The sequence below is a fragment of the Thermobia domestica genome, chromosome 13 (assembly GCF_964235325.1).
Source record: "Thermobia domestica chromosome 13, izTheDome1.hap1.1, whole genome shotgun sequence".
Classification (NCBI taxonomy): domain Eukaryota; kingdom Metazoa; phylum Arthropoda; class Insecta; order Zygentoma; family Lepismatidae; genus Thermobia; species Thermobia domestica.
Window position 1 is genome coordinate 158,041,789 of NC_137466.1, and position 576,716 is coordinate 158,618,504.

At 34.7% G+C, this 576,716-nt stretch overlaps 2 protein-coding genes across 6 annotated transcripts; one reads left to right on the forward strand and one right to left on the reverse strand.

Moving 5' to 3' along the window:
* Positions 1 to 18,710: 18,710 nt before the first annotated feature.
* Positions 18,711 to 19,565, reverse strand: LOC145667831 (uncharacterized). Its single transcript, XM_081735263.1, has one exon. The coding sequence runs from the start codon at positions 19,563 to 19,565 to the stop codon at positions 18,711 to 18,713; it is 855 nt and encodes a 284-aa protein (XP_081591389.1).
* A 59,127-nt stretch (positions 19,566 to 78,692) lies between these two features.
* E23 (ABC transporter G family member E23) lies at positions 78,693 to 440,754 on the forward strand. 5 transcript variants are annotated; one of them, XM_081736747.1, is made up of 14 exons: positions 78,693 to 79,307; positions 414,986 to 415,149; positions 418,282 to 418,451; positions 419,988 to 420,093; positions 421,697 to 421,797; positions 422,781 to 422,942; positions 423,846 to 423,939; positions 425,239 to 425,409; positions 426,870 to 427,046; positions 429,108 to 429,238; positions 431,563 to 431,770; positions 433,947 to 434,161; positions 436,118 to 436,326; positions 438,563 to 440,754. In XM_081736747.1, the coding sequence occupies exons 1-14, from the start codon at positions 79,213 to 79,215 to the stop codon at positions 438,744 to 438,746; spliced, it is 2,187 nt and encodes a 728-aa protein (XP_081592873.1). In that variant the 5' UTR covers positions 78,693 to 79,212; the 3' UTR covers positions 438,747 to 440,754. The 5 variants fall into 5 exon arrangements, with proteins under 5 accessions (XP_081592873.1, XP_081592875.1, XP_081592874.1 ...); XM_081736749.1 differs by lacking the exon at positions 78,693 to 79,307 and adding an exon at positions 197,767 to 197,914; XM_081736748.1 differs by lacking the exon at positions 78,693 to 79,307 and adding an exon at positions 294,109 to 294,191.
* Positions 440,755 to 576,716: the final 135,962 nt, after the last annotated feature.

Sequence of the window (576,716 nt, forward strand, 5' to 3'; positions counted from 1 at the left end):
ATATCTGTAACACGACTTATTTTTCTTTTTACTTTTCTTTTGCTTTTGCTTTTGCTTTTGTTTGTATGCTTACGTTTAGTTGGAGGTCCAAACCGAACAATTGCCGGAGCTTTACGCTTGCGTGGCCGTCTCTTACCACTTCCAGTTAATAACTGACCAACTTTGTTAACAGCTTTTGTCTTTAATGTTTCACCAGCTTCTTTTACACGCGCACGAACAGATTGTTTAAATGGTTTATCTTCTAATACATCACCCGCTACTTGTATTCCCGTTTGTAATGCTTGTCGACCTAAAGTTTTTGCACCCTGTTTAAGAAATGGTAATGCAAAACGAAATAATCCTTGGAAGAAACTACCTATACCATGTCCCCGTTGATATACAGGTCCTGAAAAGTATGGGATACCATGTCCGTAATGCCGTCTAAATTTCATGTTTAAAATATAATTAATTAATTACTTTTTATTAGGAGAGCGCTTAAAATGAAGTGTAACACTTAGTGTCCCAGAACGAAATGGCAAATTTCGTCCTGCATGGTCTTTTAATAGTATTTCAATACTGTTAAATGAAAACTTTGCAAGTGGTAGATAATGAATATCTTGAAATGTTAATGTTTTTACTTTACCGTATTTTACATTTGATGTTGTTGCAATACGTAATAAAGGTGCTTTTGTATCACCTAAAAACTGATATTGTATGATATCAGTATAAATAAAAATTTGATGAGGATATCCAATATCAACATACGGTTGTTTAAATCCACGTTTATACAAAACAAGATCTTTATGTTGACGAAGTCCTAATTGCATTGCTAATGTTGCTGATAATAAGGCATATTCAACACGATCACTACAATCTACTTGTACAATATTTGATAAAGAAAATTTTATATCTTTTGATATTTTATTTAATTCATCAATAATATGATGTGCAGAGTGATAATATCCACTTACAATTTTACCTTTTTGTGCTTCTTCATTTTTTATTTTATACCACATAACATTTTCTCCATCGTTAACATTATAACATGTTAAAGGAACATGTAATTCACTTAATCCTACATGCCAATCGGTTTCTGATAATTGAATATTATTTTTTAGTTGATTAATAAAATGTGTTGGACTATTTGTAGGATATACATCAGTACTTGCGTTTGATACAAGTGTAATGTAAAAACTATCATCAATACTTTCAGAAATCATTTTCGTTTAAAGTGAAGTGTTAAGTTTGAAGTTCCAAATTGAAATGGCAATTTTAAACCGTGCTCATCTTTTAAGTTTACTTCAATCGTGTTAAAATAAGATTTTACAACTTTAACATATTGTGGTGTGTGAAATAGAAAACATTTTACATCTCCGTGCTCAATATTATAAGCACTAACTTTACGAAGTACTGGTCCAATATTTTCTTGTTGTTTTACAATATCAACACAAACATTAAAAACGTTTGGTATATTATATTCTAAATTGCATGGAAATTTTGCACGTGTTACGCTTGGAATATCTTCATTAACTGGTTTTACAAAAACAGCATCTGTAAACTCTGTTGTATTTTCATTTATAAATCCCAGTAAATGTTGCAATCCGCGTGTCATTCCAATAACACAAAAATCTTTTAATTTTAAAGAATGTCTAATTCCAACTTGATTTTTATTTTTATAATATTTTAACATGCGTAATTCTTCAGGAATCATTTCTAAAATGGATGTAATAGAAGTATAGTATCCTGGTGTAATATCAACATGTACAATTTCAAGTTCATCATTAACGATGGTTTCAATTACAATTTTTTCATTTTTACCTACATTATAAAAACTAAAAGGAACATTAAGTTGTGTTAATGCAACATACCATTCTCCTTCACTTAAGTGAATAGGTTGTGCTAACTTTACTATAAATGAAGAAGTTGTATTATCAGTAAAAATTTCACTACTAGCATTTGAAGGAAGAGTAACATAGAAATCATGTTCTATCATTGAACTCATTTTGAAGACTGAACAGAATTTGTTTTAATCCATGAATTCATACTTGATGGATATCCCAACCACTTTACATACATCATATCTTTTTTTCGTTTTAGTACTTTTTCAATTAAAAATGTTTTGTTTGAATTTACATTTACTTTTTGTAATTCTTCTGTGTAAAATATTCCTTTAATTTCCTCATCATTCCAATCTTTTAATTTATATGTAATAGGATTTGTCGGAATACATTTATCAATAATAAAAATTTCTTGTGACCATTTTGGTAAATATCCCTTTTCTAATTTATGTTTATATTTACTAACACGCACATAATCACCAGGGTGAAATTTACATGTTAATTTGTTTTTATTCGTTTTATCACCGTACAACGTATTCAAAACTTGATCAACATTAGAGTAATTTACATTTGCCGGTGCCATTTTAATACTACTATGATACGAATGATTATAATTTTTTACAAATTGATCTAAGACATCTATATAACGGTATGTATTTTTAGCCGTAAAATAACGATATAATTTTTCTTTTAATGTCCTTATAAAGCGTTCAGCTAATGCACATTTAATTTCTGAATGTACACTATAATGATTAATTTCATATTCTTTAAATAAACGTTTTACATGTTGATTATAAAATTCTGTACCTAAATCCGTTTGTACATTAAACACGGGTAGTTTAAAATTTTTTAAAATTTTTTTGATTGCTTTTGCCATTTCAGGACCTGTTTTTGTTTTTAAGGGAACACAATACGCATACCGTGAAAAAATATCGATACAACATAATATATACTTATAATTTTTGTTATACTTTGCAATATTTTGCATATCTGCTAAATCCATTTGTAATGTTTCATTTGGTGCACTAACATAATATTGTTTACGTTCAAATACTTTACGTGCTGGTGCATGTAATGTATATGCATCTTGAGATGCTAACCAATTTTTAATTTTCTTTTTTGATAATTTTGTTTTTGTTTGTAATGTTTTAATACTTGATAAAGAAGCAGGATTTGTATAATCATAATATAATTTTGACAATTTTCCCATTTTTTATTTACATTTTATATTCTTTCCAGTTTTTAAAAATATTTGTTACTAGTGTTGGACTTTGTGATTTTTTAACTTTGCTATGTGATTTCACTATAGGAGTAGAAATAAATTCACGTGGTACATTAAGATCATCCAATAAATTTTTAAACTCGTGAATGCCTATCGGATTTCTTGAATATTTTCGTGTACGAACAACATCATTTATTAAATCAATAATATTAGAACCTGGTATTATTTTCCCTTGAATACGTACTGTTCCTGATTGATCCCAATGAATTTTATCAGAACTTGTTAACTGTTTTAATAATAGATCTGTTTTCCTTCGTTGTGTTTTTGGTACTGATTGTAAAATGTCTGATACAAAGGGTAAAATAGAATTATTTTTTTCTTCTTCTTGAGATAATAATGAAGATGATGTTTGAGGAACATCTTTTTCAATAATAGGTAATGTAATTGGATTTTGTGAAACTGATGAAGTATAATTTAAATATTGTTGTAATGCTTGCTGATACAATTTCCATTTTTCTTCAATACTAAGATTACGACGTTGTAAAATACTATTCATTTCTTCATCTAAACGCGATTGATGTGAATCTATTGATTTTATATTGGCATGCATTTGTTGCATTGCATTTTCAGGCACTAATATCATTTTACGAAATTCCGACATAGTTATCTTCCAAACAAACTACTTGCTACTGCACCAAGTAATGGTCCTAAAAGTAATGGTAAAAATGCCCCACCTTTTTGCAATAAAATTTTCTTTTTCTTATTAAGTGCTGTACGTTGTGCAGATAAAGCACGCAAGATCTTTTTATGTCTACGTAAACGTTGCTTCTGACGCGAATTCAATGGAATGTTTCCTTTTATTGTGTTTTTAGCAACTTGTGAAATAGTACGTATTAAATCACCAGATGCATGTCGTATAATTTGTTTTCGCTTTGCGCTTTTGCATTTGCACAAAGCACGGAGAGTATCAAAGTGTTGTTTCACCTTCAACATCTTGAACTAAACTAAACGTAAATGACTGAATTACTGTCTTTTACATTTGCATATACATGCAGTGTTTCATTAGGAAAAATATTTGTACGTAATCGTAATGCATCATTTGTTTTTTGAGTTAAGTCAAATAACAAATAAGTGTGAGGTTCACGTGTTACATCTTCGAACACATTCACAACTTGTTTACTATATCGTGGCATAATTTGTCTTGCTAAATATTGTATTTGTAATTTATCACGAGGATTTTTAAATACTATAATATAATGTGCATTTAAACTTATATCACGAGCATGTTTTCCTTTTGGAAATAAATTTTGAACAATAAATATTACTGTTAATTTTTTATGATGTGCATATTTTGTAAATAAGTTTGCAACATCACCATTGGTTTCAGACATTAAGTCATCTAATATTAATAATGAATTTTCTTCTATTTCAAAATTATTCATATCTGGAATACCTTCTATAAATCGAATTTTTGAACTTGCATCTAAATTTGGTATGACTGCACCATAACACCAAACAATTTCATTAAATTTCATAGTAAACATTTGATCACGTTCATTTAATAATCGATTTACAAAACATGTTTTACCTGCACGTGAAGGACCAGCAATTAAAATGGTTGATGGATGTTGAAACTTTAACATCTTGTATTAAACTGAATGCATACAATAGATACTTTACTTTATATACACTCATTCACACACTCACTCACACAATTAACAACATAAATTAAAAATAAATTAAGAATAAGTTAAACAATAAATATTAAAGCTTGAAATGACTAAAATATGAATGAATGACTAGAATAACTGAATGACTAGAATGAAATGTGTACTTTGGTTTACAATTTATAAGTTTGCACAGCAAACGATGGAATAAATAAATAAATAAATAAATAGTCATACTCTACTAATGATCTGTTAAAAAATAAATAAATAAATAAATAAAAACAATCACTTATAAGCCAAGCTAAAATTATTATGATACATATCCATGAGGTAAACTTTTTGTCTTTGGTATTGGTTCGTCAGTTTGTATATCGTCAATACGTTTACGTTTTTTGTTTACCTCTTGGTGTGTTTTTGTCTCTTTACGCGAAAAGATAGTGAAGCCCTGTTTTCGCACAATGCTATTTGGATTTTCTATAATTGTACAATTAATATTTTCTGTCACTAATCCATAGAAACTCTCAAAGTTTATTCTTTGAGAGGTCCTATCATTTAGTGTAATTCCCCGAATTTTGAAAATATTTCGAAACTCCCCTGCGGCATTTTTAAGCCGCATACTATAATTTTTTGGCCCTAATCCTATAAACGTTACAAACTCCCACCCTTCTTCAATTTCATCAGTAAGATCACCCAAATAGCTTCCAAGCTTCAACGGAGGTTCCCTATCTTTTTTACACGTAAACATAATACTGTCTGTGTCACAATAAATTACGTCTTCAGGTCCTACAGTCACAAGTAAATCATATAATTGTAGCCTGGCCCATGAAGTAATAAAACCGGCAAGGACGACATTGGAAAATTCCAGAGGTACATTTTCGGTTTCCAAGTCTTTATATGTTAGAATAAGATGTTCATCACCAACTGGAATAACACTATGAACCTCATATCTCGGTGTAGCAAGGTACCTATGGAACTCTGTCCCACTATCAATAATCACACACTGTGTCATATCTGTACGTTGTCCCCATTTTCCGTATAAGGAATTGAGGTACAACTTCGCGCATTGTCTAAGTCCAGGGTTCGTCCTAATATTATCTTTATTTAACTTTATGCCTTCGTGAGCATAGTAATCGTCAATATACTTATCTTTGTCTTCTTCAGTTTTACACCAAGCAGGATAGCCTGAAGCTTCCTGCTTCATCTGAAGAAACGTATTCACATAGTCCCGGAATAAACTAGGTGAATTCCGATCTTCAGAACCCATGAGTTCAAATTCCCATATTTCATAAATTTTGACGATTTTATATCCGTTTTCAAGAGCACGGTGAAGCTCTGGTGTACAAAAAGTTCCAGTTAATGCGCGTTCAGTATCACTATGTGTGCAATTATCAATAGTTTCTCCTTCCATACATAGCCTACAAAGTCCAAATATTAATCGGCTTTGCGCTACATACGGTAAGATGGGAAAAAAGAGTTGTTTAGGAGCCAATACAGTACATTTTACAATCCCATGAATTTTTCCCACATCTGGGAAAACCGGCCCCTTATGCACCTTAGGTGCCCCCACCGGAAGAGGTTTCCTTGCCATTACGTAGGGGTATAACGATGTAATATCATAATAAAAAATGGATTCATCGTCCGCACAATTCACATATGAACGAAATACTTCAGTACGACCTCCGTTGTAGCAACTCTTAGGAATAAGAAAGTCGGCAGTAGTATCACATTGTTCTTTAAGGAAGTTTTGTAAATCTACATCTGTGCGTACTTTATTATCCCAAGAGCACTCCCATATTTCATACAAATTCATTTTTAGAATTTCTGTGAAATATTTTCGCCGGATTTCCGTATGTTCGTACCTTTTTTCAAATGTGTTGTACGGACCATGTGCATTATCTATTATGGCATTACGGTTATTTGGAAAACACGTTTTACAGGCATGCCAGTAACATCCCATAAATTCAAACACGGCATTAAGCTCTGCATTGTATCCGTCAACATTATACCTTCCAAAAGATTGTTCTCCGTTTCGTCCAGCATGCTGGATTTCTATACCCATTTGGTGTTCCATATACTTTAGCCATTTCATTGCTTTCTCACTGGTTTTTGTTTTATAATGGTACCCCAAAGGTGGTATAACAGAAATACTTTCTTCTGGAAGATATGATGTACGATATGTTTGCATGGCTAAACTTGCAATCGTAGACGATACTAGAAAACATTGTAATCCACCCGTTTTCTCTTCTATGATATTACTAAATTTAATAACAGCTTCTGTGAGAATTCTCACATCATTTTCACAATACTCCAGCATTTCCTTTTGCAAATTAAATTGCTCTCCCAATTGCACCCGTTCTTGGTGCCATCCCTCCAACCGCTTTCTTTCTTCACCAGTTCGCGATTCAGGATCATAGTACTCTATTCCGGGATATGGTCCTACATAATTTTGGTTCTCTACTGTGTTAAACAAGTATGGGAAATCTCCCTTCTTTAAATTTTCTGAAAGGCCTAACGTTTTAGGTAATTTTGATAATTTTACACCAACAAACAAATAACTATCTCTAAAAATAATTTTATTATGAATAGAAATACTAAAAATCTTTTGACCCTGAATTAAAGTTTTTGGAATGATATGCTGGGACTCAATGAGAGATCTCAAACAGAAAATGCTATCAAAACGACTACCATTATGACTTATGACACAAACTTTACTAAATTGCGGTCTATCTAATAAAATATGTGTAATAAATTCATCAATGGTTTTAAAAGAAAACGAGCGGTTACCGTTTTCATCACCACATGTACTGCAGGCTTCATCAATGCCGTTATTCATACATTTATGGCATACATGTCTAGCACATACCAAGCAAACAACGTGTTCCCGCTCCCCACGCTCATTTTCCGGTTTGAGCATGGTTTCTACGTCAAAAACAATATAAAGAAACCTCTTGATATGAGTAGGTTTTACTTTCTTCACATAACATGAGTGACCTTCCTGTACATGTTCACGACACGTACTGCAAAAGTATTCACCACATGTATGATCAGATTTACGTCTTCTTAAATCATAGAGTGCATTACAGTTGATGCAAACTTTCACATATTCACACACATTCTTGCCAATTTTATTACCTTTTAAGTGATTGTCGAAACATTCACCCCTAGTAAAATATCTATTGCATGCATTGCATTTCATTTTATACATCGTAACATCAAGTTTATGCATATGTTCGCAAGATGAACACATTAACTCACACTTATGATAACGATTCAAACCATTAAAACCATTTAAACAATGTAAACAATACTTTTCTTTTCTTAAAAATGACGTTATAGTACGAATAGGACGGAAATGTCCAATACTTCCCCTTTCATTGTAATAAATATAAATGGGTTTTGCATCTTGTAACTCTGGTCTTTGTACTTCTGTTTCCGGGTAACGTACTCTAAATTCACGTTTGCTTTCGGGTACTTTTTCATAAATAATAATTTGATAGTTTGGAGTTAAATGTTTCTGAAACAATTCTACGTCATTCAAATCGCAACCATCTTTAACGCTAACACCTGCCTCAGTACAAAGCTTAATAGCTCTACCTTTTAATGTATCTCGAGTTGGATCTGTTAAATGAGTCAAATTTCCACGTGTTTCGGTATGCTTTGCTATACCCCAAGCAATACTTTTAGGTAAACAAAGTTTGTCATTATCGGTTCCCGGAAGCTCAACCAAATGTTGTACTAAAAATTCATTTAACGGCAAATATTTGCTTAGTGTGGAATTATTATCTCGTGTTCTTCCAGCACCAAACATGGAATTTACTATATGAAATCGAAACAGGATATGATTACCTAAAAGGAAGTCTTCATTACTATTTAACACTCTAGTAATGGAAGCTAAAACGGACTTAGCAGAAATGTCTTTGCGGCGTCTCCATGGAACATACACTGCTTTCTTATCCTTACTATTGGAGGAATCAATGTACATTCCAACAAAATCGTTAGGTCTCGCATTGTTCAATACATTATCCAATGCGAAGTTCATTAGGTTTTCAATATAGGCCGCAGGATTTCTAATTTCTTCATTTCCCATTGGCCTTACCGCAATTTCATGTCCCACCAAGTTAAACTTAGTGAAACTTTTTCTGCTTTCACGTACTACTTCGAAATTACCTTCCCCTGTATTTTGAACATCTGTATGTCCGCTACGTTCACTTGGAGGAACGTAACCGGAAGTACTTGGTTGTGGAGAGCCCATTCCGTAACCACGAGTATCCCGTGAACATTGTACACTTGGTACCTCTACTTCATTATTTACAACATCCACAGGATTTTGTCCGTTTTCACATAACTCGTTTAATAAAGCCTCCACATAATCAGATGTTCCAAACTCATCGGAATTTACTAAAACTGCGGAATTTTGATTTGTTTGTGTACCATCTGATGCTTCATTTTGTATTTGTTCATTAATAATTTCATCAATTAAATTAAAATCTTCTTCTTGAAGTATGTTTTCCAAGGGTTGACTTTCTTGGTGGACCGAGGTTACGGAATTTTCAACAGATGGCAACACATTATTATGAACCGAAATAAAACGCGATCCATAATTACAAAATTCGGCTACCTCTGCTGCATTTATCCTATCACTTTGTGCGCAATTAAAATAATTAAAATGAATGAATTTATCATGTGCCCACTGGTACATGATTTGCTCACGGAAAAATCCGTGTGCAAATAACTCAACAATGTCAGCACTAGACATTGCATATTGCAATATAAGTGCTTGATTATCATAATAAAAATTAAAAAGAGCTGATAACAAGGTATCATACCTTTCACTCCCACGAAATCCCTGGCGTTGCTTATCCATAATTCTCCACCAGGTCTCCAACACGCGTTCCTTAGTGTGCAGGCCTTCTATAACTCCAGCCAAATAAATTTCGTCAATTTCGTTAAACTCGTTTACGTATGATGCACCCAGAAATTCCATCTGTAAAATATAAAAACAAAAATTAGTATACATTAAAATAAATACAACAATATATAAAAATATAGTGTTATTCAGTTAACAATATTATTTAGTTTTCTTCTAAGAAGCTCTACTTATTTTTTTCTGTTGATCATCATTAAAATTATGCAAGAACTTCGTTGTTAAAATAGAGTGTAAACATTTTTAAAATTCTGCAAGAACTTTGTTCATAAAATAAAGTGTAAATCTATTAAAAACACGTTTTGTGTAATGATAAAACAAATTTAGTTTGTTTTAAATAAAATATTATAAATATTTATCAGTTTACAATTTTTAAAAATAATACTTTATATACGAATATTTAATCAAAGTATAAAAACATAATCATTCAAATATGTATAGTATGTAAATATACTTACGATGATCTTCTAAGTAAATCTGCTATGTCTTGTAAACTTGATAAAAATCAGGATTTCTTCCTTCCTTTCTTCTTTTGTTTTTTTCTTCTTTTGTTGTTTTGAATTTCAACAACTGCAACAATACAGTTAATATTAATACTCTTTTGTAAATATAATATTTTAATATTTCTTTTATTATATGGTTGTATAAATTTATTCAGTAAGTAAATGTTGTGTTTAAGGTACGGTTACCAACATTCATATGATAATATTTCCTTTGCAACGGGGGTATATATACACAATGCCTAACAAAAAAAATAAAACCAGTTTAAACCGGATTAAACACCTGTAGCAAAGCAAACAAAAGAAATTCCTAGCATTACTAACAAAGGAATTTTTAAAACCAGTAACATAAGGTACAAATTACATCATATTGTGCAATATTGTTACTGTTACTAAATTTAAAATATGTTAAAGTACCTGTGTACGAGATTACAAAACGAAATGCGTTTGGGTACAAGACTACAAAACGTAATGTTTTTGGGTGCGAGACTACAAAACAAAATGCGTTTGGGTACGAGACTACAAATTGTGTTGTAGCCTATACAGGTAATAGTGTTATACTTCGTGTTAATATTATAATTATTATTTTTGACGGTAATTAAATTATATTTCATGCAAAGTATACGTATACTACACATGTATGGTAAATCATATTACATTTTTATGTTTATGTTTGATTAAGTTTGTGTAATACATGTACACAAATTGTAAATAAACTCTTAGGATTATGTTCGGCAATGTTCGGGAAACTTCGGTTAAGTTCGTGTTAACTTGTTTAAATTTTTAATTATTAGTGTTTTAAAAATAATGTATACTAGATTAATGCACATTAAAATCCATCCGCCATGTTTGTTTCTTGAAACAACGCCACCTGTACCATAACATTCACATTAGTGTGTATAACACTGTGCGTGTGTGTACATGTGCCATAACAAGTTACCGAGTGTTGTTTGTTTTTTTATAACCGGCAATACCCCGCGCAGTTTCCGGGCGGCAATATTTTACGCGTCCCGCGTCGCGAAAACCTTTTTCCGGGCGCAAATACCGCGCGGCGCGTACCGGTCGCGGTAAAAAACGCGCGGCGCGTACCGGTTGCGGTAAAAAATGCGCGGCGCGCACCGGTTGCGGTAAAAAACGCGCAAAAAAGGTATTTATTTTAGTAATATTATTCATTTTACCTATTCATATAAAAATATACCCTTTAATAAACATATTTCCAAAGTTTCAAAAAAAAATCGACGCTATATTGTTTATGTAAATTCATTAAATTTTTATTTTCAATTTACAATGTTGTAAGCTATATAGTAATGTTCATTAGGTCCTAACGATTAAGAAAATACCTTTCTTTACTTTCTACGACCAATAGTTGCCCGTAAAAACCCAAAAATGTAAAATGTACTTTTTGAACATGCCTCGTATAAAATCGAAAAAAATAAAAATTGTTCAAATGTATCATGTAGGGTGTCTTTCTATATAGATTTTGACCTGATAAATCGATTTCTGTAATTCATTTTGTTCTACGATCAACCGTTTAGGAGCTACGCCCATTTGAAATTATTTTCAAGTTACATTGTTCTAAGCTATATAGTAATGTTCCTTAGGTCCTAACAATTAAGAAAATACCTTTCTTTTGTTTCTACGACCAATAGTTGACCGTCAAAAGCGAAAAAATAAAAACCTGTACTTTTGGAACACACTGTATATAAATTTCAAAAAAATAAAAATTGTTCAAATGTATCATGTAGGGTGTCTTTTTATATAGATTTTGACCTGATAAATCGATTTCTGTTGTCCATTTTCACCTACAATGAACCGTTTAGGATTTATGAGCATTTAAAGTTATTTTAAAGTTACAGTGTTCTAATATGTATAGTAATGTTCCTTAGGTCCTAACAATTAAGAAAATACCTTTCTTTTGTTTCTACAACCAATAGTTGGCCGTCAAAAGCGAAAAAATAAAAACCTATACTTTTGGAACACACTGTATATAAATTTCAAAAAAATAAAAATTGTTCAAATGTATCATGTAGGGTGTCTTTCTATATAGATTTTGACCTGACAAATCGATTTCTGTTGTCCATTTTCACCTACGATGAACCGTTTAGGATTTATGACCATTTAAAATTATTTTCAATTTACATTGTTCTAATATGTATAGTAGTGTTCCTTAGGGTCTAACAATTGAGAAAATACTTTTCTTTTGTTTCTACGACCAATACTTTGGCCAAAAAAAGCAAAAAAATAAAAACATATACTTTTGAAACACACTGTATATAAATTTCAAAAAAATAAAAATTGTTCAAATGTATCATGTAGGGTGTCTTTCTATATAGATTTTGACCTGACAAATCGATTTCTGTTGTCCATTTTCACCTCCGATGAATAGTTTAGGAGCTACGAACATTTAAAATTATTTTAAAGTTACATTGTTCTAATCTGTATAGTAGTGTTCGTTACGTCCTAACAATTAAGAAAATACCTTTCTTTTCTTTCTACAACCAATAGTTAGCCGAAAAAAGCCAAAAATGTAATGTTAGAGCCATACATTCCCACCCGGCACTGTTAGCCCCCCCACAAAAAATTGTTCAATTTTATCATCTAAGGTGTCTTTCTATATAGATTTCGACCTAACAAATCGATTTCTGTAGTCCATTTTATCGTATAATCATTCGTTTAGGAGCTATGCCCATTTAAAGTTATTATACAAAAAAAAAATCTTAGTCTTTATGCATCAGCGCCACCTATATACAAACACGTGTCAGTACCATTCATGCTTTTGTGCGGTTTACATCACATCGTATCGGTCTCCTGTTATTTGTACAACCGGCATTTCCTCATTCGTTTACCGACGAAATCATTTTGTCGTTTCGCGTCTTTTTTTCCCGCCATATATTAGTGCTTCGTATGTGCTTCAAACATTGAAAAGGATCACATTCTGTGTTAGGTAAGTATTATCATTTCTATACTTTACATGTGCTTTTTAGTACACATCATAACATTATAATCTAACTTTACATATTTAAAAAGAAAAAAAAATAGTCACTTAGAATTTCAATAAACCACACGCATATACGCCACTGATATCAACATATAAATTATTTATTTTCGTTCATTTGCTATTTCTTTTCTCTTGGCTTACACAAACTTTTGCAGTTTCTGTGTTCAAAACAAGATTTCACCGTTCCTTTTAAACACCGTAAATTCCATTGCATTCAGCTAAGAATAAAAAAAAAAAAGGCCTGAAGCAGGTTAACCCCGCGCCTTCCCCCTGTCTTCCGCTCAGCAGCGAACGTATACATGCTTCGCTCTACCTCTCTTGCTCTTTTCGTTAAACTGTTCCCCGCACGTCTCCTCTCCTCTTACGCACCGAACGCATTTATCCAACCTTGCTCTCTCTCTCTCTCTCTTCCTCTTTTCGTCAAAGTAGAACCACCAAAATCCTCCCACCCCTCTCCTCTCCTCTTACGCACCGAACGCATTTATCCAACCTTGCAAACATTCTCTCCCTATCTCCCTCTCTTGCTCTTTTCGCCAAACTACAAACACCCCCTCCCGCCCTCGCTTCATAGCATGCATTCAGCGTATATGCATGCTTCCCATATTATTTCTCTCTCTCTCTCGCTGTCTTATGGTAGGTAACCTATCCGTTCACTATTGGGCTTCTTGGTGTTTTAAATATCCACAAAATACACAACATTTCTGGTTTCCGTATTTCAATCTTAAATTTGCCGTAACAACGGTTCTATCTGACATTTGTTCAATAAATAAAAGCAAACACAAGTCATTTTAATGCATGTAAATACATTTAAAATCAAAGTTTAATATTTATTTATATAAATGGTAAATTTTAACTTACTTTTTTCCTTCCGGTAATTCCAAAATTATTCTCCAAACAACACACTCACAGAAAAAATACACAAGGCAAGTTTCCACAACGCCAAAAGCACACTATATAATCTACTCTCATTTCAAACTTCGTTATATATATTCGTTAACCTGGGTGGTTCCAGCGTTCACACACACACACACACACACACACACACACACACACACACACACACACACACACACACACACACACACACTTCCGTTTTTTCACAAAAACAAGTACAATAGCTATTCTTTAAAGTTAACAAGAATCTTTTCCAGAAAAATGGCTTTTTCTTTCTTTCTTTTTTCATTCTAACAGGGCATGCTAAATGGAACATTTTTCTGTCTAAGTCAGAAAAATCTTTTTTTTTCTTTTCTAAAAAAAGTTACGTTCAACTCAAAATTACAGGGGGTCCCATCCGTCAACAATAAATGTCACATACGTTTTTCTCAAATAACTTTCTATATCCTAACAACTTAAAAGATCTTTTTTTCTTTCTTTCTTTTCTAAAAAGAGTTAGACATACAGCTGGGTTGAAAGTATCATGGCGTTTTCTCATCCACACACAAAAAAAGTTTCGCTTTCTATTGTAGTAATTTTAACTATTCCCACGTTAATTTAAACTGGTCCTTTGGTCAAAAGGACACTACACTTTCCCTATGTAACATTTTCAAGGTATTTCTTACATTCTCTCTCCTTCAGTATACTCATTGCTCTTTCTCCATAGGGTGCAAGTTACACTGTCAATTAAGCAATGTCTTTTTATTCCATGGGCAGTACAGTTCGTTCCCCACCTCCAAAAACCCTGGAACACACACATACAAGCAGGTGTCTCCTATTTCTTTCTTTTCCATGCAGTGAAATCACAGTCCCTCAATTAACCAATGTCCAGAGCACAGTACATCCCCCTCCAACTCCAAAAAACTGGACCACCCAAAATTACAGTACACCTGTGTATATGTTTCTTTCTTTCTTTAGTACACATCAAAGAATTCTCTCCCTACTCAGGCCATTCTTAGGTTACATGACTTTCTTACGTCCTGCTGTTAAAGTATTTTCTGGCTTCCAACAGTTAAACTTTCTCACACAATATATTCTTTCTTTTAATGACACAATGTTCAAATTGTAACAGTGTTACAAAAAGCTTGTCAATTTCAAATTGTATCCTTTTCTTTCATGTTTCTCATGTTTCTCCGCCTTCCAACAGTTAAAGTATTGTGCAACATCCATATGTCACATTAAATTGACACTTTGTTACTTCCTTAATTGACACAATGATGAAAATACGTGACAATCTTACAAAGAGCTTCTCTCACGTTTATAAAGGGTGTTGGTCGGCTATTCAATGCATAAAGAACACCCACGAAGGTTACATTTCCCAATATGACTACTTTGGACCCCCCCCGAAATAAATTCCTGCGTACGCTACTGCAGAAAAACCTCGAGCAAAACCCATGCACACAGTGTTTGTCCATCACAAAGTCCAATTGGCACGAGCTGAGATCAAACCAAGGAGATCACGCACAAGAGATGAGTGCTCTGTCACTGCAGCCATCATGACTTATGTACTCCAGTTTTCAGTTGCTAGAGCAGAGCTACTCATCTACCCCAAGTGCTTGGACGTACCCCCTTCTCCTAAATTTACCATTATTCGTACCCAAGGAAAATAAAAGTTGTAGAGGAAACCGGAGTTGGTTGTGATAAAACCAAGAAAACTTGCTTTTTGTAGACTAAAATCTTGTATCTCGACTCCCCTCCCCAGAAAAAAATCTTATGAGAGCAATCAAGTCCTTAAAACCCGTTTGTGTGCACTTAAAGAATGGAGAAAGGGGTGTTAAGTTTTAGATTTAATCGGTGCTGCTATCGCACACAAGTTACGAAGAAATAGTGCTACTGTACTGTAGTTGTGCAGGTTGATAGACTAAGAATGTATGGTTTCGGAAAGGTTTATAATATTCTGCTTCTTATTATTTATTTATTTATTTATTTGTGAAATAAATAGTAGTGTAGTTTTATATATTGTTTGTACGTTCAATACTCTTTTATAAGCTATTTAATTTCTGTGTCTTTTATTTCCGAGCGACGAATAGGAGAGAAGAAAGCATGGTGATAAATAATGAAAATAATCAAATTCGAATTTCCAATGGATTTACACGTTTCATGACACCTACATGGCGAAAAGTGATTTTCAGTGTCTGTTCATCTACCCATTCGTTCACTCCGATGTATGTACACAGTGTATATGTGCATATCATTTAACATATGCAGATCGAACCTTCAACTTATGGGGAAGGTCCATAAACCGTGAGAGTTGAATTTTTATGAAAATTATTGACAAGATTGAGTTCGAGATGCTAAGTAACGTAGTAATAGTCACTCGATGCGCAAATGCTTCGTTGAGCCGCTACACCGACGCCATCTTGAAATCCAATAGGCCATGTCCAAGAATACCCTTTTGGCATAAAAGTGAAAAAGCTTTTGGTAAATCTGACTTCAACATTGTAAACCGGGATAGGGTATCTATATGTGGGAGTACTTCCAGTGCATGATCGCCATCTTGAAAGGCGCCTATTGAATCGCGGTCAAATATGATAAATAGCAAGGGGGTCATGTGAGATATCAAATAGCACTTGAATTTACTCCTGAATCTATTTCCGTAACGAATGTTTACATATCTGTTTTCAGTTCAGAGTTAAGAGCTCTCTCACCTACAGGAACATATAAAAACTGCGCGAGTTAGATTTGTGTTATGAAACATGGTCGTGCGAGCAAATGCAGGGTTTTAACTAATGCAGTAGTAGTCATTTGATCCACAAAAGCCACTATATCAATAAGATCTTGAGCCTAGTGAGAGAAATCATTAATTAAATTGAAATGCCTGTACTGAAAAATAGAATAGCAGCACTGTAATAAATTATACCTATTTCAAAGTGCGATGGAATAGACTGGTGGTCGACTAAACACATGTTTAATAGCACTGACAAGCAGAGAATACCAAAGGGATTGTTCAGATATATATATTAGAAAATCCACTATAATCAGTAGGTCCAGGTCTCTTTAGCGTAGCGGGCATAAGTGTGGGACGTTGAACTGAATCAAACCAAAAATCTATTTTAGGAATTTTACATGGTCCATTATGTTGTGTTCCTTCTCCAATCTTGAAATCTTACGCAAAGACCTTCATTGTTGCAGAATATTGCGTTCCTTTCCAATACTCATATTTGACAACCTATAATTTACCGTGCATATTACGAAGTTAAAATATTTTAGTGCATTTATTGTCAGTTTGTCTAAATAAAAACATCGCTGACACATTGAACAATAAAGGGGATTTAAATTATCAGTTCACAGCCTATTCTTAGAATATACACCTGGAATCTTAGAATTCACGTTTTCTTGTGTCTGTTCTGCTATTAGTGATAAGAGAATGTATACACACCTGCTAAGAAGAGTGACAATAAAGATTGTTACAAGATTCAATATCAAGTTGCAATCCATAAAAAGAGCCTCTTCTTGCTTTTTCCTTCAATATTAAATAATTAAATATCAGCATCTTTCCACCTTAAATAATTAAATATCTGCATCTTTCTACCTTTAACGATAAAACACTAGTTTATAATAAGGGCAAGACTACAATGCCCGAGAATTATCCTGGCAGTGACGTAGACTTCGCTCTTGCTCAATGTCATCCCACTGGTTAAAGCAGACACTACGTTCAATTCAACGTCCAATCCCAGGAAAGAGAAAATGCGCGAACACAAATACCAACTTAAAAGCACGCTCCGTTCTCTGCAACAGGAAAGCGAAAGGAAATGAACCGAAATGGGAGATTCGTTTTTGCTAAATATACTTGTCATCTTTGTATAATAACTGGAGTTTGAGGAGACATAAATGCTACTTTTTTTTGTTTTTATATTTATATAACTTTCATGAAGAATAGGGTAAGAGGGTACAATTTCGGCTTTTTTTTATTTTTGGACAAACTAGCCGTAATAATAGGACAATTTTTGGTAAATACAAAGTTTGTAATCTGTGTTGCGTTACAGAAATATTAAGTAAAAAGCTCTGTTACAATGTCCATAAACATAATTGTTAGCACAGAAACGTTCAGATTTGTACCACATCAGGTACAATTCCGAACACTGGTAGGTACAATTTCGATCACATACATTTTCCACAAATAAATTGTTTCTTACCTTGTGCACACACTTCATGATACCACACTTGGCAAGACTGGCATCGTATCTAGTCGCCTTCTCGACGGACTCTTCACTGTAATAGCTCAACTGGCAAAAGCCATATATATTCTCATTTGTTGGAGTTAATGTCCTGCTTCTTTGCGGCTGTCTTGCAACTTGAAGCTTCTTTCCTGGAGTAGGCCGGTTAACAACACAGAATTTCTTAGCCTGTACTTCAAAATGTGAGTGTTGCTTGTAAGATGGAGCGAGGTTAGGAGTTTTCTTTTACGTGTAGAAGGTTTCTTCTCAGGAGTTTTGAGTATGTTACGAACCAAAGCATTTTCCGGAGAATCGGAGGGTTTTGGTGTAGGTAAGAGAATGGTAGGTTTGTCTTCGTCTTGTGGCATAGGAGAACTTGAGGTATTTGGTGTAGATGAGATAATAGTGGGTCTTTCTTGAATTTGTTATGTAGGTGAATCATCAATTTTCGATGTTCCTGGTGCACAAATGTCATTAGTTTCAGTGTTGTTCCTAGATTGTTTTTTTTTCTTCCGAAGACGATACGAACAGGAGGGAAGGAGCAAATTTGGACTTTGGAACAATGTCGCCCGAAACGGGTATGATTCCAGTACACGCAAAACCTTTTATGCCCGAGCCAACAGAAGCTGCCTCGTTCCAAGCCTCGCAAAAGAGAGAATTAAATCTGAACTTCGACAGAGCCTCGTTGGGATGGCGATGTTGCCAGTTTGTTGCTTTCCCGTGGTAGTGTGCTTTCAGAGACTTGAACAAAGTTCTATCTAAAGGTTGAAGAACGTGCCTGCTATGAGGTGGTAAACCCACGAGCTCGATCTCATCCTCCTGGCAGAATTTCAAGGCATTGAAATTGGTGTGGCTTCCATGATTGTCCAGTATAAGCAAATCCTTACCAGAAGTTTTGTATGTACAAAAATGTCCCAACCACCTAAGGAAAAGTCTTTCGTTGATGTAACCAGACTCGCTCAACTCCACAACTGTGCAAGGTGGCAAACCATCATTGAATTCCGGGCACATTCTGACACCTCTGGAAATGATCATCGGTGGAATGTAAGAACCAGAAGCATTGCAACAAGCAACGACTGTCACGTTTTCCCCTTTTTCAATGTTGGTTAGTGACACGATCTCACGCTTTCCTTTTTGACTTACTATTTTCATGGGTCTGTTATTCAAGGGAATCCCTGTCTCATCCATGTTGTATATGCATGGATGTTTATCAAACAAATTAAAGTCATTCATTACACCTTTCAAAATTCTAAAGTAGTTCCTCACTTCTTCTTCATTCATACCTGCAGCTCTAACTCTCGATAGTCCTTCTCGTTTCCTCAAACTTATGTTTGGGTGCCTTTTCATAAAGGCTTTGAACCAGTCATCACCAGCTATCTTCACATCTGGATTCTATGGGTGCCGAACTCCACGGGTCACATCCACATCAAAAGCAGCACGTTTTACTTGCAAGGATGTAAGTCCTAATCCTCTGTTCTCGAAATACACTAACCTATTCACCAAAGCCTTCTCTGTTTCTTCCGATAGTACTGTGGGATGTCCAATTTTGCCTGTTATCGGTGGAGTAAGTGCAATCTGCCTTTCCTTTTCCTTGCCTACACGGTCATGAAGGGTGCCTAGTGGAATGTGATACAATGCCGATGGTCCTCTTAACGATAAATCACCCGATAAGACGCTCTTCACTGCTGTTGCTATATTAGAAGGATCCCCCAAAATACGCTTCTTCATTTCAGTTTTCCGTCGTTCCCATCTGTAATGACAAAACACGAAAGGCACACTGAGAATGGTAGCACAACTGGCTGATATGTACCTTCAACCTAGTGTTCAGAGTTGTCCCTTATTGGTGTTCGAAATTGTACCTTTCGCTATACTTTATCTGCGACTAAACAGTTACAAATGCTGCTCGTAGATGGAATCTGGTGTACCATGCTTGTTTCCATCATGGACCGTGGAACATACTACAGTAAACTAACAACCAACATTTCGAAATTTAAAGCAACAATACAACGTCAAATAATGAGCTATTTTATAGTACGACATTTTCTATGGTTGATATACACACCTTTGCTTGAAGAATAATTTCTGTACGGCCTCAACAAACAATTAAACACACAACTCTATCAGAAACAAACAAGCACAAGAGTCACTGTCAACGCCATATTCTTCACTCAGTGTTGGAAACTGTTGTATTTCGAAAAATGGTGCAAAAGCTTACTGTGTTCAAAATTGTACCTGTTCGAAATTGTACCCCCTTACCCTATGGTTGTTTTGTATTTGAATTTTATATTATAAGTATATGGAAAATAATTTTAAATAATAGCCATTTATGTTTATTCTATTCTAACAACACTCAGATTTCAACATGCTACAAACTTTCGTTCTATTGAAGATAGACACAAATATGCAGTGGACGAAATGCGAAGGGAAGTCCAAAGTTTATTTTAAAGAAACCCCCATGTCTTTACCTATTACGGTCCTTGAATTAGAGGATATATGTGAACGTGTTTCCTGGTCGCGGAAACAGCGTGGGGGTTAGTGAATGTAGCTTCGAAAAGTATAACATTTACCAATAGGACATAAGAACAGCACTTCCAGGAAGAACACACAAACAAATTAAAAAACAAAAGCGAAATGAAATGAAATGAACAGCGCGTGTTTTCTTTGTGTAGGGCTGTATACCTACAGTCTGTGCTGACTGGTGAAAGTTGTCAATCCTTTGTTTTATTTTCGTTCTCGAAATTTTGTGTATAAGAATGGGTGATAGTACCTTAAAGAAAGGCAAGCCGTTGCATTGTGATGCAGGAGACATTGTTTTTAATGTTTACAACTTTTCTTGCAGCAAACAATAATAAATCTGACAGTGTTCATGAAACCTCCCGAGCAACATGTGTCAGTGAGAAATCCGTGTGGCGAATTGTGAAAGAGAAGGAGTAAAGACTGGACAACCCGTCGTAACACCCTGTAAAGCAAGGCCAAATACACATAAAAGACAAACAAATTTAGATTCTTTCGATGAAGTAGTAGTTCGTACAATAATTCACAATCTCTATGCTGAAGGCATTGTCGCCACCTTAAATTGTTGAGCGAACTTAAGAAAAGCATTGACTTCAAAGGTTCTGAGTGGGCATTACAACAAGTACTGCGCATAATGAAAATGCATTCTGTTGTGTATAATCAATTTTGTGCGCCAGTCCTAAAGGACATGCTTACATATGCATGGCAAAAATGTGGGTACGTCACCAGAGCAATAGTTGGTTCATTTACAAATGTTCTGGAGACTGTGCTGCAAGTAGAAAATAGTGTCTGTGGTGACGAAAGTGCATTTGTTAAGTATTTGTACTGCTCCATGATGCTGTGTGCTAATCACTTCGTTATGGATCTCCATCATCACAACTGAAGAGCAAAAGTTCAGTAGGTTAATATCTGCTTATGTGCACCAGTTTATATTATTTTTCTGATAATTTATCTATTAATTTCTAATAACTTCAAGACATAAAATCATATGTGCCGTTGCACTAACTTATATTACATCATTTAAGTGCTTATAATTTGTTACAGTGCTGCTATTCTATTTTTCAGTACAGGCATTTCAATTTAATGATTTCTCTCACTAGGCTCAAGATCTTATTGATATAGTGGCTATTGTAGATCAAGTGACTACTACTGCATTAGTTAAAACCCTGCAACTGCTCGCATGACCGTGTTTCATAACACAAATTTAACTTGCACAGTGTTTATATGTCCCTGTGGGTGATGTAAACATTCGTTACGGAAATGGATTCAGGAGTAAATTCTAGTACTATTTGATACCCCACATGACCTCCTTACCATTTATCATATTTGACCACGATTCAACATGGCGCATTTCAAGATGGCGATCATGCACTGGAAGTACTCCCACATATAGATACCCTATCCCGGTTTACAATGTTGAAGTCAGATTTACCAAAAGCTTTTTCATTTTTATGCCAAAAGGATATTCTTGGACATTGCCTATTGGATTTCAAGATTGCGTCGGTGTAGCGGCTCAACGAAGCATTTGCGCATCGAGTGACAATTACTACGTTACTTAGCATCTCGAACTGAATCTTGTCAATAATTTTCATCAAAATTCAACTCTCACGGTTTATGGACCTTCCTCGTTAGACTTATGGTTTTCATAGGATTCTCCAGATTTTTTTTTTTAACTTTTTCTTAATGTCCAAAATAAGCGTAGTTCAGTGAAGGGTGAAAAAAAATTGCTATTTCCTAAAAAAAAAAAAAAAAAGTTTTGTTTATGTTTAATAAATCAATATAGATTGACACTAACAACTTTATATTTTATAATCTTTCCTAGGGAAAAAATCCATAATTGTCTCAAAAACGACTCAGGCAATTTTGTTTATATTAATAAAGCATGGGGAGCAAAATCAAATTGTGGGAGGCTGTGCTAGAATGCTCTTTGCTAAAGTCGTATCCTCCGTAAGATGACATAATCGCAATTTTATTTGTCTTAGCTTTGGGAGGGCTAACCCCCTCCCCTCCCGGAAGTATGCCTGCAAGAAACATTGATACTCAGAGCAACAAAGTATGCCAGCATAAAGGTCCAAGTTTCCAGCCTCTCAAGTCGTAGTAGTTCTTAATAAACTCGATAGATGGCCCTGCAAGTTACATCAACCAATGCTGCACATCGACCCGGAGTAAATGGAAACTACACGAGTAAGGACACAGCAGCCATTGTGGGGATATTTGGGAATTGTTTTGGACATTTTGGTTGGCTAATCGTTTGTTTCCGCATTTTTTTTTATTGCAATTCCAGTCTCCATTGGAAAATGGTTTGGCACTGCTTGTACAACTTCCCTTTACTCAGCACTAATTATTAACATCGGTAGATTAACATTGCTAGGTTATATTCTGCTCTTCTGTATAGTAGAACCCCTACTACTTCGTAAAAGCATGTAACAGATTAAAAAAAAATCAACATTAAAAAATGAAAATGTTCCTATGGATTCTTCTGTAGTAAAATATTCTAAGGGTAAAATAATCTCTTATTCTAATCTTCACGGTAGGACTGCCGGAGATGTTATGAGCAAATTGAAAAAAGTGTTCTTGCTTATGGTATCGGATTCGAGTCCTGGTTGAGGTACTAGTCTCTTACACAAACTCGAGTAATGGTTCGGATTCCATTGTAAACAGCAGGTTCCTTCCTATATAGCCAACTAACCAACAAAGAACTATAGTTCTTAGCATGGTTATAGGAAATTTCAGCACAAAAGAAATGTACAGCCAATAGTTAGAAAGGGAAGTTTATATATCCAGAAAGTAATAGCAATGAATTCAGGCAAATAAGCTTTTCATCTCCACAATTTTAAACTTTTAGACATAAAGATGAAAAATATATCAAATTTCTACGGGACGGCTATACAAGCACGCGCCAATTTTAATATAGGTCACACAATCATGTACCCATACATATACATTAATTGACACCTTTTATAACGATTGCGTTTATAACACCACAGCCAAGGCAAGTCTTATTTGGAACTGAAGAGAGCACTATGTTACTCATGTTCATGGTTTAGGTGAAACTTGGCAATATAGCGATGGCTGCATTCTGGCTGTGGACTTTCATTTTTATTGCTTTAGCATTATCCTTACCTTCAAATTTGCGGGAGGTGATAGGAAAGTTACGACAAATTCTATTGAGAATGGGCACAGTAATGTTAAGACCTGACTCGTTTGGCGGAACAGGATAAAACGGGTCAAACCTTGTATCAAGCGAGAAACTAGGAATAGAAATAACTTCCAAATAGTGTCCTTTGCTCTCTCATAACAGTTATGACTACATCCATTCGGGTGACATAATAGATAATGAAAACATGTGCAAATGAATGATGTTTGATAATGAAATGTGTGTTGAATGATAAAATGCTCCTATAATTTTTTTAAAAAATAGCGGGTGACATAAGATATTTAAAGGGAGTAGAAAAACGTAAACCGTGGTTTGATGAGCAATTTAAGAAAGAAAAGGGACGATGTAGTACAATGGTTTCAAACTTCTAAAACCATGAACACGATAACCTTTGAACCTATTCACACTTTCAGATGTAAGAAGGAGGAATACGAGAATGCTAGGGTTGCTGATGTAAAAGAAAACAATACGAACAAAAATATCATAGATGTAGCTAGCTATATCAAGACATAAATTGATTCTAGAAAGAGTAATGGAGACATCTACTCGATCCGTAAGATGTTTTAGTAGGTAGATGGAAACAGTAATTTCAATGAACTGTTAAACATAGCCGATAGGAAAGGTAGTGATCTGCAAAGTACAAAGTTCTTAATTGAGGAATCGTCCCTTATACAATAAACCTATTAAAAATAAGAACCAAGACAGTTAAAAGTATAGTAAAATATACTGCAATTGATACTACTTGTCCTTACTGACAGCTCGCTGCGCGCACGTGGTGGACAATGCTGTGTTGCTAGCTTTTGCGTCGGGTATTGAAACACGAAATTATTAACTGCAACTAAATCTCAGTTTTATAAAATTAAATGACACAAAAGAAAAATGAAAATGAAATGAAATCTTTGAGTTTTACGTCCCACGGTTATGCCGGTTAGGCTAAAGGAGACGGTGATGATGAGAGATGAGTGAAATGGTGGAATGAAGAATGTGGGAGGAAACGGGAGAACCCCGAGAAAACCCACGAGCACGGTGTTTGTCCACCACAAAGTTCACTTGGCGGGGGCTGGGATCTAACCCGGAACCCCAAGCACCAGAGGTGAACGCTCTACCACTGAGCCACCGCGCCCCCCTAATGACACAAAAGAGAATTAAAAAGAATTCTCTCAATAGCCAGCAGGTCCACTACTCAAGTTGACATTCGTCTAAAACAATGTGTATTTGTTTATATTCAAATTGGCAACGTGTAGAAAGCGTGGAATGTTTACCATTGCAGAGCGAGAGATATGAGCCACTATAATTGGCTGAAGGTGCTGTTGCCATAGAAACAGTTCTTGCCTGATTGTTGTGACCACGTGCAGGAAGGAAAAATAGAGGAAAGCAACTGTCAGAAAGGACAAGTTGTATCAAATGGACTACAGCTAAGAGCTAAAATCAAAACTTTATAGGCCTATATTAAGTTAAATTTGTATTTAAAAAGCTTTCTCGTCCTTCATTGGATTTTCTTTCTTTTTCTTCTCGTTTCTCTCTTCTCATCTTTTATTATATCACAAGAACTAATATCGTACATCTTCAGATGAACTCATACGATCTTCTTTAAACTTAGTATAGTGGTATATCTTGACGTACTTAGTACACAAAAACGGTGCATTCAGTGCACAAGGGAATTAAGTCCACTTTTTTTTTTTTTTTTGTCATTTTGGACATATTTCATCTTTAAGATCAATATCTAAAGTTCTATTAAGTTCTTAAAAGATTAATGTGCACATAATGTAAATAACCCGTATAATGTAGAAAATAGGGGTAACTTTTCTGTTTAATTAAGCTTGCCGTGCAAACTTTATGTATCTTTTTCTCTCAACTTTAGTAAACTAGGTTTGATTCCTTTCTGCTCTGAACGCTCCAAATATATTCTTGTTGCAGACTTTTGGTTGCCGAGTTAAAGGCCATGCAAACTAGGGTAGTCTGATGTGAACTGATGGCAGACCTAGCATATAGTCCTGCCGTTGTCCCTTCGGATTACTTCTTATTTCGCTCTGTCGTGCACTTTCTGAAATCACGATGATTCAGCAGCCAGCGGGAGATGTAAACAGGAATGACTGAATCCTTTGCCTCTAAGGATAAGACGTAGTATCGACCTGGAATCGAGGCATTAGCAGGAAGTTGGCTGCAGATAGTCGAACATGAGAATCTAGGCTATACTTTGAATGTTAACATGTTTCATTGTACTGTAATAAATATAAGTATGTTGTGTACCAGAACATTCCAAGAGTTATGACTTCCTTATATTATTAACCATATAACACTAAAACAGTCTTGGAGATCTAAGATTTGGGTGAACTAGTGCTGCCCACAAGCCGAGACGAAAGAGTGCATTTTCAAATTCAAGATGACACGAGATGAGAAACATAACAATTCTCTTCTCGTTTTCTAGACGACACGAGAAATTTCTCGACGTTAACACAGAACAGAGCAAAAAGATGTACGAGAATTTAAACGAATTACGATGGAATCAGCCAGACCAAAAGGAAAAGTTTTACTAAAGAAAATGTGAGGCCATAGAAGACTTAGAAAAAGTTGGAAAATATGAGAAAAAGAACAAGGAGGTCAAATCTGTAGAAATTCAAATGAAACAAGAAGATATTACGATGAATTAGAAAATAAGAATGGGAAGACAGCCAACGAGAGGAGTGAAGTCTTAGGAATATGGAAAGAATGTGTTGAGGACTTGGATTTTAGTTTGGCGTCCCTTTCAACAACGATGCTATATAAGAAACAGACCTACAGCTTAACGTTGGATCCGATCCATACCAGCTCCTGCCGAGAGTCGATTCCAGGTCTCTCACACCAGATACCGATGGATAAGAATTCAAACCCAAAGAGATGTGAGAACTACTGAACTAAATGGCGTGACAAAACATCTTGGCATTTGAAGGCGGCGCTCGAAGTTCCCTTTAAATGCTGTTAGCAAATGAGAGTCCAGCGGTATTGCCACGTTTATTTTGTACACATCCACGTTTATCCTCTGCCACCTGATCGCCTGTAGTTCGTCTGCTTAGCCATAGCCACACCCCTTAGCACTCGGCAACATCGCGTCAGAGATTGCGTTTTAGCTGAAATACCAAGATGTTTGTCACAGGATTTACTAATAATTTTTGCATGCAGGAAAAATTATGCCTTTAGTTCTGAAAAAAAAAAAAAAATGAATGGAAGAACAAGTGAAGGAATTGAAGGGGAACAGAGTTAGAAGTTGTGGGTAAGGACACAAAAGATGCAACTAGCTTATTAAGCAATAGATAAAGGAAGGCAGGTATATGTTGCGCTTACTGACCTAGCAGTGGCTCTAGGCCCGATGAATTGGAAATTATTGATAGGGGTTCCGAAGAAGGTTGGGTTAGAATGGCAAAAAGTGTTAGAATAGGAGAAAAATCACAGAGAATGGTGGAATTGGAAGAAGATTTTGGCAAAGAAATTGGTTTCATCAACATTATTTAATATCTATCTAGAAGATATAGCGAAGAAGGGCCTGCATTATAGAGGCGGTATTTCAGTAGGGACTAAAATGATTAACGCCATATTACAAATGATATGGTGCTGTTGTGGAATCTGAAAAGAAAATTATTAAATCATTAGAAACCTTGAGGATGGGCTGCAAAGAATATGAGATGAAAATGAACGTTAGAAAAACAAAAGTATGGATGAGGAAAAGAATGGAGAGAATAAGCTGGGTCAAACAGAAAACGAATGAGGATATGTTAGAAATAGTAGAAGAGAAAGGAACAATTTTAAATTCAATTAGAAAGAGGAACAGAAACTGGTTGGAACATTGGCTGAGATGGAAGTTAGGTTAGGGTTATGAATTAGATTTCCGGGCTTTCGCTATCTATGACTACGTTAGCCCATCAGGTATGAGAGATGAAGTTCTTAGGAGATCACACTTCCCGGGGAATCGGGAAGAAGAAAGGAAAGAAGTGGCCCTTGATCATTATATTAGATATAATCCAGGTATACACCTGTTATGAATTAGGAAAACCCAGGAAAATCGTCAATCAGGACAGCTGATCTGCACTGAGAAAAATCCGTTCTCCGGACAGCGGTATATTGTACAAATATACGGAATCTTCTTGCTTACTACAGAAATCAGTACGGAGTATACGTTATCCGTATGCTCCATAGGCACTGCCCTTAGGTGTTACATCATGCCGCTGATATCTAACAGTCTTCCTTATATTACATACATATATGTATGTAACCTTTGTTAGCTATATGTTATATATGTCCATTTGTATGTGAGATCCTGACTGCCTATATTGTTTCAAACGGAAAGTATGTACAGATGGAACACTTATACAGAAAGTATTGTAAAACATGCGTTTTGAGTTATACGTTTGCCGTACTTTAAGTCCACAAACTACAGGATTTACAAATGTAACATACGATTTTACGTACGCCACATAGACTTTTTTCTCAGTGTGAAAAAGACGGAAATGTATCATGAGAGATATGCTAGAAGGTAGGTAGGAGAAAAAAAGAGGGAGAAGCAATAGAGACTATAAGTGGTGGACACTATTTAGGAAAGAAAATTCCTACGTGAAGACGAAGACGTTTGTTCGGAAGTTTCTCAGTTTACGACAAGTGAGCAGCCAATAATGTCAGAATACCCATGATGATAATGATGTTCAACACCAAGGGTGTGTGCGACACAAGAACCAGCAGTTTAATGTGGGTTTGTCCATTTCCAGTCCCAATTTATGTCAGACTGAGTCGTGGAGTTGCAGTTAAATATAGAGTTTGAGGCTAATACATTACCACCGGAAAATTAACTCCGTCTCCCTTATCAAAGAAGAAAACGCTTATAACTTAGCCTTGAGGAAGCTCCTTTAGGTTTTGTGTTAGAATAGCGAGTGAGATTTTTTCCTTACGAAAAAAGAGAATTGCAGTAGAGCGTTCACCTCAGATGCAAGGGATTCTTGTTTCTATCCCGGGTTTTGGGAATTTGTGATGGACAAAATTATTTCCGTGTTTCTTCTTGGAGGTTGTCCGGTTTTCTGGAACATTATGAGAAAGAATAACAAAAAGACTAAGGAACGAGATATACCTACCGTACCTATTTCTTCCTCCTTTCTGCTTCGAATAACAATCTACCATTTACGTGGCTACGCTGCTCCCTTTGGTACAAATAAACTCAGCCGTGGCCATCCTCTCGAATGTTTTGGCGTAATCTCTCCAAATTTAGAATTCTTCCCACCCACAAGTTAGCGTTCATAAAATCATCATTATTGTATAAATAAACTTCGATTGTGCGATTTCCAGTAAATATTTATGTTCCTACCCAAAAAGTACATCAGAGACGCAACCTGACCCCTTAAAATCCGCCTCTGAAAAATCGTCTTTGATTCTCAATGGAAATACATTTGGTTTGGATTGCACATTAAACTAGAGATCAATGTCTCATATAGTCTCGGTGCTGAAAAGGGGACATTAACCTCTAAATATCAAGCTATTACATTTTCCAAAACACTTTTCAGTTGGAGCCTTTTTTGTTTGTTTTGTCCAAGATATTCTGCCATAGAAATAGATGATTTTCTTCCTGTCGGGTTAAAAATATAGAAGCATACATAAACAATAGTCTTGACTATATTCAGTTGACTTTTGTCAACATTTATATCAATATTCCTTTTATCAACACACCTTTTTTATTATTTATCAACAGTGGTGTCAATATACTTTTTATCAATAGCTGCTTGTCAAAACCATCTGGGATTAGCAGATGACGTGGCATGATCAAGCTTTATGAATTTTATGTTACTGGCTCAACAAGACGGGCAAGCAAAGTGACGAAACGAGTTGAGCCATATTGTGACATATTACGTTTAAATAATAATGAAATCTTTAATTTAACGTCTTATTTCTAAACCCTCTAGGCCAGCCATATCCAACTGGATGCTCTGTGACGTCATGCCAAGAGTTTGTTGCTCCCTTTTGTCCGTAAATCACAAGGAGAGACAACAAGAGCTAGACAAGAAACTTAGCGCTAATAAAATACAGTGATGACAGGCAAAGCAAGGCACAGTCGCTCGCTGCTTTTGCAGTTATGCTTCTTTTGGATTAATGAGGAATAGTACCCTGGCAACACTTGTTATATTCCGTTCCTCAACCTCATCCCCTCCTTCCCCTTGTTCAGCGTACCGCACTCCTACGTCATACATTGGCCAATTGGAAATGAACGTTACAGGCTAAAGGCCGGTCCACATTTGTTGCTATTCTAGCATGAATAAGTTGAGTAACAAATTAAACTGAAGAAAAATGGCTGCCTTTTCTTCAGTCTTTGTCTAATGTTTATCTAAAAGCATCAAGGTGGATGCATCGTTAATTACAATAGTTGCAGTTCGTGCGTTGAAGTAAATAAAAAAAGAAATTTAAAAAAAGGATTTTGCGTAACTCTCACGTTGCTTTCGAAAGTGGTAACTTAAGAAAGGAAACTTTTCGTCTACGAACAAAATCTCTACAAAATTATTATAAACCATATTAAGACAGTCTCTATTAAGATGTGGTGATATTACTAGCCATAGCACTATGAGTTATAGGAAAGTAGCATGTAGATATCCCTAACTAAGTGATGGAAGAACCTGCGAAGTTGAGTGAAAAAGGCTCCCTAGTATTTTAGCAGGAACCCGGGCTCCCACTGTTTCATAAGATATTATGGATTATCTTGGTGATCCTCTTTTTTCATGTTTCATATCCTCACATTTCTCGATCAAAGCAGCATGTACTTGATTTCTTTTTCTTTTACTACTGCCATAAACACACTGAGAAAAAAAAAATGTATGATGTGACGTACGTAAAAACATAGGTTACATGTATAAAACCTGTAGTTTTTGGACTTAACGTACAGCAAACGTATAACTGAAAAAGTATATTTTATACGTACTTTCCGTATAGGAGTTCCAAATAAACGTACTTTCCGTAAGAACGAAAGAACTGTATATAGGCGGTCAGAATCTCACATACAGATGGACGTATGTAACATTGAATTGCTAACGTATGTAACCGACGTATACGGATGTAATATACGGAAGACTGTTAGATGTCAGACATTGTGCAACTGAATGTTATAACATCTAAGCGGGAAAAGGGCAGTGCATATGTAGCATATGGATAACGTATGCTTCGTACTGATTTTCGTAGTAAATAAGCATATAAGGATTCCGTTTATTTGTATATACGACTCTAAAAGTGCATTACCACCTGCAATTCTCCTTTTCCTACAATAATAGGCAACCTAAACATTACGATCGTTGGGTTGGGTGAGAATTAGAAAGGTGTTGGACCAAATCTCAATTTTGTTATAAATATATCAGTGTGGCAAACTGCAATTAAGATAATAAATTGTTAAGATTGACGGTTTTATTATTGTGAGGGAAATGGAACATAAGAAGTTACAAAATGAGAGTCTTAGTCTTACTTAACCACTTGCCGCATGCCGTGCCATATATGGCACATACCCTTTTTTACTTTAGCTTTTTTTGTGATTTATCAAAGGCACCAAATGACTCTTTTGTGTGCTGTGTGAGATATTGACGTGTATGAATAAGAGATTTTGGTGTCATCTGGTATGTTTTTTGTGAGTTGTAAGTGTGTCATATATGACACTTACTTATTTCCCGTCGGAATTAAGTGAAAAATCTAAAATTCAAGTTTTAATTCATTTTTCAAGTTCGCATATGAAGATTTCCAATACTGATTTTTTTTTCGCTAAAAGAAAAAAATCATGCAAAAAGGAGTTAAGCAGTTCACACAAGATGAATGGTAAAAATTAGATATCAGAGGAAAGCAGTTTCTTTCCTTTTTAAAAAATAATAAAAAAGAAAAAAAGTTACATAATATAAAAGTTTAATATAAACGCCTAACAGAACAATAACAAGCATCCACAGGAAACGGAAAGACAAACAGACTAAGGGACACCATTGCCGTAACAAATAATAATAATAATAATAATAATAATAATAATAATAATAATAATAATAATAATTATTATTATTATTATTATTATTATTATTATTATTATTGTTGTTGTTGTTGAAAACTAGTTTTCTTTCCAAATCTTTGACTGCCGGACATTTAATGTAGGCTCTTTCTGATAGAAATTTAGCAGTAAAATAGCACTCATTCAATTTTTTCTCTCTGTCTATTTTCTCTCTCTCTCCCTCTTTTTTTTTTTTTTTTTTTTTTTTTTTGTTCAGTTTGCATTAATAGTCCGGAATAGAAGGTATGGCCTACGCTACCTACTAGGTTTATTATAACGTATTTCAGATCTGTACGTTTAATGAACACTACCGAAATTGCAACCGAACCACGCGGAAAGACAAGATGTGTGTTCAACTTTTGGCATGATCCTAGATGTGTCTCGGAATTTTTCAGTTTCACTCTAAATTGAGCATTTAATTTGACCACCAAGTTCGGTATTCATTTTGAAAGTACCTTAATGAATTTTTCAAGCATCCTCTACGTATATATTGGATTAGTTCTCACAAAAATTAAAAAAAAAAAAAACGTTATTTCTATATTACTGTTGGATTTCTGGAAATGGAACTTGATAATGTTAGGTTCTTTTCTTATTCCGTTTAAATACAATATTTTGTATGTGATCCCTTTTCTTTTTCTTCTTCTATCTCCTTTTCTCTCTCTGTCTCACTTCCGTGCCCCTAACAGATATCTATTGATTTTAATTTTTCATTGATTTATGTTTAAGTTTCTCCATACATCAACTTATGAATCTCGTTTCGTCTCATATCTATCCTTTCACTTTATTGACATTAATACATGTATATTTTGAAATTGGAATGGTGCTCATGTTGTTACTGATTTTAATATGGGAGAGAGGGGGAGGAGGCTCTTTACCAGACACGATTATGAGATAAGAAGCTATATATTGGATGGCCTAGCTGCAAGGTATTAGCTGTCGATTTTTTATGCGGAATGTATAATTTCAGTAATTCACCATGAATAGAGTCAATCAGAATTTTTTTGTAACGAAGAAATAACAACATGAAATGAGATATCTCTTTTAACTAACTGTCAAGATTTGAAAGTCGACAAATTTTACTCTTTCCAGACCGACTACCTCGAAATTCCAGTAGCCACAATTAGCTGGGGATAGGGGACTTATATTTTTTAACAATGACAATCTCAGCAAAATTCAGAAGTCTTAGTCTGAGAGAAAAGAAGTAATTAAATCTCTCATTTCTAGTTCTATTAGTCTTGTAATTGTGAATCTATCTGAAAATTACTAATAGAAGTAAGAACAATGAATTATGGTTATTTTGTAGAACATTCCACTTGAGCATCATAGGAATTTCATTTTCCGATTTGCTTAGTTTAGAAAAATTACAGAGTATAGCGCCATACTATGTAAAGTATGTGTACTGTTACTGATTCGTGATGACAATCAGAAACAGAATTAAATGACAAATAGTAATAGTTCTCTATGAAGGGGTATGTGATAAGCACAATAATGATTATAATATAGTTAATTTGCATATTAAATTTTTGCATTTGAATATATGAATATTTAACAATTTAATTAGTTTTGATTTTAATTTTTATCTTACAGAGAAGCTGCATTAATGAGGGTATTTTTGTATGTAAATATAGTTTTGTATTTTATTAATAATGTATGTGACATCAGAACTTCATTTGCATCGATAGAACGACTGCATAAAATTAATTAAAAGCCAAATAGTATCAGGATATGGGGAGTTGAAGGAGTTGAAACAGCATTAACGTTTCAGTTTCATAGAGACAGCGAAGCACAGAAAAAAAGGCTAGAAGAAAGCAAACGTCAACGCTCTCCTTTGTGCGAGGAAGCTTGCACACTTTTAGTTACGCACTGTTGCTATCTCGCATTGGAAATAGGAACAGAGATGATCTCAAATATAACATAGGAAGAGATAGGCAAACAGTTGCAGTGCTTTAAATCTGAGGAAGACACTCTGCGCGCTTGTAGACGCAAAGTCGAGGAAGACAATGTCGCTCCAACTCAGGAAATTTTAGCGTGTCCACATGAAAAGTTGGATACAATAGAGTGTGAAGTTTGCAAACTCCTCCCCTTTATCGCGCCCTACATGGCTTTGGCGTGGCTTCACCTCTAACGAATTTCAACTTGGCCAGTGAGCCCTGAAAATTCAAAATTTGAGCAGTCACCCTGGCAGTCGATGTAGTTTGCCAAATAATCAATATATATGTCACCATAGTCTTAGATGTTTTCAGCTTCTGCTAAGAGTTTGTTTATGATATGTACATATGAACTTTCTGGATGTTTTCGACCTATATATTAAAATTAGAGCATTAGAATGTTTTAATAAAGCAAATTGGCTTGTATTAATGTAGGTCTGGAGATTGGTTGATGGTTCTGCGAGGTTACATGTATGCAGGACACATATGAAAGTTTTTTTTTAAAATCTCCGCAGACAATACTGTGGGCAGAAAAGGGTGCTCGCCAGATTAATAATCCTTTTTTCTCAGGTTTTAAGGTATGACAGCCCTTGAGAGGCTGCATACAGAGTATTTAATGTACATAGTTTGTTTATTTGAATCTGAATGCAATGAAAAACGTTTTAAAAGTCATCAAACTTTACGAAATAACTGCGTTCACCACCAGAACTCCTTTTGTCATATAGGTGGGAGTTTGGTAACCTGTCACCAGATGGCGGTCAAGGTCAGGAACGACGACGTGAGTGCAGGTGAATTCAAAATCACAACAATTTTTGTGTTTTTATTTCAATTTCAAACAGAAACTTAGTGAGTGTGATGAAGTTATAAATATCACTTTAAAGCTCTGTTAATGCTCTTTACAATGAACATCATCAATTAAAATACTTTACCGCGAGTGAGCAAAGATTTAGCAAAAATCAAGCGAAAGTGCATAAACAATCTGAAAGTAGGTCACGATTCAGCGTGCTTGAGAGGGTGGAAAACTCAAACCCCTGTTTTTGAAGGTTTTGGAAAGTGGTTCCAACCAGCGCGAGTCTCTCACAGACAACGAACTTCGGTTTCTGTTAAAAACAACGGAGTTGGGAGACTCGAGGTCAGTTGCTCTTTAGTTGCTGTCGAACTCACGTCGTGCGGGAACGAGTTCGACACCCGAACAATAGCGACGTCAGTTACTCTTTAGTTACTTTATACTCGTGGTTGAGTTTACATCGGGCTCTTGCCAGTTCGAGGCCTGAACAATGCTATCGGTCTGTGTTGTTACACTGGATAAGCTCAATATGAGCATGTTATAATCATTCGACATAGGAATATTTTCACGAGTGACCAGTTCACAAAACTTAGTGTGTCAGTGACACGAATTTCTGAAAGTGAAAGTGAACGTGAACGTTCCTTTATATATATAGAATGAAGTTATAGTTACGATAAGCTAGTTTGACCGTTTCTTCTAATTTTATTCTTCGCGTACAAAGACTGTGTTATAATAGCTTTGTACAGACAATGCGAATTGGAGAACGGTATCGTCGCAATTTGTATATAGAGAATAGGATGTAAATATTAACAGTATAGTGCTACGTGTATATATATATTAAAATTTCTGTATGCTTATCCAGAGTGAGACTTTTTAGTGCTACGAAAGTTTCAGAGCACAACGCTCCAACCAACAGATGACAGTGACATAGACCGACCTCAACAGACAGGGTATTGACGACCGTCCCCTGCAGTTCACAAGAGAGGAGGTGTGAAGAGAGATCCAGATGGAGAGTACCAACGTTCAACAAGGATACAGAGCTCCAGGAGGTGAGAGCATCGTCTGAGCTACGACAGAGTTCCAGCACCTGCACAGGAATCGTCATAACCGGAAGTGGTTGAAGACCCAACGGAAGGAGCTGTGATACAACGACTATGAAGACGAAAGTGAAAGTATTTTAACGCGTGCACGAACGGTGAACTCAAAAGAAAAGTAGCCAGATCTGAGCTCGGTGATACAAATATATATTTCAGTGGTGAAATTTAAGATATAAAATAATTTTTTTTTTACTTGTGATGTATGCTGTATAGAGCACCAATTTCGGAATTCAGGATTCCAATTAAAAAGGATTCACGCAGCTTATCTGGAGAGTCTCCTTTCATCCACCCCAGTGCAGATAGAAGGTATGTGTTGCAAATTTTCTGTTATATGTTTCTTTTCAGGCCAGACGCCATGATTCAGAGAATCCCATGAATCTGCTGGGCATATTTCAGGTGTTTTGTGAGTAATTTTCTAGCTCAGGTCTCGCGTTAAAACTACGTGGACCCTGAAACTGAGAGTCTCATGGTTAAAATAACTTTTCTAAATTTTTGTTTTTAACATTTTAGCTCTACCGACTGAATCTAAATTCATTTGCATTAAACTTGTGAGTGAGGCAAGGTCCATTTAATTAATTTCATTTGTTTATGTGTGTGTGATGTTGCCTTCCACATTGTCATTCCATTAGTTTATTTAAATATTTCACCCTCGCATCACATACGTTTCATCCCCCATTCACAGGTAGAATAACTACTTTTATTTTAACAAATTTTTTGACGCTTAAAATGTTTGTAAGGGTTCACCCCCTTCCCCCTCAACCTTAAGTATGGATATGGAAGAGCACATTTAGATTTTGATTGTTGATTCAAGTATATTCCATATCCTAAATGTTTGATATCGATCTTCAGAGGGAGGGTAGCGAGGTATTAAGGGACCCTAAGACTTGCGACAGATGAAGTAATAAAACTTAAGTTTTACAACAATGTCTTCTAATGACAATTTCTTTATTACTACAAATTGAAATGTAAATAAATCCACATGCAAATTAGCAATATATGCTGTAATTTATTAGGCACCAAAACTTTTCTGTTCCCGAAAAAAAAAAACAAGAAAGCATCTGTTAAAATAAAGTGCTTCGAACTTTGACCTAGAATGTATCATAAAAAAGTTTTTTTGTACCTCTCTCTCGGAGATTTCCATCCCTGTTGTCCTTTGGGACCGCTCATTGAAAAAAAAGTACGCACATGACCGCCATATGCAGACATACTCTTAGGTAGAATCAGAGATTTTGAAAAGGAAACAAGTTTTCAATAATAATAGTAATAACAATAATAATATAACATTTAGGTTTGTAACTAGGGTTCCATCTCTTTATCTTGCATGGATGTCTCTTAGTCTGTGTTTGCCTCTTCATTTCTTGTGGATGTTTGTTGTTGTTGTGCTGTTAAGCTTTTAACTAAGCCTTTACATTATGTAACATTTTTTACGAGTTTTTTTTTTTTTTTTTTTTTTGCAAAAGGAAAGAAACTGTTTTCCACTACCATTCATTTTGTTTGAACTGCTTAAGTAAGATCATTTTGTAACTTTTTATGTCATTCATTTCCCTCACAATAATAAAACCTTCATTCTTAACAATTTATTTTATTCTCTTATTTGCCGTTTGCCACACTGATATATTTGTAAGAAAATTGAGGTTTAGTCCAACACCTTTCTAATTCTCTACCAATCCAACAACCGTACTTTTTGGGTTGCCTACTATTGCAGGAAAAGGAGAATTGCAGGTGGTAATGGACTTTTGGAGTTGTCCTTACAATATACCGCTGTCTGGATAACAATTTTTTCTCAGTGTACAGGAAATTTCATACAACTTAATAAAGTGAAAAACTCACATCATTAATAACCTTTAAGTCTGCCATATTCATATTCAAAATCTTCTGGGCTAGTTTTCACGATACATGCGAGTGCAATATTATACATACCATTATTTTTTCCCCCGATATTGTAGAGTGTATAGTAGCATACGCAGCATTTTATCAAGAAGGAAGGGGGTTCGAGTTTCCTAGTTAATATCATTCCAAAGTTTGTGTTCATACCTTAATATGGTAAATGCTTACTTGTATATACATACCTTGCTTTCCCTTTCCCTTGCATATGCAACTGGTGTAGAGTTTCACCAATAAAACAGGTGTGCATTGCGTACATGTAACGATTTCGGGGGGAATACGTTGAATAGTGTATTAAAATAGTTCTTCCAGGAAAATTTCTTCTTGGTGATTTCATGAAATTTCCAACCTCCCCTCGTAAACTCCGATTCAACCAACTATCCAGAGACAATTGACAAATAGAAGTATATGATTGGGAATAAAGAAATTGGTGGATTGTGGAAGAATCACTGAGAAGACGCGCAGACAAGAAGTTGTCCATAACAAGCCATCATAAACTTGCATGAATTTGAACTAGAAACTTATCATATTGAACATTAGTGCTCCGCAACTAAGATCTGGGTCGGGTGTTGGGCTCTTCGATATTAGATACAAGGCTGAAAATTGGAAGATCTAACTATTGGAACCACAAAACCCAACTTGACACAACTTGATTTTTAAATTAAATTTATTTTTGGGTCTGTAGTAAGTTCTATCAGTTACATTTTACAATTTTAACCTCCTGCTATCCGATAGTGAAGAGCCCAAACCCAATTGAGATCTTATTCTGAAGTAATATTGAACGATTAAAATACAACAACATTTGATGTTAGAGAAGAATGTAGTGGATTAAACTTAAGAGAAAAAGGGGAAGGTCTTGTTTATTTTGTCCCCATTTTATTCCGTCATTCCTTGTTAAGGTTGGAGTTCAACGTGAAAAGAAGGGACAAAGAAACAAGAAGATATACAAACAAGAGAATAGAAGTGAAAGTGGCCACCTATGGCGAACATTAGGTGAGTGACTCACAACGATCATCGAGAAAGTTTTTTTAGATGAATAGGATCAACAACAAATGGGCGTGCGGGAGGAAGGAAGCACTACGACTCCTCCTTTCTCATTCATTATGTCCTTTCAGTGTTCATCCAGATATATATATATATATATATATATATATATATATATATATATATATATATATATATATATATATATATATATATATATATATATATATATATATATATATATATATATATATATTCATTTTCAAAAGAAGAGAAACAACGCCTTAAAACTATTCACAGATCCCGCCCGCACTTCTTTTTACATTGAAACAAAAGAAATGACAGATTAACCAATATATTACAACTTTCAATGACATTAAGGTATTACAAAGTACTACGAAGAACACACTAAGTGCATGGCTACTGATGCGATCGGAACGCGTTTTTATGGCTCATACGTAAGCTTGGAATACGCTGACCATGTATTTGAATCTGGATGGCTAATCACAATGCGCTGGAAACGCGAAAGCAATGAAAACGCGCACAATACGTCGGCTCGAGCGTATTTGGTGCGTTTCGGAACAATAGACCGCCTGCTGTTACGGAATCAGTAAAAGATGTCTAAAGGAAGGGAAAAAAGGAAAGACATGTTGCCAGGAAAGGGGATTTTTTAGCAAGAAACAGCTGCTTGGAAGATGCTTTGTGTAGAGCAGCCCTGGCCACGGCGAGCAGATAGTGGAAACTCTCCTCGTGAGCGCTCACGAGCATCCTACGTGCAAATACCATTGTTCGTGCTTCGTGAATCTTCGGGTCTCGTCCTTCGAGGAACGGAAGTGTTGTCAACCTTGGCGGTAATCACTAGCCCACCAAATAAAAAAAAAGTATGTATGGATGTATGGTAACTGATTGCCATTTAGTGTAAAGTGTTTTTTACAATGTGGTAACCGTTAACTATAGACAACACAAACTTGTAACAGCAATCAAATGATAAACTATGTACGTTCCTTTTCTTCTTTTCTCTTTCCTTTTGTTAAAGAAGGATGTGGTGGAACCAAACCATCGCTTCCATTTATAAAAACTTGCTAGTTTGCCCAATGGAAAACCAGTTTTCTTATCAAGTTCTTAATCCGAGTGTGGGTTTGTTATATTATGTTGTTTCGCTTTTTAAGAAAAGAGATAATCTGTTGATAAGAAAAAAAAATACTGTAGCACTTGTTTGCAACTATCTAAGTATTATCTCCAGAAAATTAGCTTATGCATGTATGTGTGTACGAATAGGCTTAGCAAGGGGTTGGTTGTGGAGATTAGAAGCCACTATTACACTATTAATAGGAAGAATAGTATTTCTTACTCCACTTTTAAAGTTACTTTGATCCCAAAGAATCAAACAAAATATTAAGAGAGCCAAAGAGATTTTCCATTTTTAAGAGTGACCATTAGTGCCTACAATTAGTTTTTTTTTTTTACAAGGAGTGTCTTTTTAATAAGGAAAAATATATTGTCTTTGGCTGGTTGCTTGCCGGTGGCTTGTTAAAAGTGAAAAAGAATGTTAAATCATACAACGACTAAAGCTACACACTTGTTTTTCTTCGATAGTTACTGACTGATTTTGAAAGTCACAATGTTGTAGGCCTACTGTAACAGCATAAACTCGGAAGGAAACGTTCCAACTGAATGATACGAACACTTACTCCCAATGTCTTGAACATGAAACGTGGGTTGCACGGATAACGCTTAAAGTGGGCTGGACTGCACTGGAATTTCCTTCCGGCATATTAGTGTTTGGTCGGAACTCAGTTCTTCTGTGTAATTGTCTCTTAACAACATTTGAACATTTATTTTAGATAATAATAACTAACTTTATGGCCTATGGAACCAGAAGGTTCAATGCCGCGTTTACAAAATATTTCCACTAACTTCTGTCCTTAGCCAACTGGATCCAGTTTCTACTCTACTCTTATTTCTGCAAGATCCATCTCAATATTTTCTTCCCATCTGCGCCTAGGTCTTCCTAGTGGTCTTCTTCCAATTGGGTTTTCAGTTAAAATTATGAAAGCGTTTCTAATTTCTTCCATTCTAGCTACATGGCCTGCCCACCTGAACCTTCTGCACTTAATGACCCTAACAATTAGGTGAGCGGTATAAACTATGCAATTCCTCGTTATGAAATTCGTCCAATCCCCATTTTCATCCCTTTTTGGTCCGAATACTACTACTACTACTACTACTACTACTACTATAACTACTACTACTACTACTACTACTAATAATAATAATAATAATAATAATAATAATAATAATGCATTATTATTATTATTATTATTATTATTATTATTATTATTTTATTAATAATAATAATAATAGTAGTAGTAGTAGTAGTAGTAAAGATTAAGTACATGATAAAACAGCTTTACTAATGTATAGCAGACAGCGACTAGTGCCACTTATGCTCAGCCTACTATCATCCGTGCTTCCAGTTTTGGCACCTGCATACATAATACGTTAGTTATCTAGCCACTAACTCCCCCTGTGTACATCTGCTTATAGAGACCAGTATCGAGCACAGTCGTTGTAAAGAGTTGAAAGCGGTAAGATGGCGAAACGACGCTGCCCTACACCTACACTTAAGTTCAACACGCAGTGGGAGGAGGATTATCTCTTTGTCGAAGAAGACGGTGTAGCCAAATGTTTAGTGTGCTTTAAAACATTACACGGATTTAAAAAGTTCAACCTTCAACGTCACTACAATACTTATCACGTGGAGCAATACGAGGAACTTGAAGGACATCTTCGCAAAGAAGAACTGAAGAAGTTGAAAGAGAATAAGGCCGCATCGGAAATGGAAGACGGGGAGAGAACGTGTGAAGCCTCTGTGCGGGTGAGTTACAAAATTGCGTTGCATATTGCGAGATTGTTGCGCCCTTTCACAGACGGAGACCTAATAAAGGAGTGTATAGTAATATCAGCAGAAGACTTTTGTCCATCTCGAATACAGCAGTTCGAATCGGTTCCACTTTCCCGACAGACTATTACGCGACGCATAGAACATCTTGCAGATGATGTTTTGAGCCAGCTATCGGAACTTTCGAAAACGTTTATTGCATTTTCCCTGGCGCTCGACGAAAGTACGGATGTTACAGATACTGCGCAGCTTGCTATCTTTATTCGTGGTGTACATAGTGATCTGGAGATTCGAGAGGAACTGTTGCACATAGTACCTATGAAGGGCACCACAACGGGCGCTGACATTCTTGCGTGTGTTGAAGAAAGTGTCGAAAATACAGGTCTTGCGTGGAATGCACTGGTTTCTGAAGCGACCGATGGGGCACCTGCTATGGTTGGGAAGAAAGCAGGGTTTGTGGCGCGACTAAAACTAAAACTCCAAGAGCTTGGGATGTTGCATGATATCAGAGGAATTCATTGTATGTTGCATCAGGAACAGTTGTGTGCAAAGAGTGTAACGATGAACGATGTCATGGACGTTGTAGTTCGTACCACCAGCTACCTCAGAAAACATGGACTGAGACATCGCCAATTTAAATCCTTCCTCGAAGACCTAAACAGTGCATACGGAGACATACCTTATTATACAGAGGTGCGCTGGCTGAGCCGTGGGAACTTGTTAAACCAGTTCTTTCAGTTACTAAACGACATTGATATGTTTCTCGATATGAACGATCATTCCGTGCCAGAACTGAAAGACGACCAATGGAGATGCAACCTTGCGTTTTTGGCAGACGTAACTACTCATCTCAATGCTCTTAACCTCTCATTGCAGGGTCAACATCTGCTAATTACAAATATGTGCGATCGCGTCGAAGCGTTCAAAATGAAGCTATCCCTTTGGGCGCAGCAATTTGAAAACAATATTTTGGTTCACTTTCCCAGCTTAGGCACCTTACAAGAATCCGGTAAACTTCTTGACTTGACTTATTACCGCAATTTGCTGCTTAGCCTTAAGGACGAATTTGAAACCAGATTTCAGGACATAAAATGTTTGGAGATGAGCTTCAGGGTATTTGCCAACCCATTCTCTACAAACATTGCAGACGCTCCTTCTGATGTTCAGTTGGAACTTATAGACTTAGTGTGCGACAGGGAATTTAAAGAGAAATTCCATCAGAAAAGCAATTTACAAGAGTTCTATAGGAATTTCCCTCGATGTCGATTTCCGCGACTGCATAGAAATGCTGCCAATATTATGTCAATGTTTGGTTCGACGTATGTGTGTGAGCAATTATTTTCAAAAATGCGACTGACGAAATCAAACCAGAGAAGTTCGTTGTCCAACCATCACCTGGAATGTTTGTTACGTCTAAGCTGTGTGCAAACAATATCACCTCGTATAGAGACACTTACGAAGAAATTGTGCGGTACATCTGCCTCAGAGAACAATGCTTGAAGTAAAACACTTGTCAGTTACTAGTGTTTATAGTGTATTTTCTTTTTTCTGTGTTTCTAACTTTATACACATTCGGCCTCTTTGTGCGTTTTCGTGTTCTGTTGGTTTGAATTTTGATTTGCTACTGTCAGACATTTGTCTCTTGTGGCGTTAAGATATTTGAGTACGCTTCGGCAAATGTGATTGCATTTTTCGAACTTTTGGGAATGTGCAACAAGTGTTTTTCTTTTGGGACCTTTGTCTACAATCTCGGATTTCTATGGTAAGTTATAAAAGCTATTACAATGTTTATATTTTGTAGCTACGGAAATCTAATAAGTATAGACTATTTGGATGATTTCTAATTGAATAATATATTTTCGAATAAAATCTACTCAAATAATCTGATTTTCGAATTGTTCCTCATCTCTGTTTCATTGCCTACATTAGCATCCAGTGACAATTTACGGCAGAACTTAAGCAGATATTATGCATATTTCGAACACGATCTTATTATTATTATTATTATTATTATTATTATTATTATTATTATTATTATTATTATTATTATTATTATTATTATTATTATTATTATTATTATTATTATTATTATTATTTTCTACCTCCCGTCGTTCTGCTATCAATCTAGCAACGAAAGGCGTTTACAACTTAGCAAACGTGAAGCGAGTGATAATTTCAGACCGAGTGCTGATGAAATACAACGTCACGAATTGTGTAAGCAAGCTAAAAAGGCCTGAAACAATTCGTTTCTGATTTTTACAGTCGTTTTTACGTCTGTAAGCTGACATGTTTAATATTAGTTTCTTTCTTTCTTTCTTGTTCATTTGTTAGTTACTTTAACGCTAACTGTAACCTCTATCATGCGTCTTCCTCGATCAAAAAACGTACCAATTTTATTTCCTGCAGTGTTTTCGCGTCACTGCTTTCGAAATGGGGAGGGGGAGAGCACACCTGCATATTTCAAACTTGCGTCTGCTCAATGCTTCAACATCGTGCGAATTTCTGACCAGGCTTGGCCGTAGGTTTTTTGCCATCATGTGTGGTTGGCAACACTTATCGGATGCAGTGGAAGGGGAGAAACTACCAGCCCCTGTGCTCACCTGTTCTTGTCTCTCGCTCGTGCTCGCTCTCGCTTCGGCTCCGGGAGCCAATTCATGGACAGGCCTGGTGTAGAGTATTGGAACTCTGCTATTATAAAATATGTGCGTGTATAACAAAAGAAAATTCACAAAAATACTAGGAAATTCCGAAAAATTAACTAATCACAGAAAAATCTATGTAATGCAATAGGGTTATTTCTCGTGATTCGCATGAATGAGAATAAGCGTGTAGCAGCAAGACCTGAAAACCCTGACTGGCTCACAGTATGATTTATAACTGTGACGAAAGTAACATTACCGAGTAGCTGTAGCCACCTAGGTCGTGTTCGCTGCGGAGGGTAACGAATCGGAAACGCATCCTCGTTAGCCATAGCCTAAAAGTGCATGTCGCTTTCCTATACACCATTGCAATCTTTGGACCTTACTACGTATCAAAAAGTTGTCGGAGAAGTCTTTAGACACTGGAAAATGTTACTTCCGAGGTTGCTTCTGGACTGAAAACTTCTGCCTCGCAATGACTCCTTCAATTTTTAAAAACGCCCAGAAGTCACTAGGAGATAGTTCTTCGAGTTAGGAGCAGAATGGATGAGGAACAACGTTGATGTTCATATGTGTAAAAAACAAAAGCCTTATCTGAGTGACCATATACCTTTCATCCAACTATACTCTCGGTGGTTAGTCCTCTCATTAGCAGGGCTTCACCATTCTCTCCTCCATTAGCAGTCCTTCAATAGAAACAATGTTCTTTGGGTTGTTGCACAAATAATTGTGTTTCCGGACCTTGGCACGTCTTCAGCTGATCTCAGCCCTCCGTGAAATCCCCCATTCATTTCCGCATAGTACAATTAGCAAAGGCAGTGTGTGTTTCTAAAAACATCCTTCAAACTGGCAATGAATATCGATATCTCTTTCACAACATGTAGATTTTATTAGACACCTCTGTAATAAAATCTCTCATTTCAGATCAGTATCAGATTTCTTTTTTATACAGATGAATATATTAGAAACCAGCATAGAAGTTTGAAAGTTTGCATTGTTACACTTTAATATTAATTCAGGTGTAATTATATTAATATATATCCTTTTGAACTATGACAAAACGACATATTCTTCTGGTGTACATCTCGTATTTGTTATTATTGTTAATTTAGAGAATTCTGAATACAACTGAAGGATCATTTTTTTTTTTTTACTGGAACAGGTAAAGAATAGAAGATGAGATGGGTTTTCTGGAAGAAGTTGTCTATTAAGTTGTATGTTAAAGTATCATCCCAGCATTCGCCTGGCACGACTGAAATATATATATATATATATATATATATATATATATATATATATATATATATATATATAATATCTTTAACAACTCGATAAGAAAGCCCGTCTCGGTATATGAACCCGGGATTATTCTGTTACTCTCTAAAACCCAGCATTCTTAATGGCAACACCAATGCCTCTATTGAAAAAGCACCTGGGGTATTATCAAACTTCTTTAAATGTAACATAGATATAACTAAAATTTGTTACAGTACGGTCGCCCACTAGATGAGACGATACAAGATAGCTTTTCTAATCGAAATAGATACACTTTTCGAGACGAGACAACCTAAACTCTTGTCTCGTAAATAATTTGCTAACAATTTTGTTACTTTTTCTCGCCCTCATATGAGTCTTATTTACAGTGTAAAACTCCTGTCCATATTGCTAATATTAAATTTCAATTGCGTTGAACAATTTTATATTACTAAATGTATCTGTACGTACGTGAAGGATAATTCACAAATAATGTTCTAGAATTAATATTATTAAATGAATAGATTATATACAAACATAACGGTTCAACAACAGAAATACACTTAACTGTTTTTAAAGCCTTCGTAAACAGTTATATATTATAATTGTATTAATTAGCTTAAATGTTTATCGAATAGTAGTTTTACTTGATAATGATAATTCAAAATTGTGCTGTGTTAAAAAAAAAAAACTTGCAGACGAGTAAAGCTGTATAAAAACTTTAGATGGAGCGGTCATGCAAATATAATTGTCATGGTTATTACATCCAAATATTAGATTTTCACATTTTTAGAATAAAATTATATAAACAATCTTTTCTAGTAATAATGGTTTAATGTTACTATGAACCATGTGAAACATGAAGAAATAAAACTCTTATATACTAAGTTGAACTCACTGATAGTTTTTGACAATATTCACAAGACTAACACTCTTCGTACACTGCAATATTTATCAACATTATTTTGCAATAAGACTTTGATATTTCTGTCATTCATTTGCTTTTTCTAAGAATGGTATAGGCTTATATATCATACCGTAAGTGATCGATAAAAGTCATCCGATCGTGATCAAACTTGGCATGGTAGTTGACCTTGACAAACTTAGTATGCAGTGTAGTGATGGGCAAAACGATTCATTTCGGAGAATCGATTCATTTACTTTGATTCACTAAAATGATTCGATAATTTAATTCGTTCATATGAATTGGTCGTCCGCGCATTCCTTTTGCGCAAGTGAATTGGTTGGGAATGATTCGCTCATTGAATCAGTTAGGTTTCTGCGCATCTCTTTTGCGCAAATGAATTGGTTGGGGATGATTCGCTCATTGAATCAGTTAGGTTTCTGCGCATCTCTTTTGCGCAAGTGAATTGGTTGGGAATGATTCGCTCATTGAATCAGTTAGGTTTCCGCGCATCTCTTTTGCGCAATGAGTCATTCGATCATATGAATTGAGTGGGAATTATTCGATCATATGAATCGCTTGGGCTACTGCACTTCTTTTCTGCGCAACTTCATCTTTGCCATATGACACGGACAGCGTTGCATTTGGGTGAGTGGAGTGGCTCGGGAACTCGTAAGCTTCAGTGCAATTATGAAGTTTCAATAATATGCTGTTACTCTATTCTCATTGTTGTTATTTTTGCATCCTGCTTTCATATTAGCGGTTGAGACAAACACTAAAACTGTTGCAATCTCCACGTTTTTTCTGCCAACTTCAGTTTTTCGAGGTAATATTTTGTTGAAATATACTCCGTAAGATTTTCACGGGATTGAGCAGTTATAACAATTTATTTTCAACTTTTTATTGTAGTACATATTAATATAGAGGAAAATATAGAGCTCTGTATAGGCGACATTTATGCTTTTGGTTTTAAATACAGAAAGCATTATACAATGAGTCTGTTGTGTTATATTCATTTCTAGTGGTTATTATTTGTCCAGGTCATATAAACTTTGTAAAGTACACATCATGTTAATGGATTTCTTTTGTTGTTGTAAGTCAGAGTTATACCCTGTACGGTAAAGAAGATGCGGATGATTAATTAAAGTAAATTGTTATCTCGCAGTCCATTCCATTCTATCCTAGGGGTCACCGTGGCTCACTGAGAAAAACTCTTGCCTCCTTTACGCGGGGTCCCTGGTTTGATCCACTGCTAAGTAAGTTTGTGATGTACTACTATGAGCAAAATAAATGACGCGTCTCTTTATTTTGAAGTTTTTTGAAAATATCTCCGTTTTCTTTATATGTTCGAAATTTCGGAAGGTTTCCCCAGCAGGACAGGTTAATAACAAACCCGTTTTTAATATTTGTGTTAGATATTAGCTTAAAATAAAGAAATTAGAAGCAAAAAACATTAAATCGACAGAAATCTCGAGAATTACCAACTCTGCTAAAGTGGGAAATTTTCAAGAACGCGAGGGAATTCTGCAGTTCAACACGAAGCAGCGACATCTATGTCATTGAGAGAAGCGTGGATTAGATCTACAAACGAAAATTTTAACGAAATATTTCTAGTATGTCTTATTATATGCATTATCAGCGAACTCCAAATATATGAATCTATGCTAAGTATTAACGTATAGATAGTGCAAATAGTGGAAATTACCTATGGAAAAAGACGAATTGTTAGCCCAATCGTAATGAAAAATCGTCTTTACTGTAGAACAGGTTCAGCTTACGTAAGAAAGCAAATAGCTCAGTTAGATAAAACAACGAGTTTGTATACCGAAGGTAGACGGTTCGAATCCCGTGGAAGTACTGTTGTCATTTTTATCACTAAGGTTATTTTATTTATTTTTTATTTGGGAAAGAATCAAAATGTAACATATGTGTAAAACTCATGACGATACCAAAAAAAAAAAAAAGTTTGGATATTTTGATAACAGATTTCCCTATTAAATGTTTAATTTTCTCTATAAATATTTGTCTTAAATTGAAATTGTTTTGAATTTACTACATAAGCAAAGTTGCCCGAAGGAGGAGAGCTCAAGTAATAGATATTCTACGTAAAAGCAACCTATTGTAGAATGATGATGCTTCTTACCTTCAGCACATAATCTTAACGTTAGAGAGTCAGAGAGAGAAAAATCCTGTTTTTCCTCCCCTATGACCACTCATCTTAAAGCTCTATCTATAATGATTCGTGTCACATAATTTCGGCTCTCCAAAGACATTCATATTTATTATTATTATTATTATTATTATTATTATTATTATTATTATTATTATTATTATTATTATTATTATTATTATTATTATTATTATTATTATTCCTGAATATGAGTCAGAGCCCACTCTGAAAAATTGCATCTGGCGTTCTGAGTGAAAGTTCTATGGGACTATTAGAAAAATATATTCCCGTTTCCACGCTGATGGTAGAATTTCTTAAACAGTTATTGAATTACGTTCGAAAGGTAGGCGTAAATAGCGCCCCCGCAACAATGAGGCGTGGGGACCGCACAAGCTGCAAGGCCAAAAAATATACAGTAAGTACGCCGGGGCGGAGCAGGCCAAATTTTCACACGAGCAAAGTGACTTTTTGGCGCCCTTCCCCTAGTAGTAGCCTATATTTTACATTTTATCATAGTGTTTTTAATAGTTTAAACCAGGAGCGTCATTTCAGATTTTGCTTTGGGGGGGGGGGGGGCAAGACCCCTTAATATAAGTAAAATTTCGCGTTTTTCACTGATTTACTACTATTCTAATGATAAAATCTATATACATCTCAAACTCAGGGGGGGCAAATGCCCCTCCCTGCCCTCCCTAAATGACGCCCCTGTTTTAAACCCATTTTCAAAAAGAAATCCATTACCTAGGAAAACTTCACAAAGAATATGGCTCGCTATAAACAATACCAACTCCACCCCCTCTGGTCTAGTGGCTAGCACGCCTGCCCTCTGTGGTACCGGGTCCAATTCCCGGTGGATTACTGTTGAACGATAAAAGTGGTTCGGATTCCACTATAATTAGTATCCACATCTCCCTTGCCCATTAAGGCATAACCGTGGAACGCTAAACTCAAGCAAACAAACAAACAATACTTAATTCCCGGCACTCTTTATTCTACATGCCATCTCTCAATTTTTCGATACAGCCCCCTTAGTACTATGAAACTCTCTTCTTCCATAGTGAAATGTAAAAAGATCATATAATTGCCACTACTTTACAAGAATATAAACCAAAAACGTCAGTAGAAAGCACATTGTAAAATTTACTTTTTGAGGCTCGTTTTGGTGCCCCTCTTTCTCTGGCACCCCGGGCAGTCGCCCGGCCCTTAGTCCGCCCTTGAAAGTACGGACGCATAACTAAGGACTGCGGAGGAGAGGTTAACCTTCATGTTATGCCACTGGTTTCACGTGTTTGAAATGTTCAGTAAGTGATCGGTTAGTGAAATAATTTCGACGGTTACTGATGTTTAAAGTTTAGGTAAGACAAAGCTACCTAATCAAATACATTTGATATCGCGATGTCACAATTTGATTTTTCCTCACATAAAAAAGATAAAAACAATAGTAATAAAAACCCTTACTCGTACTGGGCTCCTAACTAACTAACAACCTAATTCTTACAGACTAGTTGCTCTGACCAACTGAGTTTCGATTTCTTACGCGAAAGAAGTCTGTTATATTAAGAGGCATGCTTTTCATTATCAAAACTGTTCGAAGTAATACGAACATGGCTTAAGAACAGAGACGGAACTGAATTACCACTCGATTGACCTTGAGGGCAAATCACCAAAGCGTAGCTATAAACGTAAGTTCCAGCATGCATTTCTCTGGAGTTGTGTTCAGTATTCGTATCTGCCAGTCATGCTTGTTCGTAGGAGTAATATGTTACAAACCTAACCTTTCGATAGAGCACAATGACAGAGAATCAGAGGAAAGAAACTCTTGCCATTGTGAACGTGGGATACCACACTGTGCAATAAAACTGACGCGTCTCCTTGAAGTGATATTTCATCGAAAATAACTCGTTTTCCTTTATATAGTCTATCCGAAGTTTTTGAGGGTTTCAAAATGAGGAAATGTTACTGACAAACAAGAACGCATTTATGGGTGGGTCTAGGGGGTCCGGACCCCCTCTGAAACCCCAACTTTTCTGTAAATTTAGCCTAATTTTGGGGATTATCTTTTAAAATTTTATTATAATTTATCCTAATATTGAAGTCGGACCCCTCCCGAAATAAATTACTGCATACGTGTCTCTGACAATTTTCAATATATTCGTTAAATAATAAAGTAAAATAACTAAATTAGGAGCAAAAAGCTTTAACACGGGCTAACTTTTGTCTACTGCCAATATTGCTAGAAGGGATATTAATAGCAAAAACTGCTAGTCAATGCTAAACCTTGGAACGTCATCCCGAACAACAAGTCTATTATTGAGAACTACATATGAAACATGTTATTAAAACTTATCCAGCTTTTATCTGGCATGAAATTATTATATACAAAATTCACTCTCCTAAAATGTGTATCTAAACAATGTACGAAGCAATGAAAATTTTTTATCGAAATATTTGGGCAGGAAACTCTAACAGCCAGCCATTTTATTTAAATCGTAATAAACCCTGTAACCGTACGTTAACGTGAGGACAAAGCTTGGTCCATTGGTAAATTGTTTGAAGAATAAAAACTCAATGTTCGTAGGTTCGAATCTATCCAGTCACCACAACATTTTATTCTTATGTGTAACGATGAAATAAGAAAAAAATGTATAACCGTTAAGACAAAACTTCAACCAAGTCTGAAAAGAACAATACTAAAATAGTAACACAATGACGTCAACCAAAAATTATTTCATGTAGCGTTTGGACGAAATTACAGCTGTTAACAATTGCAGAAATAAAAACAGGCTGATAGCTGTAATGCAATCTAGACTTCTGAATGCATTTACTTCCTGAAAACTTCCGTCTCGTCATTGGTATACCGTTAATCATTGTAAAACCTTTCAATTGGAAGTGAAATGACACAAACTAAAACAGTTTTAAATCAATAAATAATGTCTATGTGTAAAAGTAGGTGTCTTTTATCTGTAGTTCTGAGTTCCTTTTACTTTGAAGTGACAAATGAGAGAAGAAATTATGGTGTTCGAAAAAAAAATCAAATTAGAGATTTCAACGAATTTATACGTATTATAGCCCCTAACACCGAAAAAGTTATTTTTCGATACATGTCTATCTGTTCGTCCGTCCGTTCGCTACACTTTTCTGTGCACTCGCCTAGAGGCCATACCGTTCAACTTATCTGCACCAAATTTTAGTTTAAGATTTTCATAGTATTTCCTATAGTTTTTTTATTTCCCTCCTACTCCCAAAACAAGGGTAGTTTCCTGTACGATGAAAATAGAAAAAAGATTTTTTTTCATAACTGGCTCTAACGATCTTGTTTTCTTTCTTTTTTTATAAATCAATATTTAATTAGCAACCCTATTTTGTGGTATAAGGCATTTATCTGAGAAAAATCTACAAGGGGTAGTTTATACTAAGGGGGTGAGTTTTTTCTCAGTGATTTTCTCAAAATGGACTCAAATGTTTTCGTTCATATTTCATAAATAATGATTTCATTAATAACTTATCAATATGGCATAACTCGTTTGTCCTAAAAAAATGCGAGGGGTAGTTTATTCTTGGTGGAGTGTTGTCTGGGCGATTTTCTCAAAAACGACTCAAAAGAGTTTATTCATATTTCAAAAATAAATATTTCGTTAATAACCGAACAATATGGCAAAACTCGTTTGTCCTGAAAAAATATGCGAGGGGTAGTTTACTCTTGGGGGTGTTTTTCCTCCACGGTTTTCTCAAAAATGAGTCAAGCAATTTTGTTCGTACTCAGAAATAAATATTTCATTAAAAACCTAGTAATATGGAATAACTCGCTTACCCTGAAAGAATCCTCAAGAGATAGTTTATTCGGGGAGTTATTTTTCCCTCACGATTTTCTCAAAAATTACTCGGACAATTTTATTGATGATTCATAAATAAGTATTTCATTAATAACCCTATATTTTAGTATAAGTCATTTCTATGAAAAACAATTACAACGGATAGTTTATTTTTGGGGTCAAGGTTATTTCCCCGACAATTTTCTCGAACGACAGGCGATTTTGTTCAAATTTCGCAAATAAATATTTCATTAATAACCAAAAGTATATCTTAACTCATTGTTCGAAACAATTCACAAGAGGTAGGTTACTCTTGACGTGTTCTTTTTGAACGACTTTCCCAAAGTGACTCATTTGATTTTTTTCATATTTCATAAACAATGATTGCATTAATTGGTCTATTATATGTCTAATGAAAATGTGCTCAAAGTGTGAGTTAGTTTTGTAGTGTGGATTTTCTTCAATCGAAGTTTTTTATTCGATAATCTGACATTCGATGTTTTTGAATAATACGATAATTTTATTCGTATTATCCAAATACACACTTCAGTAACAACTGCGGCCTAACACAGTTAAGAAATTGAATTGAAAAAGTTTAGTGCGGTGGCCCTGTAATTGAATATTTTTTGAGAAACTCCCTAGCTTTTTGTGGTAAACTTAGGCTTTTCTTTTTCGAGCGACAAAAGAGAGAAGAAAATATAGTGATTGTGAAAATAATATCAAATTCAGATTTCAACGGATTTACGTTTCATGGCGTCTACATACCGAAAATGTGACTTTTCGACACCCGTCCTTCCGGTCCGTCCGTTCGGCACACTTTTATATGCACTCGCCTAGAGGCCATACCGTTCAACTTATCTACACCAAATTTTAAACTTAGGGTTTACTTAGTATTCTTACAGGAGCTTTTCCATTTTTAGCTACCACCTAAAATAAGTGTGGTTTACAAACAGCCGAAAATCGAAAAACGCTATTTTCTCAAAAATGGTTTTAACAATTTTGTTTATTTTTCATTAATCAATATTTAATTAACAACCCTATATTGCAGTATCAGATATTTCTCTTAGAAAAATTTACAAGGGGTAGTTTATTCTTGGAGGTGACTTTTTCTCGATGATTTTCTCAGAAAAGACCCTGGCGAATTTTGTACACACTTCATAAATAAATATTTGACCTTACAACATGGTATAAGTCAATTGACCTGAAAAATATATGAGTAGTAGTTTATTCTTGGACTTGAATTTATTCTCAGTGAGTTTCTCAAACACGACCAGTTGGCAACCCTGTATCTCGACAACGAAGCTGAATTCGAAAACTGCAAGAGGACCATTTGTCTCCTTTTGATGTCACGAATCACCTCCCGAAGTTTGTGGACATCTTTCAGGTTCACCCTTAATGAAGCTTCTTTTCGAAAAGTTAACTATTAACTTTAGGCATTGTTTATCTTTTTTTAAATCACAAATGTCGTTATTAATTTTAAGGCAGAGAACTACTTCTGAGAGAATAGATCTTGAAAGATAATATTAAAACTTAGACTTTTGTTTTCGAGACATTCCAGACAAGACGAGACATTTTACAAGCTATCTCGTGTCCAAAACATTTGCCTCGTATTATCTTGGATGTCACAAAGCGCGTCTTGTCTCTTTCTCGAGACATGTCTTATCTCGTGCGCATTCGTTAACACTTGGAAAGGATTATCTTTCTACTCAAAGCATTGTTTTTATAATGGTTGCATATTTATGATAATTGCTGTCCACATAAATTACAGTCCTTTCAGTTGAATTAATTTTTATTATTATTATTATTGAAATTGCAATATCTAGTTTAACGTTGGTCGATTATGCACCTACGCTAAGGGAGAATGATGATGAATGAAATGGTGAAATGAAGAAAGTGGGAGGAAAATGGAAAATCTCAAGAAAACACATACCCATGCACACGGTATTTGTCCACCTCAAATTTCACTTGGCGCGAAGTGGAATCGAGCCACGGACCCCATGCACCAAAGGTGAATGCTCTATTATTATTATTATTATTATTATTATTATTATTAATAATAATAATAATAATAATAATAATAATAATAATAATAATAATAATAATAATAATAATAATAATAATAATAATAATAATAATAATAATAATAATTGTAGCGAGCTCAACGGGTTTCAACCGTTCGACTTAACCAACGTTTGGGTGCCTATTCGTTCGTCGGCTCCATGAGAACTTCTCATAAAAGACATTTCATTTTAATGAAACTAGTAAGTGCCTTCTTTTAGCTCTGCGAAGTAACTATTGCTTGGAATATGAATCTGCAAAACATACGAGGTAAAATTAACCAAATGGTGCAAGATTCCACTTATATATACAAAACAATTTTGCAATATCAACTACGTGAATCTTGTCCCATAAAGAAGCCGAAACCCCTACACCGAAGAGCCCTCCGAGATTTGATCATTGTCCACACGGACTGAAATTGTCATTTGAAGCCAAGGCTTTAATATGAAGCCAATAATTTCTTTAAAATAGACGGAAAATTCGGAAGTTATAAGCATTTTCATATTTTTGCCTTTTCTTATAAGGGAGCCGTAGCCCCCTATACTGAAGAGCCCCCCTCCCCCGGAGATTTGATCATTATCCACTCGGACTGAATTTGTCATTTGGAACCAACACTTTAATACGAAGCAAAATATTTCTTTAAAATAGACGAAAAATTCGAAAGTTATAAACATGTTAATAATTTTGCCTTTTCTCATAAGGGGGCCGTATTAGCCTACACTGAAGAGCCCCACGAGATTTGATGATTGACCACTTGGACTGAAATTCTCATTTGAAACCACAACTTTTAATATGAACCCAAAAATTAAACTTTTACACCAATTTAAACTGACTGGGTTCCGGTTCCCCCCACTATTGTTTAGTTTAGTTAAGTGGTAATTTGTGACAGCTTCACATCATCAAAAGAATGTTTCACTTCAACTCCCCTCCCCCAGGAGTTCGTGCTGGATCCACCACTGGAATCAATAGACACTCTTCCTATTCTTTTTGTCACCCTTGATTGTGTAGGGGCTCCCTCGTACAAATAAAGAAGCGGTAATATTACAATCAAGGGGCGCTATATATTAGGTATTTTTTTAGTTACCTACCCCTAACCGCACAGGGCCATCTTTCGTAGAATAAAAAATATTACGTGATATTCCAATCATGAAAGGGGAGAGGATGCTGTAAATATATTTCTTATTCATTTTGTCTGTCCTGCTTATCAAAAATTACTTTCTGTTGGAAGGGTACTGAAATGAGAGGGGCAAAATAAAAAGTCGTACCCCCTCCTATATGGTTGCTCAAATAAGTACTAAAGAAAGCATTTTAAACTAAGATATTTAAGATTTAAACTAGGAAACTAAGATATCCTTACATTATGTAAGGATGGCATATTCAGGATTATTATTATTATTATTATTATTATTATTATTATTATTATTATTATTATTATTATTATTATTATTATTATTATTATTATTATTATTATTATTATTATTATTATTATTATTTGAATTTTTTTGGAGCACCGAAATTTTGTGAGACGAACAATGATATGTAGAGGTTTAAGATGGGTGGTCATAGAGGAGGAAAAACCAGGATTTTTCTCTGTCTGACTCTCTAACGTAAAGATTATGTGCTGAAGGTAAGAAGCATCATCATTCTACAATAGGTTGCTTTTACGTAGAATATCAATTACTTGAGTTCTCCTCCTTCGGTCTACTTACCTTATGTAGTAAATTCAAAACAATTTCAATTCAATACAAATACATTGTAAAACTTTTCCGTAATTAAACATCTAGGGAAAATTAAACATTTAATAGGGACATCTGTTATCAAAATATCCAAACACGTAGATAGAAGAGTATCTAGTGAGAAATATTGTGAAACTTTATAAAATTCTCCAAATTAGAATTAACATTTACTGGGAAACATTCGTTATGCGCCAGCGAGCATATGGTGAGCAGTGAGCACAGGGGAAATAATTACGAAACTGTTTGCAAACAAAATTAGGGACGCTAATGCAAGTGCGACAACGGCATTTTTTCTTTTTTTGGTATCGTCATGAGTTTTACACATACGTTACAATTTAATTCTTTCCCACATAAAAAATAAATAAAATAACCGTAGTGTAGAGATAAAAATGACAACGGCACTTCCATGGGATCGAACCCGCTACCTTCAGCATACAGACTCATTGCTTTAACTAACTGAGCTATTTGTTTTTTTACGTGAACTGAGCCTGTTCCGGTAAAGACGATATTTCATTACGATCGTCCTACCAATTCGTCCTTTTCCATAGATAATTTCCACTATTTGCTCTATCTTTATGTTAATACTTAGCATATATTCATATATTTGGAGTTTGCAGATAATGCATATAATAAGACATACTAGAAATATTCGTTAAAAGTTTAGTTTGTAGATTTAATCCACATTTCTCTCAATGACATAGATGTCGCTGCTTCGTGTTGAAATGCAGAATTCCCTCGTGTTCTTGAAAATTTCCCACTTTAGCAGAGTTGGTAATTCTCGAGATTTCTGTCGATTTAATGTTTTTTGCTTCTAATTTCTTTATTTTAAGCTAATATCTAACACAAATATTAAAAACGGGTTTGTTATTAACCTGTCCTGCTGGGGAAACCTTCCGAAATTTCGAACATATAAAGAAAACGGAGATATTTTCAAAAAACTTCAAAATAAAGAGACGCGTCATTTATTTTGCTCATGGTAGTACATCATCATGTCCGTGGGTTTTATCGGGTAAACCCACTCCCCTTTCCTTCCATATTCTCATTCTAACTATTCTTCCATCGTCATTTACTTGCCTTAATCATTCGTTTTCCTTAGGCTAATGGACATAAACATGGAACGTTAAACTGCAAGATTTCTATTTTATTCTATTATATTCTAAAATATGTTCTATTTTATTCTTAACTTGAAAAGATACTGACCTTCTAGATAGAGAAAAAGAGGGAGTTTACACATGAACATATATTTAATACTATTGTGATCATTTTAAAAGATTTAACTCGGGGAGACTATAAATAAACGTAAAATGAAATGAAATTTTAAAGTTTTACGTTCCATAATTATCATCGTGTAGACTAAAGGAAACGATAATGATGAGAATGAATGAAATGGTGAAATGAAGGAAGCGAGCGAAAACAAGAGAACCCCGAGAAAATCCACACATATGGTGTTTGTCCACCATAAATCCCATTTGGCGCAAATAGAAAACCAGGGACCTCATCCACTAGAAGTGAACACTTTACCACTGAGCCACTACTACTTCAATAAGCCAGAGATGAACATATATTTGCGAAAATACTGGTAACCCCAATTGAACCCAATCTGAGAAATGCCCCGGGAGAAACTTCTTGGCCTGGCGGATTTTCTCCCCGGCCACCCCTGTTATCATCAGTGTTTGTCTACATTTCTAAGAGAAAACCGTTAGTTAAATTTCAGTTGAGTTGATTTTCAGTTTAACATCCGGTTCAGCAGCGAGGCTATATGAGGCGTGGACCTACTGATTAATATGAAATCCGAACCACGTGAGCTTCCGCCGGGAATCGATCCCGGGTCTCCCACATCTTGTTTATATGGAAGCTCAGAAAACTATTTGTGTCTTCATGTATGTTTCAATAGAAGTAAAGTGAAAAGTAGATACCACTAAGCTTCGTTCCATGTGGACAAGTGTTTTTACTGAAAGATGCAATACACTGTCTTCCCAGAAAGAATCTTTATTCGTCTTATATACATTTTTAAAATCAATTATGTACAGTACAAATAATTTACAGCGCACTTCTGTGTAAGTACTGTATTTACATTGAATATAATATAGTACTTTGAGTTGATTATAAAACATTAAAATTGACCTTTTTGGCTACTGCAGTTGAAAGTAATGAAAATAATTTTATCCAATGCACGGACAGTATCTTAACCAAATGGATAAATGCTCATCAAGAGTATGTTGATATTAACTACGAAAACGTATTACATCTAATTGAGCAACACTGCAAGTACTTCACGACAAGAAACAAGCAACAAGAAAGTTTATTCTGAAAGTAATCTAACAATACGACTTCCTTTCTTCCTAGGAAACAACCCTACCACGCAGAAAGAAAAAAAATGCACCCATCTACAAAAGTAGGAAGAAAAGACGCGCGTATCGTTTTCTTTCTTTTTCACTCCCCGTGAACTGCAAGCTCATTTGCAGAAGCAACCTCACCAATTGTCTCACACAAGCTGGCAGTTTGTGATTCTCAATTCATTTCGATCACGGCAAACAATTCAGTGAGAAGTACAAATGATTCATTAGAAGAATCGATTCATTTGTGAAAAGAATCATAATTCATTTGATTCACGCCATGATTCGTTCATAATGATCGAATCGTTCATGATCGACACAACACTAATGCAGTGGAATATCATGGTATGCAGATCTTTAGTTTCCGAGTTATAGGCCATTAAAATTAGGGTATGGACTTTTTTTTTTTTTTTTTTTTGGACACTTAAATCTACTGTATTTGAGAAGAAATTGTGGGATTGTCCCCACAATAGAGATGGTATCGATACGAGACGAGTCTTCAGGCAGTCCCGGTCTCGTGTCTCAGTTGGCAAATAGCTGTCTCAATCTCGGTCTTGTCTCGAGTGAAGAATCATCGTTTCGTCTTGATTAACAGATGCTTGCTTCGATCTCGATCTCGAGGACTAAGTCTCGATCTTGTCTCAATAGTATCGAAATAAATTTTATGAAATTAAAGATGAATTAATTTTTAGATTGTCATTTCCCTCCTTTTTTCCTTCACTTTATTCTGGACTGGAGAACTTGTAGGTCGTGTAGCCATTCACAGCGAAATGACTAACACTCGTACTTTCTGTGTGTGTGTTCGCGAATTCAATCCTCAGGGAGTAATCAAGGCTTGGATAAAACCTGAATATTGATTCAGAAACCACTTTAACTAGTAGATTTTGTCTCGTGTATACTGATTATACAATTTAACTCGATTCAAATAACTCCAGTACTGTAGTTTATTTACTTTCTGTTATGTTACTCAATCCCACATACCAGATCAAGCACTGAATCCGTAGTTTCCCGAATAATATTGGGATTACACAAAGAAAGATAACGCGTTGGTAGTACTTTTATTGGTTAGTATTTTTTGTAATATTAATATACAGTTTGTTACACATTTTAAATATAAAATGTTGTTTAATAGCTCTAACCAAGTCAAATTTTGCCCTATCCTATTCTGAAGTGTCTGCTCTTACCCTCCCCCAATCTGAAGATTTTACCCTCATTTCAAACGAAAATTGGTACCGTTACTAATAGTACCTTTTGATATCGAGCAGTTGTAGCAAAACAACAAGAAATTTTAAATATACCTTTCCCTGGATAATTCCTGAACTCTATAGAAAAATAACACTGGGAAGTCGAAACTTATGTGTTTGTTTTACGAAATTAGCTTTCGGAATATGTTGGCAACATACTCTTTGAGTAATTTAAACAACTGGGAAGAGAATAAAACATATTGAATCCCTACACAAAATAATGTGCTGTTCAAAACACTTTCGATATAGCAAGTTATCAGAGGTGTTATTGCCTCTTCACTGTCTCTTATGTACTCGCCTATGACTGTGGCCATTCAAATGGATTTGTTCCGCTATCGTACACGTAACTTATCAAAGCAAGAATTTTGGGTAAAGATAATTTTAGTAATTTTTAAATAAATATTCGAGACGAGACCGAAACTTTCGAGAATAAGCTTAGTCTCGTCTCGGTTTCATCTCCAATCAGAAACGTCCGTCTCAGTTTCCAGCTCGTCTCAAATAAGTCTCGACATATTGAGTCTCGGTCTCGTTTGGAAATTTTGATACGAAACTGAGATTGATATGGACTTCTAGAAATCAAGTCTCAGTCTCAATACTATTTCTGAATCACAATACTAGATCTAGATAGACAATTCCATAGTTAGTTGCTACATTAAATATTCTTATGTTACGATCTACAATAGTTTTTGCTTCAGAATACATATACATTGTATTTTCTATAATTTGACAGCTTACCGAAGTTGGTACTTTTCAGTGGAACCAATGGTGGCCAATATAGACCTACTTCATTGTATTTCTCTAAAAGTGTCTCGTAGTTGTTAGTGTATATTTTATGAATAACTCAAAACGCTCTATGATCAATGAAGTTTAGTAAGAATAGAGAGGTAAGTTAAAGAAAGTAATAATAATGCCGTAATAATGTTTTTATTATTAATATTATTTAATGTATTCATTTGAATGCATAATTTTACCATCTGTGATAGTATCGTGCTAATTTTATCTTTGCACTTTTTAACAACCGGAAACATATATGAACAGTAATAACTTAGAGATTAATGTATCAATGGTAATTTGACCCTCATTACTTTTCTTTGGTTGGGGGAAGGGGGGAAGATATAAGCATTCCTGAATTTGATGGGATGCCTACTGTATCCTGTATGTCTCAGTGCCTCACTTGCGTAATATTATACAAAACTGGTTTCCCCAGACCTCAACTCTGAAGCAGGCAAATAAAAACAAAAGGAACATCGTGCTACTGTATATCTTTTCGGAAGCACGGAAATTTCCATAACCTTTTGTTACTTGTGTGTGTGAGAGAGTATGCGTTAACTATGATCCTCATTTTTGGAGTAGGATATTCTTCCTCCATCGCTGTTATAAATCAAATCACCAAGCCTTGACAATCAAGATCAAAAAACCTGACTTCAAAGACTTTCAATGGCTTATATTATTTCACACAGAAGCATTTTGTGTTGTTTTGAAGTGTGAAAGAAAGAATAAAGACTTATATATTTGAAATTAAATGACATATAGTACTTACAAATTAGTTTCACGTCCCGCGGACATGCTTTGTATGCTGAAAAGAGACAGCGTAAAATACAAGTAAACCAAATGGGCGTAGGCAATTGGTTAGCGTTCTCCGAAAATCGGGATGTCCTGGATTTGAGATCTACTGTTGGCCATCCTACCTAAGCTATCCAAGTTTTTTTTTCTCATTCCCACTATGTGAATGCTGGGATGGTACCTTTTCAACATGTTCTAAGCATTGTTTCACTGTTAATTGTTCCTAGTATACAATGAATTCATACGTTGGCTATGTGGGACAAATTTAGAGGGTTCTTGGCATTATTTACATCTCATAATTTTTAGAGGCTAGAAATAATGTCATGAACTGCATGTATGATTTGGGACCGTGGTGGCTTAGTGGTAGAGGGGTCCTTGGTTTGACCCCAGCTCGCGCTAAATGAACTTTGTGGTGGACAAACACCGTGTGCGTGGGTTTTCTCGGGGTTCTCCCGTTTCCTCCCACTTTCTTCATTCCACCATTTCAATCATTTCTCATCATCACCGTCTCCTTTAGGATCACCGGCATAACCGTGGGACGTAAAACTTAAAGATTTCATTTGCATGTATGATTTACTCGTCAATTCGCCAAATTCTCCCATCACCTAACAGTTTGAAATGAAAAATAAAATATGTTGATCCTGTCATTCAGCCTTTTCCATCTCCGTTTCTGCTACACACCACAATTTCAAATCTCCAATAACTGCATTGTCTTTTCATTTTCTGTCTGCTTCGATCGTACTTACTGAATAAACGTGAATATAATTATTGTCCTTTCTTCCTTATTATCGAAGTGAATGTGTTTAACAAAGGTGAGACGTCTATCCAGGTAGTTGTGACTGATTGACTAATCCTCGTGATAAGTAATCAATTGCCATAAACTTCTAATTCCATATTATTTTTATTGTAGTGAAGATACACATAATATAGTTTATATATATCTTCGATTCTTTTTCGTTCTTTTGCACTGCTGTCGATTTCCGTGTCTGCTAGTCTGCAAGCCGAACAGATAGCCTACTAGACTTAGAATATATTTGACAAAAAGTCTGCCGTACTACAGGAAGGCAACTGGTTTTTATTCTTAAAGTACTCATTTTAGTATTTGATCTCCTTGTTCAATTATTTAAAAAAAAAAAAAAAAAGTTACAATAATTGCAGATGTGAATGAAGTGTAATACCAGGAAAAAGAAAACGAAGACAGAAGTTTCATGATCCCTGCAACTGCCACTTAGATCTTGGGTTACTCATCTGTCTCACGTTCAGTAAAACATAATTTACAGCTGATAATGCATTTAGTAAATAAATATAACACAAAATATAGTTAGAATCCGGAGAATAGCGTCTTAGAAGAAACAAAGAGATAAAGACGGGAGGAGCTTTGAATATATTGTTTTTAGCTCAGAAATATCTTTACCATCTTTACCATGTTCTAAAAGTAAAAAAGTTATGTCCTTTAGCTGTAAATACATAACAGCAGACCAAGCTGCACTTTGAAATTTTACGGTTGGTTTGAAACACTGTCAGATCTTCTATCCGAGGGATATTTCTTTCTTAATGAGATCGTTAAGCGAACTTTGCATTTGGCCTAAAATTACGAATGTGACTTTTATCTGTGAATGATAGCTGATAAAGTATTAGGCGAAATGGGAATTAAGGTAAGTGGGAAGACACCGCATGTGTGTATGTAGTGGATGTTGTATGCTGATAACATAAAGCGTTAATTTAATTGTTGTTATACAGAGTGTTTCAAAATAACACCTACAACGTTTTGTAGACCAACCTGGGTGCACAAATGCTTCTTTTTGGAGTTATAGGATGTCGAAAACATAAAAAAATGAACTTTAAAGGTCCATAGCTCCAAAACTATGGGACTTACCGTAGTCGGGTCAAGACTTCACTTAGGAACTAATATGTGCTCTATCCAAAAATCCATGTTTCAGAATCCTAAGGTACTCACACAACAATTTTTATACAGGGAGTTTGGCTACGAGCATACAAGTTGAAGTACTCTCCAACTACCTCTTCAAAAATTGTTGCGGAAGTACCGCAGGATTCTGAACATGGACGTTTTGATAGGGCACATACTAGTTTCTAAGTGAAGTTTTGACCTGACTACGGTAGGTCCTATAGATTTGGAGATATGGACCTTTAAAGTTAATTTTTTTTCATGTTTTCGGCAGTTTATAACTCCGAAAGGAAGCATTTGTGCACCCAGGTTGGTCTATACTTTTTGTCTTATCTTGGTGTCAGGAATCACCTCCCAAACGTTATCGGTGTTGTTTTGAAACACCCTGTATATTGCACTTCTTAACTACTACTACTACGCAGATACCAAAATTTAAGGGATGGGATCTGTCTAATTTAATACTACCACTATTACGCACGATACCAAAATTTAAAGGATGGGGTCCGTACCTTGCCTCAAAAGTAAAAAGTGGGTCCGCAACTTTGAAGTAATTGTGATCCACTGTTGTAGAGTACATGTATGAACTGCCGACAAGATGAGAGAAAAATGCCTTTCTGTAGCACTACACTATATCGCATTTTGTGGTGAATAAAAATTACGCCTTTATACTTAAACTACTCAATTTTTTCTCACTTGAGTTGAAAGTCAGGAAATCTACAGATACAATGCTCAATTCCTTCTTCTTTTAGGTAATAAATCGAGGCCCTTATAAGTAGAATTGTCAATTCCTTTCCATTTTAATTGAAAGTACGTTATCTATAATAGACGGTTAATTTCTTTCTCGTTTTATTTGAAAGTATATCTGTCTGCTAATTTCCTCTCTTTTCAGTTGAAAGCCAGATCTATGAGGGAACTGCTTAGTTCTCTTATATTTTAGCTGAAACTCAGAAGATCTATCTATGAGTAAACTGCTTAATTCTTTCTCGTTTTAGTTTAAAATCAGAATTTGTAAGTAGACTGCTCCATTTTCTCGTTTTAGTTTAAAATCAGAATTTGTAAGTAGACTGCTCCAATTTCTCGTTTTAGTTTAAAACCAGGATTTTTAAGTAGACTGCTCAATTCTCTCGTTTTAGGTGAATGACAAGAATTGATAAGTAGAATATACAATTCCGTTTCATTTTAGTTAAAATATATACATTATATTTTATTTAAAAAAATGTTAACTTGCTTATTCATTTTACTTGAAAAGTGAGAGTTCTATGAGTAGTTAGTTAAAATTTTTACTTCTCTCCGATGAAAATTCAAAATTTCTTTAATAGAATGATTAATTCTTTTTTGCCTTAGATGAAAGGTAAGAATTCTATGAGTTTAAAAAAGTGATAAGTTTTTCTTCTTTATTTCTATTTTTTTAAACACTGAATTTCTATCAGCGGACTGTCAAATTCTTTCTGGTTTGAATTTATAAACTGGAGTTTTATGAATAGATTCTTACTTCCTTTTTTTTTAGTTTCAAATAAACTATTCATGTAAAAGCATAGTTACTTTTTTTTCTTTTTAGATCAAAACATCCAATATATTGCAGGCAAAAATTTTCTTGTAGGCCTTATGTCTGCAGAACTACATATAGTGTAGCCAAACCCAAACTATCACTTAACTCAGTATGATGTGCTTATTAAAAAAAAAAAAAAAAAAAAAAAAAAACTCGATTTAGGGGCTGTTCAAAAATTTTGTGACCCTGATCCATCAAATGCATCAAAAGATCCCATTATATTTCGATCAAAAATTTTCTTGTACACCTTATATCTGGAGAACTTCAAATGGTGTAGCCAAACTCAAACTATCACTTAACTCAGTTGATGTGCTTATTTCGTAAAAAAAAAAAAAAAAAAAAAAAAAAAAAAAAAAAAAAAAAAAATCGATTTACGGGTTCGTTCAAAAATTTTGCGGCTTCTGATATCCAAGAACTAATTATTGACCAAGACCGCAATCTTTTGATGCATTTTTTTTTATCATTTTTAAAATTCTTGGCCAATATTGCATTCATTTGATCCATTTTTTTATAATTCCTAAAATTCTTGGCCAAAATTGCATTCTTTTGATACATTTTTTTTATCATTCCTAAATTTCTTGGCCAAGATTGCATTCTTTTGATCCATTTTTATCATTCCTAAAATTCTTTGCCAAGATTGCATTCTTTTGATACATTTTTTGATCATTCCTAAAATTCTTGACCAAGACTGTATTCTCTTGATCCATTTTTTTAATCATTCCTAAAATTCTTGGCCAAGATTGCATTCTTTTGATCTATTTTTTTTGATCATTCTTAAAATTCTTGTTTATGTTTCAAATAAGCTATTCATATAAAAGAATAGTCATTTTTTTTAATGGGGAACCCTTGACCTGAGCATACTGATCTTGTCATTTTCTTAATTTCTTTTATAGTAACAGTTTCTTACTAATACTGAATTGCCAACATAATAATCTATAAACTGATAAATCTTGAAAACTTTGCCTCTTTTTGCCCACCGTTTATATTGCTACTGTGTAAGTTCGATCATCTTCGGGCCGCAGTGGCTCAGTGGTAGAGCGTTCACCTCTGGTGCATGGGATCTCGGGTTCAAACCCTGCTCCCGCCAAGTGAACTTTGTGGTGGACAAACACCGTGTGCGTGGGTTTTCTCGGGGTTCTCCCATTTCCTCCTACTTTCTTCATTCCACCAGTTCATTCATTTCTCATAATCACCGTCTCCTTTAGCCTAACCGGCATAATCGTGGGACGTAAAACTCAAAGATTTCATTCTTTTTCGATCATCTTCGTCTACTTTCATAATTAGGAGATAGCATGTGAGTGTTCAATTGCCTTCCTTTTCTCTTCTCTTGTATCTCATAAAGGGAATAAGAATCGGCGATGTAGGTCTCCACTCTAATGTGTATCTCAAATGTTACCCTGAGGTATTTATTCTACTAACACGCTAAATGAACCTTACAGGTTTTACACTCATGAGAACGCAGGAAAATTCCCAAAGTTCATGGTCACCAATTAAGAAAACTGGCTCTTTTTTTAGCTTGGAAATTATAGGTTTAGAAAATGCTTTATTTTGTACTTGGAAGAATACAGGAGAAGAAAGACGTCGAATCTTGATACGGGAGGAAATAACGGATATGATATGTAAGTATAAAATGTAGACACACGTGGAGATACATAGTTATTAATGCCATCTCAAGGTGCTTTCCGAATATGCATAACACGTGACTTTCATCAAGCATTGCCCATTGGCTATGTTAGTATATATATATATGTACAGCATGTATGTGTATTGGTGTGTGTATAGTGCAGATACTAGATCACGAAACAATTGTTTGTGGTTTTAGAAGTTTACACAGCTACTTAACACACGAAGAACGACGACCTCCCTCACGCAAGCGCAAACCTGTAGTGGATGAGATGGTTTACTTCTCTAGAAGTTTAGTCCGCAACCAACCTGAGCTTGTAAAAGGCACATCATTCTTTCTTCACTTGGTACATCCCAAGAGAACGTGCATAGTGTGCGAGGTTAATTCCACTCGTGTATGATCACAGCGATGGAGCTCCATTCTTTTAAAATTAACATTTAAATTTTGGTTTTATCAAATCCTTCACTTAGTTCTTCTCGGTGGTTTAGTTGCTAGAGCGCGCTCCTTTGGTGCACGGGGTCCCGGTTTCGATTTCCAGTGGGAGTGAACCTTGCGGTTCGGATTCCACCTTAAACTGTAGGTTTACGTCTCATATAGCCTCGATGCGGAAAAGGTTGTGCTAAACTCCAACCAATCAAATCCTTCATTTACTTATTTCTTTTATCAATTCTTTAAGACAGCCTGCTAGACCAATTTATGAGACATTAAAATCATTGAAAACCAACAAAAACATCAGAATGAGGGAGAAAATGAATAAGGATTTATATTTGAAAGCACCATCCTGGCCTGGTGGAAGTGAGGAGGCATCCTGGGAAAACTCGGCTAGGATAGTCGCACACAGTTTGAACGCGGAACTTTGCGATTGCAAAGCAGTTAACCTTTAGCCTATATCTATTTTGTTATGTCCAATAGGTTGCTGACAAGTTTTCATTATGAAACGACCCAGAAATTATATTCGTCTCAAACAGGCGAAAGATAATTTACTAAAGACTGTTGATTAAAGCCTCCCCTCTCGCATCATATTCAGAGAATTTGAAAATAAAAAACGTCAGTACCAATACAAACAACACACATTGATGCTTTATGGACCCTGATTAGACATCTATACGAGATGTTCTAAACAGATGAATCCTCAGCCATTTTCTGCCAATTCCAGTCGCCATTATAATCTTATTTCGTGGTCTATTTCGTAGTAGGATCTTGATAAAAAAAATCGAGAACAGTTACAATCGACTTCACGATGGATTGCGCCTTGTAATTCAAATTCAAATGCCTGACACCATTTTTTATTTTTATTTTTGCATGTTATTTATTTATTTTTGATTTACTGTATTTATTTTTAACAACTGAATTATTAGTATTAATACATAATTGTTGAGTTGTTCAAAGTATTACATATACTATATGTTCTGATATTTCCGATAACTTGATAAAATAATATGACAACACTATGTCTAATGGATTGTTATTTTAGTTCATTACTAACAATAATGGAGTAAGCTGTATGTTATTTGAGCAACTTTGGGCCATGATAAGTTTTACAGAGGCTACTGGCGTTTAAGAAATGTTTATCTACAAGCCTCTCTGTACAGGGTGGTCCTAAGTGGGTCTCCTTTAGTTTCAAGAGTTAGTTAGGGTAGAATGTCTGTACAGAGTTAGTTTGAAGTCTTAAGAGTCTTAACAATCATAAACATCTGTGTGATCACCATCCATGTCATAACACAGCTGATTCTGACGTAAGACAGCGTAAAACCGTCAGAAAACATCAATTAGGGGTACGCCCACTTCCGGACCACCCTGTAGTGCATCAACAAAGTGAAGTTTGCCGCAAAAAATTTTTCCCACTTATTTTTAATGTAAATCTAGAATGCTGTTATCCTTTTTAAAGATTATCTTAATCTTAATGTCCATCACAACGTATTTCAGTTGGATTTAGTAATTTCTAATTTTGATATTTATGCTATTAAAAATGTTCAATCGTATTGAAATACCAACATGATCATAATATACCAACAGGAGATAAATGTTCTCACTTTACTTTTCATAAGGGAGATTATTTATCATTATGCAGAAAACTTGCTAGAACTGATTGATCTAATATATTCCTGAGCTCAGATATCAACTTAGCCACTGTAGCATTTGACAATTCAATAAAATAAAGTACAGAAAATAATATACATTTAAGTTGATCTAAGCTATGAAATATACATCTTGATATTCCAGGAATTTGGTGTCTAAAATAAAGCTCACAAAAGATTTAAACCTTTATTGCGTATTTGCTGATTTTAGTAAACAATTTAAATATAAAATACAATCTGATAGGCTTGCCTACATCTATGAAATGGAGAAACAACTTAAGGAATATTTGGAAAACAATTTGGAAATTCGTTCATACGAATAAAGGTTATTCGAATCTAACCTATGGATTTATGGTTAATGATAATTATGTATCTGGCCCAAAGCTATTGGTTAACTTCTGAATTGAGCTATTCAGAATTTTGAGGTCTGTTTCTCAAAAGCGTCCTTCATTGCACAATGTTGACGTACAGATAGTGACTGGTAATAGGTGTTTCTACCCAGTTATTACTGTCAGTCAAGTAACAGAAGTCCTAAAAGTTTTTACTGCTATGTTCTATTGTCATTTTAATAATATTCCCATATATATAATGAAAGAAATTAATTATATTATTGCCCTGGTACTTGCATCTTTCCTTAATTAGGATTTTCTTACCTCTGTTTATCCAGATCATTGGAAGACTTATTGTTCTCTAGGGTTGCCATAATTTTTTGATCCAAAATACGGACGAACCTTAAAATGAATGACGACCCATCCAAGATACGGTACCCAAACAGAGTATAAATATTTTGAAAGTTCTTTCCTAAAAATCACCTTTTCAGGTTATCACACAATTGTTTACTGTAATACTTAAAACACTATTGGAAACTAACATGTTTTATAATTTATTTCTCATTAACACAAATATAATAAATCATGCCATTAGATTACATATATTAAATCTAAACAAAACAAAACTGGAATGGAAAAATAAGACATTTTTAAAAACATAACCCACTTTATTAATAATAAATAAAATGTAACTAAGATGATGAAAACACAATTCTTTTCTCCCAATATTTTAGCGATTCCTGACTCGGAAATTTTCGGGAAGGTCCAAAAAATGTCAAATACGGACATTTTCCTATATCATGCTTTGTACGATACGGACACGGACCCAAAAATACAAACAGTCCGTACAAAATACGGACATATGGCTACCCTATTGTTGTCCCTGTTCCCAAAATAGATGGTGAGGATCTTGCTGATTATCGACTAATATCTACTTTGAATATTATTCTTAAAGTGTTTGACAAATTGGTTTACAAAATTTTTGGATAACTATGTTCCTTCTAGTATCTCTATACATCAATATGATTTTATGAAAAATAGATCAACTTAAACTAATCTGGCCTGTTTTGTGGTTGATGTTTTCCCTGTTGTTAAGAATAATGGGCAAGTTGATGTATATTTCGATTTCTTCGTCACTTTTGACAAATTACTTCATGACATCTTGTTAAAGAAACTAGAATTGTGTGATATTTCAATTTTATTTATTATATGATTGATATCTTAGTTGTCGCATAGAAAATTTGTTGTTAGATACGAGGATTGTGTCTGTGGTCTCTACAATATTTATTCCGATGTTCCTCATTGCTCTAATTTGAGTCTGTTTTTATTTCTTATGTTTATCAATTATATTAACAATAACTTGAATTGCAAAAGGGCCTAATTTGGGGGAGATGGCTGAAATGCATCTCAATGTAGAAGAGACTATGCAGATTCAACATTCAAAAAAGAAATTTTCTTAAAAATGAATGGAACATAATCAAAAAAGAGAACAAAATATTAACATTAATATCAACGGAAAGTCGATGAAAAACAAATAATTCCTCCACTTATATCAAAAACCAAAAGATGGAGATGGCTAATTGAAAGCTTATTGTAAAGACATAATGAAGAGCTTAAAAACGATGTATAACACGTAAGGCAAATATGCATAGAACGTTGTCAAAAGTCAAGTTCGAGTAAAATCAATAATAATGATAAAATATTTGCATCTTCTTCGAATTACCCAGGGCGCCCATGTGGAGGTTACATGCTTGAAATATCTCACAACTGGATTTGGAATGTCCATACTCGATTTAGCTCGCAACGTGACTTTTGACCTAATCACGTAAAACTGTCTGCCTTGTGGCAAACCGAATAGCCCTTTCAAAAATGTGCTGACGATTTAAAAATTTACAAATCTGTTAAGCATTTGGATGGCTACCTTATAATTCAAAATAATATTTACAACGTTCTGTATTTGTCCGAAATTAATACGTTATCGTTAATTTGTATCGTAATAAAGCATTTAGTATGATCTTTACGAACAAGACCAATCCAATTATGTTGTTTTAAAAACATTGTTTAAACTTGTAAATTTTACTCGAGATTTGGCTGTTGTCTTTGAAAACAAATTTCAATTTAACAAGCATATAAATAATATTGTTTGAAAAGCTCGTAGGAACCTTGGTAATTTGAAATAGATGTCCAGAGATTTTAATTGTAAGAAAAATTGCCTAATTCTTTATTATGTCAATGTAAGGAGTCATTTAAAATATTACTCTAGTATCTGGAATAGAAGTACTAATTATGTGTTAAATAATCTAGGAATGATCCAAAATTTATTTTAAACATCATTATGTTGGAAATTAAAGAGTTTTTGGAGAAAAACTGTAGATAATGCAAGGTTGTCTTTAGGCATTTTAAAGTTGTTGCAGAGAAGATCCATTACGGATCTCAAATTATTGCATTCTGTCTTACTTGGCAAACTGAATTCGTTCTATAAATTTATAACTTTCTAAGTTCCGAGACATTGTACGAGGCACTTGAGAAAGTTCCCAAGTGCTACTTGCCTAAAAGATGTTCCTATGTGCAGGGTGTTTCAAAACAACACCGACAACGTTTGAAGGTGATTGCTGACACCAAAATAAGACAAAAAGTATAGACCAACCTGGGTATACAAATGATTCCTTTCGGAGTTATAGGCTACCGAAAACGTGAAAAACTTAACTTTAAAGGTCCATAGCTCCAACACTATGGGACCTACCGTAGTCGGGTCCAAGATTTCACTTAGGAATCAATATGTGTGCTATCCAAAAATACATGTTTTAGAATCCTAAGGTACTCACGCAACAATTTTGATAGAGGGAGTTCGGCTACGGGCATATAATTAATTTGAAGTACTCGACTACCCCTGTAAAAGTATTTGCGGAAGTTCCGAAGGACTGTGAAACTGGATATTCTGCACATACTAGTTTCTAAGTGAAGTCTTGACCCGACTACGGTAGGTCTCATAGTTTTGGAGCTATAGACCTTTAGAGTCCAGTTTTTCATGTTTTCGGCAGCCTATAACTCCGAAAGGAAGCATTTGTGCACCCAGGTTGGTCTATACTTTTTGTCTTATCTTGGTGTCAGGGATTACCTCCCAAACGTTGTCGGTGTTGTTTTGAAACACCCTGTATAGATGTTTATCAACTAGCATAGATTTGACTAAATTGTTGATGTATTTGTTAAGGGTTTTGATTTACTTTAGAAGCAACTCTATCCATACTTCATGACAGGTTAAGGGTGTTTCTATTAATTTATTATTTATTATATGATTTGCATGTGTATTTTATGTTGTTCGGTTTTTCATTTAATGTATATTTTCTTTATATCAGTGTGATATGTTTGTTTATAATTTGACGCAACTTTGTGCGCTGGAAATTGTAATTAGACGTATTGTCTGTTATTTTTCAATTCTAGTAAAATTATTATTATTAAGTAAGTAAGTATTGCTATAAATTCAGAAGTATATTTGTTTTCAGTCTGGTATTTTTTTCTCTGTATGTCTTTTCGTTTTCTTTAAATGCAATTGTTTGTGTGTGGGAATAGTTATTATTTAAATACTTATATCTATTTATAAATAACTTGCACACATATTAATTGTCATTCAAATATGTCATCCTTATTTATTTTCAGACGAGGAAACATGGAAAATTAAATCCAGACCAAAAGAAGGGAAAACATTGTTTTCTTTGAGTGCTGTAATGCAATACGACTACAGTGTCTCGATTTCAGGTTTTATATAAAATAGAACTTCCACGCAAACCTCTACCTTTTCAAGAGCATTTATTTAAATATTTACAGGTAAATAATGTCAATTAATGGTAACATCGATATCAAAATCGATATCAACAAAAATGTCGAAAATGTCGTTATGTGTACATATCAGTTAATAAGATTTCTGGATAACGATGTGTAGGTCAGTCTGATTGTAACCAATACTCGTTGAACTTTTACAAAAGAAGGGATGGTTTTCTGTGAATTCTTTTAAGCATTCACAGAAAATATATTTTGTATTCTGTATAAATATAAAGATTAAACTGACTGATTCACCAGATTTCCAGCATTGTTGAGCCTATGAACTTGTAAGGTTGAACTATGGATAAGATTTGACTTTACGTTAATTTTACCTTTTAAGAAGAAGTAGAATTAAAAGTTTTATTTTCATTACTATGACTTTTCCTTTATAACAACTGAAACACACACACACTAAATTTGTTACATAGAATGTTTATGGTTCACATAATATGAATATACTTACACACTTCTCAAATTCAATATGGCAGATGAAATGGAGGGCTTTTTCTGAACCGCTGAATGTACAGATATAGATCTTGATATATAAAGCGGTTTTGTATTGCATATAATACAGATGTTTTATTCACCTGTATGGATTTTCGTTTTGAAAGTCCCTCAGCGAAAAGATGACCAAAAAAAAAAAAAAAATGTTTCACAATTTATTAGTAATTTGTTGGACATAAAAGCATAACATTTTGTATTTTGTAAACGGAAAGAAAGGGACACAGGAGGAGTGCAGCATGTGTTTGGCCGGTGATACTTAGGTGCATTTTAAGAAAGTTAATACGCGGCAGACCACCAACAGATTCAACTTTCTTTCTTCTACTTCATGATGAAATTGCATCATGAATCACCACAGTATTTAATGAACGTATTTTATAATATACAACCAATATTGTTATAGACGTTTTCTATATATAAAAAAATAGTCTGAAGAAAATCCACTCCTCAGTACGATAGATGGATTTGGTGAATTTTGAGTTTAGCTCCCTTTTCAGCAGCGAGGCTATATGAGACATGGTCCTACAGCTTAACGTGGGATCCGAACAACGTGAGCTCCCATCAGAGATCAAACCTGTGTTGTCTTCTCTGCAAAAGACACGTAAGCTCTAATTCAAGTAATGAAATGTTTATCTATGGAATATTTGGAAGAAAGCCATTAGAGTTGTTTTGGAGAAAAATTTCTCAGTAAACTTTGCTTCCACGATAAACTATCGTCTCTTTTCAATTTTTCCAATTAAAATAATAATAGTTAATAACAATAAAGTTGTTATATTGTGCGGTTCTTAATGAAATAGTATATTTAGTTATGAAAATACGGTATATACATAGTGTACCTTAATTAATGTAACAAACGTCGGGAGGTTCTTCCTGACACCGAGATAAGCAAAAAAAAAAAAAAAAAAAAAGTACTATGAACATATAGCATATTGACAGAGTTATCGAGAGTTGAAAGCATGGGAACAGTAAGTTCCACGTGCAGAGAAACACAAACGTACGTTCGTCAATCATATTACAGGACATGTTCAAATGTCCGTCATGGACAACAATGCATGCATGACAACGCCGGATCATGGATTGGTGAACCCGTTCGAAGATACCTGTATCATGGCGAACAGTTTCATATGCGTTATGGATACGCTGTTCCAAGTCGATGACATCTTTCACACGAGCAGCATACACCACACTTTCCATGTGTCATCACAGATGAAAATCCAGTGGATTCAGGTCCGGAAACTGGGCAATGCGCTGACCCACCAGCCCGATCCACTTCTTGAGAAGTTGTTGTTCAACCACCGTCGTACATTGACACTAAAGTGCGCGAGAGCCTTATCATGTACGTACCACATGTTACAGTAAATCGCTAGGGGAACATTTTCAGTAATTCGGGCAGTATATCCTGCAGGAAGATCGAATACTGTGCTCCATTCAGTCTTAGGAGTAGCATGTATGAGGCCATCAATTGATCATGGACAATACCCCGCCATACATTGAGTCCAACCAAATTGGTGTTGATGATTGTCAACCGTACCATAGGGATGTGCATCTGCCCACGTGTGTGCGTTATGCATGTTGACGATACTATCCCTTCCAAACATGGCCTCGTCAGTGAACAGTACTGATGCCTGAAACAGTATAATGGTAGTCGTATGTTGAATGAACTAATGACAGAATGCTTCACGAGGTTGGAAATCCGCTTCTGTCAGTCTTTGTACCCTTTGCAGGTGGTATGGGCACAATACATTTTCATGTAACGCACGCTACGCCGTCACATGACTAAAGCATTTCACAGCTAAGTTTCCTCGTATTCGTACTTGGGTCATTGTCCACAGCTTCTAACACACGTTCGTCCATAACAGATATTCGTACACGACGGGATCGATCAGCATCCACATGGGCAGGCAATACAATCCCTGTTTCACACACACGCCGATAATTACTGCAAACATTCTGTAGGATGTTCGGCGTCTGTCAGGAAAATGCTCCTGATGGAGTCTTGCTACTCCACGCCCATTGCCATCTGCATGACCGTACACGAATAGGATGTCGGCCTGATCGCGGTTTGAATAACGTATCATGTTTTAGGTGAGCACTGCCACTTGTCCTATTCAACACTCGCCGTACAATGAACGCACTCCTATACTGTATCGTCTTCAACATAAACGCCACTAGTGTGTGTGTGTGTGTGAACCGAGCAACTACATATTGAACACCAGCGCCACCTCTAGACTTTCTAGATCGCCATCTCTTAGCTTATTGGTTTTCGATATCTACCTTTCGAACTTACTGCGACCACACTTTCATCTTCATTAACTCTGCCAATATACTCAACCTGCTATATGTTCATAGGACGTTCTCTGCTTATCTTTGTTTCAGGAATCACCTCCCAACGTTTGTTACATTAATTTAGTTACACCCTGTATATACATGTTCGTAGTTCAGTAGGAATAGACTGTAGATTATATGTTTGTATTCTGTGAACACCACCCACACATAGTATATGTATGTATATAACAAAATGAGACTTGATCTTACAGCTTAACGTCTAACCCGAACCACCGTAATGGGCTCAAATTTCAAAATTCTCCCCCACCGGGAATCGAACACGGGACCCGTGTACCAAATGCGCTCGCGGTAGCCACTTGACCAATGGGATGGGCTCTATGACCGTCCAGGGGAAACACGATACATGAATTATAAAATTGCTTTCGTTTCTCATGTCTTCGGTAATTAATTTCCAAAATCCATCAAGGTGAGTAAAGTATCAGTATTCTGTGTACCAATCAGAATGAATGAAGTTAAACATTAAAATATTCTTTTACATGCACTTGTAAAAGACTAATTATAATAGTATTTATGTTAAGTGTCCATTCATTTGATACTGGGTTCTAGGTTACACAGATGTTCTTCAGAACGACTGTTGCGCACTGGAGTAATTATCGATTGTTCCCTTGGAAACTTAACTCATTACCTGAATGCTTTCCCTTTCAACTAATGGTAATTCTTCATTCTCTTTTTCTTAAAGTCTGACTACTCCTCACAATTGCAAACTTTTAGGTTTATCTCTACTGTTACGTTATTCCTATAAAGATAAAGCATACGAGGTGCGTATCGAAAGTACGTCGAAAGTATTTCTAACTACTCGTACAGTATATTCGTTTTTAGTATATTTAAATGTAAAAGAAAACCTCTTTTTGATGCTAACTTGAAATTACGCACATATAAGATCAACGGAACTCACCTAATTTTGACTAAGCTTGTCATGGGAATATATTTTTACTTGCTTAGTATACATTTGAAACACCTGTATTTTCTGTGATTTTCGATTTGTCAGCTTCTTTGATTCGAGACAGCCAGGGACGGATCCAGGACGGACTTCTGGGGGGTGGGAGGTTATAATACTGCTACTTAAAGCTACTTTTAAGAGCTCCAAACTCTGGGATGGGTGTGGAGCGATATATATACAAGGGCGGATCTAAGGGGGGCTAAGGGGCTAGGGCCCCCCTTGAAGCTCAGGTTTACACTGGATAAAATGGGCTCCAATTCAGCTTTACACTGGATAAAACAGCAAATTATGGTTTAGCCATCCACAGTTTCTGGGATTCGAAATAGGGTCTATTGAAATTTAGCTTTTTCGCGATTTTGGGCAGCCCTAGCTTTGAAACTATGCACTTTCCGCCATAGGTCCACATGAACTTTTTCTCTTATTTTGATGTGAGGAATCACCTCTTACAGTTTGTAGGTATAGTTCATTATCACCCTCTCTCTTCCCTCTCTCTCTCTCTCTCTCTCTTTCTATATATATATATATATATATATATATATATATATATATATATATATATATAGTTGGACCTCAATAATTCGAATTTTAAAGGTTTCATAATCATATTTAAAACCTCGGTAACTCGAACTTTCGTATCTGCGAACCTCTACAAGTCAAAGTTTACCTGTATAATTCGAGTTTCTCTTGATGTGATCTCGATAACTCAAAGCTATAGCTCTATGTTTTTACGTAATTATCAGTGTTACTAGTCCCGTCATTGTTGCTAATGTGTACTGTAATTGTGTTTTACTTATGTCTAGACCTGAAAGCCCCCCTCCAAGACATATACAGTATTTATTTTTACTAGTCATCTTCTTTAATTTGAGGAACTTTAATTTGAGGAACTTCAAGTTCCAGAGGTTGAATGAATAAAACTTCGAGTTCTAGAGGTTTTATAGTCACTTTTAATGACGAACGCGGAAGCTCGGTATCTCGAAATGTTTGTTGTTGCCACCTTGGTAACTCTAACTTTGATTATTCGAAAAACTCGATAACACGAAGTTTTTTCTATTTCCTTCAGCTTCGAGCTATCAAAGGTCCCACTATATATTCCTTCCTTAAAATAAAAATTTTCAAACACGTAGAAACACATATCACCTTACTTTTAATCGACGAGTTCATATGACGAGCTTCACATATTTTAATTTGACGGGCTAGTGAGATACGATACTTTCGGAATACATTTTGAACACCCTGTACTCCCCTTAGCATACACCCTTTAATTAAAGTAATATGATAAAAACTTAGTTCGAGGTAGGTACTAAGTTTCAAAATTTATTTCATAGTGTTCATCGGTTTCTCCGTGATGCGATCTCAAACAACAGGCAACACCACTTTCAATGTGAAGAAATAAATTATAAGAAGTGTTCCCTTGCTCTTCTTAGAACGAGAATTTTTAAAAACGATTGGACAGAGGTCAGTTTACTTTTAGTGAAGAGTTGATACACAGAATTATGGCCTCGTAAGATACTCAATTTTTCGTATACTTTTATGATCTCCGCTCCCCTCTTAGGACATACATTTTTATTAAACTAACATGACAAAAACACAGTTCGAGATAGTTGATAACTATACCCAAAAATTAATTTCAAACATCTGAGATGTTTAACCGTGATTCGGTCACACAGAAGATTAGTTTATCTTTGATAAATTTGATTTGTACGAAAGATAAAATAGCTACCTTGAAAATTTCCAATGTTTATGTTAAGAATCTGGACTCAGGGTCAAGGGTGCCGATCCGGGGGGCCAGGGGGCCCCAGGCCCCCCAAAGCTCATGTGTGCCCCCTCATTGTATTTGTGAATATACAATATTTTGCATAATGTGAATGCGATTTGTCTTAAAATCCTCATATATATGCCGTCTGCATCTGAATGCCCCCCCCCAAAAAAAAAAATTACAGAGAAATTGGCGCCCTTGCTCATGATCATCAAACGCCCAAAAATCAAATTCGGGACTTTTCTTTCAAAAAGACGAGCTTACGAACTAAGTGGAGAGAAGAACTGCACTTAGCTGAAATAAAAAGTCGCTGTGTGCGGGAGAACTTAATAATTACGCACTGTGTATATATACTTGTGTATTTGTGTGTACATAATGCATAATATGTGACGTCAGAAGTCTGTATGAGAAAGAGAGAGAGAGAGAGAGAGAGAGAGAGAAAGAGAAACAAACTGTACAGTATACGAGATTCATCTGTTTCTCCTATGGTGGAGCGCTTGTCGTGTGAGACTTGTGAGACAAGGCAAGAGAAGTAGATCCGTGCATATTATATATACATGTAACTAAAGACCCAAAAAGTACGCGCAGGCGCGTGGCCGTACAGCTTGACTATAGAGATCTGCGGCTTGAACCAGCTTTGCTAGTCACAGTCTCGCGAAGAGCGAGCACCAGCGCGGTTCAAGCGTCGTCAATTTGCGTGTAGTACGACAGTTGAAAGCGAGATTCTGGTAGTCAGCAACGCGACGCGCCGTGTTCATTTGTGCGTCTGGGATTTTCTTTTTGGTTATTAATATTAATTATTTTTTTGGAAGATATAGAGATACATAAGAACAATTTTCCGTTTGTTTGTTTTTGTCCTTATATTTATATAAATATTCCCCACCTTTAAGAAGTTAATTTTTGGGGAAAAAAATTGTGTTCTTAATGTGTTTAGTGTTTGAGAAGCTTAGTGTGTTCAGTACAGCCACGGTGCTTGACAGGAATTTGTGATGGAGAACTGATGCGGTCCGAATTTCTCGTGTTGGCCTCTACCTTTGGTGCCAGTCGAGAATCGAACCGCAATCTTCTTCTCTGCTCCATTTTCTTTCTCCATCACTTAACGGCGACCACTTCTACCCAAACCTTTTTTTTTCTACCTCGCCTCTTTTAGGCTTGAAATGATAATTTCCAAGGACCTATTTCTCCTGGGCGACCAAGATTATCTGCGTCTCCCAAAAGACGATAAACAAGCTATGATCCGCCCTACAAAGAGGTAAGTGTTTCTATACAATGAATAAATATTTATTTTTAATTAAACCAATATTTTATTGTGATTATTGTTATGAATGTAGCTCGTTCATTCTTTTTGCGAACGAGAAAATTATCAGCAAATGTGTTGCAGTTTTTGGTAATAGATGGTCGTATGTAACAATACTGAATAATTCAAATTACACACACACATTAATCATGTAAAACTATTATTAAACTCGAAAACAAATTCTACCGTTACATCTCGTGAAAGGTTTAGGCCGGCCAGACTGCTTTTAGTCAAGTGATGTCCGATCAATACATAGGCTTTCGTCATAGTTATTGTAGGCTTTTTAGAGTGAAATTCACTACCTCTTAATTTAAGCAAACATCATTATTATTATTATTATTATTATTATTATTATTATTATTATTATTATTATTATTATTATTATTATTATTATTATTATTATTATTATTATTGTTATTATTATTATTATTATTATTGTAAGTACGTTTATGTAGTTTTAGATGGCCAAATGTATTTATTTTTCGTTGTATTTCTCAAACATGATAGGCGTAGTTCATATTTGAAACAGAAAAAATAATTGCGAAGCGCCTGCAAAATACGCTATAGAATACGTAACCAAATCCTATTGCATAACTATATTTTTGTGTACATTACGATCAGACAACAACAACATGATTCATTGATAATGGCAAAAAATAAATATAACTTATAGACGTTCGTCGCCACCGAAATAATAATAATAATAATATAATAGCTCCCTAGTTTGTATCCTTCCTATCCTGTGCCAAACCAGTTCAATAAGGATTACTATTATTTATTGAGTTTCCTTATGTTATCCAAGTGTTCTTTTCTTTCTCTACCTAAAAGTTCCATAGAGGCCTTTCAAGTAACACTGCACTGGTCTTCTTTACATTTACCATTCATGGGACGCTCCATAGCTTCTTGTAGGACAGTGTATAGAAATTAATATTAGTAAATCATACCAAAATCTAGATGATTCGATGACTGAAAATAATAATAATAATAATCAAATTCGAAATAAAATGTGTGCTGTACTAGTTACGTTTTTCGAAGTTGTTCAGAATAAAGTCGTATATATTTTTTTTAATTATTAATAATCGTTCAAAAAATTTAAATAAAAACTAAACCAGTATAACTATATGGACGTTTCAATGCATTTTCATTTACATTTAATGTGTTTGTATTATTATTATTATTATTATTATTATTATTATTATTATTATTATTATTATTCCGTTAGATTCCTATTGTTTCAACAGTTTTGCATTAATGATTTCTATTGGTTTAGATATTGCGTAAGTAATGTCGTTAATCTTTTTTTTTTTTTTTTTCAAGTCCCCGAATCTCAGTCGATCAAACCCGATACTGTAGCCTACCGCCCACATGTTGATTGATTTTCAGTATGTAATTTTGAATCTTCTTTCTTTTTTTTTTTTTCTCCGCTCTCCTTCCGTACGACAGTTCATTATTTCGTATATACATTAATATGTCTAACAGAATAACGTGTAACTTCAGTTAATAAAGTAAGTGGTATATGTATAGATGGGAATATTGTTCATTTTTACCGTTATGGGTTTAGTAGACGAAAAGCTAACTAACACAACCGTCGCAGAAACAGAAACACTTCATTGAATACTACCTTGAATTATACCATTTCATTAGGGTTGTCTATGAAAAAGAAATTTGACTGTATCGTCTTAGAAAGTACATATGTTTTTACCGGAAGGATATCTTCTTATTTCGTACCTCTTCAGGAAAATTGTGCCTAGTCTCATCCCATTACTCACATATCTAAAGTCCTGGTTTATATTATCCTTCTCCTTTGCCATACCTTGGTCTTTCCTAGCAGTTAAAAAAAAAAAAAAAAAAGACCCCTAAAAGTTTGCAATATAGATAAATGGGAATTATAATAAGATAGAGATATTTGTGGCTTTGATGCTTTTGCATAATTTTAAAGTGTTAAACACAATATAGTTTTTCTTTCTTAGTCAGTAGCAACGTTTCAGTAAGTTTTTTGATCAAAAGATCCAGTATATTTCAATAAAAAAAAATTCTTGCACACCTTATATCTGTAGAACTACATACAGTGTAGCCAAACCCAAACTATCACTTAACTCTGTATCATATGCTTATTTCGTAGAAAATACGAAAACTCGATTTAGGGGCCGTTCAAATATTTTGTGGCCCCTGATCCAAAAACTAATTATTGGCCATGATCGCAATCTTTTGATCCATTTTTTGGAATCATTTCTAAAATTCTTGACTAAGATCGCAATCTTTTGATCCATTTTTTTGGATCATTCCTAAAATTCTTGTTTGAATATATATTAATTAGCATACTGTACAAAGACAGGAAATTTTGAGACTCTATACCTCAATATGAACATTATTATTTGATTGAATGATTAGATATAAATTTAGAATTATTTTTCTGTTGTATTGTATTATTTTTGATACACTTGTTGGAGAGACTTGGAAAACAATTTGAGAACCTGGATGTATTCTTGGTTTACATATTGCCAAAGTATTCTTATTGTCCACCTGCCGCAATGAGAAATTAAGGTGTAGCTGACCCAACAATCTTCTCTTTCGAATTGAGCTGTAGTCAGGGATACGCCCTAACATTTTCCGAATTTCAGTAAATTTTGTCATAATGCGAAAATATTCGCAATTATGACCAGAAGATAGTGAGTTCACTGTTCCCTTGATCAAACAAGTAACAGTAACAGAGTGTAGGCCTACATCACGTGAAAAAGTTTGATTTCATGTTATAGTGTATACAATGTGAAAAAATTGATGTTTGAATTTTTACATTTCCCATCATCCTACATTTTGCACTCATAGATTTGTCGAATAGTAGCGGTGTATTCTACGAGTAGATTAGTATTTTGTATCCTGAACACTATACTAACCCGCTCGTCTCAACAGCACTGCAAAGTAGTCTATCAAGCAAGGATAATATACGGAATTACTCCCATAGTCATTTATGAGGAGCCGAGTTTTGATCGTCCATATCTTGGGATCGACAGGATGGATCACGTTTATCAATGGAATCAATTCCTGACTTTTGATCCTCCATATCCTCACTTAAACTGATGTGACCCATCAAGTAGTTTCTGAGATTTTGTGATCCCCGAACGGACAGACAGACAGGATAAATATAGAGTAACCCAAAAGTAGGTATACACCCCTGCATTGATCAAGTATAACATTCTAGCTTATAGGTTTATTTGCTTCGGCTGTTCCGAGCTTAAAATATAACTAAAAAGATATTAAGAACAAATAATAAAGAAACTAAGCCCATCTGATGGATAACAATAAGAAATGGTATGAAAAGCAATGAGTTGATCAGTACGGAACTGTATACCTACTTTTGGGCCACCCTGTATATACAAAACGTTTTTGATAAACCAAATTTCTTGAAAAATTGATTATAAGCACAGGCCTAATACAATAAATGCCTGTACACGAATTTACAAATCTTAAGAACCTCAGCATCCCTTAGTACGAAATATTGTGTAAGATCAATTCATCATATACTTACGCCAAAGGTAAAGAATGGGATCCTACATTTTAAAAAATTCATTTTTTTTTTTTTGTGATGTAATGAAGTGGATCTATTAAGTACAAAAAAATAAACTTGTAAATTATTTAGGAATTATTCAGGGAGAATGAAACTGTATTTACAAAATATGAATCCCAGGACAATTCAAATTCAGGATTTGATACTCTCAATTTCGAAGGAGTTTCTCGTAAAGATATGTTGGTTATGTTCTATAAGGTGTCATATGAATTTAAAGTAAAAAACACTTTACTAAAAATCTGTCGTTTTAATATGTTTTTCCATTATTTTTTTCACTTTCATTTATCATTTATCAAATTAGCTTTAGTCTACAGGGTACAATTGGAAACTATACTAAATCATTAACTAGTAGTTGATCTTATTTCTCTTTCCACAAGAGTTCGTGATCTAGCATTGTAAGTACTAACCTAAAACAAATTAAGCGGAGGCCTCAGTACTTTAGTAGGCCTTCCTTATCAATGACCGTGGCTTATTACATAATTTCCACGGCTTATAAAGTTCTGATAATGGGAAGATTGAAAGGCAGACGGCAGGGCCGGATTAAGGGAAGGGCTTAGGGAGACTACAGCCCCGGGCATCTAGGTGGACAGGTGACTTCCACTCTGATCAAAATCTCAACTGGCTGTCTAGAAAGAATCATGAAGATACAATCATCATCATGAAATAAAATATGACCAAAAATATGAAACATATTCCCTTAACTTTCCTACTGTACTCTACTTTCCACAGAAATGTATTAGGTGAAATCAACAGGGGCCACCAGGGCCGTAACTTGTGATGGGGGCGGGGGACAACTGCTCCCCAGGGAGGATCCCCGCCGTTCGAGGGGGGGCCATTTTAAGACAAAATTTTCTTAATCCATATACGATACGAACATGAACTTATAAATGAAGCATCAAACAGGTTCACTACATTACATAAATAAAACAGCACACCAAAGGTCTATAAACAAAAATGAGTCGTGGGCCCATTTCAGTAAAAAAAAAAAAAAAAAAAAAAAATGTCTACTATTAGGGACTCTAGAAATAATATTTACTCGTATCGTCGTATAGCTTTGAGGTTTGTCAATATTGTCCTCTTGATTCATTTTTCATTTATGGAACAGGCTCAGGGGCTCAACTAACGGCCCCGCAGACCTTACCGTGCGGGATGGCTCACAGGCTCCGGGGGACCCATAAAGAGTAAGAGAAAGATGGAAAGAGGGGGCCCAAGAATTAGAAAAACAACTTTTCTAGGGGTCCAAATACGCGTATTAATGCTTGTTCCTCCAGAAAAAAAATGTAAGCAAGCTACAGGGCTGGGGGCCACATATTTTTTCTAGCCCCGATCCTCCAAATGGTTTAATCCAGCCCTGGCAGACGGTATATACTTAACTTCTTTATTGGAACGCCTAAGAAGAGTACTAATGGCAAAGACGAATTGTTTCAAAATATTATCGGTAATTTTTGTTGTGAATATCGCATACATTATTGTTACTAGCGGCACCACTATGTATTTTTGGGGGGGAAGGGTTCCAGTAGGTATATTTCTTTGTCAGATATGCAAGAAAAGGTGCCCAAATCCTCGGAGGCCCAATAAAACTTTGGGAAAGAGGCTCGGGCCTTCATGGTAGTTACAAAATTTTTTCATCATATTGACAAATAGAAGAATGTTGATCGAATATATAGAGAGAGAGCAAATACGAATATATACGTATGAGTTTGTTATTAATATTTAACATAGATTAAATTCAGATGTAGTAACAATATTTGATTTGCTTTGGCAAAAAAGGAGAAGAAAAAGAAAGAAAGAAACTTAGTTGCAATTTTCTAGCAGTATATTATTTCCTGGTAAGGTGGTAGGAAAGAACAGTAAAAAATGTTCCTTGCTCTGCTGAAATTTTATCAAAGAAACGAAAATACACCCAATGTAGGATCAAAGAAAACTAGTTTAATTCTTTTGCTTCATCATTCTCTTCTCTTCTTGTCCTCACAAATAATCATGGAAACTTCATTAACAAAAACAGAAAATTTCACTGTAAGATTTCTCTTGTTTACCCTAAGAATATAGATCCACTTTTGATATCTTCCTTTCTCAAAGCCGTACAAATTATTTTCAACGGCAAATTGAAGGATACGAAGCAACTTCATGTTTAATGGTTTTGTTTGGGATCCGGGAAATATATAAATTGAATGACGGTGAAAACTGTAGAGCGGAACGTTATCGAACGAAGCAAGTACAGTATTAATTTAGAAACATCCAAGGAGCCTGAGATAGTTCTTACATCTTGAAAAAAAAAAAAAAAAAAGGTATTGTGTTTGTTGAAAAATTTCGAGATCTTCACTAGGATTTTTTTAACTATAACTGGCCTTTATATTTGAGAATAAAAGTGGCCGGAAACAATCTCCTTGTCTGGTATTAAGTATTCAGTTTTATAGACAATTACAAGATGGAAAAATTTGAGGTAGGGTGAAGTGGGGGTGACTGTTATTCTCTGACTTAAATTACTTCAACACTGATAGTTTACTTTGTAGATGAAGAGCAGAGTGAGAGGAGACTTTTTTCCTGCTTGCGCTAACGACTTTGACTATCAGACAATTATGCTTTACTTCGTTGTTATGGAAACTAATGTCCATCGCGGACCTGTTAGCACTCAAGTAATTTCTTCTATCTAAATTCCTATTGAAGCACTCAACCGTGATTCGATTCTAGGCATGTAATCGCCAACATCGTATTTATGTATCTTTTTCAAGATTCTCCCGTTCTCCTGTATTATCTTCATCCCATTAATTATATTTTTATTATAATTCACTTGTATTTATCATTCGTCTCTTGGAAGTTTAGTCTAAAGCATATAAGTGTAGAACTAAAGATTTAATGTATTTTAATTCTTTATTTTCTTCGAACTCAATAGGATGTTCCAGAAAGATGTTTGGAAGACAAAATTATAGATTTATTTATTTATTTTCATTTTAAGTAAAAGCAAGACTTTTAGGAATGATCAAAGAAAAGGGATCAAAAGATTGCGATCTTGGCCAAAGATTAAGAATGATTTAAAAAATCGATCAAAAGATGGCGATCTTGGCCAATAATTATTTTCGGATCAGGGGCCGCAAGATTTTTGAGCGGCCCCTAAATCGAGTTTTCGTATTTTCTACGGAATAAGGATATCATACTGAGCCTAGTGATAGTTTGGGTTTGGCTACACTATATATCTCCAGATAGTATAAGGCCTACAAGAAAAATTTTGATTGAAATATGTTGGATCTTTTGATCAAAAAAAATCTTTCGGTTTAACGTCCCACGTTTTTGCCTGTTAGGCTAAGAGAAACGGATTATTAATGCAAGTGAGTGATGACAGAAACATTGGTGGAATGAGAATGTAGGAGGAAATAGAAGTACCCCGAGAAAACCCACGGACACAATGTTGTCTACTACAAACTTACTTGGCGGGGGTCGAACCATGCACCAGAGGTAAGCGCTTAACCACTGATCCATCGTCCCCCCCCGCCAACAAATTGTAGAAAATGTAATTTTATTTGTAAAATGTTAGAGCATAGTGCAGGATAAATCATAGGGAATGTTGGAACGAGACTAACACCTTTACATATTGGTAAAATATAGTTCGATTACCTTTTAAAATAATGATAGCAAATGATTCATTATTATTATTTAGTCAAGTTCTTTCCGGGAGAATTGACCCGATATAAAGTACAGGAAAGGTGCTAAAGCTTCATATTTACGAAAGCAACCAAATAGACTTTGCAAGAATTTTCTTTAGTATTTATATAGCTTTATAAACATAGATAGTACTTCTTGTATCTATTTTTTAAAGCAAATATACATTTAAAAAAATTCTTAGTAGCGGAATAGGGTTATAATATTTATGAATCCCGTTGATACCTGTTTTAAAAAAATTATATCAGTCCTACAAAAAAGAAAAAAATGTATGAATAGGAACAAAGAGCACAAGAAAACGCAATGTTTTTTTTTATCAGTTTGCTATTGTATTGACACTCGGATAAAATTTAGGTTAAACAATGATTATTACTATAGCAGGGTCAATAACCTCATACATTGCTTACACATTACATTTAAAAGAGAAAACTTGTTATAGACTCGAAGACAGATATCCAACATTTATGGTAGATAGTTAAGGTTCTTGGTCCACCCGCGTTTAACAACAACAATAATAATAATAATAATAATAATAATAATAATAATAATAATAATAATAATAATAATAATAATAATAATAATAATAATAATAATAATAATAATAATGATTATGATAATAATAATAATAATAATAATAATAATAATAATAATAATAATAATAATAAATAATAATAATAATAATAATAATAATAATAATAATAATAATAATAATAATAATAATAATTTAAAGAATATGAACAATATCAAAAATCTAGAAAGGGAGCCAGGTTGTGTCCATAAAATTATATTAAATAATCTAATAGCCACTTCCATTTTTTAATTCATACCAGAAATTTGGATCGTGTTGTGGTCTCTCACCGGGTCTCCCCCCACCCACCACCACCAACTTTGGGGATTACAATATAGAACATTGGGCATACTGGATACTAGTTATTAGACACTTGCCACTAAGTTTGCTTAACAACATTAAAAAAAAAACTTTCATATTCATCAAACGTTGTAAAGCTATTTTAAGTGTGTGTATGTCCGTACAAACCAAAAACAAAAATATGCATTATCTACCAACTACTGTTAGAAAGTTCTTTGAACTTGTGTTAATTAACTATAAACAAAAATGGTTTATTACAACGTTACGGCGTTGATTTTATGAATCATACTATTATTCATATTATGGATTATAATTCATTGTGTTTTAAAGTAATGTTCTGAACGTCATATTTACACTTTCAATTTCGCACATAAAATATGTGTTCTTTAACCACGTGTAAATAAATAAGTATATAACTACTGGAAATAGGTCTAAATTTTATAATTGTACAAGTAACAAAATTAAAGAAATATTTTTTTAAAAGCCAAACTAACTAATGAATTAGTTAATGCTTGTTGCGTTATTAGTGAACAAGAGTACACTATTAATAACTTATCAAGTAAATAAAGTACCTTTATTTGGTCATAACAAACTTATACGCATATATATATATATATATATATATATATATATATATATATATATGGTGGTTCACGCGACCTATTAGTAACGCAAATCCAAGGGGCACATTATGTCAGTGGTAAAGTGTTAAATTTTGATGGGAAGAGTTGAGGTTCGATCCTTATATATATTTGAGTTTTCTGTGGACCAAACTATATACTGATATTTTATTGTTCTTAATTACATCAATTTCTTCGTCTTCATTCAACTGCATTTGTAATCCATTACGTTTAGTATGGGATACACCCTTGAAACGTATAAAGATGGGAGTTTATTTTATTTATTTATTTATTTAAGTAAAAAACTACGTTTGATTGAGTTGATTACGTTAAAGAGTCTGTGAATAGTGAGCAGCGGGATAAGGGACATTAACTTATGACTTTATGCTGTTTACCATGCTAAAACCCATAGTTAAAGTTTGACTTTTCTGAACTAGTTATTGTGTAAAAATTAAAAAAAAGAAAGAAAAGAAAAAAGAAAGAAAATGTTATTTGCAAACAAAAGTAATTTTACTCAACGTAAGATAAAAACATTTCGAAGTATGACGTTCTGACCCACTAAAACATTCCACAGGATCATACTAACTACATAACATCATAAGACTTTTGGCAGTCCATGAATGTATACATATATACCATATTTTGCTCGATTTGGTTACCCCCATACACCCATAAACGAAAGCTTTCCCAAAGTTGATAAAATATGATTATCTTCTTCATTAAAAAAAAAAAAAATGAAAACAATATTTTTAAGTATTTTAAGAAGCACTATCATCAAAGTTTGCACTGTTGATAGGGATAAATTAGGAGAAACCTAGAAACAATAAAATAATCAGTATATTGTATTAATCTGATTACTACCTGCTTTGAACGCATATTTTAAGGCTTGATAAATACGAATCAAGCACTTAGAGGACTAAGGGAGCACGGATTTCTTGCTCTCTCTCTCTCTCTCTCTCTCTCTCTCTAAAACAATTATTTTGAACAATGGTGCAAAGAAGATGAACTGTGCCCACAGCAAAACACTAAGAGAAGGGAGAGAAAAAGAGGGAAAATTTGGCAAACTTGAGTTTACCTTATACCCTGTATTTTTTACTACTTATTTTTTACTACTTACTTTATTTTAGTAGTCTCAGACCCTGGCCACCCTTTAGCTACGAGCCTCATGCCCTTCTTAACTTTATATGGACTGCTGGAACCAGTAGCACCCCACCCCTTGTAAGATCTTTCTACATAAAGAAAATATTCAAAATGTTATCTCTAAGTATTTGTAGTACTACAAGTATTTTTTTTTTAATTTTATTTTATTTATCTCAAGAAAATAATTCTTTTACTATACCACGCACATTCTTCGTTCGAGTCTTCTTGAACGTTTCTTACGAGTGCTGGCCGTAGTAAGATTGAACGTTATTCAGTACTACTGCCTTCAAGCCCCGCTGCCTCAGCGCGCCACTGACACACAATCGCTAGCATGCTTTTGCTTCTTACGTTAGGCCTGCCTCCATGCAATTCTTCTTCTTCTTCTTCTTCTTCTTCTCGCCTCTCGCTCTCTGTCTCTTTCCACGGGAAAACAATGCGATGAGATACAGATGCGATTGTCTATTGTTTTGTACCAAAAAGGAAAAGATTCCGGAGACATATTTCATTTTAAAGCATACATACAAAGCGCCTCAATAAAGTCCTTTGTATTCGGATAATAAAGTGCTTTTATTCCTTGCGTAGGCCTGCTCTCTTGTAATGTTTTGAATGTTAATAAACATTATTTTTTTAACGACCTCGTTTTCTATATTAAAAAATAACAAGATTTTAAGTTGTTTCTTTTCATATATATATATTGTTATTATTCAAGATTACGTATTAAATGGTATTCCTTGTTCATAGTAATCCACTAAGGGAAATGTCTGGCATAGTACAATTAAAAGGAATAACATCGATAATTTTTAAGTTCTGCTCTTAAGAGATCATGTTACTTTCATAGAAACGTGTCTTCTGGAGCGAATTTCTGTAAAATTACTGACAGAAAATGATGCATCTGAATGAACGATGATCGAATAACTTTCTTTCTTTGCAAAAGGTTATTTCTTGATTTGAATCCAGCGACTATTCGTCCCAATTGAACAATGTTACCTACGACGCAAGAAGTACCTTTTTCTTTTTAATTCGAGACGAAATGAGAAGCATGGCATTTTTTCTCTTCTTCTTCTTCTTCTTCTTCTTCTTCTTCTTCTTCTTCTTTTAAGACGTGAATCGAGACAAGACGAAGCTAGAAATTTCACAACTCTCGTTGGCAACACTGGTTCACCCAAATCTTAGAACTCAAATGCTGTGTTAGTGTTACATGATTCATAGTGTAAAAACTATAAATTGATAAATTGTACGAAGTCAATGAAGAGCATTTTTCAACCATCACACAATATACTTCAATAATAAATATGGTTTAAATGTTGTTATATCATTTCCTTTGTAGACCTCTCGTGGCGCGAAAGGATTCTAATAACTTTTAGATGAAATTAAAATCAAACTACAAAAAAAAAAAAAAAAATGTCAGGGCATAAATTTTGTACCTAAAGTTACAAACCGAGTTATAAAAAATCGAGACGATACGAGACAAGTCGAGGAAAGCTTTTAGAGAATCGATACGAGACGAGAAAAAAAAAGTCTTCGAGAATCGAGACGATTAGAGAATGAAGTCTTCTAGAATCGAGACGATTAGAGAATGAAGTCTTCTAGAATCGAGACGATTAGAGAATGAAGTCTTCTAGAATCGAGACGATTAGAGAATGAAGTCTTCTAGAATCGAGACGGTTAGAGAATGAAGTCTTCTAGAATCGAGACGATTAGAGAATGAAGTCTTCTAGAATCGAGACGATTAGAGAATGAAGTCTTCTAGAATCGAGACGATTAGAGAATGAAGTCTTCTAGAATCGAGACGGTTAGAGAATGAAGTCTTCTAGAATCGAGACGATTGGAGAATGAAGTCTTCTAGAATCGAGACGATTAGAGAATGAAGTCTTCTAGAATCGAGACGATTAGAGAATGAAGTCTTCTAGAATCGAGACGATTAGAGAATGAAGTCTTCTAGAATCGAGACGATTAGAGAATGAAGTCTTCTAGAATCGAGACGGTTAGAGAATGAAGTCTTCTAGAATCGAGACGATTAGAGAATGAAGTCTTCTAGAATCGAGACGGTTAGAGAATGAAGTCTTCTAGAATCGAGACGGTTAGAGAATGAAGTCTTCTAGAATCGAGACGATTAGAGAATGAAGTCTTCTAGAATCGAGACGATTAGAGAATGAAGTCTTCTAGAATCGAGACGATTAGAGAATGAAGTCTTCTAGAATCGAGACGATTAGAGAATGAAGTCTTCTAGAATCGAGACGGTTAGAGAATGAAGTCTTCTAGAATCGAGACGATTAGAGAATGAAGTCTTCTAGAATCGAGACGATTGGAGAATGAAGTCTTCTAGAATCGAGACGATTAGAGAATGAAGTCTTCTAGAATCGAGACAAGACGAAACTCTTGAGATTTTCCTCGCAGATAGTGTCTTTAAATATAAGACTTTTATTATTAATAAGGTAAAATACCATCATTTGTATTTTGAGTTATTTATTAAACAATTTCCATCATTTAAAAGATTATATTCTTGCTTATACTTAGTAGCAGTGATAATTTCAGAAGAACTTCAACATATTGGGAGTGAAAAACAATGCTACATAAATACTAGGAATCCATATTGAGGACGATATGAGTGTAGGCCCCTGGGAGAATTCCTTCTGCCGCCCCTGAAATCATCACTGCTTACTAGGCCTGTAGCCAGAACACTAAGACAAAGCGACTAAGATTTTTTTTAGGGGATAATTTGAATTTTTCTTACAGTCATACTGTGTATCACACATAACAACAACTAAAAGATTCAGAGAATCTGAGCCCCCATCCTAGCCCACCATGAAGCTAACTTGTCTGACACACAACTATGTAAACACAGCTCTATATTCTGTATTCTCTTTGAACATTTGGATAGAGAACGTACCAAATCCTCATTATATTTGAAGAGAAGTTTACGTTTGAAGACGGTTCAACTTTTATTGCACTGTAGAAAACGACATATTTATGAGCAATACTTTGTCTGTGGGACTGTGAATAACGAAGGTAGAGAAAAAAATGACCTTGATTTAATTTTAAAGCACCGTCACGGCATTTATGCAGATTGGTTATGAAAAACAGTAAAAGAAGAAAATCTCCATCATAATAGCAGACTTTGGGATTCAAGGCCGGAACCTCCGCTTTACGAGGCCATTGTACTTGAAATATTTTCCATTGTTACCTTCAGACTTCCATTCAATCAAGCGCAATACACTATAAGAAATCAACTTTGATGAGTTTGAAACTATGGGAGATTTTACCTGTTATGCAGGACAGATGGTGATGTAGGTAGCACTTACTGAATCTTCAGTTAGCTATTGTTCAGTTCAGCAAGGCAATAATTTGTAAAACATATATTATACATAAATTGCATATTATCTTTATTGACGAAATTGCTTAAAACTGAATTCTGATATCACAGTACTCAGAGAAGATAGTTTTTTCGTTATTACTTACAAATTTGAGGACATTTAATTTTGATAAAATAGACCTTTCAATTTTAATAAATGAAATAGCGTATATATTTGTATTCAACTGTACTATATTAACACAAAGTTGATGTTACAAATTCTGTGTTGTACGTACAGTGGTGTAGTGGGATCGGAACACGCTTGCCAACCATGCGATAATTTACTGTGATATATAATTTAAGCCTTATACGATAATGCACTTGCGATAATAGGTGAATATGATAATTTTAGAACTCACACTTTTTTTCAGTTTTTGAATGTGTAAATAAATTGTAGATGTGCATTAAATAATTATAAAACATACGCGCTGAGTGTTTTTTAACAGTCATTTCAGTTAAAATAAATCAATAACGATTTGCGAATTGACAAATGGCAACCTTGCATCCATTCTTTAAATTCAGTTATGTTTGCAAGGGGGTGGGAATATTATTGTTGTTAAGAATAGTGCTAATAAGGATTTTTTTTTTAAAAAAAAAAAAAGGTGAGAACAGTGACGCCGATTTGAAATTCGAAATTGAAAATTACTAGATAAGTTTATTATATATTGTTGCTATTATTAGTATATTGTACTTGTTTCTATTAATTATCACTTGTGTAACGAATTTACGATTTTTTTTTTTTTTTTTTTTTGTAATATATGATAATTTCAAGGACGAAAACCGGTAAATTTGTTCTCTGGGGTTGGCAACTTTAGATGAGAGTGCTGTTGTGGATCGTCATAGTCATTTTGTATTTCAGGAACAAATTGACTTGTGAGCCATGTGCACTATAGCTGTTCCGGTAAATATTTTTGCCACTTTAACCAATAAAATTATATATTTTTGAGAACTTACGTTGAGGATAGATTATAGTTAATATATAATCTTTGAAATTCAAGTTATTGTCAGAAACGATGAAACTAAGACAATGCGACATATACATGATCAGACCCTGACCATACAGATACGGACCTTCCAGAAATCAGCAAAATAGGTTCTCAGGCATCTTGGATATTATAATTAAAAATTTGCGTCGTCAAGGATAAAGGGGATTATGAAGCGAATTTTGTCGTTGAAATTTCAGAGAGATAAACGAAAAACTGAGATTAAAAACAATAGGATCATAAAAATGTGTACACAAAGTGTATCATTTAACCAAGAACAACACATTTTAATCAAGGATGTACCCTGCTGAAAAGGGGATGATACTCGAAGGCAGAACCATTGAGAAAATTCAAAAGATGATATTGATTTTGTGGGAAACATGTCAGGATAATTTGGAGGGAAGGGAAGCGTCATAGGCATTAAGAAAGGGGAATGATTGACACCGAACTGAAGTTCTGAAATAAAAGAAACAATGCTAATATACGATGTTTTTAACCAAAAAAAAAAAAAAAAAAAAAAAAATGGAAACGACAAATGTAACTGCATTTATATCAATTATAGATTTTTCATTAAGAAAATCCAATAGTTTTATGTTCAGAACGTGAAGCTCGTGAACTAGAGCTCGTTTCAGAGGCAGAAGCACACAAGACTCAAGCTATAGATTCATGTTTCTCAAAGACTTGGCGCTGATGTTAAATCCAAACAAACAATGTTTCTTCCAGACACAGTTCCGGCGAGGGTGGCTGTCCCGTGAAGTTCGCCCAATCACTCCCATCTTTCTGGGACTAAGTTAAATTAAATTGCGATCATTAAATCGCGATACATGTCAAGTGTTGTGCAGTGCACGTCCTTGAACAAATATTGTTCCAGTGTAGCCCCCTCACATTTTGACCTCCTCCTCCCAAGACAGCACTTTTCAGGCTACAAACAGGTGAACACACACACACACACACACACACACACATGTATATATATATATATATATATATATATATATATTAAAATAAAGATCTGCATCCTTCAGCATAATACTCGTAATCTATTATTATTATTATTATTATTATTATTATTATTATTATTATTATTATTATTATTATTATTATTATTATTATTATTAGCTATCAAGTGCACTTGATAATTTGTTAAACCTCTCACTTCTCACTTTAGTGCTTTTCAGATTTTGCCAACGACGGGAGAGAGGGGGGGGGGGAAGACAAGACTGTGTACCAATATAAGAAATTTCACTTTATTAAGTAAAATATTAGTAGGGCCTATACAACTTATTGAAAATCTCACGTTTTTCTCAAACTCAAGGGGGAAGGATAGTTGCTCCCTGCCCTCAACAAATGACGCCCCTGTTTCGGTGGTTCTATTCCGCATCTAAGTAACCTGACTCTTCTACAGTCGTAAGAGTCAAATACTGCAATGGCATCTTTTACTATAGCTTGAAAATCCTATCCTTTATTTGCTTGCTAACTATTTATTATATGCATAAGCAGCGACACGAAGAAAACATTGTGAGAGGGGAGTGTCAATTATTGTATTATTTTATCACACAATAATTTCAGCAATTATTTTATGATTTATAAATTTCCAATATTTCATAGGTAATAAGTAGTCATTAAAAATTTTAGGCAGAATTTTTTTTTTCTAGAAATAATAAGAAGAAAACTACACTGAAACATAGGGGGTCCTCCTCCTTAACGACAATATTAGGGAGCAGCCAGAACACTAAAACATTGGTCCCAGATCGCTTAGGGGAGGGTTAACTTGAGTTCACCTTACATTCATATGTACATACCAATAAACAATTGAAAGTTTCAGGGGGAGCTGAAGGTGGTCGCAAGGATACTGCGTCCCTGCCATCCCCAAGCTACGGGGTGGTTGGGGAGAAGTGTGACCGTTTGTGAGTACCCTGGAACTTCCTTTAAATAAATTGTACAGTATTGTAAGAATCAAACTTTGTATGAAAATATCGTGAGTACACCACTAAATGAAAAATTCAACTCTGTTCTGTTTGATTCGTGTTCTTTTGTCTATGAATATAAATTTCGGATTCACGTGCCGAAACTTGCTTATCTCTCTCCGCATAGGCGGTGTGCTTGTAGCAAGAAGTTAGTTTGGAGGTCGCATAAAGAAGGTGTGGGGGGGAAGGGGGGAGTAGAGTGTTTCTACACGCAATCAATAATTTATTTCCGTTGATTAAAAAGAGAGAGAAAGTAAGAAGCGAAACTTTTGATCCCTTCCTATTCTTCCTGTGTTGGGAAATGTCAATGTCACTATTTAAGTTGAGACATTTTTGTTACATGCAAATTAAAAAAAAAAAAAAATCAGAATATAGCATTTCTTACCAAATAGCACTCAGTAGCTTTTACTCGCATTTTGACATTTTATATACACTGTTTGTTCTTTTTTTTTTTTTTTGGGTATTATTATCTGTCTATATTGTTGCAAAAAATAATCTTGATATGTACTGTATTAATGCTATTCAAGGTCATTGGCAGGAAATTATCTGAGATAACAAGCGAGCAAAAAAATATATATATACGAGCTCGTATAGTAAGGCTAATGTCTTTCCTTTTCTATCGAGAAGCATTATGTTATTTTAATACTTCAATTTAGTGGCGCATCGACAGGAGAGTCCACCGGGTCCGGACCCCCTCCCAAAAAAAAACTTTCTAACTCAACATGCATTTGTACACTTTCTCAATAAACTATGCTTGTTTAACAGGGAAATAATTGATGTAGCATCTTACACTTCATCTGTACTCTTTTCTCTTATAAAATTCAATCTAGTTCTATCATTTACTTCTGAAAATATAGGTGGAAGTACGGTATTTTACAATTACTTATCGTCTTTTCGTGTACAGAATAATACCAGTTTGATACCACATAAACGTAGTAGTATTGGACCCCCCCCCCAAAAAAAAAACGCTTTGACTCCTCCCCCAAAAAAATTCTGAGAGCGCGCCTGCTTCAGTTACACTGCTTTTCTATATGTTATTGTTATCTAATATTTATACTTGGTTCATTTTTTTTAAAACATGGTATCCTGTGGGAATGTGTGTTAAGTGTTCAAGGTAAAGGTCAATTGGGCTCGACATACTGGGTTCGACCTAATATCATACCTACGTTTTCCTTGTATACAGGTTTTCAGGTGCTTTAGTTACTTTTTTTCTCTCCCTCGATTAAAATTTTAACGATCAATTAGCGTTATGACACATTTCATCCATATGGTGCCTTATGGGCATCAGTAAGTTTATAATACTATAGGGGGTGAGTAACTATATGCTGTCATCCATGCATAGGTTGTTTCATCTAAAATTTTATTGGCCTAACGGCATGCTTTCCCCTCCGACGAAATTATGAATTTCCATTACCTAAGTTACATAAGGTATTTCATTACAATATACGTTGGTAGTCGGAGCTGATGGTATAATCCAGCTCTCTTTTGAAGGTCGGATAATGTGGTAAGAAACGTCGTATACTGTGTGAATTAATCTTATGACCTATATACCCATCCAGTGGAGGCGAAGAGGGGGCCAGTGGTGCCCCAGCCCCGGACACCGCCTTCTAAGAGGTCCCAGACTGTAGTGAAACAAGTGATCAATCGCGGTTGATGATGCACCTCGATGATGGTTGGTGAGAAAATAATTGTGCTTATGTATGGAATCACTTGTGTGCTTGCTGAACTTGCTGAAAAGAAGACTCCCCACAATCACAATGACCATGGTCATGGATAGACTATAGGAGAGCGAGAAAATGTCAGAGTCACCCGTGGTAGCCCTGAACAATTCCGATTTTCTGTCCTTTTTTCGGCTACACGCATTCATTCACTGGTTTGCTGATTGAAAAAATAATTCTTGGATATCACCCTCGCTTGTGCTGTATTGTGTTACATGCGCTAGCTAGACATTTACTGGCAAGTTATATATAGAAGCATTACAATTTAATATTTAATATCTAATTTGGTACCTTGTTGTTAAGTGCACGTATATCACTGCCATCAGTATTGTAAATTGGAATGAGTTCGGACGATATTTTTAGTTTTATTTCCATCGAATTACATCGAATCATCGGCAAATATATTGTTATCTTATTATTAAAAAATAAAATGAAATCTTCTAGTTTAACGTCCCACGATTATGCCAAATTGTAACCACATGTACTAATATTAACCCTTTCTTATATACGAGTAATGTATCCTCTAGACCAGGGTTTCTCAACCTGGGGTCGCGACCACTAGGGGACCAGTAAGAGATAAATATAATTAGAATCGAATACCTTAAAATATTTTTAAATATTATTTTGAATTTTGTTCTGTTAGGCATATTTTTATTTTATTAATTTTTTTTTGCATACTATTAAGAACAACAAAAAATAGGTTTACTAAAATTTTTCAATAGGTGCAGAATTATTTAAAAATCAATTTAAATGAAAGAGGTACTATATGAAACTAATGAAAACTGAATATTGAAATACCAGAAAACCACAAATGCAACAAAAACTTGCATATTAAAATACAATTAAAATTGAAAGTTAATGAGATATTTGAGGATAGTGTGATTTCATTAATGCGGTAAGAGTCCGATTCAGTCTTCGTGACGCACTTTATTACGTCATTAAAATACCCAATAACTTCTTTTAACAACTATCCCAGGTTTTTTGCAACCAAAATTAGAAATTACTTTATTTTTGAATCATATGACCCAAAATTTAAAGAGTTATAAATTTTTAAAATTTTGTTACGGTCTGCATTTTAAAACAGTATGACGTATCGAATTTGATATTTGTAATATGAATGAACTGTGCAAATTTGGTTTTAATCCATTCGCTTTTAGGGAAGTTACTGTATCCGCTATATACAAGAAAGTATTCTACTATTATAAAAGTAGATATACATCGTGAGATTTCCGCAATAGGTATATTAAAAATGCAACACAAGCTTATTAGAAAACCGGAAATTATAAGAGGGTCGCTAGCAAGAGGATGTGATAAAATGGGAGTCGTAATAGGAATTAGATTGAGAAGCACTGCTCTAGATTAAAGGTGGCAGGGAAAATAGCTAGATTAATTATTTTGGAGGAAACAGTGGACTGGCATAATAGGAAAGAAAAACTTAAAGGATATGCTATTGTCTATTACTAGCTTATATTTTCTATAATTGAACCTAGGATACTTTGCATCACCACCGAAACTGTGCTCCATAAAAAAAAAAAGACTACAATAGCATTTTAATGTTTCATTGAATGGTATTCATAATCAATACATGATCCGTTTCATACCGTGTTTATATTTGTAAGTGCTGAAGTCAACGAGAGAGAGAGAGAGAGAAAGAAAAAAAGAACAAAAGGGAATGTAGGAGTTAACATTGACCTTGATAAAACTTCTTTTTTTCTCTTTTTTATTCGGTCATGAAATCGTTAGCTTTATTCCTTGTGAAATCCATTGTGTTCGTGATTGCAGTCTAGGAAATGATTTCGAAATCAGCTAAATTGAGCTCTTTGAATACTAAATTCCGGTTTGCATTTCGGTTGCACTCGCGCACGCAGAACTTAAATGCATCGAACCCATGTTTCTGTGAATTAGCTGTTCTCTCTTTTTTTATTTATTTATTTCTCTTTTTGTTCCTTCAGTTTTTATTATGCTTCCTTTTTCAAGGTATATATATATTGATTAATTTTTTATTTGATGTGGATGTTCGTACTCATAGTGGAAAAAGTTAAATAGTGAATGGGTAATTTGTTGAAAGTTTATAATAATTGCAGAACTTCTTTATGACAGGAAGTTGAGTAAATTAGAAAATTATATTTATAGATTTGATGTATTCAGGATGACGCGTATGTGTATCTGCCAAATTCAGGAGTTAATTTTATTCAGAGAAGTAAAAAAAAAAAAAAAAACTTGTACCAAGTTTATTGGAGCAAGAAATCAGAGACTGTAAAACCACATTATGGAATAAAGTACGGGATAAAAATATACCATCAAAAGCACTATTGAAACTAATATGACGATTTTGGTCGTTTATTTTTGTCCCGTACTTTACATCAACCTTCAGTGAATCTTTAAAAATATGTGCGTAAAATTTGCATCGCCCGTATTAATTCCATGCCCCATCCCATAGCCGTACTATAATCTGTGGAATCGCGCCATTTCCCATTGAATTCATGAGCATATTTTTCCATCAATATCATTGCTGGTTTTGTTTTGTCGGAGAGGGAGAGGAGATCCTTAGATATAAAGTTGAGTTACATGTTTCTCTATTGATTATAACACTGGTTCCCAATCTTTATTTATTTATTTATTGACGACATATTTTTTATTCAACGTGCACGACATCGCGATACACAGGCTAACGCACATAATTGTGGGACGTTAAGAGTCTTCATCCCGATGAAATTAAAATACCGCTAATTTTACAGTAATTGTGTGATATCTTCAAATAGATAAAAGATAATTGAAATATGGAACAAGAGCGCCCTAGACAATATTATTTTGCGTGAGGTACCGTTATCACAAGTCACCTAGTGGCTTTCCGTTTTCAGCTGTTTACAAACGCGAAAATAAATGCCTATTTTCAAACTGGTTCGAAATCGAAAGCAGATAAGTGAGTCGTGATAACGGTTTCTCATGTAAAATAATATTGTCTAGGGCGCTCTTGTTCCACATTTCGATTATCTTTTATCTATTTGAAAGATATCACATAATTACTGTAAAATTAGTGGTATTTTAATTTCGCCGGGATGAAGACTCTTAAACTGTAAGACTCCTTATACCTTGCGGTTCGCCGTCGGAGGTGAATTTCGATGAAGTCGTTACACTATGTACAACGAAGTCACGTGTGGATATGCAAGATGCCTACAATCTTACGCTCAAAAACATTCGGGAAAATTAGGTGCGGATATCTCAGACAATATATAGTTAATTTAGTTATTCTTGTTAAGTTTATTGATTTATTTAATAATTTTCTTGTTTTATTACTGTTGTCAGATAATTATATTTGCTGGGGGGGAGGGGGCGTCATTGCCTCATTTTGAATCATTGCATCTTCAAATCTCTGTGTCCTGTTGGGCATTATTTTATCCCTCTCAGCATCAACAACCTTCGAACACTGTGTATTCTTATAATAATTTGAGAACTAGTGAACATATCTTCGTTCTTAGGTGAATCATACTTGCACGTAAAACTCGTGTGAGTTGTTTAAATAAATGTGAATTATATCGTGTGATAATTACCTTTTATTACACCATGTAACACCGAACTTATCAGTCATATACATGATAAATACGAACAAAGTCCACAAACATGTTCTTTTTTTATTTTCTTTTATACCTTGTATTGTTCATTCTTCTTCTTTGTTTTATCATGTACTTTCTCAACTTTTTAAGCTTAATCCAAGACGATAACGAAATAAACATATGATTATTCATCACATCTGTACGTATATCATATGATGCAAATTAATGACCACGTAACGTCTTCCGTATGTAATGTGTTTTTTTTATTGTTAACATAGGTCCAAAAATTTCGAAATGAATGTCAGGAATATTAAGATATCATTGTTCATAATCGTCGACATGCAATTTTTCAAGCATGACGAAAATCGGCAAGGAACAATTTTAAATTTCATAGAATTCGCAGAAGTATATAATTTTCCTACAGTACTATTAATCAGTGTTTTTCACTTTCAGGGACAATTCTGCGATTCTCATCAATAAGTTATATGATTTACTAGCTAATCAATGCTTGCCCTTATTTAAAAGATTAGTTCTCAAACCTTCTTTTGTAGAGAACTTTTTTTTTTTTCGTTTTTGCAAAACGTTTGATTTGCTAATCATTTTCATAGTAATTAGTAAACTATAAAATCTTATAAGGTAGTAAACATTTTATTAAAAACGTTTTAAAAAATGACTGTTTGTATGACTGATCATTGAAAAAAGGGAGGAAGCTTCAAAATCTTCCGTTCGTTAGTAGTCTGTGTGAATGTATTTACAGCACCGATGCTTGTTAAAGCTATTATAGATAGCATATATTGTAAGAGTATTCTAAAATTCTCCACTTCAGGAGCGGATCCAGTGGGGGGGGGGGGAGCGATCGAGCTGTGATTGTCTTCCCCCAGAAGAGGAAACTTTCTTATTTTATATATAAATAAAACCCATCCCAAAGTTTGGAGTTCTTAAAAGTAGCTCTAAGTAGCAGTATTACAACCCACCGCCCCCCTCTCCCCCATAAGTTCGTCCTGGATCCGATCCTACTCCACTTCATGTTGTAAGCCAGGCTCACACCCAAGAATTTTCTTTTGTGGAGGGGGAGGAGTATAAAATCGAAAGTCTGGACGACCGAGGGGACCGTATGTGAGTGCTCACCTGATGCAGACAGAACACAAGTACATTATTTGAAAATAATTACCAAGTTTTTTGTGGGAAAGTCTGGATCCTGTTGATCTTCCCGTAGGTGCGCACCTGTTACAAGCACACCTTCACACACACACACACACACACAAAAGAGTTTTTTCTTTTTGCGTTTCAATATTTGGTGCTAGGCAAAATTAGACTGAAAATGATATTTGTAATAGATAAATAGGTGATACAATAGTTCATTTTCCTAACTTTCTCCATTTTTAAGTTCATTTGAACGGGGAAAAATGAAAGCCGAAGGGATTGTACTCGTGTCTTTGATATGCCAAAGGTCAGTGGGTGTACTCCAAAAGTTTTTAAATTCTACTTCAAATTGCGCTCCGTAACTCCATACCTACAAGTTAGTTTCAGATTTTGACATGAGTTTCTGTAGGCCTATCCCAATAATGCCTAGTCCAATAATATAGTATCTTTTGGAATAAGCATTTTCAGATAAAGCCCTTGATTATACTTCGTTGTAACTGTAGGATGTTCATCTCATGCCATACATTGAAAAATCGCTTCCAGCCAGTTCATCACCCAGTTTAATATTCATAAATCTGACGTACTCTGTATCTGTAGCACTTGTAAGTTTAGTCTATAAAACCAATATTTGATTAAAGTAGCGCTTATTCTTCTTTTGCTCTTGCGTGTATCTGTAACCCCCTAGCTAATGTATTTATGTCATATACGTATGCCAATTGCATTTTTCTTTAATTTTTAGTAGCACAAAAGAGAAGAAGAAGAAGGAAACGACAAAGAGAGATACTTCGGCGGCATCATCCTCCGCACATCATTAATGTCACTCACTTGCGTGGTTGAATAATTGCAAAGGATGATAAATGCCAAGTAATGGCAGGGTACATGAAAGCTACTAAAAAGAAGATGTTCTACTTCTATTTGCTATTGCCAGCGTAACATAAAACCGCATGCACATATGATTATAATGACTTATATATACACCATCGTAAGAATGCATCATGCTGGTTGCCAGAACATTATCTCAGATCTTTCATTACGATTATTATTGTATGTTGTTAAATAGCCAGCGGGACTGCGTCACAAGTGCAAGTGCATCCTTGTCTGTGATATTAGAATATATATATGCAGTTAAAGATAAATACACATACTTATAATAAGGACATTCTTCGATTAAACTTTAGAACTTTAGTGTGCAGGAATGAATTTATACTATAAAATATATTCCACAGTAACTAAATTACAACCAAATACTGGCAAAAGGATTGCCATTGTCTAGTTGTAAACTTACACAAAGCTTGATACGAGAAATATGTTTAATATTATAATAATAAATGACTGATTTAAGGAGCCGGTATAAAGTAGTGGTTCAAATTTTTAATTCTCAATCTAGGAAGTCCCTGGTTCGCAATTCGATGGCGAGTGATCCTGATTGAAGTTTTCACAGATATTTTTGTCCATTTCTACCAGGCGAATATCGTAATCAGAGGCTTTGGCTGACATTCTTCTATTTTCACTTCCACTTTGTTATTACTGTTCCGTGTTAATTGTTTGAGTATAAAAATGTTTGCTCAGGCTGTATTTGAAGGTTTGCGTAATATAAAACAAGTGAGTTTTATTTCACAGTGTGAAACTATAGTAGACTTCCGAAGTGTGGGAATACAATACTTAAAGTAGTATAACTGCTGGTTGCCATAGAGTAATAAGATCAAAGATAGAACCTGTTCCTTGGACAATTAATTCTTATGAAATAGCCATTAATTGCTATGCCTTATTGTTTATTTTCTATGGTGATAAAGATTGAAACTGAAAATCGTTAATTCAAACCAATTCCGTATTGTTGGAAAGCTGAATCGGTTACAAACACTCCCTGTCGATATCTCTTACTCAGGGGCGTCATTTCAGACTTCGCTTGGGGGGGTGGGGTGGCAAGAGTACCACCGACATAAGACTTTCATGTTTTGTACTAGTATATTAGTATATAATTAATTAAAGTATATGTGTTCTTCAAAGTCTTGGGGGGGGGGCAATTGCCCCCTCCTGCCCCTCCTAAATGACGCCCCTGCTCTTACTATTTTTAATCTATGAAAACCAGTATTAAAACTAGAAATCATCCAGGAACAAAACCCTTACAAGAGCCATTGCATTTGGTAACATCATTGGTCACGACTTCTCACCAATCACCTACTCCGTTTCTCCAATCACCTAGCCCCATTGCCATTCATAATTATAAAAACTACCACAAAATTCTCCAGACTGCGACAGTTGTGTCGGGACTTATCCACAGATACTTCAAATAAAATAGTGTCGTCAACACCTACAACACATATAGGAGGCAGGAATTTGCTATCTCTGGTTTCTGACCAGCATACCATGCAAACTCGGAACTTATCATACTATAAAACCTGACAAGATAAATTTACTTCAAGTTTTGGTAGAGTGTTGTGGGTTGTAATGGTATGTTCTCTTGAGAAAGTCAGTCGATAGGAGAAAACCTCTTGCCGCTATCTATTACTATTTTTGTTCTATGGTGATAAATGTTGAAACCGGACATGAGTAATTTCAACCATTTTCGGTTTGAATAAAGGATTAATGAAGAAGATAAAACATATTCTTGGGAATCGATTGCAGAAAATCAGACCACAATATCTCGTACCGTTTAGCTCTGTAGAAATCAGTACTGAAACCGGAAATAATATTAAAATTGAACCTATTCCGGTTTTGGTAGAGTATTCGGGTAGAGCATGGTATGTTGTCTTGCTACGCTAAATAATTTTCAAAAAAAAAAAAATTTCGCTATCTGTTACCGTTCTCGTTTCTATAGTGATAAATGTTGAAACCGGAAATGACTAATTGGAACCACTTCTAGTTTGAATAGAAAGTTAATGGAGGAGATGGAACCTATTCTTAGGACCCTAAATCGATTGCAAAAAAAAAAAAAAAAAAAAAAAAAAACGCATCTCAACATCTCTCACTATTTTAGTTCTAATACCTGTCGACAAACGGGACGGAGCGGCAAAACCGTTCTATAAGACTTCTGACATATACATAGGACCAAGGGCGCCCATGTTGTGGTTTCCAAGGGGGGGGGGGCAAGTATAAACGACATTTCAAATATAGTTTCAAATTTTGCTGTAACTATTCTAAAAATTCAATTGAGTTTTCGATATTCCGAAGTACAATTTCTTCTAGGGGGGACGAGCGCCCCACCTTGCCCTCCTTATGGGCGCCCTTGCATACGATGATAGTCGAATAAGGATCAATGACAATAAGAATAAATCATTGTTCTATTTTTCAATAACAATCGTATCCCTTGTATTAAGCTAATGCAATTTAACAACCATTTATTATAGCATTACATACTGTATGTCAGAGTTTCTTGTAAGTTTACTAAATCATTCAGAGAAGAGAGAATGAATGAACCACACTTCTGCCCTCTATCCTCCGGAAAACCATTTTGTCTCAACTTTCAGTAATTTTATTTTTCAATCACTTCTAAACACAATTTAAATTGTCAATTGAACACACTAAACACAGATGATGGCATGATTTATCTGCATATTTTAATTATTACGCAAGTGAATGTATCATTTGTTTATTAGATTGTCACGCGTGTAATGTATTCCATCTTCAGCACTAAGGCTGGAGATTACATGGAATAGGAAATGGAAGTAGAAGATTCAGGTTTTAAATCCATTAAAAAAAAAGAATCACCCTGACTGAGGTGTTTTTCCTCAAGGTATTTAGTCAGTTTAATCTTGATCAGACGAATGCCGGTATGGAATCTTTAAAGATAGATGCGCACCAAGAAGTTTTTGTTGGGGTGGATTCAAGCTTTTGAGGCTTGGGTCCAATAATATAAGCCAATACATCTATGTAGTATTGAACGGGTATTATTCTGCACCCGAAAAGACGATAAGTTATTGTAAAATACTTCCACCTACAGCCTATTTTCAGGAAAAATAAATGAAAGAACTAGATTGTTTTTATAAGAGAAACAGTGTAGATGAAGTGTATGACCAAATTTTCATGCTACATCAATCATTTCCCTATTAAAATAAGTAGATTTTTATAAAGAAAGTGTACAAATGTATGTTGAGTTATTACAGTTTGGAGAGGGGCTCCGACCCGGTGGACCCCCATGGGTGTGCCCCTGTTGCTTGTCAATTTTCTTCCACCCCGTTTCTTGTTGTTCCTGTTGACTTTAATGAATTCTAGTGTAAGTTTGTCTTGCAGACCACGTGTGGCGAATTTGTTAATAAATAAATAAACAAATAAATATATGTTGGATCCGAATCTTATATATCGTTATCAATTAGGAACCCAGATCTCACACGTTGAGGAGAGAAAAGTTAACTAATTAGCAACAAGGAAACACTTGATAAAGATGTGATTGGCGTGTACGTAATAAAGACAAAACTCCTATTTATTTATTTCAAAAAATCAACAGCAATCGAATCAATTTTTGCGAATTTTGATTAGTATGTACGCATTGAACTACGTATGATAGAGTATTTGATTTGCGATTTTTTTTTATAAGTAATAAAATTATTTATTTTAAAAAAACTTTTGAAGAAGATTCACTAGTGAACGAAGTTTAACCACTAACAAATTATTAGTAGAATGACTTTTGTAAATTAAATATATATATATATATATATATATATATATATATATATATATATATATATATATATATACATTATTTCAAGATTCCTTAAAGAAATTTTCTTGACATTCTAAGTTTGTATTCTTAAAATATTCGTCTCTTGTTCTTTATTTTTTTTAAAGAAATAAAGACTTTTTTAAAAAAGTTAAATTTTTGAAAGAATTTTTGAGAAAGTTTAAAAAAAAGTTCTGCTCTATCCATCTGTCGCTATGCAATGCTGCTGCGGTGAGAGATTTTTCTCGCTCGATTGTCCACCGTTATGAAATGATGACATAGTTCAGTTGGAGCGTTTCGTTTCGTTCTTCTTCGTTTTCTTTTTCTTCTTGGAGGATCATCCAACCTTCAAGTTCAAGGACAAACAGTTAGAAAGAGAGAGAGAGAGAGAGAGAGAGAGAGAACCATCAAATCATCTTGCCATCTTCCCTCTTAGCTCCCTCCCCTTCCTGCTCCACCATCTCTTCTCTCATCATTCTCGTCGATGTCCCAACACCCTCGGATACATAACTATTCCTCCTCGTCCTGATGCACCTTTTGCTTAATAAAATGTGTGAGATGGACCTCGATTGCCCGGGCTTTTAACAGTGTAAATATGCTAGAAAGATCTTGAGTGCTGTTTCATTACACAGAGCGATATCCTTTTTCAGAAAAGTTGAATAACATTTCATAGTTCTTTTTTTTTTTTTTCTAGAAAACAGTAGGAGAGACAAGTGTTTGTAGCAGCACTAATAATAGTATTAATAATAGTAGTAGTGAAATAGTTTTGATAAGATTCCATCACGTATCTCAATGTAGTGCATCGACTTCTCAGTCATGGTCTAGAAGCTTTTGTAAAAGGTATCAAGGAAACAATTATATTTTAATAATTAATAATACAGGGGTGCCCACAAGGGGGGGACTATGACGCAAACTGCGTCATTGAAATATTGGGGGGGTAAAAATCTATATAAAAATGTTTGAGAGGGTGTAAAAATTAATCGAAAAGATTTTTTTTCATGGAACAACACCTACGGATAGGCAATTGAGGGGGGTGCGTCATGGACATGAGGAGGGGTGGGCACCACTGAATAATAATACGCGTAATAGAATAAACTAGTGGTCTTCTGTAGCCGAATGATTAGCGTGGTGGGTTTTTACCAGCTTCCATTCCCAATAGGAGCAATATTTTTTTTTTTTTTTTTTTTTTTTTTTTGTACATTGCCAGACAATTGGGAGGCAACTTAAATGAAGAAGTAGCCGACTCCGGTGTAGAAAGTCTGAATGACGATTGATATCCAACATGTTAACCACATATCAGCTAAATAAAAGAGTTTCTGACAGACCATGGCTACATGTGATGGACTGCAATGCTAGGATGTTCGGTTTAGTTTTATTAAACTATACAGTAACTACTAGTACTACTACTAATGATAAAAAGCCTGATATTTCAGCCCACCAATAAAATAAAAATAAAATTTGTGTATTATTTATGAAACAGCTAAAAACACTGTGAGCTGCACTAAAATCAATTCACTAATAATTAAAAACCTGATGTACAGGGTGTTACAAAAATATGTCACAACACATTTTGGAAACAGATTTCTCACATCAAAGAAAACAAAAGTTCATATGGACCTGTGCTCAAAAGTGGATAGTTTCGGAGTTACAAGGTGTCGAAAACGTGAAACAAGCGAACTTTAAAAGTTGGTAGCTCCACTACTATAGGACCTATCGTAATCAGGTCAAGATATCACTCAGGAACATGTATATGAACTATCCCTATTTCCATGTTTAAGAACGCTCCAGTACTTAAACCTCCAAGTTTTAGAGAGGTCGGTGGAGAGTGATCAAGTACTTCCAAATAACCTCTCTAAAAAATGATTGTGCAGTACCGAAGGTTCTGAAAGATGGACATCAGGATAGTTCGCATACTAGTTCCTCAGTGATGTCTTGACCCAACTACGATCGGTCCTATAGTAGGTCACATTAACTTGTTGACTTCTTAATACGGATCCGAATAGCCATTTTTTTTTTATAGCCTGAGGCAAGTATCGAAATTCGTTATCGAATCTGACATCATATACACAGGAAGTACACTCATTATCCATTTGGACATGAAGAAAAATTTGGAACAAACAAAGTATAACATAAAACTTAGAGCGAGAAATGGAAATGTGATTCATCCTGAATTGATAAAAGTATTATTTTTTCATTTTGTAGTAAACGAAAAAGATTAAATGCAAATTAACAAATTATGAGGTACTTACGCTCCTTTTATACCCATATGAATATAAAACGAAGTTTAAAAAAAAAAACAGGAGGGCATGAAGAGTGCCTTCAGACAGAAAAATTACTTTAGGTTATATTTATAACAGGGTTGTTTTGTTTAAAACAAAATGTTCAAAACAAATTATTAAAATGTGTTTTAAACAATTCATTTTGTTTTAAACAAATTTTTATATACGTTTTAAACATTTATTTTAAACACGTGTATTTTTAAAGCTTGTTTTAAACATATTTTTATTTTTATTTTATTTTATTTTTGTACACAAAAAAAAAAAAAAAAAATTGCCAGAGAAAGAAAATTGCCGAAAAGTGCTCCCCATTCAGAAGGCTATTTTTTTTTTTTCCATGTGAATGTTTTGATTTCTCGTGGCTACAGCGGGTCAATGTGGTGATCTACAATTTATTATCTCTCTTTTTCCCTTATTTATAGCGTTTATTGTATTGTTTAAATGCTTATTAGTTAGCTTGCAAGAAAATGTAGTCAACGGTTGAATTACTTGTAGAACTGATATTAAAAAATAAATAAAATAATTATCTTAGAAAGAAATTTTTGTGTTGTTTTCAGAAAACGAAGTTTTTTGCTAAATTTCGGTTATAAAATTAAAATATCGCAGGCTTTCGTTGATACAGTACGTGTTGGTTACTGGTTTTCGTACAACTTGGAATCGCGTAACATGAGTTTTAATGGAAGAAAAAGACATCTTTTGAAGCAAATTTATTAAAGTAACTTAAACTCTATCAGATAAGAAAACGACCATACGAGCTCGTTGCAAAACGTGTAAGAAAGAAATGGTTGGTTTAGTTCAAAGAATAAAGAATCATTATGAAAAATGCAACACTGTGAAAAAAGCTGGAAACCCGGTAAAGTGTTGATCCGAAAATTGCTTCTGATGATTCTAACGTCAGTGATGTGATTGAGATGCAACTGGGAACTTCAGGGAAGAATTAATTTTGTATAATCAATTTCTTTTTCATTATGTTATGAAAATTCTATTCCATGTCCCTTCCCCACCACCGTTCTAAATTTTCCTAAACACTGTACATACTGACACAGCTTGTACTGAAGGGATCAGGCAAGAAAACGCGAGGTGTGACAGTCACCCGCGTAATTATCCATTCAGGCGTGATACTTAATGTCACGTCATTACCGAACGTCAACGAGGCTCCTGGGACGACTTGATCTACATCTGTTCGTTTGTATGTATGTATGTACTACGCTACAGGGTGCAATTTTCGGCCTTTTAACATTAAATTTTGAGGGTAGAGGGAAAGACGCCCGGAATTTGTTGTATAGATTTTGACTGTGATCCGACACAAAATTTCAAAATTAGTGGTTCGAACCCCACTTTAAACAATAAGTCCTGTCTCGTATAGCTTTGCTACTGATGCAAAACTGTAATCAATCAAACCAAACAAATTTTATGCGTTTCGAACAAACTTGGATTATAGGATAAATTTGACTTCAGCTTTTTTTTTTTTTTTTTTTTTTTTTTTTTTTTTAATATTTTAGATATGATGTGTTCAGAGTACAAGGGATCCAAGTCCATTTTCAAAAAGGTAATTTTTTTCTCAGCAAACGTAGTATCTTCGTAACCAAGAATCCGAAATAAATGAAACAAAAACCACGTGAAAAGGTGTAGTATGCATTCGAGTTTCATAGAACAACCGCTAGAGAAGGGCATTTCTGGAACGGGGAGAACAGGAAGGCTAATTTCCCCCTGCCTGCTCATAAATTTAAAATATTAACATTAAAATATCTGTATGCTGCAGCGTGGCAAAGATTAACAAGTCAAGCTCCGAATGTCATAATCAATGATGGATAATTACGTTAAATAAATGTAGGGTGTGTCACAAAGAATACAGCTACGGAAAACGTCAGATCTTCCCTACCAGGAATCCGAAATGAAAGAAAGAAAAACTACGTCACAATGTGCAATCTTGAGTTTTATATGATTGCCGCTAGAGGGGCGTCCGTTTAGAGGTCATCCGCCTCCCTACCATGAATTTCAGATTTTGGGGACAGGAACGGAGATTTAGAAATCTTTTGCTGAGCAACGTCCAACAGAACAAACTTGAAATCTTTACACCGAAGATCAGTTATAGTCCATTTCTGTTGGCCGTAAGGAGCTATAGGCCTATATTGCTTTTTTTTTGGCCCAAGGATTCCAAAGGTGGCTCTTATTCGAGTTTAGGACCTGCTTAAAATTCTGGAAATTGGACCTAAGCAACTTTCCCGTTTTGACCATTTGTATTTCCTCCATATTTATTCGATGTAAGGCCCCCAAACTTGTTCTGTTGGACTTTGCTCATCAAAATGTTTCTAAAACTGCCTTACTGTCCGCAAAATCTGAAATTCGTGGTAGGGGTAGGGGCGGCTGCCGTCTTGCTACCCACTGACGCCCCTGTCTAATGGCAGTCATTTGAAAGTATCCCACGCCCTTTCACGTGGATTTAGTTTCATTTATTTCGGACTCTTGACTGCGAAGATATTTGAAATTTAATTCATTTGCTGAGCAAAACTGAATCTTATTGAAAATGGACTTTTTATCTATTGTGCTCTGAATGCCCCAAATATTACTTTTGTTCAATACAGTTATTGACTTTAAAAAAATACGTAGGCTTGCAGAAAATATTCTAAAGTTAGCACAACAAGAAGTGTGCCTCAAACAGTACTTTTCGATAATTTATTAATTAAAATAATTTTATTAGCACCAGTGTTCTGAAATAACAATCAAATTTTGCAACTAAATTTCATCCGCCTTTAGGTAACGAATAAAAATTATGCACACGCGTGTACAATTCCGATAACGATACAAGTATTTAAACTAAATGCCACAAAGAATGAAATGTTAAATCTAACGTTCATTCCAAAGTCATTTTGCAAATCGCTGGTGCCACACAAATGAAATTAGGTAAAATAAATAAATAAATAAATAAATAAATAAAAAGTGTGTTATCAGTAATAACTTACGACTGGAAATAAAAACTGGAAAAAATACATTTTGAAACCGATATGAACACTTAAAAATCATTTCCAAAACCGCTGGTGTTACAAAACCGAATAGTAAGGTGCATTACACTACTGGACTACAAAATTATTATTATTATTATTATTATTATTATTATTATTATTATTATTATTATTATTATTATTATTGTTATTATTATTATTATTATTATTATTATTATTATTATTATTATTATTATTATTATTATTATTATTATTATTAAGAAAATCATCTTGAATCTAATATGGCCAACAAAAATTCATTTAAAAATCTATATAAAAGCTACTTTTTAGTCAAACGATTTTATGTCTGTTATCAATGTGGCATTAAACGGTATATATAGGATGAATATGTAATACCGGTTGCAAGCAAAGAGCAACAAACAAGTTATTACACGGTTTAAAATATATGTTTAAAATCATGTTTTAAACTGTTCAAAATATTTAAAACATGTTTTTTGTGTGTGTTTTAAACCATGTTATATATATATCTACAGTGGCGGATCCAGGATATGATCAAGGGAGGGGCTAATCATAGTTTGCCGTTTTATCCAGTGTAAAGCAGGATTGAAGCCCATTTTATCCAGTGTAAACCTGAGCGTCAAGGGTTGCTATAGCCCCTATAGTCCCCTTGGATCCGCCACTATATATATATATATATATATATATATATATATATTTAAAAATCTCAATTTGGATATATTGTAAATAATGGGTCTTTCCTTGATTTGCTGAATACCATAATATTCTGTTTCTTTATCACTTATTTCGAATTTAAGTATAAACCAAATGGTGCAAAAGAGAGTTGAATTATTTGCAAGCTCTTTAAACGAGGAAGACATACAGTAGTTAGGCCCATCTTATTATCCAGCAATTTCTTTCAACTTGTAGGGCTAGTATGAACCGTTATTCAACTACTTTTTCATACTCAAGAGTGCAGTTCTTTTTTCTTAAAAAGTAACGTTCTTAATTTCCCACGAACGTACACGATAAAAATTTTAAATAATTGCTAATTTAAAAAATTGGCCAATGGGAAGGGGTAGGTATTCCACTTGACTGAAGATTCCCGCCTCTCTTTAGTATATTTTGTCTACACCAATGAATAGAATGTGCGTGAAGTAACGAAGTGTCTTTTTTTTTTTAATTAGGCAACCATAGGTCAATGCTCTCCTTCATTTGTTATCTATTTCGTTAAAATGGAAAAAAAAGAGAAAAAATTGAGTCTATTTAGTCACAGCTGAGCCGTAACGAAAATATAGTCACAGGGGACATGCCAGAATGTGCATCAAAGTCCTAGGTGAATTTTACGCTATTCGGCAGGGCAAACCCGTTCATGTGGTATATATATATATATATATATATATATATATATATATATATATATATATATATATATATATATATATATATATATAATGTTTCGGAGAGAGTACATAAATACACGTGTGAGATAGTTGTGCAATCCCTCTATCACACACACACAGACGCATCTATGTGAACTCGGTCTTTTGCTGTGGGACTCTCTATAAAGAATCCTTTTGGTCCAGCTTGTGTCAGGGCGCTAGGCTCTCTCGCTTATTCAGGCAATAAGGCGATGAGTTGACATCCACTGTAGGGGGATGGAGGGGAAGTAAGAGCAGAGGGGATTCAGACAAAACGGCGATGACGTGATAGTAGTTATAGTGTGAGGTCATTGACCGAGTAAAATCTCTTTACTCGGAAATGTGTGTCATTCCAAAAGTTTTGAACGTTAGTGTTCTTACTGACTGACTGTACGCGCGCTTGTTCTCTCCCGTCGCTCATACACTAGCACAGTACTCTCTATGGCGATAGGAGAGGTAAAAAGGGGAGGGGACAGGGGAGAGAAAGGCTCTAAAATCGATATGCTGGTGAGCTAGCTAGACGTTCATGCTTCGTAACGAGTCATTCGGTAATCTCCGTTGGCGCTCGACTCTGAAACCCCGAGTCCACTTATCGCTCAGTCGCTCGGCTAGAACATGTCTCTACCTCCCCTCTATCCGAGCGCCCTCTCCCTAACATCTTCGTACTTTCCAAAAGGTGAACAACCTCATGTTGGCAAGATGGCGGATAGCGGTGGGCGAAGACAGCCGATGACGGACGAAGATTTCGTACTCGGTCTGGTCGCCCTAAAGACGAAGAATACGTTTGTCTCGATAATTACGACGTGAATTTCATAATGAAGTATTATTTCCCTAATTAGCGCATGTTGTAATAGTACACGCTGAAATTAAAAGTAATTCGCACTGTATTTCGCTACATTCTCACTAAAGTATAGAAATACGGATTTGCAGAAACTATATATGTATTTCTTAACTGGTTAATATGATGTGTAATTGCAATGATAGCGTCTTTCTTCCAGTTTATTTATTTATTTTGGTGCGTTAGTTTTTCTTGAGTTTTTAAAAACAATATATAGAAGCTTTTAGGGTTGTGCACGAGGCGAGATGAGACCGAATTCTTTCGGTAATATTCGAGACGAAAAATCACTTTCATGAGATACCCTCAACATTTTCTTGTACACATCCTTATCTATAATAATTCTAGAAAAAATCGTTATAAAAATAATTCATATGAAAGCACGTTAAAGGCATAATCTCTCAGAATCTAGAGAGGGACCTAATGACCATGGGCGCCGGAAGAAATTTTCTAGAAGGCTCAAATTCCTGGTTGCTATATTACATTTTTTTTTTGTTTCTATTAAGAAAAGCTTAAGAAATTTAATACATTTTCGTGAGCCAGGAGGGGGGGGGGGCGGACCCCACCCTGCCTCTCTCCCTTCGGGCGCCCATGCTATTGACTGTTTCAAAATCAGCTATTGAAAATAATTAAATAGTGTTTCGAAACAAGTCTGATACAATTCAATAGCCCTCCAGTTTGTAGCTGCAAAATACTACGTACGTCCGTAATATTTCATACTTTTTATATATACATATACCATATATTATATGAATCATTATCCATTGCAAGATGAAGGTTCCTCCAGCTTTTTGCTTCAACTCAGGCAATTCTCTTCCACGTTACTCTGCGAATCAGCAGTGCACTGTTAAGATTAATAAAGAAGAAAAATATTAGATTTGTTTTAAAAAATCCACAATTTCGAACTTTATGGATTAGCTATAACAACTTTCATATACAAAATTTCACGTAACCCGTGTAGTTCAAAATTCAACCTAGAAAAGCCTCAGTCAGTCAGCTATCTTATCAGCTGAATTTTCGGTTACTCTTCTCTCTTCTCTATACAAACATTTTGTATAGGCATGACTAAATACAATACAACGTATGAAAGACTTTACAGTATGAAAGATAACAAATTAAATATTTGATTTTGTATATACATATTTGTTTGCTAAATATACTGTATTTTCCCAGTTTTTTTTTCGCGTTATCTCAAAATAAATATTGATCACGGGGAACTTCCTATAGGCAGCATTGTTAAAACCGAAGATAAATTAAGTGTTAAAGGTATTTAATTATAATGGAGTGTAATTGTTATGGGTTTTGTTTCAAAGCAAATGATAATTTTTATTCCAAGATTTTGGTAAGTAAATAAACAAGTTGAGCGCCACGCGTAAGCCCTATGGGGCTTACAGTTACTTTTCTTACATGCCGCATATGTCTCATGGGACCTATATGACTACCTGTTTCGTTACTTCCTTACGAGACCGTTGGTCCGATTTTGGTGAGATTCTCTCATTAGAAGAGATCAGTGTAGCCCAGTCGAAAGATTTTGTGCTAACGGTTCAGTAATAATTGTTTTTTTTTTTTTTTTTCATTTACAAAGTTATTATAGCGGACCCATGAGAAAGACCACAAAGTTGACCGCAACGTTCAAGGTGTAAAAAACTTCTAGCGAAAGAGTCTTTAGAATATCTAAGGTTGATGAAAATCTTTGGAAAGGAAACTCTTCCTTATACCTCCTGCCGTCATCTCTATTTATAATAGTACTAATTACACTCATTTATCGGTTTTACAGACTTCAATTTAACGGGTTTTGAAAGCAAAGGACAAAATCTGTAGTAGGCGATTCAGCTTGAAAGTCCTGATGTTAAACCAAAAATACTGATTTACAGATATTTTACTCCGTCAGATTAAATCGTGTGTTTGATTAAAAGTACAAAACTGTATTATTGATATTTCTGTCGTATTGTATTTATAATTATGAATATTAGCCACTGCACACTTACTGTAGGAGCTTACGAATTATCTGCAATACCGGACCACTATTGCTTCGTTTTAGTCCTGGGGCCGTGGTGGCTCAGTGGTAGAGCGTTCACCTCTGGTGCTTGGGGTCCTGGGTTCGATCCCAGCCCCCGCCAAGTGAACTTTGTGGTGGACAAACACCGCGTGCGTGGGTTTTCTCGAAGTTCTCCCGTTTCCTCCCACTTTCTTCATTCTACCATTTCATTCATTACTCATCATCACCGTCTCCTTTAGCCTAACCGGCATAACCGTGGGACGTAAAACTCAAAGATTTCATTTCATTTTTATCGTTTTAGTCCGTTAACTGAAATGAAACGAGATTTTTCAGTTTTACGTCCCACGATTATGCCGTGTAGGCTAAAGAAGTGGAATGAACCACTGATGATAAATGAATGAAGTAGTGGAATGAAGAAAGTGGGAGAGCCCCGAAAATACCCATGCACACGGTGTTTGTTCATCACAGAGCCCACTTGGCACAAACTGGGGTCGAACCAGAAACCCCAAGCACCAGAGCTGAACTCTCCACCACTGAACCAGTGCGGTCCGCTTTAGTCCGTTAAAACGAGGGATGTGTGTGTGTTTTGCTTTTTGCTATCCATGTAAAATTTACACATTAGAGGAACTTAAAAATATATATATATATTGCCATCCCTCTTTCTACTCAGTGGTAAACATTAGAACTTTCTTTATGCACTCGATTTTCCAGGTTCGAGCTCCGAATGAAGGCATTTGGCTCGATCCCGAGCAGGTGTTCCTCCTTTAAGCAAAGGGTTCTGTTCCATATAACCCTGGTGTTGAACAGGACCATTATATTCCAATCAACAAACAAACAAACAAACAAAAAAAAACATTACCAGATATATTATCAATACATCTCTTAATTACAAAGTTATTGAACGGAATTGTAGAACTTTTTTTAAAAAAAAAAAAATATTTTGTCAATCGAAATATGGACAATATGGATAATACTGGATCTTCAACCATTTTAAGAAGAAAAGGGAAATCAAGCTACATTTTGACGAAAATGTTATTAAAGCAAACTGTATGTTTTACTTCGATATCCATAATAGTAATATACATTTAAAAATGTTCTTATAATAGAGAGAAGCAAGGTTTATTTTATAAACTGTTTAGCCGTATTCTTTTAATATCCGTTACTACCGAAGCGCCCGTCGGTTTGTGCTGGAACTGGATGATGCATTTTCCTCCGTGATTCGACGCCGGATGGGAGGGGATGCTGTGATTCATCTTATGTATTCACGGTTCCTTTCTCTGTTCAAAACGCCAAGGACGATGACGCCCACTTTGAAGGTTAGTAACAACAAACGGTGCTATTACTAGTGCTAAGTATACTGTCTTGGATATTGTTCACTGACTTCTGTGGTTACTGCCAAACAACGTGAAGATATCACATAAAGAATCAGAAAGATGAAATGGCGTTTCAGACTTCAAGCTCGTAAGGAAGGAACTTTACATATTGACTGTGTTTTAGCATATCTCATGTATCAAGCTGAATCTTTGTATGTTTGCTCCACATAGAAATTTACATCGTTGGCTTGTCATTCTTCTAGGTAACTATAGGGAAAAGACGGTAGGCTTTTTAGAATTTCTCGCAGGCACCCTGGGTACTTGGTGCAGATTATGAACAGGGTACAGATAGAAAATCATTACTCACATCCTGACTTTTCGATAAAATTGACTCTTAGTATCTTGAGAAATTATGTTTTACAAGCTACATTGCATTTCTAAGTGCAATGGCTACAAATAGAGCATTCTCTGGACAAATTTCGAGAGATTATTTAGAACTTTACCTGGGCAACGCGCCAGACACTCCAGGTACTAGTTGTTTATAATAGTTGTTAGAGAATACAAACTCTATACATACATGTATATACGTTCTAGATATACTGCTCCAAAATAGTGTTCGCAAGTCAGTTCTATGCTCCAAATAGATATCAGAAAAACGCAAATGAAATACTACAACTGTCATAATGTCTTAAAATTTGAACTGTGTAGGCAAAAATGAGAAATGAGTTCAAGTTATTGAGCTTGCCCTGCGTTCCGGTATGATAACAAACTTAGATAACTAAACAAGTTCCACTACAGTTTTTTTCTTAAATGAATTCTGGTATCTTTCAAACTGCTACTTAGGGACATTTTATTTTCTTCAATTTTTGGTATTAGAATCTAAATTCCTGATCTATGCTTTCCCATTCTCTCATCGAGACCAAGAACAGTTGGATTTGTTATTCTAAATGTGATTTTTTTTTCCATGCTCAAATATTACCATGCTGGACTAAACAATTCATGTATGAATTCGTGGTTGTAAAACTTGACTTACTTTTTATTTAGTTGATTAAGTGTATTATTATTATTATTATTATTATTATTATTATTATTATTATTATTATTATTATTATTATTATTATTATTATTGGATAAATCATATTTGAAATTATGGAAAGCTTTTGATGCGCTTACATTTTGTACTTTAAGATAATATGATATAACAAAGTTGTTCTTGCCCTCCTCACTGGTCTAGTGGCTAGCGCGTGTGTCTTTGGTGCATATGGTCCCGCTTTCGATTCCCAGTGGGAGAGCACCAGAAATTTAATTTCACTACCATTCACTTTCATTAAGTGTAAATCGGGGTAATTATCCGTCTCCTTTAGTCTACATAGCATAATCGTGGGACATTAACTTATTTTGTTAAAATGTCATTTCAAAAGTTGTTCTTAACACTGTAGACCGAAGCTGACAAACGAAAAGGCCATACAATTAATGGAGTTATATTACTATGATAACCGATCGCTTTCATTAAGTCTTAATTATAGAAGTAACTGAATAGGCATTTCAACTCAAAAGCAGAGGCTAACATGAAGCTTTATACGTCAAGGTTTCTTTTTCAACGACAAAAATATTAGGTTTAGACTTTTTATGTTTGAACATATGTTATATGCTAATTTATTGATTCCGTAAAATGTTACAATTATGAACAGCGAGGCAATTATTCTGCTTTCATTCTAAAATTGACTGTAGAGATCTCCTGGAGTCTCCTGGTTGCTTCGTAACGTGGAGATTGTGCAGCCAGTTATTCTAATTTTCCTTTGCGGTGTACCTACCAGACGAATATCGGGAGGGCACTTTACATATATACATAGGCACGGATTGATTTCTCATAAGATTCTTTTCAAATTTCCCGTAATTAATATATCTACTCTGAAATTGTGCCAGACCATTGTTGGGTTTGTAATAATTTTAAATCTTGAGTACTTCGATCATTTCAAATGCAAAATTTAGAAAAAATATTACCTTACAGCTCTGCAACCCACAATACTGATAAGATGAGCGGGTTGTATAAGGGATAGTATATTTTACACGCATTTGTAAAAAAAAAAAAAACTTCGTATGTATATTTTGTCCTTATACAACGCCGAGGTTATGAAGAACATCAACATGAGCTCGGAGCCACAAGTACGGCGCAATACGGTGCAGTTGGAGATTGCACGTATCATCATGGAAAACCAACCCTCTAAGTATCCCCTGCAAGAGACCCTGTAGATCCAGGCTTTTCTGTTGTTGGTTTGAAGTTTAACGTTGGTTTAAAGTTTAAGCGAGGCTATATGAGATATGGACCTACAACTCAATGTGAGATCCTAACCACATGAGTTTACACTTGGAATCGAGTCAAGGCGCCCTGCACAGAACAGACATACTAACCACAGAGGAAGAATAAAACAGTATTTATTTATTTATTTGTGGATGGACACAATTTTCATTTAAATTTGTGCTTCTTAACTAAATACAAGCATTAATGATCCAGATACTGTTTGCCTTGGAAAGAAAATTAGTTGCTTATAGTATTTACTATGTAGTATTTTAAATGCTCTACTTTTAGGATTTAGGATTTAGATTTCTGAACTTTTGGCATCTGTGGTCATTTATCCCTTCACGTATGAGGGACGACGTTTCTCGGCGAGCACACTATCCGGGGAAAGGGAAAGAAGAAAGGATTGGAGAAGAAAGGAAGAGGTCTGGGACCTATAAGTTTGGTACCATCCCGGCATTTGCCTGGTGTGAATGAGGAAAACCCAGAAAAACCTCATTCAAGATGGCTGACCTGAAAAAGATTTTTATACTTTTTCGACCGAGTGCCCCCACCGGAAATCGAACCCGGGATACTCCACTTTTGTTACGAATTATACAATTATGCACTTTTCTTATCACCAGTCATTTTTCTTTTATAACGTTAATTCCAGGTTACAAGCTTGGTAATATATTGTATTTATTGCAATGCGTAATGTCCACAACAAAATGAATCAGATATTGGAATCGAGTGTTCTGTGCCCACAATTATAGGGTCAATGGGACACAGACAATCATGAATGCAGAAGTGCGTTGGTTTGCGCACGAGACGAGACGATTCCTAATTTTCGTGATGGGAATCGAGACGAGGCAGGCTCCTCAGTAAAAACATATATTCTCTGAGAAGAGACATTATTAGGCAGCATATTTGTGAGACGAGACAACCTCAACTTCTGTGTCGTAAGCAACCCTAGATAATACCGAACATTTTGGACATTAACTACCCTTGAATTTTATATTGGCTCCTCCCTTCCCCCATTCTTACAGTTTACACCTGAAAATGGGTATGGACATTTCCTATCTTTACTAACTGAAGGAAAGAGTGTTCTGGTACATCTTCATAGAATCAAGATCGTTACCATTTATATCCATTTGTCGTAAGTTCACTTAATGGGAGATATACATATGCACAGACAACTTATGACATTTACACAACAGATGTGACAAATTAATTATTACATTTGCCAGATTCCACAGTCTAATGAAGGTATTAAATACTCTACTTAATAGCTTTATTTACCAAACGGAATTTTACGTATTCCATTCGTTTGCATATTTTAGCGTAAAGGAATACTATAGTATATGTATCTGTCCTTGTTTTTATTGTGTTTGTTATACATCAGCAGAATTTTCAGGTTCTAGGCTAGCTTCGATATATAATATAACCCCACCAATTTCGTTTCAGCAATCAATCTTTTTACATGAATGTACGATGTAATAATTTATTTTACATTTAAAAAATAAATTTAATCGTTGATCTTAGCTTTAGCTTTATGCAATACCCGGAATTATGAAAAAAGAGAAAAAACAATTTTTACATGGGCTTCGACCCACACCGGGCTTGAATCCAGATTGGTTGGCTGTGCACAGACTATTTCCCCTTCCTTCGCATTCGGAAGATCGCGCGTTCCAGTCCAGTCGTCCTGATTGATTTGTCCCAAGGGTTTTCCCAATTGCACTACACGAATGCCGGGATCGTATCTTTAAATCATGGTGGACTTTTTATTTACCATGCATTATTAAAGAAATTATTTGGTTGCTTTCCCCACACTATTTTAGAACATGAATAAACTCTTTTGTTATTTTTGTAACATTTTAATAATCATTTATAAGATCATTAATTCTAATGTTTATCAGGGGCATAAAACAAAATCGGCTACTAAATCTATTTTTCCAGCTTATATTTCAATAAATCAGCTATAGTCGATGTTGTTATTATTCTTAAATGTTCACAATCTTGCTAATTGACTGACTGTCTTTGAAAATTTCTTAAAAATATAGTAATGATGTTAGAGAGGGTTGAATTGAGTAGATTTTGAGTTTAACGTCTCTTTCTGCATCGAGGCTATGTGAGACGTGAGCCTACTGACTAACCTGGAATCCGAACCTCATGAGCTCCCGCCGGGAATCGAACCCGGGTCGCATTGTTAGAGATGTGTAAGGGGACGGACGCCCCCTGCTGGCATCGTCTACCCCTTAACTGGAACCCAGACATGTATTTTTAGGTAGATCAAGTAGGGAAAAAATATTTCTGGTATTAAAAATAAAAGAAAAAGGACTACTTTCTCCCAAAAATATCTATCTCTGCACTGGCCTTACTTCAAGAAATTAAACTGGCATAGTTACTGCTGGTATAGTTATAATTTTATACATAAATATAAATATACCTAGGTATTTCTTGTTAAAATCTGCGTAAATCGAAAACGAGAAATAAGAACTCATTTTTATTTGTTTTAGAACCTATATTTGAACAGTTTCAATTTTAATATTCAAAAGCCATTATATTGAGAACTACTAAATCTTAAAGCTTTGTAATTTAATGTAAAGCAAAGATTATGTAAATCTGTATTGCTATGATATACTGGTATTAGAAAATAATCGCATAGAAGTAACTATAATAAATTATATCTTTTGTAACTATAATGGATATATAATGCTTTCTTCAGAATGTCTGACTGAATTATATGCCAGATTGAACTTCGAATAATTGTTTTTTTAATCTCATAGAAGTAAAAAATAAATAAAAAGATAAATAAATAAATGAACACGTCAAATAATTAATAAGTTAAAGAAAACATCTTAAAATACCGTCAGGTTTCTTTATTTTAGACGAACTTTTTTTACTTCTCTAAATGAAATGAAATCTTTCAGTTTAACATCCCATGATCATGCCTTGATTAAGGCAAGTAAATGATGGTAGAAGAAATGGTAGAATGAGAATGCGGGAAAAAAGGAGTACCCCGAGAAAACCCATGGACACGATGTTGCCCACCTCAAATTTACTTGGTCCGGAGATCGAACCAGGTACCCCACGCACCAGAGGTAAGCGCTTTACCACAGAGCCACCATACCCCCTTTTACTCCTCTAAAGAGGTAACTGAACCAATCTGTAGCCCCCTCCCTCGAAAAAAGTAATTAATTCAAATGGTAGTCAAAGAACAATTAAACCCAGTAATACGCACAAAATATTGAACTAACGCGTTTAAGTCGCAGCCCAAATAATAGTAAAATAAAAGTAACTAAAGTAAGACGGAGTCAACAAGTAATTAAATAAAGATTTCGCTAATAGTTAAGGCAAATCGTAGGCCCCCATTAAACTAAACTAAGTTGTAGCCCAGTAATTAAACGAAGTTGTAGCCAAAAGTGTGATTAAACTAGGATAGGTGAAGAGGTAATTAAAGCAAGTCGTAGCGAGGAAAGTAGTTAAACAAAATTGTAGCCAAAAAGCTAATTATACAAAGTAAAGAAAGTAAGTAGTAGCCATAAAAGTAATTAAATCAAATAGGAGCAAAAATAAAACTAAATCAAATTGCAACGGAAAAAAATAATAACCAGGTTATAGTCCCCCCCCCCCAAAAAAATGTTATTTATCCGAGTCGTGGCACGGAAAAGTAATTAAATAAAGGTAACCCAAGGAAGTAAATACCAAATTGTAGCAAAAAAAAAAAAGTAATTAAATCAAATCTTAGCAGTTTAATATATATTAGCCAAGCCAAGATATGACATCAAGTTACCATATAAGTAAACAAGTTATCATTTTTGAACATGCTTTTAATAATAAAATGCTTATTGTTGGATATCGACCTTTTGTAAATAATACATTTTACATCCTTCAGCATTTTCCTGGTTTTATGCAAAATAGGAAAAAGAATAGAAAATAAATCTTAGCCCCTAAAGTGCATTCAAAGAATAAATCTAAAATGTTTCGACAGTTTGTCGGGACAACCAAAAGTATATGCGTATATATAAAGGAAGCTTGTAACCTGAGAAAAGAAAAACTCAAATCATTTTTATTTTACATGGCTTCTTGGCGCTCTCAATGATAACATATATTGTTGCTGGGAAAGATAGTGTCCTATGTAAGGCTTCGCGGCCAATTTGCCGAACCATTGCATTGTTTGATTTCCACAATAAGAAAATACTAAATAGGATTCTAATCTTCCGAACTGTCTATATAATATGCAGCCTTTCGTGCTCATCAAAATATTTGGTGCGTGTTCTCGTCAACAGCAACGTGAATTAAGATTTTCCTCGCTTTGTAACGAAAATATTTCGATTCGGTTTCTGTTATCATATGAATTTATACAATATTTTTATGATCTTAACTTTCATGTTCTCTCAAATAGCTTCCGTGGTGATGTGGGACATGAAAAATCAAATTTTTCAATTAACCAGCAACTTTAAGACAGACCTCAATTCCAGAAGATACTAATTATTTTTTCTAATATTGTTTTTTATGCTGATTTCCTTTTTTTCTTGGTAAATACAATAAAACCTATGAATTCGGACTCCTCTTTATGTCTGATTACTTCTCTGTTTTCCTGATTTTTGAAAGTCCTACTGCTTAATCATGTATGTGATATCATATGAACAATCCTCCTGCAACAGGACCAATAAATTTACGACTTAGAGGTGTTTTACTGTAGCTCCGAGCTAAAACATATGACTCTTTATTAGTGTGAATACCAGAAACTTACTTTGGAAGAAATTTCAGCGAGAGAAGATCCTCAGCTTTAAAAAAATACATTTTAGAATTTATATATGTAATTATTGATCTATTTATTATTTATTTGATAACTAATAATAACTAATAATTTTCATCCCAATTTTTTTCACTGTGGAACTATTATAGTATTAGGACATATGATGATAGGGTTAGTAGAATGGTTAAAGTAGAATTTTTTTAAGAAGGAAATTCACTTTTTTTTTTTATTATATGGATTGAGTCCCATAAAATAAGTTCAATCTTAGCCCTTATTTATGTATTGGAATCAGAAGTGCCCACATATTGGAAATTCATGGTAGTTTTACACTGTAATATTCATTGAGATTCACCCCAAAATAAGTTCAATCTCTGCATTTATTCCTGTGTTGAAACCGGAAGTACGTATAGTTTGGAAATCCATTTTGGTTCTACGCTGTGATATGGATTCAATCCTAAAAATAAGTTCATTCTCTGCCCTTATTCCTGTGTTGAAACCAGAAGTGCCCATAGTTTGAAAGTCCATGGAAATTTTACACTGTAATATGCATTCAGATTCCCATAAAAATAAGTTTAATCTTTGCTGTTATTCCTGTACTGAAATCAAAAATGCCTATAGTTTGGAAATCCATTTTGGTTCTACACTGTAATATGGATTCTGTCCCAAAGAGTAAGTTCAAGCTCTGCTCTTAAACCAGAAATGCCTATAGTTTGCAAGTCCATGGTAGTTCTATACTGTGATATGGATTCAGTCGTAAAAAATAAGTTCGATCTCTACTCTTAACGCTGTATTAAAACCGGAATTGCCCATACTTTGGAAGTTTAAGAGTCTTTATCCCGGCGAAATTAAAATACCGCTAATTTTACAGTAATTATGTGATATCTTCAGATAGATAAAGGATAATGGAAATATGGAACAAGAGCGTCCTAGACAATATTATTTTGCGTCAGGTACCGTAATCACAAGTCACCTAGTGGCTTTCCGTTTTCAGCTGTTTAGAAACGCGAAAATAAATGCCGATTTTCAAAATGGTTCGAAATCGAAAGCAGATAAGTGAGTAGTGATAACGGATTTTATGTAAAATAATATTGTCTAGGACGCTCTTGTTCCACATTTCGATTATCTTTTATATATTTGAAGATATCACATAATTACTGTAAAATTAGCGGTATTTTAATTTCGCCGAGATGAAGACTCTTAACGTAGTTTTTCATTGAAAAACGAAACCCATTTGTATATTTTAACGCTCTTAAATACATCATTAAAAGTGCATTTAAAAATTATAAAAGTTCATATTTCAGATGTTTTCTACTTAAGTTTTAATTCTTTCATTATCATATCTTCTTTCTTCGTTAAACAGACCCTGCATGTAAAGTTGGCAGATTTGTGTGAATCTGAAAGGCATTATTCTGTTTTTATTTCTACTCAGTTTTAAATCCGTATGGATGTATGGATTTCTCTTTTTGTATTTTCCATTCGTTTTTTCTTATTTCTAAAGACAGCAACCGCTATCAGTAACAAACCTATAAAACATTTCAACATTTAGATGATATTTACATAGCTATGAGCTATTTATTCTGATTGCTAGAGAGTTTTTCTTTTCCTTATACTTATCTGATATGTAACCGGAAATACAATAACAGGAAATATATAATTATGGAAGGAAAGCATTTTTTATTAAATAATGATCTTTATTAATTACTTATAATAAAGATAGTATTGGAATATTGAATGCGTACTAAAATATTGAAATATGCAAGATTTATATATTACTGTAGCAGAGTTCCGTTCTTCGCAAGGGAAAATTAAAATTTATGGAAAATGTTTTGAAAGATATATACATTTTTTTTTTTTATCTTGTTTCAAAACACTTGTTGATATGTTTGATTTTACTGGAGTTCCGCAAACCTTACCCCCTGCTTCTCCACTTAGGGGGTCACATTCCGTACAGCCTAGGGTGCAAAGGCAATACACACAAAATTTTCAAGATTTACGCCTAGTATTTCGGAGATTTGGAGGACACGGGAGAAAAAGCCTTATTTTCCCCATTTGAGGGTTACATTTTCTAAGTTCCCATCTTATCGTTAGTTTAAAGTACATGGGAAATGTTTATACAAAATTTCAAGCTTGTACGTTTGATTGTTTCATAAATCTAGAGAAATTTTCCAAAATATTTGTAAGGGCCCTTTCTTCTCTTAAAGTTTGCTCTTCACAAAATCCGTGTTATCTTCAGTCTAGGTGCAAGGATAATATTTATACAAAATTTTAAACATCTACGCCTGTTTGTTTCGGAATATATCTATTAGAAATTTCTAGTTTTACATTCCACACTTAGCCTTTCAGGCTAAAGGAAATGGATAATTAATGAAAATGAATGATAATGAGATAATTGGTGGGGGGAAATGGAGAACCTCGAGAGACCTCATGGACACCATGTTACCCACCACAAAGTCACATAACCTGGGGTCTAATCACGAACTCCTCGTATCACATGTGACCACTGACCCTCCATGTCCTCAATGTAAATTATAGTTAATATTATTTATCGTCTAAATCGTTACTTTTTGAAACTATAATTAAAATATGATGGTCGGATTAATAAAATGTTTTCTCTTTTATAGAAGATTTTTTTTAAAAAAACAGGAAATTCATATATTAGTTTAACACCCGTAAATATCATTACAACCACTTTTCAAGAAAAGAATTTTTATTTAATGTATACTTGAGATGTTTTCTACCTTTCCGTTTCTTCTTTCATTAACATATCCCCCCCTCCCCTTTTCTCTTTTGACAAAGCCTACACTTGAGAAGCCTAGAAAATACGATGCGTTGCTGCCGCTTTGCCTACGGGAAGGTCATGTCTTAAAAGAACGTTGAACAAGTCTTCAACACCGTCAGCTATTCCAAAACCAAGTGCTCTTATGCACTCAATTAGTACCGTACACGGTCGAGGATACGTAAGAGGCACATTTCTGTTTCTGTTGCATTGTGTACGATAAACGAATTCTACAATATTAATGGAGTTTTATATATATATATATATATATATATATATATATATATATATATATATATATATATATATATATATATATATATATATATATATATATATATATAGATTTCACACCAGAAGTGAGAGCTCTAAAAATTGGGAGGGAGTTTTCAGTACTGTACAGAGAATTACGGTCTCTATTAATCAAACAAAACTAAAATAAATTGGTTTGACTAGTCCGATAGTTATAGACAATAGACCATATGTAATAGTGGTAATAAGAGTACACACTTATAGTGTTGCCACGAGACGAGACGAGACGAGACTTCAGTCAGTCTCGTCTCGTCTCGTCTCGTGCAAAGCATGTCTCGTCTCGTGTCTCGTCTCGAAAAAATGTGCTCGTCCCGTCTCGTGTCTCGTCTCGAGAGGTTCTGTCCCGTCTCGTCTCGTCTCGTCTCGTTTGTCTCGTTTTGTCTCGTAAAAAATATAGCAGCATACCATGGGAACGAAAGTAAAATGTAGCAGGCTGCACCATGCTAATCAAGATACAACTAAATTACAAGTATTTCCCACAATACACAAGACAAGAAATGTCACGGTAGCTACACCGTGAAGCCTTCACCTCTCTTGGGTATGTGGTAGTCGGTTCGATCTCGGTTAGTGTCATATGAGCTTTGTGATGGACAAACATTGAATGTGTGTGGGGACCGCGGTGGCTGAGTGGTAGAGTGTTCACCTCTGGCGCTTGGGGTCTCGGGTTCGATCCCAGCCCCGCCAAGTGAGCTTTGTGGTGGACAAACACCGTGTGCGTGGGTTTTCTCGGGTTTCTCCCGTTTCCTCCCACTTTCTTCATTCCACCATTTTATTCATTACTCATCATCACTGTCTCCTTTAGCCTAACAGGCATTACCGTGGGACGTAAAACTCAAAGATTTTATTTCATTTTATTTCATTTTTCGAATGTGTGTGTTTTCTCGAAGTTGTCTAGTATCCTACCAATTTCTTCATTCCACTAATTTTCTCATCATCATCCATTCGGCCAAAATTGCCTAAAGGTCTTAAAAATAAATTCAAATAAGCTCACAAGGCAAGGACAAATAGTTTACAAGATAATATATCTCTGCTGTTAGTTGTCTGACGCTTCTCGACCCTGGATTTTTTTTTTACATTCTGAAACATTGAAATTTGTTTCACCAGTTTCAATACACGAATATTGCAAAATGCTCGTAGGTACGTCGAAGATGAAGACATTAATGTCAAATAATGTTTACACGACAAGCAAAGTTCGATGTAAAGGTGTCACCATCCTTTCTATCGTATCTATCAGCCCACTTGCTTTATAGTGTCTGTATATATATATATATATATATATATATATATATATATATATATATATATATATATATATATATATATATATCTCGAGAGAGAGAGAGAGAGAGAGAGAGAGATGGAAAGATAGATAAAAAGAGAAATAAATATGTGTGTAAACTTTGATTTCATATATTCCAGCCTTTAGGTTTCACAGTGTTAACCCATAACAATACAAAAACTACTTTACATTTCAGCATGTTTAGATTTGTTGCAATTATTTTTTTTTTTTAAAAAAAAAGCTCGGAGCCAAATAATTTTATTGAGTAATGGAAAGTATTTGATTGAAATTTTATATGTTACTGCACAGTAAACTCTACTTAAAGTGCCATAATAATGGGAGCTGAACGACACATCGGACGAAAGAATGCTTGGGGCCAGTCTTCACCTCCATGGTTCAAATCTGTTCCCATAAACGCGGGGTGTGTGCTACTATGTGGTGGTTGCCCCGTTTGTGTAACAAACTCATGACAGTACACCCAGATTAGCTAGTGTCTAAAAAAAGTTGATTTTTGATTGGCCATTTTGGATTAAAGTTTCTTATATTGTCGTGATCTATTCGCAATCATACGACGTACATCTTCATACCAAGCCGAGCGGTCTGCGACGATAGACCATGGCTTGAAGGCCCCGGGTTGATTCCTGGAAGGGTCATGTGTACGGATTTTAACAGCATTTGTTTTTTCGTATTGTGTCAGGGGGCGAAATCGTACGGGATAAAAGGATTTCAGTCTGAAAAATTGAAGAGAATATACTCCCCAGGATACTTTCATGGGAGTAAGGAATTAGTAAAAATATAGGATATCCATTTTATAGCAGGTAGCAGGTTTAAAAATATGGTTTGGATATCCTATTTCTTTTCTGTTAATTATGTTCTCCAATGTTCGAATTTTGATCATTCTCATGATATTTTCTGCTTTCAACGGAGTTCGAGGAATATTATACCAAATGTTCTTTAAACTTATCAAGTTCGAGAGGTTTTATATGCCTGTAAGAAACAATTTCTGAAGATAATTCAGGTCCTAATGAATATTATTCACTAGGAAAGAGAAGTATTCCCCTCCTCTCAACATGGAAGCAGAGGGCAATTTCGCACTCTGCTCAGATCAAACATTTCCGCGTAACAAAACGAAGGGCCCCCTGTAAAACCTCTTCACCTAAAGTGTTATTGTTAGTATCATAAATTTGCTGAAAGCAAACAATTTGAAGGGTTCGTCGATAATATCTTTGCTTTCTTTGTCCTTCGCCCGCCTTCCAAACGAAGAGGTGAATTTTACAACATAACTGCTGTATAATAAGCGAGCGATTGGTAAAATGGTAAAAGTATGTTTTTATGTGTATGTGTATGTGTGTGTGTGTGTGTGTGTGTGTGAGAGAGAGAGAGAGAGAAGACAAAATTTTAGTTGCAAGATGACATACTTCAATTGCCGTTTTCGGTTCATATAGCAAAAAGAATACCGCCACCAGAGAATAAAGCCAAGTGTGGTCTGTTCTGTTCTCTTCCGCCATCTCAGCCAGAACTTTCAACTACAGCCTGTAATGAGTGTAGACCTTACCCAGTTTTCAAATTGAATAGATGCTGGTGGTAGTTCGGTTTCTTGACCTTGTAAAAATCTTCCCTTTCTTTGATTTTGTTTGTCATCATTCCAGCCAGAAATAAAAAAATGAAAATTCCTCAGTTTACAGCAAGTGGAATTGGGGACAAGACATTAAGGATGATATTTCTGGAAGCTCATGTATCACGATTGTTTCATTCAATAGACAGAGGACACTTTTGTATGAAGGCTTTTCAACATGTTTTCTCACAAAGGGGTTTTCCTTTTGTAATATATATGACCACTGGCAATTTCAATCTTGGCCATTCCCGCCATCGTTTTCATTTTCGAGACACGAGACGAGACGAGACATTTCACAGACGTCCCGTCTCGTCTCGTGTCTCGTCTCGTTTTCGAGACGGGACAAGTAGTCTGTCTCGTCTCGTGTCTCGTCTAAAAGGGTTCTGTCCCGTCTCGTGTCTCGTCTCGTTTACGAGACGAGACGAGACGAGACACGAGAAATATCTCGTCTCGTGGCAACACTACACACTTAATTTTGCTAATATATATCCTCTCCAAGTTGTGGGGCTGAATTTGGATTTAAACGGCAACGGAAGTGTCACTGTTCATCTCAGCGACCCAAAAATTATAGATTTGGCACTAATATCTTTCATTTTTGACTAATTTTAAATATCTCCCCTGCCCCTTCCGTAAGTTGCATCGTCAAACTGAAATGATCAAAAAATATTCCTGGCCCGAACCTCATCTATGTTAAAGATTTGATCGAGATCAAGTGTGTGGTTCAATAGGTATTAAGTCACAAACATAGTGACTTTCGTTTATATATATACACATCGGTGCATGTAAACGAAAGCTTCCGAAAGTATCTTGTATCAAACTTTCTGTTTAATATTAATTTATTTACCTACAACTGTGAGCTGTGGAGTTCGGTGAGAGAAGAGATAGTAGTGAAGATCTTGTGACATTTCGTTGGTGTGTTGGGATTTTCCAATGAATGCTGCTTCTTAATGTGGGGAATTTTGGCGGGAAGACCACTTTCTCTCTCTCTGTTTTACTTAACTACATTATTATTACAATAAAGTATAAATAAGAGCATATGCGTGCATATTTTGAACTAGTGTTATTTCAAGAAGAATGGAGAAAAGGAAGAAGAGAAAGAAGGAATATTGCCGGTAGCCTTGAAGTATAATCACGAGCCTTGAAGGTGCACGCAAAGGTAAATGTTTTTCCTTCCAAGAATGCTCCATTTCATGCATAAATTTTGTTGTCGGTTACGGCAGTTGCCTCGTATTTTGGTGATCCTAGATGTGATAATGCTGGATTTTCATGCTTAAAAAAAAAAAGTAGGAACAGTTTACAGACTGAAATATAAGAAATCAGTCATGGTTTTTACACATTCTGGAGAGTAATTTCACTGATATATTATTTGTTCTATATACGTACATTTGACCCATATCCATGAAAGTATTGCTTATGTATCGTAAATGTATCTTCATTATTGTTGTTGCCTGATGGCCCTCCAATTTACTTTTAATTTGCCTGAGTTTATTTACTTTTAAGACATGGGTATGCATTTTTGCCTCGAGTGAAGTACGTCAAATTACTAGATAAATCCTTGAAAATATGTTAAGACCGACTGGAAGGTAGAAAATTGCATGGGTGAATTGGAGTTTAACGCCGAGGTTATACAAAACGTGATCCTAGAGCTTAATGTGGGATCTGAACCACATGAGCTCCAATCGAAAACCGAACCGGGATGTCCTGCACAGGAGGTACGTGTGCTAATCATACTGCCATGTGTAGTTCTGGAAGGTAGGAAATTGGTGATTGCAGTGGATTGTGTAGTCATATATATAGTCTGCTGATGTGTGTAGATATGGAACATTTGCTTATTTTTAATCTAACGCCTCTCCTTTGGTGAACAATGTTTCCATTGTTCATCTTCAGCTACTATGATATTTTTGAACTGATCATTCATCGCCATTCTAATACTGTCAGATTTTTTTGTTTATTATTTTTTTCTTCGAAGAAATAAGAAAGAAAAGAATAATCTACGAAATAAGAAGAAATTAAACAAACATCTTATAGCTCGAACAGAGGACATTCACATTTCCAAGTAATCAATCGTGATATTTTAACTTATTTTTGGTTTAAAAAAAAAAAACTATGAAAGAGGGGGATACAATCTTTCATTTTTTTTCTGCGACAGCATAAGTGCCATGTGTGTTTGTACGTAGTATTCACATGTACAGTTATGTTCAAAAATAGTTCAGTGATTTTATCAAATGAGAATACCGATAAATAAATAAACTACTTGTTTTCTTGTTTCGTAATTGGAAAGTTCTAGGATCGAATCTCGTTGTTGGTCATTCTGACTTGAGTGAGAAAGTTCATCAGTTTTCTTTCAACTCCTATTATCAGAAAGCTATACTTGTCCCTTGAATTGTGCATATTTATATATAGAGCCCAGCTTCTTTTTTTCTTTAGTTACAAAGGCTATTTTTCTTCAGTTACAAGTTGTCGATTACAGTTGGTTAAAATCAATTCATGTTTAAAAATAAAGCCACTGTATCTCCGACCCTGAATTATATGTGAATACTACTAGTTTCCGACTTCTCAGCATTATTGGGCTTTTAAAGACAAATGCTTTAATTTACATATTTTTAAATTAATACTATCACAGAAGCTAGCTATTAATAGGATTCTTTATTTGGGGCATTTACTTATGGTTTGTGTGTAATGTTTCAACACCGGCACGAAAAAAACAAGGAATTATTACGATTTCTCTTTATAATTTTATAATTTCGTAGTGCTGATTGTTAATAATGTAGTATAGAAATCCCCTCTTCAGTATAGAAATTCCTTTATCATCATTTTAGGCGAGATGAGACTACAAGGCAAGATGGGATTTAGGCAAGATGTAGGCAAGATGGGATTTCCTATCTTGCCTAAAATGGCGGGAATTCTTATCTTAGAAATCAGTGGCTAATAAGCTGTTAGGCGAGACGGGATTATGATAAATGGGGAGGACACCTTTTAGTTTGTGGGCAGCTTGGATATTCTAAATTCTCTCCTTTTTGGGGGATAAATGGTTTAGTCGCTCTAATTCAGATGTTCCCTGTCGCACCTTCTCTTTTATTTTCCCTTTATAAACAGAATATTAATTCTTTCTGAATGTCATGTTAGATGAGCAATCTTTGAGATTCTTCTCTTTACCATGGTTGGCAGATAATTTATAAAACTAACTAAATAGCTTCGTTCGGTAAAGGATATACATTAATACAAAATTATCTTAAACAAATACTACCTTTCGTATGGTGGCTCAGTGATAGAGCTTTCACCTTTGGTGCAAGAGGTTCCTGGTTCAATTGTGAGGACAGACCATCCCATTTCCTTCCATATTTTTGCTTCGTCAAACTTTTTTTTTTTTTTTTTTTTTTTGTAACCATTCACTTGCATTTAGTATCCATTTCATTTAGAAGAGTGTTCTACGAGACAAGAATTGACACTATCTCTATCGAAAAGCTATAGTAAAAATATGTCTCGTCTCGAAAATCATATTTAGTTCTGTTGATACAGCTCTACCTCGTAACGAAAATTCTGTCTCGTCTCGTTTCGTAAACATATGTATTTAGCTTTTGATCCCATAAATATTAAGCAATTGTAAGTGAATGGATAATTATGCCTGTTGTTCTGTATGGTTACGAAGCATGGTCGCTTACTCTGAGGGAAGAACATAGACTGAAAGTATTTGAGAACAAGATCCTGAGAGAAATATTCGGACCTAAGAGGAACGGGAATGGGGAATGGTGGAAACTTCATAACGAGGAAATACATAATTTACACGGTTTACCAAACATTGTTAGGGTCATGAAATCTAGGAGGCTCAGATAGGCGGGATATGTAGCCAGGATGGAAGAAAATAGAAACGCTATCAAAGTCTTAACTGGAAGACCAATTGGAAAACGACCATTAGGAAAACCTAGGCCCAGATGGGAGGATAATATTAAGATGATCTTGCAGAATTAGAAATACAAAGTAGAAACTGGATCCAGTTGGCTAAGGATAAAAGTCAGTGGAGAGCCTTTGTGAATGCAGCATTGAACCTCCGGATTCCATAGGCCATAGAGTTATCTTAGTTAGGTGAATGGATCACTTCGTTCTACCCTTGTCTGCGTTCATGAATTGAAAATTACCCTTATTGTGAATTCTAGTGTTAACTATAACAGAGATTTCATAAACAATCCTTTGTAAGTGTTGAACAGCTTTTTCTATCGCGTTTCGTAGACAATGGGTTTCTTGGTTTCTGTGTTATATATTCATATCGAGTCAGTTATAAAGTTTCCTTAAGAAATATGAACAAATAATTAATATCTTTTGGGCTTCTTTTTTCTTTTTAAAAAAGAATGTTATACAGACCCCATACAAATTATAAAAGGAAACTATTAGAAGGTGTTTTGGAAGTTAAGACTGACAGGTAAATTAGCGAGATGTCCATATTAGTTTTGTTTGCAATGTCGTCTATTATTGTAAAGATGAATAGAGAACATGGCTGATGTTTGCTAAGTAAATATTAGGATTAAACAGGAAAACCCTGTGTTATCAGTATTTCTTTTTAGTAGATAAATTACATATCTTTTTTTTTTTTATTCATTCTTTCTTGCTTTTTCGGGTCTTTTCAGCGTCAATGTTAAACAGTTCTACACATCATGTGAAATCATGATAAATTGTGTTCACTTTTGTGCTAAAATTCTATTCTGTTCTCTAGAGGAGAACTTTTTTTTTCTTGATATATATTCACAGTTATTGATTTAAAGGCCGTAAAGAAAAAGTAAGGAATGTTAAAATAAATGCTGTACTCACACTTAAAAAAAAAACGCACGCTTCTTTGCAGGGGTATCAAAACTCCTTTATTTCGGCACAGTAATACTTGCTTTTCTATATCTTCTTCTTCTTGTTCACCTCAACCATAGGTTGGTGGGCAACATGGAAGTTTTAAAACTTTTCTCTCGCTTGGGAGAGCTGTTTTATACTTTGATAAGACCTCTTCTTCGTAACTACATCTAGATATTCTATCCTTGGTCTTCCTCTTCCTTGTTTTCCTTCTGCCTTTCCCTCTATCAGCACAGTGATCCAATCGGAGTGTCGAATAAGATGACCAAGTATGTTGTTTCTTCTTTTTCCTCTTATCTCCATGAATTAACGGAAAACTATCTATATCTGCTACTACTGTTGGATTTCTGTTTTCATAATTTTTTTCGACATTATTCATTCCTCCTTTTAATCTTCATTTAATTGTCTTTACACCCACTGATAAGTAAGCACTCAACGAGTAGAAGAGTCAAATAACATTGCCAATTCCTCCCCAAAATCTAGGATTAGGATTAGGAGTAGATTTTTGTTCTTTAGACATTTATGGTCATATTAACCCCTTATGTATGAGAAATGATGTCACACTACCCAGGGAATTGGGGAGGAAAAAATGGATGAAAGTACTGTTTACGGGACATAAGCGGACATATGGATGGATTTCTATTGGATGTCCACAGGACGTCCAGTGAGAAAAATAGGACATCCCGGTGTCTCAGAATTGATGTTGTGGTGGACGTCCAAGGGATGTCTCAGTGGTATGTGGGAAAGTATACTTTATTAGAGGATAATGCGTATGGTACTACGTGCAGGCCCACACGTAAGCTTTGACCTTGTCTACAAAATTTAGACAATTAAATGCCTAATTTTAAATTTATAAATAACAGTGAATAAATAAGCAATGATTGAAACGAAAACCTCACTACATGTGTTGATTTTGTTTGACTAATAAAAGGAAAGAGAAACAAACAAATAAAAATGTGTTTCTAACAGTCTGAAATGAATATTAAGAAACAATCAATATCAAACTTTATGGAAGAGGGAAAAGGGAGGAAAAGGGGGAGGTAATGGTTTCAGAGCTTGAGGTGAAAGGTATGCGAGTAAGTCAAGGCCAGAGTTATTTATCAATGACTTTGATGCACGAATCCAAGCAATGCAGCAGCTTCACCCCGAGGCAAAGTAACTCTGGGCCAACCACAGTCAGTGCACCACACCGTACATGAAAACAATAAAAAAAAACGTCCTTACAACGTGCATGCAGATCAATTCTGTTTTTAAAGGCAAGATAAGGAAGATTATTGTAATTAACATTGCTTTTAAAATATTCCTAAAATTTCGATGCTATCTGTACTTTACCTATCGACTATTTAAGTTTATATAACTACAACTTTAATTTTACTACTACTACTAATAATAATAATAATAATAATATATTATAGTACAGAGAATTCAGATGTACAACGCTATTTGGATAGTAATGTTGAACTTTGAAGTACTTGATAGAATTATTGTACAGATGGCATAAGTGTGCACCTTACTGTGTTCCTCAAATTGCATAAAAAAAGTAAATTTTAGTTTTCCGCAGTATTTTTTTTTTTTTTTTTTAGTTTATTGGTTCAATTAGTTTCTGTTATTACTTTAATTTATTCTGCTGTCATCTGTATGATGATTCTATAAAATAATTAAAGTTTGTAGATATCTGCCTGAACAGTGGTTGCTCGTCTGCTTTCTCTGTGCTAATACGTAGTGAAGAAGACCTATAAATAAAGATTTCCTCGAAAGGCGGAGAGCTTCCCTGGAGGGGCTGTTGCCCCCTGTCCCCCACAAGTTACGGCCCTGGGTACTAAAGAGCTCCAAATATACTAATTTATTAATTACAAAATTCACCTGATTGTAATTACGTATAATACTTGTATATTTATAGAACCACTGTGTACAGTTTTAGAAAAAATGATTAACATTTATTATATTATAAACGTAATTATATTTGTTGACATTGTACTTAGAACTTTCATATCTTACTTTTACTGAATAAATCTTCGTATTCCATGAGACCAGACTGTATTAAAGATTTCTTTTCTTTCTATAGGCAGTGTTTTTCGTCATCAGCAGATAAAACTTTAATTCTTTGACGTTTTTGTTCTGCATATGATGTTGGCAGAACTTTAAAAAGAAATGATATGAGATATTATTTTTTTTTTCTCTGTCTCTTTCTTGAAACTAAGAAGTTTACTCAATTGAGGGTAATAACCGTGGTCGATGCTCTTTAAATACCGAACAATCTTATCACTTGTCACTGTAGAATAGAGTTTTATGTACAACGGAGATAATCACAACTAAACAAACACATCCATTAAGAAAGAAAGAAAGAACTGAGAGTATTGTATACTGGGTCTGAGCTATGTTTCTATTCTTTTCTATGATACCAATAGCCTATACACAAACATGTAATACCATCGTTTGAATTTTGACATAGAACTCATTACTGCACATAAGCTACTAGAGATGAAGACTCCGAGTATTGTATGGTTAAAGAAAACTGACGTCTGACAGATAGTTGCACAAGCTGAAAAAAAATGGAAGAGTGATTCACCAATCACTGTAATATTATTTTATGTTTCTAGACAACCAAGGTCTCTGACCATGCTGTTGCCGCTAGTTGAGTGTTCAATTTTCTGTTATTTGGAAATGTAAGTTTAACAATAGGGCTGCTGTCTACATTGTTGTAAAACCTTTGGTCTTTGGCAACAGCACCTCCAATGCACCTCATGTTCTGTTCAAATGTTAGACGCCAGCTTTCCTTAGCCGTACAGTAGAAACAACTTATTATTGTGTAACTTTACTGAAAACTGTGAAGAAATTGGTTAATAATTTCGTTCCTAAGTCATTGATTAAGGAGCAAGTCTAACAATCTCAAAAGTTTTATTTCATGGTCGTCCACGTTCAGTGAGGTCATATTGTGCCGCATAGCACACATCGATGCGATATGATAATTAACCCTTTGATAATACGCATGTTCATATTGATAGTATCAGTATTATCAGCAATTCGTTGTCGCAGCAGCGGTAGCACCTACACAATGTCATTTACATCTTATTCGAAACCATTTTTCCACCACAGGACACCAAAACTATTTTGCAGAGCTCCATTTCACAAAAACTGGGTCGCCATTTTGCTTTACTTACTACCCGAAACGTATGCACTATCTTTGTCCATGCAATACCAAATAAAACTTCTATTCCGGTACAGTTCTGAATTCATTGCAGAAATACCGAACTGCAAGTTGCGAAGCTGCAAACATCTTTCTTGAATCATCCTTTATGGCATTCTATGAAAATAATAATAATAATAATAATAATAATAATAATAATAATAATAATAATAATAATAATAATAATAATAATAATAATAATAAAATGAACAAATTTCCTTTACTTTGTATTTATATTAGTTTTCTGAAATTAAAAAAAAAGCCGATCTTGTAATTCTTTGTTGTAATAACTACTCATGACGTATGCATCTTTATTTCAACATTATCTCTTATAATCATATGTTGTTATATATATGTATGAGAAAGCTATACTAATAGCGCCCTCCCAATATCTATACCACCACCGTTTTCATGAAATTAGTCTACCACTGGTTGTGATAAACTTGTCTTCTGCATATAGTTTTGGTGTAGGAACTTTCAATATATAAGAAAAAAATGGTCTATGACTCTCGTTCCTAATCAAAGACAATTCAGTAGACCAAAGTCCCCCATATCATACGGCCTCACTCCGGGATTGCAGAGTATTTCCACCGCCACTGTTCTGAATATGATCGTACATAGTAGTATTAAAATAGAACACTTGTAAGAATCTGGTAATCTCACTCAAGTAATGTGTGATCTTACCATTTATGCGTAATAGTTTACCGTTATCGTCTATTGACCTGTGAAACAACAAAGTTAACGTATGTCATCTGTGTATGGAAGAAAATGGATTTCTTCTTTCATATTTCAAACACCAGTTCCTAATTAATTAAATTAATTAAATAATAGCCGTCTGTTATTGCTGAGATTTATCTCTAGTTTATTAAATTCTATGTTTATAGATTGAACTGGCGTTATGGCTGCAATTTATTTCAAGTATGGAGGATGATTTTCTTTGACAACTAATATTTATTCCATACAACCCCCACTATTTTTTTCTTCTTAACGTAATAATTGCCCTCTTTAATACTGTAAGTTGTAATTAGTGTCAAAGAAGGTACGAGATTTTAAATTCGAGACTAAACTAGAAACATGTTAATTCTCTTCTTGTGGGTAACCCTAGTAGGACAGCCAACCTTCATATTTCAAACAATGTTTTAGTTTTACATGGTTGATACCCAAATAACTATAAATTGGTAAGGAAATGTGCCGTAAATACAATGTAAAAGCGTTTATCAACATTTTAAGCATTTGCATTTCCTTTGATTAAATGCGATATTATGTAATGATTTTTATTTCCGTTACTTCCGAAAGTCAAGTACGTAAGTTTGCAAGACGACAGGAGAAAGAATCCTGCGAGAACTGAGAAGAGATTTGTATTTAAAAAAATACGAGACGAACGATTGGATTGGATTTTAAGTTTAGCGTCCCTTTTCGGAGTGAGGCTGTATGAGACGTGGACCTAGTGATTAACATAGATTTCAAACAACATTAACTCCTACCGGGAATCGAACCCGGATCTCCTACGAGGCAAACGAGAAAAAAATATTTTTCGTCTCCTCTCTTGGACAACACTAGTTGTAATCTTCTTCCCTTTCTTCTTTTCTGCCTCTTTTCCTCTTCTCAGAATTTAATTCATGTACTAGCTGAACCTGCACTGTCTACTCAGCGCATCATTCTGATATGGCTATGTTTCTCCTTCCCATTTCCTCACTATATCTGTCCATACCCCTTTACACACACAAATAAAGGACAGGACGGATTCATAAAGGAAGTGAATTGCTACAGACAAACATATAAACGTAACATTTTATAGTATAGATGTTGCGTTGAGTTTGTTGCAAACTCGGAGAAGTGACGTGGATTTTTTTTCTCTTTATAAATCCATTGCGGCCCTTGAGGTCTTTGAAGTTGTCAGCATGCAATAGGGTTTTGCCATTCACGTTTAAGCAAAGCGCCTGCAATGTCCGTCAACCCGCCATACATAACTTGTCTGCTGGTTGCCTAACACAAGATATAAACCGTTGCTCAGTCCTAGCGACATGTTAATCTTATGGGCTCAAAACAACCCATAAAGTGTTGAATGGAACAATACTGTACTTAAAAAAAAAATGAATGAGAACTGGCAGGGGTACACAAAATGTGAAATAGATCGTGAAAACAGAATGTTTCTAGAGCTTGTGGTTTCTGAGATGTCATTGTCAATAGGAATTGGTCACAAACATAAACAGAATTAACCACAAATATTAAACCTAGCATTTTAATATATAAATTTATTCCAGTCAAAGAGATTACAATATACACGATTCAAAATTTTATGCAAAGTTCATACCAACAAATAAGATATTCATAAAATATAATTTTGCTTACTCCAAGAGTGTAACGGTTATTGTTCTTGCTTTTTAATGATATGTCCATATCATAATTGAAACCATAGACGTCTATTTAGAGGACAAATTACGGCTTGGGATTTATTACTTAAGTCTATTATTACACAGTAAATAGATTATTCTGCATTAAAGCTGGAAACTGCCATAATCGTCATTTCTGGGATTTTGGACTAGAGAACAATGCTTCATAATTCAAGAAGCTTTCCAGTTACCTAAAAAAGAAAAAGAAAAGTAACTTTCACCGGAAATTGATCCCAGAACCACACACAAGGAAAGAACATGGATTTACTATCTGTATATATCAGAATATTATTCTTAGTTGAGAGCATACGTAATTTCATGGCCGAATTTGATCCAACTTTTGAACACCCTACCTGAGTTTATTATATATGTATGAATGCATTTATTTATATTTTGAAAGATTTGGTTAGCATTCTTAAATAAGATCTTTGGTAGATCACGGTAACTTAAGGACCGCGGTGGCTCAGTGGTCGAGCGTTCACCTTTGGTGCATGGTGTCCTTCACATCTCCTGCCAAGTGAATTTTGTTGTGGACAAATACCGTGAACGTGGGTTTTCTCGGAATTCTCCCGTTTCCTCCCACTTCAATTTCATTCATTTCTCATTATCTTCGTCTCCTTTGGGGCCTAGCTGGTATAATCGTGGGACGTAAAACTTAAAAGATTTCATTTAATTTCATTTTCACAATAACTTAAATGAAAAAAAAAAAACTAATTTATAAACCAAGCTTACGATTTCACTCTTTAAAACACTTCGTTAAGAAGAAGAAGAAGAAAAAATCGAGATCTTGTTCTGCTTTTAAAGTTACTCGTGCCGTGAGCACTGAAATTCATAATTACTGTTATTTCTTTCTTATACTACTTCGAATTAATTTCACATGTTAAAGCATATGTTAAAACGGAAACGGGGAAAAACGCAAATAACGTATGGTTGAAATAAAAAATTTTCCATCAAATATAGAGCATATGATTTCAGCTTACACAGACAGTTACATACATTCAAATTAGAAATTATCAGTGGGTAAAATGGGTCTTTTATTATTATTAAAAAGTAAAATAAGCGCTGTCCATTCCATTTCTCAGAACTTAAAACCCACTCTTGTTTTGCAAAAAGGAAATAACCCGTTTCTCTCTCTCTTTCTTCCTCTCTCTCTCTCTCTCAAGGATGTTAATAGGAAGAAAAATAAGAAAACATTTAAAAGAAAGAAATGGAAAAAAAAAGAAGTACAAATAATGTAAGTGAAAGTGAGAGTAAACGTAAGTCTATATAGGAGAAAACTTCCACAGACCAGTTATGGAGTATTTTCTTTTCGTTGTACGTTCAACACGTGTAATTCGTATTGCAAAACCAAGAACAAAAATCTGATATTACTTGAATTTTAGTTATATCAGAACCAAATAGTTTCTTTTTTAAAAAACAGAAAATTAAAAACTTTAACATTAATTTATAGTATTTTGTTACAGTTTCTATATATATACTAAACAAGAATTTTTTGTTGCAAATAAATCTCTTAAACAAGGTAATTGTGTATGTTGACCGATAAAAACAGCCATAAAGAATCTTGAGACACCGAAGAAAAAGAGGAAAAAGAAGAAGATGAAGAGGAACAAAATCCTGCTACACTTCTCTATAACAGTGAAAGTTGTAACACGATGGAAAGAAGCTTCATTCAGAAAGATCTTTTTACTTTCATTACACTGTTGCCAGATATATATATTGCCAAAGGAGATGTCACACATATACACACACATACACACAGGTTTATATGTATTATATACCTATCTGTTTTCATAAACAACTTTTGTACATAAGTAAATAAGAATATTGCAGATGTATATATATAGCTTTTATCGTGATGAACTTACATTTTCTAAGTTTTTTCTGTCCTTAAAGTTTTGGTTTTAATTGTCTTTTAAATAAATTTACCGGCTATTCCAGTTTTGTGCCTCCTGAAAAATATGTGAAACAAGATTTGAGTATTTATATAAGTTTTATATACTACGATTTTGTAGTGTTTTATAACAGATCTACAGATAATATAATGTAACTTGCATCAAATTATTAGGCTGTATTTCTAACAAAATATTTTTTATTAGAAAGAAACATACGTGTTTATTAGTTTGTCACCCAGAAGAGTGAAAATTCTATGCTCAGGATAGCCCTCCGTGGCACGTTAGTGTTTTTTATATTAATGCCTTACTAAAATTAATTTTATAACAAATAACAATAGCCGCAAAATGAAATGAAGTTGAATTTGTAGTTTCACGTCCTTCGACTATGAATTTTTAGGCTAAAAGAGACGGACAGTTAATAAAAGTTAATGATAATGAAAGAATTGGTTGGAGTGAAATGTGGGAGGAAACGCCGGAATTTTTCCCAAAATCGGAATTTTTTAAATTCCGGATTTTTTCCGAATTCCGACATTTTTCCGACATTGGGTTTTTTCGGATTCGGGCATTTTTCCGAAATTGGAATTTTTCCGATTTTACTTTTCGGATTCCGGAAGGTAAAAATTCCGGAATTGACCATCCCTAATTTACATATTCTTTTAAGTCTCATGGTGTCCTAATCTTGAAACTAGTTCCATATCCTAATCTTTAAGTCTCATGATACCCTAATCTAGGAATTAGTTCCATATCTTAATGTGTAAGTCTCATGATGTCCTAATCTTAGATATATATAAGGTCAATTTACTAATAAATAAATAAATAACAGTTAACAACCTCAAAGAAAATGGAAGGAAATCAGTCAAAATGTATATTTGAAAATGTCATTCAAATATTAGCTTGCTCAAACTGAGTCAAGATGTCCAGTCTGTGGATTCGAACCTTAGAACTCCCAATTCTGATGTGAGAATGCCTGGCTACAGATAATAATAGTAAATTTAAGAATTATTACTTTTTACTAACACTGAAAGCTCATAAAAGGTCTTTGAACACTGAGCTCCCTTTCAGTACACCGCTCGTTCTACTTCATACAATAAAATACCTACAAAGCTCTTCCAATATAAGTGATAATAGGTGAAAAAAAGATTATTGTAAAAATATGGAAACAGTTGAGACAGACACAAAGTCAGCACGTAGGGTATTGAATTCCAGACGATAAAAAATGGAAAAGATGTGATAAAACTGAAACATAATACAAATAAACAATATGATGCTACTTAGGCTTCGAAACCTTTCAGACTACGAAGAGCAAACAGAGACCGAGACGGCTGGCGACCAGCCATCTACCCAGGAAACCAGATGAAAAGAAGATACACCGCTCTCCTTTAAAGATGTCGGACTCCATATCACATACTGGGGGGAAAAAAATAAGAAGATTCCGAAAAAGATTATGCAGGAGGATTGAACTCGTCAACGCGCACGAAGTAGTCTTTCTCTATATAAACACAAAAGATTTGGTGATGACGGGAAGAAATCTTTCTTAATTCCGACCAAACTAATTTATTTTTCAGTCTAGTTTTACGACAATTGCAAACACGTTTCAGTTTCAAAACTTAGCTATAGAAATTATCATGTGTATGACTTTCCTGAAATGAAAAGGAAATATAGTACCGTTTCTGCTTGTCAAGATTTAACTGTACAATTACGGTAAAAATCTGACAATTTCGTTGTCATAATATCGTTGTTAACAGTAGCGCAGTAGCACACGTAGAATTTTATTAAGCAATAAGAGATTCGAGTTCCCAAATTCACGTTATTTCAGGTGCCTGTATATATATCTTAATATAGTAAATGTTTATTTGTGCATAATGTCTTGTTCAAGGAGAAGTTATCGCCTGAAACTTCCCCTTGGATACGCCACTGATCAAGTGTAACACGATCAATTAATATGTTAAGATGAGTAATTACCGATCATTATTATTATTGATAGCTCTTTCACTGCAAATAGCGACTGTATTTTCAATATCATCCTTACTCCACGTGTTACTTTTGATGGTAATAAACAACTATGGCAACATATTTGTTATTTTTCAAATATGTATGTAACTTGATAGTAACGTATTTGACTGTATTTTGCTATAATTCTAGAACAAAATCGTACAGTATAGTAAATATGAAGTTGTTTTCATACTTATTATTATTATTATTATTATTATTATTATTATTATTATTATTATTATTATTATTATTATTATTATTATTATTATTATTATTATTATTATTATTATTATTATTATTATTATTTGTTTATTTGTTCAGAAACACTGTGGCGTGTACCGACTATTCCTTATTTTACGCGGATAGGAATAGTAAATACTTCCGTGGGCAGTAGTAGATCGATTATTTTTAAGAAATAAATCATAAATTTATAGTTTGTTATCAATAAATTTGGAGATACCTTGCTTTTTTACGACTCCGAGGACAGTTATATTCTACTGCCTGAGATACGACATCGAAATAATAAATATAGAAATGTTGATACCTGTGGCATATTTACAATTTTGTTTTGCTTTGCTAACTTTATTCTTGGAAATGTGAAAACTCTGGAAGATATTTCATTTACTTTAAAATAGTAAATAAACTTTCAGGGGCTTAAGTCCGAAAGCCCCCTTTAAATACGCCACTGGTTGATACTATGCAGTAGTCTTGGTCACACGGATGACGTATATGCTAAACATTAGGGATGTCCAAAGTTTTTTTTGGAGGGGCGCAGTTTACTCGAATGAGATTATATAGAACCATAATTTTTCATTTAAAATGGTAATCAAAGTATAGAATCGTAGAATGATAAATTTAGAGGAACAGAATCGTAAATTTGGGAGGAGAATTGTGAATTTGTGAGGAGGAGTGGCAAATTTTGAGTTACACAAGTCCCGTGGGTATTCCAGCTAAACACACACTGTTTTTTTTTTTTTTTTTTTTTTTTTTTTTTTTTTTTTGTCTGTCACTGTTGTCTTTGTCAATATCAGATTTCTTGTTCATCTGCGTATACTTATTCGTACTAAGAATAGGAGAAACAAAGCATGACGTCACACACGTTGATAAGTAACAGAGAGGAAATATAAATATTTCATTATCAATGTTTAAGGATTACTTGAAGGATGCTATGGATACTATTTCAGCATACTTTAAACAATCCTTGGTTTATAAAACGGGAGGACTGTCGCTGTAGAAATAAAGCACATAGTTGAATCCAGAGGCGTGATTTCGGCCTTCAAGGTGGATATTTGCCCCCCTTGAATTTGAGATATGTGTACATTTTAATCAATAATACGGTAATGAAAAACGCGAACTTTATATCGGAGAGTCTACCCCTTCCCAAGGAAAATGTGACATGATGGTCTGATTGAATCCAATCCTGTGTAAATTCAATTAAATCATTATTTTAATTCGAAATATCCTTAAGATCTTGCTTTTCGTAATCCTCTCATCTTTTCTATGATCTACCTAAAGGTCTAAAAGGTCTAGTAAGGACTTTCCAGTTCAAATTTTATGCACTTCTTTAAGTTTTGCGTTATAAAAAAACACACACACACAAAATGAAAAGTGAGAATAAGGGTGGTAAATGCTTTAACTCCCAACTTTGACATCCATATAGTACAAGAGTCATATTTAAATATAGTGAAAACAAATAAGAACGATTAATTATTAAAATAATGTTAGAAAACGGCTGCAGAACCTCTTGGCATCGAAAAAAAATTGGAAGTATAATCTTCTGCAACAGTAATGAAAATTCTTCTTGCTGAAATTTTGAGGTAATTGGATCTTCTCAATACGGTTTCATAATACAACATGCTCAATCATCAATGACCTCATAACCACACCACGTGTTTCTGTGGAAACAATTTGAAAAAAACTTTTTTCATGTTGACCTGTAGGTTTTGTCTGACTAGCAATGTTTACGTTCCGCAAAGACAAAACAATGTCACTGAACGTCCTATTATACTATTTATCGTAGATTTTAAGAATTACAGATTTTGATAAATATAGAAAATCTTAAAAAATGACTAAATTCTCTAGCGCTCCCAACATGTAAAGCTGTGGAGCAAAGCCGAGCTTGCCACTGGCTGAGTTGGCCATCAAATATAATGATCCTTATTCCTCAGACAGTGGGATATTTGGCCACCAAATTTCGTTCTGATCCGACCAGTTGTACCACACATACACACACACAAACACATACATCTGGAGTAAAACTATCAACTTACGTATGCTTACATCGGGAGCTAATAATAAGCACTTTTTTAATATTAGTATTTAACGTCACAAGGATAGGTTCCAGCTTCCATTTTATTATTATTATTATTATTATTATTATTATTATTATTATTATTATTATTATTATTATTATTATTATTATTATTATTATTATTATTATTATTATTATTACGTAGTCAATGGAGTTAGCATAAAGTTATTTCACTTCCGGACACCGGTATGATATTTTGCACAGTACTTATATATATTTTTAAAAATCTGCCGGGAGATACTTAATCAGAGGCCATGAATTCCTGTGGTGGCATCATCAAAATGGCCGCCATATCGAGAAACATAGGTCCATTTAAATTACCAATCATAATGTTGAGATATTTCAATACACCATTTGAAAGATCTTGAATTAAGCTATGAAAAAAGGCTCATAACTTTATGTGTAGTACGAATGGTTAGGAAGTTATAGCAGCGAAAATTTGAAAGTGTGTGATATATTGATGAATATTTCAGGAAAACACTCTGAAACGATTTTAACTTTTTTTGCGACATTTGGGTAATGTATACTTTTAGGCGTAATGAGACCTTCTTAAACATGAATTTAAACGTTTCCAAGTCGAATCTCACTTCCTTATAGCCGAAATACAAGATGGTGCTAAATTGGACTCTCCATAAATTTGTTTTTGAAAATAGTTACAAATATTGCCATGTGATATATCATTTCCTAAGTTTTTCGGGTCAAGAATTACAATCCGACCACCGTAATTGGATGGTGTTATGCATGAATTGACCAAGCCCCAATTTTACGTTTTTTGAGATTTTTACATCAGTGTGTAAAAGACAATGTAAATAATGTTTTTTAAAAAATGTTTGAAACCCTCCCATTTGTTCAAACGTCCAGGAAAAGCAATTCGACCAAGCGCCAAGAACTGTATCGTAATGGTAACATGTTTCTTTCCTTCAATACCTCAGAACTATGTTTTGGTGCTTGGTCAATTCATGCATAACACCGTCCAATTGACTGAAACCACGATGAAAGCTAAGATGGTAGCCAAATTCGATTATATAAAGAAAAGGTATATATGTATATATTAGAGTGTGAGGTATCATTTCCTATGCTTTCGGGGTCAAGGATCTTATTACTGTTGCATAATTCTGATTCTGACATTACAAGTGCTAAAAGCTAAAGATATCTCCTAAAAATGGCTTAATTTATGGAAACATTTGGAATCAAAAGCAGTGATAGCACAACTTCTTGTTGGGAGTGATACGTCATTGATGGAGTATATCACTCTCCCCTGATCCTCTTCCCTTACACAGGGGTGGATTCACTCCCCAGCCCAAATTCCCAAAATCTCCCTTAAGTTACGATGAGAATCTTGTAATGTTTTCGTACACCATTTGAAAGATCTTGAATTTTAAGCTACAAAGAAAGTCATCTAACACTTTTTGCCAGACGAATGACCTGGAAGTTATTGAGACAGCAATTTGAAAGGGAGTGAAAACCAAGAAACATACATTTCATGATTGTATTTTAATCTCTACATTGTGCCTCACAGCCATGAAGCAAAATACAATTTAAGAGGCCCCATTACGGCGAAATTAAAATACAGCTATTTTTACAGTAATTATATGATATCTTCAAATAGGTAAAAGATAGTCGAAATGTGAAACAAGAGCTCCCTAGACAATATTATTTTACATGAGACACCGTTATCACGATTCATTTATCTCCTGATTTCCAGCCATTTAGAAAATCGGCATTTATTTTCGCGTTTCTAAATGGCTGCAAATGGAAAGCTACTGGGTAACTCATGATGACGGTACCTCATGTAAAACAATAGTGTCTAGGGCGCTCTTGTTCCACATTTCGATTACCTTTTGTCTATTTTAAGATAATAATTGTTACATAATTACTGTAAAATTAGTGGCATTTTAATTTCGCCGTGATAGGGCCTCTTAAGTCAGATTTTACACATCGACAACGATTGCATCTCCCTTTGATTTGCATGATATTAGATCTTCTAGCTTGTTCATAGTGACCTCGGCTTCAGCTGATCGGAGGGGCTGTTCTTCAGAACGTTTTCCTTTCATTTGATATAAGGAACCACTTCGTAATATTTATGACACTGAGTTTATTAACACCCTGTATAACTTTTCAGGAACCTCTTTTGAGTCTTAATACTTTCACGAGAGTAAATCCAACCTCCTCACATTATAAATATGTGTTGATTTGATTCATTCTAATCCCTGCTACTACTTCTATCCTCCAGAAGAAATCAAGTTGTAATCAATCTGAGATGGACGTGGCACAAAATGTATGTTTTTCTTGCCACCTACGGTCGAACAAAGTTGAGCGAATTGCACGCTTGTTTGTTTGAAAGTATCCAACTTGGTTACAGTTATTTTTTTTTTTTTTATTTTCACTATTTTATAACCTCCAGACAATACTGTAGCATATGGAAAATAGTCTTTTGTTGTAAACTTCTGTCCTCCCTCTCTTTCGCTCTGTCTATGTGTGTGTGTGTGTGTGTGTGTGTGTGTGTGTGTGTGTGTGTTTAAGTATATGTGCAACACAAAGCATGAGTAATCAACTATGTGTTAAAAATGTTTAGAAGAAATAGCAAATAAAATGTCACAACTAGAGTTTCCAACCGTCCGGTATTTTACCAGACAGTTCAGTTTTTGAACTCCTTGTCCGATGTCCGGTACGACCTCAAAACCGGACGTTTAACGTCCGGTAATTTTTCTTCTTAATAGTCCAATATTCTCTGTTCTATTCAAATTAGTTTGGAGAGTGACGAAAGGAATCTTTGTCGATGAATATGATTAAAACAGAGCTTATAATTCGTTTTAATATCGACCTATCGTGTGCGAAATTTGCTGAAGAGTTGCAAACAAGAAAATTTACTGCTAAAGGTCAACAAAAGTACATATTCAAGAGCGCAGCCAGCACTGCTTCATCCTCAACTACATCTTCTAATTAAATAATGTATCCAGTAAGTAGGCATTACGAGACATTGTCAGCCCCAGTGAAGCTGGTAAGACCGTTTTATCAAGTATATTTTGTGCATGCCATAATTACATTACTTACTATGTTTGCTTTTCGGCTTTAAATATGATGTATTATTTATTGATAGTAGACTACAAAAAAATAGTCTACATGTGCCGAATCAACCAAAACTGGAATAAGTAAGATTAATATAATAAATGCTTCAAAAGTAACTAAAGTTATTAAATTCAAACTCCAAATTTCTCAGTTTTATGTGTAGTAACCATTTTCAGGTGGTTCACATTTTTGACGAACGATGATGTCACAATCTTAAGAGTATACGTAATCAAGGAGAATGCCCGGTATTCCCATTTTCAAAACACGACAATTCTAGTCACAACTGAAAACTCTTATGTTAGTGTTATTCAGGCCCCCTACTCTTTCAAGACAAAGGGACGGGCATTTTTCGTCACAAATTGTATATTAGAAGTAGAGATTGCATTATTTGCTGAATTGATGAATAAATGAACAGAATAATATCTCGAATTTGATGTAGGAATACCATCAGGAATGTAGTATCCATAGTAACTGTAAAAACACCACTTTCCCCGAGTAAAGACAATAATGCATTTACAAGAATAACACAAAATATTTAGAATAACGCATTAAATATTTAAAACAATGCATTAATTTTTTATAATAACGTATTAAATACTTAGATTAAAGAATTAAAATACGTATTAAGAAAAGTGCATTAAAATGACAGCACTTTCCCTTAGTAGAAATAAGGATACGCCCCTGCATATCATTCTTCATATTCCGAGAGACGTATGATGGGTCAGTGATAGAGCGTTCACCTCTGGTGCAAGTGTCTGTGGTTTGATCTCTGGCCATGATAGTTTGTGGCGAACAATATTGTGTCTGTGGGTTTTCTTAGGGTTCTTCCGTTTCTTTCCACATTTTCTTTTCACCAATAATTTCATAACCCTTCACTTCATTAATAATCTGACTTTCGTAGTCTAAAGTACCTGACTATATGGGACGTTGTTAAATAAGAAATATCATTTCAATCATTTCATTTAGATTCCAAAAACTAGAGATCAGTATAAAAATTCATACATGCACTGGCGTTACCAGATTATTATTATTATTATTATTATTATTATTATTATTATTATTATTATTATTATTATTATTATTATTATTATTATTATTATTATTATTATTATTATTATTATTATTTAAAAAAGGGAAGAATTAATCCAGCTAAACAGATTCGAAGCTTCCCTTCCAGTATGTGGTGAAAAACATTGTGGCCATGGATTGTTTGAATTTAGTATTTAGATTTCTGGGCTTTCGGCATTTATGGCCATTTAGCCCGTCACGTTTTTGAGTGATGACGTCCTTTGGCGAGCACACTATCCGGGGAAAAGGAAGGAAGGAAGCAGCCTGGGACCTATAAGTTAGGTACCACCCCGGCAGTTGCCTGATGTGAATGAGGAAAACTCAGGAAAACTTCATTTCAGGATGGCTGGCCTGAAAAAAACTTTGGAGTTCCTCCGCTGCCTCACAAATTCCCATTCCACCATTTCTTTTATAAGCATTCACTTTCTTGAAACATTCGTATTGTTTTTTTTAGTCTAACATTCATCATCATCATAAGACGTTAAAATAGAAAATTTATGTGTTGAGATTTGTAACATTTTAAATATTTCGTTCTCAGAAAGATGAAGAGGTTAACTGGAATGTTTACTATTAAAGTACTCTTCAATAAAATAATAGTAATACTAATAGTAACTTGAAATTGAATCAGTTAATGCAAATAAAAATGAAAAAACTACATTATATTAGCTCTTAAAAAATGTCTTGGTTCCTCAAATTCCAAATTACTCACTGACTTTTGAGACACCCTATACAAACGAAACTTTCTTGTGTTTCCAACAATTCGTATCACAAATGAAAGATTCCATTCCGTGATAATTAATCGTTGAGGGTGGGAGAATTAAAGGTAAAAACGAATACGTGAAACGTTTGGAAACACATTGCATGTCAATCGCTAGGTTCCTGTTCGGGTCATGTGACGGAGTCAACACTCACGCGTTGTAGAGCGTTGACTCCCAGGCATGCTTAATAATTATTATTAAATTGCAGTTTTATAAATCATCTTTTTCTCTTTCCTTTTTTTTTTTCTTCTTTTCTTTTTCTGTAGAACACTTGGGCACAAGGACTTCGCAACACTTGTTTCTTGTATACAATCCCTTCTGCGAATGGAGGTATACAAACATCAGACAATGTGCTAATAAAATACAGTACTGTTGACTACTTGCTCTGAAAGTTTATCATCCAAAAGATCTGCATTCTTTATGTAGGTAATATTCTAAGAAATACCCCCCCCCCCCAAAAGTTTGTATCTTTAAAGTTTTCATTATCAGCTCACAAGTAAATTAAAATATCAGTACGAGTGTGTTGGCTATCAGTCACCTATCGAAATTAAAGTGTATTTAACTTGATGTTCTAATATTGTTCTACCACGCACACGTAGCACGATTTGTATGACAGAAAGGAAAAACAAGTTCTAAATCCATACGTAACTCTGTCGCATATACCGTTAGTAAAATCCAAATTTCTTTTCGACGGCGCGGTGAAATCAAATGATACGAAGTAACAGTAAAGTAATTGCATTTAAGTATACTAGTTTCGTTAGCGTTAGCCTGTTTTAATCGGTATAGTCCCTTTAGACAGCTCTAACAACAATTTTAGAAGATAAGAAAACCGGATTTAAAGTATTTATCACAAGTTTTATGACGAGCCCAAATATGCTCAGTTACTAGGCTATACTTAAATTAGTTTGCTTGTTTCATTGATCTTCTGTACTTATCTTTCTGAGTTCGGTCTATGCGTAAAGAATTGCAAACTACCGGAAGATCTATAATCATAATTTCTATTGACAATATTGATCTATTGACCTAGTTGCATTGTATGTAGCAGCACTTAGATTGGACGACGGTAAAATATGGAACAGGAAGAGAGTGATTACGGTGGATAGTGATTCGAAAATTAAAACAGATCATATGAGTTATATCTTCTCAATTAATCCGTTTTCATCTAAATAATAATAATAATAATAATAATAATAATAATAATAATAATAATAATAATAATAATAATAATAATAATAATAATAATAATAATAATACAAACTTGCATATAAACTGAATATTGATTAGACGTTCAAAATCCTCTACTTTAAGTATTAACGCTTTTTCTTTTCTTTTTTTCTTTTCTTTTTTTTTTTTTTTTTTGTTTGTTTTTGGTGCAGCAAGAGTTCGGAGCGTTACTTGAGTAGTACCCCGATTTTTATGTGAAATATATGTACTTTTCAAAAGGAGATAATTCTGTTGGCTGTGGCTTCGTCTCGAACGACGACAGCTCAGAATTTAATCTGCATCTGTGTTCAGTGTTTACTACTGAATAAACAGCAAATAAGTTTGCCCGCGACGATGCTCTTAAACTTTCGTTACGTCGTTTGCTTCTTTGTACTGACTTACAAAGCATTATTAGAAGTCTTCAGAATATCTTTAATAAACATTTTCTAGTACAATATATTCTTTTCACATACCATAAACTATAACAGCAGAGCTGCGTCGTCATTATCTGCTGGGGGTCGGTACATGGTCGGCGACCGAGAAAACCAGCGCGCCGACATAGCGGCCAGAAACGCCGCATTGGCGATTGTTGCACTGGAGCACTTTTTGTCGTACACAGATCTCCGTAGCTATTTCGTCCAGCTGATGCGCTCTCATTGGCAAGCAGCTTGGAACCAGGCAAATGGATCACCGAGTAAATTCTCTTTTGGCAGACCTTGTCATGTACTAGCTCCCGTATGAGTTTTAACACGTTTGCGTATTGGATACTCTCATCTAGGCACATTCTTATGTAGTGCGTGGCACTAACCGTCCGTGTGCCATTGAGTGTTCGGCACATTCTTGTAGAAGCTCGGAATACTGAGATCTCAGAGAACGCTTAGGAAAGCCTGAAAGTCTTAGTCAACTTTTGGGGGATAATGTGGTCCTTAGTATCGCATTCTCAATGTTACTCGGGTACTTGGAATAACTTACGCACTCTGAGGTTTTTTTATTAGTTTTTTCTTGTTGTTTACAGGTACTAATACTGGTATTTTTTAAATTATTTTCTTGTTATATACTCGTATTTTATATTTTGTTCCTTTAGTCTTTTTGCGACTTCTGTTTTAATTTTTTATAGTTTTTTCTCCTTTAATATCTTATTTTGGAGTACTTTGATTTGAAATACCCTTTCTAAAGAAGTTATATGAATATTTAATGTACTGTATGTATTGGCCATTTGCTTTATCGTGACATGGACAAAGAACCTTGCTGGTGACACCCCTATTGTATCATATTCATTCATTCATTAACACTTCTTTGTAGTTTGCTCTTTATAGACTGACATGGCGTATAAGCACACAGCCGATCATTCCGTTGAGGACAAGTGTAGTATATAAACACACAATCACTCATTCCGTTGAGGACGAATGTGGTGTATAAACACGTTGTATAAATGGAGATAACAGGTGTGATATATAAACACAGTCGATCATTTTGTTGAGAATGAGTGTGGTGTATAAACACATACAAATAGAGATATAAGCTGTGTAATATATAAACACAGCATCTGAATGGAGGGAACGTCTTTGGTTAATAAGTATCATTTATGTTTAATTTGTCAAATAAATCATTCAGTATCGAATCACAGGTTTAGATGACTTTTAGGGTGTCCATTTTATTTTCCTCTAAAAAAAAAAAAATTGATAGCCGTCGCTAAGCCCTTAAAAGGCGGGGTCCTTTATTTCCTCAAACAATCATAATATATATGACATGTTTTTTTTTGTATAACTATTTTTTTTTTCATTTAATTACATTTGTTTACTTAGCTTTTTATCCCAACGGATTTTTTCGTGTTGCCTGTAGATATTTGAGTACAAAATAACTAGTAGAATACAGGTTGAACTCATACACGGTTGTCATATTGTTAATTTAATACAAAATTCTTACCTAAAGCTCATGTTGAAACATTAAAATGTGTATTTTATATTTCTAAAGAAAGTATAACACTATATTGTAGTATACATTCGAAAAACAATTGAGTTATGGGTGATTGTGAGGTAATTTATTATAATCGAATGAAAATCCTTAAGAGACAATCTCAGAACTAGAAGAGGAGAAAGAAATAAGTTTTATAATGAGCAGTGTGTGCCATTAAGAGGTCGTGTGACACAATGACTGTTTCGTGTGTGACAAATTTAGCGACTGTTTTTTTCGTAAGATCATGGCGAGCGTGGGATGAATTTAGACCCAAGCAAGCATCCCAGTGGTAGTGGTAGTTTCTTCATAAGCTGTGTTGCAACAGGTAGGAAGGGAGCAAAGCCAAAATTTTCGATATATTTTAAGCAACCCTGACCCAAGGACAGATTATATGAATGTTGTTATTTCTGAAAAAAAAAGAAGAAGAGAGAGAAATTAGATCGCTTAAGATTACAGTTATAAAAACATAGTATTGGAATAAAAAAGGCTATGGCCTTGATCTCACAGTTCTGTGATATGCTAGTAAAAGTTTTTGCTTCTTTTTCTTCCTTTTTTTAAAAAAAATCTAAATTATATACTTTAACGCTTTTCTGTCTTAAGAGTTACTATACTCCAGTGGCGGCTCATGAAGGAAGTCATATTGATAAAAATTAAAGTTCTCTTTTTACAAACTAAGTTAAGAAAACTTAAACATTTGCTCATTCTTATGTGCAAGCATTAATATATTGGGTAAGTTATATTTCCTTACCTTTAGCGGCACAATTTTAATTTTTAATGGTCGTCAAGATTCACCACTATTGTATTCCCAAAGTACACGTACAGAGCGATACAAGGATTCAGTTAAGATATTAATGTTGTTCGTATACAGGGTGTTCAACACTGACAACGTTTGGGAGGTGATTCCTGACACCAAGATAAGACAAAAAAAGTATAGACCAACCTGGGTGCACAAATGCTTTCTTTTGGAGTTGTAGGCTGCCGAAAACATCAAAATGTGAACTTTAAAGGCCTATAGCTCCAAAACTATGGAACCTACCGTAATCGGGTCAAGATTTTACGTAGGAACTACCGTAATATGTGCCCTATCCAAAAATACATGTTTCAGAATTCTAAGGTACTCACGCAACAGTTTTTATGGAGAGAGAGTTTGTCTACGAGCAAATAATTTAAAGGACTCACCAACTACCTCTCTAAAAATGGTTGCTGAAGTACCGTAGGATTCTGGAACACCTACTGTGTAGTGAAATCTTGACCCGACTACGGTAGGTCCCATAGTTTTGGAGCTATGGACCTTTAAACCTTATATATATATATATATATATATATATATATATATATATATATATATATATATATATATATATATATATATATATATATATATATATATATATATATATATATATATATATATATATATATATATATATATATTTGGCAGGCTATAACTCCGAAAGGAAGCATTTGTGCACCCAGGTTGATCTATACTTTTTGTCTTAAGGTCATTTATCAACGTTTAAAGATACGCAAGTCCTTTCACAATATATTTCTATAATAAATATGGTTTAAAATGTTGTTACGAGTATATCATATCCTTTGTGGACCTCTTGTGACGCATAAAGGTTAAGGTAACTTCCAGGTGAAATTAAAAAAAAAAAAAGTCGTAAATTTTATATATAAATTTTACAATACGAGATTAGATGAGAGAAGCTTTTCCGAAAAAAAAATGAAATGAAATCTTTCAGTTTAACGTCCCACGATTATGCCCTTTAGGCGAAGGGGACAGGTGATTAAGGCAAGTAAATGATGATGGAAGAATTGGTGAAATGTGAATGTGGGAGAAAACGGGAGAACCCCGAGAAAACTCACGGACACGGTGTTGTTCATCACAAACTTCCTTGGTTGTGGATCGAACCAGAGACCCCCACGCACCAGAGGTAAGCGATCTATCACAGAGCCACCGTGCCCCCCCCCCAAAGGCTTTTTCGATAATTGAAACGAGACGAGAAGCATTATTATCTTTGTCTTGTCTCCTTGTATCATCTTGTGGTCAGCACTAATACATATAGTATAACAATAATTAACGTTATTTAAACATAAAGACGAAGAACTCGGAGAGGATATTAGAACTTGGAATTCTCTTCTAATTTTATAACATGTAGCCTGCCAAAACCAAGAGTATCATTTCAATTTTTGCTTTAGGGAAGGAGAACAAGATTCTTCATCGATATGTGATAGAGTTTCACATTTTTTTGTTAGTATATTACTATACATCATGTAAGTATTGAAAGATATGGAAACATAAAGTATCAATTTATATATAACATAAAGGTTTCAATTAACGTAGTCTGCCTGTTTTGACGTGGATTTGACACATAGACATTTAACACTTACAAAATGACTACACAACGAAACTTGAAAAGATGTATGCTTGGAGTCACTAGCAAGGATAAGAAAAATATGGAATGGATAAGCAAAATGACAGGAGTGATGGGAAATAAGTTCACTGAAGTAGTGATGGACTGGACATAGTCATCATTGGAATAAGCAATAGGACTATTTCAGAATTCTACGACTTTGAGTGGTTTTACGGGATCTACCGATCACTCCTCCGCCTTCTAGTCAATTCGATATCTCAGGAATGAAATTTTCGTCGTCTGTGATTCTTAATCATCGATAGATCTTGTAAAATCAAGTAAGATATCTGTGTTAATGTTAAAACACAAATTTTGAAATACGCCTTGATACCAAAAGACAAGAAGAGCCATAGGAAACATCCTCATACAAGATAATATGACGAAAACAAGATGCACTGTGGAGTAATGTAAAAGAGAATTGTCCAAGATAGATGGCTGTAGAGAACAGTTGGAGAGACCTTTATCCACCAGTGGATTGACTATGATATGTAGTTTCAGAAGCTAGCCTTTTTATTTATTTATTTATTGAAATTGAAAGTGTTCCTTCAGATTGATTCGAGATGTGGAATTAGCGCGAAGGATCTGACTGAACTGCGTTACTCCCATTTGGGAAGTCAACCCATATTATTTGGTTTACTATGCTAAGGACGAGAACCTAAACATTGAGCCACAACTGACCTCAGTAACAAGACAAAAATTCAACTGTCTACTTGTCTACACTTGTGACATTCATATACACTTTCTGCATATATGTATGTTAATGCAAGTCATGTGATTCCATTCCAGCTTTAATGGTCCGTTGCACTAATTATGTCAGGTGTTATTAACTGTTTCAATTGTGCATTGTTTTACGTCATAATGCAGACGTTACGTGTCCTCTGTATTGCACATTATATGGACTGTACTGCAGCAATTTCAATTGTTCATTGTAAATTGTGCGTTGCTAGATGTGTATACGGAATTATTGCTTTTGTATGTTCACGTGGTGTCTCGTATATTGTTTATTTGTTTACTTATTTTTATTTTTCAATGTTTTATGAAAAAATACCTATAGACACTGTGATATTTTTTTTTTCCACTGTACCAACCAGATTATAAAGAAATACTCGCAGATAATGTTAGGTTTACCACTCTCTTAAAATAAATCAGTGTTTATTTTAATATGACTTGTATTCTAGTGCTGGGTGCAAAATTTTAAGGGAGATGGGCAATTTTCCCGCTTGATATTTTTGGTATAAAATTCCTCCCACTAATAAATTACTGGGAGTGTCATTTTTCTGATCCTTTGTCACAAGTTTGCAAAATAATAACACTATATATCGTTTGTAATTAACTTGTGAACTAGCTGTTAGTGATATTGTTAATTGTATATGAAGTCTTTATATTCAAGTATTTCAGTGCAATGAGTTTGTTTTTATATCTGATCTTTTGGCTCTTCACCCCACACACTTTGGTGTGATTTCACACTCTGCTAAAGTGGCATTTACTGGAAGTATATTTGTAAGCAATTTACTGTAATTTTACTGATAAAATATTTTACAGTGTAAGATTTTAATATGACGTTTCCACTATAAGTGATAACAGTATATATAAATTAGTTTAACTTTTTGCGTACCTGAATCCTTTCAATTTATATGTAATCTATGTCCAGAGGCGGATCGAGGACCGACTTCTGGGAGGGGGGGGCAGTGGGTTGTCATACTGCTTCTTTTAAGGGCTCCAAACTTTGGGATGGATTTTATTTATATATATAAAATAAGAAAGCTTCCTCTTCTGGGGGGGGGGCGATCGCCCCCTGGATCCGCCCCTGTCTGTATCTAGATATTTAAAGTAATTAAAACATATATCTAGAGTGCGCGGGAGAAACAGCATAAGTCAGAAATTGGCCAAAAGGAGATAAGTCAAACTTGGAGATCTGTGTGTCATGCTCCATTTCCGGTTAACTTGGTATAAGTCAATTCTAAACGGGAGTTGAATCATCGCGTCTTGGTACTGTTAGTAAAGTGATTCATACTTATACTCGGTAAAAAAAAAAAAAAAAAAAAAAAAAAAAAAACTTTTTCCTACACAGTCTAGAATATATCAATTATGTGCTCAGTAGCGGATCCACAAAATACGGAATTTTTATAAGCTATAATAATTGTAGTATGATACTAAATAGCTGAATATGGAAGAAAATGGGCACCTGCCACTATCCCCCTGGATACGCCACTGTACTGAATAATTATTATATCTTGGTTTTTCTCGTTTCGTCGTTAAATTACCATCTTCTGCATTTGGATTTTCCGGATGCAAATCTGTTGCGTTTATATTCCTTAATATACATATTTGTCTTCTTCCCTTTCCTTGCTGATCTAATTCAAGTTGACCTTCAAACGCAGGGAATAACAATAATGAAATTGTGTTACGCAGTTTCAGTTAAATTCAAAATGTGTTTTTTTTTCTTTCTTTCTTTCTTTCTCTTACCCTCCTTCTTTTCCTTTCTTAAATGCTTGTAAGTGTTCATGTGTGTGTCTGTGTGGGAGAGTAAAGTAACAAGTTCTTTCGCTAAGTAACTTCGAGGATATTACATTATGTAACAAGGCAAGTAGGCCATCCATGTTACTGCTGGACGTGACAGTTTCTTCCTCTGCTCCCCCTCCCTACGTGAAAGATTACAACGATAGTTGGACAAACGGCCGCCAGGTGTCATTACTTGCCTTCCCGCCCCCTCTCTCTTTTTCCCTCATCATCGTCATCATCATTTTTGCCTCCTTCCGTTGTTATAAAAGTAAAGTAAATCTGCCTCGCAGCGGTAAACGCGAATGACCTTGACCTTTCCGAAGGTGGAATAATAGGTCAATAGAGTTCATCATTCAGTTGGCGAGTGTTGTATATAGCTGAGTGTGTGTGGCTCTCTGATTAAACGTCAGACCATTCAAATCGTAAAAATAAAAACGATAAGAACAGATTAAATAAAATTAAAAGCAAGCGGCGTTAAGTAATGTTTAATCTCAGTAATGGAGGATTATGGGAATTGTTTTTATTTATACATCTTTGCTCCTTTTCTTTCATCCTCCAACTGTAAACAACCATGTATCAAAATACACACACACACTCACATACATTATGACATTTACGGGAAATAGCACAAATAAAATATTTGATAGCTCTTAGAAGTTCTTTGTTACAACTGGCGAAGATGAATTAATATACTGCCAAAAAATTAATATCATACTCAGAAGAAATGCATTAAGATCTGTATTGTTTAAAATTATCATTTTATTTAGGCATCCTCTTTAGATGCTTCTAATGACAACAGAGGGGTGCGGGAATTATATCGAATTCAATCTACTTGGGCAGAGGCGAATTTAGAAGCTAAAAACTGGCGGGGCAGCCAGAATCCAGACTATCATAGGTATATCATTAGTTTACTGTAAACTTTCAAAATATAAATAATAGCTTAAATTATTTTTGTCACTCAAAAACTGGGGGCCTAAGCCCCTCCGGTCTCGGGCTAGATCTGCCACTGTACTTTCGGGCCATGGTGGCTCTTGTGATTATGAATGCTCACGAAACGAGACGAGACAGAGTTCTTCCAATAGAAACATATATTTTCCGAGACGAGACAGAGTTCTTCCAATAGAAACATACATTTTCCGAGACGAAACACCACTATCACATCCTTTTTCCAAAACCAGAAATTCTCAACTTTTGTTTCGAAGTCAGCCCTATTTTGTGACCTTATCTTATCTTTAGGTTAAGAATAGTGTAAATTGAATTCAAGTTGCAGCATATGTAACTTTGGTTTGGACATGACACACTTTGTGAAGAAGTCACGGAATCAGTATACGTAATTGGTAAGGCGTCTCCCTGTACGGAATACACGTTTGTCGCATGTTAGTGCCAGTGGCGTCATTTGGGGAAGACATGAGGCAATTGCCCACCCCCCCTCCTCTGACTTTGAGAAACATATGCTTTTTAATCAATTGTATATTAATATACTAGTAAAAAAAAAACTTGAAACTCTTACTTGTACGTCCGTAGACAATCTTACCCCCCGTCCCCCAGGAAAAATCTGAAATCACCCTACTGGTTCGTGCTGAATCCTATTGGCTTGGTTGGTTTTCAAAAAATGGTGTTACTTTATTCGTCTGTAAGGTTACGCAATCCAACTTCACGTTGGTGTTATCATATTTCTTGGGTTGCCTAATTTCTACCAGTATCTGAAAGCTTAACTCTTGTCAATTGGATTGAATAGCTTCAAATTTGAAGAAAAGAAACATTATAATATTTTGAATAAAAATTAAGAGATAAAAATACTAACTATAGCTTTCTCCTCTTAATATTAACGGTAAGTTCACTTTTTTTTTCTTTACATATTGTCAAACATTTGGTTTGAAGAGCTCATTTGATAGACCTTGTGAACTCTGCTTTGCAAACTCAAATAAATGACCTGTCATTCTGAGTATGTTATAAATATAAAGCACGGAGTAATAAGACTTGATTTATTTTCACCCAACGGCCTCTTGTTGGACAATTTGCAACACGCAAGCTTTCTGTGCAACATTATTCTGGGTTCAGTCCGAATGGAAGTAGCCTACAAGGACTCGGGTTAAAGTTCAACTAGTGACTCGAATTCACATTTTAACAAAGCAGCAGGTCTCATAGATATAATGGTATAAACAGATGTTAAACATCAATCCGTTTAAATACTTGTAGATAGTATTGTATTGGGTAATCATTCCTTTTTCTCTTTCCTTTAAAAGATCTCTCGAAATATAGTACAAATACGTTTCACTTTCTGCACTTGCACAAAATGTGATTTTGATTCGCGGATCACGGATCCTCGAGGGTCCGCTGATCACAGATTAGGAAACATTGCACTAACTAGATTATATTGAATCCATCATTCCTCGCTCCTCCCCCCAAAAGGAACGATTTATGTTTTTGCTCGTAAAAATATATTTTTTTAAACATTCAGAATTCTGTAATTAAATGTTTATTAATTTTGTTTTTGTTGTTGTGTGTTCATAATGGAAACAGCGATATTTAACAAACCCATTGCTTCTTCACTTAAACTGAGCTCACCTCTGGTGTGTGGGTTTCTGGTTCGGTTAACGGCCAAGTAAGTTTGTGGTGGACAACATCATGTACGTGGGTTTTCTAGCAGTACTTCCATTTACTCCCACTTTCCAATTCCACCATTTCTTCCAGAATCAATCACTTGCCTTAATCACCGTCTCCCTTAGTCTAAAGGGGATAATCGTGAGACGTTAAACGGAAAGATTTCATTTCATTTAAACTCAAATTTTGGGAAAAAACTTAAATTATTCACGTCGAAATGTCATTGAAAAGAAAATTTCGAGTCCTTCTATTTCCTAGCACGAGCGTCGTTCATAGGAGGGGAGAGAACGAGAGGACCCGGGAACCTCAAGTATGCTTGGTTCCTGTATTAGTAAAAATAAAAAAAAAAAAAAGCCCGTATTGATATCTTGTAAGACGATACCTGACAACGAAAGATGCAAACATGAACACCTTCCTCCCTTCCAAAGTCATACACAAATCGGTGCCTTAGTTTGTATCATATATTCCCAAAAATACGTAACAGGATGTTACAAATAGAGTATATCAGATCATAACCCTGTATTTGTATTATTAATTGGGGTTTTAAAACTATGATTACTTAATTCCATGCAGTTGCATCAAATTCTTTTTTTTTTTTTTTTTTTAACCAAATCTGTGAATAAAGTATCTATAATTTCCTTTTAAATAGTATTCTGTAACGATAAAACACATATGAAAAATTTTCTAAAACAAATTTGAATGAATATAAGTAGTAGTTTTTAAGCAGTAAACACAAATTCTGAGCAAGTCAAGTTGTTCATATCCATTTCATTGACTCAAGAATCAACCAACCTGACTTGATTGACCAGGTTGCTAAATCTTAATTTTTGCTTAGTTTTACTCTGAGAAGAAGATGAAGAATTCGCACAAATGAGATGTGCATTTACTGTTAGAACTTACAGACAAACAAACAAACAAACAAACAGAGAATATTTCTTTTCTGAAGTAATCAAGATTTCTTTTTTAGTCTAGTCTTACTGTATTAAACTCATGTACGTTGGTTTTAAAAAAATAAAAATGATAGTTATGACTGACTTTCTCGATTGTCTTTTATTTTATTTTCCCCCCAAAATTTCAGGTTAGCAGTACTTCCGGTTTTTCTAGCTTTTTTTGCTCGAAGAGAATGAGAAACATGTCTTTTGCCATCTCTTTCTTCTTCTCTCCCTTTAGGAAGGAAGAACTATCTACGTACATACATATAAAAGTATGTGTAATGTATGTTTGTATGTGCATTGACTTGTTTTTCCGTGTTTTAAAATCGGTTGGCTGCTTGGATTGCATTTACCGTAATTCTTCTTGCTTTCGCCTTTTACCTTTTACATTACAGTACTACTTATTGCGTAGATGGAACAAGTAAGTAAGTAGAAAATCCGAGTCAAGTGAAAGCCTGTGAAAAGTGTCCTCTTGACCCTGTTGCGAGCGCCATCTAATAATAATGGCCGACAATATTCCTCTCCCATAAATTTGTTAATGGAGGACATCTTTCTGTGAAAATGCTCTTCTTCCTTCCCTTCTTTTAAAGGGACGAGGAGTATTATATATAAGATGTTATTGAGTCATAGCAAATGCAATAGCTGGCCAGGATGACAGTTATTACGACGACTTTCTTTCCCACAAAAAATGCTTAATAATAAAGAGAATAAGAAAAAGGGGGAAAAGAGGTAGCTATGTAACCCGAATATTCTAAGAGAAAGACGCAATATTTATTACTTTGTTAACTTGTAATAAATACTAAAGTCACCCATGTTAAGCGCTTCCAAGAGAGAGAGAGAGACTTAACATCAATGAATGAACAAGTGACCACATTCTATTCTTCGGATAACGTGTCAAACATTTTTATGACGTCAAATATTTTTAATTCTACAATACACGTATTATTAACGTATAGAAAGGAAACGTATTTTTTAAAAACCTTTTTAGGATCTTATGGTACAATTTGTAACATACGGGTGTTTTATGGTACATTGCGTTATAACTCTCTATAGACATTATCTCATTGAGCCCATATTTTTCATTGCACACATCTCATCGAACTCCCTCGTGGCTATGCAGTTAACGTACGCGCCCTTCGCGTGGGAGGCCCGGGTTCGATTCCTGGCGGGAGTTTTCGTGACGGGAACAAATAGCCTCCTTGCTGACGCCCCCCATTCAATCAATCAATCCCGGCGAGAGCGCATGTGGTTCGGGTTCCACGTTAAACTGTAGGTCTATGTCTCATACAGCCTCGCTGCTGAACGGGATGCTAAACTAAAAATATAATGAAATCAAATCGATGAACCTCATTACGCTGTACAAAATGACCTGTTGGAGGGTATTTTTTTTAAATACATGGTTTTGGAGAAATTCGATTTAAAAAACATAATATTACTTGAAGCTACTTGAATTAAGAAGTAGCGAATTCCAGTCCTCTAGGTAAAACCAGAAACAAATACGATGAGATCAACATATTGATCATATATATATATATATCACGTAACTAAAAAGCCGTCCGGGCTGTCTGGCCTGCCATAACCCTTAAGGGCTCTTCAAGACCAAGAAGTATTTGATTAGGGAAGGCAACATTTATTCTATTTAAAAAAATAAAATAAAACAATAAGCTCACGCTTATCATTGTTTTTAATATTTGATGTCTAATCTGACGTTTCACGTCTGCCTTTCAATCAAAGTCTCGACTTGAGACGCTTATACATTATAAGTTTAAAAAAGAAATGAAGTCTGACTTCCACGCTCACTTGATTTTTCGCACATGAGAATTTCAAGGACTTCTGGAACAAGATCGCTCCAGAAAGAAGAGAGGGGGTCTTTTTTCTTTCTTCGTTATTATTATTATTTTTCTTTTTTTTACATTGTAATTCTACGTTGTTCTTATTAGAATGCACCATGTCCTATGAAACATTATTTTCTGTAGAGCGGCTCCTAACTTCAAATGACAAGCAGAATGCAGTTAAGTGTGTTTGGTCACGTGATCTCACATGTACGGAAACTAGCAAGGAGTAGTTTGTATTTTTTTAATGGGGAAATAAGAGAGAAGTAACTAGTGCAAAATTGCGTGCTTGTTAAAATTCCACACAGATTTTTTTTTGTTTCTATGTACAAAAAACGTAACAAAAGTTCGTGTCATGTAGTACTTTTATAACATGAAGATGTCGCGTACTTAGTGTGCTTTTACTTTCAAGCAGTTTATTTTTTTCTCTTAATTAAATTAAGGACATTTATTGTTTATATGACATAAATATTTTGCTTAACATGTCAATGCTATACTATTTTTTAAATATTTTTTTTATTTGTACTCCTTTTGTACTCTCTGACTCATAGTTGGTCGGTAAATGCATCTTCCTACCCCAACTTGACGACTCGGGTTCAATCTATGGTGACGTCGAAATTATTTTCTCGTTTCACCCTTGTACCAATGCGGCTCAGCGGGTTCACCTAGTTTTTGTCAAGCAGGTACTTGGAGGTAAACTTACTACATTACCTCAGAGTAAGATTAACACACTCGTTCAACCTATACTATACGTCCATGCCTCGCCCAGTCACTCCTAAAAGAGCTATGTAATTTCAAATATACACCGAATTTGAAGATACTGTTTCCTACTCTGTCTTAATGCACACACACATTATATATATATATATATATATATATATATATATATATATATATGACTCAGTTGCGGCTACACAAGATCTCATTGCTCAATATACGTTTATGCGACAGGAACATCAAAAATTAATAACTTATACGTAACCTGTAATTCAGAAACGCTCATATGGGAAATTTCTAGTACAATACATTCATTTCTTGTGTAGACTCTATTAGGAGGGCGGGAGAGAGTCAAATATGCCGCCCCAGTCTCTAGCCTACTCAACCTAGGCGTTTATCCGGCCATGCATCACTCCTATATGTGTCAGTCTAGAAGGTGTGAAACTGATGTTCACTTAACCTTTTGAGCTTCCTTGACCTGTCCCGAATTGGACGGGCGGACGGGTCTTCTTTGCCTTCACCTTAGTTTTTTGTGAGCTGAAGGATTTTTATTACCTATGCTTTCGTAGTACATGATTCTAGGATCGTTTCCCAGTGGAAACGCACAATTTTCAGTTTGGAACTAGCAATGAGTAACTTGAAATAATAAAAAGATAACTCCTACCTAGAAAATAAAAAATAGTGGTCATGGTATCGATGTGCTGACCAAAGATCAGTTCAGCAAAACTCATCATATCAAACTCCCTCCCTCGTGATCGTGAACTGCTTTGAGAAAGAGAAAAAGAATATTTTTTGTATGAACTAGAAGTACTCGTTGTTTCTTATTTTCCAGAGTAGATTTCGCTGAATCTTAATTCAAGTTGTTCTCCAGCTACCACTGGGAATCGAACTTGGGGCATGTGGACCTAAAATACCTTGCAGTAACTGTGTGACTGCAGACCAGTGGCGTCATAATGGACCTGTGTACCTCGCGGTGTGATGAGTCCCTGAACATGAGGGATAGGGACTCTTCAAATTATGAAACTCGACTCAAATATAGCTTGGTTGTTTAGCTCTGCGAGAAGGTAGAGATGGAGCCAGTTTTGCCACCACTCCTATAGACTATATTTCACCTAAGTTAAATCTATACTCGATGTTTAAGTTTCCATAAAGCGACTCTAGCCGAGAATTGGGCTTGAATGGTTAGAAAGTGTCTCTCACAGAGAATTGAATGCGAAGAGATAGCAAGCGTCTGTGGACTTGAATTGAACTAAGGGGGTAGAAAGTGTCTTTAATCAAAACTGAATTTGAAAGGATAGAATATAAAGTTTCTGATTGAGAATTGAACGTGAAAGAATAGAAAACATCTCTGAGCGAGAATTGGATGTGAAGAGATAGAAATTGTCTCTTGTTGAAAATTGAGTATGAAGATACAGGAAGTGACTTTGGCCAAAAATTGAACGCAAAGGTATAACAAGCTTCTCTAGATTTGAATCGAACGTAAAGGTGTAGAAAATGTCTTTGGTCGAAAGTGAACTTGAAAGGATAGAATATAAACAGTCTCTGGTAGAAAATTGATTCTGAAGGGGTAGATACTGTGTCTGAACGAGAATTGAATGTGAAGAGACAGAAAGCACCTGTGAACAAGAATTGAACGTGAAGGGATAGGATGCGTTTCTGCTCGAGAACTGAACGTGAAGTTACAGAAAGCGTCTCTGGTCGAAAATTGAATATGAGGATACAGAAATGGTCTCTGAGCGATAATTGAACGTGAAGGGATAGGAAGTGCCTCTGGACGAGAGCTGAACTTGAAAGGATAGAAAGCGTTTATTGAAGAGAATTAGACATGAAAGTAAAGAAAGTGTCTCGGTCTCTAGATCAGAATTGAACGTGAAAAGACAGAAATCTTATCTGAACAAGAATTGAACGTACGTGAAGAGATAGAAAATGTCTCTGGACAGGAATCGAACGTGGAGGTTAGAATGCGCCTCTAGTCGAGAATTGTGAGTGAAACATTCGATTTAAACCTCTGGCCACTATAACAAATCCCGAAATTGAAAAAGAATCAGACATAAGGAAGATAAGTAAAAAATAAAATAAAATAAAAAATAAATAGCCAAATAACACACACAGAACGTTTGTTTACGTGATGTGTGCAATGCTCCTAATGTGCTGTTTATCAATCATCACGGAGGAAACTGGGTCACGATATAGGACGACAGAATGGAAAGGATTTTTAAAAACTGATGATGCAGCAGTGTGTATATATATACAGTATATACGGTATATTATTACATGTATGTCACATGTAACTATGTAAGTGCATGAGAGTTGTTGTGGTTGACATTGTATAAACTCTGTATGTATTTTCCTTTCTGCCTCCTTCGTTCTTTGGTACTGCGGCGATTACAATTACAGTCGGCCTACAACAAATGCATTCCACACGCATATTTTTCTACCTTGGTCTGTAGTGACATACATACGTATATTCTCCATACACATAAAAAAAAAATGTAATACACTTAGACGTCTAGCGTTTTCATTTTCTTTGTTTGTGTACGAAAAACCAGCATAACAATCAAACACGCACGCATAAAACATACATAAAAGTACATAGTCACACGCAGTGGATGTTATATTGCATATATAAGTGTTTTGAGCAGTTAAGTAGACTTCCTGGTACTACGTGTGGAAAAATATTTGCGTCCAGATAGTGAAAGTTCAGTTTAGTAGTGTGGAGCCATAGGCTTCATTCAAATCTCTTGATATCTGGCTTACTAGATTGGAGAAAATACAGAGAAAAATTGTTAGCAAGGTCAGAGAGAGAGAGAGAGGAGAGAAGTACTGAAAAACGTTAAAAACAGGGGGAATCTGGTTAGAATGTTATTTATTAAATTACAGGTGAAATAAAATGTACGTTAGAAGGTAAAAGAGGAAGAAAATAAAAATATAATTGATTTATTGTCTTGCGCACGAGCTCAATTATCGTCTCGAAAGAGAGACGAGACTCGAGACAAGAAGTACATGTTTAAATCGAGACGAGACGAGAAATTTCGCGAGAGCAACACTATTTCAGCCATTCATTAGATCTCAAACATCGTTTTAGTGTTACATGATTCGAAGTATAAAAACTATACATTGATGAAGTGATTTTTTATGAACACAATGAAAAGCATTTATCAATATTTAAAGATATGATGTTATATCACACCTTTCGTGGACCTCCCATGACGCGGAAGGATTCTGATAACTTCTAGATGAAATTTGAGACGAGGAAAATATTTGAGAGAATCGAGACGAGACCTCGACAAAATTTACGAGACAGATGATAAAACCTTATTTTTCGTCTCGTTTCGCCTTGCGGATAACACTGTTGATGCACGATACCGATTAAGATAATTCTTTAGAAAGAAAATTTGCTTGAAGTGACCAGCCAGCAATGGTATAATAAATAATACATGATTAATGCACCTACATGAAGTGTAGCACATGCAAATATTAGATTTTTATAGTTGTTAGATGTGTCAGAACTAAAAGTGTTGATTGTCGATGGGATTGCTCAGGCTCCAACTCACTAACCTCAGTGCTCACTAATCACGCCTTAATCGAGCTTGAGTTTACTATCCTCAATAAGATTCGCGCTAGCTCGATCGTGCGCTCATTAACCTCATTGGGCTCGTCCTCGCGTTCAATTAGCCTCATTGGGGCTCGCGATCACTCGGACTCAGTCTGGCTCACTGTCTACTTACAGTACTTGTGGTCACAACACTTGTGCTCTTTTATTGAGCGGAGCTCACATGTTTAAACATGTCTGTTCAGTACACATGTAGAAGATAGCGTTATTATTTTAGAATTACGTATATTTGTGTGCTTTAGGTGCCTATGGCTATTTTAGCCCGCCATGTATCATGTCCCTCGGCGATCACACTATCCAGGAAAGTAGGGAAGGAAGAAAGGAATGGGATAGGTCGAAGGAAGCAGCCTGGAACCTTCATGTTAGATACCATCCCAGCATTTCCTTGGTAGGAATGAGGAAATTCCAGAGAAAACCTCACATAGTCTGGTTCCAATGGGTTTTACACCTTTCTGACCGAGTATTTTCAGTAGGAATCGTACTGGAAGACAGTGTTACATTAATGTTGGTCGAAACTGGAGATGGCATATTCTAGCTCTCAATCGTGGCTCGGCTTGGTGCCTAGGCCGAATAGGCTGGAGCCTAAGGCAGCATGTAGCCTAGAGGCGCAATATCTGGCTTCCTTTCCTCCTCCTTATACAGGTATATTACACAATAAATAATTTATTGTATTAGAAATTTAACATGTTTGCGTTTTTGCGTTACACATTATCTCTTTTAAAGATCAGAATATAAACTTTTCTTCATATACTAAAACAGAATGAACATCACCAACATTCACCATCTTCAAATTCGGTTAGAAGAAATATACGTTGAAATTATATTCGGTTTGAAATTATATTACATTAGCTTTGGAAAGGTGATGGGAAAGGGCGGTTCAAGAAATATATTTTAAGATGCGGACATGCCATACTTTATTGGGGTGTGTCATAAAACCCCACAAGGGGCATTTATAGTAATCAGAAGTATTTTTGGTATCTATTTATGTATAAATGGGTCAGAGCGAAAGTGAACTCAAATAATTCGTATCTTTATTCACTTTTCTTACTGATATGCAAATTAAGTCGTCGTATTTCTTTAACTTGGACTAGTAAAAGTAGTAGTGAACTAACTTGCACTAAATTAGATCTTCTAGTACTCTGCAATATTTTGAAATTGTCTATATGTAACGAGAAAAGTGGAAGAAACATTTCCAAGCCCAAATCTGAAATTGAAAAAAAAAAAAAATCCTCATTAGTTTCAGGACCTGCCAAAATGCAGAACACCTAATAATATAATAATAATAATGCGTTAATCCGGTCCTGTCACAACCCCTTCTTTACATATATGGTCGTAAGTTCCAGGGTGCGAAATCCTGGAGGTTAGAAAGGAATAGTCCCCACTTAATATTTTTGGAAGAAAATTCTCCTCACTAACAGCTTCTTGGGGATGAACAAAGTTTGCACTATTGTCAGAAGTTTGCAAATTAATTACCATAATTCATAGGCAATCAAGGGTTTACTTCATATGTAATTCATGGGTGGACTACTGGTTAAAGGTAGGCCTAACTGTAATCTTCCGTAGCATAATGATTATGGACGTTTAATATGTGAACACTCTTATGATTTTGAAACATTCCAGTTCGAATTTTTTTTTTTTTTTTTTCCTACTCTTCTGTCTCCCATGCACTTCTACTGTTATGATTTCGCGCCTCGGTAGATTCCGTAAATACGTATGTGTCGCAGTGTTTCTTGTAGACATTTTTCTGGGGAGCTACCCCTTGAGTTGACTAACTTCTCCCCCCCCCCCTCACCCCTTGGTGCTAAGATTAATTCAACTGCTTCTTGGTGCTAAGATTAATTAAACTACATGTAACTCTTGTGAAAAATATATCCTTTAGCAAGTAGTGTCCTCCCTTCACATTTTTATTTTGCCCTCCCTGTGAAAATTTCCTGGAAGAAAGCCTGACCGGAGATATAGTACTGTCAGTCTCTGCAAGTAGGCTAACACGTGCCACGATTCTGCAAGCAATACAATACCAACTAACATTTTGGCAATAACAAACAAGCACTTGATTTTTTTTTCTCAGGAGGCAAATGTAGTAAGTAATAACGGTTATGTTGAAACAGAATCTTCAATCTTATATAATAGTAATTATTTTATTTTTTGTTGCTTACAATGAGAAAAAGAAGTACATCGCCTTGTATTCCCAAATGAAACTCCTTTCTTTCTTTCTTTCTTTCCTGAAACAAGTTTTGTCTTCTTGGAACGCTTGAAACGCGTGTCTTTCATGAGGTGAAGTCTATAGTCTAGGGTTCCTGCCGGATATTATGCAAGGCCTTGCTTCTTCGCTGGCAAACTATGACGTAATTCGTGGAGCTCTTTTCATTGTCAAGGCCCGCTGATTTAGGCTAGCATGACCTTACATGGTTTCGAAGAGGACAGGCAAGAATGCGCAGCGTATCAGGGCAACCCTCTTCCGTTCACATGGTAGAAGATAATCTTTGTACTTCAGTTTAGAAGTGATAAAATTATGTCTATTTCAATCAGTCACTGTGTGTTAATTGGTCAACAACAGGACGCAGGAGTGCAGAACATGTAGGGAGCAGGAGGGGACAATTGCTCCCCCAAGAGTATGAGGAATACATAATTAATTCTCTACTAATATACTGTACAAATCGTGAAAGTCTTATGTCGGTGGTGCTCTTGCCCCCTCAAGCGAAATCTGAAATGATGCCCCTGGTCAAAGAATAGCATTTTGTGTGAAAGCGGAGAACCACTAAAGGGAGGGAAATTACTGCAGGATCGTTTCGTCTGAAAACAGATTACATAAATACCTATTTAGGAAATAGAAACAGCTATTTAGTTCCCTGTCTGAAGTGAAGTCAAACCTGGGATCATCACACGAAAGGCATGATTGGAGATATGGAGTTTCCAGGGTTAACGGAAGGAGCGGAAGGTAAAATGCAGGCAAGAAACTTGGGTTAAGCCAATACAAGCTTGGACGGAGTGCCTTTATTCTGTACCTCTTCCTATATATATATTTCTAATGGAAGGGTTAGGTAGACAACTTGCATTCTGCGAATATGATTCAAAATTAAATTAAATATTTTCAGTTTTGAAGCCTGAAATCTTCACTTTAATTTTTAGTTCGTAATCACTTTTAGCTCGTCATTGGTCGTAAGGAAGAAGTTATCGAAATTATTATTATTATTATTATTAATAATAATAATAATAATAATAATAATAATAGTAATAATAATAATAATAATAATAATAATAATAATAATAATAATAATAATAATAATAATAATAATAATAAAATTTCAACAACTGTTATTGTTTGCTCTCGATAACGAGAAGTTACATGGTTAGATGTCATTCTTTTGGCGGAAGGAAAAAAAAATCACGAAAGAAGTACTCGTTGAAAATGAAAATAAACATCGCAAAATTAAAAAAGTATTTGAAAATATTTGAAATAAAACGAAACATCCCTTATGAGGACAAAAATATTCCAGTTGCTTTCGAATCTGGGAAAACAAATTATCTTTAATTTAATTTTCTTTCTGAGTGAATAACATTTTTTTTTTAAACTAGAAATTGGAATTGAATTTTGGGGTCCATTTATTATACTATTCTTAAATGAAATTGATTTTTCTTTTATATATATAGGAGTCATGCGTATCAATTTAAAATTCTGGTGTCGAAAAAAATAACATTAATGTTGTCCAAATGTAAGAAGTATAAACGAATGTTGGCTATAATGTATATTTCTTTTGCTTTTTCAGGTACGTATGATAGATAATTCCTTCTAAGTACAGTCTTGTAAGTACTAAATTAAGTGTTATAATACACATAATCTTCGTGAATTCAGAGCCGATTTTTTTTTTTTTTTTTTTTTTGAGAGTGTGCACAAAATAAGTTCTGAGCTCTGCATACAGTACAATATAAAACTGCTTTACGAGATAGATTGTTGAATTCGCACATTACACACTTTTTGTGTGTTATTTCTTGGTTTTAGGGAAGTGTATTAATAACAACTACCGGTTAACCTAATCTTTGATTCACTGTATGGTCTGTATACTATATATCACATAAGAACCAGAGGAACATAATTCCATTTTTGTAGGTTTACAGAATCAGAGATCCCTCATACCAAAGGTTTCACGTATATATCTCTATTAACGTGCGATATACAGTGAAACCTGTCTTTAGCGGAATCGAGCGGGACTTGCAAAAATTTCCGTTAAAGTCAGGTTTCTGCTTAGCGGAGGTAGACCTGTCCTTTATTTTTTGTAAAAAAAATACATGCTTATAAAGGAGCATACTGGGAAAATACATTGCTGTACGTACATTGTTCGATTACAGTACTTCTTTCTTCTACGAATAAATACACAAAAAAATTAAAATGAATACAAAATATGCTATGCACACGTTTTCTTTATTTTTCTAATAGCTAAGCAGGGTTTTCTGTGTACATTGCTGCTTGGCTGCTTGACTTTCCGCATACACTATAGCCTGAAAAATTATACTAAGTGAATCAGAATCATTTTTTCGTAAGGCAACTTTTTGCAGTTCCTTTAAACTTCTGAGAGAATCTTGATATGTATTTATTCTACACTCTTCTTCGAACTCGGTATCGTATTCCTCTTCTTCCTCTATCTCGTTTTCTTCTTTCCGACATTCCGTATGATTCTTAATTAAGCTGCGGGGATTAAAGACAATTTGTGGGGGTCAATATGAGTAGTGGTTGGAGAAGGTCAACACTGTCCAGAAATATTTAACAAAAGAACGAACATTTTATCATAGACAGTGTAATGTATATGTCTCACAGAATGTCTAAACATCTTTTAAACACTGTTGTCCGGAACTCAGAATTTTCCATTAAATGTTTATTTTTCTTTCCGTTGTTCGCGTAACGCAGTTTCCGCTTAATGAAGGGAGTTTTACACGTTTTGTTCTCCAAAATTCATGGGACCGTGAAATATTTCCGTTTATGACAGTTTTCCGTTTAATAAAGGGTCCGTTGAAGACAGGTTTTACTGTATATGCATAATTGGGACAAAACGGATTCGATTTCAAGTCAGCGAGTATAGTAGCAACGTTTGCACATTCGTCAGAAAATTTAAAGAGTTCTTTTGCCCATGACTTAATACCCCCCCCCCCAAAAAAAAAAAATCGGAATTCAGTTACAGCAAATTAAGTTCTCTGTACCTGAGAGAGAATTGAATTATACTTGGTGGATTCGTTCTGTAGTTATTGAAAGAAGAGTACATACACTTCTTTTTGCTGACGACTGCTTATCTATAGGCTATAAATAAAAATGAAAATGACTATGTTTGTGACTTAATAACCCTTGAACCACGCGACTGATCTCGTTCAAATTTTCAACATAGATTAGATTCGGGGCCTGGAATGATTTTCATCATTTCACTTTCTTTGACGGTGTAACTTAGGAGGGGAGGAAGGGAGACATATAAAAATGATAGAAAATGACCGATATTAGTGTCGAATCCATAGTTTTCGAGGTGGCTAAGATGAAGAGTGACATTTCCGATACTGTTTAAATCCAAATTCATCCTTGCAACTTGAGGAGGGGAAGGGGAAGATATATAAAATGATCGAAAATGACTGATATTAGAGAGAGCTTTTGTATTTAAAAAAGTGACTGACTAACGGAATGTATTAGTAACTTTTTTTTTTTTTTTTTTTACTTCAACCAAGCGAAGCGGGTAATTGTCGCTAGTATACTATAAATATTTGAAGAGGACCCTGTTTTTGTTATTTGAGAACGGTTAAGAGAAGAACTTGAGAGGCCCCATCACGGCGAAATTAAAATACCGTTTATTTTACAGTAATTATATGATATCTTCAAATAGATAAAAGATAATCGAAAAGTGGAACAAGAGATCGATAGACAATATTATTTTACATGAGATACCGATATCACGACTCACTTATCTTCATTCGATTTCCAGCCATTTAAAAAATCGGCACTTATTTTCGCGTTTCTAAATGACTACAAACGGAAAGCTAATAGGTGATTCGTGGTAACGGTACTTCATGCAAAATAATATTGTCTAGGGCGATCTTGTTCCACATTTCGATCATTTTTTCTATATCTATATGAAGATATAACATAATTACTGTAAAATTAGCGGTATTTTAATTTAGCAGTGATTAGGTTTTTTAAAAAGAAGATTGACAACGAAATCTTTCGCATCTGCAGACCCGGCTCTGAGACTTTAAAAAAAGGTGAAAGTTGAAGTGAAAGTGCTTAATCGACATTAGCCTCTTCCTCTCCCGCCCTCTTGTTTGTCCCGCAACCAAAGATTATATGAGATGTTTTCTCGCAGCTACTATATCAATACGTCAACTTGCTTGAAACACTCTCGTTTTCCAACCTTCGCGTTATAAAAAATATATAAAACGAAAAGGGAAGAAGAGTACATAGCAAACCATTAGGAAAAATAAAGCAATACGAAAAAGACAAGTTTAAAAAAAAAAGTTAGACCTTCCTTAATGAGGCATTGCGCTTCGGGGCCACTCAATCAAACCCATCAGAAGTTCACGCACGAAAACATATCTTTCTTCGGACAAAAAAAAAAAAAAAAAAGTTTATTCTTTTCATATTGTCGAATCAGTTCTTCAATTTTCTTTTCAAACACGTTAAATTATAAAAGAACTCGTTATTATTGTATATGCAAGAATACGTATACAATTGTATACGCAAGAATCAAGAATCGGAACCATACTATCTACATACAGTAAAACCTATTTTAAAAAAATGAAATGAAATCTGTGAGTTTTACGTCCCACGGTTATGCCGGTTAGGCTAAAGGAGACGGTGATTATGAGAAATGAATGAAATGGTGGAATGAAGAAAGTGGGAGGAAACGGGAGAACCCCGAGAAAACCCACGCACACGGTGTTTGTCCACCACAAAGTTCACTTGGCGGGGGCTGGGATCGAACCCGGGACCCCAAGCACCAGAGGTGAACGCTCTACCACTGAGCCACCGCGGCCCCCAAAACCTATTTAAGTAGTCTGTTTCAATTGGGGGTCGATCACCTCCCTTGCCCCTTTCCCCCTCATATGGATGCCCATATCGATGTCTGAAATGAAAATTCGGATATCGCATAATTCCAGGTAGAATGCATTGATATTCTTTTGCTTTTACGGCGAAGTAGAGTGACACCGTTTTTTGTTTAATTTTAGGGGAGCCAGTTCAGATAAATTTCGTCCAAGCAAATTTATCCAGATTGTAGGGGCCCGAAGCAAAATTTGTGGGCACGACAGGAGCCCCAGAATCGGCGCCTGTAGTGATATGCCTCTGAGTTTACTAAACCATTCGTTATCATGGTAGTTAGATACTTAATTCTTAATATGTACCATAAAATCTAACTCCTTAGAATAGTTAACACTCATTTACGTAATTTCTCGTTAACAGTTTACATAATAATGATTCTATTTGCCTTCTCTAAATAATACGAAAACTGGTGGAAGCGTTGTTATGTAGTGATACTGTATAAGTTATTTCTCTTAACACAACATGAAGTTTTTACTCTTTCTGCTCTTGTTATCAGTCGTACCCTTTCCCCCTTGGTTTTATCACCACCCTCGCTGACGCCAAATGTTCATAGACGTTGCCTTAATGAACAAACTTTTAACAACGACTAATAGATAAATAAAGATAACATGTCATAGACAGTATTGATAAAAGTTAAGAAAGTTCTGGTTGTTATATTTTCTGAATAGCATACTTTATAAGTAAAATATGTAGACCCTAATTATCTTTCTGTTGATTCGAATCGTCACGTTTTCAAGGGCTTCACACATTTTGGTAATTTTGGAACAATTAAAAATTATATTGTTAAAGTGTCCACGAAATCCATGTGAAGGAAAATTGATTGAGATTTAATGGGTGGAAATACTACTAATTCAGTCAAAAACCTCCTGGTAATCTCCTCTGTGTGTGTGTGTGTGTGTGTGTGTTTAATATTTTCTTAGAAAAAAGAAAAATCTCATGGAGTCTCATAGTTAGTTTAGTGGTGGATCTAACCTGGAGCCGGGGGGCCTAGGCCCCCAGTTTTTGAGTGACAAAAATAATTTAAGCTATTATTTATACATTTTTGAAAGTTTATAGTAAATTAATGATACAGAAAAAAACCTATCATAGTTTGGGTTCTGGCTAGTCCCCTCGGTGTTCACCTTCTAGTTCCGCCACTGTAACCTACATGCTCCCGTGTGAGATTTCCTGGTAGGACTGAGTTTCAATGGTTAACCTGGCGTCATAAGACGGTGTATAAGCAGGTGTTTACTTGAATTAAGAAATATTGAAATATAGGACAAGGGTGTTAAAAAACAGTGGTGTCTGGAGTCTATTCACATATCACCAAATCGAACATACATGGTCTAGACCTAGACGATTACAGTCTTCATGTCCGAATAACACGCATGATTTATTATCATTATTATTGATTCAGTACATAATAGAACCAAACGAAGCATGTTAATATTAGATAGGGGAAGAGATTAACTTACCAGCAACGTAGCACGATTTTCTACTTAAAGGAAATTATTTTTAATGAGCGGTTATTAAATCATTATTGCACTAGTTATATTAATACAGTAAAGCCCCGATTATCCGCAGTGCGGCGAAAAAAATTAACCCTGCTGCAGTCGCGCTGTTATTTTTCATAAGTAGTTACTGCAAACTGACACTCCGCATGCAATTAAGTACTGTATGTTCTAAATCATGAAAATAAATTGCATTGTAAAAATCAATATTTCCAACAATAGTGCACATTTCGAAGTGCAACTCTACTCTGATAAGCAGAGGTCGATTATTGTAAGATATGAAAAACGGGAATTGGGAAAAGTGATTTGCTTGGTAGTAAATCACATTCATCGTTCACTGTCGAGTGAGAGTGCACAAGACGACGACGTACATCTGGCAGAAAAACTCATTTTAAGGAAAAGTACAATCTAGAATAAAGGAAAGGTGTTTCCAAAGCAAGAAGCAAAAACGAGTGACTGATATTTTTTTTTTTTAACAAAAAGACGTAACTGAATACTTTTTGTTTACAAAACAGTAGTTTTTTCTTTACTGTTCTTTATTTTAGTGTTTTAGACGTAGAGCAAAGGTTTCTGCCATACTGTACATATTTTAGACGTTTTATTATGTTTTTTGTATAATAAAACAGTTTTTATGCTGAATTTTTTTTCGTGTTTGCTCCTTATTTTAGTCTTTTTTTTTTGGGGGGGGTTACCCTCGATTTTTGCTGTCCGTGGTAACCTTGCCACCTAATTCCGCGGATAGTCTGGGCTTCTCTGTATATTATTCTGTATTAATCGAGGGAAGAAGTATGGATTCTATGCCTCTGGAAACTATACCTTATCTTTGGTCAATATTAAACTTCAGCAAAAGGAAAGCAGCTAATAAAAGCTTGTGATGCTAATAAATATAAAAAGGTTTCAAATATAAATAAAGTAAAATTATTGAATTATCAGTTTATCAGATTTGTAAGAAATCGAAACAACACTGTGTTTCACGAAGGTGTTTCAATCTTCTCCCTTCTTTACTTTACATGTTTTTTCGTTATGGAAAGAGTTATAAGATGGCGTCTCCATCACCGGGTTGAGCTATTTCCGGCGTAGTATTTACTTCGGCGCGTTTCGCCGTCAACTTGACCTTCGCGCCAAGAGGCTGTTCACCCCTTTAGCCGCGGTTTACATTATCGCGAAACCAACCAGCTGGGTTCGAGTCGAGTCGAACGAGCTCAGACCAATTACCAGTATGCTGAATGCAAGCAAAGTAAAGCAAATCAAACACCTCACACTAGATGGCCGCAGGGAGGGTGGCCAGTCAACAGTTGAATGAAACAGAGCGCTGTGCTTTGGAAGGGGGAGGAGAGACAGACACGCATCCTGGCAAAATTATTTAGTGTTCAAGAAGAAACAAACAAAAGAAAATTACGGTTTGTGTAGAAAAAGAAGTTGGATTGGACGATAGACTGAGAAAAGAAGAAAAAGAACTCATTAATATAACAAGCGTTTCGAGGAAATAATCTATTTCGAACTTGAAATTCTTTTTTTTCTTCTTCTTCGCCAGGCCATGTGCTTTAACCAAGGTTATTATGTAAATTTTGTACAGTGTATGTCTAACCAATTTGCTACAAACATGTTCTTTCACTTTATATATTATATTATATTATATTATCATAGGACTATGTATAGATAGGGGTGCAATCCGAATCCGCACCTCTGTCACAACAATCATGGCGGAAATGAGAGTAGCCAATCAGACGTGGCGGTTCAGACGATGCTCGGTTGTTTTTTTTGGCTTCATTAAGTTCATATGATGAAGATACATATGGGCAGATCCTCTATTTTATAACATCCTTGGGGGCAACACTCCAGACATGTAGCTGGTAGCGTCCAAATTAGAAATGTGCAGTGATTCGTTTGTTTTTTTTTTGGGGGGGGGGGTGCGAAAAGGTGTAACTGTACTGAAATTTATCGACAGTTGCATGAAGTGTATGGTGAAAATGCAATGTCACGTCAAGTATCCCGAAGTGGTGCAACATGTTTGAGAACGAATATACAGATATTGACGATGCTGAGCGAACGTCTGACAAAGTTTAGGTGGGAAGTGTGCGATCACCCTCCTTATAGCCCAGAACCTTTCATCGTGTAACATCCATGTGTTTGGTTCCATGAAACACAAACTTCCAATGCGACAATACCACTCGGATGACGAGGTGGAAGCTGCCGCCCAAGAATGGTGATCGGGCATTAGGCGGGATTTCTTTGCAGAAGACATAGAAAAACTTGTACCACGCCTCGACAAAAGCTTAAATAACGGAGGTAATTACGTCGAAATGTAGATTGTGAATGGAACTTACGATGCAAATCAAGCTATTGCAAAATTTCTATTTATTTATTTATTTATTTATTGACTGTTTTATTTTCTTAAGCAGCGCAACTAACTTTTTGACTGATCCTCGTATATTGTACAGTTTGGTACAAAGGGGCAGTGAATAATTTAGGGTTGAATTTAGAAGAGGGCCTGTGGCAAATTCCTCTTCTGAGAGACAACATTCCTCTCGCATAAATAAAAAAAAAAATCCATTACGTAATATAGAGGCAAAAAAATATACATAGAAAAAATATATATTTCTCCCACCTTCCAAAACGTTACTTCCCCACAGGAAGGATTCTCCAATGATGGCGATACAAACTACATCCTCCCTTCCTACAGAACCGAAAAAGGTGGCACATAATAGAAAGTTCTCACGAAATTTGTATGTCGCTTATACTTATTTTGAATGCAATCTGTAACATTTAAGTAAAATTTAAAATTTGATCAAATCTTATATTAATAACTTGTGTCACAGTGTCGGTGACATATTATTGCCTTCAGTAGACACATTAAGTTTGATTTTTAGTTTAGCGTCCCTTTCAGCAGCGAGGCTATGTGAGACGTGAACCTACAGCATAACTTGGAATCCCCGCCGGGAATCGAACCTGGGCCTGCAACGCTACAGGCGCGTACACTAACTGCTTAGCCATAAGGAAGCTCTAGACAAATTAGGCAATGATTCATTGCTGAAATTGTAACAGAAGATACCTATCTGTTGAAATATACCTTTCGTGCCATAAATAAATAAATAAACTTTATCACCCACCTCTTCTTAAGTTTTAACTGAATTTCTACTCAACTTTTTAAAAGTCTTTTAAGACATATAAATTCTTTCGAAGTACATAGCTACACCAGAAGTTTGTTCTGCTTTTAAACTTAAAAGTGATGGGCGATGAAGAAGTGCGTATAAATCCATAAAACGTCACCCGGCACATCCGTTTAACTTTTCAAGAATTTCAAAAGAATGGATAAATTTGAGTAAATTTTTCTTTGACATAGATGAAAACTGGAATCAATGGCCCATTTATTTTCAAATTATTGATGAAATAACAAGTAGAGATACATTGGGGTACGCAAAGGGGAACTTCAGGGGTTTTAACTCCTCTAATAAATATTATATATATATATATATATATATATATATATATATAGAATAACAAGGGTTCTGGAACGATATGAGATTGAAGATCCCTAGGAGGTGGTATGCGTTTTTGTTGTAAACTGTATCACTTTTATTAGATATTTCAGTTTAATCAAGATAAAACAAACCATTGTTGTATTCAAAACATCATTTGCACTGAGTGGATCAAATCCAATAATAATAATAATAATAATAATAATAATAATAATAATAATAATAATAATAATAATAATAATAATAATAATAATAATAATAATAATAATAAAAGTGTATTTTCAAACAGTTCTCTACTACATTCGTGACAGACCCCTCATCCTGTGATTTCTCTTTCTATGATCTTTCAACTTCTATTTTTCTTTGTTTCTTTCGTTTTCGTTGCGAATAAGTTGTATGCACCTTTTAGTTATTTGCATTGATAATTTTGTATTATTTCCTGTGGCAAATTACGGTTTTGTTGCAACGAATATATATGATCTTCCCATACAAGTTCAAGGATCTAGAAGCTACTTGAGTTTCCCTCCAATTCGTGGAAATAAAATGGGTAGGAGGAATATTCATTGTTTTATGATACACTAGTGCCATCTGCACTCATCCTATGTAAGTTACCAGGAACACCAAACACTGACAAGTGAGTCGAGTGCAAATTGCACTGATACATATTTATAAGGCCTATTTCGTTTCGTTTAACTTTTGTTTTTCACTTTTCATAAAAAGAATGTTGTCACTCTTTTGTTTTCAATTATTATACTTTTTTAAGTTTTTTCTTCTTTTTTACTTCAGGTTTTTCTAATATTTTCTCAGAACTGTATCATTTACATACAGGGTGGTTCAAAACAACACCGACAACGTTTGGAAGGTGATTCCTTACACGAAGATAAGACGAAAAGGATAGACCAACCTGGGTGTAGATATCCGTCATTTGGGAGTTATAGGCTCCTGAAAACACGAAAAATGAATTTTAAAGGCCCATAGCTCCAAAACTAGTCGAGTAAAAACTTCGCTTTGGAACTACTATGTGCGCTGTCCAAAAACTCATGTTTCAGAATCATATGGTACTCACACAACAATTTTTATAGAGGGAGTTTGGCTACTATGGGCATATAATTTGAAGTACGTACCAACTACCTCTATAAAAATTGTTGCCGAAATGCCGCAGGATTGTGAAACATGGATATTTGAATAGTACACATATTAGTTTCTATGTGGTCTTGACCCAACTACGGTAGGTCCCATAGTTCAAAAGCTATGGACCTTTAAATTCATGTTCGCGGCAGCCTATAACTTCGAAAGGAAGAATTTGTGCATCCAGGTTGGTGTATACTTTTTGTCTTATCTTGGTGTCATGAATCAGCTCCGAAACGTTGACGGTGTTGTTTTGAAACACCCTGTATAAAGAAATACAGTTTTTAAAAAGTGCAAGTAGTAGTAGTTTATATAAAATACTATTAGTAAAAAAAGACATATTGGCTCAGTGGTATAGCTCTAACCTCTGGCATGAAGGGTCCCAAGTCATGTGAATTTGTACCACATGGTATTAAATGGTGATTTCAGAAAGTATTCTTCGGGAGGGACTTCAATACACGAGGCATAAAAAATAGTATTGTGATTATACTGATAGAGCACATTGAGCACGAATGGCGAGACGTGGCTTCGGGTTTTATTTATTTATACAAACTCCTAGGCATTACCGGCATCTACGGCCTTAAGCCCGACACATGTGATGGATGATGTTTCACGGTGAGCACACAACCCGGGGAATGGGGAATAAAGCAAGCGAACTGGGACCTATATGTTAGGTATCATCCCGTTACTTACCTGGTGCTTACCGAATGCCCCATCGGGAATCGAACATGGGACGACTCGAGAGCTAGCGACTACGCTACACGGGACCATACATACAACTATTAATACAAAGGAAAGGAGGAATCAATATTTATTCACTAGAGATTTCAGTGGAAAGACATTTTCTTAATTAATTTACAAAGGAAATGGGATTTTAGAACGGCGTTAGTACAGGACGCTGCACTAAGGACGCTAAAATAACCAAAGATTTGCTTCTTCTTCTTCTTCTTCTTCTTCTTCTTATTATTATTATTATTATTATTATTATTATTATTATTATTATTATTATTATTATTATTATTATTATTATTATCATTATTATTATTATTATTATTTCTTTCTCTTATCTGTGATACAAGAAGTCTCTGTTTGATTTTGTTTCGTCCCTATATGACTATTGCCATACCTAAGTAGAGTGTAAGTTTGTATGCATGCGAAATATGAAAATTTTCATTACACATTTATAATAGTTTTGTGATTTAAAATTGCTATATTTGGTGATTGTATACTGCTTGATAATTGATACGTTCTAGTGGTAGTGTTGGTGTTCTTTATTAATAGTAATAGTAATAAGTTTCTACAAGTATCTCTTCCAATGGGGAGATATAGAAGATTTTCATCTGAGCTCCTTCGTGGTTAAGCGGTTAGCGTAATCACCATTGGCGTGGGAGACTCGGGTTCGATTCCCAACGGTAGTTCATATGGTCCGAATTCCATGTTAATCAGTAGGTCCCGTCTCATAGAGCCTCGGTGCTGAAGGAGACATTAAACTCAAAATCAGCTTAACTCAAGAATTTCACTAGTAGTTTTATCAGTATAAACCTGCATTTGTACTGGTAATATTAATAACAATAATAAAAGTTGGACTATAGTCAGGAATAAAATCTTGAATAGTGCCAGAGGGAGACACATGAAACTTCAGCTTGTGCTATTTGAGTATTTGTTCCGTAACTTCAGCAACAACTACATACGCTCAATCCTGTTTCATCACTACAAAAGCTTCGTAAGTGTCTGGTATTCTTCCTTCGTTTAAGGAACCCTGAGTTCAAAGATTATTTTTTAAAATCTCAATTTACATATAAATTGAGATTATACCACGAGTATTGTATACTACGTATAAACTGTATACAAATTTACGTATCTCAATACATTTAAAAATATAGACAATCCGTAAAAACTTCTACGCCATGTGTCTCTTTTGAAAGCCAGACAGACAATGCCGAAAAAGAATTATCAGATATTCTTCTCACCTGCGTAACTGCATCTGGTCCTTGAAGTTTGAGAAGTGATTGTCCTTGCCACTGGGTAATGCCAAGATGGCTGAAGAAGAAAAGAAAAAAAAAAAACGTTCGCTTCAAGAATGCAAGTGATTCCTTTAAGCGAAAGAAATCTTTTTTTTAAAAAAAAAAAAAAGAAAAATGCGGTCAATTTTTTTATAACGTAATATTTTATTCACTGTTTATGTAATTTTCTTCCACTTTATACATTTTGAATATTGACCATTTGTTGTCGCTTGAATAAATATTACCTTACAAAAGGGAAGAATTGTCCCTTGGACTAACGGCTATCAAGTGATTGTTCTATTGTCCGTTAAGCGAATATTTAATTTCGTTGTCCGTTAGTCTGAATCTTAAATGTTCGAAACAGTTAATCGAACACTTACAGAATATACCTAAAAGTAACGTTGTAAATTTGTTAACTCTATAGCTTCCTCATAGATAAATGATTCTTATTGCGTTTTTTCTACGAAACAAGGATTGAGACTGAGCTCCTTCACGGCAAAGCGGTTAGCGTACACGTCTTTGACGTGGGGGACCCGCGTTCGATTCCCGGCGGGAGGCATGTGGTTCGGATTCCACGTTAATCAGTAAATCCCGTCCCATATACCCTCGCTGCTGAAAAGGACGTTAAACTCAAAATCAATTCAACACAAGAATTGAGACTGTCTCGTTTCGGAAACAAATTGTGAAAGTGATGTCTCGTCTCGGAAAGTGCATGTGTTTCTACTGGAAGAGTTGTGTCTCGTCTCATCTCGCTTGTAACCCTATCTGTTAGCGTGCCTACATTTATTTCTTTGTGGTAGACTCGGTTTCAATTCGCAGTTGTTCAGAGACCACCTTAAACTGTACATTCACGACTTATCACCACTTATAGCCTCGGTGTTCTAAAGTATCATAGAATCTGAAGTAACTAGTTCATTGTTCAACTTAATAATATCTAAAATACTACGTATTACTGATACTAGGTAAGTTTTTACATCACTCATTTCCTTCAATGGATCGTACAATGAATCGATTCGTAGGGAACTAGTTCCTCGGAAGAATTCATTAAATATCATTATGAATCAGTTCCTAACCTATAACCTAACTTTGCCTTACCTAACCTAATAATCAACAATAAGTCACCACTTGACTCGATATCAGTAATGAATGAAAACAACAGATACATTCTCGAAACACGAACCAAAAGATTCAAATCACTAAATTGAATAAAATGACCAAAGTAAAAACATGCCCTGATACTATTCCAATTTGATCAGCTGCTAAATTTTGGATATATACCTGTTGAACCATTTAAGATGTAGAGACATGTTCTAGTGTTACTCAGTAGTCAGTAAATTGGTTCTTATACAAGTTAGACATTATGTACATCAGGGCACAAAATTCCCGGTCGCCAGGTCGCCATTGGCGACTAGAAATTTAGTACTGGCGACGAGCGTGCAGTAAGAATGGCTTCTGTCTAAACTCACAGGGCTGCGCAGTCTCTGTTTCGCACAAAAAAATAATTGTCACTGATTGAGAGAAAACACGGAATATGAAGTCTTCACAATGGTCTTTATGCCCTGATCTAATCATTTTCTTTGTCAAACCACATTCAGGGGGGGGGACTCTCATAATTTGTATGTGAGAGATACTGGCGATAATCATGTTTGGATTGGCGAGTGCATCTGACTTTGAAATTTTGCGCCCTGATGTAGGTGCAACAGTGGCTAACTCACAGATAGGTTTCATTGTAATTAAGCATAAAGTGGCATCAAATGACAGCAAATTCTTTTATCTATCTTTACAATGTTTGTAGAATTACAATATTCAAACTAATAGTCAAAATAAAGAGAAGCACGTTAAGAGATGATAATCCAAACATCTGTTTCATTCATTATTGAGAACACCTAGATTTTTACCTTTACAATACTCTCTCAATAATGAGCGAACATTATCCTCGTTTTCAATGTACAGTAACTAAATCTCCAACTATAGTACGTACGTGAAAACCTAACATCTGCTTTAAAAAAAAACAAAAAAACTCATACCTGATAGAGGGTTAAACCCTCGTAAGGAAACTGGCACAAAGAACGAACACCATAAATGTCCATCCAATGATATTTTGAAAATCTGTGTGAAGAGAAGGCGCAACCTTCAAGATTACGTATACTCTTAAAAAAATACGAATTATATTCTAAAGAAGCATAAAGATAAAGTAATACATTTACTTGCATTCTATAATTTTAAAGCACTTTCTGCACCTGTTTGTAAATGAATTGTTTCTATTTGTTAGCATAAAAGGGAAAACCAATAAGTAGATAATGTAAAATACGTCATTGAAATGTTAGTGAGGCGACAAAGCAAGCCATATAAAAAGAGTATAATTTGTACAACAATAGCACTTTGAATCAAACCTACTGTATATGATGATGAAGAAAAAGGGACAACTTACAAAATTTACTTTCGTATACCCCGACAATTGGTGTGACTTTATACCTAATTATAAATAACACCGAGCAAAATATAGCTATTACAGAAGTGGAGAAATGCATCCAAAATACACTTTGATTTTATTAATAATATATTGATATACATAAAATCAAGAAAACGTTGTCTAAATGTATTACCAGAATGCATTTAAATGGTAATTTCTGCGGCAGAATAAAAAAATGAAAATAAATTTAGTGCAACGATATAGGTCACCCAAATGTCCTAGTCTGCTGATCGTCTGCTGCGGGTGAAATTGCTGTGACATTTGACTTGCTTGACCAGTAACTTAATTGTTTGCAGTTTAATGTCCCGTGTCTTACCGAATCCATGTGAATTGAGGAGGGGCCGCGGTAGCTCAAAGTAAAGCACTCACTTCTGGTATATGGGTGACTGGTTCGATTCCAGCTCTCGCAAAGTGAGCTTTGTATTGGACAAACACCGTCTCTGTGAGTTTCCTCGGATTTCTCCTATTTTTTTCCCACTTTCGTCATTTCATAATTATCACCAATCTCATCATGACCATTTTTCTCAACCTTGATGCATAATCGTGGGACGTTAAACTAAAAGAATGAAACCAGGGCCCACAGTTTAACCCTTTGCATTTCATTTTTATACCACAGAAAAAAGCCTCAACTATTATGCTTTTTTTCGAAAATTTTGCTTAAAGTTTTTCCAAGTGGCAACAAGTGCAGATACTCTTGCCAGCTGATGTGGAAACAAACAAACAAACAAACAAACAAACAAACAAAAACTGCAGGTAGAACGAACATAAATCAACCGAGACACGACATCGGAATGCAAACGAGAGTAAATTGCAATATCGACTCACAGCCGACATAAGAGCATATAGGTTTATTGGGAAATCGATAATAGATCAGAGGAAAACAAACCGAAGTCTCTCGTGATAAACGAGGAAAAGCAGCCGTTTTACCCCAATGGAAGCTCATTCTGTTTTGGTAGAAAATACATATACCTCCCAAATTGTATTACTATTACGAAACCTTTAAAATATACAGGATGTTGCAAAAAAATGTGTCATAATATTTTGCGAACAGATTCGTCACATCAAAATAAGAAAAAAAGTTCATATGAACCTGTACTCAAAAATGGATAGTTTCGGAGTTATAGGGTACCGAAAACGTGAAACAAGTGAACTTTTAAAGTTCATAACTCCACTACTATGGGATCTATTGTAGTCGGGTCAAGACATCACTGAAGAACTGTTATGTGAACTATCCAAATATCCATGTTTAAGAATGCTCCAATACTTGCACACCAATTTTTGAATGGGTAGGTGGAGAGTGATCAAGTACTCCCAAACAGCCTCTCTAAATATGATTGTGCAAGTACTGGAGGTTCTGAAAGATGGATATTTGGATAGTTCACATACTAGTATCTCAGTGTTTTCTTGACCCGACTACGATCGGTCCTATAGTAGTGGAACTATGGACCTTTAACGGTAATTTTTTTTAACGTTTTCGACACCCTAGAACTACGAATCTATGCACTTCCGATCACGGGTCCATATGAACTGTTTTTCTTATTTTGAGGAATCCATTCACAAAATATTATGAATTTTTTTTATAACACCTTGTATATTTGTGTGTGTATGTGTGTGTGTGTTAGTGACTGTAAGACACTCATGCTGAAACCACACATGATTTAGAAACAAACAAATAACACCAACAATAATAGGAAAGTTGTTCAATGTCTGCAAAGCTTTTTGTTTTTATTTCCCCCAATGTTATTATTACTACCACGGCTCATTTAAAAGCTATTGTTATGGCGGTCAAACTGCTTTTTTTTTTTTCTTCCCCTACTTGAATGTTGTTACTTGATGTTGTTGGAGAAGATAGTGCACTGCACTAGGGCGTTCCAAAGAAGCTTGCGGTTGGAGGTTTCATGGCCGATGAACCGAGATCAGGAAGACCTTTCCAAGAATTTTGAGATTTGCCCGGAAAGTCAACAAGGTAAATGGCTCACCAACATCGCTCAGCTAAAACATCTTCCAGACTTTTCTTTATTATTGTTATTGTTATTTTCAGGTAATAATAACCAGGATAACAAAAGAAAAAGTAAACACTATATAATATATATATATGGTATGTTATTAACCCTTGATTCTTTATAAGCACCTGTTTCCATTTCTATGATGAGGTAATGCGTCTGCGATATGAATTATTCCCAGGTTTTGCGTAAAGGGAGTAGTGACCTTTTATGACAGTCTTGTGGGCATTTTCCCTAATTTTCTGCCTTGATTTCTCTCAATTGGCAAAATGTGAAGCCCATCATTATCATCATCATCGTCATCATTTATTCGGTTGTACTGAGAAAGGCAGATGCTTCCGAAACAAATCAAGATTTTTTTTAAGGTTTTCTTTTATAGTGACCAATACTTTTGTTTCTAATGTCAGATGGTTTGTCACTTTCAGCTAATCATAAGTACAGACCCATTGAGTGAAAGGGTTTGTGTTATGAGAGAAAGGAAGTGTGGGACATTAGTCCCATAGTAGTCTTGCATGCTACAAAAGTTCTGTTAAACAACACGTAAAATTAAAAACTAGATTCAACGCTTTAATAATAATAATAATAATAATAATAATAATAATAATAATAATAATAATAATAATAATAATAATAATAATAATAATAATAATAATAATAATAACTCAACTATATTTACCTTTAATCCGAAGACAAATGTAAACTGTCGCTTGCTTACATGTTGAATCATTGTACCTAAGTAATACGAGTAGGTAATAAGTAAAACTTGTAATCCAGCGTATTTTTTAAAATCTCTATATGTATTAAAATGAAAGTGACTATGTTTATAACTTAATAACTCTTGAACTATTCTATTGATCTCGATCAAATTTTCAATGTAGATGAGGTTTGAGCCTAGGATGGTTTTTATCATTTCACTTTGACTGTGCAACTTAGGGGAGAAGGAGAGAAGAGATATAGAAAAATACATAAAAATGAAAGAGACTACCTTTGTGACTTGAACCATCCGATCGATCTCATTCAAATTTTCAACATAGATGAAGTTCGGGCCTAGGATAGTTTTTATCATCTCAGTTTGACGGCACCGAGGAAGAGGGGGAGGAGGAGGATATATTTTAAAATGATCAAAAATGACCATTATTAGTGTTGAATCCATAGTTTTCGGGGTCGCTGAGACGAACCGTGACACTTCCGATGCTGTTTAAATCCAAATTTACCCTTTTGTCTTTAAAATTAAATGTATTCTGCCCGTGTGAAGAACGGCTATTCTGCTAGTTAAACGTGAAAATAAATATACTTACACATACTTAACGTACAGGGATGTAATGTGGCATGTACTGTATAGTCACCCACATAAGAACCTGGACCCCAAGTAATGGAATTATAACAGTCAGGGGTCCAGGTGCTTATGTAGGTGACTGCACAAGAGTATGCGGCGTATACCCATCTATATTTTTATAGTTCAGCGTATACTTAGCTTAAATTTTCAAAAGAAGAATGTATACGAGGGTGAATATTCACGTACGCTATAGTTTTGAAAACGGTCGAACGTATACCTACCAAGAATTCTGGTAGTTAATACTTCAATAGTAGTCGAATGGTTAACAATCTTGACTCGTAATTTAAAGGCACTGTGTTCAAATCTTACTGACTGAAAATATGTATTGTATGACTTTCTCTCTTCCAGAAATTGCTTCCCGATTTTCATTGCTTGAAAAAAATGAAATGAAATCTTTGAGTTTTACGTCCCACGTTATGCCGGTTAGGCTAAAGGAGACGGTGATGATGAGTAATGAATGAAATGGTGGAATGAAGAAAGTAGGAGGAAACCGGAGAACCCCGAGAAAACCCACGCACACGGTGTTTGTCCACCACAAAGTTCACTTGGCGGGGCTGGGATCAAACCCGGGACCCCAAGGACCAGAGTTGAACGCTCTACCGCTGAGCTACCGCGGCCTCCTCATTGCTTGAGAGACCTGCCACTCAGTGATAGAGTGTTAAAGAAATTCAAGGAGTTCCTGATTCGATCTCGAATCATGTCATATCTATCAATACCGGTATTTATTTTTACTTTTCCGATCATCCATCTTCATTAATCTTAAAGGGCATGATTGTGAAACTTCGTTTCTATTTACCATTGTTAATATTTCCAATGTGTAAAATTGCATCAGAAGCGCTTTATCTGAAACTTTGGAGATTTTACTGTATAAATAAATAAACTGTTTGTTATAGACAAGTCTATGGTATTTGTGTCAGTTTACTATGAGATAAACCTCAAGTGGAAAATTTTTGGCTCTAGATGTTCCGTTGTCTCATTCAGAACTTTCTTTAAATACATAAAATTTGCAGAACATACAAAGAATACTGAATATGGTCTGACAAAATCCAATATGGCCACTGTACATTGTTTACTGTACATTGAAACCACGGAAATACATAACGCGATTATCTGTTTTTGAAGGCCATTCAACTAATAGAGTTGCGAGATGGATGTTATCGGTTATTTGCGTTTCCATTCTGTGAATGGTCCTTATCTGTAACATATAGCCCCTTTTACAAAACAGGAAGAGACTTCTCCGTGTAAATGCAACAGTAATTGATAAAATATATTTTCCACTTTTTTTTATCTAATTTGTTTTGTGTGACCATAGTTTGCGAACATTAGTATTTGATTTCGTTGGTTAGTTATTTTGTTGGGCATGCAGCTACGCCGTTTACCAATGAAAAATTTAAAAAAAAAAAAAAATCAAATCAAGTAAAGCTGAGAAAGCAAGTGAAGAATGGAGAATGAAATCGAAATGTTGGCTTCAAAGAGGAATTTTCTATCCCTCTCGGTGCCAATTAGCTATTTTCTCTCATTACAACAGTAAAATAATTTTTATCACAGAGTAATTTCATTTTGAATCTTGGGGTCATAATGTTCTGTATACAAACTCGTAACCAAGCAGTCCTTAGGGGTCCAGGGCCCTACCAGCTGGTTTGTGGCACTCATGCCTTTGGAATTGTATGTGGTTAGCACATCGGTTCCCATGGCCATTAGTGCCAGGTTTCTAGAGCGGAGTTTGCAACCTTTTCCTTTCAAGTAGCTCCCCAATTATCCTCACGATGCTGGGTGGACGCTACAATGTGCCAACACCATCTAGAGGATACGAACGGTTACCATCTTTCCCTGAACAAACCTGGTGCTGTTTGACTTTCACAATCAATGTGGATAGAACGTTGGCAACGTTCAGTGTATATGCTCGTATATATATATATAGATCCTCTTTTTCGACATTTCTCATTGGAAAAGACATATTGAAGGAATATTGGAAAACTTAATTTCATAGGAGAAAGACTGGAAAACTCCATTCTATCTCCCAATTTCCAGCCTTTTATATACCTTTTAGAACGACATGGAAAGAAGCTGGCCATTTTACTCCTGTTCTACCGGCTAATGATTATGCCTAGCAATATTTGGCACCACCTGCCGGGAATGCTTGTTTTGCCTCTCAATCCATGTTTAGTGATAAAAAGTTTAGTTCGAGATTGTCAAATTCCACTAGTTTTTATCCTTCCATCATACACTGTAATTTCATTCTACTAACTGTATTCGGATATGAAAGATTGGATGTTATACACTAACTACATATAACGTATTCATGTATAGATTTGCAAACGTATTATTGTGCTTACGTCTTACAATTCAAGATACAGGGTACTTTTAATCCTATACGCAAACATATTCGAAAAGTTGGTGTTGTTTCTGGATTGGAGTTTAGCGTCCTGCGCGCGCGCTAGCCACTAGACCACCAGTGAGGCCACATTCGAAAATGATATCTCATGCAATATATGATTATTGATTTAATAAATTTCTTGTTTATTACTCTTATCAGGTTATCGTATTCATGTTGAGACGTCATTGCCTCATTTAAAATTATTACACATTTAGACCTCTGTATCCTATTGGAACTCATTTTAGCCCTCTCTCAAATATTAAGAAGCAAATTTGCACACTGAAAATGTTGCCGTTTGTTCGCATTGCAACATCTAATATGTTATCTAAGGGATCTTATTCATGCAAGATTTTGTCAAGCGTACAAAATATCTAATTAATTTTGATTTCTACCAAGTAAAATTCTGGGTACATTTTCTCAATGCAATTATTATTGAAAACGATACCAACTAAAGTTTGAAGGCAGATACACATTTATTATCAAATTATACTTTTGTAGACAAGCTTGCTTTCCAGCCTAAAGAAGTTTATGAAGATTATATTCATACCAAGACCAGAAAGTTTACTTTAATACTTCTTATGATTTAATACTTCTAATGAATTAAAGCTTTATTCCTGCATTCTTAGTGTCTTTTTTTTTTTTAAGTCTACTTTATGGAGCTAGAACAATATTACAAGATGTTTAATGTACATGTATCGTTACGAAATGGCTTTTATGGTAACTATATATGGTGCGGGAAAGCAACACCAAAATTCAGGTGATTACTTATTTCAAATTTAATAAAATAACTTGATATCAAATCAAAGCTATAAACAACCAAAACATTTTTGAAAAATCAGTTTTTGAAGTACCCAAGGTCGAAAATTATGGGGTATATAGGGGAGCCAGCAAGAGAAGGTCTCTGACAGCTCGCAGTGACATTGCCACTACTCACGTGTCAAAGCTTTTTTCCGGTGCATCTATAGTAGCAATTTAATTAATGGTGTGAGACAGAGTGACCGTGGTTGGTAATACTATAGTACCAAAGTAGGGGCTGCATTGTCCCTCCGCATGTGGTAAGAAACGTCAGAACTATCTCTTCTTGGCCCTGCTATAGCTCAAGCAGATTGAGCAATTATAAATGAATTAGTACATGTTTTTATCCAAATATTCTTGTTTGTGAACCGTACTCTATACTTACACAACAGAGTTTCGAATAGTATATCGGAATGAATCCTGAAAAGAATTCAGGTCTCAGTCTTGTCTTTTGTGATGCGTTGCATGGTTGATATTTGGATGGAACTTTTATTAATTTTTGCATAATATTTCAAAACTATGAGTTGAACTAGGTGTCTCAGTTTTGATTTAAAAAAAAAAAAAAAAAAAAAAAAAAAAAAAAACCATTAACAGCTTATAGTCTGAAATCAGACTCACGTTTATTAGAACTTTTTTCTTTCAGTTAGAATAAGGAGTCACGTCCCAAAGTTTGGCGGTATTGTTTCTCTACACGCTACACACAACAAGAGAGAGAGAGAGAGAGAGAGAAAGAAATATGTGGACAATTATGACAACCAACCATGAGCACTACTGACAAATATTATATACGTGGTAGTATGCTGACCATGAACACTACGAAATTTCGTCAATTATTCTGCGAAAAGCCCTGACGTAATTTGAACATTTTGAGGAAAGACAGATAGAACAATGTATAATTATATTGTGCACTGATTGTGGTTTGTGGAAGCAGTTCTGTTCAAGTGCGAAATAAGGTCAAGACCAATCAGAGACAAACAAGCAATTTTGCCTCATTGTAAAAATGTAACTTTTGTGTTTGATGATGGGATTTTTTTTTTTGGGGGGGAAGTCATGCAATTCACTGCAAGGTCAAGAAGTTGTTATATGCGATGATCATAATATTTTGGTACTATTCACAGAAGTAAACAGCAATTGTTTCTAAAGGAATTGTTACTGGATGTTTGGCATCAAATTCAGAGAAAAGTTATGTGCAATGCTGTGACAGAAGGAAGTAATTAAAACTAGCAGAAGGTCTCCTCGTGTTGGACACAAACATTTTGTTGTTTTTTGGTGCTTATACCAAAATGGTTACACGTTTATTGCGTGCTATGTTGTGTGCTGGCTTTTCTAAAAGACGCAGTTACTGATTTTCTGTTGTCTTTGTTTAATTACCAGTCATTTTAAAAGAACAGTTTGTTTTCTTTTGAAGATAATAGTAATAAAAAGAGTAAATGCTTATAAATATATAAAACTTGCAACACAAACAAACACACAAAGGTGGATGTAGAAAAAAAGTCGATTTTTTTGAGAGGGAGGGAGGAAGTTTCTTCGAAGAGTATCATATAGACAAGTGGTTCAGTATCTAATGAGCATACGTTGAGCAACGTAATAATTTTAAGTTAAAGTATTAGGTAACACTATGATAAGTGTGTGTGTGTGTATTTTGAAAGCAACGTACAAAAGGAAAAGGCGGCGAAAACATGTTAAAGGACAGGAAAATAAATCTAGGGATGATTCTGTTTGATTTAGTGATTTATTATTTTTAGTAAATATTTATGATGATTTTAGTGTATAGGTTATTAAATACTTACTTTTAAAAAAAATACTTCGAATAATATATAAAATTTGGAATAAAATTAACATAGAGGTATGGAATATTGAGTTCATCATGCTCATCTCGCATACTTTGCAAGGAATTACTACTAGTACAAAATATTCTTTGTTCTATATTGTTAACAATAATGTAGTCCACCTCCATATTTGATGTTTTATAGTTTTGTGTGTGTATCAAGGTGACCAGAACTTTTACTTTCAAAAACGGGACGCATACGAATCGGCGACGGGGGGGGGGGGAGGGGGGAAGTGACTTCCACATTGCATTTTGGGACTCAGCAGTGTTTTCAATTAACAAAATGAATTTTCAATTTACAAAGTAAGAATGATAACACAATGTTTCTAACTTAAGTATTACCCAACAATACTTCTAACTACTTGAACACTCAGAATTCCCACTTGAACCACAGAACACTATTTTCATTTGAATATTCAGAAGTTCTAGGCACGGCAGAACCTTCCCAATGAGTGTCGGTACAGAAGAGCGTAGAATTTGCATTGACCATTTATATTTTGAATAATAATTACGGGACATCTGGGTCATTTTTGCTTAAAACGGGACATTTAGGCGTCCCGTTTGAGAATCAGAAAAAAAACGGGACAAGGGTTGAAAATAAGGGACTGTCCCGGGTAAAACGGGACGTCTGGTCACTTTGGTGTGTGTGTGATGTTTTCCTCTTGTGATTTTTTCTTACTTCGCTGCAACATCTCTACACGCAACTGCTATTAGAAATCAGATTCCCCTCGTCGATGTTACGATCTTTTATTCAAGGAAAAAATATTGAATATTGGAGAATAACCAAGAATTTTAGGAATGATAAAAAAAAAAAAAAATGGATCAAAATATTGCGAATTTAGGAATGATTCCAAAAATGCATCAAAAGATTGCGATTTTGATCAATAATTAGTTTTTCGATCCGGGGCCACAACATTTTTGAACGGCCCCTAAATCGAGTTTTTGTATTATCCATGGAATAAGCACGTAATACTGAGTTAAGTGATAGTTTGGGTTTGGCTATACTATATGCAGTTTTTCAGATATAAGGCGTACAAGAAAATATTTGATTGAAATATATTGGATATTTTGATTTAAAAAAAAAAAGAAAAGAAAAAGGAAATGTTACCTATTAACCGTTCGAGCATATTGAGAAAGCAATCTTGCAAAAATTCTAAAACAAGCACATACAATTTATTATTTATAGTACATTAAGTGCTAGGGTAGGTATAATACGTTAAAAAAAGAAAGAAAACGACACATCATCATCATCATTATCGCCATCGTAACAATGATGCGTGAAAAAATAATAGATATGTAATATATACCTTCGTGTACCAGTTCCTGCGTGCAAATTCAGCTCAAACACGCGTTTCTTGCTAATGACGATCAATACCAAAAACAGCAACAATAATGAGAAAGAAAAAAGAAAAGACAATCCTCCCACCACTTCCTACCCAGTTTCCTATTGTTAAAATTGAAAAAGAGAAAAATGTAAACAATATATCTATTGTGTTCATCCTTGATGCTAAACCAACATAAAAATCGTATTCATTGTCTCCAGTGCACAAGAGCACAAAATGCTGAGGAATTGGTAGTTTCATATTTTTGCTAATCGCCAACAAAACAAAGAAAGGAAGAAAACAAAAAGTGCTGTGCCTTTAAGAATCCTCATACAGTAGATTAAATTTCAAATTCTGCGCCAGGTTTTTACTTAAAACGGAAGAGAAACAAATCTTGTTGACGCATAGTATTGGGTTGATTTTTGTGATAAATATGGTACTTGTGTAATACAGAAGAAAAATATCGTATTGGTTAATAGCTAAGTCTCAATAATTTCTTCCGTTTTCCGTGATGCATGTTTATGTATGCGAGGTTTGTTAAATATGATCGTCTGCGTGTGTGTGTGTGTGGTATGACGTATATAGAATGTCTGAATATATATATTAAGACATCACACAGTAGGATTAAGTAATTAAATTTCATTCTCAAAGACGCTTGGTTGACTGTGAATATAGTAGATACAATAATTTCCAGATTCTTTCAAGTGTTTCCTGTCTGAATGTTATTTGAAGTGTGTGTGTGGCCAGCCATTCACTCACATCTTTTAAAGTAAGCTTATCGCAGCTACTGTTTGGGTATGTAAGTGGTTTGTTCTAAAGAATCTTGTTCAGTAAGAGGCCTAGTGTGATAACGAAAGGGGAAGCAAAAATGGTGATCCTCAAACACATACTTGAAACGGAAAATTTTTACCCGTGCAGCTGTATCTCTAGGTAAGTACCCTTGTACTCAATATGCATACTTCGTTTATAGCTGGTTTATGAGATAGCAAGCAGTATATTTCACTACAGTGTGTATTATATATATTCAATATAGAAAAAAAAGAAGAAACACTTTTCTGTTACAATGGTTTTTGAGTTGCATTTTTAGATTAGAATTTCACGAATCCCCCTGTCCGTGAGCTTTTCTTAAATTTCAAAACTTATGCACAGAATGTCTTGATTCCACTTTCAGATCCGACGCTATATCAGACGTGGACGTACAGTTTCAGATGATGATGAACGCCAAATGTGTTTAAATTTCAATGTTGTTCGATCGGAAATCGAACCCCGGACCTCATCTACCAAAAGTGCAACTACAAGCCACTAAGCCAGCGGGAGGCCATCTTAATCAATGTATTTTAAAATATTTCAATGAAAATGATTTATTAGACACAGCAAAGTGCACACTAACCCATTATAACAAAGTGGAAATGCGTCAAATGACCTACTTTATTCCATATTTTGCTAGAGCATACCATTCTTTTGCAATAGGAATACTTAATTGTGTCATTAACGAATGCAATCTTTTTCTTAAATACATTTCAAGTCACTTCTTAATTTTTTTATAGATCCATGGTGTCAAGGAAGTGAAAACTAGAAGCCTCATTTTACATGCCTAAATGTATCATATGTGAATTGATGACTCTCGAAATTATCATGTGTGAATAATTGATAGCTCTTGAAGTTATCATATGAGAAGCTTAATTCTGTGAGAACTCAAGTCTGTTGTATTTACGACAGAATCACAGTAGATCAGTTTATATATATATATATATATATATATATATATATATATATATATATATATATATATATATATATATATATATATATAAGGAGAGTGAAAGGGTCATTTGAAAATGCAAGGTTTGCACAGATGTATAGATTGTAACATTGTATCTCAATTTCGAAAGAGAACGTCAATAATAGACCATAATAGATTTGTTGTGGGGGGGGGAGTGACTATGTACTGAGCTTTTTTTTTTTTTTAGCATAATATTATTGACCAGTAGGAACTTCGTACTAGAGAATTTAGTTTTGTGTCGAACCCACTATAGGTATAAAACTTAACAAATAGAACATTGATAACATTTATTTACTTCATAGTCATGTCTCAGTAACATTCTGTTTAATTCATTTTTAATTGTATACACTATTTTATAACTATATCTAGCCTTGAATTTTCTCTTTTTTCTTTCATAATGAGTGTTTGATTTGAACATCCAGGGGAAACTTCAAAGTCAGTGCTTCCATTGTCGTATGAGCTAAATAGCTAGGCTCCTAAGCAAAAATAAGATTCGTTCCTGTCAGGAAATGAAAGACATGGACTCGATATGTTTAGATGTATCTGAAGGTTTTTTGCTGTACACATTCGATCCTCTTATCGTAATATTATAGCTTTCAGGACACTATTTCGAACATCAGTATGTTCTCGGCGTTAGGCAAATGAATTTAAAGACTTACAGGGTACATCCAGTATAGTAAGGAACATAAATTTTTAGAACCATTGTGAGATCGAGCGTACATTATTCCTTAATAGAGCATTACTATGAATAGAATTTTTACAACTTACAGAACAGATTGTCACTGTTTGGTTCCTTCAAGGAAGGCAAGGGAAGAGTTGGCCCTCGCTTGCTGCTTAAACGATTTGTATATCCTTTCCCAAAAAATACTTTCCAGAAGGAAGTCAGTATATAGTTCACACAATTGCTATCCAGTTGCTATCAGAGAAATTATTAAAGGCTCTAAATGATCCTCACAAACTGTCACGTCTCACTCTTGCAAGCACCCCAAAAGTTCTTTCGTCAAACGATTGTCAACTTCTGGTGAACTGAATCTTTGTTGCTATTTTAATATTACAGCTGATTTTGTCCGTATGGCTAAGAACTTTGAATTTGTTTTTTTGTTAAACGTTGAGTGTCCTATAACTATAACATTGATTTCTGTTGCTGCAAACGTTTCCCATAACCATAAGTTATTCTAGGTCTAATGGGTCCTTAGACATAAAAAGAGATTTTTTCGGCGAGAACTATATAAGGAAAAAATCCTATGCTCACAACAAAGGTTCTCAATTCTTTGCTCGTGTTCTCTTTCCGAGAAACAAGTTTGTATGAAAAAACGAAGACCAAACTTTGTGCGGTAGTGATCACACGCGATTGTGAAGTCACTTTTTATTATATATAAATGCTTCCCTATACCGGGGTACGAAATTATAACTGTCAAAGGGTAAGGGAGACAGGACTTTTAACATAAAAAATAAATTAATAAATATAAAACTCTATTCGTACTGGAGTGTTTTGACAAAGAGTTCACATCACCCTCCCAGTTAGTTATTAGTTAGAGAGGGAATTTTCTTCCAAAAATATTAAATAGGGGAATCGTTCCAAGTTCATCAGCATTTCACACCCTACCCTATACCAGAATTACTCGTTCTTTGCACAGTCCTAGTAAATGAAATTTGCACCGTAGGCTTTTCGTCTCCGTAAATGTGATTGACATGTTTCAGAATTCGAACTCTGAACTTCTTGTCTAGCATTTTACAGCAAGATTAATTTCAAATAGAAATATTATTTCTATTTTTAATTCAATGAGTTAATGTTACTTTTTTTGGTTTGTATTTGATTTTATCGTCATCACGTCTGTGTGCAAAAAAATGTGTAAAAATCTGCAGTTTGCTAGCGGGCAAAAGAAGTATGCAACTCTTGTACTGTCTCCTTTTTTTCGTCTTTTTTTTTCCGAAGTGTGTCTATGCAGTGCATATTCGCGTGTGTGTATGAACGCGAGAGGAGGGAAGGGAAGAAGGGAAACACAAAAAGGCTGAAATCATCTGCCGATGTGCTTCTGTTTATTTTATGACGGAAAAGACATTCCTTGCACAAGGAGACGAATGCCAAGGGCAACCAAAATTTTTAAATGAACACAACGACATCCCTGTTCATTTGGCAATGGTTATTGTAACCGTGATGACGTCATTTTGAAGTTAAGGTCCGCCCATTTTGGCAACCGTGGTCAGGGTTGCCAAATTTAGAGCGTTTGTGTTAGAGCCAGCTAACGTCCCCATTACATACACACGTATAACAACATACATACATCGGTGTGTGTGTGTGTATACATACAACAAACGAGTAATAGTTATAATAACAAACAAAACTTGAAAGAAAAAAGTTGGTTTGCTGAATCTGTTGGTGGTTTGAAAAGACGTAAGACAGTCCTCTCAGAAGTACACATACATACATCCCAGATCTCAATCTAAGGTCAAAGTCCAAATTGTAGAATTGGCAACATTATTTTTCTCAATAGATGCAAAATTTGGTTAGATATGGTCAGTAGCGTAAATAGAGGCGAGCAGGCCCCTGGCAAACTTTTGAGGTGGCCTCATCTCCTGGTTTCTATAACTCAATTGACATCCTTTAAAAATATATATAATAAATGAATTACTAAAAATACGTAATTTAAAATGTAATTTATATGAAAAATATATTGAGTGTAATTTTATTTTGTTTAAATGTATAAATGTATTATGTAGGCCTAACATTTTGTATACCTTTGACTTCGACAAAGTTGTCAATTACTTCTTCGAAGTCCAGCTTCTAGCCAAGGACTATTCAGTTGAAAGAAGTGCTTATCCTATCTCTTTCTTCGCACATAATGCTATTGAAGTTATTATTATTATTATTATTATTATTATTATTATTATTATTATTATTATTATTATTATTATTATTATTATTAGTTTGGGAAGTGAACGATCTGCACTGCAAGTTTTGACAGAAATGGTCAGAAACAGTAGTGTATAGACTTCCGGAAGACTGGATGATACAAAGTGATTTTTCACTATAAGAAGAGAAGCTAGTTCACTGGTTATTACTTTAAAGATATCATAAATTCTGTTCTTGTGTAACGAAACTAACGGTATGTTCAATATGGCAATTTGAACTTACCAAAAGTTTTTCAAAATTAAGTAAGTTCGTGGACATTCATGAATGCGTAACCATTTAATAACATATTGTGATCTTAACGAAAGCCTGTCATGTCAACTTATGGAATGATATCGTAATTTTACATCGAGTTGTAGTATTCAAAATGAAGTTAAAATGTACTATTCATTTTTCTCTTTCATTTCATGATCGACCAATTTCAGCACTACTATTGATAAATCAGATTTGAATATAGAGTAAACTAAACTTTCTCTGCAAGCTGATTTCCATTGCAGCTATTTCTGGTTTTTAAGACCAGAATTTGATTCCTCTTAATTCAAATAGGGTCCTGGTTTGGCCCAGAATGCTGGATCAACAACGAAAATTCTGTTCACCCATCTATCGAGATTCGAACCCGGAACCATGCATTCCAAAGAAGTAGAGGATCCAGAAGGGTCATTTGGAGGGATTGGATCGCCTCCTGGACGATAAATGTAGACTCAAAATACCGAGTTTTTCATGAAAACAGAATATAGAAGGATAGATACCGAAAACATAAATAGCTGGGCTTAGAAGAAATAATTAGTCTTTGAGGGGAGGATGGTTGCCCCCACCGTCCTTCCCTTGGATCCGCCAATGCTCCAAAGGCAATCGTATTAGTGCTTCAGCTACATTATAGCACACGAATACAGTAAAGCAGACGTTCTTGAACTATTTCATGTAACGACTCACCTTCTATCATATTCTCTTGCCACCAAGCTAAATAAGTTATTTCTGGTTTGTAAGTGATTAAGTAAATTTATCTTTGAAAGTGTGTAATAAGCTCTATTTGATAATAAAAACGTATCTATCAAAATAAGTAACATCTAAAAATATATTTTTCCACTATTAGTAGATTCTAATTATATTTATTTTTTCCCTTTCCTTTATGACCCCCATGCATTTCTCTCGCAATCTTCCTAGGGGTCCCGATTCCCAAGTTGAGAAACTCCGTAGTAAAGTGATTTTATATTTTTCAAAATATTATCTTTGTCTGTTTATATACTTTTTTTAAAAAAAATACTATTTTTCTGTGTTTCCTACGGTATGAATGCTGGTCTGGTTTCATCTTTAGTAATTAAGGTCAAGGTCAATTCTGTTCTTGGTAACCATGCTTTATTGTTTGTAAATCCAAGTCCAATAACGTAGAATTCAGAGAAATTGTGTATTCAAGCAACTGGCGTGTTATTTATGTGCCCATTACTTAACATCAGTCATGCAACGATCATAAAACCATATGTTGTGTGAAGAGTGTATAGTTACTGGAAACAATGTGTTGCAAGCTTCCTGTACATACCCAATTTCAGTTGTATGTGTCGCAACACTTTACCCTGAGTGCGACACAAAGACGTCGATGTGATTCATAATGGATACTTAAATGTATATGTTAGATTCTCAAATATATGATTTTAATAGGAAGTATTTGATCTTGGATTTCAGCTTGAAACAATTATGAGGAATGACGTCTTTAAGAATTTAGTGTATATAAAGATTTAGAAACTAAGTTCAGTCCTAAAGAAATGAAATGATAACTAACTTAATGCATGATTATCACTTCTAGATTAGGTGAGACGGTGATTAATGAAAGTTAATGATTATGAAAAAGTGGTGGAATGAGAAGGAGGAAGAAACGGGGAAACCCCTGAGATTTTGTCGGCGACAAACACGCATGTCCTGGAATCGAACAAGAAGCTCTCACACCAAAGATCAACGGTCTACCACTGAGCCACTCGCACTTGCATTGTTCTCAGCAATTTGCTACTTGAAAATACATACGCCAGATAAGAAGGAAAACGAATTAATAAAAGTGAATTCAAGACTAAAAATCAAGAGCATAGAAGATAAAGATAAATTGAAGTAAACACATACTCACATAAGGATCACTGGCATATTTGTGATTACAACCATATACGTTCGTATAAATTAGTAATGCAAGATATTTTATATACTATCATAGTAAACTTTAATTTCCATATATTTCACTAATAATATTAGTTATAAAATAATTTCTTTGACTATGACTACATACCTAGGTATATTGTAGTGTATATCGTACTTGTATGAAGGATGCAACGGAAAGATAATTAAAATCTTAAAAATGAAGGTCTACAGTGGAAACGAATAATCAATCTTTCTGTGGATATTTAACCCACAACGTATGTAAATGGAGTTATCTTTAAGATATTTAACATTACAGTAACTTGTAATATAATTTTCACATCTTGAGACTTCGTTCATTTCCTGGGCTCTTGCCTTCATGTGTTGTATCATCAATAAGATATAGGAAAATACATACGTATTTATTTGAAGTTGAATGCCTATTTTTTCAAAACCGAGACTATATGAAATGTAGAGTCCATAGATACTTCCATCAGGCTTATCCATATGGTAGGCAAAAGTGGTAACAGTTTACCCACCAGATGGCTTGATACAAAAATAGTAGCTAATTCATGGATGGTCAGCATGAATTGTTCACTATCTTTCTACTGTCTAATTTTAAAAAAGTAAAATATTTGTATAAAGTAAGAACAGAATTAAATTTTCAAAACGTTAATTTGATAACTGCAGTTATATAAAATGAAGATTTCTAAATGGTTATTACTCTCGATGTATATACATATATTTAGATAGAATATGTTTGTAAGTATTATATTGTGACACCATACCCTTTGATAATGATATTTCTCAATAATATAAGTAAAGTTTCGAAACATACTGCACATTTCTAATTGTTATCGTGTAGGTATTATTATAACATAAACCACCAAAAAAATTAGAGATTATAAAAATATGGTTGGGTAATAATATTTAATTGGGTTAGTCAAGGATTAAATAAAAACAAGTCTATTAGACAAGTAATTACGGCTACGCAAACGGTATTCCCAATTTCTAGCAATAACTGCTGTATCAGCATGTATTTGTCTTTCTTAACAATGTGTATGTATGTGTAAATATAAAAGTTGACATTATCTTGCCTATTCACACACTGTTGCTTGTGAAGCAATTCTGTTTGGTTTTTGTCATTGTTACACGAGAGATATATAGACTTCTTCACGACTCGGACTTTCATGATGTCAGAGCAATGCATAAGATGACATGCCATTTTGGTATGATTTGTTCTCGTATTTATAGCTTGATACGTAATATATATCAGTAACTGTAGTCAGGAAGTTGGTTGAACTCCGATGTATTATAGACTATTTTATGGCTTTTCATTTTACAATCGTCTATCATAATGTATTGAATAGTTCTTTGGCATTTAAAAAAACACGATTTCTACACACTAAATACAAAGAACAATGAGAAAACTCATATATGCTCACAGTCATTGCCTACAGTTAATGATTCATGCATGGTAAATATATATATACGTTGCGTTTCCTACACAATATGCATTAATTATTTTCTATGGAAAGAAAAAAACAACGTTTTGTAAAAATCTTGGTTCGAATGAGACTTTGTGCTTTAACTAAGCATTTCGTCAAACTTTTGTCACTACGGGTTTGCTTTGATATATTTACTCCATAAAAGGTTAAATGTCTCCGTAAATGTTAACGCCTTTATTTAACCTCACTCATTTTGACTCTTGTTTGAATGTCTTAACCTAATCCAAAGATATGTAAAACTGTTCGGTGTATCGATTGATATTTTTGAATATCTTTATATCAATAACTAAATTTAACGATCAAGTGATCACCATATCGAAGTATACCTTGTCCTCATCTTCAGCTGTTCACCTTGTATACTTGCTGTGCTAAACTTACAAGCATATGTTCAGGATGAGGATCTGACGTGACGATTTCTGATCGTCTCTTACTGAATATTTATATGGAAAAGGCTACTAGATACTCTCTCTTCTTTCTAGATAGTTTACTCATATTCACCTAATGTGATAAGGAAAATAAATACCCTGCGTGCTTAGGAGTTAATCGTACTCATTTTATTTATTCGCAATTGGTTGTGAGTTGTTACTATGTACATACTTTGTCTTGCTGGCATTTATGTTTAGACTGATTTCTTGACACGGAATTAACAAGACATTAACATTTTCCTTATCAAGAATTAGTGAAAAACGATGTTAAAAATCAGATTAATTTAAACCTCAAGTTTTCTATTAGCCTATTGAAGTTTAAAATACGTTATAAATGGGATGACTAGAGTCCGGATTTCTTAGCAAAATGCTTATTTCTTCTTACACTTCTAAAGATATGCAGAAATGTTATACTTCATAGTACACACCCTGACAAGCAATTTAACCATAGTTGATCATGCTTAAAATGCTTATTCTGGCAAATATATATAATAATTCCTTAAAACCTTGATATAATTCCTTACAACATTCACTTTTTCTGATTAAAGAATTTCACTAACATTGTCTTCAGAGACTCATGATGTTGTTAATATGGCATTCAATATGCTCAGTCACATGTTATTAGAAAATCCTGGTTACAATGAACTGTGTACAATTTCTAGAAAGCTTACTGGTAAAGAAACAAGTATTAAAGAGGAATTCACCAACGAACTGTTTTGCTTTTCACATGCCCCTGTGGGGTCATGCAACATACATTTTCACTGTACAAATTACTGTATTTTACGTAACAGAGTAGGAGCTTAAGAGTCTTCCTCCCGGCGAAATTAAAATACCGCTAATTTTACAGTAATTATGTGATATCTTCAAATAGATAAAAGATAATCGAAATGTGGAACAAGGGCGCCCTAGACAATATTATTTCACATGAGAAACTGTTATCACGACTCACTTATCTGCTTTCGATTTCGAGCCATTTTGAATATCGGCGTTTATTTTCGCGTTTCTAAACAGCTGAAAACGGAAAGCCACTAGGTGACTTGTGATAACGGTACCTCGGGCAAAATAGTATTGTCTAGGGCGCTCTTGTTCCATATTTCAATTATCTTTTATCTATTTGAAGATATCGCATAATTACTGTAAAATTAGCGGTATTTTAATTTCGCCGGGATGAAGACTCTTAATACAGAAAAAATTCAGGATGACCTTCCTTATATACTGTAACACCTTCGACTAAGGTAGGATTTCACTAAAACAAGTACTCATGTTTCGTTTGATTTTCGTGTATTTGTTTTTGCTTATTTTTTCAATTTTATCGTGCATATTTGCATGTTTATTTTATTGTTAGATTGTGTTTATAAATTCGGGCTCTAGTAATTAATATAACTTAATCATAAGAGCTAATTTTTTATCCGATTTCTGCATAGTCGTGTGTGTACGAAAATAGACAGAGAAAAAGTAAGTGAGAAACAATCGTGATATGTTCACGTGAACAGCTTTCACGCGTTTTGTCGTCTATACGTAAGTGTGTATGGAATATTTGCCTGTGCGAGTGAGTAAGTATATATAAATGTATGTAATCTAACGTATGTGTATACAAGCGTAATAGCTTCTGTGATGGATGCTTTGTTTACTTACTGTCTCCATCGATCTGGAATTCTGAGGCTAAAAGTTGTAAATTTTTCGTGTTTGTTTATCATGTTGACACTTTTTGCGAGCAAGATGCATCACATCACCCGCAAACACACTCACGTGCTCTATTTGTCATGACGTTTCAAACGAACACACTTCTTTGTTGTTTGTTTCCTTCTATGTATTGGTAAAATAACAAATTAATTATAGTTTAAAAATACATAGATTTGTATACTAGACGATGAGTTATCAAGGCAAGTTTATTTATTTATGTTGTTTTTTGTTGATAATTTTTCTTTGTTCAGTAATGTAGATTTACAGTAAAACCAAACAGAATAATCTTACCACAATTAAAATTTGTGTAAATACAGTATCAGTAATTAGTGCTCCCAGGCATTCTTTGGCCGATGTGATCCCTATGGGTACACATCATTTGAGACGCCTAGTACCAAAATTCGCCACATCCATTTCACTTAGTTTCGAGTAATCTCGCAAAACGTGCAGTGAAGCTCCATATACATGCGTACAAAGTCCCATATTTCAACTAGTTTTTTAGTATGAAATATTAAGCTTTTAAACAGAAATCTGTTTCGTTGGAATTCCTTTAGATCAAACATATAACAAGCGATATATAACTCATTTTTGGTGTAAAGTGGATTTGGCGGCTGTTGATATTAGGCGCCTCATTTTTACTATTGACATGTTGAGGCAACTAGATGAGCTATAATTAAAATGTGGCAAAATAATGACGATTGCATTCGATGACAAACTTAAATGGACATATAGCCTATCACAGGGTATAACCAATGGTGACATTCAGCCGGTTCGCACCGGATCGTTCAAACTGGTTGTTATAATCTCTCAAGTTCCTGATAAAAGTATCTCTTCAACTCGAGATCCAACACTTACGAAAATATGTTAAGAGTCTTCATCCCGGCGAAATTAAAATACCGCTCATTTTACAGTAATTATGTGATATCTTCAAATAGATAAAAGATAATCGAAATGTGGAACAAGAGCGCCCTAGACAATATTATTTTACATGAGATACCGTTATCACGACTCACTTATCTGCTTTCGATTTCGAGCCATTTTGAAATTCGGCATTTATTTTCGCGTTTCTAAACAGCTGAAAACGGAAAGCCGCTAGGTGACTTGTGATAACGGTACCTCACGCAAAATAATATTGTCTATGGCGCTTTTGTTCCATATTTCAATTATCTTTTATCTATTTGAAGATATCACATAATTACTGTAAAATTAGCGGTATTTTAATTTCGCCGGGATGAAGACTTAATTCTCTAGTACTATTTTTGAAAATCAATATACAAAATATCAGTACAAAGGTGCTATATGACTTAATCCTACTCACTGTTATTACTATCATTGGAATTAATAATAATAATAATAATAATAATAATAATAATAATAATAATAATAATAATAATAATAATAATAGTAATTAATACCAACTGTAAGTCAAATTAATATACTGGTTATAGAACGGTTATAAATGATACCATTGACTGAATGATATCATTGGTTTGATGATACCATTGGCTGTAACGCCAAGAAGTTGAGTTTAGTACATTAGTAAGTACTAATATTCGAATAGCTTTTCTTAATACGTTCGAATATCACTATCATTATTGCACTTTTGATGTAAACATTTCTTTTTCCATTCGCTGCATTCCCCCAACACCTTTTCCACATCGCCACCTTCTTCTTTCTCGTTTTTCCTATATTATATGTATCATAATACATTTTCTTCGCAAACAGTGTCTCAATCAGGACTTTTTATTAACCCAATTATGTTCAATATAATTATTCTCTCGTCTCCTATTTCTTTAACAATTCTTCACTACTCCATATATTCATATATTCATCCTCGTCCATCATCCTCCATATATTCAACTTCCTTAATTCTTATCCATTGTAACATTTCAAAGATCTTTCTATTCTAGTCATTTTACAAAACCATTTGGTAATGTTCATACTTCGTTTACTTATATAAAACATTTTAAGTCTTCTTAATTATTTCTTTAAGGACCCTCACTAGGCCTATACGTAATATATTATTCTGTTCATGAAGTTCTTTTTTATCATCGCTATTTTTGGTTTTACGTAAGTGTAGAACCCAGAGGATAAAACTATACTCAAATCATTGCCGAACAATTAAAATGTCATTTCGTATTTCAATTGTAAACGTGGTAAAGCATACTTTTCATTACTTAAAAAAAAAATCCCAAATACAAGATCTGTTTTCTTGTTCTTCTTTACCCTCCGAAGAAAATAAACCTGGAAGAAGATTAACTAGCTAGAAAACATCTTTAATTAAGAAAAAATAAGAAATAATGATAAAAAACCATAATTAGAAAATAAACAAGAACCTACCATTTTAAGTTTTCTTTTTCATTTGTTTTTGCCTATGTGTGTTGGTGTTGTTACTGGAATTTATTTCAAGCTTCTTTTTTTAAACTTTTTTTCTTGTTTTGAAAAGAGAAAGAAACGAAATTCCCTCCCAAGCGAACCGAACCCTTCAACACACAACTGAGTCTGCAGCAAGCACCTTCATCTTCTCCTCATCAGGGCACTGACGCTGAACCCTCATTTCCAACACAATCATTAACCGTATGCGTCGTCGCCGCCATTTCCAATTACAACAGAATTTTACCTAACCTATAACAGACGACTAAACTCTTCTTTTTTTCTTTTCCTTTTCTTTTAAGAAGAAAAAAATTAACATACGTATTCCCATTCCAATCCGCATTATACACATATAGGGAGAGAAAAGGTTACAGCTCTTTTGTGCTTCACAGGTTTTTGCGAAAAGGTTATTGCCAGTCTAGACCTTCTTTATGTTTTTTTAAATTTTTGCTTATTTTTTGCCTTGTTATCTGTATTTTTTAAAAAAATAGTTAGTTCTCTTGGGGCTGTTTGGTTTTACAATTCTCATTCTTTCTACTTCCTCAGGAACTGTCGACTTAAAATGCACGTTGCTAACCACATACAATCTCCACAACCTTATCCAAAATACATCACAAGATAATTTGATGTATCAGTATTCATCATTGTGGTATAACTCTACTGTATAGTATGAAATAACTTTGTCGCAGTCTTTTCATCTTGATTTCAAATGCTATCGGAGGTAGCTGATCTGAATAAATACTTACAATATACTAAAATTTCTCTAACTCAATGTTTCTCAATCTTTTCGAGCTTAGCTTAGCACGTCATCGTTACCCAATCCACGCATGCACAAGGCTGAACATAGGACGTAGAGGAAACGGTCTTAGAATCTAGGAAAGGCTTCAATTCTTAAATTTAATATTGAAATCAGCATAGAAAATGAAAGCAAGTTTTGTTTCTATAATCTGTCTTACGTTTGCCATTTTAATCTTTTATATTTGCCTTTTATCCTTTATCAAATTCCTCCCTAAATTGTCTATCACTCTCCAATAGCCTTTTTTTTTCTTTTTTGTTGTTGTGTTCCAGCATCCCCTTTGAATATAAGAACGTCTCCTGGGGGGCGGAGCTTTAATTCTCACGTTGAGAACTACTGGTCTAACTAAGCGAAATACATGATAGAACAGTTGAGTGCAAAGAAAGAATAATACGCCGAAGAATAGGAACCATATTTTAATACCTTTATTTAATTAATTAATTTGTAACGTGGTATTTTGAAAGCAACAATGTTTTAGTTGTCTTTATAATTGCCTAATAACCATTTTTCCAGTACAGAATTTTATAGTATGAAAGAAAACATTTGCTTCGTTTTGTTTACGAAAACTACAATATATAGTTAGAATACTATCTTTTCTTCCATTCATATTTAATCAACAAAATGTATATAATTTGTAAAATATTTTGTTTTTTTTTTTTTTAATCCGGCAAGATCATTGTGTTTTGATATTTCTAATTATTATAAGTATAGTTTACAGTTAATAAAATTATTAGTAATTATTAATAGAAATTATTAATAATTATTACAAATGAATGAACTTAATAATCAAATTATATGACTTAATTGACTGGAGGTATTTTCATTTCTAATGTTACGGATGAAAGATCAGAAACTATCTCAGTTACCATCCGTGAAAACTTTACAAACAGACTGTTACGTCTGACCAGTTTATCTTATACTGGTTGACTTCTTTAGATGGTAACATTGTCTTTCTTTTGTTTTTATATTTATTTTTTTTTATCATGGTCCATTTCTGTGTTAAATTAGTAAAGATTTTTTTTTTTTTCATTTTGACGACGTAGTAAATTTTTACAAAAATATAGGGTCTATATTTCGAAGTTTTTTTCATTACCATGCGGCCATTGACTGTCTACAGCACATGTCTACACTGGAAACAAAAGTACGTATATGTGTTCATTTTAACCTATTATTACGGCGAAATAAAGAAAAGTTACAACGTACTATGTTCATCTGAGAAATCATTCATTTCGCCCAAGATCTGCTTTAAATCATTTTTACTAAACTCTTGTAAACTTTCTTTTCTTTTCGTTTTTCTCCAAATATTTATTTGACACGTGAGTACCTTTGAAGACAGCCTTTAAAAACAAAAAGTTGGTTATTCTTAATAGTAATTATGAACCTCTCTTGATTCTGATGATTTTATCCTTTGTCAGTGTTGTAATAAGTATTAATTATATATGGTACTATTTTTTTTTATAAAAACATAAAACAATATTTTCCCCTCTATTTTCTCAACCGAAAGTAGGTTTTAGGCTATATATTTCAAATTTATACCTTTGAAAAAAATCTGTAAAATTTTAAACATGGGTATCTTCGGTGTGCTTTTTTTTAACTTTCCACTGACCGTATAAAATCATATTCTATGGAGAAAAATTCCTTTGTCCTCGCCCTAGGTATTCAATCAATTATAGAAAATTCTAATGATTTTTTTGAAAAAATATTTTTTCTAATTACTGTAACAATTTAGTTCATATATTATGAGTTAATAGAGTACAGAATGTTATTAAGCTTTTCATTACCTTGACTAAGTTTCTCCCCTGAAAGCAGATTCTAAGTCATTTACCTAACGTAGCTAAGCTGGTTACTAAGTCAGTAGAACAAAATTAGGGTAGGTCTTTTGTCCCCCTGATTCTAAATAGTATTGTACATGGTATAGAAGCGAATGAGCTGCGATAAAGGAAATTACTAAATGTACTTAAGTACTTGTGGATTTCTTGCCCAGATATTTCCTTGCACATGTCAATTATAATACTATAATCTATACGGAATCATTGTGACAAGAAAGTCAAGCAAATACTTTACAGTAATGAATATAGCTGTAAGACGTCATTATTATTTAATTTTCTAAAAAAGAAAAAAGAAAAGAAAAAAAAGAAAAAAAAGAAAAAGAAAAAAAGAAAAAAAAGAAAGGGGTAAGTTAAAAAAATCTCACAATCTAGTCATTAAAGGAGTATTTTATTTATTTCATAATCATTCACTCTAATTAATTGTCCGTCTTCTTCAGCCTAAAGGGTAAAACTGTAGGACCAAAAGAGCCCATTTGAGGACCTGAGCCACTCCAACGCCATCTGCCAGTAACCGGCTTAACTACGTCCAGCCTAGCGACGAGCACGTGGTCAACGTGCTGCGTCGTCTTGTCACTAAACGACGTACCGGAAGCTCTCTAGACCTAGTGGCCGTCACGTCTTTCATTCATGTGACACCCCGGTTTACCTCACGACGCTGGGTGGACGCCGAAAATTGGGAAGCATCGGCCAGGAATCGAACCTGTGACCACGTGGATGTGAGTTCTACGATGTCCCCTAAAACTGTAGGACAAAAAAACTTATTAAAAAATCATTTTTTAAATTATTTAGTATGCCGATATACGTTGTATGGTTTCACTGCATATTTCGTTATATTCCTTTTCTTGCCTTTTCTATCTGTTTTTTTTTTTTTTTTAATCAAAGTGGGATGAACAAAATAAACGAAGAAAGATTTGTCTAAGAGTTAGTTATCTTTAATTTTCTTAATACTTTTCCCATAGTTTTGCTTCAAGGAACTCTATAGAGCAGGGCGCAAAACTTCAAGGTCAGATGCACTCGCCAATCCAAAAATGATGCCGGCAATATCTCCTAAGTACAAATTATGAGATGCTTCCCTCCTCCCCCCAAACAGCCTTTGGTTTGACAAAGAAAGACTTCACATTCCGTGTTTGCTCTCACTCAGTGACGATTATTTTCGTGCGAAACAGAAACTGAGCAGCCCTGTAAGTTCAGGCAGAAACCATCCCTACTGAACACTGGTCGCCAACTCTAAATTTCTAGTCGTCAATGTGGACCTGGCGACCGGAAATTTTGCGCCCTGTTGTAGAGTCCAATGAATCTTGACATCTCACATTAAAATAACTAGTGTTGTTCACGAAATGAGAAGTTAATGTTCAAATTCGAAACGGGACAAGAATATCTCGAGCCTCGAGAACAACACTATAGCTTGGCCAACAAGAGATGGTCTCTGAAGTTTCTTACCACATGCAGAGGGATAATGCAGCCCCTATTTTTGAGCTAGTGTTACCAAACACGGTCACTCTGTCCTACACCATTAATTAAATTGCCAGTATAGATGCACCGAAAAAGGCCTTGACACGTGAGTAGTGACAACGCCGCTGCGAGCTGTTAGAGACCTTCTTTTCCTGGCTCCCCTATAGTTCACGCAAGCCTTAAATCTCAACACTGTTTATTATTTATTTATTTATTTAACTAATTACGAGATACAGCTCAGAGCCCATTTTATATTGGATGTCTAATGACAACAACAATAACAATGGAAAGGGTGTGGGAAAGTATCTGCCAGGGGCTGTTTAGTAGGTACCATCCTAGCATTTTGCTGGTAGAACTGAGGAAAACTCTGCAAAACCCCAGTCATGGTGGTTGGCAGCGGGAATCCAACCCACGACCTCCAAAATGCAAAACGAACGCTCTACCACTTGAGCTACTTCGCTTATAATGCATAGTTTAAGAGAAAACTACAAAATGATAAAGTGATCGTACGAACACAATGAATAACTTTTATCAGAATCTAAAAAAATACACAAATGATTACATAATATACTTCAATAATAAATATTTTAAATGATGTTACATCACATCGCATGTGGTCCTCTCGTCAGGCCCGTAGCCAGCCCAAAAATTTAGGGGGGGGGGCGACCCAATCATATTATACTTCATCACCATATTATAGTTCATTTGCAAGCCTACCATGAAATTTTATGGGGCCAGCCAAAGTTTACGGGGGGGTTGGCCCCCTTGCTCCCCGTGGATACGGGCCTGACTCTCGTGGCGTAGGATTCTGATTAACTTGTGGATGAAATTAAGTAGAAAATGTACTTATACATTTTGTACATCCATTTATAAAACGAGACGGAAATTTTTTTCCAAGAATCGAGACGAGACGAGAATTCTACAAAAAAAATTATTTCTTGTCTCGTCTCATGGCAACACTAATAATACATTTCCATAACTTAAACATAACATTTATGGTGCATCAAAATTTGGTGCAATTTTAACAAAATGTCAATAAAATCATTTGAATTATTTTAAAGTTGAGTTTTTTTTCCCCACTGTCTTTCATTCCCATCAAAGATGGGCGGGCTGCAGAAGGTTATGCCTTCTCCATGGCAAAAGTTGAGATGGTTGTGCCGTATAAATACACCGTGGTGCACTTAAATGTTTGGTTTCGATACATTTCAATAGATATTTTTATTAGTATTACTCGTGTAATGTATCCCTCCTGTTTCAAGTGAAGGCTGTGTTTCCAACGGCAAGAATATGATTACTTTTTATATTTTCCTCTTTTCGTTGTTTCGGTACGAAGTGTAACTGAAGAGCATGGACAGACGAATCATATTTATTACATTTCACAACCAGAAACAACAGCGTGCAAACAAATGAGAAACTAATTCAAAAGTCACTAGAGAGCATACGTATGATATGTACGGTACATTTCATTTGTCGTTGCATACAGATAGGATTGAAATAATATTATCAACATGCATTATATAATATGTAGTCGGATTAGTTCATTACTTTGCAGCCTAGAGGGAAATTTATATCATTGATTGAAGACGAAAATTACTAGAATTCCCAATAGTTCTGGGCAGAGTCAGCAAACTCACCAAGTACGACATTAACCGTATTATATTGTTATTTTGCGTCGTCTTGTGAGCAAATGCAAGACAAGGGATTTCTATACTCATTATAGTCTGTCCTGGTGCTTACTCCATATTGATTAGAATGTGTTACTGTATTACACATCACAGAGATAATTTTGTTAATGGAAAAACAAAAAAGTAACACACTATTTCCTGTTTGGTCCTTTGTGTACTGGTCTAATCATACAAAATAAATAATAATTTGTTTGGCAATAACACAAATAATTGGTTGATAAGTTGCTGGTATATCATTGGTGAAGTTCTTGTTATAGAAAAATAAATCTGGTTGCCAAACTCTGTAGAATACGATATTTGCATGTATAGATTGAACTGAAAACAAATCTATACAAATTGAAGTCTTTATCTCAAGTTAAAGTATTAATAATTCCTGCACACACACACACACACACACACACACACACACACACACACACACACACACACACACAGAGAGAGAGAGAGAGAGAGAGAGAGAGAGAGAGAGAAAACATATGTGGTGTGGTGTACGGTACGTAAGAACGTAGGTTACATGCGTAAATCCTATAGTTTTTTGACTTAACGTACGACTATATGTAACATCCTGCAGCACACGTATAAGTGTTCCATCCTTAATTTTCCGTATAAGTGTTCCATCCTTAATTTTCCGTATAAATGTTCCATGTATACATACTTTTCGTACGAAAGAAAGAACTGTATGTATATAGAAGGTCAGGATCTCACATACATATGGATTATATAACATATAGCTGACGTATGTAACACACGTATATGTATGTAATATACGGAAGGCTGTAAGATGTCCTGACTGTTAGATGTTAGACATCCTGAAACGGCATGGTGTAACACCTAACGGGGAAAAGGCAATACGTATGTAGTATATAGATAAGGTGTGTTCCTTACATATTGCCATAGTAAACATAAGGATTCCGTATATTTGTACAATACACCACTGTCCGAATAACAGGCTTTTCTTATAGTATGGGTGAGAATATGAGCTTTTAAAACAGAGGAGTGGACAGTTTCTTTTAAGGTGAGGCTGTACATTTTTAATTAGAATTTCGTGTGGAAATATATCATTATTCAGACTAGGATGTGACATTATCAATTCGATTCTATAGGACCGGGTTCGATCCTTGGCGATAGCTCATGTGGTTCGGATGTCACGTTAAAGCTGTAGGTCCACATCTCATATAGCCACCGTGCTGAGAGTGACGTTAAACTCAAATTCAACCAACCAATTTTAGTACACATCTTTTAAAAACGTAAGTACCGCATAGTACCACGTAGTAAATTTATATCAATATAAGGGAATTGTATATAAACGAAATTGAAAGTTGAAATTTTAGAAAGTTTATTGTGAAATTTTATTTGATGTTTTATGACTTACTTTCAGTTAAATTTATATTTATATCTAACATGATACATAGGGTCTATTACATACTATTCTGCAAGATTGAATCAAGTGGTGTTGACATATGACAGTTCTTTTCAAATTTCCTTGCTATACAAGGTAACTATTACATTATGATGCTAAGTGTAATATAAATCAATTTTTAGGGACTTTGAAAGTTAGACGAAATTATACTAAACTGGTAGTAAATAGTTTTTGCGATCAACCATTTGTTCTAATGATCACATCTCCAGTCCACTTCAGCTTCTTTCCATACTTTTAATCTCTCTCTGAGCTTGTTTATATTTATTTACTTTTTAATGAGATTAAAGATCTTTGACTCTGGGATGATACAGCCTGACGTAACAACAAATTATGTAGCTTACTGTAGCCTCATAAAATTTTCTTTAATTATCATTAATTTTACGATCACATCCTTTTCTTTTGCTCTTCTTTTCTCTACCAATGTGTTAAGAATTTAAAAAATCGATCTTCTGGTTTATAATATATTCGGCGGGCACTAGAATGAATCGTTTAGTTGAAAGATATGGCCTTGAAGCAGGACAGAAGTAAATGGATCGGTGTGTTTTGAAAGGGAAAATTGTCGCGCTCCGTTGTTTTATCCCGTTGCCAGGTTTTATATAACGTCATCAACAGATTGTCGATTTGTGGTTGGCTTTGACGTTATATATATATACATACTCGCTCTCTCTCTGTTTCTCTGTCCTTGCGGATTTTTTTTTCGCGTATATATATGAATGTGTGTGTGATTATTTTGTTTTGAAACTCGCAAATGAGAGTCCTCTGATGCTCTTTCTCTCTCCTTTTTTAAGATGTCACTATATTATGGCATTTGTCACTGATGATTGGCCTTTACTACATCCGTTCTTTTGTCTGAAAGGGATTTTTTGAAGGATGTTACACACACCGTTTGAGACAAAAGAGAAAATAATTACCTTAAAAAAAAAAAAAAAAAAACATAGGACAAATTAAATGCGGAAAAGATCAAGCTTTTCATGAGATTCAATTACTTTATTATTATTATTATTATTATTATTATTATTATTATTATTATTATTATTATTATTATTATTATTATTATTATTATTATTATTATTACAATCAACCAAAGGACATTTTTTACTTCCACGTAGATAATTTGTGGGGTGGCACAGTGGCCAAGCGGCAGAGCGCTTACTTTGGTGCGTAGGGTTCCTGGTTCTATCCCCAGGTAAATAAGTTTGTGGTGCAAAACCTCATGTCCGTGGATTTTCTCGGGGTAGCCCCCGTTTCCTCCCACATTCTGATCCCACCGATTCTTCCATCATAATTCACTTGCCTTAATTATCCATCTCCCGTAGCCTAAAGGACATAATCGTAGGACGTTAAACTAAAAGATTTGTTTTTAGGTAATTCGTGGATTTGATTCTCAGTCAGGAACACATTTTTCTCTTTTGACTTAGCATCGTGAGGTAATTTACAAATTATAAAGAAATTTGATTTTTTTTTTAGCTCTAGAAGAAGACGTGGAATATGTTGCCCACATTTATTACCCACTTAAATGAGCCTGATCTTCATGACCAGCAAGTAAGACCAAGGATTTTAATTTTGTTCAATTTTTGCATAAAAAGTGAAAATTGAGTAAAATTTCTAATTTAATATCCCACATTTATGACCGAATGATTTTAATAAAAGTGAATGATTGTGAAAGAATTTGTGGAATAAGAATGCAGAAGGAAATGGGAGAACTCCGAGAAAAACCCATGGTTACGATATTGTTCTCTAGAAACCCACATGGTCTGGAACAGAAACCAAAGACCTCTTTCACCATAGGCGAACGGTCCTACCATTGAACCATCGTTCCCGTCAGTTATTGTAGTGATTATCATATGATTGATTAAGTATTTATCTGTTAAAATTACATTCTTCACTTCAAGTTGAAAAACATTTAATTTTCGAGAGAAAAGAATTTATAACATTTGTACGATTTCTAAAGTTAATATTGTAGTAAAATTTCCTGGCACACCCTACTTTACCCATGTATTTTTATGTTTCTTTGTTATGGTGTAATAATGCGTCCTACGAAATTTATATCAATAAAAGAAGGAATTTTTAAGTAAACACTGTTAATATACATTACGTTTTTCAATATATATATACTGAGCTCCTCCGTGGCTAAGCGGTTAGCGTACGCGCCTTTGGCGTGGGAGACCCGGGTTCGATTCCCGGCGGGAGCTCATGTGTTTCGGATTCCACGTTAATCAGTAGGTCCACGTCTCATATAGCCTCGCTGCTGAAAGGGACGCTAAACTAAAGTCAACTCAAAGTCAACTCAAAGTCAACTCAAGATATATATATATACTGAACTATTTTTTCGCAAAATTAGATGCAAATAGAAAGCTATAAATAACGGCTTTGGTACTGAATGCGATAACTATCCCTCATCGCTTGAACGTTCACCATCTAGTCTAGCCTAGTCTAGGGAATGTGCACAATGGAATGAAACTTTAAAAAATACAGTATAGATTCTCTGTGTTTTCAGACAAGGGCCTCTATCCACTCGTACTTGGATGACAGTACTACCAAAGAAAATAGCGATATTCTAGAATTAGGTTTGATCGATGAAAGGAAAAACATTTTTTTTAATGGTCCCTTATCCTAATGAACAGTACTGGTTACGAATTCTTTGTGTTGTCTGGCCCCCGTTGTCTAAAGAAACAAATATATTGATCCATTTGCATACGAATAATCAATATCCTTCCTCCACCCCTATTTTTTTTTTTTTATTATTATCATGTCGTCATGTTATCGGTTGAGTACAAGGAACATTCGATTGACAGGTATTGCGTGGGAAGAACAGATGACAAGAAAGTCATAGTATTGTGTGCAAATAGTGGATAACTCCATGTCCGGAGAATAGAAATGTGCTCTTGAAAGTTTCAGTTTTGACACAGTTAGATGTTCAAAGAAAGGAAAACTATCGGAAGAAATATCGTTTTCAATCTTCGCTACCAATATAGACCGTATTGTCTTAGACTGTGTTCATCTAGCTCAACACGTTTTTGTTCATAATGTCAGAATATATATTATGGGGTGCAAAGAAGCAAACGTGTTAGTTTACGAGACAAGAGTTAAAGCTGTCTCGTCTCCAAAAAGAATAGTGAAAGTGACTTCTCGTCTCGATAACTATATTTGTTTCTAATTGGATGAACTTTGTACCTTGACCTTGTCCTGTATCTTGTCATGAAAATTCTCTCGTCTTGTGTCATGGGCAGACCTTGTTCTAAACAAAAATTCTTCGAACTTAGATATGGAAGATAACATGGCTAATGCAACTTTTTTTGTTGTTTACTATACAAATGTTTAATTAAAGTACTTCGCTCAGCTCTTCTCCACTTTTTTGAATTTTACCATAGTAAATACCTTAAACGCAATGAAGAATATGAAAAAAATGAGCCAAATAGTATCTGCAAAATACTATTATATTATAAACTAATAATTGTTTACAAGATCAGAAATGGTGCAGAAATTTGAATATCAAACAATAATGGCGTCACAAACTGAGCACCTAAATTTCTGGTGAATAAGAAAATATATATTAGTCTATTTAATTTGGTAAATATTATCTGGCTTATTTTCTACTTTCTACATGAGCCTAGCAAAAAGTTTTAATATGTAAACTGGAACTTGAAAATTTTCAGCTTAACGTTCCGCAAGTATGCCCTGAAGACTGAAAAGATAGACATTATTAATGCAAACAAACGAAAATGGCATAATTTGATGGAATGAGGATAGGATGTGCTAGAGAGAGAGCTCGAGATAACCCTCAAGTACATGATGTTCTTCATCATACAGTCATAGCCCGGAATCGAAACTGAGACTCATCAGACAAGAGATGAGCGCTCTTCCATCGACGTCTTTGTTTCTGTAATACATTCGTTTGCTTCTTTATTATTTTAAAACGAACTTCCTTAGTGCAGGAACAATTGTCAGAAAAAAAAAAATGCACAAAATTGGTAAACATTTGTAGGGAACAGAAGCACATACGCCAAAACATGGAATACGTCAAAATTTAGAGAAACATTTGTCCAAAACGAAGGTATAGAGCCGAAAAGACGGTTTCTTTTGAAATTTGCTTTCTGTGCAGCGTATACGTATGAAGTAATGTTTCTCTTGAGTCTGTAGCGGTTGTACGAAAAAAAATGTAAATAAATAAAATAAAAAAGAAAAAGAATGTCTTCAAAAGGTGCTTCTGTATAGCCAAAGTGTAAGTGTCTGGTGCTTGAGATCACAGGTTCTATTCCCATTCAAGGTGTACATTTCTGGTATTAACCTCCTTTGTGAGACTATTGGAAAGCTACCTAAACTTAGATGTAGCAAAACTCAATTTAGAAGTTCGAAAAAAATTGGTCCTCACGGTTGTTGATGCGCTGATCAGATATTCCTTTGTTGAGAATGCACCATCAACTTTTTAATATAACTGAAAAATTGTAGCATAAGGTGAGTTTATTCGAGAATTTTAAGAAATAACACAATAGTACAAATATAAACCCTACATCATTAAGAAAAATAAAAACCTTCAATCTATACTGGGACAGATCCATCACTATAGATAGAAGTATTGCACGATTAAAAGACGTGTGGAAATAAGAAACTATAATGATGATTTAACTTTTAATATTTGCCATATGACTTATACCAAGCATTCTACCGGCAGAATTGAGCAAACTAAACATTGAACACTCATTGATTCCTGAATTGCAGAAGACAGTAATGCTACCAAACAGGAAAGTAAGAAAGTTTCTTAATGATCAAGACACACAGTAAAGAAGAAACAGTCTTGGCTAAGCCCGACTACAACAACACTAGAGGGAATCTGTGACACGAAGAATAATGAAAATATGTTCTTATTTTCGAGATTTCTGTTTCACATTAGTTTAATTCCCAAATCGAATTGGATCCGTATTCCATGTGGAAATTAGCGTGAGCTTCTTTTTGTCAGCAGTGATTTTGTTTCTTTTCTTTTCTTTCTTTCTTCTTTTTCTGCTCTGTATTCATCAACACAAGAGAAAGAAAGAGAAAACCGGTGAAAATGGTTTAGAAAGTTTTATTATTGAATAGAAATAGAAGAGGGAACGTTAGAAACAGATAGAGAGAGGAAAGAAATGAATTGGATGTGCCTCTTTTATTACTTACCGTCCGATTTCTACAAATCGAACGCGTGTGAAACGCACATTCATTTGTTTGAGTTGAGGTCCAAACTACTCATCGATCTATTCAAATCCTTTTTGTCCTTTAAAAAAAGGAAGAAAAAAAACGGGTCGCGCAATCATAGTGTTGTGAAATCCAATACTCGGAGAGCCTCTTCATCCCTCTGTTGGAAGTTTGGGTAATTAAATGTCGTACGGATGTCACTTAATTGATCCGAAAAAGAGAGTGTGAAAGAAGAAAGAGCATGAGAGAGAGAGAGAGAGAGAGAGAGAGAGAGTCCCTTTCTCGTTAATCGTGAAAACAGGATTAATTTTCTATCTTCATTCAACCAAAAAAGCGACAGAGAGAGAGAGAGAGAGAGAGAGAGAGAGAGATTGGGAAACATGTTTCTTTGTGTGTGCGTGTGTGTGTGTGTTAGAAAACGTGCGTGTGCTGCCCTCTTCCTAACAAATTGCGAAATACACCTAACATGAATCCAGGGTTGATATGTTTAAAACAAAATGTTTAAAACAAGTGTTTAAAACATGTTTAAAACGAGGGCTGTTGTTTTATTCAGTTTGTTTTAAACGTTTTAAACAAATTGTTTTAAACGTGTTTTTTTTCGATGCTGGTTGGACATGTTTAAAACAACTAAAATATCAGATTGAAGAAGCTAATTTAATTTTCTAACAAACAACCCATCCTCCGCAGGGTTTGTGCATGGAGTAAATTACAAGCAGAGTTATATTCTTATTATAACAGCAATTACTGAACGAAATTCTGCACATCAGTGTGCTTATAACTAAACCAACAGAAGTTCAAGTGAAGTATTTGAACATTTCATGAGATATACACCATTGAAAAGCTTATAGACCACAACTTCCAACGAGATAATATGCGTCAAATTCCCGCCGTATTCGTAGAAAAAGAACAGACATAAAAAATCATTAAAAATATGAAAATATTGACTTTGCGGGGCCCTGGCAACCCTTGCAGTTACCTGCGCTGACAAAATGATGCTAATGTGTAGGCCACATACTTGTGACAATAATATAAGAAATGGTAGCCATTGCTGCCATTGCGTAATGAATTCGTTTTATGTAGGAAATATTTTTTAAAAAAATATGCGCAGAAAAACATTCATTGAATTAGACATTCTCTCCCCTCCCCCACTATAGTACCACGTCCATATGCAAATCATTTTTGCTGCACACATCATGTATACGAACAAGAATTATGCTTCTAGACCACTTCAGTGAAATATATCTTGTGTTATACGGGACCGTCCCGAAAATAAATGTAAATTAACCAAATTTGACCCCCTTTTCCTCTATAAACAACAAGTACACATACAGGTTACTATCATGTAGGGGACTACTTCATTGCTTCACATACCAATTTTTATGGATGTGCCACACAGAGGAGAAGAATACCCGCCAAAACCTGATGAAAAAAAATTGATGAAAAAAAAATTCATCCTCCCTCTCTCGGCCGTACATACGTACCCCGTATATACATAAAATGCAAGTGACGGAAAGCTTTATCTCTCAAAAATACTTTGGTACCAAATCACCTTTCTAGCTTAATTAAGGACTGAGCTATTGATGTTTGTTGTAAAAATAAATGTAATTTACGTCAAAAAACTGAAACTCCAAAAATTGGCTAACTTTGTCCCCTCCCTGCTCCCCATAATAAGCAAGAAGTACAAATCAGGGTTGGCAAAAACCATGGTTTTTATTTAAAAAACAAAAAAAAAACGTTTTTTTGGTTTAAATAATTTGCTCTATATATTCATATCATATATGGACAGAAATAAGTTTGTTTCGCCTTGATGTTATTATGCAACTACCGGGTTATGCAGGAAGGGGTCACATAAGCTTAAAGCGGAATAAAAATCGTTTCTCGAGTTACATCCGAGAGAAATTGTCCTCCATTTGAACTCGGAACCAGGACTAATTGGCCACAAATGCGATACGTCTGCCGACTCACTCACGAAGGAATCCTGATAAAAATACGTTGTACTGATCTTTACATGCTTCTTAATATAACTGTCAAGAGTCATTTCAGAAGGACAAAAAGATAAACAGTTGCACAAGTGAAAGCATTATACAGAATTACATATGGACAATTTCAAAGTACTACGGAGTACAGAAGAACTAATTTAGTTCGAGTTAGTTAACAGCAACTTTTATTGGTCCAAATTAAAGAAATACAACGACTTAATTTGCATATCAGTAAGAAAAGTGAATAAAGATACGAATTATTTGAGTCCACTTTGGCTCAGACTCATTTATACATAAATAAATACCAAAGAGACTTCTCATTTCACTAAATGTCTCTCGTGGGGTCTGACCCCCCTCCCCCCACATAAAAAGTACGGCATTTCGATGTATTTTATCAATAGTAAACATTAAAACGAAACAATATTTAGAATTTTTCTTTGATTGCAATTAAATAAAAACAATAATAACAACTACAAAAAAAATCACAAAACAAACATTTATAAACTTATATATATATAAAAAGTTGCCTATGCAGTATAATCTTTTTGAGTAATGAATGGGGAATTTAGGTCTGAATATAATACGAATAATATACGGGAGTGAAACGTGATAACCCACAAACGTGTGTTCATCAAGATTTTACAAACACTTACACTTTTAGGAACATTTTTCGTTTTTTTGGTTTAAACCAGCCAACCCTGGTACAAAAACACGATATTGCCATGTAGTAACCTACTTCATTGCTTCATGTAACAATTTTTATGAATCTATCCCCCAAGAGGGGGAACGGCCCCCCAAAAACTGTTGAAAACAAAAAAAAAAAAAAAAAAACACGATATTTACCCTCCTCCCACATATATAAAATGCACACAGGAAAGTTGCATCTTTGAGGAATAAATTAGTACCAAAACCATCTTCCAGCCTTAATTTGAGGTTTAAGACTGAGCCATTGAGGTTTAAAGCCCTGACACAGCAGTTGCGTCAATGTGAGTTTAAAGATTAAGAATGCAGACGACCAGTAGAACGTAACACAAAGAAACTAAACTACATATTCTGTGAACGGAGATCGGGAAAATCCCGATTTTTTCTCCGGAATTGAACATTTGGGCGGATCGAGATTAGGGAAGTTCCCGAAATTTGATCTAGCGGTTGAATATAGATGGCAAGCAGTACCTAAGAGTGTAAAAATGTAATATATATGCTTATGTAGATTACTGTTTTAAACAAAATAAACGTTTTAAACATGTTTTTTTCTTGTTTAAAACAAAGTACTTTGTTTTAAACGTTAAAAACGTTTTAAACAAAAAAAACATGTTTTAAACATAAAAAACGTTTTTTATGATTTTTTTAAAAAAAACATGTTTTTTTTCAACCCTGCATGAATCTACTTGTCACCTCTAATAAGCGAGTGTGAAGTGCGCGCGGGTTACACAGAAAGAGAATTAAAAAAAAAAAAAAGTAATTGAAAATCCGAACAGTAAATTCTATAAGTGAGTGCTTAACTTAATTTCCAATAAAAACTGTTTTGTTTTTGACGCTCATTTTTTTTTATCTAGTGTTATTTTCTGTTCCGTCTTACTACTAAATTCCGTCTAAGATTAACAGAAATACGGAACATCTCTTCCTTAGCAACTTTCTACAAGAGAATAATTTCTCCTAAATTGGAATATTGTTCACTTATCTGGAGAATGGCAGTTCCTACAAACCCATCCCAGCTAAATTCAGTTCTAAACTTCTTCCTTGCAATAGTACGCTTTAGAGTACCTCGTACATGTGTGATGTCAAAACACGAACTGTTACAAATATTAAATATTGAATTACCTGACGCTCGTCATAAAATCAGTGATCTCAAATATCTGTACAAACTCACATATGGTCAACTCAGGTTCTAAACGCTATTTTCAGAATTGTATCTCCGAATTCCCTTAAGATAAACACGTAACACATACCTTTTTCATATAATACGACCTAGACTTTCAATAGTTCAACGTTCTCTGTTCTATATAGGCTTCCTAAACTATACAACGAAATGTCACATAAACCAATAGATTTATTTAATTCTGAAGCTGCATGTAACTCTGCACTACGACATCATTTTACTGGATAAATTTTAATCAGTTATTGCCAACCTTTCTTGTTATCACTTCTTGTCATCTTATGTAATTTTATTATTATTATTATTATTATTATTATTATTATTATTATTATTATTATTATTATTATTATTATTATTATTATTATTATTGCATTATGTTTCAACTTTTAGATTTAAATATTCTAGTGTAAACTGGCGTTCAGCTGTGTCTGAATTATGTTTGTAAATAAATAACTAAATAGTAATAAACAAGGTACAGGTTAGTAAATTTGCTGATGTATGAACTATTTCTTCAAAATAATTCATCATTAGAAATTGATACATGTATATACTCCTTGCAAAATACAGTAGTCCATAATGAGAATCTGATACATGTACTCCTATTCAAAATACTTCACCATTAGGGAAGTACACGTGTACATTTTACTCGAAACAACCATTTAAAACTTAATATACAGTAATAAAATACAGCAATAACAAGATAGAGATTAACTAATAATGCGAAAAAATAGAACTAAACTTCAAGTGAATTTGTGTTCTAAATTTTTAAGTTGTGAAAGTGACTGATGCTTCGCCTTAACATACAGGTAGTAAAGTATTATTGATTGCCGGTTTTTATATAAAATCCCCATAGTTTGGGAATCTACTGTATAATTTTACAATGTGAAATGAAACCCATTTGTTTGTTAAAAAAAATCCATCTAATGTTAATCGATTTTGTTTTTATAGTTCTTAATAACATTTATATGTATTGCACGTTGACAAGGGAGTTGGTTAAAAAAAAAAATATTACAGTAAGTAATAGCTATTATGACCTTCAAACAAAAGGCACACATATACTCATATATATCCTTTAGTATTATTGTATACAGAACGTCACGTGTTTTAGTTAAAGACAGAAATATTGCTGAAAACAATCTCATTTTGCGAGATTTCTAAACTTGATAAAACGTCCTTCTATTAGCCAAAAGAAATTTTATGGTCGGCGTTAAAGGAATAAAGTACTCATAATATCCAGTACTTAACGGTAACTTGCATCATATCTCTGTTGAGAAGAAATCCTAAAAACAAGAAGGAATGTCTTTAATTAAGACTGAACTCTAACAAAGAAAACAAAATAAATTTAAGCCTAGCAAAATAGATTTACCTTCTTCTACTTCTTAAAAAAAAAAAAAAAAGAACATGTTATTTAATACCCATAACTGTCTTATTACATAGTATTAAAAACATGAATATAGTTTTGTGAGTCTATAAGCCAAGAACGGAGATCAGAATAATTAAAGAGCATACTTCCTTCCCGTTTACCCGTTTATTATTCTTATTACTATTATTACCACAGACGATAAGTATCTTTATACAAAAGGGGAACAAAATTTATGACAGTACTTGCCAAGAGTTGGCAAGTATTAATAAGAGATACTTGTGCTTGAAAAAAAAAAACTTATATGATCATTGTATTACGTTTCTGTTCGTACAAAGCTTCAGTTTTCAAAATAAAATATTGTTTTTTTTTACTCTTAAAACAAGAATTATTGGCTAAACTCAATGATTTTATGTAACAGTAGTTACTGTTAAGTTTCTTAATTTCTATTAAGCTGCGAACATTCAGAGAATAATAAGTCAACGAAAGGAAAAGTTGATACATGTGTAGTCTTAAGGCCATCGTGGCTCAGTGGTAGAGTGGCCATCTCTGGTGTGTGGGGGGTCCCTGCTCCAGATGGTGCCATGTGGACAAATACCGTTTTCTCCCATTTTTTCGCTCCATCATTGTCACTCATCTCATCACCAGCTTCTCCCTTAGTCTCGGAGCTTAATCGTGGGACGTTATGTTAAAAAAGAAAAAGAATTTAGTCTTGTCGAAAATGTCTGACCACTAGCGATGTAGGGTGGTTTTCGACTTACGTGGTTGTGGCTATTATTTTTAATGCGTTATTCAGGTAATTCTTAATATTCTGTATTATTCTTAAATTATTATTATATTATTCTGTTTATTCAGTGGTGCTTCCACGGACGCCACGCTGCTTCTAGCCGCCCACTATTGTTTTAAGCGACCAAATTTTTGCAACTATTCATAGAAAGTTTTAGAACTTTTGGGAGTCGGTTCCATCTGTGGATGAATAATATCACAGGACGTTTCAAATACAGATGGGTGTACGGTATTATTGTTTTGAATAAAACTGCACATGAAGACCTGTGTTTATCAGAATCCAACGTCACCGTAATTTATTATCTACTCCAGATTCAAGACACATGCTTCCCTCGTCCCAAATTGTTCGAATTTGTGTCCCACGAACGAATGGTCTACTTTTAAAGAACATAATTGTTTTAAGTTGAAAAACCTTTAGATAGAACAAGAATTAAGAGAGGCATAAAGACGGTACCCATATAGCACAAGAGTATCGGCATGTTAGGATGTCCGCGGGATGCCCCATTTCGGACAATAGACAACCCATCGACTAGTGTTGCTCACGAGATGAGATGAGAAAGAATTTAGGATGAAACGCTAGACACGACAGAACTCTTCCAGTTCCAATAGAAATAGACTCACTTTTCGAGACAACACTTTCGCTATCTTTTCGAGACGAGGCAGCCTCAAATCTCGTCTCGTGGATAACACTACCGTGGAAACCTAGGTGTCCTCTTCAGTCTCGTTAATGGTACTTCGGTCAGGAGTCCTGTGGAATATTTATGGATTCTGGGGTGATCTCAAAGCGGCTTTTGGAAATCCAAATATTGTCTCGTGACAGGCATCACCTATTGAAATCCATAAGAAATTCCATGAATTTGTACATTATCCATAAAGTTTCTAATGTAATTCTGCATTCTTGTAAAACGTCCAAAGGCCGTCCCTCTGCCCAATGTCCAAATAATGTCCTATGGACACGTTTCTTCTGCGGCAATGAGCCTTTGTTTCGTAAGACTTGGTGTTGTTTAATCAGACACAAATATATAAAAGTGGTATAGCATACAGACAAGGATGAATTTTTACTTGTATTGCCAGCATTGTATGAAGTGACGATTTGAAATAAGCCGTGTGAGAGCAGCGTCCTTGGCATTTCTCTAATGTATCGCCTTTCTAAGGAGTTGTTAACTCAGGGAAGACTGGAGAAGCCGGAGGATTGTTGTAAAACACAGATAATTGATTTCCGCCGATTGACGCAGATGAGATTAGCTTCAGGAGGAACGGCAAAGAGATTCTCAATCTATCTTAATTTTCTCTGTTCTTTAGAGAACAAGATCATATGGGTATTCGGAGGGGGAGGGGTGGGAGTGATGAAGCGAAGAGCTTTTCTTCTTAATTTTTTTCTTTTTATCGAAGCGACAAAGCGACTTTTAGAATTACACGCTTGTTGTTTAGGCACCCAAGCGTGGTTCCAGTTTGCTCTTCGAGACGTGCTACAACGTAGCTGAGCTATATATCCCTAACTATCAATTCTCTCTTTTTCCCTTTTTCTTGTGTTTTGTATATTTATTTTGACTCTGACATAGTTTACTCCATTTTTTTTTTTTTTTCATTTCTGAAGCAACACGTGTTTCCTAACGGGTTGTTCACAGTGCCGGCCGGGATGTGAAGTGATGCGATGGAAAAGAAAATAAATAAATTAACCAATTTAAATTAAAAAATGAAATCTTTAAGTTTTACGTGGCCAGAACTAATTCGGTTCTAAATTGTTAGGAGAGGCTCAGTGGTAGAGCGCTTACTCCTGGTGCTAGGGGTCCCTCGTTCGATCTTTGGCCTGGAGTTCATAGTAAACAACATCGTGTCCGTGGACTCTCTTGTCTCCTCCCGCATTCTCATTTCACTACTTCTTTAATAAGTTCTCACTTTCAGTCGTTCCCTTTAGCGCACATAATACATAAGTGAAGAGGCGAAGTTACGTATCTTGCTTTAGTATAATTTTACAGGAGAGAGACTTAAAATGTCTCGTGTTCTACCGTTCTGCTCATTTCAAGATACGCAATTTTCAGAAAGTTCAAATCTCCGTTATTGTAAAGAATTGAGAATACGAAATTTTTATGGTTGATAGAACAAGTCAAATAAGGATGGATTTTAGTCATAACTCATGGAGTTACGCCACTTCACCTCTTCAGTAACGAATCGTGGGACCTAAAACTAGATTTTTTCCATTTCTTTTTCAAAACTGTTGGTTGGGGTCAGGGGCGGATTAAGGCTTTTGGGACCCTGGAGCCGACTATTTCAAGGGGCCTTGTGTTAAGAATAATTCCAGCTCAAAACTTTTCTTTGCTGCCTTCTTCAGCCTCACAGGCTTATGGAAACACCGAAAACTATGCTGTGAGGTTTTAATGTGCTCCAAGTTTACAATAATCAGTTTAATTGCATTCATTATTAACAATTAAATGCTCATGAAGCTGGTGGAAGAAGACTTAACTCTAGTGATATCGCGAGCGTAGCAAGCGGAAAATAATAGCATGGATCTTTAAGGTTATTTTAAAGGGACAAGTTTTGCCGATAGATGTCACTACAGTCTTTCACTCGTGTATTTTTTACCTTTCACGAAAATTCACGACTTCTCTTACAAATTTCAAACTAGAGATTTCAAATTTTTCGAGAAGGAACTTTATAACCTATCGAAGACAGCAATCCGTGCCGATTTTTTATTAAAAATTTTCTTTATTGTTGAAATGGTTTGTTTGTTGAAAGGGATATCCAAACATTTAACAATACAACTCTTTCAACAATGAAGAAAATTCAAAATAAGAAATCGGCACGGATAGTTTATCAAGTTCCTTCTCCAAAAACTTCAAGTCTCTAGGTTGAAATTTGTAAGAGAAATTGTAAATTTTCGTGAAAGGTAAAAAATACATGAGAGAGATACGAAGACTGTAGTGACATCTATTGACAAAACTTGTCACTTTACACCAACCTTAAAGAGAGGGATTTTTGTGGGGGACCTGAGCATGGGGCCCTGGAGCCGGGACTCCATTGGCTCCGCCCTTAATCTGCTCCTGGTTGGGGTGGCTCTACCATTTTATTGTGTATTTAAATAACAACAGAACATATCAGATTACTGTTTTGTCAATAAATCGATTTGACGTTCTGCAGGACAGAGTTCGTAATGAAAATATTTAATAAAACTTAGAAGACCTTTGTAATACAGTGAATAAAATCAGCAGTGGAAAGTAATGGGTATCAGTATGTCAGGATATTTTTTCATTTAAATTCAGATTATGTTTCGATGAGGAATGTAAAGACATGATTAACCAAATAACCTAGATAACAACATTAGATCGAGAATGCGAGCACCATAAACACGGCAAACTACGAGAACAGTAAAAAAAAAAAAAAAAAAAAAAAAAAAAAAGCCCAACTATTTGTATTTTCGGGCGCATAATGTAAGAATACATGAAGGAGAAAATTTCTGAAATAAAAGAGAATTCCAAAATCTAAAAATATAAGTGATTTTACTAAGATATAAATGGATTCAGAATGGAGTATCAGAACAGATTGAATGTGTTGCAAAATGGAGATAGAATCACTTTAGCTAGTTAGCTTATTCTGGTAATGTTTTAGACAAGTGGAAATAATAGTTCATTGACCTGGTAAATACAGGATCTAACAAGTGAAAAAAATCCTCTATTCACTGCACAAGAACGCGCTCTTTTGTAATTTCGTCTTTCTTTATATCAGTGATGAGGCCTCATCCCGGCAAAATTAAATTACCGCTAACTTTACAGTAATTATGTGATATCTTCAAATAGACAAAAGATAATTGAAATGTGGAACAAAAGCGCCATAGACAATATTATTTTGCGTGAGGTACCGTTATCACAAGTCACCTAGTGGTTTTCCGTTTTCAGCCGTTTAGAAACGCGAAAATAAATGCCGATTTTCAAAATGGCTCGAAATCGAAAGCAGATAAGTAAGTCATGATAACGATACCGTATATCATGTAAAATAATATTGTCTAGGGCGCTCTTGTTCCACATTTCAATTATCTTTTATCTATTTGAAGATATCACATAATTACTGTAAAATTAGCGGTATTTTAATTTCGCCGGGATGAGACCTCTTAACGCTCCGGTTAGTTAACCTTGATTCCTCCAGTGAGCTGACGCATAACGATAGGGGGCGCTGACGACAACAACTGCTTGTGTCTCCCGCGCAACTGCCATTGTCAGCCGCATCTTACAGTTGATTGTATACGCGTGGGGTTGTGCACGTTGTTGTTGTTGTTGTGTGTGTGTGTGTATATATTAGATATTTGCAGACTTGGATAGTTTGATTTCATACTCACTAGAAATGTAATTTTATAAGCAATAAACAAATGTAAGATTAAAAAAAAAAAGTTGATAGGTCTTTTGGTTGGTAGTTCACGGTAGAATTTAAAAGCAGTACGATAACTCAGAAGGTTCATAAGTTTGGTGACTACTGCTTCGTATCATCACGAGACTGGGTTATTCATTGCGCAAGTGCAGGGATAGCAGCAAGAATGTTGGAAATCAGAGAGAGTGTCCTTCGGTCGGTCGTTGTTATATATGAAACACCCAGTATAATGCGAAAAGTTATACTACTACTACTACTACTACTACTACTACTACTACTACTACTATAATAATAATAATAATAATAATAATAATAATAATAATAATAATAATAATAATAATAATAATAATAATAATAAATCTTTATTTAATGCGCTACGATCTGCCATTCAGGCTAAAACATAAATAAACGCTGCTAAAGACAGAAATGAGATTATAACGCGAAACCCAGAATTATGTTAACGCGAAACCTACATTTATGATAACACGAAACCTACATTTAGGAATGAATGGGATATGGATAGCTACCGTTGAAGTCACCTTTACTCATGTTAACGAACTGACTCCATTAAGAAACTGGGCTGAGATAACCGTTTTAGCTACCTATTGGAGTTCAAAAACTTGCTTTCGTTCAAGAGTTGTATTTACTTACTAACATTGCAATCTTATAAGACACATTAGGATATACTAATAAAACGAATAATAATGGGAGTGAGTGATGGAAGAACTTGATTGAAGAAAGTGATAAGCAGAAGAATCTCGCTCCCTTACAGGAGAATCAAAACGGTAATGTATATATCACAATTACATATTCTGAACTCGAACCTTTCTACCATTGAACCACAATTCTCACTGCATTAGCTTCATGAATATAAATTAAAAAAATACAAACTACTTTAGGACTTATTAAAGTTGGTTTTTATTTTCAAACTACAAGAGAAATTCGTCTTGTGCGATCTTGTCTAAACGACATTATTATTTACGGAAGTATTTCGCTGAACGTTAAGCTCAACACAAGAACATAAAAAAAAAAAAAAAGTATCCATTGCACGAAACGTTTTTCTTGTAATATCTTACAAGCAACATAAAAGAAGGGGAAAAAAGACCATTATATGGAAATATACGTATTATGCTTATATACATATAGCATATATAGCCCATTTCTTTGCAGCAGCGGTTTAATATCATGCAATGTACTCATGTTTCATATTTGAACAGCCGCGAATATATATGAGTTTGAAGCAGCAACTATTAGTTTTTTTCTTTTAAAGGTGAATATACTTATAATAGAGACTTGTAATCAACACTTTTTTTTAAGTACGTGGATATACGTATTTTGTGGGGACTGTGCCTGCTGTAATACACATGTACCAAACATATGGTACGTTTCGCAGCAGACATGCAATAGTTGTTTTTAGTTCCGTAGATCAATTGAAAAGGGAAGTAACACACACACACACACATTATCACACACTGCATTTAACTCACACACATGACCTATGCGTGTAGAAGAGCAGGAGATAAACACAAAGGGAACAAGGAAATGTATAGTAGCCGTCTTTGTGTAAACGAGTTTCACATTTTTGGTGCAATGCCAGGACGAGCCAAGATACCCTGTCAGGGTGCGTATGTTGGCTTGGTACGTGTGTGTATGTGTATATGTGTGTGTCGTGTGCGTGGAACGCAAAATGTGTGTGTGTGTGTGTTATATACGTGTATTGTTTACAGTAGACATATCAAAATAACCTTAGAACCTATGACTCTTATTGTCATAGCTCCAACTTAATGGTGCAGCACATCACATAAATATATTATTACATACGACACGGGATTAATGACCTCACAAAAATCGCCATCTCGTGTATTCATTTCTTGCTAAATAAGTATGTTATATACAGGAAATTACTTGTAATACATTATAAAAATAAAAGAATAAAAAAATATATACAAGGTAGTAATTGCTATATGTATTAATTTCATGGTTGAATGCTGGTCTAGGTACTTGTGCAGTATCATCCAATTATGATGTTAGGCTTAATTTATTAGATCTAGTGAGACTTTAACATCGTCTTTTATAATCGATACACATATCCGTTTACCAAATAAATCTGCTAATACCAGAAGAGTAATTTAATTTAGTAATTCCACAAACTGGCATAAATATAAGACGTATCGTATATATATATATATAAGCCGCAGAGAGGCAAGTAATGATGTAGCGAGATATCTGGAATAAGTTGGCAGCTTGGCTGCTGGTACATTTCCACCGACTCTAGCGATAGATTATTTTGAGTATTACTATGCTGGTCCTTCCTTCCCTAAAAAAAGTCTTATTTTCCACCCTGTTGGTAAGAAAGTATGTATTAGAGACTCTTTATATTAGTATATTTAATAGAAAGGTCTCCTCTATGTACCCAATGATTTATTTTATTTTATTTCATCGAATAACTTCAAGATGTTAAGTGGTTAAAAAAAAAAAAAGGCATCCTTGATTGATTTTAGTAAACCTTTACTATAAGTACACATTGCATTTACTTCACTTTGTAACATTTAACAGATTTGTTCTTTGATTTACCCTTTAATTATTATTCTAAATAGCAATTACAAGAATTGCGAAAATTTAAGTCGAAACTCCATAACTTTGGTGCTCCAACAACTCGAGAATCAAAAAATTCTGAAGCAGAAAAAATATATATACGAAGCAAATTGAGGATTTTTTATTGTGGCTATATATTATCTTTTATTTAATAACATAATTATCCTTTTTATTAATTAATTCATAATAATAGCAAATGATTTGGAAGTTCTTTTGTACGATAATAAATAACAAATTATATGTTATGATTTTAAATAAAATACTAGCTGAACCTACGCTGTTTACAAAGCGCACTTGTGTAATTTGAATTCCGATCTCCTTCCCGCTTCTCACTATATCTGCTGAAGTCCATTACAGACAAAAGTAAGAGATAGGAAGACTCTAAAAGGAAGTGAATGCTATAGACAAACATATAAGTTTCGTAATTTAATATAATGCTGGGGAAGTTTGTGGTAAACTTGGATAAGTAATAGATGATACAAAATGCAATTTTCCCCTTATAATTCCATATCGGAGTACGTCTTATTGTGGGTCCGCAAGCCTTCTAAGTTGCTAGCTTGAAATAGGGTTTGTCATTCAGATTAACCTTTAGGACACGAAGTAACTATATTTAGTTACCTAAAAGTAAGGCTTGGGATACGAAGTAACTATTTATAGATACCTTGCAGTTTGCCTACTAAACCTAATTTTTTTTTTTTAACTTTCTGGGTATCACATATATGCACTTGCATGTGTTTTATTCAGGAGACATACTAGGCAACTGCAGAAATTGGCGCCGTATCCCAGGCTTTATTTTTAAAAAAGGCTCCGTAATTAAAAGGTTAAAGCAAAACGCCTGAAATGTCCGTCAACCCGCTATACGTAGCTTCTTTACTGGTTGCCTTTCACAAGGGTATCAATCTTATTCTAGCGGCAATATTAAACTAACTAGTAAGATAGGGTTAAAACGATGCCTAAAATGTGAAATAGGAAAATAAAGATTAAAAAAAAAAAAGAGTTGAAACTGGCAAATTTACACAAAATTTGGAATCTACCAGCGAAAATGGCACGTTTCTAGAGTTTGTGGTTTTCGAACGTATGGCAAGATAGCCCCCCCACTTTAGAAAATTGAAACAATGACTAGGTCATTCGTTTGTACTACGTTTGTACCGTTTGTACCGAAAATATTTTCGTTTGTACCATTTTCCTTATAGGGTTACTTGAGAGGTCGACTGGGGGGGCTATCTTGTTTGTACCCTGATAGTTTTCGAGAAACAGGGGATGACATTTGGGGGGCTATCTTGGCGCCAAGATAGCCCCCCCCCCCGTATCACAGCACAAAAAATTGGAATACACCATTCGAAAGCAAATCGTTTGTACCGTTTGTACCGAAAAAAGTTTTGTTTGTACCCTGATAGTTTTCGAGAAACAGGGGATGACATTTGGGGGGCTATCTTGGCGCCAAGATAGCCCCCCCCGTATCACAGCACAAAAAATTGGTATACACCATTCGAAAGCAAATCGTTTGTACCGTTTGTACCGAAAAAAGTTTTGTTTGTACCCTGATAGTTTTCGAGAAACAGGGGATGACATTTGGGGGGCTATCTTGGCGCCAAGATAGCCCCCCGTATCACAGCACAAAAAATTGGAATACACCATTCGAAAGCAAATCGTTTGTACCGTTTGTACCGAAAAAAGTTTTGTTTGTACCCTGATAGTTTTCGAGAAACAGGGGATGATATTTGGGGGGGCTATCTTGGCGCCAAGATAGCCCCTCGTATCACAGCACAAAAAGTGGAATACACCATTCGAAAGCTTATCGTTTGTACCGTTGTACCGAAAAATGTTTTGTTTGTACCTTGATAGTTTTCGAGAAATAGGGAATGACATTTGGGGGGGGCTATCTTGGCGCCAAGATAGCCCCTCGTATCACAGCACAAAAAGTGGAATACACCATTCGAAAGCTTATCGTTTGTACCGTTGTACCGAAAAATGTTTTGTTTGTACCCTGATAATTTTCAAGAAAGAGTGGATGGCGTTTGGTAGGCTATCTTGTACGGCCCCCTAATATGTACTTTTTCCATGCCCATTAAGAAGTATTATGTGTGTATTCATGTGAATTTATGTGTATTTAGAACTCTTGTTGTACATATCCAAATAAAAAAGGACTTGTTGGGAATAACGCAACGTTAAAATTGAATTGGCGAGTGTGAAAACAGTGTGAGTTCAAAATAAGCCATTTTGAGTTAAAGGCGAAAATAACACTAAAGATGTAGAACTACAAGTTGTAATGAAGAGCAGTACAATTTGGAAGACCTAGCACGTTATAACAGAATGCTATAATGTCGACTGTATATTTGTGGCATTAACAAACGAAAGTTCTTTCTTCAAATATCTCAAAATGCGTTTTGTGCACTAGTAGTGCTTTTCCGCTGAACGATTCAATTAAATTTTCTCTATTTGTGCCCTTTTCCGTAAATAAATACCATAAAAAGAATAACGAAGTGTGTACAAGTTCAGAAAGAAACTGGATTTACAGAAATAATCTTTAACAAAGAAAACTAAAAGATGAAATGTTTGCTCACCTAAACTGCGTCCTTCCACGTTTCAGCTTTAGACCAACTGAAAAAATTAGCTGTTTATATCTGTCACATTAACGGCTCGAGAAGTTTGCCGCCTCATAGACAATAGACGTAAGCAAATAGGCCATTGCTGAATAATGCGTATTTACTTAAGGAAAAGGGCAGAAATAGAGAAAATTTAATTGAATTTAAGTGAGTGGAAAACCACTACTAGTCCACAAAACGCATTTTGAGAGATTTGAAAAAATAACTTTCGTTTGTTAATGCCACAAATGTACAGTCGACATTATAGCATTCTGTTATAACGTGCAAGGTCTTGCAAATTGCACTGCTCCTCATTACAACTTGTAGTTCTACATCTTTAGTGTTATTTTTGCCTTTACTTCAAAATGGTTTATTTTGGAATCACACTGTTTTCACACTCGCCGATTCAATTCTAACGTTGAGTTATTACTGAAAAATTCATTTCTTATTTTGATATGCACAACCAGTATTCTAAATACACATCAATTCACATGGATAACCATATAATACTTATTAATGGACATGGAAAAAGTACACATTAGGGGGCCTATCATGCGTACAAGATAGCCCCCAAATCTCATCCCCTGTTTCTCAAAAACTATCAGGGTACAAACAAAACTTTTTCGGTACAAACGGTACAAACGACTAGCTTTCGAATGGTGCATTTCAATTTTTTGTGCTGTGATACCTAGGGGGCTATCTTGGCGCCAAGATAGCCTCCCCCCAACATATCATCCCATGTTTCTCGAAAACTGTCAGGGTACAAACAAAACTTTTTTCGGTACTAACGGTACAAACGATTTGCTTTCGAATGGTGTATTCCAATTTTTTGTGCTGTGATACGGGGGGGCTATCTTGGCGCCAAGATAGCCCCCCCAAATGTCATCCCCTGTTTCTCGAAAACTATCAGGGTACAAACAAAACTTTTTTCGGTACTAACGGTACAAACGATTTGCTTTCGAATGGTGTATTCCAATTTTTTGTGCTGTGATACGGGAGGCTATCTTGGCGCCAAGATAGCCCCCCCCCAAATGTCATCCCCTGTTTCTCGAAAACTATCAGGGTACAAACAAAACTTTTTTCGGTACAAACGGTACAAACGATTTGCTTCGGAATGGTGCATTCCAATTTTTTGTGCTGTGATACGGGGGGGCTATCTTGGCGCCAAGATAGCCCCCCAAATGTCATCCCCTGTTTCTCGAAAACTATCAGGGTACAAACAAAACTTTTTTTCGGTACAAACGGTACAAACGATTTGCTTTCGAATGGTGTATTCCAATTTTTTGTGCTGTGATACGGGGGGGCTATCTTGGCGCCAAGATAGCCCCCCCAAATGTCATCCCCTGTTTCTCGAAAACTATCAGGGTACAAAGAAAACTTTTTTCGGTACAAACGGTACAAACGATTTGCTTTCGAATGGTGTATTCCAATTTTTTGTGCTGTGATAGGAGGGGGCTATCTTGGCGCCAAGATAGCCCCCCCAAATGTCATCCCCTATTTCTCGAAAACTATGAGGGTACAAACAAAACTTTTTTCGGTACAAACGGTACAAACGATTTGCTTTCGAATGGTGTATACCAATTTTTTGTGCTGTGATACGGGGGGGCTATCTTGGCGCCAAGATAGCCCCCCCAGTCGACCTCTCAAGTAACCCTATAAGGAAAATGGTACAAACGAAAATATTTTCGGTACAAACGGTACAAACGTAGTACAAACGAATGACCTAGTCATTGTTTCAATTTTCTAAAGTGGGGGGGCTATCTTGCCATACGTGTTTTCGAGATCTTACTGTCAAAAGAATTGGAGACAAACATATAAACTTTCCTTTGGTAACAAACATATACACCTAGCATTTTAATATATAGATACCGACGTACATATCCTATGAAGCTTCCAAATCCACCGTTTCAAGCAAGCGTTACCTGCATTAATTAAATTGGTTAGTAAATAGTACAGTAATCGATAAGTTTTAAAATGTCACAGTTCCATTTTCTGCATGCTTTAATTAAACAGTCATATACCAGCAAATGAATAGTGTTGAACAATTTGTTGAATATATAATTTCAACATATATAAGAAGAATGAATATATAATTTCTAAGATAGAATATCAAATAATCTGAGAATCTTCTGAAAATCTTTTATAATACACTTCATGTTTTGAATTAAGTTTTTTTATATTTTATATCTCAAAATATGTCATTGAAACGCTAACATGGTGGCAAGTAATGATAGGAGAAAGAGAAAAGTCTCCTCTGAATAATTTTAATTTTAGCACTTAGCCTTTTATTTTACCTGGTATCTCCATTTTAACTTCAACCTCCGTTTGCAGAAGATTTATTTAATATATATTCTTTTTGTATCAATAACATACACAAACTTACTAAATCTCTGCGTTAACACGTTTATTTATTTATTTCGATTCATTTCCTATAGATTTAAAATTTAACATCCTGAATTGAGATCAAAATCTGAATTGCCACTTTTCAAATAGCTTGTAATACGCTAAGGTTCAAGTACAGTTTAGTGGCGCATTACAAGATATATTATGCGCTTGTTGATGTAGAAAAAAGAAGAAGAAAGAAAAAAGAAAGGAAACGGAAGGGAAAAACGAAAATTTAAGAAATAAATCAGATAATGTATCTATAAAGTATAAAAAATTAATTACAACAAGTAGCAACTCCAATCCACAATCGGAATTTGAATCCAGCTCAGTTTACAGGCCATGCATGGTCAATTACACTCACAAAGTATAATCCATTCCCCACCATACAATTTCGCCTCCAATAGAGCTAAATTCACTGGTCTTCGCTTTATAGGTGGCTTCCATGTGAAATTTCTTTTATTTTAAATAGTCCGCATTTTTACGGATTGACGATATGATCATGATTATAGTGAAGAGTTATAATTTTCGCGATACAATCCTATTCTCTGGTGCATGGGGTTTCTGGTTCGATCCACACTCGCGCCAAGTGAGCTTTGTAGTGGACAAACGCCGTGTGTGTGTGGGCTTTCTCAGGATTCTCCCGTTTCCTTCCACTTTCTTCATTCCATCATTTCATTCATTTCTCATCATCACCATCTCCTTTAGCCTAACCGGCATAACCGTCTCCTATTTAATTGAATGAGTGAAACAAGTGTAAGTCTACGAATAAAAGAATAATATTCAAAGAAATGTAATTAAAAAGAAAGAAACATATATATTTATATCTCTTCTTGTAGAAAGAAAGAAAAGTATACAATCATGTACGTAAAACCGGAAGTTGAAGTGAAACCTTCTGGAATTTAGCAACTGCTATTTTTAACGATTTCAAATATATTATTCCATTTCTCTGCATTGATTTGACAATTGATTTTTTTTTCTTACTTGTGTGTATACGTATTATTGTGAATTTGTGTATTATTCACTGTTTGGGGGGATTTACTATAGGAAAAACAAGTGAACAAACAAAAGACATAGGCATAGATAGGAGATTCTATACAGACAGAACACGAGCAAAGAGATCCAGATCGGAGCCAAATTTGTCGACGACCCCTGCCGCCCTGACTCGGTAGTCAATTCCTGCCTTGTTTCCCCTCCGCCTTCTGAGTCGGTAGGTCAGTGACTTTCTCAGTCACACACACACACACACTTAAAAAAAATATTTAAAAAAATGGAGAGAGACACTTCCTCATCAATAAATGCTCTACTCCGCTCTGCTTTTCTTCTTTCTCGAAAAAAAAGGTTAGTTTTTTTTTTCAGTTACCGCCTTCCGCACTCAGTACAATACCAATGTGTGCATGTATTCTATACCCAATTTTCAAGGTCAATAACCTTATTCTTTTGCCTTTTTTCTCTAAGTAGTGTCTGGGGTCGAAAAAACTGATTTTTCTCCCAGATAAAAGTCAAAAGAACGAAAGAGAAAGGTTATATAACGTAACATATTGATCCAGCGTCAACTATTTCTCCCCCCCCCTTCCCCGAACCTCCTACTATGCAAAAAAAGTACTACTTCCGTACTGTGCATTTTCACGATATAAACAGGGGAGGGGAAAATGCACCGAAGTTTATTCAACTGTCGATTTGCGTGTCTAATTACTTTTCCTATTAAATTGATTATATGTTCTCAAACAGTGCATCGCGACGCCCGATGCATCATTACCGTACTGTGAAGATAAAACTGAGACCTGTTGAAATGATGAAAAGCTATTCACAATTTAAATTTACTATTAATTTTGTAAAAATAAGGCAAAATTATATAAGAATATTTTCAAAATGACATCATTAAAAAAACACGAAAACTATTATTGGCTATCATTTTTCTTTGCTTTCTGTTTTGATAATTTTGAATTTTAAATGTTTATGATTTTCTTTTATCATCTTATTCTTCATTTATATTCGAATATCCGTTTTTTTAAAATGAATTCCTTATCATTATCATCATCATCATCATAGGTATTCTGCCATTATTGGCAGGTCACTTGCCGCAGCTGAGAAGCTTGCATGCTGCACTATCTTCAGCTAACCTCATCGTTCCCACTTATGATTTTTCTGTTTCTTATATATTATAAATATGTAAATTATCATTTTGTTTTCTTAAAATAAGAAAGTCAATTTGTGTTGATACTTGGAATGGTCATGGAGAGGTGATATTCATTCATTGAACTGAAGTTGCAGTCTTTGGTTCGAACTCAATCTGGCAGCCATTTTGTGACTACCAAGGACCTTATAAGAACACCAGAAAAATGGTCCATATGTATGAACCTGTACAAATATCAAGCACAAGCTTCAACTCCCAAAAAGATTTAGACTCAAGTTCCTTAACTCTTCAAGTAATTGGAAACAAGCAACAGAAAACAAATCATTGATGTAGGAATAAGAATCAGACAATGCAATAAATCATTCAATGCCTTAAGTCTTTTGAAATGAACGACCTTCAAGGAAACTAACCTGTTTTTAAGACGGAGAGGAAGTGAATTAAGAGATTGGATTTAACATTGGCCGTAAACACCTTTCTTTATACAGGGTGCGTCAGAGAAAACTTTATAACTATGTAAATTCATATCAATTTCTTCACATCACTTACAGAGTTGGTTTAGTTGTCATTTTATAGAAAATAGATTAAGTTTTAACTGACGTAATGCATACATAGCACCGAATAGCATCTTTGCAAGCACTAGCAATAGTTGTAATAAAGATGGTGTCCTCATGTGTCTAACAATATCGTAGAGGCAAAGCTTTATTGATAGGTCTTACAAAATCAACCCGGAATGCTTCTAGCGAGCTGGACGTTCCATATGCGTCTGTTTGGCATGTATCTAGAAAACTTTTTCATCTCAAATTGTACAGAGCAAGACTCTACGCTGCAGTGGAAGAAGTTCTGTCTGACATGCTATTCCAGGCGATTGATTTTAGATGAGGTGTCTCTAAAATCACCAATGCAAGTCACATTGAACCTAACTAACCATAATGTTTCAAAAAAATGTATATCTATTTTGCTACAAAATTACACCAAAACAAGCTTTGTAAATAGTGTAAATAAATTTATATGAATTTACAAAGTTGCAAAGTCCTTTATGAAGCATCTTATATATGTCTGGTCTATATTTTTAAAAAGTGTCTCAATAGTTCAGTGTAAATGACATATATATATTAATGCTGTTTTACCGATGAATGCTTCATGAGCATTTTAAAATTGTAATTTATTATCTATTAATAATCGACTAGTCCATAAGAAAATTAATATAATAAGTTTTTATTTTAATATGCCCATGAAACTTTCATCGGTACAGAAGCATCAACGCATTTGTCAAACTCTTGAGCCACTTTTTCCAAGAAAAATTTTAAAGATCGTGATATATAACGGAAAGTGTTTACGGTCTATGTTAAATCGGATTTTTTAATACATGCTGACTGTATCCGCGCCTATTTTCTCTTAGCACTACATTATATGAAGCAGTTAGTCATTTTTTAAAAATATTTCGCTGTTATTCTGAAAATCAGAGCAATATTTGGTGATTTCAAGGTTATGAAAATATCATACGATAATCGTGTAAGTGAATCATACATTTAAAAATCAGTGGCATATGCATGTAGGATAATTATTAAAGATTTATCTAAGTATTAAGACTTCTTGCGTTAATGTTAGAGATGCTTCATATATTATTGTTAAAAAGATAAAAACAAAATATTAAAAATTCTGTCATAATAAAATTTTCTCAAATCACTGACAAACCCAATGGCAGAACTTTCTTTGTCTTTCTGCGATGAGCTTTAGTAAGTCAAAAGTTTTCTGCAGGAATTCTGCAAAAATTTTCTGCAGAAAAAAACGCTTGTGATTCTTAAAAATACGCTTTACGCGACGTAAAAAACAATACAAACTATATTTATGCGAGTAGTACGTCCATTAAGACATCTACACACAGCAGGCATATTTTTATACTTTTCTGTTGGCTATTTTTTTTCTCTTTTGGCAATTTTTCTGCACAGGCGCGTCAAAATTTCTGCGATCACATCGCAGATCGCGGCATGTTCTGCTACGGGGCTGACAAATAAGCCGCAATGAAACCACATGCAGCTAACGTGAGAAATAGTAAAATAAACAATGCTGAAGGATAAAATAATGATCTATCACTGTTATTTTAATATCAAACACACTTCCTGTAATATGCAAGCATTTAATTTAATTACGATATTACGGCAGTCTATTTATCAGTAATACTCGTTAATTGTAATTTTACTCAAATATACTTACATCCAAAGTGTATTTGGACTTTTTTCTTTTCTTTTCTTTCTTTTTTTATCTTAATAAAGTTTATTGGGTACATGAATCATTCTCATAATCTCTTAAGTTATGGCTAGTTTTTTTCAAAAGAGAAGAACTTCACTTTCTCAGAGGAAGAGTTTGGTGTTAATTATTTGCATATAAGAAGAGAAACAAGCAGCCATTTACATTCCCATAAATCAGAGAGGGAGGAAAAAAACTTTCACTTTGTGTCCAATACTTCTGAATTAGTTATGTAAAACAGATTGTCTGAATATGGTTAGCAAAGAAATGGCACGTCCTTCTGTTCGACTGGCTTTTTTTTTTTTACTCTTTCTTTTCAGATCATCACTGAAAAAGAAAAAAAAACAAACACACACAAAAGCACTTTCTTAATTTGAACGCTGCTAATTTTGCCCTAAATTCGGGAAGTGTTAAAATTGCATAATGTGTGTGTGTTTGTATGTATGCGCGCAGATGATCCATTCATTTGCTCTAAGGAGATAGACATGTGATGATGAGTTTGTTGGGTTAACCAAAGATATTTACACAATAAGTATGTACAGTACCATATAGGCAAGGTATGATAAAACAAGTACACGACTTTTACGTAAACCATGTTCATAATCAGGGTTGAATTATCGCCAGAGACATAAGAATTCGTCCGGGCTTAATAAACATTTTTTCCTCTCCCGAACAGCAAAAGCATTCATGTTTCAAGATCAAAAGAAGGAAATCATCCTGTTTACCCAAGGCCGTGCCCAAGAAAGATTCATGGAACTTATTACTTAAAAAAAAAAAAAAAAAAAAAAAAAAAAAAAAAGCAGCTAATCAGGTCTACTTTAAGATCAATCGTGCTGCACATGAAACAGAAATATGTTGAAGAGAAATGGTTAAGGGGTAAGCTGAGAAGGGCTAAACCCACACTGAGAAAATTGTTCGCTTGCTACCCCTTCCAACAAGGAAATCTGATTTATCCCAAGAAAAAAGTCCAATCCTTTCTTATGTTTCCCCTTCAGAAATTCTTTCATGACACAAAGTACGTAGCTACTTGATTTTCACTTTGTTCTTATTTGATCTTTCAAGAAACTGTAACGAACATGAAATGAAGACAGTTAAACATCATGCAAATCCAAAGAGAAATATTTAGCTTATTTTTTATAAATAGTGATATTAAAACTAAAATATCACGTTTTTAGCTTTGCAGTGACGTCGTAATGAATTCACTTTTAAGAAGATTTTTGAATCTTCTTAAAATAACATTGATTATAGTGATCTGCGCACAAGGGCGCCCATGTTGTGGTTTCCAAGGGGGGGGGTAAGTATAAGCGACGTTTCAGAAATAGTTTTAAATTTTGCTGTAACTAATGTAAAAATTCTATTGGATTTTCGATATTCTGAAGTACAATTTCCTCTAGGGAGGGCTAGCGCCCCACCTTGCCCCCCTGATGGGCGCCCTTGTCTGCGCAGTATGTATTGATTTAACATTGTTATGCACTACAGTTTTTTTTTTCCAGAAGTAGTTAGAAGAGTTCACTTTCCGTATAGGAATAAAAGATAGTCAAAATTATGTATATAAAATTATTTTACATATATCTTCCTTAAAATAGGCAGTCTGTGACAATAGGCCACGAGCACATGTGCACTCTCATCCTCCTCCATTATAAACTTTTTTCTTCACTCAGATTACAACGAAATCGTGTCAAATGTTCTTACATATCGTCATCTTTAATTACACGGCAACGTATCAAGCAGATTCTAGTTTATATATTATTTAAATCAATAATAATAACCATCAACCACAGTAACAAGTTTCAGAACAAATAGACCTAAGAAATTTGACCAAGGATAGTCAAATTTCAACACGCATCAGTACATATCCACATTTACACCGTGACCATTATCATCATCAACATAGTCTAAAGTTGCTCCAAGTGTTTACGATTAGTGCGATCAGAAAGGAGAACTTAGTAGTAACATAAAGCACACTTTCCGGCCATTATTCCTCAAAGACGTGACCCATCATAATCATCTGCCCCAAAAGCATCTATAACAATCCACTGTCTTCTTTCCAAATAAGCATTAACTATTAAAAAATCTATTTAATTTATTAATGTATGCCAAAGAAAATTTGAGAAAAGCAGCACCAGCATTTCGTTTAAAATACTCAATACAGTATGACAGGTATCAAATTGGCAACTCTGAAGTTCCTCACGATCTGTTCTGGTAACTTGCGAGAGTGAAGTTACACACTAAGATTCTTTTCGTGCAAATTCTGGTGGAATATGCTTTATATCATGGCATTTATCAACGTGCAATATTCTTTTTCTAATTTAACTTACCTCATTGGAGAGAGGAATGATTTGTATGGAGAGTAGTTTTTCGGTTACTATTCTCAGGGACAGAATCAATCATATACATATCGCTTCAAAACTGTGCAGACTATAACCACTATCATCGTGCAAAATAAACTGAATATAGCTTAAACTGTCTTCGAGAACAGTGGCCACAACTCGCTTGCTCAGCTCAATTAATACCTTTTTAAAAATTGTCTGCATTTTCAGGTCGAGTAATATTCCACCGTACAGTAAAGAACTGTTTATACTACAAACGATCGAATATACTTATGTTTTCTGTATAATATGTTATGTAAAAATAATGTAAGCACATCATAAAAAGGCCACTGACTGCGTACTTTCGATGCATTATGGATGAAAAGATGAGAGACCCAGAAGAAAGAACAAAATCTTTCCGTGCAGCATCCGGTCGAGTCAGTTGTCTGTTAAGTCTTGTTATTGTTGTCACAGGTCAATCGTATCACTTAAACTTTTACCAAACACTCATATATATATATATATATATATATATATATATATATATATATATATATATATATATATATATATACATCTATCATATAACTAGACAGCATCAGATTATCATTGCATTTCAGGGTCAAGCGGTTCATGCTAAGCAGCACCAAAGGCGCAAATTAGATGCTTGTCCTTTTCTCTGGTTCACCTCCTCCTACTTTTCCCACCCGTTCTGGTCTTTGGTCTCGCAATTCTTTTGTTTAGTTCCTGTCGCCACAAATATATGATTTGCAGTTACAGTATTTCCATTCTGAATTGCAAATCTTCTTCTAATTCTTTTTTTTTTTAAGTTGTCCTTTATCTTGTCTGCAGGTGTCATGTTATTAATACTCAATTGTGCTTTGTTCCCTAACTGTAGCCGAGAACAACCAAAACCAATAAATAAAAAAATGTAGTTTAACTACATTTTACTGTGCTAATACTCCCAAATGTACAGTTAGATCGAATGTTGGTAAATCCAACGATGTGCCAATCCAAAGCACAAATTTTTTAACACAATAGATGGCGTAACAAATGGAAAACCAAAAAGAACAGGTGGTGATGGAATGTATTTAACCGCAGAAAGACAAGGGAGACGAAAATCATATGTTATGGGTTCTTTCTTTCCGGCAGGTCACGTTTCGAATACACTTAAAACATAAAGATATGCATGTATTCACTAACCACAAAACACTTGTCAAGAGTCTAGCTTCTTGACATATATACACAACACTTACACAGAATGATTTGTATACTGGGGGAATGTTTGAAAATATTACGCATAAGTAAATATGTGTGAGTAAAACTTTGATTACTTGGTTCTTTTATATGTAATCTTAATGCTCAATCTATTCCTTTGTTAAGCTCAATAATTTCCACTTTTCCAACATATCCACAGAGGAAATGAACTGGCCACCCTATTCCTGTTCCATTGACTTCATTGGCTTCTGCTAATGCTATTAATATCTGTACATTTATCTTAATAATTCATTATTCGAATATAAAACAGCGTACAATTATTCAGATAATGAATACTTATTCGAATAACGAATAATTGTTCGAATTGAAAACGAATATTCGGTTATTTGAATAACGGCAGAAAAATATTCCAATAACGAGTAATTATTCGAATATTGAAAACGAATATTTGGTTATTCGAATAATATTTTCATAACAAAAATATTCGAATATTGAAAGCAAATATTCAGTTATTCGAGTAACATTCTAATAACAAAAAAATATTCGAATATTGAAAACGAATATTCAGTTATTCGAATAACAAACTAATAACAAATAATTATTCGAATATTGAAAACGAATGTTCGATTATTCGAATAACATTTTGATAACAAATAATTATTCGAATATTGGAAACGAATATTCGGTTATTCGAATAGCATTCTAATAACGAATAATTATTCGAATATTGGAACCGAATGCTCGGTTATTCGAATAACAGCATAAAAATATTTGGATAACCACTATTTATTCCAATAATTATTTGAATATTGAAAGAATATTTGAATAAGGAATAATTATTAGAATAAATATTCGAATATTGGAAACTCGGTTATTTGAATTCGAAATTCGGTTATTCGAATAACATTCTAATAACAAATAATTATTCGAATATTGAAAACGAATAATTTGGTTATTCGAATAAGAGCATAAAAAGTTTCAGATAACTATTTTTCTTGTAATTATTTGAATATTGAAAACGAATATTAGAATAACAGAGAAAATATTCGGATAAGGAATAATTATTCGAATATTGAAAACGAATATTCGGTATACAAATAACAATGGGAAAATATTCGAATAACGAACATTTGAAAAAAAAAAGTAACACCTTTATTTCCTGCGTAGTTAAATAAAGTGCACGAAACGATTATAGTACTCGTATGTTTTTTAAGTCTTTAATATAATGCAATCAATTTTGTATGTTGGTGTTGAGTGTTTATTGGCTGTATAAAAAAAAACGACACTTTGTAGACAAACCAACATGATTTTTTTACATATTAAAAACACGAAATAGAACTGTTTTCGTTTAGGTTGAAATAGAATAATTTTCCCAGCGACTTATGCGTGGTCAAGTCAGCATTTAATTCTCAAATATACCAAAATATCAGGCATTCTGAAGACTCGAATTTATTATTATTATTATTATTATTATTATTATTATTATTATTATTATTATTATTATTATTATTATTATTATTATTATTATTATTATTATTATTATTATTATTAAGCTCTTCATACCATCCTATTAAATACTTACAAGGGCCTGAACTATTTTGAGAGTATATTCTTGTTTTATGTTTATTGTAGATTAATGCTATTCAAATTATATGACAAGGAAAAGGATGGTTATCCAGCTAATTAAAACACCCCATTCACCTAACTTACTTTCATAAAAAGTGTTTTTTTTTTAATAACTCATCACATACTGTATTATGACAGAGAAGCACTAGTAGTACGAACAAGGTCAAACATTTTTGCAGAAATTAAATTACGTAGGTACATAACTCTTAAGAAACTTTTACATAAGTCACCTTTATAAGCACCTTATAAGTGTTGTTACTTGTAATTTTTGTTGCTCGTAACTTTATGATTTTTTTTTAAAAAAAAGATCTACTCTAAAATTACAACACTGTTGCATTAGAACAGTAACAACTAGAAAGTAACTTCTACCAGCAAATAAGAAAACTAAAATCTTTAACCTTGCACAAAAGATACTAGCCAAGTATTATGTATAACTTCTTTCAGCACAAATAACATACACAAGTTTTCTGATTTAAAGAATGACCGGAAATAGACAACATTCTTTCAAGACAGAAATTTCATATTAAGAGAGAAAAAAGAAAAAAAAAGTGCTGCAACTGTTCGACTAAAGAAAATGTTTTCAAGAGTTATTCTGGTGACAGCAAGCTGTGCGTGACCACTAACATATTCTTTTGTGAATTTATGTAAATGGGAGTCTATATACTAATATAGACCATGCATTCTTTTTTTAAAAATGGAATATTCAGTAACTACAAAAATTTGCAACTTTCAGAAATATTGAAGAAATTTTTAGCTGTTTTTATGATTAGAAGCAAATGTTAAGAATTGATTAACCATATTCCAAGATCAAGGCCCGTACTCTGCAACCCGCGTCCCGAATTTTAGAAGTTTACACAGGATAAAATTGGATTTTAATTCTTCTCGCTGAGGTTACTTTTCTTTTCTATTATTCAAGTCAGTAACTCACTGAATTTGTTCCTGGACAAGAAATAAACCAAAGGAGTAGTGGATACTGGATCCACAATAACAATTATCAAGATTAGAATTCCAGAATTCAGTGAGAGATATTTGATGTTATTTTCATATTCTGTGTTTGTCTTGAAGGTTTTATGCTTATGCTATCTAAGTAGGATGGGCTACTAAACTAGAAATGCAAAAGTACGTTTGTTTACAGGGGCAGGAATATATATATAAACTATTGATTAGCTGACTCATTACCAATAAAAAAAAAAGTCCTTCATTGTTTTTAATTTATTTTCTTTATAAACACATCTTGTATTTAATTAACGGTTAACGTTTAACCTAAAAATTAACATTTAACAGCTTTGTTAGTATGGTCTTTTCCCTTAACTTTCATTGTCAATATCAATTAGCATTTTTTTTTTTTTTTACAAGCATTAGACTAAATCCAAATCCTAAAATTTTATTGTCAATAACTCAGGAACAATTTCATATGTGCTAAGCAAGCCAAAGTCTACCTTCATCCAAGTTTGGTTAAAGATCTTATTAGTTCTGTAAATCACGTATGTTAAATCCAATCTTCAACTTTGATGGTCCATAATTCTAGAACCAAAGAGTTATGGATGAAAATGTTGGACACGCTTACTAAGCAAGTCAAAGTCTATCTCCGTGCTAAGCTTGGTTAAAGATCAAATGAGTTCTGTAGATCACGTACGTTAAGTCTAATTCTCAACTCTGATGACCCGTCACTCGGGAACAAAAATCTATACAGGAAAATGTATGACAGACTTACTAAGCAAGTCATTGGACAAGATCGTGTGAATTTTGTAGATTATTATATATACTGTTAAGGTAATTGATTTCTTCTTTTTAGAAAAATCAAATGTAATACGAAAACTGGAAATTGAGAAATCTAGCATGATGGCATGGTTTCAAGATGATAGTTGTATACAAGAACTGAGGAATAATAGCTTCATGACTCAGATAATCCTCTAGTATAAGATATTCTCATGTCTTATAGTATCAAGAAGTCACGAAAGTAGAACTAGAATATTAACATTATATTTAAGGAAAACGCTCTAAATAATTGATTAAAAAAGTAAAAAAAAAAAATAAAAAATAAAAAATAAAAATAAAATAAATAATAAAAGAATCTTGAAGAAATGTTTGCAATTTCTTCTGAGTCATTAATGACACCTGTGATAGTTGGATCGTCAAGAACGAGGGAATCGCGATCCTGTTGTGTAACAATTACGATCATTCACACCTGAGACTTGGGTTGAAGGTCGGTCCTTTTCCTATACGTACATACATACTCATATATATATATATATATATCACATTTACTCACTATAAAACGACAAGGCTCTAAAATCGTATGAGGACATTATTCGGATGAGTTTCGACCTGATGAACGTCGGAGCAAACAATTTGCAAAATCTTCTTTGGCATTCAGCAGAGAGAGAAAAAAAGAGAACGAACGCATAAAACGACAGGAAAGCTTAAAGTCGTCGCATTTCTCATTGAGGTGTTGCTGCAGGCTAGGAAAATGCAATCTATTTTACTGCTCACTTTTTTTTATGAAGTTATACTTTAGCTTTAAAACATCATTATTTTTCCAACTAGTGTTTTGTGCTTTTTTGTTTTCGTGCATACATAAAATTAACTTAAAATTATAATTAAAATTATTAAGAATAATCGCAGGTTTTATTTGGATTCGTCAGATATATTTAATGATGATTTAGATAACGATTTTACAGTTTTAAAAACAAAATTCATTATCATTAGTGGTAACTAATATGTGGTAATACGTGAAACAGCAAATCAATTTTATTTACAAGACATTAAATATAGTTAAACTAACTCTATGGCTTATGGAACCTGGAGGTTCAATGCCGCTTTCACAAAAGTTTTCCAATGACTTCTATCCTTAGCCAACTGGATCCAGTTTCTACTTTGTATTCCTATTTCTCCGAGATCCATCTTAATATTGTCCTCCCACCTCCGCCTATGTCTTCCCAATGGTCATTTTTCGGTTAGTCTTCCAGTTAAGACTATGAAAGCGTTCCTACTTTCTTCCATCCTGGCTACATGACTTGATGATTCTAACAATGTTTGGTATAAATTATGTAGTTCCTCGTTATGAAGTTTCCGCCATTCCCCATTCCCGTTCCTCTTGGGACCGAATATTTGTCTCAGGATCTTGTTCTCAAATACTGTCAGTTTATGTACTTCCCTCCGAGTAAGCAACCATTTTTCTAAGCCATACAGAACAACAGGCATGATTATCGTTTAATATGTTTTAAGCTTCAAATTCCTCGACAGAATTCGTAACGAGAAGAGATTTTGAAGTGAATAATATCACGAATTCCCTGCTTTTAGTCGACATTTAATTTCTTCGTGAAGATAGTTTTCGTCTGTTAATGTTGATCCTAGATATTTGAAAGTACCCACTTTAAATATAATTAAGCAATACTTTTATTTAATCATTCATGAAATGGATTGTGAGAGGAGCTAACATACAGATATCCCAATCTGAATAGATTAGTTCGATTCTCGAAATCCATCATCGTATAAAGCAGGGTTTCTCAACCTGTGGTAGGCGTACCACTGGTGGTACACGAACTGCCTTTGGTGGTACATACGGTTTATGGTAGTATCAATAATTAATATGTTTTGGTGGTACGACTGTGGAAAAAGTTTAGAACCCCCGGTATAAAAAATTTCTCTTAGTCTCAGCAGGTGATTATCTTTACTTCTTGGACTATGTGGTGGATAGAGCTATGATGGCTTCGTAACACCTATTTCATTGCAGCTTAGAGAACGTAGTGGCAACCAATTCAGTTTCACGTTCTGATGCGGTTTACCCTGGTTCGATTTGCAGTGGGTGTAAAGCCCATGTCTTATACAACTTCATTATCAGAAGTTGAACTCGGAATCAGGCACATTTAAGTCGTAAATTTTCGGTTACCCAAAAAATTATATTGTATATCATCACGCTGGTTTAGTATTTCTTACGCTTCATTATTGGATACACTGAAAAGATGCGATCGAATGAGGTATTATGAATATTCATTAAATCACTTTTGCATCATTAGCAAGATATTTAGAACTTGCAAAAATCTCCTACTCTGTCTTGTGAAATGACCTTGGAGAGTAGTTAATACTCGTCGTAACTCGGGGGACACCCACATGACAGGTCTGTGTGTTTTACGTCACTTAAAAAGTTCGACAAACAGTAACTCTTCAAAAAGGCAGCCACAAAATAATTTGCCATTAGCAAAACTAGACTTAAAAAAAAGAAAAAAGAAAAAGAAAGAAAGGGAATACGTAGAAATGTTAGATGAAATCTTTGCAATGTAAAATATTGTTTACTGTTTCATTTTTTAAATACCTATTTTCCCTTCATTAATTATTGTTTAGTTTACATCCACTAGAAACTCAATTAAGGTAAACTTTTGCATCAAAGTAACCAGGAAACCGTCGCAGTTTGATTGGTTTTTTTACAAAATACCTACTGGTTAGCAACTTTCTCAATATTTTAAACACTAAAACAAATGTGTGAACGGTATAAAAGCTAACGTCTTATTACTGCGAAGTTCCAATGGTTATGTTTCATGTGCAAATACAGTCATATTTTGCAGTTATGCTTTGGAGGAAATCAACTGAGTATGCTTGTATCTTAGGTAAAACTTTCTAGTTCGATAGATTTTAATCAAAGTAATTTGTAGGTCAAATACTGCATATTTGAATTAATATAATTATGGATTTAGAAAGAAAATCAGAATCCTTATGAATGCATGAGAAGTTGAGTAAATTAGAGAAATGACCTATTTTTATAGGTAATAAAAGAAACTATGTTGTGTCTAAATCTTCCAGATTCCAGAAAAAAAAAACATGCCATCTAAGGATCAATTTTCGAGTTCCTTTGGTATAATTCTCACATGTAGTGAAACCTTCTAAGAAACCATAAAGAATCAAATTAATCAGATAGACTAATCACAAAAGTGGCCAATTTGACTTAATTGTAATTAGCTAAGTGCCAACTCTTATCTGAAAATGTTTTTGGTTCCAGGAAAGCAAGGTCAAATTAATCAAATAGTAGGTATTATAAGTTTTTTAATTGATTTTTGTTCTAGCTCAAGTCTAAGCTATTGTTCCGGGCCCGTTTGCATTGACCAGTCAAGTAATCAAGTGACAAGAATTGGTCAGTTTTTCAGATTTGAGTGTGGAAAAAGAGAGAGAGAGAGAGAGAGAAAGGGGGGAGAGAAATTGCCTTAATCTTTCTAGGTTTTCTAAGGGTATGGTGACATTGATCAAATGTTGGATGTAAAGATCGGTACCATAATAAGTTTGAATAAGGTTTAATAACGTACCAAACTATTTGGAAAATGAAGAGCATACGACATGACTTAAGTTTAAAGCTGAGGAAGGTTAAGTTACTGAGTTGATGACGAGGTTGATAGTTATTTTCAAGTGGAGACGGGAGAGACACAACTATAGATGGAAAGAAAATGAAAATGAAATGTAATATTTCAGTTTAACGTCCTACGATTATGCCCTTTTAGGCTAAGGAAAACGATGATTAAGGCAAATGAATGATGATGGAAGAATTGGTGGAATGAGAAAGTGGGAGGAAACGGTATTATCCTGAGAAAACCCAAGCACACAATGTTGTCCACCGCAAACTTACTGGCCAGTAGGGATGCGCACGAGACAAGATTTGAGGCTGTCTCGTCTCGAAAATGTTTCTCAATTCGAAAAATGTATATGTCTCTATTGAAAGAACTGTGTCTCGACTCAAAGTTTGTCAGGGAAGTTCTGTCTCAACTTGTCTCCTGCTCATCCCTACTGGCCAGGGATCGAAGCAGGAACCCCGCACACCAGAGGTAAGCGCTCTACCACTGAGGCACCGTGCTTCCCATTATAGATGGTAAGAAAATCCAATCATACCCTGGCTTATCCTCACTGTAATTCGGTACATAAACTTACGTTAGGTCTCATACACTAACGTATTGACAGCTGCTAACAAGACTAGCGTATGAAATTTTATGGTTACGACTGAAAAATACGCCAGTGTATGGCCGACTTTAGTAGTGAGTTGAATAAGTTCAGAGATAAACAGTGGCGTGAGACAGAGAAAATAGTCACCTTTCCTCTTATTCTTGTTTACATTTTCCTGAATCTACAAAACTATGTTTATCTTCATGAAGTTTATGTAATTATACGATTATAAATCAAATATATCTAGATCTACGAAAAATACGACCAAATCAATCATATACTGTATAACTACTAACGAATTGATTATATATCATAAGAGGTATGGTCCAACTTTTTTTTTAAGCAAAAGATATCACGTTTTGCCAAAAATATCTGACTGACTCTAGAGAGTGTGCGTATGTGTATGTCAGTTTCGTTCCTAAGGCCACTGCTACCCAAACAAGCTGGACAGACCGGTTTTTAACATTGACTGGGTTAAGAAAGATTCAGAAGGGTAAAGCTTAAAAGATTCAGGCACCCGCCCACCCTGCAGCGGGCACACCAGCGACTGGGAACAGTCATCTCCATAAAGAAGGGATGTTGTTTGTTGCTCTGATACAATGTTCTTACGAAAAAAAAATCACGACTGACACGCACACATGGAATCTCTTTGCTATAAATCTGTATATATTCGTGTTAGTTATTGTAGTAGTTAAAGAAAGAAAGAAAGAAAACAGAGACTGAAAAAGAACGAGAATTCTATCCGAACCTGCCTAAACGTAATCTTTGGTATGTTATGTGAAGAAGAGAGAGATGATGTGACCTGGCAACTAAGTGAGTCACTGGGAGAAACGGTTGGATAAAGATAGTACTCTATAGAAATTGTGTTGAGAAAGGGCTCTTCATAAATGCACGCTTTCCTTCTTCGATGCGCTACGGTTCACACGACACTATCGAAGCTTCTTTTTTAAGCAACTATACAGGATAATCCACGAAAACCTGCCTATAGATCAGGGACAGCTTTATGATTGTAATTTTGAGTAGGCTCGCTCCCTCGCTTATGGATACATACACACATTTGTTATTAATGACAGTAGGAAATTCCTTTTATAGTAATGGTTGATGCTATTTCTTAAATAAGTATCTACCATTAATATAAATAGTGCAAAATATATTTACTCTTTATTGTATCTTTTAGCGTTTATACATTTTTTCAAATTTTTTGGGTAGACCCGTGCCTACCCGGCCAACCTGCTAAAGGTGCCACTGCTATAGATACATAGAGTGGATATAGAAGTAGCTTTATCACAACGTCTTAGCCCGTCATGTTATATTCAAGATCACCATATACATGATGAAGTAAGGCTTTCCGGTGTTCGGGGCAAAGGATCCTGCTTGCAGTTTGGACGTCACTCAAATATCCTGGGACACACTGGTAGAGTGCTCATTGTGGTGTGAAGGTTCCTGGTTCGATCCCAGCCCATGTAAGTTCGTGGTGGACAGCATCGCGGCGGTGTGGGCTTTCGTTTCTTTCTACAACATAATTCGACCAATTCTTTCATAAATATTCACTTGTATTAATCATCTGTCTCGTTTAATCCAAAGAGCATAACCATAGAATATTAAATCATATTCCATTTCAATTATTATTGTTATTATTATTAAATACCAGTGTATAAGTCTGCTGCTGCTGCCACGTGCTGCTGTCATTCCCCAACAATAGGATGTATACAACACTTGATGTTGAGCATACAAATGTCTATTTTAACGTCTTTTTTGTATTATTATATGTATGTGATTATTACTTCTTCGTCATCAAGAATGTGTGTGACATGCGTCATGTCCGGTGGTATAATGATGATTCACGGAGGAGATGAGAAGTGTAATGCTTCAAAGACATGTTATGTTCTCAACATGTTTGTCCTGAGAGGTCGACAGTCTTTATATGTGATATTTTTTCTTTTTTTTTTTTTAAAAAAAAAAACATTCATTCGGTGGTTCAACTTTCTCGTCTTCCAATAAATCACCGGGGCTTGTGATTTAAGAATTTGCACGTCTAACGTCTACTTTGAATTGACTGATTCATTTAGGATTGAGCGTTCTTTATCAGCACCTAGGCTATCTGATACGAAATCTACAGTTTAATAACATGGGACTTGATATATGTACAGTCAGCGACATAAGTTCAGTTTCGCTTCAGAATGGAAGGACAATTTGTGTACAGTTTTCTTTAATTTAAAAAGAACATAATTTTCTGTACGTTCCAGCCATACCACTGTTATTTCCAAAATAATTTTTACCGAACGGAAAGAACTTTTGTCCCTGACTGTACATGCTCCAATTGAAATCGAAGGCAGGTTCATGCACGTAGAAAACATAGGCCTACATGCTAGTCACTTGAGCGATTGCTTGGGAATAATTATTATTATTATTATTATTATTATTATTATTATTATTATTATTATTATTATTATTATTATTATTATTATTATTATTATTATTATTATTATTAAAGGGTGGAAATATTATAGAAACACTATGACTTAGATACGAGAGATGGGATATTCATTTGTTTGAGTTCGAGTCTAAATCTCAGGATTTTCTGTTTTGCACCTCAGAGGTTTTTCTCTAAGATTTTGAACACAGTTGCAGTATAGTGCTCTCAAAATTATTCGAACATTTGTTATTCGAGTAATTATTCCAATATTTTTTTCTGTTGTTATTCTAAAATTCGAACATACGAACATTTGTTTTCGATATTCGAAAAATATCGAAAACAAATATTGAACAATATCGGAAATATAGAACAATTTCGATATTCGAAAAATAACGAACGATATTCGAGCATTCGTTATTTGTAACAATTATTTTAATAATGAAGAATTCATTATTCGAAAAATTAATTATTCAATTTTTAACAACATTAGTGTAGACTCAAATCAAGAAATGTATCTTCATGAAGTCAATCAACGTTTACCCTGATGGACACATGTGTTCGTGCAGGCTATATATACTATTACTAACTGACGTCAGTAATTACCTTTCCAAATACCACTTAAGTCAGTTTTTCTCAATTTTAAACTTTTTATGTTATTATGATATTGTGGGTAAGATGCACATATTAATCTTGAATAAACTGCAAAACTCACTCAAGTCTCACTGGTGTAATGGCTCAGAAACTACGTTTTTTTGCAAAGTCCACCTTAGTCATTGAAGTTTTTGGTGTTTCCTGTAAATTTTAAAAATATGACTTAAGTGGTATTTGGAAGGGAGCTCTTCTGGTTTTACTAATTCGTGTTATATAAAACACACTTCTTACAGGAAAATACAAGGGTGATGGTGGTGGTTCAGTGGTAAAGCGCCCAATCTGTGTTAAGGATTTTTTAAGTCATGTAGTTTGTGGTGAACAACATTGTATTTGTAAGCTTTTCCCGGAATTTTCCCTTTTCCCTGTCTTTATTCCACTTATTATTTCATCATCGTTGTCTTGAATTTTTAACACATTTTGTTTCGTCTTCAGAACATAACAACATAACGTCTGTAGAACGTTAAACTTAAGATTTTCAGTTTTCTTATTTTAAAAATTCTGCGTTCACACAATGTGTTTCAGTTTAAATACTTAAAGAAACAATTACATACTTATGCAATACTAAGAGCACGACGAGTGAATGTAGCACTCAATCTTTCAATGATATGGGTCACGGTGGTTCAGTGGTATAGCCTCTGGTATGAGGTGTCCTCGGTTCGATCCCTGGCCATTTGAAGTTGTGGTGTCCAACACCGTGTCTATGCGTTTTCAGTGTTCTGTTCATTCTCACACTTACATTCCACTAATTATTTTATGTTCATTCTTTTTTCTTTGTTCATCCGTCCCCTTTACTCTATATAACATAAACGTGGGACGTAAAACAAGCATTTCATGTTATTTCATTCGTAGTGGGGAAATTATATATAAAGTTCAGTTTATTGAACTTTTGAATCTACTTTTGAATTACCCCTAGCTACGTTTGACGGGTAATTATTACTGTGTGACGAAATTATGTCATAACTCATCAGGTGCTGATAGGTAGGGTTTCCTCACCGTCATAACATTTCAATTTATGATGTCCATTCATTTCTCGGTAACTAAAGAGATTGCCATATCGTTATATGTATCATTGCGTCAGTACCTTACCGGGCACTGAACTAACCTGTCTATACTCCTTATCTTTTTACACCTTACAATTGTATATTTTTTTGTAATAAAATCAAACTACTTGAGACAAAGTTCAATTGCCCTAGTGGCCGATAGATTTTTCTTATATACCTAGGTATGTGCTGTTCAATGCATAATTTGATGCGATTTGCAAGATTAAGATGAACTCAATGGAATAAATCTGAATGGCAATCGATTTCAGCACACTGACTGGTAATGCGTTCTGTCAGGCGGTTTTAATTTCTAATCTTCATCGAGTAAACTTTCTCTTTCAGCATCCCCCCCCCCAAAAAAAAAGAAACCAAGGGGAGAAAGGTCTGGCGAACGAGGGAACCACTCCACATAACCTCTTCTCCCAATCCAGGGGGGGGAATTGTCATTCAATCAATCTCTAACAGCTGCAGCAAAATGGGCACGGTCCCCATCCTGCTGAAACCAGTCTGGAAGTCCCTCATCCAAACGCTGAATTTGAAGCATCAATTTGTCTCTCAGCATGTTCAGATAAGTATCAGCCGTTACATGTTCAAAGAAGAAAGGTCCTAGTGCATGAGCTTACCACAAGCCACACCACACTATCACTTTTTGGCAGCCTTGCTATTTGGATGGACTCATCCAATGTGGATTGCCTTGAGACCAGTATAGAAGATTTTGACGATGAGGGTTAAATTCTTCCTCAATGTTACGATACGACCAACCTTCTCGTTCACTTAAGAGTACCAACTCAACTAGTTCTTCTTTATCAGAACCATCATTCAACCTGGAAAAACATAAAGAAATTATTAGAATTTCCTATGTACCCAGGCTTTATGGACACACTTTATATATGTATATAAATAATTCAATATAATACTGCTGTACGCTGCGAGAAATGATGCAATGCTGGAATGTTGGATCTATCTTAACCAATACACCAACATTTAACTCGATCAAATCCTCAAAAAGACAGAATTCTTTAAAAATCATCAAAGCTTTCTTTGCATCAAACTTTGACTTATTCGTATCACCTAAAGGTCAAAGTTTTCAGTGCTCGAAATTATTTATGACAAAGAAACTTCTCTTAAATGGAGTAAATTAAAAGTAACTCATTAGTATAATTAATTGGTATTTGTGTTAGACTCTTTAGCAAGAGGAGAGGGCAGTTGGATTTAGCCCCTCTGAAACTTTCAGTTCTTTATTTGGAAGAAATAAGTAGTCAAGAATGTAAAGAGAACTCAAATTAGCCTCTTCTTAATAAATAAATAAATAAACTCTTGTCCTGGTTTTCTGGCTGTGGGTCTGATGGTATTATCTTGTAGATTTTGATTAAATGAGTGTGCGGGCTTTTAGCATTTCGGGAACCTGGTAAAATCAAGATTGAGATTTCGAAATATTCTTAATACTAGTGGCGTACGCAATATTTAATCAAGGGGGAGTTCAAACACTGATTCTCATATCCTTGCAGCACAAATGCGATCTTTGTGTAAATATTTAATTTTCCATAATATCTTGCTCAAAGGGTGGGAGGCTATATTCCGAACTCCTCTAGTGTAAGTTACTGTTTAGCACACACGTGGCCTACGGGAAGAACATGGAAGGAAGTAAACATGTTTGGAAAAAGGGAGCACTTGTAAGTCAGGAAAAAAAATCAGTACCTACTACCCTAATAGGCACCCAAAGGTAAAGGGAAGTAACTACATTTCGCACCATGTTCGTATTTTTGAACTACATTTATTATTTTGAGCTTGTTGCATGTCCTTGTTATGTCATTTTTGTAATATTATGCCTATTAAAAATGTAACACAAGAGAAAACGAAGTCTTTAACACTAACGTAAATGATCGAACATGACCTTTTCTGCTGTTTCTATCAAAACAAGCAAAATGTAGATACTTCCCTTTATCTTTGGGCGGCCGAACAGCTTAGTGATCTCTAGTATAAAGCAGAACATCTCTAGTATAAACACCTGCTTTTAACTAGGCATGTATGAATTTGTGTTGGTCAACAGCTTATTCATATATTTTCTTGGCGTCCCCTTCCCCATGTCTTCTTCCATTCAATTCTTTCAATGTTATCTCTTCACCTATTCCGTCTTCTTTAAATCATAGGTAATGATAGAAGAGAGCTAAACTGAAAATTTAATCTTTACTCTCTTTTAATTATCGTTGTTGTTTTGAAGCACTATCTTAAATATTGAAAGCTAAAGGGTAGAATGATAATAAGGCTTGAAACCGTAGAACCCGGATAAAACCAACGGACACGGTATTGTCCACCACAAATCACATAGCATGGAATCTAGCCATAGACCCTCTTACAAGAGGTTAGTCCACTGTGAACCAACGTGCCCAATATATAATTAACAATACTACTACTACTACTACTATTATTATTATTATTATTATTATTATTATTATTATTATTATTAATAATAATAATAATAATAATAATAATAATAATAATAATAATAATAATAATAATAATAATAATAATAATAGCAAAGCTCTACGTGTTTTTGTGATTTTTATGTTGATGTATCCTGAAATGCCTCATGTCATGACTGTTTTAGTCAGATTTGAGTTTTCCTTCCCTTTCAGCAGCGAGGATATTAGGGACGTGGACCTACAACCAAGGGCGCCGATTTCTCTGTAATTTGGGAAGGGCGTTCAGATGAGTGTTTGGATGCAGACAAGGGTCTAAGAAGGCATATATGAGGATTTTAAGGCAAATTGAATTCAAATTATGCCAAATATTATACATTCATAGAAAAAATCATATAACAATACATACAACAATAAAAAGTACATATACAGCTCCTTTGTGGCTGAGCGGTTAGCGTACGAGTCTTTGGCATGGGAGACCCGGGTTCGATTCCCTGCGGAAGCTCATGTTGTTCGAATTCCATGTTAATCAGTAGGTCCCGTCTCATATAGCTTCGCTGCTGAAAGGGACTTTAAACTCAAAATCAACTGAACTCAACAACTCTAAAAGTACATATAAGAAATACACATTGATAAAAATACATGGGTCCCTACATGAACATTGGGGGCCTGGATCCCCTGGCCCTCTAAGACCGACGCCCTTGTCTACAGCTTAACATTGATCGAACCTCATGAACTCCCTGGCTGTTTTACATTATTTGACCACACAAATAAACATACACACACATATACCTTTCAGGTTGAAATAAGGCACAAACCTAACCCTAAACAGATCATAAACAAATAGATTTTGGGTTGTGTTGTCTATAATTATTCTGGTCTTTGACTCTGGGAGAGAGTTCAATAACACTTGTTACTGGGAGGTTATATTTCAAAGAAAGAAGGGGGAAGGTATTGCTCAATTGATCAATGTATACAAAATACTTTCTTTTTGTGCTTGCTTATCTTGCTTGTTCAAATTGAAAAAATATTTCCCGTTATCTTTAACTATATTCTTATGAGGACAAATATAATTATCTATACAGTAGTGTTTCCGGTTTAGATCAAACTTGAAAAAGAAGAAATATAAAAATATACATATACACTCATGTCCAAAATTATTGTCGCATGTCTATAAATATGTTGTTAAAGGAATATAATTTGCTAACGAATTCACTCGGTATTTCTTATAATGTTAGGGTGTGTATAATCGGCAAAGATATGTATGTATGTGGCAAATGTCATGTGAAAAGAGCAGTAAATGAGAACAATAAAACGAAAATAAAACTTTCATGTCCATTTAGCAATATTTTGTTTTACTCATTCTAATTTTCGTATATATAATTCTTTTCCTATGAAATTTACCACAAATATACATTTCCCGATTATATACATAGTAACAGTATTAAAAGTACCCTGCAAAATCATTATCAAATTATATTCTTACAGGAAAACAGTTATAGATATGCGACAATCATTTTGGACATGAGTGTACATTCTAGAATACATTTATCTGACGAAGATTATGCATCAAACACTATTTTCTTTATTTAAAAGAAGAAAAAAAAAGGTGCAAATACCCGTATCATGAAACTATGGTTTTCAACGTAAGGGGGGAAACTCAACTGCAATTGGGGGAGGGAAATGAAATTTCCAGGGTTTAACGGAAGATGTCAGATTATTATTATTATCAATAATAATAATAATAATAATAATAATAATAATAATAATAATAATAATAATAATAATAATAATAATAATAATAATAATAACCAATTTTGTATTTTCAGTAAAACTTCTGCATGCCATTGTAGTGCAGGGACTGCGTTGGCTCAGTAGAAGAGCAGTTACCTCTGGTGCATAGGGTCCTTGGTTCGATCCCATCTCGCGCCAAGTGAGCTTTGTAGTGGACAAACACCATATGCATAGGTTTTCTAGGGGTTCTTCCGTTTCCTCCCATTTTCTTCATTCCACCATTGCATTCATTTCTCATCATCACCGTCTCCTTTAGCCTAGCCGGCATAATCGTGAGACGTGAAACTTAGAGATTTCATTTCATATGCCATTGTAGTGCAGTATTTTTTTTTATTATTTACCAACTTTGTTCTTAATGGAATCAGAGTTCTTATTCAATAACTATGTTTTATTTGTACGGCACGTCTCATATAGCCTCGCTGCTGAAAGGGGCGCTAAACTGAAAATTGGGAGCACAGTGGCTCAGTGCTTCAGCGCTTACCTCTGGTGCATGGGGGTCCCTGGTTCGATCCCAGGCCAAGTAAGTTTATGGTGGACAACATTTGTGGTGTCCGTAGGGTACTCTCGTTTCCTCCCACTTTCTCATTCCACTAAATATTTCATTATCATTCACTTATCTTAATCATCCGTCCCGTTAAATTGAAAGATTTCATATCATTTCATTTTTGCTAAACTGAAAGTCAAATCAAATTAAATTAAATATTTGTACGGTATTTAGCACATTTTGTACGGTTTTTGTACGGCATTGTACGGGATTCGTAATATTTGTAACTATGAATATAGTTTCTATTAGTAGCTTGGGCCACCTTTGCTTGACTTCACACTCCTCCAGGGGCGTTTCCTACATGTTGGAAACCACTGTTCTTTATATACTGTATAACTTTGCAAAATCTGATAGTTGACCAAAACGTGACCCTCGGCCTACTTGTCGATCGTGAAACATAATTTGGTAGTAGGGCGAAACCCATGAGGCCAAACGAGACAGATGTCTTCCAATAGAAACATACAATTTCCGAGACGAGACAGCCTCGATTCTTGTCTCATAGGAAAACCTATTTGGTAGCTTTTATACTGAAAATGAATTTATTTTTAGATCAGAAAGGAAATATAGTGCAGACGAAGCACCACTTGTAGTGTTCCTTTTTGAAATTGAAAGATATCTTCATTGGGTTTGCGCCTCATTATTCTACTCCTTATTACAATTGAAGCGTTTGGAGGATAAAGGTGGTATGTAACAAATTGAATATGATGGGAAAATTGACTTTCACAACTTTGTCTGTCAACACACCACCTTCGTCGTTTCTAAATATCTGCACTAGGACGAGGACTCACCAAATAATGTGTTAGGTAGCATGAGTAGCATATAACACGTGCATGAACAGCCAGAATGCAACATTTCTAAAAATATAATATAACACCTTTATCCTCCAAGCGCTTCAATTATATAGTTAGTTATTTACTGAATTTTAGCTTCCCTTTTCAGTACCGAAGCTGTATTAGACGTAGACGTACAGGTTAACGTGGAATCCTAACCACCGTAATACGTTCAAGATTCAATGCTTTCACTTTGGGAAGGAAACCCGGGACTACGTGCACCAAAGATGTGTACTCTACCACAAGACAAGCGAGCGTAATTTCTACTCGTTATGATAAAGAGAATGGGTGATAAAATAAATGGATGGTAGCTCAATTAATGGTGGAATTATTAAAAGTGGGTGGAAATGAAGCTCCTTATAAATCACTCATGGATTCAACTTTGACCCCTACAACTGTATACGAGGAGTGATCAGAAAGTAAGGTTACATAGCCTGCAGTGAAACGTGTATATACCTATATTATTTCATTAGCCTGCAGTGAAACATGTATATTCTTATATTATTTCATACAGCCAGCAGATAGTACATACATTAGGTTATTTTCCAATATAGCCTTCGTATCAGTTGAGACACTTGTCGCATCGTGAAATGAGTTTGAAGATTCCCTCATGGTAAAAAAAAAAAAAAAAAAAAAAAGCCTGTCCTTGCGTGTGCAGCCACGTTATAACGAAATGTTTCACCTCCTCCGAAGGTGAGTAACAGTATAGGTCAGAAATTCGCCAAAATGAGATAAATCACAATTGGAGATCTGTGTGTTATGCTCCATCTCCAGTTAACTTGATGTAAGTCGATTCTAAACGTGAGTTGAATAATCTCGTCTTGGTACTGTTAGTACAGGATTTTTTTTTTTTTTTTTGTAGTAAACCTCACAAATCTCATTTGAGTCTAGAATTTCTAACTGAAGTCTGATTTTAATGCGGTTTTGGCAAAGCGCATATTAGCAATATTTCAGCCACAAGTGTCACTCTGTCTCTTAAATCTTCAATTCTGTAAGAATTATCTTGAATCCTGAAGAATGAAGAAAACACACTATTTACTGTTAATATACGAGAAGAAGTTTACAGTCTACTAATTTTTATTTATTTATTTTTTCCACAGGTAAGATTCTACACTGAGAGGTTGATCATTGAGACGTAAGTACGTGTATTAAAATTAAGCCCAATATAGTTTTCTTTACTCATAAAAGTTTAACCCAATACAACATTTTTTTTTTCATGATTTTTAAAAGTGAAGACTATATGCTATCTATAGTCACATATAACATATGCTGAATATCTTACTCTTATGTTATTTGTTCTTGAAGGAAACTCTTTTATCTATTGTTTGGTTATGATAGCTGGTGTCTGACAGATAGCTTCATGCTGTCACGAAAACTAAGAGTAGGGGTTGTTTGCCAATAATAAATGCAATAGGTCTATTCTTTCATGCTATTTCTAGCCAAACATGGTTAATTACGGTGCTATTGTCGGTAGCTGAATGTAGAATCTTCTGTCAAATGTTATAAGCTCAATATTGCTTTTGTTATTTCGAAATCACATATTAGAAAATCATTATGCCATACTATTTATAATTACAGATTATGACTTGACAAACGTTCTAAATTTATCACCAGATCTGTTATCGCTATCGTTGTAGAGCCTTTCATAACAGTGCCTCGAACGCACCAGGTGTTTAGTCCAATCTTTCAGACGTCAGTTTTTCTTAACCATATAGTAGACAAGTACTTGACGTGTAATATAATAACTTCTTTTTAGTCAATAGAACTCAGTATATTTATCATTTGAGGGAAAGGCAAATACGAAGAAACCGAAGGTATAATAAATTAAGCAAATCTAACTTATTTCCACGTTACAGATGGCATTTAGCCTCTTCGGTATAATTAGCCTCTTCAATGTACACTCATGTCCAAAATTATTGTCGCATGCCTATAAATATGTTGTTGTAAGAATATAATTTGATAATGAATTTGCCCGGTATTTCTTATAATGTTAGTATGTGTATAATTGGGAAGGACATATATGTGGCAAATTTCATGTCAATAGAGCAGTAAATCAGAACAATAAAACGAAAAACTTTCTTGCCCATTTAGCAACATTTTGTTTTACTCATTCTAATTTTCGTATTTATAATTATTTTCCTATGAAATTTACCACAAATGTGTATTTCCCGATCATACACATAGTATCAGTATTAAAAGTACCCCGCATAATTATTATCAAGTTATATTCTTACAAGAAGACAGTTATATATATGTCCGGCAATCATTTTGGACATGGGTGTACCTGATTTTTTTTTTTTTTTTTTTTTTTTTTTTTTTTTTTTTTTTTACAGTAAGTATAGCAAATCGTGCTTGTTATTACACTTTGCAGTAGGCATTTTGTGTCTACAGTATGCTTCCGCCGTAACGTGTACGAACTTTTTTTTTTTTTTTTTCAAACAGTAATTGGAGCAAATTTCACCTGTTACTTCCACTTAGGAATTTTGTCTCCTTAATATACTGGGTGTTTCAAAACAACACCGACAACGTTTGGGAGGTGATTTCTGACATCAAAATAGGATAAAAAGTATAGACCAACCTGGGTGCACAAATGCTTCCATCCGGAGTTATAGGCTGTCAAACACATGAAAGAATGAACTTTAAAGGTCCATAGCTCCAAAAGTATGGGACCTACCGTAGTCAGGTCAAGACTTCACTTATGAACTAATACGTGCTATCCAAAAGTACATTTTTCAGAATCCTCAGAATACTCACACAACAATTTTTATAGAGGGAGTTTGACTACAGACATATAATTTGAAGTACTCACCAACTATCCCTATAAAAATTGTTGCGGAAGTACCGCAGGATTCTGAAACTTGGATATTTGGATAGGGCACATATTAGTTTCTAAGTGAAGTACTAGACTACAGTAGATCCCATAGTTTGGAGCTATAGACCTTTAAAATTCATTTGTTCATGTTTTCGGCAGCCTATAACTCCGAAAGGAAGCATTTGTACACCCAGGTTGGTCTATACTTTTTGTCTTATCTTGGTGTCAGGAATCACCTCCCAAACGTTGTCGGTGTTGTTTCGAAAAACCCTGTATTTGCACCGTAATGTGTATAATCATTCTTTTTACAGTAAATACAGCAACTCCCACTTATTTCTACTTTACGGTAGCGTATTTTGTGGGTTCGGTATATTTCCGCTGTAACATATCCGATCTTAAGAAAAAAATCTGCATTGCACTGTGAAAACATATTTCTTATTCTCTTCGAATTCTTTTTTTCCGTTTTTCTTTTTTAAAAAAGTGAGTAGAACAAACTGGTTTCAGAGCACGAGGCGCACATACACTTACACAGATACAGAGGACAACTGCCTTCTCGCTTGTCTTATTCACTCACGTGTACGGGAAGGGGGGGGGTTAAGAAGGGATGAACGAACCAAAGGAAAGACTAAATACTACAGTGCCCGAATGGAAAAGTTCTAGTAGCTCCTGTACTGCATAAGGTTGTTGGGAACAGAGTAAATTACACTTAAACTCTGTAGACAACAGACTCCAACGAACAAGAAATAAGGAGTGCCCGGGGAATTAAAAATCAATTTGTGTACAAGGAAAAAAATGCATAATTATTTGTGATAACAAGCATTTCCTTTTGCCTCGTGGGTAGACTTGTACAGCCTTGTAAGATTAATTTTCCGATATGCAACACAAAGTGTGTTAAAATAAGGCATAAAGAAAAACAGTGGCGGCTTCCCATGTACAGAATTGGTGCAGTGCACCACCGTGTTTTAGTATTCTCTTAATTATTATCAAAATAGTTTAATATGCTTGATCAGCAATAAAGGGGGAAATGCTCAAAAAGATTGGCTAAGTTTGAGAATGCGTGACAGATAGACTGTGAAATGGGGCAAAATACCAGTCCACGAGCATGAATGAAGTTCGGAGAATTTTTTTTCCTTTAATTTCGCACAAAAGGCATTAAAATTTATAATTACATGGAACCCTGGTTTTGATAATCACGATTCTCGATCTATCACAGTTCATAGTTTGAGGCCAAAATTCCAATTATTGCGCTCCAACCAAATTCGAATTATTGCGAACGGAAGATATAGCTTACTACATATACAACCAGAATTACATTTAACTTTGAATCTCCATTCTCGCTCATGGGTCCTATTCACATATATTATTAGTCTTTTTCCACATAGTCATTGTGCAATGTAACACATCTCTGCAATCGATCTTTTAGCTTCACTTCCTGTCAGAATGGCTGGAAAACCAGTGCTCTATACTTCGGAAATTATGTCCATATCTGAAGAAAAAGGCCTTACTTTCAGAGACTGATTCATTTTGGGAAACAAGAAGTCTGACGGCGTGAGGTCAGGATAATATGGGGAATGAGGTCGTAACTGGTAGCCGAGACTTTTCATAAGGTTCATGGTTTCCTGGACTTTATGAGCGGAAGCATTGTCCGCTAAGAGGCGAACACTTTGGGACACCACAAACTTTTTCCAGGTAAACATTGTAATTATATCAGTCACACTATGCCCATAGGTTAGGTAATTGGTAAGAATAACGTCCTTGCAATCTCAGAAATCGATGAACAAAGTCTGCCATCTCTCGGTTTGTCCTCGAAATTCCAGCGTCAATGTTTCAGCTGTCTCTTCCATGTTTTAATAGTACTTAAGTATGGCCACACACATGTCAGTATGAACAGTTTTCATCCCTTCACAGGTCTCCATAGCTTTCAACCACTTCATAGGTAGGAACTTTATGACTGCTCAATATTTCATTTTTAACAGTTCAGCACTGTCACTACTTCCAGACGCCATATCTCCAACAGCGTTGAACCTAGAATCATAAAAGCTCATAATTAGTTTTATGAGTCATTGGGACATTTCGTACGTAACTTTCATTTAACTAGCTACAATATTTCTATACGCGGGCAAAAAATATTAGAACAACTCTCGTGTTGTATTCGTTCCGAAGTTGTAGCGAATCCCAACTAAAAGATAATCGTTAGTACGATTCTTTTAGGAGTGACTATGCGACTGAAAACTATTATGAATGGGAAGCGGAAAACCATGGTAATGATAACTTCTTAATTTGCAGCAAATGATCTGCTGACAATGCTATTGTAACCATGTACATTTCTGTATTATATCTTTAGCAATAAACAATATACATGTATTATATTAGAGCAATGGTTGATTAAATGCTCCTAAGTGACTGACTAATTACGTTGGCGAAGAAGGGTGAAGATTATACCTCATTCTGATGTGTGAAGGTCAGTGACGGCTACGCGTGTGTAAAATGATTTGAAGGGAAATAGGACGTGTTGGCTCTACTCATACGTGCAGCATTGGGTGGAGTGGACAATCTTTTCACAGCTGTCCGCGGATCACATAAAACATCACAACATGTATGGCATGGCTTTGTCGGTTGTTTAAAGAAAAATGGAGGGAACATAAGGTTCTCACAGAAAGAGAAACTGATTGTATAAATATATTAAAGGCTTCTTCCTTTGTGTGTGTGCGAGCGTATGTGTTGTAACATTGCTGACAACCAAAGCGTCTCGACAAGGTCACTTTAATGATAGCTGTATGTACATTAGCCATATTTAGAACAACTAGTTTTGATTCTAATATTTTTTTAAAACTACAGAAATTTAAGTTGTGGGAAAATTGTGTGAATATTTAGGACATAAACTCTACAGTGACAAAATGCTTTATCATACCCAGATTTTCGTTTGCTAATAACTTAGCTGGAGCGTCGAGTTTTGAAAATCAGAGGGGGGTACTCTAATTTACAATTCATCACTGAGAGACCTCGAGATACAACCTAGCCGTGGTCTGAAGCCTGCCCCGTAAAATTTTGAAAATTGATCCTCCTGAAAGTCCAGTTTTAAGAATTATGAAATTAAATGGAGTGTGCGTGTGTGTGTGTGTGTGTTTTTTTTTCGCATTCTTGAATGAGAGTATGGTGGCGTAGCCAGCAAGGTCGTAGGAATCTATCCCCTAACCTTACGCCATTCTGAACGCCGACTATTTGTGATATAAGAAGTGTGAAAACTGTTACCTGAACATAGCACGGGGAAAGCATGTTCAATTCGTCATGTTAAATGGAATAGTCTTCTCATTAAAATATATGGGCACTTTTGATTCTCAGTCCCACATTTCCGGACTTCTACGTGTTTTCAACCCTGGTAAAGTCTCTCTAAACTTTGAATTCTCCCTTTCCGCTCTATGAAAATGTCGTGCACTACTGTCATTTAAGAAATGTGGTGACAGATTAAAATGCATTTTTTCTTTCTTTCTTTTTCATGTCTTTTTTTCTAATTTTTCTTCATCTGATTTGTGGGGTCCCTGAGCACCCCTCAAAAAAAAAAAAAAAAAAGTGTGCTCGATCACCGCACTTCACTCGAAATCGACACACCTGTAACTTAATAATTTATTGAGAAATTTTGGAAACATAATTTCTGTAATGTACAGATGCTTTCTACATCAGGGAAACTGTATTCCAATTAGTCCAACAAGTTCAAAGATATTAACAAACGAACAAGTGGGAGGAAGAATGACGAAGTTTTTGCTGGCACCGAGAGAAAGTATGGAATCCTGAGTATTACTAGTACCGCCAAGGGTATATATCCAAATATCTCATAGTACAGTAGAACTCCAATTATCGGATGCAACCTGGAAACACAAAATCACGGTAATTGCGGTAATTATCAAAAATGATTATGTTGTGAAATAAAAATTTCGCTATAAAATCGCTTTTCTTAAATATACAAAAAGTTGGCCTAATGTATGTTGGAAATTATACCACTTTTACTACAAACATTTGAAAAAACGTGTATGTCTTAGAGTTAATACTGCTTTATTGCTAATTTGTAAGTAAAGGATTATTCTTTAAAAAATTGCAAATTTAAAGCTCATTTATTTTGTACTGAAGAGACATACACTGGCAAAATTGGTCGGAAAGAAGAAAGGAAGGTCATAAGTTTTAGTGGACATTATAAATTTTGGATATGAATACCCTGGGTAATACTGCAGATTTCAACCGATAATCCATTTCTTGCCGCACGCGTCTCAACCCAACGTATCCTTGATTCTCTGCTGCACGGCACTAGAAATGCGTTGCCTCAAAAATATGAGGTGCTTGTTTCTTGATTTTTGTACGAAAATGTCTCTGCACTGTTAAATACGACAGGGACAGACCCCTTCATGGAAATTTCAGCAGTACACAGTACACAAACTCCACTTTCGTGGTTGCCATGTGCATTGCTGTTTATACAACTAGCGCCTTTAGCGGCTTTGACGTAAACTACAAATACAGACTATATATAAAAACATACAAACAACCTTTCTTTCTTCTTTCCGACCAATTTTGTTTTTGTATGTCGTTTCAGTACAAAATAAATATATTTTGGTTTTGCTAATTTTTTAAATAACCCTGTATATGTAATAATAATAATAATAATAATAATAATAATAATAATAATAATAATAATAATAATAATAATAATAATAATAATAATAAAACATTTTAGAGCGATGCCCGCATTTTAAGAATGCTGAATGCGGTGTTCCAGCGCGGCATAAAAATATGGGTCGAAAATATTCAGTTAAGTTGATGGATTTGATCTCATAACCCCGTGACTGTGAGATGCTCATTGAAACTTCAATAAAGCCTTTTCCTTTTATTTCTTTTTTATTTCTTTTTTTTTTAATCTCCTCTCTCTCTCTCAATAAAAGCAACTGGTTTCTCTGGTGGGGTGAGTATTACAACTAGACCATATAATGGCGAAATTACTAGAAGAGGTTTATGTGAGATGATATATTACTGTACATTCACCGCACTTTTTTTTTCCTTCCTTCCTTTTCTTTGCATCTACTTTCCCTTGTCATGACAATAAACCCTTCCAAAGATGCTATCAAGTTGGGCGAAGAGTGACATCTTACAGCATATTACGAACGTTACTGCATCTGCGTTATGAGTTTTATGACTGTTTACGTGCTTTCTCTCAAGATGGCACTCCGATCACTCACCCCTTCAGACACTGGACATTGCCACTTGCGGCGGCGTCGGGACGGGGGAGAAAATGAGCGAGAGAGAGAGAGAGAGAGAGAGAAGGGAGAGGGGAAAAGAGATGCAGGTATGGGAGGATATGCAAGTCGGGATATATAGAAGAGTCCCCTCCTAGTCTTTCATTTAATGGTCTCTTTTTCTGCAAGTGTTCATAGAAAGGCAAATCTGTTCGTACAATATCCATTGCCTATGTATTCTCTAATGCCTGCATATATTGCTTTTCTGGTGGAATTACACATCTATATACGTAAATGCACAAACAGTATATTTGTTCTTAATTGCATACATAGTCATTCATGAATAATTAGCATGGTTAGTGCGCAGGTTCACGAACTCGGTTCCTAGTGGAGTCAAAGAATATCTGACGTTGATAAGAAGCGTCGAGCTACCTAAATTATGGGTTAGGAGGACTGGACTTACGCCTATGAGAGCCGATCGGCTGATGATACACCATTTATATGAAAGGTAGAGATTTCCAGGTTTAAAGATGGGTTTATTTGAATATCAATGCAAAGAACGTTTTCTCCGTTAATTGTTTTAGTAATCCTAGTATGAGTTCGGAATTTTGTAATGAAAATCCAGTAATGTTTGAGATGTATATTTGGGTTTTATTATAAGCAAAATACCAACAAAGTTACCTTTCTATGTTTGTTAGGGGTCAATCAAACAGTAATTTTGAGATTGTGAGTAATTTGCTGGTGTAAGAAGCAAAGAAAACTATATCTCACAGCCTTTGTGATTGTGTTGAATGCACGGAACTTTAGTTAAATAAAAAGAATGGACTCAAGTCTTAAAGAAAAAAAAAAAAAAAAACTGACGGCCATGGAGAGTCGATAGGATAACCACCTATCAGTCAACTGAAAGCTTGTCAGATGTAATTCTTCAGGAAGTTTATGTTAGTGTAATTTTCATTGATACCCGATGCAATCTCCTTGGGGAACTCGGCATACGCGCCTTTGAGTGGGAGAACCGGATTCGATTCCCGGCGGGAGCTCATGTGGTTCGGATTCCACGTTAATCAGTAGATCCACATCTCATATAGCCTCGTTCTCAACTCAACTCAACTCTATGGGAAACTCAAAAGCAAAAATGGGGCCGTGGTGGCTCAGGCTTAGTGGTAGAGGGTTCACCTCTGGTGCATTGGGTCCCTGCTTCGATCCCAGCTTGCGCCAAGTGAACTTTGTGGTGGACAAACACCGACTGCGTGGGTTCCTCGGGTTTCTGCCGTTTCCTCCCACTTTCTTTATTCCACCATTTCATTCACTTCTCATCATCGCCGTCTCCTTGAGCCTGCCCTGCATAACGTGAAACGTAAAACTCAAAGATTTAATTTTAGTAGCAAAAAACTACCGTCGGAAAATTCCTTCGATGCAAATATTGTTGGCAGTGTTCATCGGGTCAATGGTGATAACCGGTGATAGCTTCAATTGTGTTAATTGGACTAGAATCGAACCAGAGATCCACTCAAAGAGATGAGCACTCTACACCGAGCTTCCATGATACATTCTAATTAGTTTGACATTGGTATAAGATTTAATGTAATTGATGCCTAGTTGATATATTTTTCTACACAATAAATACTATTACATATTTATATCGGAATGTGCCAGAGACCTATTATGTATGGTGTTCTGTGAGCTAAAATAAAACTAACTTTAAAAAAAAAAAGAAAAACGTTTTAAAGAATTGCAACGCAATTGGGAAGGAAAAAGTAGCCAAGTTAAAAAAAGAAAAACAGAAGAAACTTGGGATTAAAAGTGCAATGTTGACAGTTGCAACGCAAAAGAGAGAGGGATGCACTTCCGGGTGTTCTAGATGCAGAAATCAGGTTGCAAGCGTGTTTTTTAGCTTTCGATGCAGACATCTTTATAGATAACGAAAGCTTTTCAAATTTTTATCTCCTTCCTCTTTCTTTCTTCGTTCTTTTTCTTAAAACTAATACTTCTGACATATTTTTCTGTCCCCTTCACCCCTCCCTGAATAAAACTTGTTTTGCACTGTTGCCAACCCCGCAGGATATATATCTTGTTTCCAAGTCTCCACGATGTTTTGATGTAACTGAAAATATACTTACTACATAGGCCTAGATACTTTATTTTGACACAGTTTTACGAGAGTAATTTCTTTTTCCTCTTTTTTAAAGGTAATTTAAATAACACGATAACGTTCTCTTTTCTCAAAGTTAACTACATTAAAATCCAAGAATAACAGGACTTTCTTTTGTGAATCGGAATGTTCTAGGGATTACCCTAATATTGTCTTGTTCCAATGCAAATTTATATATATATATATATATATATATATATATATATATATATATATATATATATATATATATATATATATGTTTTGAACATGTACTACAGGGTGTTTCAAAAAGAATTTCGGGATCTCAAGGCTTTTTAGTATTTATTACAATTAACTTACAATTATAACTAATATATCAAATGAAAGAGCAAATCAAACAGTTTAGTACGCACTCATGTGCACGCACCACTTCCTCTGTCGTTAGAAAGCGCTAGTAGCAAAGATGACAACTAATGAGCAGAAAGTGTTTTTGTGTTTTACATTTTGCAAAGACTGAACCTATAGTTACAGTGTAACCGTTTGTGTGGAGAACTTTAAGGAGTTCGTTTGCAGTTGCCACAAGTTGTAAAGCTTAACAGACTATGGTTTACATGACAACTTTTCAAATGAAATGTTGCTGCATGACGATGAATATTTTCTGGATCGTGTCGTCTTCTGTGATGAATCAACATTTCACCTAAATGGTGCTGTGAACACTCATACTATTCGCATCTGTGGGACAGTAAATATTTTTTAATTGAAGGCTATCAGAAATGTCATATGAAAGTGAGACTGAATTTTTTTGTGATTGAATCACGGGAAAACAGCTGAATTGTTTGAAATGAATTTCGGAATTTAGTTATTATCTACCTCGAGCTGGATTTTTATCTTATTTTGTTTAAAATGCGTTTGCGGGGAAGCAGAGAGCGGAGAGTCAAAAATTATGCATAAAATTGAGTAGATTCCTATAGAGAGTCTTAAGAGCACGTCAGGTTAGAAAGAAAAATCTCCGTATGTAAAGTCTTCACTATAAATAGGAAGACACGTAATCCCATACAGCAAAAAATGTGGTGTTGAAACAACACAAAATGACTACTATTTTTGTGTGTTACTTGTGTGTGTTATCTCAACTCAAAGCATATCGTCTTCCGAGCATGACAGAAGCAAGTAGTTACTGGCTGTGAAAATTTGCATTAATTTTTATTGTTTGGTATAAGCAAAGCTTTATACAGTATATTTGGCATACCAAGTAAGAAATAACGTTCCATATTTTCTGTGATCAGTCATAATAATAGTTTTGTAAACTTATCAATTGTTTGACGATACAGTTAACGTTACACGAGTAGCAGTTCTGCCATCTTCTGTTCTTACGTGCTGAGACATAAGAATAACAGGTAAGGAAAACAGATATTGCTACTCATGTAACTGTTATCAAACAATTCACAAATTTATAAAACTATTATTGTAACTGATTAGAGAAAACATAACGTTATTCCCTATCTGGTGTAAATGCCAAATATATTGCTTAAAGCTTTCTTCGTACCAAACAATAAAAAGGAAATACTCACAGCCAGTAACGAGTTATTTCTGATATGCTCAGAAGGCGATATCCTTGGAGTTGAACTAACATACAGGTAACACGCTAAAGTGGTTAGTCTTTTTTGTGTTGTTTCAACAATTTAGGTTTTGCTGTGCAGTGTTTTTTTTTTAAATGCCGATTTAAAGGTAAGAAAGAAGTATTTTCTATAATTTCTTTCTCTACACTGAAAGCGACATTACCAGTTGTTTGTGTGTTGTTGGTTGCCTATGGTAGAAGGATATGTTCCTTTCGTGTGATCCTCTTTATTGTCTATCAGTTATTATTATTATTATTATTATTATTATTATTATTATTATTATTATTATTATTATTATTATTATTATTATTATTATTATTATTATTATTATTTTCTATGCATGTAATTTGCTTGAGTACGTCTGTTGGCACCTAATAATATTCTTTCCTTGTAGTTTTAAGTATCTTCAGTCTTTCCTGGAAAGTTGTTCTATAGTATATTAAAACAAGAAGAAGAACAAAAAGGATAGATGAAAAACTATATGCAGAGAAAAATGATAAATGGTGTATTGCATCCGGCTGGTGTGACTGTAGTTGCAACTTGAATGCAAGTCTCGCACACGCATGTGCTTAGATTTTTTTTCTTCTGTTCCGCTCTTCGTCTATCAGTCATTATGACGTCACGGAGTTAAGTTCATTCCCCTGACACAAGGGAGATCATTTCTGCGACAAAAACGGTTAAAAAAAGAGAGAAAGAAAGAGAAGAGAAGAAAAGTCTTTAAGAAGAGGAAACAATAGCTCCTTGCCCGCAATTTGGTGTATTTCTTATCTCTTTAAGTAGCTTATGGTTAGGAAGTAGTAGTGTACCAATAATTGAACTTTATTAATAGCTACGTGCATGAATAAAGTTTGTGTGACTCATTACATTCTGTAATCAGTGGCTATCATATTAAAGTAGCATGTTTCTTTGCCATACTTCATGTGTACAATACTAGACCTCTTAGCAGTTTTTTTTTTTTTTATTTTTCGTTCCTGGTTTACCGGTTGGGCAACATAATTGTCAGTGTTGGCTCTGCTACTTGAATGAAGGGGTGACCCCCCCCAAAAAAAGTCTTGATGAAAGCTAGTGTGCTGACCACACATTAAACAACCAAATAATGCGTGTGCTCGGTCAGAGCTCATCATTGAGTATTTTGATACGGATGTAAATAAAAATATATCGTGCTCTTGACGTTGTTAGTCGTACGTCTTACAGACAGACAGTAATCATAGCTTAATAAATACGTAAGAAAAAAAAAAAAAGTTGCACGGCTACGCTCTTTAGGATAAAAGAAGAGGATGACCAGTGGCGTAGCAGCTGCTCCCGCAACCCCGCAGTGCGGGGGGTTCCCGAGGTATAGGGGGCCCCGAAGTCTTACGATGAATAAAGATTTAAAGAAGTAGAACATCAACCTTTCTTCTATCGGCTTTACAACTAGGGCCCCTTCTCTATACTTTGCGGGGGGGGGGCGCAAAAGTGTGCTACGCCACTGAGGATGACCGTAATGAATTGGTAGACTGAGAATGTAGGAGGAAACATGAAAAACTCGAGAAAATCTACAAAAAAGAAAAAAAAACAATATTTTCCGCCACAAATGGTCTGGGATCCAATCACAGATACCCCCCGAAGTAAGTACTTTATCTGAAAGCGGAGTAACAATAATTCAATAAATAATAATAGTGCAGAATGTGTATTAATTTGTCAAGAGATATGTATCAATTTATTTTTAAGAAGGTTCGATTTCTCGGAGGGAGCTCATGTGGTTCGGATGCAATGTTAAGCTGTAGGTATACATGTCTCATTTAGCCTCGCTGCTGAAAGGAAACTGAAAATCAGATCTTTTAATAAGGACACCAAGTTTTAACTCTGATTAATACCAAAGTACCATATTAATGATCCAAATAAAATTCTGTGCTCCTACTGTGTGTGTGTCTGGGACCACATGTTCTAGTCAGCAAATGAGCTTACCTAATAATTAAATCCTCTATACTTATCGAATTAAAGTACCCAGTCTTATTTTTCAAATGATCGATGCAACAGCGCAATCTGCAGTATATTTATCATCCTGTTTTTATTGTACCATGTGCGGCTCAACATTACTCACTTCCTGATTCGAATAGTTTCATAATTACCCATAATAAAGACCTCCATTCTTTTAAATTGTACCAGATATCCAAAGAGTAGATATGTTAGCGTATTAACCTCCTTGAGGAAAGAGAGGTGGGGGGGGGGGAGCCTCATAGTTCTACTTTCTACAGAAGGCAAATACGCAAAAGCCTAATTTGATGAAGTTAACCTAAAGATCTTTGTGAGAGCCCAGTGACTTGACCGAACGACGCTCCTTTGCTGTGTGGACTGTATATAAGTATTATGATGGACAGATGTATGACAAAGCGTTCAGGAATCATGAATTATATATATTGTTAATACTTTTTGATATACAACGTATTATGTCATCTCTTCAGTGTCTCGATGAACGTCAGCTGACTTCATCATATGGAATTTATTTATGAAAAAAAAATGCGGTCACATTCCTCTCTCTCTCTCTAGTTTTTTATGTACTTCTTTGGGGTCTATATGAATAATCATACTGGGAAGAAAGAAAAACAACTATAAAGAAATGCATCATCTTGTAAAGCGAAGTTAAGTAAGTAGGCCGGCCAGTCCGAGAGAGAGAGAGAGAGAAACAATTGTACCCATCACTGAGCCAGAACTCACCCCACTAGCTCACAATAATAAGACTTTAGAGACAAGACAGAAAAAAAAAACGATCTTGTAGAATTTGGTAGGCGTTCGTTCCTTGGTGAGATGAGTAGTGGCGTGCTCGGAGGGGAAACGGGAGGTGGAGACAGAGAGAGAGAGGGAGAGAGAGAGACAAGGAAAAAGAGGTTGGTGGAAAGAAAAGAAGTAAGCGAGGTCGTTGAACTCTGATCATGAGGGGAAAAAAACAGAAGTAAAAAAAAGAAAGTAAAAAACATTAAAAAGAGAGATTCTCTCAGTACATATAAACATATTCACACACACACACACTCTTCCAAACAGGAGATTGTAGATCGGGAGGAAAGAGGGGGGAAAAGGAGAAGATCGAGGAGAAACACAGTCACTTTGTATTAAAGTTTGTAACGCTCTTTCTTTCTTTCTTTCTTTTTCCGTGTCAGGAAGGCAGCGAGAGAGTAGGCCTATTATGTATGAAAAGAATGCCAAATAACAACAATGCATTGCGAAACAAGGTCAGTGGTAACAAATGGGGTAGCTGGTTGGTATAATACTTGCAGATCCAGCCAGTTGTTGTAGTATGTAAGCAAGTAAAGTAGGGGAACCCTATCTTCATAATATTTCAGTACTACATGTAAGAAAGTAAGTAAGTGAGCATTCCCTCATTGAAAAATTTGCTACTTTCCAAATCTTAAGAAAAAAGAGAAAAGAAGAAGAAAAGAAAGAAAGAGAAGAGATGTAAACGTACACCTCCGGCGGAACCACTCCTCTGCAACAGGAAGTTCAGAAAAGTGTTCTATAATATACTACATACGTACATACAGACATACATACATATTTTGTTTTGTTTATTTTATTCCGCAAAATGAAGTAAACAAGAAACAAACTCGTCTTTTATTATGCAGTTTTATTTCATATCTTTTATTATTGTTGTTAATGGACCGTGGTAACAAAGTGACAATAAAAAACAAACAAAACAACAACAAAGACGCGGATGTAGTTCCGGTTTACTAAAAAAGAAAAAGAAGTAAATAAACTGAAGTTGCTGGGTATCTAAAGTGAAGATTTTTCTCTCTTTCTCTCCCCCTCTCCGATTCCGCTATAATCTTCGTCGTCTACCTTTTGTTACATAACTTGTCTTCCGCTGCAAGAATATTACTAACCAATATTTGACCTTAATTAGGAAAAAAAAAAAAAAAAAACACTGTTGACACCGATTTCTGTATGAATTTAGTGAGACCCGTTCAGGTATGCGTAATTCGTTGTCCGATATAATCTACAAGACATCAATAAGAATTTTAATACTTAGAAAAATCCTCTTCTTTCTTCGAAATGCTATATACAAGGTGTTTCGAAACAACACCGACAACATTTGGGAGATGATTCCTGACACCAAGCTAAGACAAAAGAGTATAGACTAACATGGGTGCACAAATGCTTCCTTTCGGAGTTATAGACTGGCGAAAACATGAAAAAATGAATTTTAAAGATCAATAGCTCCAATACTATGGGACCTACTGTAGTCGGATCAAGACTTCACTTAGGAATTAATATGTGCGCTATCCAAAAATACATTTCAGAATCCTGCAGTACTCACGCAACAATTTTTATGGAGATAGTTTAGCTAAGAACATATAATTGAAATACTTACCAACTACTTCTCTAAAAATTGTTGCGGAAGTACCGCAGGATTCTGAAACATGTGGTACATACAAGTTTCTAAGTGAAGTCTTCACCTGACTACGGTAAGTTGCATAGTATTGGAGCTATGGATCCTTAAAATTCGTTTTTTTTTTTTTTTCATGTTTTCGGCAGCTTATAACACCGAAAGGAAGCATTTGTACACCCAGGTTGGTATATACTTTAGATTGATAGATGGAACGCATGCTACAAGCCTTTCCTGACTCTGCTTTTGCCACGACAGGTGAACTGCCACATTTTAGAAAATCCGTGTTGTGCTCCAGAGTTTCTGGACTGTCTAGTTTCCGTACACAACAGATAATATTTATCAAAGTGCATAACCCTGATTTTTCGTATTCTGCCCTGATTTTCGTGCTGACGGAGGACACACATGATTTCCTTATCTGGATAAACAACAAACTTATACGTAACCTGGTACAGAAAATCTTGTGTGTGATACAGAACTCAGCTAAACTTCTCCTCTCCGGATTTTCTAGATTAAAAATAAGATATTTTTGTCTCGGTGTATAAGTCTTATCTTTGGACATTTTTTTCCTTGTTAAATGCTAAGAATATTGTAGACGTTTACTTTACCTATTCCCTGTTCAGCGTAAGTTCTAAACTCCGATAAACAAAATATTTGTATCCTTCCTCTCGTCACAAATACGATTGGCTAGTGATGTATCACTCCCACTCCCCACGGGAAGGAGCAAATTATAGACGTGCATTTTGACTATACTGTCTCGTGTTATCCAGATACAGCAGCAGCAGAAAAGAAAGGAAAAAAAAACTCGAAAGATTTATATATATATATATATATATATATATATATATTTGAATTTCACTGGTAAACAATTGTTGCTTAGTGAGTAAAGGTTACCCTTGTTGGTGTTTCAACACAACACTCGAGGAACCGGGATTCATGTCAGCCATCTTTCAGACTTAAAAAGCAGAACACACCTTCACATTTGAATTGGCGCCATAATTACTGCGCACGCTTAGTATTTATTTCCATTGTTTCATTAACCACACTCGATTGCAGTATTATTAGATAATCCGTATTATATGTTTATCATTTATAATAATATAGCAGTTTTATATGGAGCTTCGTAGTAAAAATAATAATCCAAACACATGAACTATTTTGCGGATGGGTACAAGCGTCTGTAGGCCAACAACAAATCAGCGAGATTTAGTTTCACGTGGCTTTGTTTATCGCAGTTTAGAGCTTACGCCGAACAGGGTTTAGTACTTCTTAAGCCAAATTCTGAGTACGTTTTTGATTAGAACGAAAAGTATGGGTCTCAAACTGTCTTAAACTGATGCTTATTTGTAAAAGGCGAAACTAAAAATGACACTTTTCTATATAACGTTAGACGAGATAAGCTTGATAAGATAACTGCTATTTCACAATACCTTTAGTTTTATTTCCACTGTTATCATGGCCTCTTCATCCATCTTAAATTTATTTATGTACAGCTTTAGTGCTTCTGAAAATTATTATAAATTGCTGTTGAACTTTCAATTTCAAAATATTACAGGAAATTCTCCAACCTAACGTCACAAATCAGTAAATTATATCACCATTAGTGAAGTTGCTTAGCATCACATTAATATACAGGGTGGCCCAAAAGTCAGTTTCCCCTAGGAGAAATTGCATATATAGTTCGAAGAATTAATATTGAAGTGTTGTTTCGTGTTTCTCCGGGTACACTGTGTTAATAAGCGTTAGCACTAGCTGTTCTGAAACGGTGCTAGATTGTGATGTGTATACGGTAGATTACAGTTCTCTTATCTTTCTTCAGCAATAAATACAAATGTCCTTACTACAAGCAGGCAGGCCCATGTTTATTTGACCCCAGGGTGGCAAATATTATGGGGAAGCATACTAAAAATAATCAAGACTGAAGTATGGTATACGAAAAAAAAAAAAAAAACTTCACGAAACAGAAATTTAAGGGAGATGTATGTATACTGAGTACAATGTTGGTATCACAGCGCGACCGAACTTTCCTCTTACGCTATTGATGCTACATAGAATTAGCTGAGGCTATTGCTTATTGGCGACTAGCGTAATCCGTGCATTTGATTATGTACTAACTGACTTTTTGCTTGCCGCTCAATATAAACGAACACGGCCGTTTTATTCAGGCATACAGTGAATACGAACAAATAAGAGGGGTGCAAAATGTTCTTGAGCCCGGAGTCGTAGAATTGGGTGATCGTGAATGGTAACACTAACACCAAAGTAAGGGCTTCATTTTTTTTTTTTTAATCCACACGTGGAAAGAAACTTCAGGGACCATCTCATGATGGCTCCTCTATAGTGGTTGTTGATTTAAGAAGCAAACACATAAACCTCTCTAACTTCCTTAGTAGGAAAGCATTTTTTTAAAAAATGTTAATAAGACCTCGTAAAACATCCGCTCTACTTACAGTACATGAACATTTTTCTTCCTTAAAAAAAAAAAAAAAAAAAAAGAGAGAGAGAGATAGAAGGTAGTTTTATGCACTAAGAAATGAAGAAATTTTCACGTTCCGGACACTTTACGTGATTAGTTAACCAAATTCATATTCATAAGAATTTGTGATATAATTACACATAAATGTATGGAAGGAGCACACACACACATACACATACACTTAAATATATGCAATATTTATAAGCATATCCTACTATATAAGTACAGCGTGAGTAAACAAGCAACTTTGAAATATGAAGGAGAGGCGTTTAGAAATGTAAAATGAGACCTACATATGCTGGAATGTCTTAACGAACAAACTAACAAATTAATTATATCATGATGCGACAAATACAGTAGTCTGTCACGACAGCTTATGGTTGACTAGATATGATCTTAACGTTTTGAGTTCCATTAAAATATTCTTCATGCAGCAATTTTTTGTTTCTTTTTCTTCCTTTCTTTTTTCTATTATGTCATAGGGAAGAAAAAGTACATGGAATTGCAAAGTCTGGCTGAGAATAGGGAAGAAAAGGTTCACGAAAATGAAAAGTCTAGCTGAGAATAGGGAAGAAAAAGTACATGGAAATGAAAAGTCTAACTGAGAATTGGGAAGAAAAAGTTCATGGAAATGAAAAGTCTAGCTGAGAATAGGGAAGAAAGAGTACATGGAGATGAAAAGTCTAGCTGAGAATAGGGAAGAAAAAGTACATGGAAATGAAAAGTCTAGCTGAGAATAGGGAAGAAAAAGTACATGGAAATGAAAAGTCTAGCTGAGAATAGGGAAGAAAAAGTTCATGGAAATGAAAAGTCTAGCTGAGAATAGGGAATAAAAAGTACATGGAGATGAAAGGTCCAGCTCAGGATAGGGAAGAAAAAATACATTGGAACTGAAAAGTTTACGTGAAAGCAGGGAAGAAAAAGTACATGGAAATGAAAGGTCTAGCTGAGAATAGGGAAGAAAAAGTACATGGAAATGAAAAGTCTAGCTGAGAATAGGGAAGAAAAAGTTCATGGAAATGAAAAGTCTAGCTGAGAATAGGGAATAAAAAAAACATGGAGATAAAAGGTCCAGCTCAGGATAGGGAAGAAAAAATACATTGGAACTGAAAAGTTTACGTGAAAGCAGGGAAGAAAAAGTACATGGAAATGAAAGGTCTAGCTGAGAATAGGGAAGAAAAAGTACACCCATGTCCAAAATTATTGTCGCATGTCTATAAATATGTTGTTCTAGGAATATAATTTGATAGCAAATACGCCCGGTATTTCTTATATAATGTTAGTCAGGGCGAGCCATAATGCAGTTGTTGAGCGTAAAGCCAATGATGTTAGTGGACAGTAGATAGAGCTAGGGTGAAACCCATTTAAGATGACGATACCCGAACCTGAGATAAGTATGAGTCTTAATGAAATCAGTGAACACAAGTCTGATTGAGGATAGTGAGTCTCAGACTCAGGTCTACTGGGTTAGGTCTCAATCTCAGGCCTACTGGCACCCGAATATAAAGTGGTCGTCTTAGAATGAAATAAGCAGCTATCAATTACTCCTTTCCTGTTTCTAGATGTTCTATATGTGATATAATCCTTATATTATCTTGTAATGCTTACATAACAATAGTAGCTTCCTAAAAATAAGTATTATGGTCAAGAAGAAAACTGCTACTTCTAATTTTTACTCTTTATTGTTTTTTTCTACGAACATGTTTACTTTGTACACTACTACATATACACAGTGGAAGTGCTAAACATTCTCTTTATTTATTTTGCAGTTGCAGACTGTTTTTCTACTTTGTAATACAAACTTCAACGAACGATAAAAGTTGGGAAAATAAAACGATCCAAATATAGCATTTAAAACTAAGGATTTAGTCCTATTCTGTAAGAAATAAAAATTTAAGTAGAAAAACAATTTTAAAAAGAATCAATTAAGATTTTTCCTTCTTTCCTATCTTTCTTCCTACTTTCTTTTATTTCTTCCTTTTTCTCTTTTCCGTCTTTTCTTGATCTATTTTCCTTTCTTTACTTTATTCCTATTTTCTTTCCTCGTTTCTCCTCTTCTTTCCCTCTTTCTTTTTCTTCTTCTGTTGTTTCCTCTTCCATTGCTTCACAGTTTCTCTCCTGCTTCCCTCTTTCTCACTGATTTATTAGGTACAAAAGAAATGAAGGAATGAAGAGAGAGAGAAAGCGCACATGTTCAGCAACAAAGCACTTCACGAACTACAACTCTAGGAATCACATCAATTAAAACACCTTGCTTGATATAAACTTACAAGATTGCCAAGTCATACACACAAACATATACGTATATGTACGTACTATACAGTATACTGTTTAACTATGCTTGTTACACAATTCCCATGCATCTTCATTTAATAAAAATAAAATAAAACTGCCACACGTACATGATTTCAAATACAGATAAAACCAGTTGAGAATGCTCCAAGAACATTACCAGAACCAACTTAAAAAAATAATCTTTTTTTTTTTTAATTTATAAGATATTGTATATCATATTTATTTGATTAAATCCAATAGATAATACACTTACATATTTGAAACCTGCGGATCTATTGAATTAGCTGTATTGAGCTGTCATTATTTTTTAATCACCGTATATATACTGAAAATGCAGATATAACCAGTAGCCACCGGTGATTATTTGGTACCAAAATGTACACTATCTTCTTAGGTATTGATCAACACCAATATCATCTCTCTATGATTTACGGTTTCCGAGATATGGTTGCTTAAATCTCCCGAAATGGGAACTTTTTTTTTTTTTTGGCCAATATCCCAGAAACGGTAATAGTGAAAAGAAAAATTCCATCACTTCTTTAGATAGTTTTTTAATATTTTATCGAATGGGAGGCTCAAAATTTAAAAAAAATCGCAAATAACAGACAGATAGACAGACACACACACACAGAGGAGCCGCGGTGGCTCAGTGGTAGAACGCTCACCTCTGGTGTATGGGTCCCGGGTTCAATCCCAGCTCCGCCAAGTGAACTTTGTGGTGGACAAACATCGTGTGCATGGATTTGCTCGGGGTTCTCCCGTTTCTTCCCACTTTCTTCATTCCACCATTTCATTCATTTCTCATCATCACCGTCTCCTTTAGCCTGGCCGGCATAAACGTGGGACGTAAAACTCAAAGATTTTATTTCATTTTTCATTTTTTCACACACACACACACACACACACACACACACACACACACACACACACACACACACACACACACAGAGAGAGAGAATTCAGTAACGAGCTTTTTTAAGTTCGTTGATTACATATGACAAAAAGGAATTCAGAAACATGTTATAGGAAAAGTGAGAGTGTGTACATTATACAGAAAAAAATCATGATATTTATGTACGTGAGATGCACTATTTTCTGCTCACTATGTTGTATGTAAAATGTGTCACATGTAAAATATGTATATATATTTACTCATCTTCCTATTTCGTTTGCCGTTTTTAACATTATCTTAGCTATCCTCTCATTCTCTCTCTCTTTCTTTCTTTTCATGAAAGAAAGGAAGAAGGAAAAGAATAAAATGAAGTAAATTGAAAAGTACAGATTTTTTTTTTTTTTTTAAATCTTCCTTTCTTAAAGTGGATTTAGGTCAAGAGCATAACATATTCTAGTAATTACATGGTATTATATCAGACGTGCTTACTTCCCGTGGTGCTCCTGCGGAAACTTCTTTTGCCAGACTTTACAAGCTGTTATCACTGATTTCCGCTTGCAATTTTACATCCTTCCCTCTCCTTCTATTCTACCATTTAGAACTCCAATTGCTCGCAATTTTAAGAAACGTTTTGTGGAAAATGACGGGTTATTCAACGAATACATATTATTATACTTTGTACATCGAGGTCTTACATTTATATCCGGTTTTAATGTAAGCTATAAATAGATTTTTTTTTAAAAAAATGGTCATGTTCAAAAATGGAATGTCTGTGATAGAATTTCCACTTTTCAGGCAAAATAAATCAAACGATTATCGTTCCGTTCCTTAAACAGGACGTCACGATTTCGAACCACGTGGTAAACTATCCTGAATGAAGTTTCTCAGAGCTTTCTTCAGTTGAATACTGATATGATACCTTTAAGTTTAGGGGTTCCACATTTCTCCTTATAGTTTATTTGTAATATTTTGCGAATTAAAATACAAAGGCTTTTCAGACTTTGTTGGCTAATAAACACATAAATTAGTAATGTTACGGTATAATTGATGCTGATAGCTAATAAATATCTAATTAAGCTTTATTAGAATTGCTGTTAATTAATAAATACCTAAACAAGAATTTTAGGAATGGTCAAAAGAAAGGGGGAATCAAAAGTTTGCAATCTTGGCCATTAATTGAAGATTCTCTGTGCAAAACAATGTAAGTGCCACCTAGAAATTGTTGAACATTTTATTTTATTTTTTTTTAAATACGTTTATGCCTTAAATTTTCATATTTCGTTATATGCTAGGTTGTACTTCAAAGCAATAGTATTTTCTGTTTTGTGACGCTTGGGCACAATTTACCATCTTTTGTCTTTACTGATACAGTAACTTTTGTTTCTGGCACCAACATTGTTTTCTACAGCGAATCTTCAATTAGTTTTCAGATAAGGGGCCACAAAAATTTTAAACGGCCCCTAAATCGAGTTTTTTTTTTTTTTTTTTTACGGAATAAGTACGTCACAGTGAGTTAAGTGATAGTTTGGATTAGCCTACACTATATGTAGTTCTCCAGATATAAGGCATACGAGAAAATTTTTTACTGAAATATATTGGATCTTTCGATCCAATAAGCTATAACAAAATTGGTGCATTCGGTTAGAAGGAACCCATGAAAGATAAGGAAACTTTTTTTTTTTTTTTTTTAAGATACATGATTTTTGAATGACTATAAGTTAGTACAGAAATAAGATCCCAGGTATCTTTTTATTTGTTTGTTTGTTAGTGTTTCGAATCTCACAAGTGTTTTCTTTCCTTTAAAGGAATCTTTTTTTTTCCCGTCACAAGTAACATCTGTTGGTCTCCTGTATCATATAATCTATGTCTGAATCTTCTACTACATTTATGAATGTTTATTCTCTACTACATTGACTATCTACCTCTCTCTCAAGTGTTTAACATTTGTTGTTATAGATACTTATCGGTTTGCATGTTAGCAACACTGTGACGATTGTTTCTTTTTTTTTTCTTGATAATAGAAGGTAAAAATCACAGAATATGGCATATATTTTGTCAGTATTTTGTAGTAGTATATTTTGCTCCGTGAATTAATATTTTTTCGTCTCGTCTAACAAATGTGTGAAGTTAATTATACGAAACAATGTGAAAAAATAATTCATCTCTTTAACCAATTACAAATAAGCAATTACGTCAATCACGGAACTATATTTATAACTCCAGCCAATTACATTTTATTGTAGTACGTCATTTGTTTATCCCAAGTGTGTTTCTTACATTGAATACACTTTAGTTTATGGTTTTCTCCAGCTGAAAAGTGAATAGACCGTCAGTGATTTATGAAATGAATAGTAGCCCTCAAACCTAAAAAAACGATGTCCATTTTTTTAAAAAAAATAATATAGCTACTGTAATCATCAATTAGACGTGTTTATGTGAAATAAAGAATATAACAAAAATAGCGCCTGGTTTCTAGGCAACCCAACAAACTTATTGTAATATGTGTTGTAGTTTTGCAAGGATACATTTGTCCAGCTAATAACTAGATCTACAAAATACGTATTGTATTCAATAAAAAACAAATTTCTTCTATACGCAGCAAATAAAGTTTTTACGCGAACTAAGTGAGAATTATTCAAATTTCAATTGCAGAATGAACTGACTTTTCGTTCTGGAACTTTCCAAAACAAGAGCTGATGTATCTGATTTCTGTTCTTTAATAACTACGAACATTTCTTTTATTATTATTATTATTATTATTATTATTATTATTATTATTATTATTATTATTATTATTATTATTATTATTATTATATTTTCAATCAATCCATCATCTCCTCTTTACCTCTGCCAATCAAATGAAGAAAGAAAAACAATAACTAAACAAAAAGTTATTTTGTACAATTTTAAAAGAAAGAAAAGGAATGAGGTAGAAAGTTTTATTTTTTAACACTTTCGCTTGATATATTAAAAAAAAAAAGGAAACGGAATTTGATTCATGGTGATATTGTGAGAGGTGGATGCTTAACAGTAATGCTGGTAGTTTATCATAGAATGACTGTTTAAACCATTTTATGAAACCGCGATATTGCAATTCGTGACATTGACATTGAGGAGATTGGAAGAAGGAGTGACCTAGGGGTGGGGAGAAGAGAGAATTACGAGCAGCATTGAGTGAGGGGGGGTCTGGAATCGAAGTACTAGCAGCATATATATATATATATATATATATATATATATATATATATATATATATATATATATATATATATATATATATATATATATATATATATATATATATATACATATACCAAGACACACACACTGATATACACGTGGGACACAAATGCCTGCAAACACGCAATATAGAGATTAAAGGTTTGAGGAGTTCATGCAACAACGAGGTAGAAACCAACTGCAACGGCGGTCAAATTGCAACGATAGCTCTACATGTAGTTTGTGTTGTAAAAATCATGCGCTCTTTAATAAATAACGTCGTCGTGTGAGATAAAAGAATATAATATACCACCAACAAACGCTGTAACTATTATAAACATCGTTATAGACTTCTATATGTACGTGTATGTTCGTATTTTCGTACAGTCTTGTTCAAAACAGTCTGCAAATTCTTCAAACGATGCGTACATTTTTTTTAATGCTTAGATTCAGTTCAAAATAAAGATCTTATGTTAGTTGGCTGTAGAATATTCAAATTTCTTATATAGATGAGAAGATTATAGGACTTTTCAAAGGTAAAAGTATCGTATAATACGTATTTTTACTACAAATCTACAAAATAAAGCAAGAAAACAAAATGAACTCAAATGTAAACTTGGAACATAGGGTTCAAAATTTTATTACTTAACAGAAGCAAGGTTCCATAAGGTACCGTATTTTGTAAACCAAAGTAGCCCACCAGAGAATCCCAGATTACTGAATGGGGCGCCGGATCAACATAAACTCGGATTACGAAAAGTATGTACAGTATGTGAAAACAAATAATGCAGACTCCTTTTCATTAAATCAATTCTACTTGATTGAACTTTTCTGATTGATTAATTATTATTATTATTATTATTATTATTATTATTATTATTATTATTATTATTATTATTATTATTATTATTATTATTATTATTATTATTATTATTATTATTATTATTATTATTTGTATTTACGTCCCTTGGTAGCAACCCCAAGACTATATAGAACAAAAGTTGAGTTGATTTTGAGTTTAACGTCCTTTTCAGCAGCAAGGCTATATGAGACGGAACCTACTGATTAACGTTGAATCCGAACCACATGAGCTCCCGCCGGTTACATGTATGCGGTATTCCCAATAAAAATTGCTGACAATATCTTGAAACACACAGTCTTTTCCTTTAGTGCTGTTCTTTTTGGTGATGTAAGTTAAAATAAAAGGGCACAGTTTTAAAGTGGAATGTGAATCTCTGGCGTGTGTGTTGGATGCTCTCCTACCAGGAGTCAAACCCGGATCTCGTGCACCAAGACAAGTGCGCTAGCCAAAACACCAACACTGAGAGTGATTCAAGTTTCCCTAACATTGTTTCTGAACCGATCAAATTGTGGATTTCTCACATCGAATACATTTACTCCCAGGTGACCAATTCCATAAGGATTAGTCGTAATTATCATTGTTTGTTCTTTCAATATATTGTTCTTATTTTAATATCAACCGTAATCAACAAGAATTACACTGGATTGTAATTTTATGGTGATAGAAAGGCAATATGATTGACAATGATACGTTCTCATCAGCTTCCGGCGTAAACATACATGAGTTTATAATTAGCTTTACTCTAGCTGTAAGTATGTGTATACAAGTATTTATGTGGTCTGTATTACTGGCCGGATCTAAACCAAATTTGGTGGTCAAGTAGCTCATCGTCTAAGGAGTAAAAATCACTGTTTGGTGGTAGAGCTCCGTCAGGGACAGGCTCGACTCGACAACACAACTTTACATACCGGAGATTCTGAGTTCGGTTCACTGACTCCGTTCCGTTTGTTTCACAACAAATCTAGGCTATATATAAAAATGAAAGTAACTATGTTTGTGACTTCACAACTCTAGAACCACCCGGCTGATCTCGATCAAATTTTCATCATAGATGAGGTTCGGGCCTGGTATGTTTTTTATCATTTCACTTTGACGGTGCAACTTAGAGGAGGGGGAGGAGGGGAGATATATAAAAATGATGGAAAATGACCGATATTAGTGTCGAATACATAGTTTTCGGGTTCGCTGAGATGAATACTGACACTTCCGATGCCGTTTAAATCCAAATTCAGCGTCGCAACTTCGGGGAGGGAAAGGAGGAGATATATAAAAGTGATCGAAAATGGCCGATAATAGTGCCAAATTCATAGTTTTCGGGGTCGCTGAGATGAACAGTGATAATACATCCCATGTCATCTAAATCCAAATTCAGCCACCATTTGTACTCCTAAGGGGAGGGGGGCGTGACATGTAAAAGTAACTGAAAATGACCGTTATTAGTGTCGAATTCATAATTTTTGAGGTCTCTAAGTTGATTGGTGACAGTATTGGTGCACTTTATGTCCAAAATGAAACGTATCCTACCCATGCGAAGAAAGGACATTCTTCTAATGCACTATAATTATTTGGACCTAAATTCTTTTCCCCACCATTTCACATGACTATACTTTGTCTTTGAAATGAAATGAAATGAAATATGTTGTTTTACATTTCACGTTTATGCTCTTTAAGCTCTAGAATAATCTAGTAATTAATGAAATTGTATGATTATGAAAAGACTTAGGTAGAATAGAAACAGAGAACCTTGAGAAATCCCCCCATGAACACAACACGATGTTCCCCACCACACTCACAAACGCTGGGATCGAAACAAGGACCCCTCGTTAGTTATATATATATATATATATATATATATATATATATACAGCAGGAAGTCGAAAATCCGAACTAATTGGGACCACAGGTAGTTCGGATTTTCAAATTGTTCGGATTTTCGAAAATGACCAAGGAAATGCCCGTTAGGCTTAAACATACTATATGTTATGCTCTTTTATCGATACTGTGGTTATACAGTACATACAGTAATTACAATACTGTACGTAAGGCTATTTACATTCAATGTTTCTGAAGTACACTAAATTACACTGTTCTTGTAACTCACACTTAAAACTTAACTTGTATAGGCCTAAAGGAAAATAAAAATAAAAATATGTATTACAAAGAATTACATATGAATGAGCTTTTGTAAAAACACTGACTTTACACAACGCCGACGAATCGCTAGCGCTAAGACAAAATGCAAAAAGCTTCTAAGGACTGCGTACAGATTTTTGACGTTCAGATTATCGACGTGCTACCGTATATAGTATATATACAGTGGCGGATCCAGGATATGATCAAGGAAGGGGCTAAACCATAGTTTGCCGCTTTATCTAGTATAGAGCAGGATTGAAGCCCATTTTATCCTGTGTATAGGCCCTATCTAAGCGTCAGGGGGGGTATAGCCCCCCTTGGATCCGCCCCTATATATATATATATATATATATATATATATATATATATAGAGAGAGAGAGAGAGAGAGAATATTATAGCGAATTATCCCTATTACGCAAAAGCTGCTCTATTTATTTACAACAAAGATTTGGGTTATATTTGTAGTGTTAGGAGATATACTGGATATCAGTGTTCAATATTCCTTCCTATCTTTTTTTTTTATCTTATTCGTATTCGTTATGAGAGGACACGTGTGGAAGTTTAAGTAACTCATCTTCTCCAGGGAGGAAGATAACAAAATATTAGACTTAGCATATTTACTTATATAAAGATTAAACATGGCGAATATTCGTCTGTTGAACAAGCAATAGTCAACAGAAGTAACTGTATAAAAGGAAGTGTTACTAAGGAGCTGGTCTCTTTTGCTGGAAAGGACTTGTGGAGAGAAGAACAGGCTCTTTACGTACAGTAGCAGTTACTGTTACTATCTGCTGTATCTCATAGTATTTAACGCCACCGTCTTTCGTTTTTCGTTTGCCTGCCTGCCGACGTTTTTAAGTGGAAGATTTGGAGCGTTTTATTTGTTCTTGAAGCATATATATTAAAAAAAAAAATGCTTTCTCGTCTTTGTCGTCGTAGAGAAGAGACCGAAGATAGGGATCCTTTGCTTGTAGAATTCAGGTATATTTAGATAATGTTTTCTATATATGAAATATTGCTAGTTATTTCTTTTTGCTTTTAGTTTGTAATAATCAACTCTTTTTATTTGAATGAAACACAATTTCAAGTTCAAGGTTCCACGCTGATATCCTTTAAGTTAAAGGAGACATACGAGAAAATGTTGTCTCGAAAGGTGTGTTTGTTTCTATTGGAAGAGTTCTGTCTCGTTTCGCTTCGTCTTGTGAGCAACACCACTACGGAAGAATCTCAAGAATACGGACAGACAAGATGTTGTTCACTATAAACTCACATGGCCTGGTATCGAACCAGGGACTTTCGGATTAGAGACTAGTACTCTCCTTTTTGTTTCAAACAACGTATCCTGGAAGCACATAGAGTGAAAGTAACTCAGCGTTCATCCACTGAAACATCGTGCCTCTTTATGTCACGAGAGATACAAATAGTCTAAAGCATTAAGCGATAAAGGGTAGGCAATGATGTGCCCCGATCCAAGACACCCTCATGTGAGCCCTCGAGCGATGTGGAAGTAAAACTATGGCTACTCGAGGATGCGTTACCGATGCGGCGAGTGCGAGCTAGGTGGTTACTCGGTAATTTTACTTTCGCCAGAGTTATAAATCATGCTGTGAGCCAGTCAGGGTTCCCAGGCCTTACTGCCACACCCTTATTCTCATTCATGCGAATCACGAGAAATAACCCTATTGTGTTACATAGATTTTTCTGTAATTAGCTAATTTTTCGGAATTCCCTTGTATTTTCGTGAATTTTCCTTTGTTATACACGCACATACTTTATTATAACAGAGTTCCAATATTCTGCACAAAGCATCTTCCAAGCAGATATTTCTTGGTAAACTCTCCTTGCCTAACAACACGTCTTTCCTTTTTCTCCTTTCTTTAGACATCTTTTACTGATTCCGAAACAGCAAGCGGTCTATTGTTACGAAACGCAAAACGCCGAGGTGTTCTGTGCGTTTTTATTGCTTTCGCATTTGTAGTGCATAGTGATTAGCCATCCACATTTAAATATATGGTCAGCGTATTCCAAGCGTACGCATGAGCCATAAAAACGCGTTGCGAACGCATCGAATAGCCGTTCACTAATGTTTCACATTTGTCTTGATTTTATTATGTATAGAGATAATTTAGTCTTCACTATGCTCCGAACTCCTTTATCCAGATCCTTAGTTTGTACATTTCAGGTGAATACCTGATTCGCTTTGATACGAGGGTAGAACGTAAAGTGAAATCTCACCCGAGACGGCTCGAACTCAAGGTGTCTGGTTGACAGGTTCTACCCTTGTATCAAAGCGTATTGCCCAAGAGAGAGCCCTTAGAGACGAGACAAGAACTAAGATTTTCTAGTCTCGTTCATAAATTTTGTAGAAGTTTTGTCCCTTCTCGATTCTTAAAAAAAAAAAAAAGGTCTAGTTTTAAATGTGTCTTCTCTAGTTTCCTAAATTTATGTCCAAAATTAGACCTTTTTTAAAAAATTTCTTGTAGGAGCTATTAGAATTCTTCCGCGTCACGAAAGATCCGCGAAAGGTGTGAGATGAGATGAGTTGAGTTTGAGTTTAACGTCCCGTTCAGCAGCGGTTCTATATGAGACGTACTTACTGATTAACGTGGAATCCGATCCAGATGAGCTCCCGCCGGGATTCGAAGCCGGGTCTCCCACGAAGGGTCTGATGTAACAACATTTATAACCATATTTATTATTGAAATCGGTGATATAATAAGGGATCTTAGTTGGGTAAAGAATATTCAAATTAGTTTTGTTAAGAAGATTAAGAATTATTCAATGATAGATGGTTGATTTATTTTTAAGCAACACTCGTATTTAAGTATTTAAAGTACACTGCGTATTGTCCAGTATACGTGTTTTTACTACAAACTTACAAAATAAAGGAAGAAAACAAAGTGAACTCAAATGTGAACTTGGGATAACAGGGTGAGTTAAAAATATCAATACTTTACAGAAGTAATGGTCCATAATGTAATTGTGAACCTAAATAGCCCACAAGCAAATCCTGGATTTCTAAATGGGGCGCATAGAAGTTTAGGGAATTCAATTCTTAGTTCTTTTGAGGAAGGTAGATAACAAAAAAAAAAAAAAAAAAAAAAATCCAAATCAGTATATATATATATATTACACATTATCATTTCCTTTAAACAAGCTATTATTACACAGTACTATGTTTTTCCATCCGCATGCAATTACGTTCTGATAAGAGAGTAGAAGCCGCTAGGAACAAGAAAAAAAAAAAAGGTAAATTGGTACAGTTTTATTGATTTTAGAGTGTAAGATCCATTGTGACGACAATGGTTTCAGGGTACAGAAATCTTTTTGTTCACACTACTTAATAGTCTTCATCCCGGCGAAATTAAAATACCGCTAATTTTACAGTAATTATGTGATATCTTCAAATAGATAAAAGATAATCGAAATGTGGAACAAGAGCACCCTAGACAATATTATTTTGCGTCAGGCACCGTTATCACAAGTCACCTAGTGGCTTTCCGTTTTCAACCGTTCAGAAACGCGAAAATAAATGCCGATTTTCAAAATGGCTCGAAATCGAAAGCAGATAAGTGATTCGTGATAACGATATCTCATGTAAAATAATATTGTCTAGGTCGCTCTTGTTCCACATTTCGATTATCTTTTATCTATTTGAAGATATCACATAATTACTGTAAAATTAGCGGTATTTTAATTTCGCCGGGATGAAGACTCTTAAATAGATAAAATAAATAAATAAACAAAAGTCAGGAACTATTCGTTGGAAACAAGTTGTGCAGAGTAGAACGGCCTTTGCGTACAGTAATAGCAGTTACTGTTTACTATCTGCTGTATTTCATGGTATCTAACGCAACTGTGTTTCGTTTTTGAACCACCTGCCTATCGACGTTTTAAGTGAACATATATATAAATGATTTCTCGTATTTGTTGTGAAAGGAAGACCGAATCAAGGGACCCTCTGTTTACAATATTAAGGTAGGTATACAGTTCGTCTCAAACCTTCTGATGCTTAAAGGCGTGTCTTCCTGTTCACAATATCCAATGCAAGTTGGATGAACAGTGTTTCTTTGTTCTTGGATTTGGAGAAAGCAATTTCAAAGGTACGTCCTTACGATATATGTCACTATAGCGTTAGTAAATTTGTAAGAACGATTTTTTTTCAATATCTTAATTTCTCGCGTTAATGTTTCACGCTATGCCTGTATACGAAAGGAAGCGAAATCCGACAACGTCGCACTTGTACAATTGCGCCATCTTCCGACACACCCATCCCCGCACGTTTTTTTTAAAAAAACAAGGTCTTTATGATTCCAAATCTATGCTAACGTTTCACTTCCTTAAGAAATATTACGTCATCACTTCTGTTATCACTATCAATGATAATGGTATATTCGATATCAATAATAATGGTATAGTGTTAAGAGATATATTTGCGTAAGAATTATTTTGTTTGTGTAACTACAAAGATATACTGGTATCTCTTCAATTATGTGTGTTATTAAAGCAAAAATGGCGCATTATCAATACTTTTATCATGTTTAGTGAGGGGAGAGAGAGAGGGAAAATGAAAAAAGAGGGATGTAGGAGAAGAATTAAAAGGGCATCAGGTACTAAAGATCAAAGACCCCATGCTCCAAGGTAAACACTGTGGGGCCTATGCAGAGTCGCCCTGACTCGTGATCAGTGGCGTAGCAGCTGCCCCCGCAACCCCCGCAGTGCGGGGGCCCCGAGTTATAGGGGCCCCGATGTTTTGCGATGAATAAAGATTTAAAGAAGTAGAACTTCAACCTTACTTCTGTCGGCTTTACAACTAGGGCCCCTTCTCTATATTTTGCGTGGGGGCCCGCAAAAATGTGCTACGCCACTGCTCGTGATTAGCGCCATACTAAAGAGTTCGACTAACATATGCTTCCTGCAGTAGTCAGGGCTTTAATATGGCACTAATCATACGTCAAAACGACTCTGCATAAGGCGGTGTGTCACTAAGCCAGCATTTCCTCCTCTCATCCCCCTATGTTTTTAAATTCATGGGTATTCCAGATCTATGTTTAGTAATATAATGTTTTTCCCTCTTATTTTGAATAGTACGTTCACCTTTATATTTTGTAAATAACTTTTAGCGCTTTTTTTAAAAAAATACTGAGAGACACTTCCCTAGTAGCAAGGAAGCTTTCGGCCAGTTGGCGCGTGCTTGGCTTTTGGCTTTCTACGCTTGCACTTGAAACGCATGCTTTCATACAATCTGCCTTTTGTTGTACTTGCAAGCGAACCTTTAGAGCCTTCGCAGAGCGCCATAGCATCATTGGCCGTTCATTGGCTATTGACTTGACTTGACTTGTAAAACGCTTGCGTCAAGCTTGAAGGGACACTGAAAGCAAGGTTGACCCCATATAACTTCGTTACTGGAACCCAGCTTGCACCATGCTTGCACGTTTTCCAATCAAGCTGGATGAAGCTTCGCCGACTTGCAATTCAAACTTACAGCAAGTAGTTTGCATGTTGTCTCTGCTACTAGGGTTAACATTTTGTAACTTGTGTTTGTTTCCATTTGTGTTTCTAAGAGAGATACTGGTATATTTTGAAAAATAATGAAATGAAATCTTTCAGTTTTACGTCCCACGATTATCCCGGCTAGGCTAAAGGAGACGGTGATGATGAGAAATAACTGCACTAGTGGAATGAATAAAGTTTGAGGAAACGGGAAAACTTGAGAAAACCCACAGACACGGTGTTAGTCCACCACAAAGTCTACTTGGTGGAAACTGTGATCTCAGACACCAGAGGTAAACGCTCTACCACGCTCTACCGCACCCTATGGTATATTTTAAAGATACTTTTTTATATAGGTGTAAATCAACCATTGTTAATACCTCTACCATCTTTAGAGCGAGGAAGGAGGTAAGGTAAAAAGTAGGGGGTAGAACCTGCCTATTTCAGATATGCCCTCGGAAAATATGCGAAACATATTTCGGTCCCACCACAGCCGCCTTATGATGGAGGAAACCCCTTCCTTTGCTTAGGAAAAAGAAGTGAATGACCTCAGCTGTGTTGCCAATTTGTCATTCAGACGTTTCGTCTCGACGAGTGAAGATCGTAGGCTACTTAGAATGGTTAACAAGACAGAGCACAGCGAAGTTTCTGAAATAATGTAATTCATTGTGGCAACACTTCCGCACCTAACAACTGAAAGATCTCGGCCGCAGCAATTTGTCTCCCCCCTTCCAAAGGAACGGGAAAACACACATCGACAGCAGCGCTAGCAGGGACACACTTGAAACAGAAAAGCTACTCAGAGAAACCTTAGGTTTTATCTTCAAGAAGATAAATAAAGAGAAATACTGAACGTTTATTTATTTACAGAATGATAGTAGTATTGATATTACAATTGTAATATCATATTCTTAAAATAATAGTTGATTTTAAGAATACAACGATAACAGTAAGGTAACAGTGGTTTCAGAATATAAAATCCTTTTTTTGTTTACACATAAAGAGAAAAAAGGATAAAATTGAGCAAATATTCGTCTCAAAGGATTTGTGCAGAGTACAACGAACTTGACGTATATACAGTAGCAGTTCCTTCTTCTTCTTCTTCTTCTTCTTCAAAATATATTTACGTCCTGTCTTTTGTTACTACTGTTACTCACTATTGTATCTCATAATGTCTCAGACTCTTCGTTTATGGTCTGCCTGCGGATAATTTAAGTGAAAATTTAAATTGTGTTGATTACTTGTTTTTGAGGAATGTATAAAATGTTTTACAATACTTGTTTTGGAAAAGAGATCGAAACAACAGATCCTCTGGTTACAGTATTAAGGTAGGTCTATACGTACCTAGGCAGATAATGCTTCTATACATGAAGTATTCCTTATTATTATTATTATTATTATTATTATTATTATTATTATTATTATTATTATTATTATTATTATTATTTGTAATAATCAACCTCTTTTATTTGATTGGAATACAAATTCAAGTTTAGGATTAGACACTTATACCCTTTACACTAGACACTACCCTTTATACCCTTTACGATTAATGGAAATAAATGATTATGGAAGAACATGTCGAATGAGAATGTGGGAGGAAATAGGAGAAGAGTGTTTTTTTTGTTTTTGTTTACCATTATATTGGTTATGCCCTTTAGGCTAAAGGTGACGAATGGTTAATGAAGGCGAATGAAAATGAAATTATTTTTTGTGCTCTCCCACTGGGAATCGAACCCAGGACGACGTGCGCCAAAGACACAGAAAGGAGGAGGGCAGGAAAATAGTGTTGTGGACGAGACTAGATTTGGAGCAGTTTCGTCTCGAAAAGCGGTACTTGGAGTGTTCTCTTGTCTCGAAAGATATATTTGTTTCTACTGGAAGAGTTCTGTTTCGTCTCGTCTCGTGGACAACAGTGCGAAAGAATCTCGAGAAAACCAATAGGCATGATGTTGTTCACCAGAAACTCACATGGCGGGGATCGAACAAGGGACTTTGAAGTCAGAGGCGAGTTATCTCCTTTTTGTTTCAAATAGCGTATCCTGGAAGCAAATACAATGAAGATAACTCAGCGCCTCTCCAGTGAGCCATTATGCCTCCTTACGTCACGGACATGCAAATGGTTTATAGCATTAAGTAATGAAGAAAAGATAATGATTCCCTCCCTCCCCCCTATCCGAGTCTCTCTGGTGTGAGCGTTCGACCGATGTGGAAGTAAGGTTCCACATTTGTCCTGACTTTGGCGTGTATGGAGATAATATAGTACTGTAATCACTATACTCCGAACTCTTTTATCTAGGTACTTAGCCTAAAAAGGCCAAATGAATTCTTGAGCCGCTTTGATACGAGTGCGGAACGGGAAGTGAAATCTTACCCGAGACGGCTCCAACGTGATTTGTCTCTTTGATAGGTAGACACCTTCAGTCTCGGACTGAGGAGTACAGGACCCCCTAGCAGGAGCCTCACTTCGGGGGCCCCATCTTCCTTTTTCACGTACTATATAGGAGTCTCACAAAATATACTAAAGTATAGAGTCTTATTAAACCTTTGCGATGAGGGGTGGCTTTTGTTCATAAAGCTGTCAGCTTCATTAACGCGTGATAATGGGACCCCAGGGTTGGGACCTATTCTGTTTCTTTATGGTGTTACAATAACTTGTCAAAGGACTAACAGAGGGGCCCCAGCAGAACTTTATAAAAATCAGTCTCATTTCGGCATTTATGTGACCCAAATACATATTTAGACAATATGATGCTAGGGCTCCATTCTTCATATTGTTGAAATATATTCTTACTAGGCCCCAAACAGGATTTTATAATACAGATTTTTTTTTTTTTTTTTTTTTTTTTTTTTTTTTACAGAATGCCAAACTGTTATAATCATTTAAGAACAGATATGGACATTTTTACGAGCTACCCGGTGTTTGAAAAAACAGTTAAATGAGTATGGCGAAATAATATTATTTTTGCATAGTTTGTTGACGCTGTTTTTTCTGTCTTATTCTTTTTTTCCCTGTATGTTAACCTTTCCCTGTATAAAATGGCAAATGCTGATCTGGGAATTCGTTCAATAAATAATAAATATTTAGAGAGGGCCCCGGCAGGAATTCCTGCTCTTCTGGCCAGGCCAGTCCAGGCCTGGACACCTTACTATTGTGCTGCCAAAATGTCTTGAGCCGTGGCAAAAATGCGAACTAACGCTCACACCCACGCGTTGAGCCAATAAGGGTTCAGCTGTTGCTAAGCGAGAGAAATCGAGTGGAATTCCTTCAGCCGATAGCAGCGCTTGCAACGGAAGGACTGGGGATCAAGTCAATGTAGCATTGCTCACGAGACGAGACAAGAAATTAGATTCTTTTGTTTCGCCTTGTAAATTTCGTCTCGTCTAAAAGAATGCTTTCTCGTCTCGTCTCGAATTTATCTTGTCTAGTTCTGTACATTTATGTGCCAAACTTAGGCCCCGAGTTCTTCCCATAATTTCATGTAGGAGCTATGAGAATAAATTCTTTCGCGTCACAAAAGGTCCACGAATCGTGTGATGTGGCAACATTTAAACCAAATTTGTTATTGAAGTCGAGGATGTAATGAGGCATATATGGAAGTATATAGTATATAGCAACTTAATATTTTTATGCTTCAGCGTATACTCATCTTAAAGTTACAAAAAGAACGAGCGGAGCGTATAGGGGTGTGTATAGACCCCTATATTATCTTTTTTTCTTTTTTTAAACGGTACAGCGTACACGTACAAAATAGTCTAGCAGTACATCATTGATTGGAGTGTATTGTGTAATGATTTGTGTATCTTCAAACGTAGATAAACCTCTTTATTCTGTTCTCACAATGAGCTCTCTCGTAGCTAAGCGGTTAGCGTACGCGCCTTTGACGTGGGAGATCCGGGTTCGATTCCCGGCGGGAGCTCATGTGGTTTGTATTCCGTGTTAATCAATAGGTCCACGTCTTATATAGCCTCGCTGCTGAAAGGGACGCTAAACTAAAAATCAATCAATATGTTCTCACAATCACTTTATCAATTTATGATTTTTATTCTATGAAACATGTAAAGTGAAATAATGTTTAAAACCTAAGACTTGGATTCGTGAAACCCTTTCATCTCGTGGACTATACTTCACTTTACCAACTACACTGTTACAGGTACCATTGCGTAGTATGACTTTTTTTTTCTTTTTTGGGCAAGATGAGGAGACAAATTCAGGCAATATAAGCATCATACCTCAGAAATAATCGGTACATTTTTAGGAGGCAAGAATCTAAGAGAAAGGCTACTATCAATTCTGCCTCTACAATAGTAATAAAAAAAATAATCTAAAGACACCCTAATGAATCTCAAGGAAAAGAAAAAATTATATTACACCATTTGACAATTCAACCATTTAGGAAAAAAAAAGTTCGTTTATTTACAAAATGTTTCAGTTCAAACAACCGAGAAAAAGCTCAACTAAAAAAGTGCAGAAACAAAGAAATGAGATAAACATGGATGTCACAAAGGGATTTGGCAAACAATTGAAAAAGAAGCGGAAGTGGCAAAACTATTTTTGTATGTATTTATGATAAAAATGATCTTGAACTTTCTGAGGTCATTGGCATCTCTTTCTGACTCTTAAGTTTCCTACGTTTTGATAAGCAATGAGAAAGAATTCCAAATCTTCTTCTATTTCTCTCTCTCTCTCTCTCTCTCTGATGGAGTCTTTGTTTTGCGAAAATAAAGAAATCATAAGTTTGTGGTGTCTTTGCATTATTCTTTCCTGGGTTCTGTTTACTATTTGCTGACGTCAATTTTTGTCTTTACGCTAAAAAAAAAATGTAGAAGTTAAAGGTTTCTGTTTATTTTACTCTTGGATCAAGATTTTTATTTGTATATTTTTAAAATAAACTTTTTTGTTGTGATTGTTTATTGTATATATACATACCCATACATGTTTAAATGATCCAATAAATAGTAAATTGGATAAATCTCAACCACTTCCGTTTTGATAGTGTTGCGGATTGTGATTTATGTTCTCTTAAAATTCTGAATAGATTGCACAAAAACTCTATATACGTATTACCATTTTGTTCTATGTCAATAAGTGTTGAAACCGGAAATGATTAATTTGAACTAATTCCGGTTTGAATGTAGGATTAATGGAGAAGGCGGATCCTATTCTTGGGAAGCTGAATCTATTGTAAAAAATCACATCTCGATATCTTTGACCGTTTTTGTTCTATGGAAATCAGTATTGAAACCGGAAGTAGTAATAAATTTCAACTACTTCCGGTTTTGGTGTGGTTTTTCTGGTTGTGATGGTATGTTCTTTTGAGACTGAACCGATTTCAGAAATCCACTTGCCACTATCTATTACCATTTTTGTTCTATGGCGATTAAGTGTTGAAAACGGAAATGACAAATTTAAACCATTTCCGGTTTCAATAGAGGGTTATGAAGGGTATAGAACCTGTTCTAGGGACAATGAATTGTTCGTAGAAAGCCGTGTCTCGTTATCTCTTTCCATTTTTGCTGTGTTGAGATCAGTATTTAAACCGAAGTAATATTACATTTGAACCACTTTCAGTTTTGCTAGAGTGTGTTGGGATGGTAATAATACGTTACTTTCAGACGCTGAATCGTTTGCCAGAAACTGCTTCTCGCTATCTGTTACCGTTTCCGTTCTATGGCGATAAAGATTGAAATCAGAAATGACTAATGTGAACCACTTCCGGTTTGAATGGAGTGTTAACAGAGGAGGTAGAACGCTGAATCAATTGAAAAAAAAAAAAAAAACAGCGTCTCGATATCTGTTACCGTTTTTGCTCTGATACCTATCAACAGACGGACGGACGAAACCATTCTGTAAGACTTCTGACATTTATGCATAGCATAGTTCGAAAGGCTAATAACAACAGTGTACTTTATCCACAGTTGGTTAGTGGTTCATACTTTTAACATTTTAACAGGAGCAAATGTGGTTTGTCGAAACAAACTCAAAATTACCTTCCAAGTAAGCTACAGTAAGTTCTAGCAGGATGATGAGAGATCAGAAGAGACCAAACTCAAAGAATAATTAATTAACAAACTTATTTAGATTCTATTGAATTCTAGTTTTAAACCTGTTTTCGATAATACTACGGCAAATCTTGAAAGAAGAACGCAATACTCCAATGAAATTGAGTTTCCTCAATAGAACCTTAATTTGACTATCGTCAGTGCAACTGATTATAAGTCATGTTAATATAACAATATTTATAGAAAGGTAACTTCGAATCAAGAAAAATATGAATCTGTAATTTTGTATATGGTTTCACTTACAAATAAATAGAAGATAAGAAAGATTTACTGGGTAACAGTATATAAATGATAATATACTATGTTTTTTTTTTTTTTTTTTTTTTTACATTTAATAATTTCTTGTTTTCTTTTTCTCATAGGTAAGTTCCTTTGAAACACTATGAAACACATCCTGGGTGTGAAGTTTCTCATATTGTGTGGTGAGTAAAAATAATTTACGTCAATAATTTGTATGAAACATAACTAGTCAGTACAGTTATATATATTATATGTAGTTACCTGTAATAATAATTTCGGAATATATATATATATATATATATATATATATATACAGTGGCGGATCCAAGGGGAGGGCTATAGGGGCTATATCCCCCCTTGACGCTCAGGTTTACACTGGATAAAATGGGCTTCAATCTTGGTTTACACTGGATAAAACGGCAAACTATGGTTTAGCCCCTCCCTTGATCATATCCTGGATCCGCCACTGTTATATATATATATATTCCATTGAAACAGATGTGAAAACAGCCCGACGTGTCTGAAAATTCAGTGTTTCTATTTTATCAGTGGCGTAGACAAAGTAAAGTTTCAGGGGTTTTAATTCGTCTTCATCATATGAAAAATGATGGACATTTCTACAACAACTCTAACTCTTATCCTTTTTCTTCCCACCTCTTTCGTCCCTTCTAGGGGAAATACCCAAAAACGCTAAAAACGTCTGTAATTATTTTAAGTGAAAGGTCTAAATACCAAATTTTATGTTTCTATCCTTAAGGAATTTTAAGATATGGCCATCTTATCTTAATATTGCAACCCCTACCATGTTTTCTTTCTCCCGGCCTTTTTTCTTTCCTTCTAGAAGAAATATAAAAAAACGATGAAACATATGTCTAATGGGAAGTCTACACACCAAATTTCAAGTTTCTAGCCTTCGAAGATTCGGAGATTTGAAACATTTTACTATATTAATTGCCACCGGTATTTCCTCTCTTTCCATGTCGAATTTAAAAATAAAAACAATCACGATCCTCACGCGCGCAGCACTCTTTCTCCTCAACCTAGCCTCGACCAGCTCGAACTGAGCTCTCAACCCCTGGTTTCCAGGTTTTATCCTCCTGGGAAACAGATGGCGGTTCCTGATTAGCCAAACATTCAGTTACAAATATACGAAAAGGACCTATGCCAATCCATTGAAAAATGATGTTACTCTAAGGATCGACGACTGCCATGGAGGTGGGAATCGCGTCACAGTAGCATTCTACAAAATTGTGAACAGGTGGGCACACAGGGGCTGGTTGAGAACGAACATTATATGTATAAAATAGGAAACACACGACCAGACTTTAAAAGCAAGTGCCAAGGGCACGAGTGAATGATATCTAGATAACTTCGAGGTATCTTAGTCACAATTCCTATGCCTGTTAAAAATTTCAAGTTTCTAACTTAGCTAAATGGTTTAGTCTGGATGTTGATCAGTCATTGAGTCAAATCGGTCCTTCATTCACTCACTCAGGACTTTCTCTTTTATAGAGATTATCGTTATGCTATTACTGTCATTGATAATAATTACCATCTAACTTAACTTTTATAACCATTCATAAGTGCAATAAGTGGACGACAAATTGTCATTTTTAGAGGGAGGGGGGGTTAATGGGAAAGCCATCTCCAAGGTTAGGATATTTGTCTAGTTTCTTAGGAAAATACAGGAAACGTACACACGAATAGACCTAACAGTCAATTGCTGACAAATATGAATAAGAAGTGAAGGTCTGAAAATTTCCTTTGTTTCTTAAGATTTCTGTTCCATTGATTAAAAAAAATAATGAAATAACATTCTTCCTCCAGATCTGTTTTTCCAGCAGGTGTTACACAATCATCATTAGACAATAACTCACATTTCCTTTTAAATATATATAGAAAGAATACGCTGTTTCGTTAATGATGCTGTGAAAATATCACGCAAATAACAAAGTTGAATAATGAAATAACTATATATAACAGCAACAATAACAACAAAAAAAATCAAAAACACGAAAAGAAACTTTTAAAAATGAACCAAAAAGGAAAAAAAAAAGTAAAAGATGACATATGTACTAAAGACTCCAATTAAAGCTGTTTCTTTTCATTTGAGCCGGTCGGTTGCTATTCTACGTAATAATTACAAGACAGTATTGCCAACCTTCGTTATTGTATGAAACAAACATAATATTTTATTGGTTCTTAGGTAACTGTTGTGCTGAGACATTATGTATTGCTATTAGCAACAAAGATTGATTCTTTGTTTTAAGCAGTGATTTTTTTTGTATGATATATGATGAAAAATTAAGCAGTATGTTATAATATTATTATAGTTAAAGAGTTTCAAGCAATAAGTTGGCTTTGAAATATGAAGAATTTCTAAAACAAATCGTTGATAGGAAACCAAATTATATTTTACGACATAAATAAGAATCTTTACGAAAATTACGTGAAATATATCTTATAACATGTTCCGCATATTTCATTATATCGGTAACGTGCATTAGGAATTTTGTCCAGGGATCTACATGTAGAGAAGGAAGCCAGGTAATTAAGGCCTTCTAGATTTTTCTCTCTTAGTTTCAAGTTTATTCCAGTCATCCCAGCCTGGAAAATTCTCTCCTCTCTTCTCTTTTCTTGAAGAATGGAATGGAATGAAATCTTTGTTTTACGTCCCACGGTTATGCCGGCTAGGCTAAAAGAGACAGTGATTATGAGAAATGAATGAAATAGTGGAATGATGAAAGTGGAAGGAAACGGGGAACCCCGAGAAAACTCACTCACATGTTGTTTGCCCACCACGAACCTCACTTGGCGCCAGCTGGGATCGAACCAAGGACCCCATGCACTAGAGGTGAATGCTCTACCACTGAGCCACCGCGGCCCTCATTTTCTTAAATAATTCTTATACAATCTTTCAAATGTAGCATAATACTAATGTTTCATTACCGTTACTAAGTTTTTTCTTGTAGTGAATCTGTGATAACGGGTATATTTAACGTTTTTTTCACTTATAAACATGAGATAAAACATCGCAGCATACGTTTTCCCGAACACGAAAGACCGTGGTGCTGACGGAACCTAACACTTCCAACATCTCGCCAAAGCATTCCATGATCACTGCCAGGAAAATGCTCTTAATAATGAAAAATCTGTCAGTTTCATAAATTTGTATATCTTCAACATAGGTTACTTTATATTTCCCTTGAGAAGAAAATAAAATTGTATAATAAGTTAGCAACACTGTTTTCAGATAGCTTACTTTGTTGTTATGGCAACAAGCCAAGAAGCAGAACTAAAGAAATGCTCGATAGAGAAAAATACCGACACAAACAATAAAATAATATTTTTGGCCAAACTTAAAAAGAAAAGGATATTTCAGAATTACGTGGGTTGAGTGTAGCATGATAAGAAATGCGACGTAAGAATTACTTTGTTCCATCCATCTAGCGTATTATTATTTTTTAAGAGATGCTCTATCGGTCCATTTTTTCCCAGAATGATTTACTCGGTAATAAACAGAACAAAAACAGAACATACTTTTGTTATATTAGAGAAAATAATAGTAAGTATATTATGAGTCATATCGTTTTTTTTTTTTTTTTTTTTTTTAATTGAACTTCAAAATAAATACAAATGTTTCCTTGACTAACACTCTTTAAAGCCAAGAAAGGATTACTTTACCTTTCCCAGTAGTTAACCAGTTACAACATTGGATGTTTTGTGCAAATGCCGTTGTGGGTAATTAGATTGCCTACGAAGCGTTACTAACGATTTTTTTAAACCATTTTCAAAAGAATAAAGCACAAGCAAGGTAGAGCAGTATTTATTTTTATCATTCATGCGGACACCTTCTTCTTCTGATTTTTTCTTTCTTTCTGGGTGCTTTCTCTCCCTCTATTCATTATGACACATCAGTTTTTGTTTCAGAAATTGACATGAAAAGATAACAAGGAGATAATTATAGGGTTTTCTTGTTGATAATCTCTGCAAACACACACACGAAGACTAAATATCCAAAAATGGTTTATAAATAAACTTGTCTAAGATACAAAAATAAAGCCTAGAGTCGTTCCAAGTAATTTTCTACTAAAGTTTATCTTAGTTTAGGGTTTGAGCATTACTGTTATTAGAAACATAAATTTTAATTTTTTTTCAATACGACTATAAATCGAGGCAAGGAAAATAATCGCGATATATTATAAACGAATTACGTTTTTTTTTCAAATGTCAAGATGATTTAAAGTAATGAAACATTAGTATAACTACATGAAATGAACATGAAATGAACATGTAATGAACATAAACATGAAATTAACTATAAAGTTCAATGTGATTGGTGACCAGTTTAAAATGGCTTATGAAAGACAAGATGTCACTTCAATTACACAGAAATTGTATAAAACTGGTTGGATAATGTGTTTACGAAATGTATATAAAAAAGGCACCATGACAACTGCAGTATGAGAAATTTTGAATTCTTCGATATTGTGCAAGACCTGGATTATCTCCGGGAGATAGACAAGCACTATATTCTTGCTCTGGATTCTCACTGTTGAAGATAATTCAAAGAAACATAGAAGAATATTCGATGATGACATCTCTTATTGAGAACGGCGGCAGACATGTGGATAATGTGCTGTTTATTATATTACGCATGGCGCATGACTTTATGGTCACTCTGTAGAATGCGTGAATCTATACGACAATGCTACAGATTGATGCCTAAGTTGACATCCATTTGAATAAAAGTAAAAAATAGAGCTCCTCCTTCCCCCTCAATTCGATACGGGTCAAGGAGACCCAATGACTGTAGGGAGATAATAAGGCTTTATATTTTCTATACTTCAACACATGCAGGAGTTAAGTTTTATCTGGAACAGCTTATTTGTATAAGATAATCTGGCTTTGATATAACGCTCTTGGTGCGTTCTGTTTGGTGGTGTGTGATGCGCTCATGAACACTCAACTTTGATTATTCCGCTTTCTTGTTCCACAGTTGAACTCACTCGAGAATGAATGGTTACTATCTGGCTCAAACCTCTTGACGTTTAAGGCGTGGCCTCTTTTTTTACAATATCCAATGAAAATTACGCGAGGTTGTCTAATAGTCGATGCTTGAGATAAACATTATTTGCACTCAAAAACGTCTTCGTTCATATAATGTTAGTGTATGTTTAGGAAAAAAGAAAATTGTTTCTATATAATTACGGGAGAAAAGCATGATTCTACGCACAGTGATTCGTTATTTTATTGTAAAATTGTTTCTTCATACACAAGTATTTATTCTTTCACCTTTATTCTTTCACCTTCTTAGTTTGAAGGTTTACTTCGTTCTTCCATCTGTGTTTCACAAAAGAAATGTTTCACGTTATTCTTGTACACAAAAGGAAATAAAGTCTGACAATGCCGCTCTTAAGCGCCATTGGTTTTAGCCAAACGTCAAGAGGTTTGAGCCGGACATTAGTGTTTTCGTCTTTGGTACAAGAGACTTGAGTTCGATATCGTTGGTAATAGAAGTAATTCGGATTTCACGTAAGATCATGTTTAACACAACCTCAGTGCTGAAAAGAGAAGGTAAATCACACACACACACACACACACACACACAGAGAGAGAGAGAGAGAGAGAGAGAGAGAGAGAACCATAATTCACTACTTCGTAATACAAGTAGTCCCGAAAAATGCTGTGTCAACAATCGAAAATTTGTTTTATATCGGGGAACCAAACATGGAGGTACTTACTTCAAAAGCACACGATCTACCTATTTGTCTGCGTTGAAATATAACAATCTTTCAGTCATGTTTCGTAAATAGCATTATACATTGTTTTGTTTGATTTCTTTTGCAAACGCGTTTTTCGAAATTTCTCGTACTTTGTTCAAACCGGTCCATCTATTCTGATAACACAATAAATTGATGAAGCCAGTGTATATACGGGATAAGTATGCTATATCAAATTATGAACACGTTAAAAAAATATGTTGATAGAAATCTATATATTGTATGCTCAAACTTAAAACAAAAGGTGGTCATAACTTAATGTGATTCATTCTTTTTTTTTTTTTTTAATAATACACCGGATTTTCCAGTGCAAATGTTCTTGTTACGTAATAAATTACCCAAAGCTTGCTTGGGTATTCCACAATGCGGAACACAATATACTGAGTGAATACAAAGAAGAGGTGCATATATGCTTATAGCAGCGTGTCGCAAATGGTTTCTTTGCATGTTTCAGGGTGTCAACTAGAATAATTCTGGTAATTAACCAGCGTTGAATATGCAAGAAAACGAGATACTTTAATGCAAGCTGGAAATGAGAAAAAAAGTATAAATGCATTTGAGGAAAAACAAAACTTACAACTTATGTGTTTCAAATGTATATGATGAATGATAACTCCGTTTCGGATATTGATGATATAATACTTTTTAAAGCAAAGTGTTGAATTTCTTTATATGTTTTTATTTCAGAAGTTTTCAAATAAGTATTTTAATGGCAAATTGAAACAATAACTAAAGAATTATGATTGCATAAAGGTTTGGAATACCATTCATATCTGTTGAGCATAGCTGTGAATAGGCATGGATCCAAAATTTGGTCAAGGAAAGATTAATATACGCGTTCATATATCATTTTATCAAGAGAATTGTAGCTCTTAAACCACCATCTTCCTTGGACCCGCTTCTGAATGTGAATATATTACCTTCGTAAATATTGTGTCCATTATTTTCTGTGTATCTTAACACTTTTACTTAGTCTAGTGGCTAGGGAACTTAACTTCGTACGTGAGGACTTAAATTTGATTCCAGGTGAAAGAACACAGCCCAGGTTAAATTGTAGGTTTCGTCCATATAGATAGCCTCCCCGCTGACAAAAGACTCAAATACAAATTAATCATTGAATGAAAACACGCTGTAGACCAGTTTCCTCAAATTAAAGTAAATTTACACAATTTATTTTTGATGCGCTGCGGAATCTTGGTCACAAATATGTTGTCATCACTAGAAGGTCACTTTACAATTTGATGTCGCTCCACTGTGCCTAATTTTAATTTTGCCTAACTCTTTATAAAAATCACATACGCCATTTCAGGCTAAACGAGAATTCGCAATTGGCCTAATGCTTATTTCTCCTAATGATATTATTAAGAAGAAAACACCCGTCTCTAGTAGATATGACAGTGTTTCAAACCACCACTGAATTTTCTATTTGTTTTTCAACATGAAGTTCCTATCTTCTTTCACAATTTTTTGATGTCGCATTGTGTTCTTGACAAAGAATGGTTGCGGTTATGTATGTTGCTGAAGGACTGCATGTTTATTATGTATATTCATACTGTTAACTTACACATATTCATTTTGAGAGTCGTCTTAGTTGTTCATTCTGGCAAGCAATTAATATGTTTATACTGATTTTTAAAATCACAAGATTTCTTGTATATTTGAAGTAATTTATGTTATGTTATTATTTGAAATAAACATGTATATTTGAAGTAGTTTATCGCTGAAATTGATGTGTTTGTTATCTGTCAATAAATCGTTCACAACGTACATTACTTGTTTAAGTACAAGTATAGCTAAAGAAATACGGTAAGATCTACTATATTGGATGGATTTCCTCTTTGATAAAAAGGATAGGCAGAGTGAAAATTAGGCCAAATGCGAATTCTCATTTCGTCTAAAATTGCGGATATGATTTTAATCAGTGAATGACAGGTAACAAAGTGTTAGGAGAATTGACGAGTAAATCTTATAACTTATCTCATCGTTTCGAAGCTATACTATATTGGATGTTATTAATCAATCATAATTTTCATGTTTCACTGTCCTAATAACTTTGCTTTCCTCTTCGTAAACTGCGTCCAATATATCTTATCTTTTTAGCTATCTTCTGCAGCTAACTTATGTTATTCTTTCCTTATTGTTTTTTTTTTTCGTTCCATCTAGCTATTTTCCAAATACAATGAATAGCATAGTGTATATCGGGGGTAGCCAATATGTCAACTGCGGACTAGTAGTGGCCTGGCAAGTCGTGAGAGGTAGCCTGCGGTGGTCTTATCTGTACGCACCACTGATATTCTTTTCGTAAGTCCCTCTAGCGAAGTAGTAGACAAATAAGTAGATCGCTTGTTATTTCTGAACTAAAAAGTAGCCCTCAAACCTGACAAGCAGGGGCGGCGATTAAAGGGGCAAAAGGGGGCAGTTGCCCCCCACTTGTTTGAAGTGACCCTTTAATGTATATAGTTTTATTTGGAAATGTAAAGTTTTTGTATGCATTAGTGGTTCATAGAAATAATAGTGCCATATAATATTTGCCGTTGCGTGAGTACGTATTGGTTATTTGTCTTCCCGTGGAGTTAAGAAATCTATAGGAATTGCATTTTAATTGTAATTCAAAGCAATTAACATTGCAATTGCGTATTTCTTTAAATGTCGTGGGATATGCTTGTTGTATTTACTGTCTTTCATTTTCTAAGAGTAATAACATACATTTAATGGCATGTGTGGAATTAAAAATATAATTTGTTCATTAATCCCCAGTTTCAATATAACTTCTACAAAACAAATTTCATTATTCATTACTATGATTAATATTATCCTTTCTATTTATTTGTTTTGCAAATTTGTTATTAAATAATTGATGTCTGATCACACAATTTTCCAGACAGAATTTTACCGGTAAGATATTCGTGAGCAAGAAGTCAAATCTCTTCTTACACTTTCGTTGTTTAAGAGTACAAATGGCTTGTACCTACTTGCGTTGCTCTTGTCAATTTACTTAATAAAACATGAAATACGATATACGGTATTTTAATTGAAAAAAGATAGTATCCTATTAGTTATACAACCTTTCGCCAAACAAAGTATTGTTAGAAACAACCAGGAGACTAACATTGATATATAAATATTCAGATCATGTTTTGCCCCGCACTTTTAACGTCCAATCTCCGCCACTGCGTGACAAGGTTAGCCACCTTTAATATACAGAAATAAACAATATTTTTTTAAAGAAAAAACTAATGAAAGTAACAAATAGATAGTACCAATAATTTTTTACGATATACCCTATTTCTGCTGATTACTTGTCCCTATGTATAAAAACATCCAAAACAGAAAAAAACAGGCAGTTTGTGATTTTACAGTCTGGAAGAACTTTTCTGGAAGTACGATTTTTATTAAGTTCATTTAGAGACGAAGCGTTCTCTCTATTGTTTTTGTTTTACATGAAGAAAAAGTTTTTAAAAAAGAAAACAAAAGAGGATGAGTTTGTTTTCTTAAAGAAATGTTCCCAGTAAGAAAACAAGAAAGACTGAAAAACGAATTTCTTTCATTCTTTCTTTTCGGAATGTGATCTACATATACTTATCACTAAGGAAATAGAATTTATTTTTCTTTCTTTCTTTCTTTCTTTCTCGTCGAAGATTTGTTACAAATACTTAGTTTCCGTTCGGAAGAGTAGAAGAATTTCTTTTTTTTTTCCTCTTTCGTATTCTTCTCAGACTTAGAGGTCGTTTATATACACACACACAAATACATACGCCAATATATATGTATTTGTGTATATGTATATAGACGTAGTTTTTGCTGGCATCAAAGGAAAAAAAGGCAATCCTTTTTTTTTTATGTTCCTTTTCTGAAGTCAGCTTGTCTACATGTTACAAACTACATTCTGAAAATAATTCAGAATGACAAGATGAATTCTTCATTTCCATACTGACATGTGTGATAAGTTCTTTGGGAAATCTAATTTTAGAACTATTCTTACTTTGAGGTTTCTTTCGTTTTCTGTTTGTGTATGATGAGAATTTCATACCAAAGTACTGTATATATATATATATATATATATATATATATATATATATATATATATATATATATATATATATATATATATATATACTAGCAGCGTTCACCCCGCTTCGCTGCGGTCACCCCGGAACGCAATAAACTTTGTTACTTAGATAATTTTTACTTTTTCGCTTTCAAGTGATATGATAAAAACCATAGAAGATTGCAGTAAATGTTAACATTATATCGCCTGTCATTTATGTTAACCCGCCCCGCTTCGCTGCGGTCACCCCGGAACGCAATAAACTTTGTTACTTAGATAATTTTTACTTTTTCGCTTTCAAGTGATATGATAAAAACCATAGTAGATTGCAGTAAATGTTAACATTATATCGCCTGTCATTTATGTTAACCCGCCGAGTGACACGGTCATGCGGGTTGCATATAAATACGTTTATTTTTACCTATGATGAACTAACAAAGGATTTGTACGTTATGGACACTTGAATGGTCAATTATCTCAAGACACTGGTAATTAAAAATTAAAGTGATATGATAAAAACCATCTAGGGTCCAAATCCTAATAACCCCCCAAAAATGAAAGAAATTGGTTCAGCCGTATTAGCGTGATGAGGGAACAAAGGATTTGTGCGTTCTCTTTTATATATAAGATATATATATATATATACTAGCAGCGTTCACCCCGCTTCGCTGCGGTCACCCCGGAACGCAATAAACTTTGTTACTTAGATAATTTTTACTTTTTCGCTTTCAAGTGATATGATAAAAACCATAGAAGATTGCAGTAAATGTTAACATTATATCGCCTGTCATTTATGTTAACCCGCCCCGCTTCGCTGCGGTCACCCCGGAAGTTTTCGCTTTCAAGTGATATGATAAAAACCATAGTAGATTGCAGTAAATGTTAACATTATATCGCCTGTCATTTATGTTAACCCGCCGAGTGACACGGTCATGCGGGTTGCATATAAATACGTTTATTTTTACCTACTATGATGAACTAACAAAGGATTTGTACGTTATGGACACTTGAATGGTCAATTATCTCAAGACACTGGTAATTAAAAATTAAAGTGATATGATAAAAACCATCTAGGGTCCAAATCCTAATAACCCCCCAAAAATAAAAGAAATTGGTTCAGCCGTATTAACGTGATGAGGTAACAAAGGATTTGTGCGTTCTCTTTTATATATAAGATATATATATATATATATATATATATATATATATATATATATATATATATATATATATATAAAGTAAGAGTATGATCTATTTTTCTAAGTTTGTAATAAGATAAGTTTCATCATTTTCATATTCGAGCGACGGTAGGATTAAAGAATATTTTGAAATTGTGAAAAAATATATGTATATTTCAACGAATATATATGGTTCATGACTTAGTACATGTAAAAGAAAAATAAATTTTGTTTGGATGTCCACCCTTTGTCCTATATGGAGATACCTAGAGGGTAAACCATTCGACACATCAAAATCAAAATCAAAAAGAATTTTCAAAATTTGAAGAACGATTTATTAACTTTTTGTAATGATTTAGTCAAAGAATTTCCAAAATGGGGAGGAAATTTTTATTTGAATTTTTGTAATGATTTAGTTTAAAATTTTCCAACATTGGGAGAAAATTTGGTTGAATTTTCGTAATAATTTACTCACAGAATTTCCAAAATTGTGAAGAGAACATAATTAAATTTTTGTAATGATTTGGTCAAAGAGCTTCCAAATTTGAGGGGAGATTTTTATTGGAATTTTTTTTAATGATTAAGCCAAAGAATTTTCAAAAACTTGAGAAAATGATATCCAATCTTCGTAAGATTATTTCGATCAATTTAAAAGTGAGGGCCGCGGTGAATCAGTAGTTGAGCGTGAAATTCCTGGTGTGTGAAGTCTCTGGTTCAATCCTAGCTCTCACGAAGTGTACAAACACCATGTGCATAGTTTTCCTGTTTCCTCTCACTTCATTCTGCCGTTTTATTCATTGTCATTATCACCGTCTCTTTTAACCATCACGGCTTAACCGTGTGTGCAATTTAATTTCATTTTCCAAAATTAGAAAGTGGCTAAACTTTGTTTTAAAATCTGGTCGTTTACTGTTGAAATTGTTTATATTCCTATTAATAATAGTATTTTGTGTTAAGGTCTGGAAGGGCCACGAAAAGAATAGGGGGCAGGCCCTCCTGGTGCCCCTCTGGTTGCGGGCCTGGTTCTATACGTTCAAACTCAACTCATTTAAGACAGAACAACATTACATGTATATGTGCAGAGTTTCATCCATTGAATTTTCAATTCATAACCCATTTCTCGTCCATCATTCATTCATTTGCATGTTCAATACGTATCCATTTCCTTAACTTTCGTAAACCTTAAAGTTGGTTGTAAAGATGTTTTTGTTTGGTAACGTACATTATGTTTCTATTTTTTTTTTATTATTAATATACTGTTATATCCTAAAATAATATAAGTAATGGCAACAATGTATTAACATTACTGTGCCCTTGACTGATATAATATTGTTGGTAATGGCCATGTCATTGCAAATTCTTTTTTCTTTTTCTTTTTTTAAAACATTCTCTTCTGTTTACGTTCAGCAAATTCCATTTAAATGGTAGAGGTTTTGCTAATATTACTGTATTACTTTTTTCTTCTTTTTAAAACTGTTAGATTCCACGACTGCGTTGACAGTGTCCAGGTTTCTTTTATTTTTATTTATTTATTTGTTTGTTCATTTTTGTTTAATAAGCTTGGATGCGCTGTAGGACAAAACTCCAAATATTCAATGCTACTGATTGGCCCAATACTATGGGCTTGTTAGACAAGTTTATGCTAACTTTTGTGTCACGTGAGTAAGTTCACATCCAGCACAACATTCTGAATCTATTCTATTCAAGGTTCCTTTTCGTTAAGAACGTGATCTGGTTGCTGAACCGATTCCTTCTGTTGAACGCTGTTTGTGTGTGTGTGTGTGTGAGAGAGAGGAAAAAGCATGATGGTTGATAGAGAACACTCCGCAGTTTTGTTTTGTTTTGTTTTGTTTAGGTCAAAGAGCATAAAAGGAAGAGCCGCAGTATGCGATGCGTTACCTTCACCAGATTTCGCAATACGAGAAGTGAATGCAGAAAAATAATACATAACGCTTGAATCAACCAGAACACACAACAAATAACGAAACAAACTTTGTGGACTTGCAACATACTGAATACTAAAGAGGTCCAATCAAAGAAGAAAAACGCGCATATGGAGATAGTATTTTATCCATACATGCTAGGACAGGTTCCCTCCAAAGTTATAGAATTCTACTATAAAACATGGAATTAGGAAAACCAAAAATAGTTCGAAAGATTGCGATCTTGGCCAATAATTAGTTTTTGGATCAGGAGCCACAAAATTTTTGAACGACCCCTAAATCGAATTTTCGTATTTTCTACGGAATAAGCACATCATACTGAGTTAACTGATATTTTGGCTTTGGCTACAGTATGTGTAATTCTCCAGATATAAGGCCTACAAAAAAAAAAAAAAAAAAAAAGTTGTTGAAATATATTGGATCTTTTGATCCAATTGGATCAGGGACCACAAAATTTTTGAACGGCCATTAAATCGAGTTTTCGTATATATATGGAGTTGGCCACAAGCAGGAGCGTCATTTCACACTTCAGTTGAGGAGAGCAAGAGCACCACCGACATAAGATTTTCACGTTTTGACTATTAGTATATTAATAGACAATCGATTAAAGTATATGTATTTGTGAAACTCCTTGGAGGCAATTGCCCCCTCTTGCTCTCCTTAAATGACACCCCTGCCCCACAAAACAAGATCGGACAGAACTTTCATGACTAGATACGAGAGAGATCTCTTCCAATAGAAGTGGATAAACTTTCTGAAAATGAAACGTTAGTTTCAGGACACTCTTTTGAGATGAGACAGCCTCAACTCCTGTATATAGGCAATCTCATATTCAAATATTATTTCACAAGGTCATTGAAAGTGGATGTTTTTAACTGCTGAATATTTTGTTTCTTTAAATTGTCGATGGAATCAGAAGTAAAACTAAATGTAATTTTATTTTCTTAAGCAAGAATTCGCACATCGAGACTTAAGGTTTACGTTTAATTTGATTTTTTAACATTCAGTCAGAATTTCTTAATCGCCTAGCAAATAAGGATAGCTCAACCATGCCTGGACGAGAACGGACATTTTATATATACGTATAAAAAGGGATCAATTCGCCACGAACAACGGCATTTGCGGTGCTTGAAATTTGAGATGAAAAAGCGAAATGAGATCGTAATACACTTTTCTTATTTTAAATCTAGTTATTGTTGTTCTCATTCTTTTAAGCAAATAAATTTTATGAGGTCAGACGAACAATAACCATTTGAGTCAGAGAGCATAATGTTCTGCGACTATGGCGCTTTTTGAAAGCATTTCTTCCGTTAGCCGTTTTTACTGCCATGTGCACGTGATTTTCTTCTGTTACAATGGATTAATGCGCATGGCGTAGGTCTTAACAATAGATTATGTGAGGGTTGGTCATAAAATAAAACCAGAGTGGCAATTATTTTTTGGTTTAATTACACTCGGCTGTTCGTTTCTGGTTTAATGTGCAGAACGATCATTATGCAAAGGGTTTTCTTCAGACGCAGTGTTGCTGCTTCTATGCACGTTCTTAATTTCTTTTTTTCTCAATCATCATAATTTCTTTCTTTTTTTAAAAAATTTCTTTATTGATTTTATCACTGTATCAGTGGCGCGGTGTGAAAATGGTGAAACGCTGTCATTGGTCGTTTTGTACTATTATCAATAGTTACGTAAGGAAAGACCTGTTGCGTTCTAGAGGATAGCGTTACATGCAGAGTCAGTCTTGATAATAAAAGACGTCGTTTCGGACAACGACACATATTTTCTAAAGTATCACTAAACGGACCTGCATTATTTTAAAATGGAATTTATATACGGATTAGAAGAGGGAGAGTGCAGGACAGTGTAGTTTCCAAATTTTCCAACTTATATGAGAAACTATTCCTTCGATTTAGGACTTAGGAATTAGATTTCTGGGTTTTCGGTATCTATGGCCATATTAGCTTGTCATGTATGAGGGATGACGTCCCTCGGTGATTACACTATCCAAGGAAAGGGAAGGAAGGAAGTGGTTTGGGACTTATACGTTAGGTAGTATCCCAGTATTTGCCTGGTGAGAACGAGGAAAATCCAGGAAACCTCACTCAGGATGGCTTTTGCACTTTTTCGACCAAGTGTCTCCACCGGGAATCTAACTCGGGACCACTAACACCAAAGAGGAGAGCGTTAGCGACTACGCTACACAGGGCTACAACTATTCCTTTAAATTTTCCTTTATAGTTGTGTTTGTTGGTTTTGTGCCCCGCCTCAGATTGGTTCACGTAACCACGCTCATGATTTATTTGGGATAAATTGTTTTTATACTTCTACACAATTGACTCTTCTAAGCTAATGAAAAATAAACTTACCATCAGGAATCGAATTCGGGACCATATATACCAAGAGGGGTAATATTAGCCACTCAACTACACGCATTGTCTACAGTATAGCGTCGAGTGATGATTTAGAACATACAAAACCGATAATTTTTCTCATTTAAGTGTCTCTGTCTTTTCAGAAACAGAATTTATTTTCTTTTTTCACAAACTCTTTAAAATATACACCATTTAGACTCTACTGTAAATTAAGTGGAGAAAATAAGTGATGACACCATAAAAAAATTGTGTAAGACAAGAATTGAGAGGTTTGTTATTCAGTTTTTTTATTTATTTATTTATTTGTTCATTTAGTAATGCTTGGACGGCGCTACAATTCAAAAGGGGAAAAAAAAGCAATACAGTGGCTGCTCGTAAAGGAACTCCCGTCGGCATTCGGCAAGAATTAAATTTTATTGCTAACCAAGAGATGGAAAATTACCTAATGTTCTAATTCTTGTATTCAAGAATTAACATATTCTTCTCTTAATTTGAAGCAATAAATGTTTATATATATATATATATGACTTCCCTCAAGAGCAGCTCGTGATTGTATTTCATTTTTCGTTTAACGTTTTTAACGTTTACCGTTTATTTTCCCAAGAGGTTGTATGGACAAGCATTTTATACTGTTTAACATAAATTCCGGGCGATAGATTGTCTAAAAAATTTGAACTTACTGAAAATAGTATAAAACACAATCCTGATTACGGAGGGATAAATTTACTGACAAGAATCTTACGTTGAATTTCAGACATGCTTACAGTTCAACAATCTTCTCAGCACAAACATATTTTTTCTAAATATTGCCAAAGATATTACTTCCCTTATGATCCATGGCACATGCTCCTGAATTTTCTTACTGACCACGCTAGAAATATATAGCCTATACATTTTACACAACAGAGGCAAAATGAAAACTAAGACAAGAAAAAAAAGCAAAGAAAGGAAAACAAATTCATTGATTCTAGAATTTTGGGACATCCCTATATAGACATTCCCACTAAGAATTGTCCCTGGAAAGAAAGAAACCCTAGGTTTGAACATAAATATTATATATACATATATATGGCGTATAATCGGGGTAAAAGTAAAGGAGAACGCGGTAAGACGCTGTTACACCACTTCCAAAAAATATTTGTGGCGTCCCACCATTTCCTAAAAAAATAACAATGGGCAAAGGTAGGCACGGGGGACGGCTTGACGTCATGCGTTCTCCAACCTTTTCAGATCCACTTTTACCCCTTCGTATAATGTAAACAAAATGTAAAATACATTCATAAACGAAACACATTACCCAGCAGGGACTTGACTTCTTACAATGTTAATTGCGTTACTTTTTTGTATTATTAACTGAAAATTTTAAATAATATCCATATAAGCATACTAATGAAAACACTATGTTAATTTACATAAATTCGATCTTTTTTTTTAAAGTGTTTGTGATAATTTAAAACTAACTGTTCGGTGAATGACACTCGTAAACAAAACTTTTTACGTATTCACATGGTAATATCTATGCGTACCATATGAGTTACCTGTATACTGATACTAAGAAGATCACAGCAGCATTATGTAAATGAGCAAAAATTCAGTCCGGGAAGTCTTCTTTTAATGAGCAACTACGTTTGGTGGAGGGACGTCTTTTGTCCAGTTATGCCTGTCCTACTTTTCCCAGCATTTCAAGAAAGAGAAACTGCAGTAACTAGGATATGTATATATGTATGTATGTGTATACGTACGGTATACACATTTCAACAACATCAACTAAATAACATCACTGGTAGGACCAGTTTGTGTAACTGCATCACTAGAACGACATCTATGTTACTTCTATAAACTGCATTGTGTACGTGCTAAAATCCATTCACGTATACAACAAGTACTGTATTCCTGATATACAATTTTCTTTTGTACGTAATTATGATTTTTCTTTTTTTAACAAAAATGCAGTTTCATAGAAAAAGGAGAACAAAATCTTACCGAAAAAATATGGATGCGGCTATGTTTTTAATATATCATGAATTGCAACCGGAAATTATTTAAGTACGGTAATAATAATAATAATAATAACAATAACAAGAATGTATTTCCGGGACTTGAAAGAGTTACCTTCGTTTTCGGTTGCCAAACAACTTTCCAAAACCCATTCTTTTTCATCAATTCCTTAGTTAAGTCGTACTTGAAATGTTGCTGCGTGGCTTTGCAATTTTCAACCAGAGTTCGAGGGTAAGATTGTTAAGATCCTTTTGAAAGCAAATTGAGCACTTGCTAAGGATCTCTGCTCTCCAAAAGTTTCAGATTTTTTAAAATTATTATTTGAAAGTTTAAAATCCATACTTGTATCGGTGTGTCCCCCCCCCCTTAATATTTTAGTTCTAGTTCAAGTCATTTAGATCGAGCAGTGACAGCTTGTATGGAAGAAGAATGCCGATTTAACATGAGGCATACACTTTTCATCATACCGTATATATATATATATATATATATATATATATATATATATATATATGAGTGTGTGTGTGTGTGTGTGTGTGTGTGCAGGCTCACTGAAGTTTTTTTGGAATCGACAGATGTGTTAATTCAGCTGTACAGCTGGAAGCTTTGCAGACATATTAGAGTTGTGATATATTAATTATTGCATTCCTTATAAAATTTTTGATTAATATAATAAACTCTACTAAAAGATAGTAAAGAGGGTCACATTATTCCATATCCATGTATCATAGGCAACCAACATGTCTTTACTGATGTGCTGGTTGCATACAAGCTAGGGAATTTTGCAGATTTTAAACGGGATATGAATATAGGGTACACTTCAATTCCACTGTTATTCGTGAAGATATTAATGGATCCACTCCATTAAGAGCCTGCCTTACTAAAAAATAATACAAAATTTACTAATTTTCTTTTGCTTGTTTATTTATAAGTGAAAGGAGATAATGAAATGCAACTTACCACAATCATAGATAATGTTATTCTACAACAGAAAATATGAACCTGAAGAATGTTCAGTATTGCCCTCCATAGAAATTGCAGTGTTGCCAGAAGAAACAATTTCCCTAAAATCTAAGTTAAGGTAGCACCTAGAGGAACGAACTCAACTGTATTTGATTACGTATCATGTTGTTTTGGTATGCTGTGAACTACTATTTAAATAATAGTTGTATTTAGTTTGTAATAAACAAAATAGTTTTAACATACAGTTGTTAAAATTAAATGATAATGTTAGCTACCTTCACTTAGATTTTAGGGGAATTGTTTTTCTGGCAACACTGAACATTCTTCATGTTCATATTTTCTGTTGTAGAATAACATTATCTATGATTGTGATTAGTTGTATTTCATTACCTCTTTTCACAAATGAATAAACAAGCAAAAGAAAAATGGTAAATTTTGTATTATTTTTAGTAAGGCAGGCTCTTAACGAACCCGGCCGAGAAAATTGGTGTTGAAAAAAGTTCAAAAATTAGCTTTCGTTCGAGGGTTATCGTATGAAGTTACGGTCGGAGAGACTAGAGACAAATGGATTAACATTCCAATTTTATAATCACACTGCGTGATTTTAATAGATTTCAACTTTAATATGTCCATGAAGCTCCCATCGGAGAAGTTATATTAATGTTGAACTATTGAAGTATGCAAGAAATTTCAAAGATCTGAGATATACGAGTATAAGGTTATTATTCATTGAGTTTTAAAGTAAACGAAATCGGAAACTTAATACAATACGTTTCTGCTAATGATGAGATGAAAGACCTCATTTAAAAGATTAATGTATCATATTCATAGTCTTGGTTTTTGAAAACAGGGGACAAAAAGTTTCGATGCAGACATCCGCATTAAACATATAATCAATCAATTGTATTGTAATGGTGGCATACCCTGCTCAACTATTTATCATCCCTCCCCTAAGAAAAATAAGCCTTGAATTTAGTCAAATCTGAAAGCACCCGTTCACTAATAAAAGGTAAAATGATCACGTAGAAGTAAAATTTCGATCTTTAGTGGAATGGAACTTTGGAAAATATATTTTACATTTTAATTGTTATTTTCTTTTTCTTGCATGGTTTCATCACAGTTTTAGGTTATTTTTAAATGTATTTGCCTGAAGACAGCTGTCTTTCCATTAGGACAATAACTGTACGGTATGTTATCGAATCTATTACTAAGGAGATTGTCGTTTGTGGCAAAGGTATGGGACAGTGTGAAATTTTCTAGTTTTTTTCCCCCCAGAATTAAGGATACTATGTTTTAAAATAAACTTTATGCATATACTAGCTGTAATCATCCATCGTTGCCAGGTCTTAAATCAGAATCTGGATAAAAAGAGAGGAAGTCAGTTGAACAGGCACGCTTCCTTTGCTGTTATGTAATCCCGTTTAAGCAATATGTAATGCGGGTTGCATAAGGGCAATGCGTTTTTAGAAACCGCGAGAACCATGCATACATTTTGACTCTCGTAAGTTCCCCACTTGAGCCGAAAATCGGAAAATGGTTTCGTACGCAATTAGATATAGTAAATTTTTCCGTGTACAAAATTTCTTTATTTAGGTGACTCATTTCTAATTGAAAAGCTGATGACAGACATCAATTTTATTATTTTTAAAGAAGAAAGGATAATTATAAATTCTTTAAGTTGGTCAAGAACAAATTCGAAGAATAATATAAAGGAACATGTGCCAATGGGTAGGCAATAACGTTCATTGGATTGAATTGTCGAAGAACCATACAATTAATTAACTATGTTTTCACCATTAGAAGTACGGAGGAAGATAGAAACTGTGCTGGAGATAATTATTTATCTTCAAGAAAGACGCCTTTCTCTTTTCTAGCATAGAATAGGTCTGTCCACTCACATTGCATATGCCTACACTTGCCAGTGTGCGCATAGTATCCACTTTCCAGTCTTTTCCGGAGAGACCAGGTTCGACTCCACCCTTTCGTATTTCACATTATTTTCCAGGTTAATGTCCTGGATGTAGAACAGACACATCTCCCCCTCTCTTATACATATACATACATACTTATACTCTCACACGTTCATGAACCCACACATTCTTGGAACTACATACATACTTACTTACATTACATTACATATTCGTATGCATATAAGTTGGAAAACCGGTATAGAAAATCGACCTATATACAATGTTTCAAAATATATGTATACTTTTTTTTTATTCTAAGCGTGCAGGAAGTGTTTCCGGACGTAAGTCCTATAGCTTCAAGTGTCATCAGTACTTGCATATATGTAACCTTTTTTTTTTTTTTAAAACAGCATTCTCCCCCTCTCTATTCCCCCAGCAGTAGGACTTCCTTATTGCTAATACCTTGCAATATTGTCAGTCAGTGCTCTGACTGGTTTTGCTGAAACGTATCTTAACGTTTGCCATTATATACGCCTCGGTGTCAATTACAACAAAAATAACTGTACTGGAAAAAAAATCTGCAAATGATACCATCAACATTGTTTGGTATTTGTTTTCCTGTCTTCTCTCTTGTCACGTTCTGTCGTTGGCTCTGAAAAAAGAAAGAAAGAAAAAAGAAAGAGAGAAAAATTAACGAAACACAACAGTATTAACTCTTTTTTTTTTTTAATAAACAGTACCATTTCCTTCCACCAGCAATACACGTAAATGGGGTATGATAAAATAAACATTTATCACCTGAAGACGTGTATACCAAATTCCTTGGGAGGTTGCTAGCTAATACAGTGATAAACGAGAATAAGAAGATTACTCCGATATAACTGAAACATATTGTGCACAGGGTTTGTCCAAGAAGTAATGAAACTGATTAAATATGAACTATATATTTTCATTAAAATTCAACACGTGTTACAGTTTCGCCAACTAACTCTTTGGCTTCATCAGACACTATGTGATACAGGATAACTGTACAATCGTATATACATACAACAGCTAAGATATCTTTCTTCTGATTAGCTACAATGTATGTATATACGATTGTACAGTTATCTTGTATCACATAGTGTCTGATGAAGCCAAAGAGTTAGTTGGCGAAACTGTAACACGTGTTGAATTTTAATGAAAATATATAATTTTGCTAAGCAAATAATTAGTTTATATTTAATTATAACAAAGCAAAGCTTCTACTTATGGAAAATGAAACTGAGTCCATAAACAGAAATATATTTATCCGATTTTAACAACTCAAAATTCTTCAAAACAGTCCCCTTGGGCGTCGATGCACCGCTGCCAGCGCGATTTTCATAATTCATACGCTCCCTGAAAGTCAGCTTCCGAAATGCCTTTTAAAGATTTGGATACGGCCTTCTGGATAGCGGCAATGTCATCAAAACGACGACCTTTCAGGGAGGTTTTCAATTTCAGGAACAGGAAAAAATCTGCTTTACCTTCCACAACCTCTATCATTTCACGGCACACGTCAACTTGTCGTTGTTTTTGATCACCACTCAACACTTTTTTGGTATCTATTTTGCACAGATTTTTCTCATATTCAAATTCTCGGTTACAGTATTGTGTACCGTTGATTTGCACATGTTAAGTTTTTCCGCTGTTAATCGAAGACTCAACCGGTGGTCAGAGTCCAAGAGTTCTTTCACCTCTGAGACGTTTTCATCCGAAGAACTCGTTGAAGGGCGTCCAGATCGATCTTTCTCTTCAACTGTCTCCCGCCCGTCTTTGAAGTCCTTATACCAACGAAAACCTGGGCTTTTGACATGGCACTGTCTCCGTAGGCCTGCTCAATCAAGGCAAGAGTCTCTAAAGAAGTTTTGCCCAAGCGGACGCAGAATTGATGGCGTATCGCTGCTTTATCGTCCACTCTATTTTTAGCTTTTTTTTCTTTTTTTTTAATCCCGTGACCAAAGTGGAAAAACACACTTTGCGCAACGATCAATCCTCATTTTCTCACTGCTCAGAAGCGACTGTTGCGCGGTGATATGCTTAGGTAAGATCCACCACCACCGATACCACCCATTGAGAGCGCTCTTGTGGTGACTAGAGCGCTGCGCGGCAGCCAGTCTCATTACTTCTTGGACAAATCCTGTATACAGTAGATAAGTTTGTGCTATGAAAATGAAACGTAATATATACCTACTACTACTTCTATATACTGTACTAAAGCCTGTGACGAACATCTTGGCTTTTCAGTTAAACGAATAAAAAGCAATCTCTGACGCGACGTTGCCGAGCGCTAATGGGTGTGGCTATGGCTAAGCAGACGAACTACAGCGCGATCAGGTGGCAGAGGATAGACGTGGATGTGTACAAAATAAACGTGGCAATACCGCTGGCCTCTCATTTGCTAGCAGCCTTTAAAGGGAATTTGGAGCGCCGCCTTCAAATGCCAAGATTTTTGTCACGCCATTTAGTACTGTATAGTACTATATATATATATATATATATATATATATATATATATATATATATATATATATATATATATATATATATATATATATATATATATATATATATATATATATATATATATATATATATATGCCTGTTTTAATCTATCTTCACCCACAAGCTGATTTTTTAAAAAAATTAAAAAAGAAAAAAAATATTTTATAAAATTAAAGTTTATGACTACGGGAAACAAATGTGAGCACACAGGATATCAGTATTTTTTTTTTAAAGAAATCAAATCAATTGAAGGCGTTACTACTTATATAACACACATTAGGTTGTCCAATTTCATGCTAGTGGTATGGCTCTAACTTTATTTTCTTTTTCGTCAGTATAATTTGAAGGGATATTTTATAGCCTGGTTTGCCCGCCATTCTTCAATTCAGAGAACGTAGCCCTTAAACATCTGGCGTGTGTGTTCTTCTTCTTTTTTGCATATAATGTGTCCTGATCTACTAGTACAACACCTTCCCCAACATTCCGTGCTCCATTAATTCTCATAGGCATTAAAGCCTCCATGAATTTTATGACCGCAGGATCAGCTTTCAGTTTATGCTAGTGCATAGTGGAACGTGTTTAATATCCCGTCCGCCAGTATTTTATTATAGTTGCAATTTTTTTTGTTTTATTTTTTATTTGTTCGTGAAATTTGTTTATAGTACTTCCTAACCTGACGGTTGCGCTGCTGTTATAGAATTTGCTCCTATAGCCTCTAGTGGAGAATTTCTCAACCTATTTCATATCGCGACCTCTCTTTAATCACACCCTCTCGTCAGCATTTCCCATAAGTTATTTCCGCTTTGTAATAAACTCTTTCGTTATTATTATTATTATTATTATTATTATTATTATTATTATTATTATTATTATTATTATTATTATTATTATTATTATTATCATTATTATTATTATTATTATTATTATTATTAAGTATTCTACCTATTGACAGGTCAAATCTATTTTTTTTTTTTTTTGAAATTTAGATTTGAGCTTGGCAATGTTTCTTCCACGTTTCTCGATCTTCAGCTTCCTCTTCCCAATATTTTCTTCTATTTTTCAAATCATCAATCAGTTGAGTTCTTTTTCTTCTTATCTCTCGCTTTCCATATTTCATTACTGTACTTTCTTTATTTGTTTAAAATATTCTTTAATATTCTTTGTTATATTTGACTATATATAAGTATGTAAGAAACAATATCTGTCAAAATAAGAAATTCAAAATAATCTTTAAAAATATTTTCTTCTGCTACGTGATCCTAATTACATATATTATTTTTTTCTTACTTCCCTCCACGACCCTCAGCCCCATGTAATTCTGTCTCACACCGCAACTTAAGACACTCTGTTGTAATATAAACTAAACCGAGCGAGCGAAACTTAAGGGGGCAGACTACTAAATATTTTTAGCTTTTGAAAAATATTTAGTAGTCCGCCACAATTAATGTATTTGCTCCTTAATCGAATCCGGTGGTCAATGATTCTGACTGAGATTTTTTTCTTCCCAATATATTCCTTCCGTTCCATCAAACAAATGCCTGATGGACAGTAGAATTAAATATAGACTTTATCCGATTTTCTTTGTTCGTGATTGATTTCACAAACTGTATCTGGATTTTTGTATTATATGTATTACAAGGTGTACGGTTGATCAATTACATCAGTGGTTCTCGGGGACACGGTGACACAACGGTAGAGCGTTCACCTCTGGTGCATAGGGTCCTTGGTTCGATCCCAGCTCGCCCCAAGTGAGCTTTTCTGGTGAACAAACACCGTGTGTCTGTGTTTTCTCGGGGCTCTCCCGTTTTCTCCCACTTTCTTAATTCCACCATTTTATTCATTTCTCATCATCACCGTGGTTCTTTAGCCTAGCGGCATAATTGTGTGACGTAAAGATTTCATTTCATCAGTGGTTCTCAGCGTGCACATTAACGTCCTCCAGGGGCCTTTCTCGTTTCCAGAGGGGACGCTGGAACAAAAAAAGGGCGGTTGGGGGAGGAGATAGACTATTTAGAGGGTGTTTTTGAGTTCTTGACCTGTTAGGCTTTTATTATTATTATAATTGGACGAAAGCCCTTATGCATTTTACAAGTTATCCAAAGTTTAGACTTTTTTAAAAATATAATAATGTAGATTTTTAAAGGCTGATTTTAAGAATTGAAGTCTTTTTCTGCTTCTTAAACTGTTTCGTCTTGAAGGCGACATAATGTGATGGGTAATGGCCTATACTGTGAAGGTTAATCTTACGTGATGGTCTGTAAATGGGATTCAAACCCCAGTCATGGCCCGTTAATGGCATGTTACGCCAATCATAACCTCGATATTGCATAAGGACAAAATAAACTCAAATTCCTTACTTGAAAAAAGTTTGAAAGTAATTTTATCTTTAAATTTTAATTGTACTTTTCTGGTTTCTTTCGTCCTCTCCTTTATTTAAATAGTTAACTAAGCGTATTGCTATATGAATAATATTAAGGAATAAAATGTTAGTTTCGTTTATCAAATGACCTGAAGTAACGGTCTGACACAAAAACAAACGGACAAACTCAAGGAATGTTCAAAAGAAAAAGGAGACAAGAAAACAGAATATAAATATATAAAGAAAAAAAAGAAGAGAAGTGTTGCTAGTTAGTGATTTTAACACTTGTGTGTTAAATATGCGCGGAACATTCTAAAAAGAATTCGTTTGTGTAAGGTCTTCCCAAGCATTAGAGGCTTACGATCCGAATTGTTAAACCACTTTGAACTAACTGAAGAAGAGTTTGCTTTGGCCTATATACATTCCCAAATGTTAAGGTATTACGTTTATTCCTCCTACACAGCATAGAACTCATAAGGATATAAAAAATGAAGCGACATGGAACAGCTAAGAACAACTACAGCTACAAAATACGATTCTTTAAAAGAAATTTGGTCTTCTGGTTGATACACCTTTTAGATTTATCGATTAAAATCTGATCTAAACTTATTTGTACGTCTATTGAGACTAATAGTTAAAATAAACTATTCAACTTTACCTTTAAACCTACTGTAACGTTTAAATTTATCAATTAAAGTTGATTTAAAGGGACAAGTTTTGCCGATAGATGGCATTACAGTCTTCGTATCTCTCCCATGTATTTTTTATCTTTCACGAAAATTCACGATTTCTCTTACAAATTTCAACCTACAGACTTCAAATTTTTAGAAAAGGAACTTCATAATCTATGGAAGGCAATAATCCGTGCCGACTTTTTATTTGGAATTTTCTTCATTGTTGAAATGGCTTGATTGTTGAAATGGATATCCAAATCTTTAACAATGAAGCTGTTTCAACAATGAAGAAAATTCTAAATAAAAAATCGACACGGATTATTGCCTTCCATAGAATATGAAGTTCCTTTTGAAGTCTGTAGGTTGAAATTTGTAAGAGAAATCTTGAATTTTCGTGAAAGATAAAAAATACATGGGAGAGATACGAAGACTGTAGTGACATCTATCGGCAAAACTTGTCCCTTTACACTAACCTTAACATAAAATTACAAGTTCACCTTTAAACCTCCTGTAAGTTTCAAGTTTATAAATTTAAAACGTCGTTGCAGTTTGTCAAGTTTTTTAGCAATCAAGTTTCAAATTTGTCTATTAAAGTTGCTTATCAGTCAAAAAATTTAGTGTTCGATTTGCATAGGAGGAAGCAGGACTCAGGCAGGGCTGTAGCCCCGAGTCTCAGATGGACCGGGGCCTCCAGTGTGATCAAAATGTCAACTGGCGATCTAAAAAGAATCATAAAGATACAATCATCATAATAAAATAAAATACGACAAAAACTATGAAACATATTCCCTTAAGTTTTCCTACTGTACATTCACAGAAAAGTATTAGGCAGAGTCGGCAGGTGCCACATTTTTTTTTTTTTAACCCCAGGCTTCCAGATGGCTTAATCCGGTCCTGGGAAGAAGAGAATAGAAGATGTAGGGATTTTTTTTTTTTTTTTTACTGCTAGCGATTTTATCTCTTGTAACCGTATCCAAAATACTATATCCCTAGTTAGGCAAATTTTGCTGAAAATTACTGAAGCATCCTGCTTTATTTGAATCCTTATAACATCGTGACCGCGGTTTTTTTCCGGAGTACTTCCGATTCCTCCCACATTATCATACCATCAATACCTCCATCATCATTCACTTGCCTTAATCATTCGTCTACCTTTGCCTAAAGACATAATCGTGGGACGTTAAACGGAAAGATTTCATTTCATTTGAATACACCATAAATCAGACACTGTACGAAGTTTAGTTTGCTTTAGTTGTAGAAGGGGCCGCAGTGGCTCAGTGGTAGAGAGTGTTCAATTCCGGTGCATGGAGTCTTTGGTTCGATTCCAGCTCGATCCCAACCAAGTAAACCTTGTAGTGGGTTTTCTCGGGGTTAACCTGTTTTCTCCCACTTACTTCATTTCATTCATTTCTCACCATCACCGTATTCTTTAGCCTTGGAGACATAATCGTGGGACGTAAAACTTAAAGATTTTCATTTAATTTTTAGTTGTAGAAAATAGCGAAATCCTGTTCATTAGTGCAGTAGTTGGCTAAGATAATTGCAATGTACAAACTTTACATGAATTAGTTTTGGTCCTGAGACATGGATTTATTTATTAGCACCTGGTGCTAAGGCATGCACAAGGAGACACAGAATCCCATTTGCGAAATGCACATGCCAGCATAAAAACGCTGCAACTTTAAAGTTGATCAAATTTAATAAAGAAACAAAAATGCAAACTTACCTTTAAAGTTACTGCTACTTTGGTTGCTTTTGCGAATTCAAAAAATACTGAATTCAATAAATGAGAGGGGAAGCAAGTCGAAAATTGAGTTTCAAATTCTTAGAAGCTGATACAATCATCTGTACTCGTAGTGCCATTCATTTGTCCTTTTAATCTCCCATGGTCGTTTTTGACTTTTCCGATCTTTCACGAGTTGAGTTGATCGCCCTTTTAATCCATTCTTGGATGGACACAATAACATAGTAGAACGAACAACGTAAGGATATAGGGAAGTAGGTTGGCATTTTCGGGATTTACTTTGGTCTCTTGTGCCTTTCTTTCCCTTCATTGCTTCGTACTTTCGACATTCAGTCTCGCCAATTTGGTTGGTGGCCAAAAATCCCTTTTTCCTTTTCCCCAGTGCGCTAAAAAAAAAAAAAAAGTTATTTTCCAGTTACAGAATCTATGCTACGCCTTTTTCTTTCCCTCTTTCCCATGCTTTTTCTTTCTTTCTTTCTTTCTTTCTTTCTTCTTACTGGAACAACGTACGTTGTTAAGATTTTATCATGTTGTTTATGTTGCATTTGTTCTTCTTCTAAGATCCTTGTAACGCTTTGCTGTTCCACTTCGCTTCTTGCATTTAGAGTAATATGGGTTTACTATTTCGTTTGGTGTTACGTTATTTTACAGAACAGTATCTCTATGATTATAAGAAAAAAATATTCCCTTGTACTGCTTATAGGATTCTGATATGATAGTAATACGTACGACAATGGTACTGTAACTCGGACATGGATTTCTTTGAATCTTCGAAAATTGTCTTTCAGTTTAACCTCCCATGATTATGCTTGTTAGGCTGAGAGAGACAGATGATTAAGGCAAGTGAATGATGATGGAATAATTAGTGGGATAAGAATGTGGAAGGAAACGGGTGTATCCCGAGAAAACCCACGGACACGATGTTGTCCACCACAAACTTACTTGGCGAGAATCAAACCCAGGGACCTCCCACTTAATTTTTTTTGTTAAAATCTTGAAATTGTGTTTAGTTTATTATTGCATAACACGGTACGATTTTCTGCGATAACTATAATTAAAAATACAAAGTAGATCTATATTCATTTTTATCCACAATGTATTCTGTGTAAGTCACTTTAATTATTTTCACCATTTGAGGGTGTTGAGGGATAAGGTGTGAATTTATCCTCAAATTTAAAAAGACTTTTATCCAGCAACTTTTTAAAAATAAATAAATAAATAAAGTAAAAAAAAACCTGTTTTTTATGAAATAAACAAACTGGTCAAAGCAGACAATTTGATGAAGGGTAAGAAGGTGAATTTTCCTAACTTTAAAAAAAAAAAAAAAAAAACTTTCACTTGTTTCCACTGTGCGCTACACCACTGGTTCATTTTTAAAAAAAATTGTAGTATATACGTGGCTATGTTTAAAATTATATCCACTGGCCCTTTGCACACACATACACATATGGAAGGACAGATGTATGGACGCAGACAATTCGAAGTTCTTATATAAATATAGTATAGGAGTAAGATGCACGCATGAAATATGCGTATATCCATTGCAATCTCGAATTTCTTTTTCTCCTTAGATACTTCTCCATTGTTAAAAGTTCTTCTTAACTTGTTTATCTCGGAACTAAAAAGGCTGTTAAACCCTAGATGTTAAATATAAGAGTCTTGAGAGAGAGGATGACACAGAATCATATTCATTTCGTAATTTTCACCCATACAGACTGCGCGTTCCTTTACATTTTCCTGCTGTTAGACTCATGATGCACCGTTATACTATACATTCTTTCCTTTTACGTATTATGCGCATGATATTATTGTGATGTGAAATATTGAGAAACAGAGAGAAAGGGCGAAAGGAAAAAGAAGAATTTTTATTAATGTGAGATGCCTTACATCTTTCTGTTAACCTGAGACCCTCGTAAATGTCTGTAAACCTATATCTAAGAGACAAGATGAAATTGTTTACGGCTACGGGGTAGGTCTCTTTGACATTTTGATGACAGATCTTAACGGATTTTTGGCCAGAGTCCAACAAAACAGTCAAGACAAGAGAGAGAGAGAGAGAGAGAGAGAGATTACACTCCAAATGAACAAAAATAGAAGCGGAAGAATACAAACGACACATTTCGAATGGCGCCACTCTTAACAACATCTGCATCAGAACACGGAAGTAATAGCTTGATACGCGTTAACTTCTTTTTTCTTTCGGAACGGAATATAAATTTTAATATTTTTGCACTCGTCAAAGATATTTACATGCATTAATAAATTAAAAAGTCAAAATATTTCTTTTTCTTTCATAATGTATTGGTATTAAGTTTGTTTAAGAGATAATCGATAATGGTATGCAAAAGTGTTTTAAGAGGATTTCTACGAGGGGATTTAAATACACGGGGAATATAAATATTATTTGGAAAATACTAATAATCCAACTTGAACTTGACGATCCGAGAAAAATTCCGGGGAGAATTTTGTACATCTGCGGGGAAATTTTCTCCCAGGTCACCCTATGGAATCATCTCTGCATACGACAGTGTGCAATGAATATTACGGATAACCTAAACGGTAATGATGTAACAATATTATATATTGGCCGCCCACTTAGTTCGACTGCATATATACATTTCTGTATAGATATACAGGTTAGTAGCCTTAACCAATTACGCAATTTGGATATAATCTGTGGAACCAAGAGGCCAATGAACATAATCTGATTTCACTATAGTATATTAACAGTTGGTAATTTATCCAACTAATACCTACTATGTTCATATTAAGTCCAACAACGAACGATCGAATGAATCAAAGTATTATAGGGAGTTTCCGGACAAACGTGTAGTTTGATGGGACTGAGGAGAAACAATTGTAATTACCCATCAGTGATTTAAACGTTCGCGCAACTAAGACTTGGCAACCCTGTCTTTCGTAAGACATGCTCTGCATTGAAATTGTTAAGATTTTGGTAGGAATGTTCCTCACGTAATGCGAATCGCGTTAACAGCCTTCGCACGTGATTTAACTTCAAGAGGTCATTTCTACTGTGTATAACAGAACAAAACGTTTCGACCTTGGTGTCTGTTAAAGACTATTTTGAATATACATTTGAAGTGTGGCAGGAGGCAGCAGTGCCATGAAATTGCCGCAGAAATATAGGAGTCGAAATCGTTTTCTATTCTTAACGCAAATTTACTTGCCTTGTAACCTTTTAAGATTGCAGTACTCCACAGACCATCCTATAGTCAAAGAGAGGAAATGACACGTTTTTCAGCGTTAGATACAAAGAAATTATGGTCTTTAGCATAAAGAGGTCAAATCCATTCGCGTGACCCCTTCAATATGGACTTAATGCTGTTTCATAATACATTTTTCAAGGTTCAACAAGTTAGACCTATACATTATGAGCAGTCAGAAGGTTATTTTCAGCTCTAAATTAATATATATATATATATATATATATATATATATATATATATATATATATATATATATATATATATATATTTACACAAATACTATTCTAATACATTTGTCATTATGTAATATAATATGAAACCAAAGTAAACAAAAATTCGTGTCTAGTGTTGCTTACGAGATGAAACGAGACAAGTAATAAAGTTTTCTCGCCTCGACTCGTACATTTTTATAGAAATCTCGTCGTCTTGATTTTTGGTAAGCTTTTCTAATTTCATTTTGTAAATTTATGTTCAAAATTTATGCTCTGACAATTTCTTAATTTTCATCTAGAAGTCATCAGAATCCTTCCACGTCACGAGAAGTCCTCGAAGGATATGATATAACATCATTTAAGCCAATTTATTATTGAAAAACGTTTCACGTCCCACGGTTATGCCGGTGAGGCTAAAGGAGATGGTGAAGATGAGAAATGAATGAAGTGATGGAATGAAGATAGTGGGAGGAAACGGGAGAACCCCGAGAAAACCCACGAGTACGGTGTTTGTCAATCACAAAGTCCACACGGCGCGCGCTGGGATCGAATGAGGGACCCCAAGCACCGGAGGTGAACGTTCTACCACTGAGCTACCGCGTCCCCAATTTATTATTGGAGTATTCTATGTAATGGCTTGCGTATCTTTAAACGTTTATAAATGTTCGTCATTGTGTTCGTGCAATCAATTTATCTATTTATAGTTTTTACACTACGAATCATGAAACACTAGAACAGTGTTCGAAATCTAAGAATTGGGCGAACCAGTGTTGCCACGAGATTTGACAAATTTTTCGTGTCAACTCTCGAATGTCGAATATAGTCTCGACTCTCGTCTCAGTTTCGAGATGAGACGAGAAACTTCTCTTCTCGTAGGCAACACTGTTCGTGGCAGCCCTTTTGTAAGCCACTGAAAACCCACAGTGTTGGCAAGACTCTTCACAAATTTTCTTTCCACACTTAAAATGATTAAAATTGAACTTCAAGAACCTAATATATTTTTTTTTCTCTCAATAGCCTTTAACCACACTTTTGTGCAAAACAAGTTCGCAATTACATTATTACAACTCTATATTATTTATTTGTCTTATTTGCTAATTTTATTATTTATAATAAATAAAAACATCATAAAGTATTTGTTAACGATTTATCGTTAAATAACTTTAGTACTTTCGAGTGAATCAAGTTAAGGTACGAATCTAATAAGACTATCTGAAATTGATTTATAAATGCGTCCAAATCCAAATTCAGTCCCACAATTTGGGGGAGGGGGAGTTGGGGATATATAAAAATAACCGAAATGACCGATATCACAGAATGCTTCAATAATAGTAAAAAGTGACCAACTAATGGAACATATTACTATTTTTTTTTTTTTTAACCCAGCGAAGCGGATAATTGACCCTAGTGTAGTATATTAAACGAATATCCTTGATATTAATAATTCAATCATCATTTGTAGGAGAATTTTGATTATTGACGTAAAGAAAAAGTAGTAGATATGTTCGGATGCCTCCAAACCTTTGCCTGTGTTATATTTGAACCTGTACTACATGTTGCTATAATTTCGTGGAAGGATGAGAAACGGACAAAATTAATAATCAGCATCGACAAGATGTCATTCTGACATAATCCAAAAAAGTGCATGTGTTAATTGGATCTAAAACATGTTTTATTTAACTGGTGATCCATCTCTCGATAGCAACTAGTACGAGACACATGCAAAATTACTATGCATACAGAATAGTGTACCCAAATTGTGGTACCACTGTTTATCATCGTTGACAAAAAGGTAAAGTAGCAACACCAACGACATTGTTCTGACCTTCCTTTCTGAGGTAGGATTTTCTCCTGTTGACGTTAAAACGAAAGGTAAACTTAAGGGAGTATACAAATACTCATCATAGTCCCTTGTTCCTACCATTGACCTTTTGCGATGATCGTCATTGCTACAAAGAATTCAAGGTCTTTTGCCTCTTTCTTTGTACTTAAAGAAATAACCATTAAAAAAAAATCTTCATTTAATTCCGTTGTTGACACACTAACTTGGTTTATTGCAAATAGATTTGGAAAAGTACCAATTTGTAAACAATGAAAAGTAAGATTGTAATGCTTGAATGCAAGTAACAAAAGTAACAATATGGCAACAATAACAAAGAATATACGGATATTAACACCACAATTAAAAATTAATTTCGTGTTGTGATATTAATAGTGCTAAGTACCTTTGTATTTTTCTGGCCCTTTGATTTCGAATATTTTTTTGGTGTTTTCTTTAAAATAAAGTAGAGTTTTAATGATAAACTCTATTTAGTAATGTCTCTTGCATTTTCCCTTCAAGTGTGAATAACGTTTATAATACATCCTCCGCAATATAGAATTGTATTGCGGATGGCGTGTACGCTCTGAATTTGGTTCTATTGGATCTGAATCCAGATGCGTCAGTATCATCATCATCATCTGCCATTATTGGAAGGTCAAATGCCGCAACTGAGAAGCTTCCATGCTCCACGGTCTTCCGCTAATCTCTTCGCCTTCACGTACGATCTTTCCGTCTTGGATATCGTCCATCAATTGCAGTCTTCTTCGTCCTCTCCCTTTCTTTCCTGCCATCATACCCTCTAGCACGTCACTCATGATACAGTTCCTTGTTAGCCAATGTTCCAATCAGTTTCTCTTCCTCTACTCAATAATATCTAACATGGTTTCTTTTCTCCCCTTCCATTTCTAACACCCTGTCACTTATTTTCCGCTCGACACAGCCGATTCTCGCCATTCTTCTCCACATTCACATTTCGAAAGCTTTGAGTCGTTTTTTTTTCTATCATGTTTGCGTAATGCCCATGTTTCTGACCCTCACAGTTTCAGATTTTTTCTTCAAAATTTCGGTACAGAACATAGTAGTGGTGTTGTTGCAATTGGTAGGATAAAAATTACATTTTTCTATTTTTATTTCTATTTTCAGATAATTTTGCAAATAAAAAATCTTAATTTTTAAAAGTGACTTGTGTCCAAAAATTCCACTATTGAGAGATTAAATCTAATTTTGATTATTAAATATTAAAATTATATATATCGGGTGTTCTAAAAATGGCGCTCATGGACTACAAAGCATTATTATGCAAGTCAGAATAAAGTATATATATATATATATATATATATATATATATATATATATATATATATATATATATATATATATATATATATATATATATATATATATATATATATATATATATATATATATATATATATATATATACACAGGGTGTTTCAGATAAAACGTCCAGTGCTTATAAATCCGAAACGGCTGAGAATAAAAAGATGAAACAAAAACTGAGATAGGAAAATGTCATAGGGCGCATCCCATGGTGTTGTTGTGGTGACCCACAGGGCCCTCCTTCAAGGGAGCCCAGGGGCCAACTTCAAATTTTCAAATAGGAACATGTATTGAATCATACCTCATTCAATAGTACTTGAAAAACGAAACAACTTTTGTAGGAAACAATTTTCGATTTGGGCCACCGTTTTTAAATGGCCGCAAAAAGTGGGTCCTATATCAAATAAAACGTCCAGTGCTTATAAATCCGAAATGGCTGAGAATAAAAAGATGAAACAAAAACTGAGATAGGAAAATGTCATAGGGCACATCACATGGTGTTGTCGTGGTGACCCACAAGGCCCTCCTTCAAGGGGGCCCAGGGGCCAACTTAAAATTTTCAAATGGGAACATGTATTGAATCATACCTCATTCAATAGTCCTTGAAATACGAAGCAACTTTTGTAGGAAACAATTTTCGATTTGGGGCACCGTTTTCAAAATGGCCCCAAAAAGTTCTGGATCAGTTTGAAGTTGACACCTGGGCCCCCTTCACGGAGTTTCCTGAGGGTCACCACAACAACACCACTTGATATGCTTTATCATCGTTTCTATCTCAGTTTTTGTTTCATCTCTCTATTCTCAGCCGTTTCTGATTTAGGCCTATAAGCACTGGACGTTTTATCTGATACAGGACATTTTTTGCGGCCATTTTGAAAACGGTGGCCCAGATCGAAAATTGTTTTCTACAAAAGTTGTTTCGTTTTTCAAGTACTATTGAATGAGGTATGATTCAATACATGTTTCTATTTGAAAATTTGAAGTTGGCCCCTGGGCCCCCTTGAAGGAGGGCCCTGTGGGTCACCACAACAACACCATGGGATGCGCCCTATGACATTTTCCTATTCGGATTTATAAGGATTTATAAGCACTGGACGTTTTATCTGAAACACCCTGCATATATATATATATACAGTGGCGTATTTAGGGGGGGGCTTCCGGGCTTAAGCCCCCCCCCCGAAATCTTACTTACTATAGTAAAGTATATGAAATATCTTGCAGAATTTTCACATTTTCAGGCAAAGCCCTCCCCGAAAGTTAGCAAAGCCCCCCCCGAAAGAAAATCGTAAATACGCCACTGTATATATATATATATATATATATATATATATATATATATATATATATATATATATATATATATATATATATATATTGGGGTTCTCATCTATAGACACGAATTGCACTTTGTGGTAACGTTGCAGATAAAGAACTAGAACTATAGAATATATCTACCAATCCATCAAATAGTTACCTTGATTCTTTGCAGATGGCAGTAAATGTCGATACACTTTGACCCTAGGACTACTTATTAGCGTAAGAATCGATGTAACTTGTGATGGATTCGTAGAGCAATATGGTTTTAAGTTAATATGCGACGTTGCCACATAGTGAAATTTTGATTCCTTCTAGTGGCTGAAGGAGGCTCCGGAGGGTATAACAGTAAATAATATTTTAGCTTTATTTTGACCTGTAGAATGATTTTCTGTGGTCCGTAGGTGCCATTTTTATAACAGTTGATATATATATATATATATATATATATATATATATATATATATATATATATATATATATATATATATATATATGTGTGTGTGTGTGTGTGTGTGTGTGTGTGTGTTACAAAATGGCGATAGTAACAAAAGATTACATGGATATTGACACCATGATTCAAAATTGATTTCACGTTATAATACGTATTAACACAAAACAGCAAATTGTCTGTAATATGTTTTGATTCTAAAAAAAATAATGCGTATCAATAATATTATATAATTTGTATATTTAATAATAATAATAATAATAATAATAATAATAATAATAATAATAATAATAATAATAATAATAATAATAATAATAATAATAATAAGGCAAAGTGTATAGAAATCAAGGAAAACCCGCGAAAAATTTTGACCATGCGTTTATAGTGATGAAGATTCACATATCTTATAGAACTATATGACCTTGCACATGGATGACTATCTATTTATAATTCAAGAGACGTTGAATCATTAAGAGAGAGAACAAATACCTAAACATAGGAAGCTTTCTCTGTTTGTTTCACTCTGATTACACGTGACGGCTTATAGTACTGTTAAAGGATTCGGGCATCTTTTTACTCAAAACATCTTTTCTATTCCACGTGTCTAAGAAGAAAAGGAGAGGGAAAAAAAAGGTAAATACTGTAAATCGTCTTTAAAGACGTGACGGAATTAGTCAAGTAAGAAGAATAAGAATTTATGTATTTGTCATACTCACTTAAAAAAAAAAAAGAACTATAAACGTAACCTAAATGCAGTAACTTGTGTTAAAGTATCATTCTATGTACTAAATAATGTTTAGTTTTCTTTTACGTTGAGGAAAAATTGCAAGCTAATTGTAAATAAGGGTATTTCCAATTTCACTTGGTAACGCATTAAATCTACCAAAGATCAATTTTATTTTGTATAAATACTGTCCGAAATATTAAATCTTTTATTGGAATCCACTGTCAGAGACATAAATAAGCTAGTTGTCGTCCGGCACAATAACTCGCCTTAGCGTATCCCTGACCATCCAAACCAAAAAGCTCCCCCAAATATTTGCTCAATTTTGCGCCCCTTTTGCTCTCTCCCAATCCGGCGCTCGGGCATAAGCCCCGTTTTCCCCCTAGTTACGTCACTGTCCACTGTGGATGTTCTTCCATTTCAGCATGTAAATAAATTCAAACTTAAGGCTCTTTCAGAAGAGGCTTAGATTCAGTTTACTGAAAGTCAAGTATAAAACTTTTCTCTGAATATACTGCTGATACACTTTAGCTTCTGAACTTTGAACTGGATTAAAACTTTCTTCTGAATCTAGTGTACTGCCTTTGTTCTCCAGATCAGCTTCATTCTGCTGAAGATCATTCAAACTTTCCTCGTATTTTACTTCCTTTATTCTTCATTCACAGCTTGTTGAAGATTGGATTAAAATTTTCCTTGGATCCTATACAGCTGATACTCTTCAGCTTCTGAATCTGCAAGTGGATCGAAAGATTCTTCTGAAGCTGCTGCTTTTGTTTTATAGGCAGTTTTATCTTACTTAAGGATGGATTAAACCTTTTCTCTGAATCTATTACGATCATCTTCATGTAGCATAGAAAAATAGTATTCAAATAGTAGAGAGGATATTTGAGTTTTCTCTCCTTCTGGAACATGTTCTCGAGCTTGGATTTCCGCAATACCATCCCATCTTGAGAAATAGAAAAACATATTTCTCTATTGATATTTCTTGAATTGGAAAAAATGAAGTCTTTAAATTTTACGGCCTACGTTTATGCCGGCTAGGCTAAGGGAGACAGTGATGATGAGAAACGAATGAAATGGTAGAACGAAGAGTGAGAGGAAACGAGAAAACCCCGAGAAAACCCACACACACGTTATTTGTCCACCACAAAGCCCACTTAACGCGAGCTGGAGATTGAACCAAGAACCCCATGCCCCAAAGTTGAACGCTCTACCACTGTTCCACCGCGGCCCCTTTCATGAATTGGAAACTAGCATTGAATAACATAAGTTCTTTAGTTTCAAATAACTACAGTAAAATAGACATTCCATTCTGACCAGAATTCTATGGCACTACCAGTGGCGTATTTAAGATTTTGTTTCGGGAGGGGCTTTGCTTACTTTATTCCTGGAAATGTGAAAATTCTGCAAGATATTTTATTTACTTAAAAATGGTTTATTTAATAAACATGAAATTTCGGGAGAGCTTAAACCCGGAAGCTCCGCCCCCTTAAATACACCACTGGAAACTAGGAATATATATATATATATACATACATAGTCTGTACTCTATAGATTCGCAATCTGTGTAAGTTGGTCAGTTTTGTATGAAATTGAACACAATTAGCATGGACCGGTTTACTCTATCGTGGCATGTCTGATAAAAACAAGGACAAATTGAAGTAATAGTAAGTTCTTTTAATGAGTAAGGATTTTTTTTTTTTGTTTTTATAAATTTAATCTAATCTGAAATAACGATTTAAAAAAAAAACTGTTGTAAGGTGGCGGTCATCGACCCATCAGCCTCTGCCAACCTGTGCAGGTGCAGGACTTGCGAGACGAGAGGAAAATAATAATAATACTAACAAAAAAAGCAGCACCAAAAAGTACTTCAAGGTCACAGAGTAACCAGCATTCTTCTACACCTAACACACTTACAACTACAGTGTTGGCAGATTTATGATATTTTTTTTTAGGCCATTACTAATCTAGTAAATTTTAACAACATCTAGAAATCATTGCTTATTAAGATTCTTTTTTTTTTTAAACTTCTCTTTTTTAGTTTCAGTGAGACATAAAGATGATATCTGCTAATAGTCAGGCATTTGTTTCGTCCTTGTTTTGGCTTTTCTTGTTGTTTTTTCCTCATTTAAGTATAGGTTTTATAAGTATTCGTATTTTTTTAACTATAATTTACGTTTAGCTAGTATTATTATAAAGTGTTGTGCGTTTTTCCGTGTTCTCCTAGCACGTGGTTCCTAGGTGATTCTCAATGATAGTATTAAACCGGTGTTTTATGAAGTTAGTACCAAGGGCGGATCCAGAACCGACTTCTGGGGGGGGGGACGGTGGGTTGTCATACAGCTACTTTTAAGGGCTCCAAACTTTTGGGATAGGTTTTATTTATATATATATATAATAAGAAAGTTTCCTCTTCTGGGGGGGGGGGATCGGGACGATCTCCCCCCCCCCTGGATCCGCCCCTGGTTAGTACTGTTGCCAACGAGCCGAGAAATAGGTTTTCCTGTTTCGTCTCTTAATTTTTTGTAGAATTCGCGTCTCGTCTCGTCTCGTCTCTATTCTCGTAAAGATTGTGTCGTCTAGTTTTGTAAATTTATGTATAAAATTTTATGTCCTGATTGTTTTTCTTATCCTACGTACACCAAGTGGGTTATGCATTACACTGTACATCAAGGAAGGGTTTTAAAATGTCCACCACAAATAATTATTTTCTGTCGCAGAAAATGTAATGTTCTTCTCTACTTTGTACTAACTATAAACTAAGACAACTGAAGGCACAAAATAAAGAATATTACATTTTCTGGGACAGAAAATAATGATTTAAGCGGTGGACATTTTTTATTTCCCCTCCCCCTTCCCTCATGTGCGGTGTGACGCGTAACCCATGATTCCACTTTTTAAATATCATCACTCTGAAAAACGCAGGTCTTTTCCCTGTTAGATGTACGATGCTTTGCGTCAGCTGTAACACGTTGCGACGCCTAGTGTCAGAATCTTCAACTTTTAACTGGAAATAACTTCATGCACATTACGGTAACATATTACACCAAGTGAGGGTACTTTATGTCCCCCCACGAAACCTTTTTTTTAAATTTTATTTTTTGGGTTATTTTCTTGAAATTAAAAGTATTGAATGAAAAAATAAAATGAATATTATTTTTGACACAATACCTGAATTATGACATGATACTAAAGAAACATTGATGAAAATTCTTACTACTCCAATAAAAGTGTGGACAATTTTTAACCTACCTTGGTGTACGTTGGGATAAGTTCATCAAAAAGATATCAGAATCATTCCTCGCTACGAGAAGTCCACGAAGGCTCCGATATAACAACATTTAGATCGTATTTATTACTGTAGTATATTATGGAATGCCTTGCGCATATTTACACGTTGTACAGTCACTTTGTCAGTTTATAATTTTGATACTATGAATCACGTAGCAAGAAAATATTGTTTGAGATCTAACTACAGTAGTAAGACTTGGGTGAACTAGTGTTGTCCACGAGATTCGAGAAATTTCTCTACTCATCTCGTCTCGATTTTAAAAATTATTTAGCATCTCGTGAGCAACACTAGAAATTGGAGAGTTATCCAAATTAAAAAGATTACAAAGTTCGGCCGAGAAGACCAGTTAATAATAACGATATACTGAATCGCGAACTACTACGTATCAACATGCACTATCTGGCTGATTAGAACTCTTTGTAGGGTATGATCATTAGTGAGCTTAGTTTTAGTTTCTGTATCTTTTCCAGAGTCTTAATCTTATCTCTGCAATTGTTTTGATTGATGAACACTGAAAATCTATTCGTTAATTTGTTGAATTGGAATTTAGCATTTCGTTCAGCACCAAAGATATATGGGAGTTGAACCTACAGCTTAACGTGGGTTCCGAACCACATGAGTTCTCGAGAATCGAACCTTGGTCTGCCGCGCCGAAGGCTAACTGAAAAACTAGAAAACCTTGAAATTGCATACAATAAATTAAATATAATACACCAGAAGTTCAAAGCAAAATTTTCTCTACATGCTGAGAAACCAAAACCACAGAGTATTTGCTTCTATACTTAATAAGAATTCAGTTATTGCAAGCATGAGCCAATATCATAACCTGATGCCAGGCCATCAAGTGTAATTAGACACTACATACCTGCACTTAGGCGAATGATGGGAGGAAAGACTTCCGCAAATTACAATGCATGCAAAGAAGGTTTGTAGGAAAAGAAAAGCTGAATTCGGAAGTTTTCTTCAATGAGAACAGGTCAATCAACCTAGGATACATCGAGAACAGGTTACTAGGACAATTTCTATGCTACATATATTTTGTATTAAGTATTTATTTTATAATTCAGCAATAAACTATATGTTTTCTCATATTTATTAATTGTGTTAATATTAAGATCCTGCAATTTATTCTTTCAGTGAAGTCGTAGTTTTCGAAATGAAAGGATTTAATTATTTGATAACCTTGTCCAATTCAGTTAACCTTCCAGGGTACATTTCTACTGAACCCTGAGTTAAAAGTTAACAAAATAACGTAAGTAAACAATAAGGTGATAAGTTTGTTTTCTTTTTTAAGTTGTAGACATTTTTCAGTAGATTTTTCTCCTGCAATCTCTCTTGAAAACAAGGCAGTGCGGCGGGGAACGCCATTGTACTGTAACGGTTGATTTCGCACTCGCCAACTAGAACGGATTCAATGTCCGGCCGTGATTCGAAGCTCACGTTAATAGTTAATCGCGTCGTTGATGACCTCGATGTTGCATTAGGACGCAAAATATAGAAACAACTAAACATGACTCAAATAAATTTCCTCCTCCAAAATCGTGCGAAAAGTCCGAAATTTTAGTTGAGCTTTTGAAACTTATTTCCTTTGTATTATATAATCCCGCTTCACTAGAAAGTAGATCTGGTTTCATACGACAAAGGGATATATCAATCTTGGAAATTGAAGAACGTTTTTTCTTTTCTTTTCGGAGAAGTATCAAACACTGGTTTCTACTCTTCATTTTTCTTCGGAGCCAAAAAATAAATACAGTAGAGCGTCGATTATCCGAAGTAATTGGGGGACATGGGTGTTCGGAAAACTGGTTTGTTCGGATAATCGAACTGTACTGTACTGTACTGCACTGTACTGGACTGGACTTCTACAGCCAGTGCCAAACCGACAGAAGTGTGCTGATTGTTGAAACACAGCGACTGGCGGCTTGGCCGGTCAGCAGCGCCTTATGAAGGCCCCATTAGAAGCAATGTTCCGCCAGCGGTGGCTCAGTGCGGCGACTACTGTGGGAAACTTGGTTTGGGAGTGAGGGGAATGATGGACGGTAGGGTGGGAGAGTAACAGGTGCGAGCGAGTACACAGTTTGGTTAAGCGGTCGTTCGGTTGACCGACGTTCGGGTAATCGACGCTCTACTGTAAATAAATAAATAAAAATAAAGAACGAATTAATAGTGATAAGAAGTCACCTTTGTCAGATGGAAGCTACTAGAGGAAGTTTAAATGAGTATGATCAAATTGGAGAATAGAAGCTAGAAGTTTTCACTTAGATAAGGGAAGTACACTACGCCCAATATCGTAAATATCTGCGAATAAATCCTGGTTCTACAGTTCAGGAAACAGCTGTCACATCGTAGTTGTACAATTGGCTGATGTGCAATCAGTGCAACATCATTATTTCTGAGAACGGAAATGAAATGCGATCTTTCAGTTTTACGTTCTCCTGTAAGCTAAAAGAAGAGAGAGATGGTTATAAAAGAAGTGGTGGAATGCTAATGTGAGAGGAGGCAAATGAACCTCGAGAAAACCTAAAGGCATGGTGCTGTTTCACCACATACTCAGATGGTCTGGGATCGAAACAGAAACCCTTCATAGCAGAGGTGATCCCTGTAGGACTGTGCCAACATGCTTCCAGCACATAGCAAATTTTAAGGTGCATATTGCGCCCATGAAATTATTTGAGAGGACAATTATTCATTGAAAATTTTACAATCAAATTGGAGAATATTAAATCTGGGAGCAAAACGGTAAATTTGAGAGGAAAGAATGAAAAATTTGGGGCGTTGCACCCAAACCCTTCGGGAGGGGATGGGCACTCATGATCCCACCTATTATTTCTGACTTCCTACATCGGAGTTTGTTTATCTTAATTCAGGTAGTTTCTACTAATCTGACTACTGAAAATCCCATGTCCCTGATATCACACACAGCTAAGGCACAAGCTAAACTTTCGATTTTATTCAATTACTATGTTTATTTGTACTTCTACACAGAGCACAGAATGCTTCATATAAAGGTTTTGTATTTAAGGTACTTTAGACGGTAACATTTTCTGTTTATTTGAATTTTTAAAAATGTTTTTTTGCATCTTGGAGATCCTTTGTAGCATACTTGTAAAACGTGTAGGTTGTTTTGAATGTCGTTGTACGTACAACATACAATTTAAAAAATGTTGCTTAGGTCATTTACCGATTAAAACTAAATTTTCGGAATAAACTGTATTTTCAGCTACCCGTTTCTTGACTTAGTTTTTTTCCTTTTCATCCTTACGTCATTACGGTCTCTAAAGTCACGTAAATCCGTTCCGTACAAGAAGAGAATAACAGGAAAGCATCCATTGAAAACAAGCAATTGCTGAAGTAAAAATTATTATGTTGCTAGCTAGCATCCGCGACAAAATACGCATACTAACTACCCAAATCGTAGCAATTCAAAGAGCACAACGTTTTTCCTAGAGATAGAAGTTGTTGCGGGTTATTCATCAAATTATAACTTTGTCCTTCAGGCGATTATCTTTTTTCTTTTTTTAAATTTCGTTTTTCTTCCCTGGTAACCCTTATTATTCAACCGTTGCTTAGATTTCCTAGAATACGTTTAATCTCCTTCCCTCTCTCTTCTCTGCTTCACCACGGTCCATTCTTGTCTCTTATTGGATTGGATCACAAACTCCACCTTTCGTTGCTTTGGTGTGTCTTTGCGTTACATGATTGAGGAGTTAGTTTTCCTCGTATTATATAGGCTGCTGCATGCCTTTCTTACTCTTGCCATGGTTGACTGACCTTTCTACTAAAGCTTACTGATCCTAAAAGTCTCTTTTCCCCTCGCACTACAACCATCTCATTCCGTTTTGGGGGGAGAGCTAGCTCGCTACCTACAACACAACAACACTACGTGTATATCCTATGGAGATTTTTTTTTTCAAATTTTCTTTCTTCAATCATTCTAACATCGAATTTAAATCCTCCCACCTACCTACCAAACCAAGCAAGTAACTTATTTAACCGTGACCACAACTTTTAGGGGAAAAAAGGTTAAAACAAGAAGAAGAAGAAGAGGAAGAAAACGTGATTCCTTCTTTTTCGGTCCTCGCATGAGAACCATGAATAAAATAGGCGACCTAGTCACCAACGAAAAAGAAAAATAAGTCAGAAGAGAATAAGGTTTTCTTTTCTTTTTTTTTTAGTATTGTAAAAAAAAAAATAATGCTATGTTTCCAAGTTACATCATACTATACACTAAGCATCTTAAAAGTTTTTGTCCAATAGTGTACCGTTCTCCCATGGAAAGTGTGGTAATGCACTTCCACTGAATAAACAGATTAATGCATTAACAAGAATTTTAGGAATGATCGATAAAAATGGATCAAAAGATTACGATCTTACCCAATAATTAGTTTTTGAATCAGAGGACCACAAAATTTTTGAACGGCTCCTAAATGGAGTTTTCGTTTTTTTTTTTTTTTTTTTTAAACGGAATAAGCACGTTATACTCAGTTAAGTGATAATTTGGATTTGGCTACACTATATGTAGTTCTTCAGATATAAGGCCTACAAGAAAATTTTTAATTGAAATACGATATTGGATCTTTTGATCCAAGAATAAAATCTTTCTCTAAGTAGAAAACCTGGTCTCGTACCCTTTCTTGTTTGTTCCATTTATGCTAGAAGAGTGTATTTAGAAGTTATTTGTTACATGGAAGGTTGACAAAATGAAATACTATTGTTAATTGTTTAGACACTAATGTTGTTAAAAATCGAATAAGTCATTACTAGAATAATCGAATAATGGATTGTTCGATTGTTCGTTATTCGAATATTCGAACAAAATTCCTTATTCGAACAACTATTCGGATATCGAGAAATTATTCGAACAGTTGTTCGAATAACTGTTCGAATATTGAAGACGAATACGCGAATATTTCAAAAATAAGAGTAACATTGTTCGAATAATTTTAGCAGCACTAATAGACACAATGGGCAGTATTCAAAGATAATTCATTAATCAAGCATTAGTCACGTGATTAGTTAGTATTGTTTTAGTTCTGTAATAAGGAGAGTGTTCTTATTCAGAGGCTGCTTGGAGTTCAGCTATTAAGTTGATTTGGGTATGATTAACTAATATAACCCCAATATACCGGGCAAGAAAAATAAATGTGGAAATCTAGACGAGCGCATATGTAACTGTAGAAATGAAATACAAAATTTGAAATATTTTGTTTGTGATTTGAGATCACAATCACTTATAAATACAGTAGAACCATTCTAATCCGTTACCTTTGGGACTGGGGGGTATGGTCGGAGTGTAAAAGAGGTCAGATTATAAGAAAACAGAGGAAAATACGTAAAACCAACGAACAAGAAGCACTAAAAACTGCACAGTACAGTACAGAAAACACTCACAACGAAAGGAACTATAGGGACAAGAGATGATGCAACACTAAAGCGAACAAGCGGTAACAGCAAGTAAATAACAATGCTGCGACGACGGTAAACGACAATGTGCTTCGTGAGTCACCGACGAGTCGGGACAAGTTCAGTTCGAGCACGGTCGGATCAACCAGAGTGACGGACCAGCCGAGGGCGGACGAGATGAGTTCTACTGTAGCTACAAAATTGGATTAGAAATAACATTCATTTTTGAGGAATGTATTTATGGCAGGAATAAGTAGAAGTCAATTATATTAGCGACAATAGAAGAATTATGTTGTAATTATAAGGGAAGATAATTTACCGATCAGTTGTATATATCTCTCAGAAAACTGGACATCTTCTATTCATCTCTCATTGTACACTTTAAGAAATAGTTCTGCTATTTCAGAGGACTCTCTGCTTCATAGCTAATTCACCGATGAGGTGAAAACAAAGAAAGAAAGACAGGTAATTAATTGCCTTTGTATTCTCATAACATAAGTTTACTACGGCTAAACCAGGGTACTCTCTGCTCTACATTAGTTAGTCACATGTGATAAACTTAGTCAATTATTACGTGCTAGTCAGAGATTCTTCTAGTAACCATACGTTAGTCAAACCCTTAGTAGGGCGTTAATCACACGTCAAAACGACTCTGTAAGGCCAAATATATTTAAAGAAAGACTAAATTAAAATCACAAACTCTTGGTTACGTTACAGCTCATAATAGATTGTATCGTAACTTCCAGATGACGCATGTTCAATTTAATTATGCGTGTTCGGCATATTATTTCTAATTTCCTAATCCTACATTTATATAGCTTAATACAAATAGTTGACCTATTGGTTCACGATGTCACCTAAGTACGTTATTTATTATTATTATTATTTTAAAGATTGGCTGATTTGTGGAGACTTGTTTCACAAAATGAGCCTTAACAATGTTAAGAAGAGAGTCGACATAAAAAAAAAAAGTTATTTTGTTGTTCACCGTTACGCCAACTCCCAAGGTTATGTAACAGATCGACTCAAGGAACGGAAGCTAAGTAGTGTGTGTATACTATCTAAAAATTTGTGTATTTGATCATTCGAATAGTTTCCAACAAATCCAATAACCTTAAGATGGTTGTCCCAGCAACACTAAATACTGTAGTATTGACCAATTTTTTTTTAAAAGTAGTATTGCTGCTTCCTATTCCTGAATCTTGGGATCGACCATTGGTAGGGAGACAAATTTTAGATATTCCAAATAGTTTGCAAGTTACCTGAATAACGAAATACATACTAAATTCAAATTTAGAATGTCAGAAATAAGTGCAACAGGATCCAATTTGCTGACCAAACATCACTCAACTGAAAAGCTGATTATATAGTTCTTCTCAGGTTGTTTCAAATATATCATTTGTGTGTTTGTGTGTGTTTTTTTTTTTTTCATATTTCTTGTTTTGTTTTCCTCTTTTGCTTCATCGTTATTCTAATCTACTAAGCAGACATTTATACAAGGTTCTCTTTTAAGAAATGACAGAAAGACGAGAGGCATGCATTCTTATTATAGATATAAATATGTGTACATGTTTATGTGTTCTGTCAGAACAATCTCCCTTAAGGGATATCTAGCCATATGTGAAGCTTATATATGTATTTATCCTTACAGCTGTCAGATCATCTTATCATCAAGCACGCTCTTCAGACTTTAGAATAATAATAAGCATATCAGTCTCAGACACATGTATATATAAAATAATGCACAGTTGGGAAGACACAAATGTGATAGAATATATATATATATATATATATATATATATATATATATATATATATATATATATATATATATATATATAATATTATGCATAGCATAGACAAAAGTTTAAAACTGTCTCGTCTCGTAAAGATATCGTGAAAGTGGTCTCGTCTCGTATCTCGTCACGAAAATTCTATGTCGTTTCCTTTCGTTGTCAACTCTAACAATGATTGATGATATCTTTTATTTACACGGTACGTTAGTACCACATTAGTACTGTTAACATAATTTGACTAATTTCGAATATTGAAACAATTATTCGAATTTTGACAGCACTACCATATCTCAACTCAAATGTGGCTTTGGAGACATACTCCATAATTTATCACATTGAACGAATGGTTGATGGTAGCTTCGACCTTAACCCTAGAAGAGCTTCAATTGACTAGCCAGCTGATGATTTTAAATTGGGGTGATGTGTGGTCAGTATATCCCAAATATTATTGCTATTGTTGAGTTCTTGATCAGAATCCGCTACTTGTGTTCAAGTAACTCCTCAACTGCCCTCACGACGCTTGGTGAACGCCAAGTTCAAGTATTATTCTAGCCTATCACTGCGTAACTTCAATTACCTAACGGGAACTCATAACCCAACACAGCTAGGGTGACTGCAACACACTTTTTTCGAATAATTATTCTGATTTCAGATAACAGAAGTGGCTTGAATTTCAATAACGAATGCTCGAATAATTTTTACTTATTCCAGAAGAATAATTCGAGAAGTTGGAGATATTCTATCACTAATGCTTAATCCCTTACTGCATGCCGTGCCATATATGGCACATACCCTTTTTTCACTTTAGCTTTATTGTGATTTATCAAAGGCATCAAATGACTGTTTTGTCTGCTGTGTGAGATATTGACGTGTATGAATAAGAGACTTTGGTGTCATCTTTCATATTCTTTGTGAGTTGTAAGTGTGTCATATATGACACTTACTTATTTCTCGTCGGAATTAAGTGAAAAATCTAAAATTCAAGTTTTAATTCATTTTTCAAGTTCCCATATGAGAATTTCCAATACTGATTATTATTATTATTATTATTATTATTATTATTATTATTATTATTATTATTATTATTATTATTATTATTATTATTATTATTATTATTATTATTATTATTATTATTGCTAAAAGAAAAAATCATGCAGAAAGGGGTTAAAGGGTCTTCAAAATTTTTCTTGGTTACTACACGCTACACGTAAAACAACATCATTATATAACGTATACAATATTTAAATAATAAGAAAAAGAAGGTTTTGAAGTATCATTAACTGGTCCAAATGACTTTAAAAGCACTGGAAAATCAATTAGTTGAGCAAGGTAATTGAAATGTGCGTTACGGCTGAACTAAAATTTAATGAGGCTTATGCCCACGCATTTTCTAAACAAACCAACAATAATATAAACCTTTCATCATCTTCCTTTTCTTCCTTTCTTTCATCTCCTGATGAACAAAGTTGAGTTTTGTGTTTGAGAAGTTATCACTCTCTTATGGTGACCCCGTAAACTTTAATGACGTAATCGTCTCTCTTTGTAGTATTTCCTTTATCATTCTCTTCTGTTTCGGAGTCTGAAATGCGCGTTTTTTTGTATATATATATATATATATATATATATATTATTTTGGAGCTAACGGGTGGGTATAGGGCGGAGTGGGAGGTTCAAGAATCTCTCTTATTCTGTCTCTATAACGGTTCGCCAAAAAACCTCAACAGAAAGAAACTAAGCGGGTCGCGTTTACGCCCGCGATGCCCCAGTTGTGCACGAGGAAGAACAGAAGACATCCAGCAAGAGGTTCTCCGGTCACAGCTTCTTATCTCCGCTTCCCTTATAACCAGCAAACTCTAAAGAAGATGAAGAAGAAAAAATCCACACCCAAGCACAGAGTGAACTAGACAGATGCAAGCTAGTTCCTTCTGTGGAACTGTATATATTTACCTCTTCTTCTTCTTCGCCCGCAACGTTATATCCCCCCTTCTTATCCTGTTTCCTTACTAGGACAGGGCCATCTAAAATGTTACCACCCACATTAGAAATCAAATAATGTAGTGTGATATAGTGATATGTGTATACGTACCTAATATGTATCAACATGAATAATCTTAACTTGTAGTGAATCATTACATCTGATATATAGTCACCTATTAACTAAGAAAGCAAGTTGTAAACCCATCTTAATAAGTGAACTTCTCTACTAGAAGATATTTTAATGATAGAATGCTTCCTCTGATGTGTGGGTTCTTGGTTTGAGTTCGTACGGTTTCACTGAATCACACCTTTTCTCACGCTAGCTTTATTTTAGCGAGTCTTTCATCATAATATCTATTTCATCTACCAATTATTATATTTCCTTTATTGTCCAATTGATTTTGTATAGCATATCTACCACGTACCTAGTGAATTGGTTTCAGCTCCCCAAGAAAACTCATGAAATACTGCAGTTGGCCCTTTTCTTTTGGTTGGTGAGCTCTAGTTAACAAGATCCCGATTACCTAACGGCCAAAATAAAGTATTTGATAATGTCGGGAAGGTTAGAAGTGATATAAATGATCGATCATGTTGTTTGGGGGCGGAAAGAACAAATTTCATTCGAGTAGATCTTAGTTCTCTACTCCAATGCCTAATTACTGACTACGTCTTTGTCGATCTCTTCAGTCATCATCGACCTAATTGTAGACTTCCTGGTCCACGATCAACCTCACTATCGATCTGTTATCGTTAGTGAACATGGATGTATCATTGACCTTCTTGGCCACCATCGACTTCTTTATCGACCTATTAAGCCATAATCGACTCTACAGTCACCTGCAGGTAGGCCTACACAAATAAACGTTTGAGGAGCAAAGACTTAAGTTTTTTGACCTACCATTCTGTATATATGCTTGTGCTGTTTCATGAGAAACCTAGGTCGGAGGCTTATGCTACCTACCTTCTTCTCTGTTGTGATTTTTCCTTCTTTTCTTTTTATTTCGTATCTAGTTTTTGCACATGGTAATAAACCAGATTTGCAAGGATAAAATGTCCTCCTACACCTAACTTGTATGCTAAAAAAATGTGGTTATATATGTATGCATGTATGCGTGTGCCCTAGACCACTCAAGCAAGTTGCAAATCTACATTGGAATTATTTTTTCTGTTTTTTTTTTCTTCTATATCCGTGCTGATTTGGGTCATAAACCAATGTCGAAGACGAAAACTAGTAGTTTCTTATTTAGTAACTTACTCCTAGAACATGCAGATACGTGTAGGAGATTATTATTATTATTATTATTATTATTATTATTATTATTATTATTATTATTATTATTATTATTATTATTATTAAAAAACATAAAATTTAAAGTGTGTTCGGGCACAGAGAAAATTATTTATTCTTTGCACAAGCGGAAAAACAAAGAAATACTTATGCAGCGTTGTCAAATGAATTCAATTTACTTAATGAAAGCAGTACCCCGATTGAATAGAATATTATCCGATTAATAGACAAATAAAAAGCATTTCTAGCGGATGTAGTCCCGGAATAGATTTCCGGTTTGAATATATTACGGAAGTAAAACCTGACAGCAATACAACACCTCGGATACTGCTATACATTAAATAGGTCCGTCTTATTTGGTTTTGGAGATGAAAGGAATATAGATTCAATGAATCAATAAACCAAATAATAAACATATTTTTTAAATATATATTGTCCTTTGTAGTTTATACATTCTGTAACCATTTTTCTTTCCTTCGCATGGTTGTAACCTTTACGACTTTGCTCGAAATGTATCTACCAAATATTGCTAAAAGCACAGGCGTATTGAATTATTGAATCTAATACGAAATTAAGGCTAATTTTTGATCCCTATAAGTACATGAAAATACTATTATTACTGATGTAATCAACTAAACTACAGATTCAAACTAGCAATGTTCTGGCTCTGCTTGCTGGTATCTATATTCTAAAAAAGACTTCTCCATATCAACATAGTAATTATAGTGCGCTTACTTCGACGAGTCTGTTCGTAGAGGTACAAAAACTGACAGCAAACCCAAATCCTCGGCACTTGTAGTAATTCGAATTATGTCTCAATACCGTTACCAAGGACCTTGGTGTTTCATAAAGGAGTGAGAACGTGAAACTCGAAGTTATGAAGTTTCAAAAATGCACTCTCAAAAATCCCTGTTTCGAGAGTATACAAAGAAGTAATTTGGGTTGCCTATACAAAAGGCGTTATATTGGGAAAATAATCAGATTCTTACTTGCTCTTGTACTTTATGTGTTATTTATTAGTAAATTATAGTTCAAAGAATGACTGTATAGGTCTACTCTGTACAAAAAGCATTTAATACTTTCTTTTAAGCATTTAATATTGTCAGGAGATGCTATCTTAAAAAAAAGAAAAACTTTTATTACGACTTGAACAAGCTAAAAAAAGGAAAAGAAAAAGAAACGAAAACTTCCTCGCATGGGACGGTCTTTATTTAGATGCTATGCAGACATATTTAAACTCCGAAATTAATTGAGAGCAATCTCGCATAAGCATTAGATCCCATAAATAGGTAGCGAGTCAGAACCCGAGTGCTCTCAGGTGCGAGCCTCAATGAGATTGATGAGGCCTGTATGTGGGAGCAGGGGAAGAGGAGAAGGGAGAATCGAGCCAATGTGAGCCTCATTGAAGATAAAAAGCCCCAGCTTGAGCGAGGGTGAACCTGAGCTTGCATCAACGTATAGAGAGATTAGTGAGCACGAGCCCCCGTTGAGGATTAAGTGAACTAGCTCGAATTAACCTTGATTTCAGATTGCTTATTTCTAACGTACTGTGCAATCAGTAGATCGACTTTTTTTTTTCTAAATTACTAGTTATTAATCGGCTTCCTAAATCAACATATCTGAGTTACAGGCCTCTCCCTCTAACTCCAACCTTTTTCGTTTTTAATGAGTAACTTCTTAAAGAATATAAAAAAAAAGAACAAAGCAAGCCAGGTAGAGTTTACAAAACTCTTTTAAATAAGCTTAATAACCATTTCTAAACATCTTATTATGGAGCAGAAATTTGCATGTCCAGGTTATGACGTCATAAGTATTGGGCACCCAAATTTACCTACTATACAAGAAGTCTTAAAAACAATTATCTATCTATCTATATAAATAAAAATGAAAGCGACTATGTTTGTGACTTTATAACTCTCGAACCAGCCGACCAAACTCGATCAAATTTTCAACAAAGGTAATGTTCGGGCTTGGGATGGCTTTTATCATTTCACTTCGACGGTGCAACTTAGGGTAGAGGGAGGACGGGTAAGATATTTAAAAATAATCGAAAATGACCGGTATTAGTGTCGAGTCCATAATTCTGGGGGACGCTGAGATGAACTGTGACACAACCAATGCAGTTTAAATTTAAATCTAGCCCCGCAACTTGGGGGCAGAGGGAGATATACTTGTATATAAAAATGATAGAAAATGACCAATATTAGTGTCGAATCTGTAGCTTTCGGGGTCCCCGAGATGAACAGTGACACTTCCGATGCAGTTTAAGTCCAAATTCAGCCCACAACTTGAGGGAGGGATATACTGTATATATATTATTGTCGAATATATATTGTTGTCGAATCTATAGTTTACGGGATACCTGAGGTAAACAGTGACACTTCTGATACTGTTTAAATCCAGCTTCAGCCACAATAGTAATATTTAATTTTTAAGACAAAAAGATGTCTGCCATAGAGCGCTTCAGTAACCGTAAAAGAGTGACTGACTAACGGAATATAATTTTTCTTATATTAACCCAGCGAAGCGGATAATTGATACTAGTTGATTCATAAAACAGAATTTTATAGATAGTATTTGGCTGACTTCCTATATGTTTTATACTCTTCATTTGATTTTAAGTTATTTAAGATACATTTTTTTTTAAAAAAATGGAGGATTAGCTAAGGGGAAAGCCCCAACATCGAAACTTTTGTTGTCGATAGGAATCATACCCAAAGACTGCATGCGCTTATCATTAAAGTGCACTAGAGCAGGTTAAGTGCTTCACAAGATATGCGAAAAGTTTATGCACATCATCAAAACATCGAATTTCTTTTTCCTACCTGTCTCTCTTGCCTCTTACCGGACCCCCGCCTTCTTTCTCTACATAACCTCCTTATGTAAGTAAACCAACCACCTAACCTGTTAGTTAATATTACTAATATATATGCTAACTGAAAAAAGTAGATGTAAAAGTTAGAACGAAAGAAAGAAAAGATAGCGGGGAGCATATTTCTGTTTCTCCCAATTGCATAATCCTTATATATATATATAGGATATATACAAAACAACACCAATATTTCGGAGGTAACGCTGTTGTTACGATAGTTACGTGAGACCGAGAGAAAAGAGAATCCGTTGGTTCTTGTGTAGCTGTTAACAGTAAACAGTTTTATAAAGAAAAGAGAAAGAAAATTTGATTTTAAAAAAGTATATATATATATGACGCATATTTACTCACATAAAATAAACGAAATATAAAGGTGGAATACTAGAAGAATAGGCATATGAACAAGGACACGGAAATAAGCCTTTTTCGCCGTCTCTCTCTGAGCCCTCTCAACAGAGACTCCCACGTCGAACTAACTGTATCAATTAAGTATGGCAAAAAAAAGTAAGAAGAGGAAAAAGAGAAAAAATAAGAATAAAGAAAGAAAAAAATAACATAACAGAAGTACAGAACAAGAATCACCTGAGTAATCCTTCCGTTCGTCAGTGGGTCATTGACCTCAAAGGAAATAAGGCTTAAGCGGATTTGGTATGTGGCCCACATGAATTCTCTCGTGCTTTTTCTTCCTCTTCCCCTTGTCTCTTTCTCCCTCCCTCTCTCTCTCGTTTCTCCTACTCTCATAAGAAGACTATGTTAAGAAAAAAAGAAAGAAAAATATAATAAGGGAGGCATAACAGACAACGAGAAGGGGGCAAGAAAAATCTGTCTCCGTGCATCACATTACTTAATCTTATACATATATATGTAGTACACAATTTAAAATGAGAACGTGCAAGATGCCACATACACAAGGCGCCATACACACAGTATGTGTGTGTGTGTGTGTTTGTCAGTATACCTTCGTGTAGATGAGGGATGTGTGAATAGTGTTTGACCGTACAGCATTAACGGAATTCGAAGACCGACTGCCCATCATTACTTTTTTCCTTCAAAACGACTAGGCCCATACACATAACATTCTTATTTGTAAATGTACAGTAGGTACGTATATGTAAGTGTGTGTGTGTGTGTGTGCACATGGATAATGCACTTTTGTGGGTCAAGGACACATTTTATATAGTCGGTAAGAAGTGCATTGCTTGTCTTGTGGATGAGGATAATATTGCTTTGTGCTTGTTACTTCATACGTATTGTTAACGTGTCTATATCAATAAAGGTCAACATTCTTCTTTTGACTGAGGTATGGTCATATTACTTCTTTTCGGCTAAAAGGATTGGGTAAGATGGTCAACAGAGAACCGGGCTTAAAGTGCTATTCAGCACGATAACAGGGTGCATTATTTAGGCGACAAACCTCTGGAGAATAGAGGCGTGAGTTCGATTCTGGGTGGGTCAGTAGTAATTAACACCATGAACATACAAATTCCTTGAGGATACATCATTCTCTTCCGTTTTACCAATCAACAACAAATTGTTTAAATAATAATAAATTTTATTATTATTATTATTATTATTATTATTATTATTATTATTATTATTATTATTATTATTATTATTATTAAATTCCTCATCCAGTCCACTGATTTGGAATATAAAAGGCAGATTGTATCCATTCTGCAAAGTGTATTCATTCCCCACTGTTTTCTGGGTAAATGTCAGAAATTGAAGTCACTTGGCTCCATTTCCAAATGGTGCTAGCGTTCGTATATCAGAGGTAATCCACATTGCTTGGCGTGTCAGGAGTACATAATAAATTCTTCAAATAGCACTTGGACGTCATCTAATTGATAAGTGGCTTCACCTACGACTTGCCGAAGTATGATGCAAGGTATCTCCCTATACATTTCCGCCCTACACATTTCTGGCAACATTGTGTATCCTAAACTTTAGTCAAACCCTTAGTTACAGTTATGTTAATAAGGTTACAGGTTATTATTTGAAAATTATAGTCTAATTATTATATAATAGTATAATGAGTTTGCCATTACCCACTCAGTTCCATCGGCAAGAATGGAGAAGGATATGTGCTTCAGTATCTGAGATTCACAACTAACCACAGGTGCTTAATAATGTTGAGATCTGGAGATTGAGCGGGCCAGAAGAGGTTCTGTAGTTCATCCCGATATTCATGAATCCACGCCTTGACATCTACCATTTTGTATGACTAACAAGAACTACTGTAGATGCTATACACGAATTCTCAGTGTCATTACCTTCCACATCTTACGCGCTGCAAACTGTGTGTGTTTCCATTAGCTTGATAACCACCTGTAAATATCAGTGAAAATTTAATTTTACGAAACATGGTGTAACCAAGTAGTAGTGTGCACACGTTTTCTAGTGATTTGGTGTTAGTGATGGCTTAGAATTTTCGGTAACGACCAAAATTCTAGAGACAACAGGGGGAAGGGGATTAATTCAACTAAGAGGTAGGGACCTCCGGTCTATAAAGCCAAAATTGATAATAAGAAGACGAAATATGTAAGTAGATTATATAAATAGACGAAATAAATAAATATCGATGAATTTTATTACAAGAAGTGTTATATTTTTCCGTCAATAGTTGAGAAGACTGGCTTTACATTATAGCAGTGGTTCTCAACCTGATTCCTATCATGACCACATTTTATCAGAATCTCATGCCAGCGACTCCCTTATAATGTTTGGTTTGTAATAAGCTTGTGTGGGATTTTTAATATACCTATTGCGGAGATTTCACGATAGCGATCTATTTCTATAATAGTAGAATCCATTTCTTGTATACAGCGGATACAGTAACTTCCCTAAAAGCGAACGGATTTAACACCAAATTTGGCCAGTTCATTCATATTACAAATATCGAATCCCATCCGTCATACTGTTTCAAAATAGAGGGCGTTTGAAAATTTTAAAACTCAATAATCTCCTTAATTTTGGGTCACATGATACAAAAAAATAAAGTGAAGACGTGAACAGTTGGTTAAGAGAAAACATAAACAGTTGTTTAAAAAGTTATTGAATATTTTAATTTTCGTGAGACCGCCACTTTGAGTTACCTCACTATTGAAATTACACCATGCTCAGGTATTTTATTAGCTTTCAATTTTAATTGTATTTGAAAATGTACATGTTTTGTTGCATTTGTATTGTTCTGGTATTTCAATATGCAGTTTCAATTAGTTTTATATCGTACCTCTTTCATTTAAATTGATTTTTAAACAACACTGCACTTGTTAAAAATGCTTAGTAGACCTATTTTTTGTTGCTCTTAACAGCATGTATAAAAATAAAAATATACCTATCAGAACAAAATTCAAAATAATATTTAAAAATATTTTAAGGTATTAGATTCTAATTATATTTATCTCTTCTGCTTATCCTCGCGATCCCCATGCAACCCTCTCGCGACCTTTCTAGGGGTAGCGACCCCCAGGTTAAGAAACCCTGCGCTAAAGCAATAAGAGAGAGAGAAAGAGTGAACGTTTTTCATGTTCTCCTTTCCTTGAAGATAACATTCAGGTGCGAAATGCAACGCAATGCAACAAATTCTTTTTTTTTTAAATTAATTTGATTATACTTTCTTTTCCCAAGATTTTTATCAGTGCTTGTGTTAAAGAGTTCCATCTCGTATACACGACATATACGTAATGTTGAGGTAACGCCAACGCTCAAGAACTGGCTTACAACTCTTGAATAATAATAATAGTAATAATAATAAATTACAGTCAAGAGTCAAGAAAAGAGCATACAGTAGCAGTTATTGCATAATTCTTTCTTTCTACTTCTTTTCTTTATAATAATCAACAGTTTTGCATGATAGCTTTACCTTCGCGCGCATGCCACTCCCAGTTAGTTAGATGGTTTCTTGTAGTTGCTATAGCGTTCCTCTTCTTTCGCGTGGCTTCACAGAGTGAAATGTCACAAACACACACACACACACACTAACTCAAACACTAGTTTTTCTTTCTCTATATGATTCCGCATCAAATAAAATGAACTAAATGGCTAAAATTGCTTTGAACACACACACATATACACACACGCGCGCGCACGAGCCATTAAAATCAATTACATTTTCTCTTTGTATTTCTCTATATCGGATAGTGAAAGTTTTTTGTATCTTTTTCTTTTCCTAAAACTACAACTCCTTTATCTAAAATTATATATATAATCAGAGTTGCAATCTAATCTAAATTTCTTTTGTCATTTTCTGATTTAAGATGATTATTTCCCAATACAGGTTTTATTGTTATCATTAGGTTATCCATAAATCAGTGAATATCTGAGTCCTTTTTTTTTTTTAAACTTTTCCTTAGATTTGTTTGCTACAGATCTTTCTCAAAATAGTCCAAATTAACTTTTGACGGGGAATTTGAGAGTGTGAAATAACAAAGTAAAAACTGCAGGGATGAAAGTTCCGTCCAATATGTCGAAGAGGGCGCAAAATTTCAAAGTCAGACGAACTCGCCAATCTAAAAATGACAGTCGTCAGTACCTCTTTAGGCAGAAACCATTCCTACTAAACACTGGTCGTGAGCTCTAAATTCCTAGTCACCAATGGCGACCTGGCGACCGGAAATTTTGCGCCCTGATGTAAGCAAATATTTAAAGCAAGAATTGAAGAAAAAGAAGAGTATAAGAGAAGGAATATTTAAAAAAATATATGAAAAAAAAAAGGAAAAGACGATTAAGATAAAATGAAATGTATAGCTTTCCATCGGTTTCTTGCACCCATTTTTCTGGCAAGTTTTCAAAAGAAACCCGTAAGTTAAGCCATAATGATAACATAGGATGACGGTGAAAACTAATGCGGAAACAAAATGCGTCGAAGTTAGAATCTTTTTAAAAATAAGTCTGCAAAAAGGATTGAGTTATAACGTCTATATTTTTCATCGATATGCTACATCGCATAGGCTATGAAAAGATATTTTTATATGTACATTGAAGCAAGAATTAGGCGTCATACAATAGTTTACTTTTCTTCGAAATATCTATAATCTTAATTAATAATTGTGATATATATTATTTTCTTTGATGCTTTGGATATTCTGAGATGCGGTTTGGTAGGATATAGACACAGGTCAGCGTCATTGACATTTAATCAAGAAGGCTCTTGGTTCAAATCTCGCTGTTGACCATCCAGATAGCCTCGTCGTTCTTAGGAAAGAATAATCACTGCTGTAGACAGGATTATGTTGCAAGTAACTTAACGAAATGTGGTGGAACGTTAGAGGAAATGAGTTTTGAATAATAGTAAAAATGAAATGAAATCTTTCAGTTTTACGTCCCACGATTATGCTGTGTACGCTAAAGGAGACGTTGATAATGAGAAATGAATACAATAGTGGAATGAATAAAGTGGGAAGAAACGGGAAACCCATGCACACGGTGACTGTCCACCACGAAGTTCACTTGGCGCGAGCTGGTATCGAATCAGGGACCCCACGAACCATAGGTAAACGCTTTACCACTTAGCCACCGCGGTCCCTAGAATAATACTAGACAAGTGAAGTAAGTTCTATATAAAAACAATGTGCCGATTATCAGTTCTATTGATTCCAGATTTACAGGCATCTTATGCAACATATATAACCCACCAACGATCATCCCAACTCAGTCTTATCAGAAAATGAACGGGATGTATGACCAACGGACGGCATATCAGTGATGATTGCAAAATGTTCTTCCAAACTAAAGAGAAGCTGAGACCCCATAGTCAGAAAAATAAAGTCGATAAGACAACGAAAAAGCTGCAAATATATGAAAGAATTTATTAGGTGAACTAGTTAGAAGTATCCACAGATAGCATCAATAATCTTAGCTTTCAAGGACACGGATGTCTCCATCACGTTGGCATCAAGGTTGGGGAATACGTAACTTTTTTCTTTTCTTTCTCTCTCTTTTTTTTTTTAAAAAAAAAAGCTAATGAGAATCTAAAATTATAATGACGAGATGGCACTTCTGCATGTATGTATCCAAGTAGGCCTAAAAAGAGGTAGGAGAGAGAGAGAGGGCAGCACTGAATGACGTATGTAGTGATCATGCAGTGCTTTCTTGGCAAGAGAAAGTGTTATTCTTGTTGTTCATCTGAACGTCCACGAACGGAATGGAGCATTCGTATTAGTTGCATAGTTTTCGCGCTAGCAATAAGATTGCGCAGGGCAATGCTCCCTCCCTCTCTCTCTCTTTCTCTCTCTCTCTCTCTCTGTTTCGTAGCAAGTAGTCTACAGGTCGTTAACATGTGTCCTACTTTTTCCGAAGCAAGCAACTAGCAGCAGCAACGTAGGGCTTTGAATGTGTGACTGGTCGCAGTTCGACCATGGCAGCGATCAAACGCTCAAGAACCCAAGACTGGCAGCCTCAGTGTGGCGGGTGCATTGGACATGTGCGTACCAATCAGACTATCTCTCTAATATCTATTTATCTATTTTAATTTCTCTATTTCACATATTATTGTTTATGATTTCGCTTTCTCTCTCTCTCTCTCTCTTTTCCTGACCTGGTCACCTGGTGATTGCAAACAAACAGGATAACGACATATGTTTGTTTCTTGACGGAAGATGTGGATGGATGCGTGCTATTCCTTGCTAATGCAAGCGCAAGCGTTTTGGATGGATAGAACAAGACAGGACAGTGCGCGACTAATTTTATGACGGGACAGTTTAGTGTGAGTGTGTGAAAAAAAAAAAAAAGGCATTGGGTCGCAACAGAGTGTTATTATCATCGGGTGGGCTCGCAGCATCCTTCTTCCGTCAGCGAGAATCCAAACATTGGTGTCTTCCCGACAACATCTCTCTTGGACAGGGATAACAATAAAAGAAAGTGTGTTGAGCAATTGCCTATGGCCAGTAGTAGGTGTAAAAATAATTTTTTCCCCATCAAAATATTAACAACACCTATCACGTTAACTCTTCTCTTTCTAATTAGCATCCGTAATCCCAGAGCCCTTACAAGAATTGTCCTTATAACAACACACCATTATTGTAAGCCCAAGTATGCTAGAAATGAGATGAAATGATATATTTCAGTTTAACATCCCATGATTATGCCCTTTAGGCTAAGGGAAACGGATAATTAAGGCAAGTGAATGATGATGGAAGTGAATGGATGTGTGGGAGGAAACGGGAGTACACTGAGAAAACCCACGGACGCCAAAGTATGCTAGAATTTGCCTGTTGTACAGTCGCAACATTCAAACAGTAAATGAAAAAAGTATACTTTAATCACCTTTTAAAGAAACTGATACTAAAACTAGTGTAGTCAACTAATGGTAAAATTATTTAGGACAGTATTTGTTTTATTTGTAAATAACTCACATAAGTATAACCCAATTTGTTGGAGTTATGTGTTTACCATCTCATTTTAGTTCAACCTATTATTATTCGTTTACTGTTTACCACGAGATATGGTCATTATAGACTTATCTGGGACAGTAACGGTAGTTCTATTTTTTTCTTTTTTGATGATTGATATGTCCAACCTAATTTCCAACATAACGTAAATTGTCAATTACGATTATGCTGTCTTTCATATTCTGCACGTAATAAGTCCCTCTTATTGGTCTAGTGGCTAGTGCGAGTGTGTTTGGTGCACTGGGTCCAGAATTTGATTTCCGGTATGAGAACCTTGAAATTTGAACGCATTGCGATGGATTCCACTTTAAACTGTAGATCCATGTCACATATAGCCTCAGTGCTGAAATGGATGCTAAACTTGAACCAACTAACTAATCTGTATCACAATGAATTTTCTTGAAGTACATAAATACATCTATCTTATGACAACATTAAACGAATTTTTAGTTGTATGTTTTCGACCGAAAGAAAGATAAAAAGATCTATTATTTCTGTTGTTATATTGGTTGGTTATTGTATTTCAAAACTATGTGGACTTGAATCTAAATACTCTGTAAGGACATTTTGGGACTGTGGTGGCTCAGTAGTTGATCGTTCATCTTTGGTGCATAGGGTCACCATGGGGACCATGGGGTCATTGGTTCGATCCCAGCTCGTACCAAGTGAGTTTGTGGTGGATAAACACCGTGTACGTGGGTTTTCTTGAGGTTCTTCCGTTTCCTCTCACTTTTTTCATTCCACCATTTCATTCGTTTCTTATCATCACCGTCTCCTTTAGCCTAGCCAGCATAATCGTGGGACGTAAAACTTTAAGTTTAATTTCACTTTTGTAAAGATATTTGAACTTCCTTAAAATTCTGAGATGCTCCTGTATTTCTGTAACTTTTTTACCAGACCATAGGAATAATGATTAATCAGGCTTGGTCATTTTGTGAAACATATCTCAATGAGAAAGATCACAATGGAGGATATCGACTCCGAATCCTCCAGACTACAAGTCAATCTCTCTAAGACGGGGACATATAGTCTCGTTGACGTCCCCATTAATCCCCCTACTCATACTCATCAATCTCTATTTTTTTTTCTAAATCCATAGTTTGGTAATTTGGTCAGTTCTGCAACGGTATTTTAGTCTTTCGAATAACTATAATGCGTGCTTCGTTTGAGTGTGATTTCGTGTTCAATCCTCGGAGGAGAAGGTTTTATGCCAAACTGTAGATCCTGTTTCACTCAACTTGATTTTTAATACTGGAGTATTTGAGTTGAGTTTCCGATGGAAGTGTAGCTGGAAACTGTAGCTCGGATTTCACATTACACTAAGGTCGTACCCAGAAAATAGTTTTGTGGGATTATATACGAGGCACTCAGAAGTCAAACCAATTAACTCCATTTTTTGTTGCTTTTTAGTTCTACGCATGTTTTTTTGACTTGGAAAAGATACATTTTTTTTTTTTTTTGTCAGAGGAAAAATCGATTAATGCCATAGTTTAACAATTTGCCACTAGAATGTGTAAACACTCTGATTACTTGTATTTGAATACATTGTATCTAATACTCTTTAAATACCTTGTGACAGTGTCTGATGAAACCGATATGTTCAGTTAGTTGGCAAAACTGTCACATGTTTATTATTTTAAGTTGCTTTGCTCAGCAATTTATATTTTAGTGTAAAGTTATTCAATATGGCAAAGCTAGTATGAATCAGTTAGTTGCTGTATCTAAGTTACTAAAATGCTCACTACTGAAAAATCTCGTTTGATGAAGTTAATCGGTTTTGTATCTGAACAGCTCATATATACCCAAAAAATATTCTCAGAAGAGGTTCTTTTCCACTATTAATTTGATACACTTAGGGATTCTAACTATAATATTATTCCTGTAGTAAAGCCCTGTAGTGTTAAACTGTAGTCCCACGTCTAATTGAACCTCGGTAATGAATATCAATGTTAGAGTACAAACGAACTTGAATAATAAATATATTCTTACACATGCACTTAGATCGTTCTTATGGTACTCCTAATAATCAATACCCGTATGTTATATACATATACCTTCATCGTAGATTCTGAAATGTTTCTCTTGTTATTAGCAGAGCGTAACCTCCTAATTTCAGCGAAGCGCAATGACAGAATTTCCCGGCTTCTAAACACCGAAAAACATTTTAATAATCCATGTAATAAATCCTTCCTTTCTATATACGAAATGCCATTACTTTGATGACGTCCTTAACTTACGTCGAAGAAATGGTTAAGATTTCTGCCTACGTATTAACATTGGAGTTAACACAAAGATAAGTTTTATCTTATGAAGCTATCTTCTGAGGGCCTGTTGTACAGTTATTCTCAAAACGAGTGATGTCTATCAAGGCCATTCAAGTCAAAATATGGCGTAGGTAGACAAATATAAATTCTTTTCTGTCTGTCTCGTTGGCATTTGTTTAAATAATAATAATAATAATAATAATAATAATAATAATAATAATAATAATAATAATAATAATAATAATAATAATAATAATAATAATAATAATAATAATAATAATAATAATAATAATAATAATAATAAGTTGCAGTGTCACGAGTACAACACGTGAAGGAATTTTCTGGCGTCATATTTTCTCAATCAATATTCCTCTATGGCAATCATCATTAAAACCGGAAGTGGTTGATTTCTACCCCTTCCGGTTTGAATAAAGAATTAAGATAGAAGACGGTACCAACTTGTTCGTTTCATTCAAATCTGCAAGCTCGACCTCTCAATTTTGAATCGAATTTTCGCATTTCCCTTATCTAATTTGTATCAAATCAAATTAATATCAAATTGACACTGCTATTTGGGAGGGAACATTGAATCACACAGCTAATCCAACAGAAAACAATTTAGTAAGTAGTCCTCAAAGGAGCTACCATCAATGTATGTTGACTCTGTTTATTTATTTATTTTTATTTGATAAGCGTATGCTCTTCTGGATATCATGTGCTGGGGAGTTCAGTGTTTTGCAGCTTGTGGATTTAAGATTTAGATTTCTGGGCTTTCGGCATCAATGACCATGTTAGCTCGTCACGTATGAGGGATGACGTTCCTCGGTGAGCACACTATCCGGGGAAAGGGAAGGAAGGAAGTAGGACCTATGTGTTAGGTACCACCCCGTCATTTCCCAGGAAAACCTCATGGCTTGAAAATACTTTTTACTACTCGACTGAGTGCCCGAACCTGGAATCGAACTCGGGACCGCTTTCACCGAAGGCGAGAGCGTTAGCGAGTCCAGCTTCAAAACTTAATATTTCATTATTAGTTCTCGGTGTAAGCGAACACAAGCCTATAATTTCACTCCATATGTGTGTGTGTGTGTGTGTGTGTGTGTGTATGCATGTGGTACTTTATTTCTCGGTAACTACTAGCCGGATCTGTACCAAATTTAGTGGACAAATAACCAGGACTGAACGAATTAAATTCTGTATATTTGGTGATTGGGCTTGACTCGGCTTGACTCACCTTGTATGTGGTATTTTTATTTCTCGGTAACAATTGGTTAGATCTAAACCAAACTTGCTAAACAAATACCCCGTTCTCTAGGAAATAAAAATGGGTATATTTTGTGGCCTGGACTTGGCCCAGGGACAGACTTGGCTTGTATAAGATACTTTATTTCTTGGTAACTAACTACTGTCCGGGTCTGAAGAAATTCTGTGATCAGGTAGCCCATGGATTAGGAATTAGAGATCGCAATGTTTGTGGGCTAAACTCGGCTCGGCAACACAGGCTGTGTTCCACAGCTTTGCATAGGACGGTTCACCTTGGCTTACTATTCTTAGAGCAATAATTTTGTCATACTGTATTAATATTGAAAGGATATTACCAGTATATCCAATAAATATAATATTGGTTGATTGATTTCTTACTTCTTCCCTCGTCTCCAGTGAGGCTATATGGTAAGATAAGTTTTAAAGTGGGATCTGAACCACAGTACTGTGTTCGATGCTCTCCCACCGGAAAAAAGAAACCTTGGGTCTCTCGTACCAATTTTGGGTTTGATTTCCGATTCTCTGTTGGCTTAGACAATAATTTTGGAGCTGAATTCTTTCCGAAAAAAATGCTGGGTCTGAAAATGTAATTATATTCAGCCTAAACTTGAGAACTTGGAAGAATTTTTGACCTTATATTCCTCCTCCAATTGATTTGAGTCAAATTAATTAATTTTAGTATTAATTACCAGAATACCCGTTCTTGACACGGGGAGAATGTTTCTTTTTGGACGGAAAGAGGTGAATTTGGATTTAAATGGCGTCGGAAGTGTCACTGTTCGTCTCAGCGAGTCCGAAAACTATGGATTCGACACTAATATCGGTCATTTTCGAGCATTTTTATATAATCTTTCCTCTCCTCCAAGTTGCGGAGCTGAATTTGGATTTATATGGCATCGGAAGTGTCCCTGTTCATCGCAGCGACCCCAGAAAATATGGATTCGACACTAAGATCGGTAATTTTCGATCATTTTTAAATATTCCCCTCCCCCCCCTAAGTTGCACCGCCAAAGTGAAATGATAGAAACTATCCCGGGCCCGAACCTCATCTATGTTGAAAATTTGATCGAGATCGGTCGGGTGGTTCAAGAGATACAAAGTCACAAAAATAATGATTATCATTTATAACAGATAGATTAGCTGAAGGCAAACTTGTTACATAAATCCTTTTAAAATGTGTTCTTTATTAGTTTGTATAAAAATGACGATAAAGACTATTTTTAATAATGGAATTTACTTCTGTAGCTCAGAACTTTTGTAACGGCACAGGAAAAAAAAAGAAATGGAATGCCTTTATGTAATGAACGGTGTGTTTTATTCTAGGTGTATCTCCAAAAAACAATAATGCTTATAAAAAAAAAAAAGTCTCAATTGCAAAATTTTAAAAACTAACTCTTATTTGTGAACGGTCTCTCATAATACTTGTTACGCATGCAACCGATGACGTTCATGTCTTGTAGGTGCACGCGCGTTATTTTCTTCCTTTTTGGACGATTTGTCTCTGGGCATCCTTGAACTTATCAAGGTTGTTTCAAGTTCTAGAAAATCTTTATACCCTTATAATTTTCTTAATTTGTTTTGATGAGAAAAACATTATTTTAGATAAGCACAGTTTGCGCTTGTAACCATCTACGTCATTTACGCTACTCAATTTACGTTTTCGTTTTCCTTTCTTCTCCCCCCCCCCCCCCGTTTTGTTGCAAATAGCCTGTGTATCACATCAGTACATGATTCATTCTCACGGCTGAACGTGAAACGAAACGATGTGACGAAGTTATCCTCAAGGACAAAATGACCATCTTTCCCTAAAAATATTTATAAAATATCGAGAATTAACGTAACACTTTTTTTTTGTTTTTAAAATGCAAGTACTTGTGAATGAAGAGGAAAAAAAATAACGCTTTAATGTGAAATTTTCGTTAGAGTGAAACAATAAAAAGGTTCCTAAATCTGGTGCCCAAAATTATCCAATTAAAAATAACATAATTTGATAACATACGTATAAAAGGGAACGAATTCTTATCTGAATCTCAGGTCTTTAGGTTCGATTTCTATATCTGCGTGAAGATTCGCATTTTTCGTAGCTTTGTTTGGATATAAAAGGGAGTAGTAACTTTTGGTCTGTATATACTGTATATATAGCATAGAGGTTGGTAATATCGTGATATGTCTAATACCGTGATATACTTAATATCATGATTATGTTATATTAGCAGCTATCACAACATAACCGTGCATGGAGGTGGGCGGTTTACACGTTTTTAATACTTTTACACATACCTCCCGAAAAAAAACAACATATAAACCTTTCAACCCCATGAACGTATATTTCGTGGTGGCTGCTTATATAACACATCACGGTATTACCTATATCACGATATTACCAAATTTTATATATGTTATAATACTATGAATAATTAAAGAAAATACTTTAGTGAGATTAATACATTGATTACATCTATTGTTTGTGGTAGGATACGTGTATACTGTATATTTATTTACTAGTAATAAGTTTTCTGATTGCGGAAAGAATTGGCCATTCATTGACTTGTGAGAAATATTTTAGTTATAAGTACTTAACGTTTATAAGGTTTGCTCCATGTACTTTCCCTCTAATTATTCCAAGCAGTATTTAGTGAATTTTTGTGTGAAAATTTGACTAACTGCAAACCCCAACTTTGTGATGGTCCATAACTCGGAAACCAAAGTTTCTGCAGAGGAAAATATTTCACATGTTTTCTAAGCAAGTAAATGTGCAAGAACTTTAAAACGAGCTTTCAAAAAACCGAGTTTTTTCAGTTTTTTTTTGCGTGGGAAATGTTGAACTTTTTAAAAATATTTCAATTTTAACCCTTAATTACTAACAATTTGTATAATCACACTATTACTACCACGGGTGTATTTTCACCCTATGTTCAGTGCAGTAGTCAAACTCCAGACGTCTGTGCACTTCCACTGCCACGAGCACACTGAGTGATAAAAAAAGAAAAAATTACACCTAAAGTCAGTTTTGTAGGTGCTAACCTCTTTTGGCGGTAAACGAAAATAATTCTTTCAGGTGTTTTCTTCCATCCTGGGTTAGTCATTAAGGGTTAATGAAGAAATGTTCAGCTTTTTTCATTATAACACGAAAAAGACAATTATTTACTGTATTCTAAAGAAACAATGAAAAAATTCTTAGCCTCGGTGCATAATCATCCCATGCTCCTGGACAATGGTGTTACGGTAATACTTGCTTTAAGATATGTATTTTATATTTATCGAAAAAAATAAAATAAAAACAGAACAGTGAAGTAACCTTAAAAAAATTAACAATTAAACAGCTACTACGGGATTATTAGCGCCTCCAAGAATTTTAGGCCAAAATTAAAAAAAAAAAAAAACTGGGTGCTTTTATTTAAATAAGTGCAATAGGTCTTTCACGCACCAGGTAGGATGATTAGGCAACCAAGTCCACATTTCCAACATGGTGTGTTACATAACTTACGTTTGCTTGCAGCAGTTCGTTGGTAGTTTTTAGAACCAATTAAGATATCCAGCCCTGGAGTGAACATAGGACTCTCAGGTATTTAATGTAGTAAATACACTTTCTTATTGTAGAATTTACTACAGGAAAACAAAAATAGCAGTTGAATGAGAAAAAAGAACGGATTTTTTTTAAACAGGTAAATAAGAAAATTTTTGTTGAAAAATATATTGGATCTTTTGGATCAGGGTCCACAAAATTTTTGAACGGTCCCTAAATCGAGTTTTCGTATTTTCTGCGGAGTAAGCACATCATACTGGGTTAAGTGATAGTTTATATTTGCCAACACTGTATGTAGTTATCCAGATATAAGGCCTAGGAGAAAATTTTTGATTGAAATATATATATATATATATATATATATATATATATATATATATATATATATATATATATATATATATATATATATTGGATCTTTTGATTTTTTTAAAAAATCCTTGCTTTTCTTCGAAAACGCATTTAAGCTATTTATGAAAAACAAAAAAAAACTTTGTTCAAAGCCATCGGCTTTTTGCATCTCTGTAAGCAAATCAAAATTATATCTTCAAGTCGAGTTTAGTCACGATCGGATTATTTTCTACAGAACAAATAGAATCCAAAAATACTTATAGTAAAGCACGGATTTTTAGGAAATCATCTCTACATTAGAGTTTCATAACTTGAAAATCAAGAAATAAAACTATATATAAGACTCTCAACAACAATAATAACATGAAATTGAATATCCGTTAACACATTATTTGAAAAATGTCTACTTGAATAAGTATCAAACAGGTTTATTCAAATGAACAAATAGCCCCCGCCAAGTGAACTTTGTGGTGGACAAACACCGTGTGCGTGGGTTTTCTCGGTGTTCTCCCGTTTCCTCCCACTTTCTTCATTCCACCATTTCATTCATTACTCATCATCACCGTCTCCTTTAGCCTAACCAGCATAACTGTGGGACGTAAAACTCAAAGATTTCATTTCATTTCATTTTCAAATGAACAAATACTTGTTCATATAAAAGTACAATTGTTTAAATAATACTTAAGACCAAAAAAAAAAAAGTCCGAATAATAATAATAATAATAATTTAAATAATGAAACATGTTCAAATAGTAGGATTAATATTTGAATAATAAAAGTTGTTTGAAAATTAATTTTTGAATTATAAAAGTTGTTCAAATAATATGGCCTATAAAAAATAAAAATGTTCGAATAATAATTTCAGTAATAGTGATATTAGAACAATAATTTGAATAAGAAAGTTATGTTTGAATTATATTATTAAAATATTCCAACAAATAATTTATATAATAACGTTGTTCGAATGATAACATTCAGAATAATTTGAGCCATAAATATATTCGAATCGTAATTTGAATAATGGAAAGAAATTTATTTCTATTTCTATTTCTATTTCTATTTCTATTATTATTATTATTATTATTATTATTATTATTATTATTATTATTATTATTATTATTATTATTATTATTATTATTATTATTTTAGAGAAGTACTAGAAACTATCAAATCATTACGATGAGACAGATTAATCTAGGATTCTATCCTTAATGGAAATTCAGTTATATACCCATGTCTGTCCCGCTGCTGAAAGGAAGGACCATTAAGAAATCTAGTTAAAGTTTTTATTTCATTATTTTGGTGAAATTTCGCAAATATTTCGCGGCACACCTGTAAATCAATCAAAGCTCTCTAGGTCGCCATGCCACACAGTTTGCTAAACTCTGGTTAAAGAAGTTTTTTCATATTGATGTTGATTTTGAGTTTAACGTCCCTGTTCAACAGCCAGGGTATATGAGACGTGGACCTACTGATTTACGTGGAATCCGAACCACATGAGCTCTCGCCGGGAGTTGAATCCGAGTCTCCTACGCCGAGTACAAACAATCGTATTTTGCAATATGTTTTAGATTTATAAAAGTTTTTACATAATCTAATTTCCTATCAAAGAGAGAGAAAATTGAACGAATAAACTGTAGCTATAATGAAATAATGTAAAACTTCTCTTTGTTAAATTTTAAGGGAACTATTTTCTTGTGGATTATATCGACATCTATTGATACATGGTAATATTTCTCATTAAAGTTGTCAAATGACTTTGTGATTTCAGTTAATATAAACCAGTGCTGTGAGCGTGGGAAACCCTGCAAGAAGCCTCACAAGAACTCTCTCTCTTCTTTGATATAATATGCATACAATTCATTATTACTTTTTCTTAATATTTCAGAAGTTCATTTTTTCTTTTAATTAATTAACTTACTTATTTATTGAAATACCTTTTCTCACCGAATGTAATTTATACGATATTTTTTTTTATTATATCTCCGGCTCCGTTTCATACTGTATGTATATAATTTTTAATTTGCGTGCGCGGTGACGTATTAAACTTTTATCGTTTGTTGGTCGTTACAGTTAAAACTGTTGTTTACATTCGACTGGCTGAAGGTGACTTGAAGGACACAGCGAAAGTACTGCCAACGACAACTTCATGGGGAGGAGGAAGGGATATGTGAAGAAGGGAGGGGAAACACATGAAGTACTGTACTTGCTTGTAACTACAGTACAAAGGAGGGGGCTGTAGGGTTATATGTTTCCAAAGAAAACAAAGAATATACTAAATATTACAAGTATGTCGTGATTTTTTTTTTCATACAAGTTGTTTCTTTCTATTAGATAATAACATAATTTTAGTTTCTGTAATTCCACTGTTTCCGAATTGTAGTCCGAGAAGCAATTTTTAAAGTGTACCGCGCAGATTAAAATAATAATAATAATAACAATAATGAATAATAATACCGCAAACGTATTAATGTTATACTAAAGTCTGTTTAGTGATTATCTATTTCGCGGATAAGTACAAACGTCGGTAGACCAAAAACTTAAGTTGCACATGACTTTGTTTTTCGCGGTTTAGAGGTAAGGTCTGTTCAGCCTTACCTCTAAACCGCGATAAACAAAACTATGTGCAACTAAAACTTTTGGTCTACAGACGTTTGTACTTATTCGCGAAATAGTTAATCACTTTTAATGTTATTACTTTTACTATGAAACAACGATATAAAAATATGACGTTATTTTAAACGACAAAAATATATTACTGATTATCTAATAATACTGCTATCGAGTTTGCTAAGTAATAAAATAATAGAAATAAACATTTAAATATGAGCAATGATTGTGGCACCAACTTAACAATGTAGATGTCTTCTATTCTGGTTTTAATTCGGAAAGATTCCTGACGTGAATCCTGGTACTGCGAGTGCTGCATATACTCTGCAAGATACGGGATTTTCGAAATGTACGTGTATAATTAGCTTCTCCCCATACGAGAGTGGAAGTGATGCGTTACACGACAATTATATTCTTCAAAAACGGAAGGATACGAATATTTTTTTGTTTGTTTATCTTCGTTTGGAGGTAAGCCGGAACAGACAATAGCTAGTTTTTTTTTTAAATATATATATATATGTCTTTAGAATTTAGATTTCTGGACTTCCAGCATCTATCGCCATGTTAGCCCGTCACGTATAAAGGATGACATCCCTCGGTGATCACACTGCCCGAGGAAAGGGAAGGAAAGAAGCGGCCTAGGACCTCCTATATATTAGATACTATCCCGACATTTGCCTGGTGGGAATGAGAAAAACCCAGGTAAACCTCAATCGGGATGGCTGAACTGAAAAAGTTTTTACACCTTTTCGTCCGAGTGTCCCTACCGGAAATCGAACCCAGCAGCGTACTTTTCTTCGATTTGTTTAGGATAGACACAGTGTTTGACAGTATTAGAACATCTCTAGAGTGTCTAAGATCCTTATTTCGATATTATTTATGCTTGTGCTATATTATAGACTATATAAAATATATAGTAGCTTCTCGATTATCGGGCATAATTTAAAAAAAAGAAAAAAGAAAGAAATCAGGGAAAAAAACTCCTAATAAAATGAGAATGATTTTTGTAATGTCTTTATAAAAACACGACTTTGCCAAGGATAAGTAATCACTTATCAAGGACTTTTCAAAAACTAATAATAATAATAATAATAATAATAATAATAATAATAATAATAATAATAATAATAATAATAATAATAATAATAATAATAATAATAATAATAATAATAAGTAGAAAAGTAAATAAGTTTTTGACTCCTTTAGTTAGACCTACTTTTCCCATTTGTGTGTAATCTTTAGCAATAAACAGTAAAAGAAAGTTTAAATCATTTATTCAAGAATTAGTTTACGCTTTACGTTAGTGTTTTGTTATTGTAAAATTATATGTATGCACAGTGTACAGCATTCTATGTTTCCTGCAATTAAGTGAGACTGTATAAAATTTATTTTAAAATGTATGCACTATTGTTAGCCCATGGACTTCGTTTTTCTTTTAAAACACACAGTATATACACTACAGTACATAATACATTTTTAAAGTATTGGCCTGTACTAAGAGATTAGAAAATGTGAATAAGAGCCGGTTTTGGTATATAAAGTATGTTTTTAATGTTGTGGATGAGGCAAGAAGTGAGTAATTATAAAATTCCAGCCTATCTGGCTGTTTTGTTATCCAAAATACCCTTCCGCTATATTAGACCAAATAGTCAGTGGCGTAACTAAAGGTTTGGGGGCCTCCCCGCAGACAGCGTGGAGTGGGATCCCTTCTCCACGTCCAAACCCTTATTTGCGACCCTGCAAATAGTCGTAAGTCTATTGTATATATATATATATATATATATATATATATATATATATATATATATATATATATATATATATATATATATATATATATATATATATATATATATATACACACCTTGGAAAGTTAGCAGAATGGCGCCGGAGACTCGGGTTTTTAATTACCTGTTTATGGGTGGGAGCTTAGTGGTCTGAATCCCACATTAAGCTGTAAGTCAACGTTTCATATAGTCTCGCTGCTGAAAGGGACGCTAATGTCATATCAAACAAGCAAAAAAGCTATCAGGACCTCAAACGAGTTGCTACATTAGAAGCATTATAGATTCATGATATCGAACTTCCAATAGTAATGTATTCGAGCTGCTCAGCGTAAGAAATAATCGTCAAAGGACTCATTTATTGGCCCTAAATTTTTTGCAACTTGTATAGTTTGGTCCTAAAATATCGTACTGGCCTGAAAGTTTCAGTTTTATCGTGCGAGTAAAGGTGAAAGGTTAGCGATCTTTCTTCATACTCGGGAGGTTCAAGTTCAGATTCTATTTGTTAGTATAAAATAGCTTTGTTCTCGTATTTGGAACTTCCTTAAATAAACAAAGAAAAAGAACAAGCTCTTTGGTTACTGCTTGCAAAGTGATATGGCCTACAAGACGGCTTTTTCTTAAGTGATATGTAGTTAGCACCTTGGCTCTAATTAGGTATTTCCGACTTTCTAGACCGGAATCCACTTCTCTTCATCCAAGCAGCTCTTCTCCAATCACTTCACGAAGGTGGACCAGAGCAAAAATTCTCTGTCCTACCGGAAATCGAAGCAGAAGAAAACATGAGCACCCCTTGAGCAAATAAATTTATCAAAAAAGTAAAGTAAAATTACCATATGATAAGGAGCATAGATATTCTTATGTGCTTTGATCAAATTTTTATCTTAGATTCTCTGGAATCTGCTTCTGATGAAAATGATAGAAACATATAAGAATAGGTAACGCAAAATAGTGTTGGAATTTCTTAGGAGGAAACAAAAATTCCCAGACAGGTGGTAAATGTATTATTCCCACAATTCCAATTGCTTTTCTTTCTCATTTCTATGTTATGCCGTGCGACAAGGTTGCTATATAGAGAAATACGAAAACAACATTCCAAGATCTGCCCAAAAGCACAAGTTTTTCCTTCAATGTGACTACGACAAAAACAAAAGAATGGTGAAAAGGCGGGGAGCGGGCAGCAGAAACGGCAATAGAAATAGGTTACGGAAGGCAAAAGTTAACTTATTTTGTCGATGGCGAAAACAAGGAATTTTAGTTCCTTGTGGAAAATTTTGGGGTTCTATATTACTTCGGCTCTTGTGACGTCATGATGGAGTGTTGTATGATATGTTGGCGCCTACAGTTTTTCTTAAAATTAAAGCAACTGAGTAAAAAAGCAAACGAAGCAGCAATTAATGGTGGGTCTTCGAGATTGCAGTGTTCAACCGAGAATGAAATCAGGGAGATGCATGATGAATGTACAACGAGGTAAGAGTATGTTTGTTATTTATATGACAATTTAGTTATGTTCACAAGTTGATTACGTAGTTGATTCTTTCAATACTTATTCTGATTTTTGTTCTTAAGCGCACAGTACTATTTAAAAAAAAAATCCTGCTCGTAATTTCTTTTAAAAAGTAACGCTTTATTTATAATATATATGGTAGATATTTCATAATTTACATTAAATGTTTGAAAAGCCCAAGAAGCGGGGTTAGCGCTATTGTTTTTTATGCTCGTGGTATCGGATTCGCTTCCTATTGCATATATTGAATTATCGCTCGTGGTTTATCATCAAACAATTAAGAAACTGCTCGACTTAAGAAATAGTGAATTACGGTTTAGCAAGCAAAAATAATGTCGAAATACTGACCACACTTCCGTCAGTCGGTCAATATCATTGTCCTTCACGTCATGGGTAGGCCAGGCTGTAGTATCACGGAGTTTAGTTTATTGCAAGTTACAATAAAAATATGTAGTTTATTACAAGTTACAAGAAAAATGCACAACAGTGTTTTATATATTCTATGTACATGCGTAAATGAAGCATACAGAAATATGGATGATGCATTACAATCATCATACAACGAATGCTTAAAGATAAATTTGCATAAAAACGCTTCATTTGCATAAAAACGAATCAGAGCTATGGGAGATCTGGATATGCAGCTTAAAGTTATCACGGAGTCAAGCCACAAGTATTCCCGCCAGAAACTGAACCCAAGTCTTCCGTGCCAAGGATGACACGCTAACCATTCGGTAATGACTCATTTCTACTTGGCACATATTTGCATCTATACGTACGTCTTCCTGAGCTGGACGAAAGATGTATTGAAACTAAATAGATAACTACAAATTATGTTAGGGGACTGTGTAACTAATATTTTATTTTGTTTTTCGGAAGTATATTTGAGTCTCGAGGGTGTGATTCTTTCCTTAACGCCACTGATTGAAACCCTCATTGGTAATCTAAGTGACTAGGACATGTGGTTTTTGGTGCACAAGGTCTCGGGTTCTATTCCCGGCGGAAAATGACCTTCGAACATACTACAATACCATAGCTCAGATCCCTCTTAGCATAAATTGTATTTAGTCTCGTTGACAAAATATCAATTAATCAATGAACCCGTTGATTAAAAAGATTATATCTAGTCGTAATACTGTAATAAGATAATGGGAATTAGTGGCATGTTCTTAGAGCACGATTTTTTTTTTTTTTTTTTTTTTGTAGCTAAGTGTTAGGAATTAAAGCATACTGGAGTTATATTTTGGCGGAAATTATTGATAATGATGAAAACATACTTAAGATTCACTCTTTCTTGTTTTTGTTCTTTCTTGTTTTAAGTGGAAATATAGTTCAACATTGTAATCACTTTTGGATGCTTTACGTGATGCTTCTTGTAGAAGTTTTGTTTATTTTTATATAGTATATTTTGGGTATATTTGATTTTCTACGTTTATATATTTTGTGAGGATTTGTTTTTAAATGCTCAACATTTAAATGCGGTTAAAAAGCTTATATATATTGTCTAAACTAAAGATTGTCTCCCAACTCGATAATCTCTTCCCAGGGATTGAGAATTAAATTAAATTAAATTGCCTCTTCAGTGTAACGTCCCTCTATTGTCAGGGACTGATTGAAAAGTATACTAGAAGACAAGACTGGGAAAAGAAGAGGGTTAAAATTGATAGTCAATAATTCAATGAGACAATTCTTGTGTCAAAACGAACAAAATGGGGAAAGACTCAAGCGCATGGAAGCTTCTAAATTATTCGATAAATGACTTGTCACTGATGACAGAATGCTCATAATGATTGTAGTCATGATTATACCGTAATAATGTTTATAATGAAGATGACAGAAGGTAATAATAATTATAGGGAATTATTAAGGAGGAGTTGATAGATCTGATGGAAGGAAGGACTTCGAGAAAAACCAAGAACACGGTGCTATCCAACACAAGTTTGCGATAGTAGGGTTGAATCAGAAATGTCTTACCTTTAAGGTACTGTTTGTACTCAAATGCTTTCGAGAAAATTCGTAGAAAAAAAAATTAGTTCGCTTAGTAGGGAATAATGCGTTATGTGCATTAAAAAAAATTGCGTCCTGAAAAATTGCAAATTTTAACCGTATTCTTTAAAAATTAAAATGACAAGCCTCTTTGGGAGCACATGGCTTAATAGTTCAGCGCAAAAATTAATGTAAGTGCTAAACCAGTGGGTGTAATCGAGTAGTTTGAAACATTAGACTGAAGATCGTGAGACAAAATCCATTGGAAGTCGCTCGAGTCGAGTCGAGACAGAATTTTCCTGACAAAATTCGAGTCGAGACACAGCTCTTCCAATAGAAAAAACTATATTTTTAGAGTCGAGACATCACTTTTACAGCACATTTTCGAGACGAGACAGTCTCAAATCTTGTGTCGTGCGCATCCCTAATTGGAAGTTCTTTGAGTCCCTTCGTAGTAGTATGGGTGATTAAAAAAAACTATTCCCGATGTTTGTACGTTCGTGTTCCTGGCGAATCCGGTAGTCATGAACAGTGAAAAGAGAAAAGAAAATGAAATGAAATATTTCAGCTTAACGTCCCACGATTATGCCCTTTTAGGCTAAGGTAGACGATGATTAAGGCAAATGAATGATGATGGAAGAATTGGTGAAATGGGAAAGTGAGAGGAAACGGGAGTGTCCCGAGAAAACTCCACGGACACGATGTCGTCCACCATAAACTTACTTGGCCGGAGAGAGAACCAGAAACCTCACGCATCAGAGGTAAGCGCTCTACCACTGAGCCATCTTGCTCTCCAAAGTGAAAGAAGAAACATTATAAGTAAGGTAGTTAAAAAAGTGCTAATGTGATCATCTCTGGTGCAAGGGGTCCCTGGTTTGATACCGGACCAGGTGAATTTTGGGAAGAAAACATCGCTTGTTTATCTACAGAGCAAAACCGTGGGAAGTTAATAAAAAAATTTCATTTTCCATTTTCAGAAGCCTGGTTATAGACGTAACCTAGGCCATAGTCTCTTCGTCACGATTACGTGTACCAGTATTGAATGCAGTACCTCTCATCTATAAAGCAATGTTATAACAAAGTCCTGTGTCCGTGCAACAGAGTAACGTAACAGATGCGTTTTGATATATGCTCGCATACTTTAGAAGGTGGTATGAAAAGCTTCAGTAAGGTAATATTAGGTAAGAGGAAATAGGAAAGGAAAACCAACCCATACAAACAAGAAAAGGGTATATACAGATAGCATACAAAGATATGAAGAAAAAATTCAGATGACCTTCGATTAAAACCTCCGCAGGTAAAGATGGTCTACATTCACAAGTAAAGCAAAATACACGTAGAAATAAGAAAAAAACAAACCAAGGAACTATGCTCATCGTAGCAGACGTTTAATGGCGACTATATATATTCAGTTGTGTTTTCCCTTCATCCTCTGTTTGTGTTTATGAACCAAATTTCGTAGCCCGGAAAGCAAGTTGTTGAAGGCCACCGTGCGAGGTGTTTTCAAACATTGTCACAGCATTTTGTCAATAGCTGTGCTACATGCGAAGTAGTAGAATATAACACGCAAATAATGCAAAACTCGCTAAAAAGCAAGGAATAAACGATATAGGCTATCTGAGTGGATGACATTCTTTAGGGCAAAGGAACACGTACTGTATATAAAATATAACCAACTTCACTCAACCAATAAACACTTATGATGATTATAAAATTGAAAAAAAAAAAAAAAGGCACGGCAAAGTTGTCGGTTGACGAACACACTCAAAATGCAAATTAAGCGGGTACAGTGGCTTTGGTATAACGCTAATATCTGGTGCAAAGTGCTTCTAATTTGATACCAGGCACTTGATAGACTTTTCCGTTGATCTAGTGGTGGCCGATGTGAAATTGTCGAGAGGTTTAAGACGTTTGGCTGACAATCGTGAGGTGAAACCCATTGAAGAACATGTTTTTTTAAAACTGTCTTCTAAATTTCTGGGTTTGCGTACCTGTATTGGATTAAGTGGAAAAAGTGAGCTGAAAACAAATATTCCGGTTAAGGCGATTAATTAAAAAATGGTTAATGCGTGCCGTACCTTTGGTGCACTTTGTTCTTGGTTCGATTCCTGATGCTAGAGCATTTAAGAATTTGAACCATGGTTCGGTTTCCACTTTAATCTATAGGTCTTTGTCTGATATAGAACACTAAACTTCAATAAACTAACAACCTGTACAATTGTTATGATCAACATCGCGTTTTTGAGTTCCCTCATTTTATTTTTCTTGCTATTCCAACTGTCTTTATTTTCCTCCAAATCTTCCATTATTATTTTTTACCATTCACTTATTTGAGTCTACAATGTACAACCGTAGGACGTTAAACTAGAAGTGTTTTTTAATTTTTGTATTAGGTCTGTTTTTCGAGCACTAAGCCCTACAGAACTGGTCGTATAAGGGACTGTAACAATCATGTTCGTTTGACATAGATCGTTCGTAATTAGTTTTACTACAAATGTTCTGGCGTATCCGAAGAAGATACTATCCATTCCTTGGAGACAGAATTCCAAAGTTGTAAGGTGAACAGCAGAGTTAGAGGAAATAAAGATACAATGATAATATACGGGAGAAATGAAAAACAAATTGACCTATTGCTGTGAGCGCATTTTTTTCCTTCTGGACTGTCCTTGGAAAATGCAAATAATATTTCTAAAAATAATAATTAAAAAATACATTCCAATTAGGATTCTTAAAGTTGAATTCTGCAAGTAAATTGTTCATTAAAGAGACTCAAACATATAAATATCAATTAAACTTATATATCAGCACAGTTGTGTCGTGTATGTTCAATCACGAAGCATTTACTAAAATTTTCATTACTAAAATTCTTTTTTTCTGCCTATTCAAATTAAATAAGTACTCTATACATTGCATTGATATTAATCATACCAAGACAATCAGTTGTTATTTTGATATAGATTCTTTTGATGTATTTTTGAATCATTGCATCAAAAGATGCAATATATTTCAGTAAAAAAGAAAAAAAAAATCTTGTAGGTCTTATATCTGGAGAACTACATATAGTGTAGACAAACCCAAATTATCGCTTAACTCAGTATGATGTACTTATTTCGCAAAAAATACGAAAACTCGATTTAGGGGCTGTTCAAAAATTTTGTGATCCCTGATTCAAAAAATGCATCAAAAGATCCAATACATTTCAATCAAAAATTTTCTTGTAGGCCTTATATCTGAAGAACTACATATAGTGTAGCTAAACCCAAACTATTACTTAACACAGTATAATTATAATTGCTTATCCCGTAAAAAAAAAAAAAAAAAAAAAAAAAAAAAAAAAAAAAAAACGGAGACTCGATTTAGGGCCCGTTCAAAAATTTTGTGATCCCTGATCCAAAATCTAATTATTGACCAAGATCGCAATCTTTTGATACATTTTTGGATCATTCCTAAAGTTCTCGTCTTATTCTACATTATTTATTAAGTAATAGTCCTCAAAAATAAATATTTAAAAAAGCACCTTGAGATATGAAATCCAACACACTTATTTCGCATAATTTTCTAACAGTTATGAAAAAGTTGAGCTTGTTTATTAGGTATCTCAGTGGAATGAATTAATTTCTCAAGAGAGTAGTAATTTTCTTTCTGAGAGTAGTAATTTTCTTTCTTTCTTTTAATCTGCATTAAAATTAGGATGCAAATAGTGTTGTCTTGGACACAAGATTTGAGGCTATATTGTTTCAAAGAAAGGTGTGAAAGTTAATGAGTCGGATAGTGCATCTTCTTCTATTGGAAGAACTCTGTTTCGCCTCGTCTGATGGGGTGGCCAAAGCAGACCATCAATCTATTGTTTGAACCTACATTTTGTGTGTGTGTGTGTGTTAACGTACCGGTACTTGCTCAATAACGAGACCCTATGAGAGATAGACGTGTAGTTTCATGTGAAATCTGAAATCTAGACCAAATTTACTTCTACCAGGAATCGAATTCTGATATCCCTCAAAAAAGATGACAAAGCTACTTAGTTCGAGGAATTCTAATTCACTACTATTATGATGTTATTGGTGCAAATTCTGTTTTTTTTTCTTTTTTTTTAATCAGGAATGGAAGAATCAACGAGGAACAAACATCATCGGGATATGTAAAAAATACTGTTTTCCTTTTTTTTTTTAAAAAAAAATAGTTTTTAAAAAATGATAACCAAATTATTATATTTTAATCTCATCATACATTATATTATTTTCTACAATTAACAACCGTACTTTAGGACTCTGAAGTTATTTATTTTTGTTCCCTTTTTAGTGACAACTGACAACAAATTGTGTCTTACTGATAAAAAAAAAAAAGTGCTTTCACAAAACGAAGCTTGCATAATATTGACTCGACCTTGAAAAGAGCGCGGTCCTCATACGTGACCTTGAAAAGAGCGAGTTAAAGTTTTTAATAGCAGTTAACACTCCCTTTCTTTTGTTTATTTCCCTATTTTATGTTTCACATTTTTCCTTAAAAAAACAGAGAAATTACTTTATGGTATAGTCAGTCGAAAGATTAAAAGAATCCCTTCAAACAGAAACTGAAATTATTGTTAATATAATTTTTATTTATACGAGGAGTGACCTAAAAATAAATGATAAATTCGAACATTTGTTATACAAAAATCGAAATAAAATAATTTCGCTTCTCTATACCCTCAATAGATCTTTATATTTAAAAATAAATAAATAGGTAATCATTTCTGGAGATAAATTCATTTGAATAAAAAGATGAACTAAATTATATCGACTCGTTAGGAGACTATGTAGAAAAATAAATATAATTTTAAACCTTAACCGTTGTATTAATACTCGTTATCATTACTTTTGGGTCACTCCTCGCATTTATTGAACACGAAATGCAACTGAGAAACTAAAGTTCACTCTGCTAATAATAAGTATCTCATACAAAAAATGCAAATTGATTTTACGTAACTTACTTCTTATTATTTTTCTTTTGTTAGCGTATCAGATAGAAAAATAAACTATTAAATTGTGCCAGTGTCATATTTACTACTAGCCTGAGCCTGGAAACATGTTTTGAAAACAGATAAACTTTTGCCTCTAATTGTAAACCAGAAACGAAAGGGAAATACATGAAATTGATTACTCAGGGCCGTAAATTCTTATTATCATATTTAATTCAATTTATTCTTTTCTGACTTTTACCCTTCGTTTTATGGTCTATGAAAAAAGGAAGAAGTTGCAACGTTGTTTCAGATAACACAAAAGGCGTGTTTCTAACTAATAACATTCAGTATGTAGTAAAATGCCTTAATTGGCTCAATTTATACTAATGAGAAAAAATGAAAACTCGTTTTAGAATAAATTACTCCATTAAAAAAACACTGTGTTTGCTGTGTGTCTAGATATTTATGTACTATCTGAGCCAGCACACATACTGGTTAGTAAATGAACTACTTAGTTCGTACCTTAAAGGCTATAGCTTCATTTCCTTAATGAAGCACTGGCATTTTTACTTCTTTATATAGATACACTAATATGTGTATCTTATAACTTCCATATGCAGAAAACATATTAGTTTTTCTTTTACACCCTTGAGATATAGTGTTTCTAAACAACTTAACTCTATTGGCTTACATTTGAACAATATTTTTATTTAACACATTTATTTATTTTTTGTAAAATATTTCAAACTAGAAAGGTTGTTCAAAGTAATCTTGAATGTTTTTTTTTTTCGAGTATACAAAGTACGTGATTAGATCACTGCACTAAAACCTAGGAAGATTTCTATGGGTTTTCTTCTTGCTAATGTTAAAAACACAGAGTTACTATTAAATGAACATTCATTTTTGGGACCGCGGTGGCTCAGTGGTAGAGCGTTCACCTCTGGGTGCATGGAGTCATTAGTTCGATCCCAGCTCGCATCAAGTGAGCTTTGTTGTGGACAAACACCGTGTGCGTGCGTTATCTCGGGGTTCTGCCGTTTTCTCTCACTTTCTTCATTCCACTATTTAATTCATTTCTCATCATTACTTTCTACTTTAGACTTGCCGGCATAACCGTGGATGTAAAACTCAAAGATTTCATTTCATTTCATTTTTTCCCCTATTGATACATATACACGCAGATACTTATCGCCAAATATCGGTGGATCTATATTCAGGAAATGAAAAAAAAATCATTTTAAATACATATGTACATTGAAATATGAACTATGCATTAGCTCGTAAAAGTATGTCCTTGAAATCTCTATTTAAACCAACGTTAATTTTTTAAAATTTAGTTGGAATTTTCATATTTGAAGTCTATTTTGAATAATTATAAGTAGATGTTTAACATATATTATACTATTCTTGGGCTAGCTGGGGAATTCACCCCCAGACCACCATATTTGCTCGCCCTACGTTCTTGCACCTCATACTTAAATCTCCGTTGTTCGCACGGCAATAATCTATTTATGGCATTTTTCTTTGTGATTTTTTTTCTCTCCTTAGAGTACACATTTCAATCAAAGTGAAATGACAAAATCCCATGTCGGCGTATGTGTTAAATGCGTTCAAAAATTCATTTCAGAAGGTTCATCTGTTTACCCGTGATGATAAGACTGACAACCATCAAGTTATTTGTATACATTGAGAAAAAGAAAATAAATTTTTCCACCGCCTTTCTCTAGTTAAAATCGGAATTTCCGAAAACGCAGTGGTGCAGTCTAGGTCAAATATCAAAAAACTGTGAAACATGTGTCTAATTATTTTAAATAATAAGTTCATATACCAATTTTTATGTTCCTAACCTTCAGACATTCTGAAATATGGACATATTATATAATAATTGCCACCCTTCTTCCTCCTATCTTGTTGAATTAAAAAAAAAAAAAAAAAATCCTTAGTGGTACATTGTAACACAAATCCTATATCCTTTCAAAATTTGAAGTTTTCTAGCTTAATCAATTTGGGGCTGTGTGGTGTCTGGTCAGTCAGTCACTCGCTCAAGACTTCTTTTATGTACCTAAATATAGAGAATAGTCCTAAGTTTTTATTTTAAAACGTAACCCTTTTCCTAATAATTACCCCAAGCTATCTGAATTGCATCCAGAATTCATTAGTCCGGATAATTCCGGAATAGCAATAACTCTAGAGTAAGACGAAACTGGAGCCTTTTTTTACAAATTGCATTTTCAAAAGTTAACAAAATATACCTTTGTTAATAGTGTATCGTATTGTCTTGTTACGGTCCAATTGGGTAACATAATTCCTATTTCAACAAAATGCATTGACTACCTAGTTACTCAAAGTAGATGAATGCAATGCAAAAATATTTTTTTTAAAATCTAACTTTTTCTTTTTAGAGATAGAATAAATGGGTAAATTCTCCTTTCAAGAATAAAAATGTATGAGAGAAGAAAAAGAAAGAAAGAGAAAAAAGAACAGAGAAATAAATAGCATTGCAACATGCATCTATATCCCAGTTGCAGTAGAAGAGGGGGCGCCACTGTTATATAGAAAGCGCTTCTCTCGAGGCCATTCACCCCAGTCGCTTGATCTGGGGCAGTGTGCACGAAGGGAAAACGATTCTTTGACGCTCTCAAACTAAAGTCACTGTGAAATCTCCAATAATCACTCTCGACATGATGGCAGAGTCACTTGTGATTGGCGCATGCTACTCTCTTGAGAGAGAGGAGAGAGAGAGAGAGAGAAAAATTAAAAAGCCTAGAACGTGCAAGAGAACACATATAAAAGTCCTTTTCCGGGTATTTGTTATTGGTAATAATAATAAAAAAAAAAATCTAACCTATTCACTGCAATACGGCCATAACACAGTACTCTGCGTAGAGTTTTTAATATACATTTGCTGAAGGTAGTTATATGAATACGAACTAAACGAGAAGAAATCTTGTCACCGTATTGACAGACACGCAGAATAAATCTTTAGATAGATATATTGAGAGAGCTTAGGATAGGAAAATTTTCTGTATGTTTTTGTGTATGTGTGTTTTAATGTTTGTAATTGACTTCAGAGTTATAAAAGCTTACTGCATTCTTTAGTAAGTAACTCTCCCTGTTACTTTTACTTTGCTTTCTTTATTTCTTATTTTTCTTACTAATATTCGAAAACACAGGAGCAAGTTTACACTTTTTTTTTTTTTAAGCTTTACAGCTATTTTGTAATAATAGAGTTAATTAGAACCGTGTACCAAACATTGTTAGAGTTATGAAATCTAGGAGGCTCAAGTGAGCAGGTCATATAGACAGAATGAAAGGAAGTAGGAACGCTTTCAAAATTTTAACTGGAAATCCAATCGGAAAACGACCATTAGGAAGACCTAGACGCAGATGGGAGGACAATATTAAGATGGATCTCGCAGAAATAGGAATACAAAGTAGAAACAATTGGCTTAGGACACTAGTCAATGGGGAGCTTCTGTGAACGCGGCAATGAACCTCCAGGTTCCATAGGCCATAGAGTTAGAATTGATTAGAATTTTGGGCATATTTTGTTATCGTTGAGAGTTTTTGGCCTTTAATTGTTGAAACAAATACCCATAATAATAATTAGAGACAATAATACCCTAATAAACTCCATTGGTTTATTTTTTTGTTTTGAATTTAACTTTTTTCCTTTTCAGGGCTGAGGTTTCATAAGACGTGATTCGTATAACTCGCGAAATCCGAACTTCATATGTAGTCTCAAAGGGGATTGAAAGATAATCTTCTCCACCAAAGTTCCGAAACCATCATTTAGCCATGACAGACTATTCATATTAGTGTTGTGATTGATACGATTATTAATTTTAGAACACTTTTTCGTATCATTCAGGTAAGGGCGCATTACTACAGGAATCGCTGCAAATAACATAATTCTTGTCCAAACCTTTTTTTCTTAAAACTGTCGTGTAAAGAGAGGGCCGCGGTAGCTCAGGGGTTGAGCGTTCACCTCTGGTGCATGGGGTCCCTGGTTCGATCTCAGCTCGCACCAAGTGAACCTTGTGGTGGACAAACACCGTGTGCGTTGATTTTCTCGAGGTTCTCCCGTTTCCTCCCACTTTCTTCATTCCACCATTTCATTCATTTCTCATCATCACCGCCTCATTTAGCCTAGCCGGCATAACTATGAGACGTAAAACTGAAATGATGTTATGTCATATAAAGACACTTAGGGCCTATATAGGCCTTCGGGAAAACTTGTATCTACAAACAATATTTCTCATGTTACAATTTTACAACTGCGGTAAATGCAAGTTAATAATAATCTCGAGAACTGAGTCACAAGCACAATGCTTTAAAAGTATTCTTTTCGTGTTTGAAACGATTTCTATATATATTTTTAACATAATTGTGCCTCATTTCTTAGAACAAAACAAAAATATCTTAAACCAAGTTTATTTTCTCTTATTCACTTTCCATAGAAAACTACTACACAAGTGTCTCTTGTTATAGCAAATGAAATTTGTTTGTAAAGAGGGAAACAAAATATTGGTCTTACTTTGTAGCACTTATAATTCTCTTTATGGCGGCATCTTAACCTTGATACGATCATGACCTTACCTTCATTATTCTTGGATGTTGTAGGGTATGGGTTGTCTTAACTAAACGCATAATATTGTTATCTATGGGGAGAAACATAATAATATGATTTAAACAACGTAATATATAAAGCAGTTTAGAGAGAGGATACCCTGTTTCATTACGACGGAATGTATTTTGTGTGGAAAAATATTTTTTCTTTTCTTTCTTGTTAATGATTTCTCTTATATGAGATGGCAGATTTATTTCTAGATTTTTTTATTTCCTTTCCTGCTGGAGACATAGGTAGATCACTTCTTCCAAATGATTATATTCTTTTTAATATATATATATTTCTCTCTCTCTCTCTCTCACACACACACACACACACACTCACACACATTACACTCTATATATCTGTGGCCTTGAAAGAGTTCTTTTAACTTTTGCAGCCTAGCACATGTTATAAGTGGTAATTCATAGGACAGAGAAATGACTGCTTAAAACCATGCATAATACTTGTGTATACAAATGCTTTGTATGAAGTTAGAAGAAGAAAAAGGTGACAGTGCTGTGAATTTTCCAACTCTATATATCTGCATATACAATTGCAGTGCACAGTAGATTTTTGTCTCCAAGCATAAAATTAAAAAAAAAAAAAAAATCTATTAGATCTTTGTCAAATGTTATTTAATTTATTTTTTGAGAACATAATGGGGCCACAAATACTGTATTACTGTTGTTTGTCCATGTTATTCATGCAGTAACGTGATACTCATAACTTATATAGTGTTGACATCTTCATTGTAGAAAGGATTTTTCATAGTTCAATGAGTAGCATCCATGCGGATCGGAATTTTTTAAACTGCAATATATTGACAATGTTGCAGGAATACAATTTTTTTTTTTAGTTTTCCAAATTTTGTGGGAATTGTTTGTGATATGAGGGTTAGATTCAACATCAATAACTAACAATTTTCTTCTAAATTTAAGTTTTGTGGTAATTGTGACATAAATATTAGATTCAAATCAATATCTAACATTTTATTATTTTGAATCTAAATTTTCTGGGAATTGTTTGTGATATCAGCAATAGATTCAAAATAATAACAACAATTTGTTATTTTGAATCTAAATTTTATGAGAATTTGCGTTTCGATATGGGCATAGATTCAAATCAATAATTAACAATTTGCTATTTTGAATCTAAATTTTGTGGGAATTTGTTTGTGATACGACCAGTTGCTTTGAATCTAGATTTTGTGACACGAGTCAAATCAATCACTGACAATCTGTTATTTGAATCTAAATCAACTAATAAACATAAAATCAAAATCATTATTTAATTCTTTTGATAAGTTTGAATCTTGCTTAGCTAACTCCAAAGTTAAATTAAGGAGTTTGTGCTGTGCTTTTTTATGGTTAGCTAACGGTAATTTAATAAAAATGTTTATTAATCAATTTTCCAATGACTTTAAGAAGTAATTAGTATGATCAATCCAAGACAACCATATTTTTTGTTGTTGTTGTTGTTATCTTAATATCTGAATATTTAGGCTTGGAATGGTGAAGTGAAGAACTAACTTTCTTTTATATATTTTGTCCGTGGACACAAATACAACGATTTTCATAGAAAGGTTGCTATTTTTTTTTTTAAATCATGTCTATGTCGCTGTTGAATCATAGGAAAATAATATTGCTAAAGAAAACTTCTGATAGCCTATTTACAGGTATGGAATGGACGTTGGTTTATTACAAAACATTTCTTTCGAGTGGTTTTTTCCGTTGTGACAAAACCTTTTATGTTGTACGGCGACGCTGAAAAGAAAGAGTTTGTCCGACATGTGACATGTTTGGATAGAGGGCGTTGGTTATATTCTCGTTCCGCTGACCTACAGTTAAGCTTAGTTGCTTTGAGACAGAGTTGGAAGTACAGCCTTTGTCGAAAGAGTTTTGTTTTCTTTATAATGCTAACTAAAATGGTTAAGTGTCGTACAAACAATTACATTCAGTAGAACCTGATTTAAAATTTGTGCTCTGCAGAGAATCGAATATATATATAGATAGGTGCTTGATACGATATTATTTGCAGGGGGGACATGGTGGCTCGAGGGTAGAGGATCTACCTCTAATGCTAGAGTCCTTGGTTCGATCCCAGATAGAGTGAGTGACTGGTGAACTGCAGAGGTGGGTCCTGGGGATGTGGACCTCCCCGAAATTCAACTCTTCTGTAAATCGGGTCTATTATGCTGCCAATATGTCTTGAGCCGTGGCAAAAATGCGAACTAAAGCTCACACCCCGACACACCCACTCGTTGAGCCAATAAGGATTCAGCAGCTGCTAAGCGAGAGAGCCTTAGCGAAAGAGAGTGGAATTCTTCAGCCGATTGCAGCGCTGGACAAGGAAGACTAGGTGTCAAGTCAATGTGGTATATTTATAGTAATTTTAACGGTGATTGTACAAATTTTAATATAATTTATCCTCAAATTGAATTAAGACCCCCCGAATATTTCCGTGCTGTTTTCTCGATGATCTTCCGTTTCCTTCCACAGCCTTAATCCATCAAATTACTTCAGTATCATTCAGTTTTATTAGCCATTCATCTCCTTTAGACTAAAGAGCACAGGGGCGGATCCAGAGGGGGGCGATCGGAGCGATCGCCCCCCTCCCAAAGAGGAAAATTTCTTATTGTATATATAAATAAACCCATCCATAAAAAGTTTGGAGCTCTTAAAAGTAGCTCTAAGTAGCAGTATTACTACCGACCGCTCCCCCAGAAGTCCGTCCTGGATCCGCCCCTGAAAGAGCATAACTGTTGGACATAAAATTGAAAGGTCTAATTTCAGTTCTTACTATTATTTACTTGATGTCTTATACTGGCATTCTGCTCACGATAAGTGTTAATATTTAAAACTAATACATAGGTTTTTTATTTCAAATCCAAGACCATTTTTGGATCAGCGAAGGGAAAAAATCTTTGAAAATCTTTGGGTTTTACGTCCCACGATTATGCCGGTTAGGTGACGGTGATGATGAGTAATGAATGAAATGGTGGAATGAAGAAAGTGGGAGGAAATGGGAAAACCCACGCTCACGGTGTTTGTCCACCACAAAGTTCACTTAGTGGGGGCTGGGATCGAACCCGGGACCCCAAGCACCAGAGGTGAACGCTCTACCACTGAGCCACCGCGGCCCCATCAGCGAAGGGAATCTTCGGATCAAATATGAATAATGGTTTAGATCCTCTTTAGTAGTGGGTGCATTTCTTTGTAATATTAGTGTTTCATAAGACATACATCGAAATAACAGTGTGAGGACAAGGCATACACAAACATGTACCTTTATATTAAGAGTTTATAATATTTTAATATATACTAAGAAAGAAGAAGAAAAATAACAGTTTTTGAATATTGTATTTATTTAAGCAAGTCACTATACAGTGGCGTACGCTAGAAGATTTCTGTGTTTTAACCTTTCTTGTACTTTCTTGTACGTTTATTGTACTTGTAAAAAGTTACGTACATGTCCTGAAACGACATCAGTTTGGATGTTTGATAAATTTCTTTGTACACTACTCTCGTATTATAATGCATAAATAGTGGAGACTTAAACTAAGTACTCTAGAACTTCCCTTCAAGGGTTAGACACTCAGACAAGACAAGACTTAAGATATTCAAATAATAATAATAATAATAATAATAATAATAATAATAATAATAATAATAATAATAATAATAATAATAATAATAATAATAATAATAATACTGAATTTCCAACCCTGCGTGTAGGCTTACATCATTCTTGGGTCTGTCGTTTCATCGTATAGATACATTTAGCTTTTCTCTTTTTTCTCTTTGTGATGTTGGTTGGATGGAAACACACACACACACATACATACACACACACACACACACACACACACACATATATATATATATATATATATATATATATATATATATCCAAGAGCAGCATAAAAAGATGCTTTAGGGGCAGAGAGAAGGTGGCGGGGAAGAAATGTAAAGTGAAAATACAGGGAGTTGACCCGGAAGTGAGATTCTAGAGAGAGAGAGAGAGAGAGAAAACTCCGATCGTACGTATAGCCGACAGACCCAGTTCAACTTTATCAATAACTTAGGGAGGAATGCATGTCGCAGCGGCGTTACCCAATTCAATACTTATTTTTCACAAAAGCAACAACTCATACCACAGGTATTTATTTCTCCCCTCCTTTCTATTTTTTTCTTTCTTTTAGCTTCTTTCTTGTTTTGAAATTTAAAACAAAAATGAACGTCTTCACCTCTATAGATCCGTTTTCTTTACAACCAATAACCCCCCCCCTCCGCACAGCAAAAAAAAGGACTTTGTGTGTCGACCTGAATATTAGAAAAAAAACTGGGCGCCCGCCCTTATAAGGGAGGGAAGGAGAGATATGGTCAATAAATCAATGAAATATATGGCTGGATATAGTAAATTCGTCTTCGTAAAGTACACATTGCATTTTTTACTTTTTTTTTCACGTCGCGTGGCATATTATGTATTGGAAATTAAGGAAGAGTAAAACTGATAGAAGTTCATTTCCCTCTTATTTTGAAAAATTCCGGAAGAAATTGTGTTCTTAAACGTTCGATCGAAGTGTGAAAAGGGGGTTAAAAATTAAAATTATATTGACAACTTTTTTTTTTTTTAAAAAAAAGAAGCGTTAATGTTCTTTTTTCCATCTTTGAATTGTGACAGTTATTTACTTTCCTTTTTCCAAGTTAAAAGAACGCAATAAACTCATTATACAGTATTGTAAAAAAATGAAAACTCCTGAATATTAAACAATTTAGAAAAGCGATAAAAAGAAAATTGGATATTATAAAAATAAAGATTAAGAGAAATGATGTCCATATACTAATTCACAAACCAGCTTTCTTTGGTTCTAAATATGCTTTAAAACTATTTATCAAGGATGGAAGATAAAAGATGGAGGAGGAGAAAAATATACTACATTGAAGCATCGTTGTATAAAAGAATTACTCCTACGTAAAGTCCTGCAAACTTCTCCATTGTTCCAAGAAACGTGCGAATGATTGCAGAATAATCATGATGATGATAATGATTATCACGGGTGTAGCGTTCATGGAAGCGGTGAAAGGCACCACTCGCTTAGATCAAACAGAATAATGGCTTAAAATAAATAATATCATTAGCGATTTAACAATAATGCAGAATATTAAGAGTAGTGTATTAAATATTTAGAATTATGTATAAAAAATCTTACACTAAGTACATAATCACGTTTTACCACTGATGATGATGATTTTCCCCCTAAAACTCACCATTACTGAATTAATGCAACAATTTTCCCACTCGCGTATGTAGGCATAAACGCATTTTATTAGTCCATCTTTTCGCCCTATACGCCTCAATAGGTTCACTCGTGCGTAAATAACGCACTGTTTTTAATCTTGTATTTACATTACGTAAAAAAAAAAAAAGTTAATTCTATAATATGAATTCCTTTCTTTTAAAACAAAAGTTGATTGAATTTTGGTTTCCTTGTCTATTCCATGTCCGTCCTCGGGGTTGAAGGCAATTACATACCTTTGGATTTTCAATTGGGGGTTTAGTTCTGCGAAATACATGTCAAAACACATTAGATTTCGTTATTCACATACTATAGTATTTAAAATATTTATATTAAATACCATAGTACTTTTAATATATTTCCTGCAATTAATAAAGTAATTATGCAGTGTGCGCAAATTATTGTCATTTTTACATTTGCACGTACGCATCTAGATGTGTATATATATATATATATATATATATATATATATATATATATATATATATATATATATATATATGTGTGTGTGTGTGTGTGTGTATGTGTGTGTTTGTGTGTATTCCCACTTAGAAAACAATCCTGCGGTCGCCTCTGGGTGTATCTAAGCGAATATGTTATTAGAATCAATGAAGAAATTAGAACAAAGTATATTACACAATATGCATTCTTTTCCTATGATTCAGAATGGTATATCGAATTTTGTATACTTACTATTTAAAGTTCTATAAGAATTTTTACTTCCGTTGAACAAAAGATATCTTCTGTTATTTATTGTGTGCTAATAATAATAATAATAATAATAATAATAATAATAATAATAATAATAATAATAATAATAATAATAATAATAATAATAAAGAAGTCTGTGATATACTCTTAGAGTGATATAATCTACTTCTACTTCTATTATTGTAATCAATATCCTGCCAATACGAAGAGCCCTGCGCTACTTTTTCCGTTTCCTTTCAATTGATTAGTAAAAGGATGATGGCAATATCGATCACAGTTTCTGAAATATATATGCTTGTGTTCCTAATGTGTGTGTGTGTCTGTCTGTTATTAGCTTTTTTTTTTTTTTACACAGAAAAACTTTTTTTCATATAGAAAAGAGTGACTCATAGTCACCAAATTTGGCTCACAAATAGTTCTGTACCAGATCTAATTCCGTACGAAGCTTTCTTTCGATTTTCGATTTAGGGAGTCGTATTGGAGGAAATTGAAAATGTATATTAAAACGTGTACATGTTTCGAACGATTTGTACGAACGCCTTGTGTATATGCAACCCTATTACATTGCAGTTTTGCGGGGTTACATAACAGGAAAGGATAAATATAAAGGACCGGAGTCATAACCTTTTTTCTCTCTTTTAATCGACAATTAAGTCGGTAACGATGGGTGCTTAGAGTTAGCTATTATTATTATTATTATTATTATTATTATTATTATTATTATTATTATTATTATTATTATTATTATTATTATTATTATTTCAAAGAACAAGTATGGCATTTACATTTATACAATATATCATTTGAGCAATCACGGAGATATCCTAGATACAAAGGTCTCCATTGTCGGGAACAGGAATCGAACTTGTAACTTCGTTCTTTACTATTAGATTTTATTTCAGGAAATATTCTACGTTTTAGCCCCTAAATCTAAATTTACACTGAAAGAGTTTTTAAGATTTGTAAAAAAAAAAAAAAAAAAAAAAAAAAAAAAAAAAAAAAAAAAAAACTCAGTAAGAACTAAAGTACCGTCATGACTGTGTCCACTATAGTGTTAAAATAAATTTATGAAAACAAACAAGTATGACAAATTTAACTTTTACATTATTGTAAATATAAAGTAGTTTGTTATATTTTTAACATATCTATAATAAAAAAAAAAAGGTCATTCAAAATCAAAATGATACAACTCCTAATGGTAAGCAACCCATCTTACTTTTCTCAATGCATATAAAAATACGCATATTCATTTTTACGCGTACAGAAGTTAATTGGGTTGCATACGTGTAGGCGTTAAATCAATTTTGATTTCGAATGGGTCTATTATCTCAGAAACGCGAAAAAATAAGATTTGATTGAAGCAAGCTGTTAGTATTTTAATTTAATATTCTTTTATCATAAATGTATTACTAATCTGTATTAATATTGTACTAATTTTCTTAATGAACTTTGAAGAGATAAAATATTTAATTAAACGTTTCACGATTATACGGGAGAATAGTAAATGCAAATAATGAGATACAGGTAGTGAGAGAAAGCAGAGTGAATCCCAGGAAGACAATTAGATGATGCTTTTCCACTATCAGTTTACATCATCTGGGATCGAACCAAGTTCCCCTCATACCGAAGATGAACACCGTACAACTGAATTAACTTTTCTAGTCTGAAATCAAACTCTGGTTGCTACTCTGTTCCAAAGTGATGAATACTATGTTTATTCAGAAATTAAAATTAAAATGAAAGACCCTTAAAAGGAAACTAAATTTGGGGCAAACAGAATATATCGTATGTATCCAAAAAATGAACTATGAAACACGGTATCTGAGCTATCATCTTTGCTGGGAAAGGTTTGAATTTAATTTCAAACTAATTCGAGATGGGCACTATCATGTTTGTGGTTTTTCTTTGGATTCTCCTGTTCCTTCTTTGGTTATCTTCATTGCCCTAACACTTTCACGATTACAGGACCGCGGTGGCTCAGTGGTACAGTGTTCACCTCTGTGGCATGGAGTTCTCGGTTGGATCCCAGCTCGTGTCAAATGAGCTTTGTGATGGACAAACGTCGAGTGCGTAGGTTTTCTCGGGGATTTCCCCATTTCCTTCCGCTTTCTTCATTCTATCATTTCCATTAATTTCTCAGCATCACCGTCTCCTTTAGCCCAGCCGGTATAACGTGGGACGTAAAACTTAAAGATTACTCTTTCTTTCACGATTATTTGTTTCATGTATTATCATTTCCATTTAATTTATAGAATATAAGATGAAGGTGTAAAATGAATTCATTTTGATTCAATTTTTGTGAATTTGAAAGAAATTTGATAATTTTTAAACAAATTAAATATACTTCCTTATTTAAACAACTTATTTCTCAGGATATTTATATTTCCTACTTTTGAAGTCTACAGTGTTTACTTTACGTAAGAATAGAAACAATGTTAACAAAAGGGAATGATGAGACACTTATGACATAAATTACATGACCTAACCCCTAGTATTGAACCCGGAATTTTCATAGACTTTCATAAGTAACACTTTCATTTGTTAAAAACCATTACTTTGTTTGTATGTAAGTACTACGTAATAAGAGAATTTCTAGTTTCTCTTTTACAAAAGAGAACTCATTTATAGACACCCTGCTGTGAAGTTCATGCATAGACAATCACATGAATTGTTTTCGTGCCTCTCTCTCTGCATATATATAAACCGTTGAAGATAAATTATCAAGTGTCGATTCGTAGCTAGAAGTAGTTTCGTCGCAAAGGATAGGCCATGAGGGCAGAGGTGAAGGGAGGGAAAAAATAAAACTATTTTCTTTTCTTTTTAAGTAAAAACAAGAGAAAGAGAGAGAGAGAAAAGATGCAGAGATAGAGGAGAAAGGTCTTTCACCCAAAGATCACGTGCGCTTTTAAAACAATGTTGCCAAGTGAAAGTGTTTGTTACTGTTTCTGTCTTTTTTTGGCTAGTTGTACAATATATTATAATACAGTTTACTTTATCCAAACTTTTGTCAATCCAACACTGGATGAAGGCCTCTAGTGTTGCTTATACGAGACGAGACAAGAGTTGCTGCTGCTCTCTCTTCGTCTTTTTAAGGTGTCATGAAAGTAATATCTAGTCTCGGAAAATGTATCTGTTTTTATTGAAAAAGAGTTCTCTGCCTCGTCTCATATCTCGTCACGAAAGTTTTGTCTCGTCTCATTTTATAGGTAACCTTAAAGAATTTTCCGCCACAACCTTTTGGTATGGAGTCAAGGGTTAGTGCACATTCTGTGCATAGGTTCCCGGGTTCGATTTCTGTTGACAGAAATTTGAAATTTAAATGCATGACGGTAAGGTGATTCTGATCCTACCTTAAATTGTAAGTTCGTGTCTCATATAGCCTCGGTGCTGAGAGAGACGCTAAAGTTCAATCTAACCAACCGATCAAGGGTTTATTTTATTCATAGATCGTTTGCTGTCTTAAAAATATTTTGCTCAATGCCACACTTAAGAATAAAATAAAAAAAGATTTCTATTTTTGCGACTTATCTCTTGAATGAATCTCTCTATTCTTCGTTTTGAAGTCTGCAGACGATAAATGTCTAAGGTTTTGATGTTCACGTCTGCGATTCATATACTTATGCGATCATACATGCTAGCTACTCAATTACTTGAGAAGAATACTGGTTCTAGTGCAAACATGACCACTTTTGAGTTCCCTTGAGACTATATGGTTAGCGTACACGCCTTCAGTGCGGCAAACCCGGGTTTAATTCCTGCCGAGTGCTCATGTGGTTTCGGATCTTTACATTAAGCTATAGATTCACGCTCAATCATACTCCAACCAACCGACCAACATTATCACTTCAATTAAATTTTTCTCAGGAAGAAGTTTAGTGACATGATTAAAATATTTATTTTTTTTAAAAAATGTATTTATTTCATTTACTGTTAAAAGCTAACAAAATTACACGAAATCACTGTCAAACATTCTGTCGCTCTGTCATTGTTAAATCACCGCAATACAGTACAGTAATTTTACAAGAATGGAGTGGAACAATACATTTGCCAGCAATTCATAGTAATCAAATTGCTTATTTTTCTTCCTTTCCGTGTAAAAAACACTTTGTGTCTTTGTAAGGTGGAAACCATGTCTTAAAGTAGTCCGCAGACATTAAGTTGAAAGGGAATGTAGCAACTGCTTCCCCCTCCCCAGCCTTTCCTCTTGCTGCTCGCTTTTCGTAGTAGTTTTTAATCTCCCCTCTCATTCCTATATGTAAGTGAGTGTAAATGCACAATTTTATGTATTACCAGGTCAATTGAATACGTTTCAAACGACACTTATTGCTGCAGATTGAGTGTAGTGCGCAAAATTATAAATAAACACACGCAAAATGGAACAATCGGAAAAGGAAACGTAGATAATGGAAAAAAAAAACGTTCGTATTTACAGAGAGATCTCGAAATTAGCCACACAGAATGAGATAAGGGTGTCAAATACGTCCAGTATGCAGACTGCATGACTAGAATGTGGTTGCAGTTTCTGTGACCAATAATACCCTGTTTTTATTTTCTTTTTTTTAAAATCTTAATTAACAAAGTTAGCTGTGAACTTGTTTTAAACTGGAAACAATTGACAGTGGAAGATGGGAAGGAAGTTGGCCAGCACTCATATATAAAGATACCTTTCCAACATTCGTGTGGTGCAAATAAAGAAAATTCTGTTGAAAATATCATTCAATGACTATGGTTGACTAACAAACGAGAGTTGAGCCTGCCTCGTCTCGAAAGTGATATCACGTCACGGAAAGTGTATCTATCAGAAAACCTTTGTCTCGTCTTATCCCATGGACAAATCTAGGCAGGATGGCTGATTGCGGGATCCAAACTCGACGTTTCCGCTTTGCGAATCGAGAACGTGTACACTGAGTCTCTTTTTAAAGCTAATCTAGAACTTGCTTCCAAGAGTTTCCCTTGCTCCGCCAGTTTCCTTGATATGATAATTTGTATTTATGAAATTAACTTCCAATCATAAGTTTTTCCTGTTTTACTTGGTTTTGAACCTGGTTGCCACCCAATTTCTTTCTCAGATGCCGCCCTTGGATTGGAAAATTAAAGTGAAATCTTTAAGTTTTACGTCCCACGATTATGCCGGCTAGGCTAAAGAAGACTGTGATAATGGAAAAATGAATGAAATGGTGGAATGAAGAAAGTAGGATGAAATGGGTAAACCCCGAGAGAACCCACGCACACGGTGTTTGTCCACCACAAAGTTCACTTAGCGCGAGCTGGGGTCGATCTAAGGACCCCATGCACTAGAGGTGAACGCTCTACCACTGAACCACCGCGGCCCCACCCCTGGATTGGAATCGCTCATTGAAACAAAATGAAATAATAATGCAAATCGGTCAACTTTTTTAAACTAGCAAAATGTGCAATTGTGTTTAAAAACTGTGTCTTCATCTTTTCTTAGTGTAAAGAAAAGCCTTTATTTTCTGTGTTGTCCAACGAAACGTACGTACCTTTCGTGAACACCGTCTCTTTTCTCAGTAAGGAAACAGTTCTTTTTTTCGGTGTTAAAACAGCATACTCGTATATAGGACTAATTATAGTGGGAGCCTCAGACTCAAAATTAGGACCGTGCTTGTGGGTTTTCTTGGGGTTCTCCCGTTTCCTTCCACTTTCTTCATTCCACCATTTCACTCACCTCTAATCATCACCGTCTCTTTTAGCCTAACCGGCATAACCGTGGGACGTAAAACTTAAAGATTTCAATTTCATTTTTATAATTAGGAGGAAAGTAGGAAGGTTCAGTCCTTCTGTGGCCAACAATCTTCAACCTACACCTTGAAACTTTAAGTTGTTTGTAAAAATGGATATACGTTCAGAAAATAACCAGTCAAGAAGATAAGGGAACTCAAGTTAAGCTAATATATATATATATATATATATATATATATATATATATATATATATATATAATGACCCCTTCTTCCGTCTCAGTATTCTGGCTATAGATACAGACATACCAGTAGTGTCTTTTTAGGTTTCGCTTTGGGGAGGGGAGGAGGGAAGACACTCCACTGATACAACTAGTTTACATTTTTCATCAGTCTGTTACTATAACATTGATTAACTATGTTTGCATCTAAAACTCAGGAAGAGACAATTGACCCCTCTACACCTCTAAATAACGCCCTTGGTGCTGACCACATATCATTCAACTAACAGCTGTCTGGCTGTATATCGAGTATAACACCAGAGAGTTCAATTTATAATTTATTACAAACTTGAAGCCGGTTATTAAGAAGATCAACACACGGAGTACTAGGCTAGTCTCTTCTAAAAGTCTAATGCTATCTATATAACCTAGTTGATAATGATAAAACTTGTAGACAAATATTTGGAGTTCCGTTTTGCGCGAGGGCTGAATTATATTTATATAATAGAAGAAACCAGTGATGAATCTAGCCCGGGGCCGGGGGCCTAGGTCCCCCAGTTTTTTGAGTGACAAAATAATTTAAGCTATGTTTTCGAAAATTTATACTAAACTCATGGTATACCTATCATAGTCTGGGTTCTGGCTGACTCCCCCGCCCAGTTTTTATCTTCTAGATCCACCACTGGAGGAAACACACTGCATTCTTCGTTTCTTGTGAAAAAAAAAAAGCTGTAAAAATAATGCGAAGTTAAAAATGAAAGTTGTTGAAGTCGTAAGCAATACTGAAACAAAACATCTAAAAAAGAAGAAGAAGAAGATAACAAATGACCAGGACAAAGACCATTTTCTCTTAGCTTTCTTTTATCTCATTACAAGAGAAGAGTACTTCGTAGGTAATGAAACAGTGATAAGAAAAGAAACAGGAAGTAATGTGGACAATGGAATAAAAGTTTGGGTTTTCTTGGCATGGTCTGTAGTTCACACTATTTTTTTTATTAACTTAAGAGGCCCCGCATTGATGCGTACAACGAAGCGATGTGGCGTGCGTATATCTGTGTTGTCGATGTTTATTTGTAACCGTAGTGTCTATCTAAGTAGACTCTTGCGTTACGTAATATTGAAGAGAGGTGAATAGCCTCGTAGCGAGTTCCTGTTTACCTGATAACTCTCTGCCACTCCTTGATTGTGCATGTGTGTGTGTGTGTGTGTGTGTGTGTATGGCTCCTCCTGACCATTATCTGGCTACGCGCCGTTCTGCTGACATCACGTTACAGATATAGGGTTCGCTTCCCAGCCAGAATATCTAGTACAAATCACTCACTCGCTTGCTGACCAATGGTTAGTTAAGTTTGAATCATCATCTTTATACAATGAAAGCACCACTACTGTAAACCAGATTCAAGAAACAAAAATAAAACATGACATATATATATGTATACGATAATGCTTCTCTTTTTCTTTCTTTCATAATATCACAACCAGTACCAGTTTTTTTTTTTTTTTTCGTTCGTAGCCTCTTTCATAAAGAGGACAGTGGAACTTTCTGAAATATTGCTATCTCATTCTTGCGATCATCTGACTGAAGTTACTTACTTTTAATTGTGCAACTCAGAAGTGGAAAATACGACAAGAGTGTAAATCCTACTCACAAGTACTTTCTATTCTCTGTTTTCATTTAAGTTTCCATATCTAAATCTGAGCTTTCGAGTACTATCGTGCTCTCTTTCAGATCATGTGGAGGTCTGAGTTTGATACCCGGTGAAAGCTGTGTTCACTTTCCTTCAAAAAAAAAAAAAAAAAAAAAAATCAATGAGAGAGAAAACAATTTATGTTTTGTAACTCAGCGACAGCATATTTATCTCTCTTTCTACGGGAACAATTGTATGGAAAAGTACAAGTTCAAGAACAATATACTATCCCAGTCTTCGTCCACGACATCTCAGATTTTTTTTTAAAAAAAGATCGAATTACGGTACTGAGTCCAAAATCTCTCGAGAATGACCCATTTCGATAACCGTACATCACTACGTTTAAAAATCCTGAGCTTTTCTATAAATTTTATTGCATTCATAGATAATGATGTAACGGATTGAAGAATCTAACAGGAAAATGAAATGAAATAAAAATCTTTTAAATTTTACGTCCAACGGTTATGCCGGCTAGGCCAAAGGAGACGGTGATGATGAGAAACGAATGAATTGGTGGAATGAATAAAGTAGGAGGAAATGGGAGAACCCCGTGAAAACCCACGCAAACGGTGTTTGTCCTCCACAAAGCTCACTTGGCCCGAGCTGGGATCGAAACAAGAATCTCATGCATCAGAGGTGAATGCTCTACCACTGAAGCACCGCGGCCCCAGAATCAAACAGGAATCCGTGTTGGAAATAAGATAATAATAATAATAATAATAATAATAATAATAATAATAATAATAATAATAATAATAATAATAATAATAATATAGATTTTTCAAATACCAAATTTGAGCAAAGCGGTTCAAGGCTAAGTAGACCTATTTCTAAATCTTGATTTTTTTTTTAAAGTTTAGCGTTCCTGTCTGCAGAGAGGCTATATGAGATGTAAACGTACAGCTTAAGTAGAATCCGAACCACATGAGCTCCTGCCGGGAATCGAACTCGAGTCTCCCACTCCAAAGGGGCGTATGCTAACCACTTAGCCACGAAGAAGTTCGTACATCTATATTGATGTATTAGACAGTTATTGAAGATATTCCGAGACAGAAAATAGTGAATGTTATGAAAGCTTCTGTTGAGTTATATTTCACTAACGAACGTGCATGTACGAATGGTTGTATAATATTTTAGGCGTCGTTTCGCTCCGTATCTTCTATAATAGAAGTGGTTTTTCGGTGAATGTTCCTCTGTGTTACGCAAAATTTGTTTCTTGAAAACGTACTATTTTATCACTGAGTGTCCTCGTATTAGTTTGAACCGCCTTTCTCGTTTAAAACTCTTTCGTCTGATCAAATAAATAAATAAATAAATAAAAAGTACACAATTAATGATAACATAGTGATGAACTGTAGAAAAGCAGAAGATATGTACTTCATTATAGGCATCAGCATCTATGTATGTAAACAATTATTGTTTTGACATCATATATGCTTCGGGAGTAAGTGCTCCGTGTGTTTACGTCTAATCTCTCTTTCGTTTACAAACATTAAATAGGATACATATCTGTACACGCTATGTAGAGTATTTTGCTAGATTGCATTTTGATAATACTATGCTTACGTGTGCCATCTTTATTTACTATTTTTAAATGACATCTAGATACACAATAATGCAGTGTGTGTAAAAATGAGATGATTCATTTTATTTATAGTTACTGAATGAAAGACGTGTTTGATGTGCTGAAGTGACACTTCCTTTTAATTTGAAAGATAATACTTCTATCTTACGGAAACAAGGTTATGAAACAATAGTATTTATAAAACACTTACACTGGAAAACGTACAGCTGTTCGTTTTAACTGTAGCTTTTGGTTGTGTTATTACAGGGTATACACAAGAAACGTGGATCATAGGGAAAGTAGTCCACAGGCCCGAAACCAAGGTGGGGCTAGGGGGGCCTGTCTCTTAAATTTTCTGTCTCTCCTCCACCAAACCATAATGAGTCATTATGTGCTATGTTCTAAAAAAGTATAATTTAAATATTTACAAGAGATGCTTTATTTATTTGCATCCATATAGGAAAATGCAAGATAAAGGAATTTAGAAAATAGTTAAAAACAAGGGATAGGTAGGAATACTGTACACATCCTTTCAGCGAAGTTTTTACACAAATTTCTTGGTAATTCCTTTATGATATCATAACTAAACTGTAATGAATAAAGTAAATGATATAATCGAAGTAAGCGAAATGGCATGAAACACTTATGGATTTACAAAAGGCCGAAGCCAGAAAGGATACGAAACAAGTGCCGAAACTCACGAATTCTGATTAAAGTTGGTAAGTTCTTTGTCTGTCTAACGTCTAGGAATTAGCAAGGAAAATCAAATTGACAACTTAATGCGAACCAACAGAGAAGATTAAATATAGGCCTATACTCGTATAAAGACAGGGCCGCGGTAGCTCAGTGGTAGAGCGTTCACCTCTGATGCATGGGGTCCTTGGTTCGATCTCAGCTTGCACCAAGTGAGTTTTGTGGTGGACAAACACCACGTGCGTGAATTTTCTTGAGGTTCTTCCGTTTCCTCCTACTTTCTTCATTTCATTCATTTCTCACCATCACCGTCTTCTTTAGCCTAGCCCATTTTGAAATATCCTTTCCTATATATAAATATCCTTTCCTATTGAAATGAAAAATCTTGAAGAAGATTTTTACTTAGAGCTTGTGTACTTGGTAACAGCCTTCGTACCCTCACTTACAGCGTGCTTGGCAAGTTCACCAGGCAAAAGAAGGCGCACAGCTGTTTGGATTTCCCGGCTGGTGATAGTTGACCGCTTATTGTAATGGGCCAAACGAGAAGCTTCAGCAGCAATACGCTCGAAGATGTCATTAACAAAGCTGTTCATGATACTCATAGCTTTGCTAGATATGCCAGTGTCAGGATGCACTTGCTTCAAAACTTTGTAGATGTAAATGGCATAGCTCTCCTTCCTCCTCCTCTTCTTCTTCTTATCTCCCTTGGAGATATTCTTTTGGGCTTTACCAGCCTTCTTTGCAGCCTTTCCGCTAGTTTTTGGTGGCATGATGACTCACTCGTTCAGCAAAATTATATATATATATATATATATATATATATATATATAGGGGAAGGTAGTACACAGTGGATCAATTTTTAAAACTTTCAGCATAAATCCGTTTAAATGCAAGTATTACTGGAATTTGTTTAGTGTAGAACATGGCCACAAGTCTCCACTACATTCGTAAGTAATTTATTAATATGTAACGCTGCTCTGTATTTTACAGTTACAGTTAACGCTAATGCTTGTAAAGTGATTCACTGTGTACCACCATCGTACACAGTGGATCATATATGCGTACACAGTGGATCAAAGGAACAATGTATTGAAAGTAATGAATAGAAACCGTATGATAAAGGGGCCCATTATCTGAAAATCTCCAAATGTACATAAAATTGTAAGCATTATTGTCAAAATGTCTATTACTCACAATATAAAATAAATTTTAAAATTCTAAGTAAAAGTTAGAATCGAAGTATTACAAGCATCTTAATAGCATAGTATTAATTTCAGAAATTGACTACCAAAATAAACAATACAAACGACTGTTATAAAACAAACTTTTAGACAATTAAATTGATATCTTGTACGGAAACCTTTGGTTTTGGATTAGTAAATTTAGTAGTTATGCACAATAGCATAATCAATTTGTTATGAAATGGAGAATTTAATTTTCTGTACTGAATTCAATTAGTCTGATTATGCAAATTATTAGTTTCACTATGACGAGAAAAATATATGTCCAGGTCGACATTATTATCCTTTCAAACTTCAAAAGGTTAGCGGAGATCAATTCCATGGAACTCTACCGGCAACCTGATATTAACAGCCAGTATTTTATTCTTCACAATAAGAGGTTTTGGAAGCCGTCTTACTATTCAAATATTGTGTGTGGGTGAAGTATCTGGATTACTTGGGTGGACGAAACTTTCATGTATCTTCTCGCTTCTTAGAAACGAAATCTAAAAATCATTTTCATGGTCTTTCCTAGTCGTGATTTGACCAATGTAATGTGTCCGTGAAAGAAATCTTACAAGAACGTAATCACCAGGTTGAACTTTTCTTTGGCTCTGTTCCAAATCATCAATAAGTAGTAGTTTCTGTCTCTAAAGTAACATGGTCCGTATTCCATAGCCTGAGGGACATAATCGTGTGACGTTAAACTGAAAGATTTCGTTTTCTAAAGTATCATCATCATCTAAAGAATCTTATAATATAATTGGCTTAAAATCATCATTCCCCGTTGAACTATCATTTTCTTTCCCTTTCTTCAGGACTGAAAGTCTCTTTATTTTATCAGTTTTGCTTTCAGATTGCTGCTGAATTTGAACTCCTTTTATTCACTGGCTTCTTTCTCTGTTATTACTTTCTTGGATGTCTGGTCTGTTCTAGTTCATGTCTAAGTTGGAAATACGTGAAATGCTACAGAATTTGGGATATTTCGTAGATAAGTTACGTAAATTACTAAAGAATGCCTCAACATTGTGTTTGTTGAATGACATCAATCTTGAGAGTCTAAAATTGACGCTATTCAACACATCTACGGGATTTCGAATACTAAGATCTTTATTACGATTCACTCTAGGCCTGAAATTTTGCTTTTTTCCCACGAAGCAGGTATCGATATATTGTTATTTTTGTCAATTTCATATGCCAAACGCCTCACGGCAACGTAGACTAAGACATTGTGTTGCACATTTATGTATATTTTGGAAATAAATGCTCCAACTCTGAAGTGAATATTTGTCATACAGAATAATTTGACTTCATTTTAACATTCTCACCTTCTACTTTCTTATTTCTTGACACATCTGCTCAAAGTTGTGTAATCAATGTTCTTCAATTTATCAACGCTGCTAATAGAATATCCCTGCTCCACCACTAATTGCACTGCTTCTCTCATCTAAATAAATGTCTTTCATATTGCCTTGCGTATATTTCCTTGTGATTAAACCATTAACCTGTAACGTGTAACATGATATTAAAAGCTCCGTGAAATGCCAATACTATGACTTGTTTCTAAACGAGTATGCCAAATACATTGAACTTCTATAAACACAATGAGGTACAAAGTGGATCAGTCCACTGTGTACCACACCGATGTGATCCACTGTGTACTTGTTGGTGTCAACCCAAACAGTTTCCCACAACAAGGAACTATTAAAGTAGAAGAACAAAATAAACAATGCTATATCACAAATACATTCTTACCTACCTCCCATGTCCGTGATATTCTACATTACAAGATAAATCACAGCGTCAAAGCATTCACTTCTATTACTTCATTTTTTACTTCAGCACAAGGAAAACGGATTTTTCATTTCACCACAAATGAGAAGCACCCATTGTTGTTGACATTTCGTTCATAAGTGTGTAATGTGAAAACAGAATAACTGACATGCGCTAGGTGAATTTGTGCAATAAATAAATTAATAACGCCTTCTGATCCACTGTGTACAATGATCCACTGTGTACTACCCTCCCCTATATATATATATATATATATATATATATATATATATATATATATATATATATATATATGTGTGTGTGTGTGTGTGTGTGTGTGTGTGTTATTTGCTAAATCTTAGTGTCAATCATTCTGATCAACACTTCGCTAATTTCTTCCAACTACACTAGGAAATTAGAGGGATCGATATCTTAAATAAAGATCTAGACTCATATTCTCCGTCTGGCTACTGAAGTATACTGTATACCCTTCAAAACATACTGTCGATTAATAACCCATGGTTATACTATATTAAACTTGGACCTCTGGTTAGGAGGTGTAGTAGGTAGACGCCTTACCTCTAAACAAACTATATATGTACGTAAATTGCTGTAAAACTGCTAATTTGACTATTTTTTATTATGCTTTATGGCATATATGTAGCAGCTAGGCTATATGAGACGTGGACCCTCAATTGTTAAAAGGTGAAATTCGAACCACCGTAATGGTTTCAAATTGTTAAGTTTCTCCCACTGGTAATCGAACCCGGGACCAAAGAATGCACGCGTTAGACACTAGACCAAGAGAGAGATTAAGAATAACAAAGGAATCCTATATTAAGTTTATGGTTTTTGTTTCTTGTAAACAAAACCTTCCTTACAGTATTTTAAAACATATTCTTTGGAATTAAAAAATTAAATAAAAAATAAATAAATCTGCATATACTGTACATAAACATTTCAGCCGAAAACTACTTAATTCAGTTTTTTTAAAGAGTAACTTATGAATATTACATTTGATAATGAACCGCAATAAAGGGGTCATTCAAGGTCACTGACACAGGCCACGTTCAATCTGATCTGGCCGCTCTCTCTTTCTCTATAGGAAGCACTTAATCGATGTTGGAACCGCGAATTAGGCTCTTTTCTGGGATTGTTCTGACCTTGTAGCTCTCCCTCTCTCTTTCTCTTGACTAGACGGTTCAATAATGCACGAGGCCTACCTACCAACCTATTCCTCGCACGCGATTGTGTCGCCACCTCCACGTAGAATACCAATTCTGGCAGGTATGTATGTATCCAGAATCGTCACTTCTAAGAAAGACATATTTCCCCTCTCCTAACAAACACACCCTCTTCTGTAACACACTGCTGAAACAGTGGCGTCTTTAAAAGGTAAAGATTACGTAAAAAAAAAAGTAGTTCAGTGGAATATGTAATCGATGAGGTTCACCAATAGCACAGAGAAACCAAAATATTCCTTAACTAGAAATTGGACTCTAGGGCATTTACCTTTTAGGCTGTAACAGCGCAGATACTCGTACAAAGGCTAATAACGCCATACCAGATTCCTAGAGCCAATTTGGAAATCATTTTCTACTGTAACAGTATGACGTTTTGCTATGGAAAGCACGGTGTTGATGACCGACAATACAGCATCAAAATAAACGCATATAACAACTAGAGAAGTTATTGAAAGAAAAAATAATACTTGCGTAAGGTGCAATAAAAAATTCGAAACATTTCGACGAAAGTTTGAAGCGAAAAAGAAAATAAAAAGAATTCTAATCATCTCCCACTTTTATAACTTGAAATGACACGAAATGCAAAGCTATTCGTAATAAAATTATTGCGAATTTGAAGAATTCGATATATATTTCAAGGTAAATAAGGTCATCAGGATTATAGTCCCTAAATGACAACACACACAAGGTCAATGTCATTGAATATTTTGTATTGCAAAAGACAAATTTCTTAGTAAGGAAAAATAAATTAACTTCTCTCTCACCATTTCTGTTTACACTGCTCTTTTGCAGTGCTAGATAGTTTTGCTGTAGAACAAAATTTAAAACCGAAAGTGTTAGTGCATGGAAAATTTTCTTCCAAGACGAACATATGTGGTAAGTTTCTTAATAAATGTTGTGTTGCAGTTCTGTATTAACCGAAGCGTGTAATTTTCACTAATTACTTTTTTTGCCGTACAAAAAAAGATAGCATTCATTGAATAGAGCTGTTTTGAAACAATAGCATTCTCATTTGCACACATGTAGTATTATTATTGTAGAACCCACTCTAGAACGTCCTATCTCATTGATTCCCCCCACTATATTTTCTTCAATAATTAATAAATCATATGTAGTGTTACGGCTTATAGGAATAGTAAACAGTAAATGGAAAAATAATACATTAGCGTACGTATCTTTGGCGTGGGAGACCTGGGTTCGATTGCTAGCAGGAGCTCATGTGGTTCGGATTAACACGTTAATCAGTAGATCCCGTCTCATATAGCCTCGCAGCTGAAAGGGACGTTAAACTGAAACTCAACGTCTCAAAAATAATACAGGAGCTTGAATAAAGATTGACACCCGCTTCCGTGACTTCCTTTTTGAATTTTTAAGCCGTAAGTTTCGTTGTTCATAATATAACATAACGTTTACTTCCGTTTACAATTCATTATTTTATATATATATGCCCAAAGTTCGTTTAGATGTACTAAAGAATCAGTTTAACGTAATTCATTAGGCAACTGTTCAAAATGACAACACAGAATACGATATATGCGAATTTATGTATTTCGCGTAAATATTTTATCATTTACCTTCTTAATTTTTACAAAATATCTTCTTTTAAACAAATATACACTCCTTCACAATGGCGTATCCTTTATGTTATATATATATATATATATATATATATATATATATATATATATATATATAGAGAGAGAGAGGGGGGGGGGGAGAGAAATTTTAATATGTGATAATAAAATTTAAATAATACTACATCATTTATCATTCATTTTGAAAAAACAAAGGACATTGAAAAAGAAGTTAACAAAAGCACATAATAAAATTAGTTCATTATTAAATTAAACTTGTAGTAGCCACAAATGTCAGGACTATGTGCATATACTACTATACATGTATTGGGAGGGGGGAGGGGTACGTAACATATGAATGAAAAAAGTACACAAGTTTTCTTCTTGCTATTACATACATTATCAATGTACATTATAAACCGGCTGAGAAGTTTACAACATATTGTGTTTCCTTTCTGAATTTTCTGTTTTTGTCTAAACAACTTCGTAGAAATGCCATTAAGAGGTCTTTCCTATAACTCGTGTTGGCAATATATCTCGTAGAACCATATTTAATAAGTATTTCGTAATCTTTCTATGTTTTAACCATTGTTTATGTTGGAAACACGATATTTGTGTGTTGTGTCTTCCTTATTAGTACTTAAATAAGACCATTTAGTTTTTTTTTCCTTTTTCTCGTAGAGTATATTGCATCTATAAGCACAATGGAAACTGATTACAAACTGTTTTGAATCATTATGTTTACATCGAAAAACAATTTACTGTATAACTTACGGGCAAAAAAAGAATTGCAATATCTTATTTTTGTACCGAGGTGGATCCTTTTCAGGGAAATTTTTTTAAAGTAATAGTTTTGCATGCTAAGAACTAAACCAAAGTTCTAAAAACAATAGATACGTATTCAGCAGCAAGCATCTATTTCTAAATGTTACGTTGTTCTATCATTGGTTCGAAAAAAAAAGGTTACGACATTCGATTCCCTAGTAATGCAGAGGTCAATTGCCACTGGTTGGCTTGGGAAACACCAGAAGATAGCACAACTAGAGTAGTAGGGGAGGGGATAGAAAGAAGTTGTCAATATTTGATACACACCTAATACGTGAGTGGCAGTGACCTGTGACAGTGTTTCACTAGAAGTAGGAGATTTTATTTATGACTGCAAACTACTACGCTGTTTATTTTTGTCAATATTTAAACTTGCGTAGCCACCAGTAACCAGTGCAGTTGCCATATGTACTTCGGAGAGCTAACGAAGAACAGCATTATGTTTGGCATTTTGCAAACATACGGTTTAGACGATTGTCTGTGGATGGCTATGGAAGCAGCAATGCTGTAAGTTCCTTTTGCAAAGATTATTTTGTTGCTAATAAGGCATCAACTGACCAAAGCAGTATATATATTTTAAGGTAATATATGTGTTTTACAGTTTCGGCTATGTAACATAGCCTTGCTCAGACACATTATCTGGGAGGCTATGTTATAAGGCTATGTTACATAGTCGAAACTGTAACACAAATATACTATCTTAAAATATATATACTGCTTTGGTCAGTTAGAGTTTTATTAACAGTCTTGAATTTTCCAAAGCTGCAACGAATTATTTTGTTATGAGAGTTGTCTGTATTTTTTTCGTTGCAGAATGTTGTTGATTTAATGGGAGGATAAGGCCTCAACTTAGTTTTCATGAATATTTCTCTATATATCCATGATAAGAAAGCACTTTTCTTGAATTACATCGTATTCAGGATAACTGTTAATCACTAATGTAAAGTAAACTTATGTTGATTGCTTCTTTAGAATACACGAAACATAGTTCCACTTTTGACACCGAAGATTACTCTTAGAATGTGAAATATCCTGCTTGAAGCTATTGACAGGTAATTTTTAAAGCATACTTTTGGAATTACAATATTTGAAATTTTTGCCACATTTTAAAGTTTAAAATTTCTTAGAACTTATCTATTATCCTTTGAATATTTCAGTTAAACTATTAAGAGAGAATATTAGTAGTCTTCATTAAGGTATCCTACTATCCCGGATTCGCATGAAAGGACTGAGTATCGGCGAGTGCAGGGCCGGATTAAGGGAGGAGCTTAGGGGAGCCGGAGCCCCGGGCCTCCAGCTGGACAGGGGTCTCTACTCTGATCAAAATCTCAGCTGGCTATCAAAAAAAAAAATCATAAAAATACAATCATCATCATAAAATAAAATATGACCAAAAATATGAAACATATTCCCTTGACTTTCCTACTCTACTCGCACAGAAAATTATTAGGCGGAGTCAGCAGGGGCCACATATTTTTTCTAGCCCCGAGTCTCCAGATGGGTTAATCCGGTAATTTAAAACAAAAAGTCATATGTAATTAGATATCATATAATATTTGATTTACTTGGCGAATTTTAAAAATTTTTAATTTAATATATTTTTTTTTTTAATTCTCATTTCGAGGCTAGTTTATTCTTGCAAAGCGCTTACCATTCTAACAAACTAAGATTAGGAAAATAAGTCACGAATACATTAATTAATTGCATTTTTGGGGCTTATTGATTATGCAGCCGGGAACTTACTTGATAGTTATTTCTTCGTTCAATCAAATAAATATTTCATTCAACGTTTTAAATCAACTCTCATCACGATACACGTTTGATATATGAAAAATTTCTTACTGACCTTTATAATAAAAAGACTGCTGATTTCTGTTAAAAACATTATCGAATCTTACAGGCTATTCTTTGCTGAAGTTATAACTTGTAATGTATTTAATCTTTAATGCATGGCAGTTATACTGTTTATTTAGACGAGGACATGTATTAATATATATTTTCCTTTCTTTTGTGTATTGCAGGGTAGAAAGCACATCCATCCATTTCCCGTCGATTCTTCAGCAACAGAGGCCATTGGAACTGGTATTTCGAGGCGTATCTGTGACTTTAGACAAGAAAAAAATCCTTCACGATGTCAGTGGCGTCGTACGTCCCGGGGAGGTACTCGCTGTGATGGGACCAAGTGGTAAGTGTACGAAAGTTTTTTTTTTTCATGTTTTTCCAGAGATTTTAAACATGTCGATACTTTTTTTTTGGTAAACTTCCAAGACAGTATTGAGAAAAATGGCATAGGGACTACATAATTATTATAATTTGGTTGTGTAACTACTGATACCATGTGATGAATCATAACGAAAGAATTGCTTACAGATTTTGACTTGTGTACGTGCATAATTACTCATTCACAAAGATTCAATTCCACATCTGAATCAAAAAATTGATAGAAATTAGGAGAGGAGAATAATTTTCAAGCTAAAGGAAATGTGTGTATGAGAATATAATTAAATTTTGAATAAAGAAATTTGAAAACGTTTCTAACATGTTGATAGATGTTCCAAAATAAACGTTAAATAAGAATTAATTAGCCATCATAATGGTTATTCAACGTTGAAAGCACGTGGAAAACCTGTTATTACGTACAAAAGATCACGTTTTTGTAACATCGATTTTTAGCTTTGATATCGTGGGAAGGTGAAAAGCATTTTCCATTTCGTGCCGTAGTGTCCCTTTAGAAAAGTCACATCGGTGAAAATTAAAATGTTGTCGCTACATGCTAAGAAAATTTACCAAATATCCTACAAGAATTAAGAAATTAAGTAAGCTTCCTTCAGCTAGCTTCCAGCTACATTTGACAACAATAACTTTTATATTTTTAACTCATAATAACTCTTGCAGTGGATAACTGTAAAATTTCTTAACTATGAAACATTTTTAAAATTTGAGACAAATATTGCAGAAGAAAAAAAAAATCCAGAAATCGAATTTGATAGTGCGATAGATTACAAACTACAAGAGTATCACCATCGAACACGCTGGAACAAAGTTCTGGGTTGGGGTAAGGTGACGTTCACGACTTGGATCATTACTGACGAAACTGCACCTTCTCGGGCGCCATTAGTTGCTACTCAACTTATTTTCAATACCAAGAAACTTCAAATATAGGGATAAACTGGCTCAGTGGTAGAGCACTCACTTCTGGAGCGAGGGGTCCCTAGTTCGATCTCAGGTCATTGTGAATTTGTAATGGATAACATCGAGTTTCTGCATTTTCTCGAGATTCTCCCCTTTCCTCCCACATTATCATTTCATAAAACTCTTTCACAACCATTCATTTTCATTATAAAAAGCATAAACAGGGGGCGTTAAATTAGAAATTTCATTTAATTTCATATAAGCTTCAAAATTAATAAATCCTCTTTACTATTGGATTATTTATATTGAATAACTGTTTACATATTAATAAAAAATAATACGAGAATTTTAACTTCAAATCTTACAGTCAGCACTTAAAATAATAATAATAATAATAATAATAATAATAATAATAATAATAATAATAATAATAATAATAATAATAATAATAATAATAATAATAATAATAATAATAATACATGAATTATTTTATATTAATATAAAACTAACATAGGAGAAAAGCGAAAGTCTCCCGAAATATCTTCAGCATGGGTTCGTTGTATTCATACATTAATTTCGTATTGATTTTGTGTCTCTTCTTAACGGAAGCAGGTGTTTTCGGCGTGGTAGTTAAGAAGTTCTGAAACTCGTTTCGGAAGTTTCTTCTATTAATACCTTCTAGCGTAGCTATACGTTCGGAAATTATAGAATTTAAACAGTTTATTTAATTTCTTCCGTTTTTCTCATTATTATTGTAAAATATAACAATATTACTATGATGATTATTTTATATTCTACTACGAACTACAACAACCAAAAGGTATTGATCACAGAAAATATCAACTTTGTGGAATAGCTTAACTCAATAATAATAATAATAATAATAATAATAATAATAATAATAATAATAATAATAATAATAATAATAATAATAATAATAATAATAATAATAATAATAATAATAATAATAATAATAATAATAATTCTATAGTTTAACAATGGAGTAAAATTGTGCTAGTGCCGAGTTGGAAAATGTTCAGTTTAAAACATCTCACTGTGTTGTGCGGTACAAGAATAAGATTTTTTTTTTAAAGTATCGAATGAAAGTCATTAAATTCCATGCCGCCAATTGAAACTTCGATTATTTTGTAATATGAATTAAAAACAAAACATCACGGTCTCATCGCTATGGTTTTGCACTAGAACAAGTGCTTGCTGTCGCTGCTAGTCATTTATAATTCCTCTATTTTACAATATAAGTCTTCCTACAGATACATATTGCAGTTCATTGAGCTTAAGGAACCTTATTTATTTGCGACTTGCAGTGCAATGGTAAGAGTAATTCTCGTATTTTCTGACTGCAAAGTCGTTTTGATGCTACTTGTATAGGGTTAGACGAAGTAAAAGTTATTGAGGAAGGTACTGTTGACAGCACAGTTCAGGCACTTAACGTTTTTGAAACAAGAACCATTTGTTTCTTTAATAATAAAATAAGTTCATAACTTGTTTGAAGAAAGGGTCATTTATTTATTTTTTAGTACTAAAAAAAGGACATATCTTCTTTGAAATATGGGTTATATATTTGCGTAGTAATAATACCAACACAATTGATACAATTCTAACAATTATATATACAGGGTGTTTCAAAACAACACCGATAAGACAAAAAGTATGGACCAACCTGGGAGCATAAATGCTTCCTTTCGGAGTTATAGGTTGCCGAAAACATAAAAAAATGAACTTTAAAGGTTCATAGCCCCAATACTATGGGACCTGTCGTGGTCGGGTCAAGACTTCACTTAGGAACTAGTATGTGTCGTATCCAAATATCCAAGTTTCAGAACCCTGTGGTACTTCCGCAACAATTTGTATAGAGGTAGCTGGTGAGTACTTCAAATTATATACCCGTAGCCAAACTTCCTCTATAAAAATTATTGCGTGAGTACCGCAGATTCGGAAACATGACATAATGAAAATTTAAACTTTACTTTACAGTTTGTGTATTTTTAACTGGCAAGAAGCTGTAAACAGTAATATATTACATTGAAAGTTTGTCTGTAGGAAATGGTTTCCTTCTAAACGTTTTTTAAACAATTTACATAACTTGAATTTCTGTATTTTATTTTTTATGCATTTTTTAATATTTAATTTTAAATTTAAAAAAAATTTTCATTGCTTCATTTAGGATGCGGGAAGACCACTTTATTGAACGCCCTCTCTGGGAGAATAAAAATTGACTCAGGAAGTATACGACTGAACAGAGAAAATATATGTAAGAGGTTACGGAAGAAGATATGCTATGTATTACAACAGGATATCTTTTTTCCCGATCTTACATTACGTCAAACTCTAGTGGTAAGTGGAATTGAATATACAATCTATTTAGTTATTCATTTGCAAGAAATTAGATATAATGTTTTACTTTAAATTAATTCAGGGCTTTGGGAATGTTAAAGAAAGATCTATTTAAAGATATTTTAGTCTTAGTATTCTAGAAATATTGGAAAATAAATGTGCTGTAAAGTTTATAGCTGTAAAATTCACATTTATATTGTAAAAGAACTTTCATAAAAGTTGGAAACATAGATATGTTAAAAAGATTTGCCCAATATTTTGAAGTCTTATTTGAAAGTAGGGCCGCGGTGGCTCAGTGGTAGAGCGTTCATCTCTGGTGTATGGGGTTCTTGGTTCGATCCCAGCTCGCTCCAAGTGAACTTTGTGGTGGACAAACATCGTGCGCGGGGGTGTTCTCGGGGTTCTCTCGTTTCGTCCCACTTTCTTCATTCTACTATTTCATTCACTTCTCATCATCACCTAGCCAGCATAAACGTGGAACGTAAAACTTAAAGATTTCATTTTTATTTGAAAATACTGACATTTGTGTCTTCATTAAATATTACGTAAGATATTCTCTTCTCCTTAAAAAAATGGCAAACATATAAGATAGTTCTCTATAAAATGGATTTTATATCAACAGTAAAAAACTCTGAAAGAACTTCGAAATAATAAACTTTTTTTTGGTAATTAATGAAACCAGTTCTTAAATTAACATTATTTGTTTTCAAAATAATTGATTTATTAATGTACAGAATTTTGTAGAGAATATAAAAGTAAAAAAAAAAAAAATATATAAAGAAGTGTATGCCTTTTATATTCCAAGATAAAAGTAAAAATGTTAATATATTTCTCTACGCTGTGAGCTCGATTCTCTGAATTATCTTTTTGATTTAGCCCAATACATAAAAATAGCTAATATCATGGAAGTAATTTGAAATGTGTGTGTGTTTATATTTAGATTAGCTAAATGGTAGATAATTTTCCTGTAAAAACTTCTGCCAAACAAGTTCGCGTATCATAACAGAATAAGTACAACATTGGTGTTCAACATTTAAAATAATAAATAATAAATTTAAGGATTACATATTTTTTCTCTTTTTGGGTATATTAAAATAAATATTACTTTTGTTTTATATTAAGTGTATAAACATTAATAATCAATTATAACAATAATTTACTACACGTAGCTTAATGCTTTGCATGTCTACTAATTAAAATTTTTAAGTATATATATATATTCTATTAAAACACAATAACAAGAAATGTTGGATTATTATCTAATAAAAAACAAATCAACAGAATTATGTCTTTAAGTATTGTCTTCTATACAAAAAAGTAAGTAATTGTGTTATAGGTTTTAATGTTGTAGCAACATTTGACATTATATTTGTAATATCAGGTCAAAGAAAATTGAATTCTTACTGAAAATGTTACTACGAAATTGATATGTATGTTTCGATTAGTTTAAGATTATCCATCTATATTTATTTTTCTATGTACACACTGAAATCTTCTTATAAATGAAAGTTTAATTCACTGTTATTATTCTTTCAGTATACGGCCCTCCTAAGGTTACCTGATAGTTTGTCATATGCTGACAAAATCCAGCATGTTGACCATATAATAGATGTCCTTGACTTGCGAAGGTGTCAGGATACGAGTAAGTTATTCCTATTTTCGTTACATTGTCCTTCAAACATTTTTACATTTCAAATTAAATTATTATTTTTGTAATGATTAATTCATATTGTTTCCGAGTATTTTTACCTCACTATTGAATTAATTTGATGTACCTTTTATCTGTCACTTCTGGCTTTCTCAAATAATGGAGATCACCGAAAAAATATTTAGTGTTTTGAATCTTATATACAATTAACTGTCTAAGTAGTCACCATTACTTGTAGTAGTTCTTCACTTTTGATATATATATATATATATATAATTTTCCGGATAGGAATATGTTTAAATTATATCAATATACAGTAGCTACATATTACATTTTATAGATATTGCGGGTAAATATTGTGTTTTTCTTATGCTAATAATTAAAATTCTATAGTACTCTGGTTTTAGAAGTAAAAGTAATGTTTCTTGTCTTATCAGTCATCATTTACCAGAGTTCATTGGTTTAGAAAACATTAGTAGTTTGGGGTTTATAGTATTTAATACTTTTAATACTGAGAGTACTTCATACTTTAAGTGTGGAACCCTTATATTTTAGTTTTGTAATATTCTTGTGTAAACAGCCATTAGTCCGTCATTTAAATGCTGCTGATGCCTTTAGTATTATGTTGCAACAGTAGTAATAACATTTTAATGCCCTTTACTTTTTTTAAAAAAATAAGACACATCTTGTTTCTATTTAGAAATAATCCCGACTAGTATAGCCTAATTATTAAAATTTGTTCTATACATACAAATCTTTCTTATTTGTGAAATTTACTGAAAATATAATTTATAGTCACCAGTAAATAAAATATATGAACATAAGTAATTATTATCATTAGATCGATAATGGAGTACGCGTGAATGGAGACTATTACTGGTGAAAAGAGCATATCCCATATTTAGAGCTTTATGAGAAAAAAAAATAGTTTTCAAGAAAGATACAGCTCACAGATGACGAGAAGAACCCTAAAACAGGGGAAGCGGGGAAAGGTCAACGACACGGTCAAGGCCATTTTCGGTTTTTGAGGCGTGGTCTATACTTAGATGTCGTCTGCTACTCCAGGTAGTTATCTGTGTGCTATTCCGTGGTGTCATTTGAAACCCCCGTGCGAAAAGTGGGCGAGCCCATATCTACGTCACACTATTTCTGCTAAGGTTCTTCTTGTCATCTGTGAGCTATACTAGTTCATGATTTTACAAATTTTAGATAGGAAATTAGGCAAGGTTTAGCATGTCTCACAACAAAGAAGTTCAACCACAGATTGCACTAGATTTCATATAATGCATCAAGAAACAGTTTACATGGATCAGTAGAATAGGTCTTTCTTTCACCAAGCCTTTTAATTAACAAACACGAACACAATCATTGCGTTATAGTATAATAAGAAAGATAATTTGTCAATATTCATCAACAACACTAGCATAAAATATAATGTACTTCAGTAATTTGTAATTCATCTGTGTCAATGACGTCATCTCGTTCCTTTATCAACATCTAAACAAACCTAATGAATATATTTATTGTGGGATGGATTTATTTTTCTATCTTAAGGGCCTATAGTGAATTTTTAAAAAAGAGTTCTTTTTTATTTCAGTAATCGGTGATGTACTCAAGCGAGGGTTATCAGGTGGCGAAAAGAAAAGAGCGAATATTGCTTGTGAACTTCTAACGAACCCTTCCTTGATGTTACTTGATGTAAGTATTGCAAGAGTAAAAACTAGATTTATTGACAGTTATTTTTTAAAAAATCATCAGATGGGGATGTGAGCCTATAAGACTTGAAAAAGAATAATGATTTGGAAAGTAATTACAATGTAAAATTTTCGAGAGTTAAGATTATTAAATATCGGTGTTAAATATATGAGAAAACATATTTTTTCTCCCCCCCCCCAAAAAAAATGAGAAAAATATGTGTAGATCAGAGTAACAGTGAGTGAGTTGTAAATCACAATTGATATTAATACCAATTCCTTCAGTCAGGCTATTAATCTATAATGTAATATGAGTTCGTTATTAAAACACTTTTTTAAAAATATTTCTTGTATCCTGATGCAATTCTAGTTTTACGTAGCAATTCTAATTTTAAGTAGTAACTTTAAATAAATACTATCCAGTGTATGATAAACTGTTCTGACACAAAGTGACTCTTCTATTTATGACTATTTATATGAAAATAGTTATACTGTATCTATAAATGAACTGCCTTTATTAAGATTGTTATACTATATATACTGTATCTATATATAACAAAATAACACATAGGTCATACAAATGTAATATGAGAATATAACTTATTCTGGGGTAACTGGTGTAAGAGACGAACATATTTAGGGTAATGCTTATACCTAGGTATATTTGGCAATTTGGCAAATTATCACGTAATAATATATTCAAATGAAACGTAATTATAATTTATTTATAATCAAATGAGTTTGCATAATCTATTTTAAAATTTTATGTCATTATGAAGTTTAATTACCATTTTCACGTTAATTTATCTAATGAGTATATTATAGTATATTGTAATTTATTATAGTATATATTCTATACTATAATGTTCTATTCGATATATATACCTAGGTGTATGTGTGCGTATAGTACATATAGTGTACATACATATTAGTACTTTTAATTGTAATGGAGCAGTGAATTTCTTACAATGTATGGTTGCATTTTAGGAACCCACTTCAGGTTTGGATTCCTATTCAGCGTACAGTCTGATGTCAAAATTGAAAAAGTATGCGGAGAAAGAGAGAAAGACTGTTGTTGTAACCGTTCATCAACCTTCGTCACAAATATTTTATATGTTCGACAAGTTGCTATTGCTCTGCAATGGTCAGGTAAATTCTCTTGCTACAGTATATTAATAAAATAAGTAAAATGTATAATTTCAAGTTCATTCTATGTTATATTCCAAAATTGTTCTGTGCAGAAATGAAATGTTTCTTCAATTTATGATAAATTTATAATTACGTACAAAAGTGCTAGTCTTTAGTTTGGAGGTCTTGTATTTAGACATTAAGAATGGCTGTAAGAAAATATGATAAATGATAGTTCCTTTTATTCTAAATTTAGAAAGTTGACATATGTTTAATTCTTAATAGATTCTTAGTATCTGTGGAAATAAATATGTATAGTATATTCTAAAGAACTTTAACCAGTCCTACTTTTGACTCATCTGTAAGTAAAATACTGTATTAATTGATATAGTAGTTCGCAAAAGGCACTTCCTAGTTTATGTTTCTATAATCTTACCTAGATATACGACCAAGAGAGCGTTTATGTTCATGTTTTTAACGTATTCAAACAAGAAAACTCAAGTCAACTCTTGTACTTGAAAATGTCAGTTCCATGTTATTTTTAACATAAAAATGATTTTGAACCTTTAGTGAGTTAGCCTGCTATCTGTTTTTAGTATACAAGCTCACGTAAAGTGTCGGCATATGTTCAAAATGATGGTGAATTTATGGCTAGATTTTTTTTCTCAATACTAGAAAGTGGAACTTCTTATATTTTTATAATTTGCAACAGCCTTTTCTGAATTGTACATCTCATACGATCTTTTGAAAAAAAAAAAGTGACCTATTTAGTCAGGTTCAATAAAAGGATTAGGAGCAGCTATCACAAATACAGCTAAATATTCAGTGTTTAGATGCTTGTTTGAGTACACACATAAAACATTATAATATGTAGTACCTACAATGAAACATTTATACTTATATTATTTGCATTATCGTTTTCAGACTGCCTACTTCGGTGATGTGAAAAAGGTTGTAGACTTTTTCAACGATATAGGACTTCCAGTAACACCTCATTACAATCCAGCGGATTTTATACGTAAGATATGCTTTTTACAAGTTTTATATATATCGATCTAGTAGAATTTTAGAATATATTTGGGAAGTTTTAAAGCGGTTTATTATATTTTCGTTGTACTTTTGTAATTAAGAATATTTATTCTGAAAATTGAGTTTTACTCAACATGAGAAAGATTTATGCAATGTATTCATTTTTTTATCATTCTGTTTCATAGATATAATATACAAAGTATCATTATCAACGTAGATATCCTGAAAACATATTTTTGAACTTATTTTGGTATTAACCTGGATAAATTAAAGATTTTTTTTTTATACTTCACGATTAGATTAACTTTTTTCTTGAAAATTCATTGCATAGAACAGTTATTTTAATTAAATAAAACTTTATGTTATCTTTGATATACCGTGTCTATGCTTTTAAGTGAATATTCGCATGTAAATAACATCGTAAATATGCTTTTAAGTAAATATTCGTATGTAAAGAACAATATTTTAAGGGATATAATTTGTATTTTTTTTTTTTGGTAAAGTTTGTAAAGTGAGGAGGCAGGTGCATACTTGTATATCGAATAAATTGTAGTATGTTAAATTTATGTAATATCACTTAAATTAAATTCAGTTAAATTTGACAGACATAATGTTAGTAATATTACATTAGGTACGCCTACATATATTGATATCTGTAGTGACCCCGCGTGGCGTAGTCAGTAATGCTCTTGCATTTGGTGCGAGTGGTCCTCGTTCGATTCCCAGTGAGAGTAGAAAAAGTGTAACAGCTTTTTCAGGCCAGCCATCTTGAGTGAGGCTTTTCCTGGGTTTCCCTCATTCACACCAGGCAAATGCCGGAATGGTACCTAACATAATGATCCCAGACCGCTTTCTTCCTTCCCCAATTCTTCCTTCCTTCCCTTTCATCAAATAGTGTGCTCACCGAGGGTCGTCATCCCTTATATATGTGACGGGCTAAATGGCCTTAGATGCCAACATCCCATAAAACTAATTTCTAATCCTAATCGATATCTGTCATTATTAAGAGTTCGTTATTAAAAGCACAACTAATGCTAAATTAATTTATTTCATTTGCTTGCTAACATCCTCAATTTGTAATATATATATTATTTGTATATGCATGTTAATACCATTTGTTCTACTTTTGAAACTATTTTTAAAAAATGACTTGGGAGAGATTTAACAGTATCTTGTTACCTAAGCAAACAGTATTTGTATTAGTGAATAAATATGTTTAACGTATCTATATTAAAATTTGGGTTTTGCAGTTTTATTATTTATTATGCATTTGTCTTTGGATTTTTAGTGGAACAAGTCAAAGGGAGTGAAGAGATAAAGGAGAAGATCCTTGCTGCTTCTAAAGATGCTAGGAAATTACCTGATTATCCTGAGGAGCTTATCTCGGACTGTGTTTCCGCCACTGTTAATTTATGTGATAAATATATTCATAACTTCGACGACCGTTGTCATACAAATGGTAAGTATAATTTTAATTCTTCATAATGACGTTGAATATAAAGGCTAATAATGGGTACTTATAGTATTTCGATAGAGGAAACGATTTTTTTTTTTTTGTGAAATAATGATAATTTAGTGAAAAAAGAACATTTTTACGGGCTATTTGAATATGATGAAAATAAATTAGAGAAGACATCACATAGTTCAAAAGAAGTCAAACAAATATTGACAGGAAGTTACGTTGATAAATATGATTTAAAAAATGAAATAATAACTCAAATTTCAATTGGTTTGCGTTTCAAATTCTTTTGCAAGTTTGGATACTTAGTTGTGAACATTTCTTTCATTTTGGGATTCTAGGCGACAATACAATTCCTATTTCTTGCTTGATTAAAAAAAAGAACTAATTAATGACTTAACATAAACTTTATCAATCTGGCTCTAATCTGAAATCAATAAAGTATGCTAACAATCAATTTGACGTTTCGGATAAAAGGTTCTTGTCTAGTTCCGATTCTTTTTGCAAAGTGGAGACAAACCACCAGATTAATACTCGTTTTATTATAAATTTACTGAAATGTTTCATAATGCTCAACAATATATTTCACAATGCACCCCCCTCATTTGATGATGCATATTTCTGCGTAAACTTTTCTAAATTATGATAGTATACTACATTACAAAAACGAAAGGAACAAAAATTATATAAAGACAGTTTGAATAGAAACTTGAATTTATCCCTGAAACTTAGACACGAATAATTCGTTTTACCATTCTGTGCACTATCTTAAATATTGTCTGAGTGGCTTCTACTCATTTTTAATTAAAACGAAAATGGTTTCAAAATAACTATTTCTTATCATTTTTACTGATAAAACTAGTGGAATTATTTATGTATTTATTTTTGGTTTTACGTAGCTCTAAATTCCCTGTCCATTATAGTATCATATTGACGACCTGTTATTTATCGTAAGTGTGTGTGTGTGCTTACTGTTATTCGATATTTTATTAAATAGGCTCTAGTGTACTTAGTGTACTTATAACATACATGTTTCGATCACGGACATAGGAGAATAGATTCGACTTTTTAATCTTTCCGTTTGAAAATGGCCTCCCGTCGAAAATAATTCGTTTTATTTTGCACTTTATTCTTTTTTATTTATTTAAATATTTAGAGCTTTTATAGTTTGACAATTCTTAATTTCTCTAGTTTTATTTTAAGATCATAGCTTTTACTATTACGTATATAAAAACACGAAATATGATAAGTTTTCGTTCTATTGTATCATCCTTTTATTTATTTATTTACTTATTTATTTATTTATTTATTTATTTGTAGATCTTTAGAAAATAAGACATTCTTGCATGTTACTTTTTATTTCTTGATATATTAATTCATTTTTTTATTTTTCTTTGTGTCTTGCACTATATCAAAGCATGTATTTTCTTTTACCACTTTTCTGTATGCTTATTCTTTAGGGCACATTTGTTCGAAGGGTTGCCAATGTCAAAGGGAGCTGCTGTGCGGCGACCACGGAAAGCGAGCTCCTAACTCTGTTCCTGCTCCTTGCCACACAACAGTGGCTGGTCAAAAAGTCTCATTGCGAGTTGTTATGGATACCAAAAACAAAGAGCCACTTACATACACTACCATAGGTAGGAAATTACAAGATGCTGATCTCTAACAACTTTTTTCTATTAAAACATTAGAAATACTAACTTTTCAAGCAACGATCTGACATAATTATATATTAAAATTCTATCATGTGTTCTCTAATACATAAATTCAGTGTATAGGTATCCTCACCTTAGGTTCCGGTACAGTTGAAGTGTTTATACATATAAACAAGATAAAGGATATTACATTGAATAATATAAACAGAGCAAAGTTATAGAAGCCATAAAGTAACAATTCGTTCAGGCATTTGACTTGAGACTAGTAATTGTTATTAAGCCAAGATTGTATATCAGGTCATTGAATTGAATCTGCAGAATATAAAATAGCTACCGTTTCTGAGTTACAAATAAAGCTTTAACTTGAAGCAAAGACGTACAAGTCAAAGCAATAATCACATTCAAGCTCGTTTGAGCATGTTATGATAATTAATATATTAATTAATAAATATAAATCTATCATAAATATCCTTATTAATTTATTACTGTTCGTATCACTTGTTGTATTTGAACGTTTGCAGATACTACAGAAGTACTGTCTTTTTTTTTTTTTTTTTTTTTTTTTTTTTTTTTTTGGATCAAACGCTGACACAAATTTAAAGTAGCCCTTTCCCGAAACATTAAATTGCATTCTCGTTTAACACATAAAACTTCTATTTTTGCTTACTATTTCGCAGAATTTAATACTTACTAATATTTATGTTATTATTTCTAAGTAATCTATAAACATTAAACATATTTATTGTTATAATTTTAAAGATGATACAACTGACGTATTTTCTTGAAAATCTTGTCACTTTTCGTCGAAATTACAGTACAATTATATAAAAGATAGTTTAATTTATATTAGGTTTCCAATTATTTTGATGAAATATTCGAACCCAAGAGGAATGGGAATGGGGAATGAGGAATGGCAGAAACTTCATAACGAGGAACTTGCACAACTTTCGTCTTTTACCTAACATGGTTAGGGTCATTAAGTCTAGGAGGCTCAGGTGGGCAGGTTGTATGGCCAAAATGAAAAAAAAAAGTAGGAACACTGTCAAAATTTTAACTGGAAGTCCAATTGAAAAAAAAAAGACTATTAGAGGACTTAAACGCAGATGAGAAGTCAATATTAAGAAGCATCTCGCAGAAATAGGAATACAGAGTAGAAACTGGATCAAGTTGGCTAAGGGCAAAAGTCAGTGCAGAGTTTTTATGAATCCGGGATTGAATTTTCGGGTTACATGGGCTGTAGAGTTAATTAGTTAGTTTAGTTGGTCTTCACTTAACCAAAATATTGTACATTTTTTTATTTAACTAGAAGTTCAACCATCTTACGGAATATGTGATGCAAATGTAATATTCACTGTCCACTATTTACGGTAAAAATATTACAAAATGTATGAACAGTTACTTCTGGATGACCTAATTTATTTCCATGAACGATAGTTAATTTTGTGAAAACTCGGAAGGTATACTTGAGATTACTCCTGGACGTATACACTTATTTTTTATCGCTATATATATATATTATATTGTATTCCAAACACTTCGTAAAAAGAAGTGTATGTTCGATGCTACTATTTACTGATACTTGAACACATGTCTCTTATTAATACCTGAAATACTCTCGCGAGAAGTTAGATCCGTAATTCTACTGTTCTCAACAACGAGAAAAGAAGACAAAATGAAAGCGAAAAATAATGTTCGTTTGGTCAACACACACTTGCAGCAGTGTTACCAGAGAATAATAGGCTTAGTGGTCAAGTTTCTCAGGACTAAAAGATAATATTGCATAGTTCATACTTGGTAAACGAAATGTTTGTAGATGTGAAATAGGTTCTTTTTTCCAGTCCTTCTCCCCCGCAAACGTAGATCCTAGCTACACTACTTCCCCACTGTATTCTTGCGAAGTTAATGCTCCCAAATATAATTTGAAAGATTTTTGGTATTTTCTCCTGGTAGGAAACTGTGTTAGTTTAAATGAATAACTAACGAACTTCGTTAGGAGTATTTTTAAACAAGAGTATAATTGTCTTCCTTTTTGTTATCATGTAGCGAAAGATGAAGACGATAGCGGCAGATCGTCGTGGTCGGATGACACCCAAAGCCATGCTTCATCTACAGTCAGTGGTACCGAAGACGATGGAAGTTGGCAGTGGCCGACATGTTTTTGGACCCAATTCAAGGTAAAATCTTTTTAAGAGACTTTTAAAATTGCTGTAGATAGAGAGACTTTGTGAAGATAGTTTCAAAAGATTTCTCAGTATAGAATTGCACACACTTCATTATATCGAATCAATGCTATTAGATGGCGAGATTTACCCCATGAAAGGGAGTTTTTTTTTTTTTTTTTTAGCTCCTTGATGGGATTTTATTAAAATAAAATACTTGAAAGGGATATTTCTTACAAAATAGTATTGATAATTTCTATCTGGCTTTTCTTTGTTCTTTTTGTCAGTCATACAGAGGAGTCAATAACATTTTCATTATTTGCATTTTTATTTTATTTATTTATTTATTTTTTTTTTGGCATAATCTGTCATGAGAATAATTTATATAAGAATTGTTCATAACGAATAACTTTCAGGAAGATTATAGTTATCAAAATAACAGAAATTATATTGTAGAAGTGGAACTTTAACACAATACAAGAAGCAGAAGAACGTATTATATTGAAACGTACTTGCAGATGTATATTAATAATCTTTTGATTTCAATTACTCGCTCAGCAAAACAGTACGTTTATTGTAAAGATCATAACGTGTAACAGTTTCACCAACTATCTACGTTAATAATTTATACAATAAAAATATTGTTTTGCTCAGTGAGTAGTTGAAATCAAATTTACGTATACTAAAAAACAAAGCTTGAACAATGGAAAACATTAATAACCTAATTAGTGAGCATACGCTCTTATAGAGGTCATTATATGCATGCAGTACGATTACACTCATACATAATGTAAAAAAAGAAAGAGAAAAATAAAAAAAAAGTATTACTTAGTTTAACACATAGATATACGTATATAATCGTATTAGAAATGAAGATAATTCATTGTTAAACTTCGAAAATCTCATTTATTCTATATTTGCTATTTGTTATATATTTCTCCCATTTCTAGTTTTGCCATTTCTTGATTCATCAGGCAAATCGGTGTATCTTTTAAATCATTCGCTCTCGTATTTCTCTATTTCTTTTTCTTTTCTTTTTTTGATACCTGATTCGAAAAAAAAAAAAATATTTGTTTCAATATTTTGTTCATACATGTAACGGACTCTAATTTTATTAAGACCTGAAGGGTACAATATCAATTTACTTCATATATTTTACAGGCAGTACACAAGAGTATCCGTAAATTGAACGAATTCTACGATTCTACGAATTCTTTTCTGTGAAATCTACAATTGATGCAGATTGAATTAGTTTTGAAGCACAATTCCAAAATTTTTAAATATCAACAATTTTTCAAGATGAGAAACGAAGGATCTCCCAACAATCTCCGTGGTATTCCACCACTCTATCAACACAAACTATAACTGAAAGGAAGAGAGCTCCTTCGTGGCTAAGCGGTTAGCGTACGCACCTTTGGCGTGAGAGACCCGGGTTCGATTGCCCCGGGAGCTCATGCGGTTCGAATTCCACGTTAATCAGTAGGACCCGTCTCAAATAGCCTCGCTGCTGAAAGGAACGTTAAACTCAAAATCAACTCAACTGAAAGCAGAATTTTATACATCCCGTTTATTTATTTATTCATTCATTAACGAAGTTCCAAATACAGTCAAAAGAACATTTTATCCTGAAACATTAGCAACACCAACAATTTGGAAGGAAGTCAACTAGGATTCATATATTAAAGGCTTCAATCTGTCCGTAGTCTGATGGGACTAAGAAAACTCCAGTCAGGATATCTCAGACTTCGAATTCCAGACTTTCCGATTGCAAAGAGCAAATTCTGATTACTCAATCACGCCAATTTGGTAAATTTAACGCTGTGGAAAACAGTGTCTCAGTTGAAAGCAAAATTTAAAACTCAAAACCGCAGATATTTAAACTATAGATTTTATTTCAGCAGAAAATTGTATCTAAAGATAAGTCTTCATCGTTTTGCAATAGTTTGTTTCGCTCATGTTTCTTCTTTTATTTTCTTTCTTTCTTTTTTTGCTCCTTGATAAAGTTTTGGAATAAAATTTCATTACTTTATGTGGGGTTTATCCTAACCTCATAATTCCTTAGATATTTATTTTAAATTTTCCATTTTCTTTTGTACATGGATATTATTATTACATTGTTGGCAAATGTAATACATGATCTTGGGCTATGATACTTCCGACATTAAAATATTCACTCACTTAAATAAAAAGTAAAAAAAGTAAAAAAGTAAAAAAAAAAAAAAAAAAAAAAAAACTTTTTCATAGGATTCAATATTTAAGAGTGGCAACTCTGAAGTCTATAGTTTTAAAGTAACTAATTAAGTTACTCAATTTTATTTATATATTTCCTTCATTGACAGGTATTATCTCAGCGGAATTTTCAGGAAGCACGACCTCGAATGCTTTCGAAACTTAACTGGGTACAAACCGTTGGCCTCGGGCTGCTCGCGGGTTTACTTTGGTTCCAACTTGAACGGAAGGAGGAATCATTGCACGACATTCAGGGATGGATGTTTTTCTCAACGACGTATTGGATGTTGTTTGCCCTTTTTGGTGCGCTAGCGTCATGTAAGTATTAATATAAATAACCATTTATATTTTTTGCAAAGTAAATCAATCTAAGTTGCTCCAAGGTTTTCTTAACCAATATACGTAAGGCTTTTCTCTTTCTCTTTTGTTTGTTTTGAACATGAAAATTGTTCAAAAGTCAATTTGTATGAATAAACATAGTATAACAATTTTTAAGATTTGATTGTAAATAGCAACTGTTGGTATGCCATTATATGACTTACCTGTGATTTTGTGACATAGAGATTTGAAGACAAAAAGGGATGATTTTATCCAGATTGATCGATTGATACTTTTGATTTTGCTCCTAAGAATAGTTTTAATCTTTGGGAAAATGTGTTCGCGTTCATCGACTTTCATTCTTGTTTTACAATTTTCACAAATTTTCAGCAACTGTAACTTATCAAAAAATAATTATTGTAACATACTTTTTTCAGAATAAGTTAAACTTCCATTATGCTTGAAAGATAATAAGATTATTGGAGAGAAACAATCATCACACAGTTATGCATTTCATTTGAGAATATTCTTTTTCTTTCTTTAAGTACATAATACTTTAAATTTGAATAGGTCCTAATATCATTGGTAATCATAATCTAAATTTGAAAATCTACTATTATGAAAATTTTGGTATAGTTTTAATATTTTAAATCTAATCTATATTATCTAGACATTTCTTTTTATCATAATAATTACATGATTTAACACATAAGATTATTGTAGTTTCCTTTGGGTTTTGAGTGAGTCGTTCTCTTTGCCTGATAATGCCCAAAGCGATCGAAAATGTGATATTTGTTAATTCGGTTAATTGTGTATAGTAGTTTTTCTCTACTGAATTACACAGGGGTCTTTATGTTATTCTTTTATATATAAACATAATCTTTATATTATATGTTCTCATATTCGTAATTCATGTTCATGTATATTTGTTCTGAACTACGTATTGTCACTGCTGTATTTTAATACCAGGACAATTTAAAAAAAAGTATGATATGGTATGGATATTTCTGTTGTTGCTGGTGGCAACAGATAGAAAATCTAATTAGATATAATTAATTCGTACATTGATTTATTTTTAATCTTTTTGTTTAATAAGGTACACATTCCTAGTTAGAACTTAGTAATTTTTGAATAGAACTTTAACTGAAGTTAGATAATATCTTATGGTTTCAAATTATCTCGTATAACGTAACTACAGTCACTTAGTTACAAAGTTCACTACACAGTTACTTGTTGGCAAATGTAGTCAGTATGTTGGTTAGGTGAGAGGTTAGTGAAACACAAAGGATAATAAAGCCTGTTGCCGGTTAAGTACCAAAAGAGTTATATATGTATTTAATTGAAGTGTACTAACAAATTGAATTAAAATGAAGTGAAATCTTTTTCACGTCCCACGGTTATGCCGGCTAAGCTAAAGGAGACGGTGATGATGAGAAATGAATGAAATGGTGGAATGAAGAAAGTGGGAGGACCCCGAGAAAACCCACGCACACGGTGTTTGTCCACCACAAAGCTCACTTGACGCGAGTTGGGATAGAACCAAAGACGCCATGCACTAGCGGTCAACGCTCTGTACTATCAAATTGTCTCAAATTGTAGTTGTATTACAGAAAATATTTTAGAAAACTCTTTGAATTTCTGTTAGTAGTTTAAGCACTATTTTATTTTGGAAAATTCAATTCGAGACATTCTTGGCCAAGTAAGAGCTAATATTTGCGTTTAATTATTGATTTATTTCATACTAATATTTATTATATTAATTTATTATCATCGGAGGAAGACAGCTTCAGGGACTTATTCCTAATCACAACTCGTCCACGAAGTTGAATTTGTTTGTGTAAGGCAACACTTAAGAGTAGATCACTCCAGATAATAATAATTCATTATTTGTCTTATCTAGTGCTGTACTCAGAGAACTTTAGCTCCAAAGAAATAAAAAGAAGACTTCAATGAATATATTATTATTATTATTATTATTATTATTATTATTATTATTATTATTATTATTATTATTATTATTATTATTATTATTATTACTACTACTATCGAAATAACATTTGAAAAAATATCCTAGTGTTGAACTAAAGCAGCAATATTATATCTAACTTATGAACTTAAATAATTATTATTATTATTTTTTTTTTAAATAGTAACAGTATATATTCTTTATTTTCAGTTCCTTCTGAACGAGAAGTCATAAATAAGGAAAGATTATCCGGAGCGTATAGGCTATCAGCGTATTACCTGGCGAAAATGGTCGGAGAACTTCCTTTAACAATAACTCTTCCTACGGTGTATTTACTGATCTCATATCCCATGCTAGGTTTCCATAGTCCTGTAGTGTTTCTCACGCTTCTGGGCTTTCTACTGTTAAATACAGTAGTCGCTCAAGTAAGTACATTTTTCTCTTTGATTAACTGATTCATTCATTTGTATTTGTGTTTACTTCCTGTGTCAGCATGGATCTGAATTACTATAGTGCGTTGGATGCTCTCCTCCAGGGAATTGAACCTGGGACTTCATACACTAAAATAGAATTGCTCACGAGAGAAGATTTGAGACTGCTTTGTCTCGAAAATCTGCCAGGATATCAATGTATTATCTCGGAAAATATATGTTTCTATTAGAAGAACACTCATTCGTCATGAAAATACTGTCTTTTATCGTGTCTTGGACAATCCTAACAGGCGCGCTAGACAGTTTGACTAGTGAAAAGAGCTAAATTCTGGTCGTTTTGTTATTTTTTTTTAACATATTGGTGATATTTACATATTTATCCTTTTCCTGGTGATACATTTCCCTTTTTTTTAATCGGGAGAAGTTTGTAGTTAAATATTTGGTTTCGTATAAGAAGAAACAAAGTAAGATATTGCAAGTATTGATGATTTGATCCGAATCCATGGAAATTTACTTACTTAGAATTAACTTTCCATCTGTTTGAATTGAAATTTTCTACGTCTATCTATACACACCAGAAGGAGAGGTATCGAATATTTAATTTATTACCCTAATAAATAGAAGGTTACGAATACAGCAACATACTAAACAGAACTCTTATTGATTTGACTTGAGCAGTAGTTAATGTCATTTTTAAATATCAGTCCTACTTCATTTAAGCTCTTGTATTGCACTTAGTGCTTTTTCACAAGATTTGAAACATAATATAACAAAAGTAGCAATTCATTAAGCATCGACTACGTGTTTGTGTGTATAATATACTGTATATACCGAGCGAAGTAGCTCAAGTGGCAGAGCGTTGGCTTCGCATTCGGGAGGTCGTGGGTTCGAATCCCGCTGCCGACCATCCTGACTGAGGTTTTCCAGGGTTTCCCTCAGTCCTATCAGGCAAATGCCGGGATGGTACCTATTAAACAGGCCCTGACCGATACCTTTCCAAATCCTTTCCATTGTTAATGTTGTTGTTGTATATCCAGTGTAAAATGGCCTCTGAGCTGTATCTGGTGATTGTTAAAATAAATAAATAAATAAATATAAAGAGCTGAGCACTGCCTACAGCCAAATATACACTATATGCCCTTTTGGTGAATACGTCATTAGAAATAAGGGGAAGGAGTGGAAATAAAAATTTAAAGATCAGCAAACTAGCTATGGATCGTTCAGTTAGGCGCCATATTGGAATGAGATATTTGATGAAATATTCAGCGAAATACTTATAAAGGACATTTTTTTTTTTTGGTATTATGTGATATTTTTATTATTTTCTGATAAGTAGTTTTCCTTATTTCAGCCTTATTTTATAAATATAAAGCATATCGTTTTCCATGTTCTATTATCGGCCTTATTTTATAAATATAAAGCAAATAGTTTTCCATGTTCCATTATCGACCTTATTTTATAAAAGTAAATCAAATATTTTTCCATGTTCGAATATCAACCTTATTTTATAAATATAAAGCAAATATTTTTCCATGTTCGAATATCAGCCTTATTTTATAAATATAAACGATCCTAGTTTTTAAAAAAAACAAAAATGAGAAAGAAAATTATAGTTGGTATTTCTTTTCATTTTTACGAAATTGCTAAAGTAATTCTCTTGTGTTACAAGTAGTTTAGGATGTAAAGTTAGATATGCTAAACAAAGTCCTAAAATGTTGAAAGAAATTTCTTGGTTTACAAAGAAATTCAACAAGTCTCAAAATCTTAGCTTAATCTCTGATTAGAATACAAGTATGTTACTTCTACTGTAATTCAAATAAACAAATCAGGCAGAATGTGCAATACGACGATAAAACTTTTATTGCATAGAATTTGTATTTATATTTTATAAGCAAAAAGATTTGAGAAAATCAATATTTAATGAAAATATATATATTTTTTCATTTGTAGAGTGTAGGATTCTTTGTGGGTGCCTCGTGCATGGATCTGGAAGTCTCTATAACAATTAGTGCCCTCTATACGCTAGCCACACAATTATTTGGCGGTTACTTAGCAACCAATATTCCGTCGTGGTTAAAATGGATGCAGTACCTGAGTATGGTCCACTACGCATACCAAAATATGCAGATTGTTGAGTTCAGTGATGGTTCTCCAATACAGTAAGTATCCAAAGAAAATTTTGCTTTATTGATTGTAATACAGTATATAGTAAACTTTTAGAAAATGGAAGATCTTTATCCTCAGAAATCTTTTGTAGGAGCATTATCTACCATAACATAAAAAGGTAGGAGGGGGGAAAGGTCGGGAGCCTCAAAATATTTTTTGCTCAATGATTTTGTTGAAGATGTTTTTGTAGTGATTAAGTGGCAGTTGGATAATTACTAGTACTAACAATTATAAGATTTACAAAGATTGACAAATTTTTTGATATTATTAAATCCTGTAACGTGTTCAAGTTCAGTGAGAAACAAACACATATTTTCGTTTTCTTTTGTTGTTTTCTGTTCACCTTTGCACTAAATTTGGCATCTATTGCTTAGTTATACAGAAAGAAAATACAGTGAAATCTGTCTTGTTACCACCTGTAACACCATTGAAAATTTCCATTGTATTAAATAACTACAGTTAATTATGACAATCAAAGTAATGTTTCAAGACTCCCGTGCTAACTCAAAGGGAACTCAAATTTCCACCCCATCTTAATTAGTATTTAACTTACAAGAAAGCATGCAGTAGCCGAAAATTAAATGTTCCTTTTAAAAAGATAGCACATGTGAGAATATTTAGTTTAATACTTAATTCCATCACATTTTCAGTTTATTAGTATCTCTTTATCCCTTCTGCTGAGGTCAGATGATAATGAACATTTGTAACTTGGACATACCATCTATTAGTGATACACTGGAAGTTTTCCTGGGACACAAAATGCTTTGGAGTCCACGCCTAAACGAATTAATAAAACTTTAAATATTCCATAGATTAGACAGTCCTAACTGCTTTTTAGACTGCTGTTTACTAAGATACAATCTTAGAAATTTTTTTAAAAAAGAAAGAAAACAAAGAAAAAAAAAACTAACAGGAAACTGTAGAACTTCCAACGACATATATGAGAAACGAGCATACCGCCTTCTATAGTACCGCCTTGGGGCAAGTTATTTCGGCTTACCGTTACTATGGTTTTTCTTAGCTATTTAACAAGTTACTGAACTTTCCCGAAACATCAGGATGTTCTGGGGATGTATCTGTTTAAGTTTTTCACACACACACACACACACACACACACACACACACACACACACCCACACACACCCACCCACACACACACACACACACACACACACACACACACTCACACGCACACACACACACACACACACACAAAAAAGTTTTGAATATTCGTGACCAAAGCCAAGCTCTGAGTTACACGTAGAGCTATTTCGGCTTACAAATAATTAATAAGTTACCAGCACGGGAAACTGCTGTTTACATGAAATGGCTGTTAGAGAGGTGGCCGAAATTACAGAGGTGGGGAAATTAACTAATTTCGTTGTAGTTTTAAGGATACAATGGAATGAAACAGTTTACTCACCCCAAAATCTTCAGATTAAAGACATGTTAGTAAATATTACTATTATTATTTTGCCTTTCATCTTGTTTTCTAATAGTTATGGTACTATAATGTACAGGACGTGATACCCATATTATACAAATACGTAGAAGTGCTGAACCCAAATTAAATAGAATAAATTTACAGTAAACTTGGGTCCTAAGTTTCTTTTAGTTTCAGAAAGAAATGAATTTAAACCCAAAATAACTACCATTATTGAAGCTAGATAGGTGCTTAATACTTGTTTGGTTCTAAGGTTCATCTTCGTTATTTGCATTTGTTTGAATAGCTGAAGAAGGTATAAGGTAATTTTTGAAACGTCGTGACATATTAGAGACAAATACGAAAGCTAATAAATAAATTGTGATGGCTTGTTCAGCAGTTGATAACTATGAAACTATTTACAGAGACGGATCTACCCCGGGACCTGGGGCCTGGCCCCCCCCAATTTTTGAGTGACAAAATTAATTTAAGCTATTATTTATATATTTTTGAAAGTTTATAGTAAACACATGATATACCTATCATAGTCTGGCTTTTAGTTGCTCCCAGTTTTTACCTTCAAGATCCACCACTGACTATTTAGTGTAATTTTATTTTTCTCTTTCGAGCATTGATTTTAAAATACTCGATGCCGTTAATTAACTGCTTTTGTTCAGATGATATGTTACTTATAGATTGATTAAATAGCGTGTAACAATTATAAGTATTAGCGTTTGATATTGAATTTTTGCTCAACATTTCCTTTGTCCAAGTTTTACTACGAAAAATGTATTACTTTCTTTCAGGTGTTCAACAACGTCGAAATTCACAGCGTGTAAAACAAATTCACACATTCCAGTGCAAGACATCCTGGAGGCTCAAGGAGCTACCCTACCATTGTGGGCGAACACATTAATACTATTGTTGTTCCTGTTGGTGTTTCGTGTTTTAGGTTATGTCGTACTTAGATATTTTCGACGACCTAAGTGAACACTAGTGATTTTTTTAAATGGCGTTTTAGTTAAAACAAGAAATGTTGTGCGCAAGTGTGTTTTACCGAAGGATTTTTTTTAAAAGAAATAAATAATATATATACTATACAAACAAAAAGAACTTGAAGTAAAACAAAAGATAAACTACGTCAAGAAAAAAAAACTTTTTTTTGTTTTTTTTCTTTGTTGCTGTTATGTGTATGGATGTGAGTGTACATGCGAGAGAGAAATATGTTTCTTTTTTTTTGATTCTTTACTGAATGAAGACTTAAAGAATAAAAAAACAACAATAAACGCAATGGAAGAAGTTGCAAAGAAATAAAATTATTATTATTATTATTATTATTGCACGCGAGTGATAAAAAAAAACTGTATAATAGGGAGACAAAATATATGCGTGATAGCATTCCTAGAGATACCTGCGCGATAACACACTCCTTCCTTGCATAAACAGTTGGACAGAAAGTCACACAGTGCCTTTATTACAAGACCAACAACAAACAAACGAAAAGAAATATATATATATATATATATAGAATAATTTTTATTTAATAATAAATAAACACAAAGAAATTTAAAAATTATGTGCCAAGAGTGAACTTCTACTATGGTGATGAAGATGTGATGAGTGTAAACAAAAGAAAACATTATTATTATTATTCTCATAATAATAAACATAATTGTCGTTATGGTGGAATCATTCTGAAACAACAACAACAAAAATAATAATAGTGATACACAAAATAAAACATGTGCAGACTTTTTATGCTATAAAGTGTAATAATCTTGTTGCTGTTTTGCAAAGGTGTTTTTTTTTTATCATAAAATAATTATTAATATTGTTATTATTTTCGATAAGAATGACCCACCTTACGCGAGCCATAGCACATTTGTTTCCTTTTTTCTAAAAAAAAAAATCTACATAAAAAGAGAGAAAAATGAAGGTGATACCAAAATATGTATGAGAACCACATTTATCTTCCTGCACGAACGTACATATACAATCACATATAACGACAATGCGCTGTCCATTTTTTAATTGTTTTTACCACTTTTTTTTCAAAGTAGATGTTATCTAAGGAAAAAAAGAACAGAAACATTAAAAGAAGTATAAAGTTTATTTGTTTTGTAATACAACAATTTTTCACATTTCAAGGAAAGTATAGATTAATTTCCTTATTATAAAAAAGGTAATCAATTATTATTCATATAAATACCTATATATATAATATATGATATATATTTAATATTCATAATATATATCTATATTCATTTTATGGCAGCATGACATAATGAAAGTTGTTGAAATGTAATTAAAAGTTTCGTTTTCAAAGTAAAGAAATTATTTACAAAAAAGAAAATAAATGCAAAATAATGAAAAAAGTCTACATTCTGTAGATTGTTTTCTAAACAAATGCAGTGAGATATTTACTTGTTGAGTTACAGAAAATATGTATTCAGTATTTACATGAAAATAGAAGAAAAATAATATATATATTGAAAAACAAGGAAGAAAAGATTAAGATAATATTTTTTATTTACAATTTTAAGTAGATGACAGAGTTGTGATAACATTTTTTTGTTTCGTAAAAGAAAATGAAGGTAATAACATAAGAACGAAAACACAAATCATTACAATGTGAGAAAAAATAGTATATTTGTTTTATGTTCTGTGAATGTCAATTGAAGAATTCTGCTTTTTTTTTATTATTTTGTAATTTTGAGGTGGAAAAAGGAAAGAAAAATATGATTATATAAGTTATTTTAAATTCTTCTAGTCCTGTGGTATTGAAACAGCATCCTTGGTGAAAACGTTAAAAAAAAGACATTTTTAAATTAAATATCAACAGTGCTGTACTTTATAAGCAGACATTGGAAACGAATATACTGTATGTATAGATAAAAAAACAAGTTGTCATATATATATGTATCTATATATATATATGAAGTTTTTTTAAAAAAAATACTATGTGATCTGAGAATAAATTATAATTTTGCTAAAAAAATATCTTTTTTAGTGTTGATTCGCTATTACCTTAATAAATTGGTGGAGGAAATTTTTACCCTGGTTGAATTGTAAGTAATAGACTTCCGGTATGCTCCTTGCTGCATAGACTCATCTTAAGTATACTTCAACATAATATAGCTGTTTTTTTTTTTTAAAAAAAATTTACAGGTCGTGTTTTACCTGTCTTACAGTTCGATTACTAAATATTTTGTATTTAAAATGTATTCACCTGAAAGCGAATGGTCAGTAAGATAAAGACAACAGTCAATACTAACTTTAAACATTTGTTGATGCTCTTTACGGTTAAAGTCTGCATGAAATAGTTCTTTCGAACTTTTGCTTTTATTATATTTAAAAAAAAAAAAAAAAAAAAAAAAAAAGTCAAAATGATAGAAAAAGGCGAGGGATAGAAAAAGAAGACTTTGTGGAACAAAAGAACTATGTTGCTCATTTTTGCTTTCAAACTACGTATAACATAAATAAAAAAAAAAAATAAATAAAATCTGTTCGAAACAAACACATATTACTAATCTGTGTTACAGTTTCGGCAACACATAATTGCCTTCATCAGACACACCTATCTGATGAAGACAATGATTTATTGCCGAAATTGGAATGTAGATTAGTAATAACAACTGTTTGCTTATAAATAATAATATTTTATTATTTCTAAATAAAAAAAAAAATATATTACAATCTTGTTGCAATGCAAATACGTTCTCAGATCCAAATTATGATTGGAGAAAATGAATCTGCACACATTTAGAAAAAAAAAAAAAGGTAGCATCCCCTTTTATTTATTTATTTATCAACTAATGTTTAAGATTAGTGTTGACTTATTTCCTCCTTGGTGCTATATTATTATTACCGGATGCCAGAATTATATTTGACTGAATGTTCCAAAAAAGAAAGAGAAAGAAAGAAAAGTTCGATTTATTGTTTCTGTCTAATAATTTATTTGGTCAAAAGGACCCGTCAGCTAGTTGTTTACCAACATTAGTTAGACCAATGTTCATTGTAATCTGCTTGATAAAACACAAATATTTGTTTAGTACCTGGTGAGCCTTGGACTTATTACAATATTGTGTACACTTCTTCCGAGTGTAGGGTAAGCTTTTGTCACAATCCTGAGAACATCAACTGAACTCCAACCAGCACCTCTCCCTTTACAACTGTCTAAACAGAGCGGGTTCTCCAAAAATAGTGACATGTGGAAGTATTGTAATAAACACATAACTGTAATGCCAGAATTCGGCACTTACCAATTCTTGGTCTAGTGGTTGCTAGACGAAAGAATAGGTAACGGCAATTACGCTATTCTTCCTCTGCAAGCACAACACTTATTAACTACCATGCATACGTATTTAAGATAAACAATCATTTATTGGTAAAATACTAAATCAATAGTAATTAAACCTTTTACCTGTTTATTGGTTGACTAACATTTTACAAATCTGTAGAGATATTAGCAAATTAACTTTCAACATTCGTTTTGCAAAGTTTTTGATGTTAGTCCCTTAATAAGTCCCTCCGACTTCGCGCACTTCGGGTACGGAAATTTGTCACGAAACTACTTTTACACGGTTACTTGTTTCTGTTGAAGTGTCCATGGTCCTTTCGAAACGTCTATGATAGTTTTTGTATACAGTTTCTGTAGCTTAGTGTTCTACCTGAGTGGGCGCAACGAACATCCAACTTTTTCGATGCTTAGATAACCACTAATCCACCAAAAGTCATACGTAGTCTCGTTATTTGGTGAATTGCATCGTCTAATAATACAATTCTCGATTATGACTATTTTCAACGTTTTTGAATAGTACATTTGACACACTTTTAATTATTTTATTAAACTTTTCTTTTATGAATTTAGTTTCCTTTTGAATCTGCTTCGAGATTCAATTTAACGGGATAACAAGGTGACATTGCAGTTTTTGAAACTATCTCCACTTTAAACACACACACAATTTTTCTTTCACTCCTTCCTATTCTTCTTTAGGTTCGTTTTCGTGCAACCAGACGGCAGACGGGAGAAGACAAAACACTGTCATGAAGCAACTTGTTCAAAGACTTTAAAGAAATGCACTTGAGTTCACTATATTTGCGCTTTTATGAACTAAAGAAATTTGGATGAAAGTCAAACCAGTTACAGACTAGTTTCTATAACAACCCTTGATCTTAATTTCTATATGTTTAACTTAATACGAAGTCATTGCCATTTCCCTTTATACTAACTTTGCTTCTAAGAGTGTCTAATTATAGGATTATGTCACTACTGTTTCCGACTTGATTACAAGTGACTCATGTCAGACGAGCTAAAAGAATGATCAGTTTATGAAGTTATTTTCTGAATTCATGGAAGTTTAAAATAGAGATTCGTAATGTTGAAATTACTTCAGAAACTAAATCACCAAGCATGACTTTTTCTCTTCGGTTAATGTCGTTAATTTGCTGGTGAAATTTTTATTATTGTGTCATTTTGCATGACAATTCTATGGCAATTCTTGAAAAAAGCATTTAACAAGAAAAGATCACTCTTAACTAGCAGGCTCAATATTGAACTTAAGAAGAAGTTGGTCAAGTGTATGGAGCATTGGAGTGTATGGTTCAGAGACTTGGACATTACGGAAGTTAGAGAAGAAATATTTGGAGAACTTCGAAATGTGTTGTTGGAGGAAGATGGAGAAGATAAAATGGACAGAGAGAGCAATAAATGAAGATGTTTTAAAATGGATAGGAGAGAAGAGGATACTTCTAGCCACCATTCTTCGTAGTAAGGTCAATTGGGTTGGACACATTTTGAGAAGAAATTGTTTTCTTCACACCGCCATAAAAGGAAAGATGGAAGGGAAGCGAGGAATAGGAAGAAGAAGAACACAGCTGATTGATGATTTGAAAGATAGGAGAAAATATTGGGAGTAAAATTGAAAAAAAAAAAAAAAATCCTCATTAATTCCATGACCTACCGAAGGGCAGAATACCTAATAATAATAATTTTGGATGAATTATTATCCAGATTATTAATCTGAAAGCATTCCTATGCATGTAATGACTCATACATAGGTGCTGACACAAGGTTGAAGGAGGACAGTAAGCAGGGGCGCCCGAAGAAAAGTTTGTAGAGGTGGCCCATCTCCATTTTTGCTATATTGAGTCTGTTATTTCTGGTATTTAATATACGTGGTTTGGTATATTACGGATACATTTTCGTGAGCCAAGATGGAAGGGGACGAACCCCACACTGCCCCTAGCAAGGGGTTTAGGGAAGATAAATAAGCTATTTCAGAATTATCTAAGCATGTGCAAAAATCAAAATATACAAAGGATTCTACAATTTGCACCTTGCAACATCTTGAATTAAAGTAGTAAAAGAATCCGAATCGTACCACTGAAAAAGATAATCTTGAAAAAGATTGGAATAACATTATTAATATTTTTATTAAATAACTAACTCTAATTAACTCTGTATTCCATGGAACCTGGAGCTTCAATGCCACATTCGCAAAAGTTCTCCATTACCTTTGTCCTTAGCCAACTGGATCTAGTTTCTATTATATTCCTATTTTTGTAAGATCCATCTTAATATTGCCCTCCCTTTTGCGCCTAGGTCTTCTTAACGGTCTTTGTCTGATACTGTTGATACTAGATATTTGAAATCATCAACTTTGTCGAAAGTATTCGATATTTTAACGTATTCACAATTTGCAATATTTATGGCTACGTCGAATTTCCATGTATTTATTTTTTTCTGTATTTAATTCTAAAGCAATGTCCCTACTGACGTTTAATAAAACCTCTGCCTTTCTTTCTCTGTTCTCATATTATATCCTATCAGATGTACGTTATCAACATATGCCATAACACGGTGAATATCATTCGCTCTAGGTGGAGGTGGAGGAAAACGTATTTTTTGAATTATTTTTTTCAAGTTTTTCTTATTTTTGCTGACAGTAGGGGAGGGGGTCATGCTGACGTAAGCATACGTGCGAGTTATTGAGTTTTTTGTTTGTTAAAAATAACAGAAATAAAGTAAAAATTCAACGAAAGAAATTCTTTGAAGATAACAAACGCCGCCAGAACGTATTGTCAATGAATTAACCATTCTTTAAAAAAAGGATACAAGACGAACACACGAAACGTGTGAAAGAAAACATCATAGTTTGAATGAGCTAAAATGGATTCTGAAAGCCACGAAACATAACAGATCCTGAGAAAAAAAAATGCTTACCAGGGGGGAAGGGGTAAATCATTTGTTTATGTTTGCTTAACTAGGAAGGAGAATATCTACTAAAATACTAAAAATGTCATTACATAATACTTGAAAAACTCCATCTAACGGAAGAAAGTAAATTAGCATATAACACTTCTTCAATTTTAAGCATTTCAAGCATTTTATTTTTTGAAATATGGCAACCTTACCTCAAAAGTAATGAAAAATGTAAAATTTTTATTAACAAAAGCTATATTACTAATACATCGTTTTAAGAAATATTCCTATTATTCATATTAGATTCTGTACAAAATTTATCGAGGTACTTTATCAAAATTCACTAATGTGGACATAAATGTGTATTTGGTAATATTGAATCTCCAAGAAATTTTCAAGAATACTTTATTTTGACAAGTGCATGTGTGATTGAATGTACGCTGACAGAGTGTTTTTTAGGAAGAATAATCAGAGGCGAATTATAGATCAGATAATAGTGCACTATTAGATTTAAGAAATTGAGGTGCAGTTTGTAATAAGTGTATTTTGTACCTCATTATTGGACTTATCAGTTATTGTAACTACTCGTGCAGACTGGTATCCAATTAGTTCTGATAATTATTTTATGCCCATGGAAGTTTGGAGCCACAGCATGTGATTAATTTGCTGTGTTACACGATATAAGATTGTTATATCATCCTGATGAGCAGCACTCGAGGAGTGTGCTTGAAATATTGATGATTATTAAAAAAAAAAAGTTACCACAGGAAACTTTCAAGCTGATAATCTGGATAATAATTTACAATGTGTTCCTTAACTTCCATTAGTAACTATATTTTGGAGGTCTGTCGGAATTTTAAAATTAACTTTGCTAGAAACACACGATTGCAAACTAAAAACAATGGTGAATACTTGATATTACATAATGATACTTTAGAGTTATAAGAAGAAATAAACTTATTAATTTTCATCTTTCTCTATAAGCGATGCTTTTAAGACTCTTAAACTGCACATGAGAAGAATTCTAACGTTTTATAGAATTTATACACCATTCATTACAAGCGATTTTAATTATAAGAGATGTATATTTTTTTTCGATATAACTTTAGAACTCTCAATGTGGACAATGTAAGTCTTTAGGAGCATATAACACAATCGTTTATGAAGAAAGCTAAAATTGGTTCTGATTATAACTGAGCAAAGTAAAATGGAAATAGTAATATCTATAAACAACACTTACAGGCACGGTCAACAGAATTAGTATTTCTACGCAGCATTTCTAATAATTTTATTACCGTGACTGTACGTGTATCTTAACTTGTACGAAGAGTACCAATTTATATTTGGGAAAGATTAACCTGGATCATATCTCAATAAGCTTCCATCGGTAAGAGACCTGAACAACTGACATAGGAAAAAATAAATGTAGTATTTTACATTTTGCTACTTACTTGTTAGTGCCATAGAAACTTAGACGTTGGAAGTCACTTTGCAGCAAGTACAGAAATTATTCATTCCACGAAGAATTGCATTAAAAAAATACAGAGTAATGGATTTTTTTAAATACAAAGACACTGTTTAAAGTAATGTAATGATGTAAGTACAGAGAAATATCTATAGAAGACTGTCCGTTTAAACAGATCATCCTTTTACTCTTACTAGAACGGTATAAAATTAATATAATGGAACTCCTCTCACTTCGATCGTCTGTCCTCCCGATCAGTAACCGCAGAGTTTTGCAAGAAATAATCCATTTTAGACCACTTTATGAGAAAAAATATGTACTATAAGACAAGATATCCCTAGTAAATACATTAGAGCTTGGCACTAATAACTTGGTGTTTGCGACGGTGAAATTGCAGGAAGTCAAAAACTAATACATCGCTTTAATGGCATCTATTTAGAACAATTGGTGACGAAGAATTGTTTCTAGTTATTGTCTTCCCCCATTTAGCTATCTTGCGGCTTGTTTGCGGTATGTTTAGCTATAATTCTAATTTCCTAGCGATCAACTCAGTCTTGTTGAATTATAAATAAGTAATGAGGGTGTAGTTGGTGATAGTGATAAAAAATATTTTGATTCTTCTGTCGATTTCGAATGGAGTCATGCTTTCGTCTTACGATGAAACTTTTCATACACTCTATGCTGTATCTCAAGACAATCTTTACTCTCCTTTATGGCCGACAAGTTCCTTGATGATGGGAGAAAGTGTTTTGTTGTGCTTAGCATGAAATTCCAGGAGTACTCCAGAAACTAATCACAGTTCTATATACAGAGGAAGCTCGGGATGGATTATTTTATTTATCCATTTTTTAAAAAGGATTTTAGTTCCCTATTTATCATTTCACGAATTGGTCTAGTATAATAATTGTGATGATCTGATGAAGATGAATGGAGAAATTTGAATTTGGGACATTGCTAAAAGTAAATATATGTTTCCTGTTTCTTTGTATACTATGCACTTACGAGCCTAGTATTAATAGCAAAACAAAATGTAATTCTGCCCCCTTCCCCTAAGCAACACTATGTACAAGTCAAAGAAAATCGAAGATGGGAATACAACATACCTAGCAACAACATTTTATTCTGGTAAAAGGTAAATTAGAATTTACAACATATACATATATATAACACTTGGCGTAGCGGCCCATTTGGGAGCCTAGGCCTGCCCAGCGCTACCTGCTAGTGACCGGCTGAACTATGTTCAGCGTAACGGCGAGTACATGGTCAGCTCACTGCGACGCCCTGTTCCTAATAGGCGCATCAGGAGTTTTCTAGACCTAGTCTTGTTATCACGTGACTCCCCAGTTTGCCTCACGACACTAGCTGGACGCCGAAAATTGGGAAGCACCGACCGGGAATAGAACGTGGAACCACACGGACATGAGTCCAACGCTGAAATAGGTCTATAATCAGTATAATCTTTCCCATCAGTATTAGGGATAGGAGGAACAACAACAGTTTACCAACTATGAGCATAGACAGAAATTTGTATACTTTTTAGGATATAATCGTGGGGCGTTAAATTGAAAAAAAATCATTTCATTTTCAAATAATGACACAAGAATACGAGCTATGATATACGTACATAATTCCTTTAATTACAGAAATGAGTATACCATCAATTCCACTAGACTTTCCACTTTAGCTTTCAGACCTTTACTTACATTAATAACCTGGTGAACAGTAAAGCTGGGATAAAACTTACTACTTTCACTATTACACGACAAGTCAATTTCATCATAGGATGAGCGTCTTTGATATATAGATTAAAATAACTTAGCCCATGCACTGACAACGTTTATTAGAATCATCTACATATTCATTTTCTATCATAAAATCTGAAGAAAGATTAATACCATTTTTATGCTTATTCACGAAGCACCAAAATTTATGAAGATTTCGTGTAAAAGAAGTTCCAATACTAGAAACATAGGCTTTTTCAATCTACACTATGTTTATATTTAACTTGCCTTCTGTAATTTGGAAAAATAACATAATAGTTATCAGATTTAGTGGTTTTAAATTTTTTGTACGCTTTGACTTTAACCTTAATTAAAGAAAAGTGATTCTTAGAATACCATAAGGAATATCTCATGATTTTAGGTTTATAGAGATAGGAATATTATTATTCATACTAGATTCAATAGCATTCTCTACAGCATCAACATCAAGATTAATATTCTCAGTTAAAAAGATATTAATTAGTCCAGTCAGCATCCGCTAGTTCTTGGTATAAGGCTAGATAGTTACCTCTATGAAAAGAGTATCTAGTAAACTTCCATCATCCTGAGTACGTCACTTATTAAATATAGTGATCTCAATAGGACAGTGATACGAATCAGGATTAACAACAATATTAAAACAACAAAATTAGATATAACTAAATCCAAGTTTGATACATTTGGAATAACATTTAAATTATAATCATCCAGTAACGAAAATAATATACTAGCCCTATTTTTGGCGTAATAATATATGCCAGGAACAAGTTCCCTACTGGCTCAATGTACTTTCGGTATGTTGTAGTCACCAACAATAAGGATATAATTTAGAAGATTAATTTTGACGAATATGTCATTTAAAAAGTTCTCATAAACAATAAGAAGCAAATTAAGGTGAAAACAATTACACAATAATTTCTTACTAGCTCTATTGACAACTTCAAGAAGAATACACGTATTGTTTTGACATTTCTATTACCAGCACATAAGACATCATCACCACTTTCCCAAACATTTGTTTCATATAATCTGTCTGCTCTAAAGCGATTATAAATATCCGGAAAATAATCCTCACTATTAAGTAAATCATTTAAGGAAGTCTCCGTAATGACCACTGTGTCATCATAGGAATAGTTTGCTACAGAAGAGAAAAATTGTTCATGTTTGGTCCTAAGACCACGCACATTCTGATACATTTTATAATTATTCTTGAATTGCATCTTCATTTGGATTTGAGTATATCATGATCATAACTATCAGAAAAAAAAAAAACAACTTTTAACTTACCGTAGAAAGAACCAATAAGAATACCTCTAGGCCAAATTTCTGGAACTTTAATAACATTGTAACCGCAGCTGTTAACCTCTATATGAAAAAGATGAGTGCGAGTCACATTTAATTCTTAAATTAGTACATTTAAAGGACTTCAAATGTTCTTTCAGTGTCTTCAACATCATTAACAAAGGAAGATGGACTAAAGCTAGTAAAAAATAAGGCTTTTTCTTCTTCATACTAGACACCAAATCAGTATTGTTATTGTTCAATTTAGGCAGTCTTTTTAACGTCTCTTTCCAAATTTTGATTAACAACTACAGGGTTTGTCCCCAAAGTACCCGGAACGACTTTTTTTTTTAAAGGATCATTTATTCAGTATCAGTTTACAATCTTCTCACAATTTTTACAATATCAGTTTACAACCTTTTCAGAACTTTTCAGAGACTTCTTGGTGTGCCACAAACTGATCTGACGCTTTGATTCGGGATCATATTGAAAATTCCATGTCTCGTCCTTCGTGATTACTCTGTCTCATAGCATTCATGCAATTCCTGGCACTTCAACAAACGCCGCTCCTTCATCTCACTCGTCAGGATTTTTTGCATCATTTTCGCTCAGACTTTCCTCATTAAAAAGTGACGAATGATTGTTTTGGATATTCCACACTTCTCTGCAATCATACTAACTCTTAATCGTTGGTCATTGTCCAAAACTTGACGCGCACTTCTTGCACCGAGTCGTCCGTTTGTGATGTCGATGGGCGTTCCGAGCGGTCGTCGTAGTTGACGGACTCCTGACCTTCCCGTACCTGCTTGTGTCACATGAAAGCCCGGCTTTTTTTTCATAGTCGCGTCACCGTAGGCTTTCCGAAGCATTTCATACGTCTCCTCCCCCTTTTTTAAAACCCAGTTTCACACAAAATTTGATTCCATAACGCTGCTCCAAAAGTTGGTCCATTTTTTGCTCGACGAGGGGGCAATAGATACATTTGCGCGGAGAGTGATCCTGCCTCAACAACTGCCCGCAGGCGACTGATACCGGTCTCGTTTGCAAGCTTAGATCCCCCCTACTAACTTCTCCGCCCCGTCAACCAGCGTTGCCAATTACAAAATAGCATTCCGGGAATTTCTGGGAAAAACCCTGCATGACTTACAGTTTCCGAGATATGGCTCCTTAAAGCTCCCGAAATCAGAACCTTTTTTTGGCCAATATTACGGAAACGGCATGTCATAGAGAGATGATATTGGTGTTAATCAATACCTAAGACGATGGTAAACATTTTGGTGCCGATATCGTCGGTTGGCTGACATAACGAGGTATCTATTTTTTTTTACGTAAATTTAGTTATTGGCCTCTGAGTAGATATACGTATATGAGTATTCTACAACACCTGACGAAGGGGCATAACTGCAAACGCAAGAACATAGAAGTTACAGCACTTTAAAGTTCTGATGTATCTCCGATTTGAGCAATGTTCCGCCAGACGTAACGCCCTATCTCAAGTAACGTTTCTTTGTCAGGCAGAGAACATTTAAATTGAGTTTCAATATAGGCGTATCCAGTGGTGACCACCCCCCTTATGTCCATGACGCACCCCCCCCAATTGTCTATCCGTAGGTGTTCTTCCATGAAAGAAATATTATTTTCGATTAATTTTTACCCCCCTCAAACATATTTATATAGATTTTTAGCCCCCCCTAAATATTTCAATGACGCAGTTTGCGTCATAGCCCCCCTTTGTGGGCACCCCTGGGCGTATCCCATAGCATTGCGGCAGTAAAAGAAAGGACTACATCGATCGTAGCGCTTCAAGTCAAGTAACAATAGTTCCGGTAGAAAAAGAAGTGCTTTATTTTCTCTTTGTCGGCAAGAAATAATACTAATCTGGTTTTGGTGTAGGTGTATATTATAGCATAGCGGTGGTAACATAAAGGAATGTATCAATCGTGTCGCTTGAGGACTAAAAATTGTTCTCATATACAAAAAGGAGCTTTATTTTTTACTACATTTTTCTTTCTGTTTTCAACTTTGAGTACACATGTACTCTATCACATTGAACTTTATTTTGCGGTTGCTGTTTGTATCGTTAAGATGGATGTCTTGGTGAAGTGGGAAGACGGCAGTGAAAACGTTAGTTCTGAGGAACTTCGACCAATAGGAAGAGGAAAGGTCACACAACTTGGCGCAGAAGTTAAATTTTACTGGCCACAGGATAGAAAATGGTACAAAGGGACAGTTATTGAAACAACATATGAATCTGTATAATCTCATGAAGATGTACCTCTTTATGTGATTGCAGACAAATTGGAGCGCTGACGGTGCGAAGCTGAGGACACGTCTACCAGCGATAGTTTTTCTGGTGAGTCAATAAGTGATCCTGATTGCAATCCTACATCACGTAACCGTAACGTCCGCGAAAGTCACAACTGCAAGGACGAGGTATTTTCAAGTTGTACCCGTTCCGAAATATTACTTTGCTGGGATCATTTCATTAATGATACAAACTGTAAACATCACACTACCAATCATCGTATGTTATTTAAAAAGGAAAGTAAATTTGGCAATGCAAACAAAAGTTTTTCGGTATACGGACAAAATCTCGCGGCCGAAACATCGCCGCCCAAAATCTCGCCGGCCAAAACCTCGCGGGACAAAATCTCGCCGGGCCAAAACCTCGCGTGGCCAAAACCTCGCCGCCCAAAACCTCGCGGGACAAAATCTCGCCGGGCCAAAACCTCGCCGCCCAAAATCTCGCCGTGCCAAAACCTCGCCGCGAATGAAACTTTTCTTTAAAATTTACCCAATGTGTTTCCTAATATGCAATTCCACGTCACAAATAATAATAATAATAATAATAATAATAATAATAATAATAATAATAATAATAATAATAATAATAATAATAATAATAATAATAATAATAATATACAAAACATCGTGTGCGTGGGCTTTCTCGGGTTATTCCCGTTTCCTCCCACTTTCTTTATTCGATCATTTCCTTCATCCTGGTCATCTACGTCTCCTTTAACCTATAGGACATAATCAAGGGACGTCGTAAAAACTCATATATTGTTTCATATTTTCATAAATATTATTAGATTTTTGTTAAAATTTTAAGTTTTTGGATGTTCGAAAGTTCACGAAACTAACCTCGTTAGTTGTCATTACTTTCCTTATGCAGACTTTCTTTCCCTATAACCAGTTTAAGAACATCCTGTCGCCCTACCTTCACATTGAAATCCTCTAATACAGAAATAGAATTTTCACATGGTATCGCGGGACTTGGTCAAATACCCGTGATACTTCTTCTGAAACAGCGTCTTTTATACCGTCATTCTTATCATCTGTTGGAACATTTACATTTTGGTCAGGCGAGATTTTGGGTATGGCGATATTTTGGGGCGCGAGGTTTTGGCCCGGCGAGATTTTGGCCCGCGAGGTTTTGGGTGGCGAGGTTTTGGCCAGGCGAGGTTTTCGCCCCGCGAGATTTTGGCCCGCGACGTTTTGGGCGGCAAGGTTTTGGCCAGGCGGGGTTTTGGCCTGGCGAGATTTTGTCCCGCGAGGTTTTGGGCGGCGAGGTTTTGGCCAGGCGAGGTTTCGGCCTGGCGAGATTTTGGGCCGCGAGGTTTTGGCCAGGCGAGGTTTTGGTCCGCGAGGTTGTCGCCGCGAGGTTCTGGCCGCGAGGTTTTGTACCCAAAGTTTCAAATAGACTGCTCTCCAAACGAAAACACGATTGCGGCTATTGTTTGCGGTTCGAAGAAGGAACGAAGCCAAAAGCTACGGAACGAAGAGCACGTATATGTCAGTTCGGCTACAGGAAAAGTTGTTCCACAGAGAAGAGTACTAAGACCTTCATGCCCAGGTTGTACATCCAAAGGAAGAAAATGTTATTTGTTAAAAGATAACAAGAGCATAAACCAGATAAGCAGAGCAAATATTTTGAATGTATATTACAACTCCGGAAATTTGCAGGCTCAAAGAGAATACATAAGCCGACATGTAGAAATTGTCGAAACTCTGCAAAGAACTACAAAGAATAAAGGATCTTGACATACAAAAACCATATTTTACTATCTTTTAGTAAAAGGCGAAAGAATAAAACTCTACAGAAAGATATTTTTTAACACACTTGGTATAAGTGAGTGTGTTGCTCGAAGAACAATTAAGAATCTTTAAGAAACCGGTGTTTTGGAAGGCAAGAAGAGGGGAGAAAAATACGAGCATTTGAAAGAAGAGGACAAGAAGAAACGAAACGCAATAAAATATCACATAAATCGATTTCCGAGAGTGAAGTCCCATTATTGCAGAAAGGATTCATCCAAGGAGGATCTGCATCCTGACCTAACGATTCAGAAGATGTGGGAAATGTACAACAGCGACGAAACAGTTGCTAGAGTGTCATTGCGCACGTATACAAGAGTTTGGAAGGAAATGAACCGTGCATTTTGGAGTCCCAAAAAGTACCAATGCGGTCTTTGCAAGACCTATTTTGAAAGTATTGTGGAGGAAAAGGAAGGCCTTCAGAATATTTTTAACATGCACGTGGCGGAGAAAACTGAAGAATGAAAACTCAAAGATTAAAGTAAGAAAAGTGATTCCTGTGCAGCTACTGTCTTTGATTTACAGCAAGTAATTTCACTGCCAATTTCTGATCATTCATCTTTGTTCTACAAGCGACGTCTGTCAAATTACAATTTAACAATTTATAATTTACAAATAAAACACAGTTCTGAACAGAGCAGAATGAAATATATTAAAAACTATACTTACAATGTGTTACAGTTTCAAGGACCTAACGTCCTCTTCATCAGACATCAGACACATCAGAGTGTTTGAGTCTGATGAAGAGGACGTTAGGTCCTTGAAACTGTAACACATTGTAAGTATAGTTTTTAATATATATTCCATTTTGCTCTGGTCAGAACTGTGTTTTATTTGTTACTCTACTTATCCAGAGCCATGGAGTTTGTTCATTATAATTTACGTACAAAAGAATGTCATTGCTTTTTATGGCACGAGGGAATCAGTGGGCGTGGAGCATGCGAAATAGCGACTTCTCTTTATCGCTATCTCATTATTCTTGATCAACAGAAGGAAAGCACAGTTCACCTCTATTCCGACACTTGCATTGGTCAAAATAAGAATAGAATAGTGATTGCTGCACTATTGTATGTAATCTTAAAATCTGCAAATTTGTCTCAGATTGTGTTGCGATTTTTTGAACCACACCATGGGCAGAACGAGGGTGACTCTGCACATAGTGCTATAGAGCAAGCAATAAAACGAACTGGGGAAGTGCTCGTTCCTGCCCAATTACTACCAATCATACACTTCACACGACGCAAAAATCCCTACATTTTTCACACATTAGAAACTGAAGACTTTCTGGATTTCAGAGCCATAGCTGAAGAAATGCGTTTTTCCAGTATTAAAAAGACGGATGATGATACAAAGCTCATATGGAAGGACATCCGTGAACTAAAATGTATTAGAAGTTCGCTTAATGTAATTTATTTGAAAACAAGTTATTTGCAAGAAGATTACAAGCAAATCTCTCTGAAACGTTTTGACTTTCAGCATTTAGCTTCAAGAGAGCTGTAACCATGTAACCCTACACCAGTAAGAATTTCAAAGGAAAAATACGATGACCTGCTTTCATTACGTTCAGGATCTTTTCCTGTAATCAGAAATGCTGAGTACAAGCAATTTTATGTTAATCTTCGTAATTAATACAAATGTGTTTCAATAATGATTGTAATGTTTATATTGAAGTACTATTATTTGTGACTCTATGCACTCCTGTAGTTCCAAACAATATTTCATTGTCATAGCACCTCCTATGTTTCCAAAACTGATAGGTTTACTATATAATAGTTATATTTTATTTTTGTAATGAGTAATTAAATGTAATGTTTGAGTACAGAATAAAAATAAAGTGTATAACTGTACAAAATGAAACAATGTAATTATAATAGAGGTTATCCATTAAATCCAAAATGGAAACAAAGCATTTCTTTCTTTATATTGTAATATCCCATGTGAAGTTGTTTACAAACAAATCCACGCATCAAGTGTTTATAAACACCACCTTGTGCTTCATCAAGAGGAACTTCCACCAGGGGGACCTGCAATCACCTGCAGACGACGTTTAGCTCCTCCCACGGAGCAGAAGACGAAATTGAAGCAGCAGCGCCACCGCCACCCAAGGGACGCTATAAATTAGACAGAAGAATCCAGCTCAATACCAGTTTTCTGGTGACCCTCCTTTAGTCTGCTACGGGACTCTTGGAGTAACCTAGCCCCAGGCCTCTAGTCTGCTACGGGGCTCTGTCTGGGAGTCCCAACCTCAGCCGCTTAGCCTGCTACGGGTCTCTGTTGGCGACTTAACCCGCCTCTGCTTGCTACGGAGCATTGGTTCCCTAATTCCACTCCTCTTAGCCTGCTACGGGGCTCTGTTGGAGATCCTGTCTTCGACCTTACGGTCAAAGACCACCTATATTCACCCTGATTATAGAGAAATCAATTTGTATAGTATTTTGTAAAAATACTTTTTTAGAGGAACTTTTTATAAATAAAAATACTGGTAGTGGGAGTCGATTCCGGACGCTCTTTTTATTAACAGCTCTACCTCTTCCTTAATATGAGACAAAACTACACAAAGTTTTACAATATTATTATTGATAATGTATATTTTTTTCTTACTATTAAAGTCTCTTATTAAAGTTTCCCGTGAACTTTCCTAATCAAAATGCATGCACATTTGATTTTCAGATTACATATGCTTGTACGTATCTCATATTTATCGAATTCAAATGTAATAATTACGGGCAGACATAGTGACGTATCTCTGAAAATTATAAAATTACGGAAATCCAAATGTAGGTAGAAGAATGAAAAGCATGGCCCATCATTATTTATTCTTGGTACCAAATATTTTTCTTCTTAAGATCTATTTAAATTACAGCTTCTCAACGAGAGCTCAAAAACTATTTTTTGCTCTCTTGTAAAATTGACAAAACTGAGATACGTCGTTATGTCAGCCAACGGTATTAATTGGTGGCCATTGGCCAAACCAGTGGCTTCCGGTTACTATTTGGTAAACAAAATATTTACTATTCTCTTAAGCACTAATATCATCTATGACTTACGGTTCCCGAGATAGCTACGGCTCTGGAAATCGACCATTTTTCGGCCAATATCTTGGGAACGGTAAGAGTTACGCGAACAATTTAATCATTTTCTCAGTTTTTGATGCTCTATCGAATGCAGAGTTCAAAATGAAAAAAAAAAAATCGCAAATAACAGACAGACAGACAGACATAGAGAATTCAGTAATAAACCTTTTAAGTTCGTTGAAAATGAACATACACACATCCTCTCCACTCCAACTCAAATAGAGAAGGACAAGCAACAAACTGAACAAAAGATAATAAAGAAAGAAAAAAACAAAAGAAAATCGCTTCTCGGCCTGCCAGAGGATCATTAAAATAATGATCATACGACCCCTCTAAATAGGGTCCAAGAGATAGAGACAGGACAAGATGGAAAATGTCCCTGTTTAGCTACCACGAGCCCTTTAGCAACACACAGTCACTGTTAAAAACAGTCACCTTTTAACTAACGTTCGCAGTGTTACTAGCCCCAGCAACTAGGAGGAAGGGGCAGCTGCTCACAGCATTATTGAAAAATTCTAAGAAAGAGTGAGCAACTTCGGGGCAAATAATAATAATAATAATAATAATAATAATAATAATAATAATAATAATAATAATAATAATAATAATAATAATAATAATAATAATAATAATAATAATAATAATAACTAACATGTTGAGAATAGCTGAAAACAAGAATACAGCACCTAGCTTTGCAATTCAATGTTATTACTGTAGGTGTATACATGGATAAAATTATTAGCTCCGACAATATAGTCAGCGTAAAGTTCTAAATGAAATCACATGAAGGATTAACATGAACTATAGTTCTAAGGTACTTGGTTGTTAAAACACGTAACACTACTCTAAACTTGTATAATATATAGGGTCTTTTAATTTAATGTTTTTAAAAAATATAGTCCACATAAAAATGGTTGTCAAGTATTTTTTCCATAGGATTCGAATCCAGTAATTGCTTCCTGTCTTCTAATGATTCAAATTTAAAGTATTTTCCTCAGTAGTCTGATATATTGAAATAGTAATCAAAATCTAACTTAAAACATAGCATTCTAATAAAACATTTTTGAATTATTTCAATTATGTTCACAAGTGTCTGTGTGAAGCTGTTTCAGATTATTGATACATATTCTAATTTTGACCTTACTAATAATTTGGTTATAAATACTTGTCTATCGGTAGACAAAAGGCAGACCATTGAGGTAGCATTGTAGTTTCTTCGTTTCTATGTTCTGTATGTGTTCGTTAGAACGTAAACATCAAAGTTTTGCAAGTATTGCCTCATAAAAGCTGTTCCATAAAGAATGCATTTTTTTTTTTAATGCTCGCCATGGCCGAAATTGACAGCACTGAACGTTGCACGAATTTCATCTGTCTTTGTGGTTAGTAGTCACAGAACACCGAATAGAGCAACCTGCCACACATCGATTGCAACTCTCTAGCAAAGCGATTTCTCGCAATGGTGACGTGAATTGGCCATCCAAATCTTGTAATTAGACACCATGTAATTTCTTTCTGTGAAGGTATTTGGAATCTTGTACTTGTGTGTACGCCAACAAACTATTACCACTTTCAGAGCTCAAGACCGAGATTCAGCGTGTAATTTCAGAACTAAAGGTGCAAGTATGGCGAATCGTTATGGAAAATTTCATTGAAAGAGCGAAAGTGTACCTGCAGAGTCGTGGAGTAATATATTTCATAATCACAGATAGTACACACTCCAAAAATACAATATGTAAGTATGTAATATGTACATTACTTAATTTCATCAATAAATTTGTATGTTAGTATGCACTTAAAAGTTGCGTTCTTTACGAGACACCCTTTATTTCAAATTGACTAACATAATACTGAGATTTATTACTGTCATACACATAGTTTTCGAACAATTTATATTAATATTGACTAATAGAGCGTATGAAATACATATTTAAAATCTAGAAAAGTGTCCAATTAATTGTATTGCTAGAGGCAGCAGAAAACTGACCGATAATTCTGATGCCTACTCGAGTATCCTTTTACGAGAAACAAAAAGACTTAATAACGTGTTACGTAATTATGTATAGGAAACTGTAGACATATTAAAATTAGTGCTAAGGAGATTACTCAAGTCATATCCATCTGGAAAGTAGAAATTATTTATTCAGTATTACCTGTCACAAAAGAAAATGCATGCTTGTGCAAGAAAATGCAATGCAAGACAAAAGAAAATGCAAGAAAATGCAGGACTACTTGTTACGCCCCTGGGGCCGTTCATACATGACAAGTTAATTACGGGACAATATTGACAAACCTCAAAACCATACGAATAAATATTATTTCTAGGGCTCCTAATTGTAGACATTTTTTTTTTACTGAAATGGACTCACGACTCATTTTTGTTTTATTTATCTTTTGCTCCCCTGCCTCCCACAAGTTCAGTGTTTCTTCCAGACATGTTTTTGGGGAGCGCTGCCCCCTCTCGGAGCTCTGAAAGTACACCCCCGGAGGAGACCAAAATAATACGTCCATAATATAATAATAAATAGAATAATATTATCAGTGCTCCCCGGAATACTAAATGTGCCCCCCCCCCCCCGAAACATTTTTTTTTGAAAGAAACACTGCACAAGTTATGACCCTGTTACGAATAATATGTATTATTCAGCAAAACTTCGAAAGGAATAATAAGAAATTGTAACAAATAATTTTTGTTTATGTATGGTTTTATGTATATAAACTGATTGTAATAAATTATTTAAAACTCATCTTTCTTTGTAATATTTAAAATAATCAGTAATAATTCAGATGAATAGATAACACAGCCATACACAAAGAATTAAAGTTTCGTGCACCGAACCCCAAGGCATGGAAATGGATTCGATCTATGTTGTTAAACAGAACCCGAATTTTGAAATTCTAAGACAATCGACCATGTCAACTTTTTTATGGGCGAAAAACTAGCGAATTTTGGATCGGAAGAATGCACGTAAGACAACAAATATTTTTTCACCATAAAATAAAATTGATACGTTCAATCGTCCTCGGGGTTCGAAATTTGGAGTCTGTGTAACAAAATACAATCCAAAATCCTTCTGGAGTACGCTGCACAGATTTTTTTTTTTTTTTTTGTATGGCAGTGTTACTTGTATCCTCCCTAGCTAAAATCGCTAAAGTTTTTAGCTCATAAAAAAATGAGACAATCGATCGTTCTGGGGCTTCGAAATTTGGATTATGCGTAACAAAATACATCGAATTCATAAAAACTGGGGTCCGGTGCACAGGATTTTTACTTTTTGTGTGTGGCTGTGTAATCAATGTACATACCTTCTAATATATATATATATATATATATATATATATATATATATATATATATATATATATATATAGTAATCATATTTTCTTTTTATTACTTCTTTCAATCTTTACTAACACACGACGAAAGACATACAATCCTTAAGATTACAAAATTATAACTAACTAAACTAACTCTATGGCCTATGGAACCCGGAGGTTCAGTGCCGCGTTCACAAAAGCTCTCCACTGACTTCTATCCTTAGCTAATTGGATCCAGTTTCTACTTTGTATTCCTATCTCTGCGAGATCCATCTTAATATTATCCTCCCATCTGCGCCTAGGTCTTCCTAATGGTCGTTTTCCTATGGGTCTACCAGTCAAGACTTTGACAGCGTTTCTACTTTCTTCCATTCTAGCTACATGACCTGCCCACCTAAGCCTCCTAGACTTGACGACCCTAACAATGTTGGGTAAACCGTATAAACTATGTAGTTCCTCGTTATGAAGCTTCCGCCATTCCCCATTCTCGTTCCTCTTGGGTCCGAATATTCTTCTCAGGATCCTGTTCTCAAATACTTTCAGTCTATGTTCTTCCCTCAGAGTAAGCGACCATGTTTCGCAACCATACAGAACAACAGGCATGATTATCGTTTTATATATTTTAAGCTTCAAATTCCTCGACAGAATTCGCGACGACAAGAGATTTTGAACCGAATAGTAACACGAATTCCCTGCTTTTAGTCGACATTTAATTTCTTCGTGAATATAATTTTCGTCTGTTAATATTGATCCTAAATATTTGAAAGTATCCACTTTATCAAAAATCTAATTTTTGTATTTTCGCTTTCTACGTATGTATATAACTTTCTTCCTTCCAAAACCACTGCGTTTTCTCATAAAAAAATCTTCTGGTCTGAATACATAGGCTTTTATTTTATTTTATTTTATTTATTTATTATTTTTTCTTTTTTACTTTTTCAAGTACCACTTTACAATGCTAAATTTTCAACGTAAATATGTTGTCTTTGATTCATATCCAATTGGCGATTTTATCTGCGAATTCAAGATTCACTTACAGATATTTAATGTAGACGTTCTATTTCAGATTTTCTTAGACATCATCATGCATACGATGTCATTTCGTTCAACAGACTGTTGTTAATGGAAAACTGAGCTGAACATTTTTCACAATATACACCACTATCTATTTTTCCCTCTTAATAAATGGGTAGAGAGATTGCAATTTTGAATTTAAAATACATTTCCGTCTTATGGGCACCTAGAAAAAAAAAAATGGTTACAATTTAACTACAAAGAATTCTCGCAGGCTGTACCTCACCTTCTCTGTCTGTTCACACCCATGTACTTAGACCAATAACACTATTGAAGGAAGAAAAAATATTGCGCACCGCAAGTCGCAAATGAGCGAATCAAATTAATTTGTATTATAATCAAATAATTTCTTTTGTATTATAGTTAATTAGGCAGGTAATTGATGTTTGCGCTTGAAAGTACAGGGAAACTTTATGTAGGGAAAAGACATTATTATTATTATTATTATTATTATTATTATTATTATTATTATTATTATTATTATTATTATTATTATTATTATTATTATTATATCTATTTTCGGAGCGTACGATTAATTTAAGGAATGAAGGATCTAGCCCGGGGCTGGCGAGGGCCTTTGACAAAAATAATTTAAGCTATTATTTACATATTCGTAAAAGTTTATAGTAAACTCATGACATACCTATCATAGTCTGGGTTCTGGCTGCCTCCCTAGCTTTTATCTTCTTGATTCGTCACTGGAAGGAAAATTTAGATCGGCAAGGGGCGTGGAGTATACTTAGCGCAAGTAGATTTAGCGCCCACATATAATATCGTATACTTAGCGCCCAGAAAATATTTGATGCTTATCAGTGTGCTAGGGTTGACCAAAGAGAGAACTAATTTATATGTATAAATGTAATTTCATACTCATATCATCTATCCCCATCCCCTCTCTTTTGACAACTAAAGGACAAGGATTTTTCACTTGAAAGATCCTGCTATTCTTGCTGCACAATTGTCATGTCACTTTTAAAAACTCCTTAGGCAAGTTGAAAGAAATGTGTTCTTTTCTTCCTCATCTGTTCACCACCGTAAAATAACACTGACTTTTCATGTATACACGACTCCAAAAGTGCATTACCACCTGCAATTCTCCTTTTCCTGCAATAGCGGGCAACCCAAAAAGCTCGGCGCTTCGGTTGGTTGCGAATTCGAAAGGCGTTGGACCAAACCTCAATTTTGTAACAAATATATCAGTGTGGCAAACTGCAAATAAGAGAATAAAACAAATTGTTAAGAATGACAATGTTATTATCGTCACGGAGTTGGGTGACATCAAAAGTTACAAAATGTTCTTACTTAAGCAGTTCAAACAAGATGAATGGCAAGAAACAGATATCAGAGGAAACCATTTCTCTCATTCCCCCAAAAAAGAATCTAAAAAAAATTATATAATGCAAAGGTTTAATATAAAAGCCCAAATCAAAATTTAAAAAGTTGACACCCGAAAGGCAAGAACAACTGAAACGAAATGAGTGCAATTGTGCACAGATATTGCAAACGTAAAATGAAGGAATACGGGTTTCGTATTTTATTTAAAAAAACGGTTGGGTGGGGCATGGGCCCCTCCAAACATTTGATCACGAAACATCAAAAGTGTTGGTAACAGTATGTCAGATGTGTGTAAAGAACATAAAGAATTGCAGCGAAAATTTACGTTTGGACAATACGAAAAAAACAAACGAATACGGGCTTTTTATGTTCTGCGAAAAAACATTTTAGGGGGCAAAATCCCGAACACAAAATTTTGAAATTTGACACGTGAAAGGCAAAAACAAGTGAACCAAAGTGAATTAAATTGTGCACAGATATTGTAGATGTAAAATGACAAAAAGCGGGTTCCCTATACTCCTGCAATAAAGGGTTGGGTAGGGCAAAGACCCCTCCAAACCTTTAATCACGAAATATCGAAAGTGCTAGTAACAGTATGTCAGATGTGTGTAAAGGACATGAAGACTTGCAACGAAACTTTGTGTATGAACAATACGCAAAAAATAAACATATACTGTGTTTTATTTTCTGAAAAAAGACGTTTATTAGGGGCAAAAGCCCCTACCCAAAATTTTGAGTGTTGACGCCCTAAAGGCAGGAAGAAATGAACCAAAGTGAAGAAGTTGTGCTCAGATATTGTAGACATAAAATGAGGGAATACGGGTTTAGTATATTCCTGAAAAAAAAAAAGGTATTGTTTGGTGCACCGACCCCTACAAACCTTTGATCACGAAATATCGAAAGTACTAGTAACAGCATGTCAGATGTGTGTGTAAAGGACATGAAGAATTGCAGCATAACTTTGTGTATGGACAAAACGCCAAATACAAACGCATAGTTATTTTATTTTCTGCGGAGAAACGGTTTTAGGGGGCTAAAGAGCCCACCCCAAAATTTTTAAAGTTGACTCCCGAAAGATAAGAAGAAGTGAACTAAAGTGAATGAAATTTTGCACAGATATTGCAGATATAAACTAAGGGAATACGAGTTTCGTATCTTCCTGTAAGAAACGGTTAGGTGGGGCACGGGCCCCTCGAAACCTTTGATCACGAAATATCAAAAGTGCTAGTAACAGTATGTCAGGTGTTTGTAAAGGACATGAAAAATTTGAACGAAACTTTTTGTATGAACAATAGGCAAAAAATAAACGAATACGCGTTTTTTAATTTTCTGTGGATAAATGGTTTTAGGGGGCAAAAGCTCCCACGCAAAAATTTGAAAGTTGACGCAAGAAAGACAAGAAGAAATGGACCGAAATGAATGAATGATATGTGCACAAGTATTGCAGAGGTAAGATGAGGGAATATATGTTTCGTATTCTTCCTGAAACAAAAAACTGTTGAGTGGACCGAGGCTTTGAGGGGCGAGAGGGCGGACCAAAGCGAATGAAATTGTATGTAGATATTGGGTGTGTGAACTATGGCCCTTCGTGTTTCACATGTGTCGTGTCTCCATCCGATTTCTTTAAATTTTTCATATCAAGTACAAACACAAACAGTATAGCGTTTTTTATAGTATTTCAGGAGGCACTTTTAACCCTTATAATGTTTTTGCGCATAAACAAAAATACGTGTCGATTTATTTGCAGTTTGCTCTTGATCTGCCAAATTTGAAGCAACGGATAGGAAAACTTGAGAAACACGAAAGGGCTTATTTCACATAGGGTGTATATAAAATCTACATACAATTTCATTTGCTTCGGTCCACTCCTTCCTGCGCTATTAAGGAAATAATTACTTTTTTTCGGATGTGCCTAGGTCCCAACAGTGTTTTTCCGCAAAAATTAAAACGGTTCGTTTATTGTTTTGGAATATACGAAGTTTCGTTGTAATTCGAAATATTCTTTAGGAAAGTCCGACACATGCTTATTTGCAATTTTGATATTTAGTAATCAACGGTTTGTAAGGTCCGTGCCTCACTCAACAGCTTTTTTCCAGGATAATACGAAACCCAATTATCTCATCTTACGTCTACAATATCTGTGCACAATGTAATTCAATTCGCTGCAGTTCTTCTTGCCTTTTGGGCCTCAAATTTAAAAATTTTGGGTGTGGCTTTTGCCCCCTGAAAACCATTTTTCCGCAGAATAAGAAATCGTATTCTTTTTTTTTTTTGCGTATTGTCCCTACTCAATGTGTTGTTCCAATTCCTCATGTTCTTCAAGCACTTGTGACATACTGTTATTAGCACTTTTGATATTTTACGATCAAAGTTTTGGAGGGGTCTGTGAATCATCTAAACTGGTTTCTTTTTTTCAGGACAATAAGAAACATGCATTCCCTAATTTTATGTCTACAGTATCTATGCATAATTTCATTCACTTTAGTTCACATCCTCTGGCCATTCCGCCTCAATTTTCAAAATTTTGGGTGGGAGCTTTTGCCCCCAAAACCTTTTTTCCGCAGAAAATAGAAAACCCGTATTCGTATACTTTTTCCATATTGTCCCTACACAATGTGTTGTTCCAATTTTTCATGTCCTTCAAGCACTTCTGACACTGTTATTAGCACTTTTGATATTTCACGATCAAAGTTTTGGAGGGGGCTGTGTCCCACCTAAAAGGTTTTCTTTTTTCAAGAAAATTAAGAACCCGTATTCCCTCATTTTATATCTACGATATCTGTGCACAATTTTATTGACTTCGGTTAACTTCCTCTGGCCTTTCGGGCCTCAATTAAAAAAATTTGGATGGGGCTTTTTCCCCTTAAAACCGTTTTTCCGCAGAATATAAGAAAACCGAATTCCTTTATTTTTTGCGTATTGTTCTTACACAAAGTTTCGTTGCAATTCTTCATGTTCTTTACACACATCTGACATACTGTTACTAGCACTTTCAATATTTCGTGATGAAAGTTTTGGAGAGTTCCGTGCCCCACCTAACCGTTTTTTAAAGGAAAATACGAAGCACGTATTCCCTAATTTTGTCTGCAATATGTGTGTAAAATTTCGTTTACTTCTGTTCAATTTCTTTGCCTTGCGGGCCGTCAACTTTCAAAATTTTACGTGAGGGCTTTTGCCCCCTAAAACTGTTTTTCCGCAGAAAATAGGGGACACGTATTCGTTTATTTCATGTGTAATATCTACCTGCCAAATTTTATCAAAATCGAAGTGTTACACATCGGAAGTGTTACTTGTTAGTAACTAATATTTCTTTAAAATTTTGGAGGCGCGCTGGCTCAGTGGTAGAGCGTTCACTTCCGGTGCTTGGGGTTCCATGTTCGATTCCAGCTCGCGCTGTGTGGACTTTGTGGTGGACAAACACCGTGCTCGTGTGTTTTCTCGGGGTTCTCCCGTTTCCTCTCACATTTTTCATTCCACCATTTCCCTCATCTCTCATCATCACTGTCTCCTTTAGCCTAACCGCCATAAACGCGGGATGTAAAACTTAAAGATTTCATTTGATTTTTTTCTTTAAAATTTTATGATCAAATAGTGGGAATTAAAGATTATATAAGCGAAAAATTGAGATCTATTGCAAGTTTCGGCTCCTTTCAACATTGAAGGAAATGACGGCACAGGTATTTAGATTCAAGGTAGACATGAAATTTGAAACTGAGATTTCACTATATTTGTCATCATTTTAATGCACACTGTAAAGTTCTTAAATGCTAATGAAGTCAGGATTTTGCATCCAAATTAAGTTGCAACAGATTAATTGTTAGAAAATCCAAATTGGCAATGTGAATTTAAGATTAGTCGATACTTTAGATAACATGGAAAAAAGTTGAAGAGTGTAACCTAAGTGTGTGGCCAAGTAGGTTGCGAGGCGATTTAATAAATTGCATGTCTTCTACTCGCCAGAGTCCACCTCAACCGTTTCATTTTGTTTTAAAACAAAACACTTTTATCATGAGTTACATTAGCATACAGTACATGAGTGACAATTTATATTATGATAGAATATACTATGAATTTTAATAGAAAAAGTGCAGATCCTCGACAATTATTACGTAGTAAGATTTCAATAGATTCAGTGCTTGATCGTGCCGTGTGTGAACTTATGAAATAATTATTGCCCTTCCCTTGACGCTCTGGTATACACTGGATAAAATGGGTTTCAATCCTACTTTATTTACACTGGATAAAGTTGACAACTATGCTTTAGTCTTTACCTTGATCATATCCTGGTTCGGCGGCTAGGTTTCCGAGATGAGACGAGACGTCTCTTGAAATGCCTCGTCTCGTCTCATGTCTCAAAAATGTAAACACAGTTTTTGAAAGTGTTTAAAATTTATTAACTCGGAATAAATTATTACCTTTGAAAGTATACTAGCGTTTATTATTTCAAATGAGGACTATCCTAAAAACAAGGAATACCCAAAGTTTTTTTTATGATTCTTACAAACAGCTTTCATTTCCATTTTCCAATCGATTCAAGTTTAAATATTTTGTGATAGTGTTCCAGATTCAAGTAAAATGTTAAACCATGCATCGAGATCAGTGTTTCAGAAGATTTCATTCCGAGGGCTGGTGGTTATATGTATGTATAAAAATACTTTATAGAAATACAAGTTCTCTTAGTGCCAGTTTCATCAGTGAGTAACCATTGTTTCATGAGTTTTCTCGTTCCGAACAAAGACACAAGCATGTCAGTCTTTTTCTGTCTGAGTTTGAAAGGATGCTGGTTTGACAATAAAATTTAATTTCTTTTTATTGTTTTATGATGTTATTCAAACCAAAGCCATTTTTGGAATCGGAAAGCCACATAGGTTGCATTTCTTAATAATTTATTTCATACACACTACAGATAGAACTACTCATAGCATTTTAATTACACAGCACATAGTTCTTTGACATAGAGGGAAATCTTTGGTTATAGCAACATCCAGTATTACCAATGGGGATTTCCCTCATCCCCCTTGTAATTTGCACACCGTCAACAGATATAGAACATTGTTGAACATTTCTCGAAGCAGTTCATCACACTCCTGGCCTTGTGACATGGTGCATTTTCTTGTTGAAAAATACCACTTCCGTTGGGAAACATGGTTGTCATGAAGGGGTGTACGTAGTCTGCAAGCAGTGTGCGATACGCCTTGGCCGTCATTGTGCCTTGCTCGAGCTCCACTAGACACATGGATGCTCACGTGAATGTTCCCCAGAGCATTATAATAATAATAATAATAATAATAATAATAATAATAATAATAATAATAATAATAATAATAATAATAATAATAATTATTATTATTATTATTATTATTATTAGTAGTAGTAGTAGTAGTAGTAGTAGTAGTAGTATTAGTAGTAGTAGTATTAAAATTAAATATCACGACATTAATTATTAGTTTTAATTAAGTGAATTGAGCTGAAAACTAAATCTTGATTTCGAAAGATTAACTATTAAGTTTATCCGTTCTGTACCTTTCTAAAGTAATAAATGCTGGAATTGATTTTAAGGTTGTTTGTGAGTGAATACTTTCTTCAAAATAATATTAAAAATTATAGAAAGATTTTCGAGACATTCGAGTCGAGTCGAGATTTTTACGAACAGTCTCGACTCGACTCGTGTCTCGACTCGAAAATTAGAGTCGAGAAATACGTTTGTCTCGACACGTCTCGAATTTTACAAATTGTGTCTCGACTCGAATTCCAGTCGCGATTCGAGACATGTCGATTCGTGCGCATCCCTAAATATTCATATTTTAAATGTGCAATACTACCTCGCGAAAAATGACACCTAAGTTAATTTACCAAAGTCTACTTTCTTCTTGTTAGATTAGTGATTGTTGTTTAGGATAGATTATGCAAAGTCAGATATGGTTATGTATCTTTACAATTTCGTTTCTTTCTTTCAAAATGTATTTCTATCTATTCCCATTTATTATTAATAATTTATTTCTTGCATTTATTAATAACTATCTGAAAAACCCATTATTCGCATGGTGGCTGTATTTGGAAGTCAATGTCTGTAGTAGTATCACCGTTGATTTCAGCGAGTGCGAAAACTATGAATTCAACACTAATATCGGTCATTTTCTACTACATTTACATGTCCCTGTAAATGTCTCCTGAAACCCCCTGGTTCGATTTAAAAAAAAAGAACGCTTCATCTTGATCTGGGGCCTGGACCAAGGTACCCAAGGTCAAAATTTGGTAACTCTTGGTCCTCTCGTCTGGTCTCCAGGCAGCACACAGATACATAAAGGGATGCGCACGAGACTAGTGGAGACAGGATTTTCCTGACCAAATTCGACTCGAGACACGGCTCTTCCAATAGTGAAATATACATTTTTCGAGTCAAGACATCACTTTTACAGCACACTTTCGAGACCAGACAGCCCCAAATCTTGTCTCGTGCGCATCCCTAGATACATACAAACAGACAGGCGCATAAACAAACTTTTTATTTTATTTATATTAGATTAGATATATTTCAAACAGTGTTTCTTCCAGAAGTGTTTTTAGGGGGCACTGCTCGCCCGGAGCTGTGAGACTACCCCCGGAAGAGACCAAAATAATACGTCTATAATATAATAATACATAGAATAATATCAACAGTGTCCCCCGGAATACCAAATGTACCCCCCGGGAACATAGTTTCTGAAAGAAATACTGATTTCAAACACAACAGATAGAACCAACGGCGCCGACTTTCCAAAATATATGTGGGTGCATATCAATGGCGGGGCGTGTTATATGTTTTCAGGGGAGTCTCGATTTTTTTTTTTGATTGATTTCTTCCCAGTTAAAATCTTTTATGAACGCTGTCATAACGGGCTGTTCTGTGATAAAGTAAAATATACCGGTAATATAAGGATAAATTGGAGCTGTCCTAACTCAGTCGGTAACACGGCTGACTTAAACGTAAAGAAACAGGTTTAAACCCGTGATCAGGTTTAATTACTGTAGTTGAGTTGAGTTGCGTTGAGTTTGAGTTTAACGTCCCGTTCAGCAGCGAGGCTATATGAGACGTGGACCTACTGATTAACGTGGAATCCGAACCACATGAGCTCCCTCCGAGAATCGAACCCGGGTCTCCCACGCCAAAGGCGCGTACGCTATCCGCTTAGCCACGGAGGAGCTCTTTAATTATTGTAATGCATATTACTAACATATACAATCGTGATATTTAGTGTATATTTTCAACAACTTACATGATGCACAATGTGTGCAAGAAGCAGTGATATTATCAATACGTTACTAAAAGAAAATACTACATTCATACAAATTAAAATGAGAAAAATCATCATAAAAGAAAATAGGCTACTTTTAATGTTATTGCAGAAAGAAATTGCAAGGATTTTGTTGTGGACATAAAGTATAAAGTGACTACCGTAACTTAGTGTGTTCCTTGGTTGCCTTTGCACAAACAAACTTGAAACAAACAATTATGCTTTAGAGGTTAGAAATTTTAACTTCCATCTCGATGTTTTAATTGTTTATTTTTTGATAGTGGCAAGTGAGAAATATTTATTTTATTATGTTTCGATGAACCTAAAAACCTTGCCTGCAGCGTCCAGACAAGATTATTTGTGTGAGTGTTAGAGCCAGGGAGCACCCACGTGGTCGGCTCGCATGGACAGAACAACCCCTAGCATTTCCTACACAGCACACAGTTGTTTGGCACAGAACGTTGCTACTATACTAGCGAGTTCCAGCTAGTTAAGCCTTTTATTAACAGCCGGAGGCAGCATTCTGTTATATCTTTGTAGTGAGTCGCGTGTTAAAATACTCCTAGTATCAGCGTTTTCATTCTTCTATTGACCTTGAAGGACAAAACAAATGCCTTTCGAGGAATACAAGTTCCCTTTAATTCATGAAGTTGATATAGAAATGACCTTCCAACCTATGCTGTGTATAAATGCTGGAAGTCATTCTAAAACGAGCGGAACGAGCGAGCCATTTATCAAACGGCTCGACTCGAAACTCGACGTCAAAAACTGACTCGTCTCGGAACTGGATTCGAGAAAATTACCTTTGATTCGACTCAAAACTCGACTTGAATTCGAGTCGTGTTTTAGCTCGACTCGTGCCCATCCCAAGGCATTAGAAAAAATGGCAGCTTATTATTATTCTGCTAAACTAATTATATAATAATAACAATGTTGTTATGTAAAATTAAAAATACAGAATATAGAGAAGCGTAGGATATGCAAATTGATCTGAAAGAACTCCAATATTACATTCCATCAACAAACTATTTTCTAGTAGTACAGTAGGCCTGCTCCTCAGAACACAGTTTATTCATATTAACCCCTTACTGTATATCGTTAATTATGGTATCCTTGTTTTCAGGGTGCGAATTACCGGGGGGATGAGGGGGATTTGTCCCCCTCAATCACATTTTGTTCCCCCCAAGATATCAACTGAAGTTTCCCCACCGGAGATCCTCGCTTTTCCCCCCAAAACCATGCTTAGTATAACGCCAAATTTCACTGATTTTTGTCATTTCTTGTAAGTTTAATCTGCTAGCCGTATTTCAAAATGAGCGATGTAAACTGTTCAGTATTGGTCATTCTAATTTCCCCACTATTTTCACCGTTGCTTAGTTTAACTATAATATTATGACTACAGTTGTTACTTGCAACGGTATCCTCATATCCTTCAGTTCGTCGTCGTTCGTGAATATTGAATGTACTAATTGCGCATAACAAAATAGGATATGGATTTATAAATGCTCTTAGTGGTTGGCCAAGAAGTAAACAAATAGCTTCCTCCATCATACTCGGGCATATCATATTCATTCTCTACATTTATATCGATTACCATCTTGTTTTAATTTTTGTTATATTTCATTTTAGTTTGCAAGTTTGCATAATATTTGTAATATCCAATAAATAGAACAAGTGGATTTAATAGAACCTAAGTGAACTATTATTGCTTGAGCATCACTGCCTTTTACAGTTTACGGAAATGAACTTTTGACACTATTCAAAATCTGAGTTCGGCCTATATATTCTCTCGTGGCTATATGTTAGTGTATATACTTACGATGCGTCCGTAGGGAGCAGACACGTTAGTGAAAGTAAGAGCATAAGATTTGTTTTAGCATTTGCTAATACGACTGATTCTCCGTGTCATTCATTGTCTGTCTGTGTCTGTATAAGCACTTCAACTGGAGCGGGCCGTTTAAAGTTAACCCTTCACTTTCTATCTTTCTTTTCGCTATACAGTTTGCTGTCCACGCCAATAATCTTGTCTGGAAAACTTCAATGTAATATTTATACTTCATTTGATAGCATAGAACATAGTGAATCTACTCAGCTGTATCCTAACAGTAAAGTAATTATACGTAAGTGCTGATTTCCTGAGCTCCATCATAGACTTGACTTAGGGATGCGCACGAGACAAGATTTGAGGCTGTCTCGTCTCGAAAATGTGCTGTAAAAGGAATATCTCGACTCGAAAAATGTATATTTCTCTATTGGAAAAGCTGTCTCTACTCGAATTTTGTCAGGAAAATTCTGTCTCGACTCGTCTCGTGCGCATCTCTAACTTGACTTGATTTTGAGTTCAATTACAATTGTAACTTTTTTCTTTTAACACAAGCAAAGCACGAAGTTTCGAACACGGGTCATCTGGGTGGTAGTTCTGTACGGATCCAATGAACTACGGAATAACGTAGTAGAAACTCCTTACTCTGTAAATATATATTGCTAATATTCGTAAGTTTCAAGCTTGTAAAAGAACGTAGCTGTTTTGTCTTTCTATTAAGGTTTACGATATTTCTATCGTATCTTGTCTGTGTTGCAAAACGAAAGATAATACATTTATCGATTTATGGTTAGGGATTGGTCCTTTAAAACATTTAATTATTTCGACAGGTGATATAAAGATACTATCCCTCGAAAAACATGCATTTTCTTTTGTGACAGATGAGAATACTACTTCAAGTTTGACTATTGAATTCATATAGTTTGGAAATCTTCGTTTCACACTGTGAAACGATACTCACTTCTTTTAGTTTGGTATTGGTACTGGTAACTCGTCTAATATATGCAACAAGTTGACACTCTTAGTCATAGATTAGAAACTTGTAGCAATACACGTTGAAACCGTACTTGGCTAACTTCAGCTACTTCTGGTTTGAATAGGAATTGGTGGAAAATATTCTTGTGATGCTGAATTCTTGGAGAAACACTTTCCTACGACCCTGAATTGATTTTAAAAGAGCCGTATCATGATATCTCCTATTGTTTTGATTCCTGGAAACAAATTGAAATAGGAAATAATAGTTAATTTGAAACACTTCCTGTTGATCGTAAAAAAAAGCCGTATCCTGGTATCTCCTATTGTTTTGATCTATGGAAAAAAGAATTGAAATAGGAAGTAATAGTCAATTTGAACCACTTGCTGTTCCGGTATGGTGTTGACAATAATTATGGTATATTGCCTTGAGACGCTAATTCGTTTGGACAAAGATGTTCTCGCTATCTGTTACTGTTTTCGTTCTATGGCGAGGAACGTTCAAACAGAATATGGCTAATTTTAACAAATTCTGCTTTGATCAAAGCTGCCATGGAGAAGGAGGAAGTTATTCTTGAGACGATGAATCGATTGCAAAAAGCTCTTTTTTAATATAAATTTAACATTTTTGCTCTACGGAAATCAGTATTGGGACCGAAAGTACTAGTAAATTTGAACAATTACCAGCTTTGGTAGAGTTATATGGATAGTAACGATATGTTTGTTGAGAGGCTGAATTGTTTGCTTCAAACTGCTTCTCGCTATCTGCTGCCGTTTTCGTTCTATAGCGATAAACGTTGAAACCGTTATTGAAACCAGAGTTATAGTAAATTCTAACTACAGCCGAATTCATTGGAGTATTGTAGATAGTCATGATATGTCGTCTTTAGACTCTAAATCGTTTGCAGAAACCACTTCTCAATATCCGTTATCATTTTCTTTATATATCAACAAACGTTCAAACCGGAAATGACTAATTTGAACCAATTCCGGTTTGAGTAGAAGGTTAACGAAAGAAATAAAATCTATTCTTTGGGCACTGAATTAATTGCAAACGACCACATTTTGAAACATTTACTATTTCTATTAGGCGAAAATTAGAAATTGAAACCGGAAGTAATAGTAAATTTCAACCATTTGTGGTTTCGGTAGAATATATTGGATACTCTTGATATTGGCTCTAGATGGTAACTCGTTTTCAAAAATCAGTTCTCGCTATGTTACCGTTTCATGCTATGACGATAAAAGTTGAAACTGTTGTTGAAACCGGAAGTAATAATAAATTTAAACCCTTTTCAATTTTAGTAAAGTATTGTGGATGACCATAATATGTTGCCTATACACGCGCAATCGTTTACAAAAAAGTCTTCTCCCTGTGCGTTGCCGTTAAATGTTAGAACCGCAAATTGCTAATTTGAACCACTTCTGGCTTGAATATAGAGTTAACGGATAAGATGGAACCTATTCGTTGGATGCAGAATCAATAGCAGAAAACCATTTCTCTATATCACTGTCTTTGCTCAGGTATCTGTCGACAGCAGAGCCCTGCACGGGCCGGCAGCGCCCGGTTCGGCCCGGAATATGCCCGTCCCGGCCCTGCCCTGCCCGTTTCAAATAATATCAAACTGGACCGGACCCTAACCGGGCCGAACCGGCCAGGCATATTCCGGGCCGAACCGGGTCGGGCATATTCCGGGCCGAGCACAAATGCTATAGGGCCGAACCGGACCCGGCCACTCTGAAAGACGGATCGGAAACTAATCTTGTCAGCCTTTTTTTAAATGTCCTCCACTACCCCTGCCTTTGCCGTGATCGTACGGTCTTACTGTCAGCCTATACTAATCGTAATGTGTTTGGGAAGCTGACTCTTTATTCAAGACTGCAAAGTACTGTAATACTACCACTATTACTACTTCTACTACTACTACTTCTACTATTACTACTAGGACCACTGCTAATACTACTATAACTGCTACGACTTCGCGTCAGAGTTGACATGTCCGGTGGTACCAAATTTACCTTCTAAATAGAGAAAAAAAAACGGAGCAATGCTAGTTATTATGGCCGGTCTGCATAGAATGTGAACCGATGCTTGATCTACGAGGGACAACGCTGGCTCAGTAGGAAAAACACTCACATCAGGTGCTAGAGGTAGTCGGACCAATCACTGCTTGTGCTATGTGAGCCTTGTGGTGGACAAACACCGTGTGCTTGGCAGTTTCCGAGGTGGTCCCGCTTCCTCCCACTGTTTTCATTCCACCAATTCATCCCATCATCATCCATACGGCCTGAGCCGTAGTTACCTAAAGAACGTATGATAAAGACAAGTACTTGACCTACTAAGTAGAATTTGGTACGCTACCATAAGACCACGGAGGCCAAAACCGTGAACTGGCGTGCTCATAAAATCAGTACAATTTGTAGTAATGTTCAATTAGCAAGGCAAATACCAAATAGTGTTACATCTTTCTGTATTGTTTATAGTATGATACTACAAATATAACAAAATATAATGATCAAATAAATCACAAAGATGCCAGGGTCGATTAGATATTCCTGGAATGGTGGCTCAGTGGTTGAACGTTCATCTCTAGTGGATGGGGTCCCTGGTTCGATGCCAGCTCTCGCCAAGTAAACTTTGTGGTGAACAAACACCGTGTGTGGGTTTTTCTCGGCATTCTCCCGTTTCCTCCTACTTTATTCATTCCACCATTTCATTTATTTCTCATCATCACCGCCTCCTTTAGCCTAGCGGCCATAACTGTGGGACGTAAAACTCAAAGATTTCATTTTCATTGTTTTGTTTTCGTATTACTAGTAATAGCAGTAGTGGTATTCGCTGTCGCATTAGTATACAGTGAATGTAAAAAGTATTCATACACCTCGCAAGATGGTAACATGTGACACATCACGGTGAATAAACACCACTTGAACTGAAAATTTGTATTTTATTTCTTCAACTGTAGGAAGCACAACACAAAAATACACTGATATGAAACAAATTGGGATTGTTGGAAACAAAGAAGCTAATATTCGTGCAGGAAGTTCAAAAAGGTATTGAAAAGAAAGAAATACCAATTAACAAAAAGTATTCATACATTTCACTTAGTGTCTTTGTTTTCGTCATATTGGGCAATATTTAGTACTTCGTAGGATATCCTTTTGCTGCTATAATAGATTCAGTACGCTTTGGCATTGACGTTACCAAAGTCTTGGTTTTTGGTGAGGGAATTTTCAGCCACTCCTCTTGCAGAGTATTTTGCAAGTCTTGTTTATTTGAAATCGGTCGTTTTCTAACCTGTTTGTCAAGGTGGTCCCATAGAAACTCAATCGGATTAATGTCGGGGGATTGGAGTGGTGTTGGCATATACTTTGGCGCATTGCACAAGATCCAAAGGCGTGTGTTTAAAGCGGAATGCTTTGGATCATTGTCCTGCATGAATAAGAAGTTATATCGAATCCCCATTTGTTCAGCAGATGAATGGAGATTCGATTTCAAAATGTCAATGTAATGATGATGGTTCATAGTACCATCTATAAAGTGCAAGGACCTTACACTAGATTCACTCATACACCCCCAAAACATGATAGAATTACCACCATGTTTCACTGAGGATTTTCGGTTTTCTTTTCGAAACTCTGTATTCTTTTGCCTGCATGCCATGGTTCGTCCATCCGATGCAAAAATGTTGAATTTGCTTTCATCCGCAAATATCACACGGTTCCACAGTCCTTGTGGTGTATTTCGGTGTGCTTTGGCAAATGTGAAGCCTTTTCTCCTATTGACTTCACTCACAAAGTATTTTCTTCGGGATACCCGACCATGAAAGCCACTCTTTCTCAAGTAATTACGAATCGCAGAATGTGATACATGCAATTTAAGTTCATTATAAAGCTCAGCTGCAAGCTCTAGCACACTAAGACGCCGATGTTTTTTATTTTTCGAACTATCAATGACTTACAACGCGTATTTAATTTACTGGACAATCTGTTCTACGTGCATTTTTCAACGTTTCTCTCTATCCCACTCCATCAATAATACATTGAATAATCCCTCTAGGCCTACCAACAATGCTTGCAATTTCAGAAAGTGACTTACACTGGTTATGCAAACGAATTATAATTCTTCGTTCCCCTCTGTAGTTTCACGACCTTTATGCTCCATACTGCCGCACTCCGAAACTCCGCAATAATCTTGTGAACTTCAATGCACTGCAAGGGAATATAGAGCAAACTATAGTGCCTTTACACGTTCGTCATTAGTTTCTGTACATTGAGAATGAAGTATTCCAATGAGAGTTGTGGTACTGTATGAATACTTTCTGCGCATGGATTTTCGGACCTTTCCCTTTTTTATCTCTGTAAACCAAGGTCTAAATAGCATTTGTTGTTTATATTTCCCCAAAGTCTTCCTTTCGGAACACCTTTTTCTAGTGGCCCAGTGAGTTGAATTTACATATAATAGAAACGGGACAAAATCTAATTCTTTACAAAAATATTGCCTGTATGAATACTTTTTACACTCACTGTAGTAATGAGTAGTAGCAGTAGTGATAGTAGTAATAGTAGTAGCAGTGGCAGCAATAATGGAATTAACACTAGCATTCGTAATCTAATAGTAATAGTAGTATCAGCTGTAGTAGTTTTAGTATTAGTATCACATACGGTGTAGCAGTTTTACATATCTTCTCTGTTACTCGTAATGCACTAATGAGCGTAGTATAAGACTTTTACGTCCATGAGCTGTATTATTGTATAATAAACATGGCTGGACAGAGCAAGCACAGATAACAAATAGACAGACAGAATAGGGACATAGAAAGAAAACCTTGGGTAGCCTTTCACACGATTTTCCTATTCGAGAAGGACAAATAGACATTGTAATATTATGACGACACATTTCTCATTTCCCATTGCATATCGAAGGATTGACTTGACTTATCAACTTGGTTGTTCCCAGGCCGGTTACGCCCGGTCCGTTTAGAGCCCGGCTCGTTCGTGCCCGGCCAGTTTAGTGTCCGGCCCGTTTGTACCCGGCTCGAGATTCGGGCCGGGCCGGATCGGGTCGAGCCGGGCACTGAATACAAATCCATCCGGGCCGGTCTTTGGGCCTGGGTTTTCAGGGCTCTGAAACTTTTCCTACTTTTATGCACAGCATAGTTTGGAATTTCAAAACCTGTTCTTGGTCCCATAAATATTATTAACACTAACATATCAATTATACTCTTGTGTATAATTCAAAAAGTTAGCCGTGAAATTTAATCCAGATTGGAAGTAGTTGGGGAAGGGCCTCTTGCTATAACAGATTTGTGGGTGTTTAGATAAAACCAACATAATTTTTCTATTTCACAACGGGTGAGTAAAGCATAGGTCATTTCTACTGTATATCAACTTCACGGACCAAAGCGACTTGTGACTTCATGAAAAACCATTTGTTAGTTCTTCAAGGTCAATAACAACAAAATAGCTAAGAGTACACCCGACCCATTACTTCGATAGAAAAGGCAAATTAAAACAGACGTGTTTACGTATAAAAGACTGATGCCATCCGGCACTTAGTAGAAGGCTTAACTGGGTGGAAGCAACATAGCAATGTTCTATGCGAAAGATCGCTGTTTGTTCTATCTGTTGTGTGTATGAAGCACGAGTTTGCTTGTGTGTCTGTCTGTATGCGTCCTGGGGATCAGACGAGTTGACATAAAGTTACTAAATTTTGATCACGGATACTTTTGTCCAGGCCCCAGACTAGGACGAAGCTTTTTTTTTTTTAAATTCGAACCAGGGTTCTCAGGGGAGGGGTGCAATTACCGGGACATGTAATGATATTAGAAAATGACCAATATTTGTGTTAAATCCATAGTTTTCACGGTCGCTGAAATCAATGGTGACACTTCCATTAGCAATGACTCAAAATCGGCTACCATTGTATGCGGGCAAGGGTCACCGGGGGGTGGGGGTACCGAAACACGTAAAAATAATCCAAAATGACTTATATTTGTGATTCTTTCAAAGGCGTTAGCCTCTAAATACAGCTGGAGCCGCGGTGGCTCAGTGGTAGAGCGTTCACCTCTGGTGCTTGGGGTCCCGGGTTCGATCCTAGCGTCCTCGAAATGAACTTTGTGGTGGACAAACAGCGTGTGTCATAGCTCACCGACTCACTGACAATGACTGATTTAACACGTTTGATAACAGCGCGTGTGAGAGCTGATTTATAAACATAGTTGATATAGCGTGTATACCTGTAGATAAGTGGGTAGCGTGTGTAACAGTTGTTCTAAAATTCTGTATTCGAGTCGCACCCCAGACTGAATTACATTTTCTTTCAAGGAATTAAACACTATAGATTTATCCTATGAAAGAAGAAAAACTAAGACAGGTACAGGGGGCAGGGGGAAAGACGCAGACTGCATGTTAAAATTTAATTTATTCCCATGTCTTTTGCTCTTTCCTTTCCCTCTTTCCTTTTTTCCCATTTTGTTTAGCTTTCTATACTTTTTCGGTCTCTGCATGATGCGTATTATTATTTTCGTTCTTTGCATTAATTTCTCTCTCTTAGAACTTAACGTGAATGGAATTTCTGCAGATTTATCTCGTGGTTGTTTCTCTAAGTGATGCTCTCAGATAGCAATAATTTTTCCTCCAAATGGAGGAATATGAAAGGCTACTGTACCATACGCGCACAACCCCTATGGAACTATGGTAGTGAGTTGCGAAGTTTGAGCAATACGCACGGATAAACCACGCTTACATTCATATTTATTAAAAACTCATATTAGGACTTACTCCGCAATACAAACTTTTAACAAATGCGCCTTTTAAAATTCTGTTCTTCTTCTTCTTCTTCTTCTTCTTCTTCTTCTTATTATTATTATTATTATTATTATTATTATTACTATTATTATTATTGCAATAGCTATATGGAGCAATTATCTCGGCCAACTTGGTCGGACCGCGGTGGCTCAGTGGTAGAGCGTTCACCTCTGGTGGTGGTGCTTGGGGTCCCGGGTTCGATCCCAGCCCCCGCCAAGTGAACTTTGTGGTGGACAAACACCGTGTGCGTGGGTTTTCTCGGGGTTCTCCCGTTTCCTCCCACTTTCTTCATTCCACCATTTTATTCATTACTCATCATCACCGTCCCCTTTAGCCTAACCGGCATAACCGCGGGACGTAAAACTCAAAGATTTCATTTCGGCCAACTTGGTTAACACACCATTCATCAACGGGTAGTTGTAGAAATGAGTCTTTTACAAAAGGAGTTGTTAGCTCAATCGGTAGAGCGCTGACTCATGGATTCAAGGGTTGTGAGTTCGAAACTAGTCCGAGTCAAAAGTTTTTTTCTGATTTAATCCTTCAGATGGAAACGTTTCTCTATTCACTTTTATCTCGTAATTTTTTATAGAGATGTTTGGATGTGAAAAATTATACTAGAATATAAGAAAAGAAAGATAAATTACGTGATATCTTTTGCAATTTTTAACTATATTTTCACCTATCTAGGACGTTTCTGAAAGTTCAGACTTCTATATCTTTTTTTCGCTCTCTTACGTGTCCTTCAACTACGTAATTCCTACACTTATTTCATAAATGACATATACATATATTGCAGATGTATCTCTTTCTCTTCTCTCTACATCATGTCTGGAGATAAATGTTTTGACAACACGTTACAGACATGATTTACAAAAAAAAAAAAAAAAAAAAAAAAACCAATACGATCTACGATATCAGTGACACATGTTGTGGTGTTTAACTTAACATATAAAACAATAAATAGAAAAGCTGAGAATACGAATCTTTACAGAGATGACAGTGCACTGATGCTTCAAATCTGTGTATTTACTCCCTATACCTATGTTAATTCCCTAGTCAAAATAAAAACTCTTCAAAATTAATCACAAATTCTTATACAACTATCCCTTCCTTGGAGTACCGCGCGGTCACATACCCGTCACGGCGATGTAACGGTACTTTTGGTGACGAGGATAAAAATACGCATACGTCAGAAGTCCCTAAAAATATGGAAAATTGCAACGAAACTTCGTATTGGGACTATTTGCAAAACAATAAATGAATCGTGTTTTAATTTTTGCGGAAAAACAGTGTTGGGACCTAAGCCCCATCCGAAAAAAGAATTAATACTACCGTAATAGCGAAGGAAGGAGTGGACCGAAGGAAATGATTTTGTGTAGATATTATATAGACCCTATGTAAAATAAGCCCTTTCGTCTTTCTGAAGTAACCCTATCTGTTTTGCTTCAAATTTGGCAGACAAGAGCAAACTGGAAATAAATCGACACGTCTTTTTGTTTATGCGCATAAACATTCTAAGGGTTAAACGTGCCTCCTGAAATACTATAAAATACACTATAATGTTTGTGCGTGTAGTTGATCTGCCAAATTTGAAGAAATCGGGTGAAGACACGACACTTGTGAAACACGAAAGGCAATATTTTACATATCCAACATCTACATACAACTTATTTCGCTTCGGTTTACTCCTCGCCACTCACTGCCTCGGTCCACTCAATTTTGTTTTCTTTGAGGAAAATACGAAACACATATTCCCTCATCTTACCTCTACAATATTTGTGCACATTTCATTCACTTCGGTCCACTTCTTTTTGCCTTTCGGGGTCAAATTCCAAAATTTTGGACGGGGACGTTTGCCCTAAAAATCGTTTATTCCCCGAAAATAAAAAAGCGCGTATTCGTTTATTTTTTTGCCTATTGTTCACACACAAAGTTATGTTGCAATTCTACATGTCCTTTACACACATCTGACATACTGTTACTAGCATTTTTGATTTTTCGTGATCAAAGGTTTGGAGGGGTCGGTGCCTCACCCAACCGTTTTTTCCAGGAAAACATCAAACCGGTATCCTCATTTTACGTCTGCAGTATCTGTGGACAAGTTCATCCACTTGGGTTCATTTCTTCTTGCCTTTCGGGCGTCAAATTTCAAATTTTTGGGTGGGGCCTTTGAAACCTAAAACCGTTCTTATACAGAATATAAGAAACCCGTATTGGTTTATTTCTTTTCGTATTGCCCATACGCAAAGTTATGTTGCAATTCTTCATGTCCTTTACACCATCTGACAACTGTTACTAGCACTTTTGATATTTCTTGATCAAATGTTTGGAGGGATCCGTGCCCACCCAACCTTTTTTCAGGAATATACGAACCCTTATTGCCTCATTTTACGTCAACAATATCTGTGCACAATTTCATTGTCTTCGATTCACTTTTATTCGCCTTTCGGGCGTCAACTTTCAAAATTTTTGGTTGGGCCTTTTGCCCCTAAAACTGTTTTTCCGGAGAAAATAAAAAACCGTATCCGTTTCCTTTTTGCGTATTGTCCATACACAAAGTTTCGTTGCAATTCTTCATGTCCTGCACACAAATCTGACGTCTTGTTACTAGCACTTTAATATTTCGTGATCAAAGGTTTGGAGGGGACCGTGCACCACCCAACCATTTTTCTCGGAAAATGCAAAATCCGTATCCACATTTTACGTCTGCAATATCTGCGGACAATTTCACCCACTTGATTTACTTCTTCCTTGCTTGTCGGACGTCAACTTTAAAAATTTTGGGTGGGGATTTTTGCAACCTGAAACCGCTTTTGCGCAGAATATAAAAAATTCGTATTCGTTTATTCTTTGTGTAGTGTCCATACACAAAGTGTCGTTGCAATTCTTCATATTCTTTACACACATCTGACACTCTTACTAGCACTTTAGATTTTTCGTGATCAAATGTTTGGAGGGGTCCGGTCCCCACCGAACCATTTTTCCAGAAACATAGGAAACCCGTATCCTCCTTTTACGTCGTCAATATCTGTGCATACTTTCATTCACTCCGGTTCACTTCTTGCCTTTCGGACGTCAACATTCAAAATTTCAGGTGCGGGCCTTTTCCCCCTAAACCCGTTTCTCCGTAGAGCATAAATCCCGTATTCGTTTATTTTTTGCGTATTGTCCATACACAAAGTTATGTTGCAATTCTTCATGTGCTTTACACACATCTGACATAATATTACTAGCACTTTTGATATTCCTTGATCAAAGCTTTGGAGGGGTCCGAGGCCCACCCAACCCTTTTTTCCAGGAAAATACGAAACCCGTATTCCCTCATTTTATCTCTACAATATCTGCCCTGAATTTTATTCACTTCGGTTCACTTCATTTTGCCTTTCCGGCGTCAATTTTCAAAATTTTGGGTAGGATATTTTGCCCCGAAACCGTTTTTTCCGCAGAAAATAAAAAAAAGTATTAGTTAATTTTTTGCGTATTGTCCATACACAAAGCATAGTTGCAATTCTTCATGTCCTTTACACACATGTGACATACTGTTACCAGCACTTTTGATTTTTCGTAATCAAAGGTTTTGAGGGATCGGTGCACCACCTAACCGTTTTTACATTAAAATACAAAACCCGCATTCCCTCATTTTATGTCTACAGTATCTGTGCACAATTTCATTCACTTCGGTTCATTTCTTTTTGCCTTTCGGTCACCAATTTTCAATATTTTGGGAGTGGGATTTTGTCCCCTAAAACAGTTTTTCCGCAGAACATAAAAAAACAGTATTCGTTTATTTTTGGCGTATTGTCCATACATAAAGCTATGTTGCAACTCTTCATGTCCTTTACACATATGACATAATGTTACTAGCACTTTTGATATTCCTTGATCAAAGGTTTGGAGGGGTTCGTGCCCCACCCAACCCTTTTTTCAGGAAAATACGAAACCCGTATCCTCATTTTATGTCTACAATATCTGTGCACAATTTCATTACTTCGGTTCACTTCTTGCCTTTCGATCGTCAACTTTCAAAACTTTGGGTTGGGGCTTTGGCTTCTAAAACCGTGGTTCCGCAGAACATAGGAAACCCGTTTTCTTTTCTTTTTTACGTATTGTCCATACACAAAGTCATGTTGCAATCTTTATGTCCTGTACACGCATCTGATATACTGTTACTAGCACTTTTGATATTTCGTGATCAAAATTTTGGACGGGTCCTTTCCCCACCCAACTTTTTTTTTCAGGAATATTCGAAACCCGTATTGCCTCATTTTACGTCGACAATATCTGTGCACAATTTCATTGTCTTCGATTCACTTTTATTCGCCTTTCGGGCGTCAACTTTCAAAATTTTTGGTTGGGCCTTTTGCCCCTAAAACTGTTTTTCCGGAGAAAATAAAAAAACATATTCGTTTATTTTTTGCGTATTGTCCATACATAAAGTTTCGTTGCAATTCTTCATGTCCTTTACACAATCTGACATACTATTACTAGCACGTTTGATATTTCATGATCAAATGTTTCGAGGGGTCCGTGCCCCATCCAACCGTTTTCCCCGTTAAAATTCGAAACCCGTATTCCCTCATTTTACGTCTGCAATATCTCTGCACAGTTTCATTCACTTTGGTTCAGTTGTTCTTGCCTTTCGTGTGTCAGCTTTGAAAATTTTGGGATTGGTTTTTATATTAAACCTTTACATTATGTATTGTTTCTTTTTTTTATGAAATTCTTCTTCCGGGATGGAAGGAGAGAAATGGTTTCCTCTGATATCTGTTTCTTGCCATTCATCTTGTTTGAACTGCTTAAGTAAGGTCATTTTGTAACTTTTGATGTCATCCAACTCCGTCACAATAATAAAGTTGTCATTTTTAACAATTTGTTTTATTCTCTTATTTGCAGTTTGCCACACTGATATATTTTTTACAAAATTGAGGTTTGGTCCAACGCCTTTTGAATTCGCAACCAACCGAAGCGCCGAGCTTTTTGGGTTGCCTGCTATTGCAGGAAAAGGAGAATTGCAGGTGGTAATGCACTTTTGGAGTCGTGTATACATTTGAATCACTGATTGGAAAAAGGGAATAAGTGCATCAGACCTAAGTTTTCAATAACGCTAAAAAACCTTCTAGAGGCGTTGTTTGTATTTGTTGCAAAAAGTGTATAATTGATTACTTGTAGCAAAACAACTAACAAACACTAAGACAACAAGAAGAATCTTGTATTGCAGCCCTGGAATTGGTTAGAAAAGCTTAAAAATGGAAAAAATATTCCCTTTTTCCAATCAATTAAAGTTGGATTCAATTGTAATTGTGTGTAAGGTATGTAATGTGCAGTTTATGATAGAAAGCTATGAAAATGTACATGTTGAATGCAATGTTTTATGTTAATCTTGAATATATGTATTCGAACTATCACGCATATTAGGCTTCTAACACTTTTATTGTCACCGTTCGTTTTTCTGTACAGCACATGTTATTCGTACAGCAAGAAAAGTAATACAATAGACAACTGAACAAAATACGTAGCAAAATACCTTGTCACAGTAGAATGGGTTTACATAGGGTCCTATCCGTCTGCATCTTCTTCTTCTACAGTTTCTTGATCAGTGGTTTTCCATGAACAAATCATCCTATAAAACTGTTTGTATTGGTCAGGTATGTATTTGATGATTTGTGAAGAATCGTTGATCTTTTTCTGATTGATCGAGACTTGCCAATCGTATGCCTTTGACGTTGGCAGTGCAACGTTTGTGACATTACTTTTGAGTAATCGAAAAATATCAGTTCTTAGTCCATTGATAAACTTATGAGCTTGGACATAACCTGGAGATTCTTCTTTGTAAACAGTGTCTCTATTTACTTACTTGGAATTTCACTGTTTTGTCCACAATGCTACCTGAAGATTTCTTGTAAAACGGTTACCACCAATGTTTAAAATCTAAGATTTCTTCATTGTCAACTTCGTAAACCTGAAATGGAGGATCAGTATTTGTTGCATTCGTAATCATGTGGTTATACTGTGCTGGTAAATAAATGCGATTGTGTCGTTTGAGTTCTGGTTTGATTACAGCAAAATTTCGGTCACATGGTAAAAACTGTGACCTCTGACAGGCAAATATAGGTGTATAGTGGGAACCGTTATGATACGGTCAGGCTGAAAAGCATTCATGTCATTGAATGATTGCAGTTTTGACCACCACTTGTATCACTGAAAACATGTAAATCTGTAACTGATTGGGGCAAAAAGTTCTCCATAGATTGTGCAATGCAAAAAGAAGGCGAAGTATCGTAACGAAAGCAGAGGGCTCTGGTGGTTGTCTACTTACACACAGTCTCACAGTTGTGGTCGTGTCCTGTAGTGACTGTAAGAAGGAAATAAGAAACGTAGTTATTCCCTTTTTCTAATCAGCAAGAGATTTTGCCTTCTACATTGGTCACATAGAGTTGCCCAAACATTCCAATTTTCTACTCAACGATGCAACTATCTTAAAGGAACACATCTGCTATCTCAGGTTAAAATCGCAAAAAATTGTACTTATTCCCTTTTTCCAATCAGTGGTTCATTTGTAATTACGTACAATTTAATTACGATTTAAGAGCATTACCATATCACCTATGAGATTTTCATATATGGATTTGAATTCATGTGCCAGTGTTATTTTAAAATTTAAATAGTTTTAAATAATAATAATTAAACGCACCTTAATGCAAATACTACTGCATGGAAAACAGCAATTATTTATGCACATTGCATAACTCCATTTCCTGTCATAAATACAGGATATCAAAAAATTCAACTGCCAAAATTTGCTGGGTAATTCTTTATATCAAATGAAAATAAAACGTTCTAATGAACATGTGTCAAGTGTTATAAGCCGCCCTAAACGCAATCGATCACATTTTAAACCCTAGTTTGAAAACAATGGAACGCATCGCAAGTAGTTAACGAAATTCGGCAAGAACTAGTATTTCCTCTATCTAAATATCCATACAAGGATACACTTTTAACCCTAGGACTACCAGGTGGGTTCATTGCACTCGTACGCAAACTTTCTTTAATAATTACTAAAGCTTAGTAAGTATTGAAATTTTAAGACATTTCCCTGGTTGTGTTCTAAGTATTTTTAAGTATTTTTTGATTTAAGTATTTTTTTTTCATTTCCGTGAATCAAGTGATAGTTTTTAAAATTTATAGCATTGGATACCGAGTGGGTCCATTAAACTCGAGCCTTAATGAAGAAATATGAGGGTAGATTCAGTATAGATTAAGATTGTGGCTCGTAGCGGAATTAACGTTCTGATAATCTTCTAACTGTTCCAATGAAGTCAGATATAACATATTGCAACTTTATGTGTTATTATGTAGATTGATTGATTTAATTATTTGCAATTTTGCTTATTTTAGTAGCAGCTTTTCTTTATTTATTCACTTATATAAGTCCCTTGTCAGAAGCATAATAGTTGCTTCTATCAAACTGTGTTAATTTTTCCATTTCCATTGTATTTTTCCATTTTTCCATGTTTCCGGGGATCTGGACTCCCAAGCCCCAAAATTTTTAAAAGTTGCTAGAATAAAACCTAAATTTGCGCTTTCAGTCTCCACATTGATTAAAAAAAAAAAAAAAAAGGTTTTCCAGAGTAGGACATTGACCCCCCGAATAGAAATCCTGGCCTTGCCACTGATTGTATGTAAAGTTTTGTTTATTGTTAGTGTGTTTTGATCATTGCACGTTGTAGACTAACAGATCACTAACAATACACGTCACTATTGATGGCAGAGGAGGAATGTTTTTGGTAAATCAATAAACGATGAAGAAATTGATTCCCGACAGACGATAAGATATTAGCAAACATACACAAATGCAACTGAAGTTTCTTGTTCAGGTACCGATATTGAAATGAGACGTTGAGTAGTTGTCTTATCCAGAGGATGGGTTAGAAGTTTAAAGCGTAACACCTACAGCTAATGCAAAAAGCACGTGCTAATGCAAAAAGCAAAACTCCGGAGAAAAGCGATCCTACAAGGGCTGCCTTATGTTTTGATGACAACATCGGCGCTATTAGAATACCTAATGAAGAACTGTTCCTAATTCGTAAAGTTGCAGATTCTATACACACTCTGCAATATAATTTTATTCTTACATATAATATGACTGTAGACGAACAACTTCTCATTTTTTGGGTGCGCTGTCTCTTTTAACAATATATACCCAGTAAGATCAGCCATTTTACAATTGAAAAACATAATGCACAACTATCCTGAAGTGGTCACTTCTAGAGCGGAGGAAAAAACTCAAAGTTATCATATATTACAACACAACAAAATAAGACGTTCACACTAACAATCATATGGCTCGCTATTACGGTTGAGTGAAGCACAGATTCCCCCAAACCTCTGATCACAAAATATCAAAAGTGCTAATAACAGTACTTCAGAAGTGCCTAAAGGACATGAAGAATTGTAAGGAAACTTTGTGTAGGGACAATATAGAAAAAATAAATAAACACTTCTTTTTTTATTTTCTGCAGAAAAAATGTTTTTAGGGGCAAGATTCTCCATCGAAAATTTTGAAATTGACGTCCGAAAGGCATGAACAAGTAGACCGGAATGAACGAAATTGTGCGCAGATATTGTAGACGTAAAATGGGAGAATTCTGTGTCGCATTTTCCTGGAAAAGATGGTTGGGTGGGCACAGACCACTTCAAACATTTCATCATGATTTATCAAAGTGCTAATTAGTACAGTGAAAAGTACCTAAAAAGACATTGAGAATTGTAACGAAACTGTGTTTAGAGATAATACGCAAAATAAATATACGAACACGTGTTTTTAGTTTCTGCGGAAAAACTGTGGTGTGACAAAGGTCCCTCCGAAAAAAAGTAATTATTACCGCAGAAGCGCAGGTAGTTTTCACAGGAAAACACGACACGTATTCTCTCATTTTACGTCTACAATATTTGTGGACATTTTCATTTATTACACTATATTTCTTTCTGGGCTCGTGGCTTTGAATTTCGTATTTTTTTTTAGGAAGGGGGCCCTTTGTCACCATTTTGTTTTTCCGCACCAAATTAAAAACATGTATAAAATTATGAAATATATATCAGACAATGCAGCTAGCTTGTTAGATGTTTTTTTTTTTTTAAATGTGTAATACCATATGATAATTTGACTTTTTGTCTTTTTTAGTATCGAATCCGATGTTGTTATATAGTCAGAGTTACCATATGTCAGGTTTTTACCGGGACAATCCCAGTTTGGAAACTCTTGAAATGAAATCTGGATTTTACATTCCACGATTAAGGAGATAGGAGTAGGATAAAGGAGGCGGTGATTGTGAGAATGAATGAAATGGTGGAATGAAGAAAGTGAGAGGAAACGAGAGAACCCCGAGTTTATCCATGCACGCAGCGTCTGACTACCACAAAGCCCATTTGACTAGTGTTGCCACGAGACGAGACGAGACGAGACTTCAGGCTGTCTCGTCTCGTCTCGTGCAAAGCATGTCCCGTCTCGCGTCTTGTCTCGAAAAAATGTGCTCGTCCCGTCTCGTGTCTCGTCTCGTGCAAAGCATGTCCCGTCTCGTCTCGTCTCGTCTCGTTTGTCTCGTTTTGTCTCGTCTTGTCTCGTAAAAATATAGCAGCATACCATGGGAACGAAAGTAAAATATAGCAGGCTGCACCATGCTAATCAAGATACAACTAAGTTATTACCCTGGACACACAAGAGAAGAACAGAGATGGATTAGGTCAGTGGATCGGTGGGTCAGTGGGTCAAGTGGATCAAGTTTTCTGAGTGGATCAGTGGATCGTGGGTCAACAGCATGTGACCCATTGTGACCCACCACCCACCTTGACCCACTGCGACCTCCCACCCACCGTGACCCACTGCGACCCACCACCCACCGTGACCCACTGCGACCTACCACCCACCATGACCCACTGCAGCCCACCGGCTCAGTATGATCTACCGACCCACTCTGCTCACTGCACTGTAGACAGAATATTCTGAAGAATGTAAATTTTTCTTCATTTTACTTTCAAGATCTTCATTTCCCTTCCTTTTCCATTTATTTCTGTCTACTTACCTGAGATGAGTAAATCTAACCAAGTGAAAAAAGATCTTCAGGCACTTTTGGATATTGATATTTTTAGTTGTAATAATAGCAATAGGGCTTATACTACTACTTGGCTTTCGAGACCTGTGGCTTTTAGAGGAGCTAACTACTGGAAAAAATACATTTTTGAATCACTATAATATATAAATTATTATATGAAAAAATGAATGTAACTATGTGTGCCTGATCATCACGGTCAAATTGCAAAGTCAAATGAAATTACTTTTGGTATATAGTTAGGCCTTAATCCAAACTGGGATGTTATATTGCTTTCATTATAATGCATAATATCCTAAGGAGGTAGTGAGGATCCGAATTTTTGCGAAACAAAATGAGTATTTCGCAAGCCGTTAAACTTACGGAGCTGAAATTCAGTGTATTAACTGTTTATTGAAAATAAACATCCTAGCAGTTTTTAAAATTCTCCTTTATGGGGGAGGGGGGGCACATTCTATATATGGAAAATTGGTAGTGAGTTGGTTTGTAAAAATGATCGAAAATGATCGATGTTATTTAAGAAAAAAAATCAGAAGCAAAAAATACAGTGTTTGGCTTCATATATCCATTGCTTTCTACTATAATAATTGCTGAAGCTTATGTTTATTATATAGAGCGCTTACAGCACAGGACAATCAACCCATAAAGTTGTGACTAAAATAGGCATAAAATTTGTACTGTAAGATTAATTACACGGAAATTTTAAGTTTGGATTGTACGCATAATTATATGGAAAATTTTACACTATTTTTTCTTTACGTTCGTACACTTACCTTAATTTGGAAGTTTCAAATTTCATCCTTTGTTCCACTCAAAAGTATCGATGATAATTTAATTGAAATTCATCGTAATTTGGCACAGGGCAAACAGTAATGTGGTAATTAGACAGGAAGAAGGAGGGAAATTCCTATTCACCTATGAACACTTTCCAGGAACTTCGTTCCCTTTCGCTTTCTAGACGGGGGAGGGAACTTGGGAATGGCATCAAACCTCCATGTGTAATTACAAAAATTAAATTTATAAACAAATAAGAAATCATCAGTTTATCAGGCTTTAATTGATAATTTATTCACAAGATTCCCTATCGAAGGCGTGAAGTTTCTGTTCTCCATGAGTCGAAATTGCCAACTAACATGGTCGATATGGAAAAGATGTTGCATGGTGATAGAGAGATGATACTTCTTGCTGAGTATTTCAAAACTGACCAAGAAATATCGTTATCAGACTTAAGTCTAACAAGCAGATTGTCGATGGCTCAGTGGTAAAGCGTTCACCTCTGGGACCTGAGTTCTCGGGTTCGATCCCAGCCCCCGCCAAGTGAACTTTGTGGTGGACAAACACCGTGTGCGTGGGTTTTCTCGGGGTTCTCCCGTTTCCTCCCGCTTTCTTCATTCCACCATTTCATTCATTACTCATCATCACCGTCTCCTTTAGCCTAACCGGCATAATCGTGGGACGTAAAACTCAAAGATTTCATTTCATTTCATTTTTCGAATGTGTGTGTTTTCTCGAAGTTGTCTAATATCCTACCACTTTCTTCATTCCACTAATTTTCCCATCATCATCTATTCGGGGTGGGCCAAAGTTGCCTAAAGCTCTTAAAAATAAAATCAAATAAGCTCACAAGGCAAGGACAAATAGTTTACAAGATAATATATCTCTGCTGTTAGTTGTCTGAGGCTTCTCGACCCTGGCTTTTTTTTTTTTACATTCTGAGACATTGAAATTTGTTTAACCAGTTTCAATACACGAATATACAGTAAGTTGCTCATAGGTACGTCGAAGATGAAGACACTAATGTCAAATAATGTTTACAGGACAAGCAAAGTTCGATCTAAAGGTGTCACCATCCCCGACACTATCGTATACTATCAGCCCACTTGCTTTATAGTGTATATATATATATATATATATATATATATATATATATATATATATATATATATAGAGAGAGAGAGAGAGAGAGAGAGATGGAAAGATATATACTACTACAAAAACTACTTTCCACTTTAGCATGTTTAGATTTGTTGCAATTATTTTTTAAAAAAAGAAAGCTCGGAACCAAATAATTTTATTGAGTAATGGAAAGTATTTGATTGAAATTTTATATGTTACTGCACAGTAAGCTCTACTTAAAGTGCCATAGTAATGGGAGCTGAACGACACATCGGACGAAAGAATGCTTGGGACCAGTCTTCACCTCCATGGTACAAATCTGTTCCCATAACAGCGGGGTTGTGTGACACTATATGGTGGTTGCCCCGTTTGTGTAACAAACTCATGACAGTACACCCAGATTAGCTAGTGGTCTAAAAAAAGTTGATTTTTGGGTGGCCATTTTGGATTAAAGTTTCTTATATTGTCGTGATCTATTCGCAATCATACAACGTACATCTTCATACCAAGCCGAGCGGTCTGCGGCGATAGACCATCGGCTTGAAGGACCTGGGTTGAGTCCCGGAAGGGTCATGTGTATGGATTTTAACAGCATTTGTTTCTTCGTATTATGTCAGGGGGCGAAATCGTACGGGATAAAAGGATTTCAGTCTGAAAAAAATTGGAGAGAATATCCTCCCCAGGATATTTTCATGGGAGTAAGGAATTAGTAAAAATATAGGATATACATTTTATGGCAAGTTTAAAAATATGGTTTGGGTATCCTATTTCTTTTCTGTTAATTATGTTCTTCAATGTTTGAATTTTGACCATTCTCATGATATTTTCTGCTTTCAACGGAGTTCCATGAATATTATACCAAATGTTCTTTACACTCTGTAAGAAACCATTTCTGAAGATAATTCAGGTCCTAATGAATATTATTCACTAGGAAAGGGAAGTATTTCCCTCCTCACAACATGGAAGCAGAGGGCAATTTCGCACTCTGGTCAGATGAAACATTTCCGCGTAACAAAACGAAGATCCCCCTGCAAAACCTCTTCACTTCCAGTGTTATTGTTAGTATCATAAATTTGCTGAAAGCAAACAATTTGAAGGGTTCGTCAATAATATCTTTGCTTTCTTTGTCCTTCGCTCGCCTTCCAAACGAAGAGGTGAATTTTACAACATGACTGCTGTATAATAAGCGAGCGATTCGTAAAATGGTAAAAGTGTGTTTTTATGTGTATGTGTATGTGTATGTGTATGTGTGTGTGTGTGTGTGAGAGAGAGAGAGAGAGAGAGAGAGAGAGAGAAAACAAAATTTTAGTTGGAAGATGACGTACTTCAATTGCCGTTTTCGGTTCATTTCGATTCATATAGCAAAAAGAATACCGTCACCAGAGAATAAAGACAAGTGTAGTCTGTTCTGTTCTCTTCCGCCATCTCAGCCAGAACTTTGAACTACAACCTGTAATGAGTATAGACCTTACCCAGTTTTCAAATTGAATAGATGGTGGTGGTAGTTCGGTTTCTTGACCTTGTAAAAAATCTTCCCTGTCTTTGATTTTGTTTGTCATCATTCCAGCCAGAAATGAAAAAAAATGAGAATTCCTCAGTTTACAGCAAGGGGAATTGCGGAGAAGACATTAAGGATGATATTCCTGGAAGCTCATGTATCACGATTGTTTCATTCAATAAACCGAGGACACTTTTCTATGAAGGCTTTTCAACATGTTTTCTCACAAAGGGGATTTTCCTTTTGCAATCTATATGACCACTGGCAATTTCAATCTTGGCCATTCCCGCCAGCATTTTCATTTTCGAGACACGAGACGAGACGAGACATTTCACGAGACGTCCCGTCTCGGCTCGTGTCTCGTCTCGTTTTCGAGACGGGACAAGCAGTCTGTCTCGTCTCGTGTCTCGTCTAAAAGGGTTCTGTCCCGTCTCGTGTCTCGTCTCGTTTACGAGACGAGACGAGACACGAGAAATGTCTCGTCTCATGGCAACACTACATTTGACGCAAGATGAGATCAAACCAAGGACCCCATGAAGGAGATGTGAGTGTTTCTACCACTGAATCACCGTGGCCTCCATGAAGACTCTTATCCCGGTGTTTCGCTAGTTTATATTTTGTCCCGGTTGTCAGTCGTGAGAATATGTTCACGCCTTATATTAATTGCGGTAATCTAGATTACGTCTGTTTTGCATAGTTTTCACATTAAAAGCTACATAGTCTTAGTTTATAGTACATTTAAATATTACTAGAGCATTGCATACCACGGCGTACAGTTATACAATCTTTGAATCTAATATGCTTGTTACTTTCCTAATCATCATCACTGATACATCCAATAGAAATTAAATAAAAATGTTTCTGAAACTGCTTCTGTAGAAGAGAAGTGGTGGCAAATAGTGCGCTTTGTCGAATTTTAGTGGCAAATTGTCCCTCACCCCCCGTTCTTCCAGAATATTGCATCAAAATTTATGTAAAGTTATAATAACTTATAGTTTTGGGTATATAAAAAAACTACTGCCCTTCTAAAATTTTCTCCGCCTCCCCCCAAGACATTAAAGCTGGCGTCGTTAATGGTCGGTCATAGCTCCAGGGAATTATAGTTTGGTTACTAGTTATTGATAATTATGCGCATAAACTTCTTTTGAGGTCCCGCTGGCTCAGTGGTAGAGCGTTCACATCTGGTGCCTGGGGTCCCTAATCGATCCCAGCTCGCTCTAAATTGTCCTTTGTAGTGGACAAACACCACGCGCTTGGTTTTCTAGGGGTTCTTCCGTTTCCTCTTACATTCTATATTCCACTATTTCATTCATTCTCATCTTACCATACCTGGCATAACCATCGGACGTAAAACAAAAAGATTTCATTTCATAAACTTCCCTTCACACTTTCTCCAGGCTTAGGACTGGCTACGTTCCTCACAGGAATATAGGCGTGTTTAGAAGGTTCCTTTTATTTATTTATTTTTGTTTTAGTGAACCTTGCCATGCTATTTTGATTATTGTTTTAGCCAATCAAAAACATTTTCTTTATATTTATGTATTAATTTTCTTAAAATAATTTGCACACACATATATAACTACGTTTCTGCGTGTCACCGTCTCCCCCGGAGGTTATGATTCATTGACGCGTCATAAACAGTGCTATCGGCTGGTCTCTCTCTCTCTCTCTCTCTCTCTCTCCCCTCTTCATAACAATTTTACTTAGTGGACGCTAAGTACACGGAACATGGATGTAAGAAGAATTAACGACCTGTGGAAAGAATGGTAAAATGAACTGGACATCCCTGATTGTGAGATAAAATCAATAACAAATTCCTTCTGTGCGCCAGAAATACTGGGCGCTAAATCTACGGGCGCTACATATACGGAACCGCAAGGGGGAATTTCTACTTAACTTGGTTGACATCACTGTCTTGTAACTTGAAATAAGAAAAAAATCGTTCCTTGCCTTACCGATATCTCAACAAGGCTTTCTCAGTAATAAACAAAGTAATGCAAAACAACGATTTGTTGATTGTTTTCCTTTCCTAACAATAATTTTTGGAGCAGTGTTAAAAAATACAGTGGTTTATCGTTCAGAAAAGGAATAACACATTAAAGTATTGCAAAGAACTTAAATCAGAACATTTTGTAGGTTATTCTTTAAAAAGACCATTTCTAGACTTTCTAGATGTCTTCTCAACACGCAGGATAAGTCAGTATTGTACTGCGAAAATCAGTACGTCTGGTTACCCTCCAAAATAGATCCCTTCTATCTTCTCTTAAAATAAGCAGTTTTTTGAAGTTCTTACTTCACGCAACAGATGGCAGGAGAGACAACATGCCACTTTCTACCATCTTGTGGATGAAATTGTAACTAAGTGAAATGGAATTCTTTTAAGTTCATGAGGCTATGCTTTCTCCAAATAATAACTTGTAAACATAAAGTGCAAAGAATTTTTGAAAATTTATTTATTAACCCGGACATTCCGGGTTAAATTTCTTGTGCATTATCTGCCTATGAGAGAATCATAAATATCTGGTTCCTGGTTGTAACTAACAAAAAAGTCGAACAATGAAGGATACGGACAGAATTTTGATTAGGTAACCATTGAGGAAAAATAGATGGTGTTTCAACAGTGTGGCATTCATCCAGCGTGGTAAGGAAAATCGGGGAGCTATGACAGGATGAAAGACGTAGCGTATTCCAGTCAAGAAATTCAACAACAAATGTTGTGGGATTCGTGATGTGCAGATCAGATATCCTCATCGTAAAAAAATTACTGCCTGGGCAATGCGATTGTTTTCGGGTTTCATACCAGAAAGTTTTAAGAATACGATATTTATTTATTTACTGAACAGTGTAGGGATACTCGTAAGGAAGAGACACATAACCTCCGTAGGGTTTCCAACTGATCGGTATTTTACCGTCTGACCGTAATTATTTTTGTTAGGCTGAACTATATATATAGTGTTTTTTTTCTTTATAGGTTACTGAAATGTTGTTATATAATTACATCCCGTTGAAATACACACCAGCCTATATTGAAATTACTTATATGAAATGAAATTACATAAATAATATAATGAATGTTTAAAATGATAAAAGAAAGCTGAAGGCTGTGAATAACTAGCCAAATTTCACTGCATCATTAAGCCAATTTTTGTAGCATCTGGATACTTTTTTCTGTGTTCACTGACTACCTGCAATGTGTATTGTTTCTCTTTTTCGTTCTTTGTTAAAATGATCCCGTATTCTTGTACCAGTTTCACACATCTCTCTGCAACATCATTCACCACCACAATGTTTTTCAATATATTCAACCCACGTTGAAAGTTCACATCTTCTTTCCAAGTAGATGGGCATGTTTGCAAAAAATGTGTATTTATCGAAAATCTTGAGAAACGTCTTCGAATCTGCAGAAACGAAGTCTGAGAATTCTTTTTCTCTGAAGCTGTTGACTTCTCCACTATTTATAGAGTATCGCTTTATTTTGTTTTGTGCATCACATTCTTCTGTACTCCCTTTTATATTAAGAACCATTTTTTCTTTCACATGTTGTGGCACTTCATCATCAAAGAATGCAAATGCCGCAGTTTCTGGTTTAAAATTTTGTGCCCGAATCCAAGATGGTGGACGTAAAGATATGCCTCATCTCGTTCACTACTCAGTATCAGGTATGGATCTACTTCTACAACCTCTATCCAAGATATGGTTCCTTTCCCTCAGCCATTTTTAAGTTACAAGAGTTTATTACAAACTTTTGCCATATACTATACATTGTAAATGCATTCAGATGTTTAGGTCGCTTGGGGGTCGGTTAAATATTCTTCGATTGAGCCCATTTTTTTTTTCACAGATTGATTTGGTCCGACATGGAACCAATTTAGGGGTTGGAAGCAAAGAAATTCGGAAATCGAAAATTAAGGACCACCCTAATATATATATATCAATGTTCGTACGTTTTCTTTAAAAAAATTCCCTCAACGGACACAAAATTTTCCCTTTTCTTATAAAATTTCATCTAGTTTGTTGATAGTCCAATTCCTATGACAGAAGTTGTATGATAAGATTAATTTAGCTATATTAAAGGAAAGGAAGTGCCAACCATACTTCTTTTATTTATTTAATTTTTGCTTGTATTTTTCTTTTTACTTTCTCCTTCACTTCATTAACTTAAAATTCAAATACTCCGAGCCAAAAATTAGTGCAAATTATGATACTTTCAACACACAAAGTATTGCTATTTTTTGCTTTATTTCTGAAGAACAAAGAAAAATTTAATATATATATATATATATATATATTTCAAGGTTTATAATACAATTCTGTTTTGTGGATAATGAGCAACCCTAAATCTTACTCCACAAATTTTAAACGCTCGCACGTTAATCAGAAGCGCAAGCTGGTAATTGTTTCAGAGAAAGGTGATGGAATTTGATTCTAATTTCGTGCATATCATTAAAACTAAATTTCCTTTAATTTGAGTTGAGCTGATAAGTTGACTTTTTTTTTCTTCTGTATTTTAAGTCCTTATGGAATACGGCAGTTACGAAGAACAGCATCTAAAGGGGGTCATAGATGCATACACTTTCATGACCAACTTGCATGAAATATTTGTTTCATCCTGCATGTTGGAAGATTTTTTTTTTTTGCCCACACACGTACCAACTTGCTGTCCAACTTAACGACCTTGGCATTTCGGAGGAAAGGATCACGTGATTTCTTCCGCCGTCATGATTGGCGGACCTAAATATAAAACAACCAACTTACATGAACGCACATACACAGTAAATATGCTTGAAGAACGGCAAAACCATCATGTTTGTCTACAGAAGATTTTGAAAACTTTCAGCATGCATGAACGAGGCCATACACTATCAACTTGTCTGTGGTATTATCACTTTTCATGCGTGTTGGAAGGTTTCTTCATGCATGTGTCTGCGTGTATGGGTTCCTTAACATAAACGTGGGCTCTCGAACAAGTGTGGACTTGCAGTATGAAAGTTGCGGTACCACAGATGTTTGGAGAGCGCTATGAAAAGAATGGTGGCACACAGGGGAAAATATTTCAGTTTCCACTATAATGTCCTTTAGGCTAAGGAAAGCGATGATTAAGGTAAGTAAATAATGATAGAAAAAATGGTGGAATGAGAATATAGGAGGAAATGGGAGTACCTTTAGAAGACTCATGGACACGATATTGTCCACACGAAGTTACTTGGTCGGGGATCGAACCAGAGACTCAACATACCAGAGGTAAGGGCTCTACCACTGAGTTGCCTTGCCCTTTGGTACACAGGAAGCCTCGCACGATTTTTTTTTAAACGGAGAAAGACAGACACAAACACAGTTACCGAATATCGAAATACACGTCAGAGAATTATTTGTACACGTTGCATATTTTTCGAGAGGGAGAAAGTGTTCTACACACACACACACACACAGACATATACACTAGCCTAGGAAATTACTTAATGAGAGTTGGAAATTCCCCGAATTGATTTGAACCCATATACTACAATATTAAATAGAAATACATTAAATTGTGTGATTATGGAAATCTATTTTGACATTTATTTCTAAGTACTGCACACCTTGGAAAACTAAGGGGATGATGCTCCCTCTATCCTATCTTGCAGACGGCCATGATGGCACAGATAGGAAGGATTGCACCAGTTGCTTGGAGGATTGCACCAGTTGATTGCACCAGTAGTTCATTGATATCTATTGAAATTGATACACCTCGTATTACACCTATGATATGAACTACAACGTAAGACTTAATTTTGAAATAGATTTCAAACAAAAGTAGGCTTAAATTTGGCACTTGATCACAAAAGCCATCCCCGGTGGCCTGTCGATATGTCTCTAATTTAAGATTAACCAAGTTTACATGCAACTTGAAAAGTTGGTACCAAAAAGATTCACAAAACAAGCGAATTATTTTGTGTATTACAGTATTACAGAAAAATCCAAATATTTCAGGGAAATTTTTCATTTTCATTTTTTAGTTATTAATTACTTTTTTTAAAAAGGAAACGTCATAAAGGCGAAACGAACAGTGGACTTATGAATGTTACCCTATCCAATTTCTCGGCGAAGCAGTGCTCCCATCGCTCCGAGCCGCGAAGCAGATCCTTCATTCGATGTAATTGGCGGGTGCACAGATCATCAAAGAAAATAAATTCTCAGAGTAGGGAACGTTCTCACCCTCCTCTAAAAGAGCTGGATTATAGGATCACGCTACCCTCTGGCTGGCAATTTCGCTTGTCACAGGGATGACTCCCAAAATCCCGACTTTCCAGTAACTATATTCTAATTTCACAGATGATCTTTATAAATTTGAATATAAGTTATTCTTATATTGAACTTGGACCCAACCCAGAAGGTTTAGATCCTCCCAAAAGAAATTTCAGGGTACGTCAAATTACCCATCATGTAATATAGCTTTGATTTTAATTTGTTCGAGTTTAGCGTCCCTTTAAGTAGCGATGCTATTTGAGACTTGGACCTACAGCTTCCGAATCACATGAGTTCCCGACGGCAATTAAACCTGGGCCTCCCACGTCACAGATGCCTACGTGAAGCGCTTATCTACGAAAAAACTTCTCGTCATATAGCCTCAATGATAAAAAGGGACTTTAAACTCCCTCAGTTATAAAATGTGACTTTAATCTCCAATCAATCAACCAGATATTAAAACAGAATTCTGGTCTCAAGAATACCGTACATCGAACGATTATGAAAATGTAATTTTAAACTCCGTCAATGAGAAAAAGGGACCGTGATAAGCGACTTTAAACTCCCTCAGTGATAAATGGGGACTTTAAACTCCTTAACTCCTTAAAGGGACTTAACTCCTTCAGTGATATAAAAGGACTTTAGACTTCGTCAGGGGGCGCGGTGGCTCAGTGGTAGAGCGTTCGTTCACCTCCGGTGCTTGGGGTCCCTGGTTCTATCCCAGCTCGCGTCGTGTGGACTTTGTGATGAACAAACACCGTACTCATGGATTTTCTCGGGGTTCTCCCACTTCCTTCATTCCATCATTTCATTCATTTTTCATGATCACCGTCTCCTTTAGAATAACCGGCATAACCGTGGGACGTAAAACTCAATGATTTCATTTCGTTTCGTCAGCGATAAAAGGGACTTTATACTCGGTCAATGATAAAAGGGACTTCAAACTCCCTCAAAGATAAACAAGGACTTTAAACTCCCTCAGTGATAAAAAGGGACTTTAAACCCCAATCAATCAATCAGTCAGATATTTAAATAGACTTCTGGAACCAAGAATTCCTTACATTGAACGATTATGATTGCAATTTTAATCCTTAGCTTATATTGATGACTCACTATGTGAGTAATGCAGTGATAGTCCCTTTCCTTTTCTGCTCTTCTTTTATAACCCTCGCACTTCCAATAGGGGTAGCAGAGGTATTTTGTGCTTAGCACAGCGTGTTTTTTGTAATGCAATGCCGGGGGTCCCTACACTTTCAAGGGGTTTCTTAACCCTAGCCATCTAATAGGTCGAATCAACATGCTTTTCAGTTTTGTATTATTTGACAATGTTCTTCCATTCTCCCCTTTTTTCGGCTATCTTTGGAAGACTTGACGTGTAGGTTTCCATTTATGAATATCCAGGCCTAGTAGTTGAATACATTTAACTCATTATTCACAGATATAGGGAAGTATGGTTACTTATTACGTTATCTATCATTTCCCCCAAAAAATGTTGTTAAAGCGTGGGGCCTTGGTATTTTCTTGCGGGGGTAGTTACTCCTCTGTTCTCAGCATTGCGTTTTGAACGAGTATGATTTGATTTTGAGTTTAATGTCCCTTTCAGTAGCAAGACTATATGAGACGTGGATCTACAGCTTAAGGGTCTTCACTACAGCGAAATTAAACTACCGCTAATTTTAGAGCTTTTCTGTAATATCTTCAAAACAAATAAAAATATTCGAAAAGCAGAAACGTAGTGAACTAGACAATACGATTTTGCATATAATACCTTTACCACAATTCATCTATCTGCTTTTGATATGCCGCTATTTACAGAATCCGCAAGAAAAGGCTAAATAAATCTACAGTTGCAAATCGAAAGCAGGTAGATGAGTTGCGATAACTGTATTACATGAAAAATCGTTTTGTCTAGTTCACTAAGTTTCTGCTTTTCGAATACTTTTATTTGTTTTGAAGATATTACAAAAAAAAAAAAAAAAACTAAAATTAGCGGTAGTTTAATTTCGATGTAGTGAGGACCTTAACGTGAGATCCGAAGCACATGAGCTCTCACCGAAAATCGAATCCAGGTCTCTCACTGCAAAGGCACTTACGCTAACCTCTTAGCCACAAAGGAGTTCACGAGGATGATCATGCCTTATAAGTAGCAAGATTTAAAACAGTGTAACGTGTATACCAGGTAAAGGAGTTTGGTTGTGTGGCGTGAGATTTTCTGTCCTTCATAACCTTGGAGTTACATAAAGACATATCACCAAAACTCAAGCTATAATAATAATAATAATAATAATAATAATAATAATAATAATAATAATAATAATAACAGGAACATTTTTAGGAATTTATTTCATGGAGGTTCAAATCTTTCTGAAGGATCCAAATTCAATGTGACGATAAATTACATTAACATTTGTATAATTAAGACATAAAATTAAGACCAAATCTACATAAAAATTGGGATTTCAGGAGATGGTTCGAACCTCAGGACTTACCTCCTGCATTCGTCCCTAATATATATACATGGGCACCCAAAATGGGGGGGGGGGAGCAGCCCCATGGCTCACGAAAACAACTTAAATTTCTTAAGATTTTCTTAATACAAATAAAAAATACCAAATGTAATATAGTAACCAGGGAGATGCCTTTTCTAGACAATTTTCTTCGGCCTCCATGCTGATATTGGCTTATAAAGTGTATAGTTTTGGTATAAAACTGTCTGACAACATGTGGAACTTCTGTTTTGACAACAAAACAGAAGAAGAAGACGCACAACGAAAAGAACAAGAACTGGACCAATCAACCAACTCAACAGTCAGAATCGCAGGAGGTGAAAGCTGTTGACTTCCTGAAATCATTCATTTTTTTTTCTGTTTCATACATTTTATCGCTTCTGTATATACAGTAACTTTTCCCGTTCGTATCGACTGTTGGCAACATCATCTTCCTCATCAATTTCAAGTTAAGAGAAAAGCATTACTGTCGCAATTTTTATGTTAATCGGATTGCCTTGTTTTCCTTCCTTTTAGTACTTACTTCCTTTTACAATTCAGTACATCATACAGCAGACGATTTAGGTTTTAAAAGTAGCCAACTTTTAGAAATCTTGAGGATGCGGATATATCAGCGGATACTCACATTATTATAACTTTTTTTTTTTGTTTGTTTGTTTCCTTGACGTATTGTGAATGTTCGTGGAAAGACCAATTTTTGTGATCATTTTTTGAAGTGCTATTAAGTATTAGGATTATGCAAGTGAGCCTTTTGAGATTGTAATATTGTATGTTTATTTGTCCGTTATTCTACACAATAACTCTTGGACAGAAGCTATTTTTTTTTTAATTCTGTATTTTCCCAATAGATGGCTAGAGCTTTTATCTGTACTGAGTTCGTTAAGATGCCCCATGACTGGGAAATTAAAATATCGGTAATTTTGCAGTAATTACGTAATATCTTCAAATAGATAAAAGAAAATCGAAAAGTGGAACAACAGCTCGCTAGACAATATTATTTTACATGAGATACCGTTATCACAAATCACTTATCTGCTTTCGATTTCCAGCAATTTAGAAAATCGGTATTTATTTTCGCGTTTCTAAATGGCTACAAACGGAAAGCTACTTGGTGACTCGTGATAACGGCACCTCAAGCAAAATAATATTGTCTAAAGCGATCTTGTTTCACATTTTGATTATCTTTTCTCTATTTGAAGATATCACATAATTACTGTAAAATTAGCGGTATTTTAATTTCACAGTGATAAGGCCTCTTAATGGAGTCAATCCTTTAACATCTTCAGGGATTGCAATAATATGCAACCCTCAAAACATATATTAGTTGCGGGTGCATAAACACCTAGACAAAAGTATAGATAAATTCCTAATCCTTACAAAACGCAAGCCCATTCATTTATAAATTTCAATATGTTTTGGATGATTCTTTTTGTTTTAGTGTCTTTGGGAGAGTTTATTTGACTTCTTGTGTTAATACGGTGTTTAGTACAATTTCCGGTCAAGACTAAATTTACGTTTCATTAAATTTTCCTTTCTGATCATTTCATTTTCATTGTATTTTTTTTAAATGTGACTTTATGTTCAGGTGGCTCATTCATCCCTCTCATAAAATGACCTTTTATGTTGTTACCATTGCGTTCTGAACAAAAATGAATGATTTGGTTTGATTTTGAGTTTAGCGTCCCTTTCAGCAGCGAAGCTATATGAGACGTGGATCTACAACTTAACGTGGGATCCGAACAACATGAGCTCCCGCCGGGAATCAAATCCAGGTATCCTGCTCCAAAGGCACGTACGCTAACCGCTTAGCTACAAGGAAGTTCACGAGATTGATCATGTCTTATAAGTACGAGCAGGATTTTTTAAAAAGTATCACTTGTATACCACGTATAGAAGTTTGGTTTATATGGCGTGATATTTTCTCAATTTATATATTGACACCAAAAGTAGTTATAGATTTCTACCACTCCTGGTTTTTAGTACAGAATTTAGAGTCAACAGGAAATGTGTTTTGGTGACGCTTAACTGATTACTGACAACTGTTTCTCACTCTCTATTATTGTTTTCTCTTTTAAATGTTAAAGCCGAAAATGTTTGATTTCTACCACTTCCAGTTTGAGTAGAGGCTTAATAAAGAAGATTACTCCGATTCTTAGAACGCTAAATTAATTCCAAACAATCAATGCAATGAAACCATCAACGATACTGTGAGACTCCGAGAAAACTTCAGCGTGCAATGTAAAAGAATAGGAGAGGAATGGTTAGTAAAGAATTTGTGTTGTTCCATGACAATGCTCGTACCCATATTGCTGTTGCCGCCTAAATGTTAACCCGACAGTTTGGTGTTGGGAGCAGTTCGACCACCCGCCGTACAGCACCGACTTGGTGCCGTCTGACTACCACTTGTTTCTGCACCTGAAGCTCGAGCTCGGCGGTAAGCTCTTTGACATCGAAGCAAAAAACACTTAACTGGCAGGATATTTCTTTGAGAAAGGTTTAGGCAAGTCGGTCACCTCCTATGTTTGAAGATTGGTCGTTTGAACAAGAATGTGCACAGAAAACGAGAAATTAAGAGGCCCCATCACGGAGAATATATATATATATATATATATATATATATATATATATATATATATATATATATATATATATATATATATACACTGCTCCACAAAACTTAAGCAACTCGAAGAAAGTGGCAGAAAGTAAAACGACACGATCACTGCACCAAGTATAATGAACAAGCAGACGGTCCAGATGCACAATGCAACACAAGTGAAGACGAACAATACAGTTAGGATGTACAGGATGACCAAAAAGTGCAGCACTACGATCCCTCAACAGGTGACGCTGGGTTGTGCGAGGGCACAGGCAGTCAATATGGCATGTAACCCCCACGAACAGCTATACAGGCACGACATCTGGCCTCCATGCTGCAAATCAGAGTGTTGATCAAGTCTTGCGGCAGATGGCGCCACTCCTCGAGGAGAGCTGTTTGCAGGTCAGGGAGAGTGTGTGCTGGTGAACTGCGCTGCGCTATTCGCCTCCCAAGAGCATCCCACACATGCTCGATGAGATTCAAGTCCGGCAAATATGCAGACCATGAAATACGCGTAATGCCTTCGCTCTCCAGATACTCGGACACACGATGTGCACGGTGTGGGTGGGCATTGTCATCCATGAACAGGAAGTCTGGGCCAAATGCTCCGCGGAAATTGCACACATGTGTATTGAGAATTTCATCCAGGTACCGTTGTGCTGTCAAAGTGCCATGTTGCACAATATGGAGGTCCGTTTTCCCGTCCAGCATAATTCCACCTCACACCATAATGGAACCACCGCCATAGGAGGGCCGTTTAGCAATGAAGTTTGGATGATAGCGTGCTCCTGGCTCTCTCCACACTAAAGTTCGATCAGAATCTGACGACAGGCTGAATCTCGACTCATTGGAGAACATGACACGCGCCCACTGGTGTTCCCCCCATACAACATGTTCCTGACACCATGTGTAACGCGCACGTTTGTGCTCCAGTTTCATGGCACACACAGCGCAGGCCTTTTTGCATACAGTCCTGCTCTATTGAGTCGCCGACGAACAGTTTCACGACTCACGCGTTGTCCTGTAGAGTGAAACAACTCATTGGCCAGGTGAGAGCATGAAGCTTGACGGTTACATTTGACAGAAATTGTGAGAAATCGGTCCTCGACGGCCAACATCTTCTTCGGACGGCCTCCTCCATGACGTCTACTGACTTCACCTCCATTTTGAAAGCGATTGCACAGCCTCGACACAACACGTTTGTTCACGTTGAATTCCTGCGCCACTTCCACTTGCGATCGGCCGAATTCCACCGCCCAATTGTTTGCCCGCGGTCAAAGTCACTCAAATGTCGTCTACCAGCCATTGCAAGGTGTGTACCCCACACAAGAACCACTAACTCAATGCTTGGAGCCTCGGACACTACTAGGCTGTGGTGTACGGCTCATGGCATAAGTTGTTCACCGCCCTTGCAACGATGCTGCTTATGCGATAGAGTGGGTGCTTGACTTGCCTGTGTGTTTCTGTGTATGTGCATGCCACTAACCAGTGTTGAATGGGCCCCACACGTCACTTATACCACGTTCTCTCGGGTTGCTTAAGTTTTGTGGAGCAGTATATATATATATATATATATATATATATATATATATATATATATATATATATATATATATATATATATATATATATATACCGCTAATTTTACAGTAATTATCTGATATCTTCTAATAGATAAAAGATAATCGAAAAGTGGAAAAAGAGCTCGCAAGACAATATTATTTTACATGAGATACCGTGATCACGCCTCACTTACCTGCTTTCGATTTCCAGCCACTTACAAAGTCGGCATTTATTTTCGTATTTCTAAATGGCTGTAAACAGAAAGCTACAAGGTGGCTAGTGGTAACGGTACCTCATTTCAAATAATATTGTGTAGCGCGCTCTTGTTTCACATTTCGATTATCTTTTATCTGTATGAAGATATCATATAATTACTGAAAATTAGCGGTATTTTAATTTCGCAGTGATTAAGGGGCTGTAGTAGAGGGATAGATGGTAAATTACAACTGTGATGGGCAAATTTCCGGGAAAATATTTTTCGGGAATATTCTCGGGAAGATTCTAAAAAATGGTAATATTCCGGGAATTTATGTAGAAACACAAAGAAAATTGCATTCTATTATTATATTATGATTTCAAAGTAAAACTCGTTTTTTTTTAAAAAAAAATCACAGTATATTTATTATTCTTGTCCCCAGGAGATAATTTGATTAATTAAGATATGTTTAAATGAATCCCAAAGTAAAGTCCGGGTAGGAAGATTTTTGCCCACGAGCTTTCACATCGAAAATGGCCTGAAACAAGGAAGGAGATGCGTTATCGCATTACTATTTAACTTTGTGCTGGAATACGCTATAAGGAAAATCAAAGATAGCAACCAGGGCCTAGAGTTGAACGGTATTCACCAGGTTATGGCATATGCTGATGATGTAAATTTAATAGGGGATGATAGGAGAACAATAGAAAGAAATGCAGAGATCTTATTAAACGCTTGCAGGGACATAGATTTAGAAGTAAATGCAGAGAAAACTAAATACATGGAAGTGCGTCGGGACCGTAATACGGCAAATTGTGGATGCGTTAAAATATTAAATAATACTTTTGATAAAGTGGATACTTTCAAATATTTAGGATCAATATTAACAGATGAAAATCATATTCACGAAGAAATTAAATGTCGACTAAAAGCAGGGAATTCGTGTTACTATTCGGTTCAAAATCTCTTGTCGTCGCGAATTCTGTCGAGGAATTTGAAGCTTAAAATATACAAAACGATAATCATGCCTGTTGTTCTGTATGGTTGCGAAACATCGTCGCTTACTCTGAGGGAAGAACATACACTGAAAGTAATGAGAACAAGATCCTGAGACGAATATTCGGACCCAAGAGGAACGGAAATGGGGAATGGCGGAAACTTCATAACCAGGAACTACATAATTTATACAATTTACCCAACATTGTTAGGGTCGTCAAGTCTAGGAGGCTAAGGTGGGCAGGTCATGTAGCTAGAATGGAAGAAAGTAGAAACGCTTTCAAAGTCTTAACTGGAAGACCAATCGGTAAACGACCATTAGGAAGACCTAGGCGGAGATGGGAGGACAATATTAAGATGGATCTCGCAGAGATTGGAATACCAAGTAGAAACTGGATGCAGTTAGCTAAGGATAGAAGTCAGTGGAGAGCTTTTGTGAACGCGGCATTGAACCTCCGGGTTCCATAGGCCATAGAGTTAGTTAGTTACCAGGAGATACTTTAAATTGTATCTTCTGAATGGTATTATGTTATTTTGTTATATTTAGAGACTACGCATAAATGTATATTTACTTACAACATGTTTTACGCGAGAAAATATATCGAGAAAACATTTGGTATAGAAGGTCCACACGCTTGTCCATACACTTATCTACACACTTTTACACCTCTCAACAGTTTAAATTTATATGTAAGTGGATTACCTAAACTTGAGCCTACTACTGATATAAACATATTAAATTTTTAAATGTTATAAGCAAATTAGGTTAGTAACAGCCAGAAAACATCAGTAGTATCTCTCTAAAAAAAAAAAAAAAAAAAAATCGTGAGGTTGCCAGTGTAAGGTATATGCACAGAATGTTGAATTTGAGGTCTACACTGTGCTGTGCTATTGTGTTCTTACTGTGCACTATTAAATCTCTAATTTAAGAAGATAGGCTATTTCGAGCAATATGCACGGTGTTACATAAATTCGCCAACAACGCTTGGTACATGAATACACATGTAAAAAGAAACAAACAACTCCTAATTAACACAGGCCCGGAAACACCGGTACTAATGGAACATCCTGACAAGCAACCCTAATTTTGATACGTAAACATTACATTTTAAATGTATATGTCTTTACAACTACAGAGATTCTTTTATTGAATATCCGATTCTTTCTCAGGGAGCGAAATTCGAGTCAGAGACAGCAGACAGACCGACATCTATTACTGGTGGTTCGGAGTGTGTTGATAGTACTTCACCTCTATCTTTACAGAATTTCTAGATTACTTTAAAAACTGGTTCCTTTTCATTATTGATAAATTAATACTTTGTTACTTTCTAGTGCAAATGGAAATGGAACTTCAAAAACCAAATTATTAATTAGTTATATAAAGTACAGTCAACGAATTTCAAATTTTTAAACCTCCAAATTATTTAAAATCTAGAAGTAAATGATAATGAAAATACTTAGTTATATGGTTCTTACAATTTGGAAAATAAAATAAAGAAATGGAAATAAATTCCTTCCCTGGAATTTATTGTGGCAGTGAAAAAACCCGGAATATTGCTATTTTTTATTTTTCTTCTTACCGGGAATATTCCCACTGCCCACCACTAATTACAACTGAATAATTATAAAGATATTCATTTGTGAATATTAATGAAGCTTTAAGACACGAATGTGGCATATACACACACAGCCGATCGTTCCGTTAAGGACGGGCGTGGTATATTATGAAGTCCAAAAATAGTGAGCCTCTTGCGCACGAGGTTGCGTTAGTCTTCCAAATCTCAGGGTATTTGAGTCAAAATGGCCGCACCTGGTCAATAGGAAAGGTGTCATATATCACGCCGATAACACTAGGCTACAAACATCTTCAACGGCCCGTCAGAGATTGAGAGTGCCTGGCTGGGAGTTGTAATGCATCCATCGTATAGCCTGGACTTAACGCCGTCAGATTATCCTTTGCTTCGGTATCTGCAGAACTTCCTGAATTTAGTTTCAAAAAATGGCTGTGAAAACCATGTGTCATAATATTGTGACCAGAAACCACAGAACTTCTATAACGACGGAATGAGACTTTTTTATTTTTATTAATTTTTTTTTTTCTGTTTCTGACGGGAGACAAACTTAAAGTTGCTATCCCTAAAGGGTTGAAATTCTTCCGATGCATTACATTTTGTTAACCCACAGTTTCAAGATGAAACATCCTTCACAATACGGAAAATTAATAAGGTCGTTAGTAAAATTAAATATGTCAGTAACTATGTACTATAATGCCAATATTCATTTCTGATAATAGTGATAGGTTAATCGAAAGTAGTTGTATAAATCACCTACATTAAAATACCATTAAGGCTTGTCATAAGGAAGCATGTAATAAAATAAAGGCTTTAATATGCATTTCAATCACAAATACCCACATACATATAACGAATTATTGATTAGTCAATTGTTCAAAGAACTTTCCGCTCTATCTACTGACGTCATATACCGATACTAAATGTTTCTATTTTGCACTGGGTGATAGTGGCAGTAGGTAGGTGTTCCTGAAACCATTCAATCATATTTTATGAGCAATATATATGAAGTTGGTTCGCATCGAACGTAGATTCTAAGAATTTTTAATATTTTGGCCCCGGGTTATAAAGTCGAGAAGAGAAAAATGCTAAACAGCCGGATCCTCATTCAGCAAATGTATCAATTATCATATAAAATCTTACCATTTTCATGGACACCTAATAACATACCTTCTCTCGCCATTTGAACGAACAAGCTTGAGCTTAAGGGCAAGATATCGAATCTAGTATTACTTAATCACGGAATTTTATTATGCTCTTGTTTTTCCCTTTCTTTTGACGGCTGCAGTTCTTAATGTACGCCGTTCGGTGGGTAACATTTCTCTACAAGATGTACTGCTAATATACGTAGATGAAATAAGAAACCCTCATGGCTAGTGGTTTACTTACACGAGCTCATTAATTTCAATATGACTCATGCTTGTTCAGATTTGCACTTGACGGAGCTCGGCCTCAGGGTTCACTGTTACTTGAACCATGGTTCTGACTTACTGTCTACTTTTATAGGGCTAGTGCTCACCACACCAAATCAAGAGTTTGGACATCTTTGCCTTGTATTGGAGTTGAGAGCTCTAATTTTACAAAATAAAAAAAGTTAGTACTTCATTTCTTAAACGCGCTCATTAATTTCAATATGGCTTATGCTTGTTCAGACTTGCACTCGACGGAGCTCAGCCTCACTGCCCTCAATGAGTCTCGCGCTCATTAATACCATTTTTGCTCACGGTAATTTGAACTATGGCTCTGACTTACTGCTTACTTTTACTAGTGTTCATCACACCAGATCAAGAGTTTGGACATCTTTGCCCTGCATTGGAGTCGAGAGCCCCATTTTTACAATTTTAAAAAAATGTTAGTACTTAATTTCTTATATGCGCTCATTAATGTCAATATGACTCATGCTTGTTCAAACTTGCACTCGACCGAGCTCGGGGCCTCATTGTCCTTAATGAGATTTTTGCTCATTAATATCATTTTGGGCTCATGTTCACTTGAACTATGGCTATGACTTTCTGTCCACTTTCATAGAGCTAGTGCTCATCACACCAAATCAAGGGTTTGGACATCTTTGCCTTGTATTGGAGTTGAGAGCTCTAATTTTACAAGAAAAAAATTTTGTTAGTACTTCATTTCTTAAATGCGCTCATTAATTTCAATAATGCTCATGCTTGTTCAGACTTGCACTCGACGGAGCTCGGCCTCAATGAGAGACTCACGCTCATTAATATCATTTTGAGCTCACGGTCGCTTGAACTATGGCTCTGACTTGCTATTTACTTTTATAGGGCTAATGTTCATCACACCAGATCAAGAGTTTGGACATCTTTGCCTTGTATTGGAGTTAAGAGCTCTAATTTTATAAGGAAAAAAAATTGTTAGTACTTCATTTCTTAAATAAATGTACAGAAAACATAGTATAAAGTGCACATAAAAGATGTTGGTGAATCACATTGAAGTATGCGTTGTTACTTGGTAATAAATAACCCAAGACTCGTCACTGCATTGAATACAAGCCTTCGAGTTACTTCTAGAAGGACGTAATTATGAACTTAAACAACTCAATTTTCCAAGCGTAAAGAGAAAGAATTTTTATTTCTTAAATTACAACTCCTACCGACGCTGAAAGAAGCATCATTAACACAAAGAACATTAGGAACTACTTATTAACTAGTCGTAAATGAACTGTAAAGTACATCGTTAGGTTTTTTGTTACGTGGTAGTAAAGAGTGTCAGATGGTAACTTTTGCGCTTATTGAGTTTTACAGTCACTAACATTTGACATGTTTTCAGTAGGTACATGCAAGAAAGTGTAATACATTGTGGGCAGTCATATACAATACAAAAACGTAAATACAAACTTCTTATAGGAATTATGCACATGTATTTCGGTAATCTTACATTTAAACACCAAGTTATGACGCAAGGGAGTATTCTTTACCTACTTTCTTTAGAAGTTTCATTATATCTTTACGTATGTATTTTTGTATCCTATGCTGATATATCATTTTCTATTTTCTATGTAAGAGTTTCTTTTTGGATAAGTCACTATATGGTTAGCGTAAGATCTTGATTTAGTTCCCTGTGAGAGCTCATGCAGTTCGGATTCCACGTTATGTAGTCTCTATATATAGCATATATATATATATATATATATATATATATATATATATATATATATATATATATATATATAATTTCAAATCAATGGTGGCTATTCAGGGAAGTCACAATGGTAAAAGAACGGTTTAAAACTAAAAAAATGCCTAAAGTTCTAGCTGTGTATACAGGAAATATTGTATTAGATAATTTTCATCCTTTTGTTTGAAGTGATGAATTTATTTTATACTGATGAGCCTTCCTTTAAGAGCCACCACTGAATTAAGCTAGATTCATTTTTCAACTAGCCTCAAATTTGAGAAGAGATGTTAAAATTCAATCCAACTAACATTCTTTGTTAAGGTGATGTTATGTTTTACATTCTATATTCTTTATCTATGCTCTTTCGAGGTTTCATTATAACGTACTGTCATGCTCTATACTTTACTTCCCGAAAAAAATTTCCGTGTTCTAATGTGTAAACATCTTATATTCTCTATCTTTTTCCAACAATATTTTATTTTTTTTTGATATACCGTGCTGGGATGTTCAAAAAAATGTACACACACTTTAGAAACGTGTTATACAATACATACGTTACGTTTCAATTCGTCTTGGCTAGAAGTTCAACGTATATAGCTATAGTTCAACGTATAGTCTTCAGCAGCAGCAAAAGACGGCGTTAATGTTAATAGATGTGTTGCGATTCGATGCAATCAGTTGATAAAAAGTAGCGATGGCACAAATACGGTCGTCACTCAAGCAGTGGAAAAGCATTCTAAAATGGTATTGGAAGTTCGAGAGCGTCTGTGAAGTGCAACGATATTAGAAGGAGGAAAAGGAACTGAACTACCAACACATCTAACAACTAATATTTCGATCCTTTGAATCTGAAATCGTGGAATGGGACACATATCCTGAAAGAGACAGTCCTAATTAAGATGCAGATGGATTTTCTGCGTACAGTAGAGAAGCTACTGTTACTAGTGGAATTGTACCATTAAATTGAAATGGCTTTTACTGCAATCCCTGTGCTGCTCTGGAAGATGTCACTAGAAAGGTAGAATATTCTGCTCAAAAGTGTTTGAAGGCTAGTGGTTTCCAGTTTGAACACTATAACGAAGAAACTGTGTCTGTGTCGTAGTTTTCTGATTGTATTGTTGTAATATAATAATATAGCATCTTGCTCTACTTGTAAGTGTATATACATTATTTAATAGCCCGTAGTATGCCTTTATAAACGAGTGACCTATGTCCTTCATTTGCCAATTTTCCTTCAAAGTTTCATTATATGTGAAACAAGTGCTCTATAACCAGTATCCTTTGCCTATCTTTTTAGAAACTTCATATACCTTCAGTAAACGCCGTATAATCTTTATACGGGGCTATCAATGTGAACTTTTAGAAATTTGGAATTATGTTCTGGCAACACTTACTGAATTAACGAGATTAAACTGTGACAGCTGTCTCTGGCAAATTAGCATAGAGGGATACATTGATTGATTGATTGATTTTTACTTCCCCTTCAGCAGCGAGGCTATATGAGACGTGGACCTACTGATTAACGTGGAATTCGAACCACATGAGCTCCCGCCCGGAATCAAATCCGGGTCTCCCGCGCCAAAGGCGCGTACGCTAACCGCTTAGCCACGGAGGAACTCATATGGAGGGATACACAATACACTCAACACATAGAAATTTTTCAAATTATCGCATTACCCTGAATTTGTCACAAGAAACGTTCCCCGGACGCGTTTTGTTGAGATATATAAGGCCAGCCAGATTATGTGAGCTTTAATCCTGCATAATTTTCTATGGGATTATCTCAGAATCAATCAGATCAATCAGAACTAATCTATACAAATAAGCCATCAACAATTTCAGAATTGAAAGAAAACATTGAACACACCATTGCGAAGTACCCTATTGTCTCAAAAAAATTAAAAAATATAAAAATCTTTATCATTGGTGGTAGAGCTTGGCCAGGGATGAACTCGGTTCGACAACAGAGGCCGTGTTCCACAGCTTTGTACATCGAGAGCTTATGAGCTCCATTCACCACGACTTAAAATGTTATACAATGAATAAGTTGAAACGATATTTAGTGATATTGATGATATGGACCTACTGTATATTTGCACCTGGTAAAATAATAAACTTTTCATGAAAACCAAGGATTTACCTTTGAAAAATATTAGTAGTTGTTTAACATTCCCTTAATGGTCGACTAATTATTTTCGTGTGTGGTGATCTTGAATCTAGGGTACTGTTTGATTGTATTTCTTTGTCCGCAATTTTTGTTTCATGCCCTTATGTCCTCTTTCATCAGCACATTCTCGTTGGTAAGTTCATTCAACTTTTACATATGATATCATATGAATATTCTACATCTTCAACTTTTTATCTTCTCGAGGAATTCTTCTTAATTAAGGGGAAAAGTAAGGACATGTGTTCAGCTCGGAAATTTTGAGTTGAGTCATACTAAAGATCAATACAGACAATTGCTAAAAATGATTACATAAATCTGACCTTTATTACTCAAGAATCCTTAAGAAGATTTACTTGGAATTTTGTTTTTATTTAAGGATTTTGTCTTTTCATAAAATGTCAATTTCTTCTTCTTCTTCTTCTTTTTTTTGCGTGGGTGTTACTTGCATTAGAGGTAGGTACGGCACAGTGAAGAGCAAACACTTTAATATTTAAGATTTCTGTACAATACACATCTAAGTGGATAAGACCTTGTAACGTGAAGGATCCAGAGCAGGCAAACAATAGGCCAGAAGCAGAAGTGCTAACCCGGAATCAATCATTGACAACAATCGTCAGTGCTTCCTCGAACGAATTCTTTCCTCTTTATCATTTCTTTTCTGCTTCTTGCAGGAGGACCTCGAAACAGGATATCCTATAAAGTATCTATATCTGTTTACGAGAAAAAGTGACGGGTCTACTTTTTGCGAGGTCGACAAAAATGTCGCCTGCTCATCAACCGAGACCACACCCTTATTGGCTCTGATGGGATATAGTGCAAACAACAAGAGCAATCAGTAGCCAAGGTGCGTGACGTCACAATCGAAGACATGGTCAAACAAGAAGATTTCCGTGTGATAGGTTTTACACTCCTCCATAAGTTGCTGAGGTGTTTAGGAGATTCCCAAGGCCATTCCAAAAGTTTAAAAAAATCAAAAAAGAATAAAGAGATCGTAAACTGGAAGTCGTTACTTGTGTTGTATGTTATTCTTTCTAGCAAGGGAGGATCCGGCATGGCCCTTCTCTTCTTCTGCCTAGTCTTGGGTGTGTCTGCGTCGTTTTAATACATTAAAAACGGACGTATTTCACTCAGCCAATTCAAACATATACGATGATTTCTTGACGGATGTATTAACACTTTGCATAATAAAGCCTCTTTTACACATATCCGGTTTCTATAAGCATGTGCTAGAGTCTTAGATATTAAGATCTGTTTCGTTGGTTCGTTAGATTTAGCGTCTCGTTTTCAGCACCAAGGGGCTGTCTGGAACATGACCCATCCACTATTATGCTTTGTATCCGAGATATGTACCCGCACCAAGAATCGAACCTGAAACTACACTCATAGGAAGCAGGCGCGTTAGCCATTTGACCATGAAGAGGCATGTTACATGTTAAGAATTATTACAATTTATTATTACATGTAAGTACATGGGATGCTCACGAAATAGGAATCCAGGACTTTTGGATAGAAGAGAGAGAAAAACAATAATTGAATTTCGCCTGCTCGTTAAGCAATTGTGTAAGTTGCTGAGAACTGTGAAAAATACAAAATAATAATAATAATAATAATAATAATAATAATAATAATAATAATAATAATAATTATTATTATTATTATTATTATTATTATTATTATTATTATTATTATTATTATTTTGAGTCGGAGTAGGAAATTAGTTTATAGGAATAGGTTATAAGCGTTGAGAAAATAATAAAGCACTATCCAAAAAGAAGAAAAGGAAGAAAGGAAATGTTTATGTTGTTAGGGACAGTTTAGATTGTTGACTTGTAAATGGAGAAAAGTTTAGTTGGTTTCAAGAAGGAATCTTAGAATCTAATAGAATTGTGAAATGTTAATAATTGGGAAGTATGATGTTATGAGAGAATTTAAAGTGTACGATTTGTGGAAACGAATAAAGAGTAGCGGAATTATAAGTATATACGATTGGTTGTTGTTAGCACGTTATGAGTTTTAAATTGTACTACCTAAAAAGTTAGAAGTGACTAAAACCTAACCTAACAGATTTAAGAATTATAACTTAACCCAAGAGAATTGGCTGAACTAAACCTAGGAAGTTTAATACTAACATTGTCGATCTTACCGATTGCGGCAATGTTAGTACTAAAATTTCCTAGGTTTAGTTCAGCCAATTCTCTTAGATTAGGTTCTATTCCCCAAATATGTTAGGTTAGATTCTGTTCACTTTCAAAAGTGTTTTAAGTTGATATTCAAAAATTCTAACCCATAAGTTACAAGCACCATTGATCCAATATACCAACTTCTGTTACTCTTTTATTATTTCTCAATTGGTACTCTTAAAATTCTCTCTTACCATCCTATTTTACAATTAACAACATTTCGCAATTCTCCAAACTCAAATGTCAATAGATCCATTCTTGAATCAACCCTAACTTTACTACATTTTACAAATCAACAACCTACACTTTACACTGTTCTTCAAATCAGTAACTAAACTGCACCTGGCAACACAAACATGTCTTTTCTTCTTTTTTTCTTTAGCTGGTGTCTTATTATTTTCTAAACACTTCTAACCTATTTCTGTTAACTAATTTCCCACTCCTAACAATTATTATTATTATTATTATTATTATTATTATTATTATTATTATTATTATTATTATTATTATTATTATTATTACCAAGTATTCTGACTTTCGGCAGGTCCTGGAATTAATGAGAGTTTATTATTTTTCTTTTTCAATTTTAGATTTGGGCTTGGAAATGTTTCTTCCAAGTTTCTCGATTTTTCAGCTTTCTCTTTTAACTTCCAATATTTTCAAATCATCTAATTCTATTTTTCAAATCATCGATCAGTTGTGCTCTTCTTCTTCCTATTCCTCACTTTCCTTCCATCTTTCCTTCTATGGTGGTATGAAGAAGACAATTTTTTTTAGTAAGGTATGTCCTATCCAATTAGCCTTCCAACGAAAGATGCTGGCTAGAAATGTCTGCCACCCTTACCCCAGAGTTTTTCAAGGTATTCATTTTACAGAAGCTGAAGGAAACTCTGAGCGCTGTATTGGAATGAGGGTAGAACAAAAAAAGAAGATCCACCACCGAGGGTCGAACCCGAGCCACCAGTGACTTAACTGACTATGCCACTTCGGCTCTTTACAGTATATCCTTAATCATCTGAATTTTCTACTGTTTGAGCGGGATCTAGATTCCATATATACACAGCAGGCCTTACACCCTCGCTGCTGAAATTGAACATTCACAATCGAAATCATTAAAATAAGTTAAAAAGGTAGCCAAAGCGAAGATAATGATTCGAAGTTTGTCTTGTTTGAAAATTCAGAGAATCAAGATAAAAAAAAAGATTTAAACCAGGCAGCAATTAAAATTCATATTACGTAAGTAATTAACATCTTGTTTTGACCGCTTTTACTTCCCAGGTTGACCAGTTTACAAAGATCACCTTACCGACTACGCTACAGAAACTGTCTGTAATATCTCACAAAGATTATATAGGGTGGCCCAAAAGTAGGCACACAGCCCCGTACTGATCGGTCATGACATTTTATATCATTTACTTATTGTTAACCGTACAGGTATTGATTTAGTTTTTTCCTTATCTGTTCTTAATTTATTTTCACTTATACCTTAAGCTCGGAACAAATCAAAGCAAAAAAATTCATTATATTAATAAATTAAAATGTCATACTTGATCGACGCTGGTCCATATACCTACTTTTGGGCCACCCTGTATAATTTATATAAGAATAAGATGTTTAATCCAGATAGTATTCAGATGGAGAGGGAGAGTATCGGAAGTCGTAATCATAAAATTTGAAAGAGGTGTACAAGCTCAAGTGTTTTCGAATACCCGCGATTTTTGTTAGTATTTATTGTGAACCTATTATTTTGGCACGAGAGCTTTACGCATGTAAGGATACTCTTGCCTAAAGCATAATTGAATCTTTAGACGACAATTGCCTGGACGTCGACTACCTAAACGACACACAGAGAACGAATAAAAGTATGTGGCGTACGTAAAAATGTAGGTTACATGCGTAAATCCTGTAGTTTTGTAGTTTTTGGACTTTACGTACGCCTCTATGTAACATCGTACAGTAGACGTGTAACTGAAAACGTATCTTATATAATACTTTCTGCATGTGTTCCATCTATACGAACTTTCTGTATGAATGAAAGAACTGTATATAGGCTGTAAGGATCTCACATACAGATGGACGTATATAACATATAGCTGATGCATGTAACTTACGTATACGCATGTAATATACGGAGGACTGTGAGATGTCAGACATCCTGTAGAGGCATGAAGTAACATCTAAGCGGGAAACAGGTAGTACGTATTTAGCATATGGATAACGTATGCTCCGTACAGATTTACGTAGTAAACTTATGGATTCCGTATATTTGTACAATATACCGCAGTCCGAATAACAGATTGTACTCAGTGAAGTTGAACTGCCTACATGACAATTGAATCTAGATCTACGAGGTACAGCAGGTGGTTTATCTAATTGAATCGCTATTTGTTAAAAAATCTTTAAGTTTTACGTCCCACGGTTATGCCGGTTAGGCTAAAGGAGACGGTGATGATGAGAGATGAATGAAATGGTGGAATGAAGAAAGTGGGAGGAAACGGGAGAACCCTGAGAAAACCCACGAGCGCGGTGTTTGTCCACCACAAAGTTCACTTGGCGGGGGCTGGGATCGAACCCGGGACCCCAAGCACCAGAGGTGAACGCTCTACCACTGAGCCACCGCGCCCCCTGCTATTTGTTAAAGTAACATAAGCCAATAGTTTAGAGATTTAATTTTTTTTCTGCTTTCTGGAATCGGTATGGACATGAGTACTATTTAGAATTGCAAATATACTGGAAGACAACAGTTACGAATAAGAAGAACACGTCGTTTTAGCAGTAAATTATAATCCTGTTTATACAGGTTCAGTAAAAATGATAGCAATGAAATTGGTGAAAGTAGATTTTCCTAATTTTCAGTTCTTTAAACCTCGTTTAAAGAGCGAAAAAATTCCATTCTTTGAAAATGATTACGACAGCCAATAGCGTACGCAAAAGTTCGTCAAGGCCCCAAGATCATATAATTTCAGGAGTTTGCAAATATAACGTAATATGGCAAATGCTTATTTTTGCATAATTATCTTGCTCAAGGGGGTGGGTCTCTAACCCCCAAACCCTCCACTGACGACGACCAATATACGGCCTTTTGTGCTTAATCGTCGCTCAGTGGGATTATCTTGTACGTAGTACTCCTCATTGGTATTCTAACGAGTAACAATGAGGCATACGAAACAATCGTAAATAGTTTTCAAGGTATGTTATTTTTAACCGACTTAAAAAAAGTTTCCAGTTTCACCGGGATGCCTGTATGTATGTATGTTTGTAGGACTGTTCGCGATTATCTCGAGAAGCGTTGATCATATTTGGATGTGGTTTTCACTAATCTAGTATACTATTTTCAAGGAAGGTTTTTACGTATAAAATATATGGAAAATTAATAACTAATTAACTATTTTTAAAAAAATCAAATAATTTCTGAAACGCTTAATGAGAAAAACTTATCCTAAATATACTACAACCAGAAATTCGACAAAGTTAGGCTGGTTGCATATAACTAAGGATTAAGAAGATGTTTGTAGCCAGCCTTTTCCAAATGGTTTAGCAATGATAGGTGATGAATGTTAAGCTCATTGAGGATGTCATGGCTGTTTACATGCCAGTCTTGGTCAACTTTCACCACAATATCACCCGCTTTTGCTGCGATTGTTCGCCCACTGCAAGTAGTATCTTGGATATTTAAATTTTCAAAACAAAGGCGAAGGAACCATCTTTTGGCTGTTACTTTTGACAATCTATCTTGCACATAAACAGTATAGATTGATGCCACATAAATTGATGCAAGATTTCGATATTGAAATTGCTGCAACACATTGTTTTGCAGGAGTATAGGCAACTCAACTTACGTTCCCTAGTAACTAGTTATGTCTCGTTTCAATTGCAGCCTTCGTCAAGATAATACTCTTTTCATTCATAGAGGAATTTGCCTGGATTCATTTACTTAAAAATTACTAAAAAAAAGTGAGTGTTCTTCAATGATTAATCTTCCATTCTTTCTCAGTAAACATATCCAAATAATCATATTGTTCTTGAATATTTTTGGCATGTATATTTTGTCTATTTTCACTACTTTATATGCTTAAGTTTATTTTCCAGTGACGATAGAAGAGAAAATATATTGATTGTGAAGAAAATTGAATTTGAGGCTTCAACGGATTTACACGTTTCATGGCCCCTATATATCGACAAAAGTATTTTTTGATGTTCGTCCGTCTGTTCGCTTGTCCATACCGATGTAAATGTGTTCACTCGCCTAGAAGCCGTACCGTTTAACGTATCCGCACCAAATTTTAAATTTAGAATTTTCATAAGACACCCTAGGGATGTTTCTCAAGCTTTCTTATTACTCCCAAAATTAAGGGCAGTTTACTGAAGGTTGAAAATTGAAAATTGCTATTTTCTCAACAACATCTCTATTTTGTTTCAATTTCATGCACCAATATTTAGTTAACAACCTTATTTTGCGGTATAAGTAATTTCTCTGAAAAGAAAAATCCAGGAGAGGTTGGTTATTCTTAGAGAATCAGTTCTTTAAGAACAATGTTCTCAAAAACGACTCAAGTGATTTTGTTCATATTTCTTGAGAAAATGTCCCATATTTTCTGTGCTTGAGTAAAATATACTTGGCGAAATAACACAATAACGTTTATACCAGGGGTCTCCAAACATTTTTGACTAAGGATCACAGTGACTTCTCCACTGCGTTCCAAGGGTCAAGACCTAGCAAATTCATATCAACATATTGTAGTGTCAGCGCCGGCGCCATCTTGTTTGGAGCGGCGGAGTTACGCAAAACATCAGTTATCCTTACTTAGTCGAAGTATACAGCACCATCTTGTATCGAGTAGCATAACTAGTACCATGTTCTGGAAAAGTTCAGCTGCGTGATCGCTTGTCTGGAAGATATTCTACGTACCGAAGACGCGTGGTGTAAATGTGGGAGACAATCGAGAGTTGGACTCCAAATTTTGATTTCGGTGCGTAGTGAGATCTATAAAGCGAAATATTGTACAACCAGTGTGTTTTGTGACTTTAGTTTCTTAATAGAAATAGAACGTGTTTAATTATGAGTATATAAAACCAGTGCATTGTATTTCTTGAGAACTCCAGCTTGTAATGGTACTATAGTATTCGCACCGACTCGTGAAGCTTGACCTAGATCTAGTGATTTCACCACACAATAGAACAGGAGGGTGTGTACCATTCGTCAACCCCCACCCATCAAATTTTGTCAGTGTCTTCTCTCGCGCTACACGGAAAACATCTCCCGAGAGTACAGTGTTGTCGGATTGGCGCCAAGTTCCGATTTGTTAATGGTTTTTTTTTTTTATTGCGTTATACTTTCGTTGTTACTATTCGTGTTATTGTTACCATTTTAGTACAATTGTTACCCTGGTTAGTGTTGTGGTGTGTTATTATTGGTAATATTTAAATGCTTTTTTAAATATTCATTTACTATGTCTTTAAAGTTTGGCAACATAGTTGGTGAATTTCAGCTGTTCGACGTTTCCCCAAGTGTGCGCTCGGGAAGCGGATCTACGAATTGTACCGAAGTTTTCCGATTCATCGGAGCTCAAGTAAAATATTTCTATGATTGGTTTAGAGCCCAAGCTTCACGACTGGGCGCGAGTACTATAATTAGCATTATTTTAATTTAAAGTTAGGTGCCTTTTGTGTGGATTTGTATAAATATGGAAAAGAAACGAAAAACAGATAGTTAGTCAGAACATTTCAAGATCAATGGGATATAAATATTGGATGATTGAGTCAAATATTAAGAATAAGACAACGTGTGCAATTTTGAAACAAAATCAGTTTTAAGACATAATTAGGTATTTTTCTAGTTTTGTTTCTCAAAGCATTCAGTAGTAGATTCTGGTATAGTGACATGTAGAAAACGTCAATTAATCACCTCACACATAAATATTGATTAAGTCCAACCGTAGGATTCAGGTGTTTAATTTTGTAGCCTCAAGACTTTTATGACCTCCCCTCTTGTATATGTGGCACCGCCTATGTTTATAGTAACTATAATTATTTCAACGCTATACACCACTTTCTTTTACGTTTGTAAAAGGATATTTTAAAACAAGAAGATTATAAAGAAAGAGAAGAGAACTTTTAATGATGGTAGGCAGACCTCGTGGGAGTTCCACTCAAGCGTTAAATAGACATACACACTTACATATACATACATAATCATATTCATCCACAAATATAGACTCTTCAATGAAAATAAAAAGGACAATATCTCTTTCTCTTCTCATTTACTAAGTTGGAACAAAAAGTGCTTTGTTTGTTTTAACTTTTATGCAGTAATATAAATATCTGAAGTTTGTTTTCTTTGAAATGTAATATCATATGTTAACTCACTGATGGAAAACGAATCGCATTAGATTAAAGCATAAAAGTTCCAGTCAAGAAAAATCACTGTAGTTCTCTTTCTGATTCCTGTGACACAATGTAAGCCACGTAATTTAAGAGGAAAATGAACTGAAATTTGTATATATGATGCAACTTTTTCAAATTCTTCATTTGAAATTTTACTTTCCCAATTTTCCTTAGTTTAACTGACTCTATGCTCTATGGAAACCGGATGATCAGTGTCGCATTCACCAAACCTATCCATTGACTTATGTCCTTAACTAACTGGATCCAGTCTCTACTTTGTATTCCTTTTCTGCGAGATCCATCTTTATATTCTCCTCATATCTATGCCTAGGGTCTTCCTAATGGTCGTTTTCCGTTTTGTTTCTCACTTAAAATTTTGAAAGCATTCCTACTTACTTCCATTTTTGCTATGTGATTTACCTGCCTGAGCCTCATAGAGTTTCCTGAGTTTAACGTTCCAAAATTCTCTTGTGGAACCTGGTGGTAAATGCCGAGACACTGAACCAGTACCAAGTATATTATAGGCATCTGTGGTATCCAATTACTTTCGAATCTGAAACAGATTAAATTATTTTATATTAATTAAAAGGGAAATAATGGTATTTTTCTTATTGTGTCAATACAACTAATCGCGGGCGGAAGACATTCCTTTGTTAAAAATAGTATTGTAATAATTGGGGTATAGAATATTATGGGAAAGTAATATATGTAGGTAGAGTATCAGAGAGTATTTACATTTTTTTGTAAAGTCAATTCAGTAATATATGTGTAATTTTCATTTGTACGTATAATAATTGTAGGTCGTTATGAATTGTGGTCTAGAGGCCTGTTATGAGTTGTACGATTGTGGTTCTATATATGAGAGATTTAAAAGTTATTCTGGTGTATTTTGTTTGCTCTTCACTATCTGATTTGATTAGTTCCTAAATAATAACATATTTTATAACATTTATAAACTTATTCACAAATCTACCATTATTTCAATCTTATACGTACACTAAAATAAAGTAACGGAATCCATGTTCAATACCCAGTAGCGTATTTAATTTTTTTTTGGGGGGGGGGGGGCTTGGCTACCTTTATTCCTGGAAATGTGAAAATTCTGCGAGATATTTAATTTTCTTTAATATAGTGTATAAAATTTCGGGAGGGCTCAAGACCGGAAACCCTCTTAAATACGCCACTGCCAGTACCAATTCTATCCAATCTATTCCAATCCAATATAAATCCATCTAATCTAATATAATCCAATCTATCTAGTCAAACCTAATATATATAACTTTCCAAAGGTCTTTTCCCGGAGTTAATAATTCAAGTAATGCTCCGTCCACCACTATCAGTACATTCCAAATATTTCACATGGGAACTACGTGGTCTACCACTTTTCATGTTTTCATTTAACGTTTGTTCTCAAACTGTTCTTACTTTCAACATTTTCCTCCACTTGTTTTTGGAAAACTCTCAACATGTTTATTATCCATGCTATTTAGAATCGAAATTTCACATATCGTTCAGAAACAACAGTAAGAAGTTTTGGAAATAAACTCTCACACTAAAACACAAGAAACACTATAGACCAAAATGAGTGCACAAATGTGCTTTTTGGGAGTTATAGCGAGCTAAAAAATTGGTCAGAGGTGTGTTTAAAATAGCCCATTACTCGACAGCAAAATGTCGTAAAAGGTCCGGTAAAAGAGCACAATGGTTATTGAGTACCTATATTCTATTGCTGTGGCAGTGGACGTGGATTGTGTGTTAGTTTTCCGTTTCTGATTTGTTATGCTTTATTTCTAGAGAACTTTATTAATTTCCTTCAATGCTTCAAGGCTAATCCTTTCGAAGCCCATGTTCCATATCCACTAGCACGTTAATGGAATTTAGGCTAAAATAAATACTATACTCTTTTAGCAGACTTTGATCTGACGTTACATTGTCGAGGTATGTTTCATTATTTTATCGCTCCGACCGAAATCAACGGGCTATATATTCTTGCAGCCATGTTGGTTTATATACACAAGGTGTATCAAAACAAACTGAAGACGTTAGGGAGGTTATTCCTGACACCAAGATAATACAAAATGTATAGACCAACCTGGGTGCAGAAATACGTTATTTCGGAGTTATAGGGTGCCGAAAACATGAAAAAATGAACTTAAATGTCCACGGCTCCAATACTATGGGACCTACCATAGTTGAGTCAAGACTTCACTGAGGAACTAATATGTGTGCTATCCAAAAATACATGCATCAGAATCCTGCGTACTCACATAACAATTGTTATGAAGAGAATTTGGCTACGGGCATTTAATTTAAAGTACTCACCAACTACCTCTATAGAAATTGCTGCAGAAGTACCGCAGGATTCTGAAAGATGGATATTTGGATAGGGCACATACCAGCTTCTAAGTGAAGTCTTGACCCGACTACGGTAGGTCCCATAGCATTGGAGCTATGGACCTTTAAAGATATTTTTTTCATGTTTTCGGCAGCCTATAACTCCGAAATGTCGAATTTCTACACCCAGGTGGGTCTAGATCTATACTTTGTCTTATCTTGGCGTCAGGAATCAGCTCCCAAACGTTGTCGGTGTTGTTTTGAAACACCATATAGATATAGTCAGTGTTGTGAAAAAAAAATATGATTTCTGTTTCAAGTTTTCGCCTTCAATACCGAATAGACTGCAGAATATGACAAACGATTCATATTTAACAGCATTGACAATAACGATTGATTCTTTGGTGACAGCACCAAACGGAACGTGAATGTTGAGAAAGAATCACTTACTTCTCCCTGTCACAGTGCGCTCTATCACGACATGTGTGTATGCCAATAAGAAGGAGAAGAAAGAATAGAAAAAGACGTACTCAGTAACGACTTCCAGCTCAGAATAAACCAGTAACAAATGACATTCGTTGAAGAGCAAACCGGAAAGGAAGTGTATACATAAAGACGACAGGACTAACTTTTATTTCACCCTTCTTAAAACCACCATCCAAATGAAATTCAAGACTTGTTATCTCTGTACACACTCAATAATGATATGTTCAAGATGGCTCTAATGTGGTCGTTAAGAAATGTTATTCTTGTCTTCTAGTTGGTAGCTCTGTCAACGATGTTTCTTGCTGGTGATTCGCTCAGTTACAACAACAAGGAAGAACTTACAAAGAATTATGATGGACAGAAACGTCTTAATTAAAAAGAAAAAAAAAACACATATACCAGATGGGTACACATGTCTTTTCAAAAGTAATCAACATTTTCGCACTCCAAAAATTAAAAAAAAAATCTTGTTAGTAGAGAATGGACTTTTATTCTAATATTACACTTCAAATATGGAATATTCAATATCACAGTAAATTATATGCTACCAAACCACATGGTACAAAAACTTATAACAATTAGTAAAACTTACAGTAATATATAACTATAATTACATTACAATAATTAATGCGCTGTTTCGTTGTTCACTTTCACCAATACATCATCTTCTTGTTACCTACAAACGTGATCAGACCGCTGTTCTCTATAACCCCCATCGTCGCATTTATTGTATTCATCACTTCATCTATTGCATGTAACTTTTTTCAATGTGACTCTTTGTTGTTAAAAAAACAGGGCTTCAAGTCAAGGACACCGATTTCTCTGTAAATTTTTTTTTTGGGGGGGGCATTCAGATGCAGAAGGTATATATATATGAAGATTTTAAGAGAAATTGCACTCAAATTATGCCAGATATTGTATACCTATAACTACAATAGGGAGGGCCCACATGAGCTTTGGGGGTCCCGGGTCCCCTTGGCCCCCCAGGATCAACGCTCTTGCTCCAAGTGTCTAAACCCGTTCTGAGTAGTCCTAGAGCAGAAGATTAACAGCCTCGTCGCAACTAACATCCTATGCTCTTGTGTCCTGTTACCTGTACTTCACTTCATCGTTTACCTTACATACCCAAGTTAAAACCTTCTTATGTATGCATAAATAAAAATGCGGTAAATAAATAAAATCCTGATACCCATCTTTATATAGATGCACATGTCTCTTCAAAAGTAACCAACATCTACAAGTAAATTGATGCTCATGGCCCCAGAGAAGGCGTTACCTTCTGCGCCTCGCCCATCTTTGGATGGGAATGAAACTGCACTTTAAAAAAATCTTTGTACTTTCTTTTTCATTTAGGTTTAATTCCATCAAGAAGAAGAGTTTTATTTCAAAGTACAAACTGGAATGAGATTGATGAAACAGTTTTATTTTAAGTTTATAGCAATGTTTAATAATAATGATAATAATAATAATAATAATAATAATAATAATAATAATAATAATAATAATAATAATAATAATAATAATAATAATAATAATTGTTCACCTCAACCATAGGTGAGTGGCAGCATAGAAAATTTAAAAGTTTTCTCTCCCTTGGTGGAGCTGTTTTATATTTTGATAAGGCCTCTTCTTCTTAACTATACCTAGATATTCTATCCTTGGTCTTCCTCTTTCTGTTTTTTTCTTCTGCCTTTCCCTCTATCAACACGGTGATCCAATCGGAGTGCCGAATAAGATGGCCAAGAATGATATTTCTTCTCTTTCCTATTATCTTCATGATGTGTCGTCCTTCATTAACTTCCTTTAGTACGTCTTCATTCCTTTTTCTTTCGGTCCATGATATGAGCAGCATTCTGCGCCAACACCATATTTCAAATACTTCCAGCTTGGATATTTCAGCTTTTCTCAGTGTCCACGTCTCTGATCCGTAAAGCACCACGCTCCATACCAGTGTCTTAATAAATCGTTTACGAAGTCCAACGACACATTTCTTGATGTTAGTAGACCTCTTTTCCTATCGAATGCTTGTTTAGCCCATGACATTCTGGAACTTACGTCTTTTTCACTTCTTGCGTCCGAGGATATTAGGCTTCTTAAATAGGGAACGTCTTCGATTTTCTCTCCATCTAACCGTAAGTTTGGCTCTTCTTGTCCTGCTCTTGTGCACTTTATCACTTTGGTTTTCTTCTTATTTATTTTCACTTTGCAATTACTACTACTACTACTACTACTACTACTACTACTACTACTACTACTACTACTACTACTACTACTACTACTACTACTACTACTACTAGTAGTAGTAGTAGTAGTAGTAGTAGTAGTAATAATAACAATAATGTGTTTGTTGACCATCAGCTGATCGAATAGGAAGGAGCTGCCAATGGATAGATCTTCACCAGATCTAATTCTGCAAGAAGACCTTTTATTCGGCTTTGGGAGGTCGAATTTTGGGGGATTTACGCGAAAGTATGTGCACCTTTCTCGTAGTTTCTAATAACATCTAGAGTATATGCAACCCACAATACATTACGGTTGTATAGGCTTATATAACATCACAAGATAAATACCGGAGAAGAGAGTAAGGATTTTTTTTCCCTCTCTTGTAATCGATGTTCTGAATTAAGAGTTGGCAACAATGGGTACTTACCCTTTCTATCCAGGTTATGAATTAAGACTTAACAATGACAGGTGCTTGGAGGCTAGAAGGGCATCTAGCATTCACTACAGTTGTACACAAGTCAAAAATACCGTTGTTTCCCAGGGATAAGTTTGTTCTTTTAGAGATATTGTTTTCATGTAACTTTCTTTTCGTGTTCATCAGTTTTCTTTCTCCAATCACAACACACAGATTACACAATCAACCAAAGCACTGATAACTATTCCTCCTGTGGTTTGGCAGCTCTGATAAGACAGTGTGGCAAAGTATATAAGTCTGCATTGCTTGTCTTCTTAGCTGCTCCACATAAATACTGTCCATCAACAACAACTGTGCAGAACAACTCATTAAATGGATATTACTAACTCTTCTGGTTTAAATACTTAGATGTAATTGAGTCGGTGAATGAAAAAAAGAAGAATATTGCACATCACCTTACTTTTGGAAAACGAAAACGACAGTATTTCCACAAACTTTTGGAAAAATATTTGTAGTGAAAATTGAAAATTTCCTCTTGAAAATTGTTTTTATTTATTTATTTATTTTTAAAGGTAGTCTTGCTTGATACCAATGCACTTGGTTCTTCATTGATGCTGTCTTTATACCATCCTGATCTGAAAACCAGATTTTTCCGGGCTTGAAAAATATTCCTACACTGATACCCTAAGATTTTCATCAGGTAAAATAATAATAATAATAATAATAATAATAATAATAATAATAATAATAATAATAATAATAATAATAATAATAATAATAATAATAATAATAATAATAATGGAGATATTGTTTCAGGTTTGAAAACAGCTGGTGGAGCCAAATCTGTCAAATAAGATGAATAAATCGTATCTTAACTCATTGATTTCGGTCATTGTGAGATATTCATGTGGGTACTAGAGTTGTCGTGATGCAGGATGACTTTCTTCTTTGTTAAATTCGGTCTTTTCCCGTTTTTTTCTTGTTGATTCTACAAAAAACTGTTTAATTATTATTCAACAGTAGTGGTTCTAAAGCCAATGAAGAATATTTTTTCAACTCTTGGTTATATAATTAGTTAGGTTCGGTTTCCGATGAGTGTTCATGTGGTTGGTATCCCTGTTCAGTTATAGGTCCACGTCTCATATAGCCTCGATGCTAAAAGGGACGTGAAACTCCAAATCAACCAACAATCAATGAAGAGTGTTTCTTTCACTCTATGATAAAAGAAGGTTAATTACAAGGAATATCTATTGTAGTCTTCATTAATACATGCTAAAGAGTACAAAACAAAATGAGAGTGAAGATTTAATACATTTAAATTAATAAAGAAAGAACTAAAACCTAATTTCTTTAAAATAATTAAAGAAAATTTAAGGGAAGAGGTAACAAACACTGTCGGGCAATATGTTATGTTCTGGATTGTAAACGTTATGTAATAGAAACAATGATATTTTTTTATGTCTCTAATTAGATAGAAGCAGAAAGAGAATACGAGAAGAATGTTAAGTGTGTAACAGCGAGCACAGTACACGATTTTTTTCCAAAAAATAAAAGCTATTATTATAGTAACGGAAGAAGAAAGTGGTAATCACTATTTATGAATATTACAATTAAAATACAATTAAACTAAATTATAGCATCACATAGGGGAGTTTCATAAGGGAAATGAAGCTACCTATACCATAAACGTGTTAATGTCTTTTATGGGTCTAACCTACGTTGTTGGAAAGAGTAATTGTACATTTGTTTATGTGTTATCCCCAGGTTGTTTATTCTTACTGTGGGGCAGTGGTTTTTAACTTGTTTTTGGTCAAGGCACAGCCCCCTTTTCTCAGCACACTAACGCATGTTTTTCAACAAAGCTCAATTTTTTCATTAACCTTCTCTCACACGGTTTACAAAAACTGAGGAAAATAGTTTAACTGTGCAAATGAAGCATTTGATTTGAAATTTACTTTATTTCCACTCATTGAGGTGGTAACTGCAAACCTCTCATATGAGACTTATTGTTAATAGATGTGTCAATTCTTGCGAGTATAATGATCTATACATTATGAATATAAATACAACAGACACATGATTTTTAAAAACAATTAATGGCATAGTACTTACTGTATACTATACTGACATCAGCAAATATACACCCGAAAATGAATTTGTCACCAGTGCACATAAGTATCCATTCTTGGTGCTGATTTTAGTACTTGTTGTAGAAGCACGTAAATCTTCAACTGTTCATGGCATAGTATACGATAAATCATCGATGACATCTTGTGACAGGTGGTACCATTCGTTACAGACTGCCTTAAGAAGCTGATGCTTGTTTGCGTATCTGTGTGTGTGGCCATTTGTGCAGATTTAGTTTTAAGACATGCCAAACACTTACTATAGAATACATGTCCGGGCTAGTTTCAATCCCATTTAGTCTTGTTCAGTAGGTGTTCAGCTTTGCCCTATGACTAGTTTACGCGTCATCCATGAGTTGCGTAGTGTCCCGCGGTATTTCGCCCTTTTCGAAGGATATCAACCCATCTTTCAATACTTAGATGTATTTCAGAACATGGATGTATGAATCGCAAAAATTGAGATTACAACGACCATTTGTTTTTCTAATATCACACCACACCGTAATACTTGCACGTTGTTTTGCTATAGTATTGTGGTCTGTCCTAGAAGGAGTAAAATCAGCTTTCGTCTAAGAACGTATGGCTCCGAAAGTATTGTTGCTGAGAATTGATAAATGGAATTATTGGTGAATTGAAGGAAAATGCCATTAATATAAGAGAGAGTAGAAGTACGATTCACAGCATGTGGCTACCTACCTTGTGGATTTTCCACTCAACTATATCAATTCAAAAACATTTGCGTAAAGCACAGTAATTAACAAATATCAGTAGAGAAACGAAAAACATGTTACTTAACATCATTGCTTAGTACATACAGTTCAATCTGAGATTCCCAATTCAAAGTTTCCTGTCAAAAACCGATTCCAATGGTTCAAATACTGTATAATATATGAGCGAGAAATGAAACAACACTCACACTGTTCTCTGAAGTAACCCTTTTCCCAATTTTAAGTTAACAGATATTTCAACATTGATATATCAATGTTAACTTCACTAGAGACAGTAGGTCTCATATGAGACAGTTTATTCTACACGGCTTATTTGCAAACAGACCAAACACTTTGTCAAAATATTTGAACTTTTATCTGGTTAGACATTACTACATTAATAGACATGCGTATAATTTTACACACACACACACACACACACACATATATATATATATATATATATATATATATATATATATATATATATATATATATATATATATATATATATATATATATATATATATGTGTGTGTGTGTGTGTGTGTGTGTGTGTGTTTTAGCTACTCTTGGCTTGATACCAACCTTAGACAATGATAATTTGACTCTGCTCAACTCTGTACTAGCATTAATTTCTCTTTATAATGTGAAAATGAAAGAAGATAAAGTAAAATCACGCTAGTTCACTTCATAGCCTTCATATGGACAATTAAACGAAAATATAAAACATTTGACTGTTAGCAGTAATTAAATGATTGAACAAATTAAGTTAGATGTATCACATATTTAACAGTCTCTTTTTATTGCTGTACTCTTCTTTTTACCGGAGTCAAATTTTGAAACTTAAACTTCACATACTTCAATACTAACTGAAGCTCTGAAATCTTATACAGATACATAAACACGATGACAATACAATAATTTCACGTAACTTTTGGTCTCGGTTATCGTTCAACTATAAACAAAATAGAAAATGAATCATTTAATAAAGTGCCTGTTACTTATGCAACCCAACTAGTCAGAAAGTTGGATGGTTGCAGACGACTAGGCGTTCTAGTACAATTTTGAGCCTATTTCTTTTCACAGTAAGAGGGAAAAGACTATTTCCCTTCTCAATGTAATTAAAAATATTAAATCAAGGCTTAAAAAAAAGTTTCAAAAAATAACAGTAAAAACATTTACAAACAATGCTTTTCTAAATGTACTAAAAACGGAATTGTTTGTTGTAAAATGAAAAATGAGAGTAAGACTATCTTGGAAGCAATTTAATGTTTAAATTATGACCCTGATACGTATAAAAATTTTAGCTTTCAACCGTAGAAAGAGCGTCCAATGCTTTTAGTCTTACCCTCATTTCTTCATTTTACACCACCAAAAAATCTCCTTTTTTAAATGCTTTTCATCTAAATTTTTTTCTTCTAAATCATAAATTTTAAGCATTCATTACTGAAAAATCATCGCTAAAATATTGCTCTTTCAACTGACACTTTCACACAATTTACTTATAATAGTTTCTTCAAAATATCATAAAAAGATTCCCTCATTTAGCATAATTCAAATATATTTGACAGCATCAATGGTTAGAATTCGTTTTTCCCTCTGAGCTTAACATCCCACGTTAATGCATTTAGGTTAAAGGAGGGGAGAATGACTAAAGTGGAAGGAAACAATAAAACCCCTAGAAAATCCACGCACAAGGTGTTGGTGTATCACAAAATCCATTTGATGGTAGCTGGGAATGAACCAAGGTCCCCACATACTAGAGGTGAGTGCTCTACAACTGAATTACCCTTATGAAAATTTGGAGATTATGTCTCTAGATCGTATGATTGTATGGACTATGAAGTGTCAAAATCCTACCGTATGAAGTACTCAACAAATACTAATTATAAAAGCGTATCTTCTCAGTACTTCACTTTGTGCGCTGATTTCTAATAGGTGTCGGAACCTGCGCTGAATGGATGGCTCCAATAGATGTCACTAGCGCGCAGACAATTTACAGATTTATCTGCTGAACATGAATATGTTTCTTATTAGAGCAAAGGCCGTCCCGTAACCATATTTAGATACGAGCATTAATATACTTTTATTTGCGTATCAGCAAGTTAGCTGGTAGGAATCTAAAAAATAAATAAATATATTAATAATTGTAAACGATTAGACCTTTTTAATAACCAAGACCTTAACCTTTAGTGTACAGCAGGCCGAAGGCTCGATTGCAACATCGAATTTCAATAAACATGAAAAACAAATGAGACTTCAAAATGTCCACGATTATTCTGTTTCGTGTAATTTCGACTTCAATTCTTTGTAAATGCAGTTATATATAAATAACTTGCTAGATTGTGCAAAGTGGCGTTGAGCATAGCGAATTGAGAGACATTACAATAGATTATACAAACCAAGCAGAAACTAACTTGAGAAGTCTAACAAGAAAACGATATATCAGTTCGAGTCTTTCTCAATTCTTCGAACATGAGATTAATCCAATCATTTCGTAAAGTTTGTCAGTGCTGTTTCCAAGAAAATCTTGAAATAAATAAATAAAAAGTATTTGTTCCATCACAAGTTTTACACCATCTTTTTAAAATTACTGAAAACCATGAGGCTGATGAGTAATCAAAACTGCATTAAGGGAATCGTTTCATAGAATTGACACATACTATTGTGAAAAATAAAACGTATTGATTACGTAGAATAGTTTTTGACCCAGAAAATTACTCAACCATTTTGTTTAATATTACACATAAGAAGAATTCATTCAAAAATAAAAGAATAAAAAAGAAAACGAGAGGAAGAAATATAATGACAAAAAATAGATATAAAAGAATAAAAAAATAGCAACATTTTTTTCTAATTGTTGGTAAAGACAAGGAGGGACTAACATTTTTCTTTCGGAATGGCATGCAAACCTATTAAATCTGCAAGCCACAAGGCATCTCGATGTGGTTCTCCCCTTTTCCAAAGCAAGAGTTCGAAAAACAAAAAATCATTTTAGCCTTCTAAAAATTCATTAGAATTGTAAGTAGCAATTCAAGTAGCGATTCAAGTACGGAACACGTATTTGTAGTTAGTTCAACTGTTACTTTGGGTTCTACTAGGCAATAAATAATGTTTTAATTGCGCAGGAAATACGCACGACCAACTTTCATTAAGTTGACGGAATACCTAGATAGATATATATATATTCTACTTGATTCTTCTTTTTCTTTCTTATCTTTTTGCTAAAAATCTCTATTTAAAAAAACTGTCCGCTTGTTTTATTTAATCCTTACATAACGAGATGGTCTGGAAACAGTTCAATTGGCTCATTGAAGCATTTGATCTAATCTAGATTTTTCTTCTTCTTATTCGAAAGGACATAACACTTTTATCTGTGCAGACAACTGGAAAATTAATGAAAAGAAAGTACAAAAATATAATTTAGCGGCATATTTTCTTACTGTCTTCTTACGTTTTTATAAAAGTATCTGTATCATTCTTTAATTACACAAGCGTTTTCTCGTGTTATGTAAAGCGAAGAAGTATCAACTATGGTAAATATTTAGTACTAAAAAAAGAAGAAGTACCGCATTGCATTTAAACACACAATGCAGTTTAAAACATATATATCACCACTTATTAGTCTAAAGAAAATAATTTCACACTTTTTGATCCGATTATATTTATTTCCACAACAGAAACCATACTTACGGAAATGTTGAACCAGAACCGTATGACATTTTCAAATTTACAATGGAACAATTGCATTCTAGTATTTCTGATAACATTTTCTTTATTAAAGAAAACTATTTGATTTTACTCATTACTATCTTAGGGTAGGTAAAAGTATTAAAAAAAAAAAAAAAAATCTTTCCCATGAGATGACCAAATCTATAACTCCTATTGTAACTCCCCATGCTTTTATTATAATTTTCTTCATAGTTATAGCAACCCATGACCAACGCCGGATCCACTACTCTACGGATAGATAGAGGCCCCCGTCCAGAGGGAAGGATGTCAGAAAAATCTAATCTCAATAAAGCCACACCTAAACAGAGATAACCGGTGCTACGTTTAATTTTATCTTTTACAAGTGCTAAGGGTGCCTGGTTCGATCCCAGCTCGCGCCAAGTGAACTTTCCGCTGGACAAACACCGTGTGCGTGGGTTTTCTCGGGGTTCTCTCGTTCCCTCCCACTTTCTTCATTCCACCATTTCATTCGTTTCTCATCATCACCGTCTTCTTTAGCCTAACAGGCATAACCGTGGGATGTAAAACTTAAATATTTCATTTTATATTTTGTAAATGGTAAGATAGCACCGTTTTTCATAATCATGAGCATCTTTTTTAACATTAGACAGTGTATATGGAGTCTATAAGACAGCCAGCAAAGATATCCATAAGACGCCGAAACTAAAATGATATTCGCTCATGATTTTTCATTTCTTTCTGAGAGATCCTCCGTGGCTAAGCGAATAGCATACGCGCCTTTGCTTGGGAAACCTCGGTTCGATTCCCGGAGGGAGATCATGTAGTTTGGATTAATCAGTAGGTCCACGTCTCATATAGCCTCGCTGCTGAACGGGACATTAAACTCAAAATCAACTCAACTCATTTCTTTTTGAGTTGTGGCTGGCTGTTGAGTGACTGAAGCGCTGATTTATATCTCTGTCTCCGTTTAGCCATAGGACAATATTTCAGGTCCAAAAATGAAGCATTCGAACAAACAGCGGAGAACGATGTAAGGCAAATGTTGTATTATATGTTGTTGTGGTTATAAATGTTAAAAGAATCTCAAAAATGTCAAAAATGTAAAATAATGCTATAAATGATAAAAATGTAACAAATGTGAAGAAAATTAACTAATTTTAATTAAGTAACTACTGGAAATTGTAGAAATGAGAAAGGGTTCCTTGGATCCCATGTATACTGTTTATTGCTTTTTAAAAAAAGATGCTATCTTACCACTTGCAAAATACAAAATTTCACGTAGCACCGAGAATCTCTGTTAAATAGAACTTCAGAGATTAGATCTTTCTAACATTTTCCCTCAGGACGAAAGCCTTTATCTATCAGTAGAGTGGATACTACAATTTCATCTACGGATCTGTTGTCTACAGTTTTGTCATATTTTATATCTCTTTTCACCGAACTTTGCAAATTAACCTGAAACTTTTTCACAAGATGACCGAGGTTTGGCTGGTACTATACTCATCTACTGTACCACCACAACATTTAAAGAAAAGCATATCATTAAATCTTCCACATTTAACGAAACGAATGCGGAAGAAAAATGTAACAAAAATATAAATTGATGAAGTTTTCTTTCTGAAAATGTTGTAGTGTTTTGTTTATTGAAGAGTTGTTTTTGTTTGCGCTTGTGTTTCTTTTAATATTTGTGTTTAAATATTGTATTAATTTAACATGTTCCTAGGATTCTTTACATGCCTATGTAATAGCTTAAGTTTCGTTCTCCGGGTTCCATAGGCCATAGAGTTAGTTAGTTAGTTAGTTAGTTAATTTTTCTACACTCAAAAATGTTAATGTTAGTAATTCTTGTTCTTAAAGTTTTCTTTAGTTTTTACTTTGACATGTTTGATCATTTTGCTTTGGATTTCAAAATTTTTCAGTCTTCGGAAGGTGGAAATATTGATAGTGTACATTTTTACCTTCCTGAAAAAGTAAACTAAATTAAGTGCTTTACTATTTAACAACCCAGGGGCAGTGATTGAGCACTCCTTCTGGCACTTGGATACCCTGGTTCGATCTCAACTCCCGGCAAGTAGGCTTTGTGCTGGTGAAACATCGTGTGCGTAATTTTCTCGCTATTCACCTGTTTCCATCTGCTCTTATCATTCCTCAATTATTATCCTTCAGCTTCGATGGATATAATAGTAGGACCTTAAACTAAATAAGAAATATGAAAAAAATTAATAATCTGTTTGGAGCTAGATGTTTTGTACGTTTATTTAAAAAAAATAATTAGTTTTAAAATCTTGTTAAATGAACAATTCCTGAAAGTACAAACTAAATACCGTTCAGATCTACTGTTTTTAAAACATTAAATAGTTAATGTATTAAACAGTTAATGTATTAACAATAAATAGTTAAATATTAAAATTTCATATTATACATCTTAGCTAAATTCTTTATATATATAATGCGGACTTCTTTTACACCAAGCCACCATTTAGTAAAAACATCCATTTAAAATAATCCCTAAGTGGTTCAAATTAGATATTTCTGCTTTCAACGTTTATCGTCATAAAACAAAAATGGTAGCAAATATCGAGAAAATGTGTTTTTTTTTTTTTTTTTTTTTTGAAATGATTCAGCGTCTGAAGGTAACATACCATGACTGTCAGTAATACTTTTCCAAAACTGGAAGTGGTTAAATTTTCTACTATTTCCAGTTTTAATACTGATTCCCGTAGACCGTGAGAGATAAGGATTTTTTCTTTCAAATGAAATCAGTGTCCTAAGAATATGTCACATCTCATGTCTGAAATCGGAAATGGTTGAAATTTACTATTATTTCTGGTTTTAATACTGATTACGAATTAGAACCAAAACGATAAGAGATCTCGAGTTGCAGATTCTTGCAATCAATTTCAGTGTTCTCCGTTGACCCTTTATACAAACCAGAATAGAGCGTCCGAGGAACAGATTCTATCTTTGATGATCTTATTACTTTGTTGCAACCAGTAGTTATAGATGTACTAATTCAAGTTGGAGTATTGGATTCGGATAGTTTGGAAGTCTATCATAGTTTCACGCTGTGAACGAAACTCACTTGTTATATTATTATTATTATTATTATTTTATTATTATTATTATTATTATTATTATTATTATTATTATTATTATTATCAGTGGCGTATTTACGATTTTGTTTTGGGAGGGCTTTGCCTGAAAATGTGAAAATTCTGCAAGATATTTCATATACTTTACTGTAGTAAGTAAGATTTCGGGGGAGGGCTTAAGCCCGGAAGCCCCCTAAATACGCCACTGATTATTATTATTATTATACAATACGTTCAAAAATTTGTCCCACAGTAGGTGTAGGTATTCGTTATTCTGAGAAAAAGATTGAGACATTCACTTCTCTCCCTGTGTATGGGCATGTTCTGGTATATAAATGGCTAACACAGATAGGAACGAAGCTAGAATTTAACTTTTAACTTCATAGAGACATATACTGCACAATAAAAACGGTTCGCATTAGATTGTAACCAGCTGTTATGTTCAAAGTTTGATCCGAGTACTGTTGAGTATAGAGTACTACATGTATATGTTACAATGTTAACAATGTAGCAACAAGTGTGTGCGTGTTTTTGGTGTAATACTTGTTTCGTACGGGTGAAAAGTATAGAAAACACCTGAAACACTATTCATACAAAGGTGCTTCAACAGTATTCGTTGAATAGTATCATGGTCGACCTGAAAGTATTAAAGTACTGAGGAATGCTATCGTATATGAGGCACATACCACTTATTGATTACCAATCTTTACTTCTAGCGTTTCCAAATGCGTGTAGAAGGATTGACCTGTGTCTTCAAGCCAAGATAAATCATTTTCGACATTTTCTGTAGTGGAGTGTTTCTATATATGTCTTTGCGCACCATACTTCACCACCATACTCTTTGAACGCACTGTGCATATACTGTATATATATATATATATATATATATATATATATATATATATATATATATATATATATATATATATATATATATATATATATATATATATAAGCAAAAAGTAGTAAACAGTATGTCCCACATGAAATATACGTAAAAATAAATTTCGCAATGAAAGTGCGTATTTCAACAAATGAATAAGGTTAGTTCAACCTTCAACAAATGAATAAGCTATTATCAGTTTGAGTAAACACAATTAACGATTACAATATTCCTAAATTTGGCTCAAATCTTTTTTTTTTTTTTAAATAGCAAACAACATTCAAATATAGAAACATTGAAGAGCAGTTCTGACGTATTCTTTAAAGAGTCCCTTAGCAGGACGGCCTAAGGTCGATCCCTGGTGAGGCGGGAATTATTCCTCCTTCTTACTCACGTTCTAATGGGAGAAAGCGTTCATCCATTAAAAGCTGGAACCTTACTTCCACCCGACACTTGTGTCTCATATGACTTGTCCTGAATGGGATTCACGGTAGACCAGAGCTCATGTGGTTCGGATCCTACGTTAAGCTGTCGGTCTACGTCTCATATAGCCTCGCTGATGAAAGAGATACTGAACTGAAGTCCAACTAAATAGGCACCGCTCTCTTTTAATGGATACGCTGAAGATATTTCTGTTTTTGAACAAAATTATGATAATATTAGTTGCTTGTCCACTATTTGCAATAATAATAATAATAATAATAATAATAATAATAATAATAATAATAATAATAATAATAATAATAATAATAATAATATAAAATTTAGTTTTGTTTTGCAATGTGATGCCTACATAGACTTCCACACTACACGAACTCCACTTTGAAACCGGAAGTAATAATACATTTCTTCTTGTTTGAATAGGGTTAATAGAGGAGATATAACCTATTGTTGAGACGCTGAATCGATTCGAAAAAATCGCTTCTCGTATTATTCTATCATTTTTGCAGTATTTAAACCGGAGGTAGTAATAAATGTTTATTTTTCCTTATTTAACTTTTCGCGGGTTTGCCCTTTAGGTTAAAAGAATCGGACGATTAATGAAATTAATTTTTTTGTGCTTTTTTACCGGAATCGAACGCGGGACCACATGCACCAATGCGTTCGTGCAAGAGCAGCGAGGAAGGCTAGTAAATATTTACCACTTTCGATTTTAGTAGAGTGGTGGTGCTGGTGAAGATGGTGTTTCCTTGGGACGTTAAATCGATTTAAAAAAAAATAAATACAACTTGCCCATTTCTGTTTCCGTTTACCGTTGTTGAAACCGGAATTGGTTAATTTTTACTATTTCTATTTTCAATAGAGGGCTAACAGATGAGATGACACCTATTTTTGGATCGCTGAATCTATTAAAGATTCCATCACTCTTCCCGTTTTTAATCTGATACCTGACCATAAACATACGGACAGACAGAGGGATACTGGTTGAGTGGCAAAGCGCTTGTCTATGGTGCTTGGGGTCATTGGTTCGATCCCCCGGCCAAGTAAGTTTGTGGTGGACAACATTGTGTCTGTGGATTTTCTCGGGTAACTCCCCATTTCCTCCCACTTTCTCATTCTACCAATCCTTCCATCATCATCATCATCATCATCATCAATTTGCCGTAATCATCGTTTCCCTTACCCTAACGGGCATAATCGTGAGACGATAAACTGAAATATTTCATTTCATTTTCCAAGCTTTTCGATATTTGTACATGCTTATGCATATAGAGGATATTTATACAGAGCTCGAAAATTGGAAGTCTAAAATAAGAAGCATACAGAAGTATACAGAAGCATACATTATATACTGAAACAGACTTACTATATACGGAAACAAATTGGGCAAATTGAGTACGGTATTTGGTATTTGTGGGTAGAATAGAACGATAACCATCTATGTATTTACCAAATAATTTATGAGCATTTTGACACATTTTTATGGGTGACGCACCTGTTAAAAGTTTTGTAATTTGCAAGTTTGTGTATGTTCGCATTCATAACAGCAACATAAGGAAGTTCTTTTCAGTAATAATACTCAAAATGCCGATGACATGATTAATGATAACCCAGTGAATGGTGCATTTGTAAGAATTATGGCTCTTTTCGGCTTACTAATTTGCCTAATTTATTTATTTAGAATAGAGAGAGAGAAAAATTTATTAGCCACGCTTACCCGTCTTCTTCTTTTCAATAAATATTTTCATCTTGAGACAGGAATGTAGAAAGAAAGAATCCGAAATGAGTTCGTAAATCACGTTTTTACCTTTGCAAGGTCTTCATTAAAAAAAAAAAAAAAAAAAAAAAAAAAAAAAAAAAAAAAAAAAAAACAGTGCTTTTATGATGTTCCTTTTTCATGTTTCTGTTCCCAGTTTGAGTTTTTCCTTTTTGTATATACGTGTACCTCACTAACAAAAGAAGAATAACTTTTTAAAACAAGAAGGAAAGAGAGAGAGAGAAAAAAAAGCTCTAGTTTTTAAAGGCGTGGTTTTGAACGGTTCACAGTGTAAAAAACCTGACGAAGCATTTCTTCTTCTTCTTCTTCTTCGCTTACTATAACCAACCTGGCTGGATACATGATCATGTAGATGGCCAAAGACCCAAACAGAAAGAGAACATGCAGTTATAAGTGCTGAAGAACATGTTTGTCTGTCTACTGCATTCCACAAGGTTCAGAATAGGGGGTGAACACATAATAGCAACTTGGAAACATACAGGCAAAGGGTGTTGAAAAAGTGATAAAAAAGAACAAAATAAAAATGAATAAAATAAAAACAAAAACAAGAAAGAAATGGAACAAAAGATTGAATGTTCAGCAGGTTGTTTCTTAGCACGCAAGAATGGTTCATTCAGAAAATTCTTCGTAAAAGAATGTTACACAGCACATAATAATAATAATAAGAAAAGAAAATATTTCACTACAAATGCTATTGACCCTGAAAACTACTGTTAACATGTGAGGTAACGAGGTGATTTTTCAAGCTAAAACAACCACCTATAGTCTAGACGGCATTCTTTTTCTAAAAAGATTCTTTCTAAAAAATAACACAAATAAAATTATAGAAAATGGATAGTTTGTGAAACTATGGTAAACTTTCAAACTATAGAGGTTCAATATTCCCAACAGAAATGATAGATTAACGAGTTCAGATTTCAATAGATTGGTAATGGGAGAAGGAATGTGCAATGGATCCAACTCCTGAGAGCTGAGACGTTTAATGCTTACCAAAACCATTTTTCTTCTTAGGTTAACATTCCACGATTATGTATCGAGACTACGGGAGAGGAGGATGATGGGATGGGCAACAGATAATACAAAAAATGAAAATGAAATGATGTCTTTCAGTTTTACGTCCCACGCATATGTCGTATAGGCTAAAAAAAAGACGGTGATGATGAGAAATTAATGAAATGGTGATGAAATGAAGAAAGTGGAAAGTAAACAGGAGAGTGGCGAGAAAACACATACATGCGTTGTTTGTCAACTACAAAGCCCCCTTGGAGCGAGCGAGGATCGAACCAGGAACCTACGCATTAGAGATGTACGCTCTACCACTGAACCACCGAAGGCCGGCAACAGATCAACCTTTACAGTCACCTATGTAAAGGTTGATGCAAATGCAGAGTAATGATGAAAGATCGTTGATGAATCTCTTAATCATTTGAAGGTGGGAGTACAGTGAATCCTCATTTTTGAATAATTTCAAGTAGTGAAAGTTGTATCAAAGTTCCAATAAACATTTACTCCATATTGTATCAAAATCGAATATTATTTTAAGAAAAAAAAAAAAAGTTACAGCGAAATTTCTTTTCTAATATCGGGATTGGGAGGAGGGATCCGTTCTTTTTTAACAGATTTTCAAAACTCAAACTACAAGGCATGATTGAGAATCCTCAAAGAAAATACGTCCCATATTGTGTCAAAATCAAACTTTTTTCTAAATGTAAATGATCGTGGAACATATATTTTTTTTTTTAATTAGGAGGAGAATAAATTTATCCTTTCACTCTTTGCAAATTTTAATCCCAATCTGTAGGGATAATTGCAATACCCAAGAGAAATCACCCACTATGATTTGTCGTAATCTAATGACAAATTTAGATAGCTTATACTTCAAAGTTGTTTTGGATAAATTTTACTAAAATTATCGTGAAACAGACAGATACACATATGTAGATCGAGTCGAATGGTAGAAGCTTCATTAGCGCTTGTTTCAACTACGAAATGAGTAGCAAAAGTGCGGTTGGGTGAGACCTTTCTGTCACTTTTGAACGTAATCTTTGTACGGGGGATGCCTTTTCTCATTGCCTGGGAAACCCTGAACTTGCAACCTGTGATCCATTTTCTCGAAATATAGGAAGGAATCTCTTCTTCAAAAGTTGCACATAGTGCTGCTCAATAATACGAATAGTATATTCTTTTGAAATAGGATCGGCTAGAATTATCTCCTTTTATCCCAGAATATAACATAGGGAACTTTTTCCGTTTGAGGAAATCATGAGAATTTTTTTTTTGGGGGGGGGGGAGGTGAGTATGAGGAGGAAAGTTTCCACTGTTTTGACTGCAGTTTTGTTCCGGGATTAAACAGGGGAATAAACTTTCATCCGTAGTCGCGACAGACCGGATGGGAACCATTGCACGAACGAGAGCGTCGAAAGAGAGCTTTTAGATAGTTCAAGTTTTGAGTATTTATAAGATCATAACATGCTCTTTTTTTAAACCTAGCCTAGTGTAAATTGGATTTTTGTTGGAACTGAACACACAACTTCGAGAACAAAGATGAGCTTTTTAGCAATTTGTGCGTTTTCCCTTTAAGGTGCTCGATAATTACAACAATTTGAGTATGGCTCGGTTAAAGAATCTAGAAAGTATGGCTCTCACCAGAGGTTAAAGAATGTAGACCTACACAATAAATAGTAAAATTTAGATACTTAGATCAGTGATTCCCAAGTTACAGACTCTCCTTTCATTTTTACGGTAAAGTACACATCCCACACTTTTAAATTTCGGTATTTGTGTAGTAGTAGTAGTAGTAATTTAGAGGTAGGCAGCAATATTAACAATTAAATTACAAAACTTTATTTATGATATAAGCATACAACATATAGTACATACATACAGGGAGCCCGCCACGGACTCCTAGGAATGCGCGGACCACCTATTGGCAATGACTAGCTTAAATAATCATTACGAAAATATATACGTAAATAGCCTTATCGGCAGTTGCTCAAAGCTAACAAGGAACGACAAAAGTAAATTTAATTTATTATGTAGCCAATGTAAACCGAATCTTCATGTTAATATTCTTGCTTCGCTTCTGTGAAAGTGTATGTAAAATATATGTGTGTGTGTTTTCTTTCTTTCTTTTTTTAAAGATGTAATTTAGTTTTTCAACCCCGAAAATTGTGCCAAATCACCTTTATCTGAAAGTGTAATGCATTTTTAATTGAAAACAAACAAATCATGGTCCTGCAATTATAATTCTATGTTTTAATGCTTTTAGCCCAGAGGCTTTTCCTTTATACTATTATGGAAAGGTTAAAAGCCACTTTTGGTATAAGACTACGTATTTAATTTCTCTACAAGTATTCGGTGTTAAAGAATAAAAATCTTGTAAAGCTTTGCGAAGACCCCATAGGCGTTCTAGAATACATGTTTATTCTTTCTCTGTTTGTAGTCAGTACTCATAAAACAATGTTACAGACCTACCAGTAGACAATGAACATTATGGGCATTAAATGTTAACAATTGCCTTCTGGTATGAGTCATGCTCATTGCATGACTCAATTGTTGCACAATAATTTTGATCTCGCTCACTAACAATTCTGAACCGAGAGAGAGAGAGAGAAAAATTTTGCTGATTTTTATGATACTTTCTTCGCGAAGAAGTGCAAAATAAGAACAACATCAATTGTTAATCGGACGTTCCTATTGCTGGTTAAGAATTAATCGCACTCAAAGGTGATGATGATGATGATAATGTTATTTTTAAGAACTTTGGTTTTCCAGAAAAAGCTCCTTCATATATTTACCCTATCTGATTAGTTATGGGCAAAATAGTTCACCTCTCGGAGCGCCGCTTTACTGTTCTCTCACTAAAAAGAACTGGTTCATTTAAACGGCTCAGCTGCTCACTTATGTTAAAAATATTTTTAACATCCTGGAGAGAGGATGTTAATTTTAAAACTAAAATCGAATTATCAGAAATGTTAATCTTAGATTACTTTAAAAACAATTACAATTGTAGACCACTGCAAATTACACTTATGAGCAATTCAATTTGAGACACCTGGCTAGGAGCGTGTAGCATTCCCTGATGACGGCAGCTATGCAGCGTAGTATGGACACCACAAGACACTGGGAGTGCTGGGAAGCCACACAAATCTATAATTGCTGCAGAGTCTCCCATAATCCACGAAGATCGGTCGGAGTAGCGTCCAGGGCCCACGCACTTCCCTTTCAACAGCATCTCAGATGCTCTCAGTGGGATTGAGGTAGGAGCTTCTCGGAGGCCAGACAATCATCTTCACATCTGTGGGGTGCTTATCGAACCAACCGATTCGGAAGAGATGAGCTGGAGCACCGTCTTGCTGTACATACAAGTCGCCTGCAGGGTGTTAGAGGGGATTGCGAAGTAAAAACGATAGCTACTCCATGCCAACTTGATTTAATTTATTTCTGTAACATCAATAGGGATGCGCACGAGTCGAGACATGTCTCGAATCTCGACTCGACTCGACTCGAATTCGAGTCGAGACACACTTTGTAAAATTCGAGACGAGTCGAGACAAACGTGTTTCTCGACTCGAATTTTCGAGTCGAGACACGAGTCGAGTCGAGACAGCTCATAAAAATCTCGACTCGACTCGAATGTCTCGAAATTTTTTCTAAAACTTTTAATATTATTATGAAGAAATTATTCACTCAGGAACAGCCTTGAAACCAATTCCAGCATTTATTACTTTAGAAAGGTACAGAACGCATAAATTTAATAGTTAATCTTCCGAGATCAAGATTTAATTTTCAGCTCAATTCAGTTAATTAAAACTAGTAATTAATGTCGTGATATTTGATTGTACTTCAAATATAATAATAATAATAATAATAATAATAATAATAATAATAATAATAATAATAATAATAATAATAATTGATTATCTAGTTTGTATAAAACTATTATCTGTAGCCTATATCTAGTATGTATAAGAACATTGCAATAAAGTGAACATCATAAATTCTCTGAATGAGCAATTGGCAGTCTATAGTAATTTAGCATAGTTATAACTATTGTTTTTTTTTTTCATGAACGCCATAGGGCTACATAACTTCTGGACAGGGCCGGATTTAGGGGGGTGCAAAGGTGCACGCTACCTTTGTTGTAAATATACCTATCTAAAATGAGAAGCTAGCAGTGAAAATACCGCGACACTGGTGTGTCGTGAATGGGCCACTGGTGTACCGCGAAGATATCAAAACAAAATTATTAATTCTATAGCAATCAAATTGCAAAACGTAGGGGAAAATGTATATTTGTATTGCACGTTACTATCAACCTCTACTATGAATATACAATTTTAAGTTTCATGCCGTGTTACTTTTTTGTACATTTCTAATGTTGAAAAAAGTATTTGTTATTGTTATGACCATTATTGCTTCTTTATCGTTACAGACTATTTCGTAACTTGAAAATTAAAATATTATTCAATCCTTTCGATAAATTATTTACATTTGTGTTTTAAAGTAAAATAGATTTATTTGTTCGTTCGTTATTTAATGATCTTCATTCTTAGTAAAAGGTTGGATACAGTTTTCGAAAGAGTAAGCGTATTTTTAATAACCTGAGTCCAACATTTCATTGCAGTTGTTTTCTCCTTTTAAATTAGAATGAAAAATAAGCATAGTGATTTACCACGAGGAAAACCCAGTGATCGAGCTTTCTTCTCTGTGCGAAGGAGATAAGTAGACCTAATCAAAGAAAAAAAATACCAGTGTGTTTTATATTTACAAATAATAATATTTATAAGTGTGCCGCGAGAATTCATGTTACACCCGTAGTGTGCTGTAAGTTGAAAAAGGTTGGGCACTGCCTTCTACATCCGTCGTCTGCTCCCTCTAGCTGCCTGCTCAATCAGCCAAAAAATGCGTGTACGTTTCATCACGAATTCGCCACTAGATGGCAGGTCCTACCATGGCATCCTACCGTTTGACAGTCAATTCTGTAGCGTTGCAGTTTGACATTTGTACGTATACAATACATGTTAATAGAAAGAATGTAAAGAAATCTAAATGGTTTGCGTAGATATAATATACGGTAGTCATTGAAGAGAAGAAGTACAAAAAAAAAAAAAAAAAATGTTCAAATAGAAACACATTTGTTAATGTTACGGCTGAGGCACAAAAATGAAAGAATACGCACAATCATATATTGGCCTAAATAGAATGTATATAATTTTAAGCTCTCGTGTGAAGGAACTCCGATGCTATAAGCAAGGGTGCTGATCCTGGGAGCGGGGGCCCCGGCCCCCCGCATTGTACTTATGAATATGCGATATTTGATATAATTTAAATGCAAATTGTCTTAAAATCCTCATATATGTCTTCTGCATCTGAATGCCCCCCTCCCAAATTTACTGAGAAATCGGTGCCATTAACTATAATTATGCAGGGTGGCTCAAAAGTAGGTATACGCCTACACCCCTGCATCGATCAGGTATATCATTCTAGCTTATAGGTTCATTTGTTTCGGCTGTTCCGAGCTTAAGATATAAGTACAAAGACATTAAGAATAAATAATAAAGAAACTAAGTCTACCTTATGGATAGCAATAAGAAATGATATAAAAAGCAATGGGTTGATCAGTAAGTTACTGTATACCTACTTTTGGGCCACCCTATATATAATAAGGAAGTTTAAACCCCAACACTAGTCATTACTAATACAAATGTGGAACACAAAGAATTGTACCTTTTCTAACACACTTTCCAGACTTTGGGCTATCGCAAACCACACCACAACATGTTATATAGATTGTTTTTGCTCTAAGCCAAATTGTACATTGTTTTAGTATTAAAATTAGTGTTGCCCACGATACGAAAAAGCAACTGTCTATGAGAAACGAGATGACAAAGCTGTCTCACAATATAGCAACAGCTTCTTGAGATGAAGTAGCTTAAATATTGTCTCGAGAGCAACAATATCCAAAATATACAAGTGAGTATCGTTTCAGACAGTGAAACTACAGTAGACTTCCAAGCTATGCAAATTGGATACTATATTGAAGACATGGAGTACATTCTTGGGACTGAATCGATTACTGAGAAACCTTTCGCAAAATCTCTTCCCGGTTTTGCTATATGAAAATCAACATTGAAACTGGACGTAGTACTGAATTTCTTCAACTTCCAGTTTTACTAAGATATAGGGATGCAGATGGGTTACTTCCCTGAGACCATGAATCAATTTCCGAAAACAGTTTGTGGCTATCTATCACCGTTTTGAGTTATAAGCTTTACTGTTGAAACCGAAAGTGGTCATTTGCAACCACTTTCGGCTTAAGTATAAGGTAGTCCAAGGAGATGGAAAATATTCCTGGGACACTGAATCGATTCCCGAAAACTGCATGTCGATAGCTCTTGCCGTTTTTGCTCTGATACCTGTCAACCGAAGGACATAGCCGTTCTATAAGACTGCCAATACTTATACATAGTATAGTTTGGAAGTCTAATACTGGATATCTTTTTCATTTTATAACTCCTCGTCAATATACCCCATTGTTGAACTCATCAAATGTGGAGTATACAGTTAGTTTATTGACTTAGAGAGTTTCGTATATGCAACTGCCAAAGGCTTGAGGAAAAAACGGAAAATCTAGTATCCCTCATGTATACCCCTATTAATTTTCTTACATAGTTCATTATCGGATGGTATTTCATGAAATAACACTCCATTGTATTCCAACTTGCCTTTTCTTGCTTTGCAGAATGATACCCAACAATATAAGACCATTTTCTTTTCTAAACTATTGGAAAAGTGTGGTAATTCCTATGCAAACCATAAAGATTTACTCACAAAAATGGACAGTACGTGCTGCACTCTAGCGTCGAAATTAGAAAACAAGCGTTCACGCGGGAGACAATGGTTTTTGAAAAGAATGAACAGGCAGGTAAGTGAATCGAGGAGGCGGTGAGGTTGGGAAACGCTGGTTTAGAGGAAAGAATAATTGGTACACTCCCTCCTCCCTGCTCTCTCTCTGCCTAGTATATTTTCTTTATTTTATTGTCTCCGAAACACCATTCCAGACAAATGCTTTTCGGTAGAAAAGTTAGAAACAAACCATCCCGCTCTTGGACAAAGTGGGCAACATGCGGTAGTCAGGTCAATGAACCTGCTTTGGAAATTTTCGTGCAATTTAGGTTACTGAGAGGGTGTAGTTTCTTCAACTATGCCGCCTTCTACTATGGCACGTGCCATAAATAAGTCATCGTCTGATCGTATGGGAAACACCGCTAGTTGTCCTTGCCTGACATATGTTTCATATTCATATTAGCCAGTGACAGCGATAAAGGGCGCGCATACCCTGGGGTGCGGGGAGCATACTTGAGGGGGCCTCTACAACGTACGCTCAGCAAGGCACCTTTTACTTGTCATTTATAATTTTAATACATTTTGAAAGCGTTTCTACACAGCTTATAATTAATTCTAACAGTTTCACAGAATTAAACCAGTTGAGAATGCTCCATGAGCATTGCCAGAACGAACTTAAAAAGAATGGAGATATGGAGCGGGACGGAAAACTGTCATTGTTCCTACCTCGCAAAAATTAGTAAAATATTATTTCTCTATGACTTACAGTTCTCGAGATATGGCTGCTTAAATATCTAGAAATTTGAACTTTTTGGCCAGTATTTGGGGAACGGTGGCCAGTTGGCCAGTAGACAGTTAATCAGTGGACACTGGTTATTATTTGGTATTAAAATGTTCACCACCCTCTTAGGTATTGATCAACACCAATATGATCTCTCTACAACTTACGGCTCCCAAGCTATGGCTCGTTAAATTTCTAGAAATTGGCCATTTTTGGCCAACATCACGGGAACGGAAAGTCATAGAGAGATGATATTGGTGTTAATCAATACCTAAAAGAAAGGTAAACAATTTGGTACCGATATTAATTCGTGGCCACTGGCCATTGGCCAAACCAGTGGCCACCGGTTACTATTTGGTACCAAAAAGTTCACCATCTTCTTAGGTATTGATCAACATCAATGTCATCTCTCTACAACTTATGGTCCCTGAGCTATGGCTCCTTAAATAGGTAGAAATTGGCCATTTTTGGCCAATATCACGGGAACGGTAAGTCATAGAGAGATGATATTGGTGTTAGTCAATACCTAAGAGGATGGTATGCATTTTAGTACCGATATTAATTGGTGACCACTATACAACTGGCCATTGGCCAAACTAGTGGCCAATTGGCCAGTGTTAATCGGTTACTATTTGGTACCAAAATGTTCACCATCCTCTTAGGTAATGAACAACATCAATGTGATCTCTCTGTGACTTATGGTTCCCGAGATATGGCTCCTTAAATCTCTGGAAGTCGGCTATTTTTTGGCCAATATCTTGGGAACGGTAAGAGTGACGCGAAAAATTTAATCACTTTTTCTGATAGTTTTTGAAGCTCTATCAAATACACGGTTCAAAATTGAAAAATCGCAAATAACAGACAGACGGACAGACAGACAGACAGACACACAGACATAGAGAATTCAGTATCGAACTTTTTAAGTTCGTTGATAATGAAGTAATAATTAAAATCAAATAATGAGGAATGACTGTGAACATGAATGTCAGGTTCCTGTGTTTTCGATATCGTGTATCTTAGACTAGAATTACAGTGTATTACAATAAATTATCGTATTTACCAGAAATATCTTCCAAGAAAATAATTCGAGATATAACAACTTGTTATTTGAAGAAGACAGTTGCTTACTGACAAGGGAGTGGCTCCACTGAGATCCGAACGAGACAATTGTGTTCGCATTGGATATGTTATAACTAGACGAATCCCGAAGTTATACGTGTCACCGGGCGGGATATCGTGAGTTACAACATATTCAACGAACTTAAAAAGTTCGTTACTGAATTCTCTATTTTGTACACTGCATTAGATAGAGCATCAAAAACTATCAGACAAAATGATTAAATTTTTCGCGTCAATCTAACCGTTCGCAAGATAGTGGCCAAAAAATGACCGATTTACAGAAATTTAAGCAGCCATATCTCGGGAACCGTAAGTCATAGAGAGATCATATTGGTGTTGATCAATATCTAAAAGGATGGTGAACATTTTGGTACCAAATAGTAACCGGTAGTCACTGTCCAACTGGCCAGTGGTTTGGCCAATGGCCAGTTGGCCACTGGCCACTAATTAATATCAGAATAAAAATGTTTAACATTCTATTAGGGATTGATTACCACCAATATCATATCTCTATGGCTTACCGTTCCCGTGATATTGGCCAAAAACATGGCCAATTTCTAAATATTTAAAAAGCCATAGCTAGGAAATTACCTGCTAGAATAGTTTGAACCGAGTCATTTGTTCGGAAACGATTGGGTAAATGGGAAATTCGGTGAACATGTATCCCATCATTTTCAAGGCCACACTTTTTGGGGGTAAAAAGTTTGCCCCAGGGTTCCCCGCAGGGCCCCAGACGGGATCCAACTAAAAAGTTTCACATGGCAAGGGGGGTTAAGTAGCACATCGTTTAAAATCTGTTGTAAAATGAAGGAAAATGGAGCAAGTCTCGACTCTCTACGACAACCCTGTGCAAAATGCCGGCGGGTCAAAATGAAAACAAAAACTTAATTGAAAAGTCCACGGCCACTCGTATAAATCGAAAATGGTGAGACAAATGTAAAAACAAGAAAGGACGTGTGGCATTACGAAATCAAGCTAAAGAGAATTTCACAGTAAATATCAAGCTCAAGCTCGAATTAGCGAGAAACTTGACTAGTGTGATCCTCATTGAGATTAGCGAACGCGAGCTCCATTGAGGATAGAGAGCATGAGCCCGAGTGAGTCACGGTTGCAAAATTACCAATTTTACTTCTTTCTTTCTTTTCTTTTCTTTTCTTTTTTTTCCTACTCCAATGCGTAAGGTTTATGAACAGCAGAAGTGCTTGCTAGAAAGACTTTAATTAGCATTGCTTGAATTATCCATAGACTAGGAACTGCTTAGATATCTAATGCAACTTATGTTCGCATTTTAACAATTCAGGTTGTAATTAAAACCTTGAATACTGAACAGATGAGCACGCAGAATGTTTTGTTTGGGTGTATTTCTAATACGCAATTAATTATTCGTAAACAAATACAACTCTATAGTATCTGAAGCGGCTTGAGTTGAATTGAATGAAAACGTGAACATGTATTCGAACTGCGCAATGTATTGTTAATTATCATGAACTGGAACAATTAGAAAAAAATGGAAGCGCGACTGATGAGCACCAAACATCAACATTTCACAAAGCATGGTCAAAGCTCACACCTCAAAGACCAGAAAAAAAGATTGCCCCATCAACTAACCGTTGTCTTGTCCAAGTCAGTTGCTTCTTTTCATTGTGAAATTTCCTGCAAGTTAATCAGAATGTTGAAAATTTCCTACATTTTAAATTTATTTAGTATGTACTGATCAGTCAGAACATTATGACTACCAACCTACTATCGATATAATTTCCGTCCAGGCGATATCTGTGTCACCTGCCGACGAATGCCTGCTAGTCAGTCACGCGTACGGTGCATGCAGTATCAGTGAGAGTGCTGGCCGTGTGTAGAATGGGGAAGGCGCGCGATCTGAGTTTGACCGAGGGCAGGTTGTAATGGCCCGCAGACTCGGCACGAGAATTTCGGAAACTGCAGGACTTGTCGGATGTTCGAGGAGTGCTGTGGTGAGTGTCTTCAACAAGTCGCGAAACCAAGGGAAAACGACGTCCAAACGTCGAGGGGTTGGGCGCCCCCACCTCATTACAGATGTCGGACGTCATAGGCTGGGCAGACTGGTAAAACAAGACAGGTAGCGAACTGTGGCAGAACTAACATCATACTTTATTACTGGGCAAAGTACAAGTGCGTTTGAACACACAGTGCACCGAACACCCCTAACGATGGGCCTCCGAAGCCCATGTCCCATCTATGTGCGAGTGTTAACACCACGACATCGGCAACTACGACTGAAATGAACACATGACCACCGTCATTAAACCTTGGCACAGTGGCAGAGCGTTGCACTGTCTGATGAATCCCGATACCTTCTTCATCATGATGATGGGAGGGTGCGAATACGTCGTGTTTCAAGAGAACAGTTCTTTGACACCTGTACTGCGGGACGGAGACAAGCTGGCGGTGGCTTAATTATGCTCCGGAAAACATTCACGTGAGCATCCATGTGTTTAGTGAAGGTCGAGCATGGCACCATGACGGCCAAGGCGTATCACACACTGTTTGCAGACGACGACCATGTTTCCCAACGGTAGTGGCATTTTTCGAAAAGATAATGCACCATATCACAAGGCCAGGATTGTGATGGAGTATTTCGAGGAACACAGGGGCAAGTTCCAAGTGATGTGCTGGCCGCCCAGCTCGCCTGATCTGAACCTAATCGAACACAAATGGGATGTGATTGAACATGACTTCAGAGCGCATCGCCCCTCTCCCTGGAATTTACGGGAATTAGATGACCTGTGTGCAAGGGCGCCGATCCTGGGGGGCCGAGGGGGCCCGGACACTCCCAAAGCTCATGTGAGCCCCCGCATTGTATTTATGAATATACAATATTTGGCATAATTTGAATACAATTTGTCTTAAAATCCTCATATATATGCCTTCTGCATCTGAATGCCCCCCCCCACATTTACAGAAAAATCGGCGCCCTTGCCTATGTGTACCAATCAACTCTCTCCAGTGACCTTTCAAGGGTCATTGCATCCATGCCAAGACGCGTCGCCATTGTTATCCGTGCCAAAGTTGGACACACTGACAATAAGGTAGGTAGTCATAATATTCTGGCTGATGTGTGCGTATATTTTAACTCGTATATTTTGTCTCGACTCGAATTTCGAGACGTCTCGACTCGAATTCGAGTCGAGTCGAGACAGAGTCTGTCAAGTCGAGACACGAGTCGAGACAGAAACATATTTTCGAGTCGAGACACGAGTCGAGACAACATTTTCTCGAGACGAGTCGAGACAGGCTTAAATCTCGACTCGACTCGACTCGAACGCATCCCTAAACATCAACCCTTTGACAATCTATCGGGCCTCTAAATTGAGAATCATTGGACTAAGAGGCGATTTCAGAAGCTTCTCAAAGGGGGCACTTTCAATAGGGGGGTGGGTGGAAATAGTGCTGAACGTATGAGGATACGCTAGATACTCTAATATGAGAGTATAGGGCGTCCACCTTATACTTTTATAGTTCCGCAAATACTCACCTTGAAGTCATGAAAGAACGAGAGTATGCAGGGGTAGGTATAGGCTTTATTTTTGTAAACGGTCGAGCGTATACCTACCAAAAACTCTAGCGTGACATCATTGTTGGTAATTCACATTAAATATATATGAACGACTATTTGACTGAGGTGAAAAATTTTGTAGCACTGGCGGAAGGGGGAGAATTTTACCCCGAGCCAACTACTGAAATTATCATTGATTCGGCTATGAGATACGAAAAATAGCATTCATCGCTGCTGTGAATGTTTAATTTTTTCTTTCAATCTTATGTATCAACAATTTGATATAGCGCGTTGAAGAATAGTTTACACAACTTTACTAAGGGCATCGGACTCAACTGTCCCAACCCTATGTGCCCCCATAAAAATTCAGCAGGCCGGTAGTCAGCCCAAAAATTTAGGGGGGCTGGTCCCTCTAGACCCCTAGTGGATTTGGACCTGGTTGTAGTTACATCTTAAGGAAATTACGTTAAGGGTGCAACTTAAGGGAATCACAGCACTTAACGTTACACGATTTTCATCTGTTTCTTTGTGGTTAGTACTAACGGAGCGCCGAATAGCGTATGATTGTCATCTGTTTTCTGTACATTTAGGAATGGAGCGCTTCACGAGAAACAGCGTGTACTCATAATGAAAACTTACTACAAATGTGTTGAGCGCTTAGGGTGGGTCCACTGATTCTCCACTAGAACACTCGCCTGGAACACCGCTAACGCTGTGCGTCTAAAGTTTCGAAAGTACGGTTTGAATATGTTACCTCATACTTCGTACAGTCCGGACGTGAGTCCACCACACTACGTCCTGTTCCCAAAGTTGAAACAACGTATGCGTGGACGTCTGTTTCCATGTCTGGAAGTAGGGATGTATCGATACCACTTTTTCACCGATAGCGATACTGAAGAGGCCGATACTTCCATACCGATACCGATACTCTTGGACACATTTCTCATATATTATCAGGAATTTTCAGAATAATGAAATGATCAACATTGTAGTAGGGTATATTAGATATAAAGCCAAAATTTGACATAGAAAGACAAAAAGCAGAATTTCATATTAGAATTTCATAAATTTAATTCAGCTCACATAAAATGAACTAAAAAGCAGCAAATAGTTATGTAAACTTAATTCTAAGAGTCAGTGATTGATATTTGGAGTGATAATGTACTTTGATAGTAATATTGTATTTACTAGTCTCTATTACATATATATAATGCAAACGGATACAACAGTTACAAATTTTTATGGTTTAGAAAATTATGCGTGTTGAACCAGGTTTTGCTGTGTATACCATAAAAAAATAAGTGTGTTATTTAAGCGAAGTTGAACATGATAAAACTATTTATTAACTTTAGAATTAATTGTTTTTAACTAGTAAGTAGGAGAAAATAATGACAAACTGAGCGTCTTGTGGGTTTCTTCCATAGCATTTTCGTTTGAATCAAAACCTCTGTCTCGTTTGGGATTCAAATTACGGATCTGCTATCCTGACCACGGGTGCCCAAGTTGGAGGACATGATGGGATCCCCCGTGGCTCACGAAAATGTGTACATAATACTTGTATAACAAACCACGTATATTCAGCGTTGTAACTTAGATTTTTTTCTGGGGGCAAGCATTAATACGCGTATTTGGGGCCCCCTAGAAAAAGTTGTTTTTCTAATTCTTGGGCCCCTTTTCTAATTCTTTCCATCTTTCTCTTACTCTTTGTGCCCCCCGGAGTCTGTGGGCCCTCCCATACGGCAAGGTCTGCGTAGCCGTTAGTGACGCCCCTGAGCCCGTTCCATACATGACAAATTAAAGCCATAAGAATAAATATTATTCCTAGGGCCCCCTAATAGTAGACATTTTTTACTGAAATGGGCCCACGACACATTTTTGTTTCATTTACCTTTTGTGTGCTATTTTGTTTATGTATGTAATGTAGTGAAACTGTTTGAAGCTTCATTTATAATTTTATGTTCGTATCGTAGGCTATATGGAGTGAGAAAATTTTGTCTTAAAGTGCCCCCCCTCGAACGGCGAGGAGCTTCCCTGGAGGGGACATTTGCCTCCCCTGCTCCCCACAAGTTAAGGCCCTGCGTATATTAAATACCAGACGTGATATAGCAAGTATGGAAGCAAGTATGAAAATTTTCTTCTGGCTCCCATGATCCTGACTGAGGACCTTTGGCTTTTCTCCACTAGATAAATTAAGATAGAGATAAAGATATAGAAATAAATTAAGTTAATCTTTACAAAGCAAAGAACATTCAAAAAGACTTTTAAAAAACATAATTAAAATCTATGTTTATTTAAAATTAAATGAAGATTAGTACCACACTAAAAAAAAAATCAAGGCTGAGAGCAGGAGCATTATTTCAGATTTTACTTGGGGAGGGTGAAAAAACTAGACTCTCCAATGTAAGTAGTTTTTCATTTTTTCGTTAACATATTAATATATCATTGTTTAAAATGCATATAATATAGAGAGACAATCGTACCCTTGAAGCCCCAGGTGACGACCCTGGTTCAGAATTCAAGATGGCGAGGTGACTAGTGAAGGATACTATCTGAGTTATTTTTAAAGGTTTTAAAGCATAAATTATTAAAAATTTGAAATAATGATCAAATTAAAGATTAATATTAAAATTTTACAAAATAAGTTGCTTATTAAATAGTGTTTTCTTCAAAACTGAACATTTGTATAAGCTAACAGTAAGAGACAACATTAGTAAGGTTATCTCAGTTTTATGTAATGGTCGATCCATCGAACAACTTGTGGCTTACATTACGAAAGTGTATAAGTTGTAAGTATTCCTTACAAGTCGGAAAATATGAAGCATGAATCAGAAACAATATAGTTGGGGCCACTGTGGTTCAGTGATAGAGCGTTCATCTCTGGTCCATGGGGTCCTTGCCTCGATCCCAGCTCGCGCCAAGTGAACTTTGTGGTGGACAAATACCGTGTGCCTGGGTTTCCTCGGGGTTCTCCTGTTTCCTCCCACTTTCTTCATTCCACCATTTCACTCATCTCTCATCATAATCGTGGGACGTAAAACTCAAACATTTCATTTCAGAAACAATATAATAATGAAAGTCATTTGTAAAGGTGTCGTCCCACTTGCGACAGTCCTATTAGCGACAGGAACTGTTAACTGTCCTATAAGCGACCGATTCGATCTGTTAACTGTCCTATGAGTTACCGATTCGTTCATACTAAGATAATGGAAGAAGATAAGGTTCTCTCTTCTTTAACTCGTTTCCTGCTAATGTGATTTAGAACCTAACAAAATGTACTATGAAAATTTTCACTCTACCTGAATTTAATAGGTGAGAATGCTTTCATTACATTAACAATATTTTATACGTTTTTCCTAATATTTTGAAATTATCTCTATGAATACACTGACTATATCAAGGGGAAAACTAACTAAATATTTAGAGTAGCTCCGCCTTTGTTTATAATTCTAATATTTAAAAATTCATGTTAAAATGATACGGAACATAAGTTTAGATTGAATATGTTTATGGCATAAGAAAGAAATCAGAAAGAGATAGGGGCGCCCGAAGAAAATGTTCTAGGGAGGGGCATCTTCATGGTTGCTGTATCACGTCTGGTATATCTGGTATTTAATATACGTGGTTTGCTATATTACGTATACATTTTTTTTTAGCCAGGGGGCGATCCCTGCCTTCCCATCGGGCGCCCATGGAAAGAGGGTGTTCACCGCTTGAGGATATAAAAGACATCTGAAAACACGGTGTATTCGAAGAAATTATTACACAAGTTACAAATGTCTCGCAGGACTTAACAGTTCTTCTAGTTATAAGGAATTATTTCAGATTGTTATACGACAAGCTTTTATGTATAAGTCAAAACAAGGGAGGAAGCAAATGAAGCAATTAGTTTACGTTTTAGTAGCTTACAATAGGGGGAAGGTAGTTAAAAGAGTTTGTTTACCTTTTTGATTGTTTAGAGTGAACTGTATTGTAATTGGTGGGATTGGTTAAGAATAGCCAATCAGCTGTCTTTTATAATTGACATTTGTTTTTCATTTTATTCACAGTGTCTTAGGAAATCTAAAAAGTATATAGTTGGCGAAACGGTTACACGTTAAAGTTTTTCAAAATAAAATATATTACTGTGCTTAGTGAGTAATTAGCTTTGAATCGAATTAAGTACAGAAAACAGAGCTTTTGAAGAAAGGGAATATTACAACTGGAGTTTCAATAATAACATAGGAATATACTTTTCATGGAAATATCCCTGTTGTCTCGTTCAGTTACTTGATATGTTTTATGTCAAATCTAACTCAAAATTAAAATAAGTTGTATTTGCACTCACAGTAGAGGAAAAATATATTTGAGGAACAGTGTCACTGGCACGTACATATTTCATACCAAGGTTGTTCGGGCGCTAATAACGCCAGAGGCAAACATATTTTGCAAGATGGAATCATATCATCTTCCACCATCTCAATGTAAATGAATCGGTCGCTCATAGGACAGATAACAGTTCATGTCGCTAATAGGACTGTCGCTTCTGGGACTAATTCTTTGTAAATGTAGTCCTAGTATTGTTATCTCTGATATGAAATTATAAATAATATTTAAATAACAAAAAAAAAAGCTTTAAAACAGGAAAACATAAGATGCAAAACCATCACTGTAGAAGTGAGTTGCCAGGGCAAGAAACGTCAAAAATAGAAAAAAAAATCTCTTCGCACTGGGATTCTTGGACAAAGAAAGTTTACACATTTGAACTTCCATAATTATTAAACTATGTGAAATTAAACTATTATTAAACTATGGATATTAGCTCATCCGTTAATTACACATGGAAAACATGTTAATTGCATAAGAATATGAATTACCACTATTAATTTGCAAATAATAATAATTATAATAGTGTCACTTTAATCGCTCCATCAAAGATTCTCTCCATTTTCCCACATTGTCGCACTCTGGCTAATATATAATATAAGCAAATTTCTGAATCTACTTGTTTTTCTTTTTGATTTAATTTTAGTCAAATTATATGTTCCAATTACTATGATCATCCTTAATTTATTTCTGTCAACATGTGGTGACTAACCTATATGAAGAAACTTCTGACGCAATGACTGCTTATGGTGAAGAGAAGCTTAAGAAAATATGTAACACGTTTCATTAGTTGGTATCAACTTGATCTTGTGACAAAAGTGGATTTTTCGCCGATGGCTGAAAAGAGAGTGAAAGTGTGTGAGATGTGTTGTTTGTGGTTTTCGGATCCCATAAAATGCCAGTCAAGTGCATAACGAAAGAAGTAAGTGAGTGACTGACAGTACATGTGTGTTGGTGAATGTGTGTGTGTGTGTGTGTGCAGGAGGAACGCTACTTATCTTGAAGCTAGGGCGGGTTTTCCTTCGCCATGAATATTCAGACGACGCAGAAAAAGGCCTTCCGACATTTAACATGACGCACATACTAGTTAAAGCTGCTTGTTCAACCTCCGGGCCAGACAACCAAAGATCGCCACATGAGACGTCAAATATCAAGCAAGACATGCGAAACTTACAGGAAAGCGGTCATGTCGCTGCTTCAGTGCTAGCATCTGTTACAGAAGCACCTGGCAATGTTGCCAACTACTTACTATAGGAAAAGAAAATTTTTCGATAGAATTTTTACTAATTTGTTTTGTTTGTTGAAGTTTTAGCTGGTGTCTTATCTCTGTACCGAAGCTATGATACTTGAACGCACGTTTAAGGTGGAATCTGAATCTAATATTAGAATCAGCCGTAGAAATTATTCAATCATATGTCTTCGCAGTCTTAACTTGTGTTCAATATTGTTCAATGTTCTTCCACCAGAAATCAAGCCCTGGATCACACGTACAAAAGTCCCTATCTGTTCCACAAGAAATTTCACTAATAAGAATATCAGTATTCATTTTTTCCCTCTTTGTGGTGGACAAACATCATGGACTTGGGTTTTCTCGGGGTTCTCCTGTTTCCTCCCACTTTCTTCATTCCACCATTTCATTCATTTCTCATCATCACCGTATCCTTTAGCCTAGCCGGCATAACTGTGGGACGTAAAAAAAGATTTCATTTTATTTCATTTCATTTTTTTCCTTATTCATTTTGATTTTTTAAAAGAAACTTCTTGAACTATCTTTTATTTATTAGTAAAGTATCAGATATAGCCGGGAGGGTACTGAGAACTTTAAAAATTAGAGGTAATTTGGAATGTTTTTTTAAATACGAAATCGGACAGTTTTCTTTCATTGTAAAGGTATAGATATACATATTTTGAAATTAATTTGAAATGAATGAAACAATTAGATGAGAAACCACAATCACTGTGATCTGTCGTGAGATACGAACCCACGACATTCCGACCAAAACAAGAACATTACATTGCTGATAACTAGACGAATGGTATTGAGAACTTTATATGTATACTCTTTATATAGAAAAGTAATTTAAATTTTAAGAACGACATTCACAGGTTGATGCAAAAGTTTGTGGGTTTCTGTAACATAATATATATATATATATATGCTTAAATTTAAAGTGTGAAACATTGCATTACGTTTTGATTAATTATTTTGAGTAGAAGGTCGATTTTCAACACCGAGATTATACAAACGTATCCTTCTGGTTAAAGCAAGATCTGATTTACTCTTTGTTATTTTTTTTTTTTCAGATCTAGTTTCTCGAAATTGAAAAGTGTAACCATGAGCACAAAACGAATGTACGTTAGATGTTTGACAACGAAGGAATTCAATGCATTATTTTTTTTGTCTCATTCCACACAGTAAAAACAAGGCACTCATTCAACACAATTGCTCTATGTCACTCGATTGTTAGATTTTGACACATGTCTGGTGCTACTTCAAATTCATCGCACTTTGGAGCAAATTCTTAGAATGGTACCGGTAGTCGTTTAATCAACCACTTGATATAATAAGAAGTCATTTCGCTAATACGTTATTTGTGTTGCTTTATTTATAGTTTTGTGTTGCCAAACAATTACTTTTACTAAAATATTTTCTTTTGTACTAAACGGACACGACTGTTATGAATGATATGTATGATAGAAGAAAAGACAGCAAGACTTCTACTCATGTAAATGATGTTAGATAATTCATACGCTTACAAAAGTATTTTCGTAAGAGACTGAAACTTACAGGAAATATAATACGTTGTTCTTTACTTGGTGTAAATGTTAAGTATACCGCTTAAAATTTTGCTCATTGCAAAAGGACGAAGACTAATGCGTATTTTGAAGCTAAGTTACTTAAATATTTATTGCTCCCTGCAAGGTGGAATGGACGCAAAAAAAAAAAAAAAATGTATGAATATACCTGTCTGATACGCAGGATTTTGAAGGATATGTGATATCTTTGTTAAGTCATTATTCTTAGCAAACCAAAGGTTACGTTGACCACTGACGAATAACACAGCTATTAATATTATGGTAAATCAATGATTTGTGTTCACCCTGCCTGCTGGAATGCTACTAACATCACATGGTGCTGTTCTTATTCCCACATTCCTTTCTTCATCCATCTATTTGTCTAACACGGCCGCGCTGTTATTTTCACACCGCTCAATACGGCCTCTCTGTTAAATCGGTAACATTAGACGTGTGTTAAACGCAACATTGGACCCTTCGTGTTGAATTAACAGACTAAAGTGTTAGTCATACTGGAACCACTAACGAGTGGTACTACCCAATTGTTTCAATACCATTAGTTTTGCTGCGCAATGTAATCCTATATTTTCAGTTTATTCTAAATGGACTGTTGTGGGTGCCAAGAATTATATTTCATTTAGTTTTCCATTAATGAGTAAAAGTTACAGATCAAAGTTCCAACAGGGCTAAGCTTTGTTTCCTTCCCTAAAAAGAAATTATTTTATTAAAAGTTTCTTTCCAATTACTTTTCTGAAATCCCAAAGGTCTCTTCTGCCAAATGTTCAATAAAATACACTGCTCCACAAAACTTAAGCAACTCGAAGAAAGTGGCAGAAAATAAGACGACACGATCACTGCACCTAGTATAATGAACAAACAGACGGTCCAGATGCACAATGCAACACAAATGAAGACGAACAATACAGTTAGGATGTACAGAGTGATCAAAAAGTTCAGCACAACGATACCTCAACAGGTGAAGCTGGATTGTGCGAGGGCATAGGCAGTCAATATGGCGTGTGACCACCACGAACAGTTATACAGACACGACATCTGGCCTCCATGCTGCAAATCAGAGTGTTGATCAAGTCTTGCGGTAGATGGCGCCACTCCTCGAGGAGAGCTGTTTGCAGGTCAGGGAGAGTGCGTGCTGGTGGACTGCGCTGCGTTATTCGCCGCCCAAGAGCATCCCACACATGCTCGATGGGTTTCAAGTTCGGCGAATATGCAGACCATGCAATACGCGTAATGTCTTCGCTCTCCAGATACTCGAACACAAGATGTGCACCGTGTGGGCGGGCATTGTCATCCATGAACAGGAAGTCTGGGCCAAATGCTCCGCGGAAATTGCGTACATGTGTATTGAGAATTTCATTCCGGTACCGTTGTGCTGTCAAAGTGCCACGTTGCACAACATGGAGGTTCGTTTTCCCATCCAACACAATTCCACCCCACACCATAATGAAACCACCGCCATAGGACGGTCGTTCAGCAATGAAGTTTGAATGATAGCGTGTTCTTGGCTCTCTCCATACTAAAGTCCGACCAGAATATGACGACAGGCTGATTCGAGTCATCGGAGAACATGACACGCGCCTACTGGTGTTCCCCCCATGCAACACGTTCGTGTCAACATGTGTAACGCTCACGTTTGTGCTCCAGTTTCAATGGCACACACAGCACAGGCCTTCTTGCATACAGTCTTGCTCTATTGAGCCGCCGACGAACAGTTTCACGACTCACTCGTTGTCCTGTAGCCTGAAACAACTCATTGGCCAGTTGAGGGCATGAAGCTTGACGGTTACGTTTGGCAGAAATTGTGAGAAATCGGTCCTCGACTGCCGACGTCTTCTTCGGACGGCCTCCTCCATGACGTCTGCTGACTTCACCTCCATTTTGGAAGCGACTCCACAGCCTCGACATAACACTTTGTTCACGTTGAATTTCTGCGCCACTTCCACTTGCGATCGGCCCAATTCCAACCGCCCAATTATTCGCCCGCGGTCAAAGTCACTCAAATGTCGTCTACCAGCCATTGCAAGGTGTGTACCCCACACAAGAACCACTAACTCAATGCTTGGAGCCTCGGACACTATTGGGCTGTGGTGTACGCCTCATGGCATAAGTTGTTAATCGCGCTTGCAACGGTGCTGCTTATGCGATAGAGTGGGTGCTTGCCTTACCTGTGTGTCTCTGTGCATGGGCATGCCACTAACCAGTGTTGAATGGGCCCCACACGTCTCTTATACCACATTCTCTCGGGTTGCTTAAGTTTTGTGGAGCAGTGTACATTGAGTACAACAACATTAATAACAAAACTACTAGTACAACCTACATATAATAATAATAATAATAATAATAATAATAATAATAATAATAATAATAATATAAACAATAGATGAAACTTTGATATTGAGCAAAGCAGTAAGGTATGTACCACATCGGAAATCCAAGCATGCTACATATCTGTTTGCCATACTGTCCACGAGAGAGTTCATGAATTTCAGGGGCATGTTGTCAAATTCCTCTCTGAGTGCAGTTTTCAGGTTCTGAAGGGCAACCTGCCATCTAAGATCATACCAGATGTACTCATCCAAGATATATTCAATGGTATTCAGATCAAATGAATATGGTAGCCTGCCCACGCTATAGATATGCTTATGCTCAAGGATATCTTCCACTTGGGCAGTTCTGCGTGGATGTGCGTTGTCGACCATGGTTGCGAAGTACATATCGTATCAGTATCTCGTTACAATACCGTTCTCCGGTGACGGATCCGGCTACAAAGATGTGCAGTATTCGTTAATTTTTCATGATGCCCGCCCATACCATAACACCAGACTCATATTACATATCACGTTCAGGGGTGTTTGGTGAATAGTAATGTGTTCCTCGATCTCACCATACCAATTGATGTCTGCAATCATTGAATATACAGAACATGACTCATCTAGGAATGTGACATTGACCCAGCTACCTACGTTCTAGTTATATTTGGGCGGGCAAAATGAAAATGAATGAAGACCACTGCTCATCTTTGTAGCCGGAGAATGGTATTGTAACGAAATCCTAATCGATATGTGTTTCTTTTTTGTGGTGCAATTTCTGCAGACTTCTTGTTTATGGGCGACAAAGCATGTCGACACAGATCTAACCAAATTTAAGAGATTCTGTAGAGTGAGAGTATCTACCGCATAGACTGGCCATCATGCCTGGAATGCTCTTGAACGACGGATTGCACAGCAGAATTCATCATCTTTGACCCTTCAGGAGCTGAAAACTTCCCTCAGAGAGGAATTGGGCAACATGCCCTTGAAACTTACGAACTTTCTCTGGGATAGCATGGCAAACAGATGTGTATCTTACATTGGAGCCCGAGGTGGCCATACACCTTACCGATTGCTCAAAATTCCTCTGTATCCATGACAATTAACATTTAATGTTATAGCTCCACAGTGTTTTCCGTATGTTTGTTTTGTTTTTCACGTTCTATATCTTTCCGTGATGGCGAATTCCTCCTATATTTGCTCAATAAAGCTGGCATGATATTGATACTCATACATTAGACACTTATTGTATCCTAATGTTTAAAAAAAATGATTGAAAATGAGTTATCTCCCTACTAATTGTCAACCAGTGTATAACCATGTGGTAAATGTGGAAAATTGGCCGTGAAGTATGTGATTCATTTACAAAAAATTAATTTACTTTGGTAATCGAGTAATATTTAATCAAAAACTACAATATGGAATTTTAGAAACTATATCAATTAGGTGTTAAATTGAAAATCCAATCAAAGGAAAACTATATGTTAGTTTGTTACACTGAAAACAAAGTCTTGGAGGAGACACAAATATGTGGTGTGATCTAGTTTTGTGACAACTGCAATTATTAAGCAACGGTTGGAACAATAAAATAAAGAAAAAAGAAAAAACATTAGAAAACACAACTCACTAAGTAACTCTCCCATACAGTATACACACATCTATTCCACATATGCACGCATAACACATACTAAAGAAGAGAGAGGAGTGAAATGCCCCCACTGGGTAGGTAGGTAGTTGACAGCTTCCTACATTTGACAACTCGTCTGTTGTTGATTTTTTAAAAACAACTTTTTATGTTCTTTTTTAAAAACAAACTTTTACTAGGTTATCTGTGAATGAACTGTACCTGTAAGCAGTAGAGAATGTAATATGCTGACCATATATATAGTAATATATTAGTAAGATATAATTTTTTAAAACATATCAGTCATTATTGCTTAACAGTATCATAATTCATACCCATATTAGCAAGAAGCCAACGTAATATTTCATTTTTGTTTTTGTTTCGATTATTACAATTTTTTCTTGTTTACCAATATAAGCTTATGTGTATATGAATAACGTATTACTAGTTAGTCAGTGCTTAGAAGCCAAGCACTTAAGTTAAAGCCCCAGTGGACTTGAAGCTTGATGAGGGCGAAGATTAATTTGCATTTACACCCTTTGTAAGCAGCGAAGCTATACAAGATGAGATCCACAGTTTAAAATTAGATCTGATCCACTGTGATATTGTTTGATGATCTCACACCAACATTATTATTATTATTAGTCCAACAAAGTTTAGTCCAACTATTATCTTTAACTATTGTAAAGCTGACTTTTACAATTTGTATAAGGATCTTCATAAAATTGATTGGGGTCAGATATATCAATATGGTAATCCGAATGATTCATTAAATTATTTTTATAAGAAACTTGATGATGTAATTAATAAGAATGTTCCTAAACGAAAAATAAATAAAAGAAGATCTTATTCATGTTGGTTTACAGCTGAGATAATAAATCTTATAAAACAGAAAGAATATTTTAGAAGAAAAAGGAATCATTCCAATTTTAATTTCATCAAATTTGTTGAATTACGCAAAAAGTTGAAAGGTATGATAAGTAGATCTTACAAATTATACATTAGTAAGGTAGAAAATAATATAATTGAGAATCCAAAAACATTTTGGAGTTTCATAAATAATAAAAAGAGGGATAACAGGAAACAGAATCAGATGACTTGTGAAGGTAAATTGCTTAATTCCAGTAAAGAAATTGTGGATTCTTTTGCAGATTATTTTAAGTGTGTTTATTCCTCGGATTGCTCTTCTTATACAATTTCTGAACCGAGTTATCAAGAAACAACCCACTGTTTAAATATTTCTACTATCAATGTAAAAGATTACGAGATATCTGTAAAAAAATTAAAATCAAGTAAAGTGAGTGGTTATGATGAAATACCTACTTATATATTTAAAGCATGTGGGGAAGTTCTTCGTGTTCCACTTTTATATATATACAATAGCATCTTGAAATCTCAAATATTTCCAGATATTTGGAAAATTAGTAAAATTGTACCTAATTTCAAGTCGGGCAATCCATGTGAAGTAAGCAATTATCGGCCGATTTCACTTATATCTGTTCCTTCGAAAATATTTGAGCAAATTTTGTACCAGAAAATTTTTGAGCATGTTAAATCTTATATATCAACTTATCAACATGGCTTTTATCCGAAAAGATGTACTGTTACTAACTTGGTCACATTTACTCAATTTATATCTGATTCTTTCATTGATGGCTACTCTGTGGACGCAATATACTCTGATTTTGCTAAAGCATTTGATAAATTGGATCATACCATTTTGCTTCAGAAGTTGTATAATTTTGGTTTTTCTTATGAATTAATAAAATTAATTTCTTCTTACTTAAGCAACCGGAAGCAGTTCGTAGTATATAAGCAATTACACTCTTTTATGTTCAATGTAAATTCAGGTGTACCACAGGGATCCAATTTGGGACCATTGTTTTTCTTATTATTTATAAATGACTTACCACGTGTTATTAACTTCTCAAAATGTCTTTTATTTGCTGACGACCTTAAAATTTATAAGAAGATAACTAATCAACTCGATTGTATTGAGCTACAACACGATATAGATAGTTGTTACATATGGTCGCTGCAAAATAAACTTAATTTTAATATAAAGAAATGCTTAGTCTGTACATTTTCAAGACAATGTACTCCATACATCCATGAATATGTTATGAATCGTGAAACATTAACCAGAGTAAATTTTACTAAAGATCTGGGTGTATGGCTAAACAGCAAACTTACATACGAATTACACATTGAAAAAGTAGTTAATGAATCTTATAAGGCACTTGGTTTTGTGCTACGAAAAGCTGAAGTTTTAAATAATATTCAAACTGCATTCAAGCTATTTAATAGCTATGTAAGAAGCAGATTAGAGTACGCAAGCGTGGTATGGAATCCTTTTTATCACTGTTACATTAAGAAAATTGAAAGAATTCAAATTAAATTTTTGCGACATATGTATTACAAGAAATATAGAAGATCTTCATATGAAGAAAATATTTCTTATGATAATTTAGTTAATGAATTTACTTGTGACACATTAGAATTAAGGAGAAAAATAACAGATCATTTATTTTTGTATAAAATTGTAAATGGCCTTCTGGAATGTGATGAGTGTTTACAACTATTGAGCTTCAATGTTAAAATGAAGGCGTTACGTAATCGGCAACCATTCTATTGTAAGAAATCTAATTCAGTGTCTCATCAAAACTCACCACTTATAAGACTCTCCAGGAAACATAATAATGCCATTAAAGGAAAAAATGAAATTGATTTTGCAATGACAATGAAAGTATTTATGGCGAATTTAAGGGAGAATTTAAGTACATGAAATAATAGTACTTGTAATTATGAATAACGCCAAGTATTACTAAATTTAGAAATTATTTTGAAATATTGAATTTATATTGCCTTAAAGAGATTATTGTTGTGTATTTTCATGTATATATGTTTTTGCTTTGCTTCGATTTATTGTGTTATTTTATTCCTTAAGTCTTTTCTTTCTTGTTTATGCCTATTGTAATTGGAGCTTAAGCTCTGTTATAGGTGATAGAAAATAAAATAAAATAAATAAATAAATAAATTATATTATTATTATTATTATTATTATTATCATTATTATTATTAAGCTTCCCGCATTAAGTTCAGAAAGTTTAATAATAACAAAGTCCAGAAGTTTAAGATGACTAGGCAGCGTTTTTAAATTGACGATGTATGGCCCATCGTTAATCCCATCGTTCGTTATGAGTTTTCTTCACTGGTGTCCGCTATCTTTTCCTTAGGGTGGCCCAAAAGTAGGTATATAGTCCTGTACCAATCAGCTCACTGTATTTTATTATCAAACAGGTAGACTTAGTTTGTTTTATTATTATTTGTTTTTTTTTTACATCTTTTTACTTATAACTTAAGCCCGGAACAGTCAAAGCAAATAAATCCATAAACTAGAATGTTATACTTGATCAATGCAGGGGTGTATACCTACTTTTGGGCCACCCGATATAATTATATTTAGCATTTATTAGTATAATTCCTTCAAATAATATTTTGTAAGTAGAAAATCTAGCTTCCTATTCCTAAAATGGTTCAATTTTGCACAATACTTCTGTACAGAAAAGCAATGCAACATCAAACTAAAATAGTCCTTATCTAATAGTCCTTACTTGCCAACTCTTTTAATGATTACTGGCTGTTCATAAGTTGACATAATGGTATAGTAATCATTAGAGACCGGATTTTAAGGTGCAAAAATGTGATAGGAAAAAAAGAATAAAAGGTGCTGAAAAATCATTCAAAAAGGCGCGACATAAATTGCAAAATTGTTTTATTTAATCTCAAACTTGTACAACATTCAACATTCTTGTAACAAAATTGTGGTTAAAACCAACTCGGTGATGAAAAAAACATTAATTTAACAATATTGTGGCTTGAGAAACCGTTGCATACTACTGGGTTTTTGGAAACTGGTTATACTTGATTATGCACAACATTTCTATGGTTTCGAATGTTAATTTCTGTCGCTTGGAGTTCAGGTGATCCTTAAATATAGCTCGACATCAATGGAAACCAGTGGTGCATATCTTGTAAGCACATTGACAGGACTTTCAGTTGATTTTGCAAAGGTTTCTACGTCCGGATTGTTTCGCAAATTCAGCTCAAATTTGTCCCTAGCAAATAAATCAAGATTGCGTCTAAATTTATGGAACATTATGTGTAAACCAGATTGAATATAAAAATATTGTTCTGTCCAAATTTTAAAAAATAGAAAAAAAAGGGACAATAAAGGTGTTGAAGGCAAAAACAAGTAAAAAAGGGGGGAATTTTATTAATTTAGCAAAAAAGATGCAACATTCACGAAAAAGATGCAACAAAGTGCATTCATTTCAGTTCGTTTTATGCCCGGAAATACATATTTTGAACTTTGGTTGTTTAATAACTACATTTTTAGAAAAGGTGCTGCACCTTAAAATCCGCTCTCTAGTAATGATAATGACATCTAACTTCTAGTTATTCAAAACACTCACTTCTGTTTAATACCACTCGATCATCAAGAAATATGTAGGGCAAAAAGTTTGAAAGTATTTAATGATAAGCTTTATTGGATCAAAATATCCAATACATTTCAAAAATTTTCTTGTACGCCTTATATCTGGGGAACTACGTATAGTGTAGCAAAACCCAAACTATCGCTTAACTCAGTATGATAGGCTTATACCGTAGAATATACGAAAACTCGATTTAGAGACCGTTCAAATATTTTCTGGCCCCTGATCCAAAAACTAATTCTTGGCCAAGATCGCAATCTTTTGATCCATTTTTTAAATCATTCTTTCAATTTTTGTTTTCAAATATTTTATAATTTTAGCTAGGATTAATGATTAAATTTATTACTTTCCAAACACAAAAACGAAGCAAATAATTATTTTTTGATATTTTAAAAAACTAATTATAATAAAGAATAATTCATTCAAATGAAATAATCATCTGTTAAATTTTCTTCAGGTCGTATTTTGTACGCAAACTCCGTCTTAAATATGTCTTGCTTATTTACTTCGGTTAGAATAGTGTTTTAGCATTTTCCCTTGTTTTGGAAGCATGTAAATATTGAAATTACCTCCTTCAAATATTTAAATTAAGTATTTTGACTAGCAATTTTGTATAATTTATTTTTAAACTTTAATCATGCTGCATAACTTCACAAGTTTACTCGTTTACAATCAATATAGAAGGTACTAAATAAGCTTTACTGATTTAAAAGACCAAAAACTTTCTTAAATTTATGGTTATTATTAGTAGAGCCAGAATCACATGATTTACTATCTGATGTACTATGAATAGAACAGAGTCTATGATTACTGAGATAAATAATGTATAAATAGGCAAGGTATACGTCAGGGAGAATTGAATTAACGACACGACCTACATTACATGTCGAGATTAATATTAAAAAAGAAAAGACCGGAATAAATTATTCATCAATTACCAATACTAGCTTCTTATAGCTCTTACATAAACATTTGATGACTAAAATTATGGTAGCCTGTGAACATGCATGAAGCGACAAACATCAGCGTGTTTCACGTAACGACCATTCAAAATAGCTGTAGTCATCACTCTACTAAATACATAAAAGTAACATACCGGTGGCGAATGGGTATGTGTGTTCGAAAAATGTTCAGAGACCGATAATGTGGGAAGTGAACAGAAGAAAAGCAGTTAACATTCATTATGTATCTTTAGAAAAATCTTCTTAAAGTCATTTGTACGTCCTTTGATCGAGGCATTCGGAAGCTAGAAGGGCACCACGCCCCATCTTCTGTAACACGTGATTAGAATTCTTGAGTGGAGGTCCACATATATAAAACCGTTAAATTTATTTAGTATCAATATACATAAATATATATGTGTGTACTTTTCCAGTGTAATTATGTAATAATTAAGGCTTTCTCTCCAAACAGAGGTAATCACTCATAAGCTTAACTTGATGTAATAAACATCACCTGTTTCTTTTCATAAAAAAAATCACCTTAAAGTTATTGTTAGGACAACCTGTGTGTACCTTATTCGATAATAAGCATCCTTTCCTTCGTTTTCATATTTTGGACCTTAGAATTATCTTTGAATTGAGTTGAATATATTAATCAAAACAAACTTACTTTATTGTGGTCTATTAAAAATTTATTAAAGCACTTCCTGCTGACTTTTGTGCACGTGGTCTCGGGTTCGACTCCCGGTGCAAGAATATTGAAATTTGAATACATTACGGCTGTTTGGATTACAATCTCAGTGCTGAAATGCGTGGGGCAGGGGGCCAGTATGAGTAAATCGATGATCAATCGATCCAGGGCTCAGTAAAACAACTAGTTCATGTCTTCACTATTCGCCTTTTCCCGTTTTGCCTTATGATTCTTATCCCAGGAAACGTCAATCAAAAATTGGTATTTACTGATTTATCGTAAGGCAAAACGGGAATTCCCGTTTCGCCTTGCAAACATTTTCTTATATTGGTAGTCCTGCTTGAGCCAAATATACAGTTTGCTTCGAATCTGCTGCCACTCTCTCAAATTAACATTGTCATTATTTCTTTTTCTTTTTACCGGTCATTTCTTTTTACCGGATTTTTCTTTTCTTTCTTTTTTTTTACGTTGTATATAAAAACAGTAGAATCGCTTTCAAAACTACCCATCTTACCTGTACTTTATTTCTTTTAACCTCAATGACAATCTTTTATTCTGTCTACAAAAATAGAATTGCAACTCCTTGAAAACAACTGAACTCGGATCAGGAGTGCAGAAAAGTTTTGAAGGGTGAAAAAAAAAATCCTCGCCGACGCTCAGTATTTATGTGTAAAGAAAAAGGACAAATTAAAATGATAGTTCTCATAATCATGTTTCATTTATTGCGTAATAAAAAAACATTTTTGCAGAAACTCCGACTCACAAAAGTTCCCAGCCATCAAACAGTCTGAGCCCAATTTTCATTAGTGTGCAAGAAAGCAAAATGCCTACTTAGGTAGAAAAAAAAGAAAAGAATAAACTCTTCCACAACCCAAAGGGAGGATAGTTTTATTTGGTAAAATTACATTTAAAAAAATGGGAGCAATAAGAAACTTACAATAGCGATATATACAGGGGTAGCCAGGAAGAGGAATAAGGAGCCGGGGAATGGGGAATCCGTATCCAGTGAAACGGGGTTTATTAAACTAGTGTAATGCAGCCACCCCTAAAATTAGACAAAATTTACAGAAAAGTCTGGATTTCGTGTAGGGATGCGCATGAGACGAGTTGAGACAGGATTTTCCTGATGAACTTCGAGTCGAGACACGGCTCTTCCAATAGAAAAAACATACATTTTTCGAGTCGAGACATCACTTTTACAGCACATTTTCGAGACGAGACAGCCGCAAATTTTGTCTCGTTTGCATCCCTAATTTCGGGGAAAGGATTTCGGACCCCCTGGACCCATCTGCCTACAGCGAATAAACAATGTTTGTAATATAAAATGAAGTATTTGTTTTAAAATGAACAATCCTAATACTTTAAATTAATTTTAAAAAAATAAATTATTTTTTTTTGTGATACTCTGATTTGCCTAATTGGATGTACAGTTGCGAATTTATTGCTATACTACATATTGCATAAAGGTGTCTGAGTTTGATCTTATATTTTCTTCCAGTTTCCTTTCTTTCATTTATATCCATAAAAACGCAAACTCAAACAAATTGACTTTCATAAATGATTTTTGGTCCCTTATTAATAGTTTATATGTATATTTTGTACAACCTATTATTCTAAATTCACGTACTACGAAGAGCAAAACCTCAATAAAGTAGCATATCCAACACATAATAATAAATGTATATGAATAACAAGTGTTTTCAATAATTATCGAAAATATTTATTATTCTTATACATTTTAACCATATGTTATACATTATAATCAAAGCAACCCTTTTTTGATTTTTAAATATAGCGCGCATGGAATTCTTTAAAAACAATCTAGCGCTAGAAGATGTTGAAAACATCTGTCTAGGATTAGCGACTAAGGTTAAATTTTCAAAAAAAAAAAAAAAAGCATAGATATAGATATACTTTCTTCTTTATCATGTTGGCGATTGCCGGGTAGCCAGGTAGGCAAGTCAGCTTTTGTTAGTGGAATATATTATTGAAAAGGCATAAGAATTAATGTTTATATTCAAGTAATTAGATTACTTGTGTGCATTTGCAAGGCTAGAGCAGGAGGAGAAAGGGATTTTGTATTTTTTGTGCATCTTCGTTTTCTGTAAGGTGATTGGTTGTTAGGAGCCAATCAGGGAACAGGTTTCCAATTAGAAGTCTCATTTAAAGATCTATATGTTGCTCAACTAGTTTCATACTAAGTCTGATGAGTAAAAGTTCCTGATCAATACTGAGTTCGTCACTCGAAAGTGTGTAAGTGTATAAAATGACTGTATCTTTCATTATGTCGAATGAACACACGCATCCTCCGAGAAAAGAGAAGATAGAACTTCTCATGCAATACTTACAAACAATACTTACCTTAATGCAATATATAGATGCTGTTGCTCAATGTATACATATGGAAGATAAATAGTATCTTGTGTAGATGTTCTGTATTGACTGTAGTTACTGTATTTAATTTGTTATATGAATAAATAAATCAAATTGTATCTATGAATGTATTTGCAAGTCTATCAACATAAAGTTCGTAAGGCGAAACGGGGAAAAATGCACGTCGAGATTTCCCGTTCCGCCTTACATTAAGATGGAAAGTGATAACAGGTTTTACATGCACATTTCAAAATTGCTAGAGGTCATAAGGCGAAACTGGAAAAGGCGAACAGTGCAGGAATCAAACTAGTTACACACCACTGCACAGAGCTGACAAAGAATTTGCTCTATAGCAGTGGCGGATCTAGAAGGTGAAAAGTGAGGGGACAACCAGAACACAAACTGTGATAGGTGTATCATGAGTTTACTATAAACTTTCAAAAATATATAAATAATAGCTTAAATTATTTTTGTCACTCAAAAAAAACTGGGGGATTCGAGGCCTCCAGCCCCGAACTAGATCCACCACTGCTTTTTAGATTGTTATGATCCAATTTTGAGATTGTAATTAGATTATATTCATTGGTAAAGTTCATATTAGATGATCTAAGTTTTTTCACAACATTAAACTGTAATTTCGAAATTAATTTTAATTAAAAATCCTATGGGAGCCGAGGCGTCCATTAAAAATTACCTATGGGTGTTTGAGGCCAGAGCACCCTTGTAGTCGGCGACTACGGTTGGTATAAAAACATTTCAAGAATATAAACCTTAAGGGAACAACATGCGTTGAGCAACACTTTCGCTGTGCTAAGGATTGAAATAGATGAAAATAAAAGTTGTATAAAAACAATAGATGTCTTGACGAGAATATAAATAATAATAATAATCAAGAAGTTGTTTGTTTTCCACAACAGTCGCAAAGAAGCGCTGGCCAATTATGAGCTTAACTTTCACATCGTCTATTTATCTACATTGGAATTCAGGTGCCATCATTTTCATCTCGACATTTCAAAAGAGTTTCTGTTGCAAGTTATATGTGAAAGAGAAAAAGAAATAACAGATATACTCCTTTAGGCAAACGTGTGTGGTCTAACAAAAGTATGCTGCAAGGGACATAACAATGCACCAAGAAAAAAGTTCACCTTACAAATGATATCTCCTTTAATTGAAACTTTGACACTCTATTATTAAAGAGCTTCTGTGTATTATTTAAATAATATTTAAAAGAAATTGTTTAAATAATTTTATTGTTCTTGTTTTGGTTTTCTATGCGTATGTGAAGAAAGAATTGAAATAATAATTGTTAGAATGCAACAACAACTAGTCATAACGTGTAGATTTTATCATCATCAATCATTTATTTCTGTGTAAAGAACTCGTACAACATGACATTATGCGGGCTATACCTTAAGGAAGTAATCACAGTTTCATAGTTAAGGTTAGAAAACACGTGATAAGAATTATAATTGAAACACATTTGATGTCATGAACAAGATTTATACATATCTTTCTATCTATTTATATAAGAGGGGGCTTTTATTACCACAATATGCCTATAAGTATTCATTTACTTAATCGCTTTCAAAGTAGGTACCTTCTGAACACACACTCTTGCTCCACCGCTCTTGTCAGTGTTGGAAAAACTGCCAAAAGTTCCCATTTTGGTATCTTCCGAAGTTCAGTCGTCGTGTGGGCTTCGGTCTCTTCTACTATGGAACGGGTACCTCTGATGCCTATTTTTAGCTTTGGGAAGAACCAAAACTCCGATTATCCTAAACTGTTTAAAGACTTATCAAAGTCTCTGAAGCAGATTTTCCCATTTTGCTCATGTACTTGATGTTTGCGTGTTGCTCGAACTGCAACATTGCGCCAAATCAGTGATGAAAATTTTTCGGAAAATTTTCCGATCCATAAACACATACTCCACATATTCTTACATCGTTGTTTAGCCGTGATGTGAGGTGGAAAATTTTCTACTATATTTTTCCGGAAAATTTTCCGTTCTAAACAAATTGTTAAAAAGTGAAAGATCATTTAAAAGAATCTGAAAATTTTCACTGCTCAGACAATTTTCAGTACTATGTAAGAACAAGTGAAACAATTTTTCATGAATTGAAATATTTTCTGTCTTCTATGGAAAAATTGAAAAACTTTTTATGAATCGAAAAACTTCCATCATTTTGAAGTAAAAAGTGAAACAACTTTTTGTGAATCGGAAAGTTTTATTGCTCTGTAGAAACAAGAGTGAAAGGAATTTTCATGGATCGGAAAATTTACATTGCGATGTAGAAACAAGTGGAAAAACTTTCATAAGCCGGACAATTTTGGATATTATGTATAGTGATGTTAGGTGGAAAATTTTCCACTATATTTAACTGCACATTGAGATATAAAATTCAATTCCTGTAGAAGAAAATTAGACAGCAACAAATTATAATTTTCCAATTAGCTTTCAGAAACCAGAAAATTTTCTAATATTTTAAGTTGGGAAGTAAAAATTTAGACAGTGTTTCTCTCTTTCTCTCTCTCTCTCTCTCTCTCTCTCTCTCTGTGTGTGTGTATGTGTGTGTGAAGTGCAGGGAACATACATCGAGTTCGTAGAGAACAAATATCCCATTCTAATATTTAAAATTTAACAAGAAATCGAAAACAAATCTCTGTGAATTTATCAATCATTTGAAAAACAGAAAATTCCACTATTTCTTCACATATAGGTCTGCCTATGTAATGAAATAACTACATAAAAGTTCCTTATGAAGATTATTTTTGTAACAAAACAAATCTTTGATTTGATTGTGTTTAACACTCGTAAATCATAATTTCAATATTGGAATTTTGTATAATCAACATCTTAAAGCAGATAATTGTATTGTAAAACTACCATTATTATGTATAAAAATGTATTGGAAATAATGAGGATTTGATAGAACCAGTACATAAATATATGTATATAAATAGTTTTTTTATTTTGTAACTTAAAATGAAATTACTTGTTGCTTTTAGAACGCAGCGCTAATAGTGCAGCTTTTTAGTTTTATTTTATTATTTTATTGGAAGAACAACTATACAAATCAGCTTCCTTATTAGTTATATTTCACTTTCTCTTCTGAATGAATATATGAATAAATAAATATTTATTTCCAGAAAATGGTCAGTATTTGTTTTCATGAGTTACTTAGGATAGTTAAAAATTTACAGTAGGCACTTTATATTATCTCTATTTATTTATAAATGTTGCAGTATGTAAATCTAGAAAAGTAGTAAAGCTATGAGAAAATTTCGTCTTACGCGTATTAAACTGACGAAATATAATTTTGTGAGATCAAAGGCAGATTCTGAGGGAAGAACGCATTGAAGTTTTTGAAACATTTTTGAAGAAAT

What these genes read in the sequence shown, in the direction of transcription:
- LOC145667831 (XM_081735263.1), bottom strand. Translation starts at nt 19,565, where the DNA reads ATGAAAAGGCACCCAAACATAAGTTTGAGGAAACGAGAAGGACTATCG.
- E23 (XM_081736746.1), top strand. Translation starts at nt 378,719, where the DNA reads ATGATGGAGTGTTGTATGATATGTTGGCGCCTACAGTTTTTCTTAAAA. An exon ending in GCGAAGGTGTCAGGATACGA is followed by an intron (nt 420,094 to 421,696) that starts GTAAGTTATTCC and finishes TTTTTATTTCAG; the next exon opens with TAATCGGTGATGTACTCAAG. An exon ending in GTTTTTGGACCCAATTCAAG is followed by an intron (nt 429,239 to 431,562) that starts GTAAAATCTTTT and finishes CTTCATTGACAG; the next exon opens with GTATTATCTCAGCGGAATTT.